General features: G+C 37.7%; 4 protein-coding genes and 1 long non-coding RNA gene across 5 annotated transcripts; 4 read left to right on the top strand and 1 right to left on the bottom strand.

Moving 5' to 3' along the window:
• Positions 1 to 75,634: 75,634 nt before the first annotated feature.
• Positions 75,635 to 357,751, top strand: LOC108708480 (heparan-sulfate 6-O-sulfotransferase 3). Its single transcript, XM_018247245.2, has 2 exons — positions 75,635 to 76,943; positions 355,650 to 357,751. The coding sequence occupies exons 1-2, from the start codon at positions 76,390 to 76,392 to the stop codon at positions 356,356 to 356,358; spliced, it is 1,263 nt and encodes a 420-aa protein (XP_018102734.1). The 5' UTR covers positions 75,635 to 76,389; the 3' UTR covers positions 356,359 to 357,751.
• On the bottom strand, positions 250,390 to 307,256 carry LOC108708481. Its single transcript, XR_001934470.2, has 3 exons — positions 307,215 to 307,256; positions 289,196 to 289,262; positions 250,390 to 250,615 (listed from the first exon to the last, which is right to left on the bottom strand). It is a non-coding gene; the product is annotated as an uncharacterized LOC108708481 (long non-coding RNA).
• Positions 357,752 to 371,345: 13,594 nt separating the features above from the next.
• On the top strand, positions 371,346 to 381,011 carry LOC121400030 (protein kinase C delta type-like). The gene is made up of 10 exons (XM_041582428.1): positions 371,346 to 371,920; positions 373,364 to 373,546; positions 374,080 to 374,186; positions 374,683 to 374,847; positions 376,747 to 376,838; positions 377,650 to 377,712; positions 378,164 to 378,302; positions 379,341 to 379,532; positions 379,849 to 379,977; positions 380,539 to 381,011. Exons 1-10 carry the CDS (start codon positions 371,767 to 371,769, stop codon positions 380,647 to 380,649), a joined length of 1,335 nt encoding a protein of 444 aa, XP_041438362.1. The 5' UTR covers positions 371,346 to 371,766; the 3' UTR covers positions 380,650 to 381,011.
• A 15,681-nt stretch (positions 381,012 to 396,692) lies between these two features.
• On the top strand, positions 396,693 to 407,562 carry LOC121400029 (protein kinase C delta type-like). The gene is made up of 10 exons (XM_041582427.1): positions 396,693 to 398,337; positions 399,509 to 399,691; positions 400,225 to 400,331; positions 400,828 to 400,992; positions 403,242 to 403,333; positions 404,196 to 404,258; positions 404,712 to 404,850; positions 405,889 to 406,080; positions 406,397 to 406,525; positions 407,078 to 407,562. Exons 1-10 carry the CDS (start codon positions 398,160 to 398,162, stop codon positions 407,186 to 407,188), a joined length of 1,359 nt encoding a protein of 452 aa, XP_041438361.1. The 5' UTR covers positions 396,693 to 398,159; the 3' UTR covers positions 407,189 to 407,562.
• A 15,391-nt stretch (positions 407,563 to 422,953) lies between these two features.
• LOC121400028 (protein kinase C delta type-like) lies at positions 422,954 to 432,940 on the top strand. The gene is made up of 10 exons (XM_041582426.1): positions 422,954 to 424,600; positions 425,772 to 425,954; positions 426,502 to 426,608; positions 427,105 to 427,269; positions 428,990 to 429,081; positions 429,900 to 429,962; positions 430,379 to 430,517; positions 431,271 to 431,462; positions 431,782 to 431,910; positions 432,469 to 432,940. Exons 1-10 carry the CDS (start codon positions 424,423 to 424,425, stop codon positions 432,577 to 432,579), a joined length of 1,359 nt encoding a protein of 452 aa, XP_041438360.1. The 5' UTR covers positions 422,954 to 424,422; the 3' UTR covers positions 432,580 to 432,940.
• Positions 432,941 to 483,032: the final 50,092 nt, after the last annotated feature.

Genomic DNA, 483,032 nt, shown 5'->3' with positions numbered 1-483,032 from the left:
GCACTGGGCCACTTACTAGACAACCATGCTTTGCACCCATCTCTAGTAGTGGTAGCATTAATGTAATAAAAATGGGCTATATCTGTATGAATAGACTCAGCACACCTGCTTGTTTCTTTCAGCCACCCCCACGCAGCAGGCTAAAACGCAACTGCAAGTCATTTGGAAAGCTGATCTAGAGCACAGTTTTATTCAATGTAACACAATGAAGCATTCAATTGCCTTGAATATCATTCCGACTCTAAGTACAGTGCAGATGGAATATCACTGTCAGCTTCCTGGCGTCCTGGGCCTCATTACATCTTCTTTTATTAAATGCTTGTCTGTCAGTTTAACCCCTCTAGTCTCAGCATTATGCAGCACATTAAAATGAAGGTGTTTGGTATGTGTTGAAAGAAGCATAACCCAGGTGATTTCTTATCAAGTGCTCTAAATTCTGACATAAGTTTCCATAAGAAAAAACATAATGTTCATTGGTTATGTGATCTGCAGTTTTTCCAGTACATTTATTTAGGCTTTAGAAATTAAACTTCCCAATATCTTTTATCCAGGGGATTGATTGATGATTTGATATGGCTATGCTGTATATGTGTGTGGACAATCTCTATTAAAATAACTATGTGCAAGCTGGGGAAGGGAGGAGAAAATTTCTTGGAGGGCCACCATCTATGGCGAATGTATAAGAATTGCAGCACTTCAATTATGCGTTAAAACCGCCTTTATTCCAAATATAGTATAGCGACGTTTCGGACACAAGAGGTCCTTTTTCAAGCTAACAAAGCATCATTAGCACTTCCTTTTATAACCAGATCAACTAGTGGTCATCACCTAGAATTACATATATTTAACACATCCATATCTCATGGTTTACATATAGTTCATACATATTTGTATAGCAATAGCAATGACATGTAATTTCATACATTGCAGCATTACATTATATCATAGTAGAGAAGTAATCATAAAGCAGTCTACTCTTTAATTCCGGTTTATTCAATGAGATGATGTTCTCTAGGAGATAAAGAGTACAATAGAATTAAAACCAATTAAAAAAATTAAAAAGGTTTAAAACAATCTGTGTCATGTCTTATATCACTGCAAGTTCATACTCTTTGTTCATTACTTTGGGAGCTAAAGTCTCCAATTTTCAGATCCAGCCTGCCTCACATTTAAGTAATAATTTTACTCTATCTCCCCCTCTCCTAGGTTAAGGGATCTGTTGTAATACTTGGAAACATAATTGAGCTACAGACTGACCAGCGCCAGCGAAATGGCTTGCTCCAGCTCTTTGTTTCACTTTCCTTCTAATATCGGATTTGTGTTCCCCTGTCCTGTCTTTAAGTTGCCTTGAACTGACCCAGATACATAAGTCCACAGTTGCACTTAATCGCATACACTAGATACGAAGTATGATACCCCTTGATCTTTATTGCTGTCCCTCTATGAGGGTGGTAAATTGTGTCCCCTTTTAAACAGCTGTTTAAAAGGGGACACAATTTACCACCCTCATAGAGGGACAGCAATAAAGATCAAGGGGTATCATACTTATTTATCAATGTATGTAGGGTATGCCATTAAGTGCCCCTATGGACTTATGTATGTGGGTCAGACCACTGGGCAATTTAAAGACAGGATAGGGGAACACAAATCCGATGATGGAGGGAGAGGACGCACGCAGGGAGGAAGACGGAAGGAGGGGACACAGGGAGGGAGGAAGATGGAGGGAGGTGATGCACACAGGGAGGGAGGGGACGCACACAGGGAGGAAGATGGAGGGAGGAAACAAGGGGCGGCGGGACCGGGGATATGGGGGCCCACTAGTTGACTCTTTGCCCAGGGCCCACCAAGGCCTTAAAATGGCCCTGCCTGTATCTACTGCCACACACATGATCAACACAGAAATTTGCCAAACACAAAAGGCTAGTGTAGCGGGGATATCCCCTGCACGTTTATTTAGTCATGTGATGTAACGTTTCGGGGGCGTGCCCCTTCCTCAGGCATGCAGAAGCACTCTCAATCAGTGTTTAAAAACCCATAGTGATTTGCATAATTAATCCAATGAACCAGTATTTAAGTGAAAAATACTTAGATAAACAAATATTAATATTTTATATATGTCTTTTTGGTATACACAACTGTATTTGTGTTTTTCCTTATCCACTAGGTTAATGGACCTTACATGTTTGAATTTACTGACTTAATATCATAAAAATCTTTTAGCAAATATTTTTGAATTTTCTTCGTACAGATTGGACTTGCACAACAAAGAGGACTTTACCACTTGGAGATTGGGACTAACACTGCCTGAATTTTTTTAATTTTTTAAAAAAAAAAAGTTTAAAAAATGTTTCTAAAAAATTTTCTCTAAAGTTTTCAAATTTTTTTGAGGCTTGTTTATTAAGCTCTTACATGGTTTTAAGGTTTTCTTTAAAAAAAACTGTTCACTATGTATTCTTTTAAAAAAAATTCTGTTCACAATGTATTTGTTTATCTAAGTATTTTTCACTTAAATACTGGTTCATTGGATTAATTATGCAAATCACTATGGGTTTATAAACACTGATTGAGAGTGCTTCTGCGTGTCTGAGGAAGGGGCACGCCCCCAAAACGTTACATCACATGACTAAATAAACGTGCAGGGGATATCCCCGCTACACTAGCCTTTTGTGTTTGGCAAATTTCTGTGTTGCTATTATTGAGAGAGGTGCCGACCCCTCCAGCCATCACTGGGCAATTATCACCAGGAGAGATCTTTAGGGGAAAGGGATTTTTTGCTGCCACACACATGATCAAACCACCTCTTCAAAAGAAATTATTAATTTAAAACAATAATTTCATACAGTTTCATTCACACTTTATTCTCTTATATGTTCACATCAGCTGCAGAGCAATACAGGTTTGAACTGGTCATGTGTTTGTTATGGCACACAAATTTTGAGGAAAACTGTATTTTTGAGCATTTGTGGCACAATGTATATAGTCTGAAAGAGATATTACAAGCACAGCATAGCAATGGAAATGAGAAAGACCCCTGCACATTTAGGGACAGATTTATTAAGGGTCGAATTGAAAATTCAAATTGTCTAATTTTTGTTTATGGTCAAAACTCTTAGATTCGAATTGTGAATTATCCAAACTCGATTTGAGTTTTAATTAGAATTTTGAGATTTATCATACTCTGGCCCCTTTAAGAACACGAATTTGACTATTCGCCACCTAAAACCTGCTGAGTTGGAGACATTCAAGGACCAATTTGGACATGTTAGTAGCCTTCCTGACATTTGAGGTTTTTTGGGGGGTTTTCGGAGAAAAAAACTCAAATCGAATTAGTAAAATTCATCCAAGTTTTAGATATTCTATTTGAGTATATTCGAATTTGATAGAGTTTTAAAAAAATTAAATTTCAACCTTTAATAAATGTGCCTCTTACATAACCTCACCATTTGGGAGCACACCCCTTCACCGGACATCAGACATAAATATGCCAAATTGCAGTATTTTCAGAGCAGTTTAGAAGCTCAGAAAAGGGCAGTCTTGAGTGAATGACAAATAAAACAGCTTTTCATTGCATGACCACTAGCTCTCTTCCTAATTGTGTTTCATTTCAAGGGACGTATCACTCTTTACCTCTGGGAGAAGGCAATGTGTGTGTTTTAAATAAATACAGGGTCAGACTGGGGGGCTCCAGTGGTGAAGACACATTAGGCACCTCAGGTGCCCCCCACCCAAACCACAAACCCCTTCCGGCCCCCCATGCCTATACTTTTTCCTGCTCACAGGCGGGCTGGGAGGAAGGTCAGGGAGCGCCAATAGCAGGTCTGGGTTTTTTCCCAGTGTCCTGCAAGCCCAGTCCAACCCTGAATAAATACATGTATATAGGAGTTAGTGAAACTGAAATGTGCCTGTACAAACCTGGAATGTATTAATATATGCGATTAAGGCATGGCAGTCACATCAGCGTTGATGTGCTAAACCTGTTTTGTTGTTCTACATAGTTTGGATGAGTCAAATTGAGCCCCATGTAAAAGTTATGACCTGCTTCTTCTAAACAGGATTGTGTATTCGACTTCAGAAGCAGAAGCAGACAAATGAATGTAAATTACAACTTTACACTTTTAGCTCGACACCTTGGTAAAAGTAGTAAACTGCTAATTATTATATGAATTAATAAGAACTATGTCAAAATTAGAGATCATATTTTCTGCAGTTTCATTTACAGCTGGTGACAATAACTCTCAAAACATTTAACGCGCTTACCCTGACAGTTAACAAATATTTCCATACACAGATATTACATTTATCCGTACAAATGGCGCTAAATTATATTCTGTTTGCTCATAACCTAAATTGTAGATTAATGATCAGAATAAATATTCTGATAGAATCTCTATAGAAAAAAAAATATTGTAGAAATATATCATAAGACTCATTTGTCATTTTACTATCAAACAAACTAGCAAGCTTTAAAATTTTAAAAGGTGGTGTGTGATGGCAGTAATCCACATGATGTAAATATATAGTGCAATGTGCAAAATGCAACTAAAGGCACAAATTCACATGTTTTTACCCATAATTTCAGTGTAATTGCTCACCTCGGTTGTGCTCAATGTTCAGGCCTGGATTTGTGGAAAGGCCACCAAGGCCGGGGCATAGGACGGCAGGATATTAGGGGCGGCATTCTGCTCAACCACACCCACATTGGTTAAAAAAACTCGGGGATACGCAGGAGATACAATAATCTTTTTAAATTTCCCATGCGCCAATACCCATTGCTCCGGTCCTGATGATGAAAATTTGCATGAAAAAGGGGAGGTTACAGAAGCGACGAACGGCAGTAGGTCTAGGCGCTCCCGCTATGTAAATCAGGCCCTGTCAATGTGCCAAATTAGATGCAATTACATTGTTGCTTTGACCAAAAAGGGATGCAGGATGGATGCAGGATGGATGCAGGATGGATGCAGGATGGATGCATTGGAAACCAAGTGCAAAGTGCAGGATCATGTTTAGATGTGAGTTTGTGGTAGTACCTGAACTCGCTCAGGTGTCCAAGCCCAGCTCCAAGGGATTTTTTCTACATAGATTTTACCTATTTGAGTCTCTTTTATCTCATTGTTCCAATAAAAAAAGCTTGACCAAATTCCTATCCCCGCTTTTGCCTTATTTATTAATAAAATAACAAATGAATTGGATCGCTTAAATCGAGCAAAAACCTGAACCAGTGTGATTTTTTTTCGGACTTTTCACCCAAATCGCTTGATTTTTTTGGGGTTTTTTTGCCAGAAACCCCCCGAATTATTCCTATTATCGGGCTAAACCCAGAGCAAACTATGATATCTTCAAACTGGGATAGGGACATCTACCATTGACTTATACATGACCTTGACACGTCTAAGATGGTGGATTTTCAGATTCTGACTTTTTGGAGCATCGGGGTATAATAAATCTTGATATATCGGGGGTTTTTCACCAAAAATTTAGTTTTTGCCCCAAAAAGCCCAACCAGAAACATAGAGGTCTAGTAAATAACCTCCATAATGTGTCTTCTTTTTTTAACATCAGAACATCTTAATTAACATTTTCTCTGCCTGCGTTTCTATCCAGGTTGTAAAAAGGTCTAACTGCTAATTTCAGTTCCCTATGCTTAATTCATTGCCAGACACAGCATAGAACTGTCAGCAAGCACATAACAGATTTCGGCACAGAAATGCAAAAGAATGTATTTCCATGCCAGAACTCAGTGGACCAGCCTTTTATCCACCTACTTTTCTATGCAGGTGGATAAAACGCCTAGTGTACCACTGGCCTAATAGGACTGGAAGCTCGAAGACCATTTTCTAAATGGGCAGAATAACCATATGGAACATTGTTTGCTTCCTAAGGATAAAAAGTTATTTTTCAAAGCATTTTCCTACTGACAAATATGGTTATTCAAATATATTTCACACCACATATTTGGACTGAGTATAGGCCTTGAGAATATATACATAGACATAGGCCTGGAGACTATATACAGTGAAACCTCTATTTTAAGTACCCTGATTTTAAAATTTCTCGTATTTTACATTTTTTATTTGTGGTTCCACTAATTTATAATGCATTTCAATGGGTGCATTTCCCTGATTTTAAGTAATGTTTTCCAGGAGTTTACATCAAAATCTTGTCCTGATGTTCCCAAAAAAATGCTCTTTTCCCTCTTTGACTGTAATTATTTGTGAAATAAAGTTTAAAATACTAACCACATGTTTATTCTGCCATTGTTCTGCCTGTAAATGGTCAATTCCAATTAGTCTGCCCCTTGCACCAATCACTTATTGCTTTAGGTTGTGTATGTGACTGTCAGAGAGGCCTTGCACATGCCCCCCATAGAGTAACATTAATGCTGCCATGCTTAACCTTTGTTATTAACACAGTATCTCAAAGTAAAACAGACTCCTGTGCTTATATCCTTTCAGTACTTGAAGAAAAAACACATTTCCCTGATTTTACATTTCCCCAGATTTTATATAATTTTTTCCTGGTCCCTGAAAACTTAAAATGGGGGGTCCTACTTTACATAGACACAGGCCTGGAGAATATATACATAGACATTTTATATGTCAAGTAATGAAAACAATATACCATTACCTGGTATGACTCACTTCAGAGGCCTATTTTTGTCTGTGTGATGAGGTGTGTGAGGTGACACCACACATAAACAATTAAATAGATCCTTCTGGTGTGGAGCCTTCTTAATATTAACTTCTCTCTGTGCATGAATGTAAGTGTGCATGTGTAAAGGTGCATAAATGTGGCTCCATGTAGCTTCCTGGCAAATTTTTTCGATTAGGCTGCTATTTTTATGGCTTACCATCCCTGCAATGTATATTGCAATCTCATATGCACAGCGAGTGATTGCAAGCTTTGTCCAGTTATCCCTTATAATTGCAATAATCCAGCTAACAAATTCATTGCAAATCATTCTCATTAATAGACCTGTAAAGTTTTCATCTCTAGGCCCTTTCAGCACTTAATACAGCACTGCAGCTGATTTTGCCAGTGGCATTTCAGCCCCCTCTGCTACCCTGTGGTGGTCAAAGCGATGCCTCACCCCTTCATCTCCCCCCCAGGCTTAACTTTTCAGCATCTGAGTCGGGTAAGAGAGGACATATCCTTTTTTATAGCATTTATGTACAGTATAGTTTTCGAAGATTATAGATAGATGGATACATAGATAGTCAGAAAGACAGAAGAGAGAGAATGACAAAGTCATGGTCATATTTTTTATCTGATTGCTGAATGTCATGACTATAAAATACGATGAGATTTTCTCAGCAAACGAATAGCTAATCTCACTGACAACTTAGAATTCCCTTTTTCTTTTTTTTTAAAACGTATTATGTGCTGTCACTGCTGCAGTATATGCATCACTGATTATAAGGAAAATTAGATATCACCGACAAAATGAGCTTTGAAACTTCATAAGATGTAATATGTCTATGTATCTTGGCTACACTAAATATTTATGCACACAGACATCAAGAAAATGATTATTCTGCTGGGAGGGTGAAGTTATTGAAATGAATAATGTATGGGAGAACAATTCTGAATTTCATAACCTTTCCACATCAGTAGATCTGACCAGGTAAATATAGGCCTGATATTTTGTACTTCAATTTCCTGGTCATTCAGATTTGCTAGGAACAATGCTATTTTTAGTGAATATGTCTGTAAAGGTAGGCAGTGAAAGGAAAAATGGCATGCTTTGGATACAAACATAAGCTTTTGGGTTCAAACATCTAATAATGGCAAATCAAATCTGTAGACATAATTTGATTTTATATTAAAGAGTAAATGTAAACAATTATTGGCATATCTCGAAATATTCCGCACCTATTTAAAAATGTAGAATTTCTATTTCCAAGCATTATGATGGTGTTTCAGTTATACTGTTTAAGATCATTAAACATTTCTAAACATTTTTAAGTCTGATCAAAGAAACAGTTTAGTGCAAAAATAATAACTAAAATAACTGAGTAAATAGATAGGCTGCAAAAAAATATCAGTTAGTCAGAAATGGGCTGGAGTGTCTGGATGTCTAACATAATGTTATGTTTTGGGTAGCCGAGGATGAGGAGAGTATAACAGTGCTTTATTAGCAGGCTCTCATGCAGCCATTATACAACAGTAACTTTCACTTTTCACTGTATGAAGTATGCACAGTATAAGCCTTGAGCACAGTGACATCTGCAGACCATCTGCACAAACACCACATATTCCCCCAATAGTAGGAAAGCATTTGGGCAAATGTAATAAACAACAACAATGCATCTTAAAGCAATAATATACTTTATTCACATCACACAGTCCTGGGTCTATGCAGGTAGTTTTCTGATTCTCTCAGTACACCTTATAGGTTCACTTTCTTCAGGCCTATTCCAGTTGAGTAGATAAATGTCCTTCATCAAATGGAGCTTCTCCAAAGTCATATCTAACAGGAGCAAGACGACTTGCATTCCATTCCATTCAGACAATTCATAGAACTAAAGATCCAGGCTGAAAGTGTACTTCTCTGGCACCACATTTCCTGTCAGTATAAGCCTTGCATTTGGCTTGGTGATGTTTCACAATGTCAGCAGTAGATGATTTTGTAGGTACAGTATTTTGTGGAAGTTTGATGTCTGCAACATGTAACTTAGTGAGCATCTGTCTGCCATGTAATAATTCAGCTGGAGATGATTGGGTTGTTGCATGGCACGTTGCTCTGTAGTTATATAGGAACTCTGTTGTGAATACTTTCCAAGATTTCCCAGTAAGATTTGCTGTCTGTAGTGCTTCTTTCAGACTTCTGTTGAATCACTCGATTTCTCCATTTGCTTGTGGGGAATACACTGAAGATTTCCTAGGCACAATATTCCTCTCTCTCAGAAAGAATTCCAACTCGGATGAGACAAACTGTGGTCCGTTGTCTGATATTAACTCCTTTGGATTACCTTCTCTGCTGAAGACTGTAGACAGAAATGTTATTACTGCAGCTGATGTTATATGAGAAACAAATGCAATTTCAAGCCATTAACTGTAATAGTCTATCAAGGTTATAGCAAATCTGCAGTCTATAGGAGCATCTGCAAAAGGACCGACAATATCAATAGCAAGTTTTCCCATGCTGAATTAGGAAATGGTACTGGTTTTACATCTGGTCTCAACTTAACTTTGTGAAGTGTTGCTTTGTGGTGAAATTCTACACACTGGCTTTATGGCAGGCACTGGTGCTGTAGTAATGAGAAAATAATTTCGCCGGCACACAGGATTTTAGGCTGCAGGGCAAGCCCTTGCAATTTTTTAATGCAGTGCAGGTGCAACGTTTCGGGGTCACGCCCCTTTGTCAAGCATCACAAAGGGGCATGACCCCGAAACGTTGCACCTGCACTGCATTAAAAAATTGCAAGGGCTTGCCCTGCAGCCTAAAATCCTGTGTGCTGGCGAAATTCTTTTCTATGACTCTGTGAGGTGGCCGATGCCTCTATCGTTGTGCACCGGGTGATCATTTTGGGAAGGGTGGTGTCAGTGTGCGGTTAACCGAAAATCTTCTTGGCTGTAGTAATGAGACCATGAATTAATTGTAGGTTTAATGCCCTTCCAAATATAGCAGTACCCTTAGTCACAATGTAAAATTCACATTTTGCAGTATTTGATTCAAATTGTACAGTCACTGGCAAGCAACCAAGCACAGGGATTGGATCCTTTAAGTAACTGACCAGTTTCAGGGCAGGTGCAACAAGCGGATCTTTTGCAAAGCATTTCAAGAAAATATCCTTTGTTAGTTTAGAAACAGCTGAACCTGTATCAAGCATCAGGTTAATGGAGTGTCCCTTGTCAGCAGAAGCAGTATTGACATTGACAGTGCATATAAACTTGTGTGGAATAAATGTACCAGCTTTATCCACACTTAATACTGTAACATCTGTAGTAGTGACTTCATGAACATCTTTAGCAGAACTACGGCAGATCTTAGCAAAATGTCCTACCTTTTTGCATGTGCAGCACCGTACTGCTTTTGCAGGACATGTAACATGATTTTCAGTGTGTTGTGTTGAACCACAGCGAAAGCAGTATTTTCTATTTGTATTTGCTGCACGGTTTTGCAGTGTAGGTGAAGCCCTTTCCTTAGCACTGCATTTTGCCTGTGACTGTGCATTATTAGGCAACAGTGTTGAATTCACAATCTGTACATTCCCAGCTGTTCCCTGACTGAGAGTTTTAGCCTCTGTCACTGCTGTTTCAATTTGGCTAGCAACTGTAATAGCCTTTACAAGGGTTAAATCCTGCTCTAGGAGCAGTCTCTCTCTAATGTGAGGTGAGTTTGTTTTTTCCACTATTTGGTCTCAGCATTTCATCTGTTAGATTCCCAAAGTCACAGGTAACAACCAGCTCTCTCAAAGCTGCTACAAATTGTTCTGTGGATTCGCCATTACGTTGTCCACGTTGGCGGAATTTATATCTTTCAGCAACCACATTTACTCTTGACACGAAAAAGTTCTTTATGGCAGTAAGAGCAGTTTCATAAGCATCATCATGTAATGGTAATGTATAGAATATACGCTGCCCCTCTGCTCCCAGGCAGTGAATAAGTAAAGCACACTTTCTAGCAGCAGAAATCTCCCCTTGGTCAGCAGCAATAATGTAATTTTCAAACATACCATCCATGCAGTAAAAGTTATGGTAGGCTCACCAGGGTTTGGAAGAAAAGCTGCAGGCTGCTGCAGAGGTAGAAGAGCCATCCTGTCGTCAATCTGTTATGTTTTGGGTAGCCGAGGATAAGGAGAGTATAACACTGCTTTATTAGCAGGCTCTCATGCAGCCATTATACAACAGTAACTTTCACTTTTAAGCTGTATGACGTATGCACAGTATAAGTCTTGTGCACAGTGACATCTACAGGCCATCTGCACAAACAGCATACATAATATCCAGAACACTACTTCCTTCCATCCTTTTCAGATCTCTAACCTCTTAGTAAGGCAGGTCATATTCAAAACAAAACAAACAAACAAGTTTCCTCGCGAGGAAACTTCGGGCGACTTCAGAAAACGAATCGCCGCGTGTGATTAGCGCAGGCGATTTTTCATTTTAGCCAGGCGCAGAGTGAGGGGAGCCATTCGGGGAAGATTGGTCGTGGAAAGTCGACGATTAGTCGCCAGTCGACTATATCTCCCCAAATCGTCCAGTGTGTCCCAGCCCTTAAGTATTGATTTATTTTCACTGTCTTATTATAACTCTATCCCTGTTTGTGTTGATGCCTTGTAAAGCACTGAATACGTTGTGAGGCTATATAAATGCATAAATACATTATTAGTTCTAGTTTAAGAACTAATCTGGGAACCAGTTTTTATTTGTAATGCAAATCACACCATGTGCTTCTGCCATACAAGTGTCAAGACCTATCAGAACTAGAACCAAGTACCTTCTACTGCCAGGCTTGTATTCCTCCTGACTAAGCCACAGGCTTTGGGAGTTTTTATTTTTCTTGCACTTTTCCTATGACTGTCTTTGCACTCAGCTGCATAATGTGCAGCTGCAGGCAATTACTCAATTAAGTGGCTATATAAACTGGTCTCCTACTCCTGCTCAGTATTGGACTTTGCTCTGCTATCTAGCCCCCCAATTTTCTTTCTTGTCTTTCATTGTCTGATTTCCTGCTTTCACCTCTGGCCTAGTGGCCTGAAACATGGACTTGCTCTTGTTTGCTGCCTTAACCATTGGCCTGCAGGCTCTTAAATTTGAATTGTATTCATGTTTAAAATGAAAGGCGTGCTTGCTTCATACTGCAGATTAATATGACACAAGAGTTAAACCTTCCATAATTAAATACAATATAAAAGTTATACCTTCGAATGTGTAGGGGTTGTGAGGGGCTGATTTCTCAAAGATTAAACAGGGAATTGTGCAGGTTCCCTAACCCCCAACTATTTGATTTGTGCAGGAAATTTTCAATGATCGATCAAACCATACTATCATGTTGATCAATTTGATAGGCCGATTAATTGATTGATTCAAACAAAATAGTTATTTATCATTGCCAGGTATTTGTTATGTCAGACCCCCATGATAATTAATGGTCTGAGATGCTGAAGGCTATGGGCAATTCAATTTTTTCTTTAGTGGATGAAATCAATATTGATATTGATTCAATGCTCTTCCCTGGAAGCATTAATGCCCTTTGCCAGGTGATTGATAAGAATCAGACCATTTTAGAAGAATTTATACTCTTGAGCCAAATCCAGTTTGATCAAATTCAATCTTTGGATTAATAAATACCACCACTAGTATGGATTGATCCATAACAATTGTTTGTAAATCCACTTTCCCATGCTATCCATCCCTCCCTTCCTAATCCTAATGTCACTATCCCATAAAACAAATGATCTTGCATATGTTTTCCACTTAAAGCGTACAGTTCTCCTTTGCTCTTTGCACTTTTTTTACATATGGCATCAATTATATGCAATCATTCCTTTATGCTGCTCTGAGGTGTAAAAAGCATAACATTTTTTAAAGGAAAAAAATGACATTTACTGACCCTTTTCATCATGTTCTATAAAATGGACAAAGAGAAACAGTGTTGAATATTGCAGCTATTCAGTAGCTTTTGCAGCTATTTAGTCTGGCTTTTAAAGCATACCACTTAACGTGTCAAGGTATTTAGAAAAAAAAACAGTCTTACAGTGATTTACCAATCCAACTCTTATGATTAGTTGTCTTTATTAACACATTGCATAGGCTGAGTCATAAGACATTTAATGGAATCATCACCATAACATATTTAAAAAGGTCTACAAAAGACAGCTCTTTTATTACTTTTTTAATGAAAGTACTCACAAAAGGGTTTCTTTACAGGCAACATTTATTTTAAATTGACAGATGGATCTTTCCGTTATTTGGATCTTCATACCTTACAAAATTATTTATTAAATAAACCCAATTGGCTGGTTTTGCTTTCAATAAGGATTAATTATATCTTAGTTTGGATCAAGTACAAGGTACTGTTTTATTATCACAGAAAAAAAGGAAATCATTTTTAATTATTTTTATTTTTTAAATATATGGGAGATGGCCTTCCTGTAATTCAGAGCTTTCTGGATAACGGGTTTCTGGGTAATGAATCCTATACCTGTACATATATATGTATATGTTTTACAAAAAGGAATGTTACAGTATCTTCTATAGTAATGTTTCTTTAGAACTTTTTTTGCCATGTTTGGACTTGGTAGCAATGTGGAATACAACACCTGTCTGTGATAGGTTTGTATGTTATTCCTATTTATATTGTATTGATTTTAAATGGGTTATTCAGAGCCATGTTTTTCTGGCATTTGGCTACTAATCGTACTACAGCCCTTAGTGGCACTGGTTCATTAAGTTCAAGCTGAAACCTGACCACCTTTTTAAATGGAAGCTTCATCCCCTGCTGTAACAATAATGCTTTGCCTATACAGTAACGTAACTAGAGGGGGCGGGCCCTGGTGCGAAACGTGCAGCCGGGCCCCCCGCCCCCCTCCGTACGCAATAATCTACCCGGAAATTGGCAGGGCACGAGCTGCTGGGGGGGCCCTGAGGGGGTGTGGGCCCTGGCCCAATTGCACCCCCTACTCCTCCGGTAGTTCTGCCACCCATAGCTTTACACCTACTACCCAGAAAAGGTATTACAACAAAGGAATGAAACAACATCCTATATTGCATGCTTCTTCTCATTTATAATTATATGCAATAATCACACATGGGTTTCAATCACAGTATCATCTGCACCTTCCAAAGATGGAGCTAATTAAAGGAATATGCTCTGCTTATCAAATAAATAGCCTTACGATTTTATAGAACACCTACGCATTTGGTTAACAAAAAAGGCACTCCGTGATTTGTGTAGTTGCTACAGTTACCTTTCACATACAAGAGGTTTTGAATGTGCAATTCAGGATAAAAAATTAGAACTATATATAAATATTTACCCAATATCACTCCTTGGCTATAAGAGAAAACAAATGCATTAAGTACAATTGCCTAGCAGTGACATGCTGGAATTATGTGCATGCTATGCTGGAACCTAACATACATGATTATAATAAATTAAACCAGTAACACACAAGTAAAAATAATCTGCAAGCTTGTGATGCTGACTATAATATCCATTGGAAATAGCTGAGTTCAGGGCATTTTACAGCATTCAAGCTGAAGATAATGTGGCTCTAAGCATTTTAGTAACAGTGATTTCCATTCCCCTATGCACGGATTAATGTACATATTGCTCACAGTGTTAGATCTCTAACATGGCATATGCTTCCCAAATGAAGGAAGTAGCAGCAGTAAATAGCATTGTCTAGACTGGTGTCCTGGAAACTGCTGTCTACTAGAGGGCAGCAAGCCAATTTACAGGGATACACAGCCTATAGTTTATTGTATACACTTATTTTGTACCTCCTATAATTTGTGCAAGGGTTAGATAACTCTATTCTCTGTTATGCACTGGCCTGCTTGATTGTGTGTATATGGAGACATCTGTTCTTGTGACAACACTGTATAGACCTAACATGATTCTACATTGTATGTGGCAGATACAATATTTTTATGCACTTTGTTGATTTACATTTATGGAATGAGTAAAGTATGTGGCCTACACCAACATCATTTTAGCATGCCTGCTAATAATCAGTGGTATTCCTCATTATGTTGGTACAAAAAACAAAAATGTATAAACTTAATTGTAAAAGTTTTCATTTTCATTTTTTAAATAAGCATTTTACCAAAAATCTCATTAAAAGAAATAATTTATTTGTGGAAAGCTAGTAGAACTTTCGCAGCCTGATAAACAGATATGCGGCTGCATAAAGGTATAATTAAAACTGGCATATGCCAACTTCAAATGAAGGTGCCTGACATTTGTTTTCTATTACCTCACATTTATATTCCAACATCGTAATCCTCAATTCAACCTTAAAAACAGCTATCCATAAGTACCTATAATTGTTGTGCATGTGTCTATATTTGTGCTTGTTTGGTCTGTTTGGAAAATGACAATTTTAAATGGGAAAGCATTTGTTTACTCACCGTGAGTAATGCATTCATTTCATCTTAACTGCACCATGGGTTATATTGTTTTTAAAGTTTTGTTTCAGCATTTGAGTTGGAAACTTAGAGGTGGTCTGCAAACCCTCATTAGTTAATCCAGTATAAATGGGGCGTTTACAAGGCAGAAAAAGGATTGGTCAGTCTTGCAAACTAACCAAATACTGTATTATTATAACACTCCTAGACAAACCTGCATACATATTTAGATATACTTTGATTTGTAGTTGTGCTGATCTGACCAAATTAATACACCATTATACCAGATGCCTTGTTTTTGGAAGGTTGGAAGCCTGGCCAGTCCTTACTAGTCCATCAAGGACACCACAAATACCTGATAATTGATAGAATTGCATCTAGGGCTTACCAAAGTGATTTGCCTTGACAGGGTCTAGTAATAATAAAACATCATGGTCATAAGAATAATACTTATATAATACACAAAAGCCGTGAATACCTTGTAAATGATATCCTTATAAACGGTGAGTTCTGATGTCATTTCTGTCACATGACTCACTGAAACTTGTGTATTATAATAAATAAAGTACCCCCAGTTGTAAAATATGAGGATATTAGAAGTTACCTCGGAGTTCCATGACCTGTATAAAAACACTTGGCCTCGTGTTTTTATATGGTCATGAAACTCCTTGGTAACTTATAATATCCTTATAATTTACAATAGGGGGTACTTTATTCACTATATCATTTATAAATCAAGTACAAGCATTTTAGTAGTAATGGATTACAGGCATTTGTGCTAATGTTCTGAATTATAATTTTAATTATTTGGTCAAAGTGGCATCACTCCAAATAAATATATATTTCAATGTTTAAAGGTTTCAATATAGGTCCATATATAATGAAACCTGTGTATCATTATCAGGGTTATTTATAGAAATGACAAAGCTATGTCTCTCGTTTCTTAATTTTTGATAGATTGAGCATCTACAATACACCCCACATATGTGTACAAACTAAAACATGTAAAATAGTAAAAATTAACCTTTCATGCTTTCTTTGCTGCTGTGCATGTATCTATCAGTTCTCTGCAGAGTCTCCTGTGGAAATGAAATTAAGATATCTGTTGAACTCATAATTAAGGTTAACTGCATTTCTTGAGGGATTTATGTGTATATTTTGCCATAAAACTGACATGCCAAGATAGACGACACTACTGTTTTTCACAAGTGATGCCTTATAGTAAGATTAATACAACATTGTGTTTTTAACTGTGATAAAACTGTTACTTTGGTTCTCTAGCATTAATGCAATTTATATAGACTCTTGAGCATCAAGGGTGTGCCCCACTTACTTGGAAAAGTATACTATTTAATATTTATAAGGGTTGTGTTGGAACAAGACAGGCTAATAAAAAGAAATCTTATATATAGAATGGGATATCAAATATAGCATGATTGCTATAAGGACCAGCAATAAAACTAGAATTACAAAAAATTATTATTTTTGGGGGGAAAATCAACAGACTGTTAGACCAATTGTGCCAGAACAAGGACTGATCTGTAGGAGTAAAAGCTTGTGTACAGTACCTCCTCATTAGCAATTGTACCGCCTATTACCGTCTATTACTGTACTGTTCCCCAGCTGAAGTTATCTTTTGTTTTGCCATTACCATGTTCTCTCTGGTTTCTGTAGTCAGTGGTATCCATTGGTGCAGATGCTGATAATTTCATTCCAGTATACAGAGGTTGTTGAAGTGGTCCGATATTAAATTTAGGGAAGGTAATAGTCCCCAAAGGTCTTCTCAAAAAAAACGCTGTGACCTACATTGATATTTTTTCTCATATGATGGCAGGAAAACGTGGCAAGCTGGTCTCCTGACTTGCCTTTGAATATGGACCAAAGAGTAGTTATGGGTGAATCTGTGCCGCGAAATGGCGAAAATTTGCAAGTCAATGGGCATCAAAATAATTTTGACGCGTGTCAATTTTGACGTGAGCCACCATTTTTATACACGTGACTATTTGGTTCAAATGCATTAAAGTCAATGAACGTCTGAATAATTTTGATGCACACCAATTTTTATGCGCATCTATTTTTTTCTGATGCGGCAGATTTTTTGTCGTCAAATTATCACCACATTTTCGCTAATTAATTTGCTTGCGCCAAAACGTGGAAATTCGCTGCGAATTCGTCTCTGCCGAATTTATTTGGCCATCACTACCAAAGAGGTCTAATCTATGAGGAGCATGACCTTCTGCCTAGGTGTCTTTCTTTTTCCAGAAGTAAAAAGGTTTTCTCTCCAGTCATCTGCAATGATACAGGCCAAATAGGGGCTCATATATAAATCTCATTCAATGCTTAGTAGCTTTGTACTTTGATCAGTGTAACCAGAGGGTATGATGAGTGACCAGTGTTGGTAGTGGTTTAAGATGCTAATTTGGCTATGCCTATCTGTTAGAATGGCTCTGTCTTTCCATTTCTGTAATCATTTGTTGAATTTAAAAGGAAGGCTGATAGGTGATATCTTCATTATATTTGCTGGTATGAATAAGCACAACTAAAGTAGCAGCCAGTCAGAGAAGGGCTCTTGCTTGAACATATGTTTTCTTTATAATTCTATTTATTTATTCATAAGGTCTTTAAAGAGAGCTTCCTCAGCTAGTGCCAGTGTTAAAACCCTGGCACCAGGCCTAATTTTCTTTGTTACCTGCAGCCCTTAAATCGTAAACAGACATTTTTACAGTACACTGCTATCTAGTTACTATGACTGGGTTGCCTGACACAGCCTGGTATATCAGATTGTTCTTTGGATTTCTCCTTTCAACATGGTTTTACCTTTAGACTGACTTTTGACTACCTGCCTTTTAACTCCACCCACACTTGTTAAGTATCTGTTCAGATAATTGTTAGTGCAGTTCTGATTTCTCTTGCCTTATTAGCCAGCAACTTTCCTCCTTGCAGTTACTGCAATCAAGATTTGTTCTTACAGATCTACCTCTATAATTGATTCAGTGCGGCCTCTCTATTTCTCCATGTACTGTAAGTCCAAGACAGTTTCATTAACCAGACACTGTCTGTCTCAAGTTTTCGTCTTTCAGTACTTTGGCATTGGCAGCCTTTTTTGCATATAATTTGCACATTGCAGTACAGACTGACCTGCATCTTTACCTTGTAATTTGCTGCCCAGACTTTACCTAAAACAAAAGAGACTTTTCTTAGTCAATCCTCTTTATAATACAATTGGAACTGAATTGTGTTACTTATCTTCTGCTATCCACAGTTCCCACCCAGAACTCCAGTGAGGAACTTCCTGCAACCTCAGTCAGCTTTATCTGCAAGAACTCTTTAAAGTGCTAGTTATACTATAGTATAGTATACTAAACTATAGTAGCTTGTTACTTCCTACTGACCTGCTATCAGCAGTTGCCACCAGTGATATGAAAAACATATTGTAAGTTCCTGCAAATACTATTGCCACAAGAGTAGTAACAACCTAAGATCAACCTAGGGTAGTTTGTGCTATACTGCAAAATAAGACAAGAACACCTTTTTTTTACTGGTGTGTACACCATCACACCAGTATTAAATTGGTGTCTAGATGCACATGCCCCAAGACCTGCATGTGATTCTTGGCAGGCACTCACAGAAACATATGAACAGGCATTGTAAAATCATTTTAAATCTTAAGATTCACTGTCATTCTCGGTGACCTGTCCCTTTTTGAGTCAAAGTAGATAGAAAGTATTGTATCTAGTCCATCTACCTGAGAAGTTGAAGGCTGGTCTTATCACATGGAATTTTAACTCTCTTCTGCTAAAGTAGGTAAGACATTGGCCTCCTGAGACGGTGGTGTTACTATTATTATGACAATCTTATTCAATAATGTTAGTGTCATATGTTTTGATTTCTTTTCCTTTCCTGAATTTGCCTTGCCTGAATATAAGCCCTTGATTCTTAAAGATAATCTCAGCTCATTTATGGTTGCTCCTGCTTGTAAACTATGATAATGTAGGATATATAAGTCCACAATATATTATAGCATATAATATTGCAGACAAGCAGTTTTACAGCCAAGGCATTTTCTACATTGTCAGCTGAACCCCTGTTGTAATAACAAGAACTAATATAGATAGCAGCAGTGTTCAGGCAAGTCAGCACTGTATTGAAGTGGAGGCAATGTCAGCAATGGTGAAATGGTTTGGCTCTCTGAAGGTTAAAGCCTGCTAGAACTGAAGTATTGTTAGGAAAAAGGACATCAAAGTGGGAGGTGATGACATTACTCGGTGTGACAACCAATTTAAAAGTGATAGTGGCCTGGCGCATATAAGCATCTTGATAACCAGATATGTATAGATATAGTATATTAGTTACTTGAAGCCTGAGTCAACATGATGGCCTGTGTGTTACTCCATAGCATCTGAGAATGCCCCAAATATAAGGCACTCATTAGTATGGTGGCCCAATAGAAAAACTCATATTGTATTATAGGTCTACTTTACTTCTGTAGGACCACAGTATATGGTTAGGACACCACTTGCTGTGACCCAAGAAAGCAAGGAGGAAATAGTAACACCTTTTGCCTCTTTTGTGATATTACAAAGGGCTTTCATTTTAGTCCCGCCTTATAGACACTGGGGCAGACAATACAGAGACTTTGCTAATGTAGATGTGTGTGTCAGAATCACTTACCGTAAGTCACCAAATCACTTACCCACAGAGGAAAAGGTTTTTCTGCACAATGAAAAGTTGTGTTTGGAAGTTGTTTCTTCATATAATAGCTTCAACTTGTCAAATTTTAATATACATGGTAGGGCTCTTTGTTTATTTTAGTGATGGAGTTGAAGGGCTTTCTTCTGTTGGTAAACTAATGGTTCATTATATTCTTATACTGTAATGCAATAATGGTCTAACACTGATCCCCAACCAGTAGCTCGTGAGCAACATGTTGCTCCCCAACCCCTTGGATGTTGCTCCCAGTGGACTCAAAGCATGTACTTAATTTTAATTCCTGGCATGTACTTAATTTTGAATTCCTGGCTTTTGGTTGCATAAAACCAGAAACCAAATAGAGCTTTCAGTATGCTGACAGTCCACATAGGGGCTTCCAAATAGCCAATTACAGCCCTTCGTTGCCATTCCCAGGAACTATTTTCATGCTTATGTTGCTCCCCAACCCTTCTTACATTTGAATGTGGCTCACAGGTGGAAAAAGGTTGGGGATCCCTCTAACAGAATAAGTACTTGAATTAATATGTAGCAGTGCTTGATTATCTCTTACTTTACACATGCCATGAAACTGGAGAGAAAATTGATGCAGCAGCCAATCTGCTACTATGCTACTATCTGCTACTATGCCAGTATTTAAAGCTGATGCAACATTACACAATTGTAATGAACCATAACTAGTTAGATGCCTTGAAACTCAAAAGTTAATTGTTATTGCATCTAAGTAGTGCCTTGGTATCAGATTCCTTGAATTTGCAGGTGATTGTAAATAGATATGTATACCTTTGCTCTGTTTAGTAAATACGACCAAGTAAAACGCATGCCTAAAGATGGCCATAGATGCAAAGATCGGATCGGACGAATCATCGTACGATCGGACTTTCCCATCTCCCGACCTGCCACTAACCATTCAGATCAAAGTCTTACCAGTCAGATTAGTTAAAGAACAGATCAGCAATGTTCTGCCCCTGACAGCAATCGTACGATATCTATGTCCAACCAAAGCTAGTGACAGTCTCCCACTGAAAATCGTACGATCGGCAATACACGCAGAGATATTATCGGCAGCCGACAGAAATTTTCTAACCTGTCCGATCGACCCAATGACCGATCTCCGCCGGACGAAAAATGTCGGGACTCTCCACACACGGTTCGAAAATCGTACGAAAATTTCACCAACTTCATCTGCAAATGGCTATACTCTAAATAACCTAAAGGACTTGTAAGAGCTAATGTTCTGCTTGCTACTCAGCCCCATCACATGACCCTGAATTAAATACTCCCAGCCAGGAACCATGCCCCCTGGGCAGTCTTTCTTTCTTTGCTTTTTTTCATCTAATGAAAGGTTGCTATGTGTATTGAATAATATTTGACTGAAAAAGACAAGTAAAGCAATGTTGAAACTACAATAGCTCAATTTGCAGGATCAAAAATTCAGAGCAAACAATGAGCTGTGAAATATATAATAGGATCTTGCGTTGATCTGACAAAGTAATAGTCTCTTCCACAAAAGACTTCCAGGCACTGAAATTTTAAAGCAAGGAGGAGAAATTCTCTGCTCCCTGTCACATTCTACAGTTTATTGTTTTAATATAGTTTTCACATTAAAGATACCTGGAGATGATATTGCTTGGAAAATATATACCTGTTGAGCTCAGTTACCAGTTTGTACAGAAGTAAGGCTAAAAATCCTGTGCCTTTGTTTAGTACTTTATGGAAGATGAATTGCTGGCTGGCTCCAAACAAACCAAAACAAAAAAAAAACAATAACTTGCCCAATAGTGATGCGGCTATTTGTGATATTTGTGATGTTAACAGAGTTATAGTTGAAGATAAACTACCAGCAAGATTATATTTACAAGTATATGAATAACTAAATAAGTACCTTCTGGCCCCTTTGCTTCAATTAAATTGTGGGTAACACTGTTGTAAAGCTGACTCTTAAGAAATTCTACAGGGACAATTTATAGTTTAAAAATTATTTTAATAGGAACCATCATTATCATTAGCCCAGCAAAAATAAATGCAAAGAATATGCAATTATTCATTTTTTGTTACTCAAAATTCAATGTTTGCTCCTTGCACCAACTTTAATGGTGTGTGATTTATTGTTTACATGAAACATTGGGGAGTGTACTCTTATAATATTATTAGCATTATATTAATGATGGTGGGTTGAGAAGGCATACTCCTGTCTCTGTCAGGAGATTCAATGTCACAGTATACAGTGTAAAATCATACATATTTATACATATATATAACTGTGTAATGATTATATGGAATGGACATGGCATGGACACTGTCTTCATAGGGCAGGTCAGCTTACGCATATTTTGTACAAACTTTGTAACTAAAAGTGTCTCTTTTTACTAAAATGTAGACATGTTCCCTTTAATTTGTGCAAAATTAGTTTTTTTTTTCTCTTAAGACTATATAATGGAGTGCTGGGGTAATGTGTTTAGTATATATATATATATATATATATATATATATATATATATATATATATATATATATACTAAACGCCAGTGTATGACGGCATATGACGGGGGTGACGTTTGATCCCATCGCGGTTCCACGTAACTGTAAGTAAAATACTTCCTGAAAGACAAAGTAATTCAGTCTCAATATGATCTCTAAAACCTCCAGAAAAAATTCAATTTGTGCATCCTGATATTGGTTACTTCCACGTAACATCCATTCACATGCTCTCAACCCCTCCTCATGGGGTATTGAGCAGTACAGACTGGACAAATGTGACCAGTATGACTTCCTCATGGATGTATCGGGTCCTTGTGGATCTTTGGGAGTGTATATAACGTGGGTGTGCGTGGAAATGTAACAGTCAAATAAGTTTTCAGTTCATCAGAGATTATATTATTATTGACCATATTTGTTAACAACTGTTCTATCTTTTTAGAGATCCCTACAAAGGGGTCCCCATCAAGCACCTTGTAAACTGCACCATCTGCTAATTGTCCCAGAATTTCACCAACATAATAAGAGGTATCCATGACTACAATCGCGCCTCGTTTATCAGAGGGTTTGATTGTAATCCTGGTATCATCCAATAAAGTCTGTATGTACAACGTACATATATATATATATATATATATATATATATATATATATATATATATATATATATATATATATATATATATATATATGAAAAGAAGATCAGCACTCTCTGTAGTAAAATCACATCTTATCCAACGTTTCGGTCCCACATGGGGACCTTTCTCATTCGACGTTTCGGTCCCCCATGCGGGACCGAAATGTCAGATAAGATGTGATTTTTGATTAATAAATCAACACAATTTCACTAAACTACAGAGAGTGCTGATCTTCTTTTCATATATTATTCATATTTGGATCGTGCACCTGGCTTCATCCTTTGGATCGAGTGCAGGCACTATGGGACTCTATTTATTTATATATATATATATATATATATATATATATATATAGAAGTCCAAAAGCTGGCACAGCACGTCAAACGGTCATGGTTGCCTGGGTGCAAAAGGCCCAAAAATGAAATGCAAATATGAAAAAGCTCGCACTCTCAGGTCTTATCACATCAAAAAAGTGTGAAAGGCTTGAGTGCAAGCCGAAACGTCAGTTATTCTACTTTCTGAATAAACACTTTTTTGATGTGATAAGACCTGAGAGTGCGAGCTTTTTCATATTTGCATTTATATATATATATATATATATATATATATATATATATATATATATATATATATATATCTTGATAAAGCACCAGTGAGGGTCGAAACGTTGATTTGTTAAATAAAGCATTACTATTTTTTTTTGCAAGTCCCTGTTTTGTGCAACAGCTTCTTTTCAAATATATATATATATATATATATATATATATATATATATATATATATATATATATATATATAGTGTCCAATACGTTCAGCACACCACTAAACAATAGATAATAAATATTCGAGGCCTTGAGAAAGGTCCCAGAGAGGACCGAAACGTCACGTTGGCTGTTCATGAATTTTCAATACACTTGAACTATCTTTTATATATATATATATATATATATATATATATATATATATATATATATATATATATATATATATATATATATATATATATACTGCTGGTGCTGCTAGTGACTCTGGTTTTTTATTTGAAGAAAATATCTTGAATGTATTGTTGCAGCAATAGATTTGGAATTTTTCTTTTTTGGGAATACTGCACAAATACAGTATCCAAGAGAGCACACAGCAGTTATCTTAAATGATGTGCAGGTGCATCAGAAAAGCATTTATCTCAATTGTAATTAGGCTTTATTGTTGCACAGAATGGCTTGTGTGCTAATTTTCCAGGTTTTGTATGACTTCAAATTTTATTTTTTGCTCCTCTTAGGTTTATAGGCAACACATATTTTTATGCACTTTTACCTGTATATTTGTGCTATATTAGGCTGTGTATTTTTTGGCTGCATTGTAAATATGGATATAGCTTATAGAGATACTGACACCAGAAATTAAACTCTTTTTTACAGCTATCATAGTATTGACTTTGAAAGCTACTTATAGTTTTGCCATAACGTATTTGCACAATGGTTTTACTTTACCTGTCTGATGCCCCATGTTCCTGTATGAGGGGGCTGCCATGTTTGTGCAGCAGGAGTTAGTTAGCATTATAAACTCTGGCTTGGATGATACCACGAGATCTAAAAAAACTACTTTTTAAAATATGAATGCACATTAAATGTTACTTATAGGTCATGTTGATTGTTTTTTGCTGAGTGGTCTGCTTTTGTAGTAATTGTTAGTTAAAGTTTCTAAACCTGACTGTTTTGCCAACCTTACTGTCCCATCTCAACTCTGTAAGGTTGGCAAAACAGTCAGGTTTAGAAACTTCAACTAGCAATTACTACAAAAATGTACATTCATATTTTAAAAAGTAGTTTTTTTAGAGTCAGTATCACTTTAAGAATTGCAAATTGTAAAAGGAAGCTTACCTTTAAATTAACTTTATTTTTGACTTTATTTTAAACTTTATTTTTATTTAGATGGACCTACTCTTACCTACTTTCAGTTTGGTCTTAAATGGATTCTGTCATGATTTTTATGATATAGTTTTTATTTTGAAATTACACTGTTTACACTGCAAATATTTCACTCTACAATATAAAATTTCATTCCTGAACCAGCAATTGTATTTTTTTTTAGTTGTAATATTGGTGTATAGGCATCTCAGGTCATTTTGCTTGGTGATGTGCTTTCGGAAAGAGCCAGCACTGTAGGATGGAACTGCTTTCTGGCAAGCTGTTTTTTCTCCTACTCAATGTAACTGAATGTGTTGCAGTGGGACCTGGAGTTTACTATTGAGTGTTGTTCTTAGATCTACCAGGGAGCGATTATCTTGTGTTAGAGAGCTGCTATCTGGTAAACTTCCCATTGTTCTGTTGTTAGGATGCTGGGGGAAAGGGAGGGGGTGATATCCCTCCAACTTGCAGTACAGGAGTAAAGAATGACTGAAGTTTATCAGAGCACAAGTCACATGACTGGGGGCAGCAGGGAAACTGACAATATGTCTAGCCCCATGTCAGATTTCAAAATTTAATATAAAAAATCAGTTTTCTCTTTTGAGAAATGGATTTCAGTGCAGAAGTCTGCTGTTAAGCGCTATTAACTGATGCATTTTCAAAAAAAATGTTTTCCCATTTATTATATATGTTTAGTTTGGGTTATTAGCTTCCCTATTGTGCCCATTTTGAGCCTGCAAAATGGATATGCTTTTTGGTCCTACTACATATTTTAAATATTAAAAAACATGATTCATGAAAATGTTTCTTGCTATAGGGGGTTTAATAATTTTGTATCATTTCCCTTTGCAATTTAAATCTTAGATTAGCATTAAAAGGATCATTTCAAGGGGTCAGTACCATATTTTAGATGAAAGAGAAAACTAATATATATAGGTTGTAAATTGCTTAAAATAACAGTGGTCCCACCTGACACTATTATATTGAAATATGCCGCTTACAGGCATTATCAGAGTATTCCACATAATCTGAATAAAATGAATAATATATAATGATACTGTCAATACCAAAACTAATAGTCTCTTGCTGTGAGTGAATATTGGACACGTGCATGACTTGTGAAAAATACCACACTAATTTCACAAGTAAAATGCTTTTAGTTAGATATGCTGTAGTTACAAAAGAGAAAAAAATAAAGGGTAAGGTCAGCAGGTTGAACCTTTTTAAAAGCAAACATCTTATTGGTTGAAATGGGTTCCTGCTCCTGGGCAAGCTTAGTGTCTTTTTTTAAGTTAATGTATGAAGATTCTAATTATGGAAAGATCTGTTATCCGGAAAAACCCCAGGTCCTGAGCATTCTGGATAACAGGTCCCCTACCTGTATATGCTGTATTCCCATTGGACAAAGAAAGCGGAAGTTGGGAATGGATTTTTTTCTTTAAATTGTAAAACTATACTTCTGTGCCTAGTAGATATCTTCATCACATCAACTGTATAATGCTTAATTTTACAATTTCCTTCTAGTCTGAAATCTGTAAAATATAACCAGCAGCAAAGTGCAGACTGATTCCAGCATGGTTAGTTTTCTCTGTAGCTTGCTGTCCTCACCAAGCTATGGAAGAAATAGGATATTTGTGAATATTGTAAAATTATGTGAAAGTATTACAGTGTTATACTAGGCTATATTCCCTTTAATATCTTTATGGCTTTGTGCACACTTTTAAAAACCATATGAAAAAAATATTTTTTAAAACGTTAAGAGCACACATGCGTTGATACTAGAATAGCATTTTATACAATTTATCAAAAATTCATAAAACTCTTCACTGACCCTGGGTAGACCAATGGACTTGGTACAGATTTATACATATGCATATATACTTTTGAGTACATAGATTTCTGTTAACATCCTTTACTTTAAATGTACATTACTTTAAGCATCAGGTCCAAGGGCTGTATTTTAAACATTTTAATTATTTTATTAAAATTATTTATTTAAAGTTGAATGGACCTCTTTCTGTTATATGTTGCATCTAATACATTGCAATCCCACTGATAACAAGACATGTCCACGGAACCTTAATAAAGTCAATAGGGTTGTTTTAATGCCCTACACATGAGCCCACTGTAAAATAATTTTCCATATGTTAGGAAATAAATGGGGGAAACCGTTGACACAAAAATATTTTTTCATGACTTTTGCAGCCTTTCACCCTGAAAAAAGGAAAACATGCCAGCGTTTTTGGAACTTAGAAGTTTTTACACTCACAAAATATGATGTAAATAACTGAAGATTGCGGAAGTTCTATGCACTCCCTTGCACTTCGCCTGGTCTGAGCTAGCAAAGGCAAGTCTGGTGAAAGAGGTAACATTCAGTTAAATCCGCATTTTAGTGAATTTGCGGAGTAATGTCCATTCGCCACAGCGAAAAGTCGCCAGGCAATAGAGTGCAAATCACCACTAGCATCTATCTCCTACAATAGCAAAGTTATGCCTGTGCCCTCTAGTAAATCCGCGAAGTCCCTGCGGGCGGTAACACTGGCGAATTGTCGCCAGCGTTAGTCACACTTTAGTAAATCCGCCCCCAAGAGAGCTGAAAAGCAGGAGGTAGTGTTCTGGCTATTTTGTTAGACATACAGTCACTCCATTCCATTTTTACCAAACTAACTATATTAGAAACATTTTTTTATTTTTCACAGCCTATCTATTTACCCAGTTTTTACTTTTATACTAAACAATTCCAGGACCAACTGGCTAGTTTAACCAGGACCACTGGCCGTTATGCCAGTCAGATTTTCTTGTGCACTTTGCGGCTTCTGTTTTTCACCTGCCTCATAACTATGTTCCAAACACTGCTTTTCTCCTTTAATTTCCTCTCCAGACAATAGCTCTTTAAAATCATTCTGCAATCTGATTATAAAGTTATGAATTTCACATATATTTTGTATTTCATATTACACAGCAGACATAAGGAATTAATTCCATATTTATAAATAAAACTTTCAATATTCACATTGTTTATGGCAGGTTTTGGAGCAGTATGTCTGTCAAACAATAATGATACATGCTGATTGTTCAAATACTTTGCATAATGCCCTGAAACACAAACACGATCTTAAAAAATTATTCAGACGCAGGAATCAGTTTGTGAAATTTAATATGGAATATGTAATGTTAATTTTAAAAAACACTATGTTATTTGCCAAAACTATAAGGAGGAACTAATCTAAATGTCAGTTGACAGTCGTAACAAAATGTTTATTGAACCTCTTGATTTTTCTCTAGGTCTGTCTAGGAGTTGAGGTGCTGTGTAATACAGTAGCATTTCAGATATATCTATTTAACTTATTGTTATTTCTAGGCTATACTCTAGGGAACGTGATGTATCCAACCCCTGCGGTAAAGTTTAAATTTAGCACTGCATTCATTTGGACTGTGCTGTGTATACACAGGTAGCCTGCTATTTTATGGTACTGCTTGGTATTCATTATATCATTGACTTGCTTACTAAAGTGAATATAAAGAGAGAGGCAATGACTTGTCGAGCTTGGGTTTTAAATAACAAATAATGTGATAAAATAGAAGTTCTGCAAGGGAATATAATTTTAACATTGTAGCGTAAATTATAAAAAATAAACTTTTTTGTTTACAAATAATAAAACCAATATTCATATATTTAGGGGCCCATTTACTAAGGGTTGAAGTGAATTCGAAGTGAATTTTCAAATTTAAAAATTTCGAATTTCGAAGTAATCTTTGGGTACTTCGACCATCGAACAGGCCAAAATTCGATTTCAATTGAATAAACTTTGAATATTCGACCATTCAAAAATCGAAGTACTGTCTCTTTAAAAAACTTCGAATTCGACACTTCGCCACCTTAAACCTGCCGAATTGCTATGTTAGCCTATGGGGACCTCCTAGAACCTATAGCCAATATTTGGCTACGTTTTTAGAAGTCAAAGTTTTTTTTTTGAAAATCGGTTTCTACGTTCGATCGAACGATTTGAATTCGATCGAAAACTGCTAAATTTAATAAAAAAAAAACAACCTTAGACTATCTAATTTTTTCAATTCAATGGTCAAATTTCAAAGTTTTAGCACTTCAAAATTCGACCCTTATTAAATGTGCCCCTAGATGTAATTTTCTTTTCAGGTGTTGACTTTTGAGTGGATATTTTTTCTTTTTTTTTTAGAAGATATTTATGCTTTTATCCCCAAGGATTCATAAGGAGCTAAGGCAGTAGATACTAGTTCTGATCAAATTATAGCCAGTGTGTCCCACATATGATGGCTATATCCTTTTTGCTGCATATTTCTATAATAATATGATCCTGACTGGGTATTTAAAATACCTGTTGTAAAAAGATATTTAAAAGGGTAATTCAACTCCACAAAAAGTAACATTTTTAAATGTTTCAACTGCATTCTGTTTTTATTTTTGATGCCATATTTTATCATTTAGGTTGGAAAAAAGGATTTGTTTAATTTTCCCAGTCCTGTGTATTCCTGTAGCAGATCAGTATGTTAAAGTCATATTACTGACTAATTTATTATTAAAAACTACATTTTTGAATCACAGTAAAAAAATATAAAACAACACACAGGGGCAGATTTATCAAGGGTCGAATTTTGAAGTGCTAAAACTTCAAAATTCGACCATCGAATTAAAAAATTCGATTGTCGAAGTTTTTTTTGTTTAAATTTAGCTGTTTTCGATCAAATTGAAAATGTTCGATCGATCGTAGAAATCGTCCGAATCGAACGATTTAATCGATCGAACGATTTGCACGATTTATGTGATCGATCGATTTTCAAAAAAAAAACCTTTGACTTCTAAAAACGTAGCCAAATATTGGCTATAGGTTGTAGGAGGTCCCCATAGGCTAACATAGCAATTCGGCAGGTTTAAGGTGGCGAAGTGTCGAATTCGAAGTTTTTTAACGAGACAGTACTTCGATTTTTGAATGGTCGAATATTCAAAGTATTTTCAATTGGAATCAAAGTCGAATCTGGCCTATTTGATGGTCAAAGTACCCAAAAATTACTTTGAAATTCGAAGTTTTTAAATTCGAAAATTCACTTCGAATTCACTTCGACCCTTAGTAAATGTGCCCCAAACTGTTGAAAAAATAATAATCCATGGTATAATATTTCTATATTCAATATTGAACTGTGTTTTAAATCTGGAGACTATATATATATATATATATATATATATATATATATATATATATATATATATATATAGTTTCTGAGGTAGATGAAAGTAAATAAGAAATCTCTAGAAATAGTGATTTTCATTTGAATTAACAATTATAGATTTAAATATAATACTATATTAAAGTTTAAAAAAAGTTTCATTTACACTGGTATTATAGTATCACTCCCATAACCCAACAATGTTCTGTGTACACTATGCATAGGTTAACTTTCCAGTACTATCAACTCCAGTTTATAAATTGCATTTAAAACAGAATAACCAGCAATAACTATAATGCTACTGAATTTATTTTTTTCCTGTGCATTAATTTACAAATGAATAAAAAGAATGTTTATGTGTATTTAGTAACTGGTATATTATAGAATATATTGCCTATGAAAATATTATACACATAAAATAATCTTGGCATCAAATTTAAGCCATTAACATTTTTTTCCCACATCTGACAAATCTTTTCTCCATGGCAATGAATCATTTAATTACACTTCTTTTCTTGTACTTGCTAAGTGCTCTGCCTAGTTTAAGGCGCATTAAACTATTTGAAAAGTGTAGATTGCTTGGAAATGTTCTCAAATCATACATGAACACAATTCTTAAAAACAATAGTGGAAGAAACAGCTGTGGGCTATTTTGACCTCTTCAATACACCCACCTGAAAACAAAAAAAGATATGCAAAGTAGAAAAGACCTGAATTATGAACATAAACCTTTCAATTTCAATCACCTTAAATACGTTCTCTCTTTTCCTTTTTAGAAACTTTAGGGGAAAATGTAAAAAAAAAAAATTAAAAAAAAATAAAAAAGAGAAAAAAAAATTGCACACAAATAAGAATAAAAGTTTGCATTTTGCAATGTAATATTCTTCATTGGACTGATATTGCATTGCAAATTGTTATGTACGTTTAAGACTTATTTGAAGGTGAATTTCGAATGCGAATGCGAATTTCGAATTCAAACTTTCGAGTTTTTTGTGTGGAATTTGACTAGGGAATAGTTAAAGTGATACTGACACTTAGGGGCTGATTCACTAAGGGTCGAATATCTAGGGTTAATTAACCCTCGATATTCGACTGGGAATTGAAATCCTTCGACTTCGAATATCGAAGTCGAAGGATTTAGCGCAGATAGTACGATCGAACGATCGAAGGATTATTCCTTCGATCTAACGATAAAATCCTTCGAATCGAACGATTCGAAGGATTTAAATCCAACGATCGAAGGAATATCCTTCGATCAAAAAAAGTTAGGCAAGCCTATGGGGACATTCCCCATAGGCTAACATTGACTTCGGTAGCTTTTAGATGGCGAACTAGGGGGTCGAAGTTTTTTTTTAAAGAGACAGTACTTCGACTATCGAATGGTCGAATAGTCGAACGATTTTTACTTCGAATCCTTCGATTCAAAGTCGTAGTCGAAGGTCGAAGTAGCCCATTCGATGGTCGAATCCTTCACTCGAAGTTAGTGAATCTAGAATCGAATTGAATCGAATTTGATTCGAGTTTGCAGATTGATTCCATTCACCCAAATTTGAAAAATTCAAAGTTTTTTTTAAATTTAGATTTGTAGTTTTTTTCAGAATTTCGAGTTTATCAGAGTTTTTACAAACTCCCATGAACTCGAAATTCAACCCTTGATAAATATGCTCCTTAGTGTTATGCAAATTCTATTCTCTATTAAAATCACAATATTCTCTTATGTCTCATCATTTATAAAAAGACGCTTTACACCTCAAGGGGAGTTCTCATCCACATTTAGCAGCTTATTCTGAAGAGGAAGAGGGAGCAGTGAACAGACAGTAAAAACTACAATGAATGATTGCTGTTTTTTTATCAACAGCATTTTCAAGGGGCTGCAGAATTTTAAAAACAAAATTTCACATGAAAAATGTGAACACCAAAAATCAGATCTTTGGAGCATACTGTAGTTATCAAGGGTCGAATTTAAAAAAAACTTCTAAATTCAAATTCAAAAAGACCAACCGAAATGAGGTAGACCTTTTTTTGGGTGAAATAGGTCCGTATTCGGACGAATTCGAATCGAAGTAATAGCTAATTCAATCAAATTCGAATCAAAGTTTTTCCTTAAAAAATTTTTTTTTCAAGTCAACCAATCGACTCCAAATATGTTCTAGGAGGTCCCCTATAGACTAAAACAGCAATTTGGCAGGTTTTAGATGGCGAATGGTCAAAGTCAGATTTTTAAAGAGACAGTACATGATAAATTTCGATATTCGAATTTTTGAATCTTTTTCAAATTCGCAATCGAATTTGGACTATTCCCTAGTTGAGGTACACAAAAATAGCTTGAAATTCAAATTTTTTTTTATTCGAAAATTCACCTCAACCCTTGATAAATATGCCCCTTGTGTCTATGGCCAGCTTTACTCCCATCATCTGGTTATAAACTTTAATGTATTGGTACCTTTTGCTCTGACAGTCCATTATGTTTCAGTGTATGTGGAGAAAAGGGCAAAATTATATGGTGATAATGTCTGAAAGTAAGGATTTTATTCTTTATCTTAACAGTTTCTTATGTCAAAAACTGAAAATGTCAAGACAAGGCATTATATTACATTAAAAGATTCTTGATATAAACATTCACTATAGATCCCATCCATTCATAGACAGAATTACTGTGTTCTCAATTTTTGGTTACAATTAGTTAAATTTAAAGATGACCCGTATTGATTACATTTAAACTTTCCATGAAGAGATCATTCTATCTGATCATATATAGGAAGGAAAAAATCCTTTTGAAACTATAGCAGATTTGACTCGGAAGGAGAAGAAAATCCTTTCTGGCTTTAGAAGAGTGGTAGGACAATTCAGTAGCCATGTATTTTCTCACTGGATCAAAAGGCATCCAAAGCAAGAAACTTTTCTTTATCAGATCAGATAAAATATAACATTTTGTGCTGTTATATTGCATGGCAAGATCCTGTGGGTTAGATAAAACCTAACAACAAATCCCTATGGTAGTTCTGCCCTTAGCACTTTTTCAAGTAGATATAAACTGTCATCTTATGGCCACTGTTTCCTACATCATAAAAAGCAATTGTTTGATTGACATAGAAGGTCATTTACAAATATAGTATTTGGATGCAAATCACTATTTTCTTTACCACAATTCAACACGTTTTACAGCATTATTGCAACCATGCATTTATATGCATTCAACTTGACATCAATACAGGTGTTTATTTTTGCAAATTGAGTACAAGTTGCTATCAGTGTGAGTGTAGAGTTAAATGCTAATAAAACCCCTGAACAATGCAATAAAAATATTTTGCATAAAACAGCTCATTTGTAAAACCCTGCTTCATTTAAATAAACTGTTTCATGATAATATACTATATAGTAGTATGTGCCATTGGGTAATCCTAAATAGAAAATTGCCATTTTAAGAAGGGCCACTCCCTGGGATCCTATGACTCACAGTACAACAAACCAAAAAAAAAATACATTAGGTCACATGGGCCAATTAACGGACAAAGTCTTTTGCTTCATACTTCTTCCTGTTACAGTTAGAGCTGCATTGTTTCTGGTCTGGTGATCTCTGAGGGAGTACACAGACCGTCACAAAATGGTGGTTCAAGCAAACATTCCATACATGGCATAACATTCTGTAGAAAGCCCAGTTAGCTCTTCTCCAGAGTATACTCATCCCCCATACACAATAACCCACTCTTTCCTTTTGGGCATGCCACGTCAGCCTTTAGGTGGTAGAATGACCACCTAAATGAGTCGGTTGTCTTCTCCTCTCTACTGGAATTAAATCCATTAATTATATGCAATTTGCTCTGAATATGCCAGATGGAGAAATCTAAAGATACACCAAACTACACCACTTTATAAAAATAGTTAACCCCCTCCTTTAAGAACCATCCACCCTCATTATTAGAAACTTGTTGCTGGCAAGCAGGCAAACCGAAGGGAACACTCACTTTTGTACAAATTAATACTATCCCCAAACTCTGACACCCCACTAAAGTAGATGATTGGGAAAGAGATGTGGGACAAATGATTCCACAAAACGAGTGGAATCAAATATGGTATTCTATATCTAGAATTTCCCCTAACACAGCTATTAAAGAATCAGCTTATAAAGTAATAATAAGATGGTATATCACTCCTGCAAGGAAGGATAGAATCAACCCCGCCATCCCACCAACTTGCTTTAGAGGCTGAGCAGATGTGGGGAATTTCTTACATACTTGGTGGACATGCCCAGTTGCGACTGCTTATTGCAAAGATATGTTTAGACTTATACATTTTATGTTCGACAAACCTATACAGAAATATATCTGTTGAGCCTTATTAGCTCTTCCCACTAAAGATTTATACAAGCTGTTGTCATAAATTTTAGCATTGGCATACCTGTAGTGGTTTTTTATGTTGTTGTTTTGTTTTTTCTTTTATTTCCCCATACTGACATTCTCTATATGATGTTAATGTTGTCATACAGTATCAGATGTCATCTCAGAATATGATGCTACTATAATATAAGTGTGTAATGGATGACTGTTCCTGTTCTCATAGACAATGCACAAATAAGAGGTTTTTTTTTTTTTTAAAAAAATGGTGGTTCAAGGTAAAAGTTGTAAAAGAGCAATATTTAATTAAATAGATTTAAATAGGCCAGTTAATATGATATAAACTGTCTGTTGCTTTAGTATTCATTTTGGGTGTAAAGTTTTCTTTAAAATCTCATCAGCATGATTCTATACCTATTTACAAAACAACTATGGAAATCCTAGAATCACCACCCTAAACAGCCATGTAAAGGGTAGTGGTAGCTCCAGTGTTCTCCAGCTTCAATTGGTGCACTTGTACATTATATATCAGCGCAGAGTTAGTACCTTTAATGAATTTCATCATTTTCATCATGCGTAAAACATTACAGCCATGATGACTGCATTTGTAAATGCGTTTTTAAATTACTCTAATGATCTGTCCTACTTAAAACCCTGTAGATTGCAAATGATAAATGTTACTAGCCAGGACCTGATTAAAACAACATTTAAATAGCTTCCATACTAAAGATCTCAATAAAGACCCATACAACCCTAATAGATCTATGATTGAATGGTCTTGGTCATATACAATGTTTTAAATAGTTAAAATGTGATTTCCAGTGTTTCAATCCCCTGACACCATATAATATAATAGGGAGCCTGTGAAAATTAGAAATAAGGTCTGAAAAGTAATCAACTATTTGTTTATGCATTACCTCAAACCCCAGAGCCTTTTTAATAGTAACATTATTTATATATTTACGTGCCATACCCTTTGTCAGCAATTGTCTAAATGGTGAAATATAACAAGGTTCTCTTTATCGTAGAAGTCTAAAAGAGTATAGCACCAGTACTTTTAGAAACAAGTATTAGTCTGGTGGATCCCTTGAGAGTCAATTTCAACATCCCACTGGATTGCACTTGGTCTGTTCGGCATCCTTTCTGACAATGCTCCCAACATTTTGGAGCTTTGATAATGTGAAGGGACTACCCCTCCATTCTTCTGATCATGCAGAAGTGGCCCATGGACTGAATGAGATCAAAGATATCGGACAACCAAATCATAAAAATTTTTACTTTAAGCTCAGCCTGTTTAAAGTCTTCATAGATAACTAATTTACGCTGTATGGGGGTTATTTATCAAGGTCCGAATTTATCTCAATATCGCCTGCTACAAACTCCGATCTAATCCGTGCGGGTTTTTAACGCTTATTTATTGTTATATTTTCCCGAAAATTACCTTTGCAGGAAAAGCTAAGATTTTCAAAATTTTTTTGTGAATTGACCCGAAAGCTCCGAAAACATCGTAAAATTGCCCGAAACCCCTGACACAAGCAAAATTCAATGGGACTGTTCCCTTTGACTTTTATGCAACCTCGACAAGTTTGAGATGCCGTGTTTTTATATATTTTTTAAGCCTATGATAACACAAGAAAATCAAAAATTTTTCTGATTTTGGGGAATTTCGGGTATTCTGAGCTTAGTAAATAACTGTCACGGCCGGCACCCAACACCAGAACAAGTGCTCGAATCCTGGTTCTGAGCTAAGCTTCACCAGTGGTGTGACCACCTTTGAGCTTCGGGAGGAGCCCTCAGCCTAATCGGGTGCCACCTGGTCTTACGAGAGGTTCAAGCAAGTGTTCTGGCAGGCAATGGGGCACGGCTGGTAGCTAGAGTCTTTGGGACCGAGGATCACGGTAACAGACAAGGATAAGGCAGAAGGATCGTCAGACAGGCTGGGTCGTGGCAGGCAGAAAGCAAGGGTCGTCAGGCAGGCAAGGGTCAAAACCGGGTATCAAGCAGGAAGGGTACAAGCAGAAGAGTAGTCGGATATCAGGCACAGGTCAGGATACAGAATTCAGGATGGTCAAGGTACAGGCTGGGTCAAACACGGATAATCAGATTCAAACAGGCAAAATAGCACAAGGCTTCAGAACAGAGCACCAGAAACAAGTTCTATCACGGGCAGTTTGCTGGGAGTGGAAGTGGCCTATTTATACCCTGTTTGGACGCCAAGGTTTTCGCGCCAAAATCGACGCACACGCGTCAGGATCGACGCGCGCGCGTTCGCGTCAAAATAAAGGAAACGAGACGCGGGCGCGCGCGTCCTAAGGAGGCAAGATGGTGAAACCACGAGGCGGGCGTCCCCGCGGCCGGCGTGGCGGGCGTCCCCGCGGCCGACTTACAGCACCCCCAATCCCAGGTAAAACAGATTTCCTTACATTACCCCCCTCTCTAGGGGGGACACCGGACCCCCAGGCTTCCCAGGAAACTTTAAATGGAACTGCTTCCTAAGACGATCAGCCTTGATGTCATCAACTGAGACCCAGGAGTTCTCCTCAGGACCGAATCCTTTCCACCTAGTGAGGTACTGGAGTTTGTTACGTACCATTCGGGAATCAAGGAACTCCTGGATCTCAAATTCAGGCTGACCGTCAACTTGTACTGGAGGGGGAACAGAAGTAAGGCGAGTATTAGCGGCAGGTTTAAGTAAAGAAACATGAAAAGAATCAGAAATCTTGAAATTAACAGGCAATTTAAGGCGAACAGACGAAGGGTTGATAACAGTAGTGATGGGGTAAGGACCAATGAAACGGGGACCCAGCTTAAGGGAAGGAACCTTTAGCTTGATGTTTTTGGTAGAGAGCCACACCAAGTCTCCCACTTTATACTGGGGTGCTTCTCTACGTCTTTTATCAGCAGCCCTTTTCTGAGCAGAAGTAGCAGTAGACAAGGAATCATGTACCTGGGACCAAATCAAGGAAAATTGTTCGACAGAGGAATTAGCGGAAGGGACAGAAGAACCAGAATTAGAGAAGGAAAAGGCTTTTGGGTGTAACCCATTAACAACAAAAAATGGAGACTCCCCAGTGGAGGAGTGGGTAGCGTTATTGTAGGCAAATTCTGCCCAGGGTAACAGTTCTGCCCAGGAAGATTGATTTTCGGACACAAAACATCTTAAAAATTGCTCTAAAGACTGGTTCACTCTTTCGGTTTGCCCATTGGTTTGTGGGTGATAGGCGGTTGAAAAAGAAAGATCGATCCCCACTAACGAGCAAAATGCGCGCCAGAACTTAGAGATAAATTGAACACCTCTGTCTGAAACAATATTACTGGGAAACCCATGCAACTTAAATATATGTTGAATAAAAAGTTCGGACAAAGTTTTGGCAGATGGGAGGTGGGGAAGAGCAATAAAATGACCCATCTTACTGAATCTATCCACCACCACCCAAATTACTGTTTTCCCCTGGGACACAGGCAACTCCACAATAAAATCCATAGAAAGATGGGTCCATGGTCTTTCAGGAATAGGGAGGGGAATCAGTAACCCTTGGGACAAATTTCTAGAAGACTTGGAGCGTTGGCAGACAGGACAAGAATCCACAAAAGATTTAACATCTTGTTTACAGGTCGGCCACCAAGCACTTCGAGTAAGTAATGAAATAGTTTTACTTACACCAGGATGTCCTGCCATCTTGGAATCATGAACCTCTCTTAGAACCTGTTCTCTAAGATCTTCAGGAACAAAAAATCTCCCAACAGGAGTGTTAGAGGGAGCGTCTGTCTGAACAGGGGATAACAAAGAAGAGAGGTCAGATTCCAAAGTAGCCACAATGACTTCACCCGGAATAATTGTACTACAGTCATCAGTTTCAGAATATATTGAGTCAAAGCTTCTGGAAAGAGCATCTGCCTTGACGTTCTTTGTACCAGGCCTAAACGTCAAGGTAAAGTTAAACCTAGAAAAGAACAAAGCCCACCTTGCCTGTCTGGGATTTAGACGCTTTGCTGACTCAATATACAACAGATTTTTATGGTCAGTGTAGACCGTAACCTGGTGTTTAGCCCCTTCTAATAGATGCCGCCATTCTTCAAAGGCCCACTTGACAGCTAATAGTTCTCTATTCCCTATGTCATAATTTGCCTCTGCAGGAAGAAATTTTCTAGAGAAAAATGCACAGGGATGTAACCTATTAGTAGTCGGGTGCCTTTGAGAGAGAATTGCCCCTGCTCCCACCTCAGAAGCATCTACCTCAACTATAAAAGGTAGTGTTGTATCGGGATGGCGGAGGATTGGGGCAGAACTAAACTCCCTTTTGAGGAACTCGAAAGCTTGGATAGCTTCCGGAGGCCACATACTGGGGTCAGCACCTTTTTTAGTAAGATTTGTGATAGGAGCCACAATAAGAGAAAAATTTTTAATGAATTGCCTATAATAGTTGGCAAAACCTAGGAACCTTTGGGTTGCACGTAAAGAATATGGTTGGGTCCACTCCAGGACAGCTCTTACTTTGTCTGGATCCATTTCGAGACCCTTGGAAGAAATATTAAATCCCAAGAACTGTACGGAAGCAACCTCAAAAATACATTTTTCCAATTTTGCATACAGGTTATTAGCTCTAAGCCTACGCAATACCTCACAAACATGAAGACGATGATCAGACAGATTGGCAGAGAAGATGAGGATGTCATCTAGGTAGACCACTACGTATATCCCCAGCAGGTCCCGAAAGATGTCATTGACAAACTCCTGAAACACTGCTGGGGCGTTACATAGACCAAACGGCATAACAAGGTACTCGTAGTGGCCATCCCTAGTATTAAAAGCCGTTTTCCACTCATCCCCCTCCCTGATCCGAATGAGGTTATAGGCACCCCTCAAGTCAAGCTTGGAGAAGATCTTAGCATCCTTGACCTGGTCAAATAGTTCGGAGATTAATGGTAAGGGGTAGCGATTTTTTACAGTGATTTTGTTAAGCCCCCTGTAATCAATACAGGGGCGTAAACCACCGTCTTTCTTACCCACAAAAAAGAACCCTGCCCCCGCAGGGGAACAGGAGGGCCTAATGAAGCCCCTGTCAAGATTTTCTTGTATATACTCTTTCATTGCCTGGGCTTCGGGCAATGAAAGAGGGTAGGTTCTACCACGTGGAGGAATTGACCCAGGAACTAAATCAATAGGACAGTCATACTGCCGATGCGGAGGTAAGGTCTCAGCTGCTTTTTTGGAGAAAACATCAGAAAAAACAGAATATGCTGTGGGTAACCCCTCAAAAGAAGTAGTGGCTACTACAGAGGGAAAACAAACCCCACTACATCCTGTACCCCATTGAGTCACCCCCTTAGAAACCCAGTCTATCAGAGGGTTATGCCTCTGGAGCCATGGTAAACCAAGAATAAGAGGAGAGGAAGCTCCCTCAATGAGGTATAGAGCTATCTCCTCACAGTGTAGATCATTTGCACACATGGAAAGATTTGTGGTCTTTTGGGAAACCACCCCTGATCCCAAGGGTCTTTTATCGACAGCCAGAATTCTCAAAGGAGGATTGAGGGCAACCAAAGGAATTTTATTTTTAGCAGCAAATGCTGCGTCCAAGAAATTACCCTCCGCCCCAGAATCAATGAAGGCTGACAATTTAACAGTGCCCGTAGGCCAGGTTAATTTAACAGATAATAGGACCTTGGAGGCAGATTGGGGAGAGGAAACGCCTGCACCCAAATGGAGCTCCCCTTCTCCATTTAGGCTAGAGCGTTTCCCGGCCTCTTGGAACATTGATTGAGGAAGTGACCCTTCTCCCCACAATACAAACACAACCCAAGAGACCGCCTCCGTGCCTTTTCCTCAGGAGAGAGGTGAAAGATGCCCAGCTGCATAGGCTCCTCCTGAGGTTGAGACACAGAGGGGTTTGACAACTTAGCACTAAAATTATGCTTATACAAAGAAGAAGTACCCTGTTCCTCCCGATTTTCCCTCTGTCTCCTATCTACCTGGATAACCAGAGACATAAGGTCATCCAGACTGGTAGATAGGGGGTAATTGACCAGGCTGTCTTTGACAGATTTGGCTAGACCGATGCGAAACTGGCTCCTTAGAGCTGCATCGTTCCAGCCAGTCTCCACCGCCCACCTACGAAACTCTGTGCAGTAAATTTCCACCTCCCGTTTACCCTGGCGTAGTTTGCGAATAGCGGAATCGGCCGAAGAGGCGCGATCCGGGTCATCGTAAAGAATGGCCATAGAGCGGAAGAAAATATCTAAAGAGAAACGGGCAGGGTCGGTGGCTGGCAATCTAAGTGCCCAGACTTGGGGGTCACCCACTAATAGGGTCATTACGAACCTGACCTTTTCCTCGTCAGAGGGAAATGAGTGGGGGAAAAAGCTGAGGTACAGCTTACAGGCTTCTTGAAAAACAAAAAACTGGGTTCTGTCCCCACCAAACTTGGCCGGAAATGCAATCTTGGGTTCCTGAGGTCTGAATACAGCACCCCTATCAGGCAGGGAACCCACTGAAGGAGTAGGAACAGAACTGGCTGGCTGCTGCGAGGGTTCCAGCTGGCGTGTTAGGTTATGAAACCCCTGGAGTAGATAGTTCTGCTTTTGCTCCTGCTCCTCCATGCGTTCCAGCAGCGTAGTTAGCAACAGCTCGGAAGAAGATGGAAGTGGAGCAGCGGCAGCAGCTTCGGTGTGATCGTCGTCCTCCATGGCCCGTGATAATGTCACGGCCGGCACCCAACACCAGAACAAGTGCTCGAATCCTGGTTCTGAGCTAAGCTTCACCAGTGGTGTGACCACCTTTGAGCTTCGGGAGGAGCCCTCAGCCTAATCGGGTGCCACCTGGTCTTACGAGAGGTTCAAGCAAGTGTTCTGGCAGGCAATGGGGCACGGCTGGTAGCTAGAGTCTTTGGGACCGAGGATCACGGTAACAGACAAGGATAAGGCAGAAGGATCGTCAGACAGGCTGGGTCGTGGCAGGCAGAAAGCAAGGGTCGTCAGGCAGGCAAGGGTCAAAACCGGGTATCAAGCAGGAAGGGTACAAGCAGAAGAGTAGTCGGATATCAGGCACAGGTCAGGATACAGAATTCAGGATGGTCAAGGTACAGGCTGGGTCAAACACGGATAATCAGATTCAAACAGGCAAAATAGCACAAGGCTTCAGAACAGAGCACCAGAAACAAGTTCTATCACGGGCAGTTTGCTGGGAGTGGAAGTGGCCTATTTATACCCTGTTTGGACGCCAAGGTTTTCGCGCCAAAATCGACGCACACGCGTCAGGATCGACGCGCGCGCGTTCGCGTCAAAATAAAGGAAACGAGACGCGGGCGCGCGCGTCCTAAGGAGGCAAGATGGTGAAACCACGAGGCGGGCGTCCCCGCGGCCGGCGTGGCGGGCGTCCCCGCGGCCGACTTACAGCACCCCCAATCCCAGGTAAAACAGATTTCCTTACAATAACCCTCTAAGTGTATGAGAATCTTTGAATAATATCCCATGCCCAAGATTTTAGTTAATTACTTTTACTGTATGTAATATATTTCTTTATAGCACATACCTGGTTACAAATCTAAAATAGTCAATTTAACAATATTTGATGTAGCTGTAGTAGTTTAAATGGGTTGCTGAGGTTTCAGAATCATTATCTTGGAAGAACTATAGAGAACTGTTTATTGAGCATGTTAGCAATAGGGCAAGAACTCATAACAGAACCCATATAATACACTCTCAAAAAATTATTTAGTGCATAAGTAATCTTCACTTTAGCACAAGATTTATTCATACAAAAGAAAAATGTAAATGATTTCTCTTCAACTATTTGCATTGCGCAGGTTTCTATCAATTTTCTATAACTGACATTGAATGTTTCATGACATTTTAGAGCTGACATTATGCTCCAATGAAGAACATTAGTAATAGAGTATCTCTGATAAAAGTGAGTTTTATATTCATGCCAGTTCTTTTAAATATAATTTCTGCTGGCAAAAAAGACACTATGGCAAGTTTAGTTTTATGACTTTGGAGTAGGGTAGTAAAATTAAAGGTTCAGATCCCTACTACTTAACAAGCAATGGTAAAGTATACCTGTGGAAGGATTTCAAACACCTACTTAAAGCTTATAGGATGATAGAGGAAAAATGTATTCTGTTTAAAAAAACTTGAGAGAATGCTAGCAGCTAAGGAACCGTTCAAAAGGCCTATTTATCAACAGTGTCATTTTTAGTGGTTTTAGAGGTTTTGGAAACCACAACTAAACTCACTTTCTCTAAAACCACAAATGTCTTGAAATTTATTAAAAGATCTGAATTGAAAAAGCACGAATGAAAAAAAATGCTGATCGATCTGAAAGAATAAATAAGAATACCTCTAAAACGTTGTGTTTTTCGGGCAATTCCTAGCTAAAAAAACTAGAAAACCTGTAAAAGCCCAAATGGTGCAACAGGATCAATACAGCTTCCATTGACTTCTATAGGACATCGACAACTTTTACCTGGCAAATTTTTGCATTAGAGTTTTTCATGGTTTTTACATCTAGGGGCACATTTACTAAGGGTCGAATTTTGAAGTTGAAAAACTTCTAAATTTGACCATCGAATTTGATACTTTGATAGTCGTTTATGATCAAAGTAAAAATTGTTCGATCGATCAATTAAATCGTCCGTATCGAACGATTCAAACGATTTTACAAAAAAATATTTTGACTACTCAAAATTTAGCCAAACACTCAGAACGGTTATAGAAGGTCCCCCATAGGCTAAACAGCAATTCATCAGGTTTAAGGTGGCGAAGTCGAAGTTTTTTAAAGAGACAATACTTCGATTTTCGAATGGTCGAATTTGTGAAGTATTTTCAATTCAAATCGAATTTCGATGGTCGAAGTTCCCAAAAATTACTTCGAAATTCCAAGTTCTTGAATTCGAAAATTCACTTTGTCCCTTAGTAAATAGGCCCCTTAATAAATCTTGACTTTTTAAATTATATCCTTATAAACGATGAGTTCTGATGTCATCAGTTATAAACGGTCATTTCTGTCACATGACTCACTGAAACTTGTGTATTATAATAAAGAACCCCCAGTTGCAAAATATGAGGATATTAGAAGTTACCTCGCAGTTCCATGACCTGTATAAAAACACTCGCATCGTGTTTTTATTTGGTCATGAAACTCCTCGGTAACTTATAATATCCTTATATTTTACAAGAGGGGCTACTTTATTTATTATATATATTATATACAGTATATATAGGTGTGATTACGTGTTTGTATATTTTTATATAAAGCAGTGTTAATCTGACCTTGTTTTATTATATATGGGAAACAGAAGCAGTCATTTTAATGTTAGAGGACTCAATGGTCATGAATAGTGTTGACATGCTGAGAATTTAGTTTGGGGAATGTTAAGGAAGGGTATTGATACAATAAGGAAAACTGAAACCTGTAGCCATTTAAAAATCAGCACCAACTATTGCATTAAGGTGCTCACTACAGGACCACTGTTTGTTTGTTTCTTAAAAATAATGGTCTAATTCTGGTTTCATACAGATTGATAGCTTTGCTCTTATTTTTCATACAGATTGATTGCTTTCCAACTAACTGTTTGATCCTTTATGTATATTTGATTATCTGTCAATAATTTTTCCTTTTGACAGGACACATTTTTAAAAAGTTGAAGACCAAATTCTATTTATACATTGGGTTACTGATCCAAGGCAACAGTGCTGAACTACCTGGACATCCACTGAAAGATATAACTGATCAGCATGATGGCCAATTAAGATGGAAATGAATGGCCCGATAATAGCTGCAGACTTGGTCCTTCCAGTTACAGCTTGAAGCATACTGGCCTGTTTGGATATCTGCCTGATGGATATCTGTCTTAAAAGGGATTCTTTGTGTTATGAAAAATGCAGACATGGACAGCCTTTAGCAGCAATTTTAGAGACAAGACAGCTGTAATCAAGTAGAATAAGGTTACAGATTAGGAAAATGCAGGATTGTGTGTATATCTGAAGGTTGCTAAGGGGATGTTTAGCAGATTGCTAAACTAAAGGGTTAAAATGGTAAATTGGTGAATGTGTAATGATCTGAGGCATTCCCTAAGTCAAGCACCAATTCATCTTTAACGTTTTTACTGTGTGTCTGCTTTTACTAGTTAAGACATGCATCATGTGTCTCAACAGAAACTCTGAGATCAGTGCTGCAGGCACAATGTAATGTACTTCATATATCTATATAGCACTGAAAATTTGAGGTCGGTGGAGAGTTTTATTGCTTCAGAATATAAAGTGAAATATCTGCACATTCTGCCATAGCTATTCAACAAAATGAAAAAAAACCCCAAATATTAAATTTTTCCAATATATATCATTGGTCATATCAACAGGATACTGGAGACAAAATGAAAAAACAAAACAACTTAAGAGGCACATTTCTCAAAGGTCGAATTTCAAATTCATGTGAATTTTTTTTTAACTCTAATAAATTCGAATATACTTGAAATACGATTGGGGCTTAATAAAGCAATAGAATATCTAAAACTTGAACAGATATTACCGACCTCAAAACTTGAATAGAATTAGATTAAACACAAATTTTCTCCAAAAAAACCTCAAATGTCAGGAAGGCTACTAACATCTTCAAATTGGTCACTAGACCTCTCCTATTGAGAACTCGGCAGGTTTTAGGTGGCGAATAGTCTAATTTTTAAAGTCAAAGTAAACTTTATTGTCATCTCAGCAGTATACTAATACACAGTGAGACGAGACGACGTGGCTCCAGCTAGTACATATCACAAAAAGGCACTTAGAATATACAATAAAAATGTAAACATTTGAATTGTGCAATATATTGGCAGAAATTGGATATATAAATGTGTAAACCTTTAGAATTGTGCAAATAAATTAACAGTTCACAAAGTTAAGTTCACAGTTCAGGTGTGACTGGAATGTAGTGGGAGGGCAGGCAGTGAGTTGAGGAGTCTGGAAAAAAGCTTTTGCGCAGCCTGGTTGTTCGGGCTTTAATGCTGCGAAAGCGTCTGCCGGATGGGAGCAGCGTGAACAGTCCGTGTGAGGGGTGTGTGGAGTCCAGTGCATTGCAGGAGGCCTTTCTTACACAGCGCTTGTGGAAGATGTCCTGCAGTGATGGAACTCCAATGATGTTGCCAGCTGCTCTGACAGTCCGCTGTAGACTTTTCCGGTCAGCAGCACTGGCACTACTGTACCAGATGGAGATGCAGCTCGTCAGGACGCTCTCTATGGTGCCCCTGTAGAACACTGTGAGGGTGGGAGGTGGAAAGGTTGGCCAGTTTCAGTCGTCTTAGGAAGTGAAGACTCTGCTGAGCCTTTTTGGTAATGGAGGCGGTGTTGGTGGTCCAGATGAGGTCATCAGAGATGTTTGGTGTTCTTTTCTGTCTCTACTGTGGAGCTGTTGATGTTGAGTGGTGTGTGAGCAGGACGAGTTCTCCCGAAGTTGACGATCGTCTCTTTAGTTTTATCCACATTCAATGACAGGTTGTTCTCACTGCACCAGACTGCCAGCTGCTGAACCTCATCTCTGTACGCCGACTCGTCGTTGTGGCTGATGAGCCCCACCACAGTCGTGTCCAGGGCCGCCATCAGGGGGGGACAGGGGGGACAAGCGTACCGGGCCCGGGCATGAAGGGGGGCCCGGCAGTGCTGCATTTTTTTGAAGATCCGGGCCCCCCTTACGAGCGCCCGAGCCGTACGTCTTGCCTCTTCAGTGCCGAATGCGGAAGTGCCGAAAAGCCGAAGCCGATGCGACGAAAAGACCCGAAGTCACGGAAAAAGCCGAAGTCCCGAAGCGCCGAAAAGACCCGAAGTCACGAAAACAGCCGAAGCCGAAGTCCTGAAGCAGCGCAAAGACCCGAAGTCACGAAAACAGCCGAAGCCGAAGTCCTGAAGCGGTGAAAAGACCCGAAGTCACGAAAGGAGGCGAAGTTGAAGTACTGAAGCCATGAGTTCAATTCTACTGAACACCAGTTTGTGTTTTTTTTTTTTTTAATCCCCTGGCCACCAATGTATTATTTTAATATTCTATAGGCCCCTGCCACCAATCTTTTTTTTAAAACTTTTGTTTTTGGGGCCCCAATTTTTTTTTTAACTCGTAAGGGGCCCCTTGCCACCATTGTTTTTTTTTGGGGTTTTTTTTTTAAAAAAAATTAATTTTCTTTTTGGTGGCCCCAAATTTTTTAACTTGTAAGGGGGCCCCTGCCACCAGTTTTTTTTTTTTTTCAAAAAAAAATTATTTTTTTTTTAAATTTTTTTTGGGGCCCCAATTTGTTTTTAACTTGTAAGGGGGCCCCTGCCACCATTTTTTTTTTTTCAAAAAAATTTTTTTTCTCCAAATTTTTTTTTGGGGCCCCAATTTGTTTTTAACTTATAAGGGGGCCCCTGCCGCCAATGTTTTTTTTTTTTTTCAAAAAAAAATTAATTTTTTTTCAAATTTTTTTTTGGGGCCCCAATTTGTTTTTAACTTTTAAGGGGGCCCCTGCCGCCAATGTTTTTTTTTTTTTTCAAAAAAAAATTAATTTTTTTTCAAATTTTTTTTTGGGGCCCCAATTTGTTTTTAACTTAGAAGGGGGCCCCTGCCACCAATGTTTGTTTATTTTTTAGTTTTTTTTACATTTTTTTTTGTTGGGGCCCCAAGTTTTTTTTAACAGGGGGCCCCTGCCACCAATGTTTTTAAAAAAAAAAAAATTTAATTTTTTTTTTTTGGGGCCCCAATTTTTTTATAAGGGGGCCCTGACCATCAATAGCTTTTTACAACTTGTGTGGGGGGGGGGTTACTTTTTTAGCGCTGATGTCTGTGTGGTCTTTTAACTGCGATGTGGGCGGGATATGGGGCGGAGCTTGGTCGTCAGTGTGGGCGGGGCCCAGGGGGCCCCAAAAATTTTGTTGTACGGGGCCCCGTGATTTCTAATGGCGGCCCTGGTCGTGTCATCGACAAACTTGATGATGTGGTTTGAGCTGTGTCTGGCTATGCAGTCTTGTGTCAGCAATGTGTACAACAACAGGCTGAGAACACATCCTTGAGGAGCTCCTGTGCTCAATCTGATGGTGCTGGAAACGTTGTCGCAGATACGAACAGACTGAGGCCTCTCTGACAGAAAGTCCAAGATCCAATTGCACAAAGAGGTGCTTAATCCCAGCTCGCTTAGTTTCCCACTAAGTATTGAATGCTGAGCTAAAGTCTATAAACAGCAATCTCACATAACTGTCTTTCTTGTCCAGATGAGTTAGTGAGAGGTGGAGTACATCCTCTGTTGACCTGTTTGGCAGATATTTGTACTGGGTCCAGTGAGCGGGGGAGGGTGCTCTTGATGTGTGCCATCACAAGTCTCTCGAAGCATTTCATGATGACCGGGGTTAGTGCAACAGGGTGGCAGTCATTCAGGCAGGTGTGTACTCCTGCTTTGCTTGTCGGATGGTTCGAGGGAGGTTGGCCCTGGCTGTTTTAAGAGCAGCTCTGTCCACTGACTGGAAAGTGGCATCTCTTTCTCTTAGCCCTGCACAAAACTTTGCTGTAAACCAGGGTTTTTCATTGGATCTCGTGGTGACAGTTTTGGAGACGGTTACATCCTCTATGCATTTGTTGATGTAGCAGGTCACAGAGTCTGTGTACTCCTCAGCCTCCCTGAACATGTTCCAATCTGTGCAGTCGAAACAGTCCTGAAGTGCTTCCACAGCTCCACTCAGCCAGACTGTGATGGTTTTTCTGGCTGGTTTTGTGCGTTTGAGCAGCGATGTGTATGTGGGTATAACATCACTGTCCGGTGGTTGGATGAACCTATGTGGGCGCGTGCGAAGGCTTTGTAGGCGCCGCGCACGTTGGTGTAGACTTTGTCCAAATAGTTCTCTCCCCTTGTAGCAAAGTTCACATGTTGAAAGAATTTGGGAAGCACTGACTTCAGGTTCGCGTGGTTGGAATCTCCGTCAACAACAATAAATCCGTCCGGGTGTGTTGTTTGAAGCTTGTTGATAGCCTCGTACAGCTCTACTACTGCCAGGTTAACATATGAGCTAGGTGGCAAGTACACAGCTACCAATACTGTGGTAAATTCCCTCGGCAGATAGAAAAGCCGACATTTAACAATTAAAAACTCCACTTGTGGTGAGCAGTGGCGAGTCACTTCAGCAGAGTTCGTGCACCAGAGAGTGTTGATATAGACGCACAAACAACCACCTCGGCTCTTGCCGGACAATGCAGCGTTTCTGTCAGCTCAGTAGTAGACTAGCTCGGCTAGCTAGATAGCCGAGTCAGCGATGTTTGTGTTTAGCCATGTTTCCGTGAAAATAAAGATGCAACATTCATTTATTTTTCGCTGGCTTGAATGCTGGAATTACAAATGATCCATCTTGTTGTCCAAGGAGCGAACGTTTGAGAGCAGGATTGACGGTAGCACTGGTTGGACCGGGTTAGCCTTTAGCCTGGTGCTAACACCCACACGCTTTCTTCGCTTTTGTTTACGAGCGCAGCGTTTGCGTCTCGGCCAGCAGCACCTCGCAGTCCCGGTCTTTGTTCTGAGCTCCAGTGCTGTTAGCAGGCCCAGACTCCGCAGAATCTCTATCAGCAGATTTGGCGTAGAAGTTGTGAATTTCTTCCCGATTTTGAGCAGAGTGTGTCTGTCGTAAGTAGTATGCATGGTGACTAATAGTAACACAAAAACAAACCCGACAAACGTACGGAAAAAAAATAAATGAATAAAAATAAACAGTTTTTCTACTGTATTCACAGTTTTTCTAAAGGGGCAAGTTTTGATAAATCTCAAAATTCTAATTCAATTTCAATTTGACCCTTAATAAATTTGCCCCTTAATGTCTAAGAGTCATGTCACGCCATGCATTTTCTCTGTAAGCATTTTGCACTGGCAGGCACTGCATTGACCTGTTAGCACACAGTGCATTAATATGAAAGTATGCATTTTGTAATTTTTGCTATTTGTCAAAATCTGCATATCCATGCACTAAGCAGGCAGATCAAAAGGCAGGTCATGCAAAAGTGATAGTAGATCTATGTTTTCTACCCTGGCATAGATACACCAGAAGAGAAAACACCTATTGTAACCAATGTGTAAAAGAAACGGATCCGCACACACACTGATTAGTGCAGTCGGGGATTATGTTTGGTGGCTGAATAAAAGGGGATAATCCCCGACTGCACTAATCGGTGTGTGTGCGGATCCGTTTCTTTTACACATTGGTTGCTAAGGGACCCGGCCGGGTCAACGGAAGGAACGCACCACCAGCTTGCAGGATTGGTGAACTACAGGTGTGCGGTAGGATAATTACATTGAAAACACCTATTGTGACATGGCTATGAATGTATGTATGTCTGTATCTGATTCTTCTGCGTAATCTCTCCCTGCTTTAGATGACAGTGGGTAAACCGAGTCAGTATATAAACTTATGTACTCTTGGGGGTAAAAATTTTACTAAGCAATGAAAATTCGCCAGCGACACGTTGTACCCGTCGCTACACATCACCAGACGAAAATTTGCTCAGTCAATGATAATTTACTAAAATTCAAAGTTGCGTCCAGGGAACCGAACGCTGGTGAATTTTCGCTAGCGTTACTTCGGCAATCAAAGCAAAGATGTGATAGCATTCAATTATGCCCGCAATTTCGTTAGAGGTCTTCGCTCAGGCTAATTTGCATACATCGGAAAATTATAACGTTGAAAGTAAGTATATGTTGCAGCAAATACATTACATTACACAAGTCCAGGGAACCTTAATAAAGAAAATAGAGTTGTTATAATACCCTACACATGAGCCCACTGTATAGTTTATGTTCCTTATGTTAGAATATGTATGGGGGAACCCAGTTAGCCAAAAAAAAATTTAAGGACTTTTGCAGGCTATCACTCTGAAAAGAGGAAAAAAGACTCCAGCATTTTTTGGGACTATATAATGTAAGTAACAGAAGATTGAGGAAGATCTATGCACTCCAGTGCACTTTGCCTGGTCTGAGATTGCGAAGGCAAGTCTGGCGAAAGAGGTGACGGTCAATAAAACTCCAAATTTGCAGAGTAACATCCATTCACCAGAGCGAAAATCCGCTTGGCGATAGAGTTTGAATGAGTGCTAGCGTCTGTCTCTTTCGTTAGCGAAGTTACACCTGTGCCTGTTAGTAAATCGGCAAAGTGCCTAAAAGCGGTAACGCTGGTGAACCGTCGCCAGCATTAGTCACTTTGCCCTTTAGTAAATCTGCCCCTTGGTATCTTCAATACTAGGGGCTGTAAATGAACATGGAAGATGAGTCTGTGGTCTTATTGCATAACATTGCTTGCATATAAAAGAAGCATGAAGTCTGTGAACTATTTTATCATGTTACTTTGAAAGTTGCCTACAAGTTCTGCTATTGGTTATTTGCCACTTAAATCACATGGAAATAAACACCCAATTCCAAATTGGTATCTAAACCAAGTCATCCAACATATTGCAGAATTCACCTACAATGTATTATAGGATTGTCTGTTGCTTTCAACATCTTTGAGGGTTAATTTTAATTACAACCTAATCACAACACAAAGCATGAAATATATCTCCTCATTAACATACAAACAAAATCGTATTTTTTAATAGAAAAAGCTTGTATATATGGTGCCCAAATTAGAACAGAGAAGAGTAGAGATCTAAGAATAAGATCTTTTTATGTGTCCAAGAGAAAGTCAATTGAATTCAATATTTCACTTGAAATGCCAGAATTGTTTTAGCTGATTCAAGACAAATACTAAAACCTTGCTGAAACAATGCCCAGTTTCCCTCAAGTGGTAAAGAAAAATTCCTTAGAACTCTAAAATAGAACTTATCCATGGATCAACAACAGTCTATTTGCTAAAATATATTGGAATGCAGCTATATTTATTGAAACTATTTGTTGTTCGTGGCAGTATTATATTATTATGGATTAGCTGTACAGTCCTATGTACATATCATTAAGAATGATTTTATACTACCAAACAATATTGGAATGACCCCCACAGTTTGTCAAGATGTATCACATTTGATCAATAAAGAAATATATCAAAACAGATCTACAGTATAACCAATCATAAACGATCATGCAAGTAAATAAGATACGTTTCTTAAAGTCAGTAAAATCCAAATCCAAAATATCCTATTATAAATAGATAACAATGTAGCATTAACAAACCCTAATTTCTTGAAATCGAAACCAATAACTAACAAGACACATGGGGCAGTTATTAAAATGAGATTAAAGCTCATCACAGAAAAACTCATTCCCTTTCTATTTATTCCTATGGCTTTTTCAGAAGGTGTATTTATCAATGGGTGAAAGTTAGAGTTTTTCTGTGGTCGGCTGTAATTTCACACTATGATCTACCCTTTAGTCCATCAATTATGAAAATCACCATTTCCTCATATATTTGAAGTATTAGCTGTATCTTTTATGGAATCTAGGGGGCACATTTACTTAGGGTCGAATACCGAGGGTTAATTAAACCTCGATATTCGACCGTCAAAGTAAAATCATTCGACTTCAAATATCGAAGTCGAAGGATTTTCCTACGATCGTACAATTGAAGGAAAAATCGTTCGATTAAATCCTTTGAACGATTAATTCCTTCGAACGATTAAATCCTTCGGATCGAACGATTAAATCCTTCGAATCGAATGATTCGAAGGATTTTAATCCATTGATGAAACGATTTTTCTTTGATCAGAAAATTGTTAGGAAGCCTATTGGGACCTTCCCCATAGGCTAACATTGATGTTCGGTAGGTTTTAGGTGGCGAAGTACTCGGTCGAAGTTTTTTTTAAAGAGACAGTACTTAGACTATCGAATGGTCGATTAGTCGAATGATTTTTAGTTCGAATCATTTGATTCGAAGTAGTTGTCGAAGGTCGAAATAGCCAATTCGATGGTCGAAGTAGCCAAAAAAATACTTCGAAATTCAAGGGGTTTTTTTCTTCTATTCCTTCACTCAAGCTAAGTAAATGTGCCCCTAACTGTCTTTCCTTATAATCAGGTGTTTCTAGATATAAGGTCCAATTGTTTAAGATATTAAATTTTGGGAACCTTAGATCTTTTTCTTATCGCTTCTTATTATAGGCAAAAAAGAGACTGAGAAATAACTCTGATTTTGTTTAGTTTTGAATTTTCAACCAATTGTTGAAGACCCAAATTGTAGTACTGTAGGTGTAATTTTACACTCCAAAAATAGCATCTTAAAAATGTTATCAAAGACATCTAAGATCCCCGTTTTGTGGACCTGTCACCCAGACATAAAAAGCTGTATAATAAAAGTCCTTTTGAAATTAAACATGAAACCCAAATAATTTTTTTCATTAAAACATCCATTCCTGTTATAAATGCATTTAAAGATTTCAGCTGTCAATCATATATAGCCTGCCTCTCCTCTATACATACAGGCGGGGGGCAGGAAATTACTTTTGCTTTCCATTTTTTCATTTCCTACATGTCACTGCTCTCCTCACATCCCCCCTCCCTGCTCACAGTCTATAATTTTGTAACTAATAGGCATGGGCATCAAGTCTCCCATTCTGGCAAGATTTTAAAGGTGTCACAAAGCTTATCTTAGTAACAGTGTCCACAAAATGGCTGCTGCCCACTTGCTGTGGTTGTGAATTCCAAGGCATGTGGCAACAAATATTTAAATAATTTATATAATGTAAGAAAAGTTTATTTTGCTTTAAAAATACAATAGATAAGAATTTGGAATTATTTCTTAGAGTGACTGATCCCCTTTAAGATTAATTCCATAGCTTGAAAAATAAATAGACTAAATAACCAATTCAGATTTTGGACAAGTAACAAATCATCACAGAAAGGCAAAGTTTAAAGTATTTTTCCATTATGTTTATAGGTTGTTTTTGTTGAAATAGTATATTAAAAGGTTCTAAATAAGTATTAAAAAGTAAAGACAATAAGGGGCAATCCTGTCTTGTACCCCTGCAGAGACAAAATATATCATATTATTCTCCACCTGCTTGTCAAGTTATTATAATAAGTTAACAAAATGCCTATAGAAAAACATCAAATAATGCCAGGATACACCTTCAAAAGCTTCTATGCATCTAAGCCAATTAAAGTAGACGGTATTCCATTTTTTTGCTGTGTGAATCACATTTATTAAGATTTGTATATTTTTAATGCTAGATCTCCCTTTAACAAAACCACTCTGACATGGGCATATAATATCAATAAGTATTGTAGTTAATCTTTCAACGAAAACTTTAAAATCCTGATAAATCAGTGAAATTGGTCAATATGATGATGGCAATAACTGGTCTTTACCCTCTTTGGAAATCAATTTTATATTAACGAGAAAGTAGTATCTTGTTAAAAAGGGCTATTTTATGAAACATGGATTTATATTGCTGAAGCGCTGGAAGAAGACCCGAAGATTACCAAAGAGAAGAAGATGGCGCCTGTGAACTCAGATGTGCTGAATCTGCAACAAGGGGTAAGTAAAGAGTTAGGAGCATTTACTGAGGGTAACATCTAGGCTGGGGGGGGGGGAGCAGGGAGGGGGGTCTATGTAGGGTAGGGGATTTTCAAATAAAGGGTTTGGTTTTCCTTTAAGAACTGAAAGTTCGGTTACAGCATATTTATCAATTTCATTTATTAATGTCTTCATATCCTTTGAACTGTATTTTTTTAAATTCACATTTTGTTTTTGTTAGAATAGTCTAGACTGTTGTCCAAAACAGCGGAGGACTAGACGTAGTCAAACTTAGAAGCCCCAACCAAATTTCAGATCTCTATCATTTCATACAAAGGTGAAAAAATATGATGTTAAAGTTTCAGTCCTCATATCTCCAAAAATAACTACTGCACCAAACAAATTTGATCCATACTCTAAGGGTTTTTTTGTTGCACCATGTGTGCCCTAAAGTTCCATACACTTTTTATATGAAATCATGGTTTATTAAAGTTTAGGGACAATTTATGAATGCACCAGCAAGTGCAGGTACTCCAAAATAAGCTTCATGGAGAGAGAATATTGACACAACTAGCATCCCCACACACTACTGCACTTGTACATGGTTGCCAATAAGTCCATCCTGTCTCTAATAAATGGTGCTAAACTGTGCCCACTGATGCTGGGGGACCTTGGCGCTAATACACCTTGGAACTGGTGGTAGCTTCTGGGTTCCACAGTGGGGTGTGTCAATAGGTTCACCAGTTTAAGGCTTAGTGCATATAATGCAAACACCAGTTTGGAACACATGATAAGGAAATGGTGCCACCTACACATAGAAAATGCTAGACACAACTTGCATCTGATTTTCATCCAAACAAATTCCATCAGTTTTGTTATATCGGGAGAAAATGCAATAGACACAGCTTGAAACAAAGTATAATTTGTTACTCTGAATCCTGTAAGAATTTCAAGAACAGTGGTTTAATACTTTATTTTGTAATGCTTGTAAAGCAAGCTGAGCTGATTGTCAGCAACTGTCATGTCTAGATGGCAGATCCATACTAAAAACATCACAGCACACTGAATTAGTTTGAAAAAACTACCAACCCCTATAAAAGCGGAAATAAAAATGCATAAAATACATCTCTCTGAAGTCTAGTTCTTATGCTCATCTTGAACCCATCTCAACAATAAACCAACATATAATATCTTTCTTATATATTCTTTATTTATGTATATTTGAACATAACATAAAAGCAAAAATGTTTTGTCCTTTGGCTAAGTTAGAATGCTATATTCTAAGCTCGTTCATCTAAAGATTCTTGCATTTTAGGTGTAATAATGTAAAATATGCATTTTATTTAATGCATCTCATGCTATGAAACAAATGAGATCTGAGATTTACACCTGCTACTGAACAAGCAACATCTTTAAATGTCTTCAGGGGAGCAAAAACTACAAATCTGTGAAAAATTTTGTAAAGTCTACGAAAAACACTGCAATGCACTTGTCAAATTGTGCCATTATATTACATTTTCCAAAGTGGGTAGAGTACAAAAATATTGAATTATGCACTTTACCTCTCTAAGTTAACAAGGCGCACAGAATACAGCAGAGCTTTTCTTTTAAATGAACAACAAAATTTAACAACTCACAACAAGTGACAATAATAAAAACAAAAAGAATGAATTCCGTCATAAACCTCAAGAGCAAATGGCCATACAGCACATAATTTTAAAAATACAATCAACCAGGCAGGATCGTTTTTTTCATTATGGAGTGACAGAAGAAAAAAAAAATCAGGTTATGATATGTAATAAAAGTAAATTAAAAAATGCTACAGGTGCGAGCACTACAATAGCAATACATAGCAATGGGATAAAGAGGAAATGAACTGAACAAGTTAGCTGTAAGTAAAGATATTATTTTGTTGTACATTAACTTTAGTATTATGTCTAGACATTGAAATCATCCTGTGGACTAAAGGCAATAAAAAGTAACATTGATCTTCCATAACCAGTTGTTTTGGTCTCAGAATTGTTTTATGAAGGATGAATACATTTCTTCATAAGGTTGGAAGATCTCGAGCACCACAATTAAAGATGCAGCTAATGGTCATCTTCATAGAATATGCGAATGAACTCACTGTTAAGGGTGCATGAGCCACCCCGCTGATTTGCACTGCAGTGCCTTGTGCCTTCTCCCTAAGCAGAATGAAATGTTTAATTAAAATGAGCGTAAAACAGAACATTCCATTATGCTTACCATTCAATTTCACTTAAAGGAACAGTTCAGTATAAAATTAAAACAGTAAATAGATAGGCAGCGCAAAAAAATACTTTCAATATACTGTAGTTAACCAAAAATGTGAATGACGCTGAATCGCCTTTCGAGAGGGCAGGGGGACTGCAGAGGGGATACGGGCCAGTTAGTGCACCTCCCATGTTCAGCCCCACTTCCTGCATCATCGCACTCCCACTCTCCCCCTTCCTGGCTCAGCTCAGTGATGTCACATCGCCCCTCTGTGTCCAGGCAGCAATCTCCCTCACTCCCTCCCCCAGTTAATAGAGCAAAAGATTCTTTCAACAATAATAAAAAAAAGTTTTTTTATGCCTGGGGAAGATTTGTGACACAATCAAGTGGTATTTGTCATAGCAAGGCAGTTAATTGATCCTTGCCTGTGATTTACTGATATATATCAGTGAGCCCTTACATGCCCACTGCACACACAGTGGCTGACATCTGGTGTGGTAAAAACAAGTATAAGTGCAGATGTTTATGTTTGTACTCACAATTCAAGTGTTAATGGCTTTGACAAGGATCCGGTTACTTGTTAAAGAGATACTGACCCCAGAATATAGCCTTTTTTTTATCTCTATCATAATATTATCTTTGAATGTTTTTTTATAATTTTGCCATAAAAGTATTTACTGGATGCTTTTACATTACCTTTTTTACCTGTGCTTCTCTATGAGGGGGCTGCCATATTTAACTGACAGGTTAAGAAGGGACGGTCAGGTTGGCAAAACAGTCAGGTTTAAGGAACTTCAAGTAACAATTACTTACAAAAGTAGAACTATCATTGAAAAACCAATAGGTAACTTTTAATGCAGATGAATAGTTAGAAAAGAAAATTTTAAGTGTCAGTATCACTTTAAGACTAATAGTAATAAAGTTGTGGCCAACCTTCACTCTACACTTTTGTCTCATTTTTTGCAATTCATTTACAATGCTCCGGGGTTAAATGGTGCCGCATGGGTTGGTCCAAATTCTGGGGGAGGCAGCAATTAGTTCATCTATGTTCACAGTCTAATCTACAAAGGCTGGAGTGAATGGATGCCTAACATAATAGCCACAACACTTCTTCCTGCCTTGTAGCTCTCTAAACCTCTTGTAGCAAAGGGCAGTGACACACCAGGAGATTCATCGCTAGTGATAAATCGCTGCTTCTCTGGGCAACTAATCTCCTGCACTCTCCAGTAAGCTTTCCCATAGGCAATAATGCTAATCGCTGGTGGTAAAACCCACGTGTTGCTCCAGTCTCCTAAAATCGCTAGAAGAGGAAACTTCAAGCGATTTTGGGAGACTGGAGCGACACATAGGTTTTACCACCAGCAATTCACATTATTGCCAATGGCTTTTTATTGGAGAGTGCAGGAGATTAGTTGCCCAGAGAAGCAGCGATTAATCTCCTGGTGTATCACTGCCCTTAAGTGATTTTGGGAGACGGAAGCGACACATAGGTTTTACCATCAGCGATTCACATTATTGCCTATTGGAAAGTTATTACTGGAGATTACAGGAGATTAGATGCCCGCAGAAGCAGAGATTTATAATTAGCGATTAATCTCCTAGTGTACTATTGCCCTAAAAGTGGTGCTAAGCAAACACTACCACAGTCTGGTTTTAAAGTGGAGCACCTGTCCAGAGAAAGTAAGCAATTATACTCATAGTGTGTGCATAATAATTGCCATCCCAAAGTGATTTTCCTCAGAAACTACGCATTAAAAACAAGGAACCATTAAAAAGATTATACATTACATTTTTCTGGACTAGTTTAAGTGAAATTACTCTGTTAAAGGGTTTGCCAAACATAAAGTACACATTTGAATTCCACACATGTTCTATGATAAAAAAAAAGTAATGAAAGAGAATCACAGCATCATCAGAAGTCTTGGCTAGAGGAGAGCCAACTACTGCACTGTTGTTCCAATGAAACATGTCATAAGAAGGAGCAATGTAAGGAATAGCAAAGTACAGACATATAGGGGTTATTTATATAAGGTAGAGTTTATGAGGTTTTTTTATACGTTGAATAAACTCACAACTTGAATGTTTGTTTATTTACGAAAAAACATAAATGTAAAAAACTCAAATGAGTGCAATGGGGGTGAAAAACTCAAATACTGAGCGAAAACCACCGAACCCCCCCCCCAGAACATCATGTACAAATGGTTGAAGGGAACTCTGCCATTAACTTCTACATGACCTTGACAGGTTTAGCAGGAGTATTTTCAGATTATATCTATTTCCAGCTTCGGGGCATAATTAACGCAACAAAAATTATGTTTTTACTAAAACTACCATGGAAAACACGATTCTTTTTGAGAAAAACACAAATCAACCTTTGATAAATAACCCCCATAATGCTGTTAATAATAATTACATTTACAGAACAAATAATGTCAAAATTGTTGAAAATATGTAATTTATGTATACTAGAAAGTTGTTCAGCATTCCATTTGCATTCATTACCTACAATTTGGGTTTACTGTTCCTTAAACAGATTCTGAATATCACTCACATATAGGCAAGTGGTCTAGAATGCATCAACAATGCGAACATTCAAAACTTACATTCCAGATGTAAGATTTTGACAGTACAGTACTACAAGTTGTAAAGAATAAAAAAACATATACTGTATATATGTATATATATATATATATATATATATATATATATATATATATATATATATACCGATAACTCCAGGTCTCTCACTTACAGTAATAATGATGGTATGAATGATTCAACGGATTTTTTAAAAAACAACTTTGACTTCTCAAAACTTGCCCAAAAGCCTCAGATTCAGGTTCCAGGAGGTCCCCCATAGGCTAAACAGCAATTCGGCATGTTTAAGGTGGCAAAGTGTCAAAGTCGAAGTTTTTTAAAGAGACAGTACATTTTCGAGTGGTCGATTGTCAAAGGATTTCAATTCGAATTGAAGTCAAATTTGGCCTATTCGATGGTCGAAGTGCCCAAAAATTACTTTGAAAGTTCCCATATGTTTAGCATCTACAGGTCTGGAACAAATTGAATAGGGGGCACGGTTTGCTCCATTCCACTCAGTGTCGGACTGGCCCACGAGGATACAAGGAAAAGTCCCAGTGGACCCAGGTGTCGGTGGGCCCTCATGCTGCTAGACATTTGGCCTATTTCATGGCCATTCCCTATTTCAATTAGAACAAAGAGGCTAAATAGAGGGAATAATAGATTATAGTATGTAAAGAAAAGAGACTAGGAGAATAGAGGTTAAGTGAGAAGAGGAAGAATAATAGCAGTGAGAGTGGGTCCCTGGTCTAAGATTACTTGGTTGGCCCCTGGTGAAACGTTTTTGGGACTGGGGTGTCCCAGTCTGACACGGATTCCACTTTTCAAACTGTGTAACATCCATTGCAGGTATTTGATTTAGTTTTGGACAGCAGGTAATTATTGTCCCTGAACTTCACTGAGCTTGATTTTTTGTCATTTACAAACCCCGGAGGTTGTATTTTAGTGCTAATCTACAGAGCACTTGCGCCCAGGGTTGCTGCTATCAGCCCTAAACACTGGTTGAAAAGTCTGGCAGGAGACACAGCTCAGCCCATCACCTGGTAAAGACAGAGTCCAGATGTGGGCTGCAGCTACTCCATACTTTGCACCCCTGAATGACACACATGGTAGGGGCGCCTATGTGTATCATATTAGTGATCATTAGAATCATCATTAGAACCATATTAGTGAATGAGTCAAAGGCCAGCAGCTATTTTTACACACGTGAACACAGAGGCTCATTTACAAACATTGGGCAAATTTGTACCTGGGCAGAAACCCTTGGCAACCACAGGTTTGTTCAATCTGCAGGTGGCTGAAAAAAAGCTGATTAGAAGCTATGGGTTACTGGCAAGGTGCAAATCAGCCCCACAGTGTGCTACAAAAAAAAAAAAACCTGCTTATAACCCTTACAGTGGAAAAGTAATCCCAACTCAACCAAGAGCAGAACGTCTATAGGTCCGTGTGGCTAATTTATAAACACTGGGCAAAAACAATGAAAACAAACCTCTGATTGGTTGCCATAGCTTACAGCTCAGGGGCAAATTTGCCCATTGTTATAAATGAGCACTTCTTGTATCATTGCATGCATACACATTAGGTTACATCAACCAATAAATAGTCAGAGCTGTGTCTTTTACTCCCACACTTCTTACTGTTACAGTTAGAATTCACGTTATTTCCTGTCAGGTGATCAGTGAGTGACACATAGAACACCACAAAATAATGGCTCAAAGTAAAAGATGTAAATGCAAAATATCTTTGGATATGATTATGTATATGTCAATTTGATAAGAATCTTTGATGGTCACGTATTAGGATAGTTATCTGTTAGTTAAGGTTTTGTTCACAATGGTTCTCCATTAATTTTACCACATGAGTAAAGTAACTACATCATCTACAGAATTCTCAACCAAAAGCATTCACTTAACAGAAATGCGGGAGGTCTAAAATGGATGACAGTTTCCTTGAGATTACTGGTAGTCCATTCTGGAGGGAAGCTGGAATGAAAAATATGTTTATTTTTTGTTATTCTCAGAACTAAGCAGCACGACTTTGCCTTTTTAATGTATCTCAGTGTGTTAGAAGGTAAAGTGACCGTGAACAAATGTTAAACCAAGGGCTTATAATAATAACAACAATAATAACAATAATTCCGAAAACCACTGCCTTGCCAGCTTAAATTTTTAGTCTGCTAATGGTAGCTTGATCTAAATTGTTTGTCAGAACCCATTTTATCAAGAGCCAAACTGCACAGCAGGCTGGCAGGCCACTTGAAATAACATACTAAGGAAACTTGTTGCAGCATTCAAGATTTCAAAAAAAAAAAAAAGTATGTTGTATAAAAAAAAAATAGTAGCTGAATCTGGACATCCCTGCACAATGAGAGATGGGTGAAGAAAGAGGCAGTTAGCATTTTGGTAACTACTTGTATTTATATAATTGCCGACTATTGTGAGTTTTATATAATGTTAATATATACAAACAAAATATGGGACTTAACCTCCAAGTGCTGGCCTAACAATATTAAATAACAAATAGCCATACAATGTAATTAGAATAAAAGGCAATATTTATTCACCACCATGCCATATGTAATTAAAACCATTTAAAATAAGTAGCGTTGCATTGGAGATAGGGATCCCTCTACCCCAATTATCTATCACTATTCAATTCAATAAATCAGGATATAAGGAATTGCAATTTGTATAGAACAGCTGACCAGTCCCCAGCTAAAATGCGATTTGATGCAGTGCACATGGCCTTAATCCAAACGAATCCATAAGTAAATGTTCCTATAGAGAGGATGTTATATAATGTATCATTTAACGGTTCTTCTCTTTCTGCATCATTTGGAATCCTGACAGGGAAGGAGGGAATAAAAACTAACACTGCTAAGGACAGATGACTGTTCATACAAAGTAACAGTAGTCAGCCAGCTTAGCAAAGTAGTCAGAAAGATCAGCAGGAGAGCAGCGGGTAGGCTTAGGGAACTGTCAGAAACCATTAAAAATTATGAAAAGTCTACATATTTTTTTTTTTTTAATCTACATATTTTTTAATTGATGTATATTGCAAAGTGAGTGAATGTGTTTGTGTGTTTGGTTGTGCCAGTGTTTGTGGTGTCTCTGGTGATTACAGGAGAGCTCCGCCAATGAGCATAATGAGTCAGTAGGTGCCATGGCAGCACAGTAGGGATAATTTGTTTCTGTAACTTGTGTTTGTCTTGGAAACACAATTTTCTATATTTTCTGCATATGATAGTTCAGAAGAATAGTTGATGTCTGCCAGGATAAAAGAAAGTACACTTCTGAGAGAGTATCACTTTGTAGATGCTGTTGCTACACAACTAATTGTAATGTGGTTTTGGAGAGTTACAACATTTATATATTTATATATTAAATTTATAACAATACTGGCAGGTCACACACTGACCAAAAAGGTTCACATATCATTTGAAAAGCAAAAAATATCTAATGGCATTGATGTTGTGGGTTCATTAAGCAACTAGCTTTGCATATTCAACTTTGATCGATATATAGCCTTAACTCTCTAACTATGGTAACATAGGGTGAATGTTCATACATTGTGTCTGTGACACCTTATTAAAACTATGGGCTTGTTCCATCTATCTCCACTGTAATACATGGTAGTGACATTAACCCCTTTTTTAAAAATTGTATGTAGTGGGTAATGTCATCATATAAGCTTCTCCTGCCTGCAACTCCCTGTTCCCAGTGCTGCCCCCCCCTGCAACTGTGGGGTCTGCTTTCTTTATAGTTATGCAACTGGTAGTGGGCATGTAATGGGGGCCTATGTGTGGTTACCCTTTTTTAAATATTTGTTTAATTTTCTTAAAACAGCCAGAAGCCTTGTATACGGTAATTGCACTTTAACCATTGAGCCTATATTCGATGTATTACATTACTGGTGAAAATAAGTTTGATTATGCATACATACATTTTTTTTTTAAACATACATTTTTTTCTCTGTGACAATAAGACAGTGCCTTGTACATGATGAAACCTAATATTTTAATGATTTTTACCAGACTTTAGGTATAGAGATCTAAATTACAGAAAATATATTCAAAACTTTTCCCCTCTCTGGGGTTCTCACCATCCAGGTTGCTTTTACACACTTGGAGGCTGATTTACTAAAACTAATTTATGATGATTAATCTGTGTTTTTTTATGAAAACAAAGTTGACCAAATTCCCTTCCACAAATTTAACTAATTTCTCATCAATAATTTTTCTAGAAAAATTCGGAGCAACAAAACGTTGCATTAAGGGCTAGTCCACACGGGGAGATAGCGACGCGTTTGCGGCGACAAAGCGCCGCGACAGTCGCCGCGACCGGCGCAGGCGACAGTTTTGTATGGGCGCCTATGTAAAAACGCCTGTGCTAACCACACGAGGCGATGCGCTTTTCAACAGTCGCCTGAAAAAGCCTGGCGAGGCATTTTCAGGCGACTGTTGAAAAGCGCATCGCCTCGTGTGGTTAGCACAGGCGTTTTTACATAGGCGCCCATACAAAACTGTCGCCTGCGCCGGTCGCGGCGACTGTCGCGGCGCTTTGTCGCCGCGACCGCAAACGCGTCGCTATCTCCCCGTGTGGAATAGCCCTAAAATCAAGCTTCAATTTGTATGATCCAAAAACTCGGTTTTCTAAAATTTTTGCTGCGAAAAGCTCAACTTTTCAGATTATCAGATGAAAATCCCAATTTTTGTGGATTATCCAGCGCAGATCACATTGTCAAGAAACAACTTCAGCGACATTTGCCATTGTCTTCTACATAACCTTCACAAGGTAATTCAGTCAGCACCTGTGCCTTTTTAAATTGCTTCAGGCTGGTGCAAGTCCAACAGTTTCACTCTAAATTGTTTGGGTCAGAGCCCATGGCTTAATAAAGGCTTTTTAAAGAAAAGGAAAATCGTGAGTGGTGCTGTGACCGAATTGTTTGGGTCAGAGCCCATGGCTTAATGAAGGCTTTTTAAAGAAAAGGAAAATTGTGAGTGGTGCTGTCCATGATACAAGTATTCTACATAGCCTTGACAGGTTTTAGATTGAGTATTGTTGAATCTTTAGCAGCTTTGGGGTAAAATAATCTCTAAAAATTTAATTTTTTATTTTTCCACTAAAAATTTTAGTTTTCCTCCTAAAAATCTTGACCAGAAAAAAATTGAGGTTTAATAAATAGGCCTCTTGGATAGTCTGGCTCCTCACTAAGCCCTGCTGGTTCACTTCTGGCAGCACCACAACCCCCTCCAACACAAGGAAGTGTTCGGAGAGCTCACACCTTTTATTTGCTGCTCATCTGAAGCCTAATCAGACAGCTACCTATAGCTAGGCAGCCCCAAAACACGAAGGGGCAGATTTACTAAGGATCGAAGAAAATTAGAGGGAATTTTTGAAGTAAAAAAATTCAAAATTCGAAGTAATTTTTTTGGATACTTCGACCATCGAATAGGATACTACGACTTCAAATTTACTTCAATTCGAAGTAAAAATCGTTCCAATATTCGACCATTCGATAATCGAAGTATTGTCTCTTTAAAAAACTTCGACTTCAATACTTCGCCAAATTAAACCTGCCGAAGTGCTATGTTAGCCTATGGGGACCTTCTACAACCATTTTCTAAGTCTTTAGAGGTCGAAGGAAAATCCTTCGATCAATTGAACGATTTTTATTCGACTACAGGATTGCCAAATTTGTTGAAATTCGATGGTCGAATTTCGAAGTTTTTTGTACTTCGAAATTCGATCCTTGATAAATCTGCCCCTGAATGGAGGGCCCATCCTGCTCCCCTCCGTTCACTCTAGGGACCCATTTATTTTCATAATGCAGCATTGCTTATTGCAACACCAGACATTCTCCGTGGAGTTAATAGTGTACCCGTTTTAACACTGAAAAATACAACTTGAAAAATACGCCTAAAAATGATCTTGTCCAGTGCATTTCTTACACACCCAATTGTTAATGCTGAATAAATACTGTATATATACATCTAAACTATAAATGCATAAGAGGCTGAACTTAAGCTTAATTTATGAAGAATATATTTGAAGTTATATTACTTCTACTGGTTCACAGATCTTTGAAAAGGTTATATGAATTGGTGGTCTATGTATTATGCTTTATATTCAGTAGTCTTAAGCAGGACTGTTAAAAGGTCAAATGAATTGGAGGTCCATATATTACTCTATTCATTTTTTTATCCAGTTCAGTAGCCTTAAGTATCCAATCAGACATGCTTTCATTATTCAGTTACTAGACTGGGGCAAATATTGGCTATGTTTTGACATAAACCCAATGAACCCTGTCCAGTTCACTAGCAAAAATTAAACTAATCCATGCCCCATCTTCTGTTGTAATACAAAGTCATTTTGATCAGACCATAAATGTTCAGAAACTCTGATGTCGGATGTAGCGAGTGATGGCAATGCTGTAATTGTTTGCTATACCTTGAGAGACAATGTGAAAACTGTGGTCTGGTTAAAACTTGGCAATTCTGAAATACACATGGATACTGAGTAAATAGAGCTTTAGTCTGAATGATGCCTTTACCTTACTTGACCTTGGTTTCTTTTACAATGTACTAATTAGCCTGTCAGTTACATATCCCCTCTCAGTAGACTGCATCAATAACCTATAAGATTGCTCATTTAGAACCAAATTGTATACACCTGTTTTAAGCTCTATATAAAGACATTGCCTAAAAGTTGTCAGAAGTATAAACAACAAGCTATCTACTTTAGTACATTTGTAAAAACCAAAGGAACAAAAATACTATATAAATTAATTTTCATAAAAAGATGTCATTGTTTACTATACAGTACTTCAGCGCTGCCATCTATATAAATAATCAACACAACATGCATAGTGATTTTCTTCAGACATTTGTGCAAAAACACCGCAGCAAGTCTTTAGAAATAAGTCAAATCAACTGGACTTGCCAAAACAGCATTGTATGTGGCAGACAATAGATGTTGCACCCCTCCCCCCGCCTCTATTCAAACTTGGTTTTTCAGTTTTTACATATATGGCTTCTTTAACACCTCTTTTGAACCAGTCGCTCTCCCGGAATCTTGACTTGACAGTCTTCAAACGTTTGTCCTTTTTCTTTTAGATGTAGGTACACGGGTGAGTTCTGAGCAGAGGAGCTGGCTCTTCTGTGCTACGCCATGTGCTGTTGTTTGATTTTCCCCACATACAAATCAGAGCATTCCTCACTGCACTGCATACACAATATCATCATCATCATCATCATTTATTTATATAGCGCTGTCAAGATACGCAGTGCTTTACTGCAGTTATAGCAAACAGGGAATAAATGGTGGATAACAGACAAGGATTACAGAGTACAATAGGGTTTACAAACTAAAAGGTTAGGGTACAATTGAGACATTAGGATTGTATAAACATTGTCATTTTTGATACAGCAATGATTAATTAAGGTACATCGAATAGGCCTCTTTAAACAGATGGGTCTTTAAGGAGCGCTTGAAAGTTTGGAAGGAAGGAGAAAGTCTGACAGCTTGTGGCAGAGAGTTCCAGAGAAAAGCAGAAGCCCGAGAGAAGTCTTGTAGACGAGAATGGGCAGAAGTGATCAGAGGAGAAGTGAGGCGAAGATCAGAAGCAGAGCGTAGGTTTCGTGAAGGAGTGTATTTGGAGATTAGAGATGAAATATAGGGAGGGGTTTCATTATTAAGGGCCTTGAATGTGAGTGTAAGTAATATTACTCTTCTTGTGCTTTCAGGTTGGGTATTTTGGGTGAACTAGTTGCTGCCTCAGTGTGTGGCTGGGTTTAAAGCAGATAGGGATGTGGAGTTTGTTAAACATCCTTCTAAGTTTTTCCGACACCCCAGCTACATATGGGAGGACCAAGTTCCTTCTCCTGTCCTGTTTTCCACCTTCACCAGTAGTCTTGGTGTTATTGCTTTTTTTCTACAGGTTTTCACAAAATCCCAATCTGGATACCCACATGTCTACAGGGCCCCTCTGCGATGTTCCCTCTCTTTCAACTTAGCCTCTGTGCTGGTGGGGATCTTGTCTGCTCTGTGATGTGATTTTTGATGACCCCCACTTTGTGATCTAGTGGATGGTGGGAGTCAAACAGCAGGTACAGCAGGGGGTCACAACAGGAATCAAACAGGTTCAAAACAGATTTAGGTCTGTGAGGGTATGTTTCCTGTAGGTCTTTATTTCCAGCTTACCACCCTCGCACCACCCTCTCTGACTCTTACCAAACAGTCCAAAAAGCCAGTGTGTTATCTTGCACATCTTCTCTGTAAACTTGATATTGTGGTCCACAGTGTTGATGTGTTCAGTTTATTAAACACCACATGCCTATCTGCTTTAAACCCAGCCACACACTGAGGCAGCAACCAGTTCACTCAAAAGACCCAACCCCAAAGCACAAGAAGAGTAACATTGTGTATACAGTGCAGCGAAGAACGCTCTGATTAGTATGTGGGGGAAACCAAACAACAGTTGCACAACATATGTACCAGCATATGGCGCAACACAGAAGAGCCAGCTCCTCTGGTCAGAACTCAGCCATGTACCTACATCTAAAAGAAAAAGGACACACGTATGAAGACTGCCAAGTCCAGATACTCGACCGGGAGAGCGACTGGTTCAAAAGAGGTGTTAAAGAAGCCATATATGTAAAAACTGAAAAACCAAGGCCGGTGCGACATCTATTGTCTGCCACATACAATGCTGTTTTGGCTCCTCTCCCTGGAAGGTTTAATAACACAACAAAGCTCCAATCTTGCAAATACAATCAACACCTAACTTAATGACATCATTGTGGATTATGATAAACATATTATGTTGATTAGAGAACATTCCAGAGGATATATAGCGAATCAAGATCCGATGTACAAGTTATTCTGAATTGAGAAAGCCAGTTGGATGACTGGTGAAACATCTTCAAGAACCAGTTTATTTGACTTATTTCTATAGATATACCATGACTTGGATGAATGAGAACTTTCACAAATATATCACAGTGTCACGGTTGGCACCCAACACCAGAACAAATGCCAAGCACCCTGGTCACGGCTCGTGCTTCACCTGTAGTGTGACCGCTGTTGGCCTCGGGAGGAGCCCTCAGCTACTTGGATGCCACCAGGACTTAAACGAGAGGTGCAAGGCAAGAGGTTCTGGATATGCAGAGGGGCACGACTGTTAGCGAGAGTCTTTGGGCAGAAGGTCGTAGTACAAGGCGTTAGGCAATAGAGTAGTCAGATCAGGCTGGGTCGAGGCAGGCAGAGAATAAGCGAAGTCAGGCAGGCAAGGGTCAAAACCAGGATGTCAATCAGAGGGTTAGAATCAGAGTCGGTAAACAGGCAAGGGTCAGGATACGGAGAGTAGAATCGTCAAAAGCCAGGCAGGGGGGTCACAACAGGAATCAAACAGGTTCAAAACAGATTTAGCAAAAGATAAAGTGTATGTTTGGAGCAGACAGTGTTTTACAGCAGCAGTTTGCCCGCAAGTTAGCAAGTTAGCAAGATAAGAATACATCAACTGTAACAAATAGAAATGGAATGTGAGCCAGAAGACATCCCATCCTCATTGTAACAAGCAAACTAGTTCAGGCAACTGTTGCAACAGTGTATCTAAAACATAACTTTTAATCTTAGTTGCAATAAAAACCTCTCCAGCACAACCAACAACGACTCACAGCATATTCGTATCATAGCTGTGCAGGACCTTGTCCCTAAAATAACACTTAATTAAAAACTAGTGCATAGAGTGGATCGGTGGTGGATATTCTGAATTAGTCAGTAAAGGATTCTAATATCCGTGATGTTAATCTGGCATTATGTGGGTTCATAATACAGCTCCAGTCACCATTAGTGCCCACCCTTCCACCCCTCCCTTCGCAGACACCCTGCCTAGCTACGTTGGGAAGAGTGGGAGCTATCCACACCACCTTCCACCTACGCCGCCCTACGCGTTCCACTGCCTAGCAGCTTCGTCAGGGGCATAAGTGCTGGCCACGCTCCACTTTCCAACTTAAATGGGCAAACGTCAAGCACTCCAAGACTTGTGTTATTTATTGGAGGATAATGAACAATATAGGGAGACAGTTAAAGGCCCATTTACGGCATTAAGACCTAAAAGCAACTTTACTCCCCCCAACTCCTTATGCCCCAGGGTTGAAGAATTTATTGAAGGTTGCACTACAGATCTCAAACATCTCCATAATAAAATTAAAGAGACGTGGAATCTGACGTGGAAAGAAAGAGCAGGCTTAAGGGAGCTAGAAAGAAACCAGGATATTGCGATCAAACCAAGCAATAAGGGGGCAATATAGTAATTTTAGATACAACTGCATATGTACAGGAGTGTCTACGACAACTTACTGATAACACATGTTATTCAAAACTAAAGAATGATCCGACAACAACCTTTCAGCTCGAACTATTTGACATCTTAAAAAAGGGTAGAGATAATCAACTCATTAACAAAGAAGAACATACTTTTCAAATTTCCAGTAATAACTACAATCTACACGATTCCCAAATTACATAAAAACATAACGGCACCTCCGGGTCGCCCGAAAGTCTCTGGGATAGGAAGCCTTACCGAACCAGCTAGCATCTATGTAGACACCATCCTCAAACCATTTGTTGACAACCTACTTTCACTGTATTATGAACCCACATAATGCCAGATTAGCATCACGGATAGTAGAATCCTTTACGGGCTAATTCAGAATATCCACCACCGATCCACTCTATGCACTAGTTTTTAATTAAGTGTTATTTTAGGGACATGGTCCTGACCAGCTATGATACGAATAAGCTGTGAGTCGTTGTTGGTTGTGCTGGAGAGGTTTTTATTGCAACTAAGATTAAAAGTTATGTTTTAAATAAACTGTTGCAACAGTTGCCTGAACTAGTTTACTTGTTACAATGAGGATGGGATGTCTTCTGGCTCACATTCCATTCCTATTTGTTACAGTTGATGTATTGTTATCTTATATAGATTTAGCAAAAGCTCAGAAGCACCAGAAACAAACTCCTATAACGGGCAATGAAAAAACCTGCTTTGTGGCTTTAAATAATTAAAATTTTTGCGGCACTGTGCACTGACGTCATGCGCCAGCGCGTAATTAAATCAGGAAGCGGTGTCCCCGCCGAGGAGGCTGCAGGCGTCCCTGCAGACCTCCTCCCACTAGACCACCAGGGTAAGTCTTCACACACAGCAAGTAATCCAAAAACTGTCAAATTAATTTAAAGGCATAATATCACAACATAACACACTATAGTGTCTTCCCCCATCTGTATACCTCATGTTAGCCACTCCCTCCTGATGCGGTTGGCACCATTAGGGGCTTCATTGTCATGCCCAATGGAGCGAAATGTGTCAGGAGGGAGTGGTGTTTTTTTGCACAAATAAATGACTCAAGTGAATCACTGTGCGTGTTGATTATTTGTGCCGCTGGACCCTTGCAGGGTGCTTACTTATAGATGGCATAGATTCATAATATAAGTTTTATACTACAGTCTATATATTATTTGTTATTGGGAAGGGGTAAATACCGTATGTTCAGCCAGATGTTTTCTAGCTGAAAGCTTCATATACATATGTGAATCTGCATTTTCTTAATTAAGCTAGTAGTGACTTGCAGACCAAAATATAGATTTTATAAATGGTGAAATAGAAATAAGCTGGTTTGGAATTGATATTTGATTATCTTTTATAAAGGTATATAATCTCTTATCCAGAAACCTGTTGTCCAGAAAGCTCTGAAGGCCATCTTCCATAGAACCCATTATAAGCAAAGAATTTAAATTTTTTTAAAATGATTTCCTTACCAGCTTGTACTTGATCCCAGCTAAGTTTCATAAATCAATATCAAACAATCCTATTGGGTTTATTTAATGTTTAAATGTTTTTTGTAGACATAAGTTCTGGACCCCTTGTCCAGAAAACCCAGGTCTCAAGCATTTTAATAGATCCCATACAAGTTTGAAAAAAACAAATGTATTTTTTTAAAAGAATTTCATACATTTAAATGAACATTTCAGACAAAACATATCCATGATCACCTTTTGATATATACAACATTATGTTTTAGAGGAACAATAGATCCCTGCTCTTTATTTGAGCTATTTCCTTTGTGTTTTCCTGATCTGCTCATAAAACAATGCCTTCCTAGATATTTTCTGCCTGATAGTTTAGATGAATAGTTGATGTCTGCTAGCAGAGAACAAGAAAGTACACTTCTGAGAGAGTATCACTTTATAGATATTGCTGCTACAAATCTAAATGTAATGTTGTGTTGGTGATTTACAGCATTATATATATTTTTTGTGTGTTTTACGGAGATAATATGTTAGATAATACTGGCAGGTCAGACACTGACCAAAAAAGTTCACATATGAATTGAAAAGTAAAAAAACAAGAAATAGAATTGCACTATATATCATCAATTGTTTCACCATAGGCTTTAGTTCAGCTACTAAACCCAACACAGTGAAATTGTTATAAAATGCAAAGTGCTAGTTACAGAAATCCACTCACAATCCAATCACTTGTTACAGGAATCCACTCACAAATCATAGGAATTCAGGGCAAATCTTATTAGGCAAGCCTTATCCAAGCCTGTTTGTTACAAGGGTCTTGTGCATCAAAAGTTCTGTATTAAGTGAACATACACATATTGGTGTTTTTTACTTTTGTTTTATATATATATATATATATATATATATATATATATATATATATATATATATATATATATACTGGCAGAGAGGACTTGCTAGTGAGCCTTAGTCCCAGGAGGGAAAGCCAGCAGGCTGAGTGAGAAGCCCGAGTGCTCTGAAGTTCCAGAGGGTGAGAGTTTCCATTGATGGTGAGAGCCCAGGGGGGGAAACCCTAAATGTTTTGCTTTGAAGTTGCTGAACTGTACCTTTAATGTTCTACACTGAAGTTGCTTAACTGTACCCTGAACATATCCTGTTGGTTTTTGTTGAGAATGCCCAGTGCTTAAAGGGATACTGTCATGGGAAAAAATTTTTTTTCAAAATGAATCAGTTAGGAACACCAGCCTGAGGTACCAGGTAATTGCCTTATAATCACTGGGGTACCTAACTTTGCCATCCTCAGTATATTGAGCAATGCCACAAAGTAAAGGAAAATAATGCACCCATATTGCCAAAAAGATGAACTGGTAAAAGAAAGTAGTAGCTCAACAGTACATGGAATGCCACAGTTAACCCAGTATAGTCTACAGCATCCTCTTCTTGCTGTTGAACCAGAGCCTTCCCACACGTAGTACCTATATAAATATACATTTTGATTAGCCAGTCTAGATTTATCCATTCATAATTTTATCTCTGCAAGGTCAAGTGAACTTCATATTAAAGACCAATATTTATTTGCAGCTGCATCAATATAATCAAGTTTGGTTTGTGTCATATATAGAAAATATGGAGAGACTTACAAAAGGAAATAAACCAAACGTGTGCAAACTGTAATTCATGCTAATATGGCATGCTGAGTGAAATTGCATCAAGAAAAAAAAAGTCTGAATTTTAATTAAGAGCCTGAGTTATTATCTGGCTGCTACAAAAAGACAGCTAAATGATGAATTATTTCACTAATATGAAAAAGCATTCTGCAATAAGTCTTCCACCTTAATGCCTTGAGTCAAATTTAAGATACTTTACATTTAAGATTATTAATCTGCCTGATAATGTTTGGCCAATGTTTACATGAAAAAGGAAAGCAGATAACCTTTGATATAATGAAGCACAACAAAGACTAAAAGTCAAGAACGTTATGGGTATATGGTTTGCATGAATTAAATACTGCCTGCAGGCAATGAATCACTTCCACATTTATCATTTACATTTATTTTCTTGATGTTCTGCTCACCAACAGCTCAGATCAGAATCAGCTTGAACAGGATATATGCAATAAAAAAACTGCATATAAAAACTTTACTCCTACCTTCTCGTGTAGAATAACAGACTCTTACAATGTTGTTGGTTCAGTTATGATTTAAAGATTAAATAATTATTGGATTGTTCTGTTCTAATGAGTAGTAGATAAAATAATTGTTTTGAGAAATAGAAAGTTAAATGAAAAACATTATTTTTTTTCATGTGTTAGCCAATCCACTTGTTTGATTAACAGATCAATGTGAATTAAAAGTCTGCAATACAGCAATTAAATGGAGAGGTACTCAGCTCACTGCACTGTAGGACAGGAACCAATCAGCAGCTAGGGTGACCTGATAGGGAACTGAAGTCTGTCTTTGTTTGTGTAACTGCAGGGCTGTGATTGGCTATCCCCTCCTACTTGTGCTTCTGGCAGGGACTAATAGGACACTCTCACCCCTCACTGTAGCAGATAGATGTAGCTATAGGTAGCACCAACGGGCCATTTTTAAAGACATTAATGTTTAGCCGAAAGTACTGCATTTCCGTAGTAAAAACTTTTGCAAGGGCTTGCCCTGCAATTACAAGTCTCGTGTGCCAGTGTGTTTCTTTATTACTAGCCCAAAGTAAAACCAGCACCATATATTATTCATTATTGCCGACAAGATTGAAAGGATTTTTAGTTATGCTATAGGTCTCCTTTAAGGTATGGTGATCCATATTATGAAAAAAACCCCTTAACTGGAAAAGGTCCCAATGATTCTGGATAACAGATTATTTTCCTGTAGTATTATGTGTAAATGTTTCTTACATTTTGTTGCTCCTTTTTTTGCTGCTACAAATATGTTCTGGATTTTCTCACAATCGCACAAATAATCAGCAGCAAAAGCAGTTTTCCTGCATCCCTCTTATAGCAGCAAAGATTGTCGCTTATAGCAGCAAAGATTGTCGCGTCTTGCCTCCCAAATCCTGGATGCTGTATGGTCTTGACATTTCAAGAGGTAGAAATATTTCAAAAATAAAATTAATGTCCTTGCAAATATACTTTTGTAGTGTTTCTAATAATAAGAGTACTTATAGTAAGCTCTTGTTTCCACATTGAATCGGCTTGTCGCAAACAGATTTCGGCTCAAAAGTGCAAAGACTAGAGGTTTTTTGACGAAACCCGCTGAGCCAAACCGATTTTAATGGGGAAAAGAGAGAAGGCAACTGCCTGCGGTAGGGCTGAAATTAGGATTTTGGCTATCTGATTTCGGCCCCGTGTGGCCCTAGCCTAAGCTATTTCTTATCAGGTACACAAAAATTAAAGAGATCATAGTGTATTCCTTAGCCCCAACAGTGTATTATTAATTCATTCTTTGCAAGTGCATGCCTTTTCAACAGGGGTGTTTTTGAGTTTCTAAACAATAAGCCACCATACTCATATCAAGTTAGTTTGGGAGAAAAACCATTAAGGGGGTCGGACTGTAAGTTTGAGATGGTTTAATGCAATGTATAACTAAAAGCCGTTTTTGAAAATGTATGCACAGGGACAGGTATACAGTTGCGATTTCAATGGTGGAGTTTTTCATACTGCAGCAGGAGTATACAGAAGAGGCACTTGCCTAGGGTGCAACCCTGGTGGGGGCATTGGGCACGTACCTCTTACTTGCATTCCCCTAGTCCAGGCCCTCGCATCCCTCCAGTACCAGCCACCCACTGCCTCCTATGCTCCCTCATCTCTTCACCCCAACCCCGCTGTCATTGTTTCTGCATTCATGCACTATCACACTTTCATGTGCTCATGCTAAGGGGGGGGTTGGAGAGAGGTGTCTCAGAATATTACTTTCTACATCATACATAAAAGCGAATATAAAGTTGAACAACCCCTTTAATGTTTTGAAGTGATAAAATATTTTTGGAGTCTAGTGGAATCAACTACTGATAACTGAGTGTGGTTATACTACTTTGGTACGAGCTCATTTCAGAAATGACCACATATTGTCTCAGTATTGCCAGTGCAACACCGAAACAGGTACACCCGTTAATAAAGGTATACGTTCATGCTAAAACAGTTAATGTGTTTTCAGTTTACATTAATATTATTCGACTGATGTAAAATGTTTGTTCTCATGGAATCCAGTTTACTACAACTGATTTACTGTTCCTAGACCCTTGCCTGTCCTGACCATCCCTGTCTGCTGCCTGAACTGACCTCTGCCTGATTATTGACTAGCCTTCTGGATTTGAATTTTGTGCTGTGCTGACCCCAGCCTGTTCCACAACCAAGCTCACTCTCTCCATTCCTCTTCCCACGTCCCAGTTCCCTTGCCTGCCCAGAACCCTCTACTCGGTTCTCTCACTTTAAGACCTGGCGGGATCAGAGTAGTAAAGGGCATGAAAGGCGGCTATTATAGGCAGAGGCCTAGGCCGTCACCAGAACCTTGGTGTTTGTTAGGTCAATCTGGGCTTTGAACCACAGCCAATATGTGCCCAACTGCCCATGTACCGCATTTATGATTTAAAAACCTGAAGCAGGAGGAAATCCTTCCTAGTGATACTGCTTCAGCACAAATGATTAAATACCTAAACTGTCAGCAATGTCAGTGAACAGCTGGAGCCGGAGAGTGTAGGGATGTTAATCCACTGTGGGTGCTCTATAAGTAACGCTGTCACCGGTGCTCGGCTAGTGCAGAACTTACACATAGGTTAGAAATCTGTAGTAAGCAAATAATCAGGATGAACGGAAATATATCGTTACATTAGTTACAAGTCGCTGGGCGCATTTGCATTTCGCAGGGAGTCTGCAGCAGCGCACTACAAGAATCCCTCTGAGTGCTGGAACTACTGCACTAACTCACCTGCTCGTCCGAACGTGCCTGGGAAAGGTGATGATTCTGGAGCCCATTAGCGGTTCTCATTGGTCGCGCTCGGTCCCAATACATCCGTAGCTGATTCGCCTTCCGCCTCTCGGTTCTGCTTTTCATTGGCTTAACCATCGCAGGCTGCAGTGGTGGGAGAAGGTTTGTTCCCGGTTGAAACGTTCTATTGGCTGAAACCATCGCCTGTTCTATTGCTAGAAGAGCCCAGCGATTGGTCCCCCGGGCTGACATACCTGCCTGCTATTGGCTTCCTGTGCTTGTGAGCTTGTACCGTGCAGGTCTCTCTGCTGATCAGACAGCGCGCGGGTTCCTTGCAGGCAGCCTGGGGCTGAGGAGACAGGGAAGGCTGGAGCGTGTGGTGGGGAGTTCTACATCTGCTCTACCTCCCAATTTGTATGTGGCTTCCATGTGCCAAGATGACTGAGATGAATCCCTCGCTCTGACACTCACCTGCTGCAGGGACACGGAGCGCACAGACTCAACTTTATCGCACTTTTACGCTGGGAAAAAATATTGAGCGTTACATTTTACGCAGGGTGAAAGTCGCACGTTACTTTCCGTTCTTGGTATATTCGCGATTTTTTCATTGAGTTGAATGATTATTATGTCTCGCATTATGACCCATTCATTGTAACATTCCCCAGGCACAGTCCCTGATGTGGAGCATACATACTTACATACATACTTACATACACACATACATGGGAGAAGCTGCTTGTGCCAGTCTGCCGGATCCTGTAGCGCCAAGTGACTGATTGCTGCACCAATTGAGTAACCTTGAGAGTGGTGTTTGTGCGGTACCGGTCCGGCTCTGTGCCCCAGGTAACCTTGAAAGTCGGCCCGCTGGTTCGTACGTGCGGATAGCGCTTGCACCGCTGCCATGCCCGGGGGCAACACGATAACGCACAAAACCTAGGGCCGGATGCGATTTTGTAGTTGCCCATGAACTGCACGCCAGGGGGATGGAGGGAGCGATTAACGATTTACTCGATATCTGCTTAACTAATAGATCTGCTCTTCTTCCCATGACTAATCGTGCATGAATAAAGAAGCCCGGGATCATGGATGAGAGAGCCAACAAGTTGATTCTGGCCCCACTTTTAGCCGTTCTCTTTGTAATGATTGTGTACCAGTACATATGCCCCAGTGGCACTAACTCTTGCCAGTTCCGAGCTGGTGATCATCCCAGGACAGGGGCGCAGACCCCACAGCTCCCAACCGGGCCAGAAGCTCAATGGCAGGGGGAGGAAGGTGAGGAAGCAGAGGATTGCATAGCTCCCAAATTTCAGCCCACCTATAACTTCTTGGCCAAAGACCTCGCCAGGTTTGTGGATTTCAACATAAAGGGGGATGACGTGATCGTGTTCCTGCACATACAGAAGACAGGGGGCACCACTTTCGGTAGGCACCTGGTTAGGAATATTCACCTGGAGCAGCCGTGTGACTGCAAGCCGGGCCAGAAGAAGTGCACCTGCCATCGGCCTGGCAAGAAGGAAACGTGGCTCTTCTCCCGCTTTTCCACGGGTTGGAGCTGTGGGCTGCATGCAGACTGGACCGAACTCACCAACTGTGTCCCGGCGATCATGGAGAAGAAGGACAGCCAGAAAAACCACAGGTTGGTCAGCTCTAGGGGACAGGGCACAAACCATGATTTCCAATACATCAATAGAGTTTGGGTCCCTTCTATCTTTAAAAGCACTTTATTTCTCTATATGTGGCCAGTATGAAATAAAGTAAAAACAATAGTTATATATCTGACATACAACTATTCTTTGGGATTAAATATGCAATTTAATATCTCCAAATTCAGTTTATGAGCTCAGCTATCCTATCCTACACTTGCAACACAAAGTCTCCCCAAGCTTCAGCACCATGGACAGCGTTAGTCATCCAGCCTGTCAGTTCCCAGGGCTTATGGGTTATTTTACTGTGATGCTGCTGCTGCTGTAGTAAATGGTATGTTTGCTAAAATAAACCATAAATGGATCTAATTAAGGATCTCTACACTGCCACAATCTAGTAATGATTACCTTGGGGTTTATATGCTGTATCAGCCAGTAGATATATACACAACATACAATATCTGCGAGGCCCACTCTGGTGTATTTTTGTCATGATTATTGTTTGAGTTCACTCTTAAATACACAACAAAGTAGTCTGGAGTACTAGACGTGTTATTAAAGAAAGCACCCGTTTATTTAAATAGTTGGCTTTTCTTTCCTTAAAGTTTAATGTAAGATGCACTCCAACTAAGGGGCTTAATTATAGAGAAAACAGACCCTGTGACTACAAGGATAGTCAGGAATAATTGGATACCCTAAGTAGCTCTATCTGTCTTTATGAAAATGTTTAATTCCAAAAATATGTGAGAGCCCTAAAAGATGTTGACGTGCGGCTCAGCAACCTCTAGTTACTCCACATACACCAACTTCTATAAATAAAGACCTTGAAGTGTACTATTCAGCTCAGCAACTTTTTGTATAGTGCTGTGTATATTGTATTCTGCTGTGAGCTAGCAGTTCCTTTGCCTGGGACTATATCACCACAGTCTGGAGGGCTTGGCTCCTGCCAACAGGGTATAAAGTTATACTGGTATGGGATCCATTATCTAGAAACCCATTATCCAGAAAGCTCCAAATTACTGAAAGACTGCCTTCCATAGACTCCATTTTATCCAAATGTTTTTAAATTATTTCCTTTTTCTCTGTAATAATAAAACATAGACCGTCCTTATGAAGATTTTGTACTTTTTACTACTTCTGACTGATATTTGGAGGGACTCACAACTATTGTTGTTTTCTCAATAATAAAACAGTAGCTTGTACTTGATCCAAACTAAGATATAATTAATCCCTTTTGGAAACAAAACCAGCCTACTGGGTTTATTTTGATTTTTTTGTAGACCTATGGTATGAAGATCCAAATTATGGAAATATCCATTATCAGGAAAACCCCAGATCCCGAGCATTCTAGATAACAGGTTCCATACCTGTCCAACATTTAACATAGATTGGTCAGTAAATGCACAGATAATTCTGATGAACCCATTTCTGCTGCATGTGTCTTTCTATACAGATGTTTTGACCATGTGAACTGTTGGTGTGTTGCATTGACTGTTCTAAAAGATGTTAGATCTTTTTGAAGAAAATCTGTGTGAAAACTAAGATATATATATATATATATATATATAGCTTTATTTTTAAAAACACATTATTTATAAGTCAAGGCTTTAATCAAACTATGAATGAAGATCATGACTTTTTACTACTTACTTATTATATATTAATGAGTTCTATAATGTAATTTACAAAAATATGCTTTAGAAATTCAGTCCAACACTTTATATTCTGCACTTTATTGCTAATTTTAAAATGAATATCACTGCATAAATTCTTGAATTAGCTTACTAATAAAATAATGCATCTTTTATAGGTGATAATATTAAATGAAGTGTTTTACTTTAAGTTCAATGGCTAAAAATAGTAATAGCCACCCTGCATCAATTAAGTTTCTGTTGAGCCTTCACCTCATTGATTGATTCCCTAAAAGCAGCTGTTGGGATATGGTGGTAGTTGTGTTCCTGTACCAGCAGTGACTCATTTGCAGCAGAATGCTTCTCCTCTGTGACCCAAGACATTAATAATAAAATATATATCATCAAATATATAGTGGGGGTAGTCATAGATAAAGCAGAAGTGTAAGAAAGAGAAAGCACTGGCAAAGCATATACAGAGGTGTAATTAAAAATTAACTGTAGATGAATCATTTTTCAGGACTTTGCACCTTCCCACTCAATAATCCATAGACAAAGAGTATATAAAACATGATAATATCTTTTGACGCTCAAGGTTGTACAGTCTAGTCTCAGGTGCACATATATTTAGTGCTGCTTTAGTGCCACTTATGTCCATTCACTGATAACCAAGCGTGGCTTAATAACCTGCTATCCAGTAATTTTAGGGATGCACCAAATCCACTATTTTAGGATTCCTGGATTCTTTGTGAAAGATTAGGCCCAATACCTAACCAAATCCGAACCCAAATTTGCATATGTATAAAAGGGAGAAAGAGAACTGTGCGTATAGTGTGTGGTTAAACATTATTTTACTTCCTTGTTTGTTTGATAAAAAGTTATGGGATTTCTTTGGATTCAGTTCAGCCATACACTTGGATTCAGCTGAATTCTGCAGAAAAAGGCCCAATCGTGACTATATCCCAAACTGAATCCTGGATATTGCCCATAACTACTCAGTCAATGTCCTGACAGCAGGAATTAACCATATTAATGTTAACGAATGCAGCCCATCACACTTATCCACCACCATTAATATCGACTTTTCCATGCATAAAATGTCATATTCAACCCTTTATGTCAGTTTGCATTTCCCACACATTCCCATTTCTATAGAAAATAAAAAAGGATGCACATGGTGCTTGTTTCACACCTGCTCTGCAAATTTACCAAAGGCATAGTAGGTGGTGCATTGGATATTAATCTAACTCAAAATAAATTGTATGTTCACAACTGATGGGGTGGTCTGGTACAAATGTATGTATTTCTCTAATACTGGAGTCTATTTACTCCATTAGCTTGCTTTTTGGTGGCTATCTCTTACCTATTCCCGCATTTTACACCTCTGCAACCTGCCAGCTCATGACCCTGACATTCAATACAAGTCACAACTCTACCCAGCCCTACATCTCAGAATTTATCTAGTAATCACCAAACCACTTCTTGTCTTATTTGTTTTTCAACACCTCACTCATCATCTCCTCACATACATGTACTTATTAGAGTTGAACCGCTTCTCTGGAATTCCTCCGACATACCGTCCGATTTTCTACCAAACTCTCTGTCTTGACAATCTCTTAGAGCAGATTTAGAGAAGCTTATCCTCATCTAACCTAGCATTCCTACAGCATCCATCATATGCCACTGCTGACTGATAAGTGCAATGCTCAAGGCCAGAGTGTTAATAAATTAGCCACATGTTGTAGGCATGGGTAAAAGCATCAGCCAGCAAACTGAGGAATGTGGCACTGAACATTGCCCTTATGTGTCTCATACCCCTTTTCCTTTTCGATTATAAACTCTGTTGAGCAGGGCCCTCTTTAATAGACTATGAATAGAATATGGCAGTTATACATATTCCAGTGAAGGGTGACAAATCTTCACATTTTTCAATGTATGTATGTAATCACTTTGTTATTTAGAGCTGCACGCCAGCTGGTAAATAACTACAGCAATTCCACTGACAGAAGATAAAAATCCATGGCCCTAAGCATTACATTTGCCATCCTAATGATTTTTCTTATCAAGAGTTTTCAATCAGAACTTCTTATATTAACAAATAATGCTCGTGTTTTGTGTAGTAAAATAATTCTGCATTTCTTACATATTCAGTATCATACTACTTCTCCATTGTTAACAATGTACCAACAATATGCCTAAACAATAGCATTACGATATAATGTGATCATATATTGTAATCAAATTATAATGTTTAAGCTAGACATACGATTTGTAGACAAATCTTGAGGACAAAATTTAAGGGCAAATGCCACTCTGGGTACATTATATTGCACTATGGTTTCATAGTTTGTTTCACCTATAGTTGTGTTCCACTTAGGGTTGAAGGAGCGTATAGGCGATAGTGAAGGAATAGCTCAGGGATGCTTAACAAAACTTGACTGTTTTTAGGTATACAGTATTTGACTGAGCAGATCAAGTAAAAATTATCCTGTAAAAAAAGTTGAGTTCAGCAGCAGTAGCTGGACATTGCCTGCTGAGAGCAAGCACAAAAAGCATGCTCAAAAATTTGTATGTATTTTATCTTTGTGTTTGCTATCTTTTTGGAGCACATTTTCAATTCATGGTATAGTGGTCCTAGACCTGTTTTACTTACTGTATGCCAGTTTTACATTGAAGGTGAAAACAGTTGGATTCCTGTTGCAGGAAGAATTTATTTAATCTAGTCTTTACTTAGTTACTGTTCCTAACTGTGTGTGTGTGTAACCTAAAAATTATTAGCACTTACATGTTGTGCTTCATAGTGCTGACATATTTACATATTTCCTCATCTATACAGCAGGGATTGTTCATGCAGTACATTACTTTGCATATTGAGGCAACTGGCTGAGTCTGTTATTCCTTATAGCTCAATATAACATCAAGTATGTTACAAAGGACTTCAATAGGTCAGCTAAACTAATAGTATGAAATGCTTTCTGACAACAGGATGTCTTAATATTCTGCAGCATAGAAGGACATGGAACAGGCATATACGATGTAAAATATGGATAAGACTTATTCAACTTTTATTACTGTAACTGCAAAGTAGCTTTAAGGTGATATAAGCGCATCAGACCATATTTTGTGTATTGTTTTGTTGTCCATTTCTGTAGAGCACTTGCCAGCCCAAATGTTATGTCCTCTCTGGTCAAGTGGAAATTGTCAGACTATCAAATATGCACAATCACAGCAACGTAGATCCATTGTGTTACTGTGCATGCATTCTAAGCAGCATTGTGCTGTTATTACTCACCTGCCTAGTCACTGCACAGGAGATGGATGATCACTGACTGTCACTAACTTGCTTATTATCTATTTTATATTTGCTGTCAAGGATAAATTAGATGAACAATGGAGAATACACAGAACAAATGTTGGCATCAACCAAATAATAGACTTTTTTGTAAATGAATATAATTACAAAATGTGTAATTTTCCAGTGGAGATGTGATCTGGTTACTTTTGGTTGCCCCTAATAGCTCTCATAGGTTTTTAGACATAATTGTGTGGAGTCTGTCATGGATAATCTACTTTCTGTATCTTAAAACTGTTTTTTTTGTATTTGGGAAACTCAAGAACAAATCTTCCATAAATGCCTTTTTTCTGTTTTGCTTTTAAAGGGGTTGTTAACCTTTAAAGTAACTTTTAGAATGACATAGAGAGTGATAATCCGAGGCTGTTATTATCTTTGGCTATTGGGTTTTAGCATTCTATACAGCAGCTCTCTAATTTGCAATTTCAGCAATATGAAATCTGGAAAGAGAAGAAAAAGGCAAATAGTTTTAAAACTATAAAAATAAATAAATAAGGAAGACATATTGAAAAGTTGCTTAGAACTGGCCATATTATAACATACTAAAAGTTAAATTGAAGGCGAACCACCCCTCTAAATGTAAGTGCCATGGAACATGTTTATTAAGATATTTTTATCTTCATTCTTTTGAGAGGGTCTGCCCTATGACCATATGGGTAAAGACTATTATTCAATGTAGTTATTTATAATTGCATTAGTTTTAGCATAACATTTGCTTTCCATTGCTAGTTTACTTTTTCTATAAAGAAGAAGATCAGGAAATATAGGAAACTCTAATAAATTTGGGATGATGCTGATTTAATTTTCATTTTTTTTATAACTAAAATGTAAAGATTGGAGTTGTTTCGCATGTTTCCATAATTCTTCATTGCAAAACAGATGTACCTTTCTAAAACACTCTCCCTCTCACTATATGGTACAATAATCAAGGTTGATTTTGTATACTGCTGTGTGGTGGGAGGGGGGTATGTTGCTATTGAGGATGTACTTCCTTTAGTTTGAATCTTGGGCTCAACTGGAAAAGGATCCGATTCATTCATGTGAGTAGTTTATTGGTATCTTTATTTTTAAAAACAGTGGAAATTATGTAATGGTGTGGATTATAATGGAAAGTGTTAAAGGAAAAGCAAAAGCTCTGTGCACTTGGGGGTGCCAAGTGCACAAACGTCTGTGGTGTTCGCTCAGAAGAACCCCAGGCTGGTGCAGTTGTCTGCTAAGAGGAGCACTGGCCTGAGGTATCTGGTAAGTGATTATCATACTGGGGGTATCATACTGTATACTCCAACTCAACATTTCTAGATCACATTATAGGGCAAGGTACAGAACGTCAATCCATGGAAATAAAACAAACTTTACTGAATTAAAGGTAAGTGATTATCATACTGGGGGTATCATACTGTATACTCCAACTCAACATTTCTAGATCACATTATAGGGCAAGGTACAGAACGTCAATCCATGGAAATAAAACAAACTTTACTGAATTAAAGGAGAAGGAAAGGCATCTGTTAGCCAAATGTTAGGCACCCCCAAGTGATTGTATTGACTTACGTAAAACCCTGTGCCGGTGCTCCTAGCAGCAGAAAACTGCACCGGCAGGGGGTTGTACCAGTGAGCACCATGAAGTGAGTCTCTTCCGGCTTCTTCTTTCTTCAAATTTTCACGGGGAAAAGCTAAAGTTAAAGTTCGGCTTTTCATTCTACTGCGCATGTGCAGCCGTGCAAAGAAAGAGGAAGACGGAAGAGGATCATTCCGTGGTGCTCACTGGAATAACGGTGCAGTTTTCTGCTCATAGGAGCACCAGCCAGGGCCGGAACTAGGGGTAGGCAGAAGAGGCATGTGCCTAGGGCACAAAAGTAGAGGGGTGCCTCTTCCAACGCCTTCCCCTAGTTCCAGAAGCAGTTGTAGCAGTTGTAGCACTTGTGCACCCCCGACACATGCGCATTTGCGCTACCTTGGCGCATGCGCACTTGCGCCTCCTCGGCGCATGCACACTTGCGCGTTGCATCCTTGGCGCATGCACAAACGGTGGGGGGGGGCGGAGTAGGCGCTGGGTTGCCTAGGGCAGCTGGCCGACTTGGCCCGGCACTGGCACCAGCCTTATCTAATATAGTAACAATAAAGCACTCTAATTTTAAAAGGATATTTGTGGCAGCAATGCATTGTAACGCCACACTAGCACTTTATAGAAATGATGCATTTCTTTGGATCTAGCAACATGGCTGTTCACAAAAGATCAGTTTCTTCAGCAGTGCCTGGTTTCATATCCTCATAGGAGCACAGGTTGTCTCAGAGTGACAGATAGCCAGAAGGCACGCAGGATTTGGGTGAAGATAGGTTTTTACAAATTTTGGAACCACAGATTTAAATGATGGAAAAAACATAGACACATACTCTAATACCTTGAGAATTGCTCAGAGAATTGCATTCATGTTACATTTATACTCCCTTGCTCAAATTCTCTGGACATTTTCTTCTCCCACAATACAGAAGTTGCATTTCTAATGAAAGACATGACTAGAAAATCACCTGAGAATTGCTCTAGCTATTATTGTGACATGCATTCTATTGCTCCTCTTTTTCTTAAAACAAACACACTAAATTAAGTTTGAGGTGTAATGGAACATTATGTGTTCTTCAGAAAACCAATGGCATTGTACCTTGAAACAAAAGCTCCTTTGAGAGTGCCTAATATTTATTTGACATCTGACATGTTGGCATTAATCTTGCTACAGTTGTTGTGATAAGGTTACCAGATTTTCAATTCAAAATCCAGCATGGAGGTTGGCAGGCAAGTATAATAAGTATAGTAAGTATAATGGGCAAGATTTTTCTTAGAACCCTCACACTTTTTTTTATCTCTTTTCAACCGCACCCACTCAAAGTTGTCAAGTTATCAAAACAACATATTTTTGCTCTTATCTTCAAAACTGGATTTGTTCTGTGCTTGTATCTGGAGAGAGGTTGCTATATGTTGTCTAGGTCTAGGACCCATTGCAGAAAGTGTGAATGAGGGAAGTGTGAATGTACATGCAGGTGAATATGTAGCATTGTACTAACAGGGTGTCATGATACAAGAACAACATACCAGTGCAGAATTGGAGCCCTTAATATTCTGTGGTGTATACCTATAGTGCCATAAGTACTGTACATATAAACCATCTAATAATATTCCATGCAAGCCCTTAACCGTTAAAAGTATGAATACTCTTATGAAGGTCCAATTTGTACAGTACATAGAAATTGGATGGAGACAGACCAGAAAGACACAGTGCTTATCTTTTTACTAGACACTATGGGGCAAATCCACTAATCTCTGAAAATTTGCCAGCGACGGGTTTGCTCACATCGCACCCCCTTCGCCAGGCGTCGATTCGCCAGGACAGCGCTAATTCACTAAAATCTGAAGTTGGGTCCAGGGCGCCGAATGCTGGAAAAGTTGTGCTAGCGTTACTGCGGCAAGCAAAGCGAAGTTGCTAATTTGCATACGGCGGGAAGTTAAAGTTGAATGGACATAAATTTTGCAGCCATTTTTGTACAGACAATTACATATAATTAAATACAAACGTGCAAATACATTAATACATTTTTAGATGCCTAGAGAAACCCCAAATTGGTCTGTAGGAAAGTTTAAGCTTAGTCCGTTTGTATCCATTTTGAATAAAGTTCTTTATACACTCTTGGGGGCTTATTTTCAACCTGGTTAAAATATTCCCGGTCTGTCTCCGTCCAATTTCTACGCATTGACTACATTGTTGTACCTAGGATGGGGTACAGGAGCAGACATCCAGGATAAAAGTTGGTTCAGGGATAGATACCACAACCTGAATTAACTCTCTGTCCCATTTGTACAGGACAGGGAATGGGTACTTTTGTACCCCTGCCTTTATGGTCTTCCTTCTTCTGAACTAGAGCTCAGATATGCACACGCACAGCCCCATGCATTTTAGCATTCTAACAAAATGATTGAGCGCTCAAGAGAGAGAGAATCCGTAAGAATCTCATCACTAGTGCTACCAATGGAATTATGATACACCTCCACAGCATGCTTAGCAATAAAAGCCTTTTGTAGAGAAAACAATTCTCTAATCAGCTCTTCTCTTTATATAAGTAAATGCTCTTATAACAGTCAAATTTTACGAGACAGTAAACATCACATCTCAGACTCAGGCCCATTTTCCTTTAACATTGCAGGAGGGACAGGATTTCTGTTTGGAGCCCTCTGCCATCTTAACTGTTCATAATTTGCCCCCTTTTTTACATCTGAAAGTGGGTTAAGAATGTTTTTGGCAGACTTTAGTGCAAGTCATTGTTTGTCAATTCGTATCGCACTGTTTAATTTAAACTGCCAATAAACATAATTGGAAAAGAAAAAGAATGTTCTTGGAGAGATCATTTTGAAATCCCTTTCTGGCTGCTGCCTGTGGGGTACACTGTAGCTGCAAACAAAGAGTATATCATGGGACATTTGTCCAGGCATGGAGCTTCAGAAACAAGCCAATCCCAGGGAAATGGGGATGGATGGGTACTTTATGTTGTGAGTGATGAATATTATATATGTTCGATGTATATCATCATATCATATTACACCAGTGCTGTCTTCTGATATAGAAACCCCTTCTACTTCTGATTATAGTTGACTAAGTTTGTGAATGTGCTGCATGTTTAGCCTAAGTCCTTGAGCTCTGTTTATACTGTATGTCACCATGTTATTTTAGTCCAAACTCTCATGTGATTCCCGTCTGGTGTCCAGTAAAGAGCAACATGTATTACCATGTATTCAAAAAGGCTTAAAAGTTTATTTAATGTCATAATGTAAGTCAGGAAAAAGTGAGAATAAAAATGAGAAAAGTGCCAGTAAAACTAGTATAAACTTGCTACATGTAGGGTAGAACTGGAACCAAAAACAGGGACTTCAGAGCCTGGAAGTTTAGAGTAAAAATCTCATTTTGTGATCTCTTTCATGAAAGATATTTTAAAAGGGATTTTTTTTTGCTTAAGGCATGTTTCTTAGTTGATATACTCATGGTGACTTGGAAAATTTCATTTCTTATTTATTTTTGTATTTATTTTTTAATTTATCTGGAGGCACGGTGGATTATTTGGTTACTGGAGGCATCAGTGTTAGTCTATTTAAGTTCACCTTATAAACATTTTTTCAGTTCAGTTGTTTTCAGATTGTTCTCCAAAAATAAAGACTTTTTAAGTTTTAAGTTTCCCAAAATTGAAAATTAAAGTTTAATGTTCCTGCCTCTATTGTTTCATAATCCAAGTGCAGTCTGAACTGTTACAATTTGCTACATTAGTTGATACATTTCTCAGCAGCATCTGTGGAATATTAGCAACTATTGTATCAATTCTAACAGCTGCCTTTAAAGAGGTTGTTCACCTTTGAGTTAACTTTTATTATCATGTAGAGACTGATATTCTGAGACAATTTGCAATTGGTTTTCATTTTTTTATTATTTGTGATTTTTGAGTTGTTTACATTTTTATTCAGCAGCTCTCTAGTTTGCAGTTTTAGCAATCCGGTTGCTAGGGCAGAAATTACACTAGCAACCATGCACTGATTTGAATAAGAGACTGGCATATGAATAGGAGAGAGACTGAATAGAAAGATGAATTATACAAAGCAGCAATAACAATAAAGATGTATCTTTACAGAGCATTTGGTTAATAGATTTGGTCAGTGACCCTCGTTTGAAAGATGGAAAGCGTCAGAAGAAGAAGCAAATGATTCAAAAACTGTAAAAAATAAATAATGAAGACCAACTGAAAAGTTGCTTAGAATTGGCCATTCTATAACATACTAAAACTTAACTTAAAGGTGAACAACCCCTTTAATTTATGCAATACACAGCAGGGCCAAAGAGAAGAAATGTGTCAACTAAATGTATCGACTTGATGTATCAACTTGGGGGCACATTTACTTAGCTCGAGTGAAGGATTAGAATGAAAAATACTTTGAATTTCAAAGTATTTTTTTGGCTACTTCGACTATCGAATTGGCTACTTCGACCTTCGACTACGACTTCGACTTTGAATTGAACGATTCAACTAAAAATCATTCGACTATTAGACCATTCGATAGTCGAACTACTTTCTCTTTAAAAAAAACTTCGACCACCTACTTCGCCACCTAAAACCTACCGAGAACCAATGTTAGCCTATGGGGAAGGTCCCCATAGGCTTTCCTAGCAATTTCTGATGGAAGGAAAATCGTTTGATCGATGGATTAAAATCCTTTGAAACGTTCGATTCAAAGGATTTAATCGTTCGATCGAATTTCGGTAAATCCTTCGACTTCGATATTCGAAGTCGAATGATTTAACTTCGATGGTCTAATATCGAGGGTTAATTAACCCTCGATATTCGACCCATAGTAAATGTGCCCCCTAATGTATCAACCTAATATATCAACCTTATGTATGAATTGAGAATATTTTAGAGTCTCCCCCCCTTGAGCTGCTTTAGAAAGACATAAGATGAAACTCTAATATTAGAAAAATAGTAACAAATTGAAAATAGAAAGTAATTAGAAAAAGTCTATTTTTGATGAACTATCTAAAAACAACTGAACTGAAAAAAGTGTTGGAAGGTGAACAACCCCTTTATCTAAAATATACTTGTGCATCTAAGGGGAACTTTGGCAGAGGGTTACTTCTAAGTAAGTCACTGAGGACCAAGGACATCTTGCCACTGACCGGGAGTAAAGAACAGGGCTCTCTTTGCACACTGCATCCATGGATACTAATACTAAAAATATCTGTCTGTGTCATGCCTTTTCTTTCACAGATGCATCAAATAATTGACTTGCTAAATAAAATGTTTTGAGAAATATTTTGCACTAATTTTAGGTGGAACAATTTGACTTGGAATTCTATGACAAAATGCAGCACTGTGGGGGAAGAATATCATGAAGATAGACCATTGTCAGCACTCATTCCTTAATCACTTTGTTAATGGGGCTCCACATTGTTTTGTAAATATTATAGGAATTGTACAATAATAAAGGTAAGTTTAACCCATTCAAATAATGGGGGAGACACGGTGCTCCAGAATAAATTGTAAATGACTCACCAAATTGAGAGTGTGGTCCGGGTGCACCAGCCACAGACCCCCAGCTTTAGGGAGCGGTACGGCAAGGGATGTAAAAAAGAAGCAGGGCCGACTGGAACTCAAACGGATCCACAAAGTTAAAAAATGTATATTTGCATCTCCATCCGCCCTACACATTTCGCACCCACTTAGGGCACTTAGTCATGGGTAAGTTTAACCCATTTGCCAGTACCCACAGACAACACAATTTTTAGATCATATCCATTATTGTAGTAGACCCTTTTATTTTTGCAGAATGATTGCAGGAGAAGGGTGTTATTTACTCCTATATGATTATAGCCCTGAATCCATTTGCAACTACAGGGAAGGTGGCTAGTAAAAAGGTTCTGAGACAAAATCTGGCAATTTATCAATTTATTGGTGGGCTGTGGTGCAAAGTGGGTTGGCCAACTTGTAACTTCTGAAATAATGATGACACAATAAGCTGTTTTTTTTCACTGATAAAGTGCTTAAACCAGTCTGTACCTACTGTACCTACTGCCATTAACTTGAATGGTAACTGCTTGGTACCAGGCAGTTTTTTTAACCTAACAACATTCCTATTTGTAGGCTAAACTCTACCTGTATGAATGGTGACAGGTGGTTGCCATTCAAGCCAATTTGCAGGTGGCCTGGGTGGTTTCAGGTGTTTCTCCACTGATATTCTGCCACAAATCTTAAGATATGTCATGGCTAGTTATGAGTAAATGTTTTCCCCTGATACAGATTCTCAGTGAAATTCACATTTTCAAAAAAAGTGGTATTGTTTCACATGATCTATATTTAATAAATATATTCCGATTGTTACTTATGATACCAAGAAATATTCTTGAATGCCACCTGTATATAGTCACGTCTATAGTACAGCTATGGGACCAGAATGCTTGGGACCTGGGGTAATTTGTCTACTAGAAAACAATGTAAACATTAAATATACCAATGGGATCAAGTGCAAGGTACTGTTTTATTATTACGGAGAAAAAGGAAATCATTTTTAAAAATTTTGATTATTTGGATAAAATGGATTTTAAGGGAGATGGCCTTTCCGTAAATCGGAGCTTTCTGGATTACAGATTTCCAGATAAGGCATCCCATACCTGTACCTTTCTCTCTCTCACGTTAACCTTTTTGTTTTGCTCTGTTCTTTTTGGACTGATCTAAATTGTCTAATAAAAACTAGGTAATATCTACAAAGGTGGCTATGGAGTATTCCCAGAATTAAGATTTTGTTCTAGAAATATCAAAGAAAAAAAACCACAGGAGTTTGTTGAATGGTTTCCATGTTAGAAATACAGAGCAATCGATTTGTCCAAGAACAATTCAATCTTTATTTATGTGCATTAACATTATGGGATGTGCACAGAAGGTATAGTATTTTCTATTTGCCACTTTTCCACTTGCATTTTATATTGCACTCTACAATATTCCCAATATTATTCAAATTGTGCACATGTAACTTCATTTTAGACATGCTATTTAATCAGGGACTCAACTGGCAAATTTATTTAGTTTTATATAAAAATATATTGGTTGACTTAGTTCCTAGGTAGCTCTGAGATACTTTTATGAGAGAGAATCATTATTAGAAAAAAGTATCTTCTCTGCAGGTAGTTCAGTTTAGCGGTACAGATGCAAATTATGGTTAAAATGTTTCTTTCACAAACAAAGTAGCTCCGAATTACTGAATGGCTGTCTCCCATAGACTCTATTTTTTATCCAAATAATTCAGATTCTTAAAAATAATTTCCTTTTTCTCTGTAATAATAAAACAATACCTTGTACTTGATCCAAATTAATGTGCAATTCATCCTTACTGGAACAAAACAATACTATTGAGTTTATTTAGGGGCAGATTTACTATGGGTCGAATTTCGAAGTTAAAACAACGTCGAAATTCGACCCTCGAATTGAAATCCTTCGACTTCGAATATCGAAGGATTTGTCACTAAATTTAGCGTTCGAAGGATCGAAGGAAAATTGTTCGATTGAACGATTAAATCCTTCAAATCAAACGATTCGAACGATTTTAGCGTACGATCTAAGGATCTAAGGCTAACATAGCACTTCGGCAGGTTTAATTTGGCGAAGTATTGAAGTCGAAGCTTTTTAAAGAGACAGTACTTCGATTATCGAATGATTGAATATTGGAACGATTTTTACTTTGAATCGAAGTCGAAGTAAATTCGAAGTCGTAGTATCATATTCGATGGTCGCAGTATTCAAACAATTACTTTGAAATTCTAACTTTTTTAACTTAGAAAATTCACTCGAACCTTAGTAAATCCGCCCCTTAATGTTTACATGAAGGAAGATCCAAATTACAGAAAGATCCAGTATCTGGAAAACTGCAAGTCTTGAGCATTCTGTATAACAGGTCCCATACCTGTATCCAGAAAGCTCAAATTACGAGAAGGCCATCTCCCATATAGTTTATTTTAAAATACTAATTAAAAGAAAATGTTTCCATTTCTCTGTAATAATAAAACAATACTTTGTACTTGATGGTAAGCTGCATGACTCCATATTGGTGGCAAAACAATCCTACAATCCTACATTTTTTGTAACCTTCAGGGATTGTGATCCAGATAATGGAAAACCCTGAAGTGGGTCCTAAGCATTCTGGAATATATATGCCTTACCAGCCCCACATTAGAGTGTATCGTCCAGCCTTAGGCACACAAACTGTATAGATCTTACTGAAGTGAGTAACATATAGAGAATTGCTAAAGCAGTCAGGGATGGTATCTGGTGGCGCTGGTATCTTCGAGATTTATGTTTCTATGAGCTGCGTGCCTGAGACAGTTTCCCCTGCAGTACCGACTTGCTTATTTTTCCCCTGGCAATGCAAAGCTTTGGGAAGTAAAGCTAGATTATATCTTCCCGCTTTCTTCTTATCTGTTTTTTTTTCTCTTCTTTTCACCTTTAGATTTATAAGCTGGAAAACAAACGTTACATTTCAGTACGTGCCTGGTGTGCAAGTTATTTTTATGTATTGTGTGTTCTTCTGTTTTCACTGTCATAATTTCACCTTGAGAATATTAAAATGTCATCCAATGTTAAGTTCAAACACAGTATTGCTGATTGTATAATGATATCAGTATTCTTTTTAACATTTAAAGCAGGGCACATGTCTAGAAAGTCATTCATTACACAAATAAAAGACCAAATTGGTACACAGCTATTTCACCTCTGCTATATTAGGGCCATTTACAATAATCAGCACTTGCTTAGGTATATAACTACAATTTTAATGATGCAGCTTTAAAGGGACCATATAGAGAACAATTATTTTGCTATAGAATTACACATCTCCCAACATTTGAGTCCCCAAAATGGGACAATTCAGGATGCACCCCAGTCTGTCCAGGCCATGACCAGTTTATATACCTACAAAACAAAATGGAACGTGACTTTAAGTCACTGCTTGAATAAAAATTTCACCTAAAATCTTGCCAAAATTATCCGTCCATCTTCTTCCAGACAGCTGCTTTCTGAGGCTGTAGAGCCTGCAGCTCCCAGGGGTTTGTTCTAAAGAATGCTAATCAATCAGCAACTGGGTAAAACCCTGATGAGGGTAATTTTCAGAAATGCTATATATCACCTTTAATGCTTACATTGTTCATCAGGGGGTTATGTAATAAGAGACACTCTGTTTGCCCAAGAGCAGTAACTTATATCAACCAATCAGAAGGTAGCATTTACTGGCCACCTGTTTCAAAGCAAACATCTTATTAGTTGCTATGGGTTACTGCTCCTGGGCAAACTGAGTGACTTTTATTACATATGGAATGTCTAAAGTAATGTTTATGTAAATCAGTAAAAAAACAAATTTGCTTGTTTTACATAGAACATATATGTTTTATACAGTGTTAAACTTTCATTTACTTAATTTGGAAGCTGCTGTATTTACCCGATGGAATAAACCTGACTTTGAATTTCACAGTGATGCTTCGACTTGTGCTTAATGTTTTCTATAGGGGAAGCACATGCATGATTAATGGCAACTAATAGAGATCTCCACACTGCATTCCTTAAGGAAAATATGTTAAACTATGATTTATGTTCAGAGTGCCACATTTTTAAATGCTGTGTATACCAAGTGATTTGTGTACTGACGGCCTGTGTAGTTTGGCATGGCAAATCACTCTATCACTTCTTAGGTTATTAAATGGTAATTGTACTCTGTGAGGCTTGAAGATTATAAATAAAGCTTGAACAACTGACACTTGCACAGAGTTACTGGACTCCGCTTACAAAACTTGTTCATGGTTTACCAAAAGCCCAAATAAAATTGTATAGGGCATAGTAAAGAAACTATCACCCATAAGCACATTTTAAAAAACTCCAAGTGATGCGGTTAAGTTAAATTGGATGCCATAGGGTTCATGCATGGCTATGGCAAGGCCATCTCCCATAGACTCCTTTTTAATCATATAATTCAAATTTGTAAAAATAATATTTCCCCTTAATAAGAAGGTAGTACCTTGTACTTAATCCATGAATGCCAAGGGGTGTGTGCATTTACCCTATGCATTAAAGGGATATATATAGGATCTGTTATCCAGAAACCCATTATCCAAAAAGCCCCCGAACTATGGGAAAGCCATCTCCCATTGGGGCAAATTCACTAAGATTCGTAGTTGTGCCAGCATCCACTTCGCCGCACTTCGCCAGGCGTATTTTCGCCAGCGCTACGCAAATTCACTAAAATCCGAAGTTGCGCTCAGGGGAAGTGTAAGGTTGCGAAGTTGCACTAGCGTTAATTCGCCAAGCAAAGGGTTTTTGGGTTACGCTAGCGATGCTTAATTTGCATACGGCGCCAAATTGAAGTTACAATGGAGGTATATGTAGCATCACTACACAAGCCTGGGAAACCTTCAAAACAGCAAATAAAATTTTTATTTTGCCTTACACATGTGCCCACTGTATAGGTAAGGTGCCATGAGTTAGGAAATGTAGGGGGGTAGCCCCAAAAAATTTTAGATCTTTTTCAGCCTATCACCCATAAAAAAAGAAAAAACGACAGCGTTTTTTGGGACTTAGAAAAATGTATAACTTTTTTTGAAGCAATCCCTATCTACTCTATTGCACTTTGCCTGGTCTGAGGTGGCGAAGGAAGTCTGGCGTAAAAGGTAGCGTTCAGAAAAATGCACGCGTCAGTGAATTTGCGTAGTTACGTCAAATTCGCCAGGCGTAAGGGTGCGAGGTAATACTAGCGAAGTTACGCCAGCGTCTGTTAGTGAATCGGCGAATTAACGAAAATGCTTCGTCCTTTAGTGAATTTGCCCCATAGACTCCTTTTTAATCATATAATTAAAATTTGTAAAAAATAAAATTATTTGTCCCTTTAATAAGAAGGTAGTACCTTGTACTTGATCCAAACTAAGATATAATTAATCCTTATTGGAATCAAAACCAGCCTATTGGGTTTTATTTAATGTTTAAATAATTTTTTAGTAGACTTAAAGTTTGGAGATCCAAATTATGGAAAGATGCCTTATTTGAAAATCCCCAGGTCCCAAACATTTTGGATAAAAGGTCCCATACCTGTACTTGTGTATTACTTGCACTTCTGCATATTATGCACCAAGTGTTATTTCACCCATTCTGCCTTTTCAGATCACTTATAATTTATGCTGGGGAACTGCAAAGCTACAAAGCCACCCTGAATGTTGAAGTAATTCCAGGTTTTCCACAGTGGGAAATGACATAGATGATAAATCAGACCAATGGTATGCCAAGGTGTCATTACGTACAGCCTCTAGTAACTTAACATATACTGAGATACATTTTGTTGGTCTTTACTTAGATCACAGCATCATTGCATGTGTTATGATGTCATGATACAAGCACAAACAGGCTTACAACCCAGCTAGAGAATTGGGGAAATATAAACTGTACCCATTTCTAGATTTTGCCAATGTCTTGACCAGGCTGCAAAACAGAATCCCCTAGCTTTCTAGCAGTTGTTAATTTCTGTTGGACCCTCTAAAATATATGAATTTTAATTCAATTGGGAGAATAACCTACAAATCAAACAGAAAATACAATTTACTTGGCCGGTAGGGGGTCTTGATTCTTCAGGATTCAGGAACTAAACTATAACATACTCACATTCTAGTATACCATCCAATCTAAATACACAAAATAAATGAATTGATTTATGATTGTTCCTGGGGAGGGGACACTCATTTAGGCTACAGTCCTATCGGCCTGACACAGGGATAGAAGAATCCCAACTCAATAATGATCCATTTGTTACAGGCCACTAAACTACTAATTCCACATAACTGGAAGTCCTGAGGCATCGACTACTAAGGAAATAGCAACCTTTATAATTTGTCAGAAATATTATAGTGCTTCTTTGGCTACAACTAGACTCTAGAATCTTTTCTCTTCTCAGTACATCATTCCTTGTATTTATTCTTCTACTTAATTTTTATTTTTAAATACTGTCATACAACAAAAGGCACATTATCTATGTGTTACAACTAGTTAGTTATCAGTAACCTTAGACCTTTCAATAGAGCTGCACTACTATCTTGCCTCAGTTTCCATGGATTCCATTACAGCCCTACACCTGTTACATGCACAGTACAGTAAAGATAGTAAAAGTACTGTACTGTTCATATGCAGGTCCAGGGATGTGCAAGAAATCCAAGGAAATTGAGGCAAGATGGTGGTTCTGTGTTGCCACAGGAAGTATCCTGATGTCTAATGTTTAGAATTAGATTCACTTAGATTAATTATATTCATGGTTACAGAGTATTAACTGTACAACTATTGTGACCCTAATAGAAATATTTTGCTAAGACTATTATCATACACTTATTATTTTTACTTTCACTCTGTGATTTAAAACTACAAAAACAAAAAAAACCATCATTTTAATAAGGTGGAAACTCCCTGCAATATTTTTAACTGTTCATATCCGTTTATACCCTAAACCATGTGTAATTTGTACAAATAACTTAAGAAGAGGAGGGTAGCCAAAATTAGAAACAAGTGTTAACAGTGAAAGGCATTTTCTTTCTGGAATAAAATGTATTCTTTTGTGAATTGCATTCTTATTCCCACCTAAAAAGTAGATGGAGACTAAGAGCAGCCTTCACACAAAGAAAAATTAATTCTGCTGCCTTGTGATTAAATTAGAGGTAATGCAAAAAAATTGAAGGCACATTGCATTACAACAGTATATTTCCTTGCCAATCTATTTCCTTAGAGAGCTTCTTAGGTGTTGTATTTAGCTTTTACAGAAAACAGGGAGATGCTTTTTGTGTCTTTTTTTAAGGACATGTTTGATAAATACATACTATACTTATATCCTCATTAGAATATGATAGTGTAACAAAATTAAATTGAAGCTAAAAAGGTCCTTTAAGATTACATTTTGGCAATTTTTTTAAATTGTCCTATAAATATATAATATTCCTAATGTCATTATTAATGCCTGCTTTTAGTTTCAGAGTTTTTAGAAGGCCTCTTTAAGGGTACTGAGACATGAGGAGGTTTCCGGCGCATCCCCTCAGGAACCAATACCCTTAGAGGAATAAAATAAATCCAAACATCATTGTTATATACAAACATTTTACTTTTTGAACTTTATAAAATGATTTCATGATGAACTGTAGACGAAATGCATATAAACTGTACTCAAATAATTTCTATAATTTCTGAACCTAAACAAAAAAGGCTGATTATAGAGTTCCAAGAAATAAAGGATTTTGGTTTTTCTTAGCTTGATTGATCTTGAAGTAGTTATGTTCATTCCTTTTATATCCTTAGGCTGTAAAGTTGTTTTATCTTCCTTGATTTCAACTCTTGTTTCTACCTCTGATCAGACATTGATTATGATGTGGCTTTCAGTAATATATCAAAAGGTAGAATTCAAAGGTTTGAGTGCTGGCCAAGAAATATGAAGAAAAAAAAATGGAGGAAGCTAAATAGTTTCTGTATGTATTATGTATAAAAGCGTTAAAGAAACATAACCTTTGCAAAGGAAAGGCCATTAATACTTAGTGGTTATTTATCAAAGTCCGAATTTATCTCAGTATTTTCTGCTATGAACTCCGACCAAATCCGCTCGGGTTTTTACGTTTATTTATTACATTTTCCTGAAAATTCAATTTTTTCAGATTTTTTCATCCGATTTTCACGATTTTTTGGGAATTTTCACCTGAAAACTCCGAAAACTTTAGGATATTGCACGAAAACCAGCGCACATCAAAAACATCATTGGGACTTCTCCCATTGGCTTGTGTGCAACCATGACAGGTCTAAGTTGCCGGATTTTCAGATTCAGACTTTTCCATCCTCAGGGTTTAATTAATTACGAAAAATTAGTGATTTTTTTAAAAGTCTGATTTTATAAAAAAAAAAAAAAAATCACGAATTTAGAGTTTAATAAATAGCCCCCTTAGTATACAAGTTAAAGCAATGGGGTATCTAACTGCTGCACCATATAAAAAATAAATGTGTTGGCCAGAACCCTGTTATAAAACAAGATACAGTATATAGGTCAAACAGAATTAAGGTCATTCTGTATTTGTAATATAAAAGACATAAACACCTCTAAGAAGTTGCAAAATGGTCAATAGTCAATAGTCAAATAGTTGTTCACACTTGCAAAAGAATTTGCAGCTTAAAAAACCTTTTGCCCTTTGTTCATTATTTTAGGGGATCATTTTCAAAAGAAATCAGAATTGCAGCCCACCTTTTCCTTTTTTGTGGCAATAACCAAGTGAAAAAATGAGAATTACAAAAAACCCTTAAAGGAGAATTCAACCTGTGGGGGAAAAAACCCGTACCCCCCACCCCAGGTAGACCCCCCTCCCTCCTCCCCCTAGACTAACTCCCCCCCGGGAAATGCTCTATACTCCATAATTACCCCTCGCCGCAGATTCCAGCGGAGTTCCACGCATCCATCTTCCGCGTCCTCTGTAATTTCCGTGTAATTACGCGCTTGAGCAGTTGTCGCAGACCAGCAAAATGCTTCAACTGCGCATTCGCAGAAATACAGATCTCCCAGTCAGTTTACAGAGGACGCGGAAGATGGATGTATGAAACTCCACTGGAAGAATCTGCGGCAAGGGGTAAGTATGGAGTATGGGGCATTTACCAAGGGGGTAGTTAGCCTGGGGGGAGGAGGGAGGGGGTCTACCTGGGGTGGGGGGCACGGCTTTTTTCCCCACAGGTTGAATACTCCTTTAAAGTGATACTGACACTAAAAATTTTCTTTTGAAAATATTAATCTACATTAAAAGTTACCTATAGGTCATGTTGATTGTTTGTCGCTGATAGTTCTGCTTTTGTAAGTAATTGTTATTTGAAGTTCCTAAACCTGACTGTTTTGCCAACCTGACCGAACTACTGCTGCACAAATATGGCAGCCCCCTCATAGAGAAACTGGGTAGTAAGAAGTGAATAGTGTGGTCATTCCCTATAGTGAAGAGATAGAAGCTAGAAATGCAGGTAAAGTGCATTGCAGGAATTGGCAGAAAATGTAGATTCTGCTTTTGTAAGTAATTGTTATTTGAAGTTCCTAAACCTGACTGTTTTGCCAACCTGACCGAACTACTGCTGCACAAATATGGCAGCCCCCTCATAGAGAAACTGGGTAGTAAGAAGTGAATAGTGTGGTCATTCCCTATAGTGAAGAGATAGAAGCTAGAAATGCAGGTAAAGTGCATTGCAGGAATTGGCAGAAAATGTAGATTCTATGGGACAAATTTACTTACCTTCGAAGTTGCGCCAGCATTGGCTTCGCTGCACTTCGCCAGGGCGCCGCTGATTCACTAAAATCGGAAGTTGCGCTCAGGGAGGCGAAATGTAGCGAAGTTGCGCTAGCGTTACTTCGTCAAGCAAAGTGAAGTTACGCTAGCAATGCCTAATTTGCATACGGCGCCAAGTTAAAGTACAATGGACGTTTATGTAGCAGCAAATACATTACACTACACAAGCCCGGGAAAGCTTCATAAAATAAAATAGAGTTGTTATTTTACCCTATACATTTGCCCACTGTATAGTTTAGGTGCCATATGGTACCCCCAAAAAAATTTACGATCTTTTTCAGCCTATCACCCTTAAAAAAGTAAAAGACGCCAGCGTTTTTTGAGACTTAGAAAAAACTTCAACTTTTTTTGAAGCAAGTCCTATCTACTCTATTGCACTTCGCCTGGTCTGAGGTGGCGAAGGAAAGTCTGGCGCAAGAGGTAACGTTCAGTAAAATGCGCAAGTTAGTGAATTAGCGTAGTTACATCCCTTCGCTATAGCGCAACTTCACCTGGTGTAAGGGTGCAAAGTAGCGCTAGAGTAGGTCCACTTCGCTAGCGAATTTACGCCTGCACCCGTTAGTAAATTGGCAAAGTAATGAAATGACGTCACGCTGGCGAATTTGCGCTAGTGTTAGCCGCTTCGTGCTTTAGTGAATTTCCCCATATGTGACTGCCCACAGGCAGAATCTTGTGCTGGCATAGGGTTAAGGCAACGTATCCCTCTTATTTGGTTTTCACAGATGTCTTGGCTGCATAAAGTGCAAAGTACATGGTAAAAATGAACGCCCAGTGATGTCTGATATACAAATATTAAATACAAATTAATTCTGATACATGCCTGATCACAGAAAAGCAAGCAGAAGCAGTTGTTTCTGAATTTGTTTACAGTACTTGGTGAGAATCTGCAGAAGTGATAAATGATTATATGATAAGAGTGCCTCACTGGATTTATCATTTTATTGCAGCCATGAACCGAAATAAATAGAACTAATAATTACTGTTTGAATTCTGCATGTAGCATATGCAATAATTGCAGAGGTTGAAGAAAGACATTAGTCTGTTTAGTTCAGATTTATATGGTTTTAGCAGCTGAAAGGATACTAAACTCCCTCTGTAGCATTGGTGACAAAGTTAAACCTGTCACGTTTATTTTCAGGCTCAGTGAGCCCTGCTCTGCACAAGTTACAATCTAATTGTAGATGCCTACAGCACTAAAAATTGCCTCAGGTTAAAAAGAGACTCACGTGGGATTTAAAGCAGACTTCCCAGCATTAGAATTGGTGCCAGGAACTGCATGGATAAATAGCGCACGGCTGCTTTCCCTAATGTATATGTGGAGGGAAAATTCACAGGATAGTATTTAAAGTGCCAGCTGATAAAGTGCCTGATCTACAGTAGGATTTCATATTCATTTTTCATTTTAATTGAAAATGTAAATGTATTTGATTTATTTCTATGATTCCTGGGTGAAGCCCACATACAGTGCATATCCCAGTGTCAGTCCTGATGGGAATATTGTCACCAGCAACGGAGTATACAGTATACAGTATAGGCCTGCTAAATATAAGAAGCAAGACTACATTACTGTATACTGTATATATTAATGTACCATAACTTGACTGCAGAGTACCATTGCATATCCTTTATAAAAATATTTTTTAATTCTCCCTGTTCTAGGCAGGGGGTTTAGAATGTTTTTAAAATGGATGTAAAAAAGAAAAGAAATATCAAACAATCAAAAAAATAACGTGGTAATGAGATTTTTTCTTGATTAAAATGAGTGGTCTGCCATTTCTGGGGGATGCTTCATTAAAATGTTATTGGTGGTACAATATATCCTTGTAGATAACCTTGTTATTGGTGGTCTATCCTTGTAGGCCCTGAGCAAACACCTCTTTTGCCCATTTATTAAAGCAGACTAAGTTCATTATGGGCTCCAGTACATCCTGGGTGATTGCCCCATTTCTTAGCACTCCTGTGAAATCATCCTGGTTTTCATTTAGAAATATCTAAAAATTCAAACAGTACAGTTCTTTTTCTTGCTTCCTTTTTGTCTTCATAATTTTAAAGGTGTAGCTTGCCTTAAAATTAACTTTTAGTACGATATAGAGATGAACATTATTAGGATGCAGACAATTGCTGCACTTGCCCTTTACAAAACCCTCTATTAATGAGTCCTTTACTAATAATCTTATTAAAAAAATGACATTGTGAATACAGTGAAGCTAATATTGAATTGAAAGTGACTACTGAAAGCTTCCTATTTTCTCTCATTGTTTTCCTTCTTGTTACTCCTTTCCATGCTTTCTTGGATTACAGCTGTACCTTTAATTAAGGGTTGGCTACACCTCACACCTCCATATTTTTCATAAAATAATTGGTACATTGTGTATTTAGAATAATTTAGGTATAGACCCTTTACACCCTTTATCAACACAAAATCTCAGCTGGATCACCACTTAGATGAAATGTATTATAAATATATCTTATGAATTTAGATTTTGGGACAACCCACTTGATGGACTTTAGATCAAATGAAGAAAACACAAATTATTGTAATCTATATTATAATATATATATATATATATATATACATACATCAGACATCAGACATTCATTCTGAAACATATTAACATACCAGGATATAAAGAAATGGGATCTTCTCCACATCACGCTGCATATTTGAATGAATATCATCTATACATTGATTCAAATCACTTACGATTTCACAAATCTGGAAGTGACCTTTACACACTGCAAACACATCATCGATGAAGTGAGAATTAAACTTACCATACCTCTGATATAAGGCATATTTATAAACATATCCGTCTACATAACACCAATATATAGGTTCACATGGGATGGCATCCAAACTGAATTGTTATTTGGCTAAACATGTATATTTATGATTATTCCTAATTACTCTTGGGTGTCCTGCTGGTCTAGTGAGATGCTTGTGTGATTTTGACTAAATATGAAATGTTTCAGACAATATACTGTTGCATTTATATATCTATATCTATCTATCTATATATATATATATATATATATATATATATATATATATATATATATATATATATATATATATATATATACCTTTTAAGCTTTATTATATGTGAAACCGTTTGTTGAATATGGATGCATGAAATATGAATGTATTATATATCTTTCTACTGGAGGAATGAGACTACTAGGGATTTTATTTTATGCCACATCTGATCAACTTTTTTTTAAAAAATTATATTCTGCTGAAACTCTAAACATACATTTTTAAAAACAAAAATGGAGCAGTTAGTCTCTGCAATTCCCACCCCACAATCAAGTGACTGCATAATAACTGGCCACTACTTATACACTTTGGGGCAAATTCCCTAAGATGCGAAGTTGCGCCAGGCGCAACTTCGCCGCACTTCACCGCACTTCGCCAGGCGTAGTTTCGCCAGGGCTCCGCAAATTCACTAAAATCCGAAGTTGCGCACAGGGGTAGCGTAAGGTTGCGGAGTTGCGCTAGCGTTGATTCGCTATATAAAGCGAAGTTACGCTAGCGAAGGCTAATTTGCATACGGCGCGAAATTCAAATTTCAATGGAGGAACACGTATCTGCACTACAAATGCCTAGAAAACCTTCAAATCAGCAAATAAAAATTTTATTTTGCCCTACACATGTGCCCACTGTCTAGGTAAGTTGCCATGAGTCAGGAAATGTAGGGGGGAGGAAGGGGAGCCCCAAAAAATATATGATCTTTTTCAGCCTATCAGCCATCATGTAGAAAACACGCCAGCGTTTTTTGGGACTTAGAAAAAAAATTGACTTTTTTTTAAACAATCCCTATCTACTCTATTGCGCTTCGCCAGGTCTGAGGTGGCGAAGGAAGTCTAGCGTAAAAGGTAGCGTTCAGTACACTGCGCAAGTTAGTGAATTTGCGTAGTTTCGTTGCTAGTGAAACTTCGCCTGGCGTAAGGTTGTGAAGTAACACTAGCGAAACTACGCCAGCGTTTGTGAATTTGCGCAGTAGCGAAAATGCCAAACGCTAGCGAATTAACGCTAGCGTTCGGCGCTTCGCGGCTTAGTGAATTTGCCCCAAATGTCTTTATCACTCTCTTTTAAGTTCATTTTACGCAGTACATCATGCACAATACACAGATGTTAAATGCTTTAAAGTGTCTTGTTGACTTTTTTCTAGGAGTTACAGCACTTTATCCTTAGAAACTCTTCTTTCTAAACAACCGAATATGGAATAATTTATAAAAAACAAAATGGTACTTTACCTTTAATGTCATGCTTTGTTTAACTGATAATACCAGTAAATCAAGGCTATGAAATGAATATTCATAAGACAGGGAATCAAACGTTAGAAAGGAAAATGTATTTTCTCTCCCTGACACACAAAGGGCTTCTATCACTGACACCTTGCTTAATAATGTAATTAGTCTTTTCATGTACACAGATTGATAGATTAAAAAGTCCTTTGAACTTGACAATAAAGCAATTAAGATGAACAATATTGATTATTTAGATGAACTACTTCATCATATGACATTTATGTCTAAGAAATACATAGATAAGAAGAATGCAGCTGCAGGGCAGGCTTCCAATACAAATATATGACGGGAGGCATTCTTCTGACAGATGGTTCAGTGCATTGTTTATATTTTATGGCTTTCCAGAACAGCTTGAACACTTTATATTTGGTTTACAAACAACCTTTCATCTGGGCATAAAATGTGTATTGTTACTGTTTTTTTCTTCCATATATCAAGCCGTAAAATGCCATTGTGGGTTTAAGCTACTTATACTAATGTAATACTAAAGCCTATGGTTTAGGTCTAAAAACTATGTGCAATATCCACAGAAATAATAGTAAGGATGGTTAGGAATTAGGATCTATGCACTATCCCCCTAAAACTCTATTCCTTCGATGGGTCTTTGCCCAGAACCCTGCTGGTGACAACACGTACAAAGTGTGCTTCACTTGAGCATTATAATTACAAAAAATGCAGAGCTTAATGCGCAAAGTGGTTAGCCATGACCAGAAAATACAGAGCTGCTGTAGACAATATCAGATGCAAAGCTCTTCACTGTAATAGTGCTGCTACTCCTCTGGCATGGTCTACTTTTTTTGATATTATAAACAATTATCAGTAGGCTGTCTCTCATGTGTCCCTCCAGATCTTGTGAACAATATCACCCTACACTTATAGCTCTATTTTTATACATGGCCACAGTTAAAAAGGACACTCAGTTTGTCTGCTTAATCAGCTTATTATTGCTACATTTAAATATGAAATGTATATTGTTCAGTATATGTTGTATATTTTATGTGTTGTACTATTACTATTGTATTATTTGTGCCTATCAATGGAGTTGAGCTATTTAGTGTTTTTATGACAGTACACTCCTTTAATTTTTTTCCTGTATGCACAGTATAGTGTAATGGAAATATTAAGACTTATGTCACATGCCAGAGGAAAAAACACCAATATGTTGTCATCCGTGTTTCAGCAACACTGACATAGCATCTGCCAGTAAGCGCTTACAAAGGGCAGATTTTGGCCCAAAAATCCTGATTATGCATTTCCTGTCCAAATTCATCCCCTTATATGCACTGGCTGCAACAAACAGGACGTGGGGTACCAGCAACACATTTATCTCACAAATCTTTTAGTGATAGGATCCTGTCTTTGTCATCCATGGTACAGATATTTCCACACCCTCAAGACTCAAGGCCACACATTCAATTTGGTAAATTTACCCCATTAATCTTGAGTCTTGTTATGAATTTAGGCAATACTGCCTGTTTATGGTGTGATAATTGGACATAACTTGCTCTGTGTTCTATGGAGGGTTGTTGTTTCTTTTTTGAGTTTGCAAATGCGTATGGAATTAGCAAGGAAAATCTCCAGCAGACATAATGGGATAAGCAAACAGCTGAAATGTATGTACTGTAAGTGGAGAGAACGCGCCAGACATACTTTGCATGTGTAATACATGGGGTTCTGCTGTGCAAAAAGGGAGTTGACATCAAGTATGCACGTACTGTGTGTATCTTACATTTATGCCTCATAAAACCTGTTGATAGTGTTGGGGTCTGGTAAATTAGACACCCCTAATAATATTGGAAGGTAAATCCCCAATGTTATAGATGCCTAAATGGGTCCTAACAGTGGACCTATTTCATTATTCTGCCTCATGATATGCCCCTGCTGTTCTCAATAGTGACGAGTAAATGGCTAAAGTATAAAACCCTTTGTAGCCATGCTCTCAGGGTCCATCTTGTGCTGGCTCTCGCCTGAGCAGGCAGGCAGAGCTTGAGTGGAACTTAGACAGGTCAGGTCTAGTAAGGATAGGCTACTCACCTCACTCTAGGAGTGACAGATAGACAGGCTATTTAGCTGAGCAGGTCAAGGCTCCAACGAGGTAGGGACTAATTTGTGTACAGACTTAGGGTTGTAGTGATTCCCCTGGGTTCTACAGGGAAAAGGCTGAAAGCTGAGTGTACCTTCATTGCTGCTGTATATGTTCTCTTCCCTGTGGGAATTAATACTGACCAAAGGTGCTGTGAGTATATGCCTACCCACTGCTGATGTATGATCCTGCTTGCAATTATGTAAACTCCACTGAGGATTGTATTGTTCAATAAATATGTTCATTGGATAAGTTATAAGAACCACTGGCGCCCAAATCTTGCACCCTCCATCTAATTATCGTTACACTACACCCTGCCTCCACAACGTTTGCAAGGGCTTACTCCCTAAGATTTAAGGTCTTATCCACAACATAGCATTGGGAGTGGAGGTCATAGTTGGAGAACAGTGCACTCAATTTCCTATAGTGCTACAATAGCTTTTATTCACCTGTAGGAAGTTGCTTAATGGTGTTGAAACCTCCATGCTGACATCTCCACGCTCCCTGTACTGGGATGCTGATGGTGGTTGTATAGAGGTACATCAACAATGATATGAGTGCATAAATGTGACCTGGGCCGCCACATAGGCAAAAACTTGTAAATGTTTAAGATTCTGAGCTGCTTATTCCTTAGTCCCTGCTTCCTTCCCAATCCTGGCAGCCATTGGCTTCAACAGCAACCAGCTGCTACTTGTAGACAAAAAGACTCATTTGCAGCTATGTTCAGGTTAAAGCATAAATATTTCATAGATTCTCCATATTTTTGATCTCTCCATTAAGACTGTGTCCTTAGGCTGTCTGATATATCTCTCTGCTTTGAAGAATTGTGATCATATTCTCACTTTGTATGCAGTAATACATAAAGCTGAGCTTTGACAATAACAGCAATAATAAAGTTGCAAAGCAGTCATAGTAATGGCTGTCTGAAACACATCAATCTCACTATATTTAGATCTCATCTGTTCTGTTCTCTGCTTTATTTTATGCTCTTTGATCTTCTAATTGTAGTTTTATTTCACAAGAAGTGAAAATGTTGCATACATTTTTATATATTTTAAGTAGCAACATGCTGCATAATAAGCAAGACCGGGTATAGTAGTAAAGAACATGTACCTGCACCAGGGATTTGGAAGTGCAGCAAGCCATAATAAAAGTTCAGTGTCTACATTTCCATTAAGCTTCAATGCACATTTTTTCCAATATCCTTCAAAGAAGGACAAAAACATAAATGCTGTAGAGGGACTTAAATGGAAAGAAATGTGATAATTGTTTATAAGAAGAAATTAATGAATAGTTCTTGTAAGATATTAATGGGGGAATGCAATAATGGTCTCTAACACTAAGATATAAAGTTTGACAGATTTTGTTACTAGAAGAAATTGTAATTGAATAGCACCATTCAATCTTTGTAAGATAAGAGTGGTGCTGTTCAATTTCAATTTCTTCAATATTGACCGGTGATAAGTGGCCACTGGGGAATCTGCACTACAACTTAAACAGAAAAAGGAGTAAGAAGTCGTCCTGACTGCTCCTTTTACACAGATTTTGTTACTAGTACATTCTTAGTAAAAAAGCAGAGAATTGTATGATTGACAGCAGTAAGGGCACAGGACTATCAAAAGAAATGACAGGACCCCGTAATGTTCCATTTTCAAGGCTTGCACCCCCAGGTTATTAGCCTACTGCCTGCCTGGGTTCCCTTATTTCCTATTTTCAGAACGTGGCTTATATATGCATTGCCAGTGATTCTGGACTTGTGAACCACAATCACCTGCACCACCTTGAAAGGTTATGCGGGTGCTCCTTCCATAATGAAAGTTTCCAAAATGATTGGCAGTTCATTTGGGACCTGGTCACACATAATTGCATATATGATGGGAGTGTCCAAAAGTGACAGGGTTTTGGTTCTGAATCTATGCACTCATTTTTATTTTGGTTATATTGCCGTTACATATCCATTCTTCGTTCTAAGAAAGCACTAGATACTAAAATACGTAATGCCTCACTACCCCTCACACTCCTTTTCACTGTAGAAAGAATGCATTTATTGTTCCATGCTACAACATAGATAAGAATGTTATAGACTTTCATTTTATTCTATTGAAAACACAACAAGAAATAAAAAAAAAAGAATGAAACTTCTTTTGGCATAGCTTCTTATTATTACACCATTATATGGGACCTTTCTTTATCTACCTATATACTATAGATTTTGTCAATTAAATTATCTGTGGCCTTTCAGATATTGGAGTATAGTATTGCAAATCTATCTAAACTATATAATAATAGGTCCCCTCTCTGGATGCACCACTAGCAGCGTAGATCTGGAGACATGATAGAGCGGGTTGTGGACAGCGGAGGGTGCCCACAATTGTAGCAGGAGGGATGGCCTAGCGTGGTCTAGGTATGCCGCTGTTATTTACTATACTGCCAGCACTTTTTGGTTCCAAACCTTAGAGATTGGATTGACTTTTGTACATACTTGATGTTACGGTTAACCAACCAAACAGAACAGAGACTCACTGATTGTCATTTACATCAAGCATAACGATTTTTCACCCTTCATACACCTACCGTATATACCCGTGTATAAGCCAAGTTTTTCAGCATCCAAAATGTGCTGAAAAAGTCTACCTTGGCTTATACTCGGGTCAGCGGTACCCGACCCGAGCAGCTGAGATTGCAGTCACTTTTAATCATTCCTATACCAACAGACACTTGGGGAGAGACTGCAATATCCCACAATGCCCTCTGTTGGTTATATGAAAGAATAACAGTGTGCCATCTGTTGGTTGTATGAAAGAATAACAGTGACTGCAATATCACACAGCGCCATCTGTTGGTTGTATGAAAGAATAACAGTGACTGCAATATCACAGCGCCCTCTGTTGGTTATATGAAAGATTAACAGTGACTGCAATATCACACAGCGCCATCTGTTGGTTGTATGAAAGAATAACAGTGACTGCAATATCACAGCGCCCTCTGTTGGTTATATGAAAGATTAACAGTGACTGCAATATCACACAGCGCCCTCTGTTGGTTATATGAAAGAATAACAGTGACTGCAATATCACACAGCGCCCTCTGTTGGTTATACGAAAAATTAACAGTGATGGCAATATCAAACAGCACCCTCTGTTAGTTATACGAAAGATTAACAGTGATGGCAATATCACCCAGCACCCTCTGCACATGGTAGTGGGACAGTGGGACAATGCACACAGTAATCCGTTTGGCAATTCTCTGTCACCATCAACTTTGCAAAGAAGTCCGGTTGCTCGCTGGGGGGTCGCTTTGGCAGAATGTGCGCTGCTGGGAGACAGGGCTGTAGTTGTGTCTAGGCTTATACTAGAGTCAATAAGTTTTTCCAGTTTTCGTAGGTAAAATTAGGTACCTCGGCATATACTCGGGTCGGCTTATATAAGAATTGTGCTCAGTAAAAGCTCATATAGTTTGATGGTATCTACATTTGCAGGCTGTGAGGATTGTACAGTGTTCTTTCTGCTAATGCTAAACCTGCATGTGACCATGCTCCAATGTCAAAGCATGGCCAGTCTGCCCCTGCAAGGGGAATATACAGAAACGGTACTATAGGAAATGAACCGCAAGACAATGGCAATTTGCAAACATCATTTTTTTACTTGTCCACTTTATTATCAATTGTAATTGTCCCATTTTTATTTTTCCCGCACTACTCGCTAGTAAAAACAAAATGGTCTTGAGCAATGTCTAATACACATTGTTGAACTTCAAAGTTACCTCTTTATACAGTAAAGTAAGTGCAAAGGCAGAGTTACTGGAATCATTATGAGATTGTGGGGAAAATAATATTCTCTAATGGAAAAAGAAAAATATAAGGTGATTCCATTAGCGTTCCTTGTTTCTCAGCAAACATAAGCTGAGGGAAAATGACTGCGAATGAACAGCTTTTTATGTTCCTATTATCCCATTACTGCTTTCAGTACTACTTAAGCTATATTAGCCTTTAGTAATTGTGTAAACACAGAGCTCATTACATACTATAGCTATTTTAATCCGTATCCTCTGTGTGTATTTAAAAACACTAATTTACGGTATTATAATAAGCAACTTTTCTTTATGGTATGCCCTATAGTTTAAAGATGCTAGACTAAAAATGTCTAAAATGCCATAACCTACAGAATCTGCCTGAGGATTTAGGTAGTTCTACTTCAGATGAGATGTAATGGCACAAGCTGGGTATCCCAGACATAGACAGTAGTTATTTGCTTGTTATCCTGCAGAATATCTTGATTAAATCCAATGTTGGCCAGTTTTTCTTATACATATAAAGCGTGAGTAGGTAGATAAACACCGAATTGCTGACATATCAAAGAACATTTTTGCTATTTCCAGCATGACAGTTAGTCATCTTATCTGGCATATAGCTTATGGGTTTGGATGCCACACTATTATGTTGCGAAATCATGAAAGCATAAATAAATCCTCTCCTACACCGTTTTGTAAGTGGTTCACCCATTTAGGTCTCGTATTCTCCCCAAATTTATCAAGTGCTCCTGCAGAGGCAACCCCTATATATATATATATAAATATATATTTATATATATACACACATATATATATACAGTATATATATATATATATATATATATATATATATATATATATATATATATATATATATATATATATAGGCAGCCTTTTGAAATGATGTCAGTAAAAAAAAGGAAAAGCTAAGTTAAGATACTGTTTTTCCTATGTAAAAGAATATTTTGTAACATTCAAGAGTTTTCATGCTGAGTACTGTATGTTTTCAAAGTGGTGTGTCCATTGGTGTAGTCAAAAACATGTTGATTTTTATAATGAAGATCATGTACATGTATACCTTTTTCATAAATTTCCAAATACATATTTATGCATTAATTACACGTTCCAGACTATCTATACATACCGTATATACTCGAGTATAAGCCGAGTTTTTCAGCCCCCAAAATATGCTGAAAAACTCTACCTCGGCTTATACTCGGGTCAAGTGCAAAAACGGTCGCCGGCGTCTCCAAGAATATTCGCCGGCATCCAAAAACGAGATGCCGGCACCTCCAATGGGAGCAGAAACCCTCAATTTTTTGATTGAAACTTACCAGAAGCTGCTGCATTTCTCACCCTAGGCTTATACTCGAGTCAATACGATTTCCCAGTTTTTGGAGGTAAAACTAGGTGCCTCGGCTTATACTCCGGACGGCTTATACTCGAGTATATACGGTAATCTTATTCTAGAACTGTATCCTGGTGACAATATTATTCTGTACATTTGTGAAAGGGGTGTAAAAGACCTCAAAATTAGAAAAACCAAATGGTATATTTGTCATTGTGGGATAATGATGGATATTATGGATGCTTGTTAAAAAGTAATACTTTTTTCTATAAAATGCTGAGGAAAAGAATTCAGTTCTAATTCTGATATACCAATGCTCCCAAATTAGGTGAAAAAATTACTACTTTTCAGTCTTCTGCTTCCATCCTTTTCCCTTATCTTCAGCTTTCGCTCAGCTTTGCTTTTCATTAGTTTATTATATTTAGTGGGGGAAATGTTGCCCCAACAACTATAAAAAGGGACCCATTGCCCAAAAAAATTATTCAAAATCCTATTTTATCACATTAGTCAAGCAAAATTAACTTTAATTACACTGTATAAATTATTTGAATCTTTTTTCTTTCAGTCTGGAAATTCATAATTATAGCAAGCAGGCAGCAGCCATTTTGTGGACAGTGTTATTAAGGCAAGCCTTGCATCATCTCAGAATCTTGTTTGTGCACCAGAATGGGGGACCTGATGTTTATCCCCATGCACTGGCTACACAATTAAACGATGAAGAGAACGGGGGAATGTGAACAGAGCAGTGACATCTAGGAAGTGCTGAATGAAAAGTGAAAGTAATTGTCTGCCCGCCTCTATGCCTAAGAATAGAGGAGGGGCAAACAATATTTGAACGACAACTGAGCTGGCAGAGGAGTCAGGAAGGAGAAGAGAAGACACGACAACTTGCCCAGCGAATGCAGCCAGCCAGGACCCACATCCACCCCACCGCTGCACCGCACCAGTCCAGCACCAGTCCTCTCTGACCTGTCACCTGACGCGCTGTCACACAGGCACGCACCTCTCTCTTCTTCCCCCATCCGACTTGAAGCAAGACGCATTGGATGTCGTGACGTCATCAGGTACAGACGTGCGGGGCACTGCGCAGTCTGCGCATGTTTTCAGTGTGCGGCGCACGTCTGCTGGCTGCATTCGCTGGGCAAGAAACATCCACCGATCCATCACAGACAGTTCTCAGGGTGCAATTTTTCCAGGCAGCTGAGGCAGGTCAGTACTAGCCAGCCCAGGTGGAGTAGGCGGCAGTGCTGTGGGGCCCAAGCGCAAAACCGGAGCGCAGGCCATCCCTCCCCCGTTTTTGTTTTGAATAAAGAATTGGCAGCGAGCCAGGTGCAACAATTAAAAGAGCCACATCTGGCTCGCGAGCCATAGGTTCCCGACCCCTGACTTAAAATGTAAAAAATGCTGTAGCATCAACAATGAATTTACTAACTGGAGAAGTCACTAGTGAGTAATACTGGTTGCCATACTAACTACTAATTATTGTGGTATTAATTATGTATAGGGGCAAAAAGGAAAAAGGTCACAAAGATATATTAAAAAAGAAAAAGATAGACAAGAGAGAGAACTGGAGGAAAGGTGAAGGCTGATAATAGAAGACATGAAAGCAGTGGAAAGCATGGCTGAACAGGTGCGTCGGCATGTGGGTGCTACAGTACAGGTATTGGATCCGTTATCCGGAAACCCGATATCCAGAGCTCAGAATTACGGAATAGCTGTCTCCCATAGACTCCATTATAATGAAATAATCCACATTTTTAAAAATGATTTATTTTTTTAATAATAAAACAGTACTTTGTACTTGATCGAAACTAAGATATAATTAATCCTTATTGGAAGCAAAACCAGCCTATTGGGTTTATTTAATGTTTACATGATTTTCTAGTAGACTTAATGAAGATCCAAATTGTGGAAAGATCCGTTATCCGAAAACCCTGGGTCCCGCGCATTCTGGATAATAGGTCCCATACGGTATTTGTGTGTGTTTTGTGTACCAAATATATCCCTAATGAATGTGACATAATTCTAAATCCTCCTCTGCAAAAGGTTTGTCTGTATACCATGCTCTATCAAAACCCTTAATTACTCAGGTTTGTGTTTAGTCACAAAAAGCATCACCTGCAAACCATGATATTTTATTCAGTTGTACAGAGTAAGAGCAGAATAAATCTCATGAAATTAACACTTCTATTTGAGTCAGTGCTTAAAAATTGGCCAAAAAGTTTTTAACGAGTGCAGTGAATCAGTCAAATAATTACTTAGTAATTAAAATACTGTATCTTACGCAAGTTGAAGCACACCATCTTCATTTGTGTGTGAATGACATAATTTCTAGTGACTGACATAAATAACACGTGTGCATGATTCACTGGTTCTTTAGACACAAAGGGGCCAATTCATTAACTTCGAGTGAAGGAATAGAAGAAAAAATCTTCGAATTTCGAAGTGTTTTTTTTTGGCTACTTCGACCATCAAATGGGCTACTTCGATCTTAGACTACGACTACGAATCAAAGGATTCAAACTAAAAATCGTTCGACTATTTGACCATTCAATAGCCGAAGTACTGTCTCTTTAAGAATATACTTCGACCCCCTAGTTCACCACCTAAAAGCTACCGTACCCCATGTTAGCCTATGGGGAAGGTCCCCATAGGCTTGCCTAACTTTTTTTTTTCGTTGGATTAAAATCTTTCGAATCGTTTGATTCAGAGGATTTAATCGTTCGATCGAACGATTATTCCTTCGATCGTTCTATCGAACTATTTGCGCAAATATTCGAAGTCGAAGGATTTTCATTCCCCAGTCGAATATCAAGGGTTAATTAACCCTCGATATTCGACCCTTGATGAATTTGCCCCAAAGTGTAACTGTGAAATGAATGGTAGTTTGAAGCAGTTGATAATTTCAGGGCCCTAACATTCCACTTTCAGGCAGTTGATTGGAACTTGCTGAATAAGTGTATTGACACTACAACCAAGTTGTAAGGAGTATGTACAAGCATGCAGAATTTGAATGCTCTGCACTAGTATTTGCATACATAAATTTGTCTGTTTATGTCTAATAAAGTGTCTGTGGTGTTTTCATTTTAGTCACTGCAAACATATTCATAAATTGTTTTCTGATCCATTTTGTGGGTTTTATTAACATTCGAAGCCGATTACTGTGGCAGCTGTGTTTGACCAGGTTTGTGTTTGGAGGATGTGTTGAGTGCATCTAGCAGATGAAACCTAATGAGGTCACCTAACCTGCAGTTCCCAAAGCTAATCTTTCAGCTGATTGAGGTGTTGCTTTGAGTTTACCATTTTATCTGACCACCTTTATTAAGTCCCAGATTTCTCATGTAGCAGATGGCCTGTGTTCCTGCCCTGTAACAATCAAATCCACAAAGTGTGCAGAAGTTTAATTAAAGAAGCCTGCTGCATCTTTGATGATCTTGGTAACATAGAGAACGATTGACACAAGGTTATATAAAAACAAATGAGCAGCATTTATAACAGCTCTTGAACTCTAACTGACGTTTGTGTGTAGCTGAGTGTATATCTGAGTTTTAGGGGGTTATTTATCAAAGTCCGAATTTATATCAACATTTTCTGCTAAAAACTCCGATCAAATCCGCACTGGTTTTTTATGCTTATTTATTATTACAGTTTCCTGAAAATTTGCTTTGCGTGAAAAAAAATCAGATTTTCACAAATTTTCTGGACTTTTTCGTATGATTTTCATGATTTCTTCGTAATTTTCATCCGAAAACTTTGGGGTATTGCCCAAAAACCAGCGCACATCAAAAAATCATTGGGACTTCTCCCTTTGACTTATATGCAACCTTGACAGGTCTGAGATGCTGGATTTTCAGATTCAGACTTTTCCATCCTTGGGGTTTAATAAATTCCGAAAAAAGTCTGATTTTATATAAAAAAAAAAATCACAAATTTTCCGTGATTTTTGCATTGGGAGTTTAGTAAATAACCCCCTTAAAGTCCGGAGCAAACTACGTTTGTGGAAAGTGGAGATGTGTGATTTCCTTACCTTTTCCCCTTCTCTTACCCTAAAAATAAAATATTTATCCACAGCTTTTATAGAAGATTATTTCTATCTATCCAGCTTTACCTTTATGATATTTTTGCCAGGTACCGCAACTTTAATATTTTGTGCCTCCTAAAACTAATATTCGCCTTGGTACCATGTTATCTACTAGTTATACTGTATAGAGCTGGGCACTCTTAAATGACCACTTTCCCTGTGCACAGAATGTTGTAGCAGTGACACAGCAACAGAGAAAGTATTGATAGAAATATGTGAGTATTACAAGTATGGCATCTATTATCCGTTTACCGGTTATCCAGAAGCTCCACATGACGGAAAGGCCATCTCCCATAGACTCCATTTTAATCAAATAATTAATTTTTTTTAAATACGTTTTTTTTTGCAGTAAAACAGTACCATGTACTTGATTCCAGCTAAGATATAATTAATCCTTATTAGAGGCAAAATCATCCTATTAGGTTTTATTATTGTTTAAATGACTTTTTAGTAGACTTAAGGTTGGAGATCCAAACTACAAAAACACCCCTTATCCAGAAAACCCCAGGTCTCAAGCATTCTGGATAATATGTCCCATAACTGTACTAGTAATGTAAAACTTTCCCTTATAGTCTCTGGTGGCAACACCCCAGGCCCTCCCCTTCTCTCAGTCATCATTTGACAGTTGACCTGCTCCTGGCCAGGGGGTTCACTGCTATAAAGGAATACTGTACAAAAAGTAAGTGATCTCTGCCCCCTTACTGTATCTTACAACTTAACACCCATGTCCTGCCTGTGAGCCAGCTGTTACCTTGCTAGTGCAGGTTGTACCCATTTGTGCACAACTGACTAAATTATATAAATTTTTGCAACCCATTTTTCTATGAAAATATTGCTTTGGGAATTAGACACAGTTTTTGCACTTTTTAATAGCCGTTTACGTATGGCTACAGTGCAGTTTGTTGCTTAAATTAAATTGCCGGCACATAATGGAAGTCCCTAGTAACAGGAAATAATGCCATACCACTCATTTTATATTTACTGGCCAAGATAAGGAATATGTGTTAGAAATTGCTGGGATTCGAGCACTGGTCTGTGTAGTTCAGGTTATGTGCATTTTTTTTATTAAGCCATCATAGGCTCTTTGTTCTGATGTTGTGTGGTTTCCCTAAAGTGTATTTTTGTATCCCCCATTCTACTTCCTTTCGCCAACTTTGTTAACTTCAAAAGGCAGATTTATTAGGGTGCGAATGGTATATTCAATTTGAATTTTCAAATAGTTTTTTGGTCAAGATTCACATTTCCGGATTATGAAAAAAAACTGGTGTTAGTCGAGTTTTTCTAAAGAAACTCGAATATTCGAGATTTAATATATCACGACCTGGAAATAGCTTGCATCTGAAAATTTGCCACCTCAAACCGGTTGAGGTCTTGTGGAAGTCAATGGCAGAGGCCCCCTGAGCCATTTGAAGATCTTAATAGCCTTCATGGTGTTTAAGTTTTTTTCGAAGGGTTTTGGCTGAAAACTTGAATGATTCGAGTGTTTCAAGTTTTTTCCCCTCGATTTGAGTTTTGCAGTTGGATTTGAGTTTTGCAACTTGAATTCGGTCATTCAAGTTTTTTCCAATCAAGTTTTATTTTAAATACTATTTGAGTTGTGAGTTCATTCAAGTTTTTAAAAAGCTCACATAATTTTAAATCTCGACCTTTGATAAATATGACCTAAGTGTCCTAAGCAATTAAGGTCCTTCATAAGTCTGTTACAAGCAACTCCCAGTTGCTTGGTCAATAGTCCTCATAGCTGTGATCTGGCCCTGCTGTGTTCCAGATTCCTGTGCCTGTATCCTTTCCTGGTACCTCGTTCCTGAGTCCCTTCCAAGTACCTTGTTCCCTGCCCATTTCCTGTGTTCCAGTACTCATCATAATTGTATGTTGTAAATTAAAAATATTACTGGATATCATAATTTATGGTCATTTATATTTATTAATAGAAGAGACTCATCCGAACTATAATCTGTATCTGTTATTGGAGGGATAATTTATTCATTGATTTGTTCAGATGACAGGACTCTAAGGGGTAAATATATCAAAGAGTGAAGTTCCGCCACTAGAGTGAAATTTCTATGGGATTTTTAAATGCATATTTATCAATGGGTGAAAGTGAAAGTTCACCCTTTGATAAATACGCCTTTAAAAATCCCATAGAAATTAATGGAAAGTGGCGGAATTTCACTCTAGTGGCGGAACTTCACTATTAACTTCACTCTTTGATAAATATACCCCTAATACTTTAGACTTAATTTAAATCTTAACCAAAAACTCAAAATACATACTCTAAAAATATTTTTGGGATATTTTGCTCTTCTGACTCACGCTGGAATCAGTCTCTCAGACCAGGTTAAATCTGTCAGTGATTCACAGCATGAATTGGTATCTGCTGGTAAAAATAAAATTAAAATAAGTCAGCAAATATATATATAACTGTAAAAAAAGTGAAATGGATTTATTAAACTTCCACAACAATTTAGTGGTTTTTTTTTAGTCGCCTTTAAAGTACATTTTGCATGATTTTTTACAGTAATTTAACACATTACTCCAATCCAGAAATCAAAGTAAATTTATTGAAACACAGACATTAGCATAGCCTTTTGTATTTTATGCTGTACCTACCTAGAGTAATGCCAGTTACTGTTAAAATATTGTAAATATGAGCAATCTTGAAAATGTTTGGAGACATTAGTTGAATTTTTTTGTCCTTGTATTAAAGATATGTCCTCTAATCCTTTCTCTCAGTATTCTGCCTGACCAACATACTATTTAGCTAATGTTTTACATATTATTAAATATATAACATACAATGAATTGCAATTAATATATGTTGATTATTAGTGAATCATTTGCCAGTTATAGAGGAATAAAATTAGTAATGGTTTGAACAAAGATAAAGGTAGTACATCTACCTGCTCCACATTTGTATCTCCCATTAGTCCTACTACAATGAGTACTGACTACAGCCCTGGAAGATTGTATTTTTAAAAGTCTATGACCTAAGTGAAATAAAGTTATTCTGACATCAATATCGTTGGATTATCTTTTAATGATCTTGAACTGTACCTTTATATTGCAAACTCTAGGTAAGGAACAAGAAGGGACTTTTTTCTTCAGATTTTTGGCTTCTGTTGCCATCTGTCTCTATGGTATTTGTTTCCCTTGTAAACTACTTAAAGGTTTACCTGTCACTTTTTTTTTACCACACTAGAGGTGCAAGTAATATTGCCTGCACTCTGGTTGGGGATACAATAGTTTTTTACCCAAACAAAATAGCCCCCGCCATATAGTACGTCACCCTCACCGGGAGGGATCTCTCGGTATGGGCTGCCATTTTGCATAGTGCAGTTCACATAATAAGCGAGTCTCACAAGCCGACATCTTGCACACAATGAGGCAATCGCTTGTTATTCGTATGTATTAACATGGCCACCCACACTGAAAGCTCCCTTCTGTGGGCAGCCTAACGCTAGCGGGGGCAATTTTCTTGTATGCCCCAACCGGATTGAGGACTCTTGTTAGCCCGCACCCCTAGCAGGGTAAAACAAAAGTGTAACCGCTGTTCTCTAACCAGATTTTATTATTAGCATTATTAAAGGCATACCGTAAACCATGCCATAAACCCATTTTATATTCTTTTCAGTAAATGCTTAATATATATGCCTGATCCACAATGAATTTCAAACCAGTGCAGATATGTTGTAATCTTAAAAAATGCCCATAATGGAAGTGAAGCATTCAAAATTGTAATAAAGCATTCAAAATTGTGTTTGCAGTGCATTCTTTCCTGAATAATGTGATGAAAACTCAACCTTTGTTGGAGAAATGTATCTAAAAAAAATTAGTTGGTTGACATTCTCTTTCTCAGCACTTGTATATATACTTTGTCTTCTGAAAGTCAAAAACGAACTGGTAGGATGAGGATACTGGCCATAGCATTTCTTGTGCTGTATCACTGCAGAAAATATTTTCTGCTAGCACCTCACATTACTATGTGCAAAAGGTACATTGTTGCTAGGCTCAAGAAAAATGTAGGCATTTATTATAGTAAATGAGATCTGGCTTCTGGCTCTCTAATGACTGCTGCACTAATGGAGAACCTTAGACCATGAAATGACCTAAAACACTTGTTTGGAATGGTCAGATAAGGTCATTATTGTCTAAATAAATGTATTTTAGCATTCTGTTAATAATCACTATGAGTTCTTTCCTTCTCTGCATGGTGTTAGACCATTAAAGTTTTTATAATATTATAGTTGCTCACACTTCCCAATTTTCTGCTTAACTAATCTTGTAAGTAATTGTTAACTAAGTAAAAACCGGTGTTATTTGTTTCCTTCTCTCTGTTTGTAAATGTAGATTTTCTTTATCTGTTATATGTTACTCATAAGCCAATATAAATACTTTAATCTTTACTTTAAAATTAATTAAACATTTTCTATAGTATTATTTTAAAATCAACAATTTTGACCTATATGAAACTTTACAAAAATGAAGGAATTATATTTTTCTAACAAGCAAAACAATAAAATTCATAATGAAAATAATTATGTTCACAGAATTTAACATTCACTTCATTCATGGACTTACTAGTGCAGTGCCTCACCTAGTGGGATCCAGGAATGCACCTGCGGATGGCCCCACTAGAACACAGTAATAATGCAACACAGTATTTGGTAAACGAAATAACTGTTTATCTAAAATAAATGTAATTAAAAGGGAAACTTATACAAGCAGCACTCCTAACAAGGTGGCAACAGGGGTCTCACTAACTAGCTAGGCAAGCACAAACTGTCTGACTATCTAAAATGAATAAAGTACATTAACTTAGTCCAACACAATACAGTCTCTGTAATCTTTGAGCTCTCCTGTAGAATACTGTAACTCTAAGAGGGTTATTTACTAAAATCCAGATTTATCTTATATTTTATTTTAAAAAAAAACACGACCAAACTCCCATGCTCAATTTGACCATATTTATTAATAAAATCAAGCAAATTCTTCAGGCTTTTTTCCCAAATCGCTCAAATTTTTTTTTTTGCAGAAAACCCTGAAAAAGTTGGATTGATTTACTTAATTGAGATAGGTGCCTCTCCCACTGACTTATATGGACGTTGACAGGTCTAAGATGGTGGATTTTCAGATTTGGGGGTTTTGCAGCATCGGGGTATAATAAATCTCGAAAAATCTTTTTTTTTTTCCATGAAAAATTTTGTTTTGCCCCAAAAAGCCCAATCAGGTAAATCAGAGGTTTTATAAAGCCCCCTAAATATAAATACTCACTCCAAAAGTCTCTTTGGATGCTTTACAAAGAACCTTCAGACAAGTCCAGCACTCGTAGCCATGCAGTGTGACTTCCAGCCCCTTTGGATATGCAGATGGGAATCCCCTTCTGGTTGCTCCTCCAGTCTGGATTCCTCTCACACTCTCTGTCTCTCCTGGCACAGTATCTGGCTTCCCTGTGCCAGCTCTCAGGTCATTGAAGTTGCAACACAGTTTCAGAGACTATACAGTAACAGCAATTTCTTTAAACTATTTGCAAATTAATGTAGGATAGTGCTCCCAATAGCCCAATTTATTGTACAGCATATTGTACAGCAAAGCATACAAGGGTCAGGAAACCTGGCAAAATAATTCTAGAAATATGCTTTTTAGTTATGAATACTATTATATGTCACTGACCTTGTTTTCTTAGCTAGCAATACAATCATACAGTTACTAGAAAATTTCAAGCCTTTTTATCTGCATAGCTGCCCCCAGACATAACTACTGATTGATAGTTTCAGTGCATAATAGAAGTTCAAGCCATAATGCTCAAAGTAGCAGGAGGGAAGTGTGAATCAGTTACACTGATTTCATCCTAAATGCAATGTCCCATAATGCGGTTAACTTTATGAGTAAGAGCTATTGTACATCCCATGAAAATGCATTGACAGTTTTTACTCTTTACCTTAAACACCAATGAGCCTTCTTAGCATCTGGGCACATTGTACAATATATTGAGATTCCAGACACCTCTTAGGTAAGGACAAATTCCTGCCTGCCCCAACCAATCCCTTAGCCTAAAAATAATCGAACAATACACCTTAAAATCTAGTGAAATAGTAATATAATGGCCACAGCTTTATTGGTGATGTAAAGAGTAAAGTAAAGAATACAGTGCATAATGATAATTGTAAAGAACATGTATTAAATAACAGCCATTAATTAACAATAATAATAATAATAATAATAAATTAACTGCAGAGTCCCTGGCAATGGAACCGAATAATTGTATGGTCATGATAAAAGACCACCAGCTGCATAATGAGTATGTAGGGTTACATGCCCAAAAGATATCAATACCACCTCCCAGAGACCAGTTGCTCTTACAGAGAGAATGTAAAGCAGTATAATCCTGACACAGTTCCTAAACTAGTTAAACTGAATATTTAAAAATGGTACTCCCATTGTAGGATACCCACCCATAACCTGTGAGTAGCCTCCGCCAGGCCAAACCATCATACTCCCCTCTGGAACACAATCTTAAAGGAGAGCTAAACCCCCCCCATACCAAAAGCCCCCCTCCTATCTCCCTCTCCACACTCTGCATTAGTAAAAAAACAACCCCTTAAAAAAAAAATCGGACCCTAAAATCGGAGCAGCAGAGCTCCAGCATTTTATGCCGATTCATATTCTTCCGGGCTCAACGCGAACACAAAACCTGTGGGAGCATGCACAATTGGGCTTCAACTGTACATGCTCAAATCAGTGTTGAGAATACGAAGCTGAGAAAGATGGTGCCCTGAAGCTCCGCTGCTCTGTATTTTAGCATCATGCTTTTTTAAGGGCTCCTAATTTTCTATTAATGCACAGTGGGGGGAGGGAGATGGGGGACCAAGATGAAGTTTCTAATTTTCATAAATATGAGTATTCGCTACGAAATAAGGTCTGCACTAACTATGATGGAGCCTTCTAAAGCCTTCCTAGACATGAGCCCACCCTAAAACAAATGGGTCAAATTCGCCCATCCCTATGATGTCACTGACATCATAGGAAGAAGTATGCAGCTTCCTTTTATCAATTTGCAAGGAAGAACCTGGCGAAATAGGCTTTGGCAAAAAGAGTTATGTATTGAAAGTTCACACTTAATAAATACATTTACAGATTAACAATCGTTAGCCTGAGTGAAAATTCACCTGGAACTGCACAAAACTTCTCGTTTGCTGAGCTTTTTTGCTAGCGGATTGTCTTCTTCGTCCTTTTAGTAAATCGGCAATGTCCCTGCAAATTATCATATATTCCTACATTAAAAGCGATGGCAGATTAATGGACTTCATTTAGATAGCATAAGATCTTATGTCATAGTGGGGCATATGTGAACACTTTTTTAGCAGATTCTTAAAAAGATGGTTCTGGTGGAATTAAGAATGGGGTTTTTACTCACAAACTTGTTACATTATTATCCTTTGCCACAGCTTGGCATACACATTCCACAAGTCAGATTTTACTTTAAAGGTTTTACTGCTTACATTTAATAAAAAGCCATGTAACAAACTCAAAGCTTGATTACAGCAATCCCTTCTTTCTCGAGGCATGTGCATTTGTGTATGAAATGTGGTGTTTCCTGTATGTCTTCCATGGTTTTTTCAGCATAATTCATCAGTATGAGCACAAAGACCTCAGCGAAATGTTTGAGATTGAAATGGGTGAACCTTGTTCAATGTGAGATTTATTTTAATGATGAACAGAATGAGTTGAGGTTGCCATGGAAATGAACAAAACATGCCTACAAGTGAACAAAAGGGGATATTTGCATATTTTTTAAACAGCACCAAAGCATAATGGCACACTTTGGACCTTATATCGACAACTATATCCACATTCTTATAAGTACTACTATTATAATTCACTTTATGGTCAGTTACATAGAACTCAATTAAGTGCCTGTAGGTTTTAGGACTGTGGATGGAAAGAGGAGTACCTTGAATAAACCATTGTAGATACATGGAAACATACAACGCAAACCCTTTGCAGAATACTTAGCTATTAGCAACATTAACCATTTTGTCACAATTCTTTATTTTATTATACCCACCCTACAGTGTAATACAATTAATTTTGTAGGACAAATATAGTGTTTTTCTCTATTTCCAGTAATCATTTCTGCAGGATCTAAATGTTCTTTGTGTTCTTGGTTTAGATGGTAACATTTCTTGTAGCAGAAAATATACTGTTATTTCCTTGTTAAAAAAAATAAATAAAAAAAAAACCTGAAGTCAGCTCTGGCTCGAATCCTTTTCTCTGGAAAAGTATGATTGAATATATATTTCTGCTGTAAAATGGGAGAAATGTACTGGTGTATGTTTCTGGAAATGGCCATTACTGGCCACACCCCTGGCTTTAAATGGTCATGCTTGGTTGGAGGGACAAGTACGAATAGTTATGAATAGATAACCATATGGACAATAGTCCTTAATAATGCCAAGAAAAGCACATAAAGAGAGAAGGAATAATTAACTCAGCTCTTTATATATACAAAAGAAAATTATTGTACAGAAAATATAAAAAAATATGTGATGCTTAATTTTTAAGTATACATGGTGCAGGGCTCCAGGGTTGCTAAGTCGTTTCCTCATGTTGTCAAATTTATGTTCTTGGTCTTGGAGTCTAGAGGCTTTCTAGAGTCTTCATTCCTATAGCGACTATCCACTACTCTTCACAGTGTGATGGCTGGTGTGTGAAAGAGGGTGTCGTCCATGTTCTGTTTAATGTTTCTCGAGTGACTTTTCATTTGTTATGTTTTCTATTTGAAACTTGTACTGTGTAGAATAACAGAGAGAAGCCTGCTTTAATATCCAGTCAGGCATCCCTGCCTGCCGTGAGCCATTTTCAATAGAGCAAATCCCCACAATATATATTTCTTCTCTTATTTTTCCTTTTCTCTCTTTTCCTCTCATTCGTTATAAAGCTATTTTACTCTTATCACTTTTTACTGTATCTCTTTCTTATAAACTACAATTACAAAGAATAGAATGCGGTTTTACTGAATCCTGGATTTAGTTCAGGATTCTTTTTTGGCAGGATTTGCCAAATATGAGTGGCTGATGTTAATCCAAACCATTAAAATTACAGTCTGTTGACTGCCACCCTCTGCTACCATAAGTATAGAAAACAATTTCAGATAATAAAAACTTAGACCTATTAGTGGAAACACAGGACGTATTCTGTACAAAAACTGTTGCAGGACTTTTAAATTGACATCACATTTATATTACCGTTACTGATGGCCCAGTTGGATTCACTTATCAATAACCTTCCCTGTGCAAAGCTTATTGGTTTAATTAAGACATCTAAAGAGTGTGTTCAGTACACTTCCCTGTGTGCCTGTATCTCTTTCTTCATTATTACTATTTGCTATCATTACTGATAAGTAAATACAGTCTGAAATTAGTTTCTGTTGCCTTATTATCTACTAAATTCTGATGCTTTACAAGTTAACTGAATTTTAAGATGCAACTTTCCTCTCCTGCTAACAGCTTCTATAACAACCTATGACAAATTGTTTTTTTTAATTCTATGTTCCAGGATGATATTGTTATGTATATGATTACAGTAGGTAACATTGCCTCCTTACAGAACTGGTGCATCTGCTTTAAAGGGAACCTGTCACCCACACATAAAAAGTTGTATAATCAAAGTCTTTTGCAAACTAAACATGAAGCACAAAATACAACACTAAAGACTATTTTGCTAACCTAGAATGATAGAAAACCATTTGGAATTGTTTGGGAGGCAGGTCCCCTTTAATGGCATCTAGGGAATTATTTACACAGAGTGTACATTTGTGTGCTTTTGGGGCATAAAAAATGCAAAGTGAATGTGGATTATGTGTGTGATTGTTATAGAGAAATGACATGGTATGGGGCAGGAAGTGATATAGTTACATAGTTACATAGTTACATAGTTAAATTGGGTTGAAAAAAGACAAAGTCCATCAAGTTCAACCCCTCCAAATGAAAACCCAGCATCCATACACACACCCCTCCCTACTTTTAATTAAATTCTATATACCCATACCTATACTAACTATAGAGCTTAGTATCACAATAGCCTTTGATATTTATGTCTGTCCAAAAAATCATCCAAGCCATTCTTAAAGGCATTAACAGAATCAGCCATCACAACATCACCCGGCAGTGAATTCCACAACCTCACTGTCCTGACTGTGAAGAACCCCCTACGTTGCTTCAAATGAAAGTTCTTTTCTTCTAGTCTAAAGGGGTGACCTCTGGTACGGTGATCCACTTTATGGGTAAAAAGGTCCCCTGCCATTTGTCTATAATGTCCTCTAATGTACTTGTAAAGTGTAATCATGTCCCCTCACAAGTGCCTTTTTTCCAGAGAAAACAACCCCAACCTTGACAGTCTACCTTCTTAATTTAAGCCTTCCATCCCACTAACCAGTTTAGTTGCACATCACTGCACTCTCTCCAGCTCATTTATATCCCTCTTAGGGACTGGAGTCTAAAACTGCACTGCATACTCCAGATAAGGCCTTACCAGGGACCTATAAAGTGACATAATTATGTTTTCTTCCCTTGAGTTAATGCCCTTTTTTATGCAAGACGGAATTTTATTTGCTTTAGTAGCCACAGAATGCCGCTGCCCAGAATTAGACAACTTGTTATCCACAAAAAAACCCTAGATCCTTCTCATTTAAGGAAACTCCCAACACACTGCCATTTAGCTTTCCTACCAGTGACTCTGTAAACCACCATTCTGAAGCTTAATTGTAGCAATTATAATAATAAATTGTGCTGTACTTATTCCATTGCAACCTTACCCAGTGTGCGCTGCCAGCAACTAAGGTCCCTTTGCTCATCTTTGACAGGTAAAACACATGATATTGTTTAAAGGGGTTGGTCATTTTTAGATGAACTTTTAATAGGTTGTAGAGAATGATAGTCTGAGACAATTGCAATTGGTTTTCATTTTTTATTACATAGCTACATAGTAACATAGTTACATAGTAACATAGTTAAATTGGGTTGAAAAAAGACAAAGTCCATCAAGTTCAACCCCTCCAAATGAAAACCCAGCATCCATACACACACCCCTCCGTACTTTCACATAAATTCTATATACCCATACCTATACTAACTATAGAGTTTAGTATCACAATAGCCTTATTATTATTTCTTTTTTGTGAGTTTAGCTTTTTATTCAGCAGTTCTCTAGTTTGAAGTTTCAGTAAATCTGGTTGCTATGGTCCAAATTACCATAGCAACCAGGCACTGATTTGAATAAGGGAAAGGAATATGAAAGGACTTGTATACAAAGATGGGTAATAAAAAGCAGCAATAACAATAAGGGACCCATTTATTAAATCTCAATATTTTCTGGTAAAGGTTTTTAGGGGGAAATCTCTCATTTTTCATCTGATAATTCGAAAAATTGAGTTTTTGCAGAGAAAACTCGATAATATTGAGTTTTCAGAGTGTTCGATTTGAAGCTCGATTTTTTTTGGTTGTTTTGTGATTTTTTTCTAGAAACGTTTTGATAAATGGGTTAATATTGTCCAAAAAAATTAGATAAATTTGAATTTTTGTAAATGTGCTCCTAAATGTGTAGGCTTACAGAGCATTTGCTTTAGGATGGGATCAGTGACCCCCATGTTAAAGCTGGAAAGAGTGGGAAAATGAAGCAAATTATTCAAAAAATAAAAAATAAAGGTCAACCAAAAAAATTGCTTAGAATTAGCCATTCTACTAATACATACTAAAAGTTAACTTAAAGGTGAACTACCTCTTTAATAACCCCAGACAAAAGCACAAGACTTTAAATAACCATCTTGGACAACAGTTACCGCTGTGCCCAATAGAAGTTGCTTTTTCATTTGCAACTCTCTTATCAGGGAGTTCATTTAGCCAGTGCTAAATCTTATAACCAGATTGTATCTGTAGATAGACAATATGCATTAGAAACATAGTCTTTTAGTGTAACTAAATCATGTGTGTTACATTTCTAATAAAATCCAAATTTTTTTCGAAATATAGTATAGTATAGGGTGATCTATATGTACAATTCAAATGGAAAATGTGGAGTATTCCACAGAGATGATGGGGAGTAACTAGAAACAAGTTCACTGTATGCCCGAGAGCGAGTAATTAGAAGTGAAGCATCAGTCTTCAACCTTGTAATAGGGATGTGTAAATTGTAGAGCGAGCTGAGAGAAAATGACAGCTGGGAAAGCAGCTTGTAGAACATTTTGACAGGGTCTGGCAGTGCCCTAGTATAGCTATCACTGGAAACAAAATGTTGTGAACAGCAAATTAATTTGTTAGAAAATCAAAAAGTAAAAAACCCATTAAAATGGTTAGAAATTGGGTGCACTTGGGGCTTTCCAAGTATTCTCTTGGGGCTTCTTTAAATGTAGATTCTTTAAACACAATTATTCAATGAATGTACAAACCATAAAGTGATGGTACTAAACATATCAAACCCTCCTTTTAGAACATGTATTTAGCAAGAATTTTTAAAGGGTCAGGTCATTTGTTAAAAGTAACCTGTCTTAATTTGGGTATTTGCAGATTGAATTTCATTCTCACCCTTGAGCTATAGCTCACTGGGCTGAGAGTTTGCAGCAACTGGAGGGTTACACGCTGGGCATTCATTGTCAATTTCTTCTGAAAGAACTAATATACTGTAGGTGACATACCACACTTTATGACATTTTTGGAAACAAATATAGATAGTATAGATGGATCACACTTACATGTGAAGCCTGCATCAACTTAGACACAGTTGCCTGGGCATCTACAGGAGTTGTTGCAAATATCTTCCCAATTACCAAAGAGTACTGTAGCTCCCTAACCAGTATCACTGGCTTGTTACAGTATTTATATAGCATCTAACCCCTCAAAAAAATGGCATCATGCAAACATATGTCACTTTTAGTTATCCAGTGCTTTACATGACATTTAGGGGTCCGATGAAGTTCTGCTAGGTACTCGTGTTTTGGCCAAAGCTGAATCCTGCTGAATACAGCAAAATACTTAGAACATTCGGCACCTACAGATGGCATGAGACTTTCTAGAACATTTGATTTTTGTGGTGCTCCATCTGTAGTTTGTTTGTTATTTTGTCCCACAAGGAAAATCTTAAAACAGCCTCCGGCTTCACAGACTCAAGAAATTACAAGTAATGAGAAATTAAGTTCTTCATATTCTTTAACTAGTAGTTAGAATAAATCCATCAGAATATTAAGAATAAATCTAGTTACTTAATATTAAATAAATCTAACACAAACAGCAGAAATTTTGAGAAAGATGTCAAGGTTTTGCTACAAATTTAACTTTATAAGCTGATGCTTATTAATGTGTTTGTAGGATAGATCTGATGTGCATGTGCCCTGGTTGTTCTTTACTCCCGGTGAGTAGGTATCAGTCTATAAGGTATTCCATGAAAATGGCAAACATTAATTCAAAATGTTGACAAGAGTTCAAAGTTACTTTCTTATGGTTTATATTGTGTCTGTATACAGCAAACTTTATTTTCATCCTACCTACTTACCAAGTACAGGTATAGGATCCTTTATTCCCGAAAACCCATTATACAAAACATTCGGGAAAGGCTGTCTCCCATAGACTCCATTTAATCCAATTTTTTAAAAATGATTTCCTTTTTCTCTGCAATTATAAAACAGTACCTTGTACTTGACCCACACTAAGATATAACTAATCCTTATTGGAACAAAAACCACCCTATTGGGTTGTATTTCACGTTTACATGATTTTTTAGTCAAAATGTAAGATGTAGTCATATATTTTCTACTTATTTTATAAAACACAACCGACAAACAAGAGGAATTGATATTATTTTTCTTCTAGCGTGATATGAATTCATATATACAGTACAGTAATAATGAGGCAAAAGTACAAAATGTCTGCTGTATCTGTATGTTTTCTCTTTACAATTGTTTATGATTTGAAAGGGGAATAAAGAAGAATGGATTTTGAAGCCAGTTAAATCTGCCAAATAATAGCTGGCTTCCTTGGTTCTTGATTGTGCTAGTGCTGTGGAGAAGACCTTTGCATATTGCTGCTGTTTGTTTCCGTGAATTTGGTGTAGCGCATAATTGCTATGATGCAGCTCGGCATACAGTACTTAAACTTGATGAAGCAAGCTCCATGTTCCACTAGTAAACATTAAAAAGCTGCATAAAAGTTATATTTTTATGGTTTGTAAGATAACATTTTTACTGAGAATGCAAAACAGCTAATATATGTGAAGGATAAAAGTATTCTGTAAGTGAGCTTTTCAAGGTCGATGGATAACTTCTTTATACAGTACCTCTGTGAACTGGATAATTTCCCAAGGCATTGCTCCAGCAAGCAGGCAGCTGCACCGAACCAGAAATCACTGTACAGCAAAGTCCAGGTAATGATAAAAGCCCGCCAGTGTAGTACTAGTCCCTCTCACATCCAAAAAAGGAGACACCACTTGCAAGGGTCAGTGTACAAGCTGTGTCTTGTTCTCTTAGCCAAGAACCCCATCAGCTTGAAATACACAATAGTTTGTTTAAAGGGGTTTTCCACCCAATAACTATTTTTCGCACCGTTAAAGAAATTATAATTTTAAAGCATTCCAATATAAATGAATTACATTTGTATATGTGATTGCTAATAAAAGTATTTGTCTGGTTGCTTTTATACGCTCTTACTTCTGTAACAATGTACCAGAATAGAAAAGACAGAACCAAAAATAGAACACTCCAAATTTGGATCAGCCATACACCTTCCCTCAAATTAGAGTTTAACTTGGGAAAAAGATATAGGAATCGATATGACACTTGAGGGGTTATTTATCAAAATCTGAATTTATCTGATTTCTTTTTAGTAAAAAAGTCTGACCGAACTAGAATCCACGATTTGACCTTATATATTATATAAAATGCACGATTTAATCGGATTGAGGAAAAACTCGATAAAATTGAGCAAAAACCTGAATCATGCAGTATTTTTCATTTTTTCCCCAAATTGCTCGATTTTATGGGGCTTCATCCTGAAAAGTCGAAATAGTTGGATTTTCGGGGCTAATTTCAGCTCAGACCACAGAAACTTCCAAATAGGATATTGACCTTTCCCATTAACTTATATGCAACCTTAGAAAAATAATAACAGGATGCTAAAGTCTAAATGGCCTGTCCAAAAAGGGTCATAGTTTCTGGGATGAAGCCCCCAGTTCCAAGGGTACATATATCCAAAGCCACAAAAATTATACCATACCTCTGTAATTTATTAAAAAATCATTTACTTTACAGTGCTACGCAATATGTTGGCGCTATATAAATACATGTTAATAATAAATAATAATAATAATAATGTTAAAAAAAATAGGCATACAGACCCCATGGTATTCGCCTTTTGCATTTCATACCCTCTGGTACTTAATTATAGGCATACTAATATTACAGAGTTATGGGATCATTTTTACTGTATATACAACCTTGACAGGTCTGAGATGGCAGATTTCCAGATTCTGACTTTTTTTTTGCAACCTCAGGGTATAATAAATCTCGAAAAATGTGAGTTTTTTTCCACTAAAATTTCGTATTTTCTAGTTTTTAGGATTTGGATTTTAATAAATAACCCCCTTCAAGAGCCTGATGGACAGTATTATGGTGACGACCTTGGGGTCTCCTTGTACTATTAATTTTAATAGAGATAGAGTAGCCAGTTTTGTATCTCTTTATCGATGTCACCTCATCCACGTTAATTATTATTATTATTATTATTATTAATAACATGTATTTATAGCGTGCCAACATATTGCACAGTGCTTAATATCCCACATACATCATTTCTTTATGTCTTAAATTCTCCAGAATTTACACCATTACAAATGTTTGGGAAGATTTCTACAGAGAATTAATGCCAAAAACAATTTACAAATTACATTTCTCTTGCAACAGTGTAGGTACAATAAAAAGTGCTCTGAAAATACACCTGACAAACGGAGGTGAACTTTGAGAGAGTTAGACGAGGAGAAAACTCCCATTTAGCACATATCATATGACCCTTATTTACCTTACTGCTTGTGACCACAAAAGTATTGCTTAATGGAAGTAATAAGGTATAAATCACAATGATCCCCACTTAAGCACAGTGATCCTCAACCAGTGGCTTTTCAGCAACCAACCCCTTGGCTGTTGTTCCCAGTGGCCCCAAAGCAGGTGCTTATTTTTTAATACCAGACTTGGATACAAGTTTTAGTTGAACAAAACCCATGTGTACTGCCAAACAGAGCCTCCTGTAGCCTGACAGTTCAAATAGCCAATCACATCCCTAATGTGTCCTCCCCCAAGGAACTTTTTTCATGCTTGTGTAGAACCCTTTTTTTTTTAAATTTCTTTTTCAATTTGTTTTTATTGAAGTTTTAACATAGACATTCAGATATCACAAAATATCAATATTATTGACAAGAGAATCAATGCAGAAATTCAAACCAATGCTTGATAGTAAAAATTGAAACAGTAAACATAGTAACCATATTTAGTTAATTAATTGGATAATTAGTTAATAACTTATCTCTCTGCTTTGAATTAAAACAACATGCCAGAGTATATATGTGGAAAGGTGAATGGATAGCAATATAATCTTAAAAAAGTAGAGTTAAAAAAAAAAATCAAATTGTACATTCAATTTTTACATTTAAATGTGGCTCACAGAAGAAAAAAGTTGGGGACCCCTGTATTGGTATTTCCTTTGAAATTATTCTTCATTCACTTAGGGGGTTATTTATGAAAGGTTGAGTTTTCAAGGGTATTTTTCAGTCTAAAATTTTCGTGTTAAAAAACTAATTTTTTCTAGATTTATTATACCCGAAGCTATAAATAGCCAGAATCCAAAAGTACACCACCTAAAACCTGTTGAGGTCATGTAGAAGTCAATAGCAGATGTCCCTAGAACCATTTGAAGATGTTTGTAGCCTTCATGATGTTCGAGTTTTATGATGGGTTTCACTGCAAAACTCGAGCGTTTTTTTGCCAAAAACTCGATTAATTCGAGTTATTGGGTTGTTATTCACTGATTTGAGTTTTTTTCATTGGAGTTTTTTCTTAAATTAGAAACCATTTGAGTTGTGAGTTCATTTGAGATATAAAAAAACCTCTCAAAGCTCTTAAATTCAACCTTTGATAAATAACCACCTTAATTTTAATATTATAAATTACCTGATTATTTTTATTTTTTTATTTTTTTTATTATAGATGACACAGGGCACATAAATGAATTATCACATAGAGTCGTATACTATTATGATGACACACACACACAAGAGGAACACAATATAAAGTATCCCGATTAAATAAGGGAGTACCCACTAGGTAAAGTAGTCAGATACACTGCACACTATGCACTTTATCATCACGTATTTCTATCACTTATTTTTGTAACTTATTAATTTTTTATCAATTATACACTCAGACACATATGTATGAACAACTGATATTTATTCAATTAGAGACACACACTTTTGGGGGAAAATTATTTATTTATCTACTTACTTATTTATTAATCTTTTATTATTATTATTTTTTTTTTCCAATTACCACATAAGAATCATAAACTGGGGATAGGATGGCTGAAACGGGCTGCCAATATATTCTGAAGAATGTATGAGCTTTGAGGGAGGGGTGAAGGGCCCATGCATTCTTATAAGCTTTGGAGGCGAGAGGCTCTCTATAAAGAAATATTGTTAGAAAGGGGGATGGATCGTGGCCAATTCTCAGAATGAACAGAGGAGGGAGAGGGGTGGTCGGAGATAATGAAAAGGAGAATAAGCCCGAATATGAATATATATGTGTAGCCCACCAATGAACATCAAAGGAGTTTTGTTGTTGTTTCTGTGATGTTTTGTATTTGTATTGTATTTCGTTGTATTTTCTTTCTTTTAATGTGTTTTTCATGTTTGTATTCTTTTACTATTTATGAAAATAAATCTATTAATAAATTATAAGTAAAAAAAAATAAAAAAAAATGACCTTATTATGTGTATTACTACTGAAAATGAATATATTGTGGATAAAAAGTAAATAAAAAAAAATCCAGCATTAAGGGGCTTTTGCTAATATTGCAATACCAAATATCGAATATCGAAGTCGAAGGATTTACCCGCAATTCCTTTGATTGAACCATCGAACGATAAAATCCTTCAAATCTAACGATTCGAAGGATTTTAATCCATCGATCAAGCGATTTTCCTTTGATCAAAAAAAGCTAGGAAAGCCTATGCGGACCTTCCCCATAGGCTAACATTGAGGTTCGGTAGGTTTTAGATGGTGAAGTAGGTGGTTGAAGTTTTTTTTAAAGAGACAGTACTTCGACTCTCGAATGGTCGAATAGTCGAACGATTTTTAGTTTGAATCGTTCGATTCGAAGTCGCAGTTGAAGGTCGAAGTAGCCAAAAAAAACCTTCGAAATTCAAAGTATTTTTTATTCTAATCCTTCACTCAAGCTAAGTAAATGTGCCCCTAATTGTGTCTTTGTTTTTATAACCTTGGAGAAAACATCACATAGTCAGAAAAACATTTGCATTTGAGCCTTTCCTTTATCTGTATTACAGGTGGTTGAGAAAGGAAAAAGTACTGGAATGTATGTTCTAATGTTTTTTTTTACTTTAAACTTAACCTAAACCTGTATATTACAAAGTTACAAAATTCCCTTGTTCGTCAAATTTTATATCTGTATTTAACACCTGCAGATTTGAGACAATGCCAGTGGCTGTTATGCAACACAATGTACTTTGCAAATTCATTTCCCTTCAAAGCTTCTTACACTTGGGGCTTATACAAGCAGACTCCTTTTATTAGGAATCCATTATTTTTTCCATTCTTTCTGATTTGATTGATGCTGAACATTTAAAGCCCCAAGATGGCTTTAGAGCAAAATCCTGAAAATAGGCCTAAAATCAATAGAAACACATATATTTTGCTTGCATCCATTTCTTTCAATATCTATCAAAGACTTTCAGACCATTTAACAGGGAATAACCTTGAAAACTATTTGTATTTATAGGCTTATTACTAATCTAATAATATGGTCGCTAGAAGAGAAAGATGATTGACAGCATACACTTTCTTTCTTTGTAACCATTTATAAATGATTCTTATAAGTGTTAATACAGGTATAGGATCTATTATAGGGAATGCTTAGGACCTGGGGGTTTGCTGGATAAAGGAATCTTTCTGTATTTGGGATCATCATACCATAACTGCTAAAAATCATTTAAAGGAGAACCAAACCATTTTTATTAAAATTCCCTACCCCCTACCCTACATAGATCCCCCTCCCTGCTCCCCCCCCCCAGCCTAGGTGTCACCCTGGGTAAATGCCTTTCCTTACCCCTCATTGCAGACTCAGGGCATCGGAGTTCACGGGCACCATCTTCTTCTCTTCGGTTTTCTTCGGGAATATAGCCGTGTGTCGGCACATTCGCAGTTGGAGCAATCTGCCAGTCCTGAACAACTGCGCATGCGTCGAAAGCCACGGAAATTGTCGAAGACCTGAAGATTACCGAAGAGAAGAAGATGGCGCCCTCTGTTGCCCTGAGTCTGCAATGAGGGGTAAGTAAAGAGTTAGGGGCATTTACCCAGGGTAACACCTAGGCTGGGGGGAAGCAGAAAAGGGTTTGGATCTCCTTTCAACAAGAAATAAACCCAATAGGATTGTTTTGCCTCCAATATGGATTTATACAGCTTAGTTACCATTAATACTATTTTATTATTACAGAGAAAAGGGAAATCATTTTCTAAAATTAAAATTACATGTATGGGACCTGTTATCCAGAATGCTTGGTACCTGGTGTTTTCCAGATAAGGGATCTTTCTGTACTTTGCATGTCCATACCTTAAGTTAACTAAAAAATAAATAATAAATCAATAAAATGCAATTAGATGATTTTGCCTCCAATAAGGATTAATTATATCTTAGTTGGGATTATGTACCTACAAGGTACGGTTTCATTCCCACAGAGAAAATGGAAATAATGTTTAAAATCTGAATTATTTAAATATAATGGAGTTTATGAGAAATGGCCTTTCCGTAATTCGGAGCTCACTGAATAACGGGTTTCCAGATAACTGAGCTATACCTGTGTTTGCTTAATATGGACTATATGGCAGATTACCCAGTAATTTAGGAGAACGGGTTTACGTATAAGGGACCCCATACCACTACCATACTTTGGTCAAAATAATTTTAATTGAACATGCACAATTTTTAGTACCTGCTTGAAAGTGGTGGGAAGTTTTTGGCACAATATAGCTGCATTTCCAGTAAGAAAAGCAGTAAAGCATATCTTAACCAAACAATTATTTGCACAAAGGAAAAATTGTTCTCAATGTGAATTTTTTTCTGCTAACGCCAATTACTACATACTGGGATTTCTGCTTTTTTTACCCCATAACTCTTATGGAGATGGGAAAGCATTTTCCCCCAAGCCCGAAACAGTGAATTCAGTGTTAAGAAATTTATTCCCATTCCAGTTTATGTGGAATTCCAAAACAGAACCAAAATATACTCTATACGGAAGTCTGCATCAAATATTAATGTTGGTAATTACGAGCACTGGCTTCCTGCTTTTTTCTTTTGGTCCCTGGTTAAATTGTTTGCTTGAATACCTTTTAATAGGATATATTAGTGTTTCTAATGCAGTGCCACAGCCTATAAATGTAACCGTATAGCATTATAGTTCTAATGCAGCTAAATGGAGAGGTAATGTGGCTGTAATTGGTCTACCAAGGAACATTTTGTAAGCTGTATACCAACGATTTTCCTCTGTTACAGCAATACATGTATCACTATTATGAATCTGTCATTATTTGCAAATGATCAGAATAACCTGCCTGTTAAGTCTGTACAATGTAATAATGACGGTGTATCTGTATGCAAATGCACTATGGATGGCTTCGGTTTTGTAGCTGTTTCCTATCAATTTTTGAACATTGCCGCGGGAAACATATGTTATAATTCTAATGCCATAATTCCAGAGCATGAAAACATATTTTTTACAGTTATTATTTCACTATTGCTGTTCTGAATTTAAATCAGCAAACAGATTAATGTAAACAGCAACAAAAACATAGCTCATGGGTTTTTTGTTTTTAGATATTATGCAAAATTTCCCATTTACCTGTCTGTTGCGTTAAATAGTTTAAAGGAAAACTATACCCCCAAAATGAATACTTAAGCAACAGATAGTTTATATCAAATTGAATGACATATTAAAGAATCTTACCAAACTGGAATATATATTTACATAAATATTGCCCTTTTACATCTCTTGCCTTGAACCACCATTTCGTGACTCTATCTGTGCTGCCTCAGAGATCACCTGACCAGAAATACTATAACACTAACTGTAACAGGAAGAAGTGAGGAAGCAAAAGGCAGAACTCTGTCTGTTAATTGGCTCATGTGACCTTACATGTGGTTTGTCTTACGATCTCAGGGGGCGGCCCTTATTTTTTAAAATGGCAATTTTCTATTTATGATTACCCAATGGCACATACTACTAAAAAAGTATATTATTATGATAATGGTTCATTTACATGAAGCAGGGTTTTACACATGAGCTGTTTTACTCAGTATCTTTTAATAGAGACCTACATTGTTTGGGGGGTATAGTTTTCCTTTAAGCCATTTTCCAATCTGCATGGGGATCATAATAAAAAAAGGAGCTGTGATAATTTTGTACAAATACATAAAAAATTCAATGATGATGCCAGGTTTCACTATGGTTTTTATGTGTCAAGAAAGCAGTTATAATGGTGTCTCTGTGAGTACAGATTCAAATGCAGAATTTCCTTTACCAATGGTGGAATTGCTATGCACACTGCATGACAGGTCTTATGAATCATAGTAAGATTTGTTTAGAAGTCTCACATATGTGAAACGTGCACAGCTGATAAAATGCAATATGTACAAGACTATTTATATAGCCCTAGGCTGTTGTGTCACCCCTTCCTGGTAGATGGCAATCTTTTGAGCTTTGTCCCCAAGTTTTGCCTCCTATATATAAAAATATTAAATGGAACAAAATTGTCAAACTTGGTTAATACTTATTTGAATCAATGCATAGGAAAGCTGTTGTTTTTGTTGTTAATTTGGGTCAGACCTCTTCACCACTGTGTTTGCCACCCTATGTCTGTGCCTAAGTGTATGTATTATGATGTTGCTTGATGGGAGCATCCATCTTTAAATCAAGGAAAAGGGCATTAACTATATACATGAGCTAAAAGTGTGAAACATTGCATTCATTGCTGTAACTATAAGCAGAGCAGAAATAGCAGGTGACACTTGAATTAGCGCATCCATCCTATTAGCATGTCCAAGCAGGGACATTAAAAAAATTTTCAATGTGGGTCCTGGAGGTATGATTTACATCCTGATTGTATGGCAGTATTGATTTCCCTGATATCCCTCAATGGTGTAGTTGGGTTTTCATTAAGTTCACAACTGATCTGGCAACACTATGCAGAGTGGCAGGATGCAACTGCCAGTCAAAGCTGAGCAAATGTCACAGCCTGTCCCAGCCAGACACACTACAGAACATAAAGCACACTCTGCATCATGAAGTATCAGATTAATGATGAGTTTATTATCAACTTTTTTCTAAATAGCTAGGGATAGTTTTATGCCATTAATCCAGTTGCACAGTTAGTTTAAAGCTGGTTGCATCACTTAAATGTCTGACCTACATGAGGACAAGCATTATGCATACTTCTTACAATGCTTATGTGTATTTGGAACATGAAGTTAAGACAGTAGTATACTTTTGCACACTAATGATTCATATGATGACTTTATAAATGTAAATACACACTAAACTAAAAGCATGCTGCACAGTGGCAGATAAGCCTTTACAAATGTAAGTCAGATTTATATGTTTACTAATCAGCTTCTTTAAAAAAAAACTCCAGCCATCACCGTGGGCCTCAAGAAATAAGTTTGTGCTCTAGTGTGACTGCTCATCACAGAGGTAATCCACATGCTTCTGTGACATGGCATAAATAGTTTGAATTTTATCATAATTTTGAAGCCAGAAGAAATTCCACATAAAGGATTGAATCACGTATAAAAAAATTTTTTAAACAGGCCCATTTATCATCATACTCATTTAGTGGTTTTAGAGGTTTTTGAAACCACGAATAAACAAATTTTCCCTTTACCACAAATGCCATGTAATTTATTAAAAGAAATTAATTTCAAAAGCACGACTGAAAAAAGTGCTGAAAAATCCACAAAAAATTCCAAAAATCTCTAAAAGTCTGAATGGCTAAAAAGAATGTCCAATAGGATCAGCGCAGCTCCCATTGACTTCTATGCGACCTGGGCTGCTTTTATTTAGCAACATTTTATATTCAAGTTTTTCGTAATTTTTACACTTTATAAATCTAGAATTTTTAGTTTTAAAGAAACAAAAAAGAATTTTAGTAAATAGACCGTAGAAATAACCAGGTGGAACAGACTAGCAGAGCAAAAGTCTTGAGTAACTAAATATCCTTTGAGAAAGATGGTCTGGAGGAACTACCACTTGCAGGACGAGAGGTGAGAACTTCATAAGTGCCTGTGTGTGTGCTGGATTCACCTCAATATTAAGCTTGAAGTACCAGAAGACAAAAAAAGAATAATTATTGATACTTAAGGGCAGATTTATCAAAATGGAAGATTAGAGCTCACAACAGAAAAATTCACTCACTCTAATTGTATTTATCAGTGGGTGCAAGTTAGAACCTGCTGTTTGATAAATACAGTTCTAAAATCCCATAAGACTGAATAGAAAGTGAGTGTTTTTTTTTTTGTGTGAGCTCTAATCCCACATTTTGATAAATATGCCGCTTACAGCATAACTGTGAGCAATTTCTTCTATGTTTTAGTTTCCTAACTTTGGATAAGTAGTTTATTAGTATTTGGAAACTATGGGGTTGATTTACCAATGATCCCTTTTGTTGGTTTGTTTTTATTGACCAATAACAATAATTACCTCTTTAAACAAAAAAGAGATTTAACTATGGCTTTTAAGCATTGAACATTCCTGCATTCCATATCGAACAGCATGATGCTCGATTGCTCAAAGCAGTCAAACATTTTCTGATAAAAAAATGGATTGATTAATGTGATCAATTATTTAAGCTTTTTCAAGAAATTAGTTGTGTGGACTGGTTTCTAAATCTGTGTATGCATGGGTATATATATATATATATATATATATATATATATATATATGAAACAGCTTTTTGGCCACCCCCCTGTGCCAAAGGTTATACAGATGAAGCCACTTGGATTTGTGAGATAAATGCATCATGACTCTTGGAATACACCTGCGGGTGGCTACATTAGGAAAAACAATATCTGCAGTCCAATCCTGGCACTTCCTGGCTCCCCACTCCACTCTCCTGGTGGACAAAGAGTCTCAGTCCCCTTTCCCCAAATAGCTTTGGAGTTTTGTTTATCATTGGCTGAGTTTTCAAAGTAGCAACTTCCTTTTAATATATAACATGCCTTATGGAAACAGTAGTATTTCAGCAGTGACATAAAGTTTATTGGATTAATGGAAAATATGCAATATGCATCATAACAAAATTAGACAGATCAATAAATTTGCGCACCCCAACAGAGATATCACATCATTTATAAGTTGAGCCTCCTTTTGCAAATATAACAGCCTCTAGACGCCTCCTATAGCCTTTGATGATTGTCTGGATTCTGTATAGCGGTATTTTTGACCATTCGTCCATCTCTCTGGTTCGGTTAAATGTGATGGCAGCCGAGCATGGACAGCCTGCTTCAAATCATCCCATAGATTTTCCATGATAGTAAAGTCGGGGGACTGTGACGGCCATTCCAGAATACTGTACTTCTCCCTCTGTATAAATGCCTTTGTAGATTTCGAAGTGTGTGTAGGGTCATTGTCAACTGATGCTTGAACATTATCCTGAAGAATTTGTTGATATTGGGTTGAATTCATCTGACCCTCAGCTTTAACAAGGGCCCCAGTCCCTGAACTAGCCACACAGCCCCACAGCATAATGGAACCTCCACCAAATTTGACAGTAGGTAGCGGGTGTTTATTGGAATGCAGTATTCTTCTTCCGCCATGCAAAGCATTTTGTAATGACCAAATAACTCAATTTATGTCTCATCAGTCCAAAGCACTTTGTTCCAAAATGCCATACAGATGTTCTTTGTGCAAATTGTAGAACGATGTACAGATACACCATCTGCAGCAGGTCTTTGGAGATGATCTTTGGGTTGTCTGTAACCATTCTCACAATCCTCCACATATGCTGCTCTTGTATTTTTCTTGGCCCGCCAGACTTGGGTTTTACAGCATTTGTGCCTGTGGCCTTCCATTTCCTGATTACATTCCTTACAGTTAAAACCTTCGAGAAAGCTTTTTTTATAGCCTTACTCTAAACCATGATACTGAACAATCTTTGTTTTCATATCTTTTAAGAGTTGCTTTGAGGATCCCATGTTGTCACTCTTCAGAGGAGAGTCAAACAGAAGCACAACTTGCAATTGGCCACCTAAAATACCTTTTCTCATGTTTGGACAAATCTGCCTTTGAAGTTCAAGGCTTAACAAGATAATCCAACCAATTTGGTGTTGCCAGTAATCAGTATTGAGCAGTTACATGCATTCAAATTAGCAAAATTACACAGTTACACATCATTATGAAAATTAGAAGTTTTGTTATGACTTACTTTAATGAAAGCCTCTACCACCAAAAAGACAGACAGAAAAACATCATCAGGTACTCCAGAGATGGATAGATTTTTTACAACCTGTAGCTATTAGAATAGGATAAGACTAGGACTATTCCCTTTCATTTCTTGAAGACTGTGAGCACAACAATTATGTGTATGCATGCAAAATTGTATTTACCCTTCACAGCTTTCTGTGTTTGCTGGTGTATTAGCTTGTGCACACACATGAGTGCACTGCTTAAAGCGAATATTGATACAGTTATGGAATCTATTAAACAAAATAATTGGGACCTGGGTTTTTTTCTTCATAAAGGATATTTTCATCACATGGGACTCCATACCTCCATGTTATTAAACATGAAACAACAATAGGATGTATGCTATCTTAGTAATTATCAAGGAAAAGCCACTCCACCACTGGGTGATTCAGGTTTGTCCCATGCCAGCAGGTGAGCGTTATAGTATTAGAAGTGCCAGAGTGGGTGTCAGCAGGGTTACTGTATAAAATTATAGCTTTTTCCAGCAATCTTACGATATTTTTAATAACACAGTACATTATAATCATGCAGTTTTCTAGCCCTTTGGAACACCCAGAGCACTACAGGAAAGCAGTTCCATTGAATTTCTCTTTTTCATGAAGTTAGACGGGGAGGCCCATTAATTCTAGGTCGAATTTTGATGGTATAAGAACTTTTTGAGTTAATCTTGGTTTTTACCAAATCTTGAATTGTTAGATTTTTAGAGAAATAAAAAAAACACAACCTTTTTGTGAAAAAAATAAAAGTACCAATGTTAGTAAATAGGTCTCATAGTGTTGTAATCAAGAGTTAAACCATTCAAATAATTTGCATGCCTTTTCTTCTTTTAAATTGAATTGTCGCATGCCAGTCCATGTGATAAGTAAAATGCAGGTTATTTGATGAATAGCACAAAACTTGGCAGCAAAATTAATGAACTAATCTGACAGACGCATAATATTGGTCAGGTGCAATAATATATGCATAGCAAGAGAACTGTAATTTGTAACCTAAAGGAAACTTCAGAGATCTCTCTGTAGAGCTCATTGCTTTGTGGACAAGGGCTGTTTTTAACTTAAGATGTCTGATAATTTATCTGAGCTAATAGCTAATTTTGTGGAGCAGAAATAGCTGATAAGAAAAAGCTAAATAGACTTGACAGGATGGTATGTGCAATTTCTCTTTAATCAACACATCGGATCTGGTGAGTTTCTACGGGAAGAATTCTATTAAATATTAATTACCAGTGGTGACTGAGGTTTGTTGCTCTGTTCCTAATCCCAAACAGCTTGTAGCAGTGTAGTACTGATAACAATTTGGCCTTTGAGGGATTGCAAATTGTATATATTTATTGAGATCCGTTTCCAATATGCACACATTTTATTTGCACAACAACTACAAATAAGGGGGCAGTGAACCAGAATAGGGGGTAGGCAGAATACACATAATAGGTACCTGCCAAGCGTCCTCTTATCGTTGCGCCCTAGGCAGGTGTCTACCCCTAGTTCCGCCCCTGAATTGAGATAATTGATCTTAGTGTAACTTTTTGCAACATATTTATCACTTACATATATGAGGGTTAATTAACTATGGATGTGATATAGTGCCTTACACAAAGCACTTAACCTATACCAGGGCAAACGTGAAATTTGGGCCCCCCAACAAAAAATGTGCTGCATGCCAAAAATGTAGACCATGCCTTCTTTGATAAAATTATTTTGCCACTCTTTTTAAGCCTCAAACATTCAAGCCTATATTAGCATAGATTTACATTCTTATTGTAAATTATCATTTTATTTGTGCAGGTACAGGATCCTTTATTCTGGAGACCCGTTATCCATTAAACTCTGAATTACAGGAAGGCTGTCTCCTATAGACTCTATTTTATCCAAATAATCCAAATTTTTACCAATGATTTCCTTTGTACCTGTAACAACAACACCTAGCTTGAACTTGATCCAAACTAAGATATAACGAAAAAGTTTTTTTAGTTTATTTAAAGTTTAAATGATTTAAATGATTTTCTAGTAGACTTAAGGTATGAAGATCCACTTCGCACCTACTTAGCTGTACAGCTATTATCATCACCACAGGATGAGATTAAGGTACAGTATTTGTTGAAGCGGCATCAACTGCTGCAATGGCTACATTATTTCAGACCTTTTCCTTAGTCAGAGATTGCATTTGGGGTGATGAGTGGCCACGTAGGGCGCCAAAGGTGAAGGAAGCACCACACAGGCAATTATGCCCCAGTATGAACACTCATATTTAGGCAGTAGCGTATTCAGGTCTGGTGCACTGGGCATTGGACCTGCGAGCTCCCCTGGATGTCAGTGGATGTAACATCACAGCACACTGTTAGATGGATCCCCTACCCCCACCTCTGCTGCTGGAAACCATCCAGCATTAGGGGAAGTAGGTTTTTTTCCCCTGGAAAGTTTTTTTCCCTATATAAGCATCTGAGGGCTATTCCCTTAAAGCTGCCGTCCTAGGCGTAGACCCTCAAGTGCCTATATGGTAAATACAGTCAAGTATTTAGGGACAACTAATAACATAGTAACATAGTAAGTTAGGTTGAAAAAAGACACACGTCCATCAAGTTCAACATTTTTACTTTTTTTAACCTGCCTAACTGCCAGTTGTGATTTTATTTTTAATTTTTAAAACATTTATAACATAATTAAATATGCAGTGTGTAAAGCGTGGTACAAGCTTGCTGGTTATACAGTGGACATATTTTATTTTAAATAGGGGAGGCATGTGAACAATTACTCAAGGTGCCCTAAAATCACCCCAGATTATATGCTTTTTATCAATAACCCTATAAAGATAAAAAAATTGGCAGGCATAATATATACAGGTATGGGATCCATTATCCAGAATGCTTGGGACCTGGGCTCTTCCAGATATGGGATCTTTCCATAATTTGGACCTCCATACATTAAGTCCACTTAAAATTAATTTAAAAATTAAATACATCCAATAGGATTGTTTTGCATCTAATAAGGATTATTGTATCCCATAAATTTACAACATATAATGGGAATATTGGAAAGGATACATGTATGGGGTCCCTTATCTGTAACCCCGTTATTCAGAAAGCTCAGAGTTACAGGAAGTCAATCCCCATAGAGTCCATTTTAAGCAAATAATTATAATTGTTAAAAATTATTTCCATTTTCTTTGTAATAATGAAGCAGTAGGTGGTACTTGTACTTGGTGACATATCTGCATAATTCCATATTGGTAGCAAAACTATACTATCGGGTTTATTTAATTTTTAAATGATTTTTAGCAGACAAACTACGGTGATCGGAATTATGGAAAGATCCCTTATCCAGAAAACCCCATGTCATGAGCATTCTGCATAATACAACTCATACCATGCTTCCCACACCATTCCCCCTGTTTCTCTGATCTTCATCTTCCCACTGTGTAACTGCTGAAGGAATACAAAAAGGTTAAACTTGAAGTATGTGACACTTGATGCAAATGTAATAAGGAAGAAAGACAACATATATACAGAAAAGGTCGCAATCCTTGTTAAGGCAAATCAGCAATTTGAAGATTCCTTCCTGGCCTTAGATGTGTTATAAGTGTAGTACCTAGGGATAAGCACTTTAACATGCATTACGGCTCCTAACTTTACCAGCCAACAGACTTCAGCCCTAGGGCCCACTATCGCATCAGCCCGATATCGCCCACTTCGATGTGGGCATGTTGGGAAGAGATCCACTCATTTGGCGACATCGCCAAACGAGCGGATCTCTACGTCTATGGCTACCTTATTGCAGCAGAATAGACAAGGCAAAACACACTGTACAGAAAGCATATGGTAAAAACGTGTTAAATACAGGACTCCGTGCAGGCATGGAATGTGCATGAACTTGGTCTTAATTTACATCTGACAGCTAGCTATGTGCTGCCAAGCTCAACTCATTCTTTAGCTTTTTTTGCACTTATAACAAGGGAGAGACAATTCTGTGTAGGTAAAAGGGCAGGCAAGGAGAATCGTAACCAGTTTACTGGCAAGGGTGCATGACCAGAGGGATACTAACAGACTTAGGAACTGATAACCAATAGCCAACTTAAGAAATAAGAATGGAAGACACCAAAACAGGGCAGGCCTAGATGAAACAAACAATATTTCTTTATAAACAATATTTCTTTATATATAACGGTATCAAACTGTGATCTCTTATGTATATAGTATCTGTGCCAAATTTATGTTAAATAATGATCATTAGTATATGAAGAATATCTTTGGGAGTATTTAAGTCCCCAGGTTGTAGACCTTCAATTTGACAGCACTATTATTTGCTGAGCTGCAGTCAGCGTTGCCATCTTATTTATAGTTTTATTTAAAGTTTCAGCACCACAAAATGTTCTAAACTTTCTCTGTGTCCTGGGAAGTGCTGCTAGCATTCCTGAAAGCATAAAACAAAATCTACAAATTGAAAGGGAAGGATGAAAATAATTGGTTTTCCCTGTCCTAAAATCAATAAAAGTTTAATTACCTATCGTTCTCTAATAGCTTTAGAATTTAGTAAACTGTCTTGAGACATTTAGTGGAATAACATTTGACCAGATACATTCTCTCTCTCTTTGTCAAGGCAACTTTCAAGTAAACACAAATAGCTTCCGCTTAGCTTGCAGCCAATTTTCATTGTCACTTAAGAATTACAATTCCAGTGGTCTACAAACCTTTCTTGCAGGAACAGCTATGAAGTGTAATTTTTAGCTTTTCCAACCATGGTAAATCTTACAGAATAGAACAAGTCATATACCTTGCAAGAATATGGCATGATCTTCAAGTGGGTGTGATGCATAAAATCTGGTGCTCCCCATTTATACAATATCATTATTCACTATTCTGGACAATTTTCATATTTTAATGTTTTTAGATTCACTTAATTTCAGTTTTTCTAAATCCTGATCATCTCAATTTCAGTTAAAAATAATAGCGTTTATTCAAAGTTGTTTTTTTACTGTTGTTTATTTGAGATTAGAGATCATTCTGTTAGCATTAATTTAGAAAAAAATATATAACGTTTTAGTATGCTGAAATTTCATTACTTGTATAATTAAAAAGTACAAGTGGGACTCACCATGTTTGTATTTGTGAAAGTTTATAATATAACAGTTACTGAGTTAGAGGATAATTAATCTACTATTAATTTTCTCTTAAGGGAACAGTTAAAAATATTGGCATAGCTTATTATGTACACAGAATATTCCTTCTCTCCATAGTAACACATATACAGAACATAGAGCTAAATTAAAAAGTATTAAATTAAAAGAATTGCCAAATTACAAATATAGTTATTGCTGCAGGAATTTGTGTGTTAAAAAAAACGACATATCTGCAAATGTTAATACACAGTTACAGTCTATTTCACAAACTTTAAAAGATAGGAACTAAGAAGATGGTAATTGTCCCATGTTCAAAACTTTGGACACCTTAGTAAGTCACTATTTAGTAACACTCCCTTTGGCACACATTACAGCTTGTAAATGCTTTTTATATCCAGCTAAGAGTGTTTTCATTCTTGTTATAGAGAACATTCTGTCTTGAAGGTCATTTCTAATTCCTAGATCTTCTTGGGCCGTTTTGCATGTTTATGTTCTACCCATATATTTTTAGTGATGTTTAAGTTGGTTAGAGGACTGCAAGGTGCATTGCAAAACCTTAAGTCCTATTATATACACATTCTTTGTGCATATAATAGGGCCTCTATTCTCTTAGAAGAATCACACTACATCCCATTGTAGTCGTATTTGCTATTACTTTAGGTTTGCATGGCCATAATACCCCAGCTTCTGTTTTCAGAAACAACTCCTCGTAGTTCATAGTAGCTGGAGGAATATAACTAAGCAGAACTCTAGTTGGCTCTTTTAATGATAGAGCAGACAACACAAAAGGATTTAAACAAGGGTTTAAAGGGATCTAAACAAGCAAACAAAAAAAAACAGAATGATGTGAACTTCTCTGAGCCCCCATTTGCAAGAAATTTACATTCATTCTTAATTTTTTTAAAGATATTTGCAATTTTCAACAGGTTTATACTGCAAAGGCTTCAGCTCAGCAGCTCTCTTTGAGGCCCAAGAATGTCCGTGACCACTGGATTCAATTGTAAGGCTGCTGATTCTCAGTTGAGTTAAAAGCCTGGTATTAGAAGTCTAAAAAATACAAATATGTCAGAAACCATTTACTTAGAAAATGAAACTCGTTTACATCATGTGGTATTTTAGATGTGGTGACCAGTGCTGATATACGTAACAAAGAAATTGAAGCATTTGTCTTTGGTACAGAATTACATCCCTCATTTTATAATGCTGCTGATCTCTGGGCACATGTGGATAAAAACACTAATCTGACTCATGTATATACAATTTGTAAATTCACACAATTGAGCCTTTTAGCACATAATAAACAAGACATACAGTCATATGAAAAAGTTTGGGAACCCCTCTTAATTCTTTGGAGTTTTGTTTATCATTGGCTGAGCTTTCAAATATATTTTGATTTAGCCTTGAGTGCTTCCACAATTTTCCCTCTAATATGAGCTTTCAAAGTAGCAACTTCCTTTTTATATATAACATGCCTTATGGAAACAGTAGTATTTCAGCATGATATAAAGTTTATTAGATGCAAAAATGTGGGCACCCCAACAGAGATATTACATCAATACTTAGTTGAGCCTCCTTTTGCAAATGTAACAGCCTCTAGACGCCTCCTATAGCCTTTGATGAGTGTCTGGATGTCGGTATTTTTGACCATTCGTTCATACAAAAGCTCTCCAGTTCAGTTAAATTTGATGGCTGCCGAGCATGGATAGCCTGCTTCAAATCATCCCATAGATTTTTGATGATATTCAAGTCTGGGGACTGTGACAGCCATTTCAGAATATTGTACTTATCCTTCTTCATAAATGCCTTTGTAGATTTTGAAGTGTGTTTAGGGTCATTGTCTTGTTGGAATATCCATCCCCCGCGTAACTTCAAATTTGTGATTGTCCTGAAGAATTTGATATTTGGTTGAATTCATCCAACCCTCAACTTTAACAAGGGCTCCAGTACCTGAACTAGCTACACAGCCCCACAGCATGATGGAACCTCCACCAAATTTGACAGTAGGTAGCAGTGTTCTTCTTCCACAATGCAAAGCACTTTTTGTTATGACCAAATAACTCAATTTATGTCTCATCAGTCCAAAGCAATTTGTTCCAAAATGACTGTGGCTTGTCTGAATGAGCTTTTGCATACAACAAACGACTCTGTTTGAGGTGTGAGTGCAGATCACCATGCCATACAGATGTTCTTTGTGCAAATTGTGCTGAAATGTAGAACGATGTACAGATACACCATCTGCAGCAAGATGTTCTTGCAGGTCTTTGGAGGTGATCGTTGGGTTGTCTGTAACCATTCTAACAATCCTCCTCATATGCCGCTCCTGTATTTTTCTTGGCCTGCCAGACCTGGGTTTTACAGCAACTGTGCTTGTGGCCTTCCATTTCCTGATTACATTCCTTACAGTTGAAACTGACAGTTTAAACCTCTGAGATAGCTTTTTGTAGCCTTCCCTTAAACCATGATACTGAACAATCGTTGTTTTCAGATCTTTTGAGAGTTGCTTTGAGGATCCCATACAGTCACTCTTCAGAGGAGAGTCAAACAGAAGCACAACTTGCAATTGGCCACCTTAAATACCTTTTCTCATGATTGGACACACCTGCCTGTGAAGTTCAAGGCTTAACTAGCTAATCCAACCAATTTGGTGTTGCCAGTAATCAGTATTGAACAGTTACATGCATTAAAATTAGCAATATTAAAAGGGTGCCCACATTTTTTCCCAAAATTTCACATGTGATTTAATTTCCTATAACTGAATACTGCTTCACTAAAAATCTTTGTTCAGATAAAACCCAGTAATCAGATGTTCCTGGAAATGAAGGAATTACCACTGTTTTCTTTTTTGTTGAAAGTAGTGTAAATTATTATGCAGGCTGAGAGGGGTTCCTAAACTTTTTCATATGTCTGAGCGGTGTTCCCGTGACTTATTAGTCATAAGTATGGAAGCAGACAGCTGATTTGCAAATCATAATACTGACAGAAATAATACATGTAAGGGTATATTGTTAATGCCACAAGTGCTTCTTTTTTATGTTGTCAAAACAATTATGAAATTAGCTAAATTATCTTTCTTACTCCAATATTTACTGTCCTTACCTATTTGTAAAGGATACATATAAACTGCTGCCAGTTTGTGCATTGTCGGGCTATTTGGATGTTACCAGAGATGAAATAAAATGACACTGTATATCACAATATGCTGAAAAGTCCAACTGTATGGTCTTTTATATGTGTACATTATGTAACATTTTTTTTGTCCTCAAAAAAAGAAAAGACCATTCATGGTGAAGTTCCAAGATGTACGGGTATCACAAGTACAAAAGATCTTTCCCATTTCCCTCATTAACAGATCACAGGATGTATAAAAGTGGCTTCACTGAAGAATTTGTGAAACTCTGAAAATTCCTGAAACAAATTGAATTCAACGGGTGCTTTTCATGTAAAAATTTTTTATACTGTGCAACTTTTTCAGTTCACAATTATTTGGCATCTATGGGCATTTTTTTTTTGTAGCGAACCCTACACTACTTTGGTGCTCTGGTCAATTTTATGTTGAATGGTGTAGTCACCTATGATAGATTTCAGCCTAAAACACAGTCTGTATACACAGTTTACCTCTAACATAAGGTTAGGGAAATAAACAAAAAGAATATTGTTTACTTATATAATACAAGTATGGGACCCTTATCAGGAAATCTGTTATCTCGAAGGCCTTCTCTCATAGAGTCCATTTTAATTATAATTTATAAAAAACATGTATCTGTAAAAATAAAACAGCACCTTGTACTTGATGGTAACTAAGCTGCATGAATCCATATTGAATACATGGTATGGTGATGCAGATTACAGAAATATATCTTATTTGGAAAACCCATGGTCCCAAACATAATGGATAATAGATCCTATACTTGCAGGGCCGGAACTAGGGGTAGGCAGAGTAGGCACGTGCCTAGGGCGCAAAGCTGAGGGGGCGCCAGGCACGTACCTGCTCTGTCGCCTACCCCGTGTCCGGTCCCGTCTCTCCTCGACTGGCGCTGGCGTAAATGTGCTTTTGCGCATGCGCACTATAGCGCACTTTCGCGCACTTTCGCGCATGCGCAGTCGAGTGCGCGCAGAGCCGGCGCCTTGGCCCGCCAGGCTGCCTAGGGCACCTGGCCGGGTTGGCCCGGCTTTGTATACTTGTATTTCCATTAGACCAATACAAAGTGGAAATTAAGGCAATGATCATGGTAGATAAATACACTTTATTTTTTTTTCTATAGAATGATGAAGCTGATTGGTCCATACATAGTCACTACGCTTCTCAAACTTATTATTAACTTATTGTTTTCTCATTTGGCATTTTACATTAATAATAGATAACCAAAAACCAATAACCCAACAGAGAAAGCAATGCAAGAAACCTGATTTACTCTAACAAGAAAAGGTTGATACAGGTATGGGATCCATTATCCGGAAACCCATTATCCAGAAAGCTCCAAATTATGGATTGGCCATCTCCCATAGGCTCCATTTTATTTTAATAATCCAAATTTTAAAAAATAATTTCCTTTTTCTCTGTAATAATAAAACAGTGCCTTGTACTTGGTCCCAACTACGATATAATGAATCCTTATTGGAAGCAAAACCATTTTATTTAATGTTTAAAGGATTTTCTAGTAGACTTAAGGTAAGAAGATCCAAATTATGGAAAGATCCCTTATCTGGAAGACCCCATGTCCCAAGCATTCTGGATAACAGGTTCCATACCTGTATCGGCCACTTGCATTGCAGAATTGTGTGGCAAATGAAAATAAGCATCAGCAGCTCCTATGTTGCCAAAGACATGAGATGATTAATTAGGTATAATAACCTCAGCTGAACATTGTTTTTTGAATTCAGAGCAGACTAAAATACACTGTCAAGCCATCTGTGACGCATTGCTAAGTAAAGATGTATACTATATATGTATAGTACACTAAAATATTTATGATAAGAACTACAGGATGTGCTACATGTTTAACTGTATATATATTGCTGTATATATTGCTCTTTTTAATGTGTGTTGACATTATACTATGGACAAATATAGCCTGATGGTCGTTAAACTCATGTTGTCAACATTTATTTATGTGTATGATTGACTGTACTCAGATAAATGACCCACATGCCATAATTCTAATAACTAATATTGCGTTGGCCAGATCCATTGCCGATCCATCTGCATGGGAAAAAAACTGTGTTTCCGTAGTAGATTTTCAGATAAATAGTACACTATGATCTGAGCAGTCAACAAAGAGGGAATATACCATAATTATGCCCTGAACGTTTCACAACAATTCAAACAACTAGGGGCAGGTTTATTAAGTTTTCAAATTCGAATTGTGAATAATCCAAACATGATTTGAATTAGAATTTTGAGATTTACCAAACCTTGACCCTAATTGGAATTTGACTATTCAACACCTAAAACCTGCTGAGCTCATGTATAAGTCAATGGGAGAGGCCCAGTGACCGTTTTAAAGCTGTTACTAGCCTTCCTGACATTCAAGTTTTTTTTCAGAGAAAAAACTCGATTCAAGTTTACTAGAATTTGATTTGAGTTTTCGGGTCGGTAATATTTTTTTGAGTTTCAGATATTCAGTTTTTTTTATTAAATAACCCCCTGTCAGGAGCGCCCGATGGTGCTCCCGTCTCCATCGGCGCTGCTTCCAAGATGGCGGCGCCCATGGCAGCCACGTGGGTAGCGGCGCCTCGTCATCTGGCGCGATGATGTCACGTGTCCGGCACGAAAACTCATGATAAAATAATGCAGAGGTGACTGGTTCAATGCCCGATTATAGGATTTACTGAGACTTTTCCTGGGTGTTCCTAAATTTATATTAATCTATTTCCTGGACTTTTGACCTTGCCTGACCCTATGACTTTGCTTCTATTCTGCCTGCCTATTGAACTTTAGCCTGGATATTGGACTGGACTTTTACCCGAAGCTTCCTCTTTGGTCCGGACTTCTCCCGCTGGGAGCCGATATGCCCCCTGACACCCCCAAATTGAATTTCGAGTATATTCGAATTTATTACAGTTTAAAAAAATTCACCTTTGACCTCATAGTCATGCAACTCAACTAACATCCACCTCTGTTAGTTTCAGTAGCACTTCTGTGATTGGATTACAGTGATTTTATAAACATTCACACCTCAATAAATTCACATCTGAATAAATTTCTTTTGCCCAGCAGCCTGAATCTGAATTGTAAATCGGCAACACTAAATGGGAGTAAAGTAAAGTCTCTTAACTTATATTTTGGTATATTTATTGAGGTGCCTTCTTCACATTTACGCAAATAGGTAGCAACCAATTGAGAGAAGAAATACTCCAGATGGTTGCAAACTTAACTCTGACATAATGTCACAAAGAGACCAAAGATAAATATAGTAATCATTTCTATTTTGAACAAATTTTGTGTTTTCCATGTGAATGGAAAAGTACTTGTATGTCTATCAACCACTGAAAATTCAACTTAATCATATGTTAGAATATGCCCATATTTATTTTCAGCAGAATTATTCCTCAGTACTTAGGGCCAAAATGAATAAAAATAGCAGACCAAAAATTACTAGCTTTAAAAAAAATCATATAATAAAGTCAGTAGAGGATGGATAATATTCTGAACACTTAAATGTTAATGGAGTTTAATTTTTAACACAAAGGACTTTGTAAGTGTCTTTTACCCTGTGACACAAAGAGGTCTGTTTCTAAAGCTTTATAAACAATTTTAGAAATTTGATGTTAATCGAATGGTTTATTTATAAAACTTTGATGTAGTTCTTACTCATGAGTTAATAGTGTACCTTCCAATTATGGAACTTCTGAATTCTGAATTCACCAGATGGAACTAGTCGTTTCAGGAAGGAGTTAGATGACTTTTTGGCTGTTGAGGGAAATACAGGGCTGCTGAAATAGCTGTTTGTACAGGTATGGGACCTGTTATCCAGAATGCTCGAGACCTGGGGTTTACCGGATAAGGTTTCCATAATTTGGATCTTCATACCTTAAGCCTACTAATCATTTAAACATTAAAAAAATACAATAGGCTGGGTTTGTTTCTAGTAAGGATTAAGTATATCTTAGTTTGGATCAAGTACAAGGTACTGTCTTATTATTACAGAGAAAAAGCAAATTATTTTAAAAAATTTGGATTATTTGGATAAAATGAAGTCTATGAAAGACGGCCTTCCTGTAATTTGGAGCTTTCTAGATAACGGGTTTCTGGATAACTGATCCCATAACTTTACAAAATTTATCCAGGGACTGGTGAGAGTGCCATCTTGGAGTCGGGAAGGAATTTTTTTTAGGCAGGTTCCATGGACAAGTGCCATTTCAACCTATGTTACTATGTAAAGTGTTAATGTCTTTAACACACCCTTGTAAATGTGTCCCAGTGGAAATACAGTACTTTTCTAGCTCAAATGTTTAGCGTATTTGTATTGTTGTGCCTACATATAAGCAGTTTCTTAGTCACATAGCTGTAGTTGAACTACATGCCTTTCATTTCATCACTATGGCAGCTCTGTCAAAAGCAGCAAAAGTTTGTGAGTGAGCAGAGCCTACATATGGGTGAATTTTTCCCATACAGATTAATCTGGTATATGTGGCTCAGTAAGGCAGCTGAGTGACCCACTAGCAGATGGAGTTTAGCAGCACAGCCTTGTTGCAAAATTCTGAACTCACTTTAAGGAAAATACTGTTTTACTAATTCTATTAGTGTATGCAATATGGAATATGTATGTTGCAAGATAATAAAACTACTTGGCTAGCAGTGGATTAAATTATTCTGCCTAAAATGATCATATTTTTTTTATGAAACTGCATTTTGTGAAACTGAGTTTTCACTTTGTTGATAGAATGAATCCTGTAATATAATATCTTGATTTCTGTCACAAGCATCTATTTTGTCATTAAAATCTAGCTTGCCATGCACTAGTTAATTATATCATTATATATTCTGCACATTTTTTTTACATCATTCTGTAAGTAACTTTACACATAACTGTGTCTGTTACATGGATGTTGTTAAAATATATAGAATGGAGTTTGTAATATAATAATATCCTTTTGTGCACTAACCAGATTTTGTTCTCATTCTTTAATACAAATAAGTCATTCATTGTCTGTACTGTACAGAATGTATTTGGGAAAAACAGCAATAGACATAGACTGAAGGGACATTCTCTACTTGGAGTAAGGTTCTTACTGGGGTCCCTCAGGGCTCGATATTGGGTCCACTTTTATTTAATTTGTTTATTAATGGCAATGGGTAGGTTATTGTAAGTAATGTATCAGTGTTTGAAGATGACACAAAACTATCCAGCTCAACTAATTCCATCCAGAATGTGGCATCCTTGCAACATGATTTTAAAACTGTCAATCTGGGCAGCTAAGTGGCAAATGAGATTCAATGTTGATAAATGTAAAGTCATGCACCTGGGATGTAAAAATATCCAAGCCACTTATACCCTTAATGGGACTGCACTAGGCAAATTCATTATGGAAAAGGACCTTGGAGTCCTTGTAGATGATAAACTTGGCTGTAGCAAGCAATGCCAGTCAGCAGCATCAATGGCAAATAAGGTCTTGAGCTGTTTTAAAAGGGGCATTGATTCACAGCAGGAAGGGGTCATTCTTCCACTTAATAGAACACTGGTAAGGCCGTACAGTTTTGGTCCCCATCACTCAAACAGGACATTATTGTATTATAGAGGGTACAGAGAAGGGCAACTAAGCTGGTAAAAGGTATGAAAAATCTTAGCTATGAGGAAAGACTGGCCAAATTGGGGTTGTTCATGCTGGAGAGGAGGTGATATGATAACTATGTATAAATATATAAGGGGGATCATATAATAATCTCTTTAATGTACTATTTACCAGTAGGTATTTTCAGTTGATGCAAGGTCACCCATTCCGATTAGAAGAAAGGAGGTTCCGCTCAGTGCCAGGGGCCCACCAGAAAACCTTAGACAGCGGGCCCAAACTATTATTCCTCCTCTCTCAACCTCTTATTCTTCTAGTCTTTTATATCTACTTACTATATTTTTCTATTATTAAGCATTTTTCCCCATAAAGGAATAGGTAAGGATCACGAAATAGGCTAAATGGTTAGAAGCAAGAGGGCCCACTGACACCTGGGCCCACCTGGAGTTTTACTGGTATCCCTGTGGGCCAGTCCGACACTGGTTCCACTTAAATATTTGGAAGGGATTTTTTACAGTGAGAGCTGTTAAGATGTGGAATTATCTCCCTGAATCAGTCGTACAAGCTGATACATTAGATATCTTTAAAAAGGGGTTGGATGGCTTTTTAGCAAGTAAGGGAATACAGGATTATGGAAGATAGCTCATAATACAAGTTGATCCAAGGATTAATCTGATAATTAATCTGACCAGGGAGGGGGATTTGAACACTATAGAGGAAACAGACCCTGCTGTCCAGACTTCTCCCATGACCATGGGTTCTTCTAAGCGAGCACCACAGAGCAATTCTCTTCTTGATGTTTTTTTTCTCTGTACAGGTGCACATGGGCAATGGAGTGAATAGCTGGACTTTAAAAAAAAAATCTGTTTTTTTCACTCTACTGCACATGCGCCTGTCCATGCATTGAAGAAAGAGGAATCAAAAAAGGATCACTCTGGGATGATGAGAAGAACCCAAGGCCGGTGCAGATTGCTGCTAACAGAAACACCGCCCACAGAGATTTAGACTTTCCTCCTCCTTTAAATATTTGCTTCAAATAAAAAAAATTGAATTCACTAATTAAATAGCAGTGAAATATAAAATACATTTTATCATTTGCATAAATTTATGAAAATTACAAGATGTTTGCAGTGTCTTGGACAAAGGATGAAAAGAGAGATATGAGCTGTGTAGCAGTTGGCTTGAATACTGTTGTGGTTTCCTAGGTCAGAAGAGCTCCTGAAATAATATTCTCTAATTGGACTTATGAAACAAATGTTTCTAGCCGTTCTAAATCCTTAAGCATTAATTTCCATTAAATTGCAGTTTAATGGTGGCTCATTATTTAATTTTATTCACCCTGACAGCAATCAGTGTTACTCTATCAGCAGTAGAACAGTCAATACAAATATATTGACTCTAGATTTACTGCTAGTAATTTCAAATGTGTAATTATGGAAAGTTAGAATGATAGCTTTTATGTTGTTGCCAGCAGCTTTTTATACTGAAGCACTACTTATTGCAGTAGGTTCTGCTTTTTTTTGTTTTTATCATCGCATTTGTAAAAACAGAGAAGCCACAACCACTATGGTGCTTCAGGATTTCAACATACAATTACAGTAATGCCCTAAAAAAATAATGTTTCACTGTGTAGTTCTGCACAGCACATCCCAAACATGTTTTACAGGAATGAATGAAAGTCACATCCAATGCAACTGTCATGATCGCTGACTGAGAGATCCCTGGCAGGTATCCTAAGCACCAAATGTAACCTTCAAAACATGGAGCCCTTTGCCATGGGTACTGATTAGGAATAGGCAAGGGCTGCTGATCCCCTTTAGTCCTTCTTGTTACTAGATGTTTTATTAAGATCATACTATGCCTTTAGTGGTTTGGTACAAACAAAGCATTACCTATATTTATGGTGAACTGTCTCCGGACAGAAGTCTGGTAAACAGCCCCATATCTTATAATTAATCCTCAGGATATGCAGGGGTGATAATGATCCCATGCAGCTTTTGTACCGCATATACTTTAAAACTCTAGTTTGAGCAACACTATTTAGTTGCCAGAACTATGGGGCCTGTTTATGAAGCCACAATTTTTTTCTGGTCGAGTTTTTTAAGGGGAAGTCTCATATTTTTAGAGAAAAAAACTTTTTAGAGATTTATTATACCCCAAAACCACTAAAAATCCTAATCTGATAAAACTCCAGCTAAAACTTGTCAAGGTCATGAAGAAGTCAACTGCAGATATCCGTTTTACAATTTGAAGATGTTTCTTGACATCGTGATCTGTGATGGTTTTAGTATGATAATCTGAAAAAGTAGAAGTTATCGGTTAACAACTTGAAAAAGTCGTATGATTCAAGCATCAAATTCTAAAAAGTCACATTCTTCATTTTATAAATTAGGTAAATTTGTGGTTGTGAGTTTCATAAAAAAAAAAAATAGGATAAATTAGAGTTTTAGCTACTTTGGTTCTCAGCATTATTTTTGTTGATAATCTTCCAATGCAGAAGAAGGTAGATCAGTTAATACACTTCATAGTCTGACTGGCAATGCAACATAGGCTATACAAATATTGTATTCAATTTCTAAATCACAAAATAGAAATACAATATTTTCATATATATGAAGAAGAAAAAACCCCATCCTTCATAACACCAGATCTTCCATGTCCAATTAATCACTATAACCCAGTGATACTTGTGAGTGGTACAGTCCATACAAGGTACAGTGTCAGATTGGGCCACTGGAACACTGGTAAATACCCCCTGTGGACCCCGGCAGCCCAGCCCTCTCGCCCCACCTGGATTCGATAGTGCCCAACATAAGTGGGGGCCCAGGATGGCCCAATCGAACATCAACAAGGAATATCTCTTTATATCATTGGTCACAAACTCACTTTTTCCTTTGTTACATCCATTGAGTGGCTACATGAGCATACATGAATACAAAAGGAAACACTCAGCTTTACATACAGTAGATATGAATAAATAAGGCATTTTATCTTTTAAATGTAAGTTACATGACTTATTTTAATATATATATTTAAGTATATTGTGTTAGTTTAATTTCCTGGGAATTACTTAACCTTTAAAGTTTCAGTTTTATTAATACCTGAACAAATGGAAGATGCATGATTTATTTAGGACATGTATGATCCAGTTCTTTTATCGCTACACAAAATAAGGAGGTTTCTAAGAATTTGTACAGTTATTATAATGGCTATAATGCATTTATACCGTTTTATTCATGGAACCCAAGTGTGGCATTGATTCTTTTCTAGCTTGCATTTAAGAAATAAATTTATAGAAAAAAATAAACTTTTCAAAAGCAGGACATGCAAGTGTTTTAAAGTATGATAGAGGGAGAGAAAAAAATACCATGCCTCTTTTTAGAATCCAAAAAAAAGACATTTCTTTCTGTTGTAACAATCAACTTGGTTTTTAAAGCATGTTTCTAGCTGTGAACAAAAATGTGGGTCCTGCTTTACTATAACTGGAGTGCAAATTATTAAACCTGATTAAATCAACAAAGATCAAAAGGATGTTAAATAGCTGCATAGTTAATCTAGTTCAGGGTCCCCAACCTTTTTTTTTTTTTTTTGTATAATCTTTATTTTTATTTGCACATTCAAAGTCAACAACAAAAATGTTATTATATCTACATATATCAAACCATGTTGACAGGCGTAGAATGAACATAAACGTATATAAAATAAAAATCAAATCATAAACAAAGGATATAATATAACTGCTAAAGAAATATATTATTAAAGATCCTGTATGCTAGGCCAGTCCACACATTATACATTATAGTTACCTTTACTAAATAGTTTCAGTATCTCTACTGAAACCGAGTTGCTCCTGTCCAATTACATATTTTTAATAGAATCCGATTTCATAAACATAACCCAGGTAGCCCACGTTTTCACAAAAACCTGTTGTTTATTGTTTACATATGACAACAATTCCTCCATACGCATTATGTGACCCATCTCAGAGATCCATTCACTGAACGTGGGTGGAATCTCAGATTTCCAGTGCCTGGGTATTACAGTTCTTGCGGCTCCCAGACAATAACCTATTATTGACTTTGTGTGTTTCCCCGTTGGACCAGTTAGCATCGACAATAGGCCAATAGATGGTGTCTTTTCCACTAAAGTCCCCGATACAATATTGATTGCCTCGAAAACTTTGCCCCAAAAGGGCTTCAGTTTCTGGCAGTTCCACCAAATATGTAGCATTGACCCCACTTCCTTGTTACATCTCCAGCACAATGGATTTGGGGTATGGTATATTTTATGAAGCATGTCGGGGCACCTATACCACCTTGATATAACCTTGAAATTTGTTTCTTGTACCTTACACTCTATTGAGAATTTATGGGTGAGGAGAAAGCATGATTCCCATTGTTCAGTAGTGTATGTGACCCCTAGTTCATGTTCCCAATTGAAGGTATATTTTGGGCGATAGTTGGTGGTCCGACACTCATCCATATTATATAGCAGGGAAGTCAGGTGGGTGGGAGGCTGTTTGGCTAGACAAAGGTCTTCAAAGGGAGTCGTGGTTTCAGTGGTTATTTGCCTATTTTCAGGTCTGTGAAGCCATGCATTCAGTTGAGCATATTTCATTTTGTATAGAAAAAACCCTTCTTTACCGGGACAAATGTCTGCTAATGGCTGTAAGGCCTTGTTACGTAATAAACTAATACACATCAAATTGTCAACCGTTTTTTTGCCTAGGAACCTGCTTTTCATCACACCAGGAGCAAAAGAAGGGTTTCCCATAATTGGTGTACAAGGACCTTTGCGTGAGATTAAATGATGTGATTTTCTCAGAAATTTATCTGCTGTGTTCAGGGTTTCTTTACAGATCAAAGGCAGGAGGTTGGGTTTCGGTCTGTGGGTAGTGTGCAACCACCACAGGGCCTGGAGTGGCCTATCAATCACGGACTGTTCGATCTGAATCCACCTCTTAGTGTCTTGGTGGTGAAACCACTCAACTATCCTACCTAGAGTAGTTGCTTGCATGTATCGCCTGAAGTCTGGTAGTCCCAACCCCCCTTGGCGTTTATTACGTGAGAGAACTTTTTTGGCTAGCCTAGGTTTCCCTTTAGCCCAAATGAATGAAGTGACTATTGAATTCAGGGTGTCAAAAAACTGTTGGGGGGGTTCTAGCGGAATGGTGTGTAAAAAATATAAGACCCTGGGTAGTATGTTCATTTTAATAATATTGATTCTCCCAAACCACGATATGGTTGGGAGCTGCCAGTGTGTGAGATCTTGCCTTATTTGTTGTAATAATTTCGTATAGTTTAATGTAGAAGTATGGTGTAAGTTGGATGGTATACTGATTCCCAAATATGTGATTGCTTCTGTTTTCCATCTAAAGGGGAAGTTAGCTTGTAGTTGTTGTTGTAGGGCTGTGGATAGGGAAACATTGAGAGCTTCAGATTTATCATAATTGATTTTAAAATTGCTATAGAGACCGTAATCCTTGAACTCCCGTAGCAATGAGGGTAAAGAAATGTGTGGATGGGTTACAAAAACTAATAAGTCGTCAGCGTATAACGCTATCTTGTGTTGAGTGTTCTTAATCTGTACACCTGTTATGTCTTGGTTAAGTCTGATCGCATTAGCTAAGTGCTCCATCACCAATGCGTACAACAATGGGGAAAGTGGACACCCCTGGCGTGTTCCATTATTTATCTGGACCGAGTCAGACAATTGACCATTCACTTTGATTCTAGCATGCGGTTTATTATATAGAAACATAATTCTATCAAGCATTCTAGGACCTATGCCTATCTGGACCAGAGTTTCTCTGAGGAAGTCCCAGCTGACCCTGTCAAACGCTTTTTCAGCATCCGTGGACAGGGCCAGCATGGGTATCCCCCTCCTTTGAGCATAATCTATGAGAGTTAAAGTTTTCAAGGTATTATCTTTTGCTTCTCGATGCGGGATAAAACCCACTTGATCCTGGTCGATGAGCTCTGGGAGGAAAACCTTTAATCTTTCAGCTAGTATTTTGGAGTACAGTTTAATGTCCACATTTAATAAAGATATGGGTCTGTAACTGGAACACGCCAAGGGGTCCTTGCCTGATTTCAATATCAAGGTAATGTGAGCTTCTAGGGTGGAGATAGGTGGGTTAGGGTTCTGTGCATAGTTATTGAATGCATTCAGCATATGTTCCGTCAATTCTTTTGTAAGTGTTTTGTAAAAGGGGGTGGAATATCCATCCGGCCCCGGGGCTTTCCCATTTGGGGAATTCTTAATAGCAAATAGTAACTCTTGCTCTGATATCGGAGTTTCCAGACTATTAGAAGCTTCTGAGTTTAGAGAGGAGAGTGCTGTGCATCCAATGTATCCCCAACCTTTTTTAATCGTGAGCCACATTTAAATGTAAAAAGAGTTTGAGAGCAACACAAACATGAAAAAGTCAATGGAGATTTCAATTAAGAGCTGTGATTGGCTGTTTGGTAGCTCCTATATGAACTTGTAGCCTACAGGAGGCTCTGTTTGGCAGTACACCTATTTTTTTATGCAACCAAAACTTGCCTCTAAGCCGAGAATCTGTTGATATTGTCCTCTAATGCACTTGTAAAGTACGCTTGGCCAAGTGTCAATTCTGGGGCTGCTGCCATCTGGGGCAGGAGCCCCAATGCCACCCCCTCTTCCAATCTGTACTAATTTACCTGTGGCTGCTCACTTCCCCTTGCTACATGGCAGGAGCAGACCTGAGCAGCCTCCATGACTTCAGAGCAGCTTGTTTATATGAGCTATAGTAGCAGGGTAGAACTACGGGGCCCCTGCCACAGCAGCAGAGAAACCTCAGGCCTCCCGCCCCAGCTGCAACCTCCCCCCCAGCGTATACATTTTTCCTGCTCGCAACCGGGCCAGGGAGGGAAATCGGGTACTGTGGCAATAGATCTGAATAATTTGATCTGAACTGATTCCTGCATAAGGACTGGGAATTGTCTTAGGGGCAGATTTATCAAGGGTCGAATTTCGACGTAATGGGAGTTTTTTCCCATAACTTCGAAATTTGAATAAAAAAAGACCAACTGAAATTTTTTTAAAAAAAGTTATTTTTGTGGGTGAATAGGCTGTATTCGATTGTTCGAATCTAAGTAATTTCGAACTCGATCAAATTAGATTCGAAGTATTTAAAAAACGAAAAACTTTGATTTTTCAAAGTCCACCAATTGACTCCAAATAGGTTCTAGGAGGTCTCCCATAGGCTAAAACAGCAACAATGGCAGGTTTTAGATGGCAAATGGTCAAAGTCGAATTTTTAAAGAGACAGTACATAATAAATTTTGAATTATCACATTTTTTTCAAATTCAAATTGAATTTGGACTATTCCCTAGTTGAAGTACATGAAAAAAGCTTGAAATTCTATTTTTTTTACTTCGAATTTTCAATTCAACCCTTGATAAATCTGGCCCTTAATGTCTAATAGAATCCTGGATTTGGTGCTTCCTTTGTCTCAAGCCTTTCTTTAGTAGAAGTTTAAATTAAAATTTAATAGTGGTAAAGAACAATGTTAAAAACCTGCAAGACCAATTTTTTTTTTTAAAGGTAAGTTTTATTTCAATAAACAAGACATTATGTCAGGTCATTACTTAATCAACAAATGTTACACATGAGCATTATTGTACATATACAGATTAAGGAATACACCCTTAGGTGTTGACTTCAGTAGAAATGCATGTCATGGTTATTGATACAGTATAAGACCTATCTATTTGTAATATAACATTCTGTGAAATATTCTGTAGCTTTTAGCATACTGAATTATTCCACAAGAGAACGATGATCTGAACTGGGAAGATAGCTTTCTCAGTATGCTATTTTATCCATTTGATAGAGTGAATTGGTGCTTTCCCTTGTATAATTGTGTGAGGTGGAGAATGCGACTTAATCTTAAACCATAGAGATGAAGCCATCAAATCCTTCAAAATAATTCTGTAAAGATATTGTCAAAACTTTAGAACCACAATAAATGCTGCAGCTGTGGATGTCAGGTAGCCTGACTATAATGCAGTGCCTTCAAAATAGTAAATTGACTTGACAATTGAAAATAAGTGCAAATTCTCATTCTTCATAATACAAGGCAGAAATTGTGGACAAAACATCAAAGAAGGCATTGCCATTGCAAGTAAAATCATGCAGAATTAACCTCTTGGCTTCAGAGGTTTCTGTTTCCTATTTATAGTTACAGTAACTTTCTACAGTAATTTTGATATAGTTTACTATGTAACAAGAAGGTATCTGAATTTAGCTGTTCTGTTTAAGCTATGAAATACACCAATCATTATTTCACTATTGTTTCACTATATAGCAACTTCCTTTATACAAGAGACCCCCTATTCATATATTTCATTTTGAAGTTAAACATTTAGTTTAGACATGCTTTTAGTTTCCCAAGTAACCTAAATCATGTGGCTCTGATAAACTTCAGTCACTCTTTTCTGCTGCACTGCAAGTTGGAGTGATATCATCCCTCCCTTTCCCCCCAGCAGCCCATCAACAGAACAATGGGAATGTAGCCAGATAACAGCTCCCTGACCCCTGCATTACTAAAAATGCTCCCATGACCCACCTAGTGGTATGATATGAGAAAAGCACTCAGTAGTAAAAATCCAAGTCGGCTAACCCAAGTCGAATAGGAGAAACAATCTGTCTGAGAGCAGTCCATAGTGAAGTGCTGGCTCTTCTGAAAGCACATGACCAGGCAAAATGGCCTGAGATGTCTGCCTACACACTTCACACAATATTACAAATAAAAAAATACATGAAATGTACACAGTGTAATTTAATAATAAAAACTATACCATAAAATCATGACAGAATCCCTTTAACTTTCTAGTTGAATAAATGTTTCTAATGGAATAATATCAAGCTGTAACCTTTATTGGAGACTGGTTTACATAGCAACATAGTAAGTTAGGTTGAAAAAAGACACACGTCCACCAAGTTCAACTTCAGGGGAAGTAAAGTCTAAAATAGAATAAGACTAGAAATGCTGTATTTTGTACACTAAACATAAACATGAACTTACTGCACCACAAGACTAATCAAACAAATGATTTATGTTTTCAGAGTTGGCCACAAGGGGTCACCATCTTGTAACTTTGTTAAACATCTTTGCAAGACCAAGACTGTGCACATGCTCAGTGCGGTCTGGGCTGCTTAGGGATCGTCATAAATTATCAAAACAGCACAAGTAAATAATATCTGCCAGAAGCCAATACAGCAAGACTGATTAATAATCAGAATATGCAGACTGCACTGGGTCCTGTGTTGTCATGTAATCTTATATTGTTTAATACAAACTTTTTCCTACTCTGCAGAACCAGTGGCTGCAGCAAAATAATCCTCCAAATAGAAACCCTGTTTATCTGTTTAAATCTGGCTCTGTGATCTTTGTCCCTGCAGCTGTAGTTGTAAACATTAAAGGGGATGTAAAGGCAAAAATAAAATCCAATACAAATCTCTACACAGTCGCCAACTGCTCTACAGGGAAACAAACAAAGCAGCTTGAGTTCTGCATGGCTGGGAAGTAAGGCGGGAGCTCCCCCTGCTGTTCATAAGTATGATTGTTTCCCTGCAGAGCATTTAGGGACTGTCAGACAATTCCAATCCACAGCAGGAGAATTTCACTGCATACAGTCTTATAACAACAGTACACATTTTTTAATTAAAGTATATTGTAGATAGGTTACTTTTTCATTAAAGAAAGTTAAAATGGGATTTTATTTTTTTGCCTTTGCATGCCCTTTAAGTCTGTATATAATCTTCTTAACTGCTAGTCGATCCAGAGGAAGGCAAAAAAAACAATTTGAAGCCTCTCAAATTTGCCTCAGAGGGGAAAAAATTCCTTCCTGACTCCAAAATGGCAATCGGACCAGTCCCTGGATCAATTGGTTCTATGAGCTATCTTTCATAACCCTGTATTCCTTCATTTGCTAAAAAGCCATCTAACTCATTCTTAAAACTATCTAATGTATCAGCCTGTAGCCAGTTTCCTATCCACGTGCACGACTTCATTAAGCCCAACAGACCTTAGTTCAGAAAGCAGTCGTTTGTGGGGCACTGTATCAAACGCTTTGGCAAAATCCAAATGGATCACATTTACTGCCCCCCACTGTCCAGCAACATTAATTACCTCATCATAAAAAGCAATCAAATTAGTCTGACATGACCTATCCTTCATAAAGCCATGCATTTACAGTATATAGTGTCAACATATTTTGCAGCGCTGTCTCTCAATAGTGCTTGTTTGAAAAAATTTTGATTGTGGCGTTCATAAATAAATCCTCAAAAGGCAAGGTCAAATATTTTGAATACATGAATAAACAAAATAACTGATTTTTAGAATGGCATATGTATCAGCACAACAGGGAACTGGGAACCTGCAGCAGCAAAAACTTTCCCTAGATCAGTTAATGGAATCACACAATATATTAATATGAATATCCCTAGTGTTGATTACTTTTTACAATATAAATGGACACCTGAGCCTGTTGCTGATGTTAACAGCATGTTGCATAGATTTGAACCTAATGAGGAAACTAATGCATTTTATGGCTGTCGCTTTATATTTCATGTAATTAATGTTTCCTCGTCTAACAGTTCTGATTTTCTATCAAATACTTTATTCGTCTGCTAAATCTAATTGTGTAAAATAAATAAATAAACAAGACGTCCAAAACCGTAACATAAATTACTCCAACTGTTTAGCTGTGGAAAATTGCTTGTTTTGTGCATGAGGCATGGATTCATTTGAAAAACTAGGGCTGCATTACAGTGATTAATGACTTTTAAAATTGTTGCAATGCCTAGTTTACCTGAAGCAGGAATTAATTAACTAACATTGCCTTAAGATTATGTGACCCTTTAATGTGGGACACAGACATAAAAGTCATTCTTAAGGCGGAATGGTGTGTAGCGCAACTCTACATAAAAATCTCATATTCTTAGTTGTTCAAGTCACTGTGTCGACCCAATTTTGTTGTGCTCACAAATTGTATCTGTGTAGCGTTTAAAAAGTTGTGTTTTCATTACATACTGCTTTGCATGCTTTCTTGTTTAATTTTGCTGCACTAAACTAAACGTATCTTTCTGTTTAATGCATGTATGTCTGCTTGTATCTGCAGAGCAGGAGAAATCAGGCCCCTTCTTCATAGAACTCACAACCTAAGTGAAAATATTCAATCCAAGATAATATTTTGTGTTACAATCACAATTTTGTATTCAGCTGGATTGAAATACGTTTGTGCAAAGTGATTCTTCTGTACACCTTGAAATTAGTTTAGTCCTTTGGATGAATGATTTCAGTGCATTATTAGGTCTTATATTGCAAAGTCCTGGGTGTACTGTAATTTAACCGTTTGATTTATTGGTACTTAACCTCCCTGTCTCGCCTGCTGGGCTCTGACCATTCAGATTACTGCCAGCCCCGGCCTTGACTTTATATTCAACACTTTACTCTTTGGAGACTGTGTATGGAACTTTGCCCCTTCTACTGTGTATTGTATCCTCATTGCCAACCCCCTAAAAGACAGATTAACCTTGTATAACTGGTCCATGAACCTTACTGAAGAAGCTCTGTCAGACCCTGGGAAGATGCTTTGTGGTTACACGCATTTAGGCCTATGAAGCCCATCACATTGGGCAGGTTCTGGAGGACCTACTCTCCTTGCTGCCATCAACTTCTCCAGCACCCATGAATCCTGCTTTCTTATTTCTTGTAGCAACTTCTCTCAAGTAGCACTGAATTAGCTTTCTCCACGTTACCTCCACAACCCCTTTAGGCTTGCAGTGGTTTTGTAAACTAATGCCTGAGACAATTTAAGCTGTAACCAGAACATTTAGGGGGTTATTTACTAAGCTTGATTTTTTTTTTTCTGGTCGAGGTTTTTTGGGCAAAAACTTGCGTTTTTAGAGGAAAAAAAATTAAATTTTTTCTATTATACCCCAAATCCGTTAATCCGCCATCTCAAACCTGTCATGGTCATGTTTAAGGCATTGGGAGATGTCCCTTTTACAATTTGTAGATATTGTGGTCTGCGCTGGGTTCGTCCGATAATCCGAAAGAAATTTTGTATTTTCCGGCGATACCCAAAAACAATCAACCAATTGGGACATCAAATCTGGAAAATTTGTACAATTCGGGTTTTCACTCAATTTTATCAAGTTTTTTTCTGGACCCGACTTAAGTTATAGTCGTAGATGGGCTTGGTATAATAAAAATATGAGATAAATTCAAGTTTTAGTAAATAATCCCCTCAGTGTCAGAATGAGCCAAGGTGGGTTATTTTACCTTCATATTGACAGACAAAACTTTAAAACTGATTAACTAAGCAAGAGCCTTTCTGCAGAACTTCTGTGCAGTCTGATACTATGTTAAATCTCAGTGCTATCCAGTGTGCAATCAAAGAATGCCCTTTAGGCTTTTGAAAGTCTCTGGCTGTCTTCCAGGAACTTGTTCATTATATCTTCAGAGACTTAATATGGCGGTGTGATCTCCTTGCCCAATAGTAAGGTCTTCTCTAAAGAATTATCTATTCACAGATACCAGGTATGTCAGGTACTGTCTAGACTCTTTTACTAGTTGGATACCCTTTGGAAACAGTTCTTCTATGTACTGTATATCTTCTTCCTTTGTCCAAGCACAAACCCCAGAAATTGCCAAATGCCCTAGTCAATTTCTTGGTCTCATTTACAAAAAAAGTCACAATTTTATCAGATTAATATTTTAACTAAGTTTTTCCCTTGGTACTCTGGTTTCCATCCACTCTTCAAAAAGTGCAGGAAAGTTAACTGATTCCTGATAAAAGTGACCCTTAGTGTGTGTGAATGCTATAAGCACCTTAAATAAGCTCCACTGGGGCAGGGACTGATGTAAAGCACTGCAAAATATGTTGGTGTTATATGAATAAATGATAATACACTGTAATAAAGAATGTATCTAACTATTTTCTATTCAAATAGTTCATCTAAAATTGACTGTGGCGTATATCAGGACAGACAATACTGAAAAGGTTAATATAATATGGAGAGGTGAGACATTGATGCATTATATTTTGCCAGCTTTGCAGGGAAGTGAACACACATTCAATATATAATATTTATATGAATAATATTTATATGAATCAGTTATATCATTTCTTTTATATATGTACAGATGTAGTTGAAGGAATGGGTTACATACTTTATGTCAAAAACCTAAGTAACCACTATATTTTGTATGTCACTGGAGGTTCCATTAGTTTTTTGACTCACTGGAAGATCAAACACACAAAAGAATAAAATGGTAAATTAATCTTGACAAAAAATGTGGTGACTGTTAAAGTCTAATCAAGTCTAAGGGGCACATTAACTAATCTCGAAGAATTTCGAAGTTTTTTTGGGGTACTTTGAACATCGAATAGGCTACTACGACCTTCGACTACGACTTTGATTCGAACGATTCGAACTAAAAATCGTTCGACTATTCGACCATTCGATAGTCGAAAAACTGTCTCTTTAAAAAAAAACTTTGACTACATACTTCGGTAGTTTAAACCTACCGAGGTACAATTTTAGCCTATGGGGACCTTCCCCATTTCTTTGCTAAGGTTTTTTTGATCAAAGGAAAATCCTTCGATCGATGGATTAAAATCCTTCGAATTATTCGATCGTAGGATTTGCGGTAAATCCATCGACTTCGATATTCGAAGTTGAAAGATTTTACCTCGAGGGTCGAATTCGAGGGTTAATTAACCCTCGATATTCGACCCTTAGTAAATGTGCCCCTACATGTATGACAATAAAAGATAAAATAAATCATAACTAATTAATGTGTCTTTGTTAAATGTTAAATGTAACTAACTATTCAGGTAAATACTTACTTAACTTAACCAAAGCTTGTCAAATACTTAACCAATTATTAATGCTAATTTGTACACAATGTCGATCTGGCCCACCGGGATACCTGGAAAAGTCCCAGTGGGCCAAGGTGTCAGTGGGCCCTTATGCTGCTAAACATTTGGCCTATTTCATGGCCATTCCCTGTGTCTATGAGAACAAAGTGGCTAAATAGATGGAATAATAGATTATAGTATGTAAAGAAGAGAGACTAGTAGAATAGAGGTTGAGTGAGGAGAGGAATAATAATAGTACTGAGAGTGAGCCCCTGGTCTAAAATTAATTGGTTGGCCCCTAGTCAAAGGTTTTTGGGTTGGTGCCTGGTGTCCCAGTCCGACACTGTTTGTACATTTAGAAACACAGTATTTATATCTTCTGTGACCAACAACATTTTATTTATGTATTAATGTTTGCTTTGCAGGCAAGTCATGTGGACAGCAAAGGTTTGAATGTGTCTTTGTTAAATGTCAATTAATTATTCAGGCACATATAATCTTATGTGATTATGTTCTTTCCAAGAGTAGCAAAGATTGGCTTTTCAAACTTTGGGATCTGGCATAGGTCTCAATACCAAGAACAATGACCAAGCCTCTCATAGTCCTGTGGTTTAACTGTAGAGTAGTTTTTTCCATGGACCAATGTTCTCTCTAAGTGCGCTTGTGTGTTCTCACACATATTTGTCAGCGCACACAACAACTTGTGGTGCGTACAAAGAATTTTGTGTGAATACACAACCTTTTGCATTCATTCTGACCTGTGCACACAGTTTTAAAATATGCACACACACATTTAAAATGTGTGCATAACATAATTTTTTGCACACATAGCCAAGAAGGAATTAGAGGGAATATTGCCATGGACCCACCAAACTTATCTCTAAGCCCTCGTGGTGCTGTCCTGTATTATCCAGTATGACTGCCGACACCAAGTCTCCCCAAACTATTGCCTCTTATGAAGAATAATTTGTACTTTGACATGCGGTTTACTCAGGATAAGGCTGAATTTATATCCTGTAAAAAGTGCTAAGATTCCTTAAAGGAGAATTCAACTGTTTAGCCAAAAAAAGCCTACCCCCCACCCCATGTAGACCCCCCCCTTCTCCCCCAGGCTAGCTGTCCTCCCCCCGGGGAAATGGCCCTAACTTTATACTTACCCTCGGTGCAGATTCAGGCATCGGACTTCACCGCAGCCATCTTCCCGGTCTTCGTGTCTTCTACCGGCACTTCGTCAGTTTCCGTCCATTTCCACGCATGCGCAGTTATCGCTAACCGGTAAATTGCTCCAACTGCGCATGCACCGCTTCGCTGGTCTCCCACTCAGTTTACCGAAGACCTGGAAGATGGCTGCAGTGAAGTCCCCCGGGGGGGGGGGGGGGCAGATAGCCTGGGGGAAAGAGGGAGGCAGTTTACGTGGGGTGGGGGGGTAGGGTTTTTTTGGCTAAATGGTTGAATTCTCCTTTGATTCAATGGATCCCTAGTTTTTGTATTGAGATCAGTCAAGTTTAAGGGCATTTCATAGCTGTAGAAGTTTGCTAACTACAGTTTTTTATACTGTTAAGGGTTTATTTTTCAACTACAGAACTGAAGGTTTTTCAATAAAGACATAAAGCCTAATACATTGTCATGAAGTATTTCTCACGAGCAGAGGAATCTCTTAATTGCAATGCAATAAGCATTAAAGCAGCACATTTTACACGAATCAACTGCTGCTGCTGGAAGTTTTTATTTCTGCCTGAACCAATTTACTGCAAAGATACCATACTAATATGCTCTGTTGTACAGGCTAATAATTTGGTTGGAAGCAAGGTTGCCGAATCTATGGCGTGTTTGCAGATACTAATAACTGGGCAAGTTGTTGCTGGGCCAATTCACTTAGTGGGCATTGTGTGCCAAACAGTGGCAATATGTATTATACTTAATGGGCATGATGGTTGTAATTAAATTGTGTTTTATATCTACTATTTTTAAAATGGAAAATGTTATTTAATTACTGCAAGTGCAGTGTGCAAAGTGCTATTAAAATCAGACACAATTGTGCTGAATATTTTCTGGGTGATGTCAATCATAAATCAGAACTTAGCTACAGTATATAAGGTAGCTATCAGGTGAGCAAGGGCAGTCCTTGACCCCAACGAGGAGGTAGTTGTTGGGTTTAGGACCCTGGGTGATTGTGCACCAGTTAGGAATGGAGCATTCAGTGTAAGTTAGTAGGGAACCTATGGGCTGTAGTGAGACACCTGGGAGTAGCCTGTGCATTGTATGTGGACATGAGAGAAAATGACTAATGGCACTCTGCTAGTGATCCTAAAAACAAGAAAAAGCAGTAAAACCCCACACTACCTTACTAAAATTAATTGAGATCTAATTATATAAGTGCTTAGTGCTATTATAATCATATGCTTAGTTCTCAATCAATTTAGCAGCAACATACAATTAATGGTATTTCAATCGATTGTGTTATATATAAATTATTAAAATGATTAAAGTGCTCAAGTGCTATAAATCAGGTGATGTGACCCGCAATAAAATTTATCTACACACAATTGATGAATAATCTCAAAGTTCATGTTTCTTATATGAATTTAATAAGGTGCTAGTGCTGTAGTTATAATTTTAAAGTGAGTTCATGGTATCAAACAATTAAAAATAAAGCGTCAGCAGTTAAAGCTAGTGGTCATCACATGACAGTGGCACTGGAGGCTTTGTGAGAGGAATGCAGTGAGGGAAGTGAGAGAATCCAGAAAAAGAGTATTTGCTCTATTTGTGTGTAACTGACAACACCATTTATGTTTGGGTCATTTATACTTACCATTGTCCTCTGCCATCCTCTGTGTGAAGCTCCTTCAATAAAGGCTGCCTGGTTCCTCACAATTAGGGGTGAGATAACGGGCACAAAAAATTGCTTATTTGATACTGTAGAGCAAAATGAGACACTTTGTAGTATACTTTGCTCAGAACTCAGGAGGAAGGTGGTTGCACATACTGCAAATACGTTTTTAAGTAGCAAGTGAAGTTATGCACAAAGTAGCCCAATAAACATACATAGTAAGTAACATTGTAAATTAGGTTGAAAAAAGACACATCCATCAAGTTCAACCTTTTAAAGGACCAGTAACACCAAAAAAGAAAAGCATTTTAGAGTAATTAAAATATCATTTAATTGCACTGCATTGTTACATTTTATGTGTTTGCTTTAGAAAGACTACTATAGTTTATATAAATAGGCTGCCATGTAGCCATGGGGTGTGCCACTTAGGCTAAAAAAGAACAGGCACAAGTTACTTATCAGATAACAGATACGCTCTGTAATAGAATACAATGGAATTCAGCAGAATGCATCTGTTATCTGCTATGCATCCCATGAATGGCTGCCGCCATGGTTACACAGTGTACTCGCCCCTCCCCCCCCTTTCCGGGTTGCCGGCTTCCGAGTTCAATTTTGATAGACGCCCCGCCCCTTTTGTGACGTCATAGGCGGGAAGTGCGAGTCTATAAAAGGAACCTGAAAGTCGGGCTTGGGTGGCCGCTGGTGGAGGAAGGGCAGATATAGGGCAGTAAAACCCGACCCGAACATCACTATTACACAGCCCCTTGTTTATATAAACTATAGTAGTATTTCTGAAGGAAACACCCCAGTTTTACCAGTGCAGGAAAACAGTACATTATATTTTAATTACGTTAAAACACTTTTATTTTATGGTGTTACTGTTCCTTTAAGTCTGTTTATAACCTGCCTAACTGCTAGTAAAAGGGGATCACACAGCATTTAACTGTATTCAAATATTTAGTGCAGTTAACGTGTTTAAAAAACTTTCAGTGTTTATTAAAAACAGTCTTTCATTTGTCAGATCTTGTAACCCATAGCAACCAATCAGATGTTTGTTTTCAAACAGATGACCAGTAAATGATACCTACTTCTTGGTTGCCATACATTACTAGACAGGTAGCAAACATAAGATCATTTACAATAGAAGCCCCTATTTTAAGTTTTTCAGGGGACCAGAAAAAATGGTTCAGGAAAATATAAAATTGGTAAAAAAATGTTTTATGCATAATATATAGGTGGGACCACAAAACACCAATGTAAAATGAGGGAAAACTTAAAATCAGGGGATGTAAAATTGAGGTTTCACTGTATTACATAACTCCCCTTGAATGTGTGTATATTAAAGTACTGCTACTGTTGGACATTATGGACATCTGGTAAATCCATACTTATGCTTTAGCAACTGAGCCTAATACTCTGCTCCAAGAAAATTGTTTTTTTCCCCAAGAAACATTCACAAACATTAACATTTATTTTAAAATAAATGCCAACAAATTCACATATTTAGGAGTCTTATGAATAACAGTGTGTATTCTTAAGCTTTGGCTTTTCTAGCTTTTGCTTAAATGATATGGGTTTTCTGTTCCACTCTGGGGTCATTTCTAAGATAAAGAAAACTCTGAAAATGATGTGGAACCTTTTAGTTACTTGCATGTCAGTGCAAGGTAGGAGAATTTCACAACATTGTACATTAAAGTCTCAGAACAGAGACATAAGATGCTTAGAGCCACTTCACTACTGAAACCCAGCAGCTCAAGGTGAATGTTCCCCTCTAAATCAGAGAAGCTCTCTGTCATGCTTGAAAGTGGTTCATATTCCGCAAGTTCAGGGCATATCTCAGGTAGCTCATTGTGGTAATAGATTGTTGGCCTTTCTTACAATAGCTGTGCATTCTCTTTTTTAATACACATCCATGATCCTTCCATCTCTTTTCTCTGTTTTCAGCATGACACTGTGCTTTGTATACCCTCAAATGATATATGAAACCAAGGAAGCTTGTCCAGTAAAGGCTTTGTCAGAAACCTGCATTTAACAATGAAAAATAGCCCTGTTAGATTTTCTTCCTACTATTATAATATAAGCCATTGTTAGCTCAGGGCATCCAATGTGATAAATGGATTGTCAGGTAAGCAAAGTTAAGTATAAGAACAACAAAGTCAAAATGAAGGAGAAGATAACTAAAAACAGCTGCTATTAAATGTGGGTTATAGAAATGTTCCAAGGGTCTTTTCAACAGTAAGACTATGAAAAAAATCACTCTACAGATCCAGCAAATTGTTCAGGTAGGTTAATGTGGGATTTGTGAATTCTATTTGACACACTTGTATTCTGATGATTCTCTGATGTAATAAAGCTATTAAAGATTTAATGAAATTAAACTTTTCATTACCCCTTAAAAATGGATATGTGATTTGCTGTGGGTCCCTCGGGCACTTGCTGTGTAAATGAACGAATTGTTCTAAAACATCATAAATTGTACGGCAGTTTCATACTATCCATTCCTACTAATAAGTATTGTAGGGAACAAGGACAAGCCAGGAAGATTTATGGTTGCAGTGCTTTGCCCTCTGAACATAACATCAGGATGTGAGTAATAAGGAATACTGTAATCCAGTTATCTGGGGAGCCTCCAGCTGTTACACTATTATTCTCAGCATCTTTCGTCGGATATTAAATGTTGTAGTTAAAAAACAGCAGGAATCAGTGTTGACCTGCCTAAAAAGGGACAACAGGAAGTAAATGAGCAGTGCAAGTCACCCGAGTGAAGTAAGTACCACTGCCAAAAAACAATTGGTATGGGTTTTACTTTGACTATTTTTTATAGCTATTTTTTTGTGGCAGATGGGATAAAAAAAAGGATAAATTAGTATACCAACAATAAATGAAAAGCCAATATATTTTTATGCAACAAACAGGGTGATCCCAAGCTTTATTCCATGGTGCTTTTGACACAGTTCAACAGATCAAACGTTTCGGGACCACATCGCCCTTCATCAGTGATCTTTTTTACATTTGTATACCAACAAATCAAATAGCCCACTTTCTTCTCTCTTAAATTCCTGATGTCTAAAAAACTTTAAAATGTTGTGTTTTTGCCTGTTGGGGAATGCTTTCCAGTCTTTGCCTGCACTGATTTTTATAGGCCAGTGACTGGCTATAAAATATTTTATGCAGCGATTTTCAATTACGTATTCAAAGAATTCTTGTGGATTCAATACTGAAAGGGTTGAATATTTTTTTTTTTTTTTTTTATAAATTCTTTATTTACGTGTTTTGCAAAGTATCAAAAGTACAATGGCGGGTTGAATATTTTAATTGTGAACAGTTGCCTAATTGTCTAGTGTCCATTTCTAAATGACTTTGTTAGCACATGGGGTACAGTTGACTGGAGCTATGTGACTGCTCCACTTGCATTTGTTTTATGAGGAACAAAGCTTTACTGGGATCAATGTATGAGGGACAGATAGAGGCAAAGTGCAATAACCATGTTTTTTCCTTGAATTCCAGTGTCATTGCATGTGCCAGAGGGTCATTGCGACTGATGCATTGTTGGTTGATGTGCCAAAATTAACACAATTAGGCTTGTATTTCTGTGCTCCTTTACTAATAAGTGCATATATTTAGTGCATCTTACCATTCTTTTATGCTTTTCAAAAAAAATCCATTATTGTCTCTTTTTGTGAGCTTCCTCCTAGATCTCAATCTGATCTCTGTATGTGGCATCCACCTAGTCAAAGGACACTGCTCCTTGCAACTATCATATTATGGTGATAGTATATATGAACAAAAGCAGGCAAAGCACTTTTGGCCATAGTATTTTGATGTGCACATGTCTGCACCTATTGTGAATATCACTACACTGCCGTCTGGGCACTTACAGTTAGGTCCATAAATATTTGGACATACAACGTTTTTTTTTTAAAATTTTGGTTCTGTACATTACCACAATGAATTTTAAATGAAACAACTAAGATGCAGTTGAATTGCAGACTTTCAGCTTTAATTCAGTGGGTTGAACAAAAAGATTGCATAAAAATGTGAGGAACTAAAGCCTTTTTTATTTATTTTTTTTTAAACACAATCACTTCATTTCAGGGGCTCAAAAGTAACTATACAAATTAAAAAACTGAAAATAAAATGTTCATTTCTAATACTTGATTGAAAACCCTTTGCTGGCAATGACAGCCTGAAGTCTTAAACTCATGGACATCACCAGATTCTGGGTTTCCTCCTTTTTAATGCTCTGCCAGGCCTTTACTGCAGCGGCTTTCAGTTGCTGTTTGTTTGTGGGCCTTTCTGTCCGAAGTTTAGTCTTCAACAAGTGAAATGCAGCTCAATTGGGTTCAGATCAGGTGATTGACTTGGCCATTCTAGAATATTGCACTTCTTTGCTTTAATAAACCCCTGGGTTGCTTTGGCTGTATGTTTTGGGTCATTGTCCATCTGTATTAGGAAATGCCTCCCAATCAATTTGACTGCATTTAGCTGGATTTGAGCAGACAGTGGGGGTCATTTATCAACACTAGGCAAATTTGCTCGTGGGCAGTAACTCATGGCAACCAATCAAATTGTTGAATTCATTGTTCTACCTGCAGCTGGCTGAAAAAAGCCACTCACCGATTGGTTGCTATAGGTTACTGCCCATGGGCAAGTTTGCCCAATGTTGATAAATAAACCCCAGTATGTCTATGAACACCTCAGAATTTGGCTGCTTCTGTCCTGTGTCACATCATATATAAACACTAGTGTCCCAGTGCCACTGGCAGCCATGCACGCCCAAGTCATCACACTGCCTCCACCGTTTTACAGATGACGTGGTATGCTTTGGCTCATGAGCTGTTCCACGTCTTCTTCATATTTTTTTCTTGCCATCATTCTGGTAGAGGTTGATCTTGGTTTCATCGGTCCAAAGAATGTTTTTCCAGAACTGTGCTGCCTTTTTTAGATGTTTTTTTAGCAAAGTCCAATCTAGCCTTTCTATTCTTAATTCTTATGAGTGACTTGCACCTTGCTCTGTATTTACTTTCATGCATTCTTCTGTTCATGGTAGACTTGGATATTGATACACCTACCTCCTGGAGAGTGTTGTTCACTTGTTTGGCTGTTGTGAAGCGGTTTCTCTTCACCATGGAAATGATTCTGTGATCATCCACCACTGTTGTCTTCCATGGACATCCAGGTCTTTTTGCGTTGCTGAGTTCACCAGTGCTTTCTTTCTTTCTCAGGATGTACCAAACTGTAGATTTTGCCACTCCTAATATTGTAGCAATTTCTCAGATGGGTTTTTTTCTGTTTTTGCAGCTTAAGGATGGCTTGTTTCACCTGCATGGAGAGCTCCTTTTACCGCATTTTGTTTGTTCACAGCAAAATCTTCCACATACAAACCCCCCCCCCCCTCAAATCAGCTCCAGGGCTTTTATCTATTTTTATGCAATATTTTTGTTCAACCCACCGAATTAAAGCTGAAAGTCTGCAGTTCAACTGCATCTGAGTTGTTTCATTGTGGTAATGTACAGAACCAACATTATAAAAAAAAAGTTGTCTGTCCAAATATTTATGGACCTAACTGTATGCAAGTTTGTATGTTTCCTGGGTTTCCTCAGGGTACTCCAGTTTCTTCCCACTTTCAAATAAACATACAAGCAGGTTAACTGGCTTCTGATGTAATACATCCTACTGTGTGCAAATGTCATAGACTGTAAGCTCAACTGGGTTAGGGCCTAAAGTGTACGATGCACAGCTTCAGTTCTGAGTAAATGCATTGGCACTGTTAAAATGACACATTGTAAATAAAAACACTGGGGTCCCACTCTTTCTACATTGCCACGTGTCCATTTATAATTATTAGCTGTTAATCGGGGTGCAAATGTTTTTACCAATCTGAAAATCTTGTGTCTAAATATTTAGAGAGATTTAGAGAGATTTGTTTGTTTTTTCATTTCTACACACGGCTATTTTTTTTTTGTGCATTGTGAAAGCAATATGATGCAACAGAAGAATATTTGCATGAAAATGCAATTTGTTTTAATGAGTTCACAAATCAAAATGTCCTTATCTCAAACAATAACGTGCAGACTGAAAATTCAGGCACTTGGAGGAAATGTTTACTGGTTATCTAAGAAAAGAAAGAAGGATATGTAATTGCAACACAACCAATTTACTTGACATAATTACAAGAACAGTTGAACTTACGCCTTCGGATCTGCACAGATTGTTAGACTCTAAGTAGAGAGAGAGAGTGAATATCTTTGTTTTAGAACATTAAACTATATATAAAATGGAATATAAAGGTTTTTTTTTCTTTTATTTAGTTTTTAATATTTAGATGGTTTTACAAAATGTTTTTTCATTGAATACATTTTTTTGCTGTATTTTAGATGCTTTTACATAAATGTTTTTCATTAAATAAAAACTTTTGCTGTTCCTTGTATATTCTATTTGGTAAAAATAAAGCCTAGCAAGAGAGCTAGGTGTAAAGTTGAGAAACTTAAGATGTCATTCCCATGGGACAATGAATAACTGCCCTCACAAAGAGCAAATATGTACTGTTTTTTTTTCATTCTGAAGTTATACACTTATGCAGAATAAAATTCTTTGTCTAACTAACAAACATACTCCCCCAATAAAGCCAGGGAAGGGGGCCCAATAGGAGAAGTGCAGTGTATTTAGGTGCCAGCTCAGCCAGACCGGGGAGCATAGGGGTTTGTGGTGTGGAATGAACCCAATTTTAGGGGATACACTGAAAGGACAGAGGGTATATTTTGTTGTTACAGTTGTTAGCTATGTCCAGTATAAGCCTGCTGTAAAGATGCCTTTAGTGTCCATGGTGCTCCCTTTATTTCATTGGGAAACTGAATGAGGCTGTGTGTGTGTCAGGTGCCTCAGTTAAGCCTCCTTGATTTGAACATAAGGGGTGATTAGTTTGTGCACCTCCAGCTGTCAATATAAAATCCCTAATAGCTGTGGTCATACAAAATTGTGATGCAGAATGTATATCCATTACTTGAATCCAAAGTCACTCATTGCACTTTCACATAATTGCACTAGGGACCACTTTGTCCATCCCACCTTCTGTTGTGAACTGTGCATAAGTGCACCTATTGACACTGAAGACCTACAAGCACCTGGAAGATGAAGGTTGCTTAATGGCTTCCATTGTAGTAACCTGCTTATGTGGACATTTTGGTTAAGGGCATTCATGCTGTTTTGCCATTGCCTTATGATCATATTCCTGTTCCTGTTTTGTTTTTCCTGTCTAAGCTGAGAGCAAGTACAGAACAGGCCAGTCTTACCTGCCATATTCTAATAAATGTACCAAAAGTTCTTCTGGTTGTCTGACTGCTTTACCTGAACTAACACAGCAGAATCATTTAACCCACTGCTAGCCAAACAGTTTATCACACCCACAGTGGACAGCATCAATAGGCACAGTGTACTTGCATCTAAAGAACCACATGCAGATGCCATGTTAATGCCGAGCATTTGGAAATGACACCATCCTGGCTAAAAACATTTTCCAAACAATCGCATCTAATTTGGCATAACATGCATGTACCATTTGTGAATGTTTTGATACTTCAGTCACAACTGGATTAGACACCATTCCCCCTAACAGCTCCAATTATCCTTGGATCGCTGAAAAATGTTGCACTCTGGGTAAAAAACATGACAAATTTCTTCTAAAATTGCACTTTGCATGTGGCCGTCGAGGTCATAAATTGCCCTGTTGAGGGCACAAAGTGGGTTGGTACCATAATGTTTGCTTGCAAAAGATTATTTCTTTTTTAAAATATAGATCTCATATGGTCCATTGATTGACCAAACCTTGCCCATGTGCCAGATAAAGCAGCAAAAGTGTATCATACCTATTTGCCATTTGTTAGTAGGCCATTGATTTGCATAGACGAATAACAGTAAGAGCACAATATACTCAAATGTAATTGCTTTTCACTTCTGTCTGATAACATTCAGTGTTATTCTTTTTCTAGTGGAGGTGAAGCATTGCAAGTATTATACTTTAGCTATTTTTTATTTATTTTACAGTTACTGTAGTACTTTACTAGCAAAGATGGTGACCATGGAGAAGAGAAGAGATTATCATCATTTCTGCCCCTCACTCATGTAAATAAAACTGAAGGTTTTTATTTGTGATGTTTTGGCTTCAGGAAGATGAAGGCTCATTTAATTCCAGTCATAAACACAGGCAGCGGGAAACGTGGACACTGTCATTACAGTATGAATAGTGTGTTCCCCAATTATCACAGAAAAGCAGTTTATCTGACATACTGCTCCAGTGTTTGGGGTAGTTAAAAGTATAAACAAGTTACTTGTTCCTAATAATGCCATTCCCAATACAGCTAGATGTGAAAACCTGATGACTTTTCAACATTCAGAGGTTTTAGCACAGTATGATTTAATCGCAGTTTCAGAAAGTACAAGCAGGTGTTGTTTCTGTACTTGCTTAAAATTAAACAGCCTGATTTGTTATTTCAAGTTAATCCTACTTCTTAAGTGATTCAGGTTTCTGGTTTCCAACTTCCAAGAGCTGTTGAACAATTGAAAACCTATGAAATAGGGAAATGTCAACAAGAAATATAGTAATAATGTTTTTTTTTAAACATTAGTATCCACTAAAATGGTACTTGTGAATGCTACTAATAAAGACGTCATATGCTTGTTTCTTTTTTGCATCATAGTTTTTATTGAACCAGTTTAATCAAGAAGGAGAAGGGTACAGAAAAAAGAAGAGGGAGGAGGGTGTTTGACAAAATGAGATTGTAGTATCAAAAGTACAAATGTAGTGGGTTATTTATTGAAGATCGAGTTGATTGTTACCCGAAGAATTCTTTTCAAGGGTATTTTTCAGTCAAAACTTGACTTTTTGAGTAAAAAAATATAATTTTTTAAGATTTATTATACCCCGAAGCTGGAAATAGCTCTGATCCAAAAATACTCCAGCTAAACCTGTCAAGGTCATGTAGAAGTCAATGAAAACACATGAAAACTCGATTAATTTGAGCAATTCCAGTTTTTTTTCTGCAAAAACTCGATCGACTTGAGTAGGGATGCCATCATAAATCACGGGGCCCTGTAAACAACATTTTATGGGCCCCCTTGGTCCCTGCCCACCCCAGATCTCACCCCAAGCCCCACCCCAGATCAGGCTCCAAGCCCCACCCCCAGAATTATTGCCCCCCCTATAAATAAAAAAAATTGCCCTCCCATTAAAGTTTTTACAAAAACATTGGTGGGAAGGGGCCCTGTAGAATATTTAAAAAAAATATTGGTGGCGAGGGGTTCAATAAAATAATAAAAAAACATTGGTGTTCAGTTTTCGTGGGTTCAGTACTTCAACTTCGGGTCTTTTCGGCATGGCTTTGTGTCTTTTCGCGTGACTTCGGGTCTTTTTGACGCAGCTTTCGGTCTTCGGGTCTTTGGCGCGGTTTCGGGTCCTCATCTCCCCTGTGCCCCACTGATGGCAGCCCTGGATTCGAGTATTCAAAATTTTCACCCTGAATTAACTGATTTGAGTTCTTCCCATTCAAGTTTTTGCATAAATCAGAAAACTTTTGATTTGTGAGCTTATTAAAAACTTGTTAAAAAAACTCATAAACCTCTAAACCTTGACCTTTGATAAATAACCCCCATAATGTTAGGTACTTAGTTAAACCACATAACATTTAGTGCTATGCTTCAAACCCTTATGATATGCATAGGATGTCTAGGCATGTCATATCTTTTACCCACAATGCATTTTTTTTTCCTGAACTCTAGCAACACATGAAATGATATGCTTGCGGCAAGCTGTCCATCAGTACTTGTATTTAACATGTATGTGGCCTATGTGGACTTAGATACAATACACACCAGCACAACATGGTTGTCCAATTCCTCTAAACATCTAGCACCTGGAGTTCGTATGACTTCGGACGGCCAGGGTGTGCGAGTGTAAGTTTTTCTTTTTTGTAGTTTTTCTTTTTTGTAGCCTATGTGGACTTCACACAGGAGTAACAGTCCTTTGCCCTCTATCTTCTCACTTGCTTGGTAAATTGGCACCTGGAAAATTACCCATGGCAACCAATCAGTATCTGGGTTTTTTTCAGCCAGGTTGAACAATGAAAACAAACATTTGTTTGGTTGCCATGGGCTAATGCCCAGGGGCAAATTTGCCCCATTTATAAATGAGCCCCATGGTGCCTTAAATCCATAATTTAAGGCAAGAGCCAAGAGCCAATTCTGCATTCATTTTAGAGCCTTGCTAAGTGCATAAAGCTGGCAGGATGAATATATGTTCTAATGTTTAAATATTGTTTCCACAGCAACTGTTGTAACATATAAATGCTGAAAATATAATTTCAGTTGCTTTGCAAATAAAGCCAGTATAACTATCTTCTTAAAGTCACATTTATAAAAAAAAAAACTGTCATAATTCAAAAATGTTATTGAATTATATCATGTTGCTACAAAATGTAAACAGCATTGCAGTTGTCATCCATATTTTTCTGTGTTTGGGGGGGATCCTTAGAACAATTAAAATTTGAATTGAAAGCACCAAGTGAATAGCAATCTCCTCTTCATTTTCTTTTAATTGTAATTTTATTCACGTTCACTGTTTTTTCAACTGACAGGTCTGTTGACACAAGGGAAGTCAATATCAAAAGCTCTGGCCATGCATTTAGCAAGCAAACCAGGAGATGTGTTATTTGGGGATAAAATAAAAAATTATTTGAATAAAATGGGGATGGCCTTCCCTTAATTCAGAGCTTTCTGGTTAACAGGTTTCCCAATAACAGATCCCATAACTGGTGATAGCGTTGTGCACACATTTTTTTTAGTAGGAAGGATTGGGGAATGAAGCAATGTCTCATATGTTTTTAAGTTGCATTCACTTGTTTATCATGCCAACTAGAGTTTTAGCACAATTCATTTTATATTCCTGTGCACAAAACCCCAGAGTTCTCATTAAGGGACTGTCTGTGCTCTCTTGACACATTACTTGGCATGATTTTCAATGTTACTAACAATTCATTGTGACTTTATAGCATTGTTTATTTTCATGGCAGAGTTGAGCATCAGCTAATACTTTATCTGGTGGTGATGTTTTTGTTCTCCTTCAATCTTTATGCAATAATCAGAAAATATCAATATTAATCTAGTTATGGTATTTAAGTTTCCATAATTGGAGATGAAATAATAGTCACTGATGCATATTTATTTCTGGCTCATATTTACAGAAATACAATTTAGTTTTCTACAAAATGTAATCTGAACAACTAATGTACTTAAAAATACAGTGACAGTGAGTTGACACTGATCTTGGTAGGGTGCAAGGCTTAGTGATATGAAACCTGGACAGTGAAATCTTATATTATTGTCACTAATGGTGTTTATTATAAGGATAATTATGTTGTTCTGTACTAATGCAGGAGTCAGACTTTAGCAGTATAGTTTGATTGGGCCTGTTAACACTTAGGGGCACATTTACTAAAGGTCGAATATCGAAGTGAAAAAAACTTCGAAATTCGACCATCGAATAGCAGTAATACGATTTTCCTAGATATTAAGTTTGCTGTCTTGCTATAGAGATGGAAAAAACAGATATAGCACCTGTAAATGAAAAAAATGCATAACAGCCGTCTCTCTTCATATAGGAATGCTTCTCAGCAAATATTTGCAAGTAATATAGACAGAGATATTTTTAGGTTCCCATCTCCAACAAAATACATACAAAGCATAGAAGAACTGGGAAAAGTTCAGAGAAGAGCATGTAAACTAATTAAACAAATGAGTTGTGTAACTTACAAAACAGACTTCTTTTGAAACTAATGTCTGCTGGGCTTAATGAAGTAGTTTGCACATGGATAGGAAACTGGCTACAGGATCAGGTACAGAGGGTGGTTGTTAATGGGACATTCTCTACTTGGAGTAAGATTCTTAGTGGGGTCCCCCAGGGCTCAGTATTGGGTCCACTTTTATTTAACTTGTTCATTAATGACTATGGAGAGGGTATTGTGAGTAATGTATCAGTGTTTGCAGATGACACAAAACTATCCAGCCCAATTAATTCCATCCAGAATGTGACATCCTTGCAACAGGATCTTGACAAACTGGCAATCTGGGCAGCTAAGTGGCAAATGAGATTCAATGTTGATAAATGTAAAGTCATGCTCCTGGGATGTAAACATATCCAAGCCTTATAGAAAAACAGAAAAAATGACCGCTCCAGCTCGTCGCTCTTCCCCTTGGCCAGGTGTTCTGTCAACAGTGTCCCCACTGTATATATATATCAAAACACTCCACAGGCAGACGGCACTTCTGTACAATGTTTATTGTGGTAAACTGCTGCAAACGGCCTAATGCGTTTCGGGATTAGATCCCTTAATCATAGGCTAACCTATAGGCTTAGCCAGTAATGCCAGTCAGCAGCATCAAAGGCAAATAAGGTCTTGAGCTGTATTAAAAGGGGCATTGATTCACAGTAGGAAGGGGTCATTCTTCCACTGTATAGAGCGCTGGTAAGGCCCCATCTAGAATATGTTGTACAGTTTAGATCTCCATCACTCAAACAGGACATTATTGTATTAGAGAGGGTACAGAGAAGGGCAACTAAGCTGGTAAAAGGAATGGAAAATCTTAGCTATGAGGAAAGACTGGCCAAATTGGGGATGTTCACGCTGGAGAAGAGGCGCATAAGGGGAGATATGATAACTATGTATAAATATATAAGGGTATTATATAATAATCTCTCTAATGCTTTATTTACCAGTAGGTCTTTCCAGCTGACGTCAGGTCACCCATTCCGATTAGAAGAAAAGTGGTTCCGCTTAAATATTCAGAAGGGTTTTTTTTACAGTGCGAGCTGTGAAGATGTGGAATTCTCGCCCTGAATCAGTTGTACTGGCTGATAGCTTTAAGAAAGGGTTGGATGGCTTTTTAGCAAGTGAGGGAATACAGGGTTATGGAAGATAGCTCATAATACATGTTGATCCAGGGACTAGTCCGATTGCCGGTAGCTGGCGTAATTTCAATGGAGTAATTTCGCCAAGGATATAGACTCTGGCGCAACTTCGCACTCTAACGCCAGGTGAATTTTCGGTCTGGCGAAAGAGTGTTACTACGCAAATTCACTAAGATTTGATTTTACTGAACGTTACCTCTATTGCAAGACATGCCTTCGCCACCTCAGACCAGGCGAAGTGCAATAGAGTAGATAGGAGTTGCTCAAAAAAAAGTTTTTTCTTATTTAAAGGGTGATTGACTGAAAAAGTTCATAAATTTTTTTTGGGATGTGTAGGCCATTATAACAACTTTATATAATTTTATTAAGGTTCCTTGGCCTTGTGTAGTGTAATTTATTTGCTGCAGCATATACGGCCATTGTACTTTAAATGGAAGCCATATGCAAATTATCCAACGCTATCGTAACTTCGAACTGCTGAGTGTAATTTCGCTGTGCACAACTTCGGATCTTCGTGAATTTACACCTGGCGAAGTGTTGCGATGTGCGTGAAGCCAGTGCTGGTGAATTTTCACCGGTTAGTGAACTTGCCCCATGACAAAATGAGGTTGTCCTCCTGTCACTTTTCACCAACATTTGGTCAGTCCCACACAATGTCCGCTATGACGTTATTTATTCTTGGTCTGTCAGGGTGTATTTATCCTAGCAGTGAGCTAATATAACTGTAGAATATTTTTACACTTTCTGAGTATTTCTCCTTCCATTTCTGTTCTGGAAGATACTACAGACAGTTGTATTGAGCATTGGCTGGGCATAAAATCTGGATGCATATTTAACTAGAAACATATATGATATTCTTTCACTGAACAGTGTTATTGCCAGTTTGAAGTCAGAAAGAAACTTTCCATCCTGAGATTGACTTGGCAACTTGTATGTTAGATATTTGGTCTCCCCTACAGTGGGTGAACTTTGGAGTACTTTGCTTGAGGCCGATCTATATCTCTTTCTCAACCTAACTGAGCTTACAATTATTATTTTGTGATAGTTTCTGTAGTTATATTATGATTGATATTTATGTATTTCTTGGCTCAGCAGTAAATAGTATTCCATTTTTGTGCTATTTGAAGGACGTCTTCTTTGTTTGCACTTGTCCTACTTCATATAGACCACTCAAACTCAAGTAAACTTGTTATGTGGGGCAAAAAAAATACATATTTTGCCTTGAAATTAAATCAAATTATTGCAAAAATAAAACTGAAAAAATGCCAGGTTTTGATGCAAGAGCTATGACACCTATCATAGTAGTTGAGTTTGAAATAAGACAGCTTCATCAAATACAAATTGTATATGGATAGAGAGGATGCACTAGCAAGGTAACCCGTTTCTCCATAAACACTGGATAATAAACAAATGAGCAAATTTCCCTGCATCAAAAACATTTGTTTTTATTTTTGAATAAAAATCATAATACATATATGTGTTTTGGTCTGCATATTCTACCATTTTTGTTTTTAATTTATTTTTAGATCACTTTAGGGGCATTCTTTATTTGTCAACATGACATTTTTAAATGTAAAGTTATTATAATCAGTAGGGGACTGTCATCATTCAATTCCCATATAGATCAACCAAAACCGAGTTTAAGCAAAATTATGCATTAAAGCAGAGTCTGCATGCATAAAATGTTATTTACTGCTTTATATCCATCCACAGTGTCTCCTTACTGTGTGCTCATACTCTGATTGTTTCCTTTGTTTGTTTATCTTTGGATTGGTAGGCATGCAATGAATTATCCAGCCTTCCAAAGATTATATATGAATTGAAAACACTTACAACCAGCACTTGATGCAAATAGAGAACAGATATTATCGCTGTCTCTGGTAATGAAAAGCAATGTTTTATACAAATGCTTCTTGGTTTCAGTTATGAGCAAAACAAAGGACTAAAAGGATGTGGTGGATAGTATACATTTTAAATGATTGCTTTGTAGCAAATGAATTTGTTGGCAATGGTTAGCATGCAGAGGTGCCCGTATTTGATAAATATAATTTAAATTATAGGTGTTCATTTAACAGCTATGCTCTAAAGTTCTTTTGGGCAATTACAACTGTATGAATTTTAAAGAGTTATTATAGTGTTTGGAATAAAGAAATGCTTAAGGCCTATAGAGAAACAGGAAATTACTAATTATTATTTTTAATTATTTCATCTGGGTAAAAACCAAAATAGTCTGTCTTTGTTTCAACAATGCAGGGCTTCCTCCCAGAATTCAAGTACTTTTGTATTTGCCAGTAGACAGAAGTAATGAGAAACTTGAATACAAATTGCCCCTTTGTAAAGAAAGTCGCTTCCGTGTCATTATGGGCACTATGAGGAAAAGGTATGGGTGGTCCCTTACATTCCTTTAAAGTTGCCCTTGATTTTAGTTTGTGCAAAAAGTGGTATGTGAAGTATGGGAAAGAAAGAAAGAAAGAAAGAAAGAAAGAAAGAAAGAAAGAAAGAAAGAAAGAAAGAAAGAAAGAAAGAAAGAAAGAAAGAAAGAAAGAAAGAAAGAAAGAAAGAAAGAAAAAGATAGATGATAGATAGATAGATAGATAGATAGATAGATAGAGAGAGAGAGAGAGAGAGATAGATAGATAGATAGATAGATAGATAGATAGATAGATAGATAGATAGATAGATAGATAGAAAGATAAAGACATTTACATTTGTGTTTTTAGAATTATATGCTCTTTCAGCTGGTGAAATATGTTTTGGGGGGTTAAGACTCAAACTAATTTCAATGTCAAGTTGGTCGCTTTTGACTTTGTCCAGCATTAATACATTAAAAATGCTTACTGCCTAAAGTTTAAACTACATTTTAAGCCTTTAGATGTTTAGTTTGTTTTCCTAATTTTACCCTGTGCCATAGTTTGGCTGTTATATCCATTTAAACAATTTAGTTGTGCTTTTCACTGACATAAAAGGCAATTACCATTTGAAAATAATTCTTGCAAAGTATACTCAAGTGCTCTGAAAACATATTTTGTGTATTATGGACACATTTATATCGTAACAAATATTTTGTGAACAGGTGTGCTGGAGGAAATGTTCACTTCTGCCGTGGAGACCTCTTATGGCTATATTGTCTTGCATCATTAATACAATAAATTGGATTCATTTGCAAATAATCTGCCAAGTCTATTTCCATGCACATTATAAAAGTTTCTAAAAAACACATTTCAGATATGTTTTGGGGAAAGTAACTAGTTGATAGCACAAAAAGTTTTTTCCCTTTTAAACATATTTAATATATATTTTGTTAATCTGTTGCAGAAAAAAATTGGCGCAATGTATAGTTGTCATTAGTGCGACGTGGATTACTTCTTAATGAAAAAGTCATCGATGTTCTTAAGAAAATACACTTAGGGGCAGATGTATCAAGGGTTGAATATCGAGGGTTAATTTACCCTCGATATTCGTCTGCCGAATTAAAATCCTTCGACTTCGAATATCGAAGTCAAAGGATTTTGCGCAATTCGAAGGATTTTAATCCATCGATCGAAGGATTATCCTTCAATCATAAAATTGTTAGCAAGCCAATGGGGACCTTCCCCATAGGCTAACATTGGCTCGGTAGGTTTTAGGTGGCGAACTAGGGGGTCAAAGAAATTTTTAAAGAGACAGTACTTCGACTATCGAATAGTCGAATAGTCGAACTATTTTTAGTTCGAATCGTTCGATTCAAAGTCGAAGGTCGTAGTCGAAGGTCGAAGTAGCCAATTCGATGGTCGAAGTAGCCAAAAAAAACATTCGAAATTCGAACTATTTTTCCTCTATTCCTTCACTCGAACTTAGTGAATGGGCCCCTCATCTTCAGTCCGATTCTGTATGCTCTATTGTCAATGTGATAACTGTCTAATGAAGATTATCACTTTGCAAAATACTCAGCCAGAGAAAACGTTTCCCTGTTAATATCTGTTTGGATGGATGTCTACTTAGGCTCTAATAAGTGCTCTAATAAGGCTCAGCATTTCTAGGAATTCTATCTAGCTACAAAGATTCCACCCAAAATAGGACATAATTGAAAACAGACATACTGGGTTCCATCTATGCTGTCGACATTTTTATTAATAAGGCTATTAAATGTATGCATGTAAAATTCCTCTAGTGGCTGGCAAACTTGCTATCAATTATTAAAGCAATATATAATAATAAATAAAATAAGTATAATATTATGTGACAATATTTGCTGTTGTCTTTGGAAAAAAACACACACAAGTGAAATTCCATTGTTCCATTAATTACTTGAATATTTTAATAAACTGGCCTCTTACTTGCTGAGTTTTTTTCTGGCGACTTTTTTTTAAACTTTAATAAATCCAGACTAATCAAGGTTTCAGATAATAGTTGTGCGTATATTAATACAGGCTCGGCACCCGTTATCCGGAAATCTTTTATCCAGAAATACAGTATCATCTCCCATAGACTCCATTTTATCCAAATAATCCAGATTTTTTAAAAACGATTTCGTTTTTCTCTGTAATGATAAAACAGTGCCTTGTAACTGACCCAAACATATATATCATTAAACCATATTGGAAGCAAAACCAGTCTATTGGGTCTATTGAAAGGGGAACTATCAGCAAAAATGAAAAAATAAATATAAGCTTCATAAGAAATAAGACACTTTCTAAATACAATCAATTAAATGTTCTGCATCATTTCTGAAATAATCAAGTTTCATTATCCCTTACTCAGCATCTGTTTCTCTTCATTCTGTCTTTTTGCAGCCAGCACTTGGGTGTCAGATATTCATTGACAGTTAGATATAATATACTGTATCTTATGGGGGGCTTCCTTTCCTAGCAGATATACAAGAGCTTACTCAAATAACCCATTCTAGGACAAACAAAACTCTAACAAAATAACTGCCTTTTGCACACATCTTGCATGTAGAGAGACATGATGTCTGGTGATTTTAGAGTGAGCTCTAATACATCTTCTAGGCAAAAGGAACCACCCTATAAGATATATAAGATCTAACTCTCAATGAATATCTGACACCCAACTCCTGCATGAAGACAGAATAAAGAGAAACAGATACTGTGTTTTCAGAAACGGTACAGAATTTTTAATTGATTATATTCAGAAAACTTCTCATTTCAGTATGAAGAAGCTTATATTAAATTGTCATTGTCGCATTGTCGTTTCTCCTTTAATGTTTACATGATTTTCTAGTATACTTAAGATATGAAACCCCAGGTCCCGAGCATTCTAACAGGTCCTATACCGGTATTTGCATTTTTCCACCACATTTTGTCTTGAGTCGAGTAAAAACACTAACTTGATTTTTGATATGTCTCTATGTTTAAAAAGTAGTGAGGCATATAGTAAAGTAAAATATGCAGTCCTGAGTTTTGACTGATCTGAGTAGCTCTTCTGAAAGGGCATCTGTCACCCCCAAATTCTTCCCCCACTGGATGTGTAGCCTAATAGAGCCCCTATTCCAGTTAGGATAATAAATAGTTTTTGTTACATAATGAGTGCCCCTCCAGGCATGCAAGTTACGCACAAAGTTTTTGGTAGAAAGCACCTCATTGCTCTTCATTTTCGCCTTGACAACTCCAAGTCAGATTGCATAAGTAGTGCTGGAGATTGGAGCTAAAGAATAAAATAATAAACCATGTCAAAGCATTCTGCATGAATGGGGCACAGATTATCTTTGAAGGTCTATATTTAAAAAGATGGACACACATGGCTGGTTCTTGCAAGAACTACAGAATGTCAAGCTGGTTTACTGACATCTAAGTAACAGATGTTCAGAGAAACCATGCACATTTGTAGACAGTTCAGACAATACCAGCCCAAGGCAACCACAGCCCTTTAGCGGTAAAGATATGTGTCTCCAAAGTTGCCCCAGTAGCTCCCCATCTTCTTTACTGCTGATTAACTGCACATGCTCTGTGCTGCTGTAATTTACCGAGCTTAGGGGCCCACTCACAATATACTGTGTATACAGAATATACAGTAAATATCACAATACAAGACTGATTAGTAATTAATACAGATAATTACTACATGGCAGCACAGAAACCAGTGCAACGAGCATCAGAATTTAATAATCAGCCCTGTAGCATCAGCTTATATTACAGACAAACCTAATTTTCCGCTGGATAATTTACAACAACCCCTAAGCTTAGCTTCTCAACAGCTGGTCAGAGCCCACTGAACGTGTGCGTGTCGCAGACACTTTCCAAGATGGTGACCCCCTGTGACAAGTTTGAAGTCCTGGATCATTGCTGCTATTGAGAAGCTGAAACTTTAGGCTGGTGCAATAAGTTCAGTATATAAAATATGAAATTTTTAGCCATATTCATTTTCAGGGTTGAGTTCTCCTTTAAAAGTGCTTGTTTCCTGATATTTTACACTGCCTAATTGATTTCCATAAAAAGAGAAAAAAAACCTTCAGAATCACAAATTGTGCCAGGAAGATTAATCGGAACTTTCCTTCACCAATGTACATTGGAATTCTATTCTAATCAAAAGTGAAACCTCTCTGGAAATAGACTGACTCTGCAGGATACACACAGTACAAAAGATCTGCTTCATGGAATTTGTCCTGAGTAACTGAAGTATGAAAATGAATTATTGATTTCCATGGTGAAATGCTTCAATTCACTTTATTGTATAACATTATTCGGAGAGCAATATGGCAAGGTTTGTAATTCTCTGTTGATTTTTAGAAGTTAAATAGCCTGGCGTGTGTTTACTTAAAAGAGCAGCATATTTAAATCAGAGTGCTTTTAAAATGTTTTTAAACAAGAAACTGTGTTTGCATAGAGAATAACATTTAAATTGCTGCAGTAGGAAACTCTCTATGGTTTAAATGAGAGCTTTAAACTGACTATAACACTTCGGAATTGAAGCGCTGATTTTTACACCAGAAGGCATAGCACGCTTTAATACATATGTATGGTGCAGTTTTAGTCTGATGAGAAAAAAAACATATTTTTTACGCCATCCCTGCATGCTGTAAAACCTACTATGAATCTAATCTACTTCTCCATCATTATTTTAAGACATCCTGGGAATTGGAATTCAGCAGGTATTAGAATATAAATCAGTATGCAGGCATCCTTACAGCAATGCCCATACATATATTGTAAAGAGATAATGACACATTTTAAAAATATAACATATATCCAGTACACACTTTCAAGGATCGCATCTTTTTTTTGCAGAATGTCCTATTTACTGTGCTGCAGTCATCCTAAAATTCCTGGCCTTATTCACTAAGGCAGGGATCCCCAACCTTTTGAACCCGTGAGCAACATTCAGAAGTTAAAGGAGTTGGGGAGCAACACAAGCATGAAAAATGTTCTTGGGGTGCCAAATAAGTGCTGTGATTGGCTATTTGGTAGTCCCTATGTGGATTGTCAACCTACATTTAGGCTTTGTTTGACAGTAGAACTGGTTTTTATACAACCAAAACTTGCCTCCAAGCCTGGAATTCAAAAATAAGCACCTGCTTTGAGGCCACTGGGAGCAACATTCAAGGGGTTGGAGAGCAACATGTTGCTCACGAGCTACTGGTTGGGGATCACTGCACTAAGGAGTATGTCTATGAAGATTTTTATTTATCCAGGTCATGATATATACAGTATCTATTAAAATTAAGTCAAAGGCAACTGGACATAGAATTTGAATTTTGAAATTTTTTTATTGTCAAAACTGTCAAATTCAACTAGAGAATTATCCAAATCGATTCGAGGTTTTTTTTTTTATCAAACTCTGGCTCTTTAAGAATTTAAATTCGACTATTTGCCAACTAAAATCTGCCGAATTTATGTATAAGTCAAAGAGAGAGGTCCAGTGAACATTTTGGAGATATTTGTAGCCTTCCTGACATTTGAGTTTTTTTGAGGGAAAAACTCGAATCAAGTTTGGTCGAATTCGAATGGAATTTGATTTGAGTTTTCAGGTGGGTTCAGAGTTTTATATATTCGATTTTTTATTAAATAACCCCCAAGTCGAATTTCGAGTATATACGAATTTAAGGGAGTTTAACAAAAACTCACATGAATTCGAAATTCATCCTTTAATAAATGTGCCTCTTAGAGTTTGTTTTTTTTACTTGAAAATGTTTCACCACTTATCCAAGTGGCTTCTTCAGTTCAACAGCTGAACTGAAGAAGCCACTCAGATGAGTGGTAAAACATTTTCGGATTAAAAAAAAACTCTAATTTTTTGAGCTAATTTTTCTGGGTTTATTATACCCCGACCCTAAAAATAGCTTGAATCTGAAAAAACACCATATAAAACCTGTCAAGGTAATGTAGGAGTCAATGGCAGAGGTCCCTTGAACCACTTGAAGATGTTAATAGCCTTCATAATGTTCGTGTTTTTCAGGGGGTTTTGCCCAAAAAATCTACAAATTTAAGTTTTTGGGTTGTTAACCCCCAAACTCGCTGATTCCAGTTTTTTTCCATTCGAGTTTCATCTTAAATTAGAAACCATTCGAGTTGTGCGTTCATTCGAGGTATAAAAAACTCTAAAATTTGACCTTTGATAAATAACCCTCTAAATGTCCAGTAGCCTTTGACTTAATTCTACTAGATACTGTATACCACTAAGGAGTAGTTTAAAAAGTCTGATTAATTGCCTTCTGCTTATGTAAGGAACAGAACTTAGCAGCCCAACTTTCAGCACTCCCTGTATGTTGGGTCCAGTTTTTTAACAATTACTTTTGAGTCAACAATTTGTTTCTTGAATGTACAGTGTTGGACTAGGCTGACAAGACACCAGGAAAAAAACTGGTGGGCTCTGGACCCAGGCCTGCTCCCCGCTCTTTGGTCATTCCAACCCTGTTCCATCCCTGCAGGTTGGAGGCCGGCAGTGAGTTTGAGGACTGGAGAGAGGGACTGGGGTGGGTTGTGGTGGAGCCCTGAGATGGCAACCACAGTAGGTCCTGGACATCGTCGGCCGACACTAGAACATATATTTTGTTAATACGTTTTTATTAAAGGGAAATGATAACCAATAAGATTAAATATTGTACCTGAAAGCAATGTATAATCTGTAGTAATGTAGTGCAGTTTTGGGAAAATTATTTCTATCTCAAAAGAGTTACAACATTTAATTGGCAGGCAATTACACTCAAAACGTTTAGCAAGGTTAGGGAAACAATGTGCCATTTTATGCCAATTGCACCAATGTATTTAACTAGCCAAATTTAAAGGGGACCTAAAGGGCTCAGAGTACCCTTCTGAGTGCTTTTGCAATTTTTTTCTGCATGTAATATATTCTATTATTATTATTAGTGAATAATAGCTTATAGGTACAGTAAGTTTTACAGTCTTGCTTTTTGGGTTGACTTAATCTGTGTTCACTCTATTGTAGTATAAACAGAAATATATCAATAGAATTTTTTTAAACTTTATGTAGTTTTTACTGTTGTGAGAAACCATTGCAGGTGAACTGGGAGTATGGAGAGTTTACTACACAAAAATGTAATCATCTGAACTAAACTTCCCATTGTCCCACTACTGAAAAAAATGTAGTAAATTGGTGAGTTTATATCATTATATCAAGTTGGTGTGTCATTTTATTCTGCTTTTCTTACAAAGGTGGGAAGGATATAAAGTGCATAAACTGGCAACTATGTCAAACCTTTTTACCCACTTCCATAGAAGTTAGCATTGTCAGATGCAACTGATTATACTCCTGCTATGGATCAGATACAGCTGTACCTGACAGAGAATTACCCAATGGAAAGTACAACTTTCCCCAGCAAGCATATGGTTGGCTTATTCATGACATGCAAATATGAATGTGCACATGCAGGGGTATGGGCATCCAGAACCCTATAGTAATGGCTGCTCCATGCAGTTATAAAGAACAGGGCTTCTTTGTGCTGCTAAAGTTTCCACCTTGTATTGGACATTCCTATGTGAGGCCAAGGCACAGAAAACAATTTCCACTGTGCTTCACAGGGCTGAAATTTTGTGCATCTTAGTGCATTCTTTATGCATTACTTATAGTAAATGACCCTACCTGATTTACTTTTTAGTGTCTTTTTTAGTGTCTTTTTACAAAAAAAAATTGTAAAGCTGTTAGGAGGTTAGAATTAATATACTGTACCATATAGTTATGGTTTATTGTAGAACATAAATATATAAGAATATGGGGTGCAATATAATATGTTCTTCCATATTTGGATTAAAAGAAGGAGCACTGTGTTATTTCCTTTCTTTCAACATTTTTAGTTTTTCCCATCATTGTTCATTTCCTCCTCCCCTATTCAGAGTTTTTAGATAAAGGTATTTATTGATTGTTGATTTACTATTGTTTTGTGTTATTTTCTAAAGTATAAAACCAGTATTATCTGATATAACCCTTCCTGCCTGCTCAGGTAAGGGACTTAACAAAATGGACTCTGAGCACATGTATGCACAGGCATTTATATTACTGCCCCCCAGGAAATGGGAAATTACTCCTTCCCTTAGACTATGGGCCCCCTTTGGGCACAATCTGTGGGGGAATGAAGAGTAACTGGGGATACATTTATCAGTCCCCTACATCATTTTTCTGAGAGAAAGAGGTTTTAAAGAACAGTACACAGGATTTTTATTAGAAGTATTAAAAAGACAAAAAGCAAGGCGGACTGGGGCATTTTAAATGTGGTTGTTTTTCACCACAGTTATGCAGCAGTAAAATGGTCGGTGTGTTATATTTTACTTTGGACTAAATTTATTAAAGCAAAAAAATCTTAACATATGGATGTGATTCAAATTGCAAGTTATTAGTTTCAGTCAGGACCCAGTGCTCGTTCCTGCTGTTATAGCAGTTACCAGCTTCCCCATACTCCCTACCCTCCTGAAACATCTTCAGTTGTTGCTTTTGCCTCCATTTTTTAAATTATGTCATAAATCTTGAATAATTGATAGTAATGCATATATAATATATATTGTATTGTTGTTCTAAGTGTTTGTTCTTAGGAAATGGAGAGAATCAACAACCTACAATGAGGCCAAATTTATAGAGAATAAAGTTATTTATTATTTTGGTATAGAGGTCTTTTGGAACTAATACAACAAATAGATATATATAGATTCTGTGAACCCTCTTTGTTGAACCCAACTTTTAGAAATGTGGTGTATTGTGCTATGTTTTGTATAGTTATTGAAGACCATTTGCAGGTGCCCTTAGTTACTCAATTTGTTTAATGTATTAGCAGCAGTAATAGAAAAATAGGTTTCTTAGAAATAAAAGCAACTTGATTCACCAAATGTACTTTTACTTATGCTCAAGAGTTTGAACAATTGAAATTAAAAGAGAAGGATTAACCTAAAATGGGTAAGATAGAAAAACATTAAAACTTACATAAAGATACCCATGGTTGAAACAGCTGTTCTATACTCTTACATGACTGCTTACATAAAAATGGTCTTCAATAATTAGACTATTATAAACAGTGCAGATCTATAGTGTGGAAAAAAGCTGCATTTTTCAATAACATTTTAAATCATGAAAAAAATTCTACATCTATAGTGTTAAGGGTTCAAGTGGTTTAATAAAGTTTCAATGTTATAGCTATATTATGTACATTTCCTTGAAAAAAATCTCTTTTTTTCATCATTTTCTGTTAATGAAGCTGAAAATGTGTGGGTCAATGCATTCTGGAAACTATAAGTGGCAGCATTAAAAGTCTTCTATAAACAGTTACTCGTACCTTCTCTGCTTAAACACTGAATAAACTTTGGGGTCAGTATTGCATCAGACTGCTTTCTTATTTATTTATACTTCATTTAACAAGGAAAGCTAATGATTCGCTTTTATTGTTATCCATTTTAGAATTAGTTACTTGGCTTATAGAAGGCAACAGATACTTGTTATTAAAAAATTAATTTCATGCATGACTGGCCGATCTCCTTATTCTGTTTTACATGTTACTGGGAACTCATTTGTGTTTACCCAGCTGGATGGTAAAGATACTGCTTAAAGTGTACCCTTATGTGCCACTATGAAGAAATAATTCTAGATTTGCCTAGTGTTCTCCTACACCATCTGGTATTTATAAACCGCATGGGACAATTGCATTATTCATGCAATGAACACTCTCTGAAGGTATATTTTATTTACTGCATAAGCTAGGTATTTGTTTTAAAGCAGTGCTACCAATATGTTAATTTACAATTATATTCAATATTTGGGGGCAGATTTATCAACGGTCAGATTTCGAGTTCATGGGAGCACCCACAGTCTTATAAAGTCATATATGCACACTCCAACTTAACCCCTTAATGTTCCCCTTTTTTCCTACCATTCTATACTCCCCTCCTTCTGTATGTTTTGTTTTGTTAAATAAATTGATAAATAAATTGATAAAACATTAATAAAAAATTACTATTAAAAAAAATTACATTTTAGAAAGGTTATAGCTTGTAAATGCATTCTGTAGGGATGACCACTCTTGCGGGGCCCAAATCATAGAAAGTATGGACTTGAAAGCAAATTAAGGTGAATGTTATTACTGTCTTTAAACAAATATATAGAATAACGGAAGACTGAATACTACAAATATGCTATCTTATATCTGAATTTATTATGATGGTTCATTCAAATGTCGGACTGCAGTTGGATGTGGGAGGCTGATGTTCTCTGATGTTCTCTGCTCTACAACTGACTTTTTCATTCAATATTTTGTGCGGTTCCTCTTTAGCTCATTACAAGGGTACAGACATGGGATATGTTATCAAGAAACCCATTATCCGGAAATCTACGGATTTCCCATTATCCGGAAATCCTCTAGATTTCATTTTAATCAAATAATTACATTTTTTTAAATTTGTCCTTGACTTGTACTTGTACTTGATCCCAACTAAGATACAATTAATTATTATTGATGGCAAAAAAATGAATTGGATTTAATCAATGTTTAAATGAATCTTAAGTAGAATTTAAGTATTAATTTTCTAAATTATGAAAAGATTCCTTATTCAGAAACCTCAGGTCCCAAGCTATTTGAAAACATTATTTTATGAATCATTCAGTTAAGTAAGTATTCCAGCCAAATCTCTCCCTAGGAGACTTTCACGTTGGGCTTTTAAGTGTTTCTAGGAGAGCATTTAGTAAAGAATGCCCCAGAGTTTTGGCACCTCTATACTTTTGGAACAGATGGTAGTAATAAGGAGAAATTGTTGTTACTGTATTTTTGGGCTCTTGTCAATATGCCCCATGCCAACTCCCCAGGCAAAGGCCACAAAAGTATTTTATGCAGGGTTCTTATAAATGACTATGGGTCATAGGGAGAATGCAGGTATGTAATAGAAATAAAAGTACTAAAGCATTTACATGCATAAAGGCATGTTGTAGCTTAAGATCACAAGCAAACATAAACTCATTCTTTACTGCTCTTATAAAGCAAGACCGCGTGAGCATTAAAACAAAGCTTATATTACTACAACACAAGTAAACACAAGCAATATATATATGTTCTCTTCTAGAGAAAATGTCTCCATAAGACATTATCAACCATTTTTCTATGCCATTTATGCTTTCTACCAAGCATAATTAACCAACACCCTCATAAAATAGTTACACCTAGTAGACAAGTTATAAATGCAGTTTAAAGGAGAAGTAAAGCTTAACTAAAGAAGTAGCTAGAAATGTTGTACATTGTGTTTTTGGCTTCTTTACCAGCCCAATGCCACAGCCCTTTAGCAGGGAAGATCTGTGTCTCCAAAGATGCCCCAGCTCTCCATCTTCTTTTCTACTGATGAACTGCACATGCTCTGTGCTGCTGGCATTTACTGAGCTTAGGGACCCACTCACAATAAATATAATATATATAATAGAATATAAATGTCACAATATAAGGATGGTTACAAATTAATACAGACAATTACTACATGTCAGCTCAGAATTCAGTGCAATTAGCACCAGAATGTAATAAACAGCCCTGAAGCATTAGCTTATATTACAGGTCAACCTTATTTTCTGCTTGATAATTTATGACGACCCCTGCGCTTAGCTTCTCAACAGCTGCTCAGAGCCCACTGAGCATGTGAGTGTCGCAGACACAATCCAAGATGGTGACCCTCTGTGACAAGTTTGAAGTCCTCAATCATTGCTGTTATTGACAAGCTGAAACTTTAGGCTGGTGCAATAAGTTCATTATACACAAGATGGTATTTTTAGCCATATTCATTTTTAGGGCTTAGTTCTCCTTTAAATGTCAGTTTGTAACAGACACCTTATTGGTTATTTATGATCCCCTCTCACAACCCTCCCTTATCTATGCAGGTAATGTATGCATTTTGTATGATTTCTAAAATGTGTATTTTAAAATGAATCTGTCCATATAAACTGCAAATGATTAATATAAGTAAAAAAAGTAAAATGAAAAATGACAGTAGCATTAATTAAGTTACCTGAGCAGACTTTGATGTCTTTGGTAAGCTCAACTACATTGTGTAGGGGTTTTATTCATTGGGAAGCAGAGTGGCACAATGCAATCTCTTATACATCTAGCTCAGTTTCTTTTTGTTTTGTTCCACTCATCATGATAAGAACTTCACTTTTATTTCTTGCCCCTCTTACCTAAGCTCGAACACACCAAACTACAAACAGGGGACTAAAATCCCATATGCAAATACCTTTACAAACAATCGTTTAGGTAAAATAGGGTAGTGAAGTACAAAGATATGAATACTCATTCATCTGCTTCTACTTCCCTGAGCTATTTTAGCTCATAATTAGAGGGTGGGCAGAGGCAGGATGAGAGTTTAACAAGTAGTGATTATACTGTGAAGCCGAGTGGGAGCAGTAAGAGCATTGTTGGGATATGCAGAACTGGGAAACTGCGTATTTTTTTTTCTGTAGGATTCTGCAAAATTGTTTCTAGACTGTTAATGTAGCTTAATTTCATAGAATGATCTCTAACTACTGTTGAGGTGTTCATAGTGTTTCCTTAGAGGGTTATTGTCATAGTATAATCTTTTTATAAAACATTTTAATTTAACAGTTTCTTTCTATCAAAGAGTTTTTGTTTACACAGATTTATATTATTTCTGAGTTCTTGAGTTTTGTTTGTTCTGCTTCAGTTAACCTTTTTTCTACCTAAACTACTTATCTTAAATAGTTATCATTGTATATTTGCTTTCTTAAATAGTTACAAATGTATCTAAGTGCAAGTGCAGATTATTCTGGGCTCACTGAAAAAATATTTTAATCTAATTAAGTTTGGGAAACATTGTATCTTTTTCTGGTGTTCAGTGCAGGAGATCAAAGAGAAATGTGGGGCATAGTGATGGGCGAATTTATTCGCCAGGCGCGAATTCGGAGGGGAATTTGCGCGTTTCGCCGCCAGTGAATAAATTCGCGAATCGCCCGCGAAAATTCGCGTCAAAAAATTCGCCGGCGTCAAAAATTTTTTTTCGAAAAACGGACGCCGGCGCAAAAAACGGGCGCCGGCGTCGGAAAAACGGGCGCCGGCGTCAAAAACGGGCGCCGGCGCCGTTTCGCGAATTTTTCGCCGTTTCGCGAATTTCGCGCGAAATTCGCGAATTTTTCGGCGAAGCGAAACGGCGCAAATTCGCCCATCACTAGTGGGGCATTTTGAATAAGAATCCAGGACTGTGGGCTGAGCTATCTAAAATTAGGACTGTCCAGGCAAAATTTGCACAGTAAAAGTGGAATGTTTTGTTGTGATTAGAGTCAAGTTCCCTTAAAATAATGTACAGATATGGGACCTGTTATCCAGAATGCTCAGGACTGGGATTTCAGATAAGGGATATTTCTTTAATTTGGATCTCCATATCTAACATCTACTAAAAAATCATTTAAACAATATTGAAACCCAAAAGAATTGCTTTGCTTCCAATGAGGATTAGTTACATCTTAGTTGGGATCAAATACAATGTACTGTTTTATTCTTACTGCAAAGAAAGTATAATCATTTTAAAAATTTTAATTATTTGATAATATAGCGTCTATTGGAGATGGCTCTCTCATAATTTGGATCTTTCTGTATAATGGGTTTCCAGATAATAGATCCCTAACTGGTAGTTAGTGGTATTTTCTTCTTTCTAACCCTCGTTGAAACAGGTTATGGACAGCTATCTCCAGCATTGCAGAGGGATAAAAAAGTGAGGAAGTACCTGAAAGAATGTAACTTTATCAAAGAATGGAAGATTTTCTTTCATAATTAACAATTTTTAGTACAAGTTGCTTGCCTAACCATAAAGTGCACATTGCATTGACAGCAATATTTATTAGCCTGAGAAAGCGCTGGCTGGGCGAAATACATCACCTTCTGGTAACAGCAATGTGCATGAGGATGTCAAGAGACAAGAGAGGCAGGACCATTGTCTTATTCCCCTAAAGTGAACATAGTTATTTGCCTATTTTTATAATGTGGAACATTTATTTTTTGTATATCTTTTGCTTCTCACTAGCGATACTTCTTCAGTGTGAGCATTTCATAGCGAAGATTAGCGCTAGCGTACTTTTATGCCTAGCGAAAAGTTGCTAGTGATATTACGATCTGGTCAATTTGAATAGGGCAGGTACATTAGAGTTGTATGGACGTCTTTATTAGAGATGTTGGTGCAAATGCTTGAAGTGGCCATTTTTTATTACTAATGTCCAAGGAACCTTAATAAGGACAAAAGAGATCATATAATGCCCTAGAGATGAGCCCACTTTAAAGTGAATGTTCCATTGCCCTAGAGCCGGACTGGGAGTGAAAAACAGCCCGGGCAAGTGCTCGGGTGCACACACACACACCCTGTACCTGTCACAGACACACACACACAGAGACACACACACAGAGACACACACAGAGACAAATGCAGAGAGACAAATAGACAAACACGCACAAACACACAGACACAGAGAGACACACACAAAGAGACACATGCAGAGAGACACACAGAGACACAGACACTGTACCTGTCACAGACACACACAGACAGACACAGAGAGAGAGAGATACAGTGAGACACACAAACACACACTACTCCCCTCTACCAGGAGCTTCTTGTTCACAGAAACGGTCACAGGGGTGAGAACTCTTGCATCTCACTAGCTGATTGGCCGGCACCTCCCAACCCATCTGCTGCCCAATGAGAAGGGCCTGGTGTAGTTGGTCTAGCCCTTTCCCTCGCTGATGGCCAACCATTGGAGAGAGGGTGGAACACAAGGCTGCTCTGTGTGTATGAGAAGAAACAGAGCACAGGACAGGTAGTAATTCGTGTGAGTGCTGAGACCTGCCGCGATAACCATTTTTGCGGCTCTGGCGGGTACAAATCGGCCCATTCCACCTGTAAATGGAGCAGCCATTCGGGCAAATGCCCGAACAGACAGATTGCCAGTCCGGGCCTGAATGGCCCTCAAATGTCTGGGGGAAAATGTTAACCCAATAAAGTTTGTTAGGACTTTTGCAGGCAATCCCGATTAAAAAAAGGAAAAGTCGCCAGCGTTTTTTCAACTTTAATGCATTTTCGGCAGACAGGATATAATGTAGGTGACATAAGATTAAGGAAGATCTAGCTTCATTTTAGCAGTTCACCTGGTCTGAGGTGGCAAAGTCAACTGTGGTGAAAGAGGTAACATTCAGTAAAATCTGCACATTAGTGAATTTAGTGAGCAACGACCGTTCATCTGAGAGAAAAGTCGCCTGGCGATAGAGTGCGAACGAACGCTAAACAGTCTCTTTCACTAGTGAAGAGAGCCTGTTAGTGATTTGGCGATATGTCTGCTGATTGGATTTCTGGTGAATTTTTGCTAGTGATGGCCACTTCGCCCTTTAGTAAATATGCCCCTATAAGTTTACAAAAAGAGATCGTGCTAAGTTTGCCCAAATTGGTTGCTATAGGGAATAAGACCAGTAGCAAACTTTGCAACTTTTAGTACCCGGTTATGTAATGGAAATGGGTTTGTGTGTATCAATATTTTCACAGGAGACCTGGTTTTGAATTACTATAAATAGTCGAGTATTGTTATTGCATTGCTAGCTTGATTCCAAAAACATTTAAATGAAGGATAATTTTCCAGTTAATTTAAGGCTGAACCCTTGGGGCTACTATATGTATGACTTACAGTAAGCTGCGTCCCAAATTTTGCAGAAGGCACCTTCACTCCAGGATTTAATAAGATGTGCTAAGTTTTTCAATGTTTTTCTATTGATTTCAAATAGTATATAGGTAAATGCTACTGCTTATTAAAACAAAAGAACATGTATATGCAGGAGTAAAGTAAGGGGCAGATTTATCAAGGGTCGAATTTCGAGGTGATTGGGGTTTTTTTAAAGACAGTACATGATAAATTTCTATATTCGAATAGTCTAATTTTTTTTCAAATTCGAATCAAATTTGGACTATTCAATAGTCGAAGTACACTAAAATTAGCTCAAAAATCTAATTTAAAAATTCGATTTTTCAATTTGACCCTTGATAAATCTGCCCCTAACTGTTCCTCATGGAGTCCAGTGATGAAAGTGCACCCAGTGGGTGGCATCTATCTTGCTCAAACCATAAACAATAAAGAAGGTCACGTGCTTTGTTAAAATTTCTTTTGTATCGTTTTTAAGTATCTTTGAGTTTTCTTTTTCTAATGGGATTTGACAAAATTCTTAGTGACTCATCCTGTCATCTCTTGGAATCAGAATGACTTGGAGCCAACAATTCTCCTTTCATATGCTAGTGTGCTTTAATCAGATTATTTTTTCATAATCATCATTTGAGCAAAGGTCATTAATATTGAGGTTTCAATGAACCGCGGCCATAATCATACTGTTAGTAATGAATGTTTTCTAACATGAACCATAAAGCTGTCTTTTGATGAATATTAATGGGATCTTACATCATTTTATGACAAAGAAAAATGGGCAATTCCTACCAAGGTCAGATAGTTGAGGAGCAACAAATTGCTTCAATTAATGTTACTTCTTTAGCAGTGCTCAGCACAAAGCCAGGTAAACTATCTATACTAATTTACTGAAGCACAGAGAACTGTAAGTCAATAACCCTCTAGAGGGCCAGATGATTTCTAACATAAAGCTTGCATAATTCCTGAATGTCTGCCAAAGGGACACATCTTTTAACAGTAATATAGCATACTTCTAAAATTAATTATCTTAATTTCTCTCTGGAATAGTCCTAATAAGTAAGCACAGGAGATGAGGCATAAAGACAGCTTCAACAAGAACATTTTTATGCTTCATGCAATGTATAGGTGATCAAAATATTAAGCAGAAAAAGCTTATAGTGGATCTTTCCACCACACTGACAGTTAACCCTATTCAAGCTTATAATGACACATCTAAACTAATAGCAGTAATAGATTCTAGCCAAGATCATATCTAAAAGGGACAGTTGCTTAAAGGGGAACTATCAGAGTTGCTGAAACATACCTTTAACCTCCTGCAAACTGGAAAATGACATAATAGAGTTGTGTAAGGCAAGAAGAAGAAAATATTGGGTTGAGGCAACAGCAACCCATGTATGTTGCAAAAAAACATTTTATTAATCAAAGAAATATTTGTACAGGTATGGAATCCATTATCTGGAAACCCATTGGATAATTCATTAAGATTTTGTTTTAGGATATATACTTTTTTGAATAAAAAAGCATAATGACGTTTAAAAGGTAAAGTATAATGTTTGTGAAATTGAACTGACAGACTAATTGTTACCATGGTTAGATAGGAAGCAGATGTTGTGTTAGGTTTTGCATACACTGCTAGCAGGCAGCCTTTATTCTCTTTATTTGGAGGTATATTTTTAGAATACATTGCCGAAACCCCAATGTTATTTACTTTTGCTGTAAGTTTGATGTGACCCTGCTATTTATCCCTTCTTTTTCACTGTCAAGCAGGTCTATTTAGAGTCTATTTGGTTAGACTGTACATAGCGCAGCAATATCTAATGCTGCTGCCTGCAGTGACTACCAGCCCCCGAAAAAGCTTTGCTGTACTATGTTGTTCAAAAAATGATTTGGTTTTTCTTAAAGGGTTGTTAGTATAATACAAGAAACAACACTAAAAAATGTAAATGTTGCTGATTATTGCTTTTAGCTTTTAACAAACTAATCAAAGGACATATAAGTCTGAAACCATAAATGAACATTATTAATCCCTATACCTTATCATTAAACTTTTTCCATGTGTAGCTGTGAATGGAATGCCTCAAGGTCAGCGCAGGGTCCAGTTCATTTGATTAAATCTTAGTTGGCCATAGAAGTGAGGAATCCATATTTTTTGATTTCAATATTTTACTGTCAAAAAATAAACCTGTTACCAAATAGATAAGATATTGCAGTTGCCTGTTCTCGTCTGCAAATATCAGTCAAGGGAATCCTATTGATGCTACAGTGCTGCCATTTTCATATCTGTAATAATCATGCAGTCGATAACTGTGCAGTTGTTAAATTACAGTTGCCTATAGCAACCAGTTAGCCACTAGTTTTAATAAAAACAAGTACATTCAAATATGAAAGCAAAGATCTGCAAGCAGTGGATCAGCTTTTCTCCATGGAGAAACCAAGTCATGTGCCAATATCCTAAGAATATACAAACAAATTTGGCATAGGACAGTTGGGCTGTTAGAACTAGAGAGCTGCACCCTCAACAAAACCACAAACCTCAATGTAACCCCACCCACAGATCCTCTTCATTTTTTTCCACTGCCTGATCAAACCCTCAACTGCTTTTTCTGAAGCCAGAACAGCTACCTGTTGGCCACCATGAATCCAGAAGTGACATCATTAGGAACAGGAAGTGAAATTGTAGTTACCATTTTTTGTGTTTTTATAAAGGAGCACCTCAGATGGGTTCTGCTTCAAAGCAAGTAAAGCAACTGAGTGGGTATTGGATAAATTTGAGACCAGAACCTTTGTACCCGAGACAATTCCACCGAAAGGCTCACAAATGATGCCTCAGCACCCTCTACTTCACTGCCCCCCTAAAAAATAGGCATATTTTTAAGAAATGTGATAAGGCTGAGTGGAGAAATATAAAATGATATGCACGTTTCATTAAATTAAAATAGCAGGGACTCACAGCCAGTTTTAGTGACCAAAATCCATCACTAAGTCTATATACATTATACTTTCTATCTTTGAACTAAGTAACATATCTGTGCTATTTCCTTCATATGTATGCTGGGGTCAGCAAATCAAAAATGATTCCATTTTCCAGTCACACGCAAAAAGGATTAGAATAATTGCAGGACAATTTGCATAAACACTATTTACATTGGATATTTTACCATTATTGCCGTAGTATCCTATAGAGCAGAATACAAATCTTCTGATTTATGTTGAGCAATGAATATAATTGAACGTACAGTTAATGGCTACTTTTCTTAAATTACCACAGGCGGTGTTTCTCAAACGAGCCCTCAGGGCATATCTACCAAGTTATCATTAAAAGATTTTATTGACTGAAAAAAGAAAGAAAATCCTTAAATCCTGGCTTGGTGAGAGAATAAGAGATATTATGTAACATACTATAAGGCACTGTCTTTACTTAGATTATATATTTGCTTAGGTTTCCTCTTGGTGTTCTATTTTCATTCTACATTCCAACAATATACTGGTAGGATAGCTGTTTTAGAGTGTAAATGAGGGCAGAACTGATGACTTGTAATGTAATTCATATTTTAAAGTACATCATTTTTATAATACACGTTGCAAAGAGTCATGTGACACATGCATGCTACCCTCTATAAGGATACAATTTACTGGATGTGCTTGGCTTGTGTCTTTATAAGTCAATACACAATAAAAACTTCATTAACCATGGGGTATCTCCCCTGGCAATTGCCTCTTAGGTGGGTCTTTCATATATCCACATCAAAACTAGAACCCACTAAGGGGGGTTATTAAAGTCTGAATGCAAAAAACTCGAATTTACCATTAAATCCGAAATTTTAGTGTAAAAAAACCTCAAATTTTTTGAGAGTTATTATACCCCGAGGATGGAAAAAGTCAGGATCTGAAAATCCTCCATCTTAGACTGCCGAGGTTGTATATAAGTCAAAGGGAGAGGTCCCTATCCTATTTGGAAGTTTCTGTCGTCTTCAATCAGTCCCCCCGAAGTCAAAAATTTTGACTTTTCAGGAAAAAACCCGAAAAATCAAGTGATTCGGGAAAAAATAAAAAAAAATGTACGATTTGAGTTTTCGCTCAATTTTATTGAGTATGTCCCCGATCCGATTAAATCGTGTTTTTCTAATAATAAATAAGGTCCAATAGTGGATTCTAGTTTAGTTAGACTTTTTAAATTAAAATAATCAGAAAAATTCTGATTTTGATAAATAAAGCTTTATATTTGAGGGGATTAAATAAATAATTTACCCTATTTAATAAATTGTAGTTTTCTAGTACATACCTATTGCTTTTAATGTTTTTTTGTAAACATAGCTGCTACTGAAAGCCAGCTCATTAACATACCCGTGAATAAGGCTGACTTCTGCTAAATTGTTGTTTCAAGAAACACCAAAAGCGGGCAGAAAAGGGTCAGAAAAATGTTGCTTTTAATTGCAATTACATCTACAAATAACTTTAAGAACACTGAAAATTGCAATGAATGTATATTGGAAAGATACTTAGATTATTTTTTTCATTAGGTTACATGCTATACAATATTTGGGTTTACATGCCCTTTATACTTGGAACTGCCCTGCGACATGTTAGCAGTTCCAGACTGAGTCTTATTTTCTCCTTAGTGATACTTAATTCCAGGACACTGTGTTGGCTTCCCTCCAGCACTTCTGTCTGGAATCCGACAGCAATCTGCAATATACATAGAGCTTATTTTGTATGTTAAAATTATTTATTAAAGTCCATTTTTCTAAGGGGTAAGGCTGCCATAGTTAAAGGACTTGACTTTTCCCTTTAATTTTTTTAATAGTTCATTTTGGGTGCATGCCTCTTTCCTCGTATCTAGACTAGAGCTTGCTCAATATTATACCTTTCTCTCTAGAATTATGCTATTGCTTTCACTTTCAAACACTTTTTTACAAGATCTGCCTGCAGTCCTTTCAAACGTTTTCACCCCGCCCACACATTGCATCTCATGAGCATCTTTAGAACTGACTTCTAGAGAAATTCACAGGTCGCACAATCCTCCGCAGTTCTAATTCTGTGCTGAAGATGACTTTTTCCAAGCTGTTTCGTTGCACTGTGTTCATGTATTTTAACTGCAGTACAATGTTTTTCCATAATGTTTCAATGTCTTATCTGTCTTTAGCAGGGATAACACTCATCACTCATGTGAAAAATGTTTGTCATTACGGCAATTAAATCCATATGCAGCAAGTAAGTGTAAGGTGTGCATGAGGGGGGGTTAGGGGCTGGCGGTTTGTGAATGGGCAATGGGGGGGGGGCTGGGGAAGCAGCTCCAATGGACCTCACATATCCCAGTCTGATCCTGGTGCTATCTAAAGGTTGAAATTTTGTCTGGCCTAGGTTGTGGAGTGCTGATAATGGAAGCCAATGTTTACTAATCCCTTTTTAAAACCGCACCCACTTTCAACCACACCCATGTTATCACAAGAAATGTTTAAATGATACCCACATTAATGGTGGTAGCACACCAAAAAACTAAATGGTCGGTGCTCACTGCAGGGATATCACACATCACTCATATGTGAAAAAAGTTTGTAAATATTTAGGCATAACCTTAAATCCATACCTCCTCTGTGATAAAACAGCAACCCCCAGCACATGATTAAACACATTAGACCCACTAACACATATTTTCCAATGCTAATAAATCCCCAGCCAAGCCAAGCATTCTTACCTCCCACAGGCATAAGGTATGCAGAGTATGGAACACACAGGCAATGCAGGATGGGAGACAGGGAAACCTATAAGGACCATGCAAGTAACTGATCAGGACCTCTTTAAGATGAACAGTTCATACTGTACCATGGTGACACACAATGTCAGTGCTGCTCCTACAGTCTGTATGAGGGTGAACAGATGAACAATGTGGTTACTGACAGTCTGAGGTGTGATCAATGCATGGTTTTACAGGCCAGGGTAATTCTTACAGGTGTGGAAAATACAGGGTTTTACAGGTGGGAAAAATACACTGGATTACAGGCTTATATAGCCTGAATCTGGGGTGTGAACAATGCAGGGTGTTGATTTCAATCAAAGTAGCCAGATTTAATGGAGGGCCACACAGGGGGGCGGGGTAGACTGCCAGTTGGACAGCATTGACAGCATTATACGGTACATAATAGAGGTCATTGTAACAGTCTGGGCATCTAACCGCCTACTTAACACTGCATTTTACTGATACAGTACAATTGACCCTTCTGACATAGACCTGTGGGTAAAGTTGCAGAGGGCAAAACTCTGGTGTCCCAATTCTCTGAGTTTTTCTTATAGTTGTTTTTTATTACTTCTAAACAGAATCGTTGAAAGGAAGCTCCAACAGACAACTATTTTCTGAGAATTTGAGACAGTGCTGGTTCACCATAAGTATACAAATAGGTGTAAATATCCATAGCAATGAGTTTGTTCCTGTTTTAAAAGTTATTTCAATTAAAGTGTATATATAATAGCTGCTTCAACGTAAACTTAAAAACCTTAGAGCTGAGTTTGTTTTTAGCCTGCTTCCTGAAATACTTTAAACCATCATCACCAAATATATATTTTTCTTTTGAGGAGTTTACCTCCTGAGATCCAGTGTTCTGCACTAGAACAAACTATAAATAGTGCGTTTTCTGTCATCAGGATGGCAGTGCTGTTAGAAAGGAGACAAAGAAGAAGTGAAACTGCCATGTTGGCAGTTATTTAGTGTTCTGAAAATATATTTCAGGTTCAGAAGGAGGCAGTCAAGTTCAGTCAGAGTGCTCCTTTTACAGCCTATGTAATAGAGGGTCGGCACCCTACTCAGCCATTCTCCTATCTACTACAGCACAAGAGGGTGGGGCGCAGGGATGCGAGTAGGCGGGAGAGTAGCAGGGGGTCTGGGTAGGGGGTTGCAGAGCATGTCAGGGTTCCTCTGAAGATTTTTTTGCAGGGGTGACCCAGCATGTCGCAGTTACGCCAGTGATGATACAGAAATGTCTATCCAGCTAAAGGCCTCATAAATATGTAATGCTATGGAATTCCTGATCTCTGAGCAGAAATGGTAGAATTCATATATCATGCACAGATTTTGTGCATTCCTGTTGTGTATGCATGTGGCAAACCATATACCATGGCACACCACAGCATGGCTTGTTGCAGAATAACTTTCAAGATTTTGGTAAAAAAAAAAGGTTATGATAATGATCTGATTAAAATGGTATTAGTAGGGCATGGTGTGCCCTCTGAGCTAAATATCTACATAATCCAGTACGTTTGTACTTTTAGGGCTGTGAAAGAATAGACCAACCTGGACAAAGTACTGTATGAGGCAATCGCATTAATATGTGTACAAACATTTATGCAAAAAAATCAGCACGCAATCGGTGTTTTTCTACTTTTCATCCATTGGGAATTAAAAAGAACAAATGAACAGGGCATAGTTTTTATTATCATTGTCTGGATGAGACATTGTTACGGAGAAGCAGCCAAATGATGCTGGAATCCCTTCTATTGTGCCTCTGGACATGACTATCCATCATTTTGTAGAACTGCACTGGAAACATAGAGCATTTCAGCCCTGCAGTAGACATATGCTGTATTCAGCATTTGCTCTCCCATTATTCTCCATGGCAGACTTATATCCAGATGGATATTTTGTTCTTTATAGATATTTCCTTCTTTATTTAAGACACAAATCAAAATTTTAACAAAGTTTCAAAACTTTCAAAACAGGGAGACAATTAAGAGATAAAAAAATAACATGTACATCCCCCCCCCAGCCGCAAAGCCCCTTCTGGCCCAACCCCCCCCCCCCCCCCCCCGCTGAGGGAAATCCGGCCCTTGGGTCGGGTTTTTTCCCCGTGTACCGCCAGCCCAGTCTAACCCTGTACCGGCTCTCTGCACCTCACATCTAATTTAAAACTTTGATAGGAGGTGCAGAATATGCCCCAGAAACAAATGTATATGAAAATACAGTATGTGTAACTAGAAATTTATAGTATCCTTGCCAATTTTTATGATTTTACATAAATCATTTTAACAAGCAAAGGTGCCATTGAGTTCTGCATCAGTGATTCAACTTCATTTGACATTGCTTTACATCCCTTCTGAACTATTATTTCTCTGTCTGTTACAGAAAGTGCTTGATGCAAACCTTGAATATTCATCCCAAAGTTAGCTCTAAAATGGCAAAATGTAAAAAAACATACATACATTTTATAAAACAAATTAAACAACTAACGGATTGTATACCCTAAATGTTTGAAACAATAAAAGTACAGTAATTTTTAAATGCTACTAACTGTTTCATATCTGGTTGACTCTCTCCACGTGACCATACAAAGTCTTTGCAACTAACTACACATATTGACATATCTACTATAAAAAGTTCCAAAAACAATTAATTAAAAATATAACTTGAAATTCTTAAAAAATATGCCTAATGAAATATCCTCAGGGAATCTAAACTCCAAAAAATAATTGGTAAAAACTTATTCCGAATAGTCCTCTGAGCTGCCCTTGATCTAAAAAACCATCACACTCGTTACTCAGGCCTGATTATAAACTGGAACAAGTCAGCAATGTACCTTATAGATGACTTCATAGTAGACCCACAGAAACTTCCATTCCCAATGGTAACCTCATTTAATTTATTATACATAATAGTAGCGCATAAAGATTTAGAAAAATTCCAAGACCTTAACTCCCCTTATACGTAATCTGGAATCTAAAATTCCGATCTGGTCCACACTCCCGCTGACTGTTCTGGGGCCTATAAATCTGTTTAAAATGATTATGTTACCTAGGTTTCTATATTTGTTTAGACAATTACCTCTGACCTTACCCTCTACCTTTTTCCGAAAACTTGACACTTTGCAGAACTCTCTGTATTGGGCTGGCAGAACACCCAGAGTTGCCCTATCTACACTACAACTCCCCATTGACACAGGAGGTCTGGCAGTCCCAAATCTATATTATCTTGCTGCTAAGATGGTGCATGTGACTTGGTGGAAAACTCCTTCCCAGGGTAATGCCGCTACTAACTTAGAGGCCTCCTTGGTAGATTTATATGAGGCATTAAAAAACGTGTTATACAGAGGTACTAAGAAAAATACTGGGGTTACCACTCTCATGAAAATGATGGTCTCTTCTTGGAAATCAGTTCTCCACCGGTTCCCCAGGACCCACAGTCAGTGTTACCAACATACACCATTATGATTTAACCCAAATATCCCCCAAAGTATTCCAGATCCTAGGATATGGGCCTCCTGGGGAATCAAATATAAAGGAGATGCCATAGGTCAGGGTAGACTCCTGCCCTTCACAGCTCTACAGTATAAATTCACTCTTCCACATAACATGTTCTTCAGGTACCTGCAACTGAGGCATGCTGCCCAAACTCAAGTCGGTGATGCAGTGATAGACACTACACCTACCCAAATTGAGCAAACGCTATACCGACCCCAACTTAGACAAACAGCTATCGCTCTTTTATAGTATACTTCTCAAAGCAAGCAATGACCCACTACCGAAATTTAAGGATATTCCTAATATGGACACTGAAACATGGCCAGAACTCCTTAATCAGTCTATATCCCTCTAATTAGTGTCAGAGATACAATGATATCATTTTGGTTCTTACACCGTACTTACCTGACCCCACATAGGTTACATAAGATAAACAATGCCATACCAGATGTCTGTCCTAAATGTGCATTCACACCTGATGACTTCATTCACAAGGTATGGCAATGCCCCCATATACTGCATTATTAGAGAGAGAAAACAAAAGAGGCAAGCCAAACTCTAGACCTTTTTATACCAATGGATCCACTAGCCTTACTCCTTAATCAAATTGGGGACATTTTCCCAAAAAAGCACTTGCTAACCTACCTGTTTATACAGGCAAAAAGATGAATAGCCATGAAATGGAAGTTTAGCCTACCGCCCACATCCCGCCAGTGGCTTGACCTAGTTAACCAAAGCCTACCCTTATACAGAACTACCTTTTACAAACAAGGATGTCCCAAAAATTTTTTTAAAAATTTGGTTGATCTGGGTAGATGAACACCTCCCAATAGCATAGGTATAATTCGCATGTATTCATCAGATATGGAGTACTTTCCCTTTGTTCCCTGTGTTCCCCCCTTTCCTTTTTTTCTTGATCCTCCATTACCCAGGATTTTACTTACAAATCAATAAGAATGACAGCAGGTTGATTTATTAAAGTTTATTAAAGGCACACTCCCAAGGCCACATATATATATATGGAATACAAGCAAGGAAGATTCAAATGTACAAATACTTTTACAGTATAACAAAATGTGGCACTTATTGGAACCCGTACACCCTCTGCATTTATCTGTAAGCTAATTCCATACCGAACACTTACTAAAATCTGTTAAAATAGCCTGGATGCCTAACTGTATTTTTTTGTTTGATATGTGTTTTTTTTCTTTTATGTAACAAAAAACTCAATAAAAATAAATATAAAAAAAAAATTGTATTTACATTCACAGACTTCAGCTCAACAGCTTTTTGAAAGCCCAGAGTGTCTGTCAGTGATTTAAGGGACAGATTTATCAAAATGTAGGATTAGAGCTCATCGCAGAAAAACTCACATACTTTCTATTCATTCCTATGGGATTTTTAGAGTTCACCATTTGATAAATACGCTTCTAAAAATCACATTGGTTTTATTGTCACTGTACTGTAGCAATTGAGTGTGATCATGGTCTCTTTTGGGTACACCCAAAGCAGTGGAAAAATCAACTCATTCTATTTGCAGACTTAAGGTGGCCATACATGGAGAGATCCGCTCGTTTGGCGATGTCGCCAAATGAGCGGATCTACCTCCGATATGCCCACCTTGAGGTGGGCAATATCAGGCTGATCCGATCGTGGGCCCTAGGGCCCAACGATCGGATCCTAACGATGCCTAACGGGTGGTCGGATCGTGGGACCGCATCAACGAATAGATGCGGCCGCGATCTGGCGGGATTTTCTGTTCCATCCAATCGAGATCTGGCCGACTTTTGGCTAGATCTCGATCGGTGAAGCCCGTCGGGGGGCCCCATACACGGGCCAATAAGCTGCCGACATGGTCTGTCGGCAGCTTTTATCGGCCCGTGTATGGCCACCTTTACAAAATCTAAGCTTGTCTGGCTTTATATAATACATTTATATTTTCCTCTCTATCTATCGACAAGATTCACACACTCTCTTGCAGCTCCTGCTTCCCACATGTTGTCTCTCTCATAGGCCCCTCAAGGCTACTTGGCTTCCTCTCAGGTTTCCTCACGTGGCCGAAGCCGTGACTCTCCTTCTCACATCCAAGGAAGAGCAACCTTGGAGGTGTGGCTGTACCTCAGCATCCAGTGGCAGTACAAATGCCTGGCCAATAGAGAATAAATTGTTTGATTCTCAGACAAAACTCTGCAGCCCAGGTCATGCACAATAATTCCACACATCTCTGTAAATTGTTCAGCCCCTCATACATGTTTTCCAATCAATCACTGTGTTACAGTATATCTATTTCTGATCAGTCTTATTACCCTATTACCCTGTTGGAAATTGCACTGGTTTCTGAACTGTCATGTAATGAAATTATGAATTACAAATCAGCCATTTACCATTTTATATTCTATACAAACGGTATATTCGGAGTCGGCCTCTAAACTAGGGTGACTGTAAGCCACACAGACTATACTGAATGTTCTGTTGAGACACAGATCTTCACTGCTAAAGGGCTGTATTTGCTTTGGGCTGGTACAAAACCCCCAATATGCAGCATTTCTAGCCTAATTATTTTTTAAACTTTAGTTCTCCTTTAAACCAATGTGTTTGATTGATAACAGTCCTGATATTTTCAATACTACACTTTTATACACTGATTTTCAACCACCAGAGCAAATAAAGCAGCTCTAAAATGTTTTTATTGCTTTCATATTTTAATATTTTTCAGTTGTTGAAAGATCAGAATATCAGTGCTTGCAATAGAGAATGCCAGATACAAAATAACCAATTGCTTAAACAAAGATTATATTTTGCCTAACCCATGTACTGATGTCAGAGAACAGAGAATAGTAAAGGCATTACTCTTAGCAATGTTTTCATTATTCTAACGTATGTACTGTATATCAGAAAGACACTAATGAAAGGTTAATGTCTATATAATCTTCATTAGTGTTCTTCTTGCTGTCAGTTTAGCTTTGCAGGTTAATTGGGAAACATACAATATAAGATAACAAGCAGGTACATCCAATTATAGTAATTATGTGTCAAGCCAATCCTCCCCTACCCTCTCCAATTCCGATTAGCTTATATATATATGTATATATATATATATATATATATATATATATATATATATATATATGTGTGTGTGTGTGTGTGTGTGTGTATATATAAATGTAGGAAAAAAGGCCTGGCACACGGAGCAAGTTAAACCGGGGTCCTACCCCATGTGTGTTTATTGCATCAAACAACGTTTCGGAGGGCGTTCCCCCTTCGTCACCTGACGAAGGGGGAACGCCCTCCGAAACGTTGTTTGATGCAATAAACACACCAGGGGTAGGACCCCGGTTTAACTTGCTCCGTGTGCCAGGCCTTTTTTCCTACATTGGTCCATTGGGAGGGCCGTCTCCCGCAGGTCTTGGGCACCAGCATAATTCTACGAAGGGCCTGAGTGTGCGCGTGGTCTTCGTGTATTACTGTATATATATATAAAGACTCTACAGTGAGTGCAGTGGAAAGTAGTTGAAATACTGATGGAATGGATAGGGAGTATAAATTGCTTCATGTAATGGTTCCAACATCTTTTCTGTGTTTTGCATAGACCTTCAATAAAATGTTCCTTACTAGGGTTGCCACCCTTTCAATTGGGTAAATCTGGGCATGGAGTGGGTGATGTTGGAGATGGGGCAGATGATGTCGTGGGGGGGGCTGGTGATATCAGGGGACAGGCTGCTGATGTTGTGGCGTGGCTTATGCTGTTCATGGCGGGGCTGTAGATGTGACCATTTTATTAACTTCAATGTCCAGTACAGATTTCCTAATTTGGAAATCCAGAGAGGCAGTTTTCACCCTTTCAAAAACCAGACTGTCTGGATGAAAACCGAACAGGTGGCAACTCTATTCCTTACTTATAGGTGAATCAATTTTATTGGAGTGTGAAAATAATTTAATAATATCAAAGCACACCACTAACTAAATTAATTGTAATGTACAGGCTTTATAGTCTATGACAAGTCACTTGCATGTAAATTTTTCCTAATATAAAAATCACCTGGACCTGGGTTTTATTATTTTTTGTTTCTTTTTTTATGTTTCATCACCACTTCCTAAATACTGTACATACAGTACTAGACAGTCTGAAAAATAATACTTTAAGATGTACTAGGAGGTTAAATATAAAATTATTATTTAAAAAAAAAACCAAGTGTTGTCATGTTGTCAAAGGCTCTTTAAGGCTCTGAGATTTGCTGAATACTGGACACATATATAAAGCCCAGGAATAAATGTAGGAAAAATTATGTTAAATAAATATGTACAAAAACTGGTTACTTTTGTGTTTCTACTTAAGAGAACAGTAGGCAAGTGCTTGATGATGTTGGATGTGTACTTTTTAGGAGCTTTTGTGGTTGGAAGTTAGGCATCTTCACTTCCATGGAAAATATGGTGGCATTGGGCTGTTGAGAACAATCATTTAAGGTAGAGTATGCTAAATTCTTTGTTGCAAAACTGAAACATTTTATCTTGACATGTGCAAGGGTTGGCATGTTGATGGGTACAATATTGGGCTCATTAGCTCACCTTGCCAATACACTGATTTTGCCTTTATTATATCATCAGGTGTCTTGCCTCTAGTATATGAGCCCTTAGGGTTATGGCACACAGGGAGATTTGTTGAATTTGTAGCAAAGATTTAACTTTGGTCATAAAATCTAACTCACCTCACTGTCCCATCACCTTTAGGTCTGAAACAGCCTCTTCCAAAATGTCTCCTTTAAAATTAACAGCATCCACACCTATGAAATAGTGTTTTATGATATAGTATATTATTCTGATAAGCATTTGTGTAATTGAATGGATTGGTTTGTAAATAATGCATTGGTGCTGTGACCTGCTGGTCATCTGCTGAACATCTACTAATAGTTTTCAGTCTCATTTTAGCACAACTGACTTAAGCCGTCTTAGTCTACCCGCCTAAGGTGCAATGAATTTAGAAGAGGTTTGACCAGCTTTCAGACAAGGAGTGCACTATGCCACATGTCTACAAGAGATGACGTTCACGCACCAGTCTTCTGCAATAAAAGAGCTTCATATCAGTTGCTCTCATATGAACAGAAACTCTTCTGCAATCTGTGTTACTGTACACAGTGTTACTGCTCTGTTTAAAAACATGTTAGATTAGCTGCCTTGCTTCGATGAGCATTGGAAATCTCATTAAGTTCAGCTTTCTTCCTCTGATAAACTGAAGAAAGGGCAAGCAATGGTTACTGGCCTCTGAGTAGAAAATGATTTGCCTCGCTAATACCTCTTTCTTTACATCTTTCTGCAAATCTCACACTCAGAATTTAAACTGCTGTCTGGTAGCTAGAACTGGTACCCTAGCAACCAGGCAGTGGTTTTGAAATCAGAATGCAATGTCAGCAGGAAAGAAAGCAATTAAAAATAAGAGTAATAAAAAAAATTGAACTATCAAAGTTGATCTGTTTTTCTGTATACTAGATTGTCTCATTCAGTTCAGCCACGTGACTTTAAGGGGCAGATTTATCAAGGGTCGATTTTAGAGTTCATGGGAGTTTTGTAAAAACTTCCATAAACATAAAAAATTTGAATTTTTCAAACTCGGGTGAATGGGATCGACCCACAAACTCGAATTGAATCAAATTTGATTCAAGTTTTTTCTTAAAAAAACCCGATTTTCAGGAAGGCTGCAAACTCCAAATTGATCCCAGGATGTCTCCCTTAGAATAAAAAAGCAATTCAAGCAGGTTTAAGGTGGTGAATAGTCAAATTCAAATTCTTAACAGGACAGTACATGATAAATATCAAAATTCGAATTTGAATTTTTTTTTAAAAGCTCAAATCGAATTTTATCTATTCTCTAGTCAAATTTCACTAAAATAAACTTGAAAATTCAAATTTCAAAATTCAAAATTTGAATTCGAAAATTCGAATTTTCACATTGGCCCTTGATAAATCTGCCCATAAAGGTTTGGATTAAGCAAGGTTGAACACTTAGGATTTTGCCAAATCCTGCAAAAAGTAAAGGGATTTGTCTAGATCCAGTGCCAAATCCTGGATTTAGTGCACCCCTAAAAACAGATCTGTATAACAAAAATATTAGATAAATTAAAAAAAACTGTTAAAAATAAAGAAAGGAAATACTATATGGGGGTTATGTAATCCTATCCTATATAATAAAGTTCAAGTGTTTCTGCGTCCAGTCCCTGTGTCCGTGGGATTGCGCTACTGCGCATGTGCCCCACGGACCGTCTCTGGCGAATTTTCTACATATGTTCTAGCGCCCGTTAATTTAACGGGCTTAATGTCTAGTATGTAATAAAAGGCACATGGTTTGCCAAGGGGCAGTAACCCATAGCAACCAGCAGGTAGCATTTACTGGTTTAAAAGCAAACATCTTATTGGTTGCTATGAGATACCGCTCATGGGCAAACGTAGCACCTTTTATTGCATATGGGGGTATGTTTGCTCAGGAGCAGTAACCCGTAGCAACCAATCAGCAGGTAGGATTTACTGGTCACTTATTTAAAAGCAAACATCTTGTTGATTACTATGAGTTCATGCTACTAGGCAAACTAAGTCTTTGTTATGATATATGGGGGTTAATGTTTTCAATTATGGTTGTTCTATTAACATTCCTTTTATCCTGGAAATGAAAAAAATTTAATAGAAATGAAGCCCTACAAAAAAGAATGCAAAGAATGCAAATTTCCTGTATCATTTTAAAAGTAAAATTTAAGGGGAAGTTCTCATTTTAATGCCAGTGTAATTTCTACAAGGTAGGGCAATCACAGAGAAGGCGTTGAAATGTCAGAAAATACATAATTTAATTAATGCATCTGGATGAGCACAAGATTCATTGTCGTCTTTTGGCCTATATACTGACTTTTTATAATGATGCAAATATTCCTTAACCCCAGGCAATAAGGTGAAGTAACACACTCACAGCTTTGTTGTGTTATGCCCTTTACCAATTTTAACAAATATTGAAGTGAAAATTATTGAAAATCAGAATATACTGACATTGGATCATCACACTTTAGTGATTTTTCACTGTGTTCAGTCACAAATGGGAAGATGTCTAATGTAATATTAGCCCTGTGATAGATGATGTTCTAGCTACACACAAGAATGAAATGGCAGGGATCCCAGTTCATTCAGAAGGAGAAGAAATCATTTCTCCTGAATATACTCAGGGCTCTCCTGAAGCAAAAATTGGATGTAAGGATGCGGTAATAGTATGGCTTTCTAACCTGCCCGTTATCATTTTTTATTTGTATGTACAAATGGTTGATTGTATATAATTATTCATTTTATTTAAATTAGACTATACTCTTTTACAGATAACTAGAGAAAATGTATTTTTTCACTTCACTGTCATTTTCCTATTCTGTCTGTCACACTTTAACTGTAAAGTTATATAAAGTGCAATTCTGATTTATACAGTGTAAAGGAGTGCAAGTTGTACTTCTGACAGGCAGTGACTGGAACATTTGCTTGATACTGTAATTCCACAGTAATTTAGTGCTGGCCAGCTATAGGACTGAGGTTGAATATATTATCTTCAAAACCTGAATGGGAGCTCAGTAGACAAATGTATGGCATAGTTTTGGCTTGCTAATGACTGGGTCTAATTTAATAGTAGCAAAAATGGACAAAGTTTTATAGTGCTGTTCTTGGTGTGATGTGACATGTGGACACTGAAACCACTATGTATAACAACATGTACAAAGTAACTTACTTGTATAAATACAGCAGTTTGTGTGGTGACAAAAGGGATCATTAATGATTGCAAATGTAGTGAGCAAAGTACAATTTTGATGGCACAAACGTCATGTTTTCTAACAATGCAGCTTTTCCCCAGAATTCCATCTGCATTGCGCTCACCAGGGAGCGTTATGCCTGACACAATGGCAGATCCCATGTGAATTAACACAATTGTCCTTGCACTTAAATGCAAATTGTATGCAATTATGCTGAAAGTCAGGTTGGCATCGTTTACAGTGTTCTGCATGAGACTGACTTGCAGTTAGGCAGGTTAAAAGGTTGAACTTGATGGACGTGTGTCTTTTTTCAACCTGTATGATTCTTTGGGCCCAAGTCCGCTGTGCATATAGATGCAGGGCACTAAGGGAACACTGGAGCTGCTACCTGGTTTGGAGGTGGCGGTACCTCCAGGGCTCCCTGTGTAATGGGTGCATTAGCGCTCAATTTGGAACAGGAGGCAGGACAAAGGCAGTGACTGCAGCTCAACCATATAAAAAGTGCAAAGAGAATATTTTGATGCAAGTACCTTTAATGGATGGGGGTTTATGTACAACTGACTGCAAAAACAACTCTGCTTACAGTCATAAATGACTTCTAAAATATTTTACTAAGCATGTAACATCTTGGCATACTGAAATCATTTATAATTGTTTAAATATGAGAAAGAATGCAGAGGCTAATGTCACATATGATAACAAAAGATCACCCAATGTCAGTGAGGACAGGGGTCCCCAACCTTTTTTTTTATAAAGCTACATTAAAATGTACAAATAAGTTGGAGAGTAACACATGCATGCTGGGCTGTGATTGGCTATTGGTAGCCCCTATGAGGGCTGGCAGCCTACAGGAGGTTCTGTTTGGAGTACACATGATTTTTATGCAACTAAAACTTGCCTTCAAGTCAAGAATTCAAAGATAAGCACCTGCTTTGAGGCCACCGTGAGCAACATCCAATGGGTTGGAGAGCAACATGTTGCTCATGAACCACTGGTTGGGGATCACTACCCTAGCTATTCAAGTCACTGCTTTTTCCTGGAGCCCACCCTTGAATGTGCTTTAGCAGCATGAATTAAAGTGTGTGGACAGGATTATGCTGCTTTTGTTGTCCCACTGACCCACTTGTACCCTGGCAACTTCCAGTACCTTGTGTGCTCCTGTGGGCAGCAAAGGATCCAAATCATTTAGAGGTTTCCTGCAAACAAAATAACTGGTTTATTAACAAGGAACATTGTGATAGAAAGATTTACAGTCGCTTTGTTTGAGGCAGATTTAAATGCAATAGTTACAGATCCCTCTCAGAGGTAAAGTAGACAAAGCACAAGTTACCACAGTCCTGAGGCAACTCATCCCTGAAAGGCACTGTGCTTTAGGATTTTCAGACTGGGGTCTTGTATCTTGGCACCCTACCTGGTTTTCAACTCACCCAGTGAAATCCCTGTTCTAGTAGTTCACATACCACGGGGTCCTGACCCCACTATTTCTCCTCATAAGAGCGGAAGCTGCTCACTATCTTCCCTGAGCCTTCCTCTTGCTCCTTGAGCAACTTGTAACTAGTACTGAATAACCTTTTCTAAATCTTGAGCACAATATTAACCTGTGCCTGTAACAACTCTCAGAAAGGCTGGGTCCCATGAAAAACGCTGTTTCTTTTATACTTTTGAACACTGCCCCTTCTGGGCAACAATAATCTGATCACATTTCAGTGGATCCAGGAAGGGAGACATAGCTGCTGGGTAGATCAAATGACCACTTAGGTGTTCCAAAAATATAGGGGGAACTGCCTGAATAAAACCATCAGAGTCTCTTCATTTCTTTCCCCTCATTTTGTCTCTAGATATACCATATAACCAATTGGTTGCATCACAAACTAAAGGATAGTAGTTATTTAAAGCTTGTGGATAGGATAAGGATGCTGACATTATGTTGTAGGTTAATACACTTTATAATTCATTTTCAAATTTGGCTAATACCCTAGTGTTATATCATTTGATGTGTATGTAATGCAAAGACTATACATATTCATTGTACATTTCTTATTCCTTCTTCTACTTTCTCTCTCGTGCCATTTCTTTCACTTCCTGTTCCTGCCTCCTACCCAGCCTGCCTTTCTCCACTGTAGATACTATACCTAATATTCCCATTCATTCCAAGTACACAAAGGCCCAAACAGCCCCCTACCAGCCCACTATATGGTAACTTTCTATGGAGCCGTATAGCAGCCCCTCTGCCATTTGCCAGAACCCTCAGATTGCCAGTCCGGGCCTGCCTAGTAGCTACTGTATATGCCAGCCAATCATCATAAATAGCATCCATCTGTCACTGCACATACAGGATAGATTTTGGCCACAAAAAAGGACACATTATTGTTCTCTGGCTAGAATCTATCCTGCTTGTATCATGACAGGCAAACTACATTCATGTCAGTTACTGAACACACAGGGCAATAGCATGCTGTATTGACGTTACAGAAAATGCCTCTGTGGCATGACTCTTACCCTCAGAGAAGAGACAGACAGCTGTCAGCTCGCAACTCTAAGCAGTGTAACCGATAAATCCCCAGTAAAAAAAACTCACGGTTGACAAATAGAACTTCACTAAATATATATATTTATATATATATATATATAAATATATACTCTGTTTGCTGAACCTAGTCAGATGTTTCAATATTTAATTCACTTTGGTTTTCTTCGGCTGCTAGTATTAAAGTTGCATAATGGTTCATTTGGTACTTAATTGTCATAGAAGCGATTAGCTCTGTTCCATAAACCAATCATTCTGTGTGAAGTGGAACTTATTCTTCTGGGGATAATTCTATTGCCTTTTACTTTATGTGTACATGTGCGTAATGTGGTTTCAAATGAATGAATACGTGGTATGGAGGTCTGTCTACATTGTTTTCTAATTATATGCATTTCGTCCTAATAGCTTTTTAAAAATTTTAAAATATGTGAAAAAAATAAAAGAGATTAATTTAAGATGTTTAAGTTTAGGCTTTGCGTGAATAATTAAACATGCTTCACATTAAGTCATTTTAGAAATGCTGTAAAGTGAGCTGCCTGTAACCTAATAGTCATTTACTACTGAGGCTGTTGGCTATTAAAGTAATGATAATACAGTGTATGAAGTTTAGGGGATTAAACCCACAATTTGCACAATAAATGTCGGCCACTCCAGAGTGAAGGAAAAAAAATTCATTTATTTTTAAGTCAAACAAGCTTTTCCAGCAGCAGTAAAATGGAAACAGAATATAGCTTGCATTCAGCAACAAAAAGTCCAACTAAAGCAAACATTTGCTTACTTTAGTAGTTCTTGTATCTATTACACCAGGAGACTACCCAGGCTAGTCTCTTAGGGAATCCTATAGGTGAATAACAAAGCAGAAAAGTCTCTCTCTACATTCACGGCGGAATGAAACGCTCCCCTTGGTTGTTAAGATACAGTATATGCTGATGTTCTTGACGCTGGTACATACAAGCCAAGGGGAACGCGTGGGTAGAGAGCTGCGTCACAACGCTGGATCTAGTATCCAGGGAAGTGATGTCGGTGGCATGAACGCGGAAGTGCGTGAAAACTGAGCTCTTTAAGTTGAATTGAACAGGGTATTTATACCATAGATGGTTTAGTCACACATCAGAATCCCCCTTGACAAAGGCTATAAAGCCCAAACGTTGGGATATTCTCATCTTTGGCAAGTGTATCCGTCTCTTGTGGTGGTCCCTTTTTTGCCTTGAAAGAAATAACTAGGTGAAATGTATACATCCTTTTATACTGTTGTATATAGATTGCACTAATCAGCTATCAATGTTTTTTGATGTATGTTTTATTATTGAAAATATAAAGAAATATTTTTCATACCACCTTTTGTTTGCATAATTTTCGCAGTGTGCATGCCCAATATATTTTGTATTGAGCTTTCGATTACTAATTATGGGTGTACCCTTGGGCTTTTTGCACCTCATATATATATATATATAACCCTAACTTGGTTATTGTCTCTTTAAATAGTAATAACTTACCCTTGGCAATCCAGGGGCCCTGAGTCCCTTTTGCGTATGAAAAGTATGGGAAATGGAATTTACAGCGCAGTGCCTCCACCTAGTGAACCCTGAGGAACACACCTCAGGGGGTGTGCGCAAATTCGCCAGTGTAAAGTTATTTCGTTACTTTGCCGATTTACTAACGGGTGCTGGCGTAAATTCACTAGCGAAGTGGACCTACTCTAGCACTACTTCGCACCCTTACGCCAGGCAAAATTGCGCTATGGTGAAGGTATGTAACTACGCATTTTACTGAACGTTACCTCTTGCACCAGACTTGCCTATGCCACCTCAGACCAGGTGAAGTGCAATAGAGTAGATAGGGCTTGCTTCAAAAAAAGTTTAAAAGTCCCAAAAAACGCTGGTGTCTTTTACTTTTTTAAAGGTGATAGGCTGAAACAGATTGTAAATTTTTTTGGGGGGTACCCTCCTTACCCCCTACATTTCCTAACATATGGCACCTAAACTATACACTGGATACATGTATAGGGCAAAATAACAACTCTATTTTATTTTATGAAGCTTTCCCAGGCTTGTGTAGTGTAATGTATTTGCTGCTACATATACGTCCATTGTACTTTAACTTGGTGCCGTATGCAAATTAGGCATCGCTAGCATAACTTCGTTTTGCGTGACGAATTAAAGCTAGTGCAACTTCGCTACCTTTCACCTCCCTGAGCACAACTTCGGATTTTAGTGAATTAGCGGCGCCCTGGCGACACTTCGCCTGGCATAGTGCAGCGAAGCCAACGATGGCGCAACTTTGAAGGTAAGTAAATTTGCCCCACAGTTTGCAAATTAACAAATATAAACTTTATATAAACTGTAGTAAACACTTTGGGAACTAATACACCATGCACTCCTACACTGGGAACACGTTGGACACTACCTAAATCACTATGTTGCTTCAACACAGTGCTTAAATATCAAAGTCCCAATCCTCAAGAAGGGGTTAATAACCACACAGTTCAAATGAAATGTCCCTTCCCCAGACCTCTTATTCCCCAGTTGCACTACCATTTCCCAAAAGTACCCTTTGGACATTTAGCAGCAGCTCTCACGTAGCAGGTACATACACCAGACTTGTCTTCACTTTTGGGCCCCACGCTTGTATCCGTGCCAGTATCCTCCCTTGGGTGGCTCACTCACCGGGGTGCTTTCAGAGGTAATCACACTGGAGATTATAGGCAGCTCTTTAGCAGGATCAATCTCACCAGTGGCACCTTTCTCCTTCCGAGTCTCTAGCAGCTTGGCTGGGGACAGGCTGGGCTCAATCTGTACTTCCACAGATTCCACAGATTTAACAGCTTCTCTGTACTTGACAGTCTTGCAGCTACTCATGCTGGCTCTGTTCAGCTCTCTGGGTGACCCCTTGCATTTGGCTTCAAAGTCAGGCACACCCTCTTTCCCAAGGATGCACTGGGGTGCCCAGCCAATCGGATAGCCCTCCAGCCTGTAACTGGGCTGGATGATGTCACAGGCAGAAAAACAGGGGAAGCATTCCTCTTGTCCCCTATATATATGCTGTTGGACAGAATCTATTTGAAAAAAAAAAGTATTTTTTGTTGCTGTGTTTGGAGTGCCCTCCTCTCTCCTTCCCCTATTAAATTATTCATATGTGCAAGTTAGATAGCACTGGTGGGCACAGGCCTCAACTAGAACCAGTACTTAATGCTTGCCTTATTGCAGGTGATATGGACACAGCTTCCATGTTTATGCTGATGTATTCTGCCAGCCTTTTTATCTGGCGTAAGGTGCAGAGTGCAGTCAGACCACAACAGAAGTGCTCCTTGAATGTACACAAAGTGCCCTGCTCTGGCAATTGTGTAAATGAACATTTACTGTATATACTTAACGGGCACCCCACAGAAATGGAATAAATACTCACAAATCTTTAGAGATCCTGATTTAAAGTATATGCCATGTCTGTGGTTTCATTTCACAATACTTTTAGTTAAATATAATAATACATATTTCCCTTTAGCTCCCTTAAATTTACACTGCCATTCAGACCAGCATACAAAATATTTTCATTTGTAATTCTAATGGAAGAGGAAAAATCTTATATAGTACTCCATTTATTACCAAATGTCTGTGATTTGTGTTGTCCTGTAGTCGGCATGTTTGGCTAATTCAATTAGTTTGATTAGCTGGCTGCAGTTACTTTATCATTGTTCATTAAAACTAATGTTACATTAATTTTACAGATTAGCTTTGGAGTTGGAGCTGAATGGATTCATTAATAAATATTAACTTTTGATTATTATTTATTTTTAATTTATTGGCACCATTGAGCATGTTTCTTGCAGTCCTATTTGAAGTAAATAGATATTTAATGCCTACTTGAAAAAATGTCATAGATTTAAAATACAACATAAGAACATAATGGCTATTTGTCTAGCAGGAATGTCAAAGCACAGTGGCTTTACTACCGCATCATACTATTCTAGGCATCAGCTAGGGGACAGTAAATTGGTTTTGTAAACGAGCAATATTTTGAATGTTCCATTAACAAGTATATGTATACACAGCAGTATTTGTGAGAGTATATATATATATATATATACTGTATACCTGTATATGTAGCCAAACCTTAACACCTTAACTACTGCTGCTTGTATTGTGCCATTGACCCACTTGTACCTGAGTGACTCTCAAATCACAGAGAGGTTTCTTGCAGCAATAACTTTTTTATTAACGTTAGAACAGTCCAATACATGAAATAAGCAGTCACCCCTTACAATAGTAGCAAGTCCCTCCCAGAGATGAAGTAAGCAAAAGGATAAATTACCACTCTCCTGAAGCAATTCCTCCCTGAGGGTAGAACACTGGACTTGGTATCCTTAACCTTGGGTCTTGTGTCTTGGCTAGGGCTGCCATCTTTCCTTCTGACTAACTCCGGCAGGGGAGACAGGGCTGTGACATAGCAGGAGGTGGGGCTGTGATGTCGGAGCGGGGCTATAATCGCTGTGTCAATCTCAGGGAATCCTGCAGGCAAAACTGGACAGCTAGTTAGTCTTGTCTTGGCACCCTACCTCGTCCTCAACTTACCCACTGAGATCCCTGCACTAGTTGTAGCAGAAGCTGCTCACTATCTTCCCTGAGTCTTCCTCTTGCTCCTAGAGCAACTATGACAACAGTAACTAGCACTAAATAAACTTTTTTAAACTTTTCTAAATCTTAAACTGTAACCCTGGGCCTGTAACAAACAGAGAGATGAGGTCCCAGGAAAGACCCTGAGAATATGTGTGCTCTTTCTTTTATACTTTCAAACACAATTTACAATGGACCCAGGGAAAAAACTGCCTGAGCAAAACCCTACATATATATATATATATATCCACAGCAATGACTCAGCATTCACAGAACTTGTTTAAAAATGAAAAAAACTTTTTTATTGTGCAAATATTTGTTGGTGTTGCAACACATAACTCTTATGCTTATACTACTTTGGGATCACTGATAATATCCCCGCAGACCATAATGAGCACACTCTGCATTCTTAAAGGGGCCATGGTCAATTCATGCAAGGGGTGACCCAGTGTTATATTTTAATTGCATTGTCTATATATTTCATTGCCAACATTACAAATTATTGCATATCTACCTATTGTGTGGTTTATTGTCCGCTACATTGGGTACCGTAATCACTGCTACTGCAATTCCCAGGGAGTTGTATACCCACCAATATCTGGTTTCAGCTCTGGGTGGAGGCACTTAACTTATCCAAACCCCGCCAATCTCCCACTTAGCGGAGGCTTGGGATCTATACTGTCTGCGTCCCAGTGTGGCCCTGGATATTTGTGCCAAGATAGGGTTACACAATAATAGATCATCCCAACTATTTTTAAAAAAATGTTTACAAATTATGAAAAGTCCTTTTCAAATTTACCATAAAACCCATATGGTTGGTTTTCAACATCCATACTTTTTAGTTGTCAGTTATACATTGCCTGCAGTATGCCACTGGCATAGCAAACACTCCTCATACCCCCCTTCCTCCTCATTGTCTATAAACATAGCCTGTACTTGGATGCATTCATCAGGTCCTCCTTTCTGGCACATACATAAGATTTTTGGAGGAGGATTTGATGACAACTTCCAAAATGGCACCTGCCTGCCTGCTGTGATTGGAAACAAAGCTTGACTTAATTGTTTAGTTCAAGTAAAGTTTATTTTGCATCATTAATATGATGGAAGGGTATTTGGAATTACATCACTTAATCTCTTTTTTTACTTTGTTTCTAACAGCGACTTAGGAAAAAAGTGTCTAGAAAGCAAAAGCCTAGAGAGATAGAAAGGACATAATTAAAGGAAAATAATTTTAAGGATATAGCTGAGGGGTCAAAAGAAAGTGGACAGAAAATAAAAGAGGTTAGTTTGTATATAGATTTTACCACTATATAGCAGACATTCCATACATTAAACTATCATTTCACTGCAGTATTAGGTCTGTGGAGCCTGCAGTTTACAATATCCTTAAATTCTTTGGGATAAAGGCAGAGATTCATTTGTTTTGACAGATTCGTAGCAGTCAGCATTCTGAAGCTTGTGTTTGTAAGTAGCTTTTTAAAGAAACCACTGGGGTAACTCTCTATGCCCCAGGCTTTGCTACTGAGCAGATTAGTAATAGTTCACATCAGCGTTTCAGTAAGTGCCAATTCACAGGCACAAAGGCTCTTGTTAGCTCTATCATGGTGATGACTTGCTATTTAGCCTACTGTCTCTGGTGCCTCTTTCAGTATGGCATCATATGTAGATGTAGATTTGCTGCACTATTCAACTTGTTGTTGGATCCCATTCCAGGAAGAAATCTGGGTTTATGATTAAATGTGCAGCATTATTCATTTCAGCTCACATCCAGAACTTACTTTGTCTTTCATTTTAACAAAAAAGGGGGACATTCAAACATACAATTGTTTGGTACCGTATTTAGGAATCACAGTTTTCACTGGACTTTCTATTGTTCACTTGATAAACTGCAGTAGTTAGGTTATAGCAAGTCTGCTGGGGATTTCAGGCATGGCGTGTCACCCTAAAATTAATTCACTATAATAATCCTAACTTTGGAAATGTAATATCCTACCTAAGCTTGAACCAGTGACCTGGTGTTATCAATGATGTCTGCATTACCTCTGCTCTATATGCATACCTCCCAGCATTTTGGAAATAGAAAGTGGGACAGAAATATTTGTTGCAAGGAGCCCCCCCCCCCACCTGCTTATCTTAAATTGTTACAATAGTTTCTTTGCTTATCTTAAATTGTTACAAAAGTTTTGAAGTGCACCTGGCACTTATTCTGGGCTCTCTACCAGAAGCCAATTTTACACACTTTGTATCTTTTACTGGCTGTTTAGTGCAGGAGATCAGAGAGATTTGGGACATTTTAGTAATCTGGGAACAGGCACGTTTCAGGGGCTGCTGCCACCTGAGGCAGCAGCCCCAATGCCGCCCCTCCTCCTGCTCCGCTCTTCTAACTACAGCGTCAGAGCGGGTGGAGGAGGGGCCGCATCGCTAGTGCAGTGAGCGCTATTGCGCTCGCTGCGCTAGAAGAGCCGAATTTCTGTTTTAAAAAACGGAAATTCGGCTCTTAAAGTTACCAGAGGCGGCTTTTTGCCGCCCCTGGTAACTGGCCGCTCCGTGCCGCCTGAGGCAAGATTCTCACCTTGCCTCATGGCCGGAGCGGCCCTGTCTGGGAATGAGGGTTGAGCTGTCAAAAAAACTGGACAATTGGGAGGTATTTATAACAGCTAAGGTCCTGGTTCACTACTATTACTGATTATCCCTTTATTCCCAACTAGGCATGGGCTGTTTCACTTGTTGTCAATGTACTCACAGATGTTCTGAGTTAGTCATTAGTCTTGCTATATAACCCGCTGCTCTGCACTGACTCACTGCTTGTTATAGGTCAAGCGTGCTTGCTCTTAGGTGCTCCATAATCTGTGTTTGCTGATCCTTTGCCTGTTCCTGTGTGTCTTCCTGGTTCTGACCACCGCCTGGTCCTGACCTTGAGTTTGCCTCATGATTCTGCTCCTGTTATCTGGTTCTGACCTGGCCTATCTGACTACGTCCAACTACTTCTCAGGGTATACGTTTGGCACCTTTGCCGGCCCCTGTGGGAATTTCTTGTGCTGGATTCTTGTGCATTAAGCCCTGGCTGCACCAGAGTAGCTGAGGGGTCAAAGCCACAGGTGGCTGTTAAAGGAGAACTAAACCCTAAAAAATGAATATTGCTAAAAATGCCATATTATATATAATGCACTTATTGCACCATCCTAAAGTTTCTGCATCTCAATAGCAGCAATGATCCAGGACCAATCCCAGATTTGTGGTGAGGCCACAAAGGCCTGGGCCTAGGGCAGCAGGACAATAGGAGAGGCATGCTGCCAAGGTGCTTACCAGCGCTCCAGTGCAGGCGCGCATGTGCTCTCGCACCGGAGGGGGGTATACGGGCAGGTAATTATCTGTTTTAATTACTAATCAGCCTTATATTGTGCCATTAATATTCTATATGTACTGTATATTGTGAGTCAGTCCCTAAGCTCAGTAAGTGACAGCAGCACAGCTGATGGGGAACTACTGGGGCATCTTTGGAGGCACAAATCTTCCTTGCCAAAGGGCTGTGGTTGCCTTGGGCTGGAACTGAAGCCCAAAACATAATGTACAACATTTCTAGCCTACTTCTTTAGTTAAGCTTTAGTTCTCCTTTAAAGGCCAAAAAGCATGCCTAGACAGGCATCCAGTCACTGCCCTGGGGTTTGCCATACGTGACAGCAAAACTGTTAAACATTTCCAGTATCAGGAATTCTTTGTTAGCATTGTAATCAATATTGAAATAATTCTGGTATGTAAATTTAACAAATACTGTTGCATGCATGTTGTTGCATGAGCCATATTGTACTCTTCTGCATAGAAATTAAGAATCATAATCTACACAATGATATGATAAAATAATAATATATAATAAATCAATAATACACTTTACATAAAAGCAGCCAATAAATATAAACATTTGATGCAATTGATTCTTATTCTTTCTTGTTGCTTGTTGGTGATCATAATTTCAGCCTCGATTCTCAGCCTTAATACTGTATTTTTCTGCTGATTGCTATAGTGACTGAAATAATTTAGTGACAGTTCCATAGTTCACCCGTTCTATGGAATATTCATACGTATCATTTGTTACCATAGTATCTCAACTGAAAACTTTCACAGAGTACACTGCTTACCATAAGTTTTTATTGTTTCAAGAAATGCAGTCAAATTGAATAGGGAAGTGTAATAAATGAGATAAGGATATAACATATTTACTTGTCAAATCACTGTATGTAATAAGACTTTGGCACTTACTAAGACATGTTTAAGATGTCAAATTTGCATCAATGGTCAGCTGTCAATCTTGACTATTAAAGGAAAGCAAACTTATTTATAAAGTTATAGTGAGTTTGAAGGAATAGTCTGCCACAAACCAAAATCCTAAAGCTCTGCAGTAAACCTGTTTACAAGGGCAGAGCTGTTAACTATTAAGAGCCACATGTATTTATATCACTTAGGGGATAAGGGGGCATGGCCATAGTCTGGGTGCAGCATTCCATCATCTGGGAATAAAGGGATATGGCCAAACATTATCTTGGATTTACTGTATATCCAGGGAGGCTGATGTTTTTGCAAGAGCTAGAGGGATAAAGAATTAATACATTAGTCTCACTCTCCCCCTCACTCACCTGTCGTACAAATGTGTACTACTGCAGGACACTAACATTTTAACCTGCCCATTATGCACTCAAGTTCCACTGTATTTAAGAATCATGCTTTTTATGAACACCAGGTCCTGTGGCATGTACAGTAAACTATCCCTGTAGGGAATAGAACAGCTCACAGAGGAATGCAATATAGATTATCCAAAGGGTTGTTTTACCTTTTAGCAGGTTATAGGCATACTGAAGGGCAGGGAAGACAAGTGGGTTGATAGGCTGAACATTAGGATTGCAAGTGCAGCTGTCCTGGGAAAAACACCCTGGCATTCCTAAATGTATTTTTTACTTTATTGCCTATTAAAAGTAATCTAAATCCAGAAAGGAATTGGTGTAAGCCTCTGAGCCATTTTTTAATATACATTTTCTGTTTTAGATTTCTGAAATAATTACAGTTTTAGACTGCTAATACCTGGTTTTAGCTCAACTAAGGGTCAGCTGAATGACTGAATATAACAAATGCATACATAGACAATGAGTAGAGGTTTCTGAGATTCTGGCCTTTAAAAAAAACAGTTGAGCTGACAGCCTGTTGTTAGCAGTCTAAAACTGTCATAAGTTGCTAATATCTCAGAAAACTATAAGATTCCCTGCAACAAGTGGCAAAAAGGGAGAATGTTTATGACAGTGATCAGAGAGAGTGGGCCCTTTCCTATCTATTAATAAAACTAATGTCTCACAAGACTCTGTTCCTCCTGGCATATTTAAGCTGCCACCTGTGACTTTAATTCATTTGATTAGAAAATGCCTGGATGTGAAGGTGTAAGTGCTTTTCCATTTAAACAACTCTCACTCCTTCGCTTCCAGGCGCTTTCCATTCAAGGGAGCGGGTGCCATGTGTGATATTGGCCTAAAGGCATGCACGTGGAGCAGTATGACCTACTACATGGAGCATTTTTAATAGCTCAAAGCTCTTCTTTAATGTAATAATTAGAGTGTATACAGACATATACAAGGATTGAGAAGTGACACTTTAGATATAAGGTCTTTTGAGTAAACTTCAGAAATATAAAATTGTGATAATGTAAGTATGAGCCCTATATTTTGCACTTTTTTTCTATTCCACTTAAGGAGATGTTAATATTTAACCATCTGGCTCCCTTCAGCATTTTACATTACATTTTACATTTTTGAGTTTGCTTCAAGATATTCAGTCCAAAATCATACTTATTCCTAAGCCTTATGGTTAGTACAAATTAAAAACCTGAGGCCTCATAATGACGTTTATATGATTATACAGTAATGCACTGCTCCACAATTTTCCCCAGGCAAAGCATATGTCATTTTTTTTTATTTTTATTATTCCATGGCAAATTTGAATTAAAAAAGAAAAAAACTTAAAAGTAAAGTAAAAGGTCAACATAGGCAGCATTTAAATTTTTACTCAACCATGAAATAGATTTCAATTTCTGTGCTTTCTAATCTCACAGTACTTCTAAAGGTTTGATTAAAGCAGATTTCTTTGCAAAAAGAGAAACTTAAATCTCCAGTACTGCACAGATGTGGAAAATCAAGCTTAGAAATGAGGTAGGTGCACCGGGGAATATTGATTTAGACTGAAAATTTGAAAATGCGCTTAATAGGCATATGAAAGCATGCCCCTTAATAGGCACATTAAGCTAAACAATGTCTGTACAGTGTAGTGATATTATATCTGAAACCTGAATGCCTGGTAATGGTAAAACTTAAAAGAGAGAGTCAGTCTGACAGACAGAGATTAATATTGAGTTGGATTTATAAACTTTATATATCTCTATATCTAGCTACAGACACAAGAACATCATCAAAAATGTATTCACTGTGCAATTTTCACCTGGTCTAAGCTGATGTTCTGAGAAAAAGCCTCCAGAAATAAACTAGAAATCATTTTAAGCAATGGATACAATATATTTCCTATGTGTTTTATATCATCAGAAAATGCTGCCATTGCCTCATTTGGTGTAGTCCCATCCCAGCGTAGGCATGTCATATGGTGGTGGTGAGGCTAACGTTGGTAAATTGTCAGATAGTGTTTCGGCTGGACTCGCCTAATGGTGGATTGTGCTGGGAGTAACAAGAGAGAAGGTGCCAGTCATGAGAAATTCGAGACCCTGTTAACGATGGCTAGCTAGTGGCTATGTCCTATACTTACTCTAACTAAAAGTTAAAGCTGTTTATTTGGAGCAGTCTGCAGCTGTACCAATAAGTGTTGATAAGTAGTCCCTGGGTTTGTTTTCACCCATGTAGCAACTCAAGTCTGTAGAGGAGTATCCCTGGGGTTCACATTGGAGGGTGTGGCTGGAACTCAAAAGTCAGTACTATGTCAGTCTGTAACTAATCAGTTCTGCATGGTATTGTATTGACAGTACCCCTTTAAAGGACAAAGAAAGTTAAACTAAAGAAGTAGGCTACAAATGTTGTATGCTATGTTTTGGGCTTCTGTACCAAACCCAGGCAACCACAGGCCTTTAGCAGTAAAGATCTGTGTCACAAAAGATGCCCCAGTAGCTCCCCATCTTCTTTTCTGCTGATTCACTGCACATGCTATGTGCTGCTGTAAGTTACTGAGCTTAGGGACTGACTCAAAATATACAGTACACATAGAATATAAATCGCAGTCATAATCACAGTTTAATGCTGATTAGTTATTAATATGAATATTTACTACATGGCAGCACAGGAACCAGTGCAACTAGCATCAGAATTTAATAGCCGTGTAGCATCAGCTTGTATGACAGGCCAACATCATTTTCTGTTGGATAATTTGCAACAACCCCTAAGCTTAGCTTCTCAACAGCTGCTCAGAGCCCACTGAGCATGTGAGTGTCGCAGACACTTTCCAAGATGGTGACCCATGTGACAAGTTTGAAGTCCTGGATCATTGCTGCTATTGAGAAGCCGGAAATTTAGGCTGGTGCAATAAGTTTAGTATATAAAACATGGAATTTTTAGTCCTAATTATCATTTGAATGAAAGTGTGGTCTCCAATATACATGAGAGGCCCCACTAAGCATGACAGTCCTGTTTAACCTGTACTGTTCTTCAGGTGACGGGGTATGATTTAATATGTATTATATCTATCTATTAAACATGACAAGTAAGCATAAAATACAGTTTGTGGCTGGAGGAAACATAAATCCCCTCTGTACTTAAATTGATTAAAGGGCTGTATTATTAATTGTAGAAACATTATTACAAGAGGTAATGATAGTTTACTACATAAACTGAACATGTGATCATACAATTACCTTAATATATAACACATATGAACATATACATGGCCAACTAATCAAGCATAACAGGGATGTAACTACAGAGGAAGCAGACCCTGCAGCTACAGGGGGGCCCAGGAGGTATAGTGGCCCCATGAGGCCCAAATTCATATACATTTTCCAGAAATATTGTGTAAAAAAGGTCAACCTCTAGACATTTTCGGGGGCCTGAAAAATAATTGTTTTGATGCCGCCGTAATATCTAGTAACGCCACTGCAAGCATACCAACCAACTAAACATACATACATACAATAAACTATGTAAATACCTTGTACATTTAGATACTTGAGACACAATATAGCACTTGAAAGCAAGGCGTTTCTTATGAATGCAAAGAAATGTGTAAAACCATATTTTGCACTTTCCCTAGTGAATGAGTATAGACTTTGGTATGCGGGTATGTTGTTACAGTTATGATGCTGGAGTAATGAAAAAGATTTTCTTAATGAGAGACTCTTTTCTCCTTTTGTTTGATTGTTGTAGCAAAACATTTAGAAAGCATTTACAATGTTTATTCTTACGATTAAAGGAACAGTAACACCAACATTAAATTGTTTTAAAGAAATGACAATAGAATGTACGGTACTGTTGCCCTGCACTGGTAAAATTGGTGGGTGGGTTTGCTTCAGAAATGCAGCTGTAATTTATATAAACAAGCTGCGGTGTAGCCATTGGGGCAGCCATTCAAGCACAGGATACACAGTAGATAACAGTTAAGTTCTGAAGAATCCCATTGTATGTCACAGAGCCTTTTTCAGCTTTGAATGGCTGCCCCCATGGCTACACAGCAGCTTGTTTATATAAACATTTGCAGTCTTTCCGAAGCAAACAAACCAGTTTTACCAAAGCAGCACAACAGTACATTATATTTTCATTATTTTAAAATACTTTCATTTGTTGGTGTTACTATTCCTTTAATACATGCAATTTATTTTTTAAAAATAATATTACATACAATGCAAGAGAATAGAAAATTGCCGAGACTGTAGAAATCACCACAGGGAACATTGATGAAACATTTCTTTGTTATTACTATTGGAATATCAGATGGCTCCAAAGGCAGAATTGTATTTGAACAGAATTCATCTGGCAGATCACAATGAATGAATCAAAGGAAAACAATATGAAGTAGAATAAATACGTTTAGTTTACTGAAGGATGGGTGTATAGAATAACAGCTTATATGATCAATGACACAACATGACTAAGGGCTAAAATCCATTGCAGCAGTTCTACCCTAAAATCCATTGCCTCATTACATATTATTAAAGGCATCTGTTTCTATAAAAATAAATCCAAATCTGCTATGATGGAGTAGTAAGAACTGAATAATTAGCTAAGGTGAAATCAGAGAGAAGAAAACTAATTCTGATTAATGTATAATTTATTATAGTGATACATCATGTTCATATTCTTTATTAACCTAAAAGCTGACAACGTTTTTCTATATACAAAAAACGTATGAAGATTGCAGAGCTGTTTTTCGTCACGAAACCCCGCGTGTGTTATCTTGCGCACAAAAGCTGGGGTAATGATAAATTCAGCCTCCCCCTTTTCGCCAACCTGAACCATGCAAAAGTACTGAGATCTGAGTGAATCTCAAATCAAATCCAGAATTTGGTGCTTATATTAATCAATGAAGTAATTACCCCAAAAAATGGGGTAGGGCAGAGCACTAGTATGATTAATTTCTTTTCAGGTATCATCATTATGTTTTCCCACTGCTGAAATTTGCTGATTATGCCAGTCTGGGATTAATGAGGCACAGTTCATTTGGATTGAAACATTATAACTGCCATATTTTCCTTTTAAGCTCCCATCATATTTATATATTGTCATACATCTAGACACATGTATACATTCACAGAAATATAAAAAACTATCTATAGTCTAGGAGTTTACTTTATCCGTGTATATTTTGCTTGTCTAAAAAGATATCCATGTGTCTCATAAAGGCATTAAAGGACAGACTGTGGCAAGAAAAGTTAAAGGAACAGTAACCAAAACTGAAAGTGTATCACTGTAAGTAAAATATAATGTACTGTTGCTCTGCACTGGTAAAAGCTGTGTGTTTGCTTCAGAAAGACTACTATAGTTTATATAAACAAGCTGCTGTGTAGCCATGGGGGCAGCCATTCAAGCTGGAAAAAAAATGAGAAAAGGCGCAGGTTACGTAGCAGATAACAGATAAAACACCATTGTATTGGGCAGAGCTTATATGTTATGTGCTCTGTAACCTGTGCCTTTTCTCCTTTTTTCCAGCAGTTTGAATGGCTGCCCCTATGGCTACACAGCAGCTTGTTTATATAAACTATAGTAGTCTTTCTGAAGCAAACACACAGCTTTTACAAGCGCATGCTAACAGTATATTATTTGTTAATTACTTTAAAACACTTTCATTTTTTTTTGGTGTTACTATTCCTTTAAATTACAATTCTGCATTTTAAAGGAGGAACTATTATGTCTCTTACTTTTTCCATGTGACTTGAGCTTTGAACATGCACAGGACCGTTGTTTTTAGTTCATTGCATGCACAAACTGGCAATAAAATATTTCCAAGTACAGATTTTGTCACTGACCCAAGAGCAGGGCTTTATTTGGTTTCAGTTCTGCCCTAGCCCCCAGACCTCAGCACGCCTCTTTTCTCAGCAATCAGTGCATGTGCGTTATGCACCAATTGTAGCAGAGACAGGTACCCCACCACTACCAAATTTAGCTATGTCAGTATATTTGTTTCTTTTTGTGTTTATCATTTAAGTTTGAGACAATTGTTTCAAAATATATTGAGTTACTTTGGCCTCCATATCAGATATGGATTTATCAAAGGTCTTCTTCATCCATCTCATGTGTGAATTAAATTGATCGGCTGGATGATCATTCATTGCTGGCAGACTTCCTAATTATTTAGCCCTACATTGTTGAAATACATACATTATTGCTCATTTATGATTACAGCCACAATCTGTGTTAAAATGAATGTAAAAAAAAAAAAGAAATGTTATTGTACAGAGTCAATAGGGCAGATTCACTAAAGGGCGAAGTGGCATTACCACCCACAGGAACTTCAAAAATGTACTAATAGGTGCTGGCATCAAATACGCTAGAATTATATCTATATCTCTCATTCGCACTCTATCGACAGGTGACAATTCACTCTGGCAAATGGATGTTACTCCACAAATTCACTAAACCGCGGATTTTACTGAACATTACCTCTTTCAGACTTGCCTTCGCCAGCTCAGACCAGGCTAAGTGCACTGGAGTGGATCATTCCTCATTCTTCTGTTACTTACATCATATTCTGTGAGTGGAAAATGCATCAAAGTTCAGAAAACACTGGTGTCTTTTCTTTTTTTCAGAGTGATAGCCTGCAAAAGTCCTAAATTTTTTTTGGGGGGGGGGTAACCGGTTTCCCCCATACATTTTCTAACATATGGAACATAAACTATACAGTGGCCTCATGTGTAGGGCATTATAACAATGTCTTTATTGAGGTTCCCTGGACATGTGTAATTAACAGTGGAAATGTAATGTATTTGCTGCAACATATAACATAAAGACATCCATTAAACTTTAAATTTCCCGCTGTATGTAAATTAGCTCTGAGCAGCTGTTGAGAAGATAAGCAAATTATCAAGTAGAAAATGAGGTTGGCCTGTAATATAAGTTGATGCTACAAGGCTGAATATTAAATTCTGATGCTAGTGGCACTGGTTGCTGTGCTGCCATGTAGTAATTAAAGTAATTATCTGATATTGTGACATTTATATTCTTAGTGTAATGTATATTTTAAGTGGGTCCCTAAACTCTGTAAGTGACAGCAGCACAGATCATGTGCATTCAATTAGCAGGAAAGAAGATGGGGAGCTACTGGGGCATCTTTGGAGGCACAGATATTCTCTGCTAAAGGGCTGCGGGTGCCTTGGGCTGGTATAGAAGCTTAAAACATAATGTACAACATTTCTAGCTACTTCTTTAGTTAAGATTTGGTTCTCCTTTAATTGCTAGATTGGTAAAATACCAGCCAGATGGCACACATAGGAGGGGTGACTCCTTTCATGTGAGGACATTATGGTATGAGGAGGCCACTTTATATAACTTGCTGTGTTACATAATTACTTTCCTTTTCCTTTGGGGTTGATAATCCCTTTAGTGGCCACTGCCTTTTGAAGTTACAGCAAAATGAGTTACCTTTTTAGATGCAAATCACTAATAACAAAATAAGCTGTGCAGCCTATATACTTCACCTACCTAAAATACTTGTTGCCAAATATCAGATTGGTCTCTCAGAATCATTACATAAGAGCACAACCACACCTTTCCTTTATTGCTATAGTATAATGTGTGTTATGTGTGCCAGATGCACAATCCTCAACTCCATCTCCAACTCCAGCTCCATCTACTGTACATTGACTCCCATGCACATAAAAATGTAAAAATTTACCAGGTTTTTAGCTTTTAATTGAGCTAAATCAAGCCAAATCGATTTGCCTTAAAACGTGACCAAAGAAACACCAGGTTACTTTTTTTCTGTGGCATATACTAAAGAAATGGTTAATGTATCATTATTTGTATTTATTTTAGATCAGTGTTGGTTTGCAGATACCTAGATTTTAGCTTTTGTCTTGTTTTATCTGACATTCAATGCAGTCTACTTATTGTCTCAGTTGTCCTTCAAGTATTATTCTATTTGCAATGTAATGTATTCTGAGCTTTTCATTCTATTCAGAGTAATGCTTTTACATACAGTATATGATAGATGTAGTACAATAGTCAAAGAGATGCAATTAGTAATCTTTCTGTAGTCCATAAAAGTTAAAAAAAAAAAAAGTAAAGTTTTTAGAGCCACAAGTCCAGGCAAAGAAAGACTTAGATAGCTGTGGCAATCTTAAGTATATTTATTGTAATATAAACATGTAACAATAAAAACACATTTTATACAATACTTTGAAGTAAATTCAATGTAGATGTTGGTATTAATGCTGAATCTCTGGCAATATACTGAGATACAGAATGCTCCCAGCCATTTACAGAAAACTCTTAAAAGGAAAATAACAAATCAGGTAACAACTGTATTACTAGAGCTATACAGACTGCCAGACTGCAGAAAGTGAAGAAAATGGAACAAACTAGGATAGGCTATTAAACATTGATTCATCTGCATAGCCATATATTTGCAGGTATTTTCTCTGTACATTTGCTGAAGCAAACATCCATATGTGTGTAATTTGTATTATAGAAGGAATACTATACCACCCTCTGCTACGTATTATATTATAATCACCTAGGAGGTAGGGGACTATATATATACAGTAGTAATGTGATAAATGCTAATAAGATTGTTTTGGAACTGAAAACAAAATAATGTTTGTGGGGTTTTTCTTGGGCATTGTATGAATATTCTTTTTACCAGTTTGTTGCCCCAACACTGACCCCAAAAATGAATTGATACAGACTTAGGGGCAGATATATTTTTTTTTGACTCCTTGCCTGTTTTTGACTACTGCATCTTTCCGTCTGCCACTGACCCTTGCTTAGATAACTACTCTGACCTTGCCTGACCCTTTGGTACCGCACTTCCAACTACCTTTTCCGTGTGTAGGATCCCTGCCTGTTTTGCAACAGAAAGTTCCAGGGCCCCAAAAGGGCGTCGGTGAAGACTGGAGCTGGCAGGGTTCTCCTGCTACACCTAAGGGGTAGGTCCCAGCAGTTACGGGCTTCTCTACACTACTAGCCGTAACAGCAGATTTATGTGAGATTAGATCTTAAAACAGAAATTATCTATTATCTATTCATTCCTATGGGAATAAACAAAATAAACAGGAAAAGTGTCTCTGCAGAAGGATTGGTATAAACTGATGAACACATCAGCAGTGACTTTTCCGACAGAGATCTTGCAATTTTAAAGAGGTGGCCTAGGTAGTGTACACTTTTTCTCTGCAAGAAACCATTGCCTATTGGTTAAAAATGTTTTTTCATAGGAATTGCATGGATTTTCTTTTTGGCAGTGTGTTGCTGCAGTAATTGTTGTAAGACAGAACATATCATTTCTGCTTTATCTCTAAACTGTAGATGAGTCTTTATATAATCTACATATATTATAATTCATAATGTTTCTTTCTTAAATGCTACCAAATCCCCAGTAACAAATTCTTCTGTAGCACAAATACGGGGGGTTGTATGTACACCTGCCACTACACTTCATTTGGATTCTGTTTGGATTAGACAATTGAAGTAAATTTGGTGCTATATTTCTTGTACTCTTCTAGCAGGGGCAGTAAATGTGTATAAGCCCCCACCTCAAAACACATGCAAAAACAAATCTTTTTTTAATTGCAAGGTAAATTTTGTTTTTTTTCAAGAGGGAAAATCCCCTTCATGAGGTCTATGTCTAGTATATATCAGAAGGGTATCGCAGGAGGGTATTAAAGGTCTTTCCTGACTCCAACACACATGGCAGTAAGAAAAGTCCCTGTATCATTTACTTAATCTAAAAGTTACTATTATAGCTGCCTTGGAAATATGGAAACAACCTGTCACGAACAGCACCCTAAATCCAGAACCCAAGCTAAGCTCCCCGGTCTCGGCTTTCACTTCTGCCTCTAAACGCCGCCTTTCACCTCGGGAGGAGCCCTTGGCTAATTGGATGCCGTCAGGTCTTATTTGAGAGAGGAGCTAAGCTAAACGGTTCTGGATGAGCTAAGGGGCACGATCGTCTCACCAGGATGCTGGAAGGAAGAACACCACTTGGAAACAGGCAGGCCGGGCCAGCACAAGCAGAGAATAGTCAGACAGGCAAGAATCAGGATTGGAGAATGTAGAATAGTCAGCAGACAGGCAAATGGTCAGGATTCAAAGAGATTAGAATAATCACAGGCAGGCAAGGGTCAATAACAATAATAACAGACAGGATACACTAAGGAAAGCACCCAGAAAACAATCAAATTGAACCTAACAATGGGCAATGATTTTTACTACAAGGCCCGTTTAAATACTTTAAATTTCACTCTGTTGCACGATGACATTATCACGCCGGCGAATAAACCCGGAAGCGCAATGGGGAAGACAGCAGCATGCGGCATGCGTCCCCGTCACCCACTAGACCACCAGGGTGAGTCCTTACACAACCGTTATTTCTGCCTGCAAACAATTGGGTTTTCACTAGAGCCTTGGGCTTGGTTGTTTCATGATGTGCATACTGCAAACTGGAAACCTTTGTGGTGCACATTGCATTGTGTCATTCAGCTCATGTGTAACTGCAGTGGGGAAGTTTTCTGCTTGCTAAATAGACCTCCTTCCCTAGGGACATTATAGAGACGAATTATAAAAGCTGAAATGATAAATGGCTTGCATGGTTTCTCAGCAGTCTTAAACGTACACTTTCACAATTTTCAAAATAATTACCTTGACAGCATATGGAGTATGGAATAATATTAGTACAATATAAATATGCAGATTCATGTATTCTTGTGTCAAATGTCCACATACAGTATTTAAACAGTTTTAGAGAAATAAGGTAAACCCATTCAAAATGTCGAGTATCATTACTTTTTAAAAACAAAATAGCTCATTAAAAAGATTCTGCATTTCAGCAAGGTACTGTGTGTATAAGAATATCTGGTAATGATAACATCTTCTCTTTAGATTATCTTCAGAATGGCAGCATTCTTGTCCTTTAGCCTCTAAATATTTGAATAATGTCTATGTGCTCTCACCATTTGTGTCTATTTAAATTAGAATTCAACATTCATGTAACTTTACGACTGATGGAAGTACAGTATATATATAGGGAAAAAAATAATAAGCAAAACAAAAGAATCCCGGGCATGAATATAAAATATAACATAATGCACATATACTGAGGCAAATATAAATTATCCTTATTTCTGTATAAAGATCATTGTTCACACATCTTGCTCGTTCTGCATATCTCTTATTCCATGAAGGCTTCATATATTTCACCGATTTCTATCAGATTCCATAAACCAATGCAAAAGATGTTATCGAAAAAATACACCTGTTGTATCTTTATTATTACCGCATTCTGCAGTAAAACATATGTTAAGCCAATATTGTCAATGTAGGGCATCACATTTTGTATAATCTGTTGCATTCTTAAAATGGCAAACCTGTTAATATTCACACTTCACTTTTCTATTTGTGAGCGATATTGGCAAGAATTCCGTTAGCATATGCTGAAGGCAGACACAGTTTTGCATTTTTTGAGTAATCGCTATTTAGGAACTATATGGATAACACCACACGCTGTTACAGTTGTGGGTTTGTTGCTCTCTTTGTTACCAAATATGTATTATTTTTTCCTTGCAGACTGTGTTGCGTAAATACTTCAACATCAGAGAGAAGGTCATTGATTTGTTAAACCATTTTAAAAATATGTTAACAGGAGGGTGCTTTTATATTTTATATATAGGCAGGGGATCCCAAGCTTCATACCTCTTTATACTCCACCCTGCAAAGGAAAGTGTATTGTTCCAAGAAGCCTGATTCAGAAGACCTCAGTAAAAAGTAAATGCCCTGAGGAAAACGTTGTTGTGGGGTCCATGTAAATGAAGATTTCACCTGTTCTACCATGATATAGGAGTGTGAGGCAAGAATAGGGTTGCTACAGAGAACAGCCAATAAAGAGGTTCAGTGTATGGTTTGTTCCCCAACTGACCCCTGAGTAGGTAATCAAGGGGTTAGGACAGAAGCTAATGTGAATGGCTTCTTCCCAAAGAATTTGTAATAAAGTGCTTTGAATTTTTATGAAGCATTCTGAGAATTGTGTGTCAGACTGGAGATGTTTTCCTATAATATTACTGTGAGGTCCCCATCAGGACGCAAAATCCACCTAGTTATTGATTTTTTTTACAACAAGTCTTATATTTCTTTTTTATTTCATCATGTTTTATCTAATTGGAGTGCGATTTCATCCTCCTGTCTAGTACGATGATTATGATTTCTTAAAAGGACATCATACACATCCAATATGAACTGGAAAGATTTTGCACACCTTTCTTGTTCTATAAAGTCATGGTATTCCTGGGTCTAAGACATTATTTGCACTGAGATTTTTCCTCTATAAGGAAAAGCAAGCACTGTAGCTAGAATAGAAATACATAAGAACATAATTATACATTCACATTTTAGTTCTGTTAGACACAAATACAAAGGAAAAATAAAAAAATGAAGTAATAGCAACTCTTTAATTGTGCACCTGACAACGAAACAATACTTGAATGCACAACTGGTGACACAAAGTTATTCAATCAAAATATTATGGCCCGGAATGGGTGATTTACTGCACACAAGGCTTTGTGAAAGAAATTAATTTATTAGGGAATTGTTCAGTGAATAGAAATGAAGACATCTGATTCTACTGATACATAATATATGCGCTATCATCACAGAACTGTCATCACATAATTCATTTATTTTTATATTACATTTATTTTATTGCTTCAATAAATAGCATCATATTGTGTATGAGAGATTCAGTTTGTCCGGCTTTACCAAAAGTAACTTTTCTTTCATGAGCTCACCAAGCTTACAATGGAAAAATGGAAATAACAGACATGGAAATGTCTATCCACTTCCCAACACAGCCATACATTACAGAGAATTTTACTCAAATTCAGACCATTATAACGTTGGCTGTGCAATCCCTTTAATACATGTGGAGTGTTCCGAAACACTTCTGCTACTCTAGTCCCAAACAGTAGATACCAAGAATTACATTAACTTACATCCAAGAAGCATATATAATTTCAGTTTGAGAGGAAGGTATAGGAGAACAGGAGATTGCCAAGAGTAATCTATAGTTCATTTGGTGGCTATGTAGAAGGATAAGATAAGGGAAAGTGATTGGTGGTTGGATGAGCGCTTAAAGTCTGATGCTGTATAATGAGACAATTTATTCAGCAGCCATGGATTTGCAGCGAAATTCCGCATTTCACCATCCCGAAACTGCAGCAAAAATTCATAGAAACAAAAAAAGTTGCCATAAGAAAAAACACCCATTGACTTTAATGCATTTGGACAAAAAAGTCGCCATAAAAAAATAAACCTCATTGACTTTAATGTATTTGGACAAAAAAAGTTGCTGAGAGAAAAAAAAGTTGGCACAAGAAAAAATGGCCCTTGACTTTAATGCATTTGGAACAAGAAAAATTATTGCGCTTGTAATAAAATTGGCGCACGTCTCGGTTTCACAAATTTTTCTCACAACTAGCACTGGATCATATATGCAGTATATATGAAACTAATACACTACACTCTAATAGCTCTAACAAATGCTCTTCCCAGCAAGTTGCAGATGGAGGCAAACTAGGATTTTTTTTAATACTGCTTGAATGAGAGGTTTTAAAAGGGAATCAAAGGCATCAACTTGGATCTGTATTGTTTATTGTGCCTGGTGCATTAAACCACAAGTCATTCTCTCCTTTTATTCTAGTCAAATTGATTTTTGCATTGACTTTTCAGTTTTAAAAGCAATCTTTTTGAACTTAAACTAATTTAAATGTGACCTAAATTGCTGTGTTTTTCTGCCTTTAAAATGTTACAGAATATCTTTTTCAAGGAAAAGAAATCAGGGCTCATTGACAGTGTGATATACTGATGAGCTACGACCGAAGTTTGCTGAGTAGCTGAAATTATAGTTTTAGAATGCTGCAGGTGTGCACTGAATCTGTGCCCAAGCTATGATTGTTGCACCAAGCAGTCATGTATATTTATGATTTATGTGTATTTATTAGAGGTTACATGTAGGGGGTTATTTATCAAAAATAGAGTTGTGTTTTTTTCCTAAAAAAAAATCATGTTTTCATGGGTAGATGCTGTAAAAACTCAATTTTTCAGGGTTAAAAAAACTCAAATCCCGCAAAGCTGCAAAAAGCTTGAATCCGAAAATACTCCAGCTAAAACCTGTCCAGGTCAGTCAATGGCAGAGGTCCCTTGAACCATTAGAAAATGTTTTTAGCCTTCATGATTTTTCGGGGTTTTTAGGTGGTTTGCACTTGAAAACTCAATAAATTCGAGCTATTCAAGGTTTTTTTCAGAGATAACTCAATCAATTCGAGTATTCAAGTTTTTCCAACTGATCACATTCATTTGAGTTTTTTACAAGTTTTTTCATATATAAGCAAGCAAGTTGTGAGTTTATTTGAGAAAAAAACTCACAAACTTGACCTTTGATAAATAACCTCCAAACTGTTTGGAAAAACCAAATGGTTTTCATTAGCATTAAACAATGAATATACAGTATTTTTTTTGCAACTGAAGTTGAGGAATATTAAATAATACTTATAATAATATATTGTACTAAATAAACTAAATACACTTCTATTTGAAGCAAGAAGAGAAATTGTAGAAGAAACCTTTTTAACAATGTTTCCAGTGTTTCTTATATTATTGTAATACTGAGCTGCCATTGAATAGAAGCCCATATGGTACACAAACAGGAGATACTAAATCCTTTTGCAGAGAATGATTTTTCTTTTAGTCAATACAACAGATGGAGAGGAGAAACATTTTGTTACCAATTAACGGGATTATAAAATGAAGGAATAATTTTATCAGATCGAAAATAAAATTGACTGTATTTCTCCTAGATTTGTTCATTCTCCCATATATGTATCTCATACATTTATTCACTCATATAGAATATCATGTAAAAATATTTTAAAATATTGTGAAAAGAGATAAAGTTTATTTATTCTTCCTCTGTTACGGTCTTAGGTCTCAAGGAAGACTGAAACATTGGAAGAATAAATAAACTTTATTTCTTTTCACCATATTTTAAAGTCCTGTGAGTGCCTTGCTTTACATGAAACTTTCAGGAATACACACATTGACACATCTGGACCACAAAAAGTAGTTGAAGTCAAAATGCAGCTATGATTATTTTAAAAGCATTCTAGTTTAACATAGTCTACAAATGTTAACCTTATTTCAATAAATAAACTTAACATTGTAGACTATTTTAAACTAGAATGCTTTTCAAATTATTTCTACTGCTTTTTGACTACAACTATTATTTGTGGTCCGGATGTGCCAGTCTGCTTGTTCATGTGCATTCCTGAATGGCTCCATAAGCTGAAGATCTGGGCCTTGAGCACCCAGACCTCAACATAAAATGTGGTAAGCAATCACATAACTGTCTCTTGTATTTGTGTGTGATATCTCTCTTTAACCTTGTCTATACATATTTAGGATTTTAGATTGTGTCTGTATGGAGAATATGTGTCATACTGAACCATACTTCATTTCAGCTTTCTTGCATTGTAATTGCAGTACTTAATGACACATGAACAAATAATGTAGAAAAAAAGACTATGGTAAAACAGAGGCATAAAAGCATTGGTCACAAAAGGAATTGGGCATTACAAAGAAATGAATCAATAAATACATCTATAAACAATGTGCGTCAGTGGCAGAAAAAATGTATTCGTTTCCTGATCAGAATTCACTGTTTCACACCTACAGCATAGAATCATTGGCTTAGATTTAGAACAGAGAAATAAGAAGATCATACGCGGCACTTCTCAGACTCCCCGTCAGACGGATTAATGTCATGTAAATTGACAAGCCTGTCAGCTGAGGGCATAGAGACAGCCAATAGGCAGATTTTATGATTTGGCAGATTTAATGTGTTTTGTTGGAATAGTATATAGCGTAAATGTAGCTCTAAGGTCCACAATAACTTGCATTATATTTTATATTGATTTGTCTAACTGAAATATTATGAGCTCTATTCATGTACATTTTTCTTTTGGTTTATTATTGTTTCAACTTCCAATTTAATCTTTATTATGAAGCCATTTTTTCTCTTGCTCCCTGGCTCCTATAGGTTTCCTATTATATTATAATACAGTTGTACCATAAATATACATCAAATGGGTGAGACCTTGCAGTTTATTGAGCAATTTCATTTTTTGATGCCATTGGGGGACTGGTCAGCCAATCTCAGCAACAATAGAATGCCAAATTCAGGGGGCTGTAATTCTGTTACTAAATGATCCCAGTGTTAGATATGTTTGCCTAAACCCTTGTGCATTTATACACCGGTCTGTAAGGCACATAATGAAAATACAATAAAGGCACTAAGTTTGCCCTGGCACAGTAGCCAATACCAGCCAATGGGGTGTTTGCTTTTAAAACATTGGCCATTAATATGTACCTACTGATGGTAGTTATAGATGCTATTATACCAATACCAATCTTTGTACCTTGTGGGAGAAATGTAATACAATTGTAAAGTTAAACATTTGCAGTTGTGTTTTTCTTTGACGCAAAAATGGCTTTTATTACATACACCGCCTGTTTGTGCAAAGTATACAATTTGCAGCCTTTATTCCATTGGTGGATGGGGTTGCTAAATACCTAATGGGCTATATAACATTCACACAAAAGAAAAATAGTTTAAAGAAAGAAATTATTTTTTTTGCATCTCAAATTAACATTTCCTTTATTATATAACCCCATTATATCAAAGCTCCAGCGCTTTTCCTCTTCTGCTCCCTGAACCCCTAATATCAGATTTTGCCATTTGAAGTTTGACAATAGCTGAAGAAATATGCATTGCATATAATTTGTAATATCTTTTTTTTAATTTAGTTGGGGCTGCATTCTGGGTTGACCTCGGTATTAATGGCGAAAGATGTAAATAAAAGCCATTATATATGGGCATTGACACCTAAGCACCAGCCCCATCTCACATGTGCCTTTGCCCTAAACCTTCCTCTCCACATTTCTTGCTGCTCCTTACCTCAGGAATTCCTTAACTGGATTTTTCCATAAGAAACTCTCCTCAAACCTCTACAAAACAAAAGTCTCTTCATACTTCTTAGAAAAGCAGCACATATCTGATTCAGTGTTGGCACTTAATGGCCATTTACGCAGCTATTGAGAATGGGAGCCACCTCTCTGTCCACCCCCTTAGATACTTGTTATTCACCCCCTTAGATACTTATTATTCACCCTCTTCGAGTGTAAGCTCCACAAAGATAGGGCCTCCTCCTCCAGTGTAACTTGTAACATGTGGCACTTAATCTTTGTAACCATGTATTTTTATTTTTGTTTCCCCAATCTTTTTAATTATTGAAATGTAAAAATGTACAGCACTGCATACACAAGCAGCACTATATAAATATAGACATACATACTACAATACAGGCATTCCCTTGCCGACCCAGAACCTAATACTTCACAAAGTAATTCACAAAGAGCTCACTATGCAAATAAATTAAATTTCTTATATTCCATAGCGCCTACAAGATATAAACATAATATTTTGGCACAATGACTTTGAAACGCTGCAGCTGAGTGACTTGTTTCTTTGAGCACTGTAGGTTTTGTTTTTTTATTAAATTAAGCAAGGTTTAAATGCAAAAAAACTGGCAGCATTGGAGGATACAATGCAGCCCTGTCCTTACAACCACATATATATATGTGCGTTTTTACACCCCTCTTGAATACAGTGCTGCCAAATGCAGGCAGCACTGTATTTATCACGTGGAAAACACAGAGACCTGTGGTACAAAATACAGAAAATATAGAATATTGTGCCAGTTTTAAGAGCTTTCAATCCTACCCTGCACTTAATAAATGACCCTAAGAGTTTGGTGATCTTTGCCTCCCAAATAATGTATTATTAAAGGCACATTGCAATGAGTCCTGATGGGAGAGATGTTGTGCCCACTTACACATAGTACATGTTTCCAATTTATGAGATTTCAGTGAAGTTTATATATTCTTATAGAAATTGCAAACCCTTTTTTGTTTTTTGTCACAGTATTAAGATAATCTGGCACTGAAAAATGCTGTTAATTTTAAATTAGTTATTCGTATATATTTTTCAAACTTAAAATAAAACACCAACAAAAAATACATGTATCAGAAGCCCAAATGCTAATCCTTTTATATGCAGGTCTGCCGACACTTTGCACCGTTGATTTAGAAGTGAGATATGTTCCTTCTACTTTGTATCTTGAAAACGAATATTTTAGCAGCAGCTCTGAACTGTTAATACATGCAAAGAATATTTATTAATGGTTCTTTGATCCAGGCCGTGACTGAGCTGCCCTGTAATACCATAAACATAAGGCATGTTAATCCCATTAGTTGACTGATTATTAAATGGGCTGACTGAATGGGTAATTGAGATTTTATTTCTGCTTGTACTTTGCTTAGAATTTAAATGAGGAATTACTTGATTTTTCATTGTCGAAAGTCTAGTAACTGATTTATTGTCATGTAAACAGTTTAGTAATGCTCCAATATACAGTTTTTGAGCTAAATTCAAAAATGTGTTAAACTCAGTAAGAACGTTTCCCCCCAATTTTGGTCTGTGAGTAGAAAGGGAGATCATGTACATTTTTCACTTTACATTTTTAATGGAAGCATTTACACTTAACTGGAGAAGACATCACACTGAAAATTGTGGGATACATGAATTCCAACGGGAATTGTACATCAGCTGAAAAATCCTCTTTTTTTTAGGTATGAGAAATCTGTTATCCAGAAAGCTCCACATTAGGGAAGGTCATCTCCCAAAGACTTAATTGTAATCAAATAATTCAGATTTGTTTTGAATTATTTCCTTTTTCTCATTGCATTATTAATACAGTACCTTGTATTTTGACCCTATTGGGTTTATTTAATATTTGAATATTTTTTTTTAGTAGACTTTAGGTATGGTGATCAAAATTACAGAAAGATCCCTTATCCAGAAAACCCCAGGCCCTGAGCATTCTGCATAATAGATCCCATACCTGTTTAGAACACAGAACTCTCTAAGTGGTCATTTATTTATTATGTTGCTGGGTAGGTCAGCCATTACGCTAGCCTCCAGCTCACTGGAGACACTAAACTCCTAATTATAATCTACCCCAGGAGCGCTATTATACAGGAAGTAAGTACTTAGCCAAAGACTTGTAAATTGTATGTACTATAGTTTTTGTATAAGAATATACTAGCATCAACAGCTTAAAGGTAGATGGACATATTCATTTGTAACAGGCTTTTTGCCTAGTGCCAATACTGTATGGAAAAATAAATAGAAGCATTTAATGGTTATTTACACTGTGTCAAATTTGCCTTCAATTTTATCATTAGTATGAGGAACATTGGTTTTGTATAGAAATGATTTCGTTTAATTTTCTTTCATAAAATGAGACAAAAGCAGCCTTGAGTATACCCTGTAGTTTCAATTATAAATGCATATCATGGTGGCAATTATGTTAAACACAAGCAACAAAATGTTACATAAATGAAACTGGACAGTATCCAAATACCTTTCAGAGCACAGGCAAGTCAAGTAGATAACAGCTGAAAATGCAATACACCCTGAAGTATCTTTACGCTCCTGATGTAAACTTCTTTGAGCAAATATGTTTGGTGACAAGAATTTTAATTAGACTATTGCTGCAGCTCTCAGAAGATGTTTCAGTACCTACATTCAAACTCAAACTATACACTCTGAACAAAACCAGTGTTATCAATGAGACAACAAATGTGTGTGGAAAATAAAATCCTTGTTTTAATATAAAGGTTCTTTGCATAAAATGTAAATGTACACATTACAAGTGAAATACATGCATGTAAAGACTTAATTCCAATTCTCTACAGGGCATTCTTTGGATATGTGTATGCAATATTGAATATTGGCTAGACGGTTCTCTGTGTTAGTTTGATTTTTCCATGGGAAATGTACTCTTCGATTTTTCATCTTTTGTCACAACCTGAAGAAGGAAAACCAAAAATTAGTCTAGACATTATACCATGTTTTGGGTTTCTGTACCAGCTCTTGGTCATTATAGGACTTGCAGATCATGTTGCAATTCATGGCACATACTCTGAGCTGCTGTCATTTACATGATCTTAACCTACTCAAAGTAAACAGCATATACTGTATATACACTTTCCAACACACTTTTTAATATGAATATATCTATTTGTTGATTTTTTATTATTTACAAGCTTGTTTTCCCCTCAAGACCATACTGGTTGGGCTTTTGTACTTTTTCATTTAAAGACTATTTATGATGATTACAGTCAAACATGGCAATATGTTATATTTTACCCTTTTGAATCAATGAGATAAACATTTAGGGGAAAGGGTCAGCATCAATTAGTCAAGGGTCTTGTTATATAAATGAATTTCAGCTTCATATCCACTCATTCCCAGTGACCCACAGTATTTATTTATAAGTATTTTACCATATGTTTCTTTTCAAATTCATTTCTGTAAAACTGGGATGAGTTATTTGACTGTGATACTTCTTTAATATGTTATTAGAAGTTGTACCATCATGTATAAATTTGAATATAATAAGATTTATCAAATTGTGATATTAGAGCTAACCAAAGGAAATTTTACCCACTTTCTATTCATTCCTATGGGATTTTTGGAAGCATGAGTGGGTTCACTATTTGATAAATACGCTTCTAAAAATCCTATAGGAATGAATAGAAAGTGGATGAATATTTTTGCTGTGAACTCTTACATATTATGGCCGCTGTACATGTTAAAAATTTTTGGAGCTGGAAAGTACAAGACAGTAAGGGTGTTATTTATTAAGGATCAAGTTGTGTTTTCCACAAACATTTGAGTTTATATTTTTTGGTCAAAAACTTTTTCGGGTTAAAAAAAAAACTTTCATTTTTCAAAATTTATTATACCCCCACCATGGAAATAGCTAAAATCTGAAAATACGACATCTAAAACCTGACGATATCATGTAGGAGTCAATGGCAGAGGTCCCTTGAACCATTGGAAGATGTTAATAGCCTTCATGATGCTCAAGTTTTTTTCGGGGGTTTTGCCCAAAAACTCAATCAATTATATTGATTAAAGTTTTTTCAAGTTGTTAACTCTGAACTCGCTGATTTGAGATTTTTTCTTAAATTAGAAAGTTGTGAGTTCATTCGAGGTATACAACACTCTAAAATATAATAAATAACCGACTACCTAAAAGTCAGATTCTAGCTTTTGCAGGTTGCTTACATTAGCAACGAAGGCACTGGTTAGTTGATTAATGTTGTATTGTGTTATATAGATGGTGACAGTTGATGGAATTGAATGCACATTTGTCAGGAGACAAGGGTGCCGCTATAAAGGTACTTTTTATGAAGCTTTAAAGTTATAAAATAGTACACTATATTACAGGATCGAAAATTAATCCAGACACATATAAAAAACAAAGTTCTCAAATCTCGATATCATTGCACTAGATACATTCCTATATAAACTGAAAATGTCTGATAATATTATAATGCTGCACAATGCAGAAGAGAGACGTTATTAACTTTAACTACGTTCATTCTGCTGTAATGCTCTGAAAAGGCAAAATTGGGCTGATGTGCTTCAGGCTCCAAATATGTTATATCACGTCGGTGGACCCATATGTTCCTAGACTCTGTTGTTAGTGTTATAATAAATATGATAAATGTGCATGTAATTGTAATTGCTTTGAACTGGGTAAATACAACATCTGTTTAGCAATGTCTCATATTGAGACCCAAAAGGCTAGACTATTGTAATGCAGGATGAAATCGATAAAGTTCATGATCTGTTTTGTATACTGAGGTTCTGCTAGTTACTTGTGCTAACCTATTTGGGAAAGGTCAATTCAGTAAACAGAATTAGGCACACAAAAGCATGGAAAGGTACAATACATAGAGGAAATAGAAATGAAATAAGTAGAAGTAATAGGTCAAACCTTTCACAGAATGTGTTTTTGCTTGTGTAATTATGATTGTGGGCAATGAACCACCACTGACCTACTGTTTTCAGAAGGTAATAATACTTTTACTGGTACATTCCCATATTATGGTGACTCTGAACACTGAAATCTCCTATAATTATTGTTTGCAGAACTTTCTATTTTAGACCCTTTCAAACCATTATTTTGCTGTATATATTTTCTGACATGCAGACTGCAGTTGACAAAAGAGGTAATGATTGTTTGAATATGTAAGAAGTGAAGAAACATCTGATTGCCTGCCTACACATGGTTATGTATTCTGCTTTAAAATAATACCCTCAATAAAATTAAATACACTAAAAAGGAGCAATAAGACTTCATAATAATTCAACCATTTAAACATGTTTTATTAAGTAAACGAAGAAGGTGGCAATAATGACCCTTTCACTTTTTTTGAAGGTTGTGCATGGGCAATGCAAAAAAACAGGAGCCTAATTAGGATCTCTTTCCTACCTTGGATTGCCCAAATGCAATATTCGAAAGGTAATAAATATGCCTCTAAATGTCAAATGTCTCTTTACAGCTTATTGTTCAGAGAAGATGCAACTTCAGATCTTTTGTGGATCTCATATTCAGCCAAATCCAGAAATTATGGATCAACTGCATCACGAAAATCCATCATATTTTTAGCACTGCTCTACTTTAGGTTGAAGAAAAGGCCCATATGGAATATTTATGTGTGCTAAGTGCCGCTGCATGTGTGCAAGGGTGCAACAGTCAGTTGTACAAAAGAATCTCATTTATTAAAGGAACTTGCATCAAAAGACCCTCTTTACATTTCTTCATAGTTGCACTTAGTGCTGCTTGGTTCATCTTGCCTCTCTTGTGAATTGTGCACACACACAGGGGTGGAACTACTGGGGCTCGTGGGACGCTTGCCCAGGCCAAATCCGCCACAAAAATTGCATCTGGGGGGGGGGGTTGGGTTCCTAGGTGCTCACTCTGTTATTGCACACACGCAATGCATGCAGGGAAACATAACTCTGGTGGTAGCAGTAGCTGCAGGGTTCCCAGAATGGTCTATAGAAAAACTGAATTTGTTATGCAAATTTCATTTTTTTTTTTTTTTTAAAAGGTTTTTATTTAACATTTTCACAACACAACAGCACAAACACAAAGTTGCAATGCTATGACCATACAAATAAAATGACATATTTAGCGGGCAATAGTAAGTTATACACAGCAGGAGTACATAGTAAGGCACATTCCAATAGTCAATGGGAGGAAACTTAACTCAGAGGGGAATAAATGGCATTGGGAGAGTAGCTACATGAGGCAATTACCTATGTAGTCTTAGAGGGTTACCTCTGGATTGACATCCAGCCAGGGGTCCCAAACCTTTTCAAACTTCTGGGGGCACCGTCTGGCCAGATAGGTTAATTTAATAGCTGGCAGGATACTGTTTACTAATCTGACCCATTGTTGGACCTGTGGGGGAAGGGGACTCATCCACTTCATTGCCACATGTTTCTTGGCATAGAAGTACAGTGATTTTAGTAGGGTGCGGGTCTTAATCAGTGGGGCCGTGTCCTCTAGTACTCCCAGCAAGCATACCTCCGGGGCAAGAATGCCAGGTAATAGGACTTGCTCATTAATGTATTGCACTACTTCTGCCCAGTATTTATATACCACCGGACACGCCCACAGCAAGTGGAAGAAACCTGAATCTGGAGAATTGCATTTCGGACACGAAGCGGTAGGGTTCCTGCCCATTACTTTTAGCCTTAGCGGTGTGATATACGTCCTGTGAATGATTCTGTACTGTACCATCTTATCTTTGGTGGAGATTAGATAGTCATATAACCCCTCAGTTGCCTCTGCCCACATCTCATCGCTCAAGTGGGGCATGTCCACAGCCCATTTACTTCTCACTTTGTCAAAGGGTTTCCCCAGGCTAGGTGTCAGGGACTTATATAGTACAGAAATTAGTTTGCTCGGGTCTGGATCCCACAGTCTATTTTCATAGGATGAGGTCGCTGTGTTTGGTGTTAGAGACCCAAATTGTGAATAAAACACATGGCGCAGCTGGAAATACCGGAATAGCTGTATATCGGGCTGACTTAGTCGCTCTCTTAATTGGCCCAGGGTGGGAAAGCTGCCCTCCACTAGTAAGTCCTTCAGATGGCGGACTCCCACTTTGGGCCAGTAACGAAAATCAGGTAAGCGGGCAAAACTTGTGAAATTAGAATTTCTCCAAAGTGGTGCATTTGGAGAAGGTTGGGGGTGTGACTGGGATACTATTTGCATGGCAAGCGCCCATATTTTCTGTGGAACTGATAAAACAGGTGGCAGTTCAGGGGTGTCCCTGGCTTTCCTATAAGGCGCATTTCTCAATGCTTCGAGGGATCCCGCCATAGTGGCATGCAGTGCCGTAAGTGGATTCTCAGGATGCGGTGTAAGCCAATTGTGTATATACATCAGCTGCGTAGCATAGTAGTAATATTTTAGGTGCGGGAGCGCTAATCCACCACAGTCCAATGGAGCCATTAGCGTTTGTCTGTTAACCCTGGGGGCTTTGTGGGCCCAAATAAAGGGGAATAGTATATCATCAATACGCTTGAATAGTTGCGGGGGAAGCCAGGACGGGGAGTGTTGCATAACATACATAAATTTGGGCAGAGATATCATTTTAAACAAGTTTATCCTGCCCCAAACAGTGAGTGGAAGTTTCTCCCATTGACTTGCTCTGGTTTTAAAAGTTAGCAACACTGGTTCGACATTCTCACGTACATATTCCTCCGCTTTCCGTGTTATACTAATACCTAAGTACTTGAACCTTGTGACCCATTTAAGACCTTGTATAACACCTACTGGCCCAGGAGTCTCAAGAGAAAAAAGAATGGATTTCTCCTTGTTTATATGGAGCCCGCTGAACCTGCCCATCTGACCTGCTAAGTGGAGTGCATTATGAAGAGAACCATTGGAGTCTGCTAGGAATAAGAGAACATCATCAGCATATAAAGCTATTTTTTCCTCTACCCTTCCTGTTCTAAGCCCCACCACCCTAGGGGACTGTCGGATTAATATAGCTAGTGGTTCTATCGCTAGGGCAAACAACAGTGGGGACAGAGGGCATCCCTGTCTGGTCCCTCGGGAGAGGGGGAATTCCCTGGAAAGAGTTTTGTTAATCTGTATGCGAGCTGTAGGTGATCGGTACAGTAATTGAACCCATGATATAAAGTTAGGCCCTATGCCAAAGTTTTCCAACACTTTCCACAGATATGGCCATTCAAGAGTCAAATGCTTTAGTGGCATCTAGTGAGGCAATCGCTCTGGTACCAGCATTGGCGTGGTCAATTTGAAGGTGGGAAAACATTCGTCTCAGGTTAATAGCTGTGCTCTTGTTGGGCATAAAGCCCGTTTGATCAGGATGTATTATTGAGGTAATTACTTTGTTCAGTCTTTGAGCCAAGATTTTTGCTAATATTTTTACATCTGTATTAAGTAAGGATATGGGCCGATAGGACTCACACGCTTCAGGGTCCTTTCCTTCCTTAAGTATAAGTATTATAGTGGCTGAGTAAAAGGATTGTGGAAGATGACCTGACTCTTTTGCATCCAACAGGGTGGTATGCAGCCTAGGTATCAATTCTTCACTAAGAAGTCGATACCACGCCACCGGCAGGCCATCTGGACCGGGGGTTTTCCCGGGTGAGAGGCTCCCCATGGCTGAGGCCACCTCCCCCAAGGTTATGGGACCATCTAAGTAAGATACTTCAGCCTGGCTTAATTTGGGGAATTCCATGCCCTTTAGGAATTGTTCAAGCTCTGTTAGTGTGTAGGCTACCCGTGTAGTGGAGAGATCGTTATAGTATGTGGCAAAGATTTCAGCTATCTCTTCCGCTTCAAGAGTACAGTTGCCCTGTGCATCCTTGACTCTAGCAATCATTGTGGAGGGATTATCAAGCTTAGCCAAGTAGGCCAGGGTTTTCCCATTTTTGTCCCCCTGCTCAAAGGACCTCTGGCTGGCATACAGCAGTTTCTTGCGTGTGGAAGCGGTTTGTGCTAATTCTAGATTCCTCTGCGCAAGAATTAGAGCATGGTGACTCAACACATCTCCCCCCTTGCAATAGTCCTCCTCTGCCTGCGACATTTTCCCTGCCGCTTCAGTAACCTCCTGTTTGGCGGCCGTGCGTGCTTTCGCAATTGCCGCTATTAGGGTGCCCCGGGCAACTGCCTTAGAGGCTTCCCACACTACATTACTATGGGCCGTGTTTAGGTTTGTTTCCCAGTACTTCACATATTCGGTACGAGAGGCTTCCTCCACCTCAGCATTGTTAAGCCAGAGTGGGGATAGTCTCCACTGCAAATGTTGAGGCCGGGGTTTTGTGCATAGTTTCAATGACAGTGGGGCATGGTCCGACAAAGCTCTTGGGAGATACGCAATTTCTGTTACCCATTGGATGAAGTCTGGGGATCCCAAGGCCATATCTATACGGGATAGCGCCCCTTTACCTGGCGTATGACAGGAGAACTGCTGCTCATTGGGGTATTTATGTCTCCATATGTCTAATATCCCTAGGGCTGATAGCCACTGACTAAGGGAAGAAGATTGCGCTACAGGTGATCGCAGTCTATCCATTGCAGGATCCAGAACTGTATTGAAGTCTCCCATGATACAGATTGGGCAGGGCAAGTAGGCAGACAATTTGCCAAATATGAGGTCCAATATCTCCACTTTAAAAGGGGGGGGGGATATATACATTAACCAGAATCATTGGTTGATTGTTCAGTTTACAGTGCACAATTATATATCGGCCGTAGTGGTCGGTATTGATACTTAGTAGTTCGAACTGTAAGTTCTTTCGCACTAAGATCGAAACCCCTCTAGAGTATGTGGAGTATGGTGCATGATATGTCTGATTAACCCATCGTTTTTTTAGAGCAAGCAATTTCTGCCCGGTAAGATGGGTTTCCTGTAACAGGAAGAGGTCAGGTTTGTATCTGTTAATATAATCAAACACCAGGGCCCTTTTAAACTTAGAGTTCAATCCCCGTACATTCCATGACAACAATGTAATTTCACCCATCATTCATGTTGTAGTGTATATAGGGCGCATGTCCCACTTCGGGCAGCCGCCATAACCATTTCCTTGCATTTACCCTTGGCAGTGCAGTATCATCATAGCATGCAACACATGTAACATAACACAAACTTATGCAAATTTCATTTTTTGTTAAATAAATTGCAACTATTCAAGTTTTAAAAATATTCTCATGTTCTTTTCTCAAACTGTTCCAAGCCGCAATTTCGAATATTGATAGATCTAACTCTGGGAGATCTATTTATTAAATGTGAATTTTTGGTTTTTAAAAACACTTTGTCTAAAACCACAAATTCCGTGAAAGTTATTAAAAGATCCAGATATGAAATTTACGAACGGAAAAAAGTTCTGAATGATCCGAAAAAAATACTAATATCTCTAAAAACCTTTAAAAATTTTAGTTTTTTGGACAATTGCGCCAGTGAAAAAGAATCTAAAAACCTCAATGTCTGAATCATTAAAAAAATGTCAGAATCAGCGCAGCTCCCATTGACTTGTATGGGACCTCAACTGCTTTTACTTGGTGCTAGGGACACAACGAATCAACTATTTTAGGATTTGGGAGAATCACGAATCCTTTGTGAAAGATTTGGTTGAATACCAAACCAAATCCGAACCCTAATTTGCATAAACTATGAAAAAAATGGGACGATAACTCGTGCACAGAGCGCAGTTAAGAAATTTTTCATTTCCTTCTTTGTGTGACGAAATTTCATGTAATTTTTTGGATCTGTATTCGGTTTGGCCAGGCACCTCCAGAATTCTAGTAAAAATATTGAACACGGAGCACCAGCAGTCATTATAATCCTGATTTTATTAATTCTTCATTAAAAAGACGAGCAGGACATGTATCCCAATCCAGAATTCTGCTGATAAAGACCAACCTTGGCCAAACCTGGAACCGAACCTGGATTCTGTGCATCGCTTCCTAGAGCAGTTTTTTTTATTAGATTTTTTTGTGGTGTATACACTTAATAAATCTCACATATTTAGTTTTAGATCATGAAGTATGGTACAGTGGTTGCCCAACTCAGTTGGCATAATCATACAGTTGCTGTGCTAACAGCTTAATTTTTTCCATTACGTTAAATACATACACTATGTAAACTGTCCTAGAGCATAATGCCAAAAACAAAATGTATTTCTAAGTAGCCTCAAAAGATTACTCCCCCTGGAACCAGAGACTTTTTAATGGAATAGCTTCTTAATTACAAGCTGTCCTTGATAACAGTGGGAAACACTTGTGTAGGACGGTATTGATTTCAAGCACTTCTTTTCCTTTTAAAAGATAGTCAGAGCCAGCAAAACATTCACTGATAGACAGATGTCTTCAACCTTAACATCATTTAATCAGTAAGAGTTTACTTATATTCAGCACAAAATCACCAATGTTCATTGGGTAATAAAAGTGCCATTATTCAGTTTTAATGGCTTTAAAGCTGAAATAAGTATTTATAAAAGTAATACTTCATCAGTTTTATTGGTTGGTTTGTGTATGCAATTATGTTTTAAGTAATGCCCTAAATCTTTCATTTATGAAAAAGGGATCTTGATTTAACTACATCCACTATGTTTCTAGGATATCAGGTTAAAGTATTTTCTAGGTAACACTGTTATAATAATAATAATTTAGTAAAAGAAATATAGAAATGCACTGCCAAATACGGTAAACTGGCTAGTGTGTTCATTGGCATGTTGCTTCGTTCTGTAACTTTACTTGTATAAATTTACATATATGAAGTAACCAAGTATAAGTTGATGAGACAGATTTACTATTCTGATTCCATTCATAATCTTCATATTTTAAATGCAGGTATTGGGATGAGATTGCCTCAAAAAATAATAATAATAATAATAATAAATAATTTTTATTACAAACAGCATGTCTGTGGGATTTTTTGGAAATTTTGAGATATTGAGAATTGTTATCCAGAATGCTCAGGACCTGGGGTTTTCTGCATTAGGGATCTTCATACCTTAAGTTGATTAGAAAATCATATAAACCCAATAGGAATGTGTTGCCACTAATGAGGACTCATTGAGGTATATTTATTAAACAGTGAAGTTAGACATGGCCACAGTCCGTTAGAGTGAAATTCCGCCACTCTCCATTAATTTCTATTGGATTTTGAAAGGCATATTTATCAAAGGGTACATTTTCACTTTCACCCATTGATAAATACTCTTTTAAAGTACAAAGTACTGTTTTATTATTACAGAGACAAAGGAAATCATTTTTAAAAATGTGGACTATTTGGATAAAGTGCAGTCCATGGTAGATGGCCTTCAGGTTATTATGAGCTTTCTGGATGATGGGTTTCAGGATAATGGATCCCTTACCTGTAGTGTACTGTATGAGCCTGGCCAAGAATGGATTCATAAGGTCCACCACTGCAGCAGTTCTCAAAACTGCACATAACTGGGGACTTTGTTATACAATGGGTGGAGTGGTCCAGAGGAAAAGATCACACAGAACTAGAATGTGTATTAGAAGAAATAAATGTTTTAGCTATCCAAAGATGTTCTTTTTTCCTTCATTGTGTATAGGTACTTTGGCAGTATTCCCACATATACAGAAGATCAATTTATGAAACAACCAAACCACAAGTAAATAATAGTAATAATAAAGATAATAATAAAGTCTTCTGTTGCACATACTCATCAGATCTATTATTTGGATGCCATGAGCAAGATAGCTAAATTGTCTTGTCTGGAGACTTCAAAGGTGCCAGGAAATTGCTTTAAAAGGATCTGACTATGATGGAGCAATTTCTACTCTGCCCTCGTGCAAAGCAAGAGCTAATATTCATGCCCAGTACCTGTACTAAAGTTGTTACTTAACAAAATATAGTTTAGAACATGAATTATCTGGGGTAGCATCAGACTTTTTGAGAATAAGGTTCATTAATAAATTTGTGGGGGAATAAAAATAATTCTCATGTGCTATGAAATAGTCCTTGCGGCAATCTGCTGGCCTAAAAGATCACATGTTTAATGTTACATTCAGTTGCATTACTGATCCTAAGAACACTGACAACAAAATCAGCAGATGAGATATGTTTAATACAGCATTCATTTGAATACACATGAAGCCAGTTTTGATGTGCATCACAGCATGTGCCCTGTAAAATCTCTTCTAGATCAATTAATTTCAGACAATGAAAAGTGAGCACAGATTTAAACTGTAATGCAATGTTTTGCCATAGTGTATATGTATTGGAATGTATGCGTTTCAGTCTTATTCCTTTATCCTTGAACTGATATAAAAAGGTGAATCCTACTGTAAATATGTCTCCAATGTGTATACCCATGTCAGCAATATTCACATATCAAATTACCTGGGTTTTGGATTCAGCCCAATAACTGGAGCTTATGCAAGCACATAAACACCTGGCTCCTTGAAGAACTTATTCTAAAGATGAAATTGTGCTGCAGTTCACCTTGACTATCCTCTAAATATGGGATGTAGTACACCGTATGAAGGCATGCAATGAACATCAGATTACAGTTGGTTCCACAGTTGAAAAGTACATTTGGATGGCCTTTACTAACTAAAGGCCATCCAAAAGTTGATTAATGATATTTGTATTAATGCATAGTGCTGCTTCCCACAGGCAAACATATGCTGCATGTTAACATGCCTCAGTGATGCTCATATTGATACTTGTTGTATGCAAATGCTTCACCCTGGGGTAAAAACAGGGGGTGGGCCAGAAAGGCAGCTAAACTTCTTGGTGCATTTCACATTAATTTAATTTTCAATATTTAGACCAGCACAGTAGCACTGAAGTCCAGGTATTTAGGGGGCCTTTTGGATTCCATACTTAAGGATCATAGTGTGTTTTCTGAGATAGCAAGGTCTCCTACAACCCAAGCCAGTAGATGCCATGTTTGTATGATTTTTTAGAATCCATATGCTGCAATTTTTAGAAATATTGCATAGAATTCCAGTTGCCCCTCACAAATGCAAAACTTGAATTAGACACCCAGCTATTGTCACTAACCTTGTAATGTACCCCATTCTCACTGGCAGGTTAAATATACCATAATGTTATATTCCCAAATATAAATACATAACTATACAATTGATGCTTAGTTTAACTTGCTTAACATATCTGTATAATTGTAAACAATCGAAAGCGGAGAACAGAGGAACAAACTTGCAGAATAACTGCTAAAGTGCAATTTTATTATAGTCCACACAACATGTTTCGGGCCTCACAGGCCCTTTTTCAAGTGTGAAGTGCCAGTGCAAAGTACAACATTATATAACCACACCTGGGGGTGTGTCACCCCGCCCCCACCCATCATAGAGGTTTAACAATAAATATAAATATAAATATAAAAACATGGTGAGTTAGCACCGATAGCCTATGATTAATACATGTTTAGCATTGCTTGCCCTGTTAGTAGGCTTTATTAGCAGTTCTAACAAACTATTTCAAGTGTTTTTATATATGGAAATATATCCACTTTTATATATATGGAATTATATCCAATTTTGGTGTTAACAACGTTTGTTTTATTGTTACATTTTATTGTTACATTTTAGGTTCACGTTGAGATTCTTATCTTGGACTTTTAGAACACAGTCGACACTTTTCACCGCTTGCACATACATATTGCCACCTTAACATGTATTACATGTTTTTATATTTATATTTATATTTATTGTTAAACCTCTATGATGGGTGGGGGCGGGGTGACACACCCCCAGGTGTGGTTATATAATGTTGTACTTTGCACTGGCACTTCACACTTGAAAAAGGGCCTGTGAGGCCCGAAACATGTTGTGTGGACTATAATAAAATTGCACTTTAGCAGTTATTCTGCAAGTTTGTTCCTCTGTTCTCCGCTTTCGATTGTTTACAAGATTTGAGGTGTGTGGACGGAGCACCTGTGAGACAGCGGGACTGGCCACATTGCTGCTTTCCACGTGTATTAAAGACAAAGTGAAGGACATATCTGTATAATTGTATTTCTTCGGGGTTATCAAAATCCAAATGTTTCTGATTTTTTTAAATAAAAATGTCTGACCTAACTAGAATCCACAATTTACCCTTATTTATCAATAAAAAAACCACAGATAAAAATTGGATTGACAATAACCGCAGCTTTTTTTGGGCTGTCACATGAAAATTGCAAATTTTTATGATTGTCATGCAAAAAATCTGAATTTTTTGTTTTTGATGCCTGAAAAGTCAGAATTTTTTTTGTGAAATCAGCGGAAAAGCCAGAAATGTTCAGATTATCGTACAAAACCCAGCACATACATATTCGAATAGGACCTCTGCCGTTGACTTGTACAGGACTTTGATAGGTTGCAGATGGAGTATTTTCGGATTCCGTCCTTTTGCAGCCTCGGGTTAAAATAAATGCGAGGTTTTTTCTCACTACAAATTTGCATTTTATAATAAAAACTCAAATTTTACCAAATGTACTGGAATATTCCTCTGCTAAGGTAAAATAAAATGCCATGTATGTATGTATAACTTATTTATAAAGCTACTTGGAAAGTATGAAAAGTAGAGGACAAACATAATAAGAAATATTAAATAAGTAACAAGCATAGTGATAAAAATACAGAGATTAAGTGCCATGAGCTAAAAGACAAAGTAGGAAGGAGGTCCCTGCCCCGTAGAGCTTACAATCAAAGCAAGTTGATAACATACAGACACAAATTGAAGGGAAACCTGTCCTGGCATTGGTCCTTAGGTGGCAGGAATGAACCAGACAAAATATATTCTAATGCTCCAAAAGGTAGGATCTGACATTTATTTTGAAACGATTGAGCAAATATTCCCTATGAGGCGTTGGTTCATCCACGAGAAAATGGCTAGGAGTCAGTTAGTGATCATGGTCTGAGTGTCAGGGGTTAATGATGGGGTTTGTGATGTGATATTTAAGGCCAAATGAAGAAATATAGTCTCCTAAAGAGAGAGTACATTGAGGGCCAATAAAAGAACCCGAAGGCATCCCACCATAAACTGAACGGAGCAAATATTTGTTAATAAGAGCAACAGAGGAGTTGTTAGAAAGGTAGGAAGCAGCTTGATCCCGGATGCCAAGAGAATAGAGAATTTGAATATGAATGGAATGGTCATCTGTTTCAAAAGCAGAGGATAAGCCCAGGAGATACATTCCTATGTAGGATATACTTTATAATACTGCCTTTGGTTCTCTGCTGCTTGTACTTCAACATCTGGAAGCCCCGCCACCATCCAAGCATGCCTTAATGCATTCATTAATGCATTCATTGTGGATAGAGTTTGAAAACTGGTAGCAGCTTCTGAGAAAATAGCACAGAAATCCACCAAAACAACTGGTCTTTACTGGCATGTTGCTTGTGCAATCCTGTGATAAGAATATTCCACAAAATATTCAATTTGTAGAAAGTACATTATTTCATACCAAAATCTACTATGCATGTTGAGTCCTCATTTGCATGTAATATCATTAGACGCAGTGTAGAGGTACAACCGCATTGTTTATTGCACACATTATACCCATACCTAGAGAAATTCCATACAGATTATTCACTTGCTCCAATTCTCCGGAACAATAAAACATTCCTTCCAAACGTACTGAAAGAGAAGTTACAGTTTTCCATCAGTAGTCACAGATGATCAGAATATAGTCTGCTGTTCTCATGAATGTTTTGTAATTCAGATTCTCTTTAAAAACAGATATGCTAGTGTACCCACAGTACATTTTAGAATTATTTTACCATGAAATTACTTTTCTCCATCGTTGCTTTAGCTGAAGCCTTCATTTTGATCAATGCTAGGACATTAAATAGAGAAGTCATGGGTGCATATGTTTTTGTATGAATTAAGCTACATCCCCAAAGAGATGCTTATTGGAAATGTTGTTTACTGGTGTCATTTTACTGTGCATAGGTACTGTATATCAGTTATGGATTTTAAGAAAGAAGGCAGAAAACAAATTATTTATAATATCTTTATTGAAAGGCACAGCCATGTATGAAAATGTGTTTTTTTCATTAAACTGATGAGGCAGTGAATTCTATTCTGTACAGACAGCAAGTAGCAGAGTCACTAGGGCTTGTATTTATGATGATGATGCCGCAGCCAGTGTGTTATTATGGTGATCTTGTGCGTCATCAGTGGGAAGCTGCAACTTGTATTGTGGACAGGGCTGCTACACAACTGAGACTGTCATGGCCGACCCATACATGGTTTATCTGCTGATGATCCTTTTTACCTAGCTACGTACTCCTCTTATGAAAGACCATCTGTTTTGTTAAAAACCTAGGTTTATAGATTCAAATAAGACAATATACAAAAAGGGTTTACAATTTCCAAAGTCACATTTAAAAGGACATCCACCTAGATGTAACTCAAGGGAAAAAACTTGATGGCAGTCAGGTGTTAAGTCTTAGTTGCAGTATATTACTTAGTTCAAGTTAGAGTTATAGTTCTCTGTGCACAGGTTTAAGGAATGATAGCCTCAGTTCTTTCCCTGTTAGGTATGCCTTGGGGAATGACTGAGAATGGTATAAGAAACAGCTTGGTGCTTCGTTAATTCTGATGCTTTGAAGTTCTGAAATTGAAGTTTTTAAGCACTGCTGATTCTGGAATTATGTAAAACATATATCATGTAGAAATATGCTGCTGAGACTGAACTTATGTTCTTTTTCTCCTTTTTTTTTCTTTTTTCCATGCTTATCTACATTATTGAATATTGACAATGTTACTTATCTTGCACCGTTCCCAACTTTAATCGGCAGGTAAGGCTGTACATGTTCAGTGAGGCAACAATTTTATTGTTACTGTTGCTTTTTATTACTTATCTTTCTATTCAGTGCCTCTCCTATTTATATTCTTATGTCTTGTTTAAACTATTGCTTGTTTGCAAGGGTAAATAGGACCCATAGCAACCAGGTAATTGAAAAACCAAACAGGAGAGAAAATTCATTGTTATACCAACAAAGACAAGAGGTTCTTTGCACTCAGCTCATTCTCAATATATTGAGGACCTCTTGTCTTTATCAGTATATAGTGAATATGTTCCCCCTGTTGTAAAATATAAGGACATTACCTAAGTTACCAAAGTCATGGAACTCTAAGGTTACTTCTAATATCTTCATAGTTTTCAACAGGGGTACTTTATTTACTATAATACAAAAGTTTGAGTGAGTCATGTGACAGAAATGACATCCCCTCTTATAAGGATATAATTTACAGGATATTAATGGTTATTGTGAAATATATATTTTATATATATAGTGAATAAAGTACCCCCTCTTGTAAAATATAAAGATATTATAAGTTACCGAGGAGTTTCATGACCATATAAAAACACGAGGCCGAAGGCCGAGTGTTTGTATATAGGTCATGGAACTCTGAGGTAACTTCTAATATCCTCATATTTTACAACTGCGGGTACTTTATTTATTATAATACACAAATTTCAGTGAGTCATGTGACAGAATTGACATCAGAACTCACCGTTTCTAACTGATGACATCAGAACTCACCGTTTATAAGGATATAATTTACAGGATATTCATGGCTTTTGTGTATTATATATAGAGATATATATATATATAACACAAGAGCAATGAATATCCTTTAAATTATATCCTTAAAAATGGTTCTTATCGATGTCAACAGTTATAATCACAGCTTAGTGATGTAATTTCTGTCACATGACTCACTCAAACTTGTTTATCTCCCCAGTTGCAAAATATGAGGATATTAGGAGTCACCTGTATAAAAACACTCCTTCAGCCTCCTGCTTTTATATGGTCATGGAACTCCTCAGTAATTTATAATATCCTTATATCTTATAAGAGAGGTACTTTATTCACTATATATATATATATATATATATATATATATATATATATATATATATATATATATATACAGTATATACAGTATATCTTGTTAATACAGTGTTGCGAGTGTTGCAATGCATTTAAATATTAAAAGGTGTAAAAAGTTATTGTATTTAGTATTCATAAAGACACTTATCTCCTTTAATTTTAAGATACGATTACATTTTGCTGAAATTTTTATCTTTATAATTAGTTCAATGGATCCTTGGGGGCAAATTTAGTGGCTAACGATAGCGAAAATTCGCCAGCGTGACATCATTTTGTTACTTTGACGATTTTCTTATGGGTGCTGGCGTAAATTCACTAGCGAAGTGGATTTACTCTAGCACTACTTTGCTCACTTACGCCAGGTGAAGTTGCGCTATGGCGAAGGGACATAACTACGCTAATTCACTAACTTGCGCATTTTACTGAACGTTACCTCTTGCGCCAGACTTGCCTTCGTCACCTCAGACCAGGCGAAGTGCAATAGAGTAGATAGGACTTGCTTCAAAAAAAGTTGAAATTTTTATCTAAGTCCCAAAAAACGCTGAAGTCTTTTACTTTTTTAAGGGTGATAGTCTGAAAAAGATCGTAAATTTTTTTGGGGGTACCCTCCTTCCCCCCTACATTTCCTAACATATGGCACCTAAACTATACAGTGGGCACATGTGTAGGGCAAAATAACAACTCTATTTTATTTCCCAAACTTGTGTAGTGTAATGTATTTGCTGCTACATATACGTCCATTGTACTTTAACTTGGAGCTGTATGCAAATAAGGCATCGCTAGTGTAACTTCGCTTTGCTTGACGAATTAACGGTATCGCAACTTCACTACCTTTCGCCTCCCTGAGCGCAACTTCGGATTTTAGTGAATTAGTGGCGCCCTGGCGAAGTGCGGCGAAGTGCAGCAAAGGCGTCGCTAGCGCTTTTTCGTCTCTTAGGGGCCGATTCACTAAGGGTCGAATATCGAGGGTTAAATAACCCTCGATATTCGACTAGGAATTAAAATCCTTTGACTTTGAAGGATCTTAGCGCAGATAGTTCGATCGAAAGATCGAAGGATAATTCCTTCGATCGAACGATTAAATCCTTTTGGATTTTAATCCAACAATCGAAGGCTTTTGCTCTGGATCTGGAAATTACCTTTACATTGTTGCGGGAGTTGCGATGTGGAAGACGGATGTATCCTTGTGTAAGCTGTATTGAGCCAGGGAATTGTGGAGGATTGAAAAATAAAGGCTTTCTAGCAGTCTTCATTCCTTTTTGGGGTCTGTAATTCAGGACTGTCCTACCTAAATTGAGACCACTGAAAGTAATATACATGACTAACTGTGAGAGAAAAAAAGGGATACGGTATCGATCGAGGACGTGGATCACATCAGCGAGGCTTCCTTCACCTAAAGACCGGTGTTTAACAGCGTCTAAAGAAAACACGCTAACATCGAGCGGCTTCTTTGCGGTCCTTTCAACGCTTCACTCTGCTGCTGTTTGGTAAGTTTTTAGGACCCGCAGGGTCTGTGTTGGATTCCCGACGATTCTTCACCATCTGTAGCCTTCTTTCCTTTTAGAACTACCGCACAGCTTTACACCGTATATATCCTGCTACTGGAAAGCATTCTATACGCTTCTGCTTGATGACCTATATTGTGAGTAGTTCTAACATCTGAGATAATTTTAACAAGTGCTGAACGTACTACTCCATATATAGTCTTTTTCCTTTCAGGTGTACGTATAAGGCGCAATAAGGATATTAGCGCACCTTTTTGCTGTTCAATCGAAGGAATATCCTTCGATCAAAAAAAGTTAACCATCCCCATAGGCTAACATTGACTTCGGTAGCTTTTAGATGGCGAACTAGGGGGTTGAAGTTTTTTTTAAAGAGACAGTACTTCGACTATTGAATGGTCGAATAGTCGAACGATTTTTAGTACGAATCCTTCGATTCGAAGTCGTAGTCGAAGGTCGAATTAGCCCATTCGATGGTCGAAGTAGCCCAAAAAAAACTTCGAAATTCAAAGTTTTTTACCTTCGAATCCTTCACTCGAAGTTAGTGAATCGGCCCCCTATTGAATTTGCCCCATGGTGTCTATTTACTAAAGGACATTTATTACTTGCGGCACCAGAAAAAGAGGATGGTTTACTAAACTGTGATCGCATCTGCAGGGTTTTTTTGTCCCACATATATGTTTTCCCTTTTACCATGCCTGTGCTATGTAAACTGCTTTGCAATATATTAATAAAATCTACCACTAGAATTATTGCCTAATTATGCCAAAAATTATGTCAATTTCGTTCGCTATGTGGCATTATATTTGTACAGAGGGCAAGATGTGATGTCAGGTTTTAACACGATGAGCAAAATTAGTCCAGTTGGGGAATTCATTAATAATAAGTAATAAAAATTCAAAAACTTGTTTTTTATTTGGGAACTTTATTAATTATGCTGTGTATGTACTCATATTAAGTTACTGTTTCTTGTTATTGTGTAGTGCACAGCAAAATGTATATGTAGGATATTAACATACTACATGAACCAAACAGCAATAGATGAGCGTACAGTATTGGATTTATATTATCTAGGATACTTAAGACCTGGGATTTTCTGCATAAGGGGGCACAATGCTATAAGACTTTTAAAGACATTTAATAATAAACAAAAAAAATATTGTCAATAACACAGAATTGTTTGTTTAAGTAGGACTGTGTGGCAAATGAGATTGACATATTTAAAGGAACAGTTCAGTGTAAAAATATATACTGGGTAAATAGGTAGTGCAAAATAAAAAATGTTTCTAATATAGTTAGTGAACCAAAAATGTAATTTATATAGTCTGGAGTGAGAGGATGTCTAACCACATCTGCTGGAGTGAGCGGATGTGCCTGGTAACCAATCAGTGGAAACCAAGAGAGCTGAAAAGCAGAAAGTTGTGTTCTGGCTATTATGTTACACATCCAATCACTCCAGCCTTTATACATTACATTTGTGGCTTACTTAATATACATAATAGCCAGAACCCAGCTTCCTACGTTTCTGCTCTCTAACTCTGTTAGTCAGCAACTTTAAGGGGGGCCACATGGGACATAATTGTTCAGTGAGTTTGCAATTGATCCTCGACATGCAGCTCAGATTCAAAAGCAAACGGTTATGACCCATGTGGCCCCACTCAAGGCACTGATAGGTTACTGCCTGGTAACCAATCGGGGGAAACCAAAAAAGCTGCAAACCAGGAAGTAGTGTTCTGGCTATTATATTAGACATCCAGTCACTCCAGTCTTTATACATTACATGTTTGCCTAACTAACTATATTAGAAATATTTTTATTTTGCACAGCCTATCTATTTACCCAGTTTTTATTTTTATACTGAACAATTAATTTAAGGTAATTTTGAATAACTGGTTCTCCGATAGTAGATCCCGTGCCTCTAATACTGTACACATAGGACCATTCCATCTGTACACGTTTTATTTGTAAATTCATGTTTGTAATCCCTCAGTCTTACAGAAAATGCTTAGGGCTATGCAATTTTACAGGAACAATCATTCCTTCAATGCTTGATTAATTTTCTCCGTGAAACTGCGGTGAATGAGGTGTGTGAGCTGTAGAGGAATGTGTTCTTTTCTCCAGTGGAGCACTCAGTAACATTGCTCCACTGAAGCAGACCAGACAAAATAACAGAGATGAAGAATTTCAATTGGAAGCTGCCAATGTCTAAAACAAAGCATTTAAGAAAGCTGTATTATAATGTAAAAATAGAAAGCAGGTATAATGGTGTGCAAAAAATAGTATAGTAAAAAGTAAGCCTGATAGCACATGTGGGCTTTACTTCTCTGTCATATTTGCACTTTATCTGACAGGCAGTTGCCATTCAAGTAGATGGCAGGCAGCATGGGCAATGACAGGCAGATTTCTGATACCAATACTACCTGCCATTGATTTGACTGACAACCAACTGTCACCGATGGTAACAGGCAGATTCATAAAAATAAGCTTGTAGAAAACTCTCCATGTGCCATTAGCCTAAACTTGTCATTTAGTATCTTCTTGAAAGAAATTGTAATAAAAACTGTATAAATAGAGAAAATGTCATATAAGACCACACGGCGTATTAAGCAGATTAGGTGCCAACACCGTTACCTATAGCAATCAATCAATAATTTGTTTAAACAATTTTCTACAATTTATAATATAAAAACCAATATCTAAATGCCGTTACCTGCTATTAGTTTGCATTTTAGATATCACATCTGACTATACTGAGTCAGAGAAAAGTTTGTGCTGTTGAGCTACACAGAAGAGCTGGAAAGCTAAACTTAGACTGACTGCTTCTTATTGTCAATCAAATCCACTTCTGCTATCATTTTTAAATGGTTAAATAATTTCCTACTTGGTTATAGAGGGCACATTTCCAGGATTATATTCATCATGTTTTAGGTTACTGAATCATTATTCCTGTTAGAATGAAATGTAATACTAATGAATACATTGATTTTCCATTCACTTTACTGAAGCAACCAACAGTGCTAGTGGACATGAATAATTAAAACTTGTATAATGTGTTAAAAACGAATCAGCCAGTGCTCCTTAGATTTGGGTTCCACATTGAGTAAAAGGCAATTTGCGCCTTTGCATCCAACATACATTACTGCAAATAGTTCCACTTTTTTTTTCTAAATATAAATAACTGAATCGCAGTGTTTCACACAATCTTTTCAGTGAATAAATTAGTCAAAATATTTTTACCAATCTTTTCACAGAATAAAATGATACTATACGCAAATGAATTCATACATGTATTATCTGTTATTATTATTATGTATATAGAAGGTAATTAGCAAACAACATGACATTATGCAGATATATATATATATTTAAATAATAATACAATTTTCTAACAGTCTATTGCCCTGATGATAAACATGTAAAGAGATAATATAATAAACATATGTTAAAAAAAATCCATTCTCCCTGACACTGTTACAGTATTTATAACCTTATGTAGCACCAGTTTAGACTTTATTATTCCTCCCCTTCAGGATCACTCACTGGAGCAACCAGTACATAGCAGGAACATTTTTATCAAAAGCTTCACCAAACAAGGAGCAATGGGAGCCAAGAGTTACTTGTACCTCAAATTCCTGATGACCATCAGTGACGACAGTAGGAGGAGGGTGGTCAGTGGAAAAAAAATTCTATTTGGCAGGAGGAACATCAGCATTCACAAAGGTTAGGGAATAAATTGAGGGATTATGACCAAAAGCACAGAAGAATGAATATGAACCCAATGATTCATTATTGAGATTTTTTGATTGGCCGATGGGAGCAGTTGTAGTTACACTGATTAGTCAAGAGCCTGATTAGTCCTTTCTGTGTGCCTATTGCTCTGAGGATGGTAGGAGAAGTTCCACTTCATACCCAAAAGTTTACAAAAAGAACACCAAAACATGTTTCTGCAGTCTCCTACAATATGGGAGATAAAAGTCTAGACAATTTAGAAAATGCTTTGCATAATGCATAGATTTGTCTGACATTTGTTGGGTATAATGCATTTAGAAAATTTGTGTTTGTAAATCATTATTCACATTCCTGATTTTTAGCACAACAATTCGAATTGCAAAAAAAATAAAATATTAATAAATCGCCATCCTTAATGTAGATTAGCTTCAACTCCAATTTTAGTGGAAAGTTAGAAGCAAAGAAAAGGGGAAAGGGAAACTGGAGCTATAATGTAAACCTTCATAACTGGTGATATTATAGGTAAGACAAGAGAAGAATTATATAACAATGGAAATTAGCAGTGGTTCCCTTTTAAAGTCCATTAAAGGGAAGGATGTGGGCCTTTGGGGTGATGAATGGAATGTTCTAAGTTGCCAACCCAGTAGCTCCAAACTGCTTTTCTGCTGATTCACACCACATGCCTGACTCACAATCTACTACATATATGATATATAATGTCACATTACATGGCAGCTTGGAAACCAGTGCAATTAGCATCACCTTTAGGCTTGTGCAGCAAGTTCAGTATATAACTTTTTTTTGATGCTGCATTTGCTTTTAGGGTTTATTTCTGTCTATTGTGACCATTTATGCAGTACAGCATTTGCTACCCTACTATCATATAAAATTGTGATGAGTGAGTCTTGTTTGGTGTTTGTGACTGGAGGTTGAGCTTGCGAGTGAAGTGAGCTTTTGGTTAACTGCTGCCATCTTGGATTTTGCCATCTTTATCAGAGGCAGGTTTGCAGGAACAATGCAGTATCTTGGTTACATTTAAACTTATTATTGCTAATTCTTATCCTGAAAGGGGTTGTTTACATTTTAGTATGATGTAGAAAGTGAGACAATTTGCAATTAGTCTTCATTTTTTTATTACTTGTGTTTTTTTAAATATTGTAGTTTTATTATGTAGCAGCTCTCCGGTTTGGAATTTCAACAGCCATCTGGTTGCAAGGGTCCAAATTAACCTAGCAAACATGCGTTGATTTTAATGAGAAACTGGAATATAAGGGGGTTGTTGACCCCCATTTGAAGAGGGGAAAGAGGCAGAAGAAGTAGGCGAATAATTTAAAAACTATATAAAAAAAAAAAAAAAAAATATATATATATATATATATATATATATATATATATATATATATATATAATATGAAGGCCAACTGAAAGGTTGTTTAGAATCATTCTATAACATAGCAAACGTTAACTTTAAGGCTGAACAATGCCTGTAAAGTGCATATTATGAAGCCCTTTAAAGATACGTGACCCCCTGATATTTGGTTTCTTATATTTACCTTCGATTTTTGTTAAGTTGTGGAAACTAAAGAGAAAGCAAGTAAATGTATTTCTAATTTATAAATGAAGAGTAAACTATTTACTATAGCTGTACTAGAAGTGAGTTTTTTTTATTAAACATCTTTGACCTGTTTTAGAGAGGAACCCTGCTCCCCATTAGTTATCAGCTATCTGCAGTGGAAGTGTTCTGAAAACAGATGGTATTTGTATGGCTTTGACTACATACGTACCATTTCATTATAACAAAAATGAAACTTTAACCCTCACTTAAGAAATTATGAACAGAAACATGTAAATTACTCTGTGTCCTTGTGGCCAGCTGTCTGAAAATGATGGATTAACTATTGAGGCACCTGCAAAAATCATCTAGATCAATACATTTGTCATATGAGTTGCTACCATGCTTCTGCTAATTAATATTTTTGGGATTTATTTAGAATTTTTTATGAAAAAACATTTTTAATTAAGCAATAACCACACATTATCAGTGTGTGGGAATATCACAGTACCTATTTCACTTGGCTCTGGGTTCAACCTACAAAGACCATTGACACCATGATAAAGCCAGCAGTAGCCCTTTAAATGCTGTCATTTTAGTAATCATCGTCTGATGATCTTGTACCTGTCAGATTGGTTTGACAGCGCCTGTGTAGCGTAATTCTTAGCAGGCTCAGAGTTATTTCTGAATATTATCTTTCAGTAACATTCATAACAGATTTCTCACTAGAGACTTCAAGGTTAGAAGGCTGATGTTTCTTCTCTGAGTACAAGTTGCCTTTTTAAACGGCAAACCTATTTACAATGCACTATTCTCTGGGTACTGTGAAAGCCTCTCCAAGAGTCATTAAGCCCCCTCCTTTAATAGAGATTGTGCTGAACATATTTTTTGCCTATGTTTTTAAATATATTTGTATTTAATATTTATTTTTTTGCTATTTCTTCACTAAACAGTGCAAAATCTGAGACTGAAAAAGTCACATTCTACTTTTGGTTCTTATGCGCACAATTAATGCAAATCAGGACTTCACTGAGAAGCCATCTGAGTTGCTTCTTAACAGACTGCTGCTGGAAAATAGGAGGGGTTTGTTTATTCAGAGGACCACTGTTTTTTTTTTAATCAAAAGGGGTGCAAAAAAGTAATGTTTACAATAATGTGATCGCAATGGTATTTTTCCATGGAAATCATAAACAAGCAATTTATCACTTGTAGCACACATAGCATACTGGTCAACACAGAGGTAGTAAATAGGGAATTGTGTCCTCAAAGGGCATGTAAAGGCAAAATCCAATTTTTACTTTCGTTAATGAAAAATAAATCTATCTCCAATATACTTTAATTAAAAAATGTGTACCGTTTTTAGAAGAAACCTGACTGTATGCAGTGAAATTCTCCCTTCATTTACTGCTGTCGATAGGAATTGTCAGACGGGAAACAATCATACTTATAAACAGCAGGGGGAGCCCCCGCCTTACTTACCAGCCATGCAGAACTAATGCTTGTCCTGTTTTGATAATTTATGACGATCCCTAAGCAGCCCAGACCACATTGAGCATGTGCACAGTCTTGTCTTGCAAAGATGTTTAACAAAGTTACAAGATCAATTAATCAAATAAATCATTTGTTTGATTAGGGTTTGTGGTGCAGTAAGTTCATGTTTATGTTTAGTATACAAAATACAGCATTTCTAGCCTTATTCTATTTTAGACTTTCCTTGTCCTTTAAAGTCTCATTTTCACTCATTTAGCCTATACAAATTATATATTTTATTTAGATATTGTTATCTTAGAATCTTTTTTTTACAATGTTATTTATTTTCTTTTACTGGGTGAATATAAATATATATAATTTATAGCTGTGCTTCACTAGACCCTCCACCTCAAATGAAAACAAAAAATTAAATAAATATTTCTCAAAATTGATCCTACATTGTCCCCATGAGTTCTAATTGTTTTTTACATTGCTCAAAGGGTATGCAACCCTTTCTTCAAATGATACTATTCTACTTAAACTATACTACTATAAGACGTATTAGAAAGTAAATTCAGCAACTTAACTGTGAAAATCATTTCAACACCTCATTATCCAAACACAGCAAATTTGAATTTATTTTATGATACACATAATCAGTGACCTCAGATCTTCCAGCCAATGACCAACAATAGGGAACTGCTGGTAAGCATCATAATATAGATGTGCTAAACATAAATCAAATTATAACGTGTAATTTAAAAACTTCTTGCAGCAAAATGTCAAACCTGATTTAATTCTTCTAACAAGTGTCTGGAATTGCCATGATATTGCCTGTGTGTATGTTCGTTTATATGGAGTGCATGAGACATTGCTTTTCCTGTTTGCAGTTAATGTAGAAGATAATGATGTGTGTCATAACTATAGGGTATAATTCCTGGCATAAAATGCATCTGACAGGTTTCAGATTTACAGTGCCCTGCAGCAACGCTACATACAAATAACCACAGAAACTGGATGTGACCTTGGCAGGATTTGCTTCACACAGTGTTTAATTCTTGTTTTATAACTGACATTAAGGAAAATAAAATACTTGTGTTTTCCAGTGTATCATTATCTTGGACACTAATCTCTTTTTTTGTATAATTTGAGTTACATATACAGAGCTCCTTGATGATTATATATATGTATGACATAAAGTATTTTCCATTAGCGGCACCATAAGGTGAAGTTTGCAGATTGAGTGGATATTGATATTTCTAGAGTTAACCTTTCTCAATCCCCCATGATCATATAATCTGTCTTCTGTAAGCAATGCTATCCAAGTGCCTATTAAAAAGAATTACAGTGCATTTCTTTCGGGTGGACTGCTTCAGACTTGGTATCCATGAAAGCACTTATGCTACTACCCAATATGCTCTATTGAGATGCATTTTTTTCAGTAAAAACTATTCATAATTACCCATTCTAATAGTAAATATAGTTTAGAAGAAAACATATGTATGTGCTCTAGGGTTAAATAAAGGCAGAATAGCTTAAAGGGAAAATATACTCTCTTTTTGACATGAGCTAATTGGACTTAAACACTTTCAAATGTCAATATATTTTTTTCCCCAAAGAAAGTAGAGGGACATCAATACATACGTTTAAAATAGAACATGGTGATGGAAGGGTTGCATCACTCTGTGAGCCCAAAAGGGGGGAAACTGGCCATTTGATCACTAAGGCAGACTATAGTGGGTTTCTTGCTATCTGTGGAATTAGATATGTCTGTGGAAAAGAACTGTGCTACCAGTGAACTCTGATGCCCTGAATCTGCAACGAGGGGTAAGTAAAGTGTTGGGGGCATTTACCCAGGGTAACAGCTAGGCTGGGGAGGAGCATGGAGGGGGCTCTATGTAGGGTAGGGGGGTAAGGGATTTTAATAAAAAGGGTTTGGTTCTCCTATAAGGGGGCCAGTCAGGGCTAAAACCTTCACTGGGGTCCAGTAAGATAGAGTATTTCCTTTGGGTACAGAGGCAAGTCTTAAAGGGGACCTGTCACCCAAAAAAATTATTCAAAATCCTATTTTATCAGATTCGTCAAGGAAAAAATACTTTAATTACGCTATATAAATTATTTGAATCTTGTTTCCTTCAGTCTGGGATTTCAAAATTATAACAAGCAGGCAGAAGCCATTTTGTGGACACTGTTATTAAGACAAGCCTTGCATCATCTCAGAATTTTGTTTGTGCACCAGAATGGGGGACCCGATGTCCATCCCCATGCCCTGACTACACAGTTATATGGTAAAGAGAACAGGGGGAATGTGGGGAGAGCAGTGACATCTAAGAAGTGCTGAACTGAAAGTGAAAGTAATTGTCTGCCCCGCCTCTATGCCACGGGCATAGAGGAGGGGCAGACAATATTTGATTGACAGCTGAGATTTTTAAATGAGCTTACAACAGCTATGAATGCTTTAATAAAAAATAGAAATTGGATTTCATGTTTAATTTGAAAAGGACTTAAATGGAAAAAATGCATATGATGCATATGATCTGTTTTTTCATTTTTTCCAATTCTGCTTTTAAGCAGAAGTAAATATGATTTTATAGAGCCATGTCAAATCTAATGCAGATTTGGTTCAGACTAGCACAACTTTGGCCAGGGATGATTCTAAGGTAGGAACCATAAATTTGGCTCTTAAAGTTACCAGGGGCAGTGTGACTTAATAGATGAACATTCTTGGTGCTCGATGTTCATACAATTTTGGTGATAATGTTTGTAATGTGTTGCCCAGTCTCATAAAGGGATTATAATTTCTGCTGGGATTGGGGGGTGAGGAGCATGGGTATTGTACACAAAGTAATCAAGGCGCAGGCCCATAGCCAGTGTCAGACTGGTCCACCGTGATACCAGGAAAACTCCCGGTGGACCCAGGTGTCAGGGGGCCCTTGTGCTGCTAAAGATTTGGGGGTAAATTTATCAAAGAGTGAAGTTAATAGTGAAGTTCCGCCACTAGAGTGAAATTCCGCCACTCTCTATTCATTTCTATGGGATTTTTATATAGAAATGAATTGAGAGCTGCGGAATTTCACTCTAGTGGCAGAACTTCACTCTTTGATAAATTTATCCCATAATCTATCTCCTGGCCATCTGCTGGGGCATTTTTTATTTTTATTTGATTATTTTTTTTATTTATTCACCTGGGGTGAATGTACAGTGTATATATATATATATATATATATATATATATATATATATATATATATATATATATATATATATATATATATAGATACACTCCTGGCTAAAGTCTTGCAAGGATGCTGCTAGAAATGTAATGAATCACTTTTTTCCGCTCACAATACTAACTGGCCAAATAAATCAGTGCAATCAATATTTTGATGGGTTAGACAGTCAATGAGTTCAGGCAGACGGGTGGGCAGCATTTGTTGGCTGGGCTGTCTCAAACACACAAAATTCTAAGGGGCCTAAAGCAAGTGCAGTGGGGCGCACTAGGTGTTGGGCCTACCAGTTGTTTTTTTCTGTTAACCCAGTGGGAGGATACAATATTTTAAACTAATGTTTATGCACAATTTTGCCTCCAGCTACACAGTAGTGCCTACATATTACTACACATATATCATATCTGCATCGACAATGACATGACCAGCATTTCCTGCCTTTCCTGATTTGTGATTGGAACACTACAGAATGCCAATTTATAGTGATCAACTGTTGGTTTAAGTCAAAACTTTTCGCTGATTTAAGTCAAACTTCGACAACTTTGAATATTGCTTCTTAAATATTCTAGAGTATTAAAAATACAATTTGCTGACTAGAAAATGTACAGAAATAAAAATAGAGTCTGTGATTATGCTGAGACTTGTATCGCACATGTTTAAACTCAGCAAAAATAAATATGGGAGTTATTAAAAAATGTAATAAAATGTGCAAAGAGCTTCATTTTAATCTACCAAGTTGAAGAAGCGAGAATACACCTTATCTAAAAACTGTACACAGTATATTAGCTTATATGTGAAGAACTATATGAGAATTAGGTGGGTTATATTGGAGTGAAACAAGACAAAATTGTGTCACATAACAGATCCTACAACTAGGTTTCTGGACTTATAGTTAGACCAGTTAAAGGGGAACCGTCTCCCAAAAACATATTCAAAATCCTTTTATCACATTAGTCAAGCAAAATGTACTTTAATTACACTATATAAATTATTTGAATCTTGTTTCCTTCAGTCTCGGAAATTAATAATTATAGCAAGCAGGCAGGAGACATTTTGCAAGTCTTGCATCATACCAGAATCTTGTTTGTGCACCCGAATGGGGGACCTGATGTCCATCCCCATGTCTTAGATACACAATTAAACAGTGAAGAGGAAACGGGGGAATGTTGGGAGGGCAGTGACATCTAGGAAGTGCTGAATGGAAAGTGAAAGTAATTGTCTGCCCCGCCTCTATGACTAAGGCATAGAGGCGGGGCAGACAATATTTGATTGACAGCTGAGATTTTTAAATGAGCTTACAACAGCTATGAATGCTTTAGTAAAAAATAGAAATTGGATTTCATGTTTAATTTGAAAAGGACTTTTATCATACAGATTGTTGTGTCTGGGTGACAAGTCCACTTTAACCGTGGTATTAAACGGCTGTAGCTCTTAAAGAAACAGTAACACCAAAAAATGAAAGTCATTAAAATATAAAGTTTTGTTGCCCTGCATTGAATATTGCACTGCTTTCTTCAGAAACAATACTATAGTTTGTATAAATTAGTTGTTGTGTAAGCATGGGGGCAGCCTTTCATAGCTTGAAAGGATGAAAAGGCTAAATGAAAATGAAAAAGGTTAAATAGCAAATAACAGATAAACTGTAGAATACAATGGTGTTTTACTGAGGTTATCTGGTATCTACTATGTAACCTGTGCTTGTTCTCTGCTTTCAGCTTTGAATGTCTGGTCCCATGTCTACACAGCAGTTTGTTTATATACTACAGTAGTCTTTTTAAAGCTAAAACACCAGTTTTGCCAGTGCAGGGCAATGGAACATCATATTATTTTACATATTTACATTATTTTAAAACACTTAATTTTATTATTTTACTGTCCCTTTAAAGTCTAGATATATTGCCTCATAAATGTCTTTCACTGGTGTTATTTTGCCTTTTTCTTAGGTGTCAATTTTGAATGTAGATTGTGATGAAGCTGTCAGTAGGAACAAGATAAGGTTCATCTCAGGGTTATCATATTTACTCTGAAATCATTAAAGAGGACACTCGTGCTGTTTAATATAATTTTACTGAAGTCAAAAGGGTTGGTACTGCAATAATAAAAAGAGCTTTTAATGCAGTTTTAAAGCTGAATCTAGTAAGCCATCCTTTATAAGCACTGCTGTCCTATTCACACAGCTATTTATAGTTGCTCTCTCTTTGCCTATTGAAATTTGAAAAAACTTGTCAAAGTCCATTTTAGTAAAACAAGCTTGGTTTCTCAGTATTCCAAGAATACACAAAAGAAATGTTATATAAAACAACAGAATTTATATATAAAAGTAAGTTTAAGCACAGGGCGCAGGAGAGTGCAAAGCATGCAACTGAAGGCCGTTTGTCATAGCAAAGTAACTTTCCCATATTTATTAACTAAATGTTTTTTACCTTAATTGTAAATGTAATTGAAAGCAGCATTTGTTTACCCCTTGCAATGCTTCAGGAGTCAGTACAGGTATGGGACCTGTTATCCAGAATACTCGGGACCTGGGGTCTAAAGGATAACGGATTTTTCTGTAATTTGGAAAACCAAATAGGCTGGTTTTGCTTTCAATAAGGATTAATTATATCATCGTTTGGACTATGTACAAGGTACTGATTTATTAATACACAGAAAAAGGGAATACAAACATTTGGATTAACTGGATAAAATGGAGTTTATGGGAGATGGCCATTCCATAATTCGGGGCTTTCTGGATAACGGGTTTCTGGATAACGGATCCCATACCTGTACCTGAAGAACAGACAATGTAAACAGTCAGACACGCAGTGCTTTCAAATAACTTTAAAACTATTGAAAGATTTAAATGTATATAAGATATTTTCCTTAGAACTATGTTACATTACAAAATGAATTTATTGTTGTGCAAAGTTTGTCTGGTGATTGGGCACTACATTTAAACTATTGCTGGCAACACGTCCTATTTTTATGAAAAAAAAAAAGAATGAAAAAAGCAATGAGTTCTGTAGAGAGCTAGATATGGTATCTGACCATTGTGTACTACATAACAAATGCTGTGTAAATGTGTGATTTCCCAATTACTTGAATGGCTTCCTCCCACAACTACACAACAGCTTGTTTATGTATGTATATGTAATAGTACAGCTATGGGATCTATTATCCAGAAACACGTTATCCAGAAAGCTCAAAATTACTGAAAGATCATCTCCCATAGACTCCATTTTATACAAATAATCCAAATTATCAAAAATTTGGATTAGTTGAAGATCCAAATTTGGGAAAGATCCACTTTTCAGGGGCAGAAGTCCCTGAAGTTCTTGACATTGTGATCTGCTCTGGATAATCCAATAAAGTCAAGTTTTCACAGCAACAATTTGATGAAACCAAGTTTTCAGAGCAGCATACGATACGAATTTTGTCACTCTGATATATCAGATAAAAATATTTATAAACAAGTTCAATTTGTGGGAGGGAGTTAGAGTCGAAGTTTTAGTAAATCAGCCCCAGAACTTAGGGGCCTATTTATCAAAGGTCAGTTTTAGAGCTTTTTGAAACCACATCTAATGTCACAATGAATGTGAATGAATGACATTTATTTAAAAATCCAAATTTAAAAAAGTACTAATGGAAAATTATACTGAATGATTTGATGAAAAATACCTTGAAAACCTCTAAAGGTTCGATGTTTTTCTGACAATTCCTATAGAAAATTTTATTAAAGTGGTCCAAAATGATCAGCCCAGCTCCCATTGACTTCTATAGGACCTCGACAACTTTTACCTGGCAAAGTTATATATATTAGTGGTTTTTAGTGGTTTTACACTTAGGGGGTTATTTATTAAAGTTTTTTTGAAGTTTTATTGAAGTTTTTTTTTACTAGAAAATCTGAATTTTTAGCAGAGTAAAAAAACTAAATTCTTTCGAGATTTATTATACCCCAAGGATGGAAAAGGTCCAAATCAGAAAAACTGGCATCTCAGACCTACAGAACCAAGGTTGTGTACTGTATAAGTCAATGGGAGAGGTCCCTATCCTATTTGGAAGTTTCTGTGGTCTGGGCTGGAATTACCCCGAAAACTATTAATGACTATTCAGGCAAAAAGCTGAAAATTAGGGCTTTTTGGAAGGCCCAAAAAAAACGAGCAATTCAGGAAAAAACTCAGAAAAAATCATACGATTCGGATTTTTGCTTGATTTTTTGGTGTTTGTCCCTGATCCAATTAAAGCGCGCTTTTTTAATAATAAATAAGCTCCAATCATGGATTCTAGTTTGGTCGGGGCCTTTTTAAATTAAAATAGTCAGAAAAATGTGGATTTTGATAAATAAGGCATTTAAAAAAATCTAACATTTTTAGAGCTTTATTCTGATATGTTATGTTGTAAGTGTTTATGCTGAGTTCTATAAAGCAACTAAGTTACTGTTCACACAGAAGTTGGTGTGTCTGTCCTCACTTACAGAGAAGCTGCACATACAGTTCAGATCAGCTCTCTGCTAACACTTTGGATAAGTCACTGCTATGGTGCAACCATTTTAGTTTTCCTTTGATGTACCTTTTTATGCCATTGCCATAGCTGTAACTAAATACCCATATACCTTTATGTGAACATTTGGCTCGGATGCCCCCTGATGTCACAGTATTTAAGGACATTATTATCACATCTTTTTCTATTAAAAGGAGTTCTAGGATATGTTATTCCATGGTATACTTTTGGTATATTACACAGGCGGCTTCTGACATTCACTGCTCAAATGTTCAGCATATACTCATTTTTGAGTTATGATTTTGCTGTAAATCACATCAAAGGGTTCAATTTTCTTTTGTGCATAGTAGTCTATAGAGTTTTTTATTTTGTGGGAATACATTTAAATAAAGTTTATTTATCTCACATGAGCTTCTGCTCTGCAAAGGCAGCATGCTAAATACTTTCAGAATTGAAATAATCAGTGGGACAGGTCAGCTTCATATGGCAATATGCAATTGATCTTTATTTTAATTTGAATAATTTGTTTTTCTTTCTTCTTGCCTCCAGTCTGAAATCTAAACTATCTGGTTATTGGAGTCACACATATGATCATTGGGCTATATTTTTATTTGTTGTCAGTATATTCAGACCCTCATCAGTTCATTTTCCAGTCTCAACTGGATTGGAGACCTGCAGGATTAGAGAACAAAATAGGGAAGCAATTAAAAAAACAATCCCACATTTTGAGAAAATAAATAACACTTGCAAATTAGGCAGAATATCACCTAATAATTAAAAGTTTATTCCAAGAAAATGCTGATTTAACAATGTTTTATGAAAACCTCTGGGTTAGAAACAAATTTAAGCATTTATTTTAGTTAGACGTCTAATTAAGATCATAGCAACAAGAAAAATAATGAAATTTTTATAGGCCCATGGTATGTCTCATTTGAGTTGGACTGACCCTAAGTTCATGCTTTTATCCTTATATCACGCAGAGCAGTCCTTTTTGCCACAGTTTCTCTGTATGAGCAAATTGTTCAGTTTCAGAGTTCTCATAATTAAAAGCCTTGCTATAGATATTACAAATATAAATCCCATTTGTTGGAGAATATATAATGACTTACATAGGAGCTGACTAACCTTTGGCATTCTGCAGTTGGAATTGTGGTGTCATCCATGTTTATAAAATGTTTTAAATTATAACACCCTAAGGAGCAGCCCCTTGGCTACATTGCCTGGCTTAGTCAAGATACTTTTCATTTTTAATTTTATTGCAGAGCTTATATTCCAGTTACTTTTCTAATCTTTTAAAAATAGCCAGTATATTGTATGTAAAGATATATGTATGCAGAATTGGCTATTATCATCTAAACCTCATCATCAATATATGGATGTTCTTTAGACTGTATCATTATCAGTTTATTACAGTAACCTAGTCACTGCATATACAGTAAAAACTTGATGCAAAATACATTGCTATGCTAGGTAGGGACACCCATTCTCCACACTATCTAGAGCATCCATTTACAGATCGATTTGCATGGTGTTATCAGATTCCACTCACCTTTATTAGCACATATGTTTTATTACTGGACCCTAAGAAGAGCATTATTGATATTAATCATTCAAATTTGACCCCTTTAGTCAGTGTTGGACTGGGATGCCGAGGCCCACCAGGAAACCTTAGACCGTGGGCCCACCAGGAAACCTGAGACTGTGGGCCCACTTTCCAAACAATTATTCCTCCTTTCCTCACTCAACCTCTTTATTCTGCTAGTCTTTCATACCTACGTACTATTGTCTTCCATTATTAAGCATTTTTTCCCATAAAGAAATAGTGAATGACCATGAAATAGGCTAAATCATTAAAAGCAAAAGGGCCCATTGATGCCTGGGCCAACCGGAAGTTTTCATGGTATACCAGTGGGCCAGTCCGACACTGCCTTTAGTGTTCATACTCTCATACTCATTTGCTCTCTGTATCTTATACCCTAAGTTGAAAATCCAGCATTGCAGAGAAATCCAGATTTGCAGTGCCTACAAGTTAGGGACAGGTATTCCTATATGCCCCTCCCCCCCACACATAAATACAGTGCTTCCAAACACAGCCATCCATTTTGGAGCAGAAGGACCATTGTCTTTGGACATTCCCCCATGGGGTAGGCTACAATGAGAATAAAACATGATGGCGTTTGCCTACTTTTTACAATTAATACCCTGTCTCTTGCCTAATAAACACTTCTTTTATTCTCTTAAAAGTTTGCTGATTGCTGTGAAGATATTTGCTAGTTGTATGAACTTTTAGAACACAAAAATATGAATAGAAGAATATAGAAAAGTATGGAAAAGTCATCAATAGATTCTTAATTTTTTTTCTCTTGGCTACCAGAAAGGAAGTTACATTCTTCATGGCATTGTGTCCAGCTTTTTTATGAAGTCACTTAGTGTATTTTACACTACTGAATGAGCACAGCAGTGTTTGCTGATTTTTTTTTTTGAAATGCCATCTGGCTAGTTTAAGGATTTATGTATTGCTTGTGTGGTAGCCATGCTTCCTATTACTGCCAATGTTTACCCATCTTGTTCCCCCCTGCAGCTAATCATTGGATTCCCCAGGATAGCAGCTGCTTTGTTTTATGAACCCTCCGTTTCTAATTAACAGTTAACAGTTTGTTTTTCTTTACACAAAGTTCAATCAGCAGCCGTTTTACATTTCAGTATTACCTACAACCATGTTTTAGTATGCCCTCTCATTCACATATAGCAATTATTTAGGAGTGTACACAACTTGCAATTACATTTATGATGACTCAATAATTATTATTAAATGATGAGGAGTTTTATCTGTATTTTGTTAATTAATTGTATTCATTTCAGAGTTTGGGTTGGCCCCAGTACTGGCAGACAATGGACCTGCAATTTGGCTAGTGTCCTATTCTTTTAAAGTGTGGCACGGCACATGATTTCCAAATCGCAAATATGATCTCTAAATATCTAATAATGCTATTATTATCATGCATTATTAGTATAACTATAGACAGGGCCGCCATCTGTGGGAAACAGGGGGGACAGTTGTCCTGGGCCCACTGGGTTTTGTGTCTTAGTGGGGCCCGATGATGCTTCACTTACTTGATTAGCCAGGTCCCCTTGCTGACAGCCTGCTGCAAGCTTTAGAAGAGAGGACTGGAGCTCTGGTGCCAGCATGATTTTGCTCCTATTCAGTTCGAGATATGGGGTGGGACTTGGGGGCGATTGGGGACCAGGGGCCCTACAAAATCTTACCCCTAATATTGAAGCAGACATATATTGGGCAGTTACACCCTGTTCTTTGGTTTGAGGATCTACATGCATTTCCTTGTAGCATAGAGGAATCAAAGTTTTGTTGGTTTTTTAAATGACTAGAACTGAGAAGCAGGTTGTGTTTATAGCTAGGCTGGAGTAATCTGAATCCACATAGCAGATACACCATAAGGTTGAATGCCATTGTCAAAATATGGTATTTCTTAACCACGATTCCAATTTAATTGCAAACATAATTATTTGACTATGCCATTTGCAGTCATCATTTATTTCTGCTCTCCCGAAATGAGAAAGTTTTTTTTCCCTTAAGACTTGCCAAGATCGTTTTTTCCTCAGCAAAACATTTTGAAGTGATGAAAGAGTCTTTAGTACTTACTGAAATGCCCTTTGGCCTATGTCATCTTTCCTGTCATCATATTAGTTTCTGCTAGATGCTTCAAATGCCTTAAAGCAAAACTAACAAATATTAATTTTTTTCCATATAAAAATGCATTTTCAAAAACACACATCTAGATATATATACGGGAATAGATACAGTATATAACTATATAAAATTACTTTTACAGTAGAACATTACAGGTTTGGCTTTTGAGTAAAATGCATCGATTCAGAAAAGAAAAGCAAGCCTTTTAAATGCATTTATATATTTACAAGGAGCTTTCTGATCATATAAAGAAAATAAGACTATAAGGGCCATTATTATAACCTTAGTATTTAGTTGTGGATTTAGTGACAGATAAATATACAGATTAAACTTCAAGATGAATTGAGAGTGTGAAAACAAAATGTTGCTGGTGTTAATACATTATAAAGGTCCAAGAATCGGGCTATTTCCAATTTAGGAAGCAATTTTATCTGTATTTCCTTTCTTCTGGTTCAACTTCAATAGGGATTTAGTTGAGTGAAAGTTTTAACTTGATGGACATATGCACGTTTTTCAAACTGAATTACTGTGTACTCTGTGTTACCATGGCATGACTATCATTTGTAGTGCACTTTAAACTATGTGGATTTTTGGGTCTCTATCTATGACCTGTATATCTATATACTAGAAAATGAAACAACAGAAAAAAAAAACATTGCAAAATATTTAAGCATTAAAATAAAAATTAAACAAAAATACTTCTTTTTTTTTCAATTTGTTTTTTATTGAAGCCTAGGGCTTTGTTGGCTCTGGTTATTTGTTGGGCATCCTTAAGTTTGCTAAATAGGTTGGAACTTTTGTTTGGTCAGCGAATGCCAGTACCCAAGGTTTCGATTATTGGGCACAGCCACATGCAATGTATTAGAGACATCAGCTGCTGAACATCTCAAACACGATGGACTGGCCAGTAATCTCATTATGAAACTTCTTAGTGAGGTCAGCTAGGATTGGTGTAGTATTTGCAAGGTCATAATCTGGTATTGACTGGATGGTATTAAGTGCATAGAATGAGAATGAAGTTTCACAATATCTGTTGTTGAGGTTTCTGAAATTATGTCAGTCCATTTTCCAAAAGAGGTGTCATTTTACAAAAATATTCCTTAAAATATTTTTAGATCATCCACCTCTATTTACCATGGTGATTTTAGTTCCATTTTGTAATGGCTTTGTTTGGTTTTGTATAGAGAATTAGATAATAAATTGATAATTTTGTATGTTTTTTTTTTTACTGCTAAGCATTATAATTATTATTTACATAGCACATATTGTTCAGTACTTTACAAAAATGATGTATGCATAGTAACAGGACAGGATGGGATCTGTTATCTGGAATGCTGGGATTTTCCTAAAAAGGAGTGTTTCTGTCATTTGGATTACCTTAATTTAAGTCTACCTAACAACATTTAAACATTAGATATTCCCAATAGGATTGTTTGCCTGATATGGATTTGTACAGCTTAGTAAGGATCAAGTACAAGGTTCTGTTTTATCATTACAGAGAAAAGGAATTAATTTTCTGCTTTAAACAGGATCTATGGGAAATGGCCTTTCATAATTCAGAGTTTTCCGAATATCATTTATCTGAATAAGAGATCCCATTCCTATATTGATATACGGTACACAAAACATTTAGTTAAACATACACTTATGCATCACTTATGATGAAAGTTGTGAAACGCAAAAATCTGTTTTTGTACTGTGCACCAGATATTACCATCTTGCGCCAATATGTATTTGTAGAACTGCAGTCACTCTTTGCAGGTCCCCAATGTTGGAGCCAGCAAAACACTAATGGGGGAATGTAATAAAAACTATTTGCAATGTGAAAAGTTTGCGCCAATGTGCAGTGAATGTAATAAAACTTCTTACTGAAAAAGTTGTTAGGTTTGCTCCCAAAGATTACGACACCTTCCAACACTTCGTAAAAGTGCATAATTAAAATTCAATTCAATCCAATAACAGTTTAAGGAAGATTATTACATTGTGAGATGTGAATTTTTATTCTTATTGGTGCAAATTGTTTTTTCTTTTTGCAACTTTTATTACATTCCCCATAACTGTTCCTGTTAAGTATTGTGAATTCATTCTCTTACCTAGATGACTGCATACACAGACTCATCATGCTAAGCTAAAAGTGTCAGACTTGGTTTCACCAGTCCATGATACCTTTTTCTATTCTGCAAGAGTTCAATTCTTGTGCTTCTTAGCTCAAGCAAGCCTCTTAACCCTCTTTTGTTGCCCTACTAGAAGTTTACAAGCTGCTACATGACCCTTCATCCCTGTTTTCATGCACATTTGAAGCGAACACTTTCTTATGTTTGCAGTCATCCAACCATGCCTTGAAATTTGGCAAGGTCAGTCTGTTATGCAGGCTAGTGACCCTTATGTACTTGTTGTCTGATCTTTTGTTGATCTAGGTCTGTCAGACTTTTTACTGTCATTGTTCTTCCATGATAGTGTTTGAACGTCAAATTGTAAGCCAAATTGTACTCTATCTCTAATCAGATTTAGATCTAACACAATTACATTCATCAAATCATATTTACATTGAGCAAATAATTATTCACATTCAGTGAAGAAATGATGGCCCTCTTTTGTGCCCCGGTAAATTCATAGGCAAAGTGATCCTGATGCAAATGAACATTTGTCACTATCAGAATGCTTATGTCTTTGTGGCTTTTAATAATATACCCCCCTTTTATAATATACCCCCCGTTTAGACATGAGCTCATTCTAGTTGGACCTGTGTAGAAAAAATGCTTATACACTATCTAAACTGTCATACATACATTTACATTGTTTTCTTTAACACAGACATACTTGAATCCATAAATTAAAATGAAACCATGATAGTCTGTCTATGATTGCAGGGACCAATCTCACACAACCCTTAGACTCACCGTGTAATACAACCCCTTCCATACATTTTTTCTGTTGTGATGGATTCTGGGGCTGCTTTTCATAATGGGTGGTGCACAGGTTTATATTTACCCTTAAATCCTTCATCTGCTGGGACCCTCTTCTTCCTGCTTTTTAATCCAGGCTCCTGAAAGAGTTTCTATCATTTTATCATTACAGGGGGAAAAAACAAAAGAGGAAAACTCGTGAAATTTGCCTAATGTAGGTTGCACGTATTTCCAAACAATGATGATGATTCTTTTTTTAATTGCTGACTTTATTGTCAATAAAGCTTTTTTAAAATTGAAACTACATTTTTACATTTTTCGGGGGATCAGAAAAAATTTTGTAAAGTCCGGGAAAATGTAAAGTCAGGGAAATGTATTATGCATTATATATAAAATGAGGGAGAATTAAAATCAGGGTATGCTAAATTGAGGTTTTACTGTATAGTACCCTGAAATCATTGAAGATTATTTTGATAAGATTATTTTGATAATTTTGAGGAGATGCTTTATCTTACCTCCAGGGACTAAAGATTTTCTGGCTGCATATATTTCAACATACCCCTAAGCACAACATAGAGTTCACACTGATCTATTCTTCAAAAAAATTGCAAATGATGTGATTTTCTTTACAGAACCTCAGTCCCTATAAGTAGGCAATGACTCATGTAATTATTATCTGCGTTGCTTCCAGAATACATATTCCTCAGCAAGCAGATCTTTCTGTTATGTTATCGGTTATCTCAAAGACCAGTGAGGCTATAAAAAATATCTATTTTTTACTTCCATTTTAGTCATTATGAACTTGAAGGATGAATTGTATGTCTACTCAGTGAAAGAAATAACAGACTAAATTAGCAGGTATATAGTATACATTTTATTGAGCTACAAATGAGTATCCCAAAGTCACCTAGTCCTAAAGAAGTTCAAATCTGAAAGTAAAGAGCCATGGTGCAGAGTGCGAAAAAAAGGATACATTGACAACAATTCATATTTAATTGGCCAAGTAAGACCATAGGCCCCTTCATGCATGCCTCTAACTTTCACAACATTTTTGAGCTGCATAAAGAAGCATCTGTGGACATGAGGAGCATCAGGAATCATGTGCCTAGTAATGTTCCAGGCACAACACAGTTACTTAGCATTGTGACCTGATATTTTGCCTGTGGACAAGCTCATTATTGTGGAATTGGAGGGTCCCTAGATGCTCATATGCCTGAAGGGTCAAGTGGTCAGTCCAAGCAAGTGCATCCCTAAATCAGACAGACTACATATATGTACATATTTCTCTTTAAGTTCCACCCAATAGGGGAACGGGTCTGGGCCAACTGGGGGCCCATGAGGTCCGGGGCCCACCGGGTGTTTTCCTGGTATCTGACCCTGTGATGGACGTGACAACAAAATCACAATCTAAGTGTTGGCACTGTTGTGCATGCCACTATCACAGTTATGTCGGCATTCAGAGCTTTACAATTTGTCTTCATTTGTTTTCAACAGCTCTGTACCTTTCTCATTATTCCCATTATTAACTATTAAAAAGCAAGGTTATGAGGACTCTAAATGCATTATTTTGCACAAAATGATATATTTGTGTGTACAGTAATTTACTCATGGGTGGTATTCCTTCAGCTTTATAAATAGATTTTTAGTAAGTTTTGCAAGCAGGACCCTCTGATTCTATATGGTGCTATATAAATAAGTGATGATAATGATAAATACATGGATGCCAATGTGATATGGAGGTATCTCTTAATGCTATAAAGAATGACAGTTCTGTTCCCCCTCACAGATTATTGATCAAGCTCAATCCTTTTTTTTAATGCTGTAACTCTGTTTTTCTAGTGCAACATTAACCCAAGTAAAATACAAATTTTAGTACTTTTTATTGTACAACAGCATATACTCCTATTTAATTCTGTACAACCTAGCATACCTTATGACTGCCAGTTAAAACATTGCTAATTATATACAGAAGTTATGAAATGGCAATGTTAAAAATCTAGTTAGTTTGCTCCTAAATTGGCTTTGCTTTCAATGTGCTTGGGATTTAATGGCATTCCTACTGATAATAATTCTCTTTTCACAAAGTTAAATTGAAGTTTTGGAGATGGAGAGAGGGGGAAACTGGGGAGAGACAGAATGGTAAAGATTATGCAGAATGTGTAGCATCACTTCTCTGTTTGTGATGAGAATATGATATGAGTTTAACACATCACTTTGTTTATTTGTGGAGCATCCTGCTTGTGGATTTAAAAACTAAATAAAAACAATGTAGATTTTATTTGTTTTAATCCATTTAAAAATCAATGATGTTTACCTAGCATAAGAAATGAATAATCGATGGATAAACAGATTTATCACACACCAATGAGCTGCAGAAGGAGCTGAGATATAACACTGCCCATCTTCCCTTTGTCTGTATCTCTCTCTCTCTTCCAGAAGCATAGGTAGCAATATGTGAAGTCACCAAGGGAAAGATGAATAAAAGAACATAAAAAGAACAGCACAATTCATGTGCCTGCACTGAGCATCCCTTCACTTGAAAAACTGACAATAAACACCACATGAAGGATAAAAAAAAAAGATCTACGGCAGGTCAGGCAGTGTAGTGGAAGGCAGCAGGATGGCAACATTTTTTACTTGTAATCAAATATCCTGTCACTATTTAAATTGTCACAGGCTTTCTATTCAGATCTAATTCACCTGTTTGATATTTTTTCCTGCCGTTACTGCTATAGGCTTATACAGGTATGGGACATGTTATTCAGACCTGGGGTTTCCCGGATAAAGGATCTTTCCCTAATTTGGATCTTTATACCTTAAGTCTACTAGAAGTCTACTGCAAAATCATGTAAACATGAAATAACCCCAAAAGGCTGGTTTTGCTTCCAATAAGGATTCATTATATCTTAGTTGGGATCACGTACAAAGTCATATTTCATTATTACAGAGAAAAAAGGAAATCATTTTTAAAAATCTGGATTATTTGGATAAATTGAGTCTATGGCCTTTCCATAATTCTGAGTTTTCTGGATAACAGTTTCATAAGGCCACACTCTTTGTGCGATGGGAACAAAAAACACTTAAAAAATGCAGACATCTTTATTATGCACTAATTGCCTTCAACCTTCAACCAATCAAACCAGAGTCTTCCCCCTGTCTATCAAAGAAATTAGCAATTGCGAATTTGTTTTTCCTTTATGAAGAACTGTTGTAGCATATGAACTTCTAAATTGTAGACACTATAGTAGAGCTAAACATGTTCTTTATATATTGCTACTTGCGCGCACACCACTGTTCAGTATAAATTTGCTTCTATAATGAAACCACCATTATATAAAACCCCTGGAAAAAAAACGGAAATCATAAAGGCTACAAGCATCTTCAAATGGTTAAAGGGACCTCTGCCACTGACATGACCTTGACAGGTTTTAGCTATAGTATTTTCATATTCAAGCTATTTCTAGCTTTGAGGCATTATACATCTCGAAAAATTCAAGTTTTTTTTTACCCCAAAATTCGAGTTTTTACTGAAAACTACCCTAGAAACTCACACTTTTCGGGAAAAACAGAACTCAACATTTACTAAATAACCCCCTTAGTGACAAGTGTTCCTTCAAGTGATAGATAGATAGATAGATAGATAGATAGATAGATAGATAGATAGATAGATAGATAGATAGATAGATAGATAGATAGATAGAGAGTTACATGTTGTTTCTAAAATATTTACAGGTGACTAGAACTAGAAAGGTTAGTAATGCCAACATGTTTGTTTTCTCTTTATAAATTCAAAAACAGATGTTTATGCCTATGCTGCTAGCAAACTTTGTTTCTTTGATTTAAATGATTTCAAAAGGAATGGATATACTGGTTCTCCTCTACATGTTGTCAGACGTCTATTTGATCTTTTATAATATTTGGCTTCAAACACTTTGTAGTTTCTAAGCTTCTGATATTTAGTTTCACTTAAAAAATATATTTGCACAGAGTACAGAAAACAGATGGCACTGTATTGACAGGGTACTTTTTTCCAGACAGAAGCTAATGCATCAGTGATACTGGTCTGCATCCCCGGGATGCACTAAAGCTCCATTTAGAGTTGATAAATGTCTTGTGGTGCTCCAAAATCTCTTATCATAGTGACAGGTGTTATCATTACGTATCTTTGGTGACAGTGCAATACATAAATCATTAGTATATAAAATCATTCAAGTGTTTGAACAAGGTGCAGGAAATGTCTAAAATCACTAAGAATGTGTCATAAAACCCTTCAGAAAGGATGCCCTTAGGACATGGGAAAATGTAATAAAAGATGCAAAGTTTGCTCCAGGTCTAGTATATAGTAACTTATAAGCTGCCTGCTTTTATATAACACACTAGTAAATGCTAACTGCTTGTTGAGGTTAATACAGGAGCAGCCATGTGTTGCATTAACCTGCAGTGCTCTTGTACATTATATTATACAAGACTAAATCACAGTCTATGACTATCAAACAGTGAAGAGTATTTTTTTCCAAGGGCACCTGTTATGGGCCTTCAACCTCAGAGGGGTTCCCTGCAAAAAATTGCAAGCAATATATTATTTTATTATATGATCAATGCTATATATTTGTATGTGTTTGCAACAGCGATGTGCATTCTTCAGCTCCTCTGCTTTTGTTGATATCAATGTCCTACCACAAGGCTGATCCATCAAGGCAGCCCTAAATTTCTGAACCATAAATTCTTCTCAAACTAATGATATCACCCTTCCAGTACAGGTATGGGACCAGTTATCTGGAAACCCATTATCCATAAAGCTAAAGCCCATCTCCCATAAATTAGTTTTTATCAAATTAATCCAAATTTTAAAAACAATTATTTCATTTTTCTCTGTTATAATAAAACAGTACCTTGTATTTGATTCCAACTAAGATATAATTAATCCTTGTCGGAAGCACAACCAGCCTGTTGTTTTTTTTTATATTTACACGATTTTCTAGTAGACTTAGGGTATGAAGATCCAAATTACGGAAAGATTTGTTACCCAGAAAACCCCAAGTTTCTGACATTCTGGATAACAGGTCCCATACCTGAACCCCAACTCATCACTAACACTCCAATATCAGCACTACAGTTTACTAGCCCTCATTGGCACCATTTTAGCGCTACCCCTTAAACACTTTCACAACACAGTTTCACAATCCCACTACTGAAATAGAAACGGCAAGGGCTTAATTAGGGATGTTCTCCCCTATTGCACCAATCAAGATCAGCTCTGATTGGTGAATTGCTGTAATAACACACAGTTGCTTGCTGTGGGCAAAACCTCTTCAGATATAACTGTTGCATTGTTTCGGTGGTCATAACCATCAGTGTGGCTGCTTTCAATTGCAAACTTTTGTTTAATGTATGGTTTACAACCCATTTCTCAACATGTTTATCAACCTTCAGAAAACCAGTTTTCTATGCATGCAGAATTCTACTGTGCCTATTAATATATACTCACTTAAAATACTCCTTACACTAGCATCAGCCTTCTTCCTTGCCTGCATCCAGAACCACTGCATTGGCCCAGGTGTGAGTCTGCATTTCAGTGCCTAAACCTTCTGTGTGCACTTGCACCTGGCCAAACATAATGGTTCCATGTGCAACCAAGGAAGAAGGCTAATGCCAGTGTTGGGACTGAATCATACCAGTGTGGCATCAACATTAGAACTGTAGAGTACGCTGCAGAGCATAAATACATATTTTACCATCAAGGGCAACAATATTTAAACAGGAGTAAATCTGATATCATCCCATAATGCACAGTGATGACAAATGTTTCATAAGGTGTTGAATTCAGTATGCTTAAGCCAATCAGAGCCCAGAAATTAGGAATTCCGAGCCTGACTGGCAGTACAGACTGTATGCTAAGGTGGTTTTTGAAAAAAAATCTCATACAAATTTGTGTTAATGAGGTGACTTCTTAGCACTGCAATGAGTTTATCATTATTATATTGTTAAGTGATTAACTACATTCCACATTTATAATTTACCACCACCAACCTTGTCAGGTTTTACAAGATACAAATCCTGTATGTTCATTCAGTCCATGAGAGAGATGTCAGCTACATTGTGACATTATTCATACACATCAGTCTCTATATGTATTGTGACAGAGGTGAAGGTATAAGGGTATTGGTTATATAAAATGCATCTCTGTGCAGTTTTATATCCAGGGGTTCCACCATTGTAAAAACTACAGAAAAGTGAGTGAAAATAACCACCAAACTTCTTTTATATAGCACTATTTGTGTAAGTAGTGTTGTACATTTAAAACAATACATTACTATAACAGACAGATGTCAATGCAATAATAGAATACACATAGATACAATATACAGTGTAACCATATGTGACTGTAATAAAGAAATTCCAGCCGCTGTCTAGTGTACAACACTATTAGATTGTACTACTGAACAAGTCCTTTAATCTTGTTCCAAGGTATTTTTTTACTTGAGCACTGCTTACTGGAGACCCGGAAGTATGCACAATATTGCCTGTGAAAACACACATTACTACAACCTCCTTAGTAAAACACAAACTGTTCAGCTTGTTAGCTCCAACTGTCTAACACTCTTAAGGGGTTATTTAATTAAAGGCACCAAGATTGCCCTGGTGCAGTAACCTATAGCAACCAATTATCAGGAAGCATTTACTGGTCACCTGTTTAAAGGAGAAGGAAACCCCCTGGGCGCAAAACGCCTCCCCCCTGTTGCCCCCTCCCTTCCCTCCTCCCCCCTGGCCTACCTGTCCCCCTGGGCAAATGCCCCTAACTTGTTACTCACCCCTCTGGAATTCATTTTTCTGAGCATATATTAAATAAACTATAACATTAGATACCACGGTTAAGTCGTAAAAAGATTCACTAATCCCCAGTTTGTATACTTTATAGTGGTGGGTGGAGGAGAAGGCGATGTGTGACCTAAAATTTAAAGATAGTTTCTGTGGGGTGCTTTTCTGTTCCCCTTTGGAAAAATTATCTTGTTTAATTTTACTATTGCTGACCCAAGTCAGACCTCAACAGAAACTGAGAGATATGATTATAAGTAGGTAAGCAGGAGTACTGATTTATTCTACTATCAGCATTTACAGGTGTTAACACCTGTGCAGGGGGAGTAGGGAAGGGGCACTATGGAGGGTAGAGGTTTTGATTAGCAAGGGGGATAAGTTCTCCTTTAATGAGGTCTCCTGCCTCAGGCTTTGTGAAGTGAAGTCCAAACAGAGACACCTGTGCTTCTTCCACATTTATAGACTAGGGAATACAATCACTACTTCTGGGCCTATTGCAATACATATTTCCTCTAGGGCATAGGTACATTTCCTCACAATAGGAATGGTTACCTCCTTACATCCTCTAAAAACAGTTACATTCAAGATGAATTGCTGAGTCATAAGGGGAAGAGAAAATAGGTCCCTGTCTCTCAGAGCTTATAATTTATATCTTAGAGGAGGATAATAAGTGCTGTAAGTGGTTGTTACGGCATCATAAATGCCAGATATGCTATACAGTATAGCTGTTTGTGAAGAACCAATTTTTCTATCCTTGTTAAATATAGGAATCATATGGAAATTGGATGTAGATTAAAGTTGTGTGGCCCCAGGTCTCAAAAACTGGAAATAGTTCATATCTTTTCACTAAACATGGGAAAAAGAAAATGTTAAAAGTATCTCTTTTTTTGCAGTGTGCTTAACATATGTAATGTAACAGACCAAGTTAAGGACTAAAATCAAGTTGAAAGCCCAAAAAAGTTATGCCAGTTTCAAAATTAGTGTGCATCCTTTTCAGTTTCTAAAACTGTTCTAAGGCTGTTGTGATAGGCCTTTGATAAGTTTGGTCTCCAAGAGTTTGTCATAACTTTAAAAATAATCAAGAAATTCTGAAAAATAATTCTTCACCTGAGTAGATAATGTTGTGTATTTGACATGCACATCTGCACAAAACAGGGCTTTGTGTTACATTTTAAGGACAGTCAGAATTAAAGCATAGTCTTGCTTGGTTAGTCGGCAGCAAGGGGACCTGCAGAGGTACTTGATGCTGTAGATTTACTGTCATGACTTTAAAGGTCAAATCTGTAGCCAGAACACTGTTTTCGACCATGAAATCCCATAAGTCTAGAGAAAAAGCATAATTTTATATTTTTAAAAACATCCACTCATGTATAAAGCATTAGCTCTATAGCATACAAAGAAATATACCTTCCATTAAAGATTTGTATGTAGGATAACTGACTATATTATTATTTTATATTTTTATATAATGGCATCCTTCACCCAAAACTGTTTTTCATAGTGGAAGAAAATGTAATTCTAAACAACTTTCCAATATTCATTAATGTAATATTTTCAGTAGGTATGTGTAAATGTAATTGTATTTGAAAGTAGTGTTTTTTTATCATTTTCTTTTCTCTGGGTCTGACTCAAACCAATGTTAAAACAACTCAAATTAAAACAAATCAAACAAGAGTCATTTGTCCTTTAGGATTTTTTAATTTTCTTTAATCATCTTGAAACACTGTTTCACGAGTCAGAACTAAGGGTGAAGAGAATGTAAACAATGCTGATTTTCAGCTACTCCTCTGCCCCTTCTGTGCTGTTCTTTGAATCAGGTTGTCTCTACTGGATGACCTGACTTGCTACTGACATTCTGCATCCTCCATATTGTCTAAAGCTGGCCATAGATGTTGAGATTTTTGAAAGATCCGATCCTCATCGTGAGGCCACAAGTTTCTCTGAACGATCGTACGATCGTACGAATTGACCATCAACTAAAAAGACCAATTTGCCAGGAAAACAAAGGGGAGCTGCCTGCTTGGCCCTGCAAACATAGATAGATTGCATGGGTATCGACAAAGATCTTTTGACCTGGCCGCTCAATTTCCTGACAGATGTTGGCCGAAAAATCGTAAGATGTACGATCGTTCGAATACCACTAACCGCACGATAATTTCGAAGGATTGGTCGGACTTTGCTAAAAGTATATAATTACGCCTTGAAAAAGCTTAATTTAAATCTTTATTTATAAGGTAATTGAATAGCCTAATCTGTGACTGCTGTTATTTGAGCAATTAAGCGGGGTACTCTCTTTCTAAATTGCATTTTTTATAGATGTTAATTATCCAGATTTTTTACACTTTTTTTACAATACACTTTTTTGTGTTTCAAACCAGACAAACAATGATAATGCCATAACTGAAATGTAGATATTGCGACTACTTTAAAAGTATTAATTCTGGTTCCTACTGTGAGAGCATTTTTGCTTTATACACACACTAGGTTATTTGCTAATTTTCTATAAATGTCAAAGCCTTGCTTACGGCTAGGATGTGTGTATGTTTGTCATGTTGTATTAAATGAATTCAGCCTCTTAAACATTCTCAAATGTCAAATGGACAAAAGAAACCACATTTAATTAAAACTGGTTGACTGATAATTTGGTGAGACATACCACTAAACTGTCAAAGTGGTTTTACTTCCGTATTTTCTGATCTAATTTAAACATTGATATGGTTTTTTTTAAAAACGGAAAGAGAAAGAGCATATCAGCATTGCTATCTAAGTGATTCATTTGCTCCATTTATTCTGGTTGTTTAGTGCTGACATTCAGGAATCATTACATATACTTGTGCATACTTCTGTATAGCTCAGATCCATGTTCTGTTTGTTGACATTAATTTATCAAAAGTACCAGAAGTGACACACTGTTTTCTATATAATTTAAATGATTCCAGAGCAAATGCGAGGTTAATACCATATGAATACAAAAAATAAGACTTAAATGGATACTGTCGATAAACTGTCAATTAAAAAAAACGACATATCCTCCAAAACAGATTATCTATAATCTGGCCAAAATACTAGCTTCTCTGCACTATTTAAATGATGCCAGCAAATTGTTAAAAAGTTTCATGTCTGTATTTCTAAACTCCTACTTTCACCCATTGATAAATAGGTCTTTAAAATGCAACAGAAATGAATAGTGGCAGAATATCACTCTGACAGACTGTGACTGATAAATATGCTGCTAAAACACTCAATACATGTATTCTCACACAGATACCTGGGTACGAGTTATGGTTGCCACATTTCCCTGACTTGGGGTGGTGTAATGATGTTATGGGGCATGGCGCTGACAACAATAATCTCACACACTTTAAACACAAGCCATGCAAAATGTAGAATATTTTGTTAGTAAAGACCGCTGTATTTTTTTATATCCTAGTGTCATGTGCCTATAATTCTTTCTTTATGAGAATAAATGAATTTCATTTGGATAAATATTTCTGCAAAAGCAAGTCTACCTGTAGATCAGCAATGAATTTATTTGCCTGGAAAGTCGCCTGTTTAAGAAGTGTCATGTTATGTCTGCTGTGTGACAGAGTGACCTGCTCTTCCGCTGTGAACTTTCTCTTTTTGTTATTCTAAAATGCACTGACACTTCCTATATAAATATTAGCATACTGTAAAATGAATTTTCACTCCGAACTTTTCCTAATAAAAAGGAGGAACATTTCTGAAACATATGCAACTGTATATCATCATACACAATATAGCACTGTTTTAAGTCTTGAATAACATTCATTTCTAAAAACTTCATAACATGTAGGTTTTTTAATGTATTAATGTGGTTTGCACAGTGCAGAGCAAGTACTGTTTACCTGTATTGGCTTTGTTATGTGATCACTCCCAAGATGCTATTCTGTAGCCATCTACAGCTATGTTTTAATAAAGAAGATAATTAAAAATCCAGTAGCACCATATTTCATTTGAAATAAGTAACTTAAACTGAGCATTTTGCTCTCAATTCCAGTATTACAATATCTTAGTTTTTCACCTCAAACAGAATAAAATAGTGTACCTGGTGGAGTTTGGCTTTGGTTGTTTATTTCCTCCTTTCTTGTCACCATATATATGTGTTTATGATGGGGACAGGGAAGGTATTGTACTGTGAGCAAATTAAATGCAGGTTGAGGGTAAAAGCAAGTTCTGGAACATTGGCATGGACAATCAAACACTGGAAACAGTTCAGAAACTTTAAAAATAATATTCATATGTCTGGTGAATTTACACACCCTTAGGTGTTGGCATTAGTGAATGTAAGTTATGGTGTGACAAAGATGTATGCTGCTACTGTGTGCTTTCAGCCACCCAATGGTTAGGGGACAACTCCCTGCGACTCCAAGAGAGGTGCAAAGTTACCTTAAGCCCTTTTCACTCCATTAGATCCTTGATTGGTGGCTGGAGTACAGGTCAATCACCTTGGAAATAACGGCAGAGCAGGTTTTTCTCTATACAATTAACTTTTTTTTTGAGCACAGGCAAGCAATCGCTGGGTGTTCTTAGACAGTAGAGTAAATGCACATATATCTCAGTGGAAACCCACACTTTCAAATGCTCCTTGTAGATTTCCCTCACAGGCTTAGTACAGACTGTCTTAGTGATCATTTCAACAGCACTAGTGACCACAGTGGTTTCTTACTCCCTAGCTGTTCCCTCTGCCCCCTGAGCTCACCCACTCATGTCCCTATGCAGGCGGCCTTGTCACCGCAAGGGCCCTAACCCCACTGACCTCCTCAATAGAGTGTATAGCTGCTCACTAAATATCCTGTTCCTTCATTTCACTCCTAAAGCACCTATAACAGAGCTTATTGATACTAAACTTAACTAACCAGGCCTGACACATGCGCAGACCCAATCCTATAGCCACCTTCCCACTAGGTGCGATCCATGGAAAAAGCCTTCAGCACATGGGTGCTCTGCCTTTTAAACAAAATTACACTGCCCTCTAGTGGGCTTTCTAGAAGTACAACTAATTATTTTAACCTCAGGACCACTTTAAGGTGTCCAACTAGACTGGGAATAGCCTGAATAATAAACATTACTTTTCAGGGTTGCTACATTTAAAATGGCACAGATGGCACAAAATATAGACAAATAAATGATGGAAGACACGAAGTCACAGACAAAATTCAATAAATTGGCCAATTTGACAGTTGCACTTGGGTGCAAAGGTGAACTGCACTAATATATGGCTGGATAAGATGGTTGTACTCTGCTCCATTAGAATGTTATATCAACAGCCACTCATTGGCAGCTAATCACTGAAAGGAGTATAAGTGCACAACCAGGTCTTGCCACCCTTTAATTGGTAGGTGCAAGTCATGTCCAAATACCTGCCATTAAGTAATTCCTCAATATTTGTGACTACTGCAATTTGACTGCAATTTACACAATTCTGTATTGTGGGTAAAAACTTGGTGAACTGCACTTTTGTTTAGCAATTGATTCAGTCAAACATCACAAACCAAGCCAGCCAATTATCTTATTATATATGGGACAGGGATTACTAGTGTCTATATAATTAGTATGCAGCACTGTGTACAGTTATTAATGACAACATATTTTTAAAAATAAAGGTAAAAATACTGGGCCAGGTTCAACATGATGATGAAAAGGTTTTCTCTAATTAAACTGAGATTGTCCATCATTTCCCATGAAGGAGTATTTAATCTGTAATTTAAATTGACAAAATAGTTCAAAAGTCTAACCTGTTAAATATTTATGAGCACATAATATACTTTCAAGCATTCACAACAATGGGAGAGCTGAGTTGAAGAAATTCAAATAAAGAGATTATAATAAGGTGTGCTGGCTTGTTTTTCATGTAGGCAATTGGGTGCGGGGTCTGTATCCATATCCTCAAATTTTGGCTTTTACACTGCAAGAAAGCATTGTTGGTGTCAAATGAGTACTTTACTTTAAGTATGTGTTTGCTTATAATTTAACTTAAAAACATTTTCTACATTTTGTAAACTAATTTGCTGTGTGCATGGCAGATTATTACGATACCTGCTGGCTTTCAATACATGCTTTTACTATTCAGGTTTCCTTTTTTACTGCATTCTTTTCATGTGTCTGTGTAGCCATGCTGCAATTAAAAAGAAAGGACTAGTTTTTGGAGCAAAACCAGAATTCTAACAAAACACAATATAAAAAGTAAAGTATCATGACTTTCAATTAGTCCATTCAGTTTAGCACTGCCAGTAGTGCTTTCAAAAAATAAGCTCGTTTACAGACACAAAACAATATTCATGAACAATTCTTATTTGCTGTTAGAGAGACTGGAGAGTAATTACAAATTGAAATGTGAGGCAATGGCTAAATGTAGAATGCAGCAAAACTACATTTCCAGAGACTGTTCAGCGTGGCTAATGACAAGATTGCCTGCATTACATAAAGTTTGCACCATGTGATTTTTCAAAGACATGCTTACAAAGCACTAGGATGGTTTCTAATGACACAAGGTATGAAGAAACAGTTACCCTCACACACCCTGGCACTCCAAAAAAGAGACTCTCTGGTGCACATTGAAAGAGGAATCAGTTACCTCAAAACCAACATTGGAAGGAAAAGCAAATCACTGGCACACAGGGGTAATGCTAGTAGGGCAAGCCCGTGCTCATTTATTGCGTGATGCAATGTTTCGGGGAGAATACCCCCTTTTGTCAAGCATGACAAAGGGCTCGTTCTCCCCGAAATGTTGCATCACACAATAAATGAGCAAATGATTGGGAGTTTGGTCAACTTTGTTTTAATAAGCAAAAAAGATTAATTTGAGTTTTAGTAAATAACCCCCTTAATGGCTGTTATCCTAGACATTTGGTTGTTGCAGTGTATCAGTCCCACAGAAACTTTAATTACAATGCCTGAAAAAAAAATCTGGAGTGAAATCATAGATGTTGGATGGATCATGTTGGTCTGAAATCTAATAGCTGAATATAAATATGTATGGTTTCTATGTAGAAACTGAACAATACATCCAGCTGATTCTGAGTTTTGGAAGTAAACTATCCTAACCTCTTCTAAGAGTGGTAAATTATTTTCAACAATACGTTGTATATTTAGGAAATTGAAAGTTTTTTTGTTGAGACTTAACATGCATTATAGAAATGGTGCTTGACTGTTTTCTGGATTTGCAGGTCAAGCAGTTAGCATGAAATGTACTGAATCACGGGTAGATCGTTATCAGCCTAATTTAATTAATCGTATGGAACAACTTAGCCTAATAGTACTGAAGAAAACATTGTGGAATACAAATCACCCAACTCTTTTAAATGTATTCTGTCATGACAGAAGAAGCAGATGATAAAACAGACATATTTCTATTGTAATTAGCCAAAGACTTCATTTGGCAAGAGAGACTGCTGACAATGAGAAGCACAAATGACCATCATCTATGCACCAGAGGGTCTAATCAACTGTTTTAGGTGACCAGCAGATGGATCAGTTGCCGGGACTAAAGCCATAAAAAGTTAATTACTGCCATCTTGAACATATGTACATTGGTCTATTTGTTTTTTCTGTATACAAAAGAATGTTTAAATATAAAACACAAAATTCCCTTTTCAGCAAATTCAATTCTATATAGTTTTGTTAATTTTTTTACATTTGAAACAAAGGAAATATTGTGCAAGTCAGGATAAACTATAGCCAACATTCACTCAGGCACTGTTTTGTAAAGCTACACAAATACAACTTGTCTAGAATGTCAGTATATATATAGGGATGCACCGACACTGAATCCAAATCGGGAGGAAAATTTGTCACAAAACAAGGAAGTAAAAAAATGTTCCCTTTCCCACCCCTAATTTGCATATGCATATTAGGATTCGGTATATATATATATATATATATATATATATATATATATATATATATAGCATATAGATATATAGCATATAGATATATAGCATATATATTCTGTAGTGTTTCTGACTGTCAGGTTTAAGCTACTCACAATGGCACAGGAGACATTCTTTCTGTAAGAGATCTGTATTTTAGTCAGTCTAGCACACTCCAAGATTGCTGCAGAACCTCCTACATAAACAAGTTTCAGTTAATATGTATAATTCAATATTATCCTGTTGTAGCGACACCTCGAGGCACATTTATCAAACGTCGAATTTTGAACTCATGCAAGTTTTTAAAAACTCCCATAAACTCCCATGAACTCGAAATTCGACCTATCGAAATTTATTAAAAAAATAGAATTTCCTAAACTCGGGTGAATAGGATCGACCCAAAAATTGATTCGAATTTAAAAAATTTAATTAAAAAAAATCAAGAACTAAACATAACTTATTTAAGATCTGTATACATGATGCTGTGTACACAAAAACTGCATTTATTGGGTTTGCTGTGTTAATTGTTTATGTTTTTTTTCTACAGTTAGAATTTATAGGGCTGGAATCTTGTGTTAAAAATGAAAATATACAATTTGTGTGTAGCAATGTACATAAACCTGGCTCAGGAATGGGCCAGCTGGCTATTTTTCCCTCTGAATCAATGAAATGAAGAAATCATACGCACACAACTTTATCAAAATGTGTCTTTTTCAACTTAAGATATATCCCTTTCTGTCAAGCTCTCTACAGGCTTGACTTGACTCTACATTTTTGTAAAATGAATAAAAGATGAACACTGTGTAATAATTTCATGTTGGTTTCCTCCCACACTCAAACAACATACAGGTAGTCGCTTGGCTCCTGATGAAATTGTAAAACATAAATGTGTCAGCACTATATAAATAAAGAAGCGAAATGGCAGTTACATTCTCCAGTGCATATGAAGTCAAAACAGGTCTTGTTCACTTTCACTGTGCCAAAACTGTCTGTTTTCTGTTAAAAGTATATAGGTGTATTTGTTCTGCTTATAATGACTGAAGACTTTTAAACACATAATAATGACATTTTCTTTTTTTATATACCCATGTAGAAGGAGAAGACAAAGGTATGGTAATCAGAGGGTGCGAACAGAAACAGTAGATAGTCAAAGTGTATTCGTTGCAAAAAAAAAGCCAATGGGAAAAAAATTCAAAGGTTAGAAAAAACTGAAGCCAAGACAATTGAATTATAACTAAAGTTGACACTTGACAATAACAGCAACTGAACACAACAGCTTTTTGTTTAGTAAAAATGTACCAATAGTTTCTAAGCAAGCCACTGGTAAGCCTAGAGAATTAAAGTTTTTTTTTTCAAAAAAAGGCATAGTAGCCCTTTATGTATTTCTTTTTCTTTGGCACCTTACATTAACTTATTTGCCTCTGAAGTAATGCATAGCTCAGGTGTGGTACTGGAGTGCCCAATGCAATGTCCCTATTGATTCTAAGGGGTGGTGATTCATGTGGCACGTGTCTTTGCACATAAGTAATTGTTGACAAGCACACACATGTACACTATTGTACCATACTGTCAAATTATGCAGTGTGCTAAGATATAATAATGGTGCATTAAAAAAGACTTACTATGCTGAGCATGTGTATCAGTATTTAAAAGGGGCTGTCCACCTTCCAAACACTTTTTTTCAATTAATGGAAAACTAATCCCCCAAAATACTTAAGGATCAGATAGTGTATATCAAATTAAGTGGCATATTAAATAATCTTACCAAACTGGAATATATATTTAAGTAAACATTCCCCTTTTACATCTCTTGCCTTGAGCCACCATTTCATGATGGTCTGTGTGCTGCCTCAGAGATCACCTGACCAGAAATACTACAACACTAACTGTAACAGGAAGAAGTGTGGAAGCAAAAGACACAACTCTGTCTGTTAATTGGCTCATGTGACCTAACAAGTATGGTTTGTTTGTGTGCACCATGAATACTAGGATCCCTTATTTTTTAAAATGGCAATTTTCAATTTATTTATGATTACCCAATGGCACATACTACTGGAAAAGTATATTATTATGAAAATGGTTGATTTACATGAAGCAGGGTTGAACATGAGCTGTTTTACTCAATATCTTATTATAAAGACCTACATTGTTCGGGGGGTATAGTTTTCCTTTAAGTTGTTTTAAGATTAAGATTGTTCCTCAGAAATAAAGACTTTTTTCAATTACTTTCCATTATTTATTTTTTACTGTTTTTCCAAAATCTAAGTTTAAAGTTGAATGTCCCTGTCTCTGGTGTTTGAATCTGGCAGCTCAGTAATTCAGGTGCAAACTGTTACAATTTGGCAACATTTAGTTGATACATTTCTCAGTAGAATCTCTGGAGTATTAGCAACTATTGTATCAATTCTAACATCTGCCTGTAATGAAATCCAGAGATACTGCTCAGCAGGGACAAAGATAAGAAATGTATCAATTAAATGTAAACATTTAGAACAGTTTACATGGTCGGCGACCCCCCTCCCAGAGCTTCTTCAGAAGCTGAAAAATAACACTTTACACTTCAATATTAGTAAAACAGTGACACATAGGAAATACAAAGTCATTGGAAAAAGTCTTTATTTCTGGTGATCTATCTGAGAACAACTAGTTGTTGAAGGTGAACACCCCTTTAACATTTTATTTATAAAGTAAAAAAAAACAAAACATGATTTATCAAATTTCCAGACAGTCAAGAAAATTGTGAATGGACTGATACCTTTGTCAAAGCTGATACCAGGTCCGGACTGGCAATCTGTGGGTTCTGGCAAATGCCAGAGGGTCTGCTATAAGGTGCCATAGAAAGTCAGTATTTAGTGGTCTGGTGGGGGCTAATTGGGCCTCTGTGTACCTGAAATGCCAGGTTCTATTTTAATTCTCAGTCCCGATCTGACTGATACATGTGTCACTTTGTCAAACTGTGTTTATTGGTTTGAGCAGTTAAATGCCATTGTGGTCTATGGGGAGATAGTGCTTAGCCCTACTCAGAAACATCAATACTGAGCACGATCGCTTGTCTCAATCCTGACTCCTCCCCATCAATTATTTAATATATAATCAAACTTGAAACCACTCAGTAAAAATTATGAAGGGCTGATTAGTCAATTCCCAAACTCAGCTGTACTGTGCACTAAAAATATAAATGCTATAAACTACAAACATTCACATCCCAGCTTGAACACAATATAGATTTGGAGACAATGTCTGTTTATTCATTCAGTTATTGTGGTTCACCAATGTTCATCAGGGTCAGATTTTCTTTTAAAGGGGACATTTTGCATAACCTTCATATTCAGATATATGATGAATCTTTCCTCAAACAATGTAATGATGCAGAAAAAAAAAGTTTTGAATGCATTTTACCTGCTAAAAGTGTCATTATATCAGAGCTGCAATGAGAACCTCTCAGGTCAGAAGCTAGGCTGAAATGAAGAGTGGGCGTGTCTGTTCATTCTCTCACAGGAAGTGGTCACAGCACTGACTGACAGGCTGAACTCATGAGCTGTAGCAGCCATACCCCTCCCCTCCCACCCTCTGCCCTGTGTGTTTCCAGCCTGCACATAATTGTTTTATGCTGCTGCCTGATCATTTAACTTAACAGTGTATTGTAAATGCTCAGCATAATGCAAGAGATGTTAAGTTTAATACAAACAAATTTGCTGTTCTAAAACATTTTCAGGTGCAGTGAGTTGCAAGGAAAACATGCAGCTTTTTTGGAACATTTTTATGATCTTGTGCTGGGAGTTGCAAGGGAAAAATGCAGCTGTGCTCACTGCTGTAACAGTTTGAGGTCAGGTGCAGGGAGTTGCAAGGGAAAGGCAGCTCTTCTAGAAGAGTTTATCAGGTGCAATGAGTTGCAATGGAAATGCATCTGTTTTGGAATATTTTATGATCAGGTGCAGGGAGTTGCAAGGGAAAGGCAGATGTTCTGGAACAGTTTATTGTCAGGTGCAAGGAGTTGTAAGGAAATAAATGCAGCTGATGTTCTGGAATTGTGTAACATCTCATAACAGATACAAGGTGTAAAAAAAAAAAGGAAAACCTAAAAAATATTCATAGCTTTTTGTATACAAAATGAGATTGTATGTGTTTTTATTTACAAAATGTTATAGTTTGCTTTTCTTTTTTTTTAACCAATATCCACAAAGGAGAGGAACAAGCATTGGGTAAGGGGGGAAAGGAGCAGTGGAGGGACAAGGAAAAGAACAAGGCAGACAGGGAGAAAAGCGAACAGTGAGAGATAGGGAGGTGGAGGTTAAATGAATAGAGCAGAGAGTGACAAACGAGTAGTGGAGGGAGGGGGAATGAGCAGAGAGGGAGTGAAATGAGCAGGGGAAGAACTGGAAGATTAAATGAATAGAGCAGAGAGAAAGAAAGGAGCAGTGGGGGGAGATGGAGAAAAACGAACACAGCAGAGAGTGAAAGAAAGGAGCAGTGCAGGGAGGGGGAAATGAGCAGGTGAGTAAGGGGTTAAACAAACAGAGCAGAGAGTGGCAGAAACGGAGCATTGGAGGGAGGGGGGAAACAAACAGAGAGGGAGAGAAAGGAGCAGGGGAGAGAGGGGGATGTGAGCTGAGAGTGTCAGAAAGGAGCAGTGTAGGGAGTAAACGAACACAGCTGAGAGTGAAAGAAACAGTAGTGGAGGGAGCTGGAAACAAACAGAGAGAGTCAGTGAAATGAGCAGGGGAAGAAGGGGTTAAGTGAATAGAGCAGAGAGAAAGAAAAGGAGCAGTGGGGGAGAGGCAGTAAAAGGAACAGGGGAGGAGGGGTTAAAAAAATAGAGCAGAGAGAGACAGAAACTGAGAAGTAAACGGAGCAGTGGAGGGATTAAAACGAACACAGCTTTGAGTGAAAGAAACAGTAGTGGAGGGAGGGGGGAAACAAACAGAGGAAGAGAATGAACAGGAGAGGAGGGGGGGGGTTAAACAAATCGAGCAGAGAAGAGAAACGAGCAGTAAGAATGATCCAGTCTGTAGAAGGAATGCAGGGACGGACTGAGTGTGACATCATGAACAGCACCGCCCACCTCTGCACGCCCAGTCCTCCCTCACTGGATGCAGCTCTATTACACAGGCAGAAATGGCCGTCGGCTGCAGAGCCACATACCAGAGATTCCAAGACAGGAAACTTAGCAAAGGGGCGGGCTGAACACAGTTTTCATGCTTGTATGGACATATTTGACCCAAAAGGTATTAAAATAAAAACAATTCCTTATATTTTACATTATTTTACATGGTTTTCTGCATTGTACAAAATTATGGTATATGTCCCCTTTAAAGATTTAACTTATTATTATTATTGCTTGAAGTCAGAATTGAGTAGCATTTAGTTCAAGTGCTGCCAGATGACTGCAGTAAAAAAAGGAAAGAACCTCTATTCCCCCAAACTGTCTATCAATTAGAACTGAAGAGGTCAAAGTGGCCTGTATAAAGAGGTAAACACAGTCCAAAAGGATATAGAAATGACAAAGGTGCATAATAAATAAACATCTGGGGAGTTTGGATCCACAAGGGGTGCTCATTTTGGCACAACAAGAAGTTTGGGATACCTCACAAATTCATCATTAGAAGCAGCTGTAAGGGGCACATTTACTTAGCTCGAGTGAAGGATTAGAATGAAAAATACTTCGAATTTTGAAGGTTTTTTTTGGCTACTTCGACCATCGAATTGTCTACTTAGAACTTCGACTACAACTTTGACTTCAATCGAACGATTCAAACTAAAAATCGTTCGACTATTCAACCATTCGATAGTCGAAGTACTGTCTCTTTAAAAAAAACTTCGACCACCTAAAACCTACCGAGGTGCAATGTTAGCCTATGGGGAAGGTCCCCATAGGCTTTCTAAGTAATTTTTGATTGAAGGAAAATCGATCGATCGATGGATTAAAATCGTTCGAATCATTCGATTAATCTTTTTCCTTTGATCGTTCGATTGAACGAAATGCGGTAAATCCTTTGACTTCGATATTCGAAGTCGAAAGGATTTTAATTCGATGGTCGAATATCGAGGTTTAATTAACCCTCGATATTCGACCAATAGTAAATGTGCCCCTAAGTGTGTGTGTGTCTGTGTAAATTTTCGGGAAGGGGGGGTTTGTAAGAAGTAGTTACCTCTATCGTTTATTACATTTAATTAGCACAGTTGCATGTTTCTTTAAAAAACTGATTTTCATAATGAATATATTAATTGGAAATGACACTGTTTAAACCAAGTAGCAAGGTCAGAGGCGTTCTACTAATTTCACCTTCACTTTAATCAGTTCACTGCTCGCCATGCAGAGTCTAGTTACACTATGGTGTCTTCCATATATGCCCGCAAAGCATTGTCTCAGATCTTTTCACATGAAATAGATAAAAATATGATAAAAATCAACATGACTGTGCAAATAATTGCTTTAATAATATTAAGATGGATTTGCAGAGAAAATACATTTATCAGGATCATTTTGATTTCTTTAGAAATGTAGTTCCATTAACATAATGCACTACATAATACATGGGAGGATAATGAAACCCTGAAAAACTAGTGGCCTTGTTCATTTTAACTTCAATTAGTATAATTTTATACATTCTAACATGATATGTACCCTCATGGAATACTCAGTGTAAATTCCCTAGAAAAAAAAGGAGATATAAAGGTTGAGAGCACTGGGAAATACACGTACCATAATAAAATAAATGGGTTGATCTCATACCAAGAGTAACAAGCTACAGGAATGACAGCTACTGCACCTGCCAATCTTTCATAAAAAACAATGGCTGAGGGATCTTGTCATAGGAGCATGAGGGGAAATCGTCAATCAAGTTGGTGCAACTTGAAATGAGAACACTTATTTTTAATCATTATATCCAGGCAAGATGCCAAGCAACTCTAAATCACTTGATTGCAATTATTGTTTTATGGGCAATCATCAGGTACAGTTCATGAAGAATTCCACACAGAGGGATTCTGTGGTCATGCTGCCTGATGTCAAGACCATTTCTGTTGTGATTTTCGTTGTTTTAGTAGTTACTTATATGACTTGTATGTATGATAAAATCATTTTTTTCTTCCAGTCTACACTGGGCTTATTTATTTTAACCTCGATTTTTTTCTGGTCGAGTTTTTAAAGGCGAACACTCAAATTTTTAGACATTTATTATATCCTAAAGCTGCTAAAAATCCAAAAAGACACACAGGGGGTTATTTATCAAGCTCCGAATAACTGAACATCGAATAATTCGTAGTTTTCGGAGCAAAAATAAATGAATAATTTTTTTCCGAGATTTATTAAAGTCTGATGCTCTAAAAACTCAGAATACGAAGCCCCAGCATCTAAAAGCTCTCAAGGTCCTGTATAAGTAAACGGGGAAGGTCCCAGTGTCTGTGCTCATGTCCATATTAATATTCGATGATCTCTGAGTTTCGGCACAAAAAACTCAGAAAACTCAGAAAAAATTTTAGTTTTTGCAGAAAACTCCGAAAACTTCAGAGCTTTCTCCGAAAACTCAGAATTGTTCGGAGTTTTGCCCGACCCTATTTTTTCTGGCTTTTTTCTTCATAAACAAGGTCCATTCGGGAATTCGGAGTTGCTCGGAGTTGGATATTAGAAATACTGACATAAATTAGGACTTTGATAATTAACCCCCACAGTATTCCATTCCCAAAAGGAATTACACACCATGATATATACAGTACATCCAATACCATTGGATTGTAATAGCTTTGTTTTAATTCTTTGTCTCTATTATAAAAGTAATACAGGTATGGGATCTATTACGTGGAATACTTGGGACCTGGTATTCCCAGATAATGGGTTAGGGTTCTACTGTCATTTTAATCACTGTACCTGATGTCTACTGAAGAAACATACAAATATTACATAACCCAAATAGGATTGTTTTGAAAACTTAGTTGCAACTTAGTTACAACAAGTACAAGGTACTGTATTAATATTGCAGAGAAAAATATTATTATTTTTTTAATTACCATTATTTGCTTTTTATTCCATTCATTTTTGTTGAATTGTTCTTCTGAGAACAGTTATCTGCTTAAAATGGACTCTATGGGAGATGGGTTACCTGCAATGGAGCTTTCCGAATATTGGACACAATCACCAGCGGCAATACTGGCCCCTCTGCCACTTAAAGCAGCTTGCTGCTGCCCCACACACACGTTCACATTTTTGGTGCCGGAGGGGGTCCAAGAGGGTCCACATGTCACCGGAGGGGGTACATGGGGGCCCACTATGCTAGCAGAGAAAATGAATTTGCATTCTCAGCGCTAGAACAGCCAATTTCAGAAATTTGGTTTTCTTAAAGTTACCAGAAGCTGCATTTTTGTGGGCCATTTATTGTAACCAGTGGGTGCAGCACCCCTGATCTTCATTCAGTGACACTCAGTAGTAATTTTAAGGTAGAAATCCTTCACTATCTTTGTATTTGCCATAAAGTAAGGTTTGACCGAAAGCAACTGTGGGAGCTTTGGAACCTTGGGACCTTAATGACCAGGAACCTTGGCTGCCTGGAGGGTGTTAGTTTGACACATCGAACCATTAAAATACTTGGTAATTCATTATTCCCTCTGCTGGGAAAGAGGCACGTTAGTGATTCTTGGTGGGTTACAGAATTGTTACTCTGTTGGTAAATGAGCCCCACTATGTTTATGGAGCTACTGATACAGATGACATTTTCACTATGAATGCATTTCTTAGACAAGTTAAGATAACAGCTTTCTACCTAAACTGAATCTAGTGTATTAACGTATAGTTACTATTAGTATGTTATAGCACATCCTATTCTAAGTAATTTAGCTACTCAGATGGTCTTCATTTTTTTATAGTTGGAATTGTTAGCCTCTGCTGCCTCTTGCACTGACCCCAGGAGCCAAAAATAAATTTGTCTGTAAGACAACCATTTTATTTTACTTATGTTTCTGTTTATGCCTCTCCTTTTCTTTCAGTCTGTCATAAAAATCACTGCCTGGTTTCTAGGGTTAATTTACCGTAGCAACAAGATAGCTGCAGAGACTGGAAAAAAGCTAAATATTTCAAAATACACAAATAAATATTCAAAGAAAACCAGTTTAAAATGATCTCAGAATATCATTGTCAATATAAGTTAATTTAAAGGTGAACTGTTCTTTTAAAGGTAATGTGCTACTGTTTTCTAGACTGGAGAAAATCCGCAAACCCTTTAGTCCAATAATTATGCAAAAATGTATCCTACTACAGAAAACGCTGGTATAAACCTTTAGATACAGAAGTATAGAGTAAAGGGATTGAGCAAAAGTTTGTGCTTTTAATGTTGGTGATGCTGTTTTGTCACTGCATAAAACATAAACCAAAAAGATGAACATATACTGATTTTCTTGTAAATCCAAAGTAAAATGGTGCAGAGGCAATGACTGCTACAGTTTACTCTGAAAAAAACCCCAAACAAGTTTATCTTGGCAGATGGAGCATCCCTTCTAGCAGTAAAACTGAGGAGAAATACCTGCAGAATGAAGATAAGCTTCAGTTACCTTTTTGCTGCCAGCTGATGAAATTTTATTCAGTGTCCTGGGGTGACTGTCACTTAAACTATTACTAATTCACTAGACAAGAAGTACATGTGGAAGATCCTGCAACAATAGATTTAAAGCTAAATGGAAAGTGGAAGAATACGCCTTTGTTTACTCTAATGGACCTTACACTTGAAGTAGGGTCTACTGAAATGCATAAAAATAGATATATTGCATTTAGATGGGTTTAAACAATGCAAGTAAGTGCCTTTTGGGACTTCAACATGCATTTTTCTATTTTAATATCATTTGAATGCTCTTCATATGCATAAAAGCTGCATTTTTGCATGTAAATGAAGCCAGTGGTACGCTAAAATAGAGGTACAGTATAATTAGGCAGAATGAAATGGAATCGGTTAAAAGGAATATAAAATATATTTATTGATCTGTGCCTCTGTATGGCATATGCAACTATTTTGCATTATAAACATATTAAAAATTCTCTAGCATTTTTAAATATGAATTGTTCATAGTTTGCATCTAATGAAAGTCCCCTGGATTCCACTCTGTGTACAGCTCAAGTAAAGTTAGGCAGTCAGTGGCTATGTTATTTGTCCTGCTTGTCCCAACTGCTGATAAAGGAGCTGATAAAGTAAATGCAGGCTTGTACCCCAAATACACATGGTAAACACAGTGATGCTACAGGGAGTCTGGAGCATAAAGCCCCATAAGAAGACTTGTGCCAAAGGGAAATGAACCCTTTAGTAAAGTCAGAGAACAGGGACATCATGCATAAGTTGTAGAAAGTGGATAGCAGATTCCATGTAGTTTGTCCTAAAGTGAAGGGACCCCAGTCTAGAGAGGAATTATAAGGCTATGTGTAAATCCCTAAGAGGCTTCCACAGGACAACTAGAAGTGTATCCCACTACTGGTAACGGTGACTGCTCTGCTGTCATTGTTTTATTGCTATTCCAGTCTCTGAGTGTTGTCTCACCATTTGTTGTACTGAAGGGAATACACGCTGCTACCTGTTAATAAACCCATTTGATGTCCAAGAATCAGTGCCCTTTATTGTGTCAAGCTTTTTTATCTAATGATGCATTTTATAGGAAATTTTCTCTTCTATATAACTGTGAGAAGAATGCAGGAGTCAGCATTATATCAATATATGTGTGTGTGTTTTTGATCCTCCTTTCATTACTCTTAACCCTGCTCCATGTGGTTCTGTAACCTGTACAATTATGTATAGTATGATAAAAAATTTGTTACTCATGTGTCAAGTAAAGGTACTGTAGGTTCATGATTTAGGTACCTTCTTTTATCTATTTCGTTTTTTATCTTTTTATCTTATACTATATTTTTCTTGATAGTTCATGCTAATATAATTTTGTATCTAATTTAAGATATGCTGCAACAGAAGTTGCATACTTTTTTTTTTTTTTTTAAACCATCTTAAAAAAATATTTTAAACCATCTCAGTTATGTATGTAAAGCCATCCTTCAGTTATTGTTATCGGTGCAAATTGGCTTCAGTTTAGTAACAATAATAGCCAATCAGCAACTTTTAATATTGTCACAATTGTCTAATGCTAATTGTTGAATGTTGTAGTGTTGCAAATGTGCACCATACTTGTAGAAAAGAGCCAATGGGGCTTATTTACAGATGGCTGTGCTCTGCAAATTGCTATGAATGTTTTCATTTGATGAAAGTTCAGACCACAGCATCAGAGGGAGCAGGTCAGCTCTGTACTTACTGCTGCATCTTCTGCAGCTCCCTAAATTGCCCATCTGAATGATGTACAAGTTGGGGGGAGGGCACCTGCATCCCTCCTGCCCCTCATGCAAACAGCGATACCTAATGCGTAATAAAAAAATAGGCTCCAGTGTGAAAAAGAGAGAGAGAGAGAGAGGTCTTCAATCAGACCAGTTATGGAATATTAATCAGCAGCAATAGCCTTATATTTTTATTTATTTATTATTTTATTATTTATTTATTATTAGGTATTCACCCCTTTTGTAATGCCTTTATTTGTCTATCAATACAACTTACACAAGAAGCGTATTTTCAAATGTTCAGTGTTTAAAAAGATTTGTTTTGGCAGAACATGAAACTAGGCATCTGCGTGTGTCCTTAAGAACTATCTATAATGAATTGACACACTGTCAAATGTTCTTGACAGTCAGGAAAATTCTGATAAATGGGGAAAACATTGATCTGCTAAGATTCTTTCAGGATTCCCCAGTACAAAATTTAATAATTCAGCCTCTGTGTTTAAATGCTTCTTGAGGCCTTTCATTTCCTTGTGTTACTGTATATTTGCCCTTTAAATAGACTTTATCTCAAAGTGCTTATTTCTGTGTTGTGAATTCTTTTCTATTCTTACTATCGTTCTTTGGGTACATAACTGAATTAAAGAGCACATGTTGGAAACCAGTGGAGGAACAATCAATCACATCTCTGCGACAGACCAAAAATACATAATGATTTCCATCTATGTGGGTGTATTTAAAGGTTTTTTTTTTACATAATGTTCTCTAGATAAAACCTGAAATAGAAAATCTCTTTGTGTAGAGAATAATCATAGACAGTCTTCTAAAGTTTTTTTGCATATGCAGAATAACTAAAATATGTACATACAATATGTAACACTATTGTCAGGACAGGCAGCAGTCAAAGGCAAAGTCTGGCTAACAGACTACATATCTACATACCAGGCTAATGCAAGGACAAAATCCAAAGTACAGACTAGAGGTGACAGCCTAGAAATTTAACAAGGACCAGGGGCAGGTACTGAAGGTCCTAGCAGACAGCTAGGAACAGGTAACCAAGTGATCCAATTGAGGATCACAATTAGGCAAGCATCTTTCTTAAATTAGAAAGAAAAGTGGAGGGAAAGAGAAAGGTGATGTGATGCCAATTGTGTTGCTTTCTGGGTTGTCATGTACCAATCATCTGAATTATTTACAAATTAAGCTTTATATTGTAACATTTATATTATATATATTCAATATATTTTGCATCTGTCGCTAAGTTTAGTAAGTGACAGCAGCAAAGAGAATGTGCAGTGAATCAGCAGAAAAGAAGATGGGGAGCCATTGTGGCATCTTCAGAGGCACATATCTTTACAGCTAAAGGGTTGTGGTTGTCTTGGGCAGGTACAGAAGAGCAAAAAAACCTACAGTACTCCTTTAGTTATGTGTTAGTTCACCATAGTAAGGAGGTCCACCATGGTTTTTAATGTCTGATCATTTTTCTTCTTGTTGAGAAAAGGCTGAATGTTAAGTCACTAAGAGAAATAAGAGTTTGCTGATATGGGGCAAATAATGAAAGACACAACTGAATGTAGGGAAATTAATGAGGGCTTGGCACCCACACCGACGTGTGGGAGGCATCTAAGGTTCCTGTTCCTGAGAGGTTCCTGTGTGGCTTCTATAGCCAGTAATAGGAATCAACTTAATAAAAGAACAGAGGAGCTTGGGGAAGCAACTAGCTTAGCAGAAGAAACATTTAATAGAACCCCCTCACGGCAACATTTCCTTCTAGTTTTGCAAGCACATAGACAGTATCACCTCCATCTGCTAGAAAAAACTAAAAAAAGCTCCTATATTCAAATCACCTTCTCTTTGAGAAAGGCAATAAAGGGGGGAAACTGCTAGCATACCTATAGAAACCAATAATCTAGCTCCCAACAATGTTAAAATCCTAGCAAAAGTCCTAGCTAACTGACTTACCAAGGTCATCTTATCTATAGAACACCTGGACCAGTCTGGCTTCATGCCAGGCCGGGACGACCGACAATAATATACGTAGGCTATACACAAACCTTGACTTAGCCCGGATAGGGGGATAATCAGGAGTGGTAGTTCCGTTGACATTAGGAAGGCTTTTGACTCGGAGGCTTTTGACTGGGAGGTGATGACAGCAACGGGTTTTGGTTTTAAATGTATTAATTGGGTTTGACTGCTGTATGCCAACCCAGTAGCTAAACTCAGCATGAATAAATTGATCTCTGAATCGTCCCCCCTAGGCAGAGGTACTAGACAAGGATTGAGCCACTAGCAATGCTAATATGTACAACGCCACTCCAGGGGTTTATGCTTTTGTGGGTTGGAAGAGCGCATATCTCTATACACTCGTTGACAAATTTTGGGAAGTCTCGGGCTCCAAGTTTACTGGTAAAAGTCCACTTACATGTGGCTGAATCAACCTGTGCCCTCCATTCCAGCATTCCCAACAGAGCTAAAATGTGTTGAAATGTTTAAATATCTAGAAGTGTGCATCATTGCAAACCCATATAGATATAGAATGTTAAACATAGATCTGGTGTTACAGCAGCTAGGTATTAACTTCACGCACTGGTCGAACCTCCCACTTAACTTATTGAGGCGTGCAAACCTCATAAAAATGGAGGTGCTCCCCAAACTATTATATTTATTTCATTACTCCCCAATCCCACTCCCAAACAGACAGACTTGACTTCATGATAAGTTCCTTTGTGCGGAATAGTAAACATCCCTGTGTAAGCCTCCAAACCCTAACAGCCCCCAAAAAGAATGGTGGTTTGGCGTTACCACACTTTTTCCTCTATTACCTAGTTGCCCCTCATATGCCTCTGAGGTGCAATCCCAAACTACAACAATTTCTTTCAGTACCTGACCCATCACTTTGGGTTAAAATGAAAAGGTTAAATGCATTAAATGAGTTAAGATGACTTTAGATAACACAGTTTCCTCAGTTAATCCCGAGTCATGATGCGTTTAACATACAAATCCGAGTACAAAAAAAAGGGTTTGTTCTTCAATAGTGGAAACCAATGATATAGAAATGACTCTCACTTGGATGAAGAGTCGCTCAATCCATGTGAATGATCAATGTACGCTTTGAAAATAATTGTAAAATTATCCATTATTTCTGTATGCCGAAGATGTAACCTATAAATAAAAAACTTTGAAAAAAAAAAACATGCTGCACAATAACAGACCTGTGAAGGGTGAAGAACAGGGAGAAGTAAAGGTAATAGAAAAGCTAGTAAGGAGTATGCATAACTAATGTCTACAATAGAGATGACAACTATGTTAAAAAATAAAGCATATAAATTCAAAGGGGAGTATCTTAAATTAGGTAAAAATGAAAGTTAAGAAAGAAGAAGAAGGTAAGAAATTGAGGAAAACATATGTAGATGTTGACATCCTTTTTCCTTGCAATTTAAGGATGTCTATGAATGGAAGGTCTACCCTGGTTTTTCATATGTGTATTTTTTCTTCATGTTGGGGGGTGTTATAAAGTCAGTGGGAGAAAGTAACCCCTTTGCTGATATGGAGAAAATCCCATGTTCTATTAAAATACTTGTTTGTAGTCTGTTGCTTTTTTTGTCTCAGGACCATTAGAAAATTATGCAAGTTTCACTTGCCTGCTATATTACACAGCAATGGGGTTATTATTAAAAGGTTCAGTGTTTGCTAGCTGTCTAATTACCTATAGCAACAATCAGCAGGAAGCATTTACTTGTCTCTTGTTTAAAAGAAAGCAACATTGGTTGCTAGGGGTTACTGCACCTGGGGAAGCATAGCACAGTTTATTACATATGGAGGTTAGAGTCTTGTTTCACTCCTGCAACATTACACTTTAACAGGGAGTAATATAAAGTAGATCGGTAGTAGTGCAGATAGTATTACCTGTTTTACAATGGTGTCCCTTTATTATTAGAGATGAGGTATGAGTTGTGCCTATATGATCCTCACCAAAGACATTCTCTAGTATTCTGGTGTCATTTTTTTAAAGAAAACATAAAAGAAAGGACATCAATCATGAAATATGAAGTAAATTCTGCTAAAGGAGTTTATATTATTGTGTCCTTCTCCCTATGATGTTCAGTCTTTTGCTTTACTCTTTTTATTTGCTGTGCTCATTTACTCATAAATAATGCATGTGCCTTAGAAATACAAAGTACATTGCGTTGTGGCAGCAAAGTTATCTTTTAAATATTGATTTCATTTATCCACTGGGGAACGATTCTGTGTTTTTTTGTATCAAATTAACATTAAAAAACATTATAGATACTACTATATATTCCCCATTTACTGCCAATTCATTCAGCAATTCTTTTTACTCTGCAAGCCAAGCAAACGTACAATTTACTTCCCTGCTGCTCAGGTATGATACTTGTAAACAACTTGGTTTCAGATAAATCTCTATATTTATGTCTGCCTCTTTCTGTACCCTCTTTTTTCTTTTTCTCAATGTACTGTACATTTTGGATCTGCTTCACTATAGCAACAAAGAGTTCATGATCAGCCATAATACAGAAGTCATAAAGCTAATTGGCTGAGCCTTTATGTCTTCTCCTACTGTAGGCTGTTACTATTCTTTAGTTCAGTCACCTCAAGTACAGTACATGTAGCTGGACAATGTGGACTACTTCACTGCTATTAATCCAAAGTACATGAAAAGCATTGCCAAGGCAAACATTAGGGTTGCTTAGTTATTTTTTATTGTGGAACCATACAGAATACGCATTAGTTTGCCAACCCAGGCAACCCCCAGCAAAAATTGTAAAAATGTTAGCTCCATTTTCTCACTTGCATACACTTGAATGTGTCTATCTTTTAAAAGTACTGTATTGTCAATAATCTGTATTCATCCCAGGGCAGTATCAAAATGGCCATTTTCCCTATTAATCCAGTGGAAGGGGTTGTTAAGAGATCACTTGCTCTCGCCCATTGTTCAAGTGAGATTACCCCTCGCACCTGCTTAAAGTAATTTATTGAGCCAGCTCTGCTACAGTGAATATAATGTTTCAGTCGGTCAGAACCTCCCTTCATCAGGTAAATATAGAAGAATAATTTTTAACCAAACACAAAAGTGCTTGTTTATGGCCCTTCTCATCTCTGTCATTCAGACTCATAAGTTAGGGAACAGAGGCAGATGCCCACCGATACTGTACTCTGTGCTTCAATATGGATTTTTGTTTCTTATAGGGCAGGACCCCAGACTAAGGCCCAAGATTTTAATAAATCACCCCTAGATATTTAACATTGTGTACCATACCCTGAAATATACTTTCTGATGCTCTAAGCCAGTGATCCACAACCAGTGGCCGGTAAGCAACATGTTGATCACAACCCATTGGATGTTGCTTCCAGTGGCCTAAAAGTAGGTGCTAATTTTTGAAGTCTAGGCAAGTTTTGGTTGCATAAAAGTATACTGCCATACAGAACCTGTCTGCCAACAGTCCACATAGGGGCTACCAAACGGGCAATCACAGCACTTAAGTTGCACCACCCAGGATAATTTTCTTTCTTTCGTTGCTCCTCAACTCCTTTTACATCTGAATGTTGCTCATGGGTAAAAAAGGTTGGGGATCCCTGCTCTAAGCATAAAATAAAGGATGAAACAACTCTCATCTCTCTCTAGCTGATCAGTATATGATGCTCAGTTTTTCTCTAACTTTAGAGAAGCATAGGCACCCAGACAAGCTCCTCAATGGGAGACAGTTGAGGCATGTAAAGAAACTGGCTTGAGACAGTATGCAACAACACAACAGTGGAATAATAATCACTACTTGTTGAAGGCTTATTATAAATAACTCTCCAACACAATTCTTTTCCTCCTAGTGAGTCACTCACCCTCCTCTGCTTTATACACTACAATTCCTTTGTTTCATATTCATCCTACGACGTTCTTTATAAATATAATTGCTGTGTACATCTAGCATTTCTGACAATCATCATGCCATTATGAGTGTTTTAGCTGTTTTAAAGAGATGCTGTCATGATGTTTATGGTGTACTTTTTATTACTAAATTAGACTGTGTACATTGCAAGTAATTCATTCTACCATTTCAAATTTTATTCTTGAACCAATAAATGTATAGTTTCTTAGCAGCTATCTTAGGTCATTTTACCTGATCATGTGCTTTCAGAAAGAGCCAGTACTTAATGATGGAACTGCTTTCAGTTAGGCTATTGTTTCTCCAACTCAATGTAACTATATAAAATATATCCAGTTTGTATAAATGAGAATCCATATCAGAATGGATGTCATGGTCTCATTTACTGTATCTTTTTTAAACGCTGATAGATGGATTCCAGTTCTTAAATTAAGCAATAATGAATCCTCACAGGCTACTGCACTGATACCATAACACATACAAAATGGGCCCCAATACAAAAGCACCTTAAAAACAGCGACATTTTTTTGTAACAGTTCAATACTTCCCAAATTGCCCTCAGCACTCACCCACCCTTCCAGAGGCAATATGACACATAAGGCACTATCATTAAACAGGACTTATAAGTCCTTTGCAACAACTGGAAAAACTGATGCAAGAAAAATAGGACTAGAGTTGAAAGCTAAGGTGAATGCAGAGAGCAGAGGAGAGAACAGACTTTATATAATAGAAGGAAGAAGGATAAACACAAACAAAGAAGCTATCAAGGTTTACTGTGCTTAGTATAAAAGGACAACATGGGCATTGGGATTGTTGCCTTGCACTGCTGAGGTTGTCTTCCTCTGAATGTCATAAGTACTTTACCTTGTGCACTCCACTGGGGTATGGACTTAATGAAGAATAGCCATGCCACGCTATATAATAACCAATAGTATTGTATAATGCACAGTTAGTCCTAAATAGTATGTGTAAGGCACAATAACCTGCTCATAAAAGGCTTGCATTGAGCTCAAAAAAGTAATACTTGTACTGATCCAGGTTATCCCAAGAGACACCACTAGTGCAACTGTAAATTGGTATACAGGCACATCATTATTACAGATAACGTACAACTAGAAAATAGCAGAATGATTCCCTTTCACTCTTTCCTCTCCCATTCCATCCCTGTGAAAAAAATGGCAATAAAACTGATCTGCTGGTACAACAACCACAAACCTATTTGGCATCCAACAGCAAAAGCATGTGGCAATAAAACTTTCACCATGGCTACAGTATTTCGCCTCAGATTTGATTTGACTACAAAACTTTAGAATCACTGAAAAACAAGAACACAGTGCAGATCTACCTACAGACACATATGCAACATAAACAGATGGATAAGGGAAAAATGTTGGTCTCTTTGTGAAAGTTAATACAGCTATATCATTTTATACTCCATAACTAGGTTTCAGAAAATATGAAAATAATTACTGATGATGACTTTTGAAATGTTTGCTTGAAGAATGTTGCGTCGGATAATATTTAACAGTTTAGTTATATTGCACAATGTGAAGACCCTGAATAGCAAGTATAAATGGGTATTACCCAAATAATATACCAATACTTATAACCATAATGACCAGGCCTGTGTATTAGTCTTTCTTCATAGCTGACATTTTCCCTACCTTTTAGCAGCTATGTTGCCCTTCTTGGGATCCTCTCTAATTCAATAATGTCCCTTTTGAAATTGTATGGCATATTCTATATGGGGCTTTAGCAGCGCTCTGTACAGTGGAAGAATAGCCCCCTCCTCCCACTAATCCATGCCCCTTTTAATACAGCTCATGAACTTGCTTGCCCTTGAAGCTGCTGCCTGGCATGCTTACTACAGCCAAGTTTTTATCTACAAGGTCTCCAAGGTCCTTTTCTATTATGGATTTGCCTAGTGCAGCCCCATTAAGGGTATAAGTGGTTTGCATATTTTTTTCCCAGGTGCATGACTTTACATTTATCAACATTGAATCTCATCTGCCACTCAGCTTGCCAATTTGTCAAGATCCTGCTGGAAGGATGCAGTTGCAAAAACTGAACATTACTTACAATCCCCTCCCCTAAGTCATTAATGAACAAGTTACATAAAAGTGGATCAAATACAGAATTCCGATGGACCCCACTAAGAACTATACTCCAAGTAGAGATAGTACCAATTACAACCACCCTCTGTACCTGATCCTGTAGCCAGTTTCCTATCCATGTGCAAACGACTTCATTAAGCCCAACAGCCCTTAGTTTAGAAAGCAGTTGTTTGTGGGGCACTGTATCAAACGATTTGGCAAAATCCAAATAGATCACATCTACTGATTGAATACTTCATCCACATAATATTATATGACCATAAATTAAATGAATTACTCATTATTTGAGCAGATATCTGAGCAGACTAGAGATTTAAGCCTGCCAAAGACACATTGTTGGCAAGGGACAAACATTCTATGTTTCAATTCCTTTCATATAAGCAGCTGCTGGCAGAGGAGGGGTTCGAGCACATTACAGAAAATCTATACATTCAAACCATCCTCTAAACAAATCAATAACCTGGGTAGCCCACAAGGCTGTAGTACAGGGATGACTTAATTAAAAAGAAACGATGATAGATACACTACCGACAGAAATGTAATGGTTGGAAACTGATCATAGTTCCAGAAATAGTACAGATTTAAAACAAAATCTAGCAGATGTCAGGGGTGAATTATATGTAAAAGTATCAGAATCAGCAAAGAGAGAGCAAAGCAAGCTTTAAAATTAACAAAGCAGAAATTCTATTAAATAATATCTAAAGAGCAAAAAAGCTGAAACCATTAGCGAGAAAGGTAGTTAATGCATAACACCAACACAAGATGAATCCCAAGTAAGGCAAATAACCATAGTTTATTATCCAACAAAGGATATCAAACTGTGTCACTGATTTTAATTAAATTATTATTACTAATGAGTAACACTTAGACGTGAATAGGGTGAGTTGGCTTGTGTACGTTGTAGTTGCGGCATGAGAGATGGAGAGCTCCATCAGCCATGTCTTAGCACACCTCCTTCATGACTGTATTGTTTTCTAAAACAGCTCGCCAAGCAGAACACCTACACTGACTTTGCACGTGTGTTACACTCCCTGGGGAAAATTACCCTCAAGGAGTGGAACAGAGCATTTCTGGATGATATTTAATCTTCAGCAGAGTATTTAAGAAAAGTATATTTGCATTACTAGTTTGAGTAATTTGGTTTAAACTTACTTTAACTTGTAGATTGTCTACTATCACTTTTATACAATCCTTTGCACAACTTAGAATAAACATAAAACATTTTAAAAATCAATAAAAACATGGAATGGCACAAACTAAAAAAAAAAAACAATCTAATGGCATTTAATTATTATTGAAATGTAACTTTTTTTGACTAAGAAGCTCTTTCAACAGATATATCAGCAGTAGCAAAGGTGCTAATTATGAGTTGAATTTTGCAAATTATCCTGTTACCTCTTGCTAGAGAATACATGAATTTAGCTCACTAAAAATAGTGTTATGCCACATTGGCACAAGGCAGGGTTTCTCTTACTGCAAAAGATGTATTGAAATAAATGAAGCATTGTCTTTGTGCACTCACTGTGAAGAGACTTATTCTATATTGATTACTAAAGGTAAAATGTTAGTAATTGCTCTAAGGTCAGTCATAATATAGGGTCAACAGACCTGGTTAATGGCAGATCCTTAATAGGAGACACTTGACAGCACTGGACCTATAACACATTTAAAATATAGTGTTTCATTTCTAAAGAAAATTTTTTAAAATGTAAACCCTGTTTACTTACATGTCAGTACTGTCTTCTGGTTTTCGGCAAATAAAATCCTTTACAAAAATAGATTATAAATTAACCTTAAAATTTAATGGACCTCCAATTTCTAGCTGCAGTGTCCCAAAAACATTAAGATTTCCTTCTGATCATTTGTTCTCATCTGAAAAGGCTTCACAGAGGTCCTTATTAGCCTCACCAGCATGATCAGGAATCTTATTAACAAAAAGAGTTTCAATGACTGGATAATAATGGGAGTTATGTCTACATTATATAATTAAAGGGTACAGTGTTATAATGATAAAGGCTAACAGATATATTTTGTTAGTGAGAACCCTTTTTAATCCACAGGACAGAAGTATCCCATCAAAAGAATTAATCATATGTTAGGTTGACTATGGATTTTTCTATGTTGAACATTATTCCATAGACTGAAGGGAAGCCCTGATATGAATCATTTTACAATTGCCCATGTGCTCACATTGTTATGCAATGTCTCCTTCGCCTTGTTCATTTGTTCCATTGTGGAGTGATGGATTCACTGTACTGCCCACTATGAAAAGCAGAGGGACTTTGAGTCCCAGAATCCATCAGTTCACAGTGGTACAAGTTTCAATCACTCTTTGAAAGTGAGAGGATAGGTAGCTGTTTCCTGCAGCACAGACTATTATGGTTTCATTTCAAATTGTGGAATATGGTATGTCTATGTAAAAAAATATGTATGCGTCGGATCCCACACCAAACCCTAAATCAAATATTTGTGCATCATTTTCATGCATCAAAAATCACTGTGTGCATGTGGCAAAAATTCCACTTTCCTTATGGTTTGGATCTCTTTTTAATTGTTTGTCTTCTTCTGACTTTTCAGATTTCTAATGGGGGCCATCTAAAAAACAAATGCTCTGTAAGGCTAATAATGTATTGCTATTGCTACTTTTAATTACTTATATTTCTATCCAGACCCTCTCCTATTAATATTCCAGTCTCTTATTCAAATCAGTGTGCGGTTGCTAGGGTAATTTGAACCCTAGCAACCAGATTGCTGAAATAGCAAATTGGCTGAATAAAAAAGCTAAATAACTCAAAAGCCACAGATAATAACACATGAAAATCAATTGCAAATTGTCTCAGAATATCACCAACAACCTGGTGGTACCTTGTTAGTAGAGGTCTCAACAAGAATCCAGATGGAATGTTTGTTTTTATTTTATGCTCTCCAATGAATGATTTATGGGTTCCAAGGAATTTCTAGACAAATTAACTGACTTACTTAATAGCAGTGAAGAATATGAAGTGATGCTTTCTATTAGGGACTTCCACATTGGATTTATTCATTCTGGAGGTATGCACAGACAAGTTTTCCCCAACATTCTTTCGTGGTATGAAGGTCGCTAGGCAAGTTCTTCCAGCCAGCTATCCCACCATTAACTGGCTAAAGTGAGAAAAAAACAACAGCACCATGACTACAAAAAGAATGTTGGCTGTGAACTAAAAGTAGATTTGGCAATTACCTAAAAGATTTTCCAAACAGAAAATGTACAGATATAAACGCAGTACTTACACTGTTACATATGTCGCTGTGTTTAACAACAATACCCTTCTAAGGCTCAGCCAAACAATAAGAACTGGTAGAAAAGGTCATGACACAAATTGCAGCTAGTTCCGCTCCTTCTTCCTCGTAGCTCTTAATGTTAGGCTATGGCTTGCACATTGTTGGTAGAGGTATTTCTTGGGATGGTGAATTGATTTCTTCCTTTCTTCCATTTGATGATGTTTTTTAAAAAGTCTAATTCACATTTATAAACACAATCTAATTTGTAAAATGTATGGCATAGTGTCATTAGCATTGTTTTGCTTATGAGCTGGGCTTCAATTTTCTGAAACAAGATTAAAATATATAACAATAAATCGTGAATAACAGTATGTGGAGAAGCTGAAAATGTACTCCTTATATTTATGTAAAGTAATAAATCAATACAATAATAAATTCCTTCTGCATAGTTACATACATAGTAGCAGTTGAACAAGTTGAACCTTTTGCACAAATATATTCTGGCACTATGAGAGCTTCTGGGTATCAATTAAACCATGCCGGCATATACAATATAGAAGTTACTTAAAGCTGTGAAAGTACAGTTTTAAAACTGTTTTCAGTAAATATATAATTATTACAACTGTAAAGTGGTTATATTAATAGACATAAATATACATACATACATATGTCTCTGTATTATATATTTAAGTATTATGTACTTTTGCCCTGCCCTTAAAAAAAAAAAAGTGCTAGCATGTTCTATACAAAAGCATTACTGCAGCAATGGAGGATGCAATTCAGTGTCAAATTAGAGTCAGATTTGTGTAGCAGATACCATATCATTTCAATACTTAAAGGGGATGTAAAGCCAAAAAAATGTAATCCAATTTTTACTTTACTTAATGAAAAATAAATCTCCAATATACTTCAATTTAAAAAATTGTGTACCGTTTTTATAAGAAACCTGGCTGTATGCAATGAAATTCCCCCTTCGTTTTTCTTGCTCTGACAGCTGCAGATAGGGAACTTCATATGCTCCCTAATTGCTCTGCAGGGAAACTGATCAGACTTTCAAACAGCAGGGGGAAGGCCCCCCACCTTACTTCCCAGAACTCAGCTTTGTTTGTTTCCCTGTAGAGCAGCCAGTGTCTCTGTAGAGATTTGTATCCGCAGACCCAATGCAGTCTTCATATTCTGTTCATTAATCAGTCTTGCTGTATTGGCTTCTATTGCATTTATTACTTGCCTTGTGCTGTTCTGATAATTTATGACAATCCCTAAGATTAACCTCCCAACTGAAGCCAGGACCACACTGAGCATGTGCATGGTCTTGGTCTTGCAAAGATGTTTTACAAGGTTACAAGATGGTGACCCCCTGTGGCCAACTTTGAAAAGCATAAATCGTTTATTTAATTAGGCTTCTGGTGCAGTAAGTTCATGTTTAGTATACAGAATACAGCATTTCTAGCATTATTCTGTTTTATACTTTAGTTCCCCTTTAATGCTAATGTGCAGGTTTCTATGTGTAGCCTACCCAGGTTGTAGTAACAGTGTGTATAACAGTGTGCTGCTTCCAATGTGCCTTTTGCAAATCAGTATTTAGGGAACAACTAGGGTTGCTACCTTTTGCCCGATCTGACTCTGGGAAGGGGATGGGAACGTGATGTGACAGGGGCAGATCACAGTCAATCAAAAGATCACAGTCAAGCAATACTGCCTGGTTTTCCTAGTTTGGAAAACCGTGAAGGCAGTCAGTTTTGACCCGGGACCCCTTCGAAAAAACGAACAGATGGCAACCCTAGGAAAAACTCCCTGGAACTCCCGGCAATATTTTACTTGTGGCTCTTCCCAATCTGGTGGATAACCTCTGGACCACTAACTTAGGACCACTGCTTAAGGCAAATAAGTAGAGGACTAGAGATTTCTTCAAACCCAATAAACCTGGTGACTTCAGGACTGTATTCTTACTGAACTGTCTCAGGCATGTTACTTCTGTTGACACTGTTGTTCTGTTGCACTCACGTTTACCCTGGAAGGGAAATGATCACCCTGGGCTTACTAAGGACCACATTAGGTGTCTAAACTATAGGGGAAACTGCCTGAACAAAATACAGCTAACCAAGTGCCTGGCTAAACAGAATACAAATACAATCCTGGATTTTTAATTTGATTCTTCCTTGCTCTAAGAATCCTTTATGAAAGATCCAAGATTTGACCAAATCCCTAAATCCCTAACAAAATTTTGGATTTTACAGTTCAGGGCATGGGCTATATTTTAGTTTGGGAAGGCTTTGGCTGTCAGGGGAATACTGGATATACAGTTCAACAACAGCTGGAGGTTCTTAGTTTGGAGTTAGTTTGGGAGTGATTTGTGGATTGGACATTTGAGATCTCATCTCACTGCCCAGTATTTAGCCTGATAATGCCGTACATCTTAGATTGATTTTTGTTTTCTCTCCTTGTTCCTCACTCTTGATTATGAAAGGAACCAGAGCAGCATAAAATTATCAGTTATGTAAAACTGCTATGACAAAATCTTGAGAAATGCCTGCAGCATGAAAAAAAGTTGAATTATAAAAGGTTTTAATATAAATGCTCCCCACTGTCCTTAGGAATGGCAATACTAATTTATTAATATTTTCACAGCTTGCAATAACTATCTTATTTACTTTTTTAAATTGTACTGTAGTTTGAAACTTTTTTCCATACAAAGAGGACATTGTTAGGGCAGTCACAACAGAATATGATATTGAAGGTGGAATGTGCAAATTGGGGTAGCCCGAAAAAGTGCCACTGTTTGAGGATAACATGTTGATAAGGTCATCCAAAGCATTGTGCTGAACTCTATATCAGTGACATAGTTCCATAAAATGAATTTAGAGCATCACATTAGCCCCAGACATGTCAATAAACCAATTCATAATAGTTATCCAGAGCATTGCATTAACATATGCATGTCACTAACACCACTGCAGAAAAGACATTCATTAGCCCTAGACAAAACCACTGCAGGAAAGGGATTACGAGCATCACATTAATCTTAGATATGTAACTAAGATCACTGAAGAAAGTTATTCACAACATTACATTAACCCCAGGCACATCTGTAAAACCACTGCCAGTAATATCATTGCAGAAAATGGATTTGGAGAATTGAATTGAGTAAAACAGAGAATTATAATAACATACAAAGAAGCACTCTCAAAAAACAAATATTGTACTAGTATTTTTGAAAATGTGTATTTAGATCCAAGCAGACATTTTGCTGGATAATCCTTTTCAACCAGTGTTGTTGATAAATGGAATGCTAGTTATGCCTAAATTAATTGGAACCACAGACATGCCAATAAGACAACTGCAGAAAATAAATTCAGAGCTGTGCATTAAATACAGATGAAAGAAAAACCAGCAGATGGTCTGAGAAACAGTTTAGTACGGTTTTGTGAAAAAGCTGCATGAGCCATCCCCAGGCTTATTTCTGATGTAAGGTTAATTATTTTACAGCAAAAGTGCAAATGTTGGTGGAGTACTTATGTGTAATTTAACATCACAATGAAGAAAAAATTCACTACAAATACCTAACTGATTTATTTATAAAGGCAAGACTAATTTAAAAAAAAAAGCTATCATACACAAATTCATACCTGGAATAGCCCATTGAAACCAATGGGGCAATTCATTGGGTGAGAATGTTTTGTACTCGACACACAGTGGTGAACAAGTGTCACTTTCTTTATAAATATGCCCATGATGTCTTTCTTCATAGACAGTCTATGACGCTTATGAATGTAATACTTCCTGCCCCTTGGGAACAATGTAGATTGGTACACTACTTTTATTTCTTGCACTTACTGTTCAGTTATTTTCCAGAAATGCTCTATTGGTTGCGAATCTTTGTAAAGGTAGCAAACATGTGATGAAATTTAATCTTTATTTAGGGATGGTCTTAACTGTGCGGTCCAATTGGGACCATCTTTTTGTGTCTTGCTGACAGGCCACGATGGCTCTGGAACTGGCTGGGCAAATGTTTGATGTTTCCTTCCTCTCCCTCTCCTGCTAACTACTGCTGGCTGCCACTGTAATGCTCACTGTTCACATGTCACCTAAGTTCAATTTAGCTTTTCCCTTTTTTTATTAAATTTTTAATGATAGAAGAACAGAGAAAGTAATACTGAGTAGTAACGGTTCACAGTCAGGTTTCTATATTGTCACAAGTTAAAGCAGGTTAAAGCAATAGTCATTGTAATCATAGGAACTTGTCAGTATGAAGTAAATGCTGACACCGTTTTTAAAGTCGAATTGGGTCCAAAAGAAATGAATTAGCCTGAGGCCAGCCCTATGTTTATTTATAAAGGCTATATATGAGCTCAGAAATTAAAAAGTTATCATAAGGGTTATCAGTTTGACTGCATGTTAAGTCACTCAACAAGATTAAAAATGTTTATGTTTCTGCCTATCACAGTATGGGGATTTTTTTTTCAAACAAACGTAAACTGAAGGAATATAATCTCTGGGAAACTGATATTCCAACAGATTGTCAGTTAAATGTATTGGAAAACTTATAATGCTCTTCAGCAATGAGATGCCAAAAAGTATTAGTGAACTTGGGACAAGCGCCTAGGTAAAGCTAAGCCTCAAAGGATCAAATACATTAAATAAAACCAGGATTGTAGCTAAAATACAGAGTTTTTGTAATGTTGGAGCTTGGAAATGTTATTTGTTTTCCCCTCAGCCAGACTTTGTGTGTGCAGTGGCTCAATATATACCTGTCAACAACTGGAGAGGTTTGTGAAGATGTGTTAATTTCCCTATGTTTTGAAACCTTACACTTGTGAAGTGAGTGTGGGAGCTGCTTAGCGAGTGTTGCATGTGATCGAAGTGTTGCATGTGAATTAAGTGTTAAGCAGCGTTAAAAACCTTAAGGCGTTGGTGTTTGCTGTGCATGCTGGGAGTGCTGGGTGCAAGGAGGGAGTAAGTGCAAATAACTGACTGCTGTGTGTTATGTGAGTTATCTGACTGAGACAAACAGCTTTTTCTTTTCTCTCTTTGGGGTAAACTAGTTGATACATTAAGTGCATTTACTTTCTTTTTGTGTTTTAGCTTTAGAGGTCTAAGGGGAACATAAAAAAAAAAAAAGTTAATAAGGGTTTTTATTTACTGCTGGTAGCAAATAGCATTTTTTTTTCTCCTTTCCCTCTTTCTTCTAATTAAGGGGGAGGGGTTAATCAGGTAAATTCTGAACAGGCTTTGAGTGCTCTGGTTGAAACCTTACACTTGTGAAGGCAAAGCGAGTGTGGGAGCTGCTTAGCGAGTGTTGCATGTGAATTAAGTGTTAAGCAGCGTTAAAAACCTTAAGGCGTTTAAAACTGAAAAGGTGTTGGTGAGGAATTACATTTGGGAGACTGTAAGTACCCAGTGTAAATATGAGTGGGTTTGCTGGTATTACTCAGTGTGTGTCTTGTCACATGTATGTGGTGTTGGAGCAGCAGTTCCATGCAGTATTTACATGTGAGAGATGTCGGTGGGTTTTCATCTTGGAATCTGAGCTGCAGACTCTAAGGGGTGAACTTGCAGCACTGAGAGCATCGGCAAACGAGGGGGAGGAAAGGAGGCTCGCAGAGCAACCACTGGCAGGGGCTAGTGGAGTGGGGGGAGGAGAAGGGGCAGTGGAGGCTAATGAGGGAGGAAGGTTTGTGACAGTCAAGAGGGGAAGTCGGGGACAGAAGAGTAGGGGGGCTGGTCCACAGTTTGTCCAAAACAGCAAATTCGCCGTTTTGGCTGAAGATGCTGGGGAGGAAAACTCCGAACTGGCGTGTATGGAGCAGGCTGACTCTCGGAGCACCCCGGGAGGCAGTGGCTCTAATACGGGTGGTGGGGGGAGTGCAAGGAAGGAAAGGCAGGTTCTAGTTATAGGGGATTCAATTATTAGAAAGGTGGATAGGGTAATCTGTCGCAAAGGCCCCTACATGCCGAACAGTCTGCTGCTTGCCTGGTGCTAGGGTTCGGCATGTGGTGGAACGAGTTGACAGATTATTGGGAGGGGCTGGGGAAGACCCAGCGGTCTTGGTACACATAGGTACCAATGACAAAGTTAGAGGAGGTGGTGAAGTCCTCAAAAATGATTTTAAAAAACTAGGTTCAAAGCTGAGGGCGAGGACTTCCAAGGTAATTTTCTCAGAGATATTACCTGAGCCACGAGCAACGCTAAGAAGACAGCGGGAGCGTAGGGAGATTAATGCGTGGCTGAAAGATTGGTGTAGGGAGGAGGGTTTTGGGTTTTTGGAGAACTGGGCTGATTTTTCAGTCGGCTACAGGCTCTTTGCTAGGGATGGGCTGCACCTCAATGATGATGGGGCAGCTGTTTTGGGAGAGAAGATGGCTAGAGGGTTGGAGGAGATTTTAAACTAGGTGTGGGGGGGGGAGGGTTCTGTAAAAGATTCAGTGGTAGACAGGTTAGATGAGATAGTGGGCAAAGAAAGGGAAAATGGGGGAGGAGATTTGGCTGGGGATACTGTTAAGGATAGGGAGGACCACATGTCATATGTTCAATATGGTGCCAGTATTAAATGTATGTTTACAAATGCAAGAAGTCTGACTGATAAAATGGGAGAGCTGGAGCTGCTGGTGATGGAAGGAAAATATGATATGATTGGTGTGGCCGAAACATGGCTGAATGAGTCGCATGACTGGGCAGTAAATATCAGTGCCTATACTTTGTTTCGGAGGGACAGAGGCAATAGAAAAGGAGGAGGGGTATGTCTGTATGTTAGGCAGGATTTAAAAGCTCATATAAAGGAGGAGGTTATGTTAGAAAATGAGGGGCCAGAAGTCGTATGGGTGGAGTTCTTCACCAATTGTAAAGAATCCAGCAAATTAATTGTAGGAGTATCCTATAGACCCCCTAATGTAAGTGAGGAGGAAGAGACAAAGCTCCTAATGCAAATAGAAAAGGCTGCTAGTTTAGGTAGAGTAATGATAATGGGGGATTTTAATTACCCAGATATTGACTGGAGCAACGGTACTGCCAGATCAGTTAATGGGAACAAGTTTATAAACTTATTGCACGACAATTTTTTAGCACAGGTTGTTGAGGAGCCTACCAGAAAAAATGCTATTCTTGATTTAGTGATCTCAAATGACCCAGAACTTATAGCAAATGTGCAAGTCATTGAACCCCTGGGTAATAGTGACCATAATGTTATATCATTTAATGTCTGGTGCAAAAAACAAAAATATACTGGGGCAACAAAAACCATGAATTTTGCCAAAGCTAATTTTAGTGCCTTGAGGGCTGCCCTACAGAGCATTGATTGGGGCATTAGGTTTTCAGCTAAAAACACAGAACAGAAATGGTTGTCCTTTAAAATGATATTAAATCATTACTGTTCTCAATTTATTCCCTTAAGGACTAAACGTAGAAGCTCTAAGAATCATCCTGTGTGGCTTAATACAGAGGTAAAGATGTTAATGGGAAAGAAGAGAAAGGCATTTAAAAACTACAAATCTGTAGGGACAGAAGCTGCATTTAGTGAATATAAACACTGTAATAAATGTTGTAAATCAGCAATCTGGAAGGCTAAGAAAAGAAATGAAGTTAATTGCGGTGGAGGTGAAAACTAACCCTAAAAAGTTTTTTAAATATATTAATAGTAAAAAGATGCAGGTTGAGAGTGTTGCTCCATTAAATAATGGTACCAGTATGGTTGTAACAGATACAGATAAGGCAAATGTGTTAAATCAGTTCTTTTCTTCAGTGTATACAATAGAGGAGTCTGGGTTCACAGGCTCACTTAATAACTGCACGAATGGTTCAGCTCAATCTAGTCAGTGGCTGACTCAGGATATGATTCAAAAAGCTTTAATACAAATTAATGTAAACAAGGCTCCAGGGCCTGATGGCATACACCCCCGGGTTCTAAGAGAGCTTAGTTCAGTTTTAGACCAGCCCTTATTTCTGATTTTCTCAGATTCACTGTCATCTGGTATGGTGCCTATGGATTGGAGAAAAGCTGATGTTATTCCAATATTTAAAAAGGGATTACGATCTCAGCCTGGCAATTATAGGCCAGTAAGCTTGACATCTGTGGTGGGCAAATTATTTGAAGGCTTGTTAAGGGATCACATTCAAAATTTTGTCCTAATGAATGGCATTATGAGCAACAATCAGCATGGCTTTACGAAGGATAGGTCATGTCAGACGAATTTGATTGCATTTTATGATGTGGTAAGTAAGATTCTGGATAGTGGGGGGGCAGTAGATGTGATCTATTTGGATTTTGCCAAAGCGTTTGATACTGTGCCCCACAAACGACTGCTTTCTAAACTAAGGTCTGTTGGGCTTAATGAAGTCGTTTGCACGTGGATAGGAAACTGACTACAGGATCGGGTACAGAGGGTGGTTGTTAATGGGACATTCTCTACACTGAGTAAGGTTCTTAGTGGGGTCCCCCAGGGCTCAGTATTGGGTCCACTTTTATTTAACTTGTTCATTAATGACTTAGGGGAGGGTGTTGTAAGTAATGTATCAGTGTTTGCAGATGACACAAAATTATCCAGCCCAATTAATTCCATCCAGGATGTGGCATCCTTGCAACAGGATCTTGACAAACTGGCAATCTGGGCAGCTAAGTGGCAAATGAGATTCAATGTTGATAAATGTAAAGTCATGCACCTGGGATGTAAAAATATCCAAGCCACTTATACCCTTAATGGGACTGCACTAGGCAAATCCATTATGGAAAAGGACCTTGGAGTCCTTGTTGATGATAAACTTGGCTGTAGCAAGCAATGCCAGTCAGCAGCATCAAGGGCAAATAAGGTCTTGAGCTGTATTAAAAGGGGCATAGAGTCACGGGAGGAGGGGGTCATTCTTCCACTGTATAGAGCACTTGTAAGGCCCCATCTAGAATATGCCGTACAGTTTTGGTCTCCATCACTCAAACAGGACATTATTGTATTAGAGAGGGTACAGAGAAGGGCAACTAAGCTGGTAAAAGGTATTGAAAATCTTAGCTATGAGGAAAGACTGGCCAAATTGGAGATGTTCACGCTGGAGAAGAGGCGCTTAAGGGGTGATATGATGACTATGTATAAATATATAAGGGGATCATATAACAATCTCTCTAATGCTTTATTTACCAGTAGGTCTTTCCAGCTGACACGAGGTCACCCATTCCGATTAGAAGAAAAGAGGTTCCGCCTAAATATTCGGAAGGGGTTTTTTACAGTGAGAGCTGTGAAGATGTGGAATTCTCTCCCTGAATCAGTTGTACAGGCTGATACATTAGATAGCTTTAAGAAGGGGTTGGATGGCTTTTTAGCAAGTAAGGGAATACAGGGTTATGGGAAATAGCTCATAGTCCAAGTTGATCCAGGGACTAGTCCGATTGCCATTTTGGAGTCAGGAAGGAATTTTTCCCCCTCTAAGGCAAAGTGGAGAGGCTTTAGATGGGTTTTTTTTGCCTTCCTCTGGATCAAACTGGCAGATAGGTAGTTAATAAACAAACAAAAAAAAAAAAAAAGTTGAACTCGATGGACATGTGTCTTTTTTCAACCTTACTTACTATGTTACTATGTAAAAGGAGGTCTGAGGGTAGGTGGTTAGATGGGTACTGTAGCAGTGCCTTCATTTACCTTTTTAAGTAATGCATCCAGGCAAACAAAATAGATGTTTGCCATCTTTGCTTTTTCTGTTTGAAATGTTGCTGTGATACAAAATGCTGATTTGTTTTTTGACATTTACCATTACATATTCAACCTACAAAACTCATTATTCATTTTGTAACTGTAAATCCTTCTGTGCTAGCAGTATCTTTCCCATGCCTGTTTTCTCTACACAGCTTAGTTTTAGCTTGCATTTCTTGTGCTTTTGGGCATTGGGAATGTACAACCTGCAGCTGTTGGTAGCCTACCAATCTCCACATCTCTTTATGACCATCATATGTCAAAGGGTGGTGGGAGTTACAATCCAAGTGCAGCTGCAGAGAAGCTATTTTTGATATTCGCATTGTCTTCTCAGAGAATAAGAGTTCCATTTACAAAAAGTCAACATACAGTATCATAGGAATTTTAGCAACCAAAGTATTGGTTTGTGGCAACTGTAGGTGGGTTTTCTGTTAACATTAGTAGGGACTGTATAAGCTGATGCCACCACTATTATTAATAAGTGGGACATAAATAAATGGCAGATATTAGTTTGTAAGGAAATATTACAGATTTGTAGTATGCATGTGTATAAATTTTTATTTATATAGCGTTTGGTGTTTTTTTTCTTTAACCCTGCATACCGGAACAATCAAAGTCACTTTATTGCTAATACTGCTCTGCACTATGCTTATCCCTCTATCCTCATGTCTTCTCTCACCTTTCTTTAGTTAATGCCGATATTATAGTCTCTTGCTCTGTTTTAATCAAACCTTCCTTTCCGCCTGAAGGGTTAGGTCTCAAGTGACTGCCCACATGCATTTTGTGTGTAAAAATCATTCAGCCTCTATAAAATATGCCTGCCTTCCCTAATAATGTTTCTTTTCACTGATAAGCTCACATTTCAAGTAAATTTTTTTCATCATATTGTATGAATTGAGAAATTAGAAATACATTTTTGTTAGACTTTAATACTTTGTTTTACAGCGTATCCATTAAAAAATTATATATATATATATATATATATATATATATATATATATATATATATATATTATGCAAAAAGTTCTCAATACAGATTATCAGCCCCTTATAATCTGATACTTTACTACACTCTTTTCAATTTTCTAAAAAACCTGCACAACTTTTCCCTACCTTTAACACTATTCTTTCCCCTTCCTTACTCCCTCCGTGCACATCTGTCTCTGCTCAAGATATTGCTGGGTACTTCACCACTACTTCATCACTGATACCATCAGAAGTGAAATTTTAACCCCCCCAAACATTCACCACCCGGCCTCCACAGTCCCCAGTCTGTTCTGTGCTCCTTCTCCCCTGTGACTTTGACTTTTGGTTTCCTCTTACCTTACTACCTGCCCACTTGATCCCATTCCCTCCAAACTTTTCTGCAATGCCAATCCCTGTCTAATCAAAGCCTTAACTCATATATTTAATCTCTCACTCTCAAATTGAATATTTCCTTCACATCTAAAGCATGCTCTTGTCACTCCCATTCTGAAAAAAACCCTCTCTTGATCCCTTCAATCTTGAAAACCTCCGACCTGCTACTTGACCGCCTAGTTTACAACCGACTAACACCATTCCTCTCTGACAATAACCTGCTGAACCCCCTACAATCTGGTTTTAGGCAACAATACACTACTGAAACTACCCTAATCCGACTAACTAATGACCTCAACAAAAAGCCAAGATCCATTTCTCACTACTAATACTGCCCTGTCCTGGTTCTCTTCTTACCTCATTAATCATTACTTCACTGTCTCCTACAATTGAGTATCATCTTCACCCTACCTCTTTCTGTTGGGTTCCTCAAGACTCTGTCTTGGGACCTTATCCTTCAATCCTCATTCCCAGTCACCTATTAAATCATGTCACTTTCACCTAAGGACAATGTAATTTCTCCTACCGCACACCTGTAGTTCACCAATCCTGCAACTGGTGGTGCGTTTCTTCCGTTGACCCGGCCGGGTCCCTTAGCAACGTATGTGTAACAGTACCTGGTGGTCTAGTGGCATGGCGGGGCGACCGCCGAGCTATCAGCAGGGACGTCCGCCACGCCGCTCCTCTTCTGCAGTCATTTCGGCTTCCTAAGGCGCACGCGCCTGCGCCTCACTCTAGTTATAGGCGCTGGCGTGATGACGCCAGCGGGCAACTTGACGCACAGTGGCACAAAAATTTAGTTCAGTCCTATGCAATTTGCCCGTGATAGGATTGATATCCTGGTGCTTCCTGAGCCTTGTGCTTCCTGAACCTGTATCTGTATCCTGTTTGATTATCCGTGTTTGACCCTGCCTGTATCCTGACTATTCTGAACTCTGAATCTTGACCCAGCCTGATCTTTGACCACTGTCTTGCCTGATCCCATCTGTCTGATTGATACCCGGTTTTGACCCTTGCTTGCCTGACGATTCTGATATCTGCCTGCCTCGACCCAGCCTGTCTGACCATCCACTTGCCTAGTCCTTTTTTACCGTGACCTTCGGCCTAAAATACTCTGCTAACAGCCAGCCAGAACCCTTTGCCAGCCAGAACATCTTGCCTTGTGCCCCTCGTTAAGTCCAGGTGGCACCCAAGTAAGCTGAGGGCTCCTCCCGAAGCCCAACGGCGGTCACACTACTGGTGAAGCCGAGCCGAGACCAGGGTACTTGGCACTTGTTCTGGTATTGGGTGCCGGCTGTGACATTATGTGTATAGAAAACGGATCGGCACACACTCTGATTACTCTGATATTCCCCGACTGCATTAATCAGAGTGTGTGCGGATCCGTTTTCTATACACATATGTTCACCTAAGGAACATATCCAAAATACGATAATTTATCACCCAAGATGCCGCCAAAATTCTTATTCACGTCTAGACTACTGTAACTCTCTATTAATTGGCCTTCCCTGCCAGACTACAGTTTTACCCCCCTTGTATTACTCCTCTCAGTCAATGCTTGCCCCCTTCATTTCATTTTGTTTAACAGCGTCCTTTCTCCTTTCAACTTTATTTGTAAAGAATACTTTCATTTATGTTTTAATTGTAAGCTTTTATTCTCTCTCGAAATGTTACACTTAAAAGGGAAAATAAAAGCCCTACTATATCTTGTTGTTGCTGTGTACATAGGGCTGCAGGACCATGTCAGCAATCCCTCATAGTCAATGGCAAATTAAAATGCTTTTTATACTGCCACACCCCACAAGTGCAAGTTCCCTTATACACACTGCAATAGAGTATAAGGGCACAAGCTATGCAGTCATTCAAAAATCATAAAAAACTGAATTGAAATATTCCAAATAGGATTGTTTAATTAATGGTATTGTAGTATTATTATTATTAAAACATTTTCCCCTGCATTGGAAATATAAATAATTTGCAGGCTTGATGTCCTTCCAGTCATTTGGAGTCCCATACCTGCACACAAATATGTGACATTGTCATCTAATACAATAAACAATAACACCTCCAGTGAATCTTGTCTAAAATGTAGATGGTATTACTAATATGAATATTTCCATGAACACAGACTACCTTCCAAATCTTTTGGTACTTGCTGTTTTACTTAAAGGAAAACTATACCCCCCAAACAATGTAGGTCTCTATTAAAAGATACTGAGTAAAACAACCCTGCTTCATGTAAATGAACCATTATCATAATAATATACTTTTTTAGTAGTATGTGCCATTGGGTAATCATAAATAGAAAATTGCCATTTTAAAAAATAAGGGCCGCCCCCTGAGATCGTAAGATTCACTGTACACACATACAAACCACATGTAAGGTCACATGATCCAATTAACAGACAGAGTTCTGCCTTTTGCTTCCTCACTTCTTCCTGTTACAGTTAGTGTTGTAGTATTTCTGGTCAGGTGATCTCTGAGGCAGCACAGATAGAGTCACGAAATGGTGGTTCAAGGCAAGAGATGTAAAAGGGCAATATTTATGTAAATATATATTCCAGTTTGGTAAAATTCTTTAATATGTCATTCAATTTGATATAAACTATCTGTTGCTTAAGTATTCATTTTGGGGGTATAGTTTTCCTTTAAAGGTTCAGAGGCACCACTCCCTGATCATGGTCTGTGTGGTCTTATGAGATGTCTTGCAACTATTGCCACAATTTTAAAAGCACATCTAATCAAATATCAAACTTGAGAGGCCTTAAGGATTGCAAGCAGTTTGATAATTTCTCTGTTTATCATCACTTTCTTGACAGGCATAAAGGGCTTTAGCAAACTGACACATTTATCAAAGAAGATACATGTGTCAAGCTTCTGCTTTTATAATTCTGCTGTATGTGGTTTAGCAGAAGAATTGGGCATTTATGCCCCTATGAATCGCTAATGCAGCTGCAGTGAGAGTGTAAGTGAGAATTACTGATGTTAACAATTCGTTGTTTTTCAGTTATGTTCCAGGGCAGAAAATACATTTACACCAGTCTGAAATGTCAGAGTGTTACAGCTATTTGCATTAAAAAGAAATCTTCCCCTTTTTTTATTCATGCAGAGCAGTATATTCTCTAACTGATACTTTTTTATCCATCAGGAATCCATGAGACATTTGGATAAATAAGTTCAATATCCCATAAAGCAGACATTTCTCCCACATTTACAGAAACTTTTTTCCCCACTAAGATAGTTTTACTATATGTTTGCAAATGTTGTCTCAGAAATTTGATTTTTCCAGAAGCAGAAGAGAAATATTGTTGAGGTTAATAAGCCCAGTAATTAAAACGAGTCAAGATATTTGCAAACTGCCATCTAAGATAAATTGTACAATACCATTTCTGCACTTGAAAGAATTTGGTGTGGAGGCGTTGTGGGACGGCTGATGGACAGTGCAATACTCCTATAAAGTTAAAGTTGCTAAAAATTTTAAATATAAAAAGGCAACAAGTTAGTTAGTATTCAGACTCCCTCTGGAAGCCAAGTGTTGGGCACAGGTTTAGTCACTAGCACACAAACCTCAAAGATTTGGATCCCAACCAACCAAGTCCATATATGTAATGAAAACAAATTATCATGAACTGCTTACTGTATATCATACATCACTGCTCACAGATTTCTACTCAATATCATACATCACTGCTCACAGATTTCTTTTTCTGTTTTAGCCCATTACACTAATACAGAATCTTTATTTTTTTAGGGAAACTAGGAAACTATTCCTAAAATGATTTCCTTAATAATCTTTTATGATTGCTATTTTTTTTCTAACTGGGAACCGTGTCCTTGTTTTTATAATACTAATTAACTTACAGCAAAGTTAACTGCTGATGTGTAGTTTTATTTTTCCTAACTGGGTCAGTGTAATTTTGGAGATGTAACTTTACGATGGACAGTGGAATAGTGTTTCTCCTTGGAAGCAATGGAAATACAGAGATATAGAATGGATTTTATTGGCCCCTGAAAAAAAATTACCTACAGTACTTTATAAGTGAGCAAACAAACCATGTTATCCTTAAAGGAGAACTAAAGCTGAACTAAACAAGTAAGCTAGAAATGTTGTAGGCTTAGCAGGGAAGATTTGTGCCTCCAAAGATGCCCCAGTAGCTCCCCATCTTCTTTTCTGCTGATTCTCTGCACATGCTCTGTGCTGCTGACATTTATTGAGCTTAGGGACCCACTCACAATATGCAGTACATATAAAATAGAAATGTCACTTGAAGGCTGATTAGTAATTATTACAGATAATTACAACATGGCAGCACAGAAACCAGTGCAACTAGCACAGAAAATTAATAATGAGCCCTGAAGCATCAGCTTATGACAAGCCAACCTCATGTTCTGCTTGATAATTTGCAACGACCCCTAAGTTAAGCATCTCAACAGCTGCTCAGAGCCCACTGAGCATGTGTGAGTCGCAGACACTTTCCAAGATGGTAAATCCCTGTGACAAGTTTGAAGTACTATATCATTGCTGCTATTGAGAAGCTTAAATTTAGGCTGGTGCAATAAGTCCACTATATAAAATATAGCATTTTAGCCATATTCGTTTTTAGGGTTTAGTTCCTGTATAGGTACAGAAAAGACTCTAGTTATGGAATAGTAAAATGTAAGATGATGGCAATGTACTTAAAAGTGAATTTGCCACTTTTAGGGGCACATTTACTTAGTTCGAGTGAAGGAATAGAATAAAAAAAACTTCGAATTTCTAATGATTTTTTTGGCTACTTCGACCATCGAATTGGTTACTTCGACCTTTGACTGCGACTTTGAATCGAACGATTCGAAGGAGAAATCGTTCGACTATTCGACCATTCAATAGTCGAAGTACTGTCTCTTTAAAAAACTTCGACCCCCTACTTCGGAAAGTAAAACCTACCGGGGTGCAATGTTAGCCTATGGGGAAGGTCCCCATAGGCTTCCTAACAATTTTCTGATCGAAGGAAAATCCTTCGATCGATGGATTAAAATCCTTCGAATCATTCGATTCAAAGGATTTAATCGTTCGATCGAACGACTTTTCCTTTGATCTTACGATCGTAGGAAATGCGGTAAATCCTTCGACTTCGATATTCGAAGTCGAAGGATTTTACTTAGACAGTCGAATGTCGAGGGTTAATTAGCCCTAGATATTCGACCCTAAGTAAATGTGCCCCTTAGATATTAATTGCCTGTCCTGGCCTCTGTACCTGTTGTACTTGGTTGGTTTATAAAATGTTATACATGTATGGGACCTGTTATGCAGAATGCTTGGGATCTGGGGTTTTATGTAAGAGAGATATTTCTGTCATTTGGATCTCGATACCTTAAGTCTACTAGAAAATCATGTAAACATTAAATAAACCTAATAGGCTGGTTTTGCTTCCAATTATATCTTAGTTTGGTGCTGTTGTATTATTACAGAGAAAAAGGAAATATTTTTTAGAAGTTTGGATTATTTAGATAAACTGGAGTCTAAGGGAGATGGCCTTCCCATAATCCATTTTATGGATAATGGGTTTCCTGATAATGGATACCATACCTGTAATACACTGTATAGCAGCTTGACAGTGCTGGCCCTTTGGTCCTAGGGAAAGTTCAACTCCATAAATATGTCCTCTTTGAAGGACAATATTCTCCTCGATGTCAAGAAACAAACTCTTGGGGGCAAATGTTCAAATGTAACAATGATTACTGTTCTGTAGAGTGATATGTACTAACAAGATAAAGTTACTAAAAGATTTTTCAGAATCATTAGTCCCCGCTTGTAATTTGCAATGAGGAATTACATTTGAACAGGTGTTAGAGCTCAGTGCTGCCGCTGAACTTACAGGTTAAAGTGAACCTGTCACCCAGACATAAAAATCTGTATAATAAAAGTCCTTTTCAAATTAAACATGAAATCCAATTTCTATTTTTTATTAAAGCATTCATAGCTGTTGTAAGCTCATTTAAAAATTTCAGCTGTCAATCAAATATTGTCTGCCACTCCTCTATGCCCTGAGCATAGAGGCAGGGCAGACAATTACTTTCACTTTCCATTCAGCACTTCCTAGATGTCACTGCTCTCCACATATTCCCCCGTTATCTTTTTAGTCCATTTAATTGCGTAGCCAGTACATGGGGATGGACATCGGGTCCCCCATTCTGGTGCTCAAACAAGATTCTGAGATGATGCAAGGCTTTACTTAACAACAGTGTGTACAAAATGGCTCCTGCCTGCTTGTTATAATTTTGAAATCCCAGACTAAAGGAAACAAGATTCAAATAATTTATATAGTGTAATTAAAGTTCATTTTGCTTGACTAATGTGATAAAATAGGATTTTGAAAACATTTTTTGGGTGACGGGTCCCACGGCGCAGATTCGGGGAGATTTAGTCGCCTGACGACAAAACACCTCTTCTTCGGGGCGACAATCTCCCGAACTGCCTTCCGCCTGCTAGAATGAAAAAAGCCTGCGGCAATGCATTTGTGGTGATTTGATTTCCGAAGTGGCCCGAAGTTGCCTCATGAGGAAACCAAAGCAACGCGAGTGCATTGCCGCAGGAGATTTTTTATTTTAGCGTGGGGAAGACAGTTCAGGGAGATTGTCACCCGGAAGAAGAGGAGATTAGTCGCCAGGCAAATAAATCTCCCCGAATCTGCCCGTGTGCTAAAGCCCTAACAGTACACACAGGATTTTCACTGATCCTGATAGGACAGGACTTTGTATAATATTGAGCCTACTGGAGTTTTTGAATTTCTGCCATAGCATTGCATTGTATCTAAGTTCTCTGTATAACATCTGGCTAGTACTTCCCATACTATGAGTTACTGTATTCATATAATTGCTAATGTATGATCATATAGATCCTGTGTTCCTTAAATGAATACATCTTATATATAAACCTGATGTACACACTGTAAACTTCAGAAATTACTACTGCATTGCACCAGTTGTTGTTTTACTTAGCCAGCCTTTAGTTTTGAAACAGTTTGTACCATAATTTCAGACATTGACAGTAACATGATATGTGACTCATTGAGATCTTCAATTTGTGAGCGAGTTTGTAAAAAAATAGCTTGGCTGCATACTGTACCTGTCACTTTCCCACATAACATGCAATTTTACATCTGCCTTTGAAAATACATACAATCTTCTATCAAACTTGCACATTTTTACATCGTAAAGTAGCGCTGATTTTTAGGGGCAGATTTATTAAGATTGTTAAGGTTGTTTTTTTCCACAAAAATTAGAGTATTCGAGTAGTATTTTCTGGTCAAAACTCACAATATCAGGTTAAAAAAAAAACTTGAATCGATAAGAGTTTTTTTTTAAAAAATCTGTAGAGGTTCTGTAGAAGTCAATGGCAGAGGTCCCTGGAACCAATTCAAGGTTAACAGTCTGCTTGAATTTCGAGTTTTTTTCAGAGTGTTTTGGCCGAAAACTTGGAAATCTCGAATCAAGAATTTGATTTGATTTGAGTTTTTTTACACTGAAAACTGAGTTTGAGCTTTTTAAAGGTCAATGATTAAAAAAAAAGTCATACCTTGTGTGGTTGTGAGATGTTACTTCTGAGGAAGAACACAAATATACTCGTGTATAAGCCGACCCGCGTATAAGCCGAGGTACCTAATTTACCTAAGAAAACTGGAAAAATGTATTGACTCGTGTATAAGCCTAGGGGTGAGAAATTATTTTAGGACATGGCCAATTTAAAGCTTTAACGTTGCTGCTTACTCACTGATCTGAAGCATGCACTGACTCCTCCATGCTGCTGCACATACTTCTCCCCCCTCCTCGCTTAATTCTGCTCCAGCCCCTCCCCTCTCAGCTCTTGTCAATCAGTCCTCCCTCTCAAATGACAATGGTAGCTCACAAACTTACAGGGAGGGTTAAAGGAGAAGTAAACTGTCGCCTCCTTTCCCCCTATTACGAGGCTGCAGCGTCCCTGGCACGTCACAAAGGGAGAAGACGCGCGCCTCTGCTCCCTGTACAGGTGCGTGCTCGTATCACAGAGTGAGCGCGCACCTCATCCACATCTCGAGCGCTCCTCTTCTAAACTTTTGTGCGCTCCTACGCGCAATACGGTAATGCGCACACAGTACTGAGTACTGAGTGACGAGAGCTGAGAGGGGAGGGGCTGAGGGCTAAGGAAGCCACGAGCGGGGAGAAGTATGGGCAGCACGGAGGAGTCACTGCACACTTCAATCAGTGAGTAAGCGGCAACCTTTTTTAGCTGAACCCCGTATAAGCCGAGGTAGAGTTTTTCAGCACATTTTGGGTGCTGAAAAACTCGGCTTATACGCGAGTATATACGGTAACACAATACAACAATAAGAACACAGGCCATTCAGCTGGCAAATGTCCAGTAGATCATTACAGAATGTGACTGTCAGTTGTCAGTTGCCAGAATTCTAAACTTCAAACGTGGCATATATGTCTCCAGACCCACAGACAGTATGTCCTTGAGACTGAATTCTACTCTGCCAAGGTAGCTAGACTTTGAAGTGAAGTAGAAAACTTCCCTGTAAGCATTAAAATGTGCTCACTGAAGCCATGCTGTTTGGCTGAGTTTTCAAGTAGCATTGTACTGAGATCAAACAAAGCAAAACGTATGTGATGTTGTTCAATGCAGGTTTGATTTGTGGGGTGATATGACAAAAATAGACAAGTGAACTTCTTTCAGTTCAGTAGCATTTGCAAAATTAGTTTTTTGACAGATTCTGCTGGTTTCCATTTTTATTATATGAAGTCTAAAAGAGAATGATAACCTAAAAATGAATTTATGTGAAATTATGAATGTTTATATTGAATTTACAGTAAAATCTTGGGGGGGGGGGTCAGCAGCCCTATAACAGTAATGATTCAGGTATTTTGGTCCATAAGAGCTATCTTTAGTTCTGCCATCTTTTGAGTGTCAGTGACACTGCACATTCTCAGTGTGCTTTTGGGCAGCTGCTTGGAAGCTGAGCTCAGGGGTTGTGGAAAATCATGGGAGATGGCTTTTCCATAATTGGGAGCTTTCTGAATATGAGGTTTCTGTATATATTCTGTATGTTGTGAGTCAGTCCCTGAGCACAGTTAACTCATAGTAGCCCAGAACACTGCTACAGGGATGTGGTAGCCTTGGACTGACAAAGTATAGTTATTTAGCATTTACTCACAAACAGAACTTCCTGAAGTCTTTGCCCAAATCAGTCTGCAGATTTAGTCACAATCAAAAGTGTCCTCCCCTGAGCACAGGACCTTTCAATGGAACCTAGGTGGACTACCATCCACCATCCTCCAACAACAAGTGGGTTTCAAAGAGGCTGAGCAAATGTTGGCTTCCCTTTTTAAAGACCATGACACCCTATGGCCAGTTACTAACAATAACAGTATGTCCCTATCCTGCCAGGAGAATAACACAGGATAGGAAAATACTGAATATCCCCCTCCAAACTATAAACGAGGACCACTTGATGCCTCAAACTTTAGGGAACTGCCTGCAATAAAGGGTAACTCAATTTTGAGTCCCCTACAACTGCCAAAAAAATGGCAGGTGTTTCAGTGGTACAGTTTTTTTCACCACTCACTAAAGTTGACAGATATTTTTTTTTAAATCTGACACCACAGGAGATAAATTACCTACAGTATGTCTAGACAAAAACTGTGCAAGCAATAGGGTTGCCATTTATTGTCAAAACCAGTTAGTTATGTGAAAATCAGCAGTGTAACAGATTGTTCAGCTCAGATTTAATGCAGTTTAGAAACACAGTGAATAAGGAGGACTAACAAGCATCATGTTATTTAATAATAACTCATGTGCAGTGTTGACTGTAATTATATGATGGCTGTGTGTACAAATTATCTGCTGACTGGACTTTTTTTTAAAGCCGTGGACACAGCAAGTTTAGAATTTGCTGTGTGCATAAAACATTTTTTGTGCTCACAACACTTTGTACAACTTTGTTATTCATATGTTAGCACACAGCTTAGAGGGACCATTTTTTCATTGTTTGCTGCTCGCAGCACTTACAGTAAAACAATTACAGCTGAAAAATCCTCTGTAGAGCCGCAGCACCTGCTCAGCAGCTGGTATTACAATGTAGTTCTGCAGTAGCTGTCAGTGTATCTCTTTAAAAGGCAAGAGTCAAAAAAAATACATATATATATATATATATATATATATATATATATATATATATATATATGTGCTGTATATAGCTTGCGTGAGCAGGCTAGCGCTGTATAAAATATAATAAGCATTACGGCAGATTATTGAAGACAGATTTAACACCGTTTCAGTCCATTTTCCATTTCCATCTACTTTGTTTTAGAATTTTTTATGGCTGCGCTTCACCTTCCAGAATACAAGCAGCTGTTTCTGTGAATAGATTTATTGAGTAAAAAGATGACATGTGATCGAAGCCAGCCTGGCAGCAATGCCCACAAGAATACACTTTCACTGAGAGATCATTTTTAGTCTTATTGATTAGCAAAAGATGGATGCCTCTTAAAAAGGTATTCTTTGGTGTATCATTGATCTTCATATAGCCTTACCATGTTTCCCCAAGTGCTCAGCTTATGATGCAGTTTGATAAATAAGAGAGCAGTATTCTGTCACACACTACTGTTTCTACTGTGAAACAACAATATGTTCAGTTTCTTGTCACATAGTTTAAATTGGGGATGTGCAACCTCTGGTCCCCCTGCATTTACTGAATTGCAACCAAGCTCAGCTATCCAATGTTAATGTCCAAATGTAGTTTGGCAAATCCTGCAGGAATGAGATTTTTCAGTCCAGATAGCATTATGACCTTTATTTAGAATTCTACAAGTAACCCCTTTTTGTAAAGAGGGTACATAAACAATATCTGACCTGTCAATATTCTGTATAAATGTATTTGTTTCACACAGACATACCTGAAAGATATAGTTTATTATCAATGCCCATTTCCCAATCTCCTTTAGGCTCATGCAACCCCTTCATTCACCTTGTTCCATTAAGAGGTGATGGATTCTAGAACCAGGCCTGCAGCCCCCACACCATCTCCTGGGCCCCTCAGTCGCAATGTCCTATCTGCCGACAATCCTCAGCTACCCCGGCACATCAGCACAACCAGGGTTAGGAAGGTAGGTAGGAGAGAAAGTGCAAGTCTGGGCCACCGGGTTTTTCCCAGTATCCCACCGGGCCAGTCCAACCCTGTGTGCAACAAAGAAAGTATATGTACTGAAGTTTTGGTTAAGTAAATGCAATGTTATTTCTACTGTTTGCCATTTGTCTACCAACAGTAACCCACTGTGATTTTTTTTGTATGTATCTATGTATGTATGGCGATTGTTGAATCATTCTTTACTTCAGCAGGGGCTGGGCATTTTCAGAATACTGCTAAGTCTACTAAAATTAAATCTTCGGCACACAATTCAAATTTCAGCAGGGCAATGATCCCAAACACATAGACAAACAACCACCACAGTAGCACAAGAACTAAAATTGAATTTCCTATAACGATCCAATCAAATCCACTCCAGATCTCAATCCAACTGAGAATCTATGGTCCTGTTTGCAAAATGAGATGCACAAGCACCCCTGGAATAACCTGTAACACACCTTCCCGGTCTATCTTTTAATAGTTTTGGACACAACTCAAAGTTCCTTTAACCTTCTCAACAAAACCATTGTTAATCTGCTTTTAGTTTTTTTTAATGGATGGTCCAACACATTTGCCTGTCAGGGTGGCTGAAATGTGTAGTTTAATATCAGCTTGAGAGTTGCAGGTTGTAGATTCCTCATGTATATTTACATTCTACATTTCTAGCTCGCTAGATTGGCACTGCGGTTGCAGACAGCAGGGTGTTAATCACTCTCACAAGCAAGATATTGCTTTATTATAATTAGCATTTGGACATGAGCACCCTGGTTTTCTGCATACCCATTACACACAATACTTATAAGAACTCTAATTTGTCTGCCATTTCCATAGTGAATAGATTCACATAAACTGCAGCTTTACTGTTCTGTGAGATGTGCCAAGGCATTTTTCATCTAAATTGCCTCACAAATATTCATGGTGGACCTAATACCCTTTTGCCAAGGCACAGTGGAAAGCAAGGCAGTGAAATCATTAATGCTGTAACTAGTGAATATCATTTATCTTTATCAAATATGTACGTATATATACATATTATAGAACTATTTTTTTACCCTGAGGTTTTACATGCAGAACACATATATATATATATATATAACTTTGACAGTTCTCCAGGTTTATTGAATTAGATAATTCCTTTAGACATGATTAATTCAATCAGACATTTCAAATGGACTTAATGAAAATCCATAATCTATTATCTGCATTTTACCCTTGGTAGCAAGGTGATGGATGTATAATTGTTTCTTGCAGCACTCTGGACATAAACTGCAAAATTAAGTTCTTCTAATGGTTATGCTAGCCTTTCATATATGCAAAGAGGGAGAGGCTCAGCTCCAGTTGCAAACAGAAGTAGCTGGAAGTTTGGGGCAATTCAAAATAATGGTGGATTTTACTAACCAATATATGCATTAAAGCAATGATACTGGCAGTACATTTAAAGAAATTTATAAATGTAAATTTCAAACACATATTGAACAAAGACTCTAATTTTTAGGAAAGCTAACCCCTAACTTTAGCATCCTAAGATCAATAATTAAACAGGTGGATTATCATGATTATAGTAGCATATCCACAGACCACAGGCCATCTTCTTGCCCAAAGCCTTGCAGGTAGTCTAGGATGATTGCATGGCCAGTAAAAAAAGTGAAATCAGAGGTGAAAAAATTAACTCTTGCTATACTGCCCATGTGCACACTCCAAATATCCTGGAACATGAAAAAGACAGTGGTGTGCTGCTCACTAGTATAATACTATGGGCTCATTTTTTCAGAGAAAAGTTGTGACGAGCCAGTGTGTAGGCAGTTAAAATGACTGGGTGGTGCTTGACCCACTCCTTGTCCTTTAAGCCATTACTACATAGTAACATAGTAAGTTAGTTGAAAAAAGACACCCGTCTATCAAGTTTAATCTTTTAGCTTTTTTTTTTCTTAACCTGCCTAATGGCCAGTTGATCCAGAGGAAGGCAAAAAAACCCACCCGAAGCCTCTTAATTTTCCTCAGAGGGGGGAAAAATCCTTCCTCACTCCAAAATCAGACTAGCTACTCTGATACAAGCAACTGAACTTCAGTTCTTCTAGTAACTTCCTTGTCTAGCATGAAGCTCTGCCCCTGAGCTCTCCTTCTCTCTCTGACTTCAAAGAAGTGCCTACTAGACATGCTTACTGGCTCTGCTCTAATGGAAATCAATCAGGCATGCTCAGTAGACACCTCTTTGAGGTCTTCACAGTCTAGGAGACAAGGAGAGCTTCGGTGGAACTGCCACATACTTCCATCCTTGTGGCTGTTATCAGGGGAGATGGGACAGTGTAGGTGGGGTGAGCAGGCCTAGATTGGCAGGGCCTATGAAGGCGGGGCCCACTAGGTTTTTTCAGGTGTCCCTCCTCGTCTCTGATATAGGGTTTGGTGCTTAAGGGCAGAGACACGCTGCTATTTCGGGAGATTTGACGCCCATCGACAAATCACTTCTTCTTTGGCAATTAATCTCCCAGAGCTGTCTAGAATGTAAATTGTCTCCCCGCCGGCTATAATGTAAATTGCCAGTAGAATGGCACTCGGAACGCTTTGTTTTCTGAAGTCGCCTGAAGTTGCCTCACAAGATTGTTATTGGCAAGAACATTAGTAGTAAACATCGTTATCGGAGGACAGAGTGTGTTAAAATTGCTTTTTAAGAAAAAAAAGTGGAACTACAGTAGCTACAATCTTCTTGAATCTTGTAAAGGCTTTTGAACTAAACCTCCCTTTAGGCAAAAGTTCCCACTGCCCCCCTTCCGCTGGCCCCCCCCCTCCCTGCCTCCCCCCTGCACAGTGCTACAGCAGATTATGTGTCCCCTCTAGGAATAGTGACCCGCACCTGCAGAAGAGTGCAGCAGAGCTCACAGGGCCAACTTTGTCACTTCAGTATTCCTCGTGAAGTGAGCAGCATATCGGCGCATGCACAGTTGGAGCAATCTTCTGGTTCGTTACAACTGCCGAAGGTAAGAAAGATTACTGAAGTGCCGGAAGATGGTGCCAGTGAGCTCCGCTGTGCTCTTCTGCAGGTGCGGGTCAGTATTCCTAGAGGGAACACATAATCTGCTTTAGAACTATGCAGGGGGAGGCAGGGATTGAGGCCAGTGGGGACTTTTGCCTAAAGGGGGGTTTAACTTTCCTTTAAAGCTAAAGTCATTGGTCTTGGTAATGCTGTTTGTTGAATAAAGACTTGGAGGAAGGCATTGTAAGCAGTGAACTTGTATTTGCAGATGACACAAAATTATGTTGGTCCATTGCAGCAGATATGAGGCATCCATTATTAGAAGAAAGCAGGAAACATTTTAAAGGGATTCTAAAGTCAAAAAACAAAAACAGATTTTCAGCTTCTACAAACAAAAATAAAAACACCCGCTGACTTGCTTTAAAAATTTTGCACCGTTTCAGAAATAAAGGCTAACGTTTATTCCCCGTTTGACCTGACACCTGTTTGTAATGATGTTGTAACGGCTGTGCTGCTTATGAGGAATTTTATACTTCCGCTCCACTGCCCAAAAAGTATGAAAACTGCTTTTGTGTGGCCTTCCAGCAGACAGAAGCTTTGATGAGAAACAGACAACAGCAGTTTTCATTCTTCTGGGCAGTGGAGCAAGACATTAACAAATGTCATTGTTGTATCATAATAGCGAAAATGACTTTGTCATGTTATAATTCAGCATATTTAAAATTGTAAAATGTCATTGTGATTTTATAATTGCACAAATATGTATATAATGCAATAAAACAATGTCATAGTTGTCATAATACAAATAACTTAACTTTATGGAGGTTATTTATCAAAGGTCGAATAATGGCTTGCACAAATGTGGAAAGTATTAAATTAACACAAATATATGAGCTACAAAAGCCGTTGATGGCAAGCAGGTTTCGTAATTTTAATAAAGGGTAAAATAAAAATTTTAGAAATTTTGTTTACTCTTCATCCTAGAAATGCCAAATTGTTTTACACATTCCCAGTTACTTGAAAAATATTACTATATCTGCATTCAAGAACACAATTATGCACTGTGCAATAAATCATTTATGTTAATATGTCACTAAAGATAGGTTGCAGGGCAATCATTTATGTTTTTCAAATATATTTCAATTTTAAACTATTTCTGGAAACTGCCTGGCATGGTGAGATATTTCCCTCTTGTGGTTAAGAAATGCATTACATGAGCATTAAGGACAAAACAGTAAAACGAAATATGAGAAGGTGAAGTCTCTATTATCCATCAGATTTAATGGTATAATGAATATTATGTCTGCTGAGGTTGTACAATTTTTTAAAGGGTCACTGTAATCACATAATTACCCCCTCTTTATAATTCAATTTAATGTTTTACTGAAGCTTTAATAGAGCCGAGTTACCTTGTGTCACATTAAAGGCTCAGATTTCATATATTTTGTATTTTAATAGTTTAATGCTTCAACATAAGTTCTATACAGATGTCCAGACTGCAGTTTTTGAACTACAACCCTCTATCTATATCTGCCATATATTCCCTGACCAGGCAATGACATTATATTCCCCTTCTTATCCATTTTTCCTTAATACGTGTATATATACAAGGGATGTGCAGTTAAAGTAGTGGGACCTGAGGAGTCACAGGCCACATTCTAATATATGATGGATTAATATGGTGGATTAAGACAATTTAAGAAGCATAGCAGCAGGATGACAAAAATAACAGCTTGTAGCAAGTGTTTTTTCTCTCCACCCTCCCACCCACTACTTCAACTAATACTTCAATAGTGTTCCACAGTGTTCCATCAATTATTTTGTCTCCTCTGTATTGCCTGGCCGAGCAATACTATGGCCAACTCTTTGACCAACTTTTGACCATTTCCTGTGTAATGATACCTTACATGCTATGCATTTCCTTCCTGTAAAACTTTGCTGTACAGGTATGGGACCTGTTCTCCAGAACCTGAGGACCTGAGGTTTTCCGAAAAACAGATCTTTCCATAATTTAGATTTACATACTTTAAAGGAGAACTAAACCCCCAAACTAATGAAAACCCCTACCCTCCATAGTCCCCCTCCCTGTTCCCCCCCCCCTCCCAGGTGTTAATACCTGTAAATGCCCCTCGATGCAGAATCAGTGCAGCTCACGGGCAAAATCTTCACCGCTTCAGGAATCTTCAGTAAGTAAGTGGCGTATCGGCATATGCGCATTGTAGCAATTTTCCAGTTCCAAACAACTGCACATGCGCCGACAGCCACGGAAATTGACTAAGTTTCCTGAAGCAGTGAAGATGGCGCCCGCGAACTCCGCTGCACTGACTCTGCATTGAGGCATAATTAAATACTTAGGGTCATTTACAGGTATTAACCCCTTTGGGGGACTATAGAGGGTAGGGGTTTTCATTATTTTGGGGGTTTAGTTTTCCTTTGAGTCTACTAGAAAATCATGAAAACTTTAAATAAACCCAATAGGCTGGTTTTGTTTCCAATAAGGATTAATTATATCTTAGTTTGGATCAAGTAGAAGGTTTTTTTTAATTACAGAGAAAAGGGAAATCATTTTAAAAATTTGGATAAAATGGAGTCTATAGGAGACAGTATTTCCGTAATTTGGAGCTTTCTTGATAATAGGTTTCTAGATAACAGATCCCATACCTGTACTGTACTTTTCCAGTTATCATCTCTATCCTACAGGCAGGAAAGGGTACAATGTGTAGGGTACCAACATATAAAATCATATATTTACTACATACATAGAATTCAAGCATAATTGCCCTGTTCTTCAACTGCATGCTCAATGCCATTCTGCTGTCAGATCATCCAGCAATGGGGAAATTAAGCAAAGTGCAAATAGGGGAGATTGACTGCAAAATCAGGAGTATCCCTCCAATTTTGGAAAAAACTGACATACACTCTTGAAAATGTTGAAACAACCCCATTCTAATCGATTTATAACTTGTTCAATGACATTTAGCCCTCAGGGGGACTCATCATGTTTGATGAATATGAAAGGGGTTGTTCACCTTTCATTATCTTTTAATATGACATAGAGCATGATATTCTGAGATAACTTGCAATCACTTTTTTTTTATTTTGTAGTTTTTTTGAGTTATTTAGCTTTTCATGCAACAGCTCTCAGTTTTAGCAATCAATTTCAGAAGTCGGGTTGCTTAGGTCCAAATTACCCTAGCAACCATGCACTGATTTGAATAAAAGAATGGAATATGGAGAGGGGAGGGGAAAGTAGCAATTACAATACATTTGTAGCTTTACAGAGCATTTGTTTTTTAGATGGGGACAGTGGCCCCCATTTGAAAGAGTCAGAATTAAAAAGGCAAATAATGAAAAAACTATAAAAGATAAACATTGATGCCCTACTGAAAAGTTTTTAGAATTGGCCATTCTATAACATACTAAAAGGTAACTTAAATGTGAGCCACTCCTTTAATACAAACATAATAAAACATAAAACATTTCAGAAATCTTTAAAATTTAAAAAACATAACGCACAACATAGTGTGAGGTGTTGCTTTAAATAACAGCAAGAGAATACCTGTGCTGATATATAATGGCTTTCAGATGTGCAGTTGGGGACTTAAGAGCATGTGTGACAAGCCTCAATCAAAAAAGTGCTCTGATGAAAGAATTTACTGTAGGAGTTGTAAGTATGGCTAGTAGCTGCCCATGACAGGGCTGTTTTGGGCTATAAGGTGGCAGAGACTGGCCACCCATTCACACTCATAATCAAACATAATGTAAAAAATCTGTTTCACTCTTCAACACACACACTCAAATGCTTACGTTAGTATGTAAAACCCCCAAAGGAGTAGTTGAAATAAAACCATGTAGTATGCAGTGTTTTGCACTGAACTAAGTCATTTAAAATCTACCACTGCATATTCTACATTTTGTGGACATGATACTGAGTTCAGTTCATTGACTATACACCTCAAATTCGGCATTACATAATGGTGATCACTACATCAAAATAGCCCCACTCTCAGACCCTCTTTTGGAGCTTAATGTTCATTTTTAAAATATTTATTAATTCAGAAGTAGTTGCTGCATACAATTAATTTTACATGTCGCCCTGCTAATATGATCTTGTACTCTTTTCTAGGAACTTTTATTACATCACAATGCTGAGAGACCCTGTATCACGCTACCTGAGTGAATGGAAGCACGTCCAGAGGGGAGCAACGTGGAAAGCATCACTTCACGTATGTGATGGGAGAAGCCCAACTCCTGATGAACTGCCTACATGCTACCTTGGAGATGACTGGTCTGGGGTCACATTGCAGGAGTTTATGGACTGCAGCTATAATCTTGCCAACAACCGCCAGGTCCGGATGCTGGCGGACCTCAGCCTTGTGGGATGTTACAACTTGACATTTATGAATGAAAGTGAAAGAAACCACATTCTGCTTCAAAGTGCAAAGAACAATCTTAAAAATATGGCATTTTATGGCTTGACTGAGTTTCAAAGGAAAACACAATATCTCTTCGAAAGAACATTCAATCTGAAGTTTATTTCACCTTTCACTCAGTTTAATAGTACAAGGGCCTCAAATGTGGATATAGACGAAAGGTCTCGCGAGCGCATAAAAGAGTTGAACTACTTAGACATGCAGTTGTATGAATATGCGAAAGACCTTTTTTTACAACGCTTTCAGTACACCAGGCAACAAGAGCATCAGAGGAAGAGAGAAAAGAGGAAGGAAGAGAGGCGACTTTTAAGGGAGCATAAAGCCCTGGAGTGGCACAAGGAGGAAAAAACATCAGATGCAACTACAACTGAGGACTATAATAGTCAGGTGGCAAGATGGTGACATTACTGAAAAAGTCTTCAGAAATCATTTGGGGGACATGAAAATGATTTGCATTTTTAAAACAAAAATCTTTTACATTTTGCTTTCAGAGGAAAGGGATTATATAAATATGGTGATTAAGTTGTACTAAAAATAAATAAAATTTCACATTTACTCGGTACACAAACAAAACACATTTGTTCTTGAAAAGGACAAAGAACAAACTTTTAAATGATTTTCAACATAAAATAGTGTGACATTTTCCCCTGGGGGTAGAAATGTATAGATTATCCTTTGGCGTTTCAAGTCACCCAATTTGTGACGTGATCAGTGGTGTCATACGTTTAGAAACAAGACATAGTAAAATGATAAATTCATTAAATATAATTTAAACCGCTTTGTTAATGCATTGTTTTTATTTGGGTGATATGCTGTAAATTCAAAACATGTTCTTTACTTATTTTGAGTGTATATTGTGTTTTTATTCTAAGACAATGGCTTAAGATGAAAACTCTACTGATTACATGGTTGTGGCAAGGTGATAAAGCTGCACTGCTGAAACAAAATACAAGACAAACTTGATGAAACGATTATAGGTTTGTTTTATGCATATAATCTTCTAAAAGTTCATAGGTGGATTGTATCATCAGTGTCTGTTATAGCAGAACAGGGATACAGATATAATGCTCCTTGAACTAAAAATGCATTTACTTATGAAATGTCAGTTTGTGGTTTAATTTATATAAAGGTTATTGATGACTAGTAACACTCAAGTTTTGGTGACAACCTCAGTTACTAATACATTATATGAGTTATATAGACAAAGGGCAAGTGTAAGAATATATAAGGATACCCTATATGGCGTATGGAGTATGGCCTAAGTGGCCATGATTGCAGTTATACCCCCATGACTGCAGGTACCCTAAGTAAAGGTATGTATAATGTAAGTAATGTATTTGAATTGTAAAATGCATCTGTTATGAAATGGAGCACAGTGGGGCTCATATATTCAGTCTAAACTTCACTGTCAGGATAAATAAGTTTATTGGTCTTGTGGGGCTGATTTTAGGAGTAGCAATGTGTTTCTATATTAAATGCTCAGCACAGTTGGCCCAGAAAAAAAAACACTGTACTCCAGGCACTTGGAGATAGTCCGTGCCACTCTGCTACTTTCAGATGTTATGGTTATGAGGCAGTATTTGTGTCAAATAAGAAGCTTTGTGGATTCTGCCAAAACATTTGCTCTGTATGCAGCTCACTGGCATGACCAGGGAGAAATGCCAGCAAGCCAGACTATAATAACAGCAAAAAGTGCAGTTTGCACCATTTCTGAAATTGCATCACTCTAGATAAATGTCAGCAATAAATGAAATACATGTTCTTGCCCTATAGAATAACTTACCGCGTTACCGGCAAGATGGTTGTGTGATCTTTTCTTGCCTCCAAACTCCAGTGTTTTCTGCTGAGCCTATATAATTGTGCTAAAATTTTCCCAAGCTCTGTACATATGTACATAATATACAAACAAATTGATACATTAGGCAATGAGGGCCCAGCAAGGTAAATAAAATAAGATAAAATTATTAGTGGTAAAGCACGCCTCTCCTGAAATATTCTTCTGAATGGAAACATTTAACCTTCAAGGAAGCTATCCTACTTACTCGCGTTTCTTAATATATTTAACCCTTACTAACAATTATAGGTCAAGCTCCAGGGAATTAGGTGCAAAATCAGAGCGTATACAGTGCACTCTGGGATTAAACCCTCCATTCTGCTACTCCTATACAATGTGCAAAGCAGCCCTTGGCACTGCCAATGTCCTCTAATACAGTTGTCAGGGTAGAAATGCAAAGGATACATAAAGTTTCCAAAAAACAAAATGTAAAGCACTAGTCTTTATTCAGGCTGCTGTAGGATATCATTTCTACTGACATTTTCATCTGGAAGACTGGGCTAATTAAATTCAAGTGAAATGCTTAGATTCATCCCAGGAGAGGTGAAAGCTATAGGACAGATTTACTAAGTGGACCTAGCTCCAGACATGAAGCCAAATACAAGCAGGCATACCCTATAACATAAATTCAGATTCTAAGAATCCCATACGTTCTGTTGTATTCTATCCAAGGCAAACATTGGGCCATTCTGTAATGCCAGTAGGTTTTGCAAGCACATATCATGATGCATTTGAAATCAGGACTATTTAGAATTACTAAAACACAAGGTATGGTTCATATCTGATTCTAACACAAATATAACCTTTAGAATAGCAGTAAATGATTACCGGTATGTTGTAATTGAAATGCTTCACAACTTTATAATGTTCACAACTTTTTAAACTCAAGGCGTACCTTTAGGAAGTCATGCCTGGAACAACTGAATACAAATATTTGACACTGGTGCCCTCTGCTGTCCTCCTTTGCCATAACAAGTTGCAAACCTGGGAAAATATGTCAAAATTTACCTATGATGTACAATGAATTTTAAACTCAAAATGCTGTAATGGAAGATCCATACATAATCTATCCCAGCCTACAAAGCAGATACTACGAGCAATTATAAATAATGCAACAGAACACTGAAACCAATTTAAAACTGCCAAAGGAAATAAATGTCCTGAATATTTCATAACAGTATATGGATTGGAGCATTTAAAAGGTAAATTACATTAAAATATAACTTGCTCATATATGGAAGGGGAGAGATACTAACAACTGCAGGGAAAATCCCTTACTCGGCTTCTCTTTTAAAAAAAAGTTTTGTTTCAAACTGTCAACATCAATATCTAATTTCTGTTTCTGTTTCACAGATGGGGCTACCATTAGTGGCTTACCAAGGGGAATACTGTAAAAGATGCCTGTATTACAGTGTGCCATTTACAATTGGGATGGGAAAGTGTGCCATTTGTTGCAGGGATGGGGCAGTGTTTGCCATTGTGAATGCTGTGTACATTCAGATAAAAGGCCTCAGTTACTAACAGGTGCATATAGCAATATGGTCACAAAGCTGCATTTTCCCAGAATTCCAGCTGTGTTGACCTGATGCTGGTTCGTATATTTATATGTTAAGAATACAAAACTGACTCCTGTTTCTAAGCGCATCATGAAAAAAGAACATGTCTGAGCTCAGGACAATCCTGCTCTTGTTACTAGGCAGAAGCCCATGTATCTAGTTATGCTTATTAGCATATTTGTATCATTAGCCCATAGACCTATGACCACTTCCTGCCTCACAGTGTTTGTAAAGGGGTGGATCTTCCTCTTTGTCCTTCATCTGTTGAACAGGGTGGATGTGTCTTTGAGCCTGGGATCAACAAGGCCTAGCGGTTCTGCCCTAAAGGGACCCTTTTGTGGGAGGTGGGGGACCCTGTTAACAAGGGGATAGAAGAGAGTAGTTCTTCCTTAGGCTCTGCTTGCTACTGAATAAGGATGACACCTGCTTTGGTATATCAGTGCATATTGGGTATCAAACTGTTCAGTAAACCCTTGGCATTCATATTTAGGGTGTTTTACAGTGGTGTACAGATTCTCTGCTCGTCACGTGATTGTGCCTGACATTTATCAATACCTCAAGTGATGTGAGTATAACCCTATGGCGTTTTAATAAAAAAGCTTCCTGCTCAGGCGTGGACTGGCAATTTGTGGGTTCTGGCAAATGCCAGAGGGGCTGCTGTAAGATGCCATAGACAGTCACTATCTAGTGGGCTAGTGGGAGGACTGTTTGGGTCTCTGTGTACCTGAAATGCCAGGGCCTATTTTGAATGTCATTCCAGGCCTGCACTGCTGTTTTCTTTTGTAATAACCATCAGTGTCCTATATTTTATTTTCTACACAACAACACAAGAGAGGCATAGTTGCACAACACCTCCCATTAACCCTTCCACTTTGAGAAAGCCTATCTTGTGGAAAGAGAGACCAATGTAAAGGGGATTCTATCTGCCTAGCTGGACAAAGCCTGTTTTAGCCAAGATAGGATTGCAAAGGTTATAAGGTACAAGGTTCCCTTACATCCTAACATTCTGCACCTTATACTTGCATTGATAAATGTCCCACAACTATTCATATTTCTATTCCGAACAGACCAACTGCATTTAATGCACTCACTCACTGTTACCAATGATGTGCAACATGGATAGGCCCCAAGACATGTAAAATATGACAATGGGAGCAGCTTTTACACATAATTTAAAGGGGTGGTTCACCTTTATGCTCTAGAATGGCCAATTCTGGGCAACTTTCCAATTGGTCTTCATTTTTTCTTTTTGAATTATTTGCCTCTTCTTATGACTCTTTCCAGCATTCAAATGGGGGTCACTGACCCCATCTTAAAAGCAAATACTAAATAAGGCTACAAATGTATTGTTATTGCTACTTTTTATTACTCATATTTCTATTCAGACCCTCTCCTATTCATATTTCAGTCTCTTATTCAAAGCAGTGCATCGTTGCTAAGGTAATTTGGACTCTTGCAACCAGATTGCTGAAATTGAAAGAGCTGCTGAATAAAAAGCTAAATAACAAAAAAAATTAAAATAAAAAATGAAAACCAATTGCAACGTGTCTCAGAATATCAATATACTAAAATTTAACTCAAAGGTGTACAACCTCTTTCAGTGCACCAATGAAGTGCAAAATTGTGTGGGTTTTTTTCCAGATTTCTACTAGAATCGTGAGCTGCAAAATGCTGCAATTTAAAAAATAATACTGCAAAGAGTTTGCCACTTTTTTCCACGGTGTAGAAGTAATGATACCTGACTGGGGTACCTAGGTCCCACCACAGGGGTACCCCAAACATATATGGTCACCCGCTACTTCAAGTACTGCGATCTCCCCTTCAGGGCCGGATTTACATAGTGGGCGCCCCTATGCCCACTGATGTTTGTCGCCCTTGTCCCATCCCTTTTATTTGCGTGCATTTTCATCATCGGGACTGGAGCAATGGTCATTGGCGCACGGGAAATTAAAAAAAAACTATTTTATCTCCTGCACGTCCCCGGTGTTTCTGAACCAATGTGGGTGTGGTTGGGCAGCATGCCGCCCCCTAAAATATTGCCACCCTAGGCCCGGGCCTTGGTGGCCTTTCCAAAAATCCGGGCCTGCTCCCCTTAGAGCTTTTGCCTCCCCCCCAGTCCCAGTCATGTACACACACAACAAGGCTGTCTCAACAAAATATGGGACCTAAGGTGAAAGCGAAGCTTGATGCCTCAAAAAAGGCCAATATTTTTAGACTTTGTAAAACTTGTAACCATAATTACCCAGATATACAAGTAAGATCACTGTACAAATGGACAATAAGCATTAAAGGAACAGTTCAGTGTGAAAATAAAAACTGTGTAAATAGATAGGCTGTGCAAAATAAAAAATGTTTCTAATATAATTAGTTAGCCAAAAATGTAATGTATAAAGGCTGGAGTGAACAGATGTCTAATAAAACAGCCAGAATCCAACTTCCTGCTTTTCAGCTCTATAACTCTGAGTTAGTCAGTGACTTGAAGGGGGGCCACATGGTACATTTCTGTTCAGTGAGTTTGTTATTGATCCTCAGCATTCAGCTCAGATTCAAAAGGAACAGAAATGACCCATGTGGCCCCCCCTCAAGTCTCTGATTGGTTACTGCCTGGTAACCAGGGTAACCAGTAAACCAAGAGAGCTGAAAAGCAGGAAGTAGTGATCTGACTGACATGTTATACATCAAATCACTCCAGCCTTTATACATTACATTTTTGGCTAACTAACTATATTAGAAACATTTTTTATTTTGCACAGCCTTTCTATTTATCCAGTTTTTATTTTCACACTGAACAATTCCTTTAAGCGCAGACAAGCCAGTAAGGGATTAGTCCCTGGCAATCTGTGGGTTCTGGCAAATGCCAGAGGGGCTGCTGTAAGATGCCATAGACAGTCACTATCTAGTGGGCTAGTGGGAGGACTTTTTGGGTCTCTGTGTACTTGAATGCCAGTCCATGCCTGCACTGCTGTTTTGTAATATCCTTCAGTGTCCTATATTTTATTTTCTACACAACAGCACAAGAGAGGCATAGTTGCACAACACCTACCCTTCCACTGCGAGAAAGCCCATCCTGCGGAAAGAGAGCCAAATGTAAAGGGGGTTCTATCTGCTTAGCTGGACAAAGCCTGTTTTAGCCAAGATAGGATTACACAGGTAAAAAGGAGACCTAAACCCCCGTTAATCAAATATCCCCTTCCCTCCATTGGCCCCCCTCGTTGCTTTCTCCCTCCTTAGTAACTCAGTAGAAAAAGTGTCCCTGTCATATACCTTGGCATATTCATGCAGAGTAGCGCAGCAGAGCTCTCCAGTGCCGTCTTCTATGTCCTCGCGGAAGTAAGCGGCAGCACAGAGCCTTTTTGCGCATGTGCAGTTGGGACCATTCTGGTATTCGTGCCTACTGCGCATGCGTGGAAAGCTCAGAAGATTGCCGAAGGAAAAGAAGAGTATACGAAGATACAGAAGATGGCGCCGAAGAGCTCTGCTTCACTACTCTGCATAATAATGCCAAGGTACATGACAGGGACACTTTTTCCACTGAGTTACTAAGGAGGGAGAAAGCATTGAGAGGGGCCAATGGACAGAAGGGGATGGGGATTTTTGATTAAAGAGGGGTTTAGTTCTCCTATAAGGTACAAGGTTCTTTTACAGCCTAACATTCTGCACCTTGTACTTGCACTGATAAATGTGTCCCACTAGTGTTCGTATTTTTATTCCTAACAGACCAACTGCATTTAATGTACTCACACTCTGTCACCGATGATGTGCAACATGGATCGGCCAGCCCCAAGGTATGTAAAATATGATGGAGCAGTTTTTGCATATAATTTAAATGGGTGGTTCACCTTTCAGTTAGTATGTTCTAGAATTGCCAATTCTAGGCAACTTTTCAGTTGGTCTTCATTTTTTTTTTATTGTTTTTGGATTATTTGCACTTTTTGTCTGACTCTTTCCAGCATTCAAAAGGGAGTGACTGACCCATCTAAAAAGCAACTACTTCATAAGGCTAAAAACGCATTGTTATTGCTACTTTTTATTGCTCATATTTCTATTTAGTTATTTTCCCAGTATCCCGGTGGGCCGGTCCAAATCTGGTTGTTGTTTTTTGTGTCAGGCTGAACCAGCAACTCTCTGAATCCACCAGTATATATAAATATAATACACAAAAGCCATGAATATCTTGTAAATTATATCCTTATAAACGGTGAGTAGTGATGTAATTTCTGTCACATGACTCACTAAAATTTGTGTATTATAATAAATAGATCAGTTATAAACGGTGAGTAGTGATGTAATTTCTGTCACATGACTCACTAAATTTCTGTCACATGACTCACTAAAATTTGTGTATTATAATAAATAAAGTACCCCCAGTTGTAAAATATGAGGATATTATAAGTTACCTCGGAGTTCCATGACCTGTATAAAAACACTCGGCCTTCGGCCTCGTGTTTTTATAGGGTCATGAAACTCCTCGGTAACTTAAAGACAGTAAAGACAGTGTGTCCTGCTAACCAATTTTGCAATATAAATAATTTTGTATGCTGTAAATGTAAGTTTTAAACATATTACAGGTATGGGATCCTTTATCCAAATTACAGGAAGGGTGTCTTCCATAGACTCCATTTTAGCCAAACATTTTTTAGATTTCCTTTTCCTCGTGTACATGATCCAAAATAAGATATAATTAATCCCTATTGGAAGCAGAACCAGCCTATTGGGTATATTTAGGGGTGAAGCTCGAGTGAAGGACTCGAATGAAAAAAACTTAGAATTTCGAAGTTTTTTTTTGGCTACTTCGACCATCGAATTGGCTACTTGGACCTTAGACTTCGAATCAAACGATTCGAACTAAAAATCGTTCGACTATTCCATAGTCGAAGTACTGTCTCTTTAAAAAAAACGAGCATCAATGTTAGCCTATGGGGACCTTCCCCATAAGCTTCCTAACCTATTTATGATCGAAGGAAAATCTTTCGATCGATAGATTAAAATCCTTCGAATCGTTCGATTTGAAGGATTTAATCCTTCGTTCGAACTAAATGTGGTAAATCCTTCGACTTCAATATTCGAAGTCAAAGGATTTTACTTCAATGGTCGAATATCGAGGGTTAATTAACCCTCGATATTCGACAAATAGTTAATGTGCCCCATAATGTTTAAATGATTTTCTAATAGATTTAAGGTCTTTTTCTTTACGGAAAGATCCGTTTTCGGAAAATCCCAGGTCCCGTGCATTCTGGATAAGAGATCCTTTACATGTAGCAGTTGGCAATAACAGCTCAAACATCAAGTGGAGTGTCTATTTAACTATAAGAATATCACTGCATAATAACAGTCTACCAAACTTATTGGAAATTTCGTCACGCGACAAATTTTTTTTTGACGCCCATAGACTTTAATGGGCGTCCGCGACATTTCGCCAGCGGCTAATTTTTGTCGAACCGAAACAGGTCAGATTCGCCCATCCCTAACTATAAACATTTTATTTTTAAACCTTTAAAACTGTTTTCTATTTTCTATACCTTGGCACACGATTGTAATGGAGACATGGAATAAGGTGTTGAATCCGGCAGAATGATACATTTTTAATTAATAACCCCCATTTTATGATGTGCCAAGGTATATATTGGTGGGGGCATCATCAAGTCAGGTTTGCTCAGTTGCTTGGTGAAAAGAGAAAAGGGGAGTCGAATCTCTGCAATCATCAACCTTGTTCTATGCCTTCGTTACTATTGTGTGCCGATGTATAAAGCTATAGTAGTAGGCACATAAATTCAGTTTCAGTATTGATGGCACTGAATAGGAGACATTATTAGTATTTTATCTCCTTTAATGTCCAGACCAGTGTGCTGAGGTGTATGATGTATGGTAGTAGCACTTGATAAAAGGGAACTGGTTTTCAATTGAAATAAATGTAGCTGTGTGCCAAGGTACAACACTAAAGTCGTAGGCACCAGATAACACTGAGATTTTTTTGTTTATGTATCACCACATCAGAAGTTAAATTTATTTTTCCACTTAACAAACTCCTTTTACCAATGTACAGAGGTACTCAGTTCATGGTAGTAGGCAGCCGGAACTAGGGGTAGGCAGAGTAGGCAAGTGCCTAGGGCACAAAGCTGGGGGCACCAGTCATGTACCTTCTCTGCCTCCTACTCCTAGTTCTGTCCCCTCTCTCCTCACTCTCATTGCCGACTGTGCGGGTACTCGTCAATTTGCTGAGTAGTCACATGGTGAAAGAATTACCGCAAGAAATAGGGTTGGTGGGAAAGGTATCCTCAGAACTGTAGGCCCAGGGGCGTGCCGCCAATGAGGCGAGTTGAGCCGCTCGCCTCAGGCGCCGGCGGCAGCGCCTGAAAGGATTCCAAGGGCGGCAAAAAGCCGCTCTTGCACCTTTAAGAGCCGAATTTCCGGTTTTTGAACCGGAAATTCGGCTGTACTATTGCGAGAGAGCGCAATTGCGCTCTCCGCAATAGTGTTTCTGCCTCCCCTCCCAACGCGTAAGTTGGTGAGGGGGGGCGGCATTGCAGGAGCTGCCTCAGGCGGCTCCTTAGTCAGAATCGCCGCTGTGTAGGCCCTTAAACTCCTGAAGTTAAAAGCCTTTATATACACATAAAAACATTTGTGTATGGGCTGTGCAGGGCATTGATGCTTCCCAGAAGTGTTGAGAGAATAATTTAAGGTAGGAAGCATTAAAGAAATAAGCCCACTAAAAACTCCCTGTATACCCTGCAACAAATATCAGTCACTTTAAGGGAATCAATGAGGTGCCAACATTAATGAATTCTTATTGATACATATGGGGGTTACTATTGTTTTTTTTTAATACAGGTACAAGATCTGTTATCCAGAAAGCTCTGAATTTGAGGATGGCCATCTCCCATAGACTCCATTTTAATGAAATAATTAAATTTTTCCTATTCCTTGATCCCAGGTAAGATATAATTAATCCTCATTGAAGTAAAAATAATACTGTTGGGCTTATTTAATGTTTAAATATGTTTTTAGTAGACTTAAAGGGGTGGGTGACCTTTAAGTGAACTATTAGTAAGTTATTGAATGGCCAACTCTAAGCATGTTTTCATGTGGTGCTCATTTATTTTTAATATTTTTTTAGTTTATTTGCCTGCTTCCGATTCTTTCCACAAAGCATTCCAAAATCCACAGAAAAACTTAAATGTACAAACATTAAGACACACCTGCAGTATTTTAATCCAGTGCTTCCCTGGGCACCGGACCCTATCGCACCTTCCCCCAAGTCCCAATGCACACGTGCGGGAAGTGATGTAGTACACATACATGGTAAGCCCCAATACAGATGCACATTACATCACTTCCTACCACACACACGTTATGGTCCCCCGGATACCACCCCACCTCCACAATGGTGGCAGGGAGAATTTCTTTTTTGGGGGGGTTTGCCATATAGGTACTCTTAAAGCCAACACGCTAGGCATGGGCTCACAAGTGTTCATATATAATATGGCCCTGCAACAGAGAGGGCTCTGGATCCAGCTCTGTAAATTCAGCTGTATGGGAGAACCATTTAGGTGCAGCTCAATCTCCCAAGTGAATTACAGTGTAAGTATAGCATAGAACTAGGAATTCTGTCATTTGGATCTGTATACCTTAAGTCTACTAAAAAAGTATTTAAACATGAAATAAACTAATCGGATTGTTTTTACTTCAAGAAAAGAAACTGTTTTATTATTATAAAGAAAAGGGAAATCGCTTTTAAAAAATGTAAATTGTTTAATAAAAATAGAGACTATGGGAGACGACCTTTAAATAATTCTGAGCTTTCTGAATAAAGGTTTTCTGGATAATGGATTCCATAACCGTATTAAAACAAAAAACTATAGTAACCCAAAATGTATCAATTAATGTTGGCACCTTAATCACTCCCTTATTGTGTTTGATATTTGTTGTCTGACTCTCCAGGGAGTTTTTAGAAGGCTTATTTATTTAATGCTTGCTTTATTTAATGCTTGCTACCTTAAATTATCCCCTCACCACTTCTGGGTGAAAGAGGTCAAGGCCAGTGGCGTAACTACTTACTGAGCCCCCTGTCGGGCCCTCCCCCTATGAATTGCATGCCGGACTAGTGACGGTATGTGCGCTGTACATATACAGACAAGCACACAAATATTCACATGTATACAATCACACATTAAATACAAAGAAAATCCCAAGCAGACCAGCTACAGAACCATCGCTGCAAACTTATTGAGCACAAGCCAAAGTAGCCGTGTAACCTACAATATAAATATATATATATCTCAGTGTAACCTACAATATATTTATATCCCCATGTAACCTACACTATGGGGTAGGGATGCACCAAATCCACTATTTTGGATTCGGCCGAACCCCCGAATCGTTTGTGAAGGATTCGGCGAATACCGAACCGAATCCGAACCCTAATTTGTATATGCAAATTAGGGGTGGGAAGGGGAAAACATTTTTTACTTTCTCGTTTTGTGACAAAAAGTCGCATGATTTCCCTCCCCTCTCCTAATTTGCATATGCAAATTAGGATTCGGTTTCGGTTCGGCCTGGCAGAAGGATTCAGCCGAATCCGAATCCTGCTAAAAAAGGCCGAATCCCGAACCGAATCCTGGATTCAGTGTATCCCTACTATGGGAGTTATTTATCAAGGTCCGAATTTATCTCAATATCGGCTGCTAATACTCCGATATAACACGCTCGGGTTTTTACCCCTCCCACCACCCCTAGTTCTTTGGGAAATTCTTTCACTGTGTGCCTACTACCAACAACTGAGTACATTGGTATAAGGGGTTAGTTAAGTGGAAAAGTGAAATTAACTCCTTATGTTGTGATACATACACAAAACATTCTCAGTGTGTTCTGGTGCCTACGACTTTAGCATTGTACCTCGGCACACAGCTATATTTATTTCAATAGTTAACCAGTTCCCTTTTACCAAGTGCCTACTGTCATACATCTGTAACCCTTTTGAAAACCATTTGGTGGTGTTACCTGATGGTGCTTACCTGATGGCACGGGACAACCCTGAGCCACTCCACAGTGGTATTGGGAGAGACTGGGTACTTAATAGTGCAGTGCCTCCACCTAGTGGGATCCAGAAATGCACCTACGAGTGTCCCCACTAGGAACACAGCAATAAAACACACACAGTATTTGTTAAACTGAATAAATGTTTATCTAAAATAAATGGCCAAATAATACAGGCAGCACTCCTAACCAGGTGACAATATGGCCTCACTATCTGACTAAGCAGGCACTAACTCCCTGCCTAAAAAGAAATTCAAAGTCCTTTAATGTATTCTCAATAACACAGTCTCTGAATCTTCAAGCGCTCCTTTAGGGTACTGTCCCTTTAAACAGACTACTCACTCCAAAGGTCTCTTTGGATGGTAAACGCAGATCCTTCAGGCTAGTCCAGCACTTGCAGCCCTGCAGAGTGACTACCAGCCCCTTTGGATATTCAGTTGGAAATCCACTGCTGATGCTGGTTTCTCCAATCTGGATTTCTTTCCCACTCACTGTCCCTCTAGGCACAGTATCTGGCATCCCTGTGCCAGCCTAATCTGAATGTCTGCTTTTGGTGGGGCCTTCCAGCTCTCTTGGCCCACCGGCAGTTCCTCTCTCTCTCTCTCTCTCTGTCCACCGCGTAGTTCTCTCTGCCAGGCTTTTCTCTATTGCCAGGTTCTGCTACTTCCTCTTCCTGCCAGCCACTCACTAGCTGCTGTGTAATGATCACTGTACAGCTGGTTGCTAGGCAACAGATTATAGCACACAGACACAGGCTCTGTGCCTGCTCCCTTACAGGGATATCTGCAAGTATTTTGCACTACTTCTCTACACACCCTACACTTCAGCACATTGTTATGAACAATTAAAAGTTAAAAATACTAATAATGTCTCCTATTCAGAGCTCCATCAATACTGAATTTGTGTGCCTACTACCGTAGCTTCCTACCGCGGCACACGATTGTAATGGAGACATAGAATGAGCATAAGAATAAAGCTTTACCTAGCGTTGGGAATTTTTACCAAGGATTAGGATGCAAATAAATATTATTGCTGTATGTATTTTTTCTCCCTTTTCTAATTCAGGTATACATGCGTATACACCCACATAAAAGAACTACAAAGGGGCCCGGCGTACACTTCAAACTGATGGCCACAACTTGGTTTACCTCCCTCCCTCTTGGCCACCTTTTTTAAAGACACCTCTGAAGAATCACAAAGAGAGGGACTGTAATATATATATCTTTCTAAGGTAAACCATCTGGCTTTGCACATCTTTGACTCTACTAAGATCTTGGTACAAGTATGGGATCTCTATCTGGAAACCTGAGATAAAGAAAGCTCCACAATACAGATATGGGATCTGTTATCCGGAAACCCATTATCCAGAAAGATCCCATAGACTCCATTTTATCCAAATAATTCAAATGTTTAAAAATGATTTCCTTTTGCTCTATAATAGTAATAACACGATACCTTGTACTTGATCCAAATGAATCATTATTGGAATCAGAACCAGCCTATTGGGTTTATTTAATGTTTACGTGATATTCTAGTAGATTTATGAAGTTATAAAGATTCAAATTACAGAATGATCCCTTATCTGGAGCACCCCAGGTCCCAAGCATTCTGGATAACAGGTCCCATACCTGTACAGGAATATAATAAATCCAATGCTGGCAAAACAATTATATTGGGATTACTTAATATTTAAATTCATTTTTTAGACACAAGTTCTGTGGATCCAGATTATGCAAACACAAATTATCCGGAAAAGTCTGGATAATAGGTCCCATACCTGTACTATAAATAAGGTATAGACAACTACATGGTTAAAATGTCTACTTATAAGTGGTTATTGGGGAGCCCAACTTTACCCACCTCCAACCTATCTGTTTATGGAAAAGCAAAAAATAGGAGAAGGGCATAAATACTAAAGCATTATCCCTTTCAAATGATGGTATTCTTGCCCCTCATTCTGAAACAAGAAAACAAGCTTGTTTTTTGTTAAATACTTGTTTTACATTTTAACATGTTCTTAGGATGAGATGAAGTCAAATATAGAGATCAGAAAGGTGCTTGATATTACTGCACAGTTTGACTTGAGACAAGCTACACATTGCCGCATGCCATGTGAGTAACTGCCGAATTTGTCAGTTAGGAGCAAGCTGTGGAGTGTAGAGGAGTTTGCAGCCAGAGCTTAGAGAAGATTTTGGATAATTTGGATTTCAGGAGAGGAGAGTTTGGTGATAGATTTCAGGAGAAGAGAGTTTGGAGGTAGATTTCAGGAGAGGAGAGCTTGAAGGTAGATTGTAGGAGTGTTTGAAGACAGAAGAAGGGAGTTTGGAGGCAGATATCTGGAGAGGAGAGTTTGGAGGTAGATTTCAGGAGAGGAGAGTTTGGAGGTAGATTTCAGTAGAGGATAGTGTGGAGGTAGATTTCTGGAGCAGAAAAGTTTGGAGGTAGATTTCAGGAGAGGAGTGTTTGGAGGCAGGATTCAGGAGAGGAGAGTTTGGAGGCAGATTTCAGGAGAGGTTTGTTTGGAGATAGATTTCAGGAGAGGAGAGGATAATTTGGAGGTAGATTTCAGGAGAGGTGAATTGAGCAACTGCCGTTTTTGTCAGTTAGGAGCCAGCAGTAGAGTATAGGAGAGTTTATAGCCAGCACTTAGAGAAGATATTTAGGATCATTCGGATTTTAGGAGAGAAGAGTTTGGAGTTAGAATTTAGGCGAAGAGAGTTTGGAGGCAGATTGTCGGAGAGTTTGGAGGCAGTTTTCAGGAGAGGAGTTTGGAGGTAGATTTCAGGAAAGGAGAGTTTGGAGTTAGATTTCAGGAGAGGGAGGAGAGTTTGGTTCTAGATTTCAGAAAAGGAGCATTTGGAGGTTGATTTAAAGAGAGGATTTGAGGAGAGGGAGGTTTGAGGAGAGGAGAGTTTGGAGGTTGATTTAAGGAGAGGATTTGAGGAGAGGTGAGTTTGGAGGAAGATTTCAGAAACGGAGAGTTTGGTGGTTGATTTAAGGAGAGGAGAGGTGAGTTTGGAGGTAAATTTGAGAAGAGGAGGGTTTGGAGGTTGATTTAAGGAGAGGATTTGAGGAGAGGTGTGTAGATTTCAGGAGAGGATAGTTTGGAGGTAGATTTCAGGAGAGGAGAGTTTGGAAGTAGATTTCAGGAGAAGGACAGGCAAGTTTGGAGATACAGTAGATTTCAGGTGGGGATTTCAGGAGAAGATTTAAGGAGAGTTTGTGGGTTGATTTCAGGAGAGGAGAATTTGGAGGTAGATATAAGGAGAGGAAGGTTTGGTGGCAGATTTCAGGAGAAAAGAGTTTAGAGGTAGATTTCAAAAGAAGATAGTTTGGAGCAGTGGAATTTATAAATTGTAGTTGCGTCCAATACACTAAAGAACTAAAATGGCACACAACACATTAGAGATTAGCAGCAAGAAAAGACAGCTTCAAAGTAAAGAAGAAATAGAAAATAAGAAAAAAATCCGCTTTGAAGACAGTAAGAAGACACCCGAAGAGAGTAAAGACCACAGACACACCACAGAGGAAGATGCTGCAGGTAATGAGATTACATTTTATGAGACCTATTTGTAAAGCTGATAAATAATTAGTTTAGAGAAGCAGAGTCTAAATGGTCCAGGTTATTAAAGGATGTTTCACCTTTTAGTTAACAAAAATATGGCCAATTTGAAGCAACTGTCCAGTTGGTCTTTCTCTTCATTATTTATTTATTTATTTTTTTTCAACTTTGTGTTTATTCAGGTTCTTCATCAGATACAGAATATCAGAAAATAGCTGTAATTTGCAAACCTTTCATTATTTATTTTTTATAGATTTTTGCCTCAGTTTTTTGACTCTTTCCAGCTTTCGAATGTTTGTCAATGACCCCATCTACAAAACAAATGCTCTGTACTGCTACAAATGTATTGTTATTGATGCTTTTTATTACTCATCTTTCTATAAAGGGCCTTTCCTATTCATATTCCAGTCTCTTATTGATATCAGTGCATGGTTGCTGGGGTAATTTTTACCATAACAACCAGAAAGCTGAAACTGCAAACTAGAGAGCTGCTGATTAAAAAGCTAAATAACTCAAAAACCATAAATTATAAAATAGAATGTAAACCAACTGCAAATTCTCTCATTATATCACTCTCTACATAATAGTTAACTCAAAGGTAAACAATCCTTTTAAATAAGTGTATGAGATCTTGGACTGGTTCCTTTACACCCGTTTCCCATGATGTTGCTGGATAGTAAATTCCAACATTCTTTAACCTTGATAATATGTAAAAAGATTCTGGGAGTTGTAGGCTAGCAACAACAAAAGAAAACAGGTCTCTACACTATTTCAAATGACTGAAATCCTTCATACGTCTTGAGATATATTTTGGCCATTGCATATTTAATCTTACTCCAACAAATTACCACTTTTGGTTTATAAATAGTGGAAATTTCAGGGTCAACAACTTGAGAGATTTAAATGCAGAATCATTTATCTCTGACCTGTAGTGATGGGCAAATTTGCGCTGTTTTGCCGAAAAATTCGCGAAATCCGCGAAACGGCGAAAAATTCGCGAAACGGCGCCGGCGTCTCGTTTTTTCGACGTCGGCGTCCGTTTTTTCAAAAAAAAAATTTTAACGGCGAATCGCGCGAATTCGCACCTGGCGAATAAATTCGCCCATCACTACTGACCTGTACACATGGGCCTACAGACTGCAATAATATAATGCTGGTTTGTACCAAATTAATAGTTACACTACATTTCCTAAATATTCATATCTGTATAAAAGTAAAATAATACCACTAACGCAACATTTTTACTGTTGAGATTTACACATTATATTGTATATCTATTAGCATAGGCAGAGAATAATGAAGATTGACAAAGGTTTAGTCTCCCCAAAAAGAGGCCAGCCATATATCCATGTCATCATCATGTATTTATTTAAGTTACAAGTATTTAACAAACAAGGATAACAATACATTTTTTCCCACTAGAGAGAAGTGGCCACGAAGCAAAGAAGATACAACTCCAACTAGAGGAAGAAAATGAAAAGGGAATCGGTGCTGAAGACATCAAGAAGACAGCTGCACACAGACATAGCACACATAGGAAGAATAGAGACCATGAAGACTTGAAGAAGACAAAAAGATCAAGAAGTCCAGATGAGGACATAGCAGGTAAGAGAGATTGTTATAGTTGTTGTATAGCCTTCCCCTTGTTTTAAATATAGACGTTTGTATATCTATTCTCTATTAAGTCCTGCCTTAATCCATAGGTACTTAAAATAGTTTATGTGTGTGTGAAAACCCTGAATGATTGGTTTCATTGCTCAGAACAGAAGCAATACTTAAAGTTACGGGCAGTCATTGGCCAAGAAGGTAAAGAATGGGATCACAATTCTGCAGAGATGCAATCAATAAACTGATCACTCAGATCAATGCAATCTGCTCCTCATTCTGAAACAATCAATCATATAGCCTTCAAATATACCTAAGTGAGTCAGCTTAGGTAGTAAGGTGACATGTTAGATGCTCTGTTTAAAGTCTTCAGTGAAAACTAGGCCTAATACTCTACCTGTATTTAAGTTATACCATTGAACAGAATGTTTTCAAAGGCTAAAAGTACCAGGATGGATGCAAATATAATTTGTAACATGATGAGTTTGTGTAGTTTGATGTATTGTTGACAGGATCTTGTTTTATCCCTTAAGGTCCAACTGAACAGAAGAAGCCTCGTATAGAAGCTCCAAGACCACCTCACCTGGACATAAAGAACTACACCTTCCATACACAGCTGGGGAGTGGTGGCTATGGCAGGGTGAGTTGAAGCTTCTATGTCATATTTCAGCTCATCAGGTGGTCTGGTTAATTAAATATGCAAACACTGTGCTGACAGCCGGGGCAAATACTTGGTTGCCTCAAGCACAACACAGGTTTCTTCCAAGCAAATATGCGGTCTTGCCACTGATTTTATATGGAACCGTTGCACTCACACAAGTTAATAATTTTGGAGGGTGTGGGTAAACATCCCATTTTAGAGAGCTGGTTCATATTGACAAGAAGTCTGAGGAGCTCTGTATAAGTTAGATTTAAATGGCATTTTTAATATAATCTTAATGATTTTCCATTATTTGACCAATAACCAATAACATGCCTCAAAATATAGACTGAGCAGAGATTCCTTCTATTTGCTGATACTACAATCTATTAGCATTAGGATTAATTATTTGTATTTAAGTACAATCCATTAGCATGCCAGATGTTTTTACTAACAGTAATCATTAGCCTTACATTCATGTTTTTTCTGTTCTTAGGTGATGCTGGCTTCTTTTCCGGGCAAAGATAAACCTGTGGCCGTTAAGATCATTGCTAAAAAGCAAAATGAAAAGGACCAAGCCATCTTAAAAGAAGTTTGCATAATGAAGCTAGCAACCAAATGTGATTTCATTTGTCCAGCATTCGCAGCTTTTCAATCTCAGGTACACTTTTCTGAAGACAATGTTTTGAAAATTGGTGTAGTGCACATTACTATTCTATATAGAGGGATTTTGACATTTATGAGTGAGCTCTTGGTCTTATTTACAAATCCTATGGACAATAGTGCTGGAGCATGGAGCACTTGCACCTGTGGGACTTTGGTACAGGCTGCTGAATACCAGTATGACAGGTGTTAAGTACAGGGCTCTTACAATGGCCTCAAATAAAAAGGTTTTATTGGTCCTTATATTTGAGGCTGTATGGTTTTAAAAGTATAGCTATTTTGTGTTACATAAGATGATTGAGGATTTTTGTATGCAAGAGGCCTGCTTTCCTCTGTACTGGGCCCATGCATTAAAGGGATTAAGTTAACCTTTAGTATATAATAGAATGGACAATTCTAAGAAACTTTTCAATTGGTCTTCATGTTTTCTTTTCTATAGTTTTTGAAGTATTTGCCTTCCTCCTCTGACTCTTTTCAGCCTTAAAATGGGGGTCACTATCTAAGAAATAAATGCTTGGCAAGGCTACAAATATATTGTTATTGCTGCTTTTTATTACTCAAACTATTTGTAAAGCTGATAAATAATTAGGAGTTGGGAGCAGCAGTCTAAATGGCCAAGGTTATTAAAGGGATGTTTCACCTTTTAGTTAACTTTTAGTATGTTATAAAATGGCCAATTCTAAGCAACTTTTCAACTGGACTTCCTCTTCATTATTTATTTTTTATAGATTTTTAAAAAATATTTGCCTTCTTCTTCTGACTCTTTCCAGCTTTCAAATGGGGGTTACTGACCCCATTTAAAAAAACAAATGCTTTGCAAGGCTACAAGTGTTTTTATTACTCATCTTTCTATAGAGGACCTCTCCTAATTATATTCCAGTCTCCTGTTCAAATCAGTGTATGGTTGCTAAGGTAATTTGGGCCTAACAACCAGATTGCTGAAACTGCAAACAGGAGAGCTGCTGCATAAAAATCTAATTACATAGTTACTGGGGTAGCTTTAGAGATGCTTCTGGCCCACCAGCCACTTGAGGTAACAGACCTGATACTGCCTCCTCATCCTCTTGGGCTCAGACTGGTTATGCCCAGTTGAGGTGTGATTGGTAAAAAAAAGAACACAGTGGCTCTCTAAACTAGAAGAGTCAAATTTCTCATTTAAAGAACAGTGCATGAGGAAATTAGTGAATCAGAATCTGCCTCTCATTAAACTCACCTTACTAGCCAGAGGCTCGCTGAAAAGATTTGAGAAAATATGAAGTCCATGGTGGGAAGCGGGGCTTGGGGGTCAGGGCTCCAGAACATGAAAGGTAACGTTTATTTATACTGTCAGCGGCATAAATCCTTACTTCTATCTAGAACCTGATGCTACTGCCCAATATGTTGATCATAGGAATTTAGGAGGCAACTTTCAAATCTTAATGTACGACTGTTTGAACTGTGTTTTAAATCTTGAGTGTATCAATCACATTACTACACGAATTTGTATGTACAAGTTTTATTCCAAGCTCTGTAATGGTAGAGTGGATAGCTGGTACTAGGATTTGTGCACAAGAGTGAAGGTTCTAGGAGCTGTGCATGGCAATGAAGGTGCTAACAGCAGACCTATACTGAAGTTTGAGGAAGGAGCAAAGTTAATAATAAAATTTGATTTGATGATTCTTTTTTTATTTACGTTCACTTATATTTTGCCTTAAATGCACAATATAAAAAATGATATACCCCTGCTAATATTAATGGCTATTTGAAGTCACAAAGGTAAATCTCTTAATCACGTAAATCATGTGCATCAAATATTTACATAATTATAATAATTGTAATAGGTGCTTCCCCCATTAGGATAGATTGTCCGTGCTCCTACTGTATGTGTCATGCTGTTCTTACTTGTCTTTCCAACCAGGTTCAAGCTTTTATCGTAATGGAGCATGCCAGCGGGGGAACTCTTCTGAAACAGATCCGCAGTCAAGGAAATCTGACTCAACGCAGAATATTGTAAGTATCTTGTAGGTGCTTGTTATAGAAGAGTCACCAATGTGGACAGCTAGAAATGAGACGTACATGCAGTGTTGGACTGGGACACCAGTGGCCCCCCAAAAAACCTTAGACCAGGGGCCCACCCTCAGTATTATTTTCTTCTCCTCACTCAACCTCTATTCTCCTATTCTCTTTTCTTTACTTACTATAATCTATTGTTCCATCTATTTAGCCCCTTTGTTCTTATAGAAATAGGGAATGGCCATGAAATCTGCCAAATGTTTAGAAGCATGAGAGCCCACTGACACCTTGGCCCACAGGGAGTTTTTCTGGTTTCCCGATGGGCCAGTCCGACACTGCGTAGATGCTGTAAACAAACTGGGCAAATTATATAATATAAGGAGACCATGGGTAGATCAAAACTGGAGACTTTATTTTAGTTACTGTGAACGTTAAAGCAATAACTGGCTTCTAATTATATCGATAGTTGACCTTTAAGTTATTGTTTAGTATGTTATAGAATGTCATATATATATATATATATATATATATATACTCAAAATCTACCCATACTTTTTTTTAAGACAGATGATCAATATTTAAAAACAGGGCTCTCAGTAGCTAAAGAGAAAGAGGAATGGTGCAAGTAAAATGGGAAAAGAAAGGAATAGAATTAAAAGAAGAAAACAGCGGGGCATGGGAATGTCTTGGAAAAATGGGTACTTAGAGTACCCAAATTACATTTTTGGATTAAATCTGTAACGATGTTGATGTATTTGAACATAATTTCTTGTTTAAGAAAAAAGCTGTATTTCATTTTATTTTTAAGGTTCTACTCAGCAGAGATGGTAGTCGGCCTTCAGTTTCTGCATGCCAATGGAATCATTCATCGGTAAATAAAGCCTCATTTTTTTATAGTCCTATCTGGGCATTCACATGGTTTTCCAAATAGTCTTGAACCAAGGTTAGATAGATTTGTCTCCCTCTTTCACATGATGCCACATTAAATTGTCGTAATAGTCTCACAGGGATTCAATAGGATTGCAAGGTGTGTCCACACTGCCCACCCTTGCAGAAAAAGACCTAGCGTCTGTAAGAATAAAAGGTATTTGGCTTTTGTGGCATTTATTTTAACATAGCTCAGCCCTGCCTATGTTATTTTATCCAATAAATATACCCAACCATATTCCCTTCCTTAAATTTACCTGAAGAAACTTATTTTTAAGCATCTGCATGATATTGCTTTGAATTAATGTGTTCTGATTTATTAACATTTGTCCCTTAACTTTTTTTTTTTCTGTCCATAATATCAACAAAATTTGTTTCTGCTGTCTGTATTCCAGTGACTTCAAACCGGACAACGTTCTTCTGGATGCTGAAGGCCATGTTAAGATCTGTGATTTTGGGCTCTCTTTAGAAAACACGTTTGGTCCCAAAACCCACAGTGGAGGTGCAGGAACATTTGGATTCCGGGCCCCAGAAGTAAGGATTTTATTCAAAGTAGTTTTGGTCATTATGTTGTGATTTTAGCATCAGATAGAAGCAGGTTTATGGCTCCTACTGTAACTAGCTATTAGATAGTACTTTGTCCCAGTCACCAAAATCATTGAGGAAATAGTGAGTGTATGCACAAGACATATTGTTGGCTTTACATGTAAGGTAGTCAGTTGTGTAACTTGGTTAGTTCTCAGAAACAATCAAATTATACTATTCTTAGATAATTAGATTTAATGCCACCATGATATGTGACTGTGACTGCATTAAGGTCCTTGAACAATCGACAAATTGTAGGAAACAGTAGATAAAGTTTAGGCAAGCTGTAGCGCTTCTATATCTTACTGCTTGTTGGACCTGCTGGACCTGTTACCTATCTATGAGTTAGTGATACTTAAAATTTTTCCAAAACATGTGAGATGTACGTTATTCTATAACAGAACAACACAGATGAATATTACACATTAGATAGTACCTTTGTCCCAGTGGCCAAAAATCAATGAGAATGCAAAATGGAAATAGGATGGAGCACACAAATTCAGCAGCTTTTACTGCAAAAGATTTATTAAGCACAACATGTTTCAGATCTTCATGGATCCTTTTTCAAGTGTGACACTTGAAAAAGGATCCATGAAGATCCGAAACATGTTGTGCTTATAAAATCTTTTGCCGTAAAAGCTGATGAATTTGTGTGCTACATCCTATTTCCATTTTGCATATTACATTGGTCGGACTGGTGTGGCCTAATCAGGAGAGAGAGCAGCAACAGATGGTGGAATTTCGTTAGAACAAACCTGCCTTGTTCAAAAATCAATGAGGGCCTGGTGAATATTGAGAAGGACTTATGGCTTGATAATTAATATAAATGCATTGTTCTATCCCTCTTGTACATTTCTTTGTGCAAGTTTTGATTGTTAGACTATTTAATTCTTCACAGGGTATAAATGTTGTGCTAAATGTTATAAACTACTTCACTTAAAATGTAATTTCACTTTGATAACTAATCTTGTCTTCACTTCTCTGAAGGTTATGTCACAGATGGATTACAACGCGGGAGCAGACTGGTGGTCTTTCGGTGTCACCTTATATGAGATGGCCACTGGCAACTTGCCATATTCTGCAAAAGGCAACACAAAAGAACAGCTTCATCAGGTTCTACAAAGGCAGCCCTATTATCCATCATATCTCTGCCCAGAATTGCAAGATCTTTTGTGCAAGGTCAGTATGAGCCGCAAAAAGAAACAACCAAAGGAGTAGTTTACTCACTAATGGAGATGTTCAGGTATAGATATTATGTAGCTGGCAAAGTTAACTAAGACATGTATTAGATATTGAATTATTTAAACAAAAGGTGAACAGAATGCACAGTAAAGGACCATCTAGTATTTCTATTTATCGTCTAGTCTGTTCTTAAACCCACTTCTGGAATCCTGGGGTTAGTAAAAGTAAATGCAAATTAGAGAGTTGCAGGTTAAAAACTATTATTAACAGGATATATACTAAAGAATGTTTCATTGTTCATATATTTCTTTAGCTACTGAAGAACGAGCCTGACCAGCGTCTTGGGGTAAACGGAAACATCAGAGAACATCCATTCTTTGCATGCCTCGATTGGGAAGAAGTGGAACAACGTAGACTAGAGCCACCTTTCAAGCCAAAAGTTGTAAGTACCATACTGAACCAAACAGTAAGACCATATTGCTTTATAGTAAGTTACATCAGGGCTGCTGCTATGTGAACTCATCCAGCACCTATTAAAAATGTTCAAAAGCAACATAGTATTGTGCATTCAGGCATCCAGTTTAGATAGGCTTCCCCCTCACCTGTCCCCTAATTTGCTGGTCATTCAGATGGGCATGTTAGTAAGTGCTGGCAGGTGCAACATGCAATAAAGCTATGCTTTCCATCTACCTATAGTATGTGGCCCCTACACTTCTCTGCCAGTGGAGAAAATACCATTACTATACCATACCACCCCATGTCTATAAGCAGTGACATAAATGGCACCCAACTGTCAATGTTTGATTGTTAACCTTTTCCAAAAGCCCAGGGTTTGGGGATACTGAGTTTGCCTCACCATGGTTAAATAGAGCACTTGCCTTCATTTACATAGGGTAGTGCCCCTAACATATTTTCAAATCAAATCCTTGGGTCTAAGGAAAATGCATACAAATCTGATTTAAATACTGATTATTCATATTATTCTTGTTTTCCATCTATTTAGCGACCTATTGAATATTATGGAGAAAAGAAAATCGAATTTCCAACTGGTGACTCCAGCGAGAGCCGAATGCTTGAAGATTTTTCTTTCCTTGATCCCAACTGGCAGGAGTGAAGCAGTTCTGTGTTGCCAAGTTAGTAACATGGTGAAACCTGTAACATCTAATCACAGCGGATAGAGTTAGAACATCGATTCTTCGTCAAGTCTTCATCTGTTAGTTATAGTTTAAAGTAGTTAAAACTATAGTTAAAATTATACATTTAAATAAAAATACTAATCCACCACCATCATCACCACCATAAAATAAACATGGTTGATCCAGGGACCAAGTCCGATTGCCGTTTTGGAGTCAGGAAGGAATTTTTTTTCCCCTTTGGGGCCATGGCTTCAGAGGGGATTTTTTCGCCTTCCTCTAGATCAACTAGTGGATAGGGAACTATAGCAGCAATTTATTAAAAATCTTTTATTGCCACCTACTTCTGTGTGTTGCTGTGTGACTTTAAGTGATAAGTTTAAAGCTTTGTGATACTTTAAAAGAAAGTTTTATCTAACACAGGCAGATGTACCATGCATTTTTTACGTCAAAAAATAATGAGCAGGAATGAGCTGGAATTATATTTTTTATTATTAAGCAACATTTTATTTTGGAGTTACATCCACTTTAAGCTAATGCTCAGCATGAAATTTGCTGCCACCAAAGTGTGTAGTGTGTAGATGTTTAGATGTGTAGAAGCCCATATCGTTCTGGCACTTATACAACCATTTGTAAATGTGTATGTCTGTACATTTAAGTCCCCTAATACAGGCAAATAATTTCTCACACCTTATGTACTGATGAATAGAAGGATAAAAATCTAGGTAGGTGGTAGTCTATGTCCTTATTAAAAGATCATACTTAAGTGGTCCTTTATAAACACAGCCACATTGCTACATTTGTCATACTAGAATGGATGCAAATGTTGAATTATCTAGGCTATACATTAAGGTAATTACATCCAAACATGCTCCTTGTATTTCACATAGTTGCGCCAAGCACCATTGCATGCCATCCTTTATGGGTAAATGGTGCATTATGGGTAAAAAATGCCAATTTGCATCCAGAAGTATAGGTAGATGGCACATATATCTATATTAATTTATATAAATGTAGGTATCCTGGGGGCAGAAAAAGATAAACCCAGCCCTTCCCCTATTTTCACTACAGTCAGTAAATTTCGGTACAGTATCATGAATTATTAGGGGTTATTTATTTTGCAAAGTGCAAAGTATCAGTGCGGTGCTGAACCATTTTAGAGAAACTTGTGACTGTCACACTGAATACAATGCTGCTTGCATTTGGTAGATTTGCATTTATGAGGGGCAGTGGCATGTAGGTGTCCTTGTCCCTGTTGTCTTTGATTGATCCAAAAAGTGAATTTAATGATTTTTTAGAATTACTTTAATAAATATGGTTAACTAGCTAACAAATGCAAGGATTGCATTATTTGTTAGACAGGAGTCCCCCCAGACAGATGACAGGCCTGAAGGATGAATGGTGAGGACCTCAACAGAAGGATATTAAAAAAAAACAAGGAAAATCTAAAGTCAGGATGAAGCTACCCTCTGGTCATGGCAGAGTCAGACTGGTGGTTCCCTGCACATGCTTTATCACTAATGTCCTTTGCACCTTTGCAGCCATGAGGGGGGGTCAGGGGGAGTGCAGAGTGCGCCCAAACTTTACTTCAAGGGCACTAGGGAGTGGAGTGGTTCTGAATCGGCGGGGCTCACCAGGTTTTTACCCAGAGTACTGCTGGGCCAGTCCAACCCAGGGTCACTGGGTGTCATGTGAGCTTCCTGTTAAAGAAACCAATTTGGGCTTTAAAATGTGGCCTTGGAGACAATGCAATTTTGCTATAAGTCCTAAAGCTGCATGCTCACCTTCTCTTGATTATCTAGTCTTTTAGCACATTACTTGTTTCAGTCTTTCTCTTAACACCCAAGTGTATGGTCTGGTCACAAATTCTGCACTAAGAAATGTAGCAAGGCATGAGATATGAGGCTGGGAGGAAATTAAGGCAGCAGTCATGCTATCCTATGGTAGGTTCTTTCTCATCTCTATATTCTCTGCACCTAGAAAAAAAAAGAAATCTACAGAGACAGAATTAGTAATGCAATGCGAATGGCTGACTGAGCCAACTCTAATTTGCCGTATGCCTCCAATAAGAAGTTCATTATAAATGATTCAGCCATTTGAAACACTAATATATGCAGGAAAAGTTCTCTCACTATTAGTAATGTAGTTACAATAACCTTTATTTAATTACATTTTCATAGCACACTTTATTCTGGGATTAAAAGCAAAATCTTTGGAACTGGTTTTTCATTGACAGGGAATTGTTTTAGTTTTTTCCTTCTTTGTATGATTTTGTTATAATAGAAGCAAGGGGTTTTAAGTGTTTTCTTGGGTAGCACTAATTACTTTTTGAAGAGAGCATTGACCAAAACAGTAACACGTTGCTGACAGTTAGTTAACATTACTGGGGTTTCTGCACTACTGTGTAGGTAGATACACACGTAGGAAAATAGAAGATAGAAGTTGCGCAAGGCTTTATGTGCTGAACATATTTGCCGCTAGTGGAGCACCTTTTAACTCTGCTTTACAATTGAAGCACTAACAGCCCTAGAGTATAATATTCAGGGGTGATGCAAAGCTCTTGATTCTGGATCCCCCTCAGTGATTGGATGTGTGTCCACAGTCTGAGATGGAGTATGGCCCAGAATAGATCAAGCTGATTAACAAGCCAAATTGGGGGCTAATGTTTTAATAATATATGTTTACCAGTCCAAGATACTAAGGCATATTGAGCTGAAACTCCCAATAGGGAGTTTTAATATTTCAGAGAGTGTGAGTAGAGCAGTCATTCCCATGTTTGTTTTATTAAATAAATTATTGTTGGAAATGTGCCCGGTGTTTATTAAAAAAATAATCTGTGCAATAACCACTACCTCCCATCATAGTGTGGGTGTTCCATGATCACAGTCAGACTGGGTCTGCAGGACAGTAAGAAAATACTTGGTGGGCCCCGGCACTTGTGGGACCCACCAACGCAGATCCCCTCCCTGCATAAAGCCTTGTTTGGTGCTGCCCTCTGACCTCCAATCTGTCCCTGATTAAAGCCAAAGGAAGAGGAAGGTACACTGAGGGGGTTACAGCTGGGGTGGAGGGCCTGGGTGGGCTGTGGGGACACCTGAAGCATCAGCCTGGCTGGGCCCCGGACCCCGCAATCTTACGCTGCCCACGGTGGGCATGTCAGGTATCCAAAGAGCATCAGCACCACCACCAAAACTTTTGCATATTATTTTGGACACTGTCACAACACTTGGTGGGCAACCAGGAACTTACATAGCAACTTTAATATTATTGGTTTCCCAATCTTCCAGCTACTTATCTTTGCGTCTGTCTCTCTAAGAAGCTGACACAATGAGAAGTTATATATAAAAGTATAAATGCTTTAGGTTGTGGTAAATGACCATCCTCAAAACAATTTAAAGGAGCACAGGATCCTCTAATGAAGCTGTAGAGAAAAACATCAGGATATGGCACACAAATATTGTGTGGCGCCATGCTGCAGCACATGGTGTGCCTGAAACATACGGATCAAGTATCACATGGACAGAATACAGCGTTTGTGCAGGGATAGGACCTTGAAGGGTTTGACTGGGATATGTTGTAACTGCAATCGTTTTGTACATCTCAGGTTAATATGCTGATTATCCATTTTCCATAGTAATTATACTGGCATGTCTGGTGTTAAAATGCCAATTATCTATTTTATTTAGTGATTATTCTGGCTCGTCTGAGGTTAATATGCTTATTAAGCATTATCTGAAGCAATTATACTGTCTCATCTGGGGTTAATATGTTGAATGTCCATTTTCAATAGCAATTATACTACCATAGCATCTAGGGTTGAGGCAGTGTGCCATTTAATATTGGGTTGGGGAAGTGTGCCATTTGATATTGGGATGGGGAAGTGTGCCATTTGGTATTAGGATGGGGAAGTGTGCAATTTGATATTGGGTTGGAAAAGTGTGCCATTTAATATTGGGATAGGGAAGTTTGACAATTGATACTGAACTGGGGAAGTGTACCATTTGATATTGGGATGGGGAAGTGTGCCATTTGATATTGGGATAGGGAAGTGTGACAATTGATACTGAACTGGGGAAGTGTACCATTTGATATTGGGATGGGGAAGTGTGCCATTTGATATTGGGAAGTGTGCCATTTGATTTTGGGAAGTGTGCTATTTGATATTGGGATGGGGAAGTGTGCTATTTGATATTGGGATGGGGAAGTGTGCCATTTGATATTGGGATGGGGAAGTGTGCCATTTGGTATTAGGATGGGGAAGTGTGCAATTTGATATTGGGTTGGAAAAGTGTGCCATTTAATATTGGGATAGGGAAGTGTGACAATTGATACTGAACTGGGGAAGTGTACCATTTGATATTGGGATGGGGAAGTGTGCCATTTGATATTGGAATGGGGAAGTGTGCCATTTGATATTGGGATTAGGCAGTGTGCCATTTGATACTGGGTTCGAGAAGTTTGCCATTTGATATTGGGTTTGGGAAGTGTGCCATTTGATATTAGGATGGGGAAGTGTTTGTCATTTAATTTAAGGATGGGAACGTGTGCTATTTGATATTAGGATGGGTTAATGTGCCATTTGATATTGGGTTTTGAAGTGTGCCATTTGATATTAGGATGGGGAAGTATTTGCCATTTGATATAGGGATGAGGCAGTGTGCTATATGGTATTGGGTTGGGGAAGTGTGCTATTTGATATTAGGATGGGGAAGTGTGCCATTTGGTATTGGGTTGGGAAAGTGTGCTATTTGATATTGGGATGGGGAAGTGTTTGCCATTTGATTTAGGGATGTTGAAGTGTGCCATTTGATTTAGGGATGGGTAAGTGTGCCATTTGATATTGGGATTGGGAAGTGTGCTATTTTATATTGGGATGGGAAAGTGTGCCTTTGATATTGGGATGGGGGAGTGTGCCATTTGATATTGGGTTAGGGAAGTGTACAATTAGATATTGGGATGGGAAAGTGTGCCATTTGATATTGGGTTGGGGAAGTGTGCCATTTGATTTTGTGATGGCGAAGTGTGCCATTTGATATTGGGATGAGGCAGTGTGCCATTTGATATTGGGTTCGAGAAGTGTGCCATTTGATATTGGGGTTGGGAAGTGTGCTATTTCATATTGGGGATGGGAAGTGTGCCATTTGATATTGGGATGGGGAAGTGAGCCATTTGATATTGGGATGAGGCAATATGCCATTTGATATTGGGTTCAAGAAGTGTGTCATTTGATAATGGGTTAAGGAAGTGTGCCATTTGATATTGGGTTTGGGAAGTGTGCAATTTTATATTGGGATGGGGAAGTGTGCCATTTAATATTGGGATGAGGCAGTGTGCCATTTGATATTGGGTTCGAGAAGTGTGCCATTTGATATTGGGGTTGGGAAGTGTGCTATTTCATATTGGGATGGGGAAGTGTGCCATTTGATATTGGGATGGGGAAGTGAGCCATTTGATATTGGGATGAGGCAATATGCCATTTGATATTGGGTTCAAGAAGTGTGTCATTTGATAATGGGTTAAGGAAGTGTGCCATTTGATATTGGGTTTGGGAAGTGTGCAATTTTATATTGGGATGGGGAAGTGTGCCATTTAATATTGGGATGAGGCAGTGTGCCATTTGATATTGGGTTCGAGAAGTGTGCCATTTTATATTGGGTTTGGGAAGTGTGCCATTTGATATTAGGATGGGGAAGTGTTTGCCATTTAATTTAAGGATGGGAAAGTGTGCTATTTGATATTAGGATAGGTTAGTGTGCCCTTTCATATTGGGTTTTGAAGTGTGCCATTTGATATTAGGATGAGTAAGTGTTTGCCAGTTGATATAGGGATGAGGCAGTGTGCTATTTGATATTGGGTTGGGGAAGTGTGCTATTTGATATTAGGATGGGGAAGTCTTTGCCATTTGATTTAGGGATGTTGAAGTGTGTCATTTGATTTAGGGATGGGGAAGTGTGCCATTTGATATTGATTGGAGAAGTGTTTGCCATTTGATATTGGGATGGGAAAGTGTGCCATTTGATATTAGGATGGAGAGTGTGCCATGTGATATTGGGTTGGGGAAGTGTTTGCCATTTGACGTTGGGATGTGGAAGTGTTCCATTTGATATTAATATGGGGAAGTGTGCCATTTGGTATTAGGATGGGGAAGTGTTTGCCATTTGATTTAGGGATGGGGAAGTGTGGCATTTTATATTGGGATGGGCAGTGTTTGCCATTTGATTCAGGGATTGGGCAGTGTGTGTGCAATTTGATTATAGTATGGGGCAGTGTGCCATTTGGTGCTGTGGCAGTCACTGTACCATCTAATCTGTTTGGATTCATTAACAGTGTTGTTATTGTTGGGAGAATTAACCTCTGAAATACTACTGCTCTAATAGCTAAACACATTAAATCAAATTACTCAATAGATTAATAGAGGTTCCTGCACTCTCTTAGTTATGTTTTTACATAAAGAGATAGTTCACGTTCAAGTCAACCTTTAGAAAAGTCAATTCTTAGCAACGTTTCAGCTGGTCTTCATTTTTTTTTATCGTTTTTAAATGATTTACCTTCTTCTTTTGACACTTTCCACCTTACAAACAGGGACCACTGACCCCAGCAGCACACAAACTATTGCTTTGTCAGGGAATGTCTTTTTCCATTACTTATCTTTCTAGGGTAATTTGGACCCAACTACCAAAAATGCAAAACTTAAATAATTTAAAAAACACAAACAATAGAAAATGAACACCAGCACTCTCTATATCATTTTAAAAGTTAAACCCCTTTAATGCAAGTCCCTGGACCATAAACAGGAAGAAGGAATAACCACACACACTAAAGTTGCAATGCTCTTAGTCTATTTTTCTCGGTACGGCCTTACCTGCCAGTGCAGAATGACTGGGGTTAATTTGCTCCTCTCTGGAGGCAGGACAAACTAAGAACTGTTTCTTCTCCTCCTCTTACTGTGTCTCCACCTCTTCCTTCAGTTTTTTGGCTTGTCCTGCCTTGGAGGCAGCATTTTTCCTTCTCCTAAGAATTAGAGCTCCCTGCCTAAATCTTGGTAGAGCCTATTATTCACCTAAATACGTAGGTAAGTATTACAATTGGGTTGAGTCTACCATTGCTCCCTAACTATTACAATTGTGTTTTAGTGCTCCCTCCTGAGTGAGGTATCGAGTGCTCCGCTGCTGATTGCATGGGTTGAGCCCATTATCAACTGAACAGTGCACCAGAGTCCTCCAGCCTAGTTGAGCCCTGGATTACTGACTAGCGTGCTCCCCGTGGTGATCCCTAGATTGTCAGAAGTGCATAGATAAGTTTGGGACGTGAGTTCGGTAGCCATCTTGGAACTCCCTATCTATAGTTCCCTTGGAAGTGGCCATATTGGAACTCCATATCAGCTAGGCCTTGCAAGATACTAGCGCAGTGTCTGTGACATCCCAGATAACGCAAGATCACATTCACACACTCTCGCAGATGCCATCTTAGTTCTGGAGTGCAGTTAATCATACGCTCATTCTCCTAAGGAACTAACTGGTGTCGCGCACATCCCGCAATGGCTCCGGCAGATGAGGAACTCCTCTCCCTTATTGAAAAGATCAACCTTTCAGATAAGCCACACAAATTGAAGGCTAAGGTCAATAAAGCACATAAAGCAGTTGCATATTCCAGAGAATACCAGAGAGATGGGGAACTCCCTGCATCGACATAATGGCCACATGGCTCAATACCCAGTTAACTTGTTTCATGGCAAGAATGAATTATCTACAATCAGGAGTGGATGTACTAGTCAGTCACTGGGTAGGCAAGCTTACATATGCATTTCCACCCATTCGGTTGATTCCCAGACTGTAACAAAAGATCCAAATCGAAGGTATTCCGACCATAGTAATGGCTCCATACTGGCCGAGACACACTTGGTTCACGACCCTTATACAGCTGTCCATGGACATACCATGGGTTCTGCCACAAATTCCAAATCTTTTTTGTCACAAGGTCCGATTGTCTCAGAAAACATTCAAAGACTAAAATTAACGGCATGGCTATTGAAACCTAACTCTGGCATAACTGTAATACCAACGAAACTAGCATCACAAACTACCTTAGAAAGATGGATAGTTTAGGCCATAGCTCAAGCTTACCTTTCATAGTGTAAAGAACCACCCTCCCAACTAAAGGCACATTCCACAAGGAAAATAAGCGCTTCTTGAGCGTTCCACAACCAGGCATCTATGGACATGATTTGCAAGGCTGCAACATGTAGTTCCTTGCATACCTTCTCCAGATTTTACAAAGTAGATGTACTAGCTTCAGCCAAAGCAGCCTTTATCAGGAAGGTGCTGCAAAGGTAGTTCCTAAGTTTCTAGTTTCCCCCTCTTTTTTTTTGGATGGCTTTGGGACATCCCCAGTCATCCTGCACTGAGAGGTAGGGCTGTAGCAATAAAGGAAGATTTACTTACCGGAAAATCCTTTTCTCGTAGGCCCGTACTGTCATTGCAGCATTCCATTTGCAATCCGTAAATAAAGAATTTTTGGAAGAATTCCTGTAGTCCTGTGTGCCATCGGATGTCGCTGAATTGCAGCATTCCACCCATATGGCAGGGGTGCCGGGTATATCTTTGCTGCGCATCCTGAGTAGGATAGTTAGGGTTCTAATTGTTCTCCACCTGCAGGCTTTGGTACAAAAAACTGAAGGAAGAGGTGGAGACACAGGAGGAGGATGAGCAGAAACAGTTCTTAGTTTGTCCTGCCTCCAGAGAGGAGCAACTTAACACCAGTCGTCCTGTACTAACAGTACGGGCCTACGAGAAAAGGATTTTCCAGTAGGTAAATCTTCCTATTATCTGCATGGATGTGCCCTGTGGTAACAATGCAGCTTTCATTTTCCATCCCATCCCTCTCCATGTTTGCCATTTATCCTGCCTGTAAGACCAATGGTAAGGAGTAATCACTGCATATCAGGCTTGAAAACAAAGTAGATTACTTTTTGGCCACCTTTTCAATATATAGGTGGGATTTGTTCAAGCCTTACATTGGGAATGCTGTGTACATTCAAATAAAATGCCTCAGTTACTGAGGCATTTTACAGGTGCATAGAGTAAAATATTTTCACAAAGCTGCATTTTCCCAGAATTCCAGCTGTGCTGACCTGATTCTAGTTCATTTATTTGTATGTTAAGAATACAAGAATGCAAAACTGACTCGTGTTTCTAAATGAAGCGCATCATGAAAAAAGAACATGTCTCGGCTCAAGGCAACTATGCTCTTAACACTTGTTGGAAGACAAGTATAGGGACCCATAGGATAAATAGCCATATGGCTTTAAATCCCTTCACTTCATTATTCCCTAGTTACTAGGCAGAAGCCCATGTATCTAGTTATGCTTATTAGCATATTTGTATTATTGGTCCATAGACGTACGACCACTTCCTGCCTCACAGTGTTTGGAAAGGGGTGGATATTTCCTCTTTGTCCTGCATCTGTTGAACCGGGTGGATGTGTCTTTGAGCCTGGGATCAACAAGGCCCAGCGGTTCTGCCCTAAAGGGACCCTTTTGTGGGAGGTGGGGGACCCCATGATCAAGGTTTTAGTCAGGGGGGATAGAAGAGAGTGGTTCTTCCCTAGGCTCTGCTTTCTTAAGTGAAGGACAGTACCAAATATATGCTGTATTTCTATGCATATTGGGCATCAAACTGTTCAGTAGACCCTTGGCAATCATATTTAGGGTGTTTTACAGTGGTGTACAGATTCTCTGTTCTTCCCGTGATTGTGCCTGACTTTCAGGGTCGGACTGGGCTGGCGGGGCTCTGGGGAAAAAACACAGTGGACCCCCAGCTCTTGTGTGCCCCGCTGGCCCAGTCTTGTTCCCTGCGCTATTCTTCTTGACGCAGGTCATGGCAAATACAAGCTGCGCTTGGCTTGGGAACCCAGAGGGGGGGGCCCTTTACAGCAGCCCTAGTGGGCCCGAGTCCGGCCCTGCTGATATTTATTGATACCTCGATTGATTGATTGATACCTCATTATTTGCCTTTTTCTTCTGACTGTTTCCAGCATTCAAATGGGGGGGGGTCACTGACCCCATCTAAAAAGCAAATACTCCATGAAGCTATAAATGTTTTGTTAATGCTACTTTTTATTACTCATATTTCTAGTCAGACCCTTTCCTATTCATACTTCAGTCCCTTATTCAAATCAGTGCATTGTTGCTAGCGTAATTTGGACTCTAGCAACCAGATTGCTGAAAATGCAAACTGTAGAGCTGCTGAATAAATAGCTTAATAACATTAAATCCACAAATAATAAAAAATGAAAACCAATTGCAAATTGTCTCAGAATATCAATCTCTTTACATCATACTAAAAGTTAACTCGAAGGTGCACAACCTCTTTAAAAAAAGATGTTTTTTTCAAAACGTATCAGTTAATGGTGCTGCTCCAGCAGAATTCTGCACTGATATCCGTTTCTCAAAAGAGCAAAGTAATTTTTTTATATTTATTTTTGAAATATGACATGAGGCTATACATTTTGTCAGTTTCACAGCTGTCCCAAGTCATGTGACTTGTGCTCTGATAAACTTCAGTCACTCTTTACTCCCGTACTGCAAGTTGTAGTGATATCATCCCACTCCCTTTCCCCCCCAGCAGTTTAACAACAGAACAATGGGAAGAAAAGGAGATAGCAGCTCCCTAACACAAGATAACAGCTGCCTGGTAGATCTAAGAACAACACTTAATAGTAAAATCCAGGTCCCACTGCAACACATTCAGTTACATTGAGTAGGAGAAACAACAGCCTGCCAGAAAGCAGTTCCTTCCTAAAGTGCTGGCTCATTCTGAAAGCACATGACCAGGCAAAATGACCTGAGATGGCTGCCTACACACCAATATTACAACTAAAAAAATACACTTGCTGGTTCAGGAATTACATTTTATATTGTAGAGTGAATTATTTGCAGTATAAACAGTGTTATTTAGAAATAAAAAAAAATACATCATAAAAATCATGACAGAATCCCTTTAAGTGCACCAATGTAAGTGCAGAATTATTTGGTTTTTTCCAGATGCCTTTCTACTAGAATTGTGGACTGCAAACTGTTTGCCACTTTGCTTCACAGTGTAGAAGTACTAGAGCTTTTGCCTCCCCCCAAGTCCCAGCCATGTACACACACAACAAGGCTGGTTCAATGAAATATGGGACCTAAGGTGAAAGTGAAGCTTGAGGCCTCTAAATCCCAATATTTTTAGACTCTGCACAACTTATAAATATACAAGTAAGATCACTGTACAAATGGACAAAAACCATTAAGCGCAGACAATTGCTAACGAGTATATTAACCCCAGACATGCCAATAAGAAATGGACAATAAGAATAATATTAATCTTTGACATGTCAGTAATGAACATATTAACCCCAGATAATTCAGTAAGATCATTGCAGAAAATGAATAGATTGAAAGCATTATCTCTCATACTCTTGCACGAGCAGAATTCCACAGTGCTATGGCCATTTTTAACCTTTAAAAGCAGAGAAATATTGCCATCCCCACAGAAGGGGGTGGGCCCATTCCTTGTTACCCTTCCTTACCATCTACTCTGTTGTATGATTTTACCCCATGTGTCACACTCCTTAACTTCTCTCATGACCTTGTGTGCTGCACCTTGTTCCATCTCGCTTCCCATTATACTATACAGTACGTCCTCTTGCCTTCTTCAGTACATCACACCCCATACCCCCTTTTGTCTCTCCTACATATTACACCCCATATCCTTTTTTGCCTCCCACTGGACAGGGTGGGCGGCTGGGGCCCCCAGTAAGGTGATGTGAAGGTCAGCAGGGGGGCCATCAGGGTGACAGGAAGGTCAGTCAGGGGCCTTGCAGCTTGATGAGGCAGGTGGTGGGGAAAGCCCAATAGGGTGACAAGTGGGCAGGATAGGATGAATGAAAAAAAATGAAAGATGACCTTGAGTTCCACAGTGGAACACACAGCTTTATGTTCCATTATAAAGCAGAGAGACATTGTCCATCACACTGAAGGAGGTCAGATGAAGAGGCCCAGCAGTGTGAAGAGAAGGTCGGTGTGAGGCTCAGTAGAGTGATGGAGAGAACGACAGGGGACTCAGCAGAGTGATGAAGATTGCAGTGGTGCTGACGTGGGGGCCAACAGGGAGGGAGATGAGCTGTGTGCAGTGAGTGAAAAACAGCCTATTTATATATAAATTAGGTATATTTAATGTTTAAATGATTTTCTAGTAGATTTAAGGTCTTTTTTTTCTGAAAAACCCAGGTCCCCTGCATTCTGGATAAGTGATCCTTTACATGTAGCAGTTGGCAATAACAGCTCAAACATCAAGTGGAGTGTCTATTTAACTATAAGAATATCACTGCATAATAACAGTCTATACATTAGCCAAACTTATTGGATATATCTTTTTTGACGCCCATAGACTTTAATGGTTTGTCCGCGACATTTCGCCAGCGGCTAATTTTTGTCGAAACTAAACGGGTCAAATTCGCCCATCCCTAACTATAAACATTTTATTTTTAAACCTTTAAAAAACTCTTTTCTATTTTCTATACCTTGGCACACGATTGTAATGGAGACATGGAATAAGGTGTTGAATCCGGCAGAATGATACATTTTTAATTAATAACCCCCATTTTATGATGTGCCAAGGTATATATTGGTGGGGGCATCATCAAGTCAGGTTTGCTCAGTTGCTTGGTGAAAAGAGAAAAGGGGAGTCGAATCTCTGCAATCATCAGCCTTGTCTTATGCATTCGTTACTATTGTGTGCCGATGTATAAAGCTATAGTAGTAGGCACATAAATTCAGTTTCAGTATTGATGGCACTGAATAGGAGACATTATTAGTATTTTATCTCCTTTAATGTCCAGACCAGTGTGCTGAGGTGTATAATGTATGGTAGTAGCACTTGATAAAAGGGAACTGGTTTTCAATTGAAATAACTGTAGCTGTGTGCCAAGGTACAACACTAAATTCATAGACACCAGATCACACTGAAATTTTTTTGTGTATGTATCACCACATAAGAAGTTAAATTTCTTTTTCCACTTAACAAACTCCTTTTACCAATGTACAGAGGTACTCAGTTCATGGTAGAAGGCAGCCTGAACTAGCGGTAGGCAGAGTAGGCACGTGCCTAGGGCACAAAGCTGGGGGGCACCAGTCATGTACCTTCTCTGCCTCCTACTCCTAGTTCTGTCCCCTCTCTCCTCACGCTAATTGCCGACTGTGCAGGCGCTCGTCTATTCCTTGATCCCAGGTAAGATATAATTAATCCTCATTGAAGTAAAAATAATACTGTTGGGCTTATTTAATGTTTAAATAAGTTTTTAGTAGACTTAAAGGGGTGGTTGACCTTTAAGTGAACTATTAGTAAGTTATTGAATGGCCAACTCTAAGCATGTTCTCACGTGGTGCTCATTTATTTTTAATATTTTTTTCGTTTATTTGCCTGCTTCCGATTCTTTCCACAAAGCATCCGCATCCACAGAAAAACTTAAATGTACAAACATTAAGAAACACCAGCAGTATTTTAGTACTGGATGTACTGGAAGTGATGTAGAACACATACATGGTAAGCCCCAATACAGATGCACATTACATCACTTCCTACCACACACACTTTATGGTCCTCCAGGTACCACCCCATCTCCACAGTGGTGGCAGGGAGAATTTCTTTTTGGGGGGGTTTACCATATAGGTACCCTTAAAGCCAACACCCTAGGCATGGGCTCACAAGTGCCTAAATATAATATGGCCCTGCAACAGAGAGGGCTCTGGATCCAGCTCTGTAAATTCAGCTGTATGGGAGAACCATTTAGGTGCAGCTCAATCTCCCAAGTCAATTACAGTGTAAGTATAGCATAGAACTCGGAAATTCTGTCATTTTTAAGTTTACTAAAAAATTATTTAAACATGAAATAACCTAATCGGATTTTCTTTACTTCATTGAGGACTTATTATATCTTACCTGGAATCAAGTACAAGATACTGTTTTATTATTATAATGAAAAAGGAAATTGCTTTTAAAAAATGTAAATTATTTAATAAAAACAGAGTCTATGGGAGATGACCTTTCAATAATTCTGAGCTTTCTGAATAAAGGGTTTCTGGATAATGGATTCCATAACCTTATTAAAACAAAAAACAATAGTAACCCAAAATGTATCAATTAATGTTGGCACCTTAATGACTCCCTTATTGTGATTGATATTTGTTGTCTGACTCTCCAGGGAGTTTTTAGAAGGCTTATTTATTTAATGCTTGCTTTATTTAATGCTTGCTACCTTAAATTATCCCCTCACCACTTCTGGGTGGAAGAGGTCAAGGCCAGTGGCGTAACTTCTCACCGAGCCCCCTGTCGGGCCCTCCCCCTATGAATTGCATGCCGGACTACTGACGGTATGTGCGCTGTACATATACAGACAAGTACACAAATATTCACATGTATACAATCACACATTAAATACAAAGAAAATCCCAAGCGGACCAGCTACAGAACCATCGCTGTAAACGTAGTGAGCACAAGCCAAAGCAGCCGTGTAACCTACAATATAAATATATATATATATGTCTCAGTGTAACCCCTTTGGATATTCAGTTGTGAAATCCACTGCTGATGCTGGTTTCTCCAATCTGGATTTCTTTCCCACTCACTGTCCCTCTAGGCACAGTATCTGGCATCCCTGTGCCACCCTAATCTGAATGTCTGCTTTTGGTGGGGCCTTCCAGCTCTCTTGGCCCACCGGCAGTTCCTCTTTCTCTCTCTCTCTCTGTCCACCGCGTAATTCTCTCTGCCAGGCTTGTCTCTATTGCCAGGTTCTGCTACTTCCTCTTCCTGCCAGCCACTCACTAGCTGCTGTGTAATGATCACTGTACAGCTGGTTGCTAGGCAACAGATTATAGCACACAGACACAGGCTCTGTGCCTGCTCCCTTACAGGGATATCTGCAAGTATTTTGCACTACTTCTCTACACACCCTACACCTCAGCACATTGTTATGAACAATTAAAAGTTAAAAATACTAATAATGTTTCCTATTCAGAGCTCCATCAATACTGAATTTGTGTGCCTACTACCGTAGCTTCCTACCCCGGCACACGATTGTAATGGAGACATAGAATAAGCATAAGAATAAAGCTTTACCTAGCGCTGGGAATTTTTACCAAGGATTAGTATGCAAATAAATATTATTGCTGTATGTATTTTTTCTCCTTTTTCTAATTCAGGTATACATGCGTATACACCCACACAAAAGAACTACAAATGGGCCCGGCGTGCACTTGGTTTACCTCCCTCCCTCCCTCTTGGCCACCGTTTTTAAAGACACCTCTGAAGAATCACAAAGAGAGGGACTGTAATATATATATCTTTCTAAGGTAAACATCTGGCTTTGCACATCTTTGACTCTACTAAGATCTTGGTACAAGTATGGGATCTCTATCTGGAAACCCGAGATAAAGAAAGCTCCACAATACAGATATGGGATCTGTTATCCGGAAACCCATTATCCAGAAAGATCCCATAGACTCCATTTTATCCAAATAATTCAAATGTTTAAAAATGATTTCCTTTTGCTCTATAATAGTAATAACACGATACCTTGTACTTGATCCAAATGAATCATTATTGGAATCAGAACCAGCCTATTGGGTTTATTTAATGTTTACGTGATATTCTAGTAGATTTATGAAGTTATAAAGTTTCAAATTACAGAATGATCCCTTATCTGGAGCACCCCAGGTCCCAAGCATTCTGGATAACAGGTCCCATACCTGTACAGGAATATAATAAATCCAATGGTGGCAAAACAATTATATTGGGATTACTTAATATTTAAATTCATTTTTTAGACACAAGTTCTGTGGATCCAGATTATGCAAACACAACTTATCAGGAAAAGTCTGGATAATAGGTCCCATACCTGTACTATAAATAAGGTATAGACAACTACATGGTTAAAATGTCTACTTATAAGTGGTTATTGGGGAGCCCAACTTTACCCACCTCCAACCTATCTGTTTATGGAAAAGCAAAAAATAGGAGAAGGGCATAAATACTAAAGGATTATCCCTTTCAAATGATGGTATTCTTGCCCCTCATTCTGAAACAAGAAAACAAGCTTGTTTTTTGTTAAATACTTGTTTTACATTTTAACATGTTCTTAGGATGAGATGAAGTCAAATATAGAGATCAGAAAGGTGCTTGATATTACTGCACAGTTTGACTTGAGACAAGCTACACATTGCCGCATGCCATGTGAGTAACTGCCGAATTTGTCAGTTAGGAGCAAGCTGTGGAGTGTAGAGGAGTTTGCAGCCAGAGCTTAGAGAAGATTTTGGATAATTTGGATTTCAGGAGAGGAGAGTTTGGTGATAGATTTCAGGAGAAGAGAGTTTGGAGGTAGATTTCAGGAGAGGAGAGCTTGAAGGTAGATTGTAGGAGTGTTTGAAGACAGAAGAAGGGAGTTTGGAGGCAGATATCTGGAGAGGAGAGTTTGGAGGTAGATTTCAGGAGAGGAGAGAAGAGTTTGGAGGTAGATTTCAGGAGAGGAGTGTTTGGAGGCAGGATTCAGGAGAGGAGAGTTTGGAGGCAGATTTCAGGAGAGGTTTGTTTGGAGATAGATTTCAGGAGAGGAGAGGATAATTTGGAGGTAGATTTCAGGAGAGGTGAATTGAGCAACTGCCGTTTTTGTCAGTTAGGAGCCAGCAGTAGAGTATAGGAGAGTTTATAGCCAGCGCTTAGAGAAGATATTTAGGATCATTCGGATTTTAGGAGAGAAGAGTTTGGAGTTAGAATTTAGGAGAAGAGAGTTTGGAGGCAGATTGTCGGAGAGTTTGGAGGCAGTTTTCAGGAGAGGAGTTTGGAGGTAGATTTCAGGAAAGGAGAGTTTGGAGTTAGATTTCAGGAGAGGGAGGAGAGTTTGGAGTTAGATTTCAGAAAAGGAGCATTTGGAGGTTGATTTAAAGAGAGGATTTGAGGAGAGGGAGGTTTGAGGAGAGGAGAGTTTGGAGGTTGATTTAAGGAGAGGATTTGAGGAGAGGTGAGTTTGGAGGAAGATTTCAGGAACGGAGAGTTTGGTGGTTGATTTAAGGAGAGGAGAGGTGAGTTTGGAGGTAAATTTGAGAAGAGGAGGGTTTGGAGGTTGATTTAAGGAGAGGATTTGAGGAGAGGTGTGTAGATTTCAGGAGAAGATAGTTTGGAGGTAGATTTCAGGAGAGGAGAGTTTGCAAGTAGATTTCAGGAGAAGGAGGACAGGCGAGTTTGGAGATACAGTAGACTTCAGGTGGGGATTTCAGGAGAAGATTTAAGGAGAGTTTGTGGGTTGATTTCAGGAGAGGAGAATTTGGAGGTAGATATAAGGAGAGGAAGGTTTGGTGGCAGATTCCAGGAGAAAAGAGTTTAGAGGTAGATTTCAAAAGAAGATAGTTTGGAGCAGTGGAATTTATAAATTGTAGTTGCGTCCAATACACTACAGAACTAAAATGGCACACAACACATTAGAGATTAGCAGCAAGAAAAGACAGCTTCAAAGTAAAGAAGAAATAGAAAATAAGAAAAAAATCCGCCTTGAAGACAGTAAGAAGACACCCGAAGAGAGTAAAGACCACAGACACAAAAAGAAGAAAATAAAATGCAAAAGTTCAGAGGAAGATGCTGCAGGTAATGAGATTACATTTTATGAGACCTATTTGTAAAGCTGATAAATAATTAGTTTAGAGAAGCAGAGTCTAAATGGTCCAGGTTATTAAAGGATGTTTCACCTTTTAGTTAACAAAAATATGGCCAATTTGAACCAACTGTCCAGTTGGTCTTCCTCTTCATTATTTATTTTTTATAGATTTTTGCCTCAGTTTTTTGACTCTTTCCAGCTTTCGAATGTTTGTCAATGACGCCACCTACAAAACAAATGCTCTGTACTGCTACAAATGTATTGTTATTGATGCTTTTTATTACTCATCTTTCTATAGAGGGCCTTTCCTATTCATATTCCAGTCTCTTATTGATATCAGTGCATGGTTGCTGGGGTAATTTTTACCATAACAACCAGAAAGCTGAAACTGCAAACTAGAGAGCTGCTGATTAAAAAGCTAAATAACTAAAAAACCATAAATTATAAAATAGAATGTAAACCAACTGCAAATTCTCTCATTATATCACTCTCTACATCATAGTTAACTCAAAGGTAAACAATCCTTTTAAATAAGTGTATGAGATCTTGGACTGGTTCCTTTACACCCGTTTTTTAACCGTGTGTCCCATGATGTTGCTGGATAGTAAATTCCAACATTCTTTAACCTTGATAATATGTCAAAAGATTCTGGGAGTTGTAGGCTAGCAACAACAAAAGAAAACAGGTCTCTACACTATTTCAAATGACTGAAATCCTTCATACGGTCTTGAGATATATTTTGGCCATTGCATATTTAATTTTACTCCAACAAATTACCACTTTTGGTTTATAAATAGTGGAAATTGCAGGGTCAACAACTTGAGAGATTTAAATGCAGAATCATTTATCTCTGACCTGTACACATGGGCCTACAGACTGCAATAATATAATGCTGGTTTGTACCAAATTAATAGTTACACTACATTTCCTAAATATTCATATCTGTGTAAAAGTAAAATAATACCACTAACGCAACATTTTTACTGTTGAGATTTACACATTATATTGTATATCTATTAGCATAGGCAGAGAATAATGAAGATTGACAAAGGTTTAGTCTCCCCAAAAAGAGGCCAGCCATATATCCATGTCATCATCATGTATTTATTTAAGTTACAATTATTTAACAAACAAGGATAACAATACATTTTTTCCCACTAGAGAGAAGTGGCCACGAAGCAAAGAAGATACAACTCCGACTAGAGGAAGAAAATGAAAAGGGAATCGGTGCTGAAGACATCAAGAAGACAGCTGCACACAGACATAGCACACATAGGAAGAATAGAGACCATGAAGACTTGAAGAAGACAAAAAGATCAAGAAGTCCAGATGAGGACATAGCAGGTAAGAGAGATTGTTATAGTTGTTGTATAGCCTTCCCCTTGTTTTAAATATAGACGTTTATATATCTATTCTCTATTAAGTCCTGCCTTAATCCATAGGTACTTAAAATAGTTTATGTGTGTGTGAAAACCCTGAATGATTGGTTTCATTGCTCAGAACAGAAGCAATACTAAAAGCTATGGGCAGTCATTGGCCAAGAAGGTAAAGAATGGGATCACAATTCTGCAGAGATGCAATCAATAAACTGATCACTCAGATCAATGCAATCTGCTCCTCATTCTGAAACAATCAATCATATAGCCTTCAAATATACCTAAGTGAGTCAGCTTAGGTAGTAAGGTGACTCTTTAGAGCTGACATGTTAGATCTTCAGTGAAAACGAGGCCTAATACTCTACCTGTATTTAAGTTATACCATTGAACAGAATGTTTTCAAAGGCTAAAAGTACCAGGATGGATGCAAATATAATTTGTAACATGATGAGTTTGTGTAGTTTGATGTATTGTTGACAGGATCTTGTTTTATCCCTTAAGGTCCAACTGAACAGAAGAAGCCTCGTATAGAAGCTCCAAGACCACCTCACCTGGACATAAAGAACTACACCTTCCATACACAGCTGGGGAGTGGTGGCTATGGCAGGGTGAGTTGAAGCTTCTATGTCATATTTCAGCTCATCAGGTGGTCTGGTTAATTAAATATGCAAACACTGTGCTGACAGCTGGGGCAAATACTTGGTTGCCTCAAGCACAACACAGGTTTCTTCCAAGCAAATATGCGGTCTTGCCACTGATTTTATATGGAACCGTTGCACTCACACAAGTTAATAATTTTGGAGGGTGTGGGTAAACATCCCATTTTAGAGAGCTGGTTCATATTGACAAGAAGTCTGAGGAGCTCTGTATAAGTTAGATTTAAATGGCATTTTTAATATAATCTTAATGATTTTCCATTATTTGACCAATAACCAATAACATGCCTCAAAATATAGACTGAGCAGAGATTCCTTCTATTTGCTGATACTACAATCTATTAGCATTAGGATTAATTATTTGTATTTAAGTACAATCCATTAGCATGCCAGATGTTTTTACTAACAGTAATCATTAGCCTTACATTCATGTTTTTTCTGTTCTTAGGTGATGCTGGCTTCTTTTCCGGGCAAAGATAAACCTGTGGCCGTTAAGATCATTGCTAAAAAGCAAAATGAAAAGGACCAAGCCATCTTAAAAGAAGTTTGCATAATGAAGCTAGCAACCAAATGTGATTTCATTTGTCCAGCATTCGCAGCTTTTCAATCTCAGGTACACTTTTCTGAAGACAATGTTTTGAAAATTGGTGTAGTGCACATTACTATTCTATATAGAGGGATTTTGACATTTAGTGAGCTCTTGGTCTTATTTACAAATCCTATGGACAATAGTGCTGAAGCATCGAGCACTTGCACCTGTGGGATTTTGGTACAGGCTGCTGAATACCAGTATGACAGGTGTTAAGTACAGGGCTCTTACAATGGCCTCAAATAAAAAGGTTTTATTGGTCCTTATATTTGAGGCTGTATGGTTTTAAAAGTATAGCTATTTTATGTTACATAAGAAGATGATTGAGGATTTTTGTATGCAAGAGGCCTACTTTCCTCTGTACTGGGCCCATGCATTAAAGGGGTTAAGTTAACCTTTAGTATATAATAGAATGGACAATTCTAAGAAACTTTTCAATTGGTCTTCATGTTTTCTTTTCTATAGTTTTTGAAGTATTTGCCTTCCTCCTCTGACTCTTTTCAGCCTTAAAATGGGGGTCACTATCTAAAAAATAAATGCTTGGCAAGGCTACAAATATATTGTTATTGCTGTTTTTTATTACTCAAACTATTTGTAAAGCTGATAAATAATTAGGAGTTGGGAGCAGCAGTCTAAATGGCCAAGGTTATTAAAGGGATGTTTCACCTTTTAGTTAACTTTTAGTATGTTATAAAATGGACAATTCTAAGCAACTTTTCAACTGGACTTCCTCTTCATTATTTATTTTTTATAGATTTTAAAAAAAATATTTGCCTTCTTCTTCTGACTCTTTCCAGCTTTCAAATGGGGGTTACTGACCCCATTTAAAAAAACAAATGCTTTGCAAGGCTACAAGTGTATTGTTATTGCTGCTTTTTATTACACATCTTTCTATAGAGGACCTCTCCTAATTATATCCCAGTCTCCTGTTCAAATCAGTGTATGGTTGCTAAGGTAATTTGGGCCTAGCAACCAGATTGCTGAAACTGCAAACAGGAGAGCTGCTGCATAAAAATCTAATTACATAGTTACTGGGGTAGCTTTAGAGATGCTTCTGGCCCACCAGCCACTTGAGGTAACAGACCTGATACTGCCTCCTCATCCTCTTGGGCTCAGACTGGTTATGCCCAGTTGAGGTGTGATTGGTAAAAAAAAGAACACAGTGGCTCTCTAAACTAGAAGAGTCAAATTTCTCATTTAAAGAACAGTGCATGAGGATAACATTAGTGAATCAGAATCTGCCTCTCATTAAACTCACCTTACTAGCCAGAGGCTCGCTGAAAAGATTTGAGAAAATATGAAGTCCATGGTGGGAAGCGGGGCTTGGGGGTCAGGGCTCCAAAACATGAAAGGTAACGTTTATTTATACTGTCAGCGGCATAAATCCTTACTTCTATCTAGAACCTGATGCTACTGCCCAATATGTTGATCATAGGAATTTAGGAGGCAACTTTCAAATCTTAATGTACGACTGTTTGAACTGTGTTTTAAATCTTGAGTGTATCAATCACATTACTACACGAATTTGTATGTACAAGTTTTATTCCAAGCTCTGTAATGGTAACTCAACTATATTTACGGCATATACTTTGTTTTATGTTTAATGTGTTATAAAACAATAAAATTTTACCTTTAAAAAAAAAAGAACAGTGCATGCATTGCAGTGAGGGTGCTGGGAGTTGCATGACAGTGGAATTATAAAATATTTGACTTGTCTGATGCCCAGGGAAACTAGGTAGATAAACTTGTGAGGAATCAGGAGAAGAGAGGTCTGTGAACTGCATGTGAGACTGAAGGTGCTGGGAGTTGTATATGAGTGTGAATGAGTGGAAAGTGTTCAGAATCAGGGTTAAAGGGGTAGCACTCCAATAAAACTAATATTATATGTGGAGAGTGGATAGCTGGTACTAGGATTTGTGCACAAGAGTAAAGGTACTAGGAGCTGTGCATGGCAATGAAGGTGCTAACAGCAGACCTATACTGAAGTTTGAGGAAGGAGCAAAGTTAATAATAAAATTTGATTTGATGATTCTTTTTTTATTCACGTTGACTTATATTTTGCCTTAAATGCACAATATAAAGAATGATATACCCCTGCTAATATCAATGGCTATTTGAAGTCACAAAGGTAAATCTCTTAATCACGTAAATCATGTGCATCACATATAATTTACATAATTATAATAATTGTAATAGGTGCTTCCCCCATTAGGATAGATTGTCCGTGCTCCAACTGTATGTGTCATGCTGTTCTTACTTGTCTTTCCAACCAGGTTCAAGCTTTTATCGTAATGGAGCATGCCAGCGGGGGAACTCTTCTGAAACAGATCCGTAGTCAAGGAAATCTGACTCAACGCAGAATATTGTAAGTATCTTGTAGGTGCTTGTTATAGAAGAGTCACCAATGTGGGCAGCTAGAAATGAGACGTAAATGCAGTGTTGGACTGGGACACCAGTGGCCCCCCAAAAAACCTTAGACCAGGGGCCCACCCTCAGTATTATTTTCTTCTCCTCACTCAACCTCTATTCTCCTATTCTCTTTTCTTTACTTACTATAATCTATTGTTCCATCTATTTAGCCCCTTTGTTCTTATAGAAATAGGGAATGGCCATGAAATCTGCCAAATGTTTAGAAGCATGAGGGCCCACTGACACCTTGGCCCACCGGGAGTTTTTCTGGTTTCCCGATGGGCCAGTCCGACACTGTGTAGATGCGGTAAACAAGCTGCGCAAATTATATAATATAAGGAGACCATGGGTAGATCAAAACTGGAGACTTTATTTTAGTTACTGTGAACGTTAAAGCAATAACTGGCTTCTAATTATATCGATAGTTCACCTTTAAGTTATTGTTTAGTATGTTATAAAATGTCCTATATATATATATATATATATATATATATATATATATATATATATATATATATATATATATATATATATATATATATATACTCAAAATCTACCCATACTTTTTTTTAAGACAGATGATCAATATTTAAAAACAGGGCACTCAGTAGCTAAAGAGAAACAGGAATGGTGCAAGTAAAATGGGAAAAGAAAGGAATAGAATTAAAAGAAGAAAACAGCGGTGCATGGGAATGTCTTGGAAAAATGGGCACTTAGAGTACCCAAATTAAATTTTTGGATTAAATCTGTACGATGTTGATGTATTTGAACATAATTTCTTGTTTAAGGAAAAAGCTGTATTTCATTTTATTTTTAAGGTTCTACTCAGCAGAGATGGTAGTCGGCCTTCAGTTTCTGCATGCCAATGGAATCATTCATCGGTAAATAAATCCTCATTTTTATATAGTCCTAACTGGGCATTCACATGGTTTTCCAAATAGTCTTGAACCAAGGTTAGATAGATTTGTCTCCCTCTTTCACGTCAATGATGCCAGATGAAATTGTCGTAATAGTCTCACAGGGATTCAATGGGATTGCAAGGTGTGTCCACACTGCCCCCTTGCAGAAAAAGACCTAGAGTCTGTAAGAATAAAAGGTATTTGGCTTTTGTGGTATTTATTTTAACATAGCTCAGCCCTGCCTATGTTATTTTATCCAATAAATATACCCAACCATATTCCCTTCCTTAAATTTACCTGAAGAAACTTATTTTTAAGCATCTGCATGTTATTGCTTTGAATTAATGTGTTCTGATTTATTGATATTTGTCCCTTAACTTTTTTTTTTTCTGTCCATAATATCAACAAAAATTGTTTCTGCTGTCTGTATTCCAGTGACTTCAAACCGGACAACGTTCTTCTGGATGATGAAGGCCATGTTAAGATCTGTGATTTTGGCCTCTCTGTAGAAAACATGTTTGGTCCCAAAACCCACAGTGGAGGTGCAGGAACATTTGGATTCCGGGCCCCAGAAGTAAGGATTTTATTCAAAGTAGTTTTGGTCATTATGTTGTGATTTTAGCATCAGATAGAAGCAGGTTTATGGCTCCTACTGTAACTAGCTATTAGATAGTACCTTTGTCCCAGTCACCAAAATCATTGAGGAAATGGTGAGTGTATGCACAAGACATATTGTTGGCTTTACATGTAAGGTAGTCAGTTGTGTAACTTGGTTAGTTCTCAGAAACAATCAAATTATACTATTCTTAGATAATTAGATTTAATGCCACCATGATATGTGACTGTGACTGCATTAAGGTCCTTGAACAATCGACAAATTGTAGGAAACAGTAGATAAAGTTTAGGCAAGCTGTAGCGCTTCTATATCTTACTGCTTGTTGGACCTGCTGGACCTGTTACCTATCTATGAGTTAGTGATACTTAAAATTTTTCCAAAACATGTGAGATGTACGTTATTCTATAACAGACAACACAGATGAATATTACACATTAGATAGTACCTTTGTCCCAGTGGCCAAAAATCAATGAGAATGCAAAATGGAAATAGGATGGAGCACACAAATTCAGCAGCTTTTACTGCAAAAGATTTATTAAGCACAACATGTTTCAGATCTTCATGGATCCTTTTTCAAGTGTGACACTTGAAAAAGGATCCATGAAGATCCGAAACATGTTGTGCTTATAAAATCTTTTGCCGTAAAAGCTGATGAATTTGTGTGCTACATCCTATTTCCATTTTGCATATTACATTGGTCGGACTGGTGTGGCCTAATCAGGAGAGAGAGCAGCAACAGATGGTGGAATTTCGTTAGAACAAACCTGCCTTGTTCAAAAATCAATGAGGGCCTGGTGAATATTGAGAAGGACTTATGGCTTGATAATTAATATAAATGCATTGTTCTATCCCTCTTGTACATTTCTTTGTGCAAGTTTTGATTGTTAGACTATTTAATTCTTCACAGGGTATAAATGTTGTGCTAAATGTTATAAACTACTTCACTTAAAATGTAATTTCACTTTGATAACTAATCTTGTCTTCACTTCTCTGAAGGTTATGTCACAGATGGATTACAACGCGGGAGCAGACTGGTGGTCTTTCGGTGTCACCTTATATGAGATGGCCACTGGCAACTTGCCATATTCTGCAAAAGGCAACACAAAAGAACAGCTTCATCAGGTTCTACAAAGGCAGCCCTATTATCCATCATATCTCTGCCCAGAATTGCAAGATCTTTTGTGCAAGGTCAGTATGAGCAGCAAAAAGAAACAACCAAAGGAGTAGTTTACTCACTAATGGAGATGTTCAGGTATAGATATTATGTAGCTGGCAAAGTTAACTAAGACATGTATTAGATATTGAATTATTTAAACAAAAGGTGAACAGAATGCACAGTAAAGGACCATCTAGTATTTCTATTTATCGTCTAGTCTGTTCTTAAACCCACTTCTGGAATGCTGGGGTTAGTAAAAGTAAATGCAAATTAGAGAGTTGCAGGTTAAAAACTATTATTAACAGGATATATACTAAAGAATGTTTCATTGTTCATATATTTCTTTAGCTACTGAAGAACGAGCCTGACCAGCGTCTTGGGGTAAACGGAAACATCAGAGAACATCCATTCTTTGCATGCCTCGATTGGGAAGAAGTGGAACAACGTAGACTAGAGCCACCTTTCAAGCCAAAAGTTGTAAGTACCATACTGAACCAAACAGTAAGACCATATTGCTTTATAGTAAGTTACATCAGGGCTGCTGCTATGTGAACTCATCCAGCACCTATTAAAAATGTTCAAAAGTAACATAGTATTGTGCATTCAGGCATCCAGTTTAGATAGGCTTCTGTCCCCTAATTTGCTGGTCATTCAGATGGGCATGTTAGTAAGTGCTGGCAGGTGCAACATGCAATAAAGCTATGCTTTCCATCTACCTATAGTATGTGGCCCCTACACTTCTCTGCCAGTGGAGAAAATACCATTACTATACCATACCACCCCATGTCTATAAGCAGTGACATAAATGGCACCCAACTGTCAATGTTTGATTGTTAACCTTTTCCAAAAGCCCAGGGTTTGGGGATACTGAGTTTGCCTCACCATGGTTAAATAGAGCACTTGCCTTCATTTACATAGGGTAGTGCCCCTAACATATTTTCAAATCAAATCCTTGGGTCTAAGGAAAATGCCTACAAATCTGATTTAAATACTGATTATTCATATTATTCTTGTTTTCCATCTATTTAGCGACCTATTGAATATTATGGAGAAAAGAAAATCGAATTTCCAACTGGTGACTCCAGCGAGAGCCGAATGCTTGAAGATTTTTCTTTCCTTGATCCCAACTGGCAGGAGTGAAGCAGTTCTGTGTTGCCAAGTTAGTAACATGGTGAAACCTGTAACATCTAATCACAGCGGATAGAGTTAGAACATCGATTCCTCATCAAGTCTTTATCTGTTAGTTATAGTTTAAAGTAGTTAAAACTATAGTTAAAATTATAGATTTAAATAAAAATACTTATCCACCACCATCATCACCACCATCATCACCACCATAAAATAAACATGGTTGATCCAGGGACCAAGTCCGATTGCCGTTTTGGAGTCAGGAAGGAATTTTTTTTCCCCTTTGGGGCCATGGCTTCAGAGGGGATTTTTTCGCCTTCCTCTAGATCAACTAGTGGATAGGGAACTATAGCAGCAATTTATTAAAAATCTTTTATTGCCACCTACTTCTGTGTGTTGCTGTGTGACTTTAAGTGATAAGTTTAAAGCTTTGTGATACTTTAAAAGAAAGTTTTATCTAACACAGGCAGATGTACCATGCATTTTTTACGTCAAAAAATAATGAGCAGGAATGAGCTGGAATTATATTTTTTATTATTAAGCAACATTTTATTTTGGAGTTACATCCACTTTAAGCTAATGCTCAGCATGAAATTTGCTGCCACCAAAGTGTGTAGTGTGTAGATGTTTAGATGTGTAGAAGCCCATATCGCTCTGGCACTTATACAACCATTTGTAAATGTGTATGTCTGTACATTTAAGTCCCCTAATACAGGCAAATAATTTCTCACACCTTATGTACTGATGAATAGAAGGATAAAAATCTAGGTAGGTGGTAGTCTATGTCCTTATTAAAAGATCATACTTAAGTGGTCCTTTACAAACACAGACACAAGTGCTGCATTTGTCATACTAGAATGGATGCAAATGTTGAATTATCTAGGCTATTCATTAAGGTAATTACATCCAAACATGCTCCTTGTACTTCACATAGTTGCGCCAAGCACCATTGCATGCCATCCTTTATGGGTAAATGGTGCATTATGGGTAAAAAATGCCAATTTGCATCCAGAAGTATAGGTAGATGGCACATATATCTATATTAATTTATATAAATGTAGGTATCCTGGGGGCAGAAAAAGATAAACCCAGCCCTTCCCCTATTTTCACTACAGTCAGTAAATTTCGGTACAGTATTATGAATTATTAGGGGTTATTTATTTTGCAAAGTGCAAAGTATCAGTGCGGTGCTGAACCATTTTAGAGAAACTTGTGACTGTCACACTGAATACAATGCTGCTTGCATTTGGTAGATTTGCATTTATGAGGGACAGTGGCATGTAGGTGTCCTTGTCCCTGTTGTCTTTGATTGATCCAAAAAGTGAATTTAATGATTTTTTAGAATTACTTTAATAAATATGGTTAACTAGCTAACAAATGCAAGGATTGCATTATTTGTTAGACAGGAGTCCCCCCAGACAGATGACAGGCCTGAAGGATGAATGGTGAGGACCTCAACAGAAGGATATTAAAAAAAAACAAGGAAAATCTAGGATGAAGCTACCCTCTGGTCATGGCAGAGTCAGACTGGTGGTTCCCTGCACATGCTTTATCACTAATGTCCTTTGCACCTTTGCAGCCACGAGGGGGGGTCAGGGGGAGTGCAGAGTGCGCCCAAACTTTACTTCAAGGGCACTAGGGAGTGGAGTGGTTCTGAATCGGCGGGGCTCACCAGGTTTTTACCCAGAGTACTGCTGGGCCAGTCCCAACCAGGGTCACTGGGTGTCATGTGAGCTTCCTGTTAAAGAAACCAATTTGGGCTTTAAAATGTGGCCTTGGAGACAATGCAATTTTGCTATAAGTCCTAAAGCTGCATGCTCACCTTCTCTTGATTATCTAGTCTTTTAGCACATTACTTGTTTCAGTCTTTCTCTTAACACCCAAGTGTATGGTCTGGTCACAAATTCTTAAACTAAGAAATGTAGCAAGGCATGAGATATGAGGCTGGGAGGAAATTAAGGCAGCAGTCATGCTATCCTATGGTAGGTTCTTTCTCATCTCTATATTCTCTGCACCTAGAAAAAAAAAGAAATCTACAGAGACAGAATTAGTAATGCAATGCGAATGGCTGACTGAGCCAACTCTAATTTGCCGTATGCCTCCAATAAGAAGTTCATTATAAATGATTCAGCCATTTGAAACACTAATATATGCAGGAAAAGTTCTCTCACTATTAGTAATGTAGTTACAATAACCTTTATTTAATTACATTTTCATAGCACACTTTATTCTGGGATTAAAAGCAAAATCTTTGGAACTGGTTTTTCATTGGCAGGGAATTGTTTTAGTTTTTTCCTTCTTTGTATGATTTTGTTATAATAGAAGCAAGGGGTTTTAAGTGTTTTCTTGGGTAGCACTAATTACTTTTTGAAGAGAGCATTGACCAAAACAGTAACACGTTGCTGACAGTTAGTTAACATTACTGGGGTTTCTGCACTACTGTGTAGGTAGATACACACGTAGGAAAATAGAAGATAGAAGTTGCGCAAGGCTTTATGTGCTGAACATATTTGCGCATATCTGTGCAATAACCACTACCTCCCATCATAGTGTGGGTGTTCCATGATCACAGTCAGACTGGGTCTGCAGGACAGTAAGAAAATACTTGGTGGGCCCCGGCACTTGTGGGACCCACCAACGCAGATCCCCTCCCTGCATAAAGCCTTGTTTGGTGCTGCCCTCTGACCTCCAATCTGTCCCTGATTAAAGCCAAAGGAAGAGGAAGGTACACTGAGGGGGTTACAGCTGGGGTGGAGGGCCTGGGTGGGCTGTGGGGACACCTGAAGCATCAGCCTGGCTGGGCCCCGGACCCCGCAATCTTACGCTGCCCACGGTGGGCATGTCAGGTATCCAAAGAGTATCAGCACCACCACCAAAACTTTTGCATATTATTTTGGACACTGTCACAACACTTGGTGGGCAACCAGGAACTTACATAGCAACTTTAATATTATTGGTTTCCCAATCTTCCAGCTACTTATCTTTGCGTCTGTCTCTCTAAGAAGGTGACACAATGAGAAGTTATATATAAAAGTATAAATGCTTTAGGTTGTGGTAAATGACCATCCTCAAAACAATTTAAAGGAGCACAAGATCCTCTAATGAAGCTGTAGAGAAAAACATCAGGATATGGCACACAAATATTGTGTGGCGCCATGCTGCAGCACATAGTGTGCCTGAAACATACGGATCAAGTATCACATGGACAGAATACAGCGTTTGTGCAGGGATAGGACCTTGAAGGGTTTGACTGGGATATGTTGTAACTGCAATCGTTTTGTACATCTCAGGTTAATATGCTGATTATCCATTTTCCCATAGTAATTATACTGGCATGTCTGGTGTTAAAATGCCAATTATCTATTTTATTTAGTGATTATTCTGGCTCGTCTGAGGTTAATATGCTTATTAAGCATTATCTGAAGCAATTATACTGTCTCATCTGGGGTTAATATGTTGAATGTCCATTTTCAATAGCAATTATACTACCATAGCATCTAGGGTTGAGGCAGTGTGCCATTTAATATTGGGTTGGGGAAGTGTGCCATTTGATATTGGGATGGGGAAGTGTGCCATTTGGTATTAGGATGGGGAAGTGCGCAATTTGATATTGGGTTGGAAAAGTGTGCCATTTAATATTGGGATAGGGAAGTTTGACAATTGATACTGAACTGGGGAAGTGTACCATTTGATATTGGGATGGGGAAGTGTGCCATTTGATATTGGGATAGGGAAGTGTGACAATTGATACTGAACTGGGGAAGTGTACCATTTGATATTGGGATGGGGAAGTGTGCCATTTGATATTGGGAAGTGTGCCATTTGATTTTGGGAAGTGTGCTATTTGATATTGGGATGGGGAAGTGTGCTATTTGATATTGAGATGGGGAAGTGTGCCATTTGATATTGGGATGGGGAAGTGTGCCATTTGGTATTAGGATGGGGAAGTGTACAATTTGATATTGGGTTGGAAAAGTGTGCCATTTAATATTGGGATAGGGAAGTGTGACAATTGATACTGAACTGGGGAAGTGTACCATTTGATATTGGGATGGGGAAGTGTGCCATTTGATATTGGGATGGGGAAATGTGCCATTTGATATTGGGATTAGGCAGTGTGCCATTTGATACTGGGTTCGAGAAGTGTGCCATTTGATATTGGGTTTGGGAAGTGTGCCATTTGATATTAGGATGGGGAAGTGTTTGCCATTTAATTTAAGGATGGGAACGTGTGCTATTTGATATTAGGATGGGTTAATGTGCCATTTGATATTGGGTTTTGAAGTGTGCCATTTGATATTAGGATGGGGAAGTATTTGCCATTTGATATAGGGATGAGGCAGTGTGCTATATGGTATTGGGTTGGGGAAGTGTGCTATTTGATATTAGGATGGGGAAGTGTGCCATTTGGTATTGGGTTGGGAAAGTGTGCTATTTGATATTGGGATGGGGAAGTGTTTGCCATTTGATTTAGGGATGTTGAAGTGTGCCATTTGATTTAGGGATGGGTAAGTGTGCCATTTGATATTGGGATTGGGAAGTGTGCTATTTTATATTGGGATGGGAAAGTGTGCCTTTGATATTGGGATGGGGGAGTGTGCCATTTGATATTGGGTTAGGGAAGTGTACAATTAGATATTGGGATGGGAAAGTGTGCCATTTGATATTGGGTTGGGGAAGTGTGCCATTTGATTTTGTGATGGCGAAGTGTGCCATTTGATATTGGGTTCGGGAAGTGTGCTATTTGATATTGGGATGAGGCAGTGTGCCATTTGATATTGGGTTCGAGAAGTGTGCCATTTGATATTGGGGTTGGGAAGTGTGCTATTTCATATTGGGATGGGGAAGTGAGCCATTTGATATTGGGATGAGGCAATATGCCATTTGATATTGGGTTCAAGAAGTGTGTCATTTGATAATGGGTTAAGGAAGTGTGCCATTTGATATTGGGGTTTGGGAAGTGTGCAATTTTATATTGGGATGGGGAAGTGTGCCATTTAATATTGGGATGAGGCAGTGTGCCATTTGATATTGGGTTCGAGAAGTGTGCCATTTGATATTGGGGTTGGGAAGTGTGCTATTTCATATTGGGATGGGGAAGTGTGCCATTTGATATTGGGATGGGGAAGTGAGCCATTTGATATTGGGATGAGGCAATATGCCATTTGATATTGGGTTCAAGAAGTGTGTCATTTGATAATGGGTTAAGGAAGTGTGCCATTTGATATTGGGTTTGGGAAGTGTGCAATTTTATATTGGGATGGGGAAGTGTGCCATTTAATATTGGGATGAGGCAGTGTGCCATTTGATATTGGGTTCGAGAAGTGTGCCATTTTATATTGGGTTTGGGAAGTGTGCCATTTGATATTAGGATGGGGAAGTGTTTGCCATTTAATTTAAGGATGGGAAAGTGTGCTATTTGATATTAGTATAGGTTAGTGTGCCCTTTCATATTGGGTTTTGAAGTGTGCCATTTGATATTAGGATGAGTAAGTGTTTGCCAGTTGATATAGGGATGAGGCAGTGTGCTATTTGATATTGGGTTGGGGAAGTGTGCTATTTGATATTAGGATGGGGAAGTCTTTGCCATTTGATTTAGGGATGTTGAAGTGTGTCATTTGATTTAGGGATGGGGAAGTGTGCCATTTGATATTGATTGGAGAAGTGTTTGCCATTTGATATTGGGATGGGGAAAGTGTGCCATTTGATATTAGGATGGGAGAGTGTGCCATGTGATATTGGGTTGGGGAAGTGTTTTGCCATTTGACGTTGGGATGTGGAAGTGTTCCATTTGATATTAATATGGGGAAGTGTGCCATTTTGGTATTAGGATGGGGAAGTGTTTGCCATTTGATTTAGGGATGGGGAAGTGTGGCATTTTATATTGGGATGGGCAGTGTTTGCCCATTTGATTCAGGGATTGGGCAGTGTGTGTGCAATTTGATTATAGTATGGGGCAGTGTGCCATTTGGTGCTGTGGCAGTCACTGTACCATCTAATCTGTTTGGATTCATTAACAGTGTTGTTATTGTTGGAGAATTAACCTCTGAAATACTACTGCTCTAATAGCTAAACACATTAAATCAAATTACTCAATAGATTAATAGAGGTTCCTGCACTCTCTTAGTTATGTTTTTACATAAAGAGATAGTTCACGTTCAAGTCAACCTTTAGAAAAGTCAATTCTTAGCAACGTTTCAGCTGGTCTTCATTTTTTTTTATCGTTTTTAAATGATTTACCTTCTTCTTTTGACACTTTCCACCTTACAAACAGGGACCACTGACCCCCAGCAGCACACAAACTATTGCTTTGTCAGGGAATGTCTTTTTCCATTACTTATCTTTCTAGGGTAATTTGGACCCAACTACCAAAAATGCAAAACTTAAATAATTAAAAAAACACAAACAATAGAAAATGAACACCAGCACTCTCTATATCATTTTAAAAGTTAAACCCCTTTAATGCAAGTTTTCCCTGGACCATAAACAGGAAGAAGGAATAACCACACACACTAAAGTTGCAATGCTCTTAGTCTATTTTTCTCGGTACGGCCTTACCTGCCAGTGCAGGATGACTGGGGTTAATTTGCTCCTCTCTGGAGGCAGGACAAACTAAGAACTGTTTCTTCTCCTCCTCGTACTGTGTCTCCACCTCTTCCTTCAGTTTTTTGGCTTGTCCTGCCTTGGGAGCAGCATTTTTCCTTCTCCTAAGAATTAGAGCTCCCTGCCTAAATCTTGGTAGAGCCTATTATTCACCTAAATACGTAGGTAAGTTTACAATTGGGTTGAGTCTACCATTGCTCCGCTAACTATTACAATTGTGTTTTAGTGCTCCCTCCTGAGTGAGGTATCGAGTGCTCCGCTGCTGATTGCCATGGGTTGAGCCCATTATCAACTGAACAGTGCACCAGAGTGCTCCAGCCTAGTTGAGCCCTGGATTACTGACTAGCGTGCTCCCCGTGGTGATCCCTAGATTGTCAGAAGTGCATAGATAAGTTTGGGACGTGAGTTCGGTAGCCATCTTGGAACTCCCTATCTATAGTTCCCTTGGAAGTGGCCATATTGGAACTCCATATCAGCTAGGCCTTGCAAGATACTAGCGCAGTGTCTGTGACATCCCAGATAACGCAAGATCACATTCACACACTCTCGCAGATGCCATCTTAGTTCTGGAGTGCAGTTAATCATACGCTCATTCTCCTAAGGAACTAACTGGTGTCGCGCACATCCCGCAATGGCTCCGGCAGATGAGGAACTCCTCTCCCTTATTGAAAAGATCAACCTTTCAGATAAGCCACACAAATTGAAGGCTAAGGTCAATAAAGCACATAAAGCAGTTGCATATTCCAGAGAATACCAGAGAGATGGGGAACTCCCTGCATCGACATAATGGCCACATGGCTCAATACCCAGTTAACTTGTTTCATGGCAAGAATGAATTATCTACAATCAGGAGTGGATGTACTAGTCAGTCACTGGGTAGGCAAGCTTACATATGCATTTCCACCCATTCGGTTGATTCCCAGACTGTAACAAAAGATCCAAATCGAAGGTATTCCGACCATAGTAATGGCTCCATACTGGCCGAGACACACTTGGTTCACGACCCTTATACAGCTGTCCATGGACATACCATGGGTTCTGCCCACAATTCCAAATCTTTTTTGTCACAAGGTCCGATTGTCTCAGAAAACATTCAAAGACTAAAATTAACGGCATGGCTATTGAAACCTAACTCTGGCATAACTGTAATACCAACGAAACTAGCATCACAAACTACCTTAGAAAGATGGATAGTTTAGGCCATAGCTCAAGCTTACCTTTCATAGTGTAAAGAACCACCCTCCCAACTAAAGGCACCATTCCACAAGGAAATAAGCGCTTCTTGAGCGTTCCACAACCAGGGCATCTATGGACATGATTTGCAAGGCTGCAACATGTAGTTCCTTGCATACCTTCTCCAGATTTTACAAAGTAGATGTACTAGCTTCAGCCAAAGCAGCCTTTATCAGGAAGGTGCTGCAAAGGTAGTTCCTAAGTTTCTATTTCCCCCTCTTTTTTTTTGGATGGCTTTGGGACATCCCCAGTCATCCTGCACTGAGAGGTAGGGCTGTAGCAATAAAGGAAGATTTACTTACCGGAAAATCCTTTTCTCGTAGGCCCGTACTGTCATTGCAGCATTCCATTTGCAATCCGTAAATAAAGAATTTTTGGAAGAATTCCTGTAGTCCTGTGTGCCATCGGATGTCGCTGAATTGCAGCATTCCACCCATATGGCAGGGGTGCCGGGTATATCTTTGCTGCGCATCCTGAGTAGGATAGTTAGGGTTCTAATTGTTCTCCACCTGCAGGCTTTGGTACAAAAAACTGAAGGAAGAGGTGGAGACACAGGAGGAGGATGAGCAGAAACAGTTTCTTAGTTTGTCCTGCCTCCAGAGAGGAGCAACTTAACACCAGTCGTCCTGTACTAACAGTACGGGCCTACGAGAAAAGGATTTTCCAGTAGGTAAATCTTCCTATGTATCTGCATGGATGTGCCCTGTGGTAACAATGCAGCTTTCATTTTCCATCCCATCCCCTCTCCATGTTTGCCATTTATCCTGGCCTGTAAGACCAATGGTAAGGAGTAATCACTGCATATCAGGCTTGAAAACAAAGTAGATTACTTTTTGGCCACCTTTTCAATATATAGGTGGGATTTGTTCAAGCCTTACATTGGGAATGCTGTGTACATTCAAATAAAATGCCTCAGGTTACTGGAGGCATTTTACAGGTGCATAGAGTAAAATATTTTCACAAAGCTGCATTTTCCCAGAATTCCAGCTGTGCTGACCTGATTCTAGTTCATTTATTTGTATGTTAAGAATACAAGAATGCAAAACTGACTCGTGTTTCTAAATGAAGCGCATCATGAAAAAAGAACATGTCTCGGCTCAAGGCAACTATGCTCTTAACACTTGTTGAAAGACAAGTATAGGGACCCATAGGATAAATAGCCATATGGCTTTAAATCCCTTCACTTCATTATTCCCTAGTTACTAGGCAGAAGCCCATGTATCTAGTTATGCTTATTAGCATATTTGTATTATTGGTCCATAGACGTACGACCACTTCCTGCCTCACAGTGTTTGGAAAGGGGTGGATATTTCCTCTTTGTCCTGCATCTGTTGAACCGGGTGGATGTGTCTTTGAGCCTGGGATCAACAAGGCCCAGCGGTTCTGCCCTAAAGGGACCCTTTTGTGGGAGGTGGGGGACCCCATGATCAAGGTTTTTAGTCAGGGGGGATAGAAGAGAGTGGTTCTTCCCTAGGCTCTGCTTTCTTAAGTGAAGGACAGTACCAAATATATGCTGTATTTCTATGCATATTGGGCATCAAACTGTTCAGTAGACCCTTGGCAATCATATTTAGGGTGTTTTACCAGTGGTGTACAGATTCTCTGTTCTTCCCGTGATTGTGCCTGACTTTCAGGGTCGGACTGGGCTGGCGGGGCTCTGGGGAAAAAACACAGTGGACCCCCAGCTCTTGTGTGCCCCGCTGAACGCCCTCAGTCTTTGTTTCCGTAGAAGCCATACTCTCTCTTCTTGACGCTAGGTGCCATGGGAAATACGGCAAGCTGCTGGGGGGGAGGGGGGTGGGGGTCGCTTGTCTTTGGGTAACCAGAGGGGGGGCCCTTTACACGCAGTCTTCCTATCGCAGTTACATTTCTCACCGTGGAGGGTCATCGGTCCCTGCTGAATTATTGATAGCCGAAGTCGATTGATTGATTGATACCTGCATTATTTGCTCATTCTTTCTTCTGACTGTTTTCAGCTCTCTCAATTTGGGGGTGGTGTCACTGTGACCCATCTATTAAAAGAATACTACCTTTAAAGCGTATAATGTTTTGTTAATGCTACTTTTTATTTTATCGTCAATATTTCTTAGTCAGATCCAGTTCTATTCATTAGCTTTCAGTCATTATTCAAATCAAGTGCATTGTTTGCTAGCAGTCACTCTTTGCGCACTTTATTGATAGCATACACGTATCTGAAAATGCACTGTATTGCAGCTCGCTTTGTTGATAAATAGCTTTATAACAGTTAAATCCAATAAGTAAGTCAGAATTGATAAGAGACATTGTCAGATAGAGTGCGGAGTGTCTAGTAATTATCCAATCTCACAGACATAATGTATATTTTTCACCCTCTATGAGGACTGTGACGTATTCTCTATAACTTCACTCTTGATAAATATTCACTCCATAGATAATCAGACGTCCATTTAGCACAATTTAAATGCCATTTTTAAAAATTATTTTACCCTCTTGTTTGGGTGTCTGTAATAATTAAACATGTCGAACAGTGACCCTCTTGTACTATGAATGTCACACTAAAGAATAATTATAAAGAATAAACATGTTGAGGCTCAGTAGAGTGATGAGAGAACGACAGGGGGACTCGAGCAGAGTGATGGAGATTGCAGTGTGGCGACTGATGGGGGCCAACAGGGAGGGAAGATGAGCTGGTGTGCAGTGAGAGTGAAAAAACAAGCCCTTAATTTATATATATTAATAAAGGTAGAGTGATTTTAATGAGTTTATTAATGATTTTCTAAGTAGCACTTTCAGCTAGTGTCTTTTGATGTTCAACTCGCCTTAACGATAATAGTTACCCAGGTCCGTTGCTAACTTAGATATACTTTGGAAATAATGTTTGATCTTTTACACGAGGCAGTTGCAGATTAACAGCCTCAAACATGCAAGTGGAATGTCTAATTTTACTATAAAGAATATATAAAAGCTACATAAGTAACAATTCGCTAGTACCAATTAGATCTGATTATACAAACTTATTGGAATAATATTCTTTTTTGACGGCCGCATAGACCTTCTAATTGGTTTGTCGCGACATTTCGCCAGGCGGCTAATTTTTGTCGGAAATCTAATACGGGTCAAGATTCCCATGCCCTAACTATAGAACATTTTATTTTTAAACCTTTAAAAAACTCTTTTTCTATTTTCTATTACCTTGGCACAGATGTAATTGAGACATGAATAAGGTGTTGATTCCGGCAGAATGATACATTTTTAATTAACCCCATTTTATGATGTGCAAGGTATATATTGGTGGGGGCAATCCAATCAAGTCAGGTTTGCATTCAGTTGCTTTGGTGAAAAAGAAAGGAGGAGTCGAAGTCTCTGCAATCATCAGCCTTGTCTTATGCATTCGTTACTATTGTGTGCCGATGTATAAAGCTATAGTAGTAGGCACATATATTCAGTTTCAGTATTGATGGCACTGAATAGGAGACATTATTAGTATTTTATCTCCTTTAATGTCCAGACCAGTGTGCTGAGGTGTATAATGTATGGTAGTAGCCAGGGCCGCCATTAGAAATCACGGGGCCCCGTACAACAAAATTTTTGGGCCCCCCTGGGCCCCGCCCACTCCAGCCCCCAAGCCCACCCCAGCGCTAAAAAAGGTAACCCCCCCACACACACACAAGTTATAAAAAGTTTTTGATGGTCAGGGCCCCATATAAGTTAAAAAAAAAACAGTGGCATCAGGGCCCCATAAAAGTTTTTTTTTAAAAAAATTGGTGGTCAGGGACCAAATAATTGGTGACCAGGGCTCCCCTATAAGTTAAAAAAAAAAAGCATTGGCACCAGGGCCGATCATAAAAGTTTTTTTTTAAAAAAACATTGGGCCCCCCATAAAAGGTTTTTTTTTAAAAAAACAAACATCATTTTTACCTGCCAGGTGGCATCCCTACCCACAGCTGCAATACTGCATATTAACCCCTTAAAATAGCAATAATGCTCACTAACCCAAAGCCAGTACAACTGCCCCTACCCTGCAAGCCACTAAACACACATCACATACAACAACACAGCGCATGAACTCCCCGTGTATTACATCACAACACCCCTTTACAAAACTACACAAAACCTCGGCCCAAAATAACATTAGGCCCAACCACAATAATAAACGACACCCCTTCCCTATACAATAAATACCAGTGTAACACACTAATCCACACAACAACACACTACCCCACGTAAACTAACCCCTCACACTACACTAAACCTACTTACAACCACCTCCCCCTCTATCTCTGGCACTGTATGTAATAAAGGCACAATCCCCAGCTATAACACAATTCCCCTCTCCATAGCAGCCCCAGTGCAACATTGTCAGTTCTCTCACATTATGCATACAGTATGGAATCCGACACATCCCAGGGCCCCATACCCACCCTAGCGGTGCCTCCCCTCAGGGCCACACAGCTCACCAGCTAAAGGTGTTTCCGTGTGACAGTCGGATCCACCCACACACTCAGCACCGCTCCCCCGACATGAGGCCAGAATGCAGGTCAGACTGTTCTGGGGATTTACAGTCGAGGGAATCGCTTTCACTGAGCTTTATCAGTAACTGACAGGGAACATTATATCATCCATTGATATAATAACAGCGTGTCAGTGGGACATGTCGGGGAGGGATCACGCGCCTGGCGCACTCGCTGCACATTATAAACGTGTAGTCTCCGGCTGCATAATAACTCACGCCAGTCAAGAGGGGCCAGGCTATTTTGATAAGTGCACCACGGCCGGGCCCCCCTTCAGGCCCGGGCCCGGTACAGTAGTACCCCCTGTCCCCCCCTGATGGCGGCCCTGGTAGTAGCACTTGATAAAAGGGAACTGGTTTTCAATTGAAATAAATGTAGCTGTGTGCCAAGGTACAACACTAAATTCATAGACACCAGATCACACTGAGATTTTTTTGTGTATGTATCACCACATAAGAAGTAAAATTTATTTTTCCACTTAACAAACTCCTTTTACCAATGTACAGAGGTACTCAGTTCATGGTAGAAGGCAGCCTGAACTAGCGGTAGGCAGAGTAGGCACGTGCCTAGGGCACAAAGCTGGGGGGCACTAGTCATGTACCTTCTCTGCCTCCTACTCCTAGTTCTGTCCCCTCTCTCCTCACTCTAATTGCCGACTGTGCAGGCGCTCGTCTATTCCTTGATCCCAGGTAAGATATAATTAATCCTCATTGAAGTAAAAATAATACTGTTGGGCTTATTTAATGTTTAAATAAGTTTTTAGTAGACTTAAAGGGGTGGTTGACCTTTAAGTGAACTATTAGTAAGTTATTGAATGGCCAACTCTAAGCATGTTCTCACGTGGTGCTCATTTATTTTTAATATTTTTTTCGTTTATTTGCCTGCTTCCGATTCTTTCCACAAAGCATCCGCATCCACAGAAAAACTTAAATGTACAAACATTAAGAAACACCAGCAGTATTTTAGTACTGGATGTACTGGAAGTGATGTAGAACACATACATGGTAAGCCCCAATACAGATGCACATTACATCACTTCCTACCACACACACTTTATGGTCCTCCAGGTACCACCCCATCTCCACAGTGGTGGCAGGGAGAATTTCTTTTTGGGGGGGTTTACCATATAGGTACCCTTAAAGCCAACACCCTAGGCATGGCTCACAAGTGCCTAAATATAATATGGCCCTGCAACAGAGAGGGCTCTGGATCCAGCTCTGTAAATTCAGCTGTATGGGAGAACCATTTAGGTGCAGCTCAATCTCCCAAGTCAATTACAGTGTAAGTATAGCATAGAACTCGGAAATTCTGTCATTTTTAAGTCTACTAAAAAATTATTTAAACATGAAATAACCTAATCGGATTTTCTTTACTTCATTGAGGACTTATTATATCTTACCTGGAATCAAGTACAAGATACTGTTTATTAATTATAATGAAAAAGGAAATTGCTTTTAAAAAATGTAAATTATTTAATAAAAACAGAGTCTATGGGAGATGACCTTTCAATAATTCTGAGCTTTCTGAATAAAGGGTTTCTGGATAATGGATTCCATAACCTTATTAAAACAAAAAACAATAGTAACCCAAAATGTATCAATTAATGTTGGCACCTTAATGACTCCCTTATTGTGATTGATATTTGTTGTCTGACTTTCCAGGGAGTTTTTAGAAGGCTTATTTATTTAATGCTTGCTTTGTTTAATGCTTGCTACCTTAAATTATCCCCTCACCACTTCTGGGTGGAAGAGGTCAAGGCCAGTGGCGTAACTTCTCACCGAGCCCCCTGTCGGGCCCTCCCCCTATGAATTGCATGCCGGACTACTGACGGTATGTGCGCTGTACATATACAGACAAGTACACAAATATTCACATGTATACAATCACACATTAAATACAAAGAAAATCCCAAGCGGACCAGCTACAGAACCATCGCTGTAAACGTAGTGAGCACAAGCCAAAGCAGCCGTGTAACCTACAATATAAATATATATATATATGTCTCAGTGTAACCCCTTTGGATATTCAGTTGTGAAATCCACTGCTGATGCTGGTTTCTCCAATCTGGATTTCTTTCCCACTCACTGTCCCTCTAGGCACAGTATCTGGCATCCCTGTGCCACCCTAATCTGAATGTCTGCTTTTGGTGGGGCCTTCCAGCTCTCTTGGCCCACCGGCAGTTCCTCTCTCTCTCTCTCTCTCTCTCTCTCTGTCCACCGCGTAATTCTCTCTGCCAGGCTTGTCTCTATTGCCAGGTTCTGCTACTTCCTCTTCCTGCCAGCCACTCACTAGCTGCTGTGTAATGATCACTGTACAGCTGGTTGCTAGGCAACAGATTATAGCACACAGACACAGGCTCTGTGCCTGCTCCCTTACAGGGATATCTGCAAGTATTTTGCACTACTTCTCTACACACCCTACACCTCAGCACATTGTTATGAACAATTAAAAGTTAAAAATACTAATAATGTTTCCTATTCAGAGCTCCATCAATACTGAATTTGTGTGCCTACTACCGTAGCTTCCTACCCCGGCACACGATTGTAATGGAGACATAGAATAAGCATAAGAATAAAGCTTTACCTAGCGCTGGGAATTTTTACCAAGGATTAGTATGCAAATAAATATTATTGCTGTATGTATTTTTTCTCCTTTTTCTAATTCAGGTATACATGCGTATACACCCACACAAAAGAACTACAAATGGGCCCGGCGTGCACTTGGTTTACCTCCCTCCCTCTTGGCCACCTTTTTTAAAGACACCTCTGAAGAATCACAAAGAGAGGGACTGTAATATATATATATCTTTCTAAGGTAAACATCTGGCTTTGCACATCTTTGACTCTACTAAGATCTTGGTACAAGTATGGGATCTCTATCTGGAAACCCGAGATAAAGAAAGCTCCACAATACAGATATGGGATCTGTTATCCGGAAACCCATTATCCAGAAAGATCCCATAGACTCCATTTTATCCAAATAATTCAAATGTTTAAAAATGATTTCCTTTTGCTCTATAATAGTAATAACACGATACCTTGTACTTGATCCAAATGAATCATTATTGGAATCAGAACCAGCCTATTGGGTTTATTTAATGTTTACGTGATATTCTAGTAGATTTATGAAGTTATAAAGTTTCAAATTACAGAATGATCCCTTATCTGGAGCACCCCAGGTCCCAAGCATTCTGGATAACAGGTCCCATACCTGTACAGGAATATAATAAATCCAATGGTGGCAAAACAATTATATTGGGATTACTTAATATTTAAATTCATTTTTTAGACACAAGTTCTGTGGATCCAGATTATGCAAACACAACTTATCCGGAAAAGTCTGGATAATAGGTCCCATACCTGTACTATAAATAAGGTATAGACAACTACATGGTTAAAATGTCTACTTATAAGTGGTTATTGGGGAGCCCAACTTTACCCACCTCCAACCTATCTGTTTATGGAAAAGCAAAAAATAGGAGAAGGGCATAAATACTAAAGGATTATCCCTTTCAAATGATGGTATTCTTGCCCCTCATTCTGAAACAAGAAAACAAGCTTGTTTTTTGTTAAATACTTGTTTTACATTTTAACATGTTCTTAGGATGAGATGAAGTCAAATATAGAGATCAGAAAGGTGCTTGATATTACTGCACAGTTTGACTTGAGACAAGCTACACATTGCCGCATGCCATGTGAGTAACTGCCGAATTTGTCAGTTAGGAGCAAGCTGTGGAGTGTAGAGGAGTTTGCAGCCAGAGCTTAGAGAAGATTTTGGATAATTTGGATTTCAGGAGAGGAGAGTTTGGTGATAGATTTCAGGAGAAGAGAGTTTGAAGGTAGATTTCAGGAGAGGAGAGCTTGAAGGTAGATTGTAGGAGTGTTTGAAGACAGAAGAAGGGAGTTTGGAGGCAGATATCTGGAGAGGAGAGTTTGGAGGTAGATTTCAGGAGAGGAGAGAAGAGTTTGGAGGTAGATTTCAGGAGAGGAGTGTTTGGAGGCAGGATTCAGGAGAGGAGAGTTTGGAGGCAGATTTCAGGAGAGGTTTGTTTGGAGATAGATTTCAGGAGAGGAGAGGATAATTTGGAGGTAGATTTCAGGAGAGGTGAATTGAGCAACTGCCGTTTTTGTCAGTTAGGAGCCAGCAGTAGAGTATAGGAGAGTTTATAGCCAGCGCTTAGAGAAGATATTTAGGATCATTCGGATTTTAGGAGAGAAGAGTTTGGAGTTAGAATTTACGAGAAGAGAGTTTGGAGGCAGATTGTCGGAGAGTTTGGAGGCAGTTTTCAGGAGAGGAGTTTGGAGGTAGATTTCAGGAAAGGAGAGTTTGGAGTTAGATTTCAGGAGAGGGAGGAGAGTTTGGAGTTAGATTTCAGAAAAGGAGCATTTGGAGGTTGATTTAAAGAGAGGATTTGAGGAGAGGGAGGTTTGAGGAGAGGAGAGTTTGGAGGTTGATTTAAGGAGAGGATTTGAGGAGAGGTGAGTTTGGAGGAAGATTTCAGGAACGGAGAGTTTGGTGGTTGATTTAAGGAGAGGAGAGGTGAGTTTGGAGGTAAATTTGAGAAGAGGAGGGTTTGGAGCTTGATTTAAGGAGAGGATTTGAGGAGAGGTGTGTAGATTTCAGGAGAAGATAGTTTGGAGGTAGATTTCAGGAGAGGAGAGTTTGCAAGTAGATTTCAGGAGAAGGAGGACAGGCGAGTTTGGAGATACAGTAGACTTCAGGTGGGGATTTCAGGAGAAGATTTAAGGAGAGTTTGTGGGTTGATTTCAGGAGAGGAGAATTTGGAGGTAGATATAAGGAGAGGAAGGTTTGGTGGCAGATTCCAGGAGAAAAGAGTTTAGAGGTAGATTTCAAAAGAAGATAGTTTGGAGCAGTGGAATTTATAAATTGTAGTTGCGTCCAATACACTACAGAACTAAAATGGCACACAACACATTAGAGATTAGCAGCAAGAAAAGACAGCTTCAAAGTAAAGAAGAAATAGAAAATAAGAAAAAAATCCGCTTTGAAGACAGTAAGAAGACACCCGAAGAGAGTAAAGACCACAGACACAAAAAGAAGAAAATAAAATGCAAAAGTTCAGAGGAAGATGCTGCAGGTAATGAGATTACATTTTATGAGACCTATTTGTAAAGCTGATAAATAATTAGTTTAGAGAAGCAGAGTCTAAATGGTCCAGGTTATTAAAGGATGTTTCACCTTTTAGTTAACAAAAATATGGCCAATTTGAACCAACTGTCCAGTTGGTCTTCCTCTTCATTATTTATTTTTTATAGATTTTTGCCTCAGTTTTTTGACTCTTTCCAGCTTTCGAATGTTTGTCAATGACGCCACCTACAAAACAAATGCTCTGTACTGCTACAAATGTATTGTTATTGATGCTTTTTATTACTCATCTTTCTATAGAGGGCCTTTCCTATTCATATTCCAGTCTCTTATTGATATCAGTGCATGGTTGCTGGGGTAATTTTTACCATAACAACCAGAAAGCTGAAACTGCAAACTAGAGAGCTGCTGATTAAAAAGCTAAATAACTAAAAAACCATAAATTATAAAATAGAATGTAAACCAACTGCAAATTCTCTCATTATATCACTCTCTACATCATAGTTAACTCAAAGGTAAACAATCCTTTTAAATAAGTGTATGAGATCTTGGACTGGTTCCTTTACACCCGTTTTTTAACCGTGTGTCCCATGATGTTGCTGGATAGTAAATTCCAACATTCTTTAACCTTGATAATATGTCAAAAGATTCTGGGAGTTGTAGGCTAGCAATAACAAAAGAAAACAGGTCTCTACACTATTTCAAATGACTGAAATCCTTCATACGGTCTTGAGATATATTTTGGCCATTGCATATTTAATTTTACTCCAACAAATTACCACTTTTGGTTTATAAATAGTGGAAATTGCAGGGTCAACAACTTGAGAGATTTAAATGCAGAATCATTTATCTCTGACCTGTACACATGGGCCTACAGACTGCAATAATATAATGCTGGTTTGTACCAAATTAATAGTTACACTACATTTCCTAAATATTCATATCTGTGTAAAAGTAAAATAATACCACTAACGCAACATTTTTACTGTTGAGATTTACACATTATATTGTATATCTATTAGCATAGGCAGAGAATAATGAAGATTGACAAAGGTTTAGTCTCCCCAAAAAGAGGCCAGCCATATATCCATGTCATCATCATGTATTTATTTAAGTTACAATTATTTAACAAACAAGGATAACAATACATTTTTTCCCACTAGAGAGAAGTGGCCACGAAGCAAAGAAGATACAACTCCGACTAGAGGAAGAAAATGAAAAGGGAATCGGTGCTGAAGACATCAAGAAGACAGCTGCACACAGACATAGCACACATAGGAAGAATAGAGACCATGAAGACTTGAAAAAGACAAAAAGATCAAGAAGTCCAGATGAGGACATAGCAGGTAAGAGAGATTGTTATAGTTGTTGTATAGCCTTCCCCTTGTTTTAAATATAGACGTTTATATATCTATTCTCTATTAAGTCCTGCCTTAATCCATAGGTACTTAAAATAGTTTATGTGTGTGTGAAAACCCTGAATGATTGGTTTCATTGCTCAGAACAGAAGCAATACTAAAAGCTATGGGCAGTCATTGGCCAAGAAGGTAAAGAATGGGATCACAATTCTGCAGAGATGCAATCAATAAACTGATCACTCAGATCAATGCAATCTGCTCCTCATTCTGAAACAATCAATCATATAGCCTTCAAATATACCTAAGTGAGTCAGCTTAGGTAGTAAGGTGACTCTTTAGAGCTGACATGTTAGATGCTCTGTTTAAAGTCTTCAGTGAAAACGAGGCCTAATACTCTACCTGTATTTAAGTTATACCATTGAACAGAATGTTTTCAAAGGCTAAAAGTACCAGGATGGATGCAAATATAATTTGTAACATGATGAGTTTGTGTAGTTTGATGTATTGTTGACAGGATCTTGTTTTATCCCTTAAGGTCCAACTGAACAGAAGAAGCCTCGTATAGAAGCTCCAAGACCACCTCACCTGGACATAAAGAACTACACCTTCCATACACAGCTGGGGAGTGGTGGCTATGGCAGGGTGAGTTGAAGCTTCTATGTCATATTTCAGCTCATCAGGTGGTCTGGTTAATTAAATATGCAAACACTGTGCTGACAGATGGGGCAAATACTTGGTTGCCTCAAGCACAACACAGGTTTCTTCCAAGCAAATATGCGGTCTTGCCACTGATTTTATATGGAACCGTTGCACTCACACAAGTTAAGAATTTTGGAGGGTGTGGGTAAACATCCCATTTTAGAGAGCTGGTTCATATTGACAAGAAGTCTGAGGAGCTCTGTATAAGTTAGATTTAAATGGCATTTTGAATATAATCTTAATGATTTTCCATTATTTGACCAATAACCAATAACATGCCTCAAAATATAGACTGAGCAGAGATTCCTTCTATTTGCTGATACTACAATCTATTAGCATTAGGATTAATTATTTGTATTTAAGTACAATCCATTAGCATGCCAGATGTTTTTACTAACAGTAATCATTAGCCTTACATTCATGTTTTTTCTGTTCTTAGGTGATGCTGGCTTCTCTTCCGGGCAAAGATAAACCTGTGGCCGTTAAGATCATTGCTAAAAAGCAAAATGAAAAGGACCAAGCCATCTTAAAAGAAGTTTGCATAATGAAGCTAGCAACCAAATGTGCTTTCATTTGTCCAGCATTCGCAGCTTTTCAATCTCAGGTACACTTTTCTGAAGACAATGTTTTGAAAATTGGTGTAGTGCACATTACTATTCTATATTGAGGGATTTTGACATTTATGAGTGAGCTCTTGGTCTTATTTACAAATCCTATAGACAATAGTGCTGGAGCATCGAGCACTTGCACCTGTGGGATTTTGGTACAGGCTGCTGAATACCAGTATGACAGGTGTTAAGTACAGGGCTCTTACAATGGCCTCAAATAAAAAGGTTTTATTGGTCCTTATATTTGAGGCTGTATGGTTTTAAAAGTATAGCTATTTTATGTTACATAAGAAGATGATTGAGGATTTTTGTATGCAAGAGGCCTACTTTCCTCTGTACTGGGCCCATGCATTAAAGGGGTTAAGTTAACTTTTAGTATATAATAGAATGGACAATTCTAAGAAACTTTTCAATTGGTCTTCATGTTTTCTTTTCTATAGTTTTTGAAGTATTTGCCTTCCTCCTCTGACTCTTTTCAGCCTTAAAATGGGGGTCACTATCTAAAAAATAAATGCTTGGCAAGGCTACAAATATATTGTTATTGCTGTTTTTTATTACTCAAACTATTTGTAAAGCTGATAAATAATTAGAAGTTGGGAGCAGCAGTCTAAATGGCCAAGGTTATTAAAGGGATGTTTCACCTTTTAGTTAACTTTTAGTATGTTATAAAATGGACAATTCTAAGCAACTTTTCAACTGGACTTCCTCTTCATTATTTATTTTTTATAGATTTTAAAAAAAATATTTGCCTTCTTCTTCTGACTCTTTCCAGCTTTCAAATGGGGGTTACTGACCCCATTTAAAAAAACAAATGCTTTGCAAGGCTACAAATGTATTGTTATTGCTGCTTTTTATTACACATCTTTCTATAGAGGACCTCTCCTAATTATATCCCAGTCTCCTGTTCAAATCAGTGTATGGTTGCTAAGGTAATTTGGGCCTAGCAACCAGATTGCTGAAACTGCAAACAGGAGAGCTGCTGCATAAAAATCTAATTACATAGTTACTGGGGTAGCTTTAGAGATGCTTCTGGCCCACCAGCCACTTGAGGTAACAGACCTGATACTGCCTCCAGTAATTTTGAGTCAAATTTCTCATTTAAAGAACAGTGCATGCATTGCAGTGAGGGTGCTGGGAGTTGCATGACAGTGAAATTATAAAAAATTTGACTTGTCTGATGCCCAGGGAAACTAGGTAGATAAACTTGTGAGGAATCAGGAGAAGAGAGGTCTGTGAACTGCATGTGAGACTGAAGGTGCTGGGAGTTGTATATGAGTGTGAATGAGTGGAAAGTGTTCAGATTCAGGGTTAAAGGGGTAGCACTCCAATAAAACTAATATTATATGTGGAGAGTGGATAGCTGGTACTAGAATTTGTGCACAAGAGTGAAGGTTCTAGGAGCTGTGCATGGCAATGAAGGTGCTAACAGCAGACCTATACTGAAGTTTAGGAGCAACGTTAATAATAAAATTTGATTTGATGATTCTTTTTTTATTCAAGTTCACTAATATTTTGCCTTAAATGCACAATATAAAGAATGATATACCCCTGCTAATATTAATGGCTAATAGAAGACAAAGGTAAATCTCTTAATCACGTAAATCATGTGCATCACATATAATTTACATAATTGTTATAGGTGCTTCCCGCATTAGGATAGATTGTCCGTGCTCCTACTGTATGTGTAATGCTCTTTTTACTTGTCTTTCCAACCAGGTTCAAGCTTTTATCGTAATGGAGCATGCCAGCGGGGGAACTCTTCTGAAACAGATCCGCAGTCAAGGAAATCTGACTCAACGCAGAATATTGTAAGTATCTTGTAGGTGCTTGTTATAGAAGAGTCACCAATGTGGGCAGCTAGAAATGAGACGTAAATGCAGTGTCGGACTGGGACACCAGTGGCCCCCCAAAAAACCTTAGACCAGGGGCCCACCCTCAGTATTATTTTCTTCTCCTCACTCAACCTCTATTCTCCTATTCTCTTTTCTTTACTTACTATAATCTATTGTTCCATCTATTTAGCCCCTTTGTTCTTATAGAAATAGGGAATGGCCATGAAATCTGCCAAATGTTTAGAAGAATGAGAGCCCACTGACACCTTGGCCCACCGGGAGTTTTTCTGGTTTCCCGATGGGCCAGTCCGACACTGCGTAGATGCTGTAAACAAACTGGGCAAATTATATAATATAAGGAGACCATGGGTAGATCAAAACTGGAGACTTTATTTTAGTTACTGTGAACGTTAAAGCAATAACTGGCTTCTAATTATATCGATAGTTCACCTTTAAGTTATTGTTTAGTATGTTATAGAGTGTCCTATTTTTAGCAACTATTAAGTTTTATATATACGTATATATATACTACCAATACTTTTTTTTGAGACAGATGATCAATATTTAAAAACAGGGCACTCAGTAGCTAAAGAGAAACAGGAATGGTGCAAGTAAAATGGGAAAAGAAAGGAATAGAATTAAAAGAAGAAAACAGCGGTGCATGGGAATGTCATGGGAAAATGGGTACTTAGAGTACCCAAATTACATTTTAGGATTAAATCTGTAACGATGTTGATGTATTTGAACATAATTTCTTGTTTAAGGAAAAAGCTGTATTTCATTTTATTTTTAAGGTTCTACTCAGCAGAGATGGTAGTCGGCCTTCAGTTTCTGCATGCCAATGGAATCATTCATCGGTAAATAAATCCTCATTTTTTTATAGTCCTATCTGGCCATTCACATGGTTTTCCAAATAGTCTTGAACCAAGGTTAGATAGATTTGTCTCACTCTTTCACATCAATGATGCCAGATGAAATTGTCGTAATAGTCTCACAGGGATTCAATGGGATTGCAAGGTGTGTCCACACTGCCCCCCTTGCAGAAAAAGACCTAGCGTCTGTAAGAATAAAAGGTATTTGGCTTTTGTGGCATTTATTTTAACATAGCTCAGCCCTGCCTATGTTATTTTATCCAATAAATATACCCAACCATATTCCCTTCCTTAAATTTACCTGAAGAAACTTATTTTTAAGCATCTGCATGTTATTGCTTTGAATTTTTTCTTTTCTGTCCATAATATCAACAAAAATTGTTCTGCTGTCTGTATTCCAGTGACTTCAAACCGGACAACGTTCTTCTGGACGATGAAGGCCATGTTAAGATCTGTGATTTTGGGCTCTCTTTAGAAAACATGTTTGGTCCCAAAACCCACAGTGGAGGTGCAGGAACATTTGGATTCCAGGCCCCAGAAGTAAGGATTTTATTCAAAGTAGTTTTGGTCATTATGTTGTGATTTTAGCATCAATAGAAGCAGGTTTATGGCTCCTACTGTAACTAGCTATTAGATAGTACCTTTGTCCCAGTCACCAAAATCATTGAAGAAATGGTGAGTGTATGCACAAGACATATTGTTGGCTTTACATGTAAGGTAGTCAGTTGTGTAAATTGGTTAGTTCTCAGAAACAATCAAATTATACTATTCTTAGGTAATTAGATTTAATGCCACCATGATATGTGACTGTGACTGCATTAAGGTCCTTGAACAATCTGACAAATTGTAGGAAACAGTAGATAAAGGTTAGTCAAGCTGTAGCGCTTCTATATCTTACTGCTTGTTGGAGTGAGAATACTGGGAGTTGTGGTGCTTTAGCGGCTGGACCTGTTACCTATCTATGAGTTAGTTATACTTAAAATTTTTCCAAAACATGTGAGATGTACGTTATTCTATAACAGACAACGCAGATGAATATTACACATTAGATAGTACCTTTGTCCCAGTGGCCAAAAATCAATGAGGGCCTAGTGAATATTGAGATGGACTTATGGCTTGATAATTAATATTAATGCATTGTTCTATCCCTCTTGTACATTTCTTTGTGCAAGTTTTGATTGTTAGACTATTTAATTCTTCATGGGGCATAAATGTTGTGCAAAATGTTATAAACTACTTCACTTAAAATGTAATTTCACTTTGATAATTAATCTTGTCTTCAATTCTCTGAAGGTTATGTCACAGATGGATTACAACACAGGAGCAGACTGGTGGTCCTTCGGTGTCACCTTATATGAGATGGCCACTGGCTACTTGCCATATTCTGCAAAAGGCAACACAAAAGAACAGCTTCATCAGGTTCTACAAAGGCAGCCCTATTATCCATCATATCTCTGCCCAGAATTGCAAGATCTTTTGTGCAAGGTCAGTATGAGCAGCAAAAAGAAACAACCAAAGGAGTAGTTTACTCACTAATGGAGATGTTCAGCTATAAATATTATGTAGCTGGCAAAGTTAACTAAGACATGTATTAGATATTGAATTATTTAAACAAAAGGTGAACAGAATGCACAGTAAAGGACCATCTAGTATTTCTATTTCTATATGTCTAGTCTGTTCTTAAACCCACTTCTGGAATGCTGGGGTTAGTAAAAGTAAATGCAAATTATAGAGTTGCAGGTTAAAAACTATTATTAACAGGATATATACTAAAGAATGTTTCATTGTTAATTTATTTCTTTAGCTACTGAAGAACGAGCCTGACCAGCGTCTTGGGGTAAACGGAAACATCAGAGAACATCCATTCTTTGCATGCCTCGATTGGGAAGAAGTGGAACAACGTAGACTAGAGCCACCTTTCAAGCCAAAAGTTGTAAGTACCATACTGAACCAAACAGTAAGACCATATTGCTTTATAGTAAGTTACATCAGGGCCACTGCTATGTCAACTCATCCAGCACCTAGTAAAAATGTTCAAAAGCAACATAGTATTGTGCATTCAGGCATCCAGTTTAGATAGGCTTTCCCCTCACCTGTTCCCTAATTTGCTGGTCATTCAGATGGGCATGTTAGTAAGTGCTGGCAGGTGCAACATGCAATAAAGCTATATGCTTTCCATCTACCTATAGTATGTGGCCCCTACACTTCTCTGCCAGTGGAGAAAATACCATTACTATACCATACCACCCCATGTCCCAGTGACATAAATGGCACCCAACTGTCAATGTTTGATTGTTAAGATTTTCCAAAAGCCCAGGGTTTGGGGATACTGAGTTTGCCTCACCATGGTTAAATAGAGCACTTGCCTTCATTTACATAGGGTAGTCTACCACCATATTTTCAAATCAAATCCTTGGGTCTATGGAAAATTCCAACAAAATCTGATTTAAATACTGATTATTCATATTTTTCTTGTTTTCTATCTAATTAGCGACCAATCGAATATTATGGAGAAAAGAAAATCGAATTTCCAACTGGCGACTCCAGCGAGAGCCGAATGCTTGAAGATTTTTCTTTCCTTGATCCCAACTGGCAGGAGTGAAGCAGTTCTGTGTTGCCAAGTTAGTAACATGGTGAAACCTGTAACATCTAATCACAGCGGATAGAGTATAACATCGATTCCTCATCAAGTCTTTATCTGTTAGTTATAGTTTAAAGTAGTTAAAACTATAGTTAAAATTATAGATTTAAATAAAAATACTAATCCACCACCATCACCACCATCATCACCACCATAAAATAAACATGGTTGATCCAGGGACCAAGTCCGATTGCCGTTTTGGAGTCAGGAAGGAATTTTTTTTCCCCTTTGGGGCCATGGCTTCAGAGGGGATTTTTTCGCCTTCCTCTAGATCAACTAGTGGATAGGGAACTATAGCAGCAATTTATTAAAAATCTTTTATTACCACCTACTTCTGTGTGTTGCTGTGTGACTTTAAGTGATAAGTTTTAAGCTTTGTGATACTTTAAAAGAAAGTTTTATCTAACACAGGCAGATGTACTATGCATTTTACGTCATAAAAAAAATGAGCAGGAATGAGCTGGAATTATATTTTCTATTATTAAGCAACATTATATTTTGGGGTTATATTCACTTTAAGCTAATGCTCAGCATGAAATTTGCTGCCACAAATAGTGTGTAGTGTGTAGATGTTCATAAACAAGAGTTGAAGCCTTGGTGTAGCCTTATTGCTCTGGCGCTAATACAACCATTTGTGAAAGTGTATGTCTGTACATTTTTAAGTCCCCTAATACAGGCAAATAATTTCTCACACCTTATATACTGATGAATAGAAGGATAAAAATCTAGGTAGGTGGTAGTCTATGTCCTTATTAAAAGATCATACTTAAGTGGTCCTTTACAAACACAGACACAAGTGCTGCATTTAAGTCATACTAGAATGGATGCAAATGTTGAATGTATCTATTCATTAAAGTCGATTACATCCAAACATGCTCCTTGTACTTCATATAGTTGTGCCAAGCCCCATTGCATGCCATCCTTTATGGGTAAATGTTGCATTATGGGTAAAAAAAATGCCAATTTGCATCCAGAAATCTAGGTGATTCACAATTAAAAAGTTAGAGCTGTGTCTGCAGCTGATGTTAGTCTATATCAGCTTTAGCTTTGTTGATATCACTCCTCATTTAACAAGTATGGTACAAAATGTACAAAATGCAAAAAAATGGGTGATACACCCTGAAGTGCAACTCTTTTCACTCCTGTTATGGAAAGAAAATAATGAGCTGTAATAAATCTCACCTTGTTTATGATTACTTAATCGTAGTAGTTACCGTAGTTACTACTTATATGAAAAATTGCAGGTTTCACATAAAAGCATAAAGTGGGATTATGGGTTTGTAGCATCTCTCTGAAGCCCAAAACAATGGAATCATCTTAAAAAATATATATATATAAAAGTAGGTTTCCTTGGGCAGAAAATTATAAACCCAGTCCTTCTGCTTTTGTCACTACAATCAGTAAATTACTGTACAGTATCATGAATTATTAGGGGTTATTTACAACCTCCAAGGCAGTGTGCAAAGTATCAGTGCAGTGCTAAACCATTTTAGACTGCAGAAACACCCTGAATACAATGCTGCTTGCATTCGGTTGAGTTGCATTTATAAAGGGCAGTGACATGTAGGTGTCCTTTCCTGTTGTCTTTGATTTGGCCAAAAAGGGAATTTAATAATTTTATGTAATTACATCTTGAACAAATATGGTTAATCTCACAGATGCATGGATTGCATTATTTGGTAGAGCCCCAGACAGGCCTGAAAGATGAATGGTGAGGACCTTAACAAAAGGATATTAAAAATAATCTTAAATCAGGATGAAGCTACCTTCTGGTCGTGACTTTTTCACTTCTGTCCTTTGCGGCCACATATGGGGGGGGGGTCAGGGGGAGTTTAGTGAGCGACCATGGTTTACATCAAGGACATCGGGGAGTGGGTCTGGGTCGGTGGGGCCCACCAGGTTTTTACCCGGAGTACTGCTGGGCCAGTCCAACCCAGGGTCACTGGGTGTCATGTGAACTTCCTGTTAAAGAAACCAATTTGGGCTTTAAAATGTGACCTTGGAGACAACGCAATTTTGCTATAAGTCCTAAAGCTGCATGCTCACCTTCTCTTGATTATCTAGTCTTTTAGCACATTACTTGTTTCAGTCTTTCTCTTAACACCCAAGTGTATGGTCTGGTCATAAACTCTGCACTAAGAAATGTAGCAAGGCATGAGATATGAGGCTGGGAGGAAATTAAGGCAGCAGTCGTGCTATCCTATGGTAGGTTCTTTCTCATCTCTATATTCTCTGCACCTAGAAAAGCAAAGAAATCTACAGAGACAGAATTAGTAATGCAATGCGAATGGCTGACTGAGCCAACTCTAATTTGCTGTATGCCTCCAATAAGAAGTTCATTATGAACGATTCAGCCATTTGAAACACTAATATATCCAGGAATAGTTCTCTCACTATTAGTAATGTAGTTACAATAAACTTTATTCAATTACATTTTCATAGCGCACTGTTTATTCTGGGATTAAAAGCACAATCTTTAGAACTGGTTTTTCATTGACATTAGGGAATTGTTTTAGTTTTTCCTTCTTTGTATGATTTTGTTATAATAGAAGCAAGGGGTTTTAAGTGTTTTCTTGGGTAGCACTAATTACTTTTTGAAGAGAGCATTGACCAAAACAGTAACACATGGCTGACAGTTAGTTAACATGACGGGGGTTTCTGCACTACTGTGTAGGTAGATACACATATAGGGAAATAGAAGATGGAAGTAGCGCAAGGCTTTATGTGCTGAACATATTTGCAGCTAGTGGAGCACCTTTTAACTCTGCTTTACAATTCTTTCATTGAAGCACCAACAGCCCCCCTAGAGTATTAAATTCAGGGGTGAGGCAAAGCTCCTGATTCAGGATCCCCCTCAGTGAGGAGCATTAAAGCACTGAAGCATCAGCCTGGGTGGGCTCAGGCCCCCCTGTCTTACGCTGCCCACAGTGGGCATGCCAGGTATCCAAAGAGCATCAGCACCACCACCAAAACTTTTGCATTTTGTATTGGACACTGTCACAACACTGGAACCCATGGTGAGCAACCAGGAATTTTCATATTAATATTATTGGTTTCCCAATCCTCCAGCTACAGATCTGTGTATCTCTCTAAGAAGGTGACACAATGGCAAGTTATATATAAAAATGTAAATGCTTTAAGTTGTGGTAAATCACAGACCATCCTCAACACAATTTAAAGGAGCACAGGATCCTCTAATGAAGCTGTAGAGAAACACATCAGGAGATGGCACACAAATATTGTTGGGCGCCATCCTGCAGCATATGGTGTGCCTTAAACATACAGATCAAGTATCACATGGACTGAATACGAAGTGTGTGCAGGGAAAGGACATTGCAGAGTTTGACTGGGATATGTTGTAACTGCAATTGTTTTGTACTTCTCGGGTTAATATGCTGATTATGCATTTTCCATGGTAATTATACTGGAATGTCTGGTGTTAAAATGCCCATTATCTATTTTATTTAGTGAATATTCTGCCTCATCTGGAGTTAATGTGCTTATAATACACAAAAGCCATGAATATCTTGTAAATTATATCCTTATAAACGGTGAGTTCTGATGTCATCAGTTATAAAAGGTGAGTTCTGATGTCATTTCTGTCACATGACTCACTGAAACTTGTGTATTATAATAAATAAAGTACCCCCTTCTGCAAAATATGAGGATATTAGAAGCTACCTCGGAGTTCCATGACCTTCGGCCTCGTGTTTTTATATGGTCATGAAACTCCTCGGTAACTTATAATATCCTTATATTTTACAAGAGGGGTACTTTATTCACTATATATTATCCATTTTCTGGCAAGTATGGGATATGTTTTGTTAAAATGGGTGTGGCATTTAGAGGAGAGTTCACAAAGTGCAAATGCCCAAAAACATTTTCATAATTTATGACCTCTACTTAAACAGCCCCCTAGTTATGCAATATTGTAAGTTGTGAGCAACTTCATCGGCGTTACAAGTACATTGACATTGACAAACTTGGCACATAGTTTGGTGTACAGGCTTAGTCTAGAAAAACAGGTTGTTTTTCGATAGATGACTTTGTCCTCCACCCTGCAAAATTTTCTGTGGACACCCATGACAGGGTTCCCTTTGTGCCTAGCACCAAAAGGTACAGAGCATTTGTTTCAATAGGTGCAGCACATGTATACTCCTGTACTAATGTATCAGCATGTACGACTGATTCAGGGAGAGAATTCCACATCTTCACAGCTCTTACTGTAAAAAAAAACCCTCCGAATATTTAGGCAAAGTCTCCTTTCTTCTGGAATGGGTGACCTTGCGTCAGCTGGAAAGACCTACTGGTAAATAAAGCATAAGAGAGATTATTATACGATGCCCTTATATATTTATACATAGTTATCACGTCGCCCCTTAAGCGCCTCTTCTCCAGCGTGAACATCCCCAATTTGGCCAGTCTTTCTTCATAGTTAAGATTTTCAATACCTTTTACCAGCTTAGTTGCCCTTCTCTGTGCCCTCTCTAATTCTGTAATGTCCTGTTTGAGCGCTGGAGACCAAAACTGTACTGCATACAGGCACGCTCCAGGCTGTTTTGCCGCCTTAGGCAACGTTTAAAATGCTGCAAAGGAGCGGCTTTTTGCCGCCCATTGTAACTTCTGGGGAGATGCCGCTTGAGGCAAGGTACTCACCTCATGGCAGAAACGCACCTGACTGCATATTCTATATGGGGCCTTACCAGTGCTCTATACAGTGGAAGAATGACCCCCTCCTGCCTTGAATCAATGCCCCTTTTAATACAGCTCAAGACCTTATTTTTCCTTGATGCTGCTGACTGGCATTGCTTGCTACAGCCAAGTTTACTATCTACAAGGACTCCAACGGTCTTTATTTTGCTTCCTTGGACATTTGTAATAATAAGTGGCCACGTCAAGCATTTGCATCAACATCACTAATAAAGACATATATATATATATGACATATATGTACATGCCCTATTCAAATAAACCTAAGCGTAAGAGTACTAACGAAGTTTCATTAATCAGAATTGAACGCTTGCAAAAGATCGCCAAGAAATGCTCACACTGACGAATTTACACCAGTGAAACTTCGACAGCGTTCAGCTGCTGAGTAGCAATTTTGTATTTTAGTTAATTAGTGTAGTGGTAACGAATTTAGGGTAGGACTACACTGGCGTTTTCAGCGTGATCCGACGCGATGCGCAAAAAGTCAGGCATCAAGTCGGATGCAACGGAAATAAGGTAAGAAACAGCATTGTCACTGTGTCTGCATCCGACAGTCGTGTTGCGTCGGATCAACGATGGGACTTCATCCTACATTTGTATATTTTACCTTATTTCCTTCTCATCCTACTTGCCGCCTGTGTGTTTGCACAGCGCGTCGGATCAGAAAACACCAGTGTAGTCCTACCCTAACGCCTGGCGAAGTGGCTTAAAGTTTGGTGGAGCGTTCGCTGGTGAAAATTCAAACTTTAGTGAATTTGCCCCATGGAATCCACAGCCTTCATGGTTAATTAGCAAGTCATGTAGTTGCATGATGCATGGCTGCACAGAAATCAGTTCAGTCTGCAGCATGCATCTAAATGAATTGCTAATTAGCCATGCAGGCTGTGGATTACACATGTGTTTGGTTTTAAAGGGGTGAATTGGCAACCCTAGCAGCTGATCCCCCCTCCAGACACGACCTTCAAGGCTGATTTGCATGCACGCAAATTGCCAGCGGGCCTGGTTGGAATGACACCCCAGTAGTTCTGCCACTGGCCACATCAATGGTAGTTCTGTCCAGATTTCCTTTTTTGGAAAGCTAGCCAAGCAGTTTTGACCTGAACAGCTCTGTTTTTAGGTCAAAACCCTACCAGGCCCGGACTGGCAATCTGTGGGTTCTGGCAAATGCCAGAGGGGCTGCTATAAGATGCAATAGAAAGTCAGTATTTATTGGCTGGTGGGGGCTGATTGGGCCTCTGTGTAATTGAAATGCCAGGGCCTATTTTAATTCTCAGTCCGGACCTGAACCCTACTATCTCACTAGCATAAACCTCATGGCAAAAGTTTAGCAATATTGCTTTCAGGCGTATCATAGGCAAATGTCGTTCAAACAAGAAGTTCTACACAGCCGTGTACTCAGCTTAAGCTCAAAAGTAAAAGTTCTGTGGTTTTAAAGTGCACTATAGCTGGTTAGTCTTGCTTCATCTATAACATTCAAAAATCTTTTCCAATTAACAACTTTAAATCCCCAATGTTACACCTGATTGTTTTTATGTAAATGAGAAAATTGCAATCAATTACACAGTTTACAAGCCTTGATGTAATATTTATTCAGTAGATAGTTCCTTTCCAGGGCCCTTCAAGTCGATTAAAAGTTTTAAATGTTTATATATAAAGGTTACAAATTGATTAAAAGCTATTGCAGCATCATAACAAATTAAAGTTTGAGAGAAAACTATTACGGTTCAATTATATAAGAATAGCTGAAACATGCTGATATAGTCTCATTGTGCGGACAGTCACCAATATGTCGTTGAACAGAAGAAGCGGGGTACAGGTCTCAATCTAAACTAAGACTTTTTTAAAGGGATACTGTTATGGGGAAAATTCAGCAGAATTCTGCACTGCCGTTTCTCAAGAGAGCAAATAGATTTTTTTTTATATTCAAGTTTGAAATCTAACATGGGTCTAGACATATTGCAAGTTTCCCAGCTGCCCCAGTCATGTGACTTGTGCTCTGAACTTCAGTCACTCTTTACTGCTGTACTGCAAGTTGGAGTTATATCACACCCCTTCCCCCCCCCAGCAGCCCATCATCAGAACAATGGGAAGGTAACAATAGCAGCTCCCTAACACAAGATAACAGCTGCCTGGTAGATGTAAGAACAACACTCCAGGTCCCACTGCAACACATTTAGTTACATTGAGTAGGAGAAACAACAGCCTGCCTGTTCTTAAGATGTTCTTCATTTTCCATAATGTTCTTAATGATTAACCTTGCTATTTGTGTTTTTGCTGACTGCAAATTAAATTAATTTATGATTGGAAATTCAATTTTAGCATCGTTCTTATTTGTAGTGCTTATAATTTTAATCAGGGCCTCTATTATTCATCCTCCATTTTGACTTCTTAGCTGCTGGCTGGTGGTTGCTACATTAATTAAGCCAAAGCAACCACATAGCTATTAAAACTCCAGACAAAAATGTAAATAATTTATACACCACGAAAATCAAAAGTAAAGACCAGTTGAATATTGTAAAATACCACTGTCTACAACATGTTAGAAATTAAAGGAACGTGATGCCATGGCAACAAAGGCATAGTCTAATGTGCACTTACACTGTATCACTATATTTATAACAGATATAACAGTATGATATATTAAATTGTATACCATTTTAAAATGCTGTGTGCTATTAGGCATTGTCTTGCAGTGAATAAGCAGCATTCTGTTAAAGGAGAAGGAAAGTTCAAATCACCAGGGGTGCCTGATATTAGGCACCCCCAATGAGTGCAATCACTTACATGATACCCCAGGTGTAGGTACTACAGCTCCATGTTCTGCTTCTTTGTACTTGACGTTGAGCATAGTAGAGCCCCTGGCTTTGGCATTCGTAGTAAAAGTGAAATGACTGATTTATTGCTCTGTACATGCATGGCACAGCTTTTCTCTGTACCACACATGTGCCGGCCAAGGGCCAGAGAATAATGAAGAAGAGTAGATCACTCAGTGGTCACTCAGAAATACCAGACAGAGAAAGATCACTCTGTTGTACTACTCCTACAAAAATACCAGGGTCCAGAGAAGTTTTCTACAAATAGGGTATAAACTATTGTAATCACTGGGGGTGCCTAACATTTTGCATAATGATTTGAACTTTCCTTCTTCTTTAAAAGAGAGAGAATCACAGAACCAGGCAGGTGGCAGAGAGTTGCAGTTACTTTGTTCAGTGGTGCCAGTTCATTCCAACACAATTTACCTTTATTGCATGAAACTTGGCATGCACCAAATCCCAAATTTTGTGCAGTATGAATCCATAAGCTAATAAAGTGGATTAGGTACAAGCCTATGTGAAAGAGCCAATTGAAACCCATATCCTTCATGGCTGGTTAGCAATTAATTTAGATGCATGCCACATGGTGAGGTGGCGACTTTAGGCACAGTACAACTAAACTGCTCAAAATTAATATATATCTGTTTGCAGTGGCGAAACTAGATGTTGCTGGGCCCCACAGCAAATTAATTTTAGGGCCCCCAACATATCCAGTGTTTGTCCTGTTTTACCAATATATGTTCAAATTGCTCATCAATGAGAGCCTCATGGGGCCCCCTGTACCTCCTGGGCCCCCCTGCAGCCGCAGGGTCTGCTTCCTCTGTAGTTACGCCCCTGTCTGTTTGGTAGTATCAGTGGTATTAAAACGTATATGATACTAAATATAACCTATTTGTTAATTGTTTGAGTACATATAATGTGGGAATGAGGTTTCATACCTTAGGTTAACTTATGTGAATGGCATATTGATCAGATAAAACATTTTTGTGTATAAGAATTCTAACCAACTGCAAAAAAAGGTAATTGTTCCATGCCCGACACCCAAGGCAAATCCATTTGCACATGCCTCTGCTCTCCAGCTTATGATACATTTACACCCTAGGGGGCAAATTCACTAAGCGCCGAATCGCTGAATGCTAGCGTCAATTCGCTAGCGTTGGGCATTTTCGTTACTTCGCAAATTCACTAACGAACACTGGCGTAGATTCGCTAGTGTTACTTCGCACCCTTACGCCTGGCGAAATTTTCGCTACGGACGTAACTACGCAAATTCACTAACGCGCGCAGTGTACTGAACGCTACTTTTTACGCTAGACTTCCTTCGCCACCTCAGACCAGGCGAAGCGCAATAGAGTAGAGAGGGATTGCTTCCAAAAAAGTTCAAATTTTTTCTAAGTCCCAAAAAACGCTGGCGTTTTCTATATTATGGGTGATAGGCTGAAAATGATCGAGAATTTTTTTGGGGCTCCTCTCCTTCCCCCCTACATTTCCTAACTCATGGCAACTTAACTATACAGTGGGCACATGTGTAGGGCAAAAAAAAAATTTATTTGATGTTTTGAAGGTTTCCCAGGCATTTGTAGTGATTCTACGTATTCCTCCATTGAAATTTGAATTTGGCGCCGTATGCAAATTAACCTTCGCTAGCGTAACTTCGCTTCACTTAGCGAATCAACGCTAACGCAACTTCGCAACCTTATGCTACCCCTGTGCGCAACTTCGGATTTTAGTGAATTTGCGGAGCGCTGGCAAAACTACGCCTGGCGAAGTGTGGCGAAGCGCGGCGAAGTTGCGCCTGGCGCAACTACGAATCTTAGTGAATTTGCCCCTAGGAATATTATTCTTCTGCCTGCGCTCTGTTCTGGCCCTGAGATGGAGACTGATGAGTCTTAAGCACTTATATAGTAAGCTTGCAGTTTTCATGTTTTTAGCAACCACTCCACAGCCTTGTTCTTCTTGTGCACTCACCTAATGACTCAAAGAGTTCTCTAAATATATAGAGGTCCCAATCTACACTGGGGTAGAAGAATTTATTTTTAATTAAAACTGTATTTTTATTTTTTAAATCTTTTTTATAAGCATATATATATGTGTGTGGGAAGTGTGTGTGTAAAACAACAGGGACATCAGACACAGTGATTGTTACTTGTCAAAAGAGTTGAGAGCCCAGTGGGTCCTGAATGATGTATAGCCTTAGTATGTGTCCATCTTCCCAAAGGTTTGGGATTTTGTTGAGGAGCTAAGGAACAAAACAACATGTTAATAATTACAGAATGCTTTCTGGTTCTTTGATCAAAAGTCTGACTAGGAAATATTGAAAAGTAAAAATAAAAAAAACTCCCATCCACAGGCTTAATTAAATTGCATGATAATCAAAAGAGGGCTAGAGTCTCAAAACTAATTAAATGAAGCACAGTGTTTATCTTAATATAATTAGTATCATAAAATTGAAGTGTGTTGTAATCCAGCAATGTCATAGGTTACAAGCATATAATAATCTACAATTTACAGTATGTGGGGAAAAAACTGATATGTATTTTTCCTGTTACATTCACACACAGCAAAGGACACATATTCTCAGAACATGCTGCTAAATGGCAAGCTTTATGTTACTATAGGAGAGGCAGAGGGTTCCAATCCACATGACCCTCATCCGTCTCCCTGGGCAACCCAAGGCCCTCTCCCTTTGGTGAAGTCATAAGGCAGTGTTACCGGTGGTTGAGTAATTCATTAAGCCTCAGATGCTGGACACATCAGGGAAATGCCAAAAAACTGCAGGAGCCTGAATTGGTCGCCTACACTAAGGGGCACATTTACTATTGGTCCAATATCGAGGGTTAATTAGCCCTCGATAGTCGACCCTTGACGTTAAATCCTTCGACTTTGAATATCGAAGTCAAAGGATTTAGCGCAATTCGATCGAACGATTAAATCCTTTGAATTGAACGATTCCAAGGATTTTAATCCATCGATCGAACGATTTTCCTTCGATCCCAAATTGCCTAGAAAGCCTATGGGGACCTTCCCCATAGGCTAACTTTGGTGCTCGGTAGGAGACAGTACTTCGACTATCGAATGGTCGAATAGTCGAACGATTTTTAGTTTGAATCGTTCGATTTGTAGTCGAAGGTCTAAGTAGCCAATTCGATGGTCGAAGTAGCCAAAAAAATACTTCGAAATTAGAACTATTTTTTATTCTAATCCTTCACTCGAGCTAAGTAAATGTGCCCCTAAGGGTTGTAAATTGTAGTATCACCAGATTCTTCCCTGAAACCACCAGAAAGCATCTTGAGAATCATGGAGGAAGCCTTTGCAGTTCCGGACTGGCAATCTGTGGCTGTGGGGCTGCTGTAAGATGCCATAGATATTTACTATTTAGTGGGGGGCTGTTTGGGCCTCTGTGTGGCCTGTTGGGGCCTCTGGGTACCTGAAATGCCAGGGCCTATTTTATTTCTCAGTCCAGACCTGGAGGAAGGTGCCCCTGGAAAATAGGCCTGGAGCTCCAACACCATGCAGATAAAGTAGCTTGTTAACTGCAAAGCTTCAGCATTCCCAGAAGGTGATCAATGCCACTGCTGAGAGTGTCAGCACCACAGAGGTGACTATGATCTCTAGTGAGGTAAGATCCCCAGTAGGTAAGTCACCACTGGGAGGATACTGGTAGTATTACAACTAGCAAGTAGTCCCTGCAGTGTAGTCTTGTTTTCTTTTGGGAAGGGAGTCTAGAAGAAGAGACTATAAGGAGGGCTGTATTTTAGTCCGATGCCACCCTAGGGGTATGCATGCCATCACTTCTGTCTAGCTTTATCTGCAACACAGAAATATGGTTTTCAATAACTTCATTTAAGTTAAGATAAATAGATTATACAGCTTGGGAAATGTTGTTATTTGTGTCCTGCCCATCACAGTTCAGAGCTGTATCCTGCTTTCTGATAGAAAGGGCACCCTCACCCCCCTCCCCATCTCAGTCATGATGTCCTCCACCTTGGCCACAACACCCCCTCCCTCTCCCATGATAAGTAGGAGAGGCAGTGAAAAGCCTGAAAGCACCCATAGTTTCAGGTGGATTTGGGTCGGCAGGGCCCACCGGTGGATTTCCGTTTATCACTTTGTCCTGCTGGCCCAGTCCTACCCTTGGCATGGGGCAATCCTGATGCTACCGCCACCTCTGGACCAGGAAGTAGCCCGGGATTTGTACTCCAGTACTGCAACTGTGAAAAGCACGTAAAATATATTTTAGGTGCAATATTGTGCAAAATACAAAAGAGGAGGATTGTGTGTGCACTCCAAGACTAAGTAAAAATGCTTTTAAATACAATGGAAGTGCTACTGATATGGCCAATTAATCAATGCACATTCCCTGGTCCCCTGTCTCATAAGTAATTCAGTATTTATATTATATGTACAGTAAGTGCATGTGTTTACAAAAGTTACAATCCTAAAGCTGATAAGCCCACATACCACGTCAAGGTAAACCACGTACGATGGTCCCTAACTGTTTTCCCCCAGTCATAGTATAAAAAGACTTGTACATCCCTGCACCCCCACACCTGCCCCTTTAAACAAATTTTGGTCCTATGCTTTTTAAAAATGGGTGTTAGTTTGGGCAGTCTCTCTCTCTCTTAAAAGCCACAAAAGATAATGGTGTGGGAGGACTTAGCCCTCAGACTGAAACCAATACCCAGGTCAGGACATTGTGTGTACAATGTACATTGATCAATCCTCCTTCTTTTTCTCTGTGTTTGTTGTTAAATTGGTCAGATCTGAAGCACTTCCATTGTAGTTAAACACATTTTTACTTGGCCTTGGAGTGCTCCCACAACCCTTCTCTTTTGTATTTCAGATAGCATGCCCCCACACTTATTTATATATATATATATATATATATATATATATATATATATATATATATATATATATATATATATATATATATATATATATATATATTAAGGATAGTTTTTAAGCTGACTCTCATGTGTACTCCTGTGCTACATAACCTGCCCATCACTAGATGTCACTATTTTCTAAATAGCTTAGAAATACTTCATAGCTCCAAGTATAAAATGAATTTGCAAACCAAATGTAAACATTTGTAGCGATATACTTAACAGCATCTGTGTTTGAGCAAATTTCATAGGTGTGTTTGTTCAAATTTTCTGATAGCTTTCATCCAAAGAAAATTAAAGATTGTTTGTGCAGCGTACAATACACTGCTCTTTGCAACATCTTTGAGTGGATTTATAACACAGTTCTATAGCATTGCCGTGTAAATTATAAGATAAATCTCTGCCACTTTTAAAGACCAAGTGCGTGTTTAGTGCATTAAGTGAAGTGTTGTATACACTTAAAGATCTGGAAAGTGCCCAGCTTGACGATATTGAGAGTATGCCAAAAACATTCATGGAGTTTCCCCCTCCTTTAGTCATGTACCACAACATCAGTATTTGTCAAGAATCCGAAAAACATTGGCCCACAACAGAGACATGGTTATCTTGGTGCTAAAAACATATTATGCTATTTACAAACATATGGGGAATGTAATACAAGTTGTTCATGGAAAAAATGTGTGCATTTTTGCACCGTCTATAAGCAGGCCTTACAAATGTGCCCAACAAAAATGGACACAATATAATAATTGATATATTACATTAAAAATGCAATTTGTTTATCTTATTCATGCAACTTTTTCCCAATTCACAGCTCTTATGATAGTTTCACCATAGTGCTCTGTTTAAAGAGCCAGTTACGGACACAAATCACCATGTTTTTAGCCACAATTCAGCATTTACCCCATACCTTTATTTTTATTGTTGGTGCTAGAGAAATGTTGTGTGTGCACTCATTTTGCCAATATGGATGCAAATTAACATTTGTTTTGGTGAATCGCATGGCAGTTGCAGTGCACTTACTGCATGTGTGCACAAGTTCTATCACTTGCCTTTCAAGGCATCATTATTGCCATTAGCACTAATTCACTGGCTGCAAATCAGACTCATGTTAGCTCAATCCACTAATCCTGGAACTATCGGCAGGTCAAGGCTGATGTTAATTCCAGGGATCACTGGCATCTGTTCGCAGAATTGCATGGCAGACTATTGAGCAGTTTTTAAGGTGTGTGTATAGAAGTAGTTACCACTGTGAATAGTTATTTCATCTTGAGTTTACATTTTTACACAGGCCCATCTATGCGTATGCAAATAGAAATAGCAAATGCTTTGCGATCACCTGGTTTTAAAAGAGCCATTAAAAATATGCCTAAACCCCCATATTCATTTCAGAGTTATAATTTCACTAGTTGACATTCCTTTATGACTGGTGAATATCAAGTCCACCCATTTTCAGGAAAAAGATAAAACACCATTGGCCTTCGTTATTTTTTTTTTATAGTTTTAGAAATAGTTGCCTATTTCTTCTGACTCTTTACAGCTTGCAAATTGGGGGCACTGACCCCATATAAAAACAAATGTGTTGTAAGGCTACAAATGTATTGCTATTGCTACTTTTTATTACTCATGTTCTGTTCAATCCCTCTCCTATTCATATTCCAGTCTCTTATTCAAATCAGCACATTTGCTAAGGTAATTTGGACCCTGGCAACACATGCACTTATTGCATTGCAAGTTCTATCACTTTCCGTTAAGGCATCATTAATAACATTAGCATTCAATTCACTGGATGCAAATCATTCTCATGTTAGCATGAAAACCAATTGCAAATTGTCTCCGAATATCACTCTCTACATCATACTAAAAATTAACGCAAAGGCGCACAACCCCTTTAATGAATATTCTAAAGTGCATATTGGAAAAACAACAGGGGAATTCAAGGAGCATATTTAAAATACAGAGGCACCATCAAAGTTGCCTTGAAAACATGTATAGGCAGGGTGTACATGTTCTCTGACTAAACAATGACATATTTGTGCAACTTAATCTCTGTGCTATTGTAATCTACCACTAGAGGGCAATGTGGTTTTAAGAATTTCTTCCTATAAATATGTTCGCAAAAGAACTATAGTGGTAAGGGAGAGAGATGATAAAAGGAGCCAAAGAGCCCTTCTCAAATGCAAGGCATGCACCTTCTGCGAAAAGGTATTCACATGCCCAGGCCCGGATTTGCGGCAAAGCCGCATAGGCCCGGGCCTAGGGCGGCAAAAAATAGGGGCGGCATGCCGCCCAGCCGCATTATGGGGACGTGTGCGTCCCAATACAATTACAGCAGCTGCACCGGCGTTTTTTGCCGGCATGCTGGGAAGGGGAGGTGAGGTGGGCGCTAGGACCGCGCGGCCGCCTGGTCGGACCGCGCGGCCTAGGGGCGCCAGCCATTGAAATCCGGCGCTGCACATGCCTCATGCTATATACATAGCACTACCTTAAAAACAAAAATGAGAGGCTTTAACCTTCACTTACGCACTTATCGTTCCAATATCTTGTATAAATACATAAGTGTACCAGATACTTGCTGTGAATTTGTTGTATCTAACGATACTTCTTCCTGACAATTTTGTGAATCCCCCCATTCTGCTAAAAGAAGAAAGCGCTACAATCCAAAAAATGTAAATAAAAGTGCCTTTAACAAGGTCTGGACAAAATTAACCATAAGTGTTTGGGTAATGACCATAATTTGCCATGATAGGAGGAGGTATCTTAAAAAGGGCTTAGTTCTAAATTAAATTAACGCTGTTTCCTCCATCTTTCCAACACTGACACAGTGCTGATGTCATTTTATGTTTAGTTGTTTAATATCCCATAACATAGTATTATGAGAGGGCAGCAGTTTAATGTCGAGAAGTAGAATTATTATTCCTTTGGCCACCAGCTACATCCCCCCCCAAAACTTGAACCCATTCAAGTTGCCCTTATAGAAAATCCACAATAGCTTTGCATTAAATTAAATTTTGTCTAGCAATAGAGCAAGCAGTAGCGTCACTCTCTCCAATACAGCAGTGCCCACCAACGCAACTTCATTACTTATCATATACTCACAGATTTCTGTCACATTGAATGAATGAAACGTGGGTATTTTAAAAAAAATAATATACCCTTTTTGTAAAGTCTGAGGATATTATAAGCCACCCAGAGATCAATGAGATGTATGAAATGACTTTCGTATCGCCATGGAATTCCTCAGTGACTTATAATATTCTTATATTTTATATCATGGGTATGTTATTACCTACAAATTTTTGATTATCTGTTTTTTCTCTCTTCTTGTTCCTGACTACCCTGTTTTCTGCCTGCCCTGTTCTGTTTGTTTGTTTAACCCTTTGAATACCTTATAGGTCTTCCTACAAATCCTAAGGCTGTCCTGCAAGACTAAAATCAACAGGTTTAAGGGGTAAGTACTACTTCCAAGGGCAAAAGAATGTCATAAACATATATATGTATATTTTTATCTATATAGCATTACTTACGCACGCAGCGTTGAACGCAGAATGATAAATGGATAACACAAAAAGAGGTCAATACACGAATAAATCATAAATACAAATATATGCAAAGTACAGCTACAGAGGTGGGAGGTCCCTGTCCCATAGAGCTTACATTCTAAAATGTAACTAGCCATGGGTATCCTGAGTAATGAATTGCACTGCTCTACTAAAAAGACTGCACTGCTGGGGTAACCCGTTATTTTGCAACACATTTCCTAGGAAGTTTTGCTATGGCTGGCAGGTAGTGTTGTAGGGACTCTTCGAGATGGTTGTTCCAGCTTGATATTAAATGCCTCTTTTATTGATCCATCAAACCATTTGTCTTCTGTGCCTAAAATATGTATTTTGCTGTTCTCAAAATCCCGTTTCCTTTAGGTGTAGATACATTTCTAAGTCTTTTTATGAGGAGTTTGTCCATTTATGTTGGTTTATTCTGCTTACCAAACAGTTGTTCAGTCTCTATGGTGTATAGATCTTTGCATACGTCACTGCACTGCATATACCATATTGTTTTGTTTGTGCTTAGGTGCTGGGTCTTTAGGTGCACCAGCTGCTTTTTCAATTGCTTGGTTTAAAAAAAGCTGGAATGTTGTGTCTATTAAAAAATCCTCCTAAGTTTGCTGATGCTTCCACCACATATGAGATGACTATATTGCCTCGGCCAGTCTAGATATCCATAAGCATTCAGATCTCTTTTGAGATGACTTGGTTCTCACTGTTTCAGCCCAGTATTGTAGAGTTCTGATTAAGCCTAGTTTAAATTCTAGTGGGTGGGGGAAGCCAAATAGCAAATATTGGTTAGTATGTATAGATCAGTATTCAAAAGATTGGCGTCCACTATGCAAGTTCCTGATGGCCAATGAGTGGAGGGAGCCTGAAACCATAAGAGCCAATGTTGACCATGGCACAGCTATATTTTAGGAGATCTGTGTCCGATTTATCAAGGGTCGAATTTCGAGGGTTAATAAAACCTCAAATTCGATCCTCGAAGTAAAATCCATCGAATTCTAAGGGTTTTAGTGCAAATACTCCGATTGAACATTCGACTAAAAATCGTTCGATCGAACGATAAAATCTTTCGAATCAAATGATTCGAAGGATTTTAATCGATCGATCGAACGATTTTTATTCGATCAAAACTTAGAAAAGTGCTGGTGAAGGTCCCCATAGGCTTACATTGAACCTCGGTAGGTTTAAACTACCGAAGTATGTAGTCAAAGTATTTTTTAAAGAGACAGTACTTCGACTATCGAATTGTCGAATAGTCGAACGATTTATAGTTCGAATTGTTCGAATCGAAGGTCTTAGTAGCCTATTCGATGGTCGAAATTTGAAGTTTTGTTCATTCAAATCTTTCCCTTGAGCTTAGTAAATGTGCCCCCTGGTGTTTGAGAGAGCAAGGCTGTCCTAAGGACTATTCTTGGCACATATTGGGGGGGGTGCAGGGGGACTGTGTATTAAAGAAGAAGGAAAGTCGTCTTGCACTTGGGGGGTGCCAAATGTTAAGCACCCCCAAGTGATTGTATTTACTTTTCTGAAAAAATGGATCGCTCCGTGGTGCTCCCTGGGCCGGTGCAGTTTTCTGCTGATAGGAGCACCAGCCCGGCGTTCTTCCAGTGAGCACCACTGAGCGATCCATTTTCTGGGTTCTTCTTTATTCAAATTTCCCGGGGCAGACACATGCGCAGTAGAACAAAATAGCTGACTTTTTAGTTGAAGTTCGGCTTTTCGCTCTACTGCGCATGCGCAACCGTGCAAAGAAAGGGGAAGACGGTAGAGGGTCACTCTGTGGTGCTCACTGGAAGTACCCCGGGGGTTCAGGTAAGTTTCAGGTAAATTTCAAGTAAATCACAATCACATGGGGGTGCCTAACATTTGGCACCCCCAAGTGCAAGAAGACTTTCCTTCTCCTTTAAAAAAAATCTCTCTTGTTTTGTTTTTTAGCTTCTATAAACATTTTATTTATTCCTTATTCAGTTTTAGTATTAACAATTATTTTCCTTATTTTAAAATTATTTACCACTTACAATAGCCAAGCCCCCAGGGCAGTGGTATAATTCACCTATCAAGATCCAACGGGGGCAGTAACCATCAGAAAGTGGATACTAAAAGAATACACAGCCTAATTCTCTAACTGTAGAAATGAGAGAAATTACTAAGTGGCACATTTGCTTCACTAGCCGAAATATCTAGTTTCCTGGAACAGAATCCAGGGACAATAGTATTTCTGTCTTTCTTCTTTTCTTCACTTACCAAAAGTGCAACGACTCTGAGCTGGAAGCGATACGTAATGGTTGGTTACTTCTTTTACATACATTTGTTGAATTGCGCAGCACATCTTTTCGCTCTAATAACTATGCAGTGTAAATGGATAATCCCCCTGTAGAAGAAAAAGCCACAATATAAAAACAAAGTAGCACAGATCTCATATTGTATGCAAGTTGGCACAATTATGAGACACACAAAGGACTACAAAACACGGGCAAATGTTTTTACAACACAATAACTTTTAACATAGGAAATCCAGTTTTAATTATCAGTAATATCCCATAGAGAAGGCTTCCAACTGTGCTTATGAAAACAAAGTTTTGAGGTCAAGCTAAAGAATATGCAGACATATTTGTTCTGCTAATAGAGATACTGCTCTTTTACTGCTTAACTAAATAATGCATTCTTTATTTTATGTTTTAGGCAAAGACTTATTGAAATGTGATTTCTATAGACAGAATTGCTTCTGATATAAGTATCCTGTATACTTTATAATATTCAGGTTAATATATATATATACTGTGTATATACACATATTTTATTATACAGTTAAATAGGGGCACTCCACATACAGAGTCCGTGACCTGGGTGCAAAGTGAAAAATGTAAAGCATAAGACAAAGACAGGGACACTCAGGGTTTGTATATTATGAAAAAAGGAGAGTTTATTTCACGTTTTGGTCCTAAAACATAATTTTATTAGATATATATTTTTACTAGAATTGTTGCTGTGTAGATAAAACAAAAACAAGAGTAGCTGTGGTGGTGGGGTAAAAAGAAGTTGCTTTGGGTCTAATAAGCCATAGGGGTAATTTACTATGAACCCTGCTATTAAAATAGTGCCACACCTTCATTCACTCAGCACAACACAAAGCACCTCTCCTGTTTTGCACTATTCACTCTGCGTTCTACTTTGGAAGTGCATTTCCGAAAATGATGCAGAGTAGGAAGAATAAACATTAGAATTTAAAGTAATAGATGTCTATCACAAAAAAATATTGGCCTTTACAGCTTTGTATCATTATTATATATTGTTCTTCCCAAGGTACATCCTGCCTAGTATACTGAATAATGGAGCTGGCTTGATATTTATTAATATCTGTTGTTGCCAACATAACTGTTTCTATGGTAATAACCATCTTTATTTTTTCTTGTACAACACATAATGCTATACAGAATATATATATATATATATATATATATATATATATATATATATATATATATATATATATATATATTCCATATACATTTAACATTACACATTAAAACCAGTACAGAGAAAAAAAGGAAATAATCTAACAAATGCAATAACCTTTTTGCTTAAAGGAGCAGTGTAAAAATAACAACTGGGTAAATAGATAATATGTGCAAAATAAAAAATGTTTCTAATATAGTTAGTTAGCCAAAAATGTAATCTATAAAAGCTGGAGTGACTTGATGTCTAACATAATAGCCAGAACACTACTTCCTGCAGAGTTAGAAAGCTGCAAAGCAGGAAGTAGTGTTCTGGCTATTATGTTAGACATCCAGTCACTCCAGCCTTTATACATTACATTTTTGGCTTACTAACTATATTAGAAACATTTTTTTATTTTGCACAGCCTATTTATTTACCTAGTTTTTATTTTTACACTGAACTGTTCCTTTAAGGTTATCAATGTATATTTCATTATCTGATACCTGAAGATACCTGTTTCATTTTAAAATTTTGTTTGTTAAAAGATTTCCAGTGCCATGAACCTAAATTAAAGGGGTAGTTCACCTTTAAGTTAACTTTGTTATAGAATGTCCTTTTTAGAGATGCACTGAATCCAGGATTTGGTTTGGGATTCAGCCTTCATCAGTAGGATAACGAGAATTTTTGTCAAGGAAAAAAATTAGGGATGCACCGAACCGAATCCACTATTTTGGAATAGGCCGGAAATCCAGATTCCGTCTTGAAAGATTCAGGTGAATACTGAACCGAATCTTAATTTGCATATGCAGTTTAGGGGAGGGAAGGGGAAAATATTTTTTACTTTGTGTTTAGTGAGAAAAAGACACGCGATTTCCCTCCCCTTCCCTAATTTGCATATGCAAATTCGGTTCGGCCGGGTAGAAGGATTCTGCCTAAATCGAATCCTGCTAAAAAAGGCAGAATCCTGCCCAAATCCCAAACCGAACCCTGGATTCAGTGCATCCCTAAAAAAATGTTTTTTCTCTTCCTCCTTCAGGATTTGGTACATCCCTAGTCCTATTCGTAGCAACTTTTCAATTCATTTAATTTTTTTTTTCCAGTTTTTGAATTATTTGCTCTCTTCATCTGACTGTCCCCATCTAGAAACAAATGTAAGGCTACACATTTATTGTTATTGCTGCTTCTTATTCCTCATCTTTATATTCAGACCCTCTCCCATTCATATTCCAGTCACTTGTTCAAATCATTGCATGGCTGCTAGGGTAATTTGGACCCTAGTAACCAGATTGCTGAAATTGAAAACTGGAGAGCTGCTGAATAAAAAAGCTAAATAACTCAAAAACCTCAAATAATAAAAAATGAAAGTCAGTTTCGAATTGTCTCGGAATATCACTCTCTACATCACACATAGGGGCCAATTCACCAAGCTCGAGTGAAGGATTCGAAGTAAAAAAACTTCGAATTTCGAAGTGTTTTTTGGGCTACTTCCACCATCAAATGGGCTACTTCGACTACGACTTCGACTTCGAATCAAAGGATTTGAACTAAAAATTGTTCGACTATTCAACCATTCCATAGTCGAAGTACCTAGTTCGCCATCTAAAACCTACCGAACCCAATGTTAGCCTATGGGGAAGGTCCCCATAAGCTTGCCTAAATTTTTTTGGTCGAAGGATAATCCTTCGATCGTGGGATTAAAATCCTTCAAATCGTTCGATTCGAAGGATTTAATCGTTCGATCGAAGGATTATTCCTTTGATCGTTCGATCGAACTATTTGCGCTAAAATTTTTCGACTTTCGAAGGATATTAATTCCCAGTCGAATATCGAGGGTTAAGTAACCCTCAATATTCGACCCTTGGTGAATTTGCCTCTAAAGTTAATTTAAAAGTGAACTATCCCTTAATTTTCTAAGTATTTGGTTCCTGTAAACAGAAACTGGGATTAAACATTTTAGCTAAAAGGAAAGCTTTACCTTCCATTATTTCTGCCCTAGATAGCATTATACCACTAGACAGTTGCTTCAAGAACACACCATTAACAATATATAATTGTCACTCAAAACCACAGCACCTCTGAGCAATAATCAGTCCCTGGTCTGCTTAAGGCCCCCATACACGAGCAGATATAAGACAGATTAAAGGAGAACTAAACCCTTAATTAAAAAAAACCTACCCTACATAGACCCCCTCCCTGCTCCCCCCCAGCCTAGCTGTTACCCCTGGGAAATGCCCCTACTATTTACTTACACCTCGGTGCAGATTCGGGTCATCATAGTTCACGAGCACCATCTTCTTCTCTTCGGTAAGTAAGTGCCGTATCGTCGCATGCGCAGTTCGAGCAATCCTCCGTTTGCCGAAAGTCGCGGAAATTGCTGAAGTGCTGGAAGATGACCCGAAGATTACCAAAGAAAAGAAGATTACGCCCGTGAACTACAATGAGGGGTAAGTAAAGCGTTAGGGGCATTTACCAGGCGTAACAGCTAGGCTGGGGGAGAAGGGAGGTCGTTCCCTGTAGGATAGGGTGGTAGGGTTTTTTTTAATTAAGGGTTTAGTTCTCCTTTAAGTCATCAGCTTATTGCCCAGTGTTTGGGGCCCTCCAATGGGCCCTAGGGCCCACAATTGGATCGGATGTATATCGCCCACCTCACAGTGGGCATATTAATGAGAGATCCACTCACCAAACAAGCGGATCTCCATATGTATGGCCACCTTTAGAATACTTTCTCCTGTAGTAATAAGAAGCCTGCAGTGATTTCTAGCATTTTGGTCGCTACTGCTGTGCCCATAGCCCTACAACAGCATTAAGTTGGATGTCAGCCTATTCATCACTTCTGTGATCCTGGCAATAGCCTGCAAAAGATTAAAAGGGAAATGGTCTTGGATTATACTGGGTTCATTTCCTGTAAGAGTATAAATATTAACCTATAGAGACTCTTTAATAATGTACAATTAAAGACAGTGGTAGAAAGGGTAATTGCTTCCCAAGATACAAAAATCCTGGTTTGATTGAGTAATTGTATCTGGGGGATCAGCATGAAGTGGGTGAAGGTCTATATTCTGAGCTGGCTGCAATTAATTCCTTACTGTGTCACTGTACTGATTACAGAGCTGCTGTGTATGCATAGAATCAAGGTTTAGCCCAGCAATGCTGAGGTTAGGACCTTGGATTTGCTGGGATGCTTTGTTTTCTTAGCACAGCACCTGCAACACTTGGATAGGAGAGCTAATGCACAGGCTGGCTACATAGCTCTGAGGTATCTGTTTCCTAGAAAGATAGAGACTGGTTGAACTGAGCATATTCATTGTCTTTGCAATTTATATGCAGATATCTTGAATTTTATTTCCACTGGATTCCAAATGGGATATTTCTAGAAACTATTCTTATTCAGTGGGCAATATGTCTGTTTTTCTATAAACTGTATATTTACTCCTATGGTGATTGTTTTATGGGCTGTGAAATATATACCCTACATCCCTGTAAATAAAAAAATCAATCCAGTAAATCTGTTTACTGGATTAAATCTAAACAGTAATATAGTCACGTTTCACTCCATTTGGACATTGATATCTACTCAAAATAACCTTTCTTCCAAAAACTGCTTATGTACTACATTGCTTAATAACTAGCATTATTTACTGATATATATATATATATATATAGTATTGGAGTGGGTGGCACTCCGCTTCTCAACTTCACCCAGTTGCACGGTTAAAGTATCACATATGCACTCTCAAATGAACCAGCAACACAGGGATATTTTTCAAAAGTAGAAAAGTGTATTTAGTGAAGCATGTTCCAGCCAACGTAACATTTCGGTCCCTGCTGGGACCTTTCTCAAGGCCATATATAAATATATATATATCCTGACAATCCAAGTGCCTTGCTATATACATATTGAATCAGTTGAATCATATTTACAATGTAATGATAGCAGCAGAGCAGTGTATAAAATGACCTATATAGGTCATATTATACACTGCTCCTATAGAGGAAAACCCCTGCATCCTCTGGCATCTGGACATGTTTTGGACAGCACTCCATGAAAAAAAAATGCATTTATTTTAAATATTTGGCACAGTATTTGGCACAGAATCCTAAAAGCAAAATTTCAGGTCAAGCAGATCAAGCACGGTAAGACATGCAGCCATTGAGGAATTGTTTGGTGCTGGCTACAAGTCCAATTTTCCCTGAGGAGAAATGTGTATGAGCATAGGTGGTATTTGTTACTGTAGCTACAGCAAATTATAAGATTATTGGATTTTCCTGCTGTAATAGAACCATTTTAATGATGATTTGGCTTTGTTCAGAGGTATGAGTTCCTCCACTAAGCGTAGTAGACAGGTTTCTTGAAAGCGCACTTTGGAAAGTGCCAGATTATCAGAAAGTACCTCTTCACCTCACACAAGAAACTCTGTATTGGGGGTTCAATGCCATGCTAGGTGCAGAAAAGATGTCTCTGGCTTCTGGCATCTTGGGCCTCTGGTCGATGGCCCATTTTATGGAGCTTTGTGGGGGTAACTAATCGATAAATGCGTACTGGATGTGGTCTGATCCCACTGTTCCTCACTCAGACCTGGGATTGACTGTTGCCAGTGTCGCTAGGCTCTGGTAAAGGGTGACAGGACTGTGCCTATGAGCGCCTGGTACAGTCTGTATGTCAGCTTTTTCTGCTCAGGGTCATAAAAATGAGTTTCACTGGTGATATCTGGAGCCTGGCCTCCAGCAATGCAATGGCATCCTCTGGTGCTGTAAAGAAGTCTGCTCTCTCTCCTTCCTGGCTATAACAGCATAGGACCCAGGATAGTGAAGCACGGTAGTGATGTGCGGGCCTTCCCGATACCCTTGGGTCCCACAGGTTTACTTTCGGGTCGGGCTGGTTTGGGCCGACAAAAGGCTAAATAGTTTAAAAAATCAAACTAAAAGTTATTTCAAAGGAGAACCACTGCTTTAAAGTGAGATTGAATATGGTAAGGTTTCTCAAAGGCTGAATGGAGTAAACTTTATGCTACATTTGTAAAACCTGGATACACACTGTTAAAGCTTAGTAAGAATATTTTTAGTATAGGTATCAGATATAGGATCTATTACATGCAATGCTTGGGAACAGGGGTTTTCCAGATAAAGGACCTTTCTGTAGTGTGGGTCACCATACCTTGTCTGCTAAAAAGAGTCAAAGATTAAATAAACCCAATAGTAATGATTGAGCACCAATAAGGATTTAGGCAGCATAGGTACAAGATACTGTTTAACTATGACAGAAAACAGGAATAGAATTCTAAATTATAAGATAAATCTGGGTGATACCCTATAAATAAGTCTGTTTCATTTTTTTAAAACCTATTTTCAATATTCTTATTTCTGAATTCTTCAAATAAAGTTAAAAACAGGGCAGGTGGAGATATTGCAGTATAAGTAGTAGCATGAGCTCTATACAAAAAAAACTATTTATCTTAGATCTTAGATAGTTAGTTATCGCTAACTTAATAAGAAAGATGTTGTATTTCTATATATTGTCCCATATTCAGTGCATACATTTTAATTTAAGACAATAGAAATGATTATATTTCAATGACCAGTATTCAAGTCTTGGGTGTCCAGCACTGCAAGAAGTAGAACAAGAGTCTTGCTATTCAAAGGCTTTAGCGGAGCTCAGTCTCATCCGCTGCAGGTCAGTCACCTTCTTCCACCCCTATTAACTTATTAAAACTCCTTGGCAATCTGAGTAAGTATCTGCATAAGTTGCATTGCTTAGAGTGCTCCTTAATTTAACCACCTCCACAAATCCCACCCCAACCACACAATAGACAGTAGGGTAAGAGGTATCCAAGTAAAGGAAGTACATTATGAATCCAACCAGATATAAGGACACCAGGAAAGGATTGCTAAATTACTATATATATATATATACATATATATATATATGTGTGTGTGTGTGTGTGTGTGTGTGTCAAGTCCTCAACAGTCAAACTGTCGCTTTTTAAACATTTGAGAACATTTCTGTAACTAAGCAACCTGTAGCCAGAGCAACCCAATGATTCAAGTGCTCACATCTAAAATACAGACAAATGGAAATCGTAGGTTTCCAAGTGAACCACTTAGTCCTCTAACATTTAATATGACTTATTCTGGGTCACATGAAACTAAGAATTGTTTTTTTATTGTTTGTTTGTTTGTTTGTTTCACGTAAGAAGAAATGTTGTCCTCAGAGTTTGTCTATTCCTATGCTTCTATTTCTATGCTTCTATTGCTATGTAAAAAGCCTTGAACATGAACGTACTACAGTCAACAATGCCCAAAATAATTAGTACATCAGCCAACTGGATTTCAACCAATATGAGATATGGAAAAAACATGTTTTTACTTAATGTTTCCCTTAGACTAATACAAAGCTTTACTCTTGTAATGACAAAATAAATGGATTATTAAAAGCTAAAGCTGTGAGGGCTGTAGTATCCATTGTCCAAGAGTCTTTCTCTAGATGCAATAAGCTTATAGCAGTAAACTTCATCTTAAAAAGTTGGCAAATTATAAACTGGAAAGCAGTTTATATGGTCTGTATGGTGGTATTTTTGACCTTTCGTCCATACAAAATCTCTGCAGTTTAGTTAAATTTGATTGCTGCCGAGCATGGACAGCCTGCTTTTCCATGATATTCAAGTCGGGGAACTGTGACTGCCATTCCAGAATATTGTACTTCTCCGTCTACATAAATGCCTTTGTAGATTTCAAAGTGTGTTTAGGGTCATTGTCTTGTTGCAATATCCAACCTCTGCATAACTTCAACTTTGTGACTGATGCTTGAACATTATCCTAAAGAATTTGTTGATATTGGGTTGAATTCATCCGACCCTCGACTTTAACAAGGGCCCCAGTCCCTGAACATAGTCCCACAGCATGATGGAACCGCCACCAAATTTGACAGTAGGTAGCAGGTGTTTTTCTTGGAATGCGGTGTTCTTCTTCTGCCATGCAAAGCGCTTTTTGTTATGACCAAATAACTGAATCTCATCAGTCCAAAGCACTATGTTCTAAAATGACTGTGACTTGTCTAAATGAGCTTTTGCATATAACAAGCAACTTGTGGCGTGAGTGCAGAAAGGGCATCTTTCTCATCACCATGCCATACAGATGTTCTTTGTGCAAAATACACTGAATTGTAGAACGATGTACAGATACACCATCTGCAGCAAGATGTTCTTGCAGGTCTTTGGTGATCTTTGGGTTGTCTGTAACTATTCTCACAATCCTCTGCATATGCTGCTACTGTATTTTTCTTGCCTGCCAGACCTGGGTTTTACAGCAACTGTGCCTGTGGCCTTCCATTTCCTGATTACATTCCTTACAGTTGAAACCGACAGTTTAAGCCTCTGAGATAGCTTTTTGTAGCCTTCCCCTAAACCATGATACTGAACAATCTTTGTTTTCAGATATTTGAGAGTTGCTTTGAGGATCCCATGCTGTCACTCTTCAGAGGAGAGTCAATCAGAAGCACAACTTGCAATTGGCCACATTAAATACCTTTTCTCATGATTGGACACACCTGCCTATGAAGTTCAAGGCTAATCCAACCAATTTGATGTTGCCAGTATTCAGTATTGAACAGTTACATGCATTCAAACTAACAAAATTACAAGGGTACCTACATTATGCACAGCAAGTTTTTCAAATTTGATTTAATCTCATACAACTGAATACTGCTTCACTTAAAATCTTTGTTCAGAAGACACCCCAGTACTCAGATGTTCCTGGGAAATGAAAGACATACCACTGTTATCTTTTTTGTTGAAAGTGGAGTAAATTATAATGCAGGCTGAGAGGGGTTCCCAAACTTTTTCATATGACTGTATATACTATATATATATATATATATATATATATATATATATATATATATATATATATATATATATATATTCTTAAGAAACTATTTAACTAGTCTGGATAACTTCCCTCTAAGGCTAGAAATGCTGTATTTTGTATACTATACATAAACATGAACTTACTGCACCACAAGCCTAATCATACAAATTATTTATGCTTTCAAAGTTGGCCACAGGGGGTCACCATCTTGCAAGACCAAGACTGTGCACATGCTCAATGTGGTGTGGGCTGCTTAGGGATTGTTGTAAATTATCAAAACAGCACAAGTCAAATAATATCTGCCAGAAGCCGATACAGCGAAACTGATTAATAATCAGAATAGGCACACTGCACTGGGTCCTGTTTTCTCATGTAATCTAATGTGTTTAAAGAGATACTGACACCTGAAATTAAACTTTTTTTTACATCTATTATAATATTGGCTTTGCAAGCTACTTCCAACTTTGCCATAACGTATTTGCATGATGCTTTTACATTACCTGTCTGATCCCCCATGTTCCTGTATGAGGGGGCTGCCATATTTGTGCAGCAGGAGTCCGTTAGCATTAGAAACTCTAACTAACAGGCTGAGATGGGACAGTCAGGTTGGCAAAGTCAGAGTGTCAGAGAGTCAGGCTTAGGAACTTCAACTAATAATTATATACAAAAACAAACCTCTCAGCAAAAAATTATCAACATGACCTATAGGTAACATTTTATGTACATTCATATGCTAAAATTCATTTTTTAGTGTCAGTATCACTTTAATGTCTATATGTGACCTTTAATTGTGTCTGTGTCCAAAGTTGCTCCATGTTTTCCTTATAGTTTTGCTTAGCGCCAGTGCATTCATCTTGCCTCCTGTTATCAATCCCACATGAGTATGTCTATAAATGCAGGGGAACCCTCAAGCTGCCACCACCTCAAAGGTGGCGGTAGTTCCATGGTTTGCACAAGGCCCTGCTTCTATACCTGTAAGCACAATCACACTTGAAGAATAATGTACAGATTTTATTTTTATGCCAAATGCTGAAAATGACATAATCCTAATTCTATTTTTATTCTATATTGGATTCTTTAATTTTCAGCACAAATGTGTCTGATTACAGTGTGCCGCAATATCTGCTGTCATTTATGATGGGGGGAAAAGGCTGCATTCTAGGTAAAATATACGGCGAAATGAATCTGAAGTTGCACTTTGCATATTGCACATGAGGATTAAATGACTCTTACAGTTGCACAAGTTTCTGCATGACTTCAACATTTATACCACAACACAGGGCAATTGACGACCAACTTTGTGTGTATGTAAATCATTGGCCATTCCTTCATGCTCAGCTCCAGATGGGTAATCTACATTGTGTTTGTTCTGTAATAGCTCAATAGAAATGATTAATAATCAGAACTTAGCTAAAGAAATTACATTTTGTAGATTTGAAAACTATTCTAATAGGAGTCTCCTTGGCTTTTTCTATGAATTCTAGTGGTATATGGATTCTAAAGAATATAACAGAAGCATTAATCACATGATCCCCAAATGTAACAGCAAACCAATTAAAGGTAGAGCAACATTTCATCTAAGCTTTTCATATAGCCCATTTTCCTCATGTGTGTTTGTTTGTTATTAATAATGAACATCCCTTTATCTAAAAACATGCTTTATTTGACCACAATAGCAATTTGATAGAGATATAAAAATACAGTGCAGCTTATTAAGGAAATGTTGAGTGCTGGCCTACACAGTCCAACTAATGACAACATAATAAGTGCATGCATGAACCTATATTGAATTGAAAGAAGCATTTAAATGTGTTGTGCATAATGATCGTCTGATACCAATATATTTTGATCACATAATTAGACCCATTTAGTCACGAGGAGAATAGCTGGAGCAAAAGCATTTGTTTTTCATGTATGTTTTTATTATGTACAATACACAAGGGGATATGAAGTGGAAGAAGATGATTCATTTATGAATGCACCAAAGAAAGATTATTTGAGGATTTATGAAATTCAGTGTTTCCAATCTGCAACCCTCCTGCAGCTGTTGACTTATCATTCCACTTTACCCCATAAGCTGTCATTTGTATGTTCATAACTACAGGCAATCAAGAGCTGAAGAACAGCATGTTGAACATACCTCATAAAATGCAACAACTTTTATACAATATATAATATGCCTTTTGTACATTTCTGGGGGGGGGGGGATTACCTCTCTGCTATACCCTTGCATCTGACCTGCCCCATTAGGAATAATAAAAATAAAAAATAGAAATGAAAGTCTTGCAATTTATGGCATATCATTATCAGTGGATTAATATACAGGTATGGGATCTGCTATCCAGAAACTCGTTTTCCATTAAACTCCAAATTACAGAAAGGCCATCTGCCATTTTATCCAAATAATCCAAATTTTTCAAATGATTTCCTTTTTCTCTGTACAGGTATAGGATCCCTTATCCGGAAACCCAATATCCAGAAAGCTCCGAATCATGGAATGGCTGTCTCCCATAGACTCCATTTTATCCAAATAATCCAAATTTTTAAAAATGATTTCCTTTTTCTCTGTAATAATAAAACAGTACCTTGTACTTGATCCCAGCTAAGATAAAATTAATCCTTATTGGAAGCAAAACCAGCCTTTTGGGTTTATTTAATGTTTAAATTAATTTCTAGCAGACTTAGGGCATGAAGACCCAAATTACGGAAAGATCTGTTATCCGGAAAACCCCAGGTTCCGAGCATTCTGGATAACAGGTCCCATACCTGTAATAATAAAACAGTACCTTGTACTTGACTCAAACTAACATACAGTATAATTAATCCTTATTGGATGCAAAACCAGCCTATTGGGTTTATTTAATGCTTACATGATTTTCTAGTAGACTTAAGGTCTGAAGATCCAAATTAAGGAAAGATCAGTTGTCCAAAAAACCCAAGGTCCTGACCATTCTGGGTAACAGATCCCAGACCTGTATTACTAAAAGTGCATATTTTATTTTTTTATGTAAGAGATCATGCATTGTACTACAAACCCAAAAAGCTTATTTTTACAGTGCAATATGAATGGGATGTAATCACTGTCAATAACTTCAAATCTAGCACTACTAAAATCTGTAATCTGAATTGGTGCGTCTATGGCTAGAATTGCTGTTTATTTTCATTGTGTTGGTGTGTGTTCTCTATGTCTTAATGACTTTCTTCATTAAAGTTCAGATTTATATATTACTGTGCATGTGTGTTGTTCAGGAACACACAAAGGGTCCCTGGGACAGGGAAGAGATGGTGGCTTGTTCACAAGGATAACTCTCAAGGGGCCAGTGAACCAGCCCCGGGGCACCAGCCCCGGGGCCTAAAGTAAGTGATTATATTTACTGGGGGGGTGACTAATACATTGGCACCTGCCCAGGTACATTTCAGTTTATTTGTTCTTTTAAGTGTTTCCTGATAAACCCGACCCTTGTGTGCATGCATGGAATGAACCTAAAGGTCCCCATAGACCAAAGATTTTTCTTGCCGAAGTCCGACCAATCCTTCGAAATTATCGTGAAGTTAGTGGTATTCGAAAGATCATACATTTTACCATTTTTCTGCCAACATCTGTCAGGAAATTGATCGGCCAGGTTTAAAAAACCCAGTGCAATCTATCTATGTTTGCAGGGCCAAGCAGGCAGCTACCCTTTGTTTTCCTGGGAAATTGGTCTTTTTAGTTGATGGACAATTCGTACGATCGTACCATTGTTTCGAGATAATCGTGGTTTCACGATGACGATCGGATCGTTTAAAAATCTTTAAATCTATGGCCAGCTTTAGACTGTTAATTCCACAGGGTCCAGGGCTGATGTGAATGATGAACAGTAGGGCTGAAACTAGGGGTAGGTAGAAAAGGCACCTGCCTAGGGCGTAACAATGTGGGGGCGCTGGGCAGGTGCCTGTTTAAGAGTCTTCTGCCTACCCCTAGTCCTGATTAGCTCCCCTCTGCAGGTCTCGCCTACCATCTCTGTCCATCCCTCCCCTGCCCCAAACTGCCACTCCGCTTCCCCTTCTTGCTCCTATGTTATGGTGGGTGCACGTACGCATGCGTGTGGGGGGACAGGGTTAGCCGACCGGGTTGCCCAGAACACCCAGTAGGCTTGGCCCAGCCCTGATGAGTCCTTTGCCCTTCTGGACCCTTTGGGTGGTGGGCCCTGTCAGCTAGTAGTTTGGGAACCTATGTTAAAAAGAAACTCATGTACATGTCACTTCTGGCAACACCCCTGTTGCACCCAGACTAGGTCTCATTCTCCAGCCTATGCAAACTAATTACCATCTCTCATTTTTGACCCACTTTTCAATGTGCCACTTCTTTCCAGGTCTACCATTATGACAAATAACAGACTGAACTTCCTCCTCTCCCCCTGTCCTCACTGGCAATGCTTACCACGGAGGTAATGAGTTTCCTCGTTGCCATATACTGTATTTAATTTAATTTTTTTTTTTCATTAAAAAGAGAAACTCAAATGTTATAAGTTTGTCTCATATCTTAAACACATACTGAGTTTTGGCATTTATGGCTCTGTAATGTATTTTTATATTTGTATAAAATGTTCTAATAGAGCTGCTTTGTGTGTTCATCAAACCCAGTCATTGAAGAATAGTCATTTTGCCTCGGTTTTAAAGATCATTGAGATGTACAATTCCATCCGCAGAGTGAGAGCTGCCAGTATGAGACCTGCACAGCTTCCGAACATAAAAGATTAATCACTGTGACAATAAACCAAGGTATAGTTAAACAAATCATAGAACTATTGATCTCAAATAATTGTATGTTACAATTGCTATGGTCATAGTCTTTTTAATTCCATTAAGAATGCTTTGAAATTGGAGTATAAAATTATTCTATTTTAATTGCTCAATACAATGGAAGCCTCATCCACACATTAAAGCCCCATGAACATTGAAACAGCTACAGACTTTATGATCTTTCATAGGACACAATAAAACATTTATGGTTTATTGATTTTCTTTTTTCTTTTTAGTTTAGGGCAAAGCTTGCAAGATATTTTTTTCCTTGTAACACTGATAACTATATTTCAAAACTTTGTATACTTTTTTGGAAGCTTTCCCACAGACAAAACAAGGGCAACTAAGCTGGTAAAAGATATGGAAAATCTTAGCTATGAGGAAAGACTGGCCAAGTTGGAGTTTTTTACGCTGCAAAAAAGAGGTGCTTAAGAGGTGATATGATAACTATGTATAAATATATAATGGGATCATATAATAATCTCTTTAATGCTTTATTTACCAGTAGGTCCTTCCAGCTGATATGTGGGCACCCATTCCAATTAGAAGAAAAGAGGTTCCGCCTAAATATTCAGAAGGGTTTTTTTTACAGTGGGAGCTGTACAGATGTGGAATTCTCTCCCTGAATCATTTGTACAGGCTGATACATTAGATACTGTAGCTTTAAGAAGGGGTTGGATGGCTTTTTAGCAAGTGAGGGAATACAGGTTTATAAAAGAGCTCATACAAGTACAAGTTGATCCAGAGAGTGTTCCGATTGCCATGTTGGAGTCAGGAAGGAATTTTATCCCTCACAGGCATATTGGAGAGGCTTCAAATCGGGTTTTTGACTTCCTTCCATATATAGACTTAAAAGTTTGAACTTGATGGACATGTGTCTTTTGTCAACCTAACTTACTATGTTACTATGTAGACTTTGCTAAAGCATTTGATACAGTGCCACACAGAAGGTTACTGGTTAAATTAAGGAATGTTGGCCTGGAACATAGTATTTGTACCTGGATAGAGAACTGGCTAAAATATAGACTACAAAGAGTGGTGGTAAATGGAACATTTTCTAATTGGACCAGTGTTGTTAGTGGAGTACCGCAGGGCTCTGTACTAGGTCTCTTGCTTTTCAACTTGTTTATTAATGACCTGGAGGTGGGCATTCAAAGTACTGTTTCTATTTTTGCAGATGATACTAAATTGTGCAGAACTATAGGTTCCATGCAGGATGCTGCCACTTTGCAGAGTGATTTGTCTAAACTGGAAAACTGGGCAGCAAACTGGAAAATGAAGTTCAATGTTGATAAATGCAAGGTTATACACTTTGGCAGAAATAGTATAAATGCAAAATATACACTAAATTGCAGTGTGTTGAGGGTTCTTGTAGATAACAAGTTGTCTAATTCTGGGCAGTGTCATTCTGTGGCTACTAAAGCAAATAAAGCTCTGTCTTGCATAAAAAAGGGCATTAATTCAAGGGATGAAAACATAATTATGTCTCTTTATAGGTCCCTGGTGAGGCCTCATCTGGAGTATGCAGTGCAGTTTTGGACTCCAGTCCTTAAGAGGGATATAAATTAGCTGGAGAGAGTGCAGAGACATGCAACTAAATTGGTTAGAGGGATGGGAGACTTAAATTATGAGGGTAGACTGTCAAGGTTGGGGTTGTTTTCTCTGGAAAAAAGGCACTTGCGAGGGGACATGATTACACTTTACAAGTACATTAGAGGACATTATAGACAGATAGTGGGGAATCTTTTTTCCCATAGAAAAGATCAATGCACCAGAAGACACCCCTTTAGATTCGAGGAAGAGAACTTTAATTTTAAGCAGTGTAAGTGATTATTCTCAGTGAGGTTGTGGAATGCACTGCCAGATGATGTTGTGATGGCTGATTCTGTTAATGCCTTTAAAAGGGGCTTGGATTATTTCTTGGACAACATAATATCATAGGATATTATGTTACTAAAATGTAGAATTAGTATATATATATTGATATATATAGTTTCAGTGAGTGTATAGATAGGTTGGTGTGAGTGTAAGTATGTGCACTGGGGTTCATTTGGAGGGTTTGAACTTGCTGGACTTTGGACTTTTTTTATCCCAACTAAAGTAACTATGTAACATATTCATTGCATTCATTTTGAAAAAAATATAAGAACCCCCAGGACAAACATAAACCACAACTTACACATTTCGTTTTTTTACTAAAAAATAATAGATTGATGTACAGGTTGAGGACCTGTTTTCCAGAATGCTCTGGACCTGGTGTTTTCCGGATAACAGATATTTCCATAATTTCTATTTTCGTATCTTAAGTCTACTAGAAAATCATATAAACATTAAATAAACTCAATAGGCTGGTTTTGTTGCCAATAAGGAATAATTATATCTTAGTTTGGATCAAGTACAAGCTACTGTTTTATTATTACAGAAAAAAAGCAAATCATTTTTTTTTTAAATTTGATTATTTTGATAAAATGGAGTCTATGGGAGCATAGTTCAGAGCTTTTTGGATAATGGGTTTCTGGATAATGGATCCTATACCTATACTATATTATTATTATTAAAATGTATATTTATAGGGGCAACATATTCTGCAGTGCTGTACAATAAATTGCTTTATACAATGAACATATAGAATCAAATACATATCAACCAGTAATCAATACATATATCCCAATAATTTAAATTTTGAAAGTGATCTTTTACTAATTTACTTTTACTAATTTTACATTTATTTATTTTTTTTAGCTTAGAGGCAAAATCCTGCCCACCCATGGAACCGTGTATGGTGCTGAGGCATTATGGTGAGAGTGCAGGGCAGCTGAGGCAACATAAAAGACTAGGTTAGCAATATGACATCTTGTTCTGTATCTATGGTGATGTAGAAGAACTCTGAATGCAGAGAAACAGAACATAAAGCTGTGTATTAAATTAGTGCTGTTGCATGTGTTTTGTGATGTTTGTACAAATGACCTGTAGGTGTCTGCAGACAGAGCATAGAAATGTTCATATGGTTTAAATAATTGCTTACAATGAAGCAACACATTCAGGACATTACTGTATAACCTTTAAAGTAAACTTGAAATAAACATGCACCTAAGTTGTAGTACATGCTTAAGAATTCTTTTTTTTTAGTATTTTTTTTCTTGTTGTTTTTGAGATTTAAATCATTAACATTAGTGTGTTTGCTTAAAGGGGTCCTCCACCCAAAGTTTAATTTACAATATGAATTCATTAAAAATTTGAAGTGGTTTGAAAGTAGCCAAGTACATTTCGCAAGTTTAGCAATCTAGTTCTTAGGGTCCAAATTACCCTAGCAACCATGCACCGATTTGAATAACAGGCTGGAATATGAATAGGACCCGAATAGACAGATGAATTATAAATAGTAGAATATGAATACGAATAGGAAAGGGGCTGACTAGAAAGATGGATAATAAAAATCAGCAGTGACAATATATCTGTAGCCTTACAAAGCATTTGTTTTTTGCATGGGGTCAGTGACCCCCATTTGAAAGCTGGAAAGAGTCAGAAGAAGGTGCCATATTATTCAAAAAAAACTGTATGTAAGAAAAAAGGACGGTCCATTGAAATGTTGAATAAAATTAGCCATTGTATAACATACTAAAAGTTAAATTAAAGTTGAACCACCTCTTTATAAATGTTCTAACTGGATCCCTAACTGTGGCCACTAAACCACTTAAAAAGGTGTCATATTAGAAGTTTGAACTTAGTGCCTCCTACCTGGGTTCATACCACAGCATTCATTTCTAGTACAGATTTTTTTCATGAAACTATATTGAAGATTTCTTTTTTGGCAGTGGACCTGATAATGCGAGTTTAATTATTGCCTTTACATCCCCTTCAAGAAATGCCTTTCATTGCCTGCCTGTTTGCCCTGTCTATCCTGTCTGTTTCAGTATCTACCTTCCTGTCTTTTTAACCTGCTTGTGCCAGTAATTAAGTCCATACTCCAAACTTTGTGCAGCAAGGGTTAAAGGTTAATTTTAGTCTAGCCCCTGAAAATAAATTTGTTGTAGCAACAGTCCTATCTTATTTGTAAAAGGTATTCATATTGGGCTTGTAAGGAGACATGAATGGTATATGACCCTTTTTTATACCCACTTAGGTAATAAACTCATAAATATCTTATCTGTTATCTGATATACAAATGTGGGCCCTACAGCCCTAATGAAACTGAACAGCAGTCCCCATGGTTACATAGCAGATTATTTATATAAACTATATTAAAGCTACCACTACAGGGTAACAGTACATTATATTTAATTGCATTAAAATCACTTCATTTATAGGGTGTTACAGGCCCTTTAAAGGAGTGGTTTGCACATCAGTTAACTTTTAGTATGTTATAGAATGGCCAATTCTAAGCAACTTTTCAGTTGGTATTCATTGTTTGTTTTTTAAAGTTTTTTAATTATTTGCTTTTTTCTTCTGATTCTTTCCAGCTTTAAAATGGGGGTCACTAACCCCATCTTAAAACAAATGCTCTGTGAGGCTACAAATGTATTGTTATTGCTACTTTTTATTACTCATCGTTCTATTCAGGTCCTGTTGATATTCCAGTCTGTATTCAAATCAATATAAGGTTGCTAGGGTAATTTGGACTCTAGCAACCAGATGGCTGAAATAGCAATCTGGAGCGTTTTTGAATAAAAAGCTAAATAATTTAACGCGAATAATAAAAAAAATGAAAAACAATTGCAAATTGTCTCAGCATATCACACTCTACATCATACTAAAAATTAATTTAAAGGTGAACAACTCCTTTAAAGCTGGAGTAGTGTTACGTGGAAGTACACTCCAACCATGACATTGTAGCCTTACATAAGTAGTAGTTTACATATGTGGTTTCACATACAAGTTAATGGGAGGCAGCTGGGAATAGTTTGCGGCTTTTAATCTGGCAGATAATATGCCCTGTGTACAATCAGCCAATAGCATTCCATTACAGATTATCATTTCATGCAGAGTCACAATATTCTAAGAACTGATGAGGGCCATGTGTCAGGAGGTTTATAGTAAACTGGTTCTAAACCGTCAAGTTCATGTTATTTATTAAGACTCCTCTAAATTAAAATAAGGGCACAAATCTGTAATAATGCTTGTTTTAAATTAAACATATTTTGTATAACTGTATAGTAGTAACTGTATAAACTAGTATGAAAATGGTCCACAATGGGCTCATCCATCTTAAGCTGCTTGCAGTTGATATACTGTATCTATAATGTAGATCAGAGCTGGCAATCTCTTTAGTAAATTAATATAGAGGCACTTTAGCAGATTGGATAGGTTAGATTGAGTGGACATGTGTTATTAAAGGATTAAAGGAAAACTATACCCCCTAAACAATGTAGGTCTCTATTAAAATATACTGAGTTAAACAGCTCATGTGTAAAACCCTGCTTCATGTAAATGAACCATTATCATAATAATATACTTTTTTAGTAGTATGTGCCATTGGGTAATCATAAATAGAAAATTGCCATTTTAAAAAATAAGGGCTGCCCCCTGAGATCGTAAGATTCACTGTGCACACATACAAACCACATGTAAGGTCACATGAGCCAATTAACAGACAGATTTCTGCCTTTTGCTTCCTCACTTCTTCCTGTTACAGTTAGAGTTGTAGTATTTCTGGTCAGGTGATCTCTGAGGCAGCACAGATAGAGTCACGGAATGGTGGTTCAAGGCAAGAGATGTAAAAGGGCAATATTTATGTAAATATATATTCCAGTTTGGTAAGATTCTTTAATATGTCATTCAATTTGATATAAACTATCTGTTGCTTAAGTATTCATTTTGGGGGTATAGTTTTCCTTTAAAGGAATAGTTCAGTGTGAAAATAAAAACTTGGTAAATATATAGGCTGTGCAAAATAAAAAATGTTTCTAATATAGTTAGTTAGGCAAAAATGTAATGTATAAAGGCTGGAGTGAACAGATGTCTAATAAAACAGCCAGAATCCAACTTCCTGCTTTTCAGCTCTATAACTCTGAGTTAGTCAGCGACTTGACATTTCTGTTCAGTGAGTTTGTAATTGTCCTCAGCATTCAGCTCAGATTCAAAAGCAACAGATATGACCCATGTGGCCCCCCCTCAAATCTCTGGTTACTGCCTGGTAGCCAGGGTTACCAGTTAAACCAAGAGAGCTGAAAAGCAGGAAGTAGTGATGTGACTGACATGTTATACATCAAATCACTCCAGCCTTTATACATTACATTTTTGCCTAACTAACTATATTAGAAACTGCACAGCCTATCTATTTACCCAGTTTTTATTTTTACACTGAACAATTCCTTTAAAGGTGGGACATATTGGACATGTCACAAACCACAAAAGTAGCCTCCCCCATAGTTAAGCTTGGTACAAAATGCACTGATAATAAATTATTCCTTAGCCTTGAAAGCCTTTCTGTATAATCTTTTCTCTATCTTTACCTCTCATCTCTTCTGTTTCTCTTCTTAACTCATTTCCCTGTTGGTTTTATTTTTTATCTTTGACTACATGGAGACTGCCCAGACTGTTGTACCTGTCGATCCTGACCTGTTTCTGATTCATGTGTAGCCCAGGGGCCTTGGATAACAATGCTTTAACAACTAAGGCGCACCCATTATGTTTGCAGAAACGTCTGCAGCTCCTACTCCATTTCCTCTTATACTATCTTCTGACAGCATTTAAGGCACAGTTCAGCTGTAAAGGGATTGGTTGAACTGGATGAAGGTTCAAAATGAACCTTTAAGTTTAACCAATCTCAAAACAGCTGAGCTGGGTCTTAAACTCGGGCAGTAGTAGTAGTAGTATAACACGTCAAAAAACAGGCTCCCTATATTTTCAGCTTTCTTCTCAATTGATAACCTAGGCATCAAACATAATTTTTACTGGCCAGGCTGGCAAAATACCAGGCAGGCAACCCTAGGTATAAAATGAAGTACCCTATGCCCCTGGTGCCTGCAGCTGCCAACAGCATTGGGGTCCACCAGGCTATTTCCCTGGTATTCGTGTGAGCCAATCCAACCCTGTGCACCACTACAGACCAAGCTGAGAAATACAATAAACTATAACAATGTTCTTTGCAATTTTTTAAAATTTATTTAAATTAATTCTTAATTAATATTTTCAAAGGTCCAAGCCAGATTTATAGTTCAACATTGTTCTGCAAGTATAAGGGCCACATTATTAGAATGATTTATTACCATTTGAGTTCTTACATATTTAAGTTGGGTTGAAAAAAGACCAAAGTCCATGACGTTCAACCCCTGAGTTTTTTTGGGTGGAAAAAAAGTTTCAGAAAACTTGAATACTTGTAAGAGGGTGAACATCATGATTGTTGAAAATTGTTTGAGATGTGATGTGATGAATATTTTGTGTGTATGGCAGTGTTGAATGTAAATTTGAAATGTGGGTGTATTGTTGAGTTAGGGGTAATTTGTAAACTTTCCACTAGGGGTAGTAGAAGTATAGAATATGGGTGTAACGTTCCCCTTAGCCACTAGAGGGAAATAGGGAGACAGGTGGTAAAGGGTATAAAAGGAAGGGTTCATCCCAGGGTGTGGTCTTCAGTTCCGGAAGGTGTAGCAAGGTAGATCTTTAAGTGTGGCACTAGGAGCCTTAGCCAGGCAGGGCTAGTGAGAATGGGCAGCTGGCACCCCAAGCAGGAGAGAGTGGCTTAGTAGCTGTGGTTCAGCCACAGTCAGGGAGTAAGTGTGCAGATAGGGTCAAGCAGACAACCCAGGCCAAGGTGACGGGAAATGCCTACCCGGAAAGGTCAGCGGAGACACTGATGCGGTGTCCAACTGGCTGAAGCAGGGAGGTGGCACAGATACAAAGTCCTAGCTGGGGCAAAACAGAGGGTTGCAGAGCATGTCTGTCTGACCAGTAGGTGATGCATGAAAAAAAGCCTTCGCTGGGTTCGTAGGTTCTGTTTGCTGTGGGGTACACTGTATCACCTGTACACCTGCGGAAGGAATTGACTGACCAACTGGCCCGTGAGTAAAATTTTTATCAAGTGTTAAATAAATATTTTTCCTGTTTTACATCTAGTGTATGACGCCTTTAATTCACCGAAGGGTCCCTTACATACTCAAGATTTTTTAAGGGTAAAAGACCAGCAAAAAAAATCATCATCTTAAAGCTGGAAAATGCATGTAGACGTTTATGGGAGTTGTATTTTCAAAATTCTAGTTTCTGAGCTTAATTCAAAATGTAAAAGTTTGTAATTTTGCCAAACACATTCCACTGAGTTGTTTTATCATGTTTTGCAAAATTGCAAATTATCTCAGAATATTTCTCTGCATGGTACAAAAAAAGTTAATTCAAAGGTAAACACCCTCTGTAAATATCTACAATAGAGAAGAGTTATGGAAATCTGACAATGCAATATGGTCACAGTCATGGAGGACCAGATTGCATCAACATACTTGTTTAGGCCACAGGCATTAACATTAAAGTATTCATTAATTAAACCCCCATTTTCTGTACAGGGGACCATAAAAATAGTATAAACTCAGGTAAATGTAGTATGCATTATACTGTATATAGGTGGGACCACAGAAGAACTGTGTAAAATCCGGGAAAACTCAAAATCAGGGTATGTAAAATTAAAGCTTCACTGTATACTAAAAGCTAAAAAAATTACACCTGTTAAAGCTACTGTACATGAGAAGTGACTTTAGACTGTAAACTCTGCTGGGGCAGGCAATGATGTATAACCTCTTTAAAGCACTTTATAAATATGTTAGCATTATACAGATAACTTCAGGGACATAAGTACAGCTTTGCAAAAATGCCAAGGCCCAGCACCAATATTCCATTTCCAGGATTGCCATATTTTCCTATATTAGAATAGTTGAGAATGGTTTAAATCACTGACTGAATAAAGCTGAGATTTTACTCATTGTATAATATAGCTCATTATGCATTTGCATGTTACCAAAGAACCTGAACAACATAAAATACCTAAATTATATTATCTCAAAATCATTATCTATAAGCCATTCTAAAATGAATGATCTTTCTGTAATTTGGATACCTCCATACCTTAAGTCTACTAAAAAATAAGTTAAACATTAAAAAAACCCAATAGAAGTGTTTTATCTCCTGTAAGGATTCATTATATCCTAATGTGGATCATGTACAAGGTACTGTTTCAAGGAATTATTTGATTATAATGGAGTCTATGGGAGATGGCCTTCCTGTAATTCGGAGCTTTCAGCAGAACAGGTTTCTGGATGACTGATGCCATACCTGTATTCAGTATTTCTGAGCAATAAATAAAGGCAATAAGCTTTGTCTTTAAAGGGACAATGTAAAAAATGATGTTTTTGTTACTGCTTGAAAACAATGCGTGTGTGTTTTAATGAATGAGAGGGGTGTTAGAAAAATGAATTTGCTTTTATATTAAATAAGAAACTTTTTTGCCTGCATATATCCTGGAGCTGCTTTAGCATTATGAAATCCCTTATTACCTCATATCACAAAAGCTGCAACCTAATCATTTGTTGACAGAGTAAAAGTGGCTAATTTAACAATTTTTAACTGATGTCCATAGCCTGTACAGGTATGGGATCTGTTGTCCAGAAAGCTCTGAATTATGGGAAGCCTGCCTCCCATATACTCCATTTTAAGCAAATAATTTTAATAAATAAATGATTTCTAAAAAAATATGTCTGTTCTCTCTGTAATAATAAAATAGTACCTTGTACTTGATCCCAGGTAAGATATAATTAATCCATTTTGGAGGCAAAACAATCCTGTTGGGTTAATTTAATTTTTTTTAAAAATTTTAGTAGCCAAAAAAATTACATAAAGATTCCTTATCTCAAAAACCCCAAGTCCCTAGCATTCTAGATAACAGTTCCCATACTTGTACCATGCTTTACACACTGTGCAGTAAGTGAGCAATGACGAAATAGAGAATCTATGGTATGTGACCATGTGGCAGTAAGGTTCTCACTATAGTTATAGAAAACTATGTTTAATGATTTAGACAAGGACCACTCATCAAGCCTGTAAAGAGATTTAGAATTCTATGATTGAAATAAGATGTAATGAAATACTTTCCCTACTGCATCTGTATATATTTGTATCTTATGTGTAGGTTCTGTATTGGATTCTATGGCTACAGAAGGCGATGGATCTTGCGAGATTGAACATACTGGCCCAAATATTACAGTCTTATGTTTTTTGAGGATCAGAGCATATTCTAGAACCGCATTGCAATGGGCTGCAAATTGTGAAAGAGATTCATAATGGTCTTTAAAAAAGGTAGGTTGTTAGCAATAAAGATGCCTGAGACTTTGTTGCCCTGTATCTATGTGGTTTATATTCAGTATATATATATATATATATATACAGTTCAGAATGGACCAGCACTCCAGTAGTTTGATCAAATAGATTTATTATCAAGGCCCCAATGAGGGCTGAAACGTTGGAATACACGAGTGATGTGTGAATAAATCTATTTGATTAAACTACTGGAGTGCTGGTCCATTCTGAACTGTGGATATTATACTTTGACTGTGCACCCACCATTGGTACTTTTGTGAATTTATATATATATATATATATATATATATATATATATATATATATACACAAAAGTACCAATGGTGGGTGCACAGTCAAAGTATAATATCCACAGTTCAGAATGGACCAGCACTCCAGTAGTTTAATCAAATAGATTTATTCACACATCACTCGTGTATTCCAACGTTTCAGCCCTCATTGGGGCCTTGATAATAAATCTATTTGATCAAACTACTGGAGTGCTGGTCCATTCTGAACTGTATATATATATATATATATATATACTGAATATAAACCACATAGATACAGGGCAACAAAGTCTCAGGCATCTTTATTGCTAACAACCTACCTTTTTTAAAGACCATTATGAATCTCTTTCACAATTTGCAGCCCATTGCAATGCGGTTCTAGAATATGCTCTGATCCTCAAAAAACATAAGACTGTAATATTTGGGCCAGTATGTTCAATCTCGCAAGATCCATCGCCTTCTGTAGCCATAGAATCCAATACAGAACCTACACATAAGATACAAATATATACAGATGCAGTAGGGAAAGTATTTCATTACATCTTATTTCAATCATAGAATTCTAAATCTCTTTACAGGCTTGATTGTTGTCCTATAAGTCCTGTGAGTGCAGCTTCTTCAAGTATTTATTTATATATATATATATATATATATATATATATATATATATATATATATATATATATATATATATATATATATATATATATATATACCTGCTTGAAGAAGCTGCACTCACAGGACTTATAGGACAACAAACGATTTATTAAGAATCCATTAATAAGGTTTCCTGTTGGCGTTCCTGACACTGCTCTATTATGGTTCAAATATTTTCTTTTTGATTTTTCTTTCAAAGTTCCTTTCTTTAGCTCTACCGCTTTCTACTTTCTCTGTTCTCTAAGATCTATCTCTGCAAGCTTAAAATTTAGAGAGGCACATTCAATGCACCCTTTATTGATCAGAAGACAATTTATCACATACAATCACCAACTGTTTTCAACATCCATATGTTTCAAGTGTTCCCTTATCATTTATACTGTAAAGAATTGTATTCTCTATCCCTTATAAATGAATATAAAGCACTGTGTAACTTGCTGGAGCTATATAAGTTAATATTTTAAAGCTTACCACATGCCACCACATTTGAAAAGGCATTGCATAATCTCTCTGCCCTAACAAAACCATAATCTGATGATAAAATATCCATTCCTTCATTCCCAATGAATGTCATCTTCATCACATCTGCCATGATATTTAAAGTTATCTAGACAATATGATAGTAATCTTGTTCATGTATTAGTATTCAGGTTGTTTCTTATTAGAAAATAAAAAACACTTCTCTAGTATTTCATCATATAAAAAAAGATGTATATGTAGGTGGTATTATGTATGAATATTTTAACTTCCCTTTCTGACGTATCCTGTAGCTTCAGAGTAGGACTTTACATTTATTCACACTGACAAATAACAAAGTCTTTATGTAGTGAATAATTATCTGATTATAATTCCCAAACTTTATAAAATTTAGGGTTACTAATAGTTACTGCTTGGTGAATACCTACCAACCTCCAGTTGTTATGCCACTGTTATATCTATTTCTTCCCCCACCTAGATAACTGCAATTTTCCTTTAAAGGATATTTAATTGTTAAAAAAACAAATTTTGTAGGCAATAATGAATACTATATGGTGCTGTTTTTACTTGGGGCTAAAAATTATCTTCAAAAATGCCCCCTTTATTGGATCTACCTATAGATCTGTTATGGTCCCTGTCTGCATTTCAAATGAGGGGTGGGATTGTCCTAATGGTCCCTGCCAGAAGCACAGTAGTAGGGGGACAACAAATCACAGCCCTGCAGTCACACAAGCAAAGACAGGCTTAAGTTCTAAATACATTATGTTTTTCTGCATATTTTAGTTTACCATATAGGTACCCAAGGGCATCTCCCTAAAGCTGAAAACCTAGGCACGGGTCACAGAGCTCCTATATGGTAAATACAGTCTTGGTGATGGTTGCTGTAGAATAAATGTCAATATTTCAAAAAACACAGGAGATTAAACCTAATTGTCTTGCAATGCTACTGCCTACATCATATTGAATTGTAATTTTAAAGTGATATACCCCTTTAATTAAATAAAATGAGGTTAATTTGCACACTAGTTTAAAGTAACCCTAATTCCCTGTGCTTGTCAGCAATCAGAGCTCAGCGCTGAATGCATCAGAGTCCCAGTACTTCACTGGATTCTTTCCTATTGCTATTGTTTTGCTTGTGAAACTCGTGCTTGTTCAGTAAGTCAATATTTGATAGAGGGAATGGGAACTATAAACGAATGGACTGTCCTTTTGATAAAATATAAATTCATTTCCTCCTCCATATTTTCTAGTTGGTACAAGGAACTGTACTATAGATGTTTGGGCCCTCTGAAATAATTTATATCACTTGCAAAATGTTTGATTTTTTGTTGGTGACTTTGATCATAATATTGCCAATAAATCTGCTTCCTTGCACTTTGTAATGAACAGTTTGGCAGCAACTGCCTTTTGTAGATTTGCAAAGATCAATTCAAAAAGTTTTGCTTTTGTTCTGCAGTTGTTTTTTAAAATTTTTTACTCAACATTGTTTTTCAGTGTCTATTTGTCTGTTATTTGCTTTAACCATAGTTCCTCCAAGATAATGTACTTTTCGTATGCTTTGTAAATGTTGTCATAAAACTAGACAAAGTTCCTGTAAATACACTAAACAACGTAACAGCTTTCAAGAGAGAATCCCAAGTAGACAATCATCTTTCTTGAGACATCAGTCAAGTCAGTCTGGTAAAGAATACAGTATGTCAGTTATAGCAAACATTTATTCTAATGTGTATACTCTCAGCTAAGCTTTTTATGTGGATTTCAGCATTTCTTTAAAAACACTTTTTTGCAAAAGTATAAACCCCACAGCATCAGAATGTGAGGAGCAGTGCATTCTGTATACCTGCCAGCAGGTGGCATTTCTGTTCTGTTCCTATAGGGCTCCTATTTTGTGTCACTATTGTTTGTATTCTGAATAAATCAGGTGACTAATATTTGTCTCATTTCTGCGCATGCAGACAACTAAGGGACTATAGAAATTACCCTCTATATGTTCTGCTTAAGTGTGAATTTGTCTGGTTTCCAACCAGTTGTGTTTTACCATTTGTATTGTTTTTACCATATATTATTTGCTGTCTCCATGTGTATCTGATTTTGTCTGGCTTTAACGTCATGCCTAGTTTGTGGGCCATTAGCATTTCCTGATAACCTGCTTCCTTGACATTGTGGAGGCTGATTAACTTGAAGGCTCAACCTTTGGTTTCAATGGCATATGTCAGGTGATCCGAAACACTGGAGATGGCCAATTAATAGGTCCCCAAAGCAGTAAATAAGAAAAAGCAGCCTTAAAAAGATCAAGTAGGTTTAATGGTCTGTTTGTGTCATATGTAGTAAATAAAGTACAGAGTTATATGATAAGTTACAGAGGCGTTCCATGATCTTATAAAAGCACAAGGCAAAAGGCTGAGTGTTTTTATACAGGTTATAGAACTCCAAGGTGACTTCTAATATCTTCATATTTTGCAACAGGGGGTACTTTATTTATTATAATACACAAGTTTCAGTGAGTCATGTGACAGAAATGTCATCGCTACACTCCTAATATAACCGTTGACATCACTAAGCAACGTTTAGAAGGATATAATACACAAAAGCTATGAGTATCTTGTAAATGATATCCTTATAAACAGTGAGATCTGATGTCATCAGTTATAAACGTTGAGTTCTGATGTCATTTCTGTCACATGACTCACTAAAATTTGTGTATTATAATAAATAAAGTACCCCCAGTTGCAAAATATGAGGATATTAGAAGTTACCTCGGAGTTCCATGACCTGTAAAATGGTCATGGAACTCCTCAGTGACTTATAATATCCTTATATTTTACAAGAGGGGGTACTTTATTCACTATATAATTTACAGGATATTCACCATTCTTGTGTATACAGTATATATATATATATATATATATATATATATATATATATATATATATATATATATATAAATGTTAGGAAATGTAAACATGCTCATACATCAGCAATTCTCAAGCATCAGACCAAACCAGAATTCAAGTCATATTAAACATTCCTTATCTTAATATTTATATAAGATGCATTTATATAAGATTGGGAATGGGATCTTCCATATTTTCTCAAGCTTTGACTCACGGTGTCCGAATAACTGCATTTAGTATTGCCTTCAATTAGCATTTCGTTTTTTTACAAAAGAAAAAAACTTTCTATTCCAGTCACAACAGCACCTAATGACTAGATTTTTTGTTTTCAAGTAGTAAAGCAATACAGGCTAGCACACACAGCGCGTTAAACCGGGGTCATACCCCTGGTGCGTTTATTGCGTCACACAGATTTTTTGTTTTCACCCATTATGCAGAATTTCAGGCAAATTAGGGTTACCAGACCACTTGAACATTCAGGGACATGTCTGGACAATGCAGCGAGCAGGGACTAGTTGATTGCAGTTTAATTTAAATGCAATCCGGTAGCCCTGCAACATGCATTAATTAGATGTATCCCTGAATTTTCAAATGGTCTTTTACAAACCAGGAAGATTCTCGTTGTTGCATAAGCATCCACCATAGCCTCTCTACTTATGATCCAGTCGTCAGTGAAAAGCACCTCAGAATGTTGTGTTTACTACTGATCACGCTTAATTAACCCTCTGATTAACTCTATTTGTAGAATACATTGAGCATTGCACTTGTAGGAAATGTTTAAGGATAGGTTTACGTATAACTGCAAGCCCAGGTTGCAAGACTGACTGTATGTTACGGCTCTGAACTACATTTACCTCGGTGATGAAATGTAGACCTTTGCCCATTAGTCAATGCAACCAGGAACATACAGAGTAATTGTTAATGTGTGTGTGACAATATGAAAAGAAAATAGAGTAAAAAATAGATACAGCCATCACTTTGTGCTGGCAGCATGCTGTAAAAATTTAATCAGTCCCACCAATTAATAATAATTTCCTACACAGTGATGGTATGGGTGGCCAAACACAAGCTTGTATAAAAAGAAAAAATGTTTAGCCGTTTACTGAAGCAGTAAGGGAGATAAATGCAATTCAGAAATACTGTATGTGTACTGTTTTAACTAGGATCACTAAGAGATTATATGCTGAAACCCTGCAGCAACAGATATTTTCTACATAAAAATCTGCATTTTCAACTGTCAGCTGTAAAGATCTATCAAGCAGAACATATTCCTTTCTTAACCTACTCACTTTGAATCGATGCAAGGTCATAATAATGTCTTCATTGTGCTGTTTGGATCGAAGGTTGTGCGTTAATGCAGCCTGCGAGTAAGTCTTTGGCTTTACCCTCTAACATCATTGAAACCTTTGCACACTGAATAGTGGATGTCTAATGGCAATGACAGACAGAACAGTCAGTGTGACTCTCTGTTACTAGAACCAAGTAAAGTGAAGGCATTGACAGGAGGGTACTGAGTGGTGAGAAAGGCAATGTAACAGACATTAAAAGCCAATGTAACAATGTGAAAGAGAGAGGGAGGTTCCATGTGAATATTATAATACATGTCTAAAAATGATGAAGTTTATGTGGTGGCCTAAAATACATAGACATTCAGAAAGGAGTGTATATACTGTACTGGAAGTAAACCGTTGTTGTTTTAATACAATCGAAAATATTCTGCATTAATTTTGTTTCACAGGGACATTCCATATGGACATTTTCTTGTATGGACTTTATACATGCAGATATTAATTTTTCACATGGATTATGATTCATTTGTGGTGATTTGAATATAGTACGCTACATAGACCACCCCCCCCAGCATAGCTGCTACCCCAGGAAAATGCCCCTAAGTCTTTACTTGTCCATTGGTGCAGATTCTGTCCAGCGGAGTTCACGGCAGCCATCTTAAGCCACTTTGATAATTTTCAGAATGAGACTGGCGATTCAGCAATTTTGTGAGGTCGGTGCTTGCGCAGTTGTCGCGAAACAGAAAATTGCTCCAACTGTGCATGCGCCACTACGCTGGTCTCATTCCGAAGATTACCGAAGTGCCGTGAACTGCGCTGGACAGAATCTGCACAGAGGGGTAAGTAAAGACTTAGGGGCACTTGCCCAGGGTAGCAGCTGGGCTGGGAAGCAGGAGGGAAGGCGGTCTATGTAGGGTAGGGCGGTAGTGTTTTTTTTACTTTAGGGTTGAATTCTCCTTTAACGGGCTTGGTTGCATAGCAAAGATTTTTCACTATTGAGTTTAAAATGTATCAAATGAAATGTTATTCTACAGGGACTGCTGAGAGTGGTATTTCACATTGGAAACAGGACTTTGTGTTTGGACCTCTCCCCCATGTAGACTCTTATATTATGGAGGCTTGATAAAGGGATGAAAAAGCCCCATACCCCTGATTTGTGGCAAATAAACCACTTTCTTTCACCAATTTAGAGTGCTGCTGGAGTGTTTTTCTTACAAGTATATAAAACACAGTCAGGTGTAGAGCTTGCAGACAATGTTTCAATAAGCTGTATTGTGTGTGTGTTTAGCACTGTCTCCTCTTGTTGCTATGGGTTTCACTCTGGTGTTATATCTGGAAGTACAGGACCAGAAACAACCATAAGATGTTTGAGTTTAGAGGGAGTAGTGGAGAGAAACGAGGGGACAGCTGTGCATAGGGCACAAGATCACCTACGTTCAGCTCTATCAGTGGTCAATATCCTCGTGGACCACAAGCCTTAAACATAAGCATTTGCTCTTTGTCATTGTCATTCTGCATCTTTACGGATAACAACAAGATGAAACATGAAAAACACTTGTCAAGAAAAGGGGTGTTTGAGTGGGGAGATATAAAATTCTGAGGGCTAGGTGTCCATTTATGACACTCAACAAAAAACAGATTGGGTGTTGCATCTTTAAGCTGACAGAGAAAAATGGATCTATGGATACCTGGCAATGAATACCTCTAATCAATGGCAGGTGCTCAATGTTGATACAACTTGATGTGTAACTTGCTACATGAAAATGTTACTTTTATGATGGTTCATATTAATGGGGGAAGATGAGTAACACAGGCTTAGTTTAACAGGGATGACTAAGCACTTGATGTTAAACATGGGCTGCACTTTTACAGAAAATAGCACTCAAACTATGAGATCAGTGGTGTAACTACAGAGGAAGCAGACCCTGCGGCTGCTGGGCGGCCCAGGAGGTATAGGGGCCCCAGGAAACCCTAATTGGGCAGGGTTATGTCATTATAAGATGGAGCCACAATGTCAAGGGAGCGGAGTTGCATCATCACACATGGCATCCAAAGAGTATTTGATGAGTACAAAAGCTAGAAAGGGAAGAAACGGGCAGACTAGGAGTGAATCATATGTGGGCTGGGGTGAGTTAACTACAGGTATGGGACCTGTTATCCAGAATGATCTGGATACGGTTTTATGGATAAGGGATTTTTCCATACTTTGGATCTCCATACCGAAAGTCTACTAGAAAATCATGTAAACATTAAATAAATCCAATAGGCTGGGTTTGCTTCCAATGAGAATCAATTCTATCGTACTTAGGAACAAGTATAAGGTTCTGTTTTATTATTACAGTTAAAAAAGGAATCATTTTTAATAATTTGGATTAAATAGAGTCTATGGGAGCCTTCTATATAATAGATCTTTGGTTAACAGAGATCATACCTGTAGTTATTCCAAATTTATTGTCAAATATATCGCTGTTTATTCTGAA

Source organism: Xenopus laevis, chromosome 2L (assembly GCF_017654675.1).
Source record: "Xenopus laevis strain J_2021 chromosome 2L, Xenopus_laevis_v10.1, whole genome shotgun sequence".
In the NCBI taxonomy this organism is placed as follows: Eukaryota; Metazoa; Chordata; class Amphibia; order Anura; family Pipidae; genus Xenopus; species Xenopus laevis.
The sequence above is the reverse complement of the archived record's forward strand: the minus strand, read 5'-3'. Positions and strand labels throughout refer to the sequence as shown.

What these genes read in the sequence shown, in the direction of transcription:
- LOC121400030 (XM_041582428.1), top strand. Translation starts at nt 371,767, where the DNA reads ATGGCACACAACACATTAGAGATTAGCAGCAAGAAAAGACAGCTTCAA. An exon ending in GGAGTGGTGGCTATGGCAGG is followed by an intron (nt 374,187 to 374,682) that starts GTGAGTTGAAGC and finishes TTCTGTTCTTAG; the next exon opens with GTGATGCTGGCTTCTTTTCC. An exon ending in TTGGATTCCGGGCCCCAGAA is followed by an intron (nt 378,303 to 379,340) that starts GTAAGGATTTTA and finishes ACTTCTCTGAAG; the next exon opens with GTTATGTCACAGATGGATTA.
- LOC121400028 (XM_041582426.1), top strand. Translation starts at nt 424,423, where the DNA reads ATGGCACACAACACATTAGAGATTAGCAGCAAGAAAAGACAGCTTCAA. An exon ending in GCCAATGGAATCATTCATCG is followed by an intron (nt 429,963 to 430,378) that starts GTAAATAAATCC and finishes TCTGTATTCCAG; the next exon opens with TGACTTCAAACCGGACAACG. An exon ending in TGCAAGATCTTTTGTGCAAG is followed by an intron (nt 431,463 to 431,781) that starts GTCAGTATGAGC and finishes TTATTTCTTTAG; the next exon opens with CTACTGAAGAACGAGCCTGA.
- LOC108708480 (XM_018247245.2), top strand. Translation starts at nt 76,390, where the DNA reads ATGGATGAGAGAGCCAACAAGTTGATTCTGGCCCCACTTTTAGCCGTT. An exon ending in GACAGCCAGAAAAACCACAG is followed by an intron (nt 76,944 to 355,649) that starts GTTGGTCAGCTC and finishes ACTCTTTTCTAG; the next exon opens with GAACTTTTATTACATCACAA.
- LOC121400029 (XM_041582427.1), top strand. Translation starts at nt 398,160, where the DNA reads ATGGCACACAACACATTAGAGATTAGCAGCAAGAAAAGACAGCTTCAA. An exon ending in TTGGATTCCGGGCCCCAGAA is followed by an intron (nt 404,851 to 405,888) that starts GTAAGGATTTTA and finishes ACTTCTCTGAAG; the next exon opens with GTTATGTCACAGATGGATTA. An exon ending in TGCAAGATCTTTTGTGCAAG is followed by an intron (nt 406,081 to 406,396) that starts GTCAGTATGAGC and finishes ATATTTCTTTAG; the next exon opens with CTACTGAAGAACGAGCCTGA.